At 28.3% G+C, this 576,716-nt stretch overlaps 3 protein-coding genes and 2 long non-coding RNA genes across 5 annotated transcripts in view; 2 read left to right on the top strand and 3 right to left on the bottom strand.

Annotated features, from left to right (window-relative positions):
- Positions 1-22,926, bottom strand: part of fz2 (frizzled 2) — a 103,621-nt gene extending 80,695 nt beyond the window's left edge. Inside the window, exon 1 of the mRNA XM_075304020.1 lies at positions 21,302-22,926. The gene's annotated coding sequence lies outside the window, so the exon portion shown is untranslated. The remainder of the gene's footprint in view (positions 1-21,301) is intronic.
- A 195,525-nt stretch (positions 22,927-218,451) lies between these two features.
- LOC142235362 (uncharacterized) lies at positions 218,452-222,190 on the top strand. Its single transcript, XM_075306616.1, has 3 exons — positions 218,452-218,499; positions 219,123-219,458; positions 222,131-222,190. Exons 1-3 carry the CDS (start codon positions 218,452-218,454, stop codon positions 222,188-222,190), a joined length of 444 nt encoding a protein of 147 aa, XP_075162731.1.
- Positions 222,191-237,297: 15,107 nt separating this feature from the next.
- On the bottom strand, positions 237,298-557,360 carry LOC142233188 (uncharacterized). The gene is made up of 5 exons (XR_012721347.1): positions 555,957-557,360; positions 490,992-491,011; positions 365,498-365,622; positions 298,605-298,629; positions 237,298-237,327 (listed from the first exon to the last, which is right to left on the bottom strand). It is a non-coding gene; the product is annotated as an uncharacterized LOC142233188 (long non-coding RNA).
- On the bottom strand, positions 366,862-373,794 carry LOC142234924 (uncharacterized). Its single transcript, XM_075306134.1, has 2 exons — positions 373,324-373,794; positions 366,862-368,606 (listed from the first exon to the last, which is right to left on the bottom strand). Exon 2 carries the CDS (start codon positions 368,604-368,606, stop codon positions 367,479-367,481), a length of 1,128 nt encoding a protein of 375 aa, XP_075162249.1. The 5' UTR covers positions 373,324-373,794; the 3' UTR covers positions 366,862-367,478.
- Positions 526,533-527,865, top strand: LOC142233180 (uncharacterized). Its single transcript, XR_012721344.1, has 3 exons — positions 526,533-526,774; positions 527,302-527,451; positions 527,546-527,865. It is a non-coding gene; the product is annotated as an uncharacterized LOC142233180 (long non-coding RNA).
- Positions 557,361-576,716: the final 19,356 nt, after the last annotated feature.

Genomic DNA, 576,716 nt, shown 5'->3' with positions numbered 1-576,716 from the left:
GGTCTTAGTTATTCAGTTCTACTTAGTTACAAATTTTCGGTATTTTTAATAAGGGAATATAATGAAAATCAAAAGGTTGACTTTTCGATTTTCGATAAATTCTTTAAAATATGGAAATGTCAACATTTCGACTTTCCAACGAAACAAATTTGGGAAAAGTCGATATTTCCAAAGTCGAGACCTTTGCTAATATTGGAGATTTTTGGGGATATTTTTTCGTATATGCATACAAATTCCAGACTTTTTTTATTTTTTAAAGTTATTACCGATTTTCCTATTTCCTCTTTTCATAAAAACTTGTCAAATATTTTTTTGGAGATTTTTGTGAGGAATTTATTTGTAGTAAAATTTTGAGAAAATTTTCTATAGAATTAAAATTTTGAGAAAATTTTTTATAGAAAAAACAATTTTGAAAAAAATTTATATAGAAATAAAAATTTGTATAGAAATAAAATTTTGACAAAATTTTCTATAGAAAAAAATGTTGACAACATTTTCTATAGAAATAAAATTTTGATAAAATTTTCTCTAGAAATAAAATGTTGCAAACATTTTCTATAGAAATAAAATTTTGCAAAAATTTTCTATAGAAATAAAATTTTGAGAAAATTTTCTATAGAAATAAAATGTTGATAAAATTTTCTATATAAATGAAATGTTGAGAAAATGTTCTATAGAAATAAAATTTTGAAAAAATTCTGTATAGAAATATAATTTGGAGAAAGTTTTTAATAAAAATAAAATTTTGATTAAATTTTCTATGCAAATAACATTTTCAGAAAATTTTCTATAGAAATAAAATTTTCTATAGAAATAAAATTTTCTATAGAAAATTTTCTATAGAAAAAATAAATTTTGAAATAAAATTTTGAGAAAATTTTCTATAGAAATAAAATTTTGACAAAATTTTTAGAAAAATTTTTATGGAAATAAAATTTTGACATTTTCTATAGACATAAAATTTTGATTAAATTTTTTATAGAAATAAAATTTTGACAAAATTTGCAACGTAAATAAAATTTTTAGAAAATTTTCTATAGAAATAAAATTTTTAGAAAATTTTTTATAGAAATAAAATTTTGACAACATTTTCTATAGACATACAATTTTGAGTAAATTTTCTATGGAAATAAAATTTGCAGAAAATTTTCGATAGATATACAATTTTGACAGAAGTTTCTATAGAAATAAAATTGTGACAAAATTTTTAGAAAATTATTTATAGAAATAAAATTTTGACATTTTCTATAGACATAACATTTTGATTAAATTTTCTATAGAAATAAAATTTTGACAAAATTTGCTACAGAAATAAAATTTTTAGAAAATTTTCTATAGAAATAAAATTTTTAGAAAATTTTTTATGGAAATAAAATTTTGACAACATTTTCTATAGACATAAAATTTTGATTAAATTTTCTATGGAAATAAAATTTTGACAACATTTTCTATGGACATAAAATTTTGATTAAATTTTCTTGGAAATAAAATTTTCAGAAAATTTTCTATATAAATCAAATTTTGACAAAAGTTTCTATAGAAATAAAATTTTGAGAAAATTTTCTATAGAAATAAAATTTTTACAAAATATTCTAAAGAAATAAATTTTTTAAAAAATGTTCTATAGAAACAAATTTGACAAAATTTACTATAGAAATAAAATGTTGACAAAATATTCTATAGAAATAAAATTTTGATAAAAATTTCTATAGAAATATAATTTTGGTAAAATTTTCTATAGAAATAAAATTTTGATAAAAATTTCTATAGAAATAAAATTTTCACAAAATTTTTTTTATAGAAATGATATTTTGACAAAATTTTCTATAGAAATAAATTTTTGAGAAAATTTTCTATAGAAATGAAATTTTGAGAAAATTTAGGAGACCTTAAGTGCCCACTTCTGGGATGTTTCACTGTTCTCAATTTGTATCAATTGTTTTTAGATAATGTCATTAAAGTTAGGTAAAAACAATTAAAATAAGAATTTTTTGTATTTATTTATTTTTGAGAATGTAGGAGTACAACTAAAACTAAGACGGCGAGAAATCGAATTAAACAAACAAACAACCTGGGTACAACCAAATAAGAAAATATTTTCATATATTAATTCATTACCAATCCATTTGGTGACACCAGAGCATGATGGAACTTACTTGGGGGGAAGGGGAAAATTCATTAAACTTCACCACTGTAGTTTCACGTTTAAGAAAAACAAACTGAAATTAATTATTTTTCGATATCTACTCAAACATACACACACAAACATTGAGAAAATATTCTCCACGACAAGGAATAAATCGGGCAACAACAAAAGACATTCGACATGGTTAAGTACAACATTGAATGTTAAGATAGCATTTTTCTGTTGTTGGGTGTTGTTGTTGTTGTTAGTCGATGGGGCTTGCCATATGCCACACAGTTGTTGCTGCCACTTCTGTATAGAGCTCCCTGTCTGATGTTTCGAATTGATTTCTCATTGAGTTAAAATGTCGGCGAGAATGCTACCAATGACGACGATGATGAATAAGTATCTTCACGTAGATATACATTCTCTGTTCATTGTAACGTTATAATTGGTATGTAAGAGAGTATGGGTAAATCAATGGTAAAATGACTAAATGATGAATGTAAGGGGGGACGAAATATAACATAATTTGGGAGAGGGAGAATAATGGACAAATTCTTCGTTCAAATGAATTCTAGGACAATCTCATAAAGCTATGGATAGGAATCTCAATCACTTTATGATCCATTCACAAGAGAAGCCAATTTCTTTCAGTTGAGTATATGAAATTGTTTTCAACTATGGGGACTTAAGAGAGTCTCATTTTGGACTAGAAAAAAGAGACCACAATCTTATCTCATTTCATTTAATTTATGTTTACATTTATTATGTATTTAAAGTTAAAATGATTAATATTTTAATTAAGAACGTTCATTCTGGGTTTCACAGAATTAATTATAAATTAAAAATATTCTTGATAAACAAAAAAAAATTGATTTCTTTGGCACTTTTAATTATATATTTAATTGGAAATATTTGTTCTTTTATTTAAAATTTACATTTATTATTTAATTAAAATTAAAACCATTATTATTTTAATTCAAATATTAATTATATTTTTAGTTCCAAGCCTCGACCATATATTCAGAGAGTACATATACAGGATGTGATTTAAATTGAAATAAAAGTTGAAGTTAATGCTCAAAATGAAAGGTATAGTCAAGTACTGAATGGTATTGGAATATCAGCCATAACATACAAGAAATCCACTATTTATTACTAATATTTATTAAATTCTAAATCAAGTGAATGTTAATGAATGAATGTCTCCCGCTAGTGGGAGGATAAGTTTCTATATTTGCCAGTAAGAATAGTGGGATGGCGTTGACTAATATCAGCTTTAGTAATAGACGTTAAAGTAAAACCATCGATAAAAGATGTGGAGACGAGAAAAAAATTGGTGTAAGTATTGTGTAAAATTACCATCACCAATAGTAGGGGGTGATGAATTGGAAAATTATAAAGAGGTTGACTATTAACACGCTTTTAAAAATTATTTTGCTTTAAAGGCAAAAAAATCTAAGAGCTAAACAAGTCAAACAAAAATTAAGCGGTTTTGTGATTTTTTCTATTATTAGCGCACGCCATGCCGACGAGAAGGCGAATTTTGTAAAGCGCAAATGCATATAGAAGGCGTTTTGCTCAATTGTCTTGAATTAAATTCTTCGTTTTCAACTTTGTCGTAAACTATACATTTTTTTCTATATGGCTTTCATTTCATTTCGTACACTAATTAAACTGAAAATGTAGAATTGAATAAGTTAAAGAAAAAAGTTTTACATGACAAATTGTGTGGCACTTTACAAAAAATAAGTCATCAAAAGATAGCGCCAACTTTTAATTGTAAGAATAAAAGAGATTTGAAGGAATGTACTATTAGCTTAATTTCGTTTAATTCAGTTATAGACACTTAGCTCGAAATGTTATGTATTTCCGGCCTAAGATCTTTTATATTTAATTTATTTTCAAAAAAAGTTCATTAAATGTAAATAAATTATTTTTTTTAAATAAATACAGATTGGCTTAGGAAATTTATTATTATTTCCAGGGCTTAAAAATGTATGTAATTTGGAATTTATTGATTTTTTTGTTTTTAATTTTTTCAATTTACTCTTCTTACTTTTTGATAACAACAAATCATGTTTACTTTCTCCCATTGCAAGGGCATACCAATTTCAATATGTTCATACATTTTTAGCTTTAAACATCAAATAGACAACCATAAAACTGAACACACAAATCATAGACCAAGATATAAAAACAAAAAACCTCACAAAATAAACGGTGTAAAGCCATTTGTATTTATGGCTCATTTGTTTTCAATTTATATCGAAATTTATTCAGTGTTGTCTGATGACGACGATAATTAGCCAAAAACATATTAACCCAACAGCCCCATAGACGATATTGCCACAAAACAAACCTAGCTTGTCTTAGACACAGCCCCGATAATAATGAAGGCACGGTGTGCGCTTGCTCATTAATTGCCACTAAAAGTCATTTCGATCATCATGGTTATGAGAGTCACACGTGAATTTTATCAACCAGTTAACCATCATGGAATTTTAACTTAACGACCATAATAGTCATCTTTATGGCGATAGTGATGATGACGATAATGATGATGATGTTGATAATTATAATGATTTGTATTGATTTTTATTTATTTAAATAACTTTAGTGAATAATTTGTTATGATTGATTTTCTGTGTTAATAGAAAATTTTGTCTCTATGTCTACACATAGCCCCTTGTCCATCTTACGATGTGGGGTTTCGTTTGTTTAGAAATATAAATAATGATCGTGAGACTTGTTTAATAACTCTCTTTCAGTGCGTCGCAGTGTGAAACAAGTCAATATTTTTTATGAAATGTGTTTTTATTTCTCATAAAAAAAATCCGGGTAACATTTACCGAAATATTTCAAAATAAAATTTTGACAAAAAATTTCTATGGAAATAAAATTTGGAAATAACATTTTGCAAAAATTGTCTAAAGATAATAAATTTTGACAACATTTTCTATAGAAATAAAATTTTCAGAAAATTTCCAATAGAAATAAAATTTTGAAACAAAATTTCTATTGATATAAAATTTTGACAAAATTTTCTATAGATATAAAATTTTGACAAATTTTTCTATAGAAATAAAATTTTGCAAAAATTTTCTATAAAAATTTTTGACAATATTTTATATAAAAACAAGTAAGGAAAGTCTAAAGTCGGGCGGGGCCGACTATATTATACCCTGCACCACTTTGTAGATCTAAATTTTCGATACCATATTACATCCGTCAAATGTGTTAGGGGCTATATATAAAGGTTTGTCCCAAATACATACATTTAAATATCACTCGATCTGGACAGAATTTGATAGACTTCTACAAAATCTATAGACTCAAAATTTAAGTCGGCTAATGCACTAGGGTGGAACACAATGTTAGTAAAAAAACCAGTACGGAAAGTCTAAAGTCGGGCGGGGCCGACTATATTATATCCTGCACCACTTTGTAGATCTAAATTTTCGATACCATATCACATCCGTCAAATGTGTTGGGGGCTATATATAAAGGTTTGTCCCAAATACATACATTTAAATATCACTCGATCTGGAAGAATTTGATAGACTTCTACAAAATCTATAGACTCAAAATTTAAGTCGTCTAATGCACTAGGGTGGAACACAATGTAAGTAAAAAACAAGGAAAATGTTGATATTTTGACCATTTTTGTCGAAATCAGAAAAACATATATATGGGAGCTATATCTAAATCTGAACCGATTTTGCTGATATTTTGCAAGTTTTTCGAGACTCATAAAATATTCGGATGTACGGAATTTGAGGAAGATCGGTTGATATACACGCCAATTATGACCAGATCGGTGAAAAATATATATGGCAGCTATATCTAAATCTGAACCGATTTTTTCCAAAATCAATAGGGATCGTCTTTGAGCCGAAACAGGACCCTATACCAAATTTTAGGACAATCGGACTAAAACTGCGAGCTGTACTTTGCACACAAAAATACATCAACAGACAGACAGACGAACATCGCTAAATCGACTCAGAATTTAATTCTAAGCCGATCCGTATACTAAAAGGTTGGTCTATGATTACTCCTTCTTGACGTTACATACAAATGAACAAACTTATTATACCCTCTACCACAGTAGTGGTGAAGGGTATAAATATGGGAAACATTTAAATCTGAAGCAATTTTAAGGAAACTTCGCAAAAGTTTATTTATGATTTATCGCTCGATATATATGTATTAGAAGTTTAGACAAATTAGAGTCATTTTTACAACTTTTTGACTAAGCAGTGGCGATTTTACAAGGAAAATGTTGGTATTTTGACCATTTTTGTCGAAATCAGAAAAACATATATATGAGAGCTATATCTAAATCTGAACCGATTTCAACCAAATTTGGCACGCATAGCTACAATGCTAATTCTACTCCCTGTGCAAAATTTCAACTATGTCGGAGCAAAAAATTGGCCTCTGTGGTCATATGAGTGTAAATCGGGCGAACGATATATATGGGAGCTATATCTAAATCTGAACCGATTTCAACCAAATTCGGAACGCATAGCTACAATGCTAATTCTACCCCCTGTGCAAAATTTCAACTAAATCGGAGCAAAAAATTGGCCTCTGTGGTCATATGAGTGTAAATCGGGCGAAAGCTATATATGAGAGCTATATCTAAATCTGAACCGATTTCAATAAAATTTGGCACACTTGACGACAGTACTTATTGTTCTTCTTGTGCAAAATTTTAAGCAAATTAGGGTAAAACTCTGGCTTCTGGGGCCATATAAGTCCATATCGGGCGAAAGATATATATGGGAGCTATATCTAAATCTGATCCGATTTCTTCCAAAATCAATAGGGTTCTATTCTTAGCCAAAACACATACTTGTGCCAAATTTGAAGTCGATTGGACTAAAACTGCGACCTAGACTTTGATAACAAAAATATGTTCACGGACAGACGGACATGACTATATCGACTCAGGAGCCCACCCTGAGCATTTTTGCCAAAGACACCATGTGTCTATCTCGTCTCCTTCTGGTTTGTTGCAAACATATGCACTAACTTATAATACCCTGTTCCACAGTGTGGCGCAGGGTATAGCAAACATTTGAGAAAATTTTCTATAGAAACAAAAATTTGAAAAAAAATTTTCTATTGATATAAAATTTTGAGAAAATTTTTTATAGATATAAAATTTTGACAAAAATTTCTATAGAAATAAAATTTTGAAAATACTTTATATAAAAATAAAGTTTTGAGAAAAATTTCTATAGATATAAAACTTTGGAAAAAATGTCTATAGAAATAAAGTTTTGGCAAATTTTCTATAGAAATAAAATTTTGACAATATTTTATATAAAAATAAAGTTTTGAGAAAATTTTCTATAGAAATAAAATTTAAAAAAAATTTTCTATTAATATAAAATTTTGAGAAAATTTCCTATAGATATAAAACTGTGAAAAAATTTTCTATAGAAATAACATTTTGCAACAATTTTCTATAAAAATAGAATTTTGACAATATTTTATATAAAAATAAAAATTTGAGAAAATTTTCTATAGAAATAAAATTTTGAAAAACTTTTCTATTGATATAAAATTTTACCAAAATTTTCTATAGATATAAAATTTTGAGAAAAGTTTCTATAGAAATAAAAGTTTGACAAAATTTTCTAAAGAAATAAAATATTCAGAAAATTTCCAATAGAAATAAAATTTTGAAAAAATTTTCTATTGATATACAATTTTGAGAAAATTTTCTATTGATATAAAATTTTGAAAAAAAATTCTATTGATATAAAATTTTGACAAAATTTTCTATAGATATAAAATTTTGACAAACTTTTCTATAGAAATAAAATTTTGACAATATTTTATATAAAAATAAAATTTTAAAAAAATTTTCTATATAAATAAAATTTTGAAAAAATTTTCTATTGATATAAAATTTTGAGAAAATTTTTTGTAGATATAAAATTTTTACAAAATTTTCTATAGATATAAAATTTTGACAAAATTTTCTATAGATATAAAATTTTGACAAACGTTTCTATAGAAATAAAATTTTGACAATATTTTATAAAAAAATAAAATTTTACAAAAGTTTTCTATAGAAATAAAATTTTGACAAACTTTTCTATAGAAATAAAATTTTGAGAAATTTTTTGATTAAAATAACATTTTGAAAAAAATTTCTATAAATTCATTATTTTTAAACATTTTAATTTTTGTGTTAGGGCTAAATTCTCTATTACAGCCTCTCTAGTAACTTTTAGATTTTGATGTCATCGCCTCGTTTTTTGGTTTCGTTTACCTTTATCGGTTTTCTTTTTTACCTATTTTTCTTACATCTCCTTTTGTTTTGCTTTAATGTTTGACGTTTAATAAAATTGGCGAACACATGCTGGGATTTCGATAAAGAAAAAAAACAACAAGGAATAGCACACCAATAACAGAAACCATGAAAAAACATGTTCACCACTTCTCAGCATACCATCCAGGCAGACAGGCATACAACTAAAAATGTAGCGAGTATCTTAAATCTCACATCACTGGGACACCATGCAGAGACGGACCAGGGCTATGAGACGACTACATGGGCACCAGCATTCGCATATGCAAACAAGGAAAAATAACATCAGAAATTAAGAATTCTGGCCATTGAGGCGGGAAGGTTCCCCGTGCTCTTGCTCCCATGTCATTGGTAATTCTTGTTGCACTTCATTTAGGCGTTTATTTATTTGTTGGTATCTTGCGTAGCTTTTAAAAAATTCTCCCGCTGGTTTTTGAACGGTTAAAACAGTTCTTTTGCCCAATGGATAGTTCAGTCCTTTATGATTTCGATTTTGAATTTGGGTCTTATTTGATTCCTCTTTAGGGCAGAGTATCACTTGAAATTCTTTTTGTCTGCAGCAGGTGATCTCAATGTGCTTGTGTGTGTCTGTGCGTGTTTTATGTTCTTTTCCTTTTACCTGGCTCATTGTTCAAACGACCTTTTCGTTGGATGGTTTGAGGTTTTAATGTTGCTTTAGCTGTTATTGTTGTTTTAATTTTACGTATCTTAACTTTTCGATCAGTTTTGTGTTATGTTTTTTAACTTTTTAACTTGAAAATCAAACCATAAATTATGTTTTAAAGGGGTTCCTCGTTTGTTTTTCAACTCCAAACAGATATTTGCTTAAAAAAATGCCGACACTACTTCGTCTCTCCCCTTGGAGGAGAATGTCTGCAGTTTGTCATTAAGGTGACAATACGCCTCTTGTTTCATTGAACAACAACAACTACTACAACAAAAACGAAACCTTTCTGTGCGTTTTGATTTGGTTGCCTTTTGTTCTCCTGAGAGCGAAAAGAGAAAAGTCAATTGAGAGAAATGCATTTCTCTTAGTGTGATCTCAGATCTAAACAAAGTGATGCAGCTAAATCACCATTAAAAAATTATCATAAAAAAATTATAAAAAATAAAATAAAATATAAAACAAATAAATAATTAAGGCAAAATTTAAAATTGTTTTTATGGAGATAAGTATAAAAATAGACAACTTTTATCGCTACATAAAGAAATTTCGATCAATATACGCATATATTTTTTTGTAGTAAATTCAATACCAGCCGAGAAATAAAACGCTACAATTTCCAAATATTTTTTTGTGTTTAAATTTTCAATATTTTATTAAAAAAATCGGTAAAATTCCGAAAATTTAAACCAAAGGATTTTTAGAAAAGGCTTCTTAAATAAGATGTGAAAATTAAGTTTATATCTAGATGAGCATTTTTGGATGTTCATCAATGATAAAGATTTTGGAATAGCTTCCAAAATTCTTTTCTGGTGAGAGAAAAAAGTTGGCCTATAGGCACGGTTGCCACAATTGGTAGAATTCTACCAAAAATGGGAGATTTTTTACTGTGTGGTAGATTAGTCGTTTTGGTAAATTTTGTAACACATTCCTCTTTAACTAAAAGGTACTTCAATTTTCTATAGAAATAAAATTTTGACAAAATTTTCTATAGAAAACAAGTAAGGAAAGTCTAAAGCCGGGCGGGACCGACTATATTATACCCTGCACCACTTTGTAGATCTACATTTTCGATACCATATCACATCCATCAAATGTGTTGGGGGCTATATATAAAGGTTTGTCCCAAATACATACATTTAAATATCACGCGATCTGGACAGAATTTGATAGACTTCTACAAAATCTATAGACTCAAAATTTAAGTCGGCTAATGCACTAGGGCGGAACACAATGTTAGTACAAAACCAGTAAGGAGAGTCTAAAGTCGGGCGGGGCCGACTATATTATACCCTGCACCACTTTGTAGATCTACATTTTCGATACCATATCACATCCATCAAATGTGTTGGGTGCTATATATAAAGGTTTGTCCCAAATACATACATTTAAATATCACTCGATCTGGAAGAATTTGATAGACTTCTACAAAATCTATAGACTCAAAATTTAAGTCGGCTAATGTAGGGTGGAACACAATGTTAGTAAAAAAAAAATATGGGAAACGTTTAAATCTGAAGCAATTTTAAGGAAACTTCGAAAAAGTTTATTTATGATTTATCGCTCGATATATATGTATTAGAAGTTTAGGAAAATTAGATTCATTTTTACAACTTTTCGACTAAGCAGTGGCGATTTTACAAGGAAAATGTTGGTATTTTGACCTTTTTTGTCGAAATCAGAAAAACATATATATGGGAGCTATATCTAAATCTGAACCGATTTGGCTGATATTTTGCAAGTTTTCAAGCAAATTTGGCACGCATAGTTACAACGCTAATTCTACTCCCTGTGCAATATTTCAACTAAATCAGAGCAAAAAAATGGCCTCTGTGGGCAAATGAGTGTAAATCGGCCGAAAGCTATATATGGGAGCTATATCTAAATCTGAACCGATTTGGCTGATATTTTGCAAGTTTTTCGAGACTCATAAAATATTCGGGTGTACGGAATTTGAGGAAGATCGGTTGATCTACATGCCAATTATGACCAGATCGGTGAAAAATATATATGGCAGCTATATCTAAATCTGAACCGATTTTTTCCAAAATCAATAGGGATCGTCTTTGAGCCGAAACAGGACCCTATACCAAATTTTAGGACAATCGGACTAAAACTGCGAGCTGTACTTTGCACACAAAAATACATCAACAGACAGACAGACAGACAGACAGACAGACGGACAGACAGACAGACGGACATCGCTAAATCGACTCAGAATTTAATTCTAAGCCGATCCGTATACTAAAAGGTTGGTCTATGATTACTCCTTCTTGGCGTTACATACAAATGCACAAACTTATTATACCCTGTACCACAGTAGTGGTGAAGGGTATAAACAAATGTTGACAAAATTTTCTATAGAAATAAAATTTTAACAAAATTTTCTATAGAAATAAAATTTTAACAAAATTTTCTATACAAATAAAATTTTGACAAAATTTTCTATAGAAATAAAACTTTGAGAAAATTTCCTTATAGAAATAAAATTTTGACAAAATTTTCAATAGAAATAAAATGTTGACTAAATTTTCTATAGAAATAAAATTTTGATAACATTTTCTATTGAAAAAAAAAATTTCAGAAAATTTTCTATAGAAATAAAATTTTGACAAAATTTTCTATAGAAATAAAATTTTAACAAAATTTTCTATAGAAATAAAATTTTGACGAAATTTTCTGTAGAAATAAAATTTTGACAGAATTTTCTATAGAAATAAAATTTTGACAAGATTTTCTATAGAATTTAAATTTTGACAAAATTTCCTTATAGAAATAAAATTTTGACAAAGTTTCCTTATAGAAATAAAATTTTAACAAAATTTTCTATAGAAATAAAATTTTGACAAAATTTTCAACAATTTTGAGAAAATTTTCTATAGAAATAAAATTTTGACAAAATTTTCTATAGAAATAAAATTTTAACAAAATTTTCTATAGAAATAAAATTTTGACAAAATTTTCTGTAGAAATAAAATTTTGACAAAATTTTCTGTAGAAATAAAATTTTGACAAAATTTTCAATAGAAATAAAACGTTGACAAAATTTTCTATAGAAATAAAATATTGACAAAATTTTCTATAGGAATAAAATTTTGAGAAAATTTTCTATAGAAGTAAAATTTTGACAAAATTTTCAATAGAAATAAAATGTTGACAACATTTCCTTATAGAAATAAAATATTGACAAAATTTCCTTAGAGAAATAAAATTTTGACAAAATTTTCAATAGAAATAAAATTTTGACAAAATTTCCTTAGAGAAATAAAATTTTGACAAAATTTTCTATAGAAATAAAATTTTGACAAAATTGTCTATAGAAATAAAATTTTGACAAAATTTTCAATAGAAATAAAATTTTGACAAAATTTCCTTATAGAAATAAAATTTGGACAAAATTTTCTATAGAAATAAAATTTTGCCAGAATTTTCTATAGAAATAAAATTTTGAGAAAATTTTCTATAGAAATAAAATTTTGACAAAATTTCTTTATAGAAATAAAATTTTGATAACATTTTCTATAGAAATGAAATTTTGACAAAAACTTCTGAATAAGAGTTATTAAATTTGATAGATTTGTGGTTAAATCTTATACAAATTTCGGCAGATTTTTTTTAATTTAATTTGTACCATAATTGTGTTCATATAATTTCTCTTGAAAATAGGAAAATTCAAAATCAAAATTAGTACTAAGTAAATGTCAAACTAAGCGATATATTTACCGAAAAACAGAAAGAATACACACACAATATTGATAACCACATTGCAATCAATTTTTCAGTTGGACTACTTTATGATAGCTGCTAGGCAGGTAAGAAAGCAGTCAAGTATATGAGGACGTAAATCTAATCATAAATATTTTTGACACAATATCACAACTACGCAACACCAACAAAAAAAACATACGATTCAATACTAAACTCAAATCAATAATTTTTTCGAAAAAAAAAGAGGAAAAACAAACCTAGCCACAAACAAGGCAACCTGGGGAGAATGAACTATATTGATAAAGGTATATCTGCTAGTGTTCATACTACTACCCCATTTGCACAAAAGGGAAGGTGTAGTAAAAACAAATGTCAAAATGATAAGATTTTGAGAATATGAAGATACGCTACCAATAGACAGCCAGACGGACGGACAGAAAACAAACAAATCAGAAAAAAGAAATGAAATTGTTGGTAGCCCACAATACAACAAGCACCACTCAAAAGGTAGTTAACTTAAAATAGATTCTTTGATATACATAACATACATTCATATACAGAGGGAATACTTATTGAACTCTTGGTCTATCTCATTTTTATTTTCTAGGGGGAACTTCAAAAAATCCTATATTCAATACTCGTAAATTACCAAAACATATAGGTTTGATGAGATAGTGAAAGAACTATTTTGGAAAATTCAAAAAAAAAACTTGAGTGTTGTAATAAACTTAGATTTAGGTTAATTTGATAATGTTAACACGCTAGAAATGACAACAAAGAAATATAATGACTAAAAAATTTCCGATGATCATTTAGAAAGTGGAGTCCTATTATTTGCAGTTAAATTAAATTAAATTAAATTAAATTAAATTAAATTAAATTAAATTAAATTAAATTAAATTAAATTAAATTAAATTAAATTAAATTAAATTAAATTAAATTAAATTAAATTAAATTAAATTAAATTAAATTACATTAAATTAAATTAAATTAAATTAAATTAAATTAAATTAAATTAAATTAAATTAAATTAAATTAAATTAAATTAAATTAAATTAAATTAAATTAAATTAAATTAAATTAAATTAAATTAAATTAAATTAAATTAAATTAAATTAAATTAAATTAAATTAAATTAAATTAAATTAAATTAAATTAAATTAAATTAAATTAAATTAAATTAAATTAAATTAAATTAAATTAAATTAAATTAAATTAAATTAAATTAAATTAAATTAAATTAAATTAAATTAAATTAAATTAAATTAAATTAAATTAAATTAAATTAAATTAAATTAAATTAAATTAAATTAAATTAAATTAATTAAAATTAGATTAAATTAAATTAAATTAGATTAATTGAAATTAAATTAAATTAAATTAAATTAAATTAAATTAAATTAAATTAAATTAAATTAAATTAAATTAAATTAAATTAAATTAAATTAAATTAAATTAAATTAAATTAAATTAAATTAAATTAAATTAAATTAAATTAAATTAAATTAAATTAAATTAAATTAAATTAAATTAAATTAAATTAAATTAAATTAAATTAAATTAAATTAAATTAAATTAAATTAAATTAAATTAAATTAAATTAAATTAAATTAAATTAAATTAAATTAAATTAAATTAAATTAAATTAAATTAAATTAAATTAAATTAAATTAAATTAAATTAAATTAAATTAAATTAAATTAAATTAAATTAAATTAAATTAAATTAAATTAAATTAAATTAAATTAAATTAAATTAAATTAAATTAAATTAAATTAAATTAAATTAAATTAAATTAAATTAAATTAAATTAAATTAAATTAAATTAAATTAAATTAAATTAAATTAAATTAAATTAAATTAAATTAAATTAAATTAAATTAAATTAAATTAAATTAAATTAAATTAAATTAAATTAAATTAAATTAAATTAAATTAAATTAAATTAAAATTAAATTAGATTAATTGAAATTAAATTAAATTAAAAATATCTTCATGATTTTCCTATACATTCCGGTTGGAACGCTTTCCATCTTCTTCTACCTGTATCTTCTAGTATGGCTGTGGTATTTATTGTTATGTGATTCCAAGAAATGGAAAATGTCATTTGCTTGTGATTTCAATTATCTTGATCTTGGATCTTGTTTCTTCGAACGTTGCATACAACCACCACCAATCCCATGTACATTTTTCAACAAGCATTTGACAGATGATTATCATAATTCTTAGATAGAATCAAAGCTATGGACCCCAGCTATGGAGACAGTGTCTCGCCATCCATTTCTTGGCCATACCAAACAAAAATGTATATTTATTAGAGGAAAAATGCATTCCTTTTTCGAATGGTTTAATATTACAAGTCTTTAATCAAAAAACCTCACACAACAGATGTTGCTTGAAGTCAACAAACATAGCTGCAGAAGAACAGAGACAAGTTCATACAACTTGACTAGGTTTGCTTGACTAGACCTAGACGAACCAAAAGGGGTTACATGTTGCATGTATGTCTCGTAAAGAGACACCAGCATCATCATCACAACAACCGGCATCTAGTCAAGGCTCAAAAGTTGCCCAGTAACATTCAACAACATTTGTAACACTAGACACTATTTAACGACATCTATGGATTGTTGGATGTTGGCCTATACGTAACATAGTCTCAGAAATCCACACTATTTATATAAATGAATAACAAAAAAAAAATTATGGATTATTTGTGGTCCACATAAATTATGCGTAACGTGACACCTTTTTCTTGTTTGGGACACAATGTTCCAAACAAATCAAACAAAAAAAAAAAAAACACTTAACAGGTTTTCTTGCTTTAAAGGGGCCTTTGAGTACAAAACAACAAATAAAAATAAACTTTGCAGACAAAACAAAAATTAAAACAAAAACATTTCTTTAGATTTTTTTTGAGTCTTTCAAAAGAATCGCTACAAGGCATAGATCAAATTTCATTTTTATCATATATGGCATCATTTTTAAAATGGAAACTTCGAAATTTATATAAATTCCAATGGCAGATTTCATAGAGTGAGAAAAATAGCTGAAGTGTGTGTATTCAAATCGGGAAATTGGTTTATATAGAAATTTGGAAAAATTATGGTCTTCCAGAAGGCTTCAGAAGTCAAATTTGGTAGGGGCCATAAGCTCAAGAAAGGGCTCTGGAGGAAGGACATAGCCCCCTCCAGATAAATGTTAGCCCTTCTCTAAAATTTGAAAACCTAAAAATATAAAATTGTCTAGATACGCTGAAAGGCCCCTGAAGGAGGGGCTTAGCACCACGGTTGCCACTCGTGCCAATAACAATCGACAAAAATAAAAAAAAAAAAAAACAAAATACCAAAAAAATCTACCAAATTAAAAAAAAAACATATTTTCAAGTTGTCACAAATTTGTAATTTTTTTATTTTTATTTCTATAGAAAATTCTGCCAAAATTTTATTTCTATAGAAAATTCTGCTAAAATTTTATTTCTATAGAACATTTTCTAAAAATGTTATTTCTATAGAAAATTTTGTGAAAATTTTATTTCTATAGAAAATTTTCTCAAAATTTTGTTTCTATAAAAAATTTTGTCAAAACTTTATTTCTATAGAAAATTTTGTCAAAATTTTATTTCAAAATTTTTTCAAAATATTATTTCGATAAAAAATTTCATCAATTTTTGTTTGGATAATTTTGTCAAAAATTTTTTTTTCTATATACATAAAATTTAAGTACCTCTTAGTTTGAGAGGAAGATTTTGCAAAATCTACCAAAGCATCAAGAAATCGATAATTTTTGGTAGAATTGTACATGCAAAGAAAAAAACGTTTGGAAAACGTGTACCGAAAACGTTTTTCTTTTGTTAGAGTTTTTTGAATTGCTTCGAAAATTTTAAACTTTTATCACCAAAAAAAATTCGTTTGTTACAAAATTTTTATTTTTTCAATAAAAAAGGTTATTTTTGAAAAAACAACACAGTCTATTTCGTTTATATCAAACACTGTTCTTTTCTGACTTTAGGTATTTAATAAGACACATTTTACAGTTCAAAATTTAATATAGTACAATGAAATGTTGAACATTTTTTCGGAATCTTCCGAACATATCTGGAATATATGTAAAAACAAAAAAACAAAAACAAACTTTGGTCGAAGCAGGGATCGAACCCACGACCCTTGGCATGCAAGTCGGACGTAGCAACCACTGCTCCACGGTGCCAAACTAAATGTTTGTTTCTGTTAAATAAACTTTGTTTATTCGGTTCGTGGCCGCCCCAAGCTATGCTATATAAATATAACTTATATGGATATTTATCTATTGATGACCATAACAGGTACATAGCTCAATGGTTAGTGTGTTGGCTTACAAAGTACATGGTCCGCGGTATGATTCTTCGTCCAGACGAAAGGTAAAAAAATTTTCAAAATTTATAAAATCGTATAATTTCTTCTACATTGTTGGCATTACAAGAAAAAGGTGTTAAGAACTAAAAAACCTTGTGGACGTGAGAAAGATGTGAGGAAAATGCAATTAGCAAGAAAAGAATGTTTTTTTTTTTTTTGAGTTTGTCTTTATGAAATTGTTTTTACATCCTGGAAAAGAATAAACGTTTATCACAAAAGGTATATACTTTCCTTCCAAATACACTTCCTTACAACGAAAAGCAAATGAGAAACGAACTTTATTTGTCTAAAATTTCGTTTGGGAGGAAAGAATTATTTTTTTGCGTGTACCAACTGTAACAAACGGTGCTAAGCACAGAAAAATTTTAGCCCTTCCCTAGAGTTTAAAAACCTAAAAACATAAAATTGCCTAGATACGCTAATTATAGGGGCTATATATAATTATTGGCCTATATTGGGCACTGATTCACTTTGCAATCAAATCTGATGAAAATTCCGGCCGCAGAAGGCTCAAGAAGTCAAATCTGGGTACACATCCGACCTGCATCAATAACAACCACAGCGCAGTTTAAAGAAGATAGCTAACTTTGTTCGAAAGTTAGTGTGATCTCAACAGACGGAAGGACGGGCATCGCTAGACCGACTCAGAATTCCATCACAACCAAGAATATGTATATATATTCCCAGGTTCCGATATTCGGTATCACAAATCGCAAGAATTTATTTTTCCTTTAAAAAGAAGATACACTGGGACATAATGAGACATGTCTGAGTGTTTCAAAGCTTCTATAAGCGGTTTCATTGTAATGTGGAACGCCCATCGGACTCGGCTTTAAGAAGGAGGTCCCTTGGGATTGAGGTAAACAGAGAAGTTCACAACTGTTATATCCCAATGGACGGAATAGTCTAAGTGAGACTGAAATATCGGGCTGTCACTATAACTAACTTAGACCTCTATAAGTGCCTTGTAATTTCTCAAATGTCTTTCATCGTTAGATTTTTTCCTTTAAAGTCGCTCCAGAACTTCCAGAACTTCGTCATCCTTAAAGTTGCTGAAAAACATACATTCAGACGCCCTGATGAAGGCTGCCTAGGTTAGGTGGCAGCCCGATGTATCAGGTTCACCTTAGACTATTCAGTCCATTGTGATACCATATTGGTGAACTTCTCTCTTATCACTGAGTGCTGCCCGATTCCATGTTAAGCTCAATGACAAGGGACCTACTTTTTATAGCCGATTCCGAACGTCGTTCTAAATTGCACTAAAACCACTTAGAGAAGCTTTGAAACCTTCAGAAACGTCACCAGCATTACTCAGGTGGGATAATCCACCGCTGAAAAACTTTTTGGTGTTCGGTCGAAGCAGGATTCGAACGCACGACCTTGTGTATGCAAGGCGGGCATACTAACCATTGCACCACGGTGGCTCCGTGGTACCGAATTTTCATACTTCTTCTATTGCGTATGGCCACCGCGTTAATTATTGTTAGCTTTAATGCGTATACTTTTTATTCTTGTAGAATTAATTTTTAGACCAATATTAATAGCAATCAAGGTAACTTGTTTTTGCATATCTTGATGTTGAATTATTACAAAGCTCATCGGACAAGAAGATGGAGTTGAATTGTTTTGAAAGTTATTGAATAGACAATGCTATTTACCAATCTATACAATCCTAGCTATACTAGATCAGATTTTCATAGCCTTCAGTATAGATCTGGAGAAAGGAAATTATCCATTTAGGGTCTTTGTTAGCCTAGTTTTAATATTATATTTATAAAATTATTTTATAGGTTAAATTTTAACAACAGAGAGGGATATATCCATCTTCAATCACATAGTAGAAAAATTGTGGTAAAAAGTGTAATATCGGCTTACAATAAGAGTTATAAGTCAATCTTTACGAATTCATTTAGGTTAGGCTATACGTTCACGTTCCTGTTTAGTAACAATTTCGAAAAGGCCCAATTGACATTGGGAAGAAATTGCCAGAAGAAATTTTAGAAAACTTCTATAATTTTGTTCTAAATATTTTCCCATGTTCAGGTTTATGAATTCGCAAAACGGAAAATCTTGTATAACCAAAAACTAAAAAACTGTTACAAAGTTTTGTTAAAAGTTTTTCTAATTGCGATTGACCGTTAGAAAAGTGCATAAAAATTTCGTATTTTAACTTTTTATAGTTTAATTATATGAAGGCCTGAAAATATTGAATTTTGCGAATTCGTAGACCAGTATGAGGGATATTGTCTAACTTTTCCAGTCTTTTTTTTCTGTTATAAGCTTTTTGAAGATTCTTGACATAAAGCTGGTAATTTCCATTCAAATGTTGGCATCCTGACAGACTTGTTGAAGTCCTTACCTATTGAAGATTTCGACACCACAGTAGTTAACGGGTATAAGCATATCTTATATAAGAAAAAAAACACATATAAGAAAATTTATCGAAACACCATGATTTTGGTGTAAAGGGTGATACGGTCAAAATTTGGTCAATATAAACTTGACGTATTTCTTTCAATTTTGCATTTAAAAAACCTGAACACCCCTCATTTTGAAGGTGTGTGATTGCTCCTATTTTTTGATTTTGGAATTCACTCTTCAGTTGTCAAAATGCCGTCCAAGCAAGAAGAGCAGCGTATCAAACTTTTGCTCGCGCATCGCGAAAATCCGAGCTACTCGCACACAAAGCTGGCAAAATCGCTAAAAGTTGCCAAAGCAACCGTTACATATGTAATTAAAGTGTTTGGGGAACGTTTGTCGACAGCCAGGAAGTCTGGATTGGGGGGAAATCGAAAACCGGAAGCCGCTGAGACGACAAAGAGAGTTGCCGGTAGTTTCAAGCGAAACCCTAACCTCTCTCTCCGATATGCCTCAAATAAGCTGGGTGTATCGTCTATAACCGTGCATCGAGCGAAAAAACGAGCCGGACTATCGACTTACAAGAAGGTAGTAACTGCAAATCGCGATGATAAACAAAATACGACGGCCAAAGCGCGATCCCGGAGGCTGTACACGACGATGCTGACAAAGGTTGACTGCGTGGTAATGGACGACCTACGTCAAAGCCGACTACAAGCAGCTTCCGGGACAGGAGTTTTATACGGCAAAAGGAAGGGGAAAGGTAGCAGATATTTTCAAGCACATAAAACTGTCAAAGTTCGCAAAAAAAATATCTGGTTTGGCAAGCCATCTGTACCTGTGGCTTGAAAAGCAGCATTTTCATAGCTTCCGGGACTGTCAACCAAGAAATTTACGTGAAAGAGTGTTTGAATAAACGTCTGCTGCCTTTCGTGAAGAAACACGGTTCTTTCGGACTGTTTTGGTCGGATTTGGCATCATGCCATTACGGTAAAAAGGCCATGGAGTGGTACGCCGCCAACAACGTGCAGGTGGTTCCCAAGGACAAGAACCCTCCCAACACGCCAGAGCTCCGCCCAATTGAGAAATACTGGGCTATTGTCAAGCGGAACCTAAAGAAGACCAAAAAACTGCTAAGGACGAGCAGGAGTTCAAGGCAAACTGGCTTTCTGCGGCGAAGAAGGTGGACAAGGTGGCTGTACAAAATCTGATGGCAGGTGTCAAGCGTGAGGCCTGGCAATTCGGATTTGGAAAAGCGAAAGCCTAACTGAATATTTTTCCAGAATTTTATACTAATTGAACTTGAAAAAGAAACTTCATTTGATTTTTTAAATAAACGATTTCACCGATTTACACGCGTTTTCCCTTGACCAAATTTTGACCGTATCACCCTTTAGTTTAGTACGAAAAAACTGCTAAAAGAACAATTTTACAATCACGCTAAATGACAATCCTATTTAAAATCTTATAAGCAAATTTGATTTGGTCAAAGAAAGTAAAACAAAAAAAATATTTTAATTCCTGGTAATGAAGTTCCGAACTAATGGCAGTTACTTTCGAACATTTGGGAATCTCTCTTGAAAAAATCTAGCAAGCCGTGTTCTAAACCTATGACATTTCGAGCGAATATGTCACCCGAAGATAAGTAAATAAAGCTCTTGAAATCAATACATTTGGTAGAGGACTCTACTTAACCATAAATTATCTCTACATACCTTTGAATTCATGCATTTGAATATCCAATTAATCCAAGTGTTTTAATCCCAACATTAATAGATCAGCAAATCAAGAGGAGAAAAGAAAAAGTCTTTTGAAGATTATCACTGTAAGCACCTAGTCCGCCTGGTAGTAATTTTAGTTGCAAACTAATTTCGTTATTATCAAAAAAAAAATTTTTTTTTTGATTTTATGTTTATTTTTGCGTGATTTTTTGGCCCACAATATCATTTGTCAACATTCTTGAGATATTTTCCTTGGGTGAGAAAAAGAGAGATTGACGCCATGTGGGTGAGGGAGAAATGAAAAGATCTCAGAAGTTGGGAGGATTGTTTACACCCTATATTCGTATGTTATTGTTGTTATTCACTTTTATTTGGATTTTCTCTATGAAATTAACACAAATTCCGTTATTTTAAGTTAGAATCTGGGAGAGAGAGAGGAAAAAGAATTTTTTATAAAACAAATTGTAGCACACAAAATCATTATTAAATGCTTGGGTTTTTGTTTTTTGTTAAATAAATTGTTAAAATGTTTCAGTTTTTGTTGTTTTAACAAATAAGCTTAGCGAACGATGAATTTGTTGTTATTGCCGATGATTTTGTTTGGTTGTGTTGTTTTTATTGCAAATACATTTTTGTATTGAATAAATTGCAATTTCTGTTTTGTATTTGTATTTGCATTTGTTTTTGATTTTCTTTCAATATCACGTTTTTTTCAATGGTTGTTTTGATATGGTTTTTTTTCTGTTGTTTTTTTTTTTATTTGCTTCTAAATAAATCAGCTATAATGTTTTGTATTTTAGCGGCAGCACGTAACTATGCTCATAAGATATAGGAAAAGCAAAGACAGAAGAAGAAGAATAAAAGAAACACCAACACACAAAACTCGTTTTTATTCCATTTTTGTTTTCTTTTCGATTTTGGTATCTCCTCGCATAAACTCCACTAAGATTTGTTGGTTGGTCGTTGGTTAAGACCACAAACAATGGAATCGTGTCAACATTAACAACAAAAGTTACGGCAACATGAAAACACACCACCATATAGCCAACATACAAAAGGAATTAAATAATTTTCGCTCTAGTATGGCAGTAAAACGAATCACAAAAAAAAAATAACTAAACAACTCTCACATACATTTTCTTCGCGAAGAAACACATTGTTTATTTTTCCACTATGATTTGTTTTTTACAAATAAATAATTATTTTACAATATTTCACAATCACTTTGTTTCGTTTTTGTTTTATTTTTCTTGTTCACATTCGTTTGGTCTCAGCTTATTTATTTTCCAATGAAATATGCATATGAATATAGGCTCTCTTTTTGTCATTGATTTGGGATTTTCTTCTTCTTTTTTTTTGAGTTTCACGTAAAATGACGTGTTCCCTCGGTCCGTTTATTATCACCATGCGACACGATCGCTCTTTAGTAACTGAACTATATTAGACAAGACTCTGCTGGCGGCGAGTAAAGATATCATTTGGGGTCTTCGAACACTGATATTCAACTTAAAAATCAATACGAACGGGAGATTCTTTAATTCTCAACCAGCCGCAGCTATATTCAACATAATAATACGCCGCGTTCTCACAAACACACACTTGCCCTTGTGCTCACTAATTCAAGACTGAGTGTGTGGTTCTCTTACAAAGAGCCGGGTCCCCCTAAAAATCAAGGCATAAAAATAAAAACACTCGCCGCACACACAAACACACTTACGTTTAGCTATCAAGAGCAGCAATGGCAGATACATACATGGATATATACACAACCACCACCATCACCGCCACCATCGACCCAACAAAACCCATCTAACATAAATGTATTGTAGGAAAATGTAGCGTAAAAACCTGATATGATTTGTTTTCATTGTTGTTGGTGGTATTACTTTCTGACTGTCTGGTGCAGTGCTGCCGCTAGTGAAAAATTGAGTGAAGTAGATTTTGGAAAAAAGTGGAGTAGATTGAATAAAATTGAAGTAGTCCGTCTGTTGAAATCACGCTAACATCCGAACGAAAGAAGCTATCGACTTGAAACTTGGCACAAGTAGTTGTTATTGATGTAGGTCGGATGGTATTACAAATGGGCCATATCGGTCCACTTTTACGTATAGCCCCCATATAAACGGACCCACAAATTTGGCTTGCGGGGACTCTAAGAGAAGCAAATTTCATCCGATCCAGCTGAAATTTGGTACATGGCTTCAGCATACGATCTCTAACAACCATGCAAAAATTGGTCCACATCGGTCCATAATTACATATAGCCCCCATATAAACTGATCCCCCGATTTGGCTTGCGGAGCCTCTAAGAGAACCAAATTTCATCCGATCCGGCTGAAATTTGGTACATGGTGTAAGTATATGGTCTCTAACAACTATGCAAAAATTGGTCCACATCGGTTAATAATTCAATGATTAAAACCGCTATGTTCATCGTAATTACAGGAATAGGAAAAACAATTAGGTAATATGGGGAAAAATTTAAAAATTTGGAGCAGAACAAAAAGTGAAGCAGATTTTTGGAAGAAGGAGTGACGAAGTAAATTTTGTGAAAATGAAGCAAAATACTTCGATTGAAGTAGTAGCGGCAGCACTGGTCTGGTGGCTTGCGTGTGCTATTCGGTGAGATACACAACGCCAACAACAACAACGAGTCTCATTGAATGTTGAAAACACTTAGCACACACACAAAATCAGTGTTGCCATGATACAAAGATAGGAGATTTTGTTTTTTGGCTTTTGTGGGTTATCTGGATAGAGAAATGTTCCAGGTCACAGTCAGTACTTTGGACCCCATACAATGTAATGATCTATTCAGAATTTACATACGCACAGCAAAAAATATTATTTAGTTTCAATTACCACAATTAATTAATTAAGAATACCTCCAGCGACATAATGCCCCAAAGAGAATATAAAAGAATATTCGTAAGGCATTCGTCAATATTCTGCCTTGTTTGATGACGAAATAAAATGGCAAATTAAACAAATCGCATAATTTCCCATTATTTCCACTAATGGGAATACTAAAAAAAGTAAACCTAAAATTGTAAATGACATTTCACAGTTTCATGAAATAAGACTCCAAAATCTGCAGAAAAATTTGCATCCTTTACTAAATTTGCTATAGAAATAAAATTTTGACAAATTTTTCTATAGGAATAAATCGGATATAAAAACAACAGACAAACCAATGGAACAAAAAACAGCACTTGCGGCCCACTGTACATTGACTGGTCACAAACCTAACTTTAATAACGTAGAAATCCTATGCAAGGAAAACAACTACAGACGAAGATTTACTCTGGAAATGTTACACATAATTAACACTCCCACTAACGAGAGAATAAACTATAAAAAAGATATTAAGAACTGCGCGAGAATATATCGACATACGATACAAAAACACAGGAGAAAGTGATCACCAGTAGAAAACCAGACAGCGAAGTAACAAGACATCGGATAAAATGTAAATGACAATAGTTTGACTTTAATTTGTGAATTTTGTAATTAACTTTTGTTTAATTTTGTAATTTGTAGCCTTGAAAACGGTCTGACGAAGTCAACCGAAATATCGGAAAATAAAAAACTAGAAACCAACAATTTTGAGTTTAATTTATAGACCTACAGCCGAGATTATGAGATAAAAATCATAAAAAGGAATATAATTGTGACAAAATTTTCTATAGAAATAAAATTTTGACAAATTTTTTTTTTAGAAATAAAATTTTGACAAAATTTTCTATAGACATAAAATTTTGACAAAATTTTTTATAGAAATAAACTTTGGACAAAATTTTCTGTAGAAATAAAATTTTTACAAAATTTTCTATAGAAATAAAATTTCGACAAAATTTTCTATAGAAATAAAATTTTGAGAAAAATTTCTATAGTAATAAAATTTTGCCAAAATTTTCTATAGGAATAAAATTTTGACAAAATTTTCTATAGGAATAAAATTTTGACAAAATATTCTATATGAATAAAATAGTGACAAAATATTCAATAGAAACAAAATTTGGACATCATTTTCTATAGATATACAATTTTTGACAAAATATTCTATAGGAATAAAATAGTGACAAAATATTCAATAGAAACAAAATTTGGACATCATTTTCTATAGAAATAAAATTTTTGACAAAATATTCTATAGGAATAAAATTTTAGCAAAATATTCTATAGGAATAAATATGAATATAATTTTGACAAAATTTTCTATAGAAATAAAATTTTGACAAAATTTCCTACAGAAATAAAATTTTGACAAAATTTCCTACAGAAATAAAATTTGACAAAATTCTCTAAAGGAATAAAGTTTTGACAAAATCTTCTATAGGAATACAATTTTGGAAAATTTTTTTATAGGAATATAATTTTGGAAATTTTTTTTTATAGAAATAAAATGTTGACAAAATTTTTTATAGAAATAAAATTTTGACTAAATTTGATATAGAAATAAAATTTTGACAAATTTTTCTATAGGAATATAAGTTTGACAAAATTTTCTATAGAAATAAAATTTTGACAAATTTTTTTATAGAAATAAAATTTTGACAAAATTTTTTATAGAAATAAAATTTTGACAAAATTTTCTGTAGAAATAAAATTTTGACAAAATTTTTTATAGAAATAAAATTTTGACAAAATTTTCTACAGAAATAAAATTTTGGGAATAAAGTTTTGACAACATTTTCTATAGGAATAACATTTTTACAAAATTCTCTATAGGAATACAATTTTGACAAAATTTGCTATAGAAATAAAATTTTGGAAAAATATTTTATAGAAATAAAATTTTGACAAAATTTTCTATAGGAATAAAATATTGAAAAAATTCTCTATAGGTAAGATTTTCTCCAGATGTTGATATATAATTTTTGTCGCAAGTTTCAACCGTGACTGTAATGGTTAGCATTGTTTTAAACCTGATATCGACACAAAACTGTATACAAAAAAGGTACTTAATCATTCGCGAGGATACTACGGTACTGACCAGGGTGAAAAGGTATTGAAGAAAGCACTAAAGAACTGCATTTTCTATCCCTGTTACACAACAAGGCTTTTCGAGTTGAAAATTTCGCGGTTACTTTATTAAAACAGCTCAATATAAAGCAGATAAATTAACTTAATTCATGAGCATTTTGTTGTTCCTCTAAATTTTGGCAAGACATTATGGGAATAGGATTGTTTTCATTTATAATTTTGATTATTTCAGTAATCGTGAAAATAAAGTGGTTTTCAACTCGAAAAAAGATGGTTAATCTGCTACAAAAACGTACTTTTTTTAGGCCAAAAGGTTCTTATTGGAACTCAATTAGGGCCTTTTCTCTCACTTATGAAAGAGGCTATAAATTGCTCAAGCCAGTCAATGTAACGTGTGTAAAAGTCCTGCAGTGGGTACGAATTTCTTGTTTGATTCGTTCCATTGTACCAAAAACATCAAAATTAAATTTCATTGAAGTTCCTTGCATAGACAAACATCCTCCACAGGCTTTAGGTGTCCAAAAAATTATCTGCAGTGAAACCTTTCAGTAGGAGACACCCACGGTCGCCTAAATTTGGTCACCTTGTGAAAGGTATCCGCTTTTCACAGTGTCCAAGTTTGAGAGGTTTCACTGTATTTGATTTGAGAAAAGTGTTCCAATTGTATATAAGGACCAATTGATTTAGACTAGGATTCATATATCAACTTATGAACTTAAATAAGCTTGAAAAAGGTATCACATGGGTTGTGGGGGTACAACGGTACTTTTTATACACAAATAGTATCAAACAAAAAAAAAGCAAAAGGGTCAACTTTATCAACCCTGGTCACCAGCCTTGTCGATTCTCATCTATATAAATACATAATAATGCAATAATAGCTGATTAAATGTCAAAGCACAAAAAACACTCATCCAGTCAGTTGGCTACATGCTACACTAACTCTTTCTTTCGCTAATAAATTCCTTCACTTTACAACCTTATACAATCTTTTCAATAGTAATAAATCTCAAAATTGGGCAACACTATAACAATTATTCAATTTAGTGGGGTGAGTAATCGTATAATACACATTGGCAGCATGTGTTTCTTACGACCCTATGAATGAGAGCGCGAGAATAAGAAAACCCCAACAAATATAGACGAAATAAATTACAGAGCAAGAGAGAGAGAGAGAGAGTGAGAGAAAATAAGAGAATCTATTGGATATTTTATGTGTATCTCAATCAAAACATACCATTGTATATATTTTGTTGTACATTTTTCTATTATAAAATTCACTTAATAAGCAGTAGCTCTTGTTGTTTACCTATTCAAAGAGAGCTTCAATATCCCTCACATTATTTGATTTGGTTTTGAAACAAACAAAAAAAAATCTATCATGCTATAAATTTTTTGGGGATATAAACACATTGGCTTGTTGGTTGCATTGCATGGTACTTACTTTGTTTCAATCCAATATTAACGAGGCGATGATAGTGTTTTGTTGGTGTTGTTGTTGTACCTTTTTGATCACCTGTAAACGATAAGAGAATTCGTTATTATTGTGAGTGTATGAGACATTTTTTTTTGTACAGGGAAAATATGTCAAAATATCGTTATAGTATGTACTCGTATATAGAGCTATAATGTCATATTTAATGAGAATATTGAATTTTATTGTATAAATTCATGAATTTCGCTACTCCAAAGTTATGTACCTTATGAGGACTTATGGTTTTACTCTAGAGAGCGAGTAGGACTGTTTATCGAAGTGTAATAGGTAAATAGTGTAATAGGTAACGATTATTGAAAAAATTTCATTTTTTTTTTTATATTGTTATAGGAACGAAATCTTTTGAACCCGTCGGAAGAATTTTCACGGTTTACATCTAAAAATTCCCAATGAGGTTTAGCCTTCCATTAGCCCCAATGGTCAATTCTTGCCATTATTTTATGCTGACCACGGTTTTTAAGCCACACTTTACTATCTGCCCTTCTGTTTTTCATGCTTATTTAGAGCAGTGTATGGATTTTTTTCTTATAATTAAATTAGATATGAAGTCCCACTCAAATCAGGCGCTCTTAAGAAAAAAACAAAAATGAAGAATAGAAAAACAACAACCACAACCGGCGAACAATTTTCAATTGTAAGTTCATTAGCGTTTTACTGCACGATTTCGACGTTACCCCAAAAGTCCAAACAACATCACCGAAAAAGCATCATCCTCACCAAACGAAGCTACACAAACACAGTGCCATCGCCAATATCGGAGTCTAGAACTACTGTAAACCCAACACAAAATGCAGATAATAAGAAAATCAACAAGAACTTAGCTAACAAGATGCAGAAGCCATTGGCTACTACATGGAACATTGGGGGAGAATTAAAAAAAAAAAACAATAAAATTAAAAGTGATGGGTCGCTGGATGACCTCTATGGCAAGCTGTAAAAAATAAGCAACCCCCAAGAAAGAGCGACGAAAATTGAGGACGTGCTATAAAAAGGCAAGTATATCCGAGGACGTCTTTGCGATCGGATACCGCTATTTGAGTAGGCATCCTCCCACAAGGGTGCCCTATAGATGGGCTCAGTAAGATGAGTTATGCCGCCGAGACTCCTTAATCAAGAGAGGAGAAATTGATGGAGCTGAGCTCAGGCTGCCATCGGGGACAGCAGGTCAGCTGTCAGGTCGCTGGACGACCTCTAAGGCCAGCTGTCAGCAGCTCCTAACCAAGAGCGACGACGATTGAGGAGGTGCTATAAAAAGGCAAGTACATCCTAGATCGTCTTTGCGATCAGGTACCGCCAGGGAAATGGCTTTAAGGCTAATATCAAAATTACCCCCATCCCTCGTTAAACCCCTGCCAGGGCTTGGAGAACGCTTTATGTCACGTTACCATTACGATGGCAATGTAGGTTCTGTTGGTACGGCATCCAGATTAGTGCTTCACCTGGCTCTGAACACAAGTACCCGTAAGGTCTTGTGTCAAGCCTCGCGAGAACATTACTGCATGCAGAGCGACCCGCGGGGTTACTCCGAAGGGCAAGTACATCCGAGGACGTTTTTGCGATCGGATACCGCCATTTGAGTAGGCATCCTCTCACAAGGGTGCCCTATAGATAGGCGCAGTAAGAGGAGTGACGCTGCTAAGGACATGGAATCACGAATATGGACTTTGATTTGAGCTATGGAACGGAATACCATAGAAGCAACGAACCGACAGTTGCGGCATTCAGTTGCCGGAGAACTTGGGAGTTACATCTCCGGGAAATGGCTTTCCCGGAATAGGCATCCTCCGACTAGGGTGCCCTATAGATAGGGGCACTAAGAGAGTAGTGGTGCCGCCGAGGACTACCTATTCAAGTGAGTAGAATATAGGAATGGAAATGGACTTTAATTTGAACTATGGAACGGAATAGAAGCAACGAATACCTGCAAGTGATATCTCAGGGAAATGGCTTTCAGGCTAATGTCACAATTGCCACCGTCCTCAGTTAAACCCCTGACAGGGCTTGGAAAACGCTCCGTGTCAGTTTACCATTAAGTTGGCAATGTAGGTTCTGTTGAGACGACATCCAGATTAGTGCTTCACCTGGCTCTGAACACAAGTACCCGTAGGGGTTTGTGTCAACCCTCGCGAGGACCTTAATGCACGCCATGAGACCCTGGGGGTCAACACCATGGAAGACTACATCTACAGGCACAGATAACGGCTACAAGTTGGGACCCAACTGAAATGACAATCCATTATAATACAATGACAGCAGAAAATGAACTCATAAGCACTTTTAGGAGCAGCACGAGAATCCTATGCTCCCCGGGGAGCACACCACGATCTTCTGTGGCAAACTGGAGAAACACTGCGAATAAAGATTTCTTCGGAAGATATCAGCGCTGAATTGCCTCACATACTAAGGTTGCGACAATCAAAAGACGAAGCGTTTGGAAAATATATAGACGTTTCCAAAAAGATGCGAAATGCGCTCAGCAGACAGCGGAACGTAAGAATGCAAGACCGAAATAGCGTTTCCGAATTAATGTTATGAGCAAATATCGCAGAAACTGGCAGATGGCCGAAAAAGATAGAGACGCATCTGAGACTAAACAATTGAGTTCAGATGACAGCTCAAAACCATGACCAACGACAAAATTTTGATAAAATTCTCTATAGAAATGAAATTTTAACAAAATTTTCTATAGAAATAAAATTTTGACAATTTTTTCTATAGAAATAAAATTTTGACAAAATTTTCTATAGAAATAAAATTTTGACAAAATTTTCTATAGAAATAAAATTTTGACAAAATTTTCTATAGAAATAAAATTTTGACAAAATTTTCTATAGAAAAAAAATTTACAAAAGTTTCTATAGAAATAAAATTTTAACAAAATTTTCTATAGAAATAACATATTGACAAAATTTTGTATAGAAATAAAATTTTGACAAAATTTTCTTTAGAATTAAAATTTTGAGAAAATTTTCTTTAGAATTAAAATTTTGAGAAAATTTTCTATAGAAATAAAATTTTGACAAAATCTTCTATAGAAATAACATTTTTATAAAATTTTCTATAGAAATAACATTTTGAGAAAATTTTCTATAGAAATAAAATTTTTATAAAATTTTCTATAGAAATAAAATTTTGACAAAATTTTCTATAGAAATAAAATTTTTATAAAATTTTCTATAGAAATAAAATATTGACAAAATTTTCTATAGAAATAAAATTTTGAGAAAATTTTCTATAGAAATAAAATTTTGATAAAATTTTCTATAGAAATAAAATTTTGATAAAATTTTCTATAGAAATAAAATTTTGACAAATTGTTCTATAGAAATAAAATATTGACAAAATTTTCTATAGAAATAAAATATTGACAAAATTTTCTATAGCAATAAAATTTTGAGAAATTTTTCTATAGAAATAAAATTTTGATAAAATTTTCTATAGAAATAAAATTTTGAGAAAATTTTCTATAGAAATAAAATTTTGATAAAATTTTCTATAGAAATAAAATTTTGACAAATTTTTCTATAGAAATAAAATATTGACAAAATTTTCTATAGAAATAAAATTTTGACAAATTTTCTATAGAAATAAAATATTGACAAAATTTTCTATAGAAATAAAATATTGACAAAATTTTCTATAGAAATAAAATTTTGACAAAATTTTCTATAGAAATAAAATTTTGATAAAATTTTCTATAGAAATAAAATTTTGACAAAATTTTCTATAGAAATAGAATATTGACAAAATTTTCTATAAAAATAAAATTTTGACAACATTTTCGATAGAAATAAAATATTGACAAAATTTTCTAAAGAAATAAAATTTTGAGAAAATTTTCTATAGAAATAAAATTTTGACACAATTTTCTATAGAAATAAAATTTTGACAAATTGTTCTATAGAAATAAAATATTGACAAAATTTTCTATAGAAATAAAATTTTGAGAAATTTTTCTATAGAAATAAAATTTTGAGAAAATTTTCTATAGAAATAAAATTTTGACAAATTTTTCTAAGAAATAAAATATTGACCAAATTTTCTATAGAAATAAAATTTTGACAAATTTTCTATAGAAATAAAATATTGACAAAATTTTCTATAGAAATAAAATATTGACAAAGTTTTCTATAGAAATAAAATTTTGACAATATTTTCTATAGAAATAAAATATTGACAAAGTTTTCTATAGAAATAATATTTTGACAAAATTTTCTATAGAAATAAAATTTTGATAAAATTTTCTATAGAAATAAAATTTTGAGAACATTTTCTATAGAAATAAAATTTTGAGAAAATTTTCTATAGAAATAAAATTTTGATAAAATTTTCTATAGAAATAACATTTTGAGAAAATTTTCTATAGAAATAAAATTTTGACAACATTTTCGATAGAAATAAAATATTGACAAAATTTTCTAAAGAAATAAAATTTTGAGAAAATTTTCTATAGAAATAAAATTTTGAGAAAATTTACTATAGAAACAAAATTTTGAGAAAATTTTCTATAGAAATAAAATGTTGACAAAATTTCCTATAGAAATAAAATGTTGACAAAATTTCCTATAGAAATAAAATTTTGAGAAATTTAATTAAATTAAATTGAAATGCAATTATAAATAAATCTCCCATTGTTCCCTGTGATAGCTCCCAAATACAGTGATACACACCATCAATTCGAGTTCCTAGGAGCATAAACACAAATTCTTTAACTACCAATATCGTGTACAACAATGCAACAAAAATAAACAGCAACAAGAAATCACGATGAAAAATCTACACGTGTGTAGCCGGACCCTCCGTATGCTGTACTGAGGACGCTGACGGCAAGGCATCCGTAGTTTGCTTAAACTAACATTGCGCCAACAGTCTTCAATGATTTACAAATAAACAAAATTGATCCACAATCTATGTGGATCTGTTTAGAAGAGGTGGTGGAGGAGGAGGAGTAGCAGTTAAATCGCTGTGTGTCGTCTGTCATTTTAATCTTATAGCAAGCTAGACGCCTAAGATCTGTAAGGATCTTTGTTTATGAGAGAAAATAGTATGGGGAGAACAAGAATGCATATAACCAGAGAAAGACCTCTTCAAATTATTTCTCTAACTGAGATAGAAGAGGGCAGAGAAAGCCTTATAACTGAGAGATATGTTCCCTATCTACGAGAAACATCTCGTTTGTTATTCTCAGTTAAGAGAGCGAGACTCTAATCTTCTCATAACCAGTCTATTGCCACAATATTTAGGCTTCAGTTCAGTTGTCTGTCCTTCCCCATATATGGTTTGCCTTACCCTTTCTGGCCTTGTTGCTTGCCTCCCTCTCTACAGACGGTTTTGAGTCTTGTTTTCATTTTCCCTATCATGGCTTGTTTATGTTCCCCTTGTCAGTTTCGGACCATACCTCTTTTGTTGTTTTCTTAACAAGCTCTGTTTAGCCTTATGGCGGTGGCGGTGGTTATTATTATCTGGTAACAACGTGTTACGAATTACTTTTAACAAGACCCTTAAAAAGATAACAAAGAAGAACAGGAAATGTGACGAAGTTATAGTGTAAAACGTACAAAGTCAAAAATATCGAAAGACCACAAGGACACATTAATGTATTCAATTGAACAGCGAAGACAAGAGAAAGAATGAAAAAAGGCGATATGTAGGTGGTTTCGAAAACGAGTTGAACATGTAACTAGTGGTGATCGTATAGCGCAGAAATTGTATAAAATCTGATGAACAAAGATTGATTTTCTTTTGGCAAAAATGTGAATGAGTCTAACGAGGAAAAAAAGGGAAAATTAAAAAATGGGGTTCAGAAATGGAGAATTATTAATAAGATAAAAAAATAAAAAAATAAATGAAGAAACCACAGTGATTATTGGCAAAAATTTGGTTATTGGCAAAAATTATTTTACAGAATTTTATAGAATAGTCGCAAGTCGGTTTTTAATGAAGCACGTAAGAATTGGCTGATTTCAATTATTATTGAAGGTGCCCAAGTATCGCCCGGAAAATATAATAACCAACGTTTTCTGGGATTAAAAAGTTGTGATTAACAACGTGTAGAGCCTTGGAGATTGACTCACAAAAAAAAAAATTGATAAAATTTTCTATAGAACTAAATTTTTAACAAAATTTTCTATAGAAATAAATTTTTAAACAAAATTTTCTATACAAATAAAATTTTGAGAAAAATCTTCTATAGAAATAAAATTTTCTATAGAAATAAAATTTTGAGAAAAATTTATATAGAAACAAAATTTTGACGAAATTTTATGTAGAAATAAAATTTTCACAAAATTTTCTTTAGAAATAAAAATGTCGCAAAATTTTCTATAGAAATAAAATTTTAACAAAATTTTTGATAGAAATAAAATCTTGACAAAATTTTCTATAGAATTTCTATAGAAATAAAATTTTGACAAAATTTTATGTAGAAATAAAATTTTCACAAAAATTTTCTATTAAAATAAAATTTGGGCAAATTGTCTATAGAAATAAAATTTGGGCAAAATTTTTATGTAGAAAACAAAAATTTGACAAATGTTCTATCGAATAAAATGTTGACAAAAATTTCTATTGAAATAAAATTTGGACACATTTTTCTATAGAAATAAAATTTTGGCAAAATTTTCTATAGAAATAAAATTTTGGCAAACTTTTCTATAGAAACAAAATTTTGACGAAATTTTATGTAGAAATAAAATTTTCACAAAATTTTCTTTAGAAATAAAATTTTTACAAAATTTTCTATAGAAATCAAATTTTAACAAATTTTTTTATAGCAATAAAATCATGACAAAATTTTCTATAGAATTTCTATAGAAATAAAATTTTGACGAAATTGTATCGTATTGTTACACTTTTTGGGTCAGTTTGTAGTTATCCTTGTTGTATATGTTTGATTTTTCAAATCTCTGAAGGTTCTCTCAAGGGTTCTCTGACCCTTGTACAAAGTTGATCACTTTCATTTCTATAGAAAATTTTGTCAAAATTTTATTTCTATAGAAAATTTTCTAAAAATTTTATTTCTATAGAAAATTTTCTAAAAATTTTATTCCATACAAATTTTTTTTTCAAAATTTACTTCTATACAATTTTTTGCAAAATTTTACTTCTATACAAATTTTTCTCAAAATTTAATTTTTTATATTAAAAATTTTGTCAAATTTTTTTGTTTTTGTAAAAGATATTGTCAATATTTTATTTCTATAGACAATGTCAATGTTTTATTACTATAGAAAGTTTTGTCAAAATTTTATTTCTATAGAAAATGTTGTCAAAATTTTATTTCTACAGAAACAAATTCTTCAAAATTTTGTTCCATAAAAAATGTTCCCAAGATTTTACTTCTTATTTTATTTACTTATTTTCTTAAAATTTTACTTCTTAGAAAATTGTGTCAGAATTGATTTTCTATAGAAATTTTACTTATCAAAATTTTATTTCTATAGAAAATTTTGTCAATTTTTTTTGTAAAAAATATTGTCAAAATTTTATTTCGACAGAAAATTTTTCAAAATTTTATTTCTATATAAATTTGTTTTCTATAGAAAAGTTGATCAATTTCATTTCTATAGAATAGTTTGTCAAAATTTTCCCAAAATTTACTTCTATAAAAAATTTTCGCAAAATTTTACTTGTATAAAAATTTTTCTCATTAGTTTATTTCTATTGAAAATTTTGTCAAAATTTTATTTTTGTAAAAAATATTGTCAAAATTTTATTTCTATAGAAAATTTTATAAATTTTTTTTGCAAAAAATATTGTCAAAATTTTTTTATTTTTATATACATTTTTTTCGTTTTGTTTGTTATTTTTGGTTTCTCTTCAATCATTATATGCATGGTTTTAAGCTGAGATCAAAACCAACAATAATATTTTTTTTTATAGAAAAGTTTATCAATTTCATTTCTATAGAAAAATTTGTCAAAAGTTTCCCAAAATTTACTTCTATAAAAAATTTTCGCAAAATTTTACTTCTTTACAATTTTTTTCATTATTTTTTTTCTATTGCAAATTTTTTTAACATTTTATTTTTGTAAAAGATATTGTTATTTCTATAGACAATGATGTGTCAACATTTTATTTCTACAGAAAATTTGGTGAAAATTGTATTTCTATGGAAAATTTTGTCAAAATTTTATTTCTATAGAAAATTTTGTGAAAATTTTATTTCTATAAAAAAATTTTGTGAAAATTTTATTTCTATAGAAAATTTTGTCAAAAATTTTTTTTTTGTAGGAAATTTTGTATAAATTTTATTTCTATAGAAAATTTTTTCAAAATTTTATTTCGATAGAAAATTTTGTCAAAATTTTATTTTTATAGAAAATTTTGTCCAAATTTTATTTCTATAGAAATTTTTCTAAAAATTTTATTCCATAAAAATTGTTCTCAAAATTTTACTTCTATGCAAATTTTTCTCAAAATTTTATTCTATAGAAAATTTTGTGAAAATTTTATTTCTATAGAAAATTTTGTCAAACATTTTTTTTTGTAGGAAATTTTGTAAAAAATTTATTTCTATAGAAAATTTTGTGAAAATTTTATTTCTATAGAAAATGTTGTCAAAAAAAATTTTTTTGTAGGGAATTTTGTAAAAATTTTATTTCTATAGAAAATTTTGTAAAAATTTTATTTCTATAGAAAATTTTGTCCAAATTTTATTTCTATAGAAATTTTTTAAAATTTTATTCCAAAAAAAATTTGTCTCCAAATTTTACTTCTATAAAAATTTTTCTAAAAATTTTATTCCATATAAATTTTTTTCAAAATTTTACTTCTATAAAAATTTTTCTCAAAATTTTATTTCTATAGAAAATTTTGTCAAAATTTTAGTTTTGTAAAAAATTTTGTGAAAATTTTATTTCTATAGAAAATTTTGTCCAAATTTTATTCCATAAAATTTTTTCTCAAAATTTTATTTCTATAGAAAATTTTGTGAAAATTTTATTTCTATAGAAAATTTTGTCAAAAAAAATTTTTTTTGTAGGAAATTTTGTAAAAATTTTATTTCTATAGAAAATTTTGTTAAAAATTTATTTCGATAGAAAATTTTGTCCAAATTTTATTTCGATAGAAAATTTTGTCCAAATTTTATTTCTATAGAAAATTTTGTCCAAATTTTATTTCTATAGAAATTTTTCTAAAAATTTTATTCCATAAAAATTTTTCTCAAAATTTTACTTCTATACAAATTTTTCTCAAAATTTTATTTCTATTGAAAATTTTGTCAAAATTTTAGTTTTGTAAAAAATATTGTCAATATTTTATTTCTATAGAAAATTGTGTGAAAATTTTATGTATATAGAAAATTTTGTCAACATTTCATTTCTATAGAAAATTTTGTCGAAATTTTATTTTTATAGAAAATTTTGTCAAATTTTTATTTCTATAGAAAATTTTGTCAAAATTTTATTTCTATAGAAAATTTTGTCAAAATTTTATTTCTAGAGAAATTTTTGTCAAAATTTTATTTCTTTAGAAAATTTTGTAAAAATTTTATTTCTAGAGAAAATTTAGCCAACATTTTACACAATTTGTCACAATTTTTAGTCGATCTTCATAAAGTAAGATATAATAGAGTTGGCTCTTGCAAACGAACTTATATATGATTGCCACATTTCTTTCCTAATTATATATAGCGTTAAGACAAATTTTCAGCAAACTCTTGTTAAGATGGCAACCCGTTGAAAAAAAATGCCTTTTGATAGCATACGGAATACTGTATATCTTAACTTCCACAACCTTGATCATTACAAGAATCATCATAATGATGATCATCACTATCATGATCCCCATTAACGGAAGGTTGAGCATTGTCATTGTGGCACACCACCACCCATCATCAAAAGGGCCATACAAGAACAACAAAAAACGCAATGCAGGGTTTCCCGTCTGTCTGTCTGTCTGTCCGTACGATCGTGTGCCTGCAACATTAACTGCGGGTATTAAGTGCTGTTTGCTGGCATTGTTGAAATTGCCATCATAATTTATGATAGTGATAAATGTTTTTCTAATTTGTTTAAATTTAAAAATAAAATGCCTGCAATAGAAATGGAAGGAGAAAACAATAAACACACTCGCGCATACACACAACACTGAACCGGAAAAAAGACGCATGGCTTGTTATTGTTGTAATTATTTTCACACGTTGGCCAAATCTATGGATAGTCCTCTTGTGATAATCACTTCATAAGAGAATGAATGTCAGTGAGTGAGTGAGTTTGTGTGTGTGAGTACATTTTTAAATTTAAAATTTCCTTTATAGAAAGAGAGACCTTCACACACACAGACGCATATATACTCACATAAAACTTTATCTATTACTAGAGCTAAAGCAATTCCAGCAGTCTATCAAAAAAAAAAAAAAAAAGATTTAAATATATCATCATCAAGCCAATCAAAGCGATTATCTGCTGGCTGCTTGGTTCGTGCTGCTTTGTTTATTTGTTCAAGGTTCACAATTGACACCACATCCGAGTTTTTGGGCGGTCCCTATCTAAAGCACCAGCACCAGCGAAAAGAAGTCTATTTGTCTGCTTAGCATTCAATATGCCAACCATGCAGTTAGTCGAGTTATCCCAATAGCAACAAAAACAATGCCATAAACAATCATGGTTGAAGTACTCCAAAAAAAATTTTTCCCCCAGAATATGCGCTATGGCATTTTTCGGGACGTTCTAAATTCGCTGAACATTCATTTGTGTATATGTTCCAGCTGCCATTTGAAGAAGGCCAGGCGCAACTAGCCTATCATCCAAAGGAGTTTAAAGTTTAAATTAACCACAGCAGGGTGCTGCCATAAATTACGCACGAAATACATCGACCAAGCGCGAAGTAATGCCAATACGTGCGTAATGCATTATTTTCTTGGTTATGTCCTAACCAGAGCAGCGGTACTGTAAGGAAGAATGCATTTACTATGCAACTCACAAATATTGTGAGAGTTTTTGTTTCCTGTGTGTGTGTGTGTGTTTTGGAACCTAGAACCCAGAACGAATCCTATTGGTAAACTGGTTAGCATTTTTGTTCGCCAAAAAAAAAAAACAAAGACCTAAAATGCATAGAAATTTAAGGTGACCATATTAGGAAAAATATCACTAAAAGTATATTAACTAAAAGTTCATAAAAATAGAAATATAGAAATAAACTTTTGACAAAATTTTCCACAGAAAATACATTTTTACAAAAATTACTATAGAATTAAAATTTTGACAAAATTTTCTAAACACAAAACATCTTGACAAAATTTTCTATAGAAATAAAATTTTGCCAAAATTTTCTATAGAAATAAAATTTTGCAAAAATTTTCTATAGAAATAAAATTTTGCAAAAATTTTCTATAGAAATAATATTTTGCAAAAATTTTCTATAGAAATAAAATTTTGCAAAAATGTTATATAGAAATAAATTTTTGCAAAAATTTTCTATAGAAATAAAATTTTGACAACATTTTCTAAACACAAAACATCTTGACAAAATTTTCTATAGAAATAAAATTTTGCAAAAATTTTCTAAAGAAATAAAATTTTGCAAAAATTTTCTATAGAAATAACATTTTGCAAAAAATTTCTATAGAAATAAAATTTTGCAAAAATGTTATATAGAAATAAATTTTTGCAAAAATTTTCTATAGAAATAAAATTTTGACAAAATTTTCTAAATACAAAACATCTTGACAAAATTTTCTATAGAAATAAAATTTTGCAAAAATTTTCTATAGAAATAAAATTTTGACAAAAATTGTCTACAGAAATAAAACTATGACAAAAATTTTCCATAGAAATAAACCTTTGACAAAATTTGCTACAGAAATAAAATTTTCACAAAATTTGCTATAGCAATAAAATTTTGACAAAATTTGTTACAGAAATAAAATGTTGACAAAAATTTTCTATAGAAATAAAATTTTTGATCACATTTTCTATAGAAATAAAATTTTGAAAAATTTTCTATAAAAATAAAATTTTGACAAAATTTATATAGTAATAAGAATTTGACAAAATTTTCTATAGAAATAACATTTTGAAAAAAATTTTCTATAGAAATAACTTTTGGCAAAATTTTTTATAGAAATAAAATTTTGACAAAATTTTCTATAGAAATATAATTTTGACAAAATTTTTCTATAGAAATAAAATTTTGACAAAATTTTCTATAGAAATAAAATTTTGACAAAATTTCCTATAGAAATAAAAATTTGACAAAATGTTACAAAATTTTATGCAGAAAGAAAAATTTGACAAAATTTTCTAAAGAAATAAAATTTTGATAACATTTTTTAAAGAAATAAAATTGTTACAAACATTTCTATAGAAATAAAATTTTTACAAAACTTTTTATAGAAATAAAATTTTGACAAAATTTTCTATAGATATAAAATTTTGAGAAAATTTTCTATAGAAACAAAATTTTTCCATAGAAATTCAAATTTAACAAAATTTTCTATAAAAATAAAGTTTTCTATAGAAAATAATTTTGACCAAATTTTCTATAGAAATAAAATTTTGATAAAATTTTCGATAGAAATAAAATTCTGACAAAATTTTCTATAGAAATAAAATTTTGACAAATTTTTCTATAGAAATAAAATTTTGATAAAATTTTCGATAGAAATAAAATTCTGAAAAAATTTTCTTTAGAAAGAAAAATTTTACAAAATTTTCTGTAGGAAGAACAACTTGACAAAATTTTCTATAGAAATAAAATGTTGACAAAATTTTCTAAAGAAATAAAATTTTGATAAAATTTTCTAACGGAATAAAATTGATACAAAATTTTCTATAGAAATAAAATTTTCACAAAACTTTTTATAGAAATAAAATTTTGACAAAATTTTCTATAGATATAAAATTTTGAGAAAATTTTCTATAGAAATAAAATTTTCTGTAGAAATTAAAATTTGACAACATTTTCTATAAAAATAACTTTTTCTATAGAAAATAATTTTGACCAATTTGTCTATAGAAATAAAATTTTGATAATACAGCCCCACAATTACGAGTTGTTGCCCCTAAAAAAACAATATTTGCTTCGAGATTTGCAGAAGATACATTACCAGAAGATATTTCTTCTTATATTAAATGGAAGCTGAGAAAACATATTGATACTGAAGTCTATAAATTTAAATATGCTGAAAAACGTAGAGCTGCATCCTTCAAAATTTTGGTTCCGGAAGAAGACTTTGCTACTGTCGTTAACCCTGAATTTTGGCCTGCCAGAGCAATAATCCATGAATTTATTTATAGAGAAAATCCAAGGAATGAATTGGTTCGCTTACCTCAACATCAAAACTCATCAAAAAACTGAATTTACTTTCTTCCAAAAACTACTTATCTATTGTATATCAAAATGTTAGAGGTCTTAACACTAAATTAAATACTCTTTATGCTAATAGTTTTAATTTTACCTATGATATAATAGTTTTTACTGAAACTTGGTTGAAAAATAACATTTATGATTCTGAAGTTCTTTGTTCAAAGTTTAATATCTACCGATATGATCGATCAAACAAGTCGAAAAAGACTGGTGGCGGTGTTTTAATAGCAGTCTCAGCTGAGTTCCCTTCAGAACAAATTATCCTTACTAATATTCATAATATGGAAATACTTGCTGTGAAGATTCGTATTAATAGCTATAATATATTTTTAACATGTTCATATATTCCTCCCAATTCCTGTTCTAATTTATATGAAAATCACATTTCTGCAATATTAAGTGCTTTTAGCTCTTCAAAATCCTCCGATTTTCTACTTGCTTTTGGAGACTTTAACTTGCCATCTATTTCATGGAACCAATTTGGAGATACAAATGCTTTCATTCCTATATCATCTAACGATACTGTTATTAAAATAATTCAACCCTTGCTTGATTATGGCTTATTTCAGATAAATATGTTTTTAACTCTCTAAAGAGAATATTGGATTTGGTCTTCGTAAATCAGCCTTCTGACTATTGTATTAATCCATGTGATTCTATTACGTTTCCTGTGGATAAATTTCATCCATCTTTCCGGACACAGGTTTTTGTCCCATCACTAACTGATCAGAAGAGAATACTAATTAATGAAGAAAACGTATATAATTTTCATAAAACTGATTATTATAAATTAAATACACTTTTGTCGTCTGCAGTTTGGGATGATATTATTAACAACGAAAACTTTGATATAACGATAAAAAATTTTTATGATTATTTATTTCAATGCTTTTCTAAGTGCGTCCCAAAGAAAGTTATTGTGAAATCTTTTGGACCGCCTTGGAATAACCGTAATCTTGCCAGACTTAAAAATAAGAAGAATAAGTTATTCAAGAAATATAAAAGATCAGGTTCATCATCTGACTTTACATTGTATGTCATTGTTAGATCTGAGTTCAATGTTGAAAATTTGAAAGCCTATAGAATTTATACAACTAGTATGAAGCAACAGTTGAAATCCAATCCCAAGTCATTTTATAAATTTATAAATTCTAAAAGGAGGACCAGTACACTACCAAATTCACTTAAAAACGATACCTCTCTTGCTGAGAATGATGTAGATATTAGCAACATGTTTGCAGATTTTTTTGCATCAACTTATTCCGATGTGAAGTATGATTGCGAGTCTGAATATCCATTTAATATTATTGAATTTCCTACTGTAACTGTATCTAAATTTTCGATTGAGAGTGTCTATTAAAATTTGAGATCTATAAAAAAAATCGTATATACCTGGCCCTGACGGGGTACCACCAAACATATTGAAACACTGTGCTGATTCTCTTAAAGTACCTCTAACAAAAATTTTTAATATTTCAATATCATCGGGTTACGTCCCACAATGTTGGAAGGAATCATATGTTACTCCATTATTTAAGTCGGGAAATAGATTTAAAGTGTCTAACTACAGAGGTATTGCGAAGCTAAGTGCTATTCCTAAGTTGCTAAAAAAGATGGTAACTGAATTTATAACGCATCAGGTTTCCTCAGCATTAAATGAATGCCAACATGGATTCCGAAAGTCAAGGTCAACTATTACGAATATTTTAGAATTAACGACACTAGTCAATGATGGTTTTAGGATGGGTAAACAAACTGATGTAATATACACAGATTTTAGCAAGGCGTTTGATAAAGTTAATCATATGCTTCTATTACGAAAACTACAACAACTTGGCTTCTCTTCTTCCTTGTTAAAGTGGATCAGTTCCTATTTAATAGGACGTATTCAGAGAGTGAGATTTAGGAATGTTTTTTCTAATCAATTTGATGTAATATCTGGAGTTCCTCAAGGTAGTCATCTTGGACCTGTCCTCTTTACAATCTTTATAAATGACTTACCCTTTGTGATTAAAAATGCACATGTATTAATGTATGCTGATGATGTCAAAATCTTCTATTCATTTAATGACCCTATTGACCAAACTCTATTACAGTCTGATCTTGACAATTTCTTAGTGTGGTGTGATATAAATTTGATGAAATTAAATATCTCAAAGTGTAAGCATATGTCATTTTATAGAGTTAAACGCATTGATACTAGTTACTTTCTTTACAGTCGTGAACTTGATAGGGTTGAGACTTTTCTTGATCTTGGTATTCTTTTAGATAATAGATTAAATTTTAAACAACATTTAACTATGATGATTAATAAAGCATACAGCTCGCTTGGTTTCATGAAGAGATGGTGTAAAGAATTTGATGATCACTGTGTCACTAAAAGTCTGTACATTTCTCTTGTTCGTACTACCCTAGAATATGGCTCAGTTATATGGGACCCTGTTTATAAAATATATTCGGATAAAATTGAATCAGTTCAAAAACAATTCCTTATTTTTTGCCTGAGAAAACGAGGATGGACATATCTTACACTACCTTCATACAAATATAGACTTGAACAAATTAAACTTCCGTCATTAATTAGTCGAAGAAAAATGTTAAATATCACGTTTATTATGAATATTATACATGGGAAAATTATTTCGAGTTTTATTTTGAGTCGTATTAGTCTAACTGTACCTCTTAGAACAACAAGGAACTTCCGTTTATTAAGTATAACTTACTTCCAAAGAGAGTTTGCAAATAATGATTCTCTTCGCCACCTATGTGATGATTTTAATAAGTATTATCATATTATTAATCTTTCTGAGGATAGAAATATGCTAAAAAAAAATTTTCTAAAGTTAACCAAATTTTTCTTTTCTGGTGGTTTCACAGTTTTTGAGTGTATATATTTATGGGAGCCAGCGTTGCCAGAATTGTTTCACCAAAAACCGCTAAATTTGCCCAAAAAAATAGCTAAAAAAAGCTAAAAATAGCTAGAAAAAAAGCTAAATTTTTTTGTATCAAAAGTCACATTTTTGATTGAAATTTAACAAACTTAAAGGCTTTATTTCACTTACAATGCATATTATTTTCATTTTAATTCCACTTCTGTGAGACTGTAACAATATCTAAAGCATATTAGCTCTGTTTGCGTATTCGATACATTTTGATTACTATCACAAATTTTTTACTGGAAGTCCTTCGTTTTGTGGGAGCTACCTTCCCAACACCTCTATTTTATTTACTTGTTATTTTAAAATATTAAATGATCTAAGCATGCTTTGGATTTGGTAAAAAAATGATTTGTCATTTTTTTAAATAAAATTTTAGTTTGGATTTGAAATTGTGAAAAATTCGAAATACATTACTTTTATTTAAATTGTAGAAAATACCTATAGTTTACATTTCCCAGTAAAAACATTTTCCTTTTCTTCATGAGCTATCAAAGTGCTTTAAAAACGTGCTAACGCCAACTTAAATTTCCAAATTCAGACTCGACTTCAAGTAGAAATTATTGTATATATACGTTTTTAAAATAAAGTGTTGAAAAACATCTTCTATTTTTGAACGCTATTTTGGTTTGTGGTTAAGATGCAAAAACTCCTCACATTTAAAGACTATTTCATTAATTCTTCCTTTTTTCATGAAAACATACCCATTTTTAAGTTGAATCACTTAATTATAAGGACAAAACGACTGTATCGTCTTTTGGACAAGGAAAACAGTTTATATAAAAGAAATTCACAAATGCTATTATAACCAAAATTCGCGTTCGTATTTTAAGGAGACGACAATATTTTTTCAGTGCACAAAGCTATTCACATCTACTATTTTAATTTAGTAATATCGTAATAACTTTAGAATATTATAATAACATAAAAAGGATAAACGAGTCAAATGATAATATTCCCAATAATTTACTGACAGTTTATCTAACAAATTTGTATTTAAAGTTTACGATAGATTTAAAGTTTACGATAACTTTTATGTATATAATGAAAAAACTTTACAACATGGTGTATTTGCTACAAAAATGCCTGCATAATGGCTGGACTTATTATTAATGTTTCAACTGAGCTTTGAAATATGTGGAAACCCTTATACTTGCAGCAAGGCTTAGATAAAAACGCCGATTTATCCATATTTCAATAGAAACATGTCGAAAATAAAAAAAGCCAAAAATAGCTAAAAGGGTCATGAAAAAAAGCCAGACAAAAAGCTAAAAGCTAAATGCATTTTTTCCCGCTAAACGTCTTCAAAAAAAGCCAAATCTAGCGGGAAAAGAGCTAAATTGGCAACGCTGATGGGAGCTATATCTTAATTTGATTCGATTTTTTCCAAATGCAAGAGGGTTATTCCTTGTGCCAAAAAACGCTCTGTACCAAATTGCATCAAAATCGGTTGATAATTGCGACTTGAATCCTGCAAACAACAAGTACATGGACAGACGGACGGACATTAAAGGTTAGATGAACTCAGGAGGTAATTCTGGGTCGATCGGTATATAAGTTACGGGGTCTAAACTAAATACTTCTGGTAGGCACATTTTTTGGCAGATCGAAGATATTATATCCTGATCACTATGTGGTTTAGGGTCGGCGTTGCCACACTGAAATTTTATTTTAGACCATCATTTTCCAAAATCGGACTAAAATTCCTACCAGCCAACAGTAGTATCTGATATTACAATCCATCAAAGAATCTTAGAAAAAAACTATGCACATAATATGAAAAACAAGCAAAAGTATATGATAGGTGAGAATTCAAGGTATTTGGTGGAATAACTGAAAATAGTTATTAAAACTATCGTCATAGATAACATTGAGAAATTACCACTTTGATAAAAACGGACGAAAATCGACAAAATTTAAAAATTAAAAAATCCTATTTTAGCTGATGGCCTCAGTTGTCAATGCTTTTTATATCTTTATACTAATATTATATTTACTATAAATTTAGTATCAACTACAAATAAATAAAAATCCTATTTCCATAGGGAATTTTTTAAAAATTTTATTTTCGTAGAATATATTTCCAATTTTTATACCCTCCATCATAGGATGGGGGTATATTAACTTTGTCATTCCGTTTGTAACACATCGAAATATTGCTCTAAGACCCCATAAAGTATATATATTCTAGGTCGTGGTGAAATTCTGAGTCGATCTAAGCATGTCCGTCCGTCCGTCTGTTGAAATCACGCTAACTTCCGAACGAAATAAGCTATCGACTTGAAACTTGGCACAAATAGTTGTTATCGATGTAGGTCAGATGGTATTGAAAATGGGCCATATCGGTCCACTTTTACGTATAGCCCACATATAAAGGGACCCTCAGATTTGGCTTGTGGAGCTTCTAACAGGAGCATATTTCATCCGATCCGGCGGAAATTTGGTATACGGTGTTGGTATATGGTCTCTAACAACCATGCAAAAATTGGTCCACATCGGTCCATAATTATATATAGCCCCCATATAAACCGATCCCCAGATTTGGCTTGCGGAGCCTCAAAGAGAAGCAAATTTCATCCGATCCGGCTGAAATTTGGTACATGATGTTGGTATATGGTCTCTAACAACCATGCAAAAATTGGTCCATATCGGTCCATAATTATATATAGCCCCCATATAAACCGATCCCCAGATTTGGCTTGCGGAGCCTCAAAGAGAAGCAAATTTCATCCGATCCGGCTGAAATTTGGTACATGATGTTGGTATATGGTCTCTAACAACCATACAAAAATTGGTCCACATCGGTCCATAATTATATATGGCGCCCATATAAACCGATCCCCAGATTTGGGTTGCGGAGCCTCAAAGAGAAGCAAATTTCATCCGATCCGCCTGAAATTTGGTACATGATATTGGTATATGGTCTCTAACAACCATGCAAAACTTGGTCCACATCGGTCCATAAATATATATAGCCCCCATATAAACCGATCCCCAGATTTGGCTTTCATCCCCCCCAAATTTCATCCGATCCGGCTCAAATTTGGTACATGATGTTGGTATATGGTCTCTAACAACCATGCAAAAATTGGTCCACATCGGTCCATAATTATATATGGCGCCCATATAAACCGATCCCCAGATTTGGGTTGCGGAGCCTCAAAGAGAAGCAAATTTCATCCGATCCGCCTGAAATTTAGTACATGATATTGGTATATGGTCTTTAACAACCATGCAAAAATTGGTCCACATCGGTTCATAATTATATATAGCCCCCATATAAACCGATCCCCAGATTTGGCTTGCGAAGCCTCAAAGAGAAGCAAATTTCATCCAATCCGGCTGAAATTTGGTACATGATGTTGGTATATGGTCTCTAACAACCATGCAAAAATTGGTCCACATCGGTCCATAATTATATATGGCGCCCATATAAACCGATCCCCAGATTTGGGTTGCGGAGCCTCAAAGAGAAGCAAATTTCATCCGATCCGCCTGAAATTTGGTACATGGTATTGGTATATGGTCTCTAACACCCGTGCAGAAATTGGTTCACATCGGTCCATAATTATATATAGCCCCATATAAACCGATCCCCAGATTTGGATTGCGAAGTCTCCAAGAAAAGCAATATTCTAGGTCGTGGTGAAATTCTGAGTCGATCTAAGCATGTCCGTCCGTCCGTCTGTTGAAATCACGCTAACTTCCGAACGAAATAAGCTATCGACTTGAAAATTGGCACAAATAGTTGTTATCGATGTAGGTCAGATGGTATTGAAAATGGGCCATATCGGTCCACTTTTACGTATAGCCCACATATAAAGGGACCCTCAGATTTGGCTTGTGGAGCTTCTAACAGGAGCATATTTCATCCGATCCGGCGGAAATTTGGTATACGGTGTTGGTATATGGTCTCTAACAACCATGCAAAAATTGGTCCACATCGGTCCATAATTATATATAGCCCCCATATAAACCGATCCCCAGATTTGGCTTGCGGAGCCTCAAAGAGAAGCAAATTTCATCCGATCCGGCTGAAATTTGGTACATGATGTTGGTATATGGTCTCTAACAACCATGCAAAAATTGGTCCATATCGGTCCATAATTATATATAGCCCCCATATAAACCGATCCCCAGATTTGGCTTGCGGAGCCTCAAAGAGAAGCAAATTTCATCCGATCCGGCTGAAATTTGGTACATGATGTTGGTATATGGTCTCTAACAACCATACAAAAATTGGTCCACATCGGTCCATAATTATATATGGCGCCCATATAAACCGATCCCCAGATTTGGGTTGCGGAGCCTCAAAGAGAAGCAAATTTCATCCGATCCGCCTGAAATTTGGTACATGATATTGGTATATGGTCTCTAACAACCATGCAAAAATTGGTCCACATCGGTCCATAAATATATATAGCCCCCATATAAACCGATCCCCAGATTTGGCTTTCATCCCCCCCAAATTTCATCCGATCCGGCTCAAATTTGGTACATGATGTTGGTATATGGTCTCTAACAACCATGCAAAAATTGGTCCACATCGGTCCATAATTATATATGGCGCCCATATAAACCGATCCCCAGATTTGGGTTGCGGAGCCTCAAAGAGAAGCAAATTTCATCCGATCCGCCTGAAATTTAGTACATGATATTGGTATATGGTCTTTAACAACCATGCAAAAATTGGTCCACATCGGTTCATAATTATATATAGCCCCCATATAAACCGATCCCCAGATTTGGCTTGCGAAGCCTCAAAGAGAAGCAAATTTCATCCAATCCGGCTGAAATTTGGTACATGATGTTGGTATATGGTCTCTAACAACCATGCAAAAATTGGTCCACATCGGTCCATAATTATATATGGCGCCCATATAAACCGATCCCCAGATTTGGGTTGCGGAGCCTCAAAGAGAAGCAAATTTCATCCGATCCGCCTGAAATTTGGTACATGGTATTGGTATATGGTCTCTAACACCCGTGCAGAAATTGGTTCACATCGGTCCATAATTATATATAGCCCCATATAAACCGATCCCCAGATTTGGATTGCGAAGTCTCCAAGAAAAGCAAATTTCATCCAATCCGGTTGTAATTTGGAATATGGTGTTAGTATATGATCTTTAACAACCGTGCCAGAATTGGTCCATATCGGTCCATAATTATATATAGCCCCCATATAAAACATTCTCCAGATTTGACCTCCGGAGCCTCTTGGAGGAGTAAAATTCATCCGATCCGGTTCAAATTAGGCACGTGGTGTTAGTATATGGTCGCTAACAACCATACCAAAATTGGTCCAATCACACAAAAATTGGTCCATATCGGTTCATAATCATGGTTGCCACTAGAGCCAAAAATAATCTACCAAAATTTTATTTCTATAGAAAATTTTGTCAAAATTTTATTTCTATAGAAAATTTTGTCAACATTTTATTTCTAGAGAAAATTTTGTTAAAATTTTATTCGGTTCATAATAAAATTTTCATCATTGTCAAAATTATATTACTATAGAAAATTTTGTCAAAATTTTATTTCTATAGAGAATTTTGTTCAAATTTTATTCGGTTCATAATCATGGTTGCCAATCGAGCCAAAAATAATCTACCAAGATTTTATTTCTATAGAAAATTTTGTCAAAAGTTTATTTCTATAGAAAATTTTGTTAAAATTTTATTTCTGTAGAAATTTTTGTCAAAATTTTCTTTCTATAGAAAATTTTGTCAAAATTTTTATTTCTATAGAAAATTTTGTGAAATTTTTATTTCTATAGAAAATTTTGTTAAAATTTTATTTCTGTAGAAAATTTTGTAAAAATTTTATGTCTACTTTGTCAAACTGAATTATATTCGTATTGGATCGATCTTTTTTGATTAATATATACCACGTATGGACTTACATACAATTTAGAAGATGGTGTTAGGAGGATTTAAGATACCTTGCCATGGCAAGCGTTACCGCAACTTAAGTAATTCGATTGTGGATGGCAGTGTTTAGATGAAGTTTCTACGCAATCCATGATGGAGGGTACATAAGCTTCGGCCTGGCCGAACTTAAGGCCGTATATACTTGTTTTTTTTTTTTCGTAGAAAATGTTTGCAAAATTTTATTTCTATAGAAAATTCTGTCAATAACTGGCCACCCTGTTTTTATATTCTCCTAATACTCCCATCTCATATAAAAATCTCAATATACAAATGTTTTGCCATTTTTCAGGGATATTTTAGGTTTGTCAGACATTTGCACTCTCAACATTAAAAAAGGGGAAAAAAACAAATCTCTCGAATGCCACTGAATTTCTTCTCCATTCCTCTTAGTAGTTTTTCTTTTTTTCTATTTCAAGATTTGCTTGGAATTCTTCATAAGCTTGCAATTTTCTGGAGAGTTGGATGAAGCCCTGTTTCTACAGATGTTTATGCTTAGCCGTCTTTCTATTCCATTCAAAAGCCATAGATTCGTTGTGGCTAAAGCAGCTATGTGAGTGAATGTTGATTTTTTTTTTGTTTTCTAAAACTGTCAAAATGACATTATTTGCGTAGTTGTCAGATTTATGTGTCATTGTCATAGGATCTCTACACAAGGATTTGTGCTGACATAGCATATGGGTGAAATGTTGTTTGGTTGGATGACGGTTTATTATATGTACGTTTGGTATTCCGGGCTTGTTGTGTTTTGTTTGGTTTTTCTTTTGGATGGTGTGACGGTTCCATGGAGTATTTATACAAAGTATGCAAAAGACATTATTTGCCATTTTTCGCGGAGGGTGCTGTTGTGCTCTTTCAGTTTTGAATGCCGGGAAAGGAGTAAGACCATGAACTTAGTACGCCTGAACATATGGATTATTTGAATGGCAGGATTTTTGCTTTACTGTCTTTTAATGATGTTGAAATTAAATGAGATTTTAAATCTTCGGATTAAAGATGAAGAATTAACAAGAATATATAAACGAAAGTTTGGCCAGGCCGATTCTTATGGAGCCTCCACAATCGGTCAGACTTAACTTCTATGAGAAGACCATGTAAAATTCATTGCTTCTGAGCCAATGTTGCATCATTTCCTGATCCTAAAAAAAAAACATTTCCATTGCTTTTCTGGCTACGCTGGCATATTATGGACTAGCAACTGGTGGCTAATGTCCTGTACAGACTGGTATTGCATACATCACTGTAACCCGATAGGCTTCATAAAAAAGAAACCTACAACATTTGCCCAATAAACGTGTCGATGTAATCCAAGAAGAGTCATTTACACTAAAGTACAAGCATTTCATGGAAAAACCACCACCCATAAAGTGGTAAACACGAACGTTCACTCTACTCGTATTTGAATTTATTTTTGTTCGTTTATATGGTTGTTTCCTAATGCATGAGCCCTAGTAATATAAAGAAGGGAGTAAATAAAACTTTTAACAGTTTTTGGGGCTGGTAAAAATGTAACAAATTATTAGCGCAATGGCAGCTAAACCATGGTTTTATGGTTAAATTAAAATTTTACTATAGAAAACCTTATTCAGCTAGGCTGAATTAAAGTTTTTCTATAGAAAATTTTATTTTGACAAAATTTTCTATAGAAATAAAATTTTGACAAAATTTTCTATAGAAAAAAGATTTTGACAAAATTTTCTCTAGAAATAAAATTTTACAAAAAATTTCTTTAGAAATAAAATTTTGACAAAATTTTCTATAGAAATGCACCTTAGCAAAAATTTTGTCTAGAAATAAAATTTTGACAAAATTTTCTATAGAAATAAAATGTTGACAAAATTTTCTATAGAAATGCACCTTAGCAAAAATTTTCTCTAGAAATAAAATTTTACAAAACTTTTCTTTAGGAATAAAAATTTGACAATTTTTTTATAGAAATAAATTTTTGACAAATTTTTCTCTAGAAATAAAATTTTCTATAGAAATAAAATTTTAACAAAATTTTCTATAGAAAGAAAATTTTAACAACATTTTCTATAGATATTACAGGTTGGCTGATAAGTCCCCGGTCTGACACATAGATGGCGTCGCTAGTATTCAATGCATATTATTTTTATATAGTACCAACCTTCGGATGATTCGTGTCAAAATTTGACGTCTGTAAGTCAATTAGTTTGTGAGATAGAGCGTCTTTTGTGAAGCAACTTTTGTTATTGTGAAAAAAATGGAAAAAAGGAATTTCGTGTTTTGATAAAAATACTGTTTTCTGAAGGGAAAAAATACGGTGGAAGCAAAAACTTGGCTTGATAATGAGTTCCCGGACTCTGCCCCAGGGATATCAACAATAATTGATTGGTATGCAAAATTCAAGCGTGGTGAAATGAGCACGCAGGACGGTGAACGCAGTGGACGCTCGAAAGAGGTGGTTACCGTCGAAAACATCAAAAAAATCCACAAAATGATTTTAATTGACCGTAAAATGAAGTTGATCGAGATAGCAGAGGCCTTAAAGATATCAAAGGAACGTGTTGGTCATATCATTCGTCAATATTTGGATATGCGGAAGCTCTGTGCAAAATGGGTGCCGCGCGAGCTCACATTTGACCAAAAACAACAACGTGTTGATTATTCTGAGCGGTGTTTGCAGCTGTTAACTCGTAATACACCCGAGTTTTTCCGTCGATATGTGACAATGGATGAAACATGGCTCCATCACTACACTCCTGAGTCCAATCGACAGTTGGCTGAGTGGACAGTGACCGGTGAACCGTCTCCGAAGCGTGGAAAGACTCAAAAGTCCGCTGGCAAAGTAATGGCCTCTGTTTTTTGGGATGCGCATGGAATAATTTTTATCGATTATCTTGAGAGGGGAAAAACCATCAACAGTGACTATTATATGGCGTTATTGGGGCGTTTGAAGGTCGAAATCGCTGCAAAACGGCCCCATATGAAGAAGAAAAAAGTGTTGTTCCACCAAGACAACGCACCGTGCCACACCGTGAATTGCGCTTCGAATTGCTTCCCCACCCACCGTATTCTCCAGATCTGGCCCCCATCGACTTTTTCTTGTTCTCAGACCTCAAAAGGATGCTCGCAGGGAAAAAATTTAGCTGCAATGAAGAGGTAATCGCCGAAACTGAGGCCTATTTTGAGGCAAAACCGAAGGAGTAAAGTGTGATTTGTTAAGAGCTTGATAACTTTTTTTTTTTTAAAAAACGCATAAAATTTGCAAAATCTCATCGGTTCTTTATTTGAAACGTTAGATTGGTCCATGACATTTACTTTTTGAAGATAATTTCATTTAAATGTTGACCGCGGCTGCGTCTTAGGTGGTCCATTCGGAAAGTCCAATTTTGGGCAACTTTTTCGAGCATTTCAGCCGGAATAGCCCGAATTTCTTCGGAAATATTGTCTTCCAAAGCTGGAATAGTTGCTGGCTTATTTCTGTAGACTTTAGACTTGACGTAGCCCCACAAAAAATAGTCTAAAGGCGTCAAATCGCATGATCTTGGTGGCCAACTTACCGGTCCATTTCTTGAGATGAATTGTTCTCCGAAGTTTTCCCTCAAAATGGCCATAGAATCGCGAGCTGTGTGGCATGTAGCGCCATCTTGTTGAAACCACATGTCAACCAAGTTCAGTTCTTCCATTTTTGGCAACAAAAAGTTTGTTAGCATCGAACGATAGCGATCGCCATTCACCGTAACGTTGCGTCCAACAGCATCTTTGAAAAAATACGGTCCAATGATTCCACCAGCGTACAAACCACACCAAACAGTGCATTTTTCGGGATGCATGGGCAGTTCTTGAACGGCTTCTGGTTGCTCTTCACTCCAAATGCGGCAATTTTGCTTATTTACGTAGCCATTCAACCGAAATTCAACAAAAATGAGCCTCATCGCTGAACAAAATTTGTCGATAAAAAAGCGGATTTTCTGCCACTGATTTTGGTAATAAAATTCAATGATTTGCAAGCGTTGCTCGTTAGTAAGTCTATTCATGATGAAATGTCAAAGCATACTGAGCATCTTTCTCTTTGACACCATGTCTGAAATCCCACGTGATCTGTCAAATACTAATGCATGAAAATCCTAACCTCAAAAGAATCACCCTTTACTACCAACATGGTATCAAAAAATTGGAAGGTCATTATAATCGTTGTATCGCTCTTGAAGGGAACTTTGTTGAATAATAAAAACTAATTTTGACAAAAAAATGTGTTTTTCTTTGTTACACCGGGGACTTATCAGCCAGCCTGTTACAATCTTCACAAAATTCTCTATAGAAATTAAATTTTGCAAAAAATTTTTATAGAAATAAAATTTTGACAAAATTTTCTATAGAAATAAAATTTTGACAAAATTTTCTATAGAAATAAAATTTTGACAAAATTTTCTATAGTAATAAAATTTTGCATAAATTTTCTATAGAAATAAAATGTTGAAAAAAAATGTATATAGAGAAATAAAATTTTGAGAACATTTTACATAGAAATAAAACTTTGAGAATATTTTATATATGTAAGAAGGTTAGGTTAGGTTAGGTGACAGCCCGATGTATCAGGCTCACTTAGACTATTCAGTCCATTGTGATGCCACAGTGGTGAACTTCTCTCTCGTCACTGAGTGCTGCCCAATTCCATGTTAAGCTCAATGACAAGGGACCTCCTTTTTATTCCGAACGGCGTTCCACATTCCAGTGAAACCACTTAGAGAAGCTTTGAAACCTTCAGAAATGGCATTACTGAGGTGGGATAATCCACCGCTGATAAACATGTTGGTGTGTATGCAAGGCGGGCATGCTAACCATTGCACACGGTGACTCCTTCAAAGTCTCAAGTCTCAAAGTAAATTTGACTTATTATAAGGAAATCAGTTTTGAAGACCACGTCACAACTGCGTGTAAGTATTAGACCATGGAAGTACCAATAACACACATCATCACCTCCAAGACGTGCTAAAAAATTATTTTTCGCCTTCATTTCGTCCATACTCAAGGCCTTCCCCGGATGCCAATATAATGGAGTTTTCTGTATGGTCGATTTTAAAGAGTTATATATAAGGCTAACAAACATTCTAGCTTGTAAGGAGGTATAGGCTGAAGAAAACCATGTTTTGGTAGATTTTGTAAAATATTCCTCTTGAACTAAGAGGTACATACATCACAAATAAATAAAATTTTGACAAAATTTTCTATAGAAATAACATTTTGACAAAATTTTCTATAGAAATAAAATTTTGACAAAGTTTTCTATAGAAACAAAATTTTTACAAAATTTTCTATAGAAATAAAATTTTGACAAATTTTTCTATAGAAATAAAATTTGGAAAAAATTTTCTATAGAAATAAAATTTTGACAATAATTTCTATAGAAAAAAAATTTTGACAAAACTTTCTATAGAAATACAATTTTTACAAAATTTTCTATAGAAATAAAATTTTGACTAAATTTTCTATAGAAATAAAATTTTGACAAAATTTTCTATAGAAATAAAACTTTGACAAAATTTTATATAGAAATAAAATTTGGAGAAAATTTTCTATAGAAATAAAATTTTGACAATAATTTCTATAGAAATAAAATTTTTGACAAAATTTTCGATAGAAATAAAATTTTGACAATAATTTCTATAGAAATAAAATGTTGACAAAACTTTCTATAGAAAACGCAATTGAAAAAATTTTCTATAGAAATAAAATTATGACAACATTTTCTATTGAATTGAAATTTTTACAATTTTTCCGTAGAAACAAAAAAAAAAATGACAACATTTTCTATAGAATTGAAATTTTGACAAAATTTTCGATAAAAATAAAATTTTGACAAACCTTTCTATAGAAATACAATTTTGACAAAATTTTCTATAGAAATAAAATTTTGACAAAATTTTCTATAGAAATAAAATTTTGACAATAATTTCTATAGAAATAAAATTTTGACAATAATTTCTATAGAAATAAAATTTTGACACAACTTCCTATAGAAATACAATTTTAACAAAACTTTCTAGAGAAATACAATTTTGACAAAATTTTCGATAAAAATAAATTTTTGACAAAACTTTCTATAGAAATACAATTTTAACAAAACTTTCTATAGAAATACAATTTTGACAAAATTTTCTATAGAAATAAAATTTGGACAAAATTTTCTATAGAAATAAAATTTGGACAAAATTTTCTATAGAAATAAAATTTGGACAAAATTTTCTATAAAAAAAAAATTTGACAATAATTTCTATAGAAATAAAATTTTGACAAAACTTTCTATTGAAATACAATTTTAACAAAACTTTCTATAGAAATACAATTTTGACAAAATTTTCTATAGAAATAAAATTTTGACAAAACTTTCTATAGAAATACAATTTTGACAAAATTTTCTATAGAAATAAAATTTTGACAAAATTTTCTATAGAAGTAAAATTTTGACAAAATTTTCTACAGAAATAAAATTTGGACAAAATCTTCTATAGAAATAAAGTTTTGACAATAATTTCTATAGAAGTAAAATTTTTGACAAAATTTTCTATAGAAATAAAATTTTGACAATAATTTCTATAGAAAAAAAATTTTGACAATAATTTCTATAGAAATAAAATTTTGACAATAATTTCTATAGAAATAAAATTTTGATAAAACTTTCTATAGAAAATGCAATTGAAAAAATTTTCTATAGAAATAAAATTTTGACAACATTTTCTATAGAATTGGAATTTTGACAATTTTTCCGTAGAAAAAAAAATTTGACAACATTTTCTATAGAATTGAAATTTTTGACAAAATTTGATAAAATTTTGTTAAAATTTTTTTAGAGAAGAAATACAATTTTGTTCAAATTTTCCATAAAATTTTGACAAAATTATCTATAGAAATAAAATTTTGACACTAATTTCTATAGAAATAAAATTTTGACGAAATTTTCTATAGAAAAAAAATTTTTGAAATTTTTTATTGAACTAAAAATTTGCAAAAAAAAAAAATATATACAAACAAAATTTTGCAAAAATTTTCCTTAGAAATAAAATTTTTCAAATCTTTTATATACAAATAAAAGTTTGCAAAAATATTTTATAGAAATAAAATTTTGACAACATTTTCAAAAGAAATAAAATTTTTACAATATTTTGTACAGAAAAAAAATTAGCAAAATTTTTATAGAAATAAATTTTTGACAAATTTTTTTATGGAAAAAAAATTTACAAAAATTTTCTATGGAAACAAAATTATTGAAAAATAAAAATTTTAACAATATATTCTATAGAAATGAAATTTTTCAATACAAATAAACTTGTTACAAAATTTTCAATAGAAAAAACATTTTCAAAAAATGTTCTATAGACCCAAAATTTTGACAAAATTTTCTATAGAAGTAATTTTTTTAACCTTTTCATAGAACAAAAAATTTGACAAAATTTTAGTTAAAGACTAAATTTGGACAACATGTTTTATAAAAATAAAAATTTTAATAAATTTTTCTATAGAAATACAATATTCACAAAATTTTCTATAGAAATAAAATATTATTGTTGTTTTTGATCTCAGTTTAAAACCATGCATTGACTAAACTACAAGTGTAGCTTAACTAACAGAGGAAAAGTATGCTTGTCAAATTTATTTGAGCAAAGCCCTATAGGCTGCAAGATGGTTGGATGTACAGCTGTTTCGGAATTACCACATTCCTCATCAGTGTCCTATACTGGCAGCAAAACTATCAACCAATTATCAGAATAAATTCGGGTAATTCACACAACCCAAAGTGAACTACACTTGAACCTTCCGAAAAAAGGTTTGATAGTAGGCTACTGCCTAAACAAATTTGCAAGCATATCTCTTTTTGAGAAGATTTTTATAGAAGTCAAATTCTAACAAAATTTTCTAGACAAATAAAATTATGGCCAAATTTTTTTATAGAAATACAATTGTGAGAAGATTTTTATAGAAATAAAATTCTAACAAAATTTTGTATACAAATAAAATTTTGACAAAATTATCTATAGAAATAAAATTTGTGAAAAATTTTCTATAGAAGTAAAATTTTGAGAAAATTATTTGTAGAAATAAAATTTTGAGAAAATTTTTATGGAAGTAAAATTCTAACAAAATTTTCTATACAAATAAAATTTTGAAAAAATTATCTATAGAAATAAAATTTGTGAAAAATTTTCTATAGAAATAAAATTTTGAGAAAATTTTTATAGAAGTAAAATTCTAACAAAATTTACTATAGAAATAAAATGGTCACAAAATGTACTATAGAAATAAAATGTTGACAAAATTTTCTCTAGAAATAAAATTTTGACAAAATTTGCTATGGAAATGAAATCTTGACATAATTTTCTATAGAAATGAAATTTAGACAAAATTTCCTATAGTAATAAAATTTTGGGAAAATCTTCTATAGAAATAAAATTGTGCAAACATTTTTTATAGAAATATAATTTTGACAAAATTTTCTACAGAAATAAAATGTTTACAACATTTTCTATAGAAATAAAATTTTAACAAAATTTGATTTTGATTATGTTTTTTGCATCTCCTAAATCACTGTTACTAAACAAAAATTTTTTGTTTTACGTTTTGTTGTGTGTTTTGTTTTGGAATTTAAAACAAGAATCCCTAACGACATGGGGCAACACCTCTTGTTAGTTTTACTGATCTTGGCAGTTATACAATTTTTTTCTTAATTCTTTTTTATAAACAATACTCCATGTTTGCTAAGCACCCCGTCTCGAATATTGGATAATGGTAGTGCTGCGATGCCGAGGAAGTTGGTACAATGTGACTTTTAAGATTGATCATTTCTCTTATGCCCCTCATCTACATCTTCATCTACATTGTCATATATATTCGTTGTGGTTGTGGTGGCATGATCATGCCTTTCATGTTTCAGTTTTTTTTTTGTTCAGATACTGCTTGTTAAAGATTGCACTGATGTTGGATATTGGGAGACTGATGTTGATGCAATGCCCCAAGCCACTGATCGTTTTGATCATAGGAGCGTGATGATTATGAAGACAGCAAAGGCTAAGAAAACAAAAACAAATGCTTGGATCAGCAAAAACACTAAAAATACGAGTTATGCATAAAAGTGTTGGTCGAATTTTAGATACCCTTTAACCAAAGCCCCTTTAGAAATGCATGGATTTATACGGATAATTTTAACAAAATTTTATTACTATAAAAAATTTTGCAAAATTTTATTTCTTTTTATTTATTTTCTATAGAAAATTTTTATTATTTATTTTCTATAGAAAAATTTTGAAAAATTTTGTTTTTATAGAAAATGTTTGCAAAATTTTATTTCTATAGAAAATTGTGTCAACATTTTATTTCTTTTAGCAAATTTTGTCAACATTTTATTTCTATAGAAAATTTTGTCAAAAATTTTTTTCTATAGAAAATTTGTGCAAAATTTTATTTCTATAGAATATTTTTGCACATTTTTTTTTCTATAGAAAATTTTGTAAAAATTGTATTTCTATAGAAAATGTTGTCAAAATTTTATTTCTTTAGATTTTTTTTCAAAATTTTATTTCTATAGAAAATTTTGTCAACATGTTATTTCTTTTAGAAAACTTTTTCAAAATTTTATTTCTATAGAAAATATTTGCGAGATTTTTATTTCCATAGAAAATTTTTGCAAAATTTTATTTCTATAAAAATTTTTGTTAAAATTTTATTTCTTTAGAAAGTTTTGTCAAAGTTGTATTTCTATAGAAAATTTTGTCAAAATTTTATTTCTATAAAAAATGTTATTTCTATTAAAAATTTTTGCAAAATTTTATTTCTATAAAAAATTTTGTCAAAATTTTATTTCTATAGAATTTTTTTTTTTCAAAATTTTATTTCTATAGAAAATTTCGTCAAGATTTTATTTCTTTAAGAAAATTTTTGCAAAATTTTATTTTTATAGAAAATTTTTGCAAAATTTTATTTCTATAGAAAATTTTTACAAAATTTTATTTCTATAGAAAATTTTTGCAAAATTTTATTTCTATAGCAATTATTTGCGAGAATTTTATTTCCATAGAACATTTTTGCAAAATTTTATATCTATAGGAAATTTTTGCACAATTTTATTTCTATAGAATATTTTTGCACAATTTTGTTTCTATAGAATATTTTTTCACCATTTTATTTCTATAGAAAATTTTGTCAACATTTTATTTCTTTAGAAAGTTTTGTCAAAATTGTATTTCTATAGAAAATTTTGTCAAATTTTATTTCTATTTTATTTATTATATTTAAATTATGAACTCATATTATTATAAGACATTCCCTTTCCTGCAGACAAGCTTGTAAAGAGCTTCGCGGGATATTGTAATGTATATAGTTTTTGAATATAGTGCTATATTATGAAACACATGTACTAATATAAATAAAATAAATAAATAAAATCGAAAAAATAGATAGTTTTGCGAAATTTTTATTTCTATAGAAAATATTTGCAAGATTTTTATTTCCATAGAAAATATTTGCAAAATTTTATTTCTACAGAAAATTTTATCAACATTTATTTCTTTAGAAAGTTTTATCAAAATTGTATTTCTATAAAAAATTTTGTCAAAATGTTATTTCTATTGAAAATTTTTGCAAAATGTTATTTCTATAAAAAAATTTGGCAAAATTTTATTTCTATAGAAAATTGTGTCAAGAGTTTATTTCTACAGAAACTTTTTGCAAAATTTTATTTCTATAGACAATTTTTGCAAAATTTTATTTCTATAGAAAATTTTTGCAAGATTTTAGTTCTATAAAAAATTTGTGCGAGAGTTTTATTTCCATAGATAATTTTGTCAAATTTTTATTTCTATTTTGTCAACATTTTATTCCTTTAGAAAGTTTTGTCAAAAGTATTTCTATAGAAAATTTTGTCAAAATTATACTCCTATAGACATTTTTGACAAAATTTTATTTCTACAAAAACTTTTTGCAAAATTTTATTTCTATAGAAAATTTGTGCAAAATTTTATTTCTACAGAAAATTGTGTCAACATTTTCTTTTAGCAAATTTTGTCAACATTTTATTTCTACAGAAAATTTTGTCAACATTTTTTTTTTCTATAGAAAATTTGTGCAAAATTTTATTTTTATAGAAAATTTTTGCAAAATTTTATTTCTATAGAAAATTTGTGCAAAATTTTATTTCTATAGAAAATTTTGTGTAATTTCATTTGTATAGAAAATTTTGTCAAACTGTTATTTTTATAGAAAATTTTTGTAAAATATTATTGCTACTAGCGTAACCCGGCCCGCTTCGCTGCGCCTTCCGAAGCGTATTTGTAGGAACATTTTGCGTGAACTTAGTCAACCAATTCGAAAAGATTTGAATTCTTTCAAACAAATCGGACTACTTGCTTTTTCGTAAAATCGGACTACTTGCATATGTAAAACGGTTCGTCTTCAAAAAATGTCGGGGAGAGGGTGTACCCTTTCCTCCAAATTTTTTTAATAATGTTCTGTATTCAAGTAGTTGGACAATCTTCTATATTTCTTGTGAATTTTAAGTGGTTTGTCAAGGAAAGGTATCCTTCTCCTCAACATATCTGAATATTAAGCACTATATTATAATAACATACAAAGAATTACTGTTGTAGTAAAGTAGTAAAAAATGTTACCACATTAACATTTACTAAAATGTTGGAAAATGTTGCATCCTCTATGTTGGCTCCCAATTTCATGTAAATTTAAGTTCTTTACTAAAAAGAAGTCTGGCAGAAGCTTGTGCAAAAATAATAAAATTATGTACCGAGTTTCCATTTACGGACAACCCTCTACTTTCAATTTAAGAAAAAAAAAACGGACAAAAGGGAAACCACCTTCGCTCCACTCCCATCTGATATCGGACTATCACGTACCCTATATTAATTTCACAACTACTCAATGGTCCCTATAAATTCTATCGAAGTAAATCGACAAAGTTTATTTCAATTTTCCAGATATCGAAAAATCATATACTAATTTAAAAATCATGTATCGAAAAGTGATGTAGCGTATCTTTTGTAAAAGTCCCAGAAAATGTCAAGCAAATTATAAGCCTAAAGGCAAATTATAAGCCGTCCAAATATCACAAAATCAGGTATCAACTATTAATTAATGGTTTCTCTGTATGTAACATACTTAAGAGAAGCGGATGTCTCCCTATGCCCTTTTATTTTTCCCCGACCAAATATTAAAAAATTAAGAACCTGATATAAATTTCATAACCTCACCCATTTTTTCCGTAAAATTTCAGTCGGGGGAGTTTAGTTTTGTTTTCACTGTACTTTAACAAAAAAGTCGGGCAAATGGGTGGTCCTCATCCCCGACCAAATATCGAAAAATAATGTAGCGGATTTTTGTCTAAATGCCAACCCCAACATTCAATGAAAATTTCAAGCAAATCGCATAATTTTATTCCAAGTTTCAAAAAGTAGGGCAAGGGGGAGGTCCCCCTCCCCGTCCACATATGAAATCATCAGGTACACCATATTAATTCCATAACCTCACCGCATGTTCTCTGTAAATCTCAGATAATTTAGAGAATTTTAGTTTTTTCACTTAAAAAAGTCGAACAAAGGGGAGGTCCCCCTCCGCCACCAAATATCGAAATATAAAGTAGCGGATCTTTGTCTAGATGCCAACCCCAACCTTCAATGAAAATTTCAAGCAAATCGGTCAACTTTGGTCTAATTTTCAAAAAGTCGGACAAAGGGGAGGTTCCTCTCCGCGACCATATGTCAAAAAATGAGGTACCCTATTTTCAGCACATGAGTGCCCCCACGATCTCTGAAAGTTTCAAGTAAATCGGTTCAGCCGTTTTCGCGCCAACCCGGAACATACAAATAAACAAACAAACAAACAAACAAATAAACAAACATAATTTGAATTTTATATATATAGATAGATAGAAAAATTTACCAAAATTTTATATCTATAGAAAATTTTGTCAAAATTTTATTTTTATAGAAAATTTTAGCACAATTTTATTTCTATAGAGAATTTTATAAAATTTTTATTTCTATAGACAATTTTTGCAAAATTTGATTTCTATAGAAAATTTTGAAAAAATTTTATGTCTATAGAAAATTTTGAAAAAATTGTATTTCTATAAAAAAATTTGGCAAAATTTTATTTCTATAAAAAAAATTGGCAAAATTTTTTTTCTATAAAAAAATTTGGCAAAATTTTATTTCTATAGACAATTTTTGCAAAATTTTATTTCTATAGACAATTTTTGCAAAATTTTATTTCGCCTAATATATATTATTTTTGGGAGAAAACAAAAATGTTCCCTGAATGGGTAGGGTGTGAAATTACAATTGCAAACTTTTTGGTGATGATATTGGCAAATTTCATGCCGTTTAACCTGGGGATCAAATTCTGGCCAAACTGACTAAGCTGGAGTTTGATGGTGATGCTGATGCTGCTGCTGTTGTGTGCTGGAGTCTTAAATCTCCAAAAACAACACCCAAGCACCACGATTTGTGGTTTTACTCGTACACATTTTTGTATGACCATTCAGAAGAGTCATCATATCCACTGGATGCTGCAGTGAGGCAGCTTATGTGAGCTCATGGTTATATGGCTAAGCTGTGGTGCAAGTTTCAGAGAATACCCCTTCAATTACTCCTCTAGCTTTAGGCTCGGTCCAAGTGATGAAGTGTGATTTTGAACTGGTTAAGCATGTGTGCTGGGGGATTTGGAAGTTGTTGGTGTTTGTTTTTTGTTTTTTTTTTGTGCTCTTCTTATGAGCTCACCGTGCACAATCATTCACAATATTTGCTTAGACTTGCACTTAATCATGTCGATTTGTTGTCCAAAGTCTCACTTTGGATGACATTGATGTTGGTGGTAGCTAGCTGCTCTTGTTGGGGTAACTGGCGGCTGGATGCTTATTTCATTCAGCGTGCATGTCTTCCTATAATCGTACGTTGGCCGTCCATAGCCATGACGAAGGAGGAGGAGGAGGATGTGTGTCCACAGATGAATGGTTAGTTTAGATGTCTTTTCGGGAAACTTCATTGCAATTCCATGTAGTTGATTTGTTGTCGTTATTATTAAGCATTGGGGAATTCTAAATGAGATCTCCTTAAGAGTTTCTTTGGCAATGGTGGCCATAATGGCATTTCTTTGTCGCCACAATGCTGTGATTGGGGTCTTTTGTTCAAACATTTGAACAAAAACACCCAAACAAGTTGCAGTGGAGAAGTTGGATACTAAACTAAAAGCGTGGGTTTCCCTCACTGCAACAGCAACATCCGCAGTATCAATTCTTAGGTGGCTCTGCCATGGAGGAGTAGTGCACCGATGTGGAGTAAGTTTTTAGTGTAAACAATTAAATTAAATCATGATTAATGGACTTCACTAATGTTGGGTCGTAACTTCCAAGCCTTCTCCAAGCTAAATATCAAGTTCAGTCTCTCATAAGTCATTTGGGTAATCCAACTCCACTTCCATAAGCTGTTCTTGGAATAATAGAAGCCAAAATAATGTCATAAAAAGCAACTTTAAATTTGTTTCTTGTTTCATGTAATGGAGAGTTGAAGTGTTTCCGTTTTATGGTCGAAAAACGAAACTAATTCTAACAAATAATCTGGCCACATAGCAAGCATAACATCCCAGCAAAAAAGTGTCGCCCAAAAAGTAATGAAAATGTTCTTTTTGGATCCGGAAGTGGTGCAAAATTGACGCAGAAGCGATGAATTTAACATGGGCTTGTCATAGGAAGGAAGTCCTCCATTTCAACAGCCATTGCACTGAATTTGCATCACTTCTTTAGGTGTGATTCGAATTCAATGTTTTGGATGTAAATTAAAAAATTCTGTGATAGTTTGTCAAATAAATAATTTTTATAATTTTTTGTAATTTTTAATGGATTCTAACGCTTGTCGGAAACGTTTGACCTCAAATATTTTCTAAAATTCACAATTTTTTCAGATTGGATTTAGCATTTTTTTTCAACAAAATTTAAATGATTTCTACCATTTTATGAATTCTTACTCTATTTTTAACATATTTGAAACAAGTTAAAATTAAGTTAAAGTTAAAATTAGCCATTAAAAGTATGAAAAAACCAAGTTATAAAAAATTGAATCAAAAGAACTTCCTGCACTGAAAGAAAAGTGCATCATCAAATTAATGAAACAAAATCATCAAAAAATCTTCATCAAATTGATGTAGAAATTACATTGTTTTTATGAAATCGGTATTCAACTCAATGAAGAAACTTACATCAATTTTTGGTCATCATTCTGATGAAAATCTTTCATTCATTTAATGAAATCAGTAATCAAGTTGAAGAAAATTTTCATCACATGTTATTCATTTATATTTTTTCGCCCCCCATATATGACAAACTCTAACAATTACATTATTTCCACATATTTTAATTATTATAAACTTTTTTAAGTGATGATTTAATTAAAATTTGGAAAAATAGAAAATAAAACTACAAAAATCTTCAAATGGGACATACTTGTTACGTTGCAAAGTTGTTTGTGCTAAAACACACACACAAAAGAAAATCCGTTATGACTGCTGCATGCGAATTTGTTGAAAAATAAATAAATTCATTTGTGAAGTGACATTTATTGTGATCGCACGTTCATAAAATAACTTTTAATACTTTTGCGAATTGGAGATATTTTAAGTGTTGTAAGCTTAAACGGAGTGCTATATAGTTCGAGAAATTTTAGTAATATATAAAAATATTTGTGGCGTTTACAAACATTTAAAGGTTTCCAAAATAATGATACGATATGTAACAGCGTATTCACACAAAAATTTCCTGTAAAAGGCATATTTCATATATTTATGGAAATACATTGCGGCTCCAAGAGAAACTCCAACGGCCTGCGAGTTTAGCGATTTGGAAAAAATATTGTAAACAAGAAGTACATACCACAAGAAGTAAGCATAGAGATGCACTGTGAAGAGACTTCTCACCCTGGAAAATTAGGTGAAGTACCCTTTTCTGAATGAGAAACTGAATTCCTACCGCATCGACAGATCTGACGATGGGATATTGACGTACTGAATACGTCAAATATTTGACGAACACGATAACCATAGTGATCTATTTAGGGCCTGGCCACAGTATAAAGAATTTCGAGGAGCACAGTTGGTAAGTAACTAAATTTAAACGTTCACCTTAATTTAATATTCTTACTACATGTATATATTGTTATTTCGTTTAGATTAACATGGACTGCGGAGTACTGCATAAATACTGCACACTAATATTAGACTGGGTAACCAAACTGATATAGTATATTGGTACAATTTAATTGAGAAGGAACACTATGTTAAAAATGCTGGCATTAGACAGGTTTTTGATAAAATTGATGTGCCAAACGCAGGTTTGTTATGAAAAAAAAAATTAATTATTACAATTATGCATATCATTAAATAACTAATATTTATATCTAAATCGGCTAACACAAAACACTTTTCGAAAATACTAATCATTTTAAGCGAATAATAATGGCTTATATTCCAATAGGGCCAATAAAGATTTCTCATCTATAAGTATATTTATGTTAATATTATATGAAACGCTGAAAACGTCTTATATATATGTACATTTTTTTATACTTTTTCCATTCACAAATCTAAGTTAATATTGAAATTTATAATCCATTAATAATCGCAAGTGTAGTGAATAATATTTTTAAGATTTTTTGATAAAAATAATATTTCCTAATTCATTTAAAATATTTGTAATTATATTGAATATTGTAAAATTTAGAACTAGTTTCTAAGGCCGAAATCAAAGTTCAGTTCGATGTCAGTGTTTCATTGGTTAAATGTAAAATATATATTAGTGTTTCATTGGTTAAATGTAAAATATACATTAGTTTGATGCAATGTAGTCATTGAAGTAATGTAATTTTAATGAATAAATTACGTACTTTTGATGAATACCTTTCATTGGAATAATGCAGAATATTCATTGTATTAAGACTATCGGACATCAATTTGAATACCGTTTTTCATCGAAAGGAAGAAAAAAAAAATACATCAATTGAATGACACTTTTTCTTCAAGATGATGAAATTATTTCATTAAATTGATGAATATATTTGATGAAAAATTGATGTAAAATTCTTCATTACGATGATGAAATCCGTTGTAAGCTCAAAATCGAAGAAACATTTCATCAAATTAATGTTGAAAATCATCATATTGATGAAGTTTTTCCGTTCAGTGTGGGTAGTTAAAATAAAGAACATCATTGGGAGTGCATCTTCTGGAAGTGCTGGGATCCCAACAAAAGAATGTAGCTAAAAAGCTATGAAAATATGCTTTTCGGATCCGTAAATGGTCCAAAATGGGCCCCGAAGCAATGCATTTTACTTGGGCTTGTCTTAGGGCCCAAGTCTTTGTTGTAAGCATCCGTTGCATTGATTTCGAAGTAGGTCTTCAGATATGCTGCTATTTCGGTTTTTTAAACTTTTTTGATATGAACTCTACGTAAGTACGCACAGAATTAAAGGGTGGTTAAATTGTAAGGGCCGATGTTGAATGTGAACCACACCTAAACGCCAAGTTTTTTTCCGAATTTTATTTGACATTTCTCTATTTCAGACTTACTCAATTTGAACCATAGAGAGATACACAATCCAACAACGTGTTAAATGGTTCCAAGAAATGGCAACAGTGGATGATCAATTTTCGAAGAAAATCATCTTCAGTGATGAGGCACATTTTCACCTCAGCGGATTCGTCAATAAACAGAATTGCCGCGTTTGGGCGAATGAGAATCCAAGAGTGATTGTCGAAAAACCAATGCTCCCACAAAGAGTGACTGTTTGGTGCGGTTTATGGGCTGGCGGCATCATCGGACCGTATTTTTTCCAAAATGAGGACGGTCAGGCAGTTACTGTGAATGGTGTTCGCTATCGTGAGATGATAACGAACTTTTTATGGCCCGAATTGGAAGATATGGATGTGGACGATATGTAGTTTCAGCAGGACGGTGCCACTTGCCACACAGCTAACGAAACAATGGCTCTTTTGCGCAACAAATTCAATGGCCGTGTTATCTCACGTAATGGCGATGTTAATTGGCCGCCAAAATCATGTGATTTGACACCGTTGGACTTTTTTCTTTGGGGTTATTTGAAAGAAAAGGTGTACGTCGATAAGCCAGCAACAATTCAAGAGCTAAAGGATGAGATAATTCGGCACATAAACGACATAGAACCTCCATTATGCCTCAGCGTCATCGAAAATTTGGACCATCGGATGAAGGTGTGCCACCGAGGTTGCGGCGCATATTTTGCTGATATTTTGTTCCATACATAATTGAGTAATACCAATATATCATAATAAAATAAAATTACAATAATTTCTTAAATAGTTTGTGTTTTATTCAAAATCAACATCGGCCCTTGAAATTTTAAACACCCTTTATTATAGCAAATATTTTATAGCATATTCCACGTCAGATATTTTATTTTTTTTTTGCCAAAACTGCGTAAAAAAATTAAATATCACTAAATAAATATCATTAAATAAAGAACTTCTAGGAAAGTTAAAAAAAGCATCTATAGAAAAGCATTTTTGGATGTACATTAAAATTAATGACTTAGGAAGAACTCGGAATTTTTCTATAAACATTTTGTCTAAAACTGTTCCTGCCACAAGGTTTGTCTAAATTTTTTTTTTTTGTAAAAAATTGTTTAGAATAAAAAATTGTCTACACAATGTTCTAACAAAAATGAGTCTAAAAAATTTTCCTATAAAAATGTTTTGTTTTTTTTTTATACAAATTTTTCTATAAAAAATTATATAATTATAAAAAAAAATTATAAAAATACAATTTTGACAAAATTTTCTATAGAACAAAAATTTTGACAAAATTTTTTTATAGAAATACAATTTTGAAAAATTTTCTATAGAAATAAAATGTTGAAAAATTTCTATAAAACAAAAATTTTGACAAAATTTTCTATAGAAATAAAATTTTGACAAAATTTTCTATAGAAATAAAATTTTGGTAGATTATTTTTGGTTGCCACCATGATTATGAACCGATATGGACCAATAGTTTGTGTTTTATTCAAAATCAACATCGGCCCTTGAAATTTTAAACACCCTTTATTATAGCAAATATTTTATAGCATATTCCACGTCAGACATTTTATTTTTTTTTGCCAAAACTGCGTAAAAAAATTAAATATCACTAAATAAATATAATTAAATAAAGAACTTCTAGGAAAGTTAAAAAAAACATCTATAGAAAAGCATTTTTGGATGTACATTAAAATTAATGACTTAGGAAGAACTCGGAATTTTTCTATAAACATTTTGTCTAAAACTGTTCCTGCCACAAGGTTTGTCTAAATTTTTTTTAAAAAAATTGTTTAGAATAAAAAATTGTCTACACAATGTTCTAACAAAAATGAGTCTAAAAATTTTTCCTATAAAAATGTTGTTTTTTTATACAAATTTTTCTATAAAAAATTTGTCAAAATTTCTATAAAAATTTGTTTTCAAATGTCTATATTTTGTTTATAAAAAAACTTGTCTATAAAATTTTGAATAAAAAATTGTTCTACAAAGTTTTCTAGAAAAAAAAAATTGTTCCCATATTTTCTTATAAAATTTGTTTCTATAAAATTTCTATATATACCTTATAATTTTCGTTTATACGAATTTTTCGATAACAAAATATATGTATAAAAATTTTACTATAAGATTATTTGTCAAAAAATTTTTAAAATTTTTATTTACAAAAACATACTGTAAAAATGTTTTCTACAAATATTTCTATACAAACATTGGCTACAAATTTTTTAATTGTCTACAAATGTTTTTATAAAAAAATTTGTTTGCCAAACATTTTCTTTCTATATAAAAATATATTCTATAAAACAATTTTTCTATAAAAAATTTTCTAAATATTTTTTTATAAAAATATAATATAAACATATTTGTCTAAAAATTTTTCTTCGAAAATATTTGTCTAAACATTTTTCTATAAAAAATTGTTTACAAATGTAAAGAAAAAAAATCTACAAAAATTTTCTTTATAGACATTTTCCTATAAAAATTTTTCTACAAAAAACTTTGTCTACAATTTATTTTATAAAACAAATTGTCTACAAATTGTTCTATAAAAAATGTGTCTACAAATTTTTCTATAAGAAAATTTGTCTAGAAAATTTTCTAGAAAAAAATGTATCTACAAATTTGTAGGCAATTTTTTTTTATAGAAAAATAAAAATAAAATTTTTCTATAAAACATTTGTCTACAAATTTTTTGATTGTCTACAAATGTTTCTAGAAAAAAAATTGTTTTCAAAAAATCTCCTTTTCTAGATAAAAATGTGTTCTATAAATTAATTTTTCTATAAAAAAAAAATTCTAAATATTTTTTTATCAAAATATAATATGAAAGTATTTGTCTAATATTTTTTCAACGAAAATATTTGTCTATAAGCAAAATTTTCTATAACAATTGTGTACAAATTGTTCTATAAAAAATTGTCTACCAAAATTTTTTATAGAAATAAAATTTTGGAAAATTTTCTATAGAAATAAAATGTTGACAAAATTTTCTATAGAAATAAAATTTTGGTAGATTATTTTGGCTCGGTAGATTATTTTTTGCATGGTTGTTAGAGACCCTATACTAACACCATGTACAAAATTTCAGCCGGATCGGATGAAATTTGCTTCTCTTAGAGGATCCGCAAGCCAAATTTGGGGGTCCGTTTATATGGGGGCTATACGTAAAAGTAGACCGATTGCAATACCATCCGACCTACATCAATAACAACCACTTGTGCCAAGTTTCAAGTCGATAGCTTGTTTCGCTCGGAAGTTAGCGTGATTTCAACAGACGGACGGAAGGACATTTTCAGATCGACTCAGAATTTCACCACGACCCAGAATATATATACTTTATGGCGTCTTAGAGCAATATTTCGATGTGTTACAAACGGAATGACAAAGTTAATATACCCTCATCCTATGGTGGAGGGTATAAAAATTCTATAAATTTTTTGTCTACAAATTGTTCTATAACAAAGTGTTTACTATAATAACTGTAATAAAACGTACATTTTTCGATAAAAAAAAAAACATAATTGCCAACAAATTGTTCTTGTCTATATATTTTTCTATAAAAAACTTATCGTAATAATTTTCTATAGGAAACAAGTAAGAAAAGTCTAAAGTCGGGTGGGGCCGACTATATTATACCCTGCACCACTTTGTAGATCTAAACGTTCGATACCATATCACATCCGTCAAATGTTTTGGGGGCTATATATAAAGGTTTGTCCCAAACATAAGCGTAGGAAGGCCTCTGGGGAGGGGGCTTAGACCCCCCCAGAAAAATTTTAGCCCCCCCCAGAATTTGAAAACCTATTTACGATTTTCCACTTTTATAAAAAATAAACAATCCCAGCCAAAAAAGCGTCGCCAAAAACGTAATGAAAATGATCTTTTTGGATCCGGAAGTGGTGCAAAATTGGGCTTGTCATAGGACGGAAGTCCTCCATTTCAACAGCCGTTGCACTGAATTTGCATCACTTCTTTAGGTGTGATCCGAATTCAATGTTTTGAATGTAAATTAAAAAATTCTGTTATATTTTGTCAAATAAATAATTTTTATAATTTTTAATGGATTCTAATGCTTGTCGGAAACGTTTGACCTCAAATATTTTCAAAAATTCGCAAATTTTTCAGATTGGATTTAGATTTTTTTTCGACAAAATTTAAATTATTTGTACCATTTTATGAATTCTTACTTCGTTTTTAAGGCATTTGAAACAAAAAAGTTTAATTTCCCATTAAAAGTATGAAAAAACCAAGTTAAAACAAGTAAGGAAAGTCTAAAGTCGGGCGGGGCCGACTATATTATACCCTGCACCACTTTGTAGATCTAAATTTTCGAAACCATATCACATCCGTCAAATGTGTTGGGGGCTATATATAAAGGTTTGTCCCAAATACATACATTTAAATATCACTTGATCTGGACAGAATTTGATAGACTTCTACAAATCTATAGACTAAAAATTTAAGTCGGCTAATGCACTAGGGTGGAACACAATGTTAGTAAAAAAATATGGGAAACATTTAAATCTGAAGCAATTTTAAGGAAACTTTGCAAAAGTTTATTTATGATTTATCGCTCGATATATATGTTTTAGAAGTTTAGGAAAATTAGAGTCATTTTTACAACTTTTCGACTAAGCAGTGGCGATTTTACAAGGAAATTGTTGGTATTTTGACCATTTTTGTCGAAATCAGAAAAACATATATATGGGAGCTATATCTAAATCTGAACCGATTTCAACCAAATTTGGCACGCATAGCAACAATGCTAATTCTACTCCATGTGCAAAATTTCAACTAAATCGGAGCAAAAAATTGGCCTCTGTGGTCATATGAGTGTAAATCGGGCGAAAGCTATATATGGGAGATATATCCAAATCTGAACCGATTTCACCCAAATTTGACACGCATAGTTACAATGCTAATTCTACTCCCTGTGCAAAATTTCAACTAAATGGGAGTTAAAAATTGGCCTCTGTGGTCATATGAGTGTAAATCGGGCGAAAGCTATATATATTTGAGATATATCCAAATCTGAACCGATTTCAACCAAATTTGGCACGCATAGTTACAATGCTAATTGTACTCCCTGCGCAAAATTTCAACTAAATCGGAGTTAAAAATTGGCCTCTGTGGGCAAATGAGTGTAAATCGGGCGAAAGATATATATGGGAGCTATATCTAAATCTGAACCGATTTGGCTGATATTGTGCAAGTTTTTCGAGACTCATAAAATATTCGGATGTACGGAATTTGAGGAAGATCGGTTGATATACACGCCAATTATGACCAGATCGGTTAAAAATATATATGGCAGCTATATCTAAATCTGAACCGATTTTTTCCAAAATCAATAGGGATCGTCTCTGAACCGAAACAGGAACCTATACCAAATTTTAGGACAATCGGACTAAAACTGCGAGCTGTACTTTGCACACAAAAATACATCAACAGACAGACAGACGGGCAGACAGACAGACAGACAGACAGACAGACGGACATCGCTAAATCGACTCAGAATTTAATTCTAAGCCGATCCGTATACTAAAAGGTTGGTCTATGATTACTCCTTCTTGGCGTTACATACAAATGCACAAACTTATTATACCCTGTACCACAGTAGTGGTGAAGGGTATAAAAATTGAATTTAAAGAACTTCCTGAGTAGTTAAAATAAAGAACATCATTGGGAGTACATCTTCTGGAAGTGCTTTTAAAGTTGTGCCTTTGGAAGAACTTCCAATTTTTTTTGCTGGGAAATGTGTGGAACTACTTTTAGTTGCTTTATTTTAAATTAATTTTCGAGTTATTTTGATGTCTAATTTTTTTATTCATTTTTATGAAATAAAACATTAATTGAAATATAAATAAATGAAATATAAATTTTTAGCTAGGGGGGCTATAGCCCCCCCTAGGAAAATTGCCTAGCTACGCTTATGGTCCCAAATACATACATTTAAATATCACTCGATCTGGACAGAATTTGATAGACTTTTACAAACTCTATAGACTCGAAATTTAAGTCGGCACTAGGGTGGAACACAATGTTAGTAAAAAAATATGGAAAACATTTAAATCTGAAGCAATTTTAAGGAAACTTCGCAAAAGTTTATTTATGATTTATCGCTCGATATATATGTATTAGAAGTTTAGGAAAAATAGAATAATTTTTACAACTTTTCGACTAAGCAGTGGCGATTTTACGAGGAGAATGTTGGTATTTTGACCATTTTTGTCGAAATCAGAAAAACATATATATGGGAGCTATATCTAAATCTGAACCGATTTCAACCAAATTTGGCACGCATAGCAAAAATGCTTATTCTACTCCCTGTACAAAATTTCAACTAAATCGGAGCAAAAAAATTTGCCTCTGTGGTCATATGAGTGTAAATCGGGCGAAAGCTATACATGAGAGCTATATCTAAATCTGAATCGATTTCAACCAAATTTGGCAAGCATAGCTACAATGCTAATTCTACTCCCTGTGCAAAATTTCAACCAAATTGGGCCAAAACTCTGGCATTTAGGACCATATTAGTCCATATCGGGCGATAGATATATATGGGAGCTATATCTAAATCTGAACCGATTTCTATCAAATTTTGCACACTTGACTATACTACTAATTGTACCCCTAGTGCAAATTTTCAAACACATTCGGCCTAAAATCTGGCTTCTGGGGCCATATAAGACCATATCGGGCGATAGATATATATGGGAGCTATATCTAAATCTGAACCGATTTCAATCAAATTTTGCACACTTGACTATACTACTAATTGTACCCCTAGTGCAAATTTTCAAACAAATTCGGCCAAAAATCTGGCTTCTGGGGCTATATAAGTCCATATCGGGCGAAATATATATATGGGAGCTATATCTAAATCTGAACCGATTTCTTCCAAAATCGATAGGGTTCTATTCTGACCCAAATTAGGAACATGTGCCAAATTTGAAGGCGATTGGACTTAAATTGCGACCTAGACTTTGATCACAAAAATGTGTTCACAGACAGACGGACGGACGGACGGACGGATAGACGGACATGGTTATATCGACTCAGGGACCCACCCTGAGCATTATTGCCAAAGACACCATGTGTCTATCTCGTCTCCTTCTGGGTGTTACAAACATATGCACTAACTTATAATACCCCGTTCCACAGTGTGGCGCAGGGTATAAAAATTGTCTATAAATTATTCTATAATAAAAATCTCTACACATTTTACCATAAACAAAATTGTCTACAAATTTTTCTATTAATAAATTTGTCTACAATTTTTTCTATAAAAAATTTGTCTGCAAATTTCTCTATAGGAAAATTATCTACCAATTTTTCTATAAAAATTTTGCTTGCAAATTTGCCTATAAAAATTGTTTTTTGTCTAAGACAATTGGTCTACCAATTTTTCTGTAATAAAAATTCTGTAAAATTTTCATTAGAAATATTTGTCTACGATTTTTTTTATACCCTGCGCCACACTGTGGAACAGGGTATTATAAGTTAGTGCATATGTTTGTAACACCCAGAAGGAGACGAGATAGACACATGGTGTCTTTGGCAATAATGCTCAGGGTGGGCTCCTGAGTCGATATAACCATGTCCGTCTGTCCGTCTGTCCGTCTGTCCGTCCGTCCGTCTGTCTGTGAACACATTTTTGTGATCAAAGTCTAGGTCGCAATTTAAGTCCAATCGCCTTCAAATTTGGCACATGTTCCTAATTTGGGTCAGAATAGAACCCTATTGATTTTGAAAGAAATCGGTTCAGATGTAGATATAGCTCCCATATATATCTTTCGCTCGATATGCACTTATATGGACCCAGCAGCCAGAATTTTATACCGATTTGCTTGAAATTGTGTACAAACATAACAATTAGGTTAGGTTATGTGGCCGCCCGATGTATCAGGCTCACTTAGACTATTCAGTCCATTGTGATACCACAGTGGTGAATTTCTCTCTTATCACTGAGTGCTGCCCGATTCCATGTTAAGCTCAATGACAAGGGACCTCCTTTTTATAGCCGAGTCCGAACGGCGTTCCACTCGTCGTATACAATTAGTCGTATAGTCAAGTGTGCAAAATTTGATTGAAATCGGTTCAGATTTAGATATAGCCCCCATATATATCTTTCGCCCGATATGGACTTATATGGCCCCAGAAGCCAGATTTTTTGCCGAATTTGGTTGAAAGTTTGCACTAGGAGTACAATTAGTAGTATAGTCAAGTGTGCAAAATTTGACTGAAATCGGTTCATATTTATATATCGCTCCCATATATATCTTTCGCCCGATATGGGCTAATATGGTCCTAGAAGCCAGAGTTTTGGTCCAATTTGGGCGAAATGTAGCCATGCGTGCCAAATTTGGTTGAAATCGGTTCAGATTTAGATATAGCTCCCATATATAGCTTTCGCCCGATTTACACTCATTTGCCCACAGAGGCCAATTTTTTGCTCCGATTTAGTTGATATTTTGCACAGGGAGTATAATTAGCATTGCAGCTATGCGTGTCAAATTTGGTTGAAATCGGTTCAGATTTAGATATAGCTCCCATATATAGCTTTCGCCCGATTTACACTCATATGACCACAGAGGCCAATTTTTAACTCCGATTTAGTTGAAATATTGCACAGGGAGTAGAATTCGCACTGTAGCTATGCGTGCTAAATTTGGTTGACATCGGTTCAGATTTAGATATAGCTCCCATATATATGTTTTTCTGATTTCGACCAACATTTTCCTTGTAAAATCGCCACTGCTTAGTCGAAAATTTGAAAATATGACTCTAATTTTCCTAAACTTCTAACACATATATATCGAGCGATAAATCATAAATAAACTTTTGCGAAGTTTCCTTAAAATTGCTTCAGATTTAAATGTTTCCCATATTTATTTTTTACTAAAATTGTGTTCCACCCTAGTGCATTAGCCAACTTAAATTTTGAGTCTATAGATTTTGTAGAAGTCTATCAAATTCTTCCAGATCGAGTGATATTTAAATGTATATATTTGGGACAAACCATTATATATAGCCTTCAACCCATTTGACGGATGTGATATGGTATCGAAAATTTAGATCTACAAAGTGGTGCAGGGTATAATATAGTCGGCCTCGCCCGACTTTAGACTTTCCTCACTTGTTTATACATAAATTTGCCCATAAAGTTTTCTATACAATTTTTTCTATAAAAAATTTGTCGACAAATTTTTCTATAAAAAATATACACGAATTTTTCTATAAAAAATATATACGAATTTTTCTATACATAAATATGTTCATAAAGTTTTCTATACAAATTTTTCTATAAAAAATTTGTCTACAAATTTTGCTATAAAAAATATATACGAATTTTTCTATACATAAATGTGTTCATAAAGTTTTCTATAAAAATTTTTCGATAAAAAATTTGTCTACAAATATTTCTATAAAAATTTGTCTACAAATTTTTCTATAAAAAATTTTGTCTACAAATGTTTCTATAAAAATTTGTCTACAAATTTTTCTATAAAAACTTTTGTCTACAAATTTTTCTATAAAAACTTTTGTCTACAAATGTTTCTATAAAAAATTGTCTAGAAATTTTTCCATAAAAAATTTCTCTACAAATTTTTCTATACAAAAGTGTTCTCTCTGCTCCCAATTCTTCTCCAAAAGTAAACTCTTTTGAGAAATATTAAAAGTCAGTTCGTTGGGAGAATTCACTTTCCCATTTATTGAGCTGTATATATTTAGTAATCTTCAAACAATAACAGGCTAGGCATCCATAAATATTACTCCCTGGTAATTACCTATTGAACTCTACGAGAACAGTGTCTTTCCATGGCCAGACGAAAATTTATAGTCTTTAATTATTCGCTTATCCATATCATGGTGACATGTCTATTTCAACGGAAGCAAGAGCAACTGTCACCACTTGGGCAATTTAACAATGTCATCGAGAAATTGATCAATTTTGGTACTTTCCAGCAAAACTCTGGCAGCATCGTGATTCACTCATTCACCACCACCTCCAATCTTGTTCCATATCCAAGTGCCACTTCTAATTTGGTAACAATGGAAATGGTAACAAATTGATAATTTTCCTGGGGGCAAATCTGTGCCCTTTCACCAACAAAGAGGATCTACATATGATGTATTTATTTGTCATTTGTGTCGAACGAAAACCTCGATGTGGACAACACACTACGGGTGGGGGGATGGTGGGGGATTGAAGATGAAAATGAAGCTAAAATGTATTTTCTATTGTTGAATGGGAGAAAAATTGATGTGTCAAATCAAAAGGCAAGAAAAAAATGTTCTTCATGTAATATCTATGAACAGGAAATGTTCTTGGCTAACATAGATGCGAGACAATGAAGGGCAAAGTAAGATGACATCTCCCAGCGATTAGTCTCTGTTGAAGAACAAGAACTTTGGTCTACGGAATAGAAAATGAATGACATTTTCCCAAATATATTTTCCATATATCCAATCACGGGCCACCATACATCCATAGGGTGAAGAACGGCCAAAGCAAGAAGTGGTAAAGGCCTTTCCACAAGGCATTTTCTATAGAATTAAAAGAGTGACAAAATTTCTACAGAATTAAAATTTTGACAAAATTTTCTATAGAAATACAATTTTGACAAAATTTTGTTAAAATTTCTATAGAATTAAAATGTTGACAAAATTTTCTATAGAAATAAAATTTGGACAAAAATTTCTATAGATATAAAATTTTGACAAAATTTTCTATAGAAATAAAATGTTGACAAAATTTTCTATAGAGATACAATTTTGACAAAATTTTCTAAAGATATAAAATTTTAACAAAATTTTCTATAGAAATACAATTTTGACAAAATTTTGTATGGAAATAAAATTTTGACAAAATTTTTAATGGAAATAAAATTTTTGACAAAATTTTGTATGGAAATAAAATTTTGACAAAATTTTCTATAGAAATACAATTTTGACAACATTTTCTATTGAAATAAAATGTTGACAAATTTTCTATAGAAGTAAAATTTTGACAAATTTTTGTATAGAAATAAAATTTTGACAAAAATTTCTATAGATATAAAATTTTGACAAAATTTTCTATAGAATTAAAATGTTGACAAAATTTCCCAAAGAAATAAAATTTTGACAAAATTTTCTATAGAAAATAAAATTTATTTCTATAGAAATAAAATTTTGACAACATTTTCTATAGAAATTAAATTTTGACAACATTTTGTATAGAAATAAAATTTTGACAAAAATTTCTATAGATATAAAACTTTGATATAGAAATAAAATGTTGACAACATTTTCTATAGAAATAAAGTGTTGACAAAATTTTCTATAGAACTAAAATTTTGACAAAATTTTGTATGGAAATAAAATTTTGACAAAATTTTCCATAGAATTAAAATGTAGACAAAATTTTCTATAGAAAAAAAATTTTGACAAAATTTCTATAGAAATAAAATTTTGACAACATTTGCTATAGAAATAAAATTTTGAGAAAATTTCCTATAGAAATGAAATTTTGACAAAATTTTGTATAGAAATAAAATTTTGACAAAAATTTCTATAGAAATAAAATGTTAACAAAATTTTCTATAGAAAATAAAATTTATTTCTGTAGAAAATTTTGTCAACATTTTCTGTAGAAATAAAATTTTGACAAAATATTCTATAGAAATGAAATTTTGACAACATTTTGTATAGAAATAAAATTTTGACAAAAATTTCTATAAATATAAAATTTTGATATAGAAAAAAACTAAAAAAATTTTCTATAGAAATAAAATGTTGACAAAATTTCTATAGAACTAAAATGTTGACAAAATTTTGTATGGAAATAAAATTTTGACAAAATTTTCTGTAGAAATAAAATTTTGACAAAATTTTGTATGGAAATAAAATTTTGACAAAATTTTCTATAGAAATACAATTTTGACAAAATTTTCTCTTGAAATAAAATTTTGACAACATTTTCTATAGAAATGAAATTGTGACAAAATTTTGTATAGAAATAAAATTTTGACAAAATTTTCTATAGGAATAAAATTTTGACAAAATTTTCTATAGAAATAAAATTTTGACAAAATTTTCTATAGAAATAAAATTTTGACAAAATTTTGTATAGAAATAAAATTTTGACAAAATATCTATAGAATTTAAATGTTGATGAATTTTTCTATAGAAATAAAATTTTGCCAACATTTTCTATAGAAATAAAATTTTGACAAAATTTTCTATAGAAATGAAATTTTGACAAAATTTTCTATAGAAATAAAATTTTGACAAAATTTTCTATAGAAATAATATTTTGACAAAATTTTCTATAGAAATAAAATTTTGACAAAATTTTCTATAGAAATAAAATGTTGACAAAATTTCTATAGAATTAAAATTTTGACAAATTTTTGTATAGAAATAATATTGTGACAAAAATTACTATAGATATAAAATTTTGACAAAATTTTCTATAGAATTAAAATTTTGACAAAATTTCCTAAAGAAATAAAACTTTGACAAAATTTTCTATAGAAAATAAAATTTATTTCTGTAGCAAATTTTGTCAACATTTTCTGTAGAAATAAAATTTTGACAAAATATTCTATAGAAATGAAATTTTGACAACATTTTGTATAGAAATAAAATTTTGACAAAAATTTCTATAGATATAAAATTTTGATATAGAAATAAAACGTTGACAAAATTTTCTATAGAAATAAAATGTGGACAAAATTTTCTATAGAAATAAAATTTTGACAAAATTTCTATAGAACTAAAATTTTGACAAAATTTTGTATGGAAATAAAATTTTGACAAAATTTTGTATGGAAATAAAATTTTTACAAAATGTTCCATAGAATTTAAATGTTGATAAAATTTTCTATAGAAATAAAATTTTGACAAAATTTCTATTGAAATAAAATTTTGACAACATCTTTTATAGAAATAAAATTTTGACAAAATTTTCTATAGAAATGAAATTTTCTATAGGAATAAAATTTTGACAAAATTTCTATAGAAATAAAATTTTGACAAAATTTTGTATGGAAATAAAATTTTGACAAAATTTTGTATGGACATAAAATTTTGACAAAATTTTCCATAGAATTTAAATGTTGATAAAATTTTCTATAGAAATAAAATTTTGACAAAATTTCTATAGAAATAAAATTTTGACAAAATTTCTATAGAAATAAAATTTTGACAAAATTTTGTATGGAAATAAAATTTTGACAAAATTTTCTATATAAATAAAATTTTGACAAAATTTTCTATATAAATAAAATTTTGACAAAATTTTCTATAAAAATAAAATTTTGACAAAATTTTTTATAGAAATAACATTTTGACAAAACTTTCTATAGAAATAAAATTTTGACAAAATTTTGTAAAGAAATAAAATTTTGTAAAGAAATAAAATTTTGACAAAATTTTCTATAGAAATAAAATTTTGACAAAATTTCTATAGAAATAAAATTTTGACAACATATTCTATAGAAATAAAATTTTGACAAAATTTTCTATAGAAATGAAATTGTGACAAAATTTTGTATAGAAATAAAATTTTGACAAAAATTTCTCTTTTCCTCTGTTGGTTAAGCTACTCTTGTAGTTTAGTCAATGTATGGTTTTAAGCTGAAATAAAAAAAACGACAACAATGCTTAAAGAACAAAACCAACAATAACAAAACAAAAGAAATGAAATTTTGACAAAATTTTCTCTAGAAATGAAATTTTGAAAAAATTTCTTTAGAATTAAAATTTTGACAAATTTTTGTATAGAAATAAAATTTTGACAAAAATTTCTATAGATATAAAATTTTGACAAAAATTTCTATAGATAAAAAATTTTGACAAAATTTTCTATAGAATTAAAATTTTGACAAAATTTCCAAAAGAAATAAAATTTTGACAACATTTTCTATAGAAATAGACTTTTGACAAAATTTTCGATAGAAATAAAATTTTGACAAAATTTTGTATGGAAATAAAATTTTGACAAAATTTTCTATAGAATTAAAATTTTGACAAAATTTCCAAAAGAAATAAAATTTTGACAAAATATTTCGTATTGGTCCATAATTATATATAGCCCCCATATAAACCGATCCCCAGATTTGACCTCCGGAGCCTCTTCGAGGAGCAAACTTCATCCGATCCGGTTTGGTACGTGGGATACGTATATAGTCTCTAATAATCATGCAAAAATTGGTCCATATCGGTCCATAATTATATATAGCCCACATATAGTCCGACCTCGAGATTTGACCTCCTGAGCCTCTTGGAGGAGCAATTTTATGGTTTTTAACAACCATGCCAAAATTGGTCCATATCGGCCCATAATCATTTATAGCGCGATATAAACCGATTCCCAGATTTGGTTTTGGAGCCTTTTGGAGGAGTAAATTCCATCCGATTTAGTTGAGATTTGGTACATTGTGCTAGTATATGGCCGCTAACAACCATGCCTAACTAGGTCCATATCGGTCATTTGATATTATGACCCTTTTTGTGCCACCTTTTTTTTAGATAACTAAACCTTCTTTAAATTTGCATGAAGCTTTTTTTGTACTACATTTTTTAAGGCCTTTAACCAGCAGCTTGCAAGTGGGTAGTGGTTTTGATTGGATTCCTTCGCTTTGGCATTGCCCTTAAACTAAGTGATGATGGTGGTTACCATGAAAGTTTGAATTTTTGGTTCATTGCTATACGATGTCTCTCACATGTTGCTGTCAATTTACGATGTAATAAATTTTCATATACACATTCGACAAAAGGGAAGAAATCCAATAGGCGATACCATTCAGGCGTCATCTCACCAATGAATTCCAATTGAATTGAATATTGATAATAATATGAATGGATTTTGTTGTTTACCAATGTCCAATATGGGAATGCTCTACTTGGTGGCTTACACTACACACGCATGTATGAGACGGAGTGGGATTCCATAAACCCTATAATGCTCTATAGCACAGCGAAAAACGACCCTTATCTCGAATGTTTAAGTTCGAGGCAACTGAAAAGAGGTTATCACATGGAATGGTTTAGAATTTTTTTTTATCACTCAATTGGAGTGATGATGATCGTTTTCAAGATGACATCTTCATAGTTTATAGATTTGATACAAACATAACCAGAGCATAGGCGAGGGAATTTTGGTAAACAACAACAACAATTTTTAACAAAATTTTCCATAGAAATAAAATATTCAGAAAATTTTCTATAGAAAAAAAATTTTCTATAGAAATAAAATTTTGACAAAAATTCTATAGAAATAAAATGCTGAAAAAAAATTTTCTATAGAAGTAAAATTTTCAGAAAATTTTCTATAGAAATAAAATTTTTACAAAATTTCCAATAAAAATAAAATTTTCAGAAAATTTTCTATTGAAATGAAATTTTCAAAAAAAAAAAAATTCCACAGGGATACAATTTTGGCAAAATTTTCCATAGAACTAAAATTTTGACAAAATTTTCTATAGAAATAAAATTTTGACAAAACTTTATATAGAAATAAAATTTCGACGAAATTTTATATAGAAAAAGAAATTTGCAAATATTTTCCATAGAAATAAAATTATGTAGAAATTTTCTATAGAAATAAAACAAGATATTCGGCCTGACCGAACTTTTAGCCGTATATAAATGTTTTCGTTGTTTTGGTTGTTTTCTTCAATTTTTAGCTGTCAGTTTAAGTTTGGAAAACTCTTAGACTCCTCCAATATGTATATTTCGCACAAACAATCATAGATTTCTGAAGGTTCAGGATATGTTTCGGTTTGCTATAAAGCGGAAACTACTGTTCCATCCGTTTGTTGTTTATATTTGCATTTGCCATGGAGAGGCATGCATCTGGGTGTGTGTGTGTGGGTGAATAATTCCACAGGACTTTCATAACATTTTTAGTTTTACGAGGTTTGCCTTTTATATTTGGCGGAATGGGTGATCGTAAACGTTCACTTCTCAGAGATTTCACTCTAGCTCTTAATGGGGAATATTAAAAAAAAAAAATAATAAAACGATTTTCGATGATTAATATTTGTTTTTGTTTTGTGTAATACCGAAATATAAAAATCAACCCTCGTAGTTCCAATGGCTAGTAAACAGGCATTTTGATAGTGATCTATTGTTTGCCTGGTATTCCAAGGATTTGACAGAAAAAGTGAAACTTTCAAAATGGATGTTTTTCTCCACAATGGATTCTGGAGACTTCTGAAGTTTTGACACAAACCCGAACTTTTTTTCCACAACGGTTTCAACCGGTTTTCATAAAAGACGTAATTTTTGAAAGAAATATCTAATTTTATTGTCGCAAAAAATCAATAATTCGATAATTAAAAAAAAAATTGACACAATGTTTGTACCCTAAATCACATAGTGGTCAGGGTATAATAACTTTGGTATGCCTGAAAATGTGCCTATCAAAAATATTTAAAATTTTGTTTCTATAGAAAATTTTGTCAAAATTTTATTTCTATAGACAATTTTGTCAAAATTTTATTTCTATAGAAAATTTTGCCAAAATCTTATTTTTATAGAAAATTTTGTCAACATTTCATTTATATAGAAAATTTTGTCAAAATTTTATTTCTATAGAAAATTTTGTTAAAATTTTATTTCTATAGAAAATTTTGTTAAAATTTTATTTCTATAACAAATTTTGTCAAAATTTTATTTCTATAAAAACTTTGTTTTATTTCTATAGAAAATTTTGTTAAAATTTTATTTCTACGAAAATTTTGTTAAAATTTTATTTCTATAGAAAATTTTGTTAAAAGTTTATTTCTATCGAAAATTTTATTTCTATAGAAAATTTTCTAAAAGTTATATTTCTATAGAAAATTTTCTGAAAATTTAATTTCTGTTGAGGGTTATTATTTCTATAGAAAATTTTGTCAACATTTTATTTCTATAGAACATTTTGTTAAAATTTTAATTCTATGGCAAATTTTCTGAAAATTTTATTTCTATAGAAAATTTTGTCAAAATTTTATTTTCATAGAAAATTTTGTCAACATTTTATTTCTATGGAAAATTTCGTCAAAATTTTATTTTTATAGAAAAATTGTGCAAAATTTTATTTTCATAGAAAATTTTGTCAACATTATATTCCTATTGAAAATGTTGTCAAAATTTTATTTCTATAGAAAATTTTGTCAACATTTTATTTCTATAGAAAATTTTTGCGAAATTTTATTTCGATCAAAAATTTTGTCAAAATTTTATTTCTATAGACAATTTTGTTAAAATTTTAATTCAATGGAAAATTTTATTTCTATAGAAAATTTTCTGAAAGTTTAATTTCTGTTGAGGGTTATTATTTCTATAGAAAATTTTGTCAACATTTTATTTCTATAGAACATTTTGTTAAAATTTTAATTCTATGGAAAATTTTCTAAAAATTTTATTTCTATAGAAAATTTTGTCAACATTATATTTCTATTGAAAATGTTGTCAAAATTTTATTTCTATAGAAAATTTTGTCAACATTTTATTTCTATAGAAAATTTTTGCGAAATTTTATTTCGATCAAAAATTTTGTCAAAATTTTATTTCTATAGACAATTTTGTCAAAATCTTATTTCGATCAAAAATTTTGTCAACGTTTCATTTCTATAGAAAATTTTGTCAAAATCTTATTTCTATAGAAAATTTTGTCAAAATTTTATTTCTATAGAAAATTTTGTTAAAATTTTATTTCTATAAAAAATTTTGTCAAAATTTTATTTCTATAGAAAATTTGTTTTATTTCTATAGAAAATTTTGTCAAAATTTTATTTCTATAGAAAATTTGTTTTATTTCTATAGAAAATTTTGTTAAAATGTTATTTCTATAGAAATTTTTGCCAAATTTTATTTCTATAGAAAATTTTGTTAAAAGTTTATTTCTATCGAAAATTTTGTTAAAATTTTAATTCAATGGAAAATTTTCTGAAAATTTTATTTCTATAGAAAATTTTCTAAAAATTATATTTCTATAGAAAATTTTCTGAAAATTTAATTTCTGTAGAAGGTTTTTTATTTTTATAGAAAATTTTGTCAAAATTTTATTTCTATAGAACATTTTGTTAAAATTTTATTTCTATAGAAAATTTGTGCAAAATTTTATTTCTATAGAAAATTTTGTCAAAATTTTATTTTCGTAGAAAATTTTGTCAAGATTTTATTTCTATAGAAAATTTTGTTAAAAATTTATTTCTATAAAAAATTTTGTCAAGATTTTATTTCTATAGAAAATTTGTTTTATTTCTATAGAAAATTTTGTTAAAATTTTATTTCTATAAAAAATTTTGTCAAAATTTTATTTCTATAGAAAATTTGTTTTATTTCTATAGAAAATTTTGTTAAAATTTTATTTCTATAGAAATTTTTGACAAATTTTATTTCGATAGAAAATTTTGTTAAAAGTTATTTCTATCGAAAATTTTGTTAAAATTTTAATGCAATGGAAAATTTTCTGAAAATTTTATTTCTATAGCAAATTTCCTAAAAATTATGTTTCTATAGAAAATTTTCTGAAAATTTAATTTCTGTTGAAGGTTTTTTATTTCTATAGAAACTTTTGTCAAAATTTTATTTCTATAGAACATTTTGTTAAAATTTTAATTCAATGGAATATTTTCTGAAAATTTTATTTCTGTAGAAAATGTTGTCAAAATTTTATTGCTACAGAAAATTGTATTTTGAGAGAAAATTTTTTCAAAATTCTCTTTCTATAGAAAATTTTGTCAAAATTTTATTTCTATGGATTATTTTCTGAAAATTTTGTTTCTATATAAAATTTTGTCAAAATTTTATTTTCATAGAAAATTTTATTAAAATTCAATTTATATAGAAAATTTTGTCAAAATTTTATTGCTATGGAATATTTTCTGAATATTTTATTTCTATAGAAAATTTGTGCAAAATTTTATATCTTTATAAAATTTTGTCAAAATTTTTTTTCTATACAAAATTTTGTCAAAAATTTTATTTCTATATATTTGTCAAAATTTTGTTACTATAGAAAATTTTGTCAAAATTTTATTTCCATAAAAAATTTTGCCAAATTTTTAGTTCCATAGAAAATTTTGCCAAATTTTTATGTCCATAGAAAATTTTTTCGAAATTTTATTTATATAATAAATTGTGCCATTTTTGTTTTATATAAAAAGTTTTATCAAAACTTTATTTCTATAGAAAATTTTGGCGAAATTTTATTTCTATAAAAATATTTATCAAAATTTTATTTCTATAGAAAATTTTTGGAAAATTTTATTTCTATAGAAAATTTGGTCAAAATTTAATTTCTTCAGAAATTTTTTGTCAAAATTTAATTTCTATAGAAATGTTTATCAAAATTTTATTTATATAAGAAATTGTGTCAATTTTTTTTTATATAAGAATTTTCGTCAAAACTTTATTTCTTTGGAAAATTTTCTCAAAAGTTTATTTCTATAAAAACTTTTATCAACATTTTATTTCTATATAAAATTTTATTTCTATAGAAAATTTTGTCTAAATTTTATTTCTATAGAAATTTTTGTCAAAATGTTATTTCTATAAAAAAAAATTTCAAAAATTTATTTCTATACAAAAATTTGTTTTATTAGTAAATTTTATTTCTACAACAAAATTTTGTTTCAGTGAAAACACCGGTTCTACCGGTTCACAGAAAATCGGTTTAAAAAGATAAACCGGTTTATCGGGTTTCCACCACTCTAGCTTTGTAATTCCATTGGTTTCTGGTTTTGACTCTTAAGAAGAGTTCAGTTGTAATTTTGTTTCCCAGTCTTTAGCTGGTAACTAAGGACTAAAGAGGAGGTTACAGAGAGAGAGAGAGAGTGATGTCAAGATGGTAGTTCTTACATTTCAATAATGGCGACTTCACAAAGCAAAAATTCCAAAATGAATTGTCCTTTTACTCCCAAGGGGCCCCCTTTCCCCCCTGCTCTAAAATTCTATGACAAAACTCTGGTGTTGCATGAAGAAATGTTTTACTGCAATTCTATTTTTTCCGTTACATTTCTTCGAGTGTCATTCATAGCAATCGGAAGGTTTCCAAAGGAAGGCTAAGGCAAAAAAACCGAATGGAAAGCTTTCTACTTAATGAATTGGAAAATGCATTTACTATTATATTAACTGGAAACTATGCTCAATTATATTTAAATGGAGTAGATTTTTGATTTTAGTTTTTTTTGCGACAACAAGCACATATCACTTAAGCAACAATAGGAAAATCGTAGAAATGAAAAATATGAGACTTTAATAGCTTTTGTCCATGGGAATGAAGAGGACCACAAATCAAAATAAACAAGCCAGAGTAATTGAAATTGCAACAGCCTATAAGAATCTAAAACACGCTACACAGTGAAATCTCACAAATCTGGGCATTCTCAAAGCCGGACACCTCTCAACAGTGGACAATTGTCGTAGGAAGTTCGCTATATTAGCACAGTAAAATTTAACATTTCATAAGTGTACACCTCCTGAAGGGGAACAAAATTTTGGTAACCATTGGTGTCCACTTCTACGTACCAAAATTCAACTGTGAAAATTGGACAACTCTCAAAAGTACAAAATTTTCGTAACTATATTATCGCATAAAAATTGACCAACCACCCGGCTTGTGTTTTTATAAAATCATTTAAACATTGAAAAATGTTTGCTGGGTATTTTCAGATCAGTAAATCATGTGAACAATGAACACAAATAGAATGGCGAGAGTTTCACTATGGCTTCTGAAAATCAAAAGAAATGGATGAAGTGCCAAGGAATGCCATAAGAAGTTGAAGTTATCAGTAACTGCAATAAATCTCAATTGCATTGGTACTGCAATGACGTGCGTTGTCATAGTTCGAATTCGATATTTATTCCAATTACGATATAGTTTACAGTTGAAATCATCATTGCTTAACAATTTGTATCGATGAGTGTCATATGAAGTACTCGCAATCCTTGGGCGAATCAACTAAGAACGAGAAAGAGTATCAATTGGATCTTATATATCAAGATCATTGAAACTTCAAAGATTGCCATATGTACAAGGTACAAATTTTGTCACAATTTTATTTATATAGAAAATTTTGTCAAAATTTGATTTCTATAGAAAATTTTGTTAACATTTTATTTCTATAGAAATTTTCCTCCAAATTTTATTTCTATCGAAAATTTTGTCAAAAATCTATTTCTCTAGAAAATATTGTCAAGATAATTATTTCTATAAAAATTTTTGTCAAGATAATTATTTCTATAAAAATTTTTGTCAAGATAATTATTTCTATAAAAATTTTGTCAAAATGTAATTTCTATAATTTTTGCAAAATTTAATTCGTTAGAATATTATTGCAAAATTTTATATTTATAGAAAATAAAAATTTTATTTCTGTAGAAAATGTTTCTAAAAATTTTATTGCTATAGAAAATGTTCTAAGAATTTTATGGCTATAGAAAATTTTCTAAAAATTTTATTTCTATACAAAATGTTGTGAAATTTTATTTCTATAGAAAAATTTTCCAGATAATTATTTCTATAAAAGTGCTTGTCAAGATAATTATTTCTATAAAAATTTTGTCAAAATGTTATAAGTTTTGCAAAATTTAATTCTTTAGAATATATTTCCATCATTTTATTTTTATAGAAAATAGAAAATTTTGTCAAAATTTGATTTCTATAGAAAATTTGTTAACATTTTATTTCTATAGACATTTTCCTCCAAATTTTATTTCTATCGAAAATTTTGTCAAAAATCTATTTCTATCGAAAATATTGGCAAGATAATTATTTCTATAAAAATTTTTGTCAAGATAATTATTTCTATAAAAATTTTGTGAAAAATGGAATTTCTATAATTTTTGCAAAATTTAATTCGTTAGAATATTATTGCAAAATTTTATTTTTATAGAAAATAAAAATTTTATTTCTGTAGAAAATATTTCTAAAAATTTTATTGCTATAGAAAATGTTCTAAGAATTTTATGGCTATAGAAAATTTTCTAAAAATTTTATTTCTATACAAAATGTTGTGAAATTTTATTTCTATAGAAAATTTTTCCAGATAATTATTTCTATAAAAGTGCTTGTCAAGATAATTATTTCTATAAAAATTTTGTCAAAATGTTATAAGTTTTGCAAAATTTAATTCTTTAGAATATTTTTCCATCATTTTATTTTTATAGAAAATAGAAAATTTTGTCAAAATTTCATTTCTATAGAAAATTTGTTAACATTTTATTTCTATAGAAATTTTCCTCCAAATTTTATTTCTATCGAAAATTTTGTCAAAAATCTATTTCTATAGAAAATATTGTCAAGATAATTATTTCTATAAAAATTTTTGTCAAGATAATTATTTCTATAAAAATTTTGTCAAAATGTAATTTCTATAATTTTTGCAAAATTTAATTCGTTAGAATATTACTGCAAAATTTTATTTTTATAGAAAATAAAAATTTTATTTCTGTAGAAAATATTTCTAAAAATTTTATTGCTATAGAAAATGTTCTAAGAATTTTATGGCTATAGAAAATTTTCTAAAAATTTTTTTTCTATACAAAATGTTGTGAAATTTTATTTCTATAGAAAAATTTTCCAGATAATTATTTCTATAAAAATTTTGTCAAAATGTTATAAGTTTTGCAAAATTTAATTCTTTAGAATATTTTTCCATCATTTTATTTTTATAGAAAATAGAAAATTTTATCAAAATTTGATTTCTATAGAAAATTTTGTTAACATTTTATTTCTATAGAAATTTTCCTCCAAATTTTATTTCTATCGAAAATTTTGTCAAAAATCTATTTCTCTAGAAAATATCGTCAAGATAATTATTTCTATAAAAATTTTTGTCAAGATAATTATTTCTATAAAAATTTTGTCAAAAATGTTATTTCTATAATTTTTGCAAAATTTAATTCGTTAGAATATTATTGCAAAATTTTATTTTTATAGAAAATAAAAATTTTATTTCTGTAGAAAATATTTCTAAAAATTTTATTGCTATAGAAAATGTTCTAAGAATTTTATGGCTATGGAAAATTTTCTAAAAATTTTTTTTCTATACAAAATGTTGTGAAATTTTATTTCTATAGAAATTTTTTCCAGATAATTATTTCTATAAAAGTGTTTGTCAAGATAATTATTTCTATAAAAATTTTGTCAAAATATTATTTCTATAAGTTTTGCAAAATTTAATTCTTTAGAATATTTTTCCATAATTTATTTTTATAGAAAATAGAAAATTTTGTCAAAATTTGATTTCTATAGAAAATTTGGTAACATTTTATTTCTATAGAAATTTTCCTCCAAATTTTATTTCTATCGAAAATTTTGTCAAAAATCTATTTCTATAGAAAATATTGTCAAGATAATTATTTCTATAAAAATTTTGTCAAAAATGTTATTTCTATAATTTTTGCAAAATTTAATTCGTTAGAATATTATTGCAAAATTTTATTTTTATAGAAAATAAAAATTTTATTTCTGTAGAAAATTTTCTGAAAATTTTATTGCTAAAGAAAATGTTTTAAAAATTTTATGGCTGTAGAAAATTTTCTAAAAATTTTATTTCTATACAAAATGTTGTGAAATTTTATTTCTATAGAAAATTTTTCCAGATAATTATTTCTATAAAGTGCTTGTCAAGATAATTATTTCTATAAAGATTTTGACAAAATGTTATTTCTATAAGTTTTGCAAAATTTAATTCTTTAGAATATTTTTCTTTCACTGTTTTTGTTGTTTTCGTTCAGTCGTTTTGTTTTTAAATGCATATATCATCTGTGATGCGCATTTAGACTGATTGTCGGTACGAAGTACACATAGTGTACCGTAGTACATGTAATGATATAATGGCATTATTTATTAGCCTATCATTACCGGTTATTTTTATGGTGTATGGAAACGTGAAAATGTTGTCCAAAATGGTTGGGAAGACAGCTGTTTCGGATTTCCACATCCTCATCAGTTCCCTTTATTGGACGATCTACTGATCTCAATTATTAGACTATGTTGGTAAGTCATTCTTCTATTGTAAAGAACTAGCTTAAGCAAATCCAACATGTCCATAGTCTAATAATTGAGATCAGTAGATCGTCCAATAAAGGGAACTGATGAGGATGTGGAAATCCGAAACAGCTGTCTTCCCAACCATTTTGGACAACATTTTCACGTTTCCATACACCATAAAAATAACCGGTAATGATAGGCTAATAAATAATGCCATTATATCATTACATGTACTACGGTACACTATGTGTACTTCGTACCGACAATCAGTCTAAATGCGCATCACAAAATTTTTCTTTCATTTTATTTTTATAGAAAATACAAATTTTATTTATATAGAAAAAATTGTCACAATTTTATTTCTGTAGAAAATTTTCTAAAAATTTTATTGCTAGAAAATGTTCTAAGAATTTTATGGCTATAAAAAATTTTCTAAAAATTTTATTTCTATATAAAATATTGTGAAATTGTATTTCTATAGATAATTACTATTCCCAGATAAATATTTCTATAAAAATTTTGTCAAAATGTTATTTCTATAGATAAGTTTTGCAAAATTTAATTCTTTAGAATATTTTTCCATCATTTTATTTTTATAGAAAATTTTTGCAAAATTTTATTTCTATAAAAAAAATTTCATAATTTTATTTCTGTAGAAAATTTTCTAAAAAATGTATTGCTATAAAAAATTTTCTAAATTTTTTTTTTTATAAAATGTTGTGAAATTTTATTTCTATAGAAAATTTTGTCAAAATTTTATTTCCATAGAACAAAAAATTTCAAAACGTTATTTCTAAAAAAAATTTCAAAATTTTATTTCTATTTAAATTTCATAAAGAAAGTTTTGTAAACATTTAATTTCTATAGAACATTTTTGCAACATTTTATTTCTATAGAAAATTTCCTCAAAATTTTATCTCTATTAAATTTTTTTTCAAAAAAGGAAAAGATATGTTTGTACGAATTTATTTCGGCATAAGCCGGCTATCGTGTAAACCTTTTTTCGGGAGGTTCAAGTGTGGTTCACTTTTTGGTTTAGTGAACTGCCTGAATTTATTCTGATAATTGGTTGATAGTTTTGCTGCAAGTAGAGGATGCTGATGAGGAATGTGGTAATTCCGAAACGTGCGTCCATCTAACCATCTTGCAGTCTATAGGGCTTTGCCCAAATAAATTTGACAAACATTCTTTTCCTCTGTTGGTTAAGCTACACTTGTAGTTTAGTCAATGCATGGTTTTAAGCCGAGATCAAAACAGAAATAAAGTTTTGACAACATTTTCTACAGAAATAAAATTTGGCAAAATTTTTTAAAGAAATAAAAATTTGCCAAATTTGTTAAAAAAATAAAATTTTGAAAAAAAAATCCTCTAGACATAAAATTTTGAAAAAATTTTGTATAGAAATTAAAATTTTCGTAAAATTTTCTATAGAAATTAAAATTTTCAAAAAATTTTCGATAGAAATTTTCAGAAAATTTTCGATAGAAATTTTCAAAAAATTTTCGATAGAAATTAAAATTTTCAGAAAATTTTCGATAGAAATTAAAATTTTCAGAAAATTTTCTATAGACATAAAATTTTCAGAAAATTTTCTATAGAAATAAAATTTTTGATAAAAATTTCTATAGAAATAAAATCTATAGGGTTTTGCCCAAATAAATTTGACAACCATTCTTTTCCTCTATTGGTTAAGCTACACTTGTAGTTTAGTCAATGCATCGTTTTAAGCTGAGACCAAAGACAACAAAAAAATTTTATTTCTATAGAAAACTTTGTCTACATTTTATTTCTGTAGAATTTTTTCGGCAAACTTTTTGTTTCTAAAGAAAATTTTTTGTGAAAATTTTACTTCTATAGAAAATTTTCTGAAAAATTTATTTTTATAGAAAATTTTCAAAAAATGTTATTTCATTAGTATATATTCTGAAAATTTTACTTCTATAGAAAATTTTCTGAAAATATTATTTCTCTAATAAATTTTCTGAAAATGTTATTTTTGTAGTAAATTTTCTGACAATTTGTTTCTATAGCAAATTTTTAAAAATTTTTAGTTCCATAAAAAAATTTTACAAAATTGTATTTCTAAAGGTAATTCTTGCCAAAATTTGATTTCTATAGAAGAGTTTTGCAAATTTTTACTACTATAGAAGATTTTTGCAAAATTTTATTTCTATAAAAAATTTTTTCAAAATTTTATATTTATAGAAAATTTTGCTAGAATTTTATTACTGTAGGTAATTCTGCCATAATTTTTTTCAACAAAAATAAAACTTTGTCAATATTTGATATGTGTAGAAAAATTTTTTTTAACATTTTATTCATATAGAAAATTTTGTCGAAAGTTAATTTCTGTAGAAAATTTTATTTCTATAGAATATTTTCTCAAAATTTTATTTATACAGGCAATTTTTCAAGATTTTATTTCTATTGAAAATTTTGTTAAAATTTTATTTATATAGACAGTTTTGTCGAAATTTAATTTTTATAGACATTTTTGTAAAAATGTTATTTCTATAGAAAATTTTGTCAAAATTTTATTTCTATAGAAAACTGTGTCAAAATTTTATTTTTATAGAAAATTTTGTAAAAATTTTATTTCTATAGAAAATTTTCTCAAAATTTTATTCCTATAGAAAATCTTCTCAAAATTTGATTTCCATAAACATTTTTTCAAAAGAAAATTTTCTGAAAATATTATTTCTTTCGAATGTTTCTTTTAGAAAATTTTATTTCTATAAAAAATTATGTCAAGATTTTACTTTTTTTATAGACAATAGAAATTTTATTTCTATAGAAAAAATTTTCATAATTTTATTTCTGTAGAAAATTTTCTAAAAATTTTATTGCTATAGAAAATGTTCTAAAAATTTTATTGCTATAGAAAATTTTCTAAAAATTTTATTTCTATATAAAATGTTGTGAAATTTTATTTCTATAGAACATTTTTCCAGATAATGATTTCTATAAAAATTATAACTGCAGATAATTCTGCCATAATCTTTTTTTAACAAAAATAAAACTTTGTCAACATTTTATTTCGGTAGAATTTTTTTTTAACATTTTATTCATATAGAAAATTTTGTCGAAATTTAATTTCTGTAGAAAATTTTATTTCTATAGAATATTTTCTCAAAATTTTATTTATACAGGCAATTTTTCAAGATTTTATTTCTATTGAAAATTTTGTTAAAATTTTATTTATATAGAAAATTTTGTCGAAATTTTATTTATATAGACATTTTTATAAAAATGTTATTTCTATAGAAAATTTTGTCAAAATTTTATTTCTATAGAAAATTTTGTCAAAATTTTATTTATATAATCATTTTGTTATCATTTTATTTCTATAGAAAATCTTCTCAAAATTTGATTTCTATAAACATTTTTTTAAAAGAAAATTGTCTGAAAATATTATTTCTATCGAATTTTTTTTTTTTGAAAATTTTATTTCTATAAAAAATTATGTCAAAATTTTACTTCTATAGAAAAATGTGTCAAAATATTATTTCTTTAGAAATTTTCCTTAAAATTTTATTTCTATAAATCATTTTCTGATCATATCATTTCTATAGAAAATCTTCTCAAAGTTTGATTTCTATAAACATTTTTTTAAAAGGAAATTTTCTGAAAATATTATTTCTATTGAATTTTTCTTTTTCAAAATGTTATTTCTATAAAAAATTATGTCAAAATTTTACTTCTATAGAAAAATGTGTCAAAATTTTATTTCTATAGAAAATTTTGTAAAAATTTTATTTCTATAAATCATTTTATTTCTATAGAAAATCTTCTCAAAATTTGATTTCTATAAACATTTTTTCAAAAGAAAATTTCCTGAAAATATTATTTCTATTGAATTTTTTTTTTGAAAATTTTATTTCTATAAAAAATTATGTCAAAATTTTACTTCTATAGAAAAATGTGTCGAAATTTTATTTCTATAGAAAATGTTGTAAAAATTTTATTTCTATAAGTCATTTTCTGATCATTTTATTCCTATAGAAAATCTTCTCAAAATTTGATTTCTATAAACATTTTTTAAAAAGAAAATTTTCTGAAAATATTATTTCTATCGAATTTTTCTTTTTGAAAATTTTATTTCTATAAAAAATTATGTTAAAATTTTACTTCAATAGAAAAATGTGTCAAAATATTATTTCTATAGAAAATTTCCTTACAATTTTATTTCTATAGAAAATTTTCCGAAAATTTTATTCCTATAGAAAATTGAATTTAAAATTGAAATACTTCTTATTTGGAGCCAAATTTCATTAAGAATGCTAAGTGTTTGTGTTTTGTGTTTCTACCAATGTAATCACATTTCCCTTAAGTCACACTCCTTTGGAATTTATGTCAAAAGCGATATTTTTATTCAGCATTCATTGATGGAAAGTTTTTCAAGCAAAAACTTTTTTGATTACTTGCTATTGTTGAGGTATTGGCAAAAACCAGCACGGGACAAGATGAGTAAGTCTGTTCCCAGCAATCACAAGAACCTAGACTACCAAGAGTGCCAGGACTTTTTTCATCATCCTACACAGGAACAACAAGAACATCACTTTTCCCATGCTGCTGAAACTTGATTATCACCAGAACTATTCAGTGACAGCGAAGCTTGAACCTCCCCATACATTATAATCTCATAAGGCATAAATGTGACAATGAGGTTAAGGAGAGGTGAAGTAAATCCTTTTTACCACAAAGGCATTGCCATTGTAGTCTATTGTCATGAATAGTGAATAGTGACGATGATGAAAAGAATTAAAGCGAGGACCCAACAAAAAACACCACTTCAAAAGTGTTAACAGACAACACTTGGTTGGGTACAGCATCATGAGAATGGCAAAGGAAATAGAGAAGACAACGTGGAAGAATCTATCGAAATTAAAATTAAAAATATTTTTTAAATTAATTGGATAGATCGATTCAAATTAAACTAAAATTAATTAGGTCAACAAAAATGAAATCAAAATACAATGAAATCTTTCCAATTTGGATACTCTGAAAGCAGGACACCGCTCAAAAGTGGAAAATTGTCGTGAGACGTTTGCCAAATTATTGCAGTAAAATTAAACTCTCATAAATGTGGACAAAATATTGGCGACTGTGAGTGTCCACTTTTGGGGGGTTTCACTGTATTTCCCTTAGGGTGGTTTCGTTCGGAAGATAGCTCGATTTCAATAGACGGACGGACGGACATGGTAAGATCGAATCATAATCACAATGGTTAATATATGGTAAGTTACAAATTCACTTCAACTCATATATATCCAACCTCTTTAAAAGCTCCTCTATTCTTTATTATTTTCCCATTCAAAGATAATTTAAAAAATTAAAAAAAAGAAAAACGAAACAAAAAGAACTGTAATCAATGTTCGTTATTTAAAATCGATTATGAGAGAAAACTTTATACGCAAAAGTACCGATTGCAATAAAGGAACAAATAACACCATAAAAAGAACAAAGGAGTTGTAGTAAATTAAAAAAAAAAAAAGACTACCAATCCATATAAAAAGAACAAAGCTAATGAGGACTATGTAAAGAGACGATTCATACGAGGGTAAAGTTGAACAGTAAGTGTTAAGACAAATCGAGAAAACTACCCTAAAAAAGTAATCTTGAATGCAAGTCTAGTCTAAATTTTCTATAGCAATACAATTTTTCAAAAATTTTGTATAGAAATAAAAATTTTGCAAACATTTTCTATAGAAATAAAATTTTTCAAAAATGTTCTATAGAAATAAAAATTTGCAAAAATTTTCTATAGAAATAAAATTTTGTAAACAATTTTCTACAGAAGTAAAATTTTGTAAACAGTTTTCTATAGAAATAAAATTTTGACAAAATTTTTTATAGAAATAAAATTTTGCAAAAATTTTCTATAGAAATAAAATTTTGTAAACAAATTTCTATAGAAATAAAATTTTGTAAACAAATTTCTATAGAAATAAAATTTTGACAAAGTTTTCTATAGAAATAAAATGTTGGCAACTTTTTCTATAGAAATAAAATTTTCAGAAAATTTACAATAGAAATAAAAATTTCAGAAAATTTACTAAAGAAATAAAATTTTGACAAAATTTTCAATAGAAATTAAATTTCGATAAAATTTTCTATAAAAATAAATTTTGACACAATTTTCTATAGAAATAAAATTTCTATAAAATTTTCTATAAAAATAAAAATTTGACACAATTTTCTATAAAAATAAAATTTTCAGAAAATTTACTATAGAAATAAAAATTTCAGAGAATTAACTAAAGAAATAAAATTGTTCGAAAATTTATAACAAAAATAACATTTTCAGACAATCTACTAAAGAATTAAAATTTACATACGAGGGTAAAGTTGAACAGTTAGTGTTAAGACAAATCGAAAAAGCTGCTCTAAAAAAGTAATCTTGAATGCAAGTCTAGTCTAAATTTTCTATAGCAATAACATTTTGACAAAATTTTCTATAGAAATAAAATTTTGCAGACATTTTCTATAGAAATAAAATTTTGCAAAAATTTTCTATAGAAATAAAATTTTGACAAAATTTTCTATATAAATAAAATTTTGTAAACAATTTTCTATAGAAATAAAATTTCGATAACATTTTCTATAAAAATAAAATTTTGACACAATTTTCTATAAAAATAAAATTTTCAGAAAATTTACTATAGAAATAAAAATTTCAGAAAGTTTACTAACTGATTTCAACAGACGGACGGACATGCTTAGATCGACTCAGAATTTCACCACGACCCAGAATATATATACTTTATGGGGTCTTAGAGCAATATTTCGATATTTTACAATCGGAATTACAAAGTTAATATACCCCCATCCTATGGTGGAGGGTATAAAAAATTTGACAAAATTTTCGATAGAAATAAAATTTTGAAAAATATTCCATAGAAATAAAATTTTGACAAAATTTTCTATAGAAATAAAATTTTGACAAAGTATAAAAATAAAATTTTCTGTAGAAATAAAATTTTTAGAAAATTTTCTATAGAAATAAAATTTTCAGAAAATTTTCCATAGAAATAAAATTTTCTGAAAATTTTCTATAGACATAAAATTTTTCGTTTTGTTTAGTTATTGTTGGTTTGTACTTCAATCATATTTGTTGTTTTGATCTAAACCTTTTTTCGGAAGATTCAAGTGTGGTTCACTTTGGGTTTGGTGAACTAACAGAATTTGTTCTGATAATTGGTTGCAAGTAGAGGATGCTGATGAGGAATGTGGTAATTCCGAAACGTGCGTCCATCCAACCATCTTGCAGTCTATAGGGCTTTGCCCAAATAAATTGGACAAACATTATTTTCCTCTGTCGGTTAAACTACTTTTGTAGTTTAGTCAATGCAATGGTTTTTAAGCTGAGATCAAAACAGAAGTAACGTTTTGACAACATTTTCTACAGAAATAAAATTTGGCAAAATTGTTTAAAGAAATAAAAATTTGCCAAATTTGTTATAAAAATAAAATTAAAAAAAAATTCTCTAGGAATAACATTTTGACAAAATTTTCTATGGAAATAAAATTTTCAGAAAATTTTCTATAGAAATTAAAATTTTCAGAAAATTTTCGATAGAAATTAAAATTTTCAGAAAATTTTCTATAGACATAAAATTTTCAGAAAATTTTCTATAGAAATAAAATTTTCCGAAAATTTTCTATAGAAATTAAAATTTTCAGGAAATTTTCGATAGAAATTAAAATTTTCAGAAAATTTTCCATAGAAATAAAATTTTGACAAAATTTTCTGTAAAAATAAAATTTTGACAAAATCGTCTATAGAAACAAAAATTTGACAAAATTTTCCATAGAAATAAAATTTTGACAAAATTTTCCATAGAAATAAAATTTTGACAAAACTGTCTATAGAAATAAGATTGTGACAAAATCGAACCTCGTTCACACAAATCATACAAAGGCACAGAGGAATGCGTAACGAATAGTCAACTGCATGACCATGCAAGGCTTACTCCGAACAAATAGATTTGGAGCCAATGGAGCTTTGGACAATCAAAGTCATATCAATTAACCCTTTTTAACACCCCAATAGGCGATGTGGTGTTGGTTTGTTGATGATGCTTTTGCTTCACCATTTCTCAATTATTCTATACGTTGTTGTTTTTTTTTTGTTCAATTAAAATATATTTGTGTACTAAGCATTAATTTAAAATAGGAAGAAAAAAAACCATCAGATGAAACAGAAAGGTAAATGCTACAAAACCAATGGTGGGGAAAAATCTAACACTAAAGAAAACTTGGCAATATAATGTGGACATTCAAAGAAATATACCAAAGGCGGTTAACCATTCGATTTGTTACTCATTAAATAGAACCACTCAACCGTTTTGTCTAGCAATGGAGTACTTTGATACTCAATTTCAAACTAAAAGGATTCAAAGGAAGTGGCGAAAGAAGTAATGCGAAGATGGGCTTCAAATTTTTAATTTTAATTTTAAAAATTTTGTCAAAATTTTGTTTCTTTTGAAAGTTTTCTGAAAGTTTATTTCTCCAGAATTTTTTTTTTTTTAATTTTTTTTTTTCTATAGAAAATTTTCTCACAATTTTATTTCTGTGAAAAATTTCTTAAAATTTTAATTCTATAAGAAATTTTGTCAAAATTTTATTTTTATGTAAAATTTTCTCAAAATTTTAGTTGTATAGAAAATTTTGTCAAAATTTTAGTTTTATAGAAAATTTTGTCAAAATTTTATTTTTATAGCAATAGAGTACTTTTGCAAAGCAAAACAAGTAAGGAATGTCTAAAGTCGGGCGGTGCCGACTATATTATACCCTGCACCACTTTGTAGATCTAAATTTTCGATACCATATCACATCCGTCAAATGTGTTGGGGGCTATATATAAAGGTTTGTCCCAAATACATACATTTAAATATCACTCGATTTGGACAGAATTTGATAGACTTTTACAAGATCCATAGACTCAAAATTTAAGTTGGCTAATGTACTAGGGTGGAACACAATTTTAGTAAAAAAAATGGGAAACATTTAAATCTGAAGCAATTTTAAGGAAACTTCGCAAAAGTTTATTTATGATTTATCGGTCGATATATATGTATTAGAAGTTTAGGAAAATTAGAGTCATTTTTACAACTTTTCGACTAAGCAGTGGCGATTTTACAAGGAAAATGTTGGTATTTTGACAATTTTTGTCGAAATCAGAAAAACATATATATGGGAGCTATATCTAAATCTGAACCGATTTCAACCAAATTTGGCACGCATAGAAACAATGCTAATTCTACTCCCTGTGCAAAATTTCAACTAAATCGGAGATAAAAATTGGCCTCTGTGGTCATATGAGTGTAAATCGGGCGAAAGCTATATATGGGAGCTATATCTAAATCCGAACCGATTTCAACCAAATTTGGCACACATAGCTACAATGCTAATTCTACTACCTGTTCAAAATTTCAACTAAATCGGAGCAAAAAATTGGCCTCTGTGGTCATTTGAGTGTAAATCGGGCGAAAGCTATATATGGGAGCTATATCTAAATCTGAACCGATTTCAACCAAATTTGGCACACATCGCTACAATGCTAACGGTTGGTATACACGCCAACTATGACCAGATCGGTGAAAAATATATCTAAAGCTATATCTAAATCTGAACCGATTTTTTCCAAAATCAATAGGGATCGTCTTTGAGCCGAAACAGGACCCTATACCAAATTTTAGGACAATCGGACTAAAACTGCGAGCTGTACTTTGCACACAAAAATACATCAACAGACGGACAGACGGACAGACAGACAGACAGACAGACAGACAGACAGACAGACAGACAGACAGACAGACAGACAGACGGACATCGCTAAATCGATTCAGAATTTAATTCTAAGACGAGCGGTATACTAAACGGGTCTCAGACTCCTTCTTGGCGTTACATACAAATGCACAAACTTATTATACCCTGTACCACAGTAGTGGTACAGGGTATATTAATTTTAATATTAATTTTAATTCTAAAATTAATTTTAATTAAATTTCAATTTTTGTGAAAATTATATTTATATAAAATTTTTGTCAAAATTTTAATATAGAACATTTTCTTAAAAATTTACTTTTAAAACAAATTTTTGCAAAATTTTATTTCTATAGAAAATTTTGTCCAAATTTTATTTCTATACAAAATTGTGCCCAAATTTTATTTCTATAGAAAATTTTGTTAAAATTTTATTTCTATAGAAAATTATGTTTTTCAATACATAGAACTACTACTCAATCATTTTGTTTAGCAATTGCAATTGTCAATTGCAAAGCAAAATGATACAAAAGAACACTTAAAAGAAGTAATATGAAGATACGCTTCGAACTTTTAATTTAAATTTTAAAAACTTTTTCAATATTTATTTCTATTTTTTTATGAAAAATTTTGTAAAAATTTTATTTCTGTAGAAAATTTTTTCAAAATTCTATTTCCATAGAAATTTTGTCAAAATTTAATTTCTATAGAAAATTTTGTCAAAATTTTATTTCTATAGAAAATTTTGTCAAAATTTTATTTCTATAGAAAATTGTGCCAGAATTTAATTTCTATAGAAAATTGTGTCAAAATTTTATTTCTATAGAAAATTGTGTCAAAATTGTATTTCTATAGAAAATTTTGCCAGAATTTAATTTCTATAGAAAATTGTGTCAAAATTTTATTTCTATAGAAAATTGTGTCAAAATTTTATTTCTATACAAAATTTCCTCAATGTTTTATTTCTATAAAAAATTTTTTTCTAAATTTTACTTCTATGGAAGATTTTCCAAATTTTATTTCCAAAGAAAATTTTGTCAAAATTTTATTTCTATAGAAAATTTTGTCAACATTTTATTACTATAGAAAATTTTCTCAAAATTTTATTTCTATAGAAAATTGTGCCAGAATTTAATTTCTATAGAAAATTGTGCCAGAATTTAATTTCTATAGAAAATTGTGTCAAAATTTTATTTCTATAGAAAATTGTGTCAAAATTTTATTTCTATAGAAAATTTTGCCAGAATTTAATTTCTATAGAAAATTGTGTCTAAATTTTATTTCTATAGAAAATTTTCTCAATGTTTTATTTCTATAGAAAAATTTTCTCAATGTTTTATTTCTATAGAAAAATTTTTCTAAATTTTACTTCTATGGAATATTTTTCCAAATTTTATTTCCAAAGAAAATTTTGTCAACATTTTGTTTCTATAGAAAATTTTGTCAACATTTTATTTCTATAGAAAATTTTCTCAAAATTTTATTTCTATAGAAAATTGTGCCAGAATTTAATTTCTATAGAAAATTGTGCCAGAATTTAATTTCTATAGAAAATTGTGTCAAAATTTTATTTCTATAGAAAATTGTGTCAAAATTTTATTTCTATAGAAAATTTTCTCAATGTTTTATTTCTATAGAAAAATTTTCTCAATGTTTTACTTCTATGGAATATTTTTCCAAATTTTATTTCCAAAGAAAATTTTGTCAACATTTTGTTTCTATAGAAAATTTTGTCAACATTTTATTTCTATAGAAAATTTTGTCAACATTTTATTTCTATAGAAAATTTTCTCAAAATTTTATATCAATAGAAAATTGTGTCAGAATTTAATTTCTATAGAAAATTGTATCAAAAATTTATTTCTATAGAAAATTGTGTCAAAATTTTATTTCTATAGAAAAATTTTCTCAATGTTTTATTTCTATAGAAAAATTTTTCCAAATTTTACTTCTGTAGAAGATTTTTCCAAATTTTATTTCCAAAGAAAATTTTGTCAATAATTTATTTCTAAAGAAAAGTTTGTTAAATTTTATTTCTATACAAAATTTTTAATTTTAGTAAAAATTTTAATTCAATTTAATTTTGTTTTATTTTAGTATAGAAAAAATAAATAAATGTTTTTCTATCCTGGCGAGGAAGTAGTAAGGTTTGATTTTGTCTATATAAATATAAGATCTTTTCTATTTCTCCAATGGCAGGTTTTCTTTTATTTTGCCCATCAATGTCAATTAATATTTGCAGAGCTTTTGGATTGACTGAAGTCTTTTAGGTCTTTTGCCTTGCTTTAACTTTTCCACAAATCATTCACTTGCGATTTAAAACATTTGCCCATGGATTCTTCAAACTGTCAAAATTTTATTTCTATAGAAAATTGTGTCAAAATTTTATTTCTATACAAAATTTCCTCAATGTTTTATTTCAATAAAAAATTTTTTTCTAAATTTTACTTCTATGGAAGATTTTCCAAATTTTATTTCCAAAGAAAATTTTGTCAAAATTTTATTTCTATAGAAAATTTTGTCAACATTTTATTACTATAGAAAATTTTCTCAAAATTTTATTTCTATAGAAAATTGTGCCAGAATTTAATTTCTATAGAAAATTGTGCCAGAATTTAATTTCTATAGAAAATTGTGTCAAAATTTTATTTCTATAGAAAATTGTGTCAAAATTTTATTTCTATAGAAAATTTTGCCAGAATTTAATTTCTATAGAAAATTGTGTCTAAATTTTATTTCTATAGAAAATTTTCTCAATGTTTTATTTCTATAGAAAAATTTTCTCAATGTTTTATTTCTATAGAAAAATTTTTCTAAATTTTACTTCTATGGAATATTTTTCCAAATTTTATTTCCAAAGAAAATTTTGTCAACATTTTGTTTCTATAGAAAATTTTGTCAACATTTTATTTCTATAGAAAATTTTCTCAAAATTTTATTTCTATAGAAAATTGTGCCAGAATTTAATTTCTATAGAAAATTGTGCCAGAATTTAATTTCTATAGAAAATTGTGTCAAAATTTTATTTCTATAGAAAATTGTGTCAAAATTTTATTTCTATAGAAAATTTTCTCAATGTTTTATTTCTATAGAAAAATTTTCTCAATGTTTTACTTCTATGGAATATTTTTCCAAATTTTATTTCCAAAGAAAATTTTGTCAACATTTTGTTTCTATAGAAAATTTTGTCAACATTTTATTTCTATAGAAAATTTTGTCAACATTTTATTTCTATAGAAAATTTTCTCAAAATTTTATATCAATAGAAAATTGTGTCAGAATTTAATTTCTATAGAAAATTGTATCAAAAATTTATTTCTATAGAAAATTGTGTCAAAATTTTATTTCTATAGAAACATTTTCTCAATGTTTTATTTCTATAGAAAAATTTTTCCAAATTTTACTTCTGTAGAAGATTTTTCCAAATTTTATTTCCAAAGAAAATTTTGTCAAAAATTTATTTCTAAAGAAAAGTTTGTTAAATTTTATTTCTATACAAAATTTTTAATTTTAGTAAAAATTTTAATTCAATTTAATTTTGTTTTATTTTAGTATAGAAAAAATAAATAAATGTTTTTCTATCCTGGCGAGGAAGTAGTAAGGTTTGATTTTGTCTATATAAATATAAGATCTTTTCTATTTCTCCAATGGCAGGTTTTCTTTTATTTTGCCCATCAATGTCAATTGATATTTGCAGAGCTTTTGGATTGACTGAAGTCTTTTAGGTCTTTTGCCTTGCTTTAACTTTTCCACAAATCATTCACTTGCGATTTAAAACATTTGCCCATGGATTCTTCAAACTACCCCACAAAATGATTTGTCTTCGTGCTTTTTGTGCGTCTATTTCAGATATTGAAAAAGAATTTTTTCCTTAGCAGAATTTGAGCCACATATTTAAAAGCATTTTTTTTTCTTGCTTTTTTTAATTTGGCATAAATATGCGTACTTTTCCAATGCCGTCTAATGGAGGATATCACATCAAAAAGAGCTCTGCATCTTTTCTAGTCTGTCCGTTTCTACAACCCCCCCCCCCCCCCACAATTTTCTTGTCTTCCTTCCTTTGTATTATTGTATAGAAGTTTTCCTGTTTGAGACTGAAGACTGTGACTGGCTTTATTGGAAATTGATTCTCTTTCGTTTGCCATTTTATATCATTTAACACTTCAGCATTACAAGAGGTGTTAAAATGTTTTCAAATGCAAATTGCACAGAGTAAAATCCAAACAGGCAACCATAGTCTGTCTGCCTTAGAAGCAAAGTAAATACCATGAAAATCGAATGACTGGCGAAAATTTTCAAATTGCAATCAAGCAAACCGGAAATGTCGCATTTTTTCCTTTCTCCATGTAGGGAGAGTGAGAGAGAGAGAGAGCGGGTATTTTTCACAACACCACTTTCAAGCGGATGTGTAGTGTATTTCCGCTGTGAGTAATTAGTTGTTGGAGTTTTGTTGTTGTTGTTATTGTTGTTATTGGCGTTTTTGAGGGCAAAGTGAATTAAAATTTGGGGAAATATCTGTACACCCAAAATCATTATGCACAGAAAAGAAAAAATTTATAGAAAATTTTGTCAAAATTTGATTTCTATAAAAATTTTCTCTAAATTTTATTTTTATAGAAAATTTTGTCAAAATTGTGTTTTTATAGAAAATTTTGTCAAAATTGTGTTTTTATAGAAAATTTTGTCAAAATTGTGTATAGAAAGTTTTGTCAAAATTTTATTTCTATAGAAAGTTTTTGCTAAATTTTATTTCTATAGAAAATTTTATCACAATTTTATTTTTATCGAAAATTTTGTTATTTCTATGGAAAATTTTGTCATAATTTTATGTCTATAGAAAATTTTGTCATAATTTTATTTCTATGGAAAATTTTGTCAAAATCTCATTTCTACAGAAAACTTTGGCAACATTTTATTTCTATAGAAAATTTTGTCAAAATTTTATTTCGATAGAAAATTTTTGCAAAATTTTATTTCTATAGAAAATTTTGTCAAAATTTAGATCTATAGATAATTTTGTCAAAATTTTATTTCTATAGATAATTTTGTCAAAATTTTATTTCTATAGAAAATTTTGTCAAAGTTTTATTTCTATAGAAAACTGTGTCAAAATTTTATTTCGATAGAAAATTGTGTCAAAGATTTAATTCGATAGAAAATTGTGTCAAAGTTTTATTTCGATAGAAAATTTTGGCAAAATTTCATTTCTACAGAAAATTTTATCACAATTTTCTTTTTATAGAAAATTTTGTTATTCTTGGGAAATATCTGTACACCCAAAATCATTATGCACAGAAAAGAAAAAATTTATAGAAAATTTTGTCAAAATTTGATTTCTATAAAAATTTTCTCAACATTTTATTTTTATAGAAAATTTTGTCAAAATTGTGTTTTTATAGAAAATTTTGTCAAAATTGTGTTTTTATAGAAAATTTTGTCAAAATTGTGTATAGAAAGTTTTGTCAAAATTTTATTTCTATAGAAACTTTTTGCAAAATTTTATTTCTATAGAAAATTTTGTTAAAATTTTATTTCTATAGAAAATTTTATCACAATTTGATTTTTATAGAAAATTTTGTTATTTCTATTGAAAATTTTGTCATAATTTTATGTCTATAGAAAATTTTGTCATAATTTTATTTCTATGGAAAATTTTGTCAAAATCTTATTTCTACAGAAAACTTTGGCAACATTTTATTTCTATAGAAAATTTTGTCAAAATTTTATTTCGATAGAAAATTTTTGCAAAATTTTATTTCTATCGAAAATTTTGTCAAAATTTAGATCTATAGATAATTTGGTCAAAATTTTATTTCTATAGATAATTTTGTCAAAATTTTATTTCTATAGAAAATTTTGTCAAAGTTTTATTTCTATAGAAGACTGTGTCAAAATTTTATTTCGATAGAAAATTGTGTCAAAGATTTATTTCGATAGAAAATTGTGTCAAAGTTTTATTTCGATAGAAAATTTTTGCAAAATTTCATTTCTATAGAAAATTTTATCACAATTTTATTTTTATAGAAAATTTTGTTATTTCTATTGAAAATTTTGTTATTTTTGGGAAATATCTGTACACCCAAAATCATTATGCACAGAAAAGAAAAAATTTATAGAAAATTTTGTCAAAATTTGATTTCATTCGTTCTGTTTGTTATTGTTGGCTTCTCTTCAATCGTTATTGTTGTTTTTTTTTTATCTCAGCTTAAAGCCATGCATTGACTAAACTACAAGTGTACTTTTCCTTTTCCTCTGTTGGTTAAGCTACACTTGTAGTTTAGTCATTGCATGGCTTTAAGCTGAGATAAAAAAAAAAAAATTGATTTCTATAAAAATTTTCTCAAAATTTTATTTTTATAGAAAATTTTGTCAAAATTGTGTTTTTATAGAAAATTTTATCAAAATTGTGTTTTTATAGAAAATTTTGTCAAAATTGTGTTTTTATAGAAAATTTTGTCAAAATTGTGTATAGAAAGTTTTGTCAAAATTTTATTTCTATAGAAACTTTTTGCAAAATTTTATTTCTATAGAAACTTTTTGCAAAATTTTATTTCTATAGAAAATTTTGTTAAAATTTTATTTCTATAGAAAATTTTGTTATTTCTATTGAAAATTTTGTCATCATTTTATTTCTATAGAAAATTTTGTCATAATTTTATTTCTATGGAAAATTTTGTCAAAATCTTATTTCTACAGAAAACTGTGACATTTTATTTCTATAGAAAATTTTGTCAAAATTTTATTTCCATAGAAAATTTTTGCAAAATTTTATTTCTATCGAAAATTTTGTCAAAATTTAGATCTATAGATAATTTTGTCAAAATTTTATTTCTATAGATAATTTTGTCAAAATTTTATTTCTATAGAAAATTTTGTCAAAGTTTTATTTCTTTAGAAAACTGTGTCAAAATTTTATTTCGATAGAAAATTGTGTCAAAGATTTATTTCGATAGAAAATTGTGTCAAAGTTTTATTTCGATAGAAAATTTTTGCAAAATTTCATTTCTATAGAAAATTTTATCACAATTTTATTTTTATAGAAAATTTTGTTATTTCTATTGAAAATTTTGTTATTTCTATTGAAAATTTTGTCATAATTTTATTTCTATAAAAAGTTTTGTGAATATTTTATTTCTTAGAAAATTTTGTATCAATTTTATTCCGTTAGAAAATTTTATCAAAATTTTATTTCTTTAGAAAATTTTGTCAACATTTAGTTTCTATAGAAAATTTTGTCAAAATTGTATTTCTATAAAAAGTTTGGTGAAAATTTTATTTCTGTAGAAAATTTTGTATCAATTTTATTCCGTTAGAAAATTTTATCAAAATTTTATTCCGTTAGAAAATTTTATCAAAATTTTGTTTCTTTAGAAAATTTTGTCAACATTTCATTTCAATAGAAAATTTTGTCAAGTTTTTCTTTCTACAGAAAATTTTGTAAAATTTTTCTTTCTAAAGAAAATTTTGTCAAAATTTTATTTCTAGAGGAAATTTTGTGAAAATTTTATTTCTATAGAAAATTTTGTCAACATTTTATTTCTATAGAAAATTTTGTCAAGTTTTTCTTCCTACAGAAAATTTTGTGAGAATTTTATTTCTATCGAAAATTTTATCAAAATTTTATTTCTTAAGAAAATTGTGTCAAAATTTTATTTCTATAGAAAAATTTTGTCAAAATAAATTTTTATTTCTATAGAAAATTTTGTCATAATTTTATTTCTATGGAAAATTTTGTCAAAATCTTATTTCTACAGAAAACTTTGGCAAAATTTTATTTCTATAGAAAATTTTGTCAACATTTTGTTTCTATAGAATATATTTGCAAAATTTTATTTCTATAGAATATATTTGCAAAATTTATTTTTTATAGAAAATGGGTAACCCAATCTTATATAGACGCATAGCCAGAGATCGAGGGCTGTATATAGCGAAGGAATGATTCTGATTCCACTTCTTCAAATGAAGGTTTTTTGTTGTTTTTTTTTTTTGATTGCCTTTAAGTTTTAGACAAACTACGTATGAATTCAATAACAAGCATATTCTTGGATTTTATTGTTATGGATTTATTATTATTTGCGATAGTTTTGACATATAACCCAAGATATGAGGGTAATATGGATGACAAAACAAATAGCTCTGAGGACCTTTTGAAAACTTATGGAATTACGATGACATTACATTGACAGACAGTTTGCCTAAAACTGTCAACATTTCAAAAATTTCATGAAATGTTTTATGATATTTTTCAGATTTTTGTGGTTATTATAGAAAAAAAAAAAACAAATAGTGACTAGCATTTCATTCTTATCTCCCATTTGCCTGTTTTATTTATTTAAGAACAAATAAATTCGAACCAGTGAATATGAAGCCATTACCATTCCTATAATATGGACAATCAGGTAGCCAGATGAAACCATAGTAGCAATGACAGTTTGATAAAAAACACACACACACACAAAATAATGAAAGGTGAGATTTATGAAAAGAGATTAGGATTAAGAATTACGAAAATCACAATGAAATATATGATGAAAATTATGATGGATTGAATGTCATAAATTTAGTTTAATATTTTCAATTGGAAGGTAAACAAACGAATTGGGGAAAAATGATTTTGAAATTTTATTTTTGATGCTCCGAACTGATTCATTCACAAGAATCCACATATAGAGTTTGTAAAATTTTTTTAATGGCAAATTTTTTGTAAGGCAGTCACGGACCACGTGTCAGTCCATCTCGAAGTAATGCGATAGACATTTTTCTCACCATTTTATTTTTATAGAAAATTTTCTCAAAATTTTGCCAAAGTTTTATTTCTATAGAAAATTTCTATGGAGAATTTTGTCAAAATTTTATTTCTATAGAAAATGTTGTCAAAATTTTACTTTTATAGTAAATTTTATTAAAATTTAATTTCTATAAAAAATTTTGTCAAAATTTTGTTTCTATGGAAAATTTTGTCAAAATTTTATTTCCATAGAAAATGTTGTCAAAATTTTATTTCTATAAAAAATTTTTGTCAAACTTTCATTTCTATTGAAAATTTTGTCAAAATTTTATTTCTTTAGAAAATTTAATTGCTATAGAAAATTGAGATATCCTTAGTTGGAGAGGAATGTTTTGCAAAATGTACCGGAACATCAAGAATTCTACCAATCTACCATACCGATGGGTTTAAACTGGTATCGTTGATTTTGTTGGAGTCCGGTACACGGGTTCATAAAGCATTTTTCCTTTTCTTAGCAGCAAAAACAAAAAAAGGGATTTTATGAACTAAACTATAAAGCTCAATGTGAGCTAACAAAAACTTAAGAAAAAGGTCAATTTAATTTAATTTAGGATTCATTGAAATTATGTATTGAATATAATATTCTTGATCATGTTATGTTCGTCTGTCCGTCCATACCTATGTCCTCTATAATTCCAATATAGCCATAGATAATGTCATTAACGCATAGATATTGGATTTTTTTAAATATTTTGAAATTATTTTTATCTAATTCTCTCATTTACTCACCATAATCAAAGGACTTACAACCTGCCGATTTGCAGAATTTCGACTTACCTAAAAAAAAGCTAAAAGGAAACAATTTAAGGATTAGAAATATACACAAAAAGGTTGATATTAAAATACATCTAGCCAAATTACAACATATTACAGGGTGGCTGAAAAAAAATTCTATTGAAAAAAAATTTTAATAAAATTTTATATAAAAATAAAATTTTGAAAACATTTTCTGTAGAAATAAAATTTTGACAAAATTCACCATAAAAATTTTCTATAGAAATAAAACTTTGGCAAAATTTTTTATAAAAATAAAATTTTTACAAAATTTTCTGTAGAATCAAAATTTTGCAAAAATTTTCTATAGAATCAAAATTTTGACAAAATTTTCAATAGAATGAAAATTTTGACCAAATTTTCTAAAGGAATAAAATTGGCAAAAATGTTCTATAAAAATAAAATTTTTATAAAAAAATTTCTGTGGAATTAAAATTTTGACAAAATTTTCTATAGAAAGAAAATGGTGACAAAATTTTATGTGGAATTAAAATTTTGACAAAATTTTCTATAGAAAGAAAATTGTGACAAAATTTTCTATAGAAATAGAATTTTGACAAAATTTTCTATAGAAATAAAATTTTGACAAAATTTTCTATAGAAATAAAAATTTGAAGTTTTTTCTATAGAAATAAAATTTTGCTAAAATTGTCTATAGAAATAAAAATTTCATAAAATTTTCCATAGAAATAACATTTGCTAAAATTTTCCATAGAAATAACATTTTGCTAAAATTTTCTGTAGAAATACAATTTTGACAAAATTTTTTATAGAAATAAAATTTTGCAAAATTTTCTATAGAAATAAAATGTTGATAAAATTTTGAGAGATATAAAATTTTCTATAGAAATAAAAGTAGAAATAAAATTTTGACAAAATTTTATATAGCAATAAAATTTTGACATAATTTTCTATAGAAATAAAATTTTGAAAAAATTTTCTATAGAATTAAAATTTTGACAAAATTATCTATAGAAAGAAAATTGTGATAAAATTTTCTATAGAAATAGAATTTTGACAAAATTTTCTATAGAAATAGAATTTTGACAAAATTTTCTATAGAAATAAAATTTTGACAAAATTTTCTATAGAAATAAAAATTTGAAGTTTTTTCTATAGAAATAAAATTTTGCTAAAATTGTCTATAGAAATAAAAATTTCATAAAATTTTCCATAGAAATAACATTTGCTAAAATTTTCTATAGAAATAACATTTTGCTAAAATTTTCTGTAGAAATACAATTTTGACAAAATTTTTTATAGAAATAAAATTTTGCAAAATTTTCTATAGAAATAAAATGTTGATAACATTTTGAGAGATATAAAATTTTCTATAGAAATAAAATTTTGACAAAATTTTCTATAGAAATAAAAATAGAAATAAAATGTTGACAAAATTTTCTATAGCAATAAAATTTTGACACAATTTCCTATAGAATTAAAATTTTGACAAAATTTTTTATAGAAATAAAATGGTGACAAAATTATCTATAGAAATAAAATGTTGACATAATTTTCTATAGAAATAAAATTTTGACAACATTTTCTAGAGAAATAACATTTTGACAAAAGTTTTCATAGAAATAAAATGTTGATAAAGTTTTCTATATAAATTTTTTTGTGACAAAATTTACTATATAAATAAAATTTTGACATAAATTTTTATAGATATAAAATTTTGATAAAATTTTCTATAGTTTTATTTCTGTAGAAAATTTTATCAAAAATGTAAAATTTTGGCATAATTTTTTATAGAAATAAAATTTTCTAGAGAAATAAAATAGTGATTTTTTAGAAATAAAATTTTGACAACGTTTTCTATAGAAATAAAATTTTGACAAAATTTTTTATAGAAATAAAATTTTGACAAAATTTTTTATAGAAATAAAATTTTGACAAAATTTTCTATAGAAATAAAATTTTGACAAATTTTTCTATAGGAATAACATTTTGAGAACATTTTTCATAGAAATAAAATTTTGACAAAATTTTCTATAGAAATAAAAATTTGAAGTTTTTTCTATAGAAATAAAATTTTGCTAAAATTGTCTATAGAAATAAAAATTTCATAAAATTTTCCATAGAAATAACATTTGCTAAAATTTTCTATAGAAATAACATTTTGCTAAAATTTTCTGTAGAAATACAATTTTGACAAAATTTTTTATAGAAATAAAATTTTTTTCAAAATTTTCTATAGAAATAAAATGTTGATAAAATTTTGAGAGATATAACATTTTCTATAGAAATAAAATTTTGACAAAATTTTTTATAGAAATAAAATTTTGACAAAATTTTCTATAGCAATAAAATTTTGACACAATTTTCTATAGAAATAAAATTTTGACAAAATTTCCTATAGAATTAAAATTTTGACAAAATTTTTTATAGAAATAAAATGGTGATAAAATTTTCTATAGAAATAAAATGTTGACAAAATTTTCTATAGAAATAAAACGTTGACAAATTTTTCTATAGAAATAAATATTTCTATAGAAATAAAATTTTGACAAAATTTTCTATTGAAATAAAATGTTGATAAAATTTTGACAGATACAGAATTTTCTATAGCAATAAAATTATGACATAATTTTCTATAGAAATAAAATTTTGACAACATTTTCTAGAGAAATAATATTTTGACAAAAGTTTTCATAGAAATAAAATGTTGATAAAATTTTCTATATAATTTTTTTTTTGACAAAATTTACTATATAAATAAAATTTTGACATAAATTTTTATAGATATAAAATTTTGATAAAATTTTCTATAGTTTTATTTCTGTAGAAAATTTTATCAAAAATGTAAAATTTTGGCATAATTTTTTATAGAAATAAAATTTTCTAGAGAAATAAAATAGTGATTTTTTAGAAATAAAATTTTGACAACGTTTTGTATAGAAATAAAATTTTGACAAAATTTTTTATAGAAATAAAATTTTGACAAAATTTTTTATAGAAATAAAATTTTGACAAAATTTTCTATAGAAATAAAATTTTGACAAAATTTTCTATAGCAATAAAATTATGACATAATTTTCTATAGAAATAAATTGTTGGCACATTTTTCTATAGGAATAACATTTTGAGAACATTTTTCATAGAAATAAAATGTTGATAAAAATTTCTATATAAAAAATTTTTGACAAAATTTACTATATAAATAAAATTTTGACATAATTTTTAATTATAATTAATATAAAATTTTGATAAAATTGTCTGTAGTTTTATTTCTGTAGAAAATTTTATCAAAAATTTAAAATTTTGGCATAAGTTTCTATAGAAATAAAATTTTCTATAGAAATAAAATATTGATTTAATTTTTATACCCTGCGCCACACTGTGTAACAGGGTATTATAAGTTAGTGCATATGTTTGCAACACCCAGAAGGAGACGAGATAGCATTGACGCATGGTATGTAACTCAACCTTAAGTCGCATTTTAAGTCCAATCGCCTTCCAATTTGGCACATGTTCCTAATTTGTGTCAGAATAGAACCCTATTGATTTTGAAATCGGTTCAGATTTAGATATAGCTCCCATATATATCCTTCGCCCGATATGCACTAATATGGACCCAGCAGCCAGAGTTTTATACCGATTTGCTTGAAATTTTGTACAAACATAACACTAAGTCGTATAGTCAAGTGTGCAAAATTTAATTGAAATCGGTTCAGATTTAGATATAGCTCCCATATATATATTTCGCCTGATATGGACTAATATGGGTCTAATAGCCAGAGTTTTGGCCCAATTTGGTTGAAATTTTGCACAGGGAGTAGATTTAGCATTGTAGCTATGTGTGCCAAATTTGATTGAAATCGGTTCAGATTTATATATAGCTCACATATATAGCTTTCGCCCGATTTACACTCATATGACCACAGAGGCCAATTTTTTACTCCGATTTAGTTGAAATTTTGCACAGGGAGTAGAATTAGCATTGTAGCTATGCGTGCCCAATTTGGTTGAAATCGGTTCAGATTTAGATATAGCTCCCATATATATGTTTTTCTGATGTCGACAAAAATGGTCAAAATACCAAAATTTTTCTTGTAAAATCGCCACTGCTTAGTCGAAAAGTTGTAAAAATGACTCTAATTTTCCTAAACTTCTAATACATATATATCGAGCGATAAATCATAAAAAAAACTTTTGCGAAGTTTCCTTAAAATTTCTTCAGATTTAAATGTTTCCCATATTTTTTTACTAACATTGCATTCCACCTTAGTGCATTAGCCGACTTAAATTTTGAGTCTATAGATTTTGTAGAAGTCTATCAAATTCCGACCAGATCGAGTGATATTTATATGTAAGTATTTGGGACAAACCTTTATACATAGCACCCAACACATTTGACGGATGTGATATCGAAAATTTAGATCTACAAAATGGTACAGGGTATAATATAGTCGGCCCCGCCCGACTTTAGACTTTCCTTACTTGTTTTTACTAACATAGTGTACCATCCCAGGGCGTTAGCCGACTTACATTTTAAGTCTATAGATTATAAATTTTGTTCAGATGGAATCAGCCTAATGAAGGCAAGTGTACTCAATTTGAGGGTAGTTCAATCTATTTGTTCTAAGCCAAACAAAGAAAATCTTTTGATACTAAAAACTGTTATAGTGGTGAATATATGAACTTGGCCCATATACACAGCACTTATATGGAATAAGCAAAATCATTCCCAATAGCAATGCACAATGATATCTTATTTGATGGGAAACTTTTTCATTTATCTCACGTAAATATGTTTTATTTTCCATATCAATGGCTATTCAATTGATCTCTTTGTGGCCAGTAGCTTGGATGTTTTTTTAGCATTAATAGACCATAATGATACTCGACCATTTCAAACGCATCACAAAACCATTCTCCCACAATACAAGGTGCATGGGTGGGTGGGAGAGTGTGTGCAACACATGTTTCACGTGTGTTTCGCGCTCTCTATAGAAATCTCAGAGTGAATATGCAATTGATTCGATGCATGTAACATACGACCATGTGAATGCGTGCGTGTATGGGTGAGAATGTTTGTTTGCCTAACTGTGTTGTTTGGACAACAAATAAACATTGCATTCCAGGCAATAGATTAGTGATGTTGATTTAATTTTTTTGTTTTTGCTTTCTATTACAGACTGTTTTCTTTTATATTCGTTTAGTTACGATTCTTCCTCTTGCCATACAAGAACTTCTTCAAAAAATCTATGGCTTATCAAACAAACAATATCGGATAGTGAGTTCTGAACTAAATTGTTCATATGAGTACAAATCTCTGTCTCTGTATCTCTCCCATACATACATACATACATATGCATATATCAATAAAAACTAACTCCAACAAAAACAACTAAAGCATAATATGGATTAGTGCTTACCAAATAGGTTTGTATATCAACTGCTGATGGCGTTGGTTTTGTTTGTTATTCCAACGTTCAAGTATTCGAGCATTGATTTATGTTCGATGTTAGACACCACACGTTCAAGTATCTTGTAAATACAAGCCAACAAATGCATGGATGCATTGGTGGCGAATACAAGAACAAATCTATGACACAACAATCTCACGTATACGTTAACTACCGCACAACACATTTCGATAAAAACTAACTGCAATTACAGAAGAACCTTAAACAAAAAATTTTCTGTAAAAGTTTTTTCCCAAAAAAAAAAAAAAAATTATAGGAAATGTCCTAAAAATTTAGTTTTTTTTACTGAAAAATATGTGAGACTTCTTTTAGCCATAAAAGTTTTTGTGAGCCGTTATTCCTGATAAAGGTGTCTGTGGGCCATTTATCCTGAAAAAAGTGTCTGTGATACCTTTTTTTTCTAAATAAAGTGTCCGTGACACTTTTTCTGAATAAAGTGTCTGTGAAACAGTGTTTCCTGGAAAAAGTGACTGTGAGATATATTCCTGAAAAATTGGCAGTCAGACTTTTTTCTTGAAAAATATGTCTATGAAACCTTTTCCTCAAAAAAGTACCTGTTAGCCTTTTTTCCCTGAAAAACAGAGTATATGAGACTTTTTTCTTGAAAAAAGTATCTGTGAGATTTTGTAAACTCTTTTCCCTGAAAAAGTGTCCATGAGACTTTTTTTCTTGAAAAAGTGTGTGTCAGACTTTTTGTACTGTAAAAAGTGCTTTTGACACTTTTTTTGAAAAAGGTGTTGGAGGGACCTTTTCCTGAAACAGATTGTCTGTGAGTCTTTTTACCGATAAAAGTGTATGAGACTTTTTTCTGAAAGAAGTCTGTGAGACTTTTTTCTAAAAAAAATGTATGTGAGTTTTACTATTTTTTCCTGAAAATAGTGTCTGAGAGACTTTTTCCTGAATACAGTTTCTGTGTTTTTTTCTGAAAAAAGTCTTTGAGATTTTTTTTTAATAAATAAAAATTGTGAGATTTTTTTCCCGAAAAAAAGTATTTACGATCTTTTTTCCTGTATCTGTGAGACTTTTTTCTGAGAAAAGTTTTTGTGAGACATTTTTTCTGAGAAAAGTTTCTGTGAGACATTTTTCTGCAAAAAGTGTCTGTGAGACTTTTTTCCTGAAAAAAGTGTCTGTGAGAATTTTTTCCTGAAAAAAGTGTCTGTGAGACTTTTTTCCTGAAAAAAGTGAAAAAAGTGGCTTTTTAGGAAAAGAGTCTCACAGACACTTTTTTAGGAATAAAGTCAAACAGGCACTTTTTCAGGGAAAAAGTCAAATAGACACTTTTTCACGAAAAAGTCAAACAGACACTTTTTCAGGAAAAAAGTCTCACAGACACTTTTTTTAGGAAAAAAGTTTCACAGACACTTTTTTCAGGAAAAGAGTCTCACAGAGACTTTTTTAGGAAAAAGGTTCGCAGACACTTTTTTTCAGGAAAAATGTCTCACAGACACTTTTTTCAGGAAAAAATTCTCACAGACACTTTTTTCAGGAAAAAAGTCTCAAATACACTTTTTTCAGGAAAAAAGTCTCGCAGACATTTTTTTCAGGAAGAAAGTCTCACAGACACTTTTTTCAGGAAAAAAATCTCACAGACACTTTTTTCAGACAAATGTCTCGCAGACACTTTTCTCAAAAAAAGTCTTACAGTCACTTTTTTCAGGAAAAAAGGCTCACAGACACTTTTTTCAGGAAAAAAGGCTCACAGACACTTTTTTCAGGAAAAAAAGTCTCACATACACTTTTTTCACGAAAAAAGACTTTTTTTGAGAAAAGTATCTGCGAGACAATTTTCTGAAAAAAGTGTCTGTGAAGTTTTTTTCCTGAAAAGTGTCTGTGAAACTTTTTTCCTGAAAAAAGTGTCTATGAGACTTTTTTTTACTGAAAAAAGTGTCTGTGAGACTTTTTTCCTGAAAAAAGTGTCTGTGAGAATTTTTTCCTGAAAAAAGTGTCTGTGAGACTTTTTTCCTGAAAAAAGTGAAAAAAGTGGCTTTTCAGGAAAAGAGTCTCACAGACACTTTTTTTAGGAATAAAGTCAAACAGGCTCTTTTTCAGGGAAAAAGTCAAATAAACACTTTTCCAGGAAAAAGTCAAACAGACATATTTTCAGGAAAAAAGTCTCACAGACACTTTTTTAGGAAAAAAGTTTCACAGACACTTTTTTCAGGAAAAAAGTCTCACAGAGACTTTTTTTAGGAAAAAGGTTCGCAGACACTTTTTTCAGGAAAAATGTCTCACATACACTTTTTTCAGGAAAAAATTCTCACAGCCACTTTTTTCAGGAAAAAAGTCTCGCAGACATTTTTTTCAGGAAGAAAGTCTCACAGACACTTTTTCAGGAAAAAAGTCTAACAGACACTTTTTTCAGGAAAAAAGTCTCACAGACACTTTTTTCAGGAAAAAAGGTCCCACAGACACTTTTTTAAGGAAAAAAGTCCACAGACACTTTTTTCAGGAAAAAAGTCTCACAGACACTTTTTTCAGGAAAAAAGTCTCATAGACACTTTTTTCAGGAAAAAAGTCTCACCGACACTCTTTTCAGGAAAAAAATCTCACACACACTTTTTTCAGGAAAAAAGTCTCACAGACACTTTTTTTCAGGAAAAAAAGTCTCACAGACACTTTTTTCAGTAAAAAAAGTCTCACAGACACATTTTTCAGTAAAAAAAGTCTCATAGACTATGAGTCTATGAGACTATGAGTCTATGAGACTTTTTTTTACTGAAAAAAGTGTCTGTGAGACTTTTTTCCTGAAAAAAGTGTCTGTGAGAATTTTTTCCTGAAAAAAGTGTCTGTGAGACTTTTTTCCTGAAAAAAGTGAAAAAAGTGGCTTTTCAGGAAAAGAGTCTCACAGACACTTTTTTTAGGAATAAAGTCAAACAGGCTCTTTTTCAGGGAAAAAGTCAAATAAACACTTTTCCAGGAAAAAGTCAAACAGACATATTTTCAGGAAAAAAGTCTCACAGACACTTTTTTAGGAAAAAAGTTTCACAGACACTTTTTTCAGGAAAAAAGTCTCACAGACACTTTTTTCAGGAAAAAAAGTCTCGCAGATACTTTTTTCAGGAAAAAAGTCTCACAGACACTTTTTTCAGTAAAAAAAAGTCTCACAGACACTTTTTTCAGTAAAAAAAAGTCTCACAGACACTATTTTCAGTAAAAAAAGTCTCACAGACACTTTTTTCAGTAAAAAAAGTCTCACAGACACATTTTTCAGTAAAAAAAGTCTCATAGACACTTTTTTCAGGAAAAAAGTCTCGCAGACATTTTTTTCAGGAAGAAAGTCTCACCGACATTCTTTTCAGGAAAAAATCTCACACACACTTTTTTCAAGAAAAAAGTCTCACAGACACTTTTTTTCAGGAAAAAAAGTCTCATAGACACTTTTTTCAGTAAAAAAGTCTCATAGACACTTTTTTCAGGAAAAAAGTTTCACAGACACTTTTTTCAGGAAAAAAATCTCACAGACACTTTTTTCGGAAAAATGTCTCGCAGACACTTTTCTCAAAAAAAGTCTTTTTTCCTGAAAAAAGTGTCTGTGAGCCTTTTTTCCTGAAAAAAGTGACTGTAAGACTTTTTTTTTGAGAAAAGTGTCTGCGAGACATTTTTCTGAAAAAAGTGTCTGTGAGTCGTTGTTCCTGAAAAAAGAGTATGTGAGTCTTTTTTCCTGAAACAAAGTGTCTGTTTGACTTTTTCCCTGAAAAAGTGCCTGTTTGACTTTTTTCCTGAAAAAAGATTCTGTGAGACTTTTTACCTGAAAAAAGTGTCTGTGAGAATTTTTTCCTGAAAAAAGTGTCTATGAAACTGTTTTCCTGAAAAAAGTGGCTGTGAGACTTTTTTTTCCTGAAAAAAGTGTCTGTGAGACTTCTTTTCCTGAAAAAAGTGTCTGTGAGACTTTTTTTCCTGAAAAAAGTGTCTGTGAGACTTTTTTCCTTAAAAAAGTGTCTGTGAGACTTTTTTCCTTAAAAAAGTGTCTGTGAGACTTTTTTCCTTAAAAAAGTGTCTGTGAGACTTTTTTTCCTGAAAAAAGTGTCTGTGAGACTTTTTTCCTTAAAAAAGTGTCTGTGAGACTTTTTTCCTTAAAAAAGTGTCTGTGAGACTTTTTTCTGATAAAAGTGTCTGTGAGACTTTTTTTCCTGAAAAAAGTATCTGCGAGTCTTTTTTCCTGAAAAAATTGTCTGTGAGACTTTTTTCCTGAAAAAAGTGTCTGCGAGACTTTTTTCCTGAAAAAAGTGTCTGCGATACTTTTTTCCTGAAAAAAGTGTCTGTGAGACTTTTTCCTTAAAAAGTGTCTGTTTGACTTCTTCCTGAAAAAGTGTGTGTTTGAATTTTTCCCTGAAAAAGTGTCTGTTAGACTTTTTTCCTGAAAAAAGTGTCTGTGAGACTTTTTTCCTGAAAAAAGTGTCTGTGAGACTTTTTTCCTGAAAAAAATGTCTGTGAGACTTGTTTCCTAAAAAAAGTGTCTGTGAGACTTTTTTCCTGAAAAAAGTGTCTGTGAGACTTTTTTCCTGAAAAAAGTGTCAGACTTTTTGCCGAAAAAAGTGTCTGTGAGACTTTTTTCCTGAAAAACGTGTCTGTGAGACTTTTTCCTGAAAAAAGTGCCTGTCAGATTTTTTTTCCTGAAAAAAGGGTCTGTGAGAATTTTTTCCTGAAAAAAATGTCTGTGAGACTTTTTTCCTGAAAAAAGTGTCTGTCAGACATTTTTCTAGGAAAAAAGTGCCTGTGAGACTTTTTTCCTGAAAAAGTGTCTGTGAGACTTTTTTCCTGAAAAAAATGTCTGCGAGACTTTTTTCCTGAAAACAGTGTCTGTGAAATTTTTCTGGAAAAAGTATCTGTAAAACTTTTTTCCTGAAAAAAGTGTCTTTATTTCCCAAAAAAGTATCTGTGAGATTTTTTTTCTTGAAAAACTGTCAGTGAGAATTGTTTTTCCTGAAAAAGGTGTCTTTTAGACTTTTCCCCCAAATAGTGTCTGTGAGACTGTTTTTTGAAGAAAGTTTTGGTGATCAGTTTTCTTCCCTGAAAAAGTAACAGTGACATCTTATTAGTTGATGAAAAATCCTATTAGTTTTTTTTTTTGTTTTAAATAGCGTTTTTCAAGGTTCCACTGTAACTGTAGCAATACACACAAATCAAGAATAATCTCTGTACATTTGATAGCATCGACTGCGTACTTGTAAATACAAATCATGAATTGCATTTGCTTTACATTTATTTATGTTTTAGTTGCTCATTGGAGTTTTTCGATTATTTTTGCAGCTCCTGTCGTTTTTATCGATTTTTTTTGTTGGTTATAGTTTTTCGCTTTTGTGTATATTCGAATAATTCCTGTATTTAGATTGTGTGGTCTTTTTGTCCATCTATCGGTCCATTGAATTTGGTACGTGACTATAATAGTAGGACCGTCACACCCATAGATTGTTTATGAGGTCTGGTACTTTGGTGATGATGATATTGCCAGAGTGGGTTTTAGTTGCAGGGGGTTGTAGGCTGCTTTGTTTGTTAGTTGCAAAAAAAGTTCATAAATGAACTACGTGGCCAATATCAGTAGAGAATTTATGGCGATAGTTGCAATTGCACTTTGTTGAGAACTGTCCTTATCCCTATGTAATTTATATCACAAATAAAAACAGGACAAACAATAAAGTTTATGGCAATTGTCATTAGGATGTAGAAAAGTTGGGAAATTAATATGGCATAGGGTTATAAAGTGAATTAGAAGAATTAGAGGAAATAATTCTGCTTAGTTGATTAAGTATTAATCCAAATAAATATCTGAATATGGTATTTAAGATTCGGCTCGACCGAAATTTAAGCCCTAGATACTTGTTTTGGTTTTTTGATGAGTTTTTTTTTGAGAAATTATCCCATCCCCAAGCTTCAAAAATACTCCCAAAAATCCTTTATTATTCTTGGTTTCTTGATATTTCCTTGTTTCATATTTTCAACGTATGAGTGGAATATAAAATAGGACCTTTAATAAACAAATTTTTACTTATTTTTATTTTTTTAATTAAAACAAAAAACAACACCACAAGAAAATCAAAACAAAACCAAAGCAGCCATTGTCTGGACGTGAAAAAAAAACTTTGTAGACACCAATGCCACAAGTCTGGTTTGTTTACCCGAAGAGTTTCGTCCAGCAATTCATATTGAACATAATTCAAAAGGAAATATGCAACTGGAAGACAAAATCCATAGAAAATTTTTATCATGGCGTTTGATGGGGTCTTGGCCGAATATCTAAAGAATTACCACGAAAAATACCCTATCAGCAATACGGAGATTCTCAGTCAAATACCCATATCGAACTGCACTTTACCACCAGTACCAAGAAATAACACCAAGAACGTGACTCAAATAATTTGGGATATTTAAGGAGATTTGTTGTTGTTGTTGTTTTTTTTTTCAAAGAGAGGTGGGTGCATTTTTTTTTTGACATCACAACAAAGCCCAAATCAAGAAATCATTCAGTTCACAACATCAAAATACAAAATCATTTAATATGTCATAGCAAGGCAAAATTAAAATTCGTTATAAAAAAGGTTTGCCTCTGTGGAGTGGCTGGCTCATTTGGATTTTGTTTTTTTGGGACAAAAAATGTTTTTTTTTTCTTTTTTTAAATATGGAGATGTCATTACTCAATCAAAGAACGTAGTCACGATTTTCCCTTAATGAATTACCCCAAAATGGTTTTTGAATTCGTTTGAAATTAACAAATTTTTCGATAAATTTACATAAATATAATTATGTAGTTTTATGATTAATGTCAATAATAAGAAAACGTGAGTAACAATGGTATTTGCTTTGAAATTATAGAAATATACACAGAAAAAAATTAACATTAACTTTCTAAATTAAAATTTTAAAAATATCCAAATTAAAAGTTTAACATATTCAATCGAAAGTTTATTTAATTTAAACAAATATGAAAAAATTTTATTTATATGGAATTTTTTTTTTTGAGAAGTTTATTTCTATAGAAAATTTTTGCAAAATTTTATTTCTATAGAATATTTTGTCAAAATCGTATTTCGATAGAAAATTTCCAAAAAATGTAATTCTATAGAAAGTTTTCTGAAAATTTTATTTCTATAGAAAGTTTTCTGAAAATTTTATTTCTATAGAAAACTTTCTGAAAATTTTATTTCTATAGAAAATTTTCTGAAAATTTTATTTCTATAGAAAATTTTCTGAAAATTTTATTTCAGTAGAAAATTTTGTTAAAATTTTATTTCTATAGAAAATTTTCTGAAAATTTTATTTCTATAGAAAATTTTGTCAAAATTTTATATCTATAGAAAATTTTGTCAAATTTTTATTTCTATAAAACATTTTGTTAAAATTTATTTCTATAGAAAATTTTGTCAAAATTTTATTTATGTAGAAATTTTGTCAAAATTTCATTTCCTCAGAAAATTTTGTCAACAATTTAGTTCTATAGAAAATTTTGGTCAAAATTTTATATCTATAAAAAATTTTGTCAAATTTTATTTTTATGTACGATTTTCTCAAGACAATTGATTTTTATAATTCGTAAAAAATAAAATTATTGCTTTTTGGGATTTTTAATCATCACGACGCATTGATTTCTACAGACTTTTTTTCCTGAAAAAAGTGCCTGTGAAACTTTTTTCCTGAAAAAAGTGTCTGTGAGACTTTTTTCCTGAAAAAAGTGCCTGTGAGACTTTTTTCCTGAAAAAAGTGTCTGTGAGACTTTTTTCCTGAAAAAAGTGTCTGTGAGACTTTTTTCCTGAAAAAAGTGTCTGTGAGACTTTTTTCCTGAAAAAAGTGTCTGTGAGACTTTTTTCCTGAAAAAAGTGTCTGTGAGACTTTTTTCCTGAAAAAAATGTCTGTGAGACTTTTTTCCTGAAAAAAGTGTCTGTGAGACTTTTTTCCTGAAAAAATGTCTGTAAGACTTTTTTCCTGAAAAAAACAAAGTGTCTGCGAGTCTTTTTTCCTAAAAAAGTGTCTGTAAGACTTTTTTTGAAAAAAGTGTCTGTGAGGCTTTTTCCTGAAAAAGTGTCTGTGAGACTTTTTTCCTGAAAAAAGTGTCTGTGAGACTTTTTTCCTGAAAAAAGTGTCTGTGAGACTTTTATCCTGAAAAAAGTGGCTGTGAGAATTTTTTCCAGGCAAAAGTGTCTGTGAGACTTTTTTCCTGAAAAAAATGTCTGCGAAACTTTTTTCCTGGAAAATTTTGTTAAAATTTTATTTCCATGGAAAATTTTGTTCAAATTTTATTTCTATAGAAAATTTTGTCAAAATTTTATATCTATAGAAAATTTTGTCAAATTTTTATTTCTATAAAACATTTTGTTATAATTTATTTCTATAGAAAATTTTGTCAAAATTTTATTTATGTGGAAATTTTGTCAAAATTTTATTTCCTCAGAAAATTTTGTCAACAATTTAGTTTTATAGACAATTTTGGTCAAAATTTTATATCTATAAAAAATTTTGTCAAATTTTATTTTTATGTACGATTTTCTCAAGACAATTGATTTTCATAATTCGTAAAAAATAAAATTATTGCTTTTTGGGATTTTTAATCATCACGACGCATTGATTTCTACAGACTTTTTTCCTGAAAAAAGTGTCTGTGAGACTTTTTTCCTGAAAAAAGTGTCTGTGAGACTTTTTTCCTGAAAAAAGTGTCTGTGAGACTTTTTTCCTGAAAAAAGTGTCTGTGAGACTTTTTTTTTTTGAGAAAACAAAGTGTCTTCTTGGGCTTCTAGAAACTGTATTTACTATCCGATTTGCTTGAAATTGGAAATTTAGAGGTATTTGGGGACCTTAAAGAGGTGTGTCGAAAATGGTCCGTATCGGTCCATGTTTTGGTATAGTCGCCATATAGACCGAACTCCCGATTTTGCTTCTTGGGCATCTAGAAACTGTATTTTCTATCCGATTTGCCTCAAATTGAAAATCTAGCATTTTTTCCTGAAAAAAAGTGTCTGTGAGCCTTTTTTCCTGAAAAAAGTGTCTGTGAGAATTTTTTTACTGAAAAAAGTGTCTGTGAGACTTCTTTCCTGAAAAAAGTGTCTGTGAGACTTTTTTTTGAGAAAACAAAGTGTCTGCGAGTCTTTTTTCCTACAAAAGTGTCCTCGAGTCTTTTTTGCTAAAAAAGTGTCTGTAAGACTGTTTTTGAAAAAAGTGTCTGTAAGACTTTTTTTTGAAAAAAGTGTCTGTGAGCCTTTTTTCCTGAAAAAAAGTGTCTGTGAGACTTTTTTCCTGAAAAAAAGTGTCTGTGAGACTTTTTTCCTGAAAAAAGTGTCTGTGAGAATTTTTTCCTGGAAAAATTGTCTGTGAGACTTTTTTGCATGAAAAAAATGTCTGCGAGACTTTTTTCCTGGAAAATTTTGTTAAAATTTTATTTCCATGGAAAATTTTGTTAAGATTTTATTTCTATAGAAAATTTTGTCAAAATTTTATATCTATAGAAAATTTTGTAAAATTTTTATTTCTATAAAACATTTTGTTAACATTTATTTCTCTAGAAAATTTTGTCAAATTTTATTTATGTAGAAATTTTGTCAAAATTTTATTTCCTCAGAAAATTTTGTCAACAATTTAGTTCTATAGACAATTTTGGTCAAATTTTATTTTTATAGAAAATTTTGTCAACATTTTACTCCTACTGTAAATTTTGTCAACAATTTAGTTCTATAGAAAATTTTGTCAACATTTTATTTCTATAGAAATTTTTGGCAAAGACTTTTTTTGAAAAAAGTGTCTGTGAGGCTTTTTCCTGAAAAAGTGTCTGTGAGACTTTTTTCCTGAAAAAGTGTCTGTGAGACTTTTTTCCTGAAAAAAGTGTCTGTGAGACTTTTATCCTGAAAAAAGTGGCTGTGAGAATTTTTTCCTGGAAAAATTGTCTGTGAGACTTTTTTGCATGAAAAAAATGTCTGCGAGACTTTTTTCCTGGAAAATTTTGTTAAAATTTTATTTCCATGGAAAATTTTGTTAAGATTTTATTTCTATAGAAAATTTTGTCAAAATTTTATATCTATAGAAAATTTTGTAAAATTTTTATTTCTATAAAACATTTTGTTAACATTTATTTCTCTAGAAAATTTTGTCAAAATTTTATTTATGTAGAAATTTTGTCAAAATTTTATTTCCTCAGAAAATTTTGTCAACAATTTAGTTCTATAGACAATTTTGGTCAAATTTTATTTTTATAGAAAATTTTGTCAACATTTTACTCCTACTGTAAATTTTGTCAACAATTTAGTTCTATAGAAAATTTTGTCAACATTTTATTTCTATAGAAATTTTTGGCAAAGACTTTTTTTGAAAAAAGTGTCTGTAAGACTTTTTTTGAAAAAAGTGTCTGTAAGACTTTTTTTTGAAAAAAGTGTCGTGAGCCTTTTTTCCTGAAAAAAAGTGTCTGTGAGACTTTTTTCCTGAAAAAAGTGTCTGTGAGACTTTTTTCCTGAAAAAAGTGTCTGTGAGAATTTTTTCCTGGAAAAATTGTCTGTGAGACTTTTTTGCATGAAAAAAATGTCTGCGAGACTTTTTTCCTGGAAAATTTTGTTAAAATTTTATTTCCATGGAAAATTTTGTTAAGATTTTATTTCTATAGAAAATTTTGTCAAAATTTTATATCTATAGAAAATTTTGTAAAATTTTTATTTCTATAAAACATTTTGTTAACATTTATTTCTCTAGAAAATTTTGTCAAAATTTTATTTATGTAGAAATTTTGTCAAAATTTTATTTCCTCAGAAAATTTTGTCAACAATTTAGTTCTATAGACAATTTTGGTCAAATTTTATTTTTATAGAAAATTTTGTCAACATTTTACTCCTACTGTAAATTTTGTCAACAATTTAGTTCTATAGAAAATTTTGTCAACATTTTATTTCTATAGAAATTTTTGGCAAATTTTATTTTTATACCCACAACCATAGAATGGTGATGGGAAATATCGAAATATCGACTTCCGACTATATAAAGTATATATATATTCTGGATCAGGGAGAAATTCTAAGACGATATAAGCATGTCCGTCTGTCTGTCTGTTGTAATCACGCTACAGCCTTCAATAATTGAGCTATCGTCCTGAAATTTGGCACCGATTCGTGTTTTGGTTGCAGGCAGGTCAAGTTCGAAGATGATTTTTATACCCACAACCATAGAATGGTGATGGGGTTATAATAAGTTTGTCATTCCGTGTGTAACACATCGAAATATCGACTTCCGACTATATAAAGTATATATATTCTGGATCAGGGAGAAATTCTAAGACGATATAAGCATGTCCGCATGTCCGTATGTCTGTCTGTCTTTTGTAATCACGCTACAGCCTTCAATAATTACGCTATCGTCCTGAAATTTTGCACAGATTCGTGTTTTGGTTGCAGTCAGGTCAAGTTCGAAGATGGACTATATCGGTCCAAGTTTTGATATAGTCCCCATATAAACCGATTTCTTGATTTTGGGTCTTGGGCTTATAAAAAAACCTAGTTTTTGTCTAATTTCAAACTGAAATTGAAAATCTAGAGGTACTTGAGGACCATAAACAGGTGTGTCGAAAATGATCCGTATCGGTCCATGTTTTGGTATAGCCCCTATATAGACTGATCTCTCGATTTTACTTCTTGGGCATCTAGAAACTGTATTTTCTATCCGATTTGCTTGAAATTGAAAATTTAGAGATATTTGGGGACCTTAAAGAGGTGTGTCGTAAATGGTCCGTATCGGTCCATGTTTTGGTATAGTCGCCATATAGACCGATCTCCCGATTTTTCTTCTTGGGCATCTAGAAACTGTATTTTCTATCCAAATTAAAAATCTAGAGGTATTTTAGGACCATAAAGAGGTGTGTCGAAAATTGTCTGTATCGGTCCATGTTTTGGCATAGTCGCCATATAGACCGAACTCCCGATTTTTATTCTTTGGCTTCTATAAACTGTATTTATTACCCGATTTGCCTGAAATTGGAAATCTAGAGGTATTTTGGGACCCCACATATGTGTGCCGAAATTGAAGTGTATCGGTCCATTTTTTGGTATAACCCCCATATAGACCGATCTCTCGATTCTTGGGCGTCTAGAAACTGTATTTTCTATCCGATTTGCCTGAAATTGGAAATTTAGAGGTATTTTAGGACCACAAAGAGGTGTGTCGAAAATGGTCCATATCGGTCCATGTTTTGGTATAGCCCCCATATAGACCGATCTCCCGATTTTGGTTCTTGGGCGTCTAGAAACTGTATTTTCTATCCGATTTGCCTGAAATTGAAAATCTAGAGGTATTTTAGGACCATAAAGAGGTGTGTAGAAAATGGTCCGTATCGGTCCATGTTTTGGTATAGTCGCCATATAGACCGAACTCCCGATTTTGGTTCTTGGGCGTCTAGAAACTGTATTTTCTATCCGATTTGCCTGAAATTGGAAATTTAGAGGTATTTTAGGACCATAAAGAGGTGTGTCGAAAATGGTCCATATCGGTCCATGTTTTGGTATATCCCCCATATAGACCGATCTCCCGATTTTGGTTCTTGGGCATCTTGAAACTGTATTTACTATCCGATTTGCTTGAAATTGGAAATTTAGAGGTATTTGGGGACCTTAAAGAGGTGTGTCGAAAATGGTCCGTATCGGTCCATGTTTTGGTATAGCCCCCATATAGACCGATCTCCCGATTTTGTTTCTTGGGCATCTAGAAACTGTATTTTTTATCCGATTTGCCTGAAATTGAAAATCTAGAGGTATTTTAGGACCATAAACAGGTGTGTCGAAAATGATCCGTATCGGTCCATGTTTTGGTATAGCCCCTATATAGCCTGATCTCTCGATCGGCTTCTAGAATTCGTAGTTTTCACCAATTTGTCTGAAAGTGAAATTCTAGAGGTATTTGAGGAACATTAAGAGGTGGTGAGTATTGGTCCATGTTTTGGTATAGGCCCCATATAGACCTAACTCCCGAATTTATTTCTAGGACTTCAAATCAAGTCGTTATTTCATTATATACACCATATGTTTATGATTTCTCTATAACTCAAACAAAACTGGTTCTCATAAATCCAGAATCTGATCTGGTCTTCATAGGTAGAATCTTTAATTTTTATCTTCGGGAAGCGTACTGGCTGAACTGATTTGCTTGGGAGAAGATTTGTCATCAAACCCCCCTAAAATGCTATATATTATCAAGTAACCCGCTACGACGATGAGTTTTCAAAATAAACTATTATATTTGATTCATGGTGGTGGGTATTTAAGATTCGGCCCGGCCGAACTTACTGCTGTATATACTTGTTATAGAAAATTTTGTCAACATTTTACACCTATTGCAAATTTTGTCATTTCCTCTGTTGGTTAAGCTACACTTGTAATTTAGTCAATGCATGGATTTTTTAATTAATTAATTTATTTTATTTATTGTTTTTTGCTAGTACGACAAGATTTTATATCTTATAATTTACAGTACTAGCTTAATTTTGATAAATCAATTCAATATTAATATCAGAAAGCAATATTTGAATACATAGTATTTTAACAATGTTCTAATAAAAAAATAATTAATTTAAGGACAAATATCAAAAACAATATTAAGAAAGAAATGTGAAAATTTCGCTTTTAAATATTTTAGCATTACTAATAGTTTGTATCCGGCAGGGATCCGGAGCGGTCCATGTTTTTCGCTCCGCTCCGCTCCCGCTCCGGAGAAAAACAAACCGCTCCGCTCCTCGCTCCGCTCCGAGAAAAAAAAAATCGCTCCGCTCCGCTCCTCATCGAGAAAATTATAGTACAAACATTGTATTATTTGTTCAATTGAGTTTTATTTTATTTAGAAAAATCGGGCGGTACATATATGGGAGCTATAGCTAAATCTGAACCGATTTCGATGATTTTTTGCACATATAGTTAGTGCTATAGAAGATTACATTTCGCCAACTTTGAGTAAGATCGGTTGTTAAATAAGGGTTTTATGACCTAATTTGACAAAATCGGGCGATACATATATATGGGACCTATATCTAAATCTGAACCGATTTCGATGAAATTTTCAGACTTAAAGGGTGATACAGAAGATTATTTTGTGCTAAATTTGACGACGATCGGTTAGTAAAAAAAGTGCAACGTGACCCCATTCGTCGAAATCGGGCAATACATATATATGGGAGCTATATCTAAATTTGATCCGATTTCTTCCAAATTCAATAACGTTCGTCCTTGTGCCCAAAAAACAAATTTCATCAAAATCGGTTAATAATTGCGACCGAAATCCTGTGAACAACAAATACATGGACAGACGGACGGATGGACGGACGGACGCCAAGCGCTAGATCGACTCAGGAGGTGATTCTGAGTCGATCGGTATATATTTTATGGGGTCTAAAATCAATATTTCTTGTAGGCACATTTTTTGGCAGATCAAACTTATTATACCCTAACCACTATGTGGTTTAGGGTATAATGACTTTAAAAAAATGTGTTGAAATATTTTATTAATTTTGAAGATTTTTTCAGAAATATTAAATCCATTTTGACTTCATTAAAACGAAATTTGCATTCATGTTAGGATACACATTTTTATGTCGAATCACTTAGCTATAAGGACAAACAGACTTCATTGAAAAGTTTAGAGACTTTTAAACAAGGAAAAACTTTTTTTCAGAGAAATACGTCTTCTATTCTAAGCAAAATTCGTATTCGTATTTTAAGCATGTGAAATATTTGGCCTCCCGACAATATTCTTTGCGGTGCACCATCTACTATTTAATATGTGATAGAAACCAAATTTATGAAAATTGACCAAAATGGACCAAATTCTGTTTGGTCTGACCATCGGACCAAATTTAAAAATTAGAAATCTTTTGGACCAATTTTGGTCCGATCGGACCAAAACGGCAACGCTGATTGGAATTGAAAGTCTATACACAGAGTAGAAGTAACTACTCTCCGAAAGTTTTTTTTTGTTTTGCAACAGACGTAGGGAAGAGGTTTTGTTATATTTGTAATGTGTGTGTATGTTTATGTTTGCAACAACCTCCATCGACATCAGTCCGTGGTATACCTACGAATATTCTTACTCAGATCTAGTGTTACCTAATTTCGCTTTTTTCCCCTTTATTGTATAATAAATGTATATGCGCACATTTTTCAACCAAAATTGAAACTATCCATAATTTTAATTAAATTTTCGAGAACCAATATCAGAAATAAGAGAATGCTAGGATATAGTACAATAGTAAAGCAAATGTGAATGAAAAAAAGCATGCCCGGTTCCAAAGATTTTGTCTTTACTTTAACAGTTTGGGTATTAATTCCGAGCCAAAGAAGCGGAGAATACAAGTAAGGGTACTTTAAAGACGTAATTCTCTTTTAAATTTGGGGGTTGTGTACTTGCTTCTAGGAAGCAAATGTTAATTTTTCATTTTTTTAGATTTTTTTCGCCAGTTGTTATCAAAATCCTTTAAAAACGAGTTAACGAGTTATTTTTTTTTCCATATTAAGACTCGACTTCCAGTAGAAATTATGCTACGTTTCAAGTAAAAAGCGTCTTTAAAATAAAGTGTTGAAAAACATGTCTTATTTTTTAACGATTTTTTGCTTTGTAGGCAAGATGCAAAAAGGAAACAAATTTAAAGACAATTTTATTAATTGTAAAGAATTTTTCTTAATTATTAAAGTCACGTTGACCTTACCTAAAAAATTGTATCTTTCATGTTATGATACACATTTTTAAGTAAAATCACTTAATTATAAGGACATTACAACTTCATTCAAAAGTTTATTGCCTTTTGGACAAGAAAAAAAACTTTATTTTGGAGAAATGCGTCTTCCATGATAAGCAAAATTTGCATTCTTATTCTAAGGACATGGAATCTTTGACTTCACGACAATATTTTTTCAGTGTAGAAAACTAAAAAATTAAATATAAATAAGATCGTTTAATTGCATTTATTTGACGTTCATTACAAACATCTTTGTAGTAATACGGGATGAAATTGATCGAAAGTACTGTTGTTACTTTTACAACACATACTAGATATATATTTTGACATTTGCCGTTTTTGAAAACAATTACTAAAAAACACGTTGTGTTTTCCCCAATGTACGTACGTACAAAAATACATATCGTACATTTTAAACGTTTACTCACACTACGCTAAGTACTAGCTAAATTTGAAATTACCTACACAGTGTAATTTCAAACTTACACATTTCATTCAAGTAATATTTTATTCGGAGCGGAGCGGTTTTTCATTTGGAAACCGCTCCGCTCCCGCTCCGCTCCGGATTTTAGAAATGCCGCTCCCGCTCCGGCAAAAAAAGGGCTTGCTCCGCTCCGCTCCGCTCCGGATCCCTGGTATCCGGTAATGGTAATGAGTTCCAAAGACGATAACTGTATACTAGAAATTATCTTTCATACACAAGGTATTTAATCCTAGGATGAATTATTTTCTGGCCGCTGTTCGATCTGGCAAATCGGATGTAGTTGTATAGATTAGGCGGCTGCTTCGTGTAAATTATTTTGTGGAGTAGTATGAGGCATTTCGGTCTCAGTAAATTTTCAAACGTTATATTAAAAATTGTGTATGCTGGTTCTGAGATGCTATCTCGGCGACCCTTGTTGTAGACATACGAGTATCTTGCAATATTATCATATGCTATATTCAATCTTGAGGTATCGGAAAAATCGCAATTGGAAAAAATCTCACATCCGTATAAAAGAGTTGGTGTTAAGTAAGCCTTAGCAATCATCAGTCGTATGTCTAGTGGTGTACTTGTACGTACCACCATAAGCTCCATAAGCTCCGAAGCATTCCATGTAGTTTTCCGACAGTGCAACATATGTGATTTGACCAGGTCAGCTTTGAGTTGAAGGTAATTTCGAGATTTAAATGGGTCTTGATATAATCAATAGCATCGTTGCCGATATACAAGCGCTTAGATAGGTTTACAGATGCTTAATTTCTATTGTGCGATATTATCATGTATTTTGTTTTGGATGCATTTAGATTCAGACCATTTTTGTTTGTCCAGTTTGCGATACGCTGTAGGTCCGCATTGATATTTTGAATACATGGGTCAATGTCATTGACTTTGGTACTCGTGTATGTTAAACCTGAAAATCATCAGCATACATTTGAATGTTACACGACAAGACTGTGTCTGGCAAGTCGTTTGTATACATAGTAAATAGTACAGGCCCGAGAATAGATCCTTGAGGAACGCCTCTCGAGGTTTCCTTGATAGAGCAACGCTTATTTCCCAGAATTATAATTTGCCATCTGGATGTCAAGTATGAGGAAATCAGGTTACATACAGTGTTGGAAGCCATCGTGGTGCAATGGTTAGCATGCCCGTCTTGCATACACAAGGTCGTGGGTTCGATTCCTGCTTCGACCGAACACCAACAAGTTTTTCAGCGGTGGATTATCCCAGCTCAGTAATGCTGGTGACATTTCTGAGGGTTTCAAAGCTTTTCTAAGTGGTTTCACTGCAATGTGGAACGCCGTTCGGACTCGGCTATAAAATGGAGATCCCTTGTCATTGAGCTTAACATGGAATCGGGCAGCACTCAGTGATAAGAGAGAAGTTCACCAATGTGGTATCACAATGGACTGAATAGTCTAAGTGAGCCTGATACATCGGGCTGCCACCTAACCTACAGTGTTGGAAAATAGTCATTGTAGTCATTGTTATAGTCATTGTTACCTTTAGGCACTGGTATCATTTTTGCCAATTTCCATTTATTTCATCAGCGCCGAAATCAAAAACATCCGAATACTTGCTTTTTCGTTTATATACAGAAACCGGCCGGTTATACTGATGTAAAACGGAACGGTTTAACAATCGTCGGGTAGGGGGTGTTCCCTTTCAGACAATTTTTTATCCCCTCCACCATAGGATGGGGGGTATATTAACTTTGTCATTACGTTTGTAACACATCGAAATATTGATCTAAGACCCCATAAAGTATATATATTCTGGGTCGTGGTGAAATTCTAAGTCGATCTGAGCATGTCCGTCCGTCCGTCCGTCCATCCGTCTGTTGAAATCACGCTAACTTCCGAACGAAACCAGCTATCGACTTTAAACTTGGCACAAGTAGTTGTTATTGATGTAGGTCGGATGGTATTGCAAATGGGCCATATCGGTCCACTTTACGTATAGCCCCCATATAAACGGACCCCCAAATTTGGTTTGCGATTGCTCTAGGAGAAACAAATTTCATCCGATCCGGCTGAAATTTGGTACATGGTATTAGTATATGGTGTCTAAAAACCATGCAGAAATTGGTCGAAATCGGTCCATAATTATATATAGCCCCCATATAAACCGATCCCCAGATTTGGTTTACGGATCCTCTAAGAGAAGCAAATTTCATCCGATCCGGCTGAAATTTGATACATGGTATTAGTATATGGTCTCTAATAGCCGTGCAAAAATTGGTCCATATCGGCCCATAATTCAATATAGCCCCCATATAAACCGATCCCCAGATTTGGTTTGCGGATCCTCTAAGAGAAGCAAATTTCATCCGATCCGGCTGAAATTTGGTACATAGTATAAGTATATGGTCTCTAACAACCATACAAAAATTGGTCCATATCGGTCCATAATTATATATAGCCCCCATATAAACCGATCCCCAGATTTGGTTTGCGGATCGTCTAAGAGAAGCATATTTAATCCGATCCGGCTGAAATTTGGTACATGGTATTAGTATATGGTCTCTAACAGCCATGCAATAATTGGTCCATATCGGTCCATAATTATATATAGCCCCCATATAAACGGATCCCCAGATTTGGTTCGCGGATCCTCTAAGAGAAGCAAATTTCATCCGATCCGGCTGAAATTTGGTACATGGTATAAGTATATGGTCTCTAACAACCATACAAAAATTGGTCCATATCGGTCCATAATTATATATAGCCCCCATATAAACCGATCCCCAGATTTGGTTTGCGGATCCTCTAAGAGAAGCAAATTTCATCCGATCTGGTTGAAATTTGGTACGTGGTGTTAGTATATGGTCTCTAACAACCATGCAAAAATTGGTCCATAATTACATATAGCCTCCATATAAACCGATCCCCAGATATGGTTTGCGGATCCTCTAAAAGAAGCAAATTTCATCCGATCCGGCTGAAATTTGGTATATGGTATTAGTATATAGCCTCTCTAACAGCCATGCAAAAATTGGTCCATATAGGTCCATAATTATATATAGCCCCCATGTAAACCGATCCCCAGATTTGAACTCCGGAGCCTCTTAGAGGAGCAAAATTCATCCGATCCGGCTGAAATTTGGTACATGGTATTAGTATATGGTCTCTAACAACCATGCAAAAATTGGTCCATATCGGTCCATAATTATATATAGCCCCCATATAAACTGATCCCCAGATTTGGTTTGCGGATCCTCTAAGAGAAGCAAATTTCATCCGATCCGGCTGACACACAAAAATTGGTCCGTATCGGTTCATAATCATGGTTGCCCCTCGAGCACAAAAATAATCTAGCAAAATTTTATTTCTATAGAAAATTTTGTCGACATTTTATTCCTATATTTTATAGGTTAGGTTAGGTTATGTGGCAGCCCGATGTATCAGGCTCACTTAGACTATTCAGTCCATTGTGATATTACTGTGGTGAACTTCTGTCTTATCACTGAGTGCTGCCCGATTCCATGTTAAGCTCAATGACAAGGGACCTCCTTTTTATAGCCGAGTCCGAACGGCGTTCCACATTCCAGTGAAACCACTTAGAGAAGCTTTGAAACCCTCAGAAATGTCACCAGCATTACTGAGCTGGGATAATCCACCGCTGAAAAACTTTTTTGGTGTTCGGTCGTAGCAGGAATCGAACCCACGACCTTGTGTATGCAAGGCGGGCATGCTAACCATTGCACCACGGTGGCTCCCAAATATAGAAAATTTTGTCAAATTTTGTTTCTATAGTAAATTTTGGCAAATTTTATTTCTATAGTAAATTTTGGCAAATTTTATTTCTATAGTAAATTTTGGCAAAACTTTAATTCTATAGAGAATGTTGTCAAAATTTTAAATCTTTTTAAAATTTTGTCAAAATTTTATTTTTATAGTTATTTATATAGAAAATTTTGTTAAAATCTTATTTCTATAGAAAATTTTGTCCAAACTTAACTTTTATAGGAAATGTTGTCAAAATTTTATTTCTATAGAAACCTTTGTCAAAATTTTATTTCTATAGAAAATTTTGTCGAACTTAATTATATACGTATTTCATCGGCCTTTTTTAGTTTAATATATACCACGTATGGACTATCTGGTATATATTATGGTGTTAGGAAATTTTAAGATACCTTGGCATCGGCAAGTGTTACCGCAACCCAAGTAATTCGATTGTGCATGACAGTCTTCAGGAGAAGTTTCTACGCAATCCATGGTGGAGGGTACATAAGCTTTGGTCTGGCCGAACTTATGATCGTATATGCTTGTTTGTTTTTTAATTGTTCTGTATTCAAATGTACAATGTTCTACATTTCCTGTGTATTTCAAGCGTGGTTTGTCAAGGAGAGGTATACTTCTCCTCAACATACCGTCCAATAAATCGGAACAAGTAAAAGTACTTAACAATTGGACTTATTAACATTTATTAAAGTGTTGGACACTGAGAACATGCCTTTCCCAAACATTTTATACCGAAAAATGAAACACGCTCCATGTTGCCTGTCAACTTCATGTAAATTTTACTTAAAAAAGTCTGGCAGAAGCCTGTGGAAAAATCATAAAATTATGTACCGCGTTCCCATTTACCGACAATCCTCTAACATACTTTCTATTTTCAAAAAATCGGGCAAAATGGAACCCCCCTCCTTCGCTCCTCCCCGACCAGATATCGTAAATGCACGTATCCTATATTCATTTCACAAACTTCACTATTCCCCTTCCCCAACCAGACATCGAAAAATCATGTACCCTGTATAAATTTAATCATCTTCTCCCAATATCAAGTAAATCGGAGAAGGTTAGATTTTGCTCTATTTTTTGTAAAGGGACGTCACTTTCTCAGCAAATTCCAAAAAAAAAAATCTATAAACTTTCCTTCAAGTTTCATAGTGTGGGGCAAGGAGAAGGTTCTCGTCCAAATACCGAAAATCAAGAACACCATATTGATTTCATAACCTTCCCCTATGGCCTTTGTAAATTTCAAGTAAACTTGAGAATTCTGTTTTTTCAGTTTTAGAGGAGTTCCCCTCCCCGTCCCAGAAAATCTCAAACAAATCATAAGCCCAATTTTTAAACAGCAGGGCAAGGGGAGGCCCCTCTTAGCTTCCGAATATCACAAAATCAAATATCCATTATGATAATACAACCTACCCCACATCCTCTGTAAATTTCAAGTAAATTGGGAAAGTTTAATTGTTTCACGGTATGTGCTTGAGAAGAAATGAGGTCTCCCTGTGCCCTTTTTTCCCCCCGGCCAAATATTAAAAAATCATATACCCCAAGTTCTCCGTAAAATTTCAGTAAGTCGACAAATTTTAGTTTTTTCACTGTACTTCGGTCGGGCAAAGCGGAGGCCCCAATCCTCGACCAAATATCGAAAAATAAAGTAGCTGTTCTTTGCCTAGACGCCCCCTTCAATCTTCCCTGAAAATTTCAAGCAAATCGGATGATTTTGTTCCAATTTTCAAAAAGTCGGTCAAGGGGGAGGTCTTCCTTCCCCTCCAAATATTAAAAACTCAGGTACTCCATAATAAATTCATAACCTGACGGCGTGTTCTCTGTAAATCTCAAGTAAATCATATAATTTTTGTTTTTTACTGTACTTTAAACAAAAATCATATAAAGGGTTGTCCACCTCCGCGACCAAATATCGAAAAATAAAGTAGCGGGTCTTTGTCAAGAAATCATCCCTAACCTTCCTGGGAAATTTCACCCAAATCGGAGAACTTTGGCCCAATTTTTAAAAAGTCGGACAAGGGGGATGTCCCCCTCCCCCAACAGATATAAAAAAATGAGGTACCCTATTTTCACATTTCACATTTCATTTCACGCATGATTACCCTCTACGTTCTCCGAACATTTTTCATGCGAAAAAACAAAATTATTTTATAACAAAAGCATCTGCGATGAATTCAAAATTATAAATTTCCCAATTTTCCGTTGAAACTTTTCGTGCGTTCTGGAGTTACTCGTATTGCGTCAGGAAGGAAAGCATAAAAACATTTTTTATATAGTAGGCTTTATTTCTATAAGAATTTTTTTTTCTGTAAAAAAATTTCTGAAAAATTTTATTTCTGTAAAAAATTTTCTGAAAAATGTTATTTCTGTAAAAAAATTTCTGAAAAATTTTATTTCTATAGAAAATTTTCTGGAAATTTTATTTCTACAGAAAATTTTCTGAAAAATTTTATTTCTATAGAAAATTTTCTGGAAATTTTATTTCTACAGAAAATTTTCTGGAAATTTTATTTCTATAGAAAATTTTCTGGAAATTTTATTTCTATAGAAAATTTTCTGGAAATTTTATTTCTATAGAAAATTTTGTCAAAATTTTATTTCTATAGAAAATATTATCAAAATATTATTTTCATAGAAAATTTTGTCAAAATTTTATTTTGATAGAAACCAAATTACCTACCCCAAGTTATCGAATATCTTTATTAACAATCGAAATATTTCGTCAATAATTTGTTTAATTAAAAGCCATGCAAAGGATACAAAAAACGTTAATTTTTTGGTTTCCTCGACAAGGCAACAAGGCACATCTTTGGGGAATGTTGTGACAGATATTAATAAATAAACTAAAATAAAAAAATGAAATCCCAAGACAATTAATATTCCAAAACCTCTGTTATCTTGATCATATACCAAATGATCATGATTAACAAAAAAAAAATTAAACCTCGTCTTTCTGGTATGAAGCAAAGACATCGGAGACCCAATGATGATGATCATGAAGATGATAATGAAGACGATAAACAAATGTCTCTTCATTACCCACACACGAAGACACGAAGCTGCATTGCAATGAAATTCCAATAATTTTTTTCAAAAGGCATATTTTCTTACACAAAAATAAATTTAATAATAAACAATAAATTTTTCTTTGTAATGTTTTTTGTTTTGTTTTGTTTTTTTTTTTCATTCTCACATCCAGAAATGCATGTGGCTGTCCGATTTCTGTTGCTTTGTAACGATGGAAACACAAAACATATGACAATTTCTCATGTAACATGAGACAATTCCAGCCAGGCAGTCAGGCAAACCAGATGCCTTACAATGATATGGGTTTGCCGGCAATGGTGAAGCACCAGGCTATCAAAGAAATCTCAGTAGGCTATAGGTTGACACTTGAATATCCAAAGAGGAAAATAAACGTACGCACACATAAACAAACATCGGATAATTTATTTCATTATCACAGCATCAATAATAACCACAAAATATAAAAAAGAAAATATTATCAGGATTTTAAATAGGCTCCAGAAGGAGTGCCAAACGAAAAGAAAATTTTATTAAAATTTAGTCATAATGACATTTTTTCATTGAGACAATGAATATATTCATTAATAGTAAAAACTGTCAAAAATTTATCTCTATAGAAAATTTTCTGATAATTTTATTTCTATAGAAAATTTTCGGAAAAATTTATTTCTATTGAGATGCAATGGTTAGCATGCCCGCCATGCATACACAAGGTCGTGGGTTCGATTCCTGCTTCGACCGAACACCAAAAAGTTTTTCAGCGGCGGATTATCCTACCTCAATAATGCTGGTGACATTTCTGAGGGTTACAAAGCTTCTCTAAGTCGTTTCACTGCAATGTGGAACGCCGTTCGGATTCGGCTATAAAAAGGAGGTCCCTTGTCATTGAGCTTAACATGGAATCGGGCAGCACTCAGTGATAAGAGAGAAGTTCACCAATGTGGTACCACAATGGACTGAATAGTCTAAGTGAGCCTGATGCATCGGGCTGCCACTATACCTAACCTAACCTAACCATTTCTATAGAAAATTTTTGGAAAATTTTATTCCATAGAAAATTTTCTGAAAATTTTATTTCTAAAGATAATTTTCTGAAAATTTTATTTCTAAAGATAATTTTCTGAAAATTTTATTTCTAAAGATAATTTTCTGAAAATTTTATTTCTAAAGATAATTTTCTGAAAATTTTATTTCTAAAGATAATTTTCTGAAAATTTTATTTCTAAAGAAAATTTTCCTAAAATTTTATTTCTATAGAAAATTTTTTCAAAATTTTATTTCTATAGAAAATTTTGTCAAAAATAGATAATTTTTTGAAAATATTATTTCGAAGGAAATTTTGTCAAAATTTTATTTCTATAGAAAATTTTCTAAAAATTTTATTTCTGTAAAAAATTTTCTGAAAATTTTATTTTTATAAAATATTTTGACAAAATTTTATTTCTATAGAAAATTTTTATTTCTAAAGAAAATTTGCTGAAAAGTTTAGTTCTATAAAAAATTTCTGAAAATTTCATTTCTGAAAGTTTCATTTCTATAGGACATTTTCTGAAAATTTCATTTCTATAGAAAATTTTCGGAAAATTTTATTTCTATAAAAAATTTTCTCAAAATATTTTTTCTATTAAAAATGTTTTCAAATTTTTACATCTATAGAACATTTTGTCAAAATTTTATTTCTATAAAAGAAAATTTGTCAAAATTTTATTTTTATAGAAAATATTGTCAAGATTTTATTTCTATAGAAAATTTTCTGAAAATATTATTTCGAAGGAAATTTTGTCAAAATTTTATTTCTATAGAAAATTTTCTAAAAATTTTACTTCTGTAGAAAATTTTCTGAAAATTGTATTTCTATAAAATATTTTGTCAAAATTTTATTTCTATAGAAAATTTTTATTTTTAAAGAAAATTTGCTGAAAATTTTCTGAAAATTTCATTTCTATTAAAAATTTTCTGAAAATTGTATTTCTATAAAAAATTTTCTCAAAATATTTTTTCTATCAAAAATGTTTTCAAATTTTTATTTCTATAGAAAATTTTCTCAAAATTTTATTTCTATAGAAATTTTGGCAAAGTTTTATTTCTATAGAAATTTTGTCAAAATCTTATTTCTATAGAAATTTTGTCAAAATTTTATTTCTATAGAAATTTTGTCAATATTTTATTTCTAGAGAAAATTTTGTCAAAATTTTATTTCTATAGAAAATTTTGTCAAAATTTTATTTCTATAGAAAATTTTGTCAAAATTTTATTTCTATAGTTTATTTTGTCAAATTTTTATTTCTATAGAAATTTTGTCAAAATTTTATTTCTATAGAAATTTTGTCAATATTTTATTTCTATAGAAAATTTTCTGAAAATTGTATTTCTATAAAATATTTTGTCAAAATTTTATTTCTATAGAAAATTTTTATTTCTAAAGAAAATTTGCTGAAAATTTCATTTCTATAAAAAATTTTCTGAAAATTTTATTTCTATAGAAAATTTGTCAAAATTTTATTTCTTTAGAAATTTTGGCAAAATTTTATATCTATAGAAATTTTGTCAATATTTTATTTCTATAGAAAATTTTGTCAATATTTTATTTCTATCGAAAATTTTGTCAAAATTTTATTTCTATAGAAAATTTTGTCAAAATTTTATTTCTATAGAAAATTTTATCAAAATTTTATTTCTATAGAAAATTTTATCAAAATTTTATTTCTATAGAAAATTTTATTTCTATAGAAAATTTTCTGAACATTTTATTTCTATAGAAAATTTTCTGAAAATTTTATTTCTAAAGAAAATTTTCTGAAAATTTTCTTTCTATAGAAAATTTTCTGAAAATTTTATTTCTATAGAAAATTTTATTTCTATAGACAATTTTCTAAAAATTTTATTTCTATAGATTATTTTGACAAAATTTTATTTCTATAGAAAATTTTGTCAAAATTTTATTTTTATAGAAAATATTGTCAAGAGTTTATTTCTATAGAAAATTTTCTGAAAATATTATTTCGAAGGAAATTTTGTCAAAATTTTATTTCTATAGAAAATTTTGTCCAAATTTTATTTCTATAGAAAATTTTGTCCAAATTTTATTTCTTAGGATTTTTTTTTCAAAATTTTATTTCTATAAAAAAATTTGTCAAAATTTTATTTTTGTAGAAAATATTGTCAAGATTTTATTTCTATAGAAAATTTTCTGAAAATATTATTTCGAAGGAATTTTTGTCAAAATTTTATTTCTATAGAAAATTTTCTGAAAATTTCATTTCTATAGAAAATTTTATTTCTATAAAAAAATTTTCTCAAAATATTTTTTCTATCAAAAATATTTTCAAATTTTTATTTCTATAGAAAATGTTCTCAAATTTTTTTTTCCATAGAAAATTTTCTCAAAATTTTATTAATATAAAAATTTTGTCAAAATGTTATTTTTATAGAAATTTTGTCAAAATTTTATTTTTATAGAAATTTTGTCAAAATTTTATTTTTATAGAAATTTTGTCAAAATTTTATTTGTATAGAAAATTTTATTTCTATAGAAATTTTGTCAAATTTTTATTTCTATAGAAATTTTGTCAAAATGTTATTTCTATAGAAAAATTTTGTCAAAATTTTATTTCTATTGACAATTTTGTCAAAATTTTATTTCTATAAAAAATTTTGTCCAAATTTTATTTCTATAGGATTTGTTTTCAAAATTTTATTTCTAAAGAAAATTTTTTCAAAATTTTGTTTCTATAGAAAATTTTGTCAAAGTGTTATTTCTATGGAAAGATGAAGTTTCTCTTAATTGGAAAATCTTAGCAATCTGCCAAACATTTCTACCAAAAATCTACGATTTTCATACCATATCATAAAATGTAATTTGTGTAAGAAAAAAATCATTGGAATGGGGACAAATTCGTTAACATTTTTGAGAAATAATTTACAACAAAATAATTTTTTTCCTTTGAAAATAAAATAATTTTAGCGTGCGTATTCAGCTGTCTCAATCGTATTCTATATTCTATTCTATAAGAAACGTGGTCGTGTTTTGAATTTCCGACATTTTGAATGCATGGAATTACATGAAGGTTAATCATTTCCACAAACCTCATTCGAGAGTGTTTGGTATCCTGTGGCTAACTTTTCCTGCTAATGGGAATGTTGCTGGCGGTGATGTTTTGGTTATGCTTTAATAAATAAAACCCAAAACAGGCAGATTTGTTTGACTGTTACATGAGATGTCACACCATAGGTGTTTTCCTACTTCACATTTTGTTACTGTAGCTCGTTGGGTACTGAGAGACAAAGCATGGATTTATGGGAGGTCACAAAAGATATTCCAGTGGGAAGATCATCCATCCTATCGGATAATCCTTAAAACAGATCAACATTTTTAAGAGGCTAGCAATTTTTTCATATTTGGACCAGCAATCTTACATGCAGATTGGAATATAGTGTATAAGTGAGAATTTGAATTTGAGAATAATATCTTTTAGAGATGGCTAAAAACAGCTCACATTTAATTTATTGTTGCAGAGTTTTATTTTACATACCATTGGGCACTTGAAAAATACCCAATGGTATCAGGTCCTTTCAATGGTAGTTTTATGTTACAAGGGCCTTTACTGACGGTCAGTCATTGAAGGGAGTTTCCAAACTGACAAATTAGGCAATCTTTTCCATCAAAACATTTCATAAATCAAGGAACTTCGTACACGGAAAAAAGGCCATCGTTAGACTCAAACAAAAATTGTCCTATTTTTTTTTAGAAATAAAAAATTGATAATAGTTTCTTTAAAATACAATTTTGACAAAATTTTCTAGAGAAATAAAATTTTGATAAAATTTTCTAGAGAAATAAAATTTTGACAAAATTTTCTATAGAAATAAAATTTTGACAAAATTTTCTATAGAAATAAAATTTTGACAACATTTTCTATAGAAATAAAATTTTGTCAAAATTTTCTATAGAAATAAAATGTTGACAAAATAGAAAAAAAGTTTGAATAATAGAAATAAAATTTGGAGAAAATTTCCTGTAGAAATAAAATATGATCAAACTGACGCAGTAGGAAATTCGGCCCAGCCCGACTTTAGAAATTCCTTATTTGTTTTTATTAAAATTCACAGACTCATCACTATCATCTCTTAATCATTCTCATTCACAAATTCGTGGTAGTTTGGTATTGTCACACCATTATTGTTCTCACTCTCTCTCCCCATCTCTCTTTCTCTCTCTGTTATAGTTGTTATCATATAGGTTGTGGCAATGCGTTGCTAGAGCACCCAGTGTAAGTGTAAATATTTACTATGAAACAGCAGGCGTTTTATCACAATATTTCAATTCGGCTCTGTGTTTGGCTCTACAAAAAACACCATATAGCTCTTGTACTTAATACACGAAGCCTTATGCAAACATACAGGAACAAGGAACTATTGGTATTTTGTTTGTTATTATTCCTTGAATACTCAAACACTATTGAACATTGAGTATTTCATTCATTGTATACACGAGAGAGTGGGTACAGGAAAAAAAAAAAAACGGAACGAAAAAACCGTTCATTGATTATTACGACTACAAATAAAAAACAAATATGGTATCCCATAAAAACACTCGGAGAGCATCTGTTGTATGCCATGAAGTAAGCAACGACCCCATATGCAAGATTAAATCAGGGATGTCATATTGAAAATTTACCAGCGATATATAAGGAATTTAGTTCATTTTAAATTTAATTATTAAGTTAACTAATTTCAATTTTTAATATTCAATACATAATATTTAATTTTAATTATTTTCATTTTAATTTTTAATATTTAATTTTAATTGTAAATTTAATCTAAATTTGAAATATTGAGTTTGCATTTTGTAATATTATATAATTAGTTTTAATTTCCTTTTAATTCAGTTTATTTTTAATTTTATTAATATTTGATATTTGTATTTATTATTTAATAATTAATATTTTATGTTTAATATTAATATTTAATATTAATTACTTCATATTTAATATTTTATGTTTAATATTTATTATGTAATATTTAAGGATTAATATTTAATATTTAGTATTTAATGTTTAATATTTATTATTTAAATTTAATATTTAGTGGTAAATATTTAATATGTAATATTTAATATTTCATAATTAATATTTAATGTTTAATAATTAGTTTTTTATATTTAATATTAAATATCTAATATTTTCTATTTTATTTTAGTAATTTCTATTTTGGTTTTTAATTCTTTCAGTTTTGTAATTAAGTTCGAGGTCTGTTTTTTTATTTTTATATAATAACTTCATCATCATTCGGAATATTCTACAGTTGTATTTTTTAGTTTTTAAAATTTAATTTCAATTTTGAATTTAATTTTAATTTAAATGTTTATTTTAAATATTTAATTTGAATGTTAGGTTAAAGTGGCAGCCCGATTAAGATTCAGGCTCACTTAGACTATTCAGTCCATTTAATTTGAATGTTTGTAGTTTATAATTAGTTCTATTTTAATTTATTTTATTTATAACTTTGAATTATTTTTATTTTTAGTTTTTATTATTTAATTTTAAATTCTAATTGAATTCGAATTTTAATTATTTATTTTAATTTTCCTTTTAATCTAGTTTAAATTCATTTTAACTTAACTTTTAATTTTAATATTAGTTTTAATATAAATTAGAATTAAATATTTTCAATTTAATTTTAATTAAAATTTAAATTTAAGTTAAATTAAAAGTTGAAATTGAATCTTAAAAACAAAAAACTAAAACTGTAGAATATTTGAGATGACGATGAGGTTAATCTATAAAAATAAAAAAAACAGACCTCATACTTAATTACAAAATTAATTAAAAACTAAAATAAAAATAATTAAAATTAAATATAAAATATTAGATATTTAATATAAAATATTAGATATTAATTAATATTTGATATTAAATATTTAGACTTAGTACTTCATATTTAATATTTAACAATTAGTATTTAAATTTGAATTATTTTTATTTTTAGTTTTTATTATTAAGTTTTAATTTTAAATTTAATTTTAATTTCTATTTGAATTCGAATTTTAAATATTTAATTTTAATTTTCCTTCTAATCAAGTTTAAATTCATTTTAACTTAACTTTTAATTTTAATATTAATTTTAACATAAATTAAAATTCGATTTTTAAATTTAATTTAAAAAAAAAAATTAAAATTTTATTAAACAATCTAAAGATAAATTTAATTTTAAAATTTAAAATTAAATTTTAATTTAAATGTAAATTAAAGAAAATTTAATAACAATTAAAATCTAAGTTTTTACTTGTTTTAATATTATTTTTAATTAAAATTTAAAATTAAATTAAAAGCCAATTTTGCATTTTTTCCATTTAAATTTAAAAACAAATTTTGTAACTTTAATATTAATTTTTTAATTTACTATTTAATTTTATTTATATAATATATATTTTATTTATATACAATTTGATACAACGTAATTTATTAGAATTCATATCAATTTAATTTACTTTGACTTGGATATATTTATTTTATTTTATTTTGTATTTTGTTATACTCTCCACCATAGGATGGGGGTATATTAACTTTGTCATTCCCCATAAAGTATATATATTCTGGGTCGTGGTGAAATTTTGAGTAGAACTAAGCATGTCCGTCCGTCCGTCCGTCTGTTGAAATCACGCTAACTTCCGAACGAAACAAGCTATCGACTTGAAACTTGGCACAAGTAGTTATTGATGTAGGTCGGTTGGTATTGAAAATGGGTCCATAATTATATATAGCCCCCATATAAACCGATCCCCAGATTTGGTTTGCGGAGCCTCTAAGAGAAGCAAATTTCATGCGATCCAGCTGAAATTTGGTACATGATGTTGGTATATAGTCTCTAACAACCATGTAAAAATTTGTCCACATCGGTCCATAATTATATACAGCCCCCATATAAACCGATCCCCAGATTTGGCTTGCAAAGCCTCTAAGAGAAGCAAATTTTATCCGATCCGGATGAAATTTGGTACATGGTGTTAGTATATAGTCTCTAACAACCATGCAAAAATTTGTCCACATCGGTCCATAAGTATATATAGTCCCCATATAAACCTATCCCCAGATTTGACCTTCGGAACCTCGTGGAACTGCAAAATTCATCCGATTCGGTTGAAATTTGGTACGTGGTATTAGTATCTTGTCTCTAACAACCATGCAGGAATTGGTCCATATCTGTCTATAATTATATATAGCCCCCATATAAACCGATCCCCAGATTTGACCTCCGGTGCCTTTTGGAGAAGCAAAATTCATCCGATCTGATTGAAATTTAGTTCGTGGTGTTAGTATATGGTCTCTAATAACCATGCAGGTATTGATCCATATCGGTCTATAGTTATATATAGCCGGTCTATAGTTATACATAGCCCAATCACACAAAAATTGGTCCATATCGGTTCATATTCATGGTTGCCACTCGAGCCAAAAATAATCTGCCAAAATTTTATTTCTATAGAAAATTTTGTCGAAACTTTACTACTATAGAAAATTTTGTCAAAAGTTTATTTGTATAGAAAATTTTGTCAAAGTTTTATTTCTATAGAAAATCTTGTCCCGATTTGATGTCTTTAGAAAATTTTGTCAAAATTTTATTTCTATAGAAAATTTTGTCCAAATATTATTTCTATAGAAAACGTTATCAACAATTTATTTCTACAGAAAATTTTATTGCTATAGAAAATTTTGTCAAAATTTTATTTCTATAGAAAATTTTGTCCAAATGTTATTTCTATAGAAAATTTTGTCCAAATTTTATTTCTATAGAAAATTGGTCCATATCGGTTCATATTCATGGTTGCCACTCGAGCCAAAAATAATCTACCAAAATTTTATTTCTATAGAAAATTTTGTTAAAACTTTACTACTATAGAAAATTTTGTCCAAATTTTATTTCTATGGAAAATCTTGTCCCGATTTGATTTCTTTAGGAAATTTTGTCAAAATTTTATTTCTATAGAAAATTTTGTGCAAATATTATTTCTATAGAAAATTTTGTCCAAATTTTATTTCTATAGAAAATTTTATCAACAATTTATTGCTATAGAAAATTTTGTCAAAATTTTATTTCTATAGAAAATATTGTCCAAATTTTATTTCTATAGAAAATCTTGTCCCGATTTGATTTCTTTAGAAAATTTTGTCAAAATTTTATAACTATAGAAAATTTTGTCAAAACTTTATTACTATAGAAAATGTTGTCAACAATTTATTTCTATAGAAAGTGTTATTGCTATAGAAAATTTTGTCAAAGTTTTATTTCTATAGAAAATTTTGTCAAAATTTTATTACTATAGAAAATTTTGTCAAAATTTTATTACTATAGAAAATTTTGACAAAACTTTATTACTATAGAAAATTTTGTAAAAATTTTATTACTATAGAAAATTTTGTCAAAATTTTATTTTTATAGAAAATTTTGTCAAAATTTTATTTCTATAGAAAATTTTGTCAAAGTTTTATTTCTATAGAAAAATTTGTCAACAATTTATTTCTATAGAAAATTTTATTGCTAAGAAAATTTTGTCAAAATTTTATTTGTATAGAAAATTTTGTCAAAGTTTTATTTCTATAGAAAAATTTGTCAACAATTTATTTCTATAGAAAATTTTATTGCTATAGAAAATTTTGTCAAAATTTTATTTCTATAGAAAATTTTGTCAAAATTTTATTTCCATAGAAAATTTTGTCAAAATTTTATTTCTATAGAAAATTTTGTCAAAACTTTATTTCTATAGAAAATTTTGTCAAAACTTTATTTCTATAGAAAATTTTATTGCTATAGAAAATTTTGTCAAAATTTTATTTCTATAGAAAATTTTGTCAAAATTTTATTTCCATAGAAAATTTTGTCAAAATTTTATTTCTATAGAAAATTTTGTCACACTTAATTATGTACGTATTTAATCGGCCTTTAATCGGCCTTTTTTATACCCTAAACCACATAGTGGTCAGGGTATAATAAGTTTGATCGGCCAAAAAATGTGCCTACCAGAAATATTGATTTTAGATTTTATTACTATAGAAAATTTTGACAAAACTTTATTACTATAGAAAATTTTGTAAAAATTTTATTACTATAGAAAATTTTGTCAAAATTTTATTTTTATAGAAAATTTTGTCCAAATGTTATTTGAATAGAAAATTTTGTCCAAATTTTATTTCTATAGAAAATCTTGTCCCGATTTGATTTCTTTAGAAAATTTTGTCAAAATTTTATTTCTATAGAAAATTTTGTCCAAATATTATTTCTATAGAAAATTTTGTCAAAATTTTATTTCTATAGAAAATTTTGTCAAAGTTTTATTTCTATAGAAAAATTTGTCAACAATTTATTTCTATAGAAAATTTTATTGCTAAGAAAATTTTGTCAAAATTTTATTTGTATAGAAAATTTTGTCAAAGTTTTATTTCTATAGAAAAATTTGTCAACAATTTATTTCTATAGAAAATTTTATTGTTATAGAAAATTTTTTAAAAATTATATTTCTATAGAAAATTTTGTCAAAATTTTATTTCTATAGAAAATTTTGTCAAAATTTTATTTCTATGGAAAATCTTGTCCTGATTTGATTTCTTTAGAAAATTTTGTCAAAATTTTATTTCTATAGAAAATCTTGTCCCGATTTGAATTTTATTTCTATAGAAAATTTTGTCAACAATTTATTTCTATAGAAAATTTTATTGCTATAGAAAATTTTGTCAAAATTTTATTTCTATAGAAAATTTTGTCAAAATTTTATTTCCATAGAAAATTTTGTCAAAATTTTATTTCTATAGAAAATTTTGTCACACTTAATTATGTACGTATTTAATCGGCCTTTAATCGGCCTTTTTTATACCCTAAACCACATAGTGGTCAGGGTATAATAAGTTTGATCGGCCAAAAAATGTGCCTACCAGAAATATTGATTTTAGATTTTATTACTATAGAAAATTTTGACAAAACTTTATTACTATAGAAAATTTTGTAAAAATGTTATTACTATAGAAAATTTTGTCAAAATTTTATTTTTATAGAAAATTTTGTCCAAATGTTATTTGAATAGAAAATTTTGTCCAAATTTTATTTCTATAGAAAATCTTGTCCCGATTTGATTTCTTTAGAAAATTTTGTCAAAATTTTATTTCTATAGAAAATTTTGTCCAAATATTATTTCTATAGAAAATTTTGTCAAAATTTTATTTCTATAGAAAATTTTGTCAAAGTTTTATTTCTATAGAAAAATTTGTCAACAATTTATTTCTATTGAAAATTTTATTGCTAAGAAAATTTTGTCAAAATTTTATTTGTATAGAAAATTTTGTCAAAGTTTTATTTCTATAGAAAAATTTGTCAACAATTTATTTCTATAGAAAATTTTATTGTTATAGAAAATTTTTTAAAAATTATATTTCTATAGAAAATTTTGTCAAAATTTTATTTCTATAGAAAATTTTGTCAAAATTTTATTTCTATGGAAAATCTTGTCCTGATTTGATTTCTTTAGAAAATTTTGTCAAAATTTTATTTCTATAGAAAATCTTGTCCCGATTTGAATTTTATTTCTATAGAAAATTTTGTCAACAATTTATTTCTATAGAAAATTTTATTGCTATAGAAAATTTTGTCAAAATTTTATTTCTATAGAAAATTTTGTCAAAATTTTATTTCCATAGAAAATTTTGTCAAAATTTTATTTCTATAGAAAATTTTGTCACACTTAATTATGTACGTATTTAATCGGCCTTTAATCGGCCTTTTTTATACCCTAAACCACATAGTGGTCAGGGTATAATAAGTTTGATCGGCCAAAAAATGTGCCTACCAGAAATATTGATTTTAGACCCCATAAAATATATACCGATCGACTCAGAATCACCTCCTGAGTCGATCTAGCGCTTGGTGTCCGTCCGTCCGTCTGCCCATGTATTTGTTGTTCACAGGATTCCGGGCGCAATTATTAACCGATTTTGATGAAATTTGGTACAGGGAGGTTTTTGGGTACAAGAACGAACGCTATTGAATTTGGAAGAAATCGGATCAAATTTAGATATAGCTCCCATATATATGTATCGCCCGATTTCGACAAATGGGGTCACGTTGCGCTTTTTTCAAACGGATCGTCACCAAATTTGGCAAAAGGTAATATTTTCCACCGCCCTTCAAGTTTGCAAAATTTCATCCAAATCGGTTCAGATTTAGATATAGCTCTCATATATATGTATCGCCCGATTTTCCCAAATTTGGCCAAAAAACCTTTATTTATCAACCGATCTTACTCAAAGTTGGCTAAATATAATCTTCTAAAGCACTAACTATATGTGCAAAAAATCATCGAAATCGGTTCAGATTTAGCTATAGCTCCCATATATATGTACCGCCCAATTTTTCTAAATTTGGCCATAAAACCCTTATTTATCAACCGATCTTACTCAAAGTTGGCTAAATGTAATCTTCTATAGCACAAACTATATGTGCAAAAAATCATCGAAATCGGTTCAGATTGAGATATAGCTCCCATATATATGTATAGCCCGATTTTCCTAAATTTGGCCATAGAACTAGAGGTGTGCGCGTGACACGAAGTTTTCGTGACACGCGTGATTCACGCGTGAGTCACGTGTTTCGTGAATGAATTTTTGACCAAATGTCGTGAATGTGCGTGAATGGGACTGAACAAAAATGTGTCGTGCGTGATCGTGCGTGAACATCCAATTCTGTTCGTGTATGTGCGTGAGTAAATTTTTTTCAAAATCACGCTCACGAAAAAATTCACGCTCACGACAAAATTCACGTTCACGAAGGAATTCACATTCACGAAAATTTCACACTCACGACGAAATTCACGTTCACGACAAAATTCACGTTCACGAAAAAATTCACGCTCACGACAAACTTCACGCTCACGAAGAAATTCACATTCACGACCAAATTCACGTTCACGAAGAAATTCACGTTCACGAAAAAATTCACGTTCACGAAAAAGTTCACGTTCACGACCAAATTCACGTTCACGAAGAAATTCACATTCACGAAAAATTCACGCTAACGATGACATTCACATTCACGATAAAATTCACATAAATGTCACATAAAAGTGACAATCTCGATAAAGTTTTATTTTTAAATAAAAACATTTAACTCGTGTAATACTGTTTTTATCAGTGCTGGACGCATATTTACTGTAGACAAACTTATCTATAAAGGTACATAAATTTATGTATTAAACTTTAAAATTCTTAACAAAAGTACATTTAAAATGTATGTATTCTTCCAAAAGTAATATTTTAATAAAAATTAAAAGTATAAGAAAATATCAATTGGAATATCTTTTTGATCTTGTTTTGTTCGTAGGCCGACGCATTTGCGTCGTAATCGTCATATGCGTATGTGACTTACTTTTTATGCTCGTTTGATTTTTCGTTCGTGTAAAATAATTTCATTCTGATTCAATCATCATTAAATCAATTACTTTTTTAATTAAAATGTCTTAAATCACGAATATGGTATTATCAATAACAGAATTAATGAGAAACAAGAAGCCTTGTTTTATTAAGCAATAATTGATTTCTTCCGGTACTTTCAATGAACTTTTTAACTGGTTTTGGTCGAAACTCAATTAATTTTTTAATTGAGGCAATAATTATTTATTGTATTGTTTACTTATTTATAATTAATGGTTTCTTCAATGAAATAATTTATGGCAATTTTACAAGAGTTTACTACTTGTTTACTCTTATTTGCTTTCTGATTATAATTATAATTGGATTTTTTTCTTTACACCAAAAAAAAAAATTAGTAAATATTTCCAATTGAAAAGTTGATTGGAATTGAAAACGTAATCAATTAATTAAGTAACTTGTTAATCAAAATAAATAATAAAGCCAACTAAGAAAATTATTCCAAATAAAAAATAACAATTTTCGTAAATAATTGGTTTCATTGGATCACTAAATTTTGGCGTAGACCTGAAAAAATAATTCTATATAGTATAATTATAATATATGCAATTGTAATATAATGAAAAATAAAATAAGTAAACAATAACACTATAAATCATTGATTGCCTCAATTAAAAATGAATTAACTTTTTCGGACAAAATCAATTCAAATTTTAATTGAATTTATAATTAATATAATTATAATTAATTTTTAAGCCCGATCGTCCTCAAATTTGACACAGGGACATTTTTTGGGACAGAGACAATCGCTATTGATTTTGGAAAAATCGGTTCAGATTTAGATATAGCTGTCATATATATCTATCACCGATCTGGTCATAACTGGCGTATTTATCAACCAATGTCCTTCAAATTCCGTACATACGAATATTTTAGAAGTCTCGAAAAACATGCAAAATTTCAGCCAAATCGGTTCAGATTTAGATATAGCTCCCACATATATCTTTCGTCCGATTTAGACTCATATGGCAACAGAGACTAAAGTTTAATACCGATTTTTGTGAAATTTTGCACAGAGAGTATAATTAATATTATAGCAATGTTTGGTAAAGTTGATTGAAATCGGTTCAGATTTAGATATAGCTCCCATATATATCTTTCGTCCGATTTGGACCAATATGGCCTCAAAAGCCAGAGTTTTGCCCCGACTTGCTTCAAATTTTGCATTGTGTGTTAAATTTGGTTAATATGGGTTCAGATTTAGATATAGCTCCCATATATATCTTTCGGCCGATTTACACTCATATGACCACGTGGGGCAAAAATATAGTGCCATTTACGTGAAATTTTTCAGAGATTGCAGAATTATTATGCTGACTATACATTTCAAATTTAGTCAAAATCGGTTTAGATGATATGTAGCTCCCATATATACGTACACCAGAATGGGGGAAATATGAAAGACTGTTTCATATTTTAGACACATTTTCAATGGGATTTTCCTCCAATTGACACGATAATTTCCACAGATTTGGTTCAGGTTTGGTTTTACATCGTGAGCGTTCGTGAATAATACTGTGAATCGTGAATGAACGTGAGTAAGATTCATAGTTCGTGAACGAGCGTGTCTTGCATTTTACATCGTGAGCGTGCGTGAATAGTAGTTATGAATCGTGAATGTGCGTGAGTAAGTTGAATAGTTCGTGAACGAGCGTGAGTTACATTTTACAACGTGAGGGCGCGTGAATAGTTTTTATGAATCGTGAATGTGCATGAGTAAGTTTCATAGTTCGTGAACGAGCGTGAGTTGCATTTTACATCGTGAGCGTGCGTGAATAGTTTTTATAAATCGTGAGTGAACGTGCGTGAGTAGTTTTTCCGAATCGTGAGTGTTCGTGAATAAGTTTGTTGCTCGTGAACGTGCGTGAGTTGATATTTCCCATCGTGAGCGTGCGGTAGTAACTATTCTGCACTCGTGAGTGGGGCGTGAATGTTTATCTTTGTAGGATTTTTTCGTGAACGTGCGTGAGTGTGAATCAATAAAAACCTTCGTGCGTGAGTGTTACGAATTCATTCGTGAGCGTGCGTGAGTGTGAGCAATTCAAAAACGGGCGTGCGTGATTGTGCGTGAATGTTACAAATTCATTCGTGAGCGTGCGTGAATGTGAGCAATTCTAAAACGGGCGTGCGTGATCGTGCGTGAATGAAATTTTGAATTTTTGAGCGTGCGTGAGCGTGCGTGAAAAATCCCTCACGCGCACACCTCTACATAGAACCCTTATTTATTAACCAATCTTACTCATGGTTGGCTAGATCCAGTCCCCTATAGTACTAACGGTATGTGCAAAATTTCATCGAAATCGGTTAAGATGTAGATATAGCTCCCATATATGTATCGCCCGATTTTGAAAAATTCGCCCCTAATAACCTTATTTTTGACCATATAGGCCTCATTTCTTAACTGATCTTACTCAAATCTTGCACAAGGTAACCTTTTGTGGTATTAATCAAACCCGCAAAATATTATGCAAATTGGTTCAGATTTAGATATAGCTTCCATATATATATATATATGTATCGCTCGATTTTCCCAAATTTGGCCATAGTACTGTTATTTATTAACCAATGTTACTCAAATTTCAAATTTTGATGTACTAGCCGATCGTACTTATACGTACTTGTAGCTCTTACATAAGAATATTGCCCGATTTTTACAAATTTGTATTTATTACCCACACTAATTTAACGATTTTCACTTTTTTAATAATGGGCTCAATATTAGTGGCATACTAACTCCGTAGGTGCAATATCAACACAGCCAGTGTTGCTAGAACTAGGGGAAATACCCTATATGTAGGGTTTTTCTAATATTTAGCGTCTTGTAGGGACGTTGGGCCACAATGTAGGACATTTTCACTCAACACAATTTGTAATAATTTTTACAATTTGGTGGCTCTAGAGGAGGAAATTAGAAGCCGACAAGGCTTGATCTTTAACAATGTGTGGTAAACTTTATTCCTGTAGAAAATGTTGCCAACATTTTATTTCTATAGAACATTTTGCTTCTCTTCGAGGCCTCTAAGAGAAGCAAATTTCATCCGATCCGGCTGAAATTTGGTACATGGTGTTAGTATATGGTCTCTAACATCCATACAAAAATTGGTCCACATCGGTCCATAATTATATATCGCCCCCATATAAACCGATCACCAGATTTGACCTCCGGAGCCTCTTGGAAGACCAAAATTCATCTGATTCAGTTGAAATTTGGTACGTGGTGTTAATATATGGCCTCAAACTCCCATGCAAAAATTGGTCGGTATCGGTCCATAATTATATATAGGCCCCATATAAACCGATCCCCAGATGTGACCTCCAGAGCACGTTGGAAGAGCAAAATTCTTCCCATTCGGTTGGAATTTGGTACGTGATGTTAGTATATGGTATCCACCAACCATGCAGGAATTGGTTCATATCAGTCCATAATTATATATAGTTCCCATATAAACCGATCCCCAGATTTGACCTCCGGTGCCTTTTGGAGAAGCAAAATTCATCCTATCTGCTTGAAATTTGGTACGTGGTGATAGTATATGATAATTCGATTGTGGATGACAGTCTTTCGTAGAAGTTTCTACGCAATCCATGGTGGAGGGTACATAAGATTCGACCTGGCCGAACTTACCGCCGCATATACTTGTTTTTTTTTTAACCTTAAGTGTATTTTAGTTAATCCCAAAAAAATCAAAGCATTCCGCAACTGACATCCCTATACAAATCCATGTTCCAATTCCCATTGATAAGTGCTGGCATATTTCACCCAAAGACATCCCAAAATGATTGTCTGGGGACTTGGGTGTAGTATGTGGGAGATAAATTCCCATTGAGGTACACATATTTCACCATTGAGTCATAGTCCTTCAAGACTTGGTGCTGTGCAAGATAAGAGCATATTTCTGTGGTTGCTGTTGTTGTATTTGTTTCATAAATCATTTATTATTGACAGATTTATAATGAAAATGTGTCGATATACACAAAACAGTAAACATTGTGGGAATTTTCATTTTCATTGTCTTTTCCCCGAGATCGCACAGGAACGCACAAGATGGAAAACAATGCATGGAAATCGAATAATGTTTTTTACTTACTTTCGATTTTAATGTGAAAACTTTTTTGTTTAATGTGGTAAATAGAGTGAGATAGCATGGTCCCAAAAGTAATTAGCTTCCAAAAATAAGAAATCGGTTTACAAGGGGGGGTAATTCCAAAACATCACCCGACATATACCAAAGTTGACTTCAAGCAAAACGGAAAAAAATTCACCCAGAACTCAAGAGCCGCGGTTGGAAGTAGTGTGGACTGTCTTAATGGTCAATCATTGCTCACTGGTCGTTTTTACCGTGAAGTAAAAAATAACTAGTATTATCTGGAAAATATCCTCAAGGCAGTTTTGAAGAACTGAACGGACAAAGATTTTGGCCCCAGACCATTGACATTCCAACAGGACTCGACACCATTGCACTCAGTATGGCGGTAACCAAGACTGTCCTAAAAAAGATGTTTCTCACTTCATTTCTTTGCCACCAAACTCTTTCGTCTGGGAAATTTTGGAAAATAAGTTTGGCATTAAAACTAAATTCCAAAGTGTCGATCATTTCAACACAGCGCTTCGCCGGGAATGGGCCAAAAAAACACAGAGCCAGTTTCGTGCAATGGGCGAAGGCTTTGTTGGACGACTTAATTCGTTAAAAACGTAGCCAATTCGCACAAATCTAAGCTGATTCTGAAATATCGATGTTATTTTCGACAACGATCTTGGATCGAGTGGATGTCCCCAGAGGATGTTCTCAGGGTACTTTTCTTAACTTCTGAAGTGGTCTCCTTTAAAGTCGCTCAAGAATTTCCATTTATCCGTCTTCCTTAAAGTCGCATAAATCATCCCATCAGAGGACTTGATGAAGGAGAGTATGTTTCTTTAGCTACACTCCCGCAGATTCCTTAGGTGAGATCCTGAAGAAGGAGCCCAATATCTTGTTATACCCTGCGCCACACTGTGGAACAGGGTATTATAAGTTAGTGCATATGTTTGTAACACCCAGAAGGAGACGAGATAGACATATGGTGTCTTTGGTAATAATGCTCAGGGTGGGTCCCTGAGCCGATATAACGATGTCCGTCTGTCCGTCCGTCCGTCCGTCCGTTTGTCTGTGAACACATTTTTGCGATCAAAGTCTAGGTCGCAATTTAAGTCCAATCGCCTTCAAAATTGGCACATGTTCCTAATTTGGGTCAGAATAGAACCCTATTGATTTTGGAAGAAATCGGTTCAGATTTAAATATAGCTCCCATATATATCTTTCGCCCGATATGCACTAATATGGACCCAGCAGCCAGAGTTTTATACCGAATTGCTTGAAATTTTGTACAAACATAACACTTAGTCGTATAGTTAAGTGTGCAAAATTTGATTGAAATCGGGTGAGATTTAGATATAGCTCCCATATATATCTTTCGCCCGATATGGACTTATATGGCCCCAGAAGCCAGATTTTTGGCCGAATTTGGTTGAAAATTTTGCACTAGGAGTACAATTAGTAGTATAGTCAAGTGTGCAAAATTTGATTGAAATCGGTTCAGATTTAGATATAGCTCCCATATATATCTTTCGCCCGATATGGACTAATATGGTCCTAAAAGCCAGAGTTTTGCCCCAATTTGGTTGAAATTTTGCACAGCGAGTAGATTTGGCATTGTAACTATGCGTGCCAAATTTGGTTGAAATCGATTCAGATTTAGATATAGCTCCCATATATATCTTTCGCCCGATATGCACTTATATGGACCCAGAAACCAGAGTTTTATCCCGATTAGCTTGACATTTTGCACAAGGAGTACAATTGGTAGTATAGTCATGTGTGCCAAATTTGATTGAAATCGGTTCAGATTTAGATATAGCTTCCACATATATTTTTCGCCCGATATGGACTTATATGGCCCCAGAAGCCAGAGTTTTGGCCCAATTTGGTTGAAATTTGTCACTAGGAGTACAATTAGTAATATAGTCATGTGTGCTAAATTTGATTGAAATCGGTTCAGATTTAGATATAGCTCTCATATATATGTTTTTCTGATTTCGACAAAAATGGTAAAAATACCAACATTTTCCTTGTTAAATCGCCACTGCTTAGTCGAAAAGTTGTAAAAATGACTCTAATTTTCCTAAACTTCTAATACATATATATCGAGCGATAAATCATAAATAAACTTTTGCGAAGTTTCCTTAACCCTAGACAGTCATCATTCGTCAAAATGACGACACGTAATTTAATTTTCGATTTAAATTGCATTTTAGTCTATTGGGAAATTGTAAATTTAAGTTATACTACTTCGACCGTTTTATGAATTTTTGTTTTATACTACTTAAAACCAAATTGAATAAGAAAATAAATTCAAGTTTGGTTGACTTTTTCGCTCACGATGAAAATTATGGCGTCTTGAAATCAGCCGTAGTCAAAATGACGAAGGATGACGTTAATGTACAAAAAATAAGGATGACTGTCCAGGGTTAAAATTGCTTCAGATTTAAATGTTTCCCATATTTTTTTACTAAAATTGTGTTCCACCCTAGTGCATTAGCCAACTTAAATTTTGAGTCTATAGATTTTGTAAAAGTCTATCAAATTCTGTCCAAATCGAGTGATATTTAAATGTATGTATTTGGGACAAACCTTTATATGTAGCACCCAACACATTTGACGGATGTGATATGGTATCGAAAATTTAGATCTACAAAGTGGTGCAGGGTATAATATAGTCGGCCCCGCCCGACTTTCGACTTTCCTTACTTGTTTTAAAACAGAAAATGGGAACGCAGTACATAATTTTATGATTTTTCCACAGGCTACTGCCAGACTTTTTCAAGTAAAAACTTCAATTTACATGCAGTTGACAGGCAACGTGGAGGGTGCTTCATTTTCCGGTATATTTTTGGGAAAGGCATGTTCTCCGTGTCCAATGCATTTAACAAATGTTAATATGGTCCATTTTTAAGTACTTTTAATATTTCCGATTTATTGAACGATATGTTGAGGAGAAGTATACCTCCCCTTGACAAACCATGCTTGAAATTCACAGGAAATGTAGAAGATTGTCCAACGATTTGAATACAGAACAATTCAAAAACAAACAAGTAAGTAAAGTCTAAAGTCGGGCAGGGCCGACTATATTATACCCTTCACCACCATGTAGACCAACATTTGTGTTACCATCTCAACTACTTCAAATTTGCTGGGAGCTATATAGAGGTTTGCATTTCCAGATACATATACTTATAATGGAGACAATTTTTTCTACTTATACAAAATCTCTAAAATTAAAATTGAAATCGGCTAACGCCCTGGTATGAAACACAATGTTAGTAAAAAATATGGGAAATATGAAGCAAGAGAAATTTTAATGCAATTGTACAAAGGAGCATTTATGATTTATCAGGTGATACATATGTATTCGAGATATATGACAATTTTAGTAATATTTACAATTTTTGCTACTTATCAGTGGCGATTTTACAAGGATATTGGTTAGTTCTCGCCAAGATGTGTGGTCAAGTGTGGGTTGTGATATATTATTTGGTCAAGTCGGGCGACTTGGAGCCTTATTTAAAACTCAACCGTTCTGTGGAAATCCCATTGAAAATGGGTCTAAGATATGAAAAAGTCTACCATATTTCCCCAACTCTGGTGTACGTATATATGGGAGCTATATATAATCTGAACCGATTTTGACTAAATTTGAACTGCATAGTTAGAATAATAATTCTGCAATCTCTGCTAAATTTCACGTAAATGGGAGTATAACTTTAGCCCCCGTGGTCATATGAGTGTAAATCGGGCGAAAGATATATATGGGGGCTATATCTAAATCTGAACCGATTTCAACCAAATTTGGTACACTTTCCCATACTATTAAACGTACTCCTTGTGCAAAATTTGAACTAAATCACGGCGAAACTCTGGCTTTTGAGGCCATATAAGTGCAAATCGGGCGAAAGATATAGATGGGAGCTATATCTAAATCTGAACCGATTTCAACCAAATTTGGTACACTTTCCCATACTATTAAACGTACTCCTTGTGCAAAATTTGAACTAAATCACGGCAAAACTCTGGTTTTTGAGGCCATATAAGTGCAAATCGGGCGAAAGATATATATGGGAGCTATATCTAAATTTGAACCGATTTCAACCAAATTTGATACACTTTCCCATACTATTAAACGTACTCTTTGTGGAAAATTTGAACTAAATCACAGCAAAACTCTAGCTTTTGAGGCCATATAAGTGTAAATCGGGCGAAAGATATATATGGGAGCTATATCTAAATTTGAACCGATTTCAACCAAATTTGGTACATTTTCCCATACTATTAAACGTACTCCTTGTGCAAAATTTGAACTAAATCACAGCAAAACTCTGGCTTTTGAGGCCACATAAATGTAAATCGGACGAAAGATATATATGGGAGCTGTATCTAAATTTGAACCGATTTCAACCAAATTTGGTACACTTACCCATACTATTAAACGTATTCCTTGTGCAAAATTTGAACTAAATCACGGCAAAACTCTGGCTTTTGAGGCCATATAAGTTCAAATCGGACGAAAGATATATATGGGAGCTATATCTAAATTTGAACCGATTTCAACCAAATTTGGTACACTTACCCATACTATTAAACGTACTCCTTGTGCAAAATTTGAACTAAATCACGGCAAAACTCTGGCTTTTGAGGCCATATAAGTGCAAATCGGACGAAAGATATATATGGGAGCTATATCTAAATCTGAACCGATTTCAATCAAATTTACCAAGCATTGGTAGAATGTCAATTCAACTCTCTGTGCAAAATTTCACGTAAATCGGTCGTAAACTTTGGCCTCTGTGGTCATATGAGTCTAAATCGGACGAGATATATATATGGAAGCTATATCTAAATCTGAACCGATTTGGATAATATTTTGCAAGTTTTTCGAGACTCATAAAATATTTGGATGTACGGAATTTGAAGAACATCGGTTGATAAACACGCCAATTATAACCAGATCGGGGATAAATATATATGACAGCTATATCTAAATCTGAACCGATTTTTTCCAAAATCAATAGCGATCGTCTTTGTTCCCCAAAACGACCCTGTGCAAAATTTGAGGATGATCGGACTTAAACTGCGACCTGTACTTTGCGCACAAAAATACATGAACAGACAGACAGACGGACGGACATCGCTAAATCGACTCAGAATTTAATTGTAAGACGATCGGTATACTAAACAATGGGTCTCAGACTTTTCCTTCTTGGCGTTACATACAAATGCACAAACTTATTATACCCTGTACCACAGTAGTGGTGAAGGGTATAAAAATTGGAATTGGAAAGGGAAAGGGAACACCCCTTACCCGACGTGGCTGTATGAATTAAAGCCCCAATGAAATAACGCCCCAAAGAGAAAATGAAAGAATTCCCTAAAAATGGGGTGTTTTTTTATAATGAAATAAAGCCCCAAAATATGAAATAACGCCCCAATTGTATATGAATTAACACCCCAATATTTTGGAAAGAAAGGTATACATTCAGGACTTAGGAATAAGCCACCGTGGTGCAATGGTTAGCATGCCCGCCTTGCTTACGCAAGGTCGTGGGTTCGATTCCTGTTTCGACCAAACACGACAAAGTTTTTCCTTGGTACTATAAAGTGCACACACATCGCTCGATTTTTTTTCTTGCAACTACCAAATTGCACACAGTTTCGTATCTTATCCTTTGGTATATTATCGATAGTTTAGTATCGTCTCTGATTTTATTACAATACGAGACGATACGAAATTATCGATAATATCCCAAAGGCGAATATAAAAAACTGAGTGCAATTTGGTAGTTGGTTAGGTAAAATTAAATAACGCCCCAAAATATTTTTTTGGGATATTATTTCATTTTTTTTATTTTGTGGCGTTATTTCATTATGAAACAAAATCCTAATCTTTAAAAGGAAATAATAAAGTCATAAAAAATTTGTTTTTGTCATCTGTATAAACATTTAGGGTGTTATTTCATTTTCTCTTTGGGACTTTATTTCATTGGGGCGTTATTTCGTAGAGCCACCCGACGTTTGTTAAACCGGTCCGGTTTACATCTGTTTCTGTTCTGTATATAAACGAAACCATGGAGTGATTAATCAGTACTTGTGCCAGACATCCCCTGAATATGCTTCGGCTGGAGCAGCTAAGCGGGCCGGGTTACGCTAGTATGGGTATATGAACCAAATTTCAATTGGTTCAGATGAAATTTGCTGTACTTAGCACCGTATGCCGAATTTCAAGCAGATTGTATGAACTTTGCTCCCCCCACGAGGCTCTAGAAGTCTAAGTCCGTCCATTCTTCCGTCTGTCCATCCCTTCGTCTAATTATTCTTTTGCCTGGCCCTCCCTCAGTCCGTCCATCGCTCTATTTGTCTGTCCGTCTTTCGATGCGTTACAAACGGAATGACAAAGTTAATGAAGTGGCAACACAATTAACTATAAATTTTATTCTATTTGAGCCACCACGGTGCAGTGTTAAGCATACACGCCTTGCATACATAGGGTCGTGGGTTCAACTCCAGATTCGACCAAACACCAAAAAGTTTTTCAGCGGCGGATTATCCACTTTCAGTAATGCTGGTGTTCTGAGTGTTTCAAAGCTTCTCTAAGTGGTTTAACCGCAATATGGAACGCCGTTCGGATTCGGCCATAAAAAGGAGGTTCCTTGTCATTGAGCTAAAACATAGAATCGGGCAGAACTCAGTGAAAAGAGAGAAGTTCACCACTGTGGTATCACCATGGACTGAATGGTCAGTCTGAAATATCTACCCTATCCCTTTGTCCATCTTCCCCTCCGTCCATCCTTCCGTTTCTTGTGTTTCATTTGGATGTTAACGTAATTTAAACAGACGGACGGATGGACATCGCGCGATCGACTCAAAATTTTACCGCAACCTACATACATGTTTGGGCGCGGTTAAATTTTGAGTCGATGCAGTAATACCATTTCGTCCGTCCATACCTAGGTTCAACCTCCTGTCCATTTTCCCGTCCATACCTCCGTTCATCCCTTTGTCCATCTCTTCATCTGCATATCCCTTCGTCTGTCCATCCCTCCGTCCGACCATCCCTCCGTTCATTCATTTGTACATCTTCCTATCCCTCTCTCTCTCTTCATCTGCATATCCCTTCGTCTGTCAATCCCTCCGTCCGACCATCCCTCCATTCATTCCTTTGTCCATCCTCCTATCCCTCCGCATATCCATCCCTTCGTCCGTCCATACATCCGTTCATCCCTTTGTCGATCTTCCTGTCCGTCCGTCCATCCTCCCGATTGTCCATCTCTTCATCTGCATATCCCTTCGTCTGTCCATCCCTCCGTCCGATCATCCCTCCGTTCATTCCTTTGTACATCTTCCTATCCCTCTCTCTCTTCATCTGCATATCCCTTCGTCTGTCCATCCCTCCATTCATTCCTTTGTCCATCCTCCTATCCCTCCCCATATCCATCCCTTCGTCCGTCCATACCTCCGTTCATCCCTTTGTCGATCTTCCTGTCCGTCCGTCCATCCTTCCGATTGTCCATCTCTTCATCTGCATATCCCTTCGTCTGTCCGTCCGACCATCCCTCCGTTCATTCCTTTGTACATCTTCCTATCCCTCTATCTCTCTTCATCTGCATATCCCTTCGTCTGTCCATCCCTGCGTCCGACCATCCCTCCATTCATTCCTTTGTCCATCCTCCTATCCCTCCCCATATCCATCCCTTCGTCCGTTCATACCTCCGTTCATCCCTTTGTCGATCTTCCTGTCCGTCCGTCCATCCTTCCGATTGTCCATCTCTTCATCTGCATATCCCTTCGTCTGTCCGTCCCTCCGTCCGACCATCCCTCCGTTCATTCCTTTGTCCATCTTCCTATCCCTCTCTCTCTCTCTTCATCTGCATATCCCTTCGTCTGTCCATCCCTTCGTCGGACCATCCGACCATCCATTCATTCCTTTGTCCATCTTCCTATCCCTCCGCATATCCATCCCTTTGTCCGTCCATACCTTCATCCTTTTGCCCATCTTCCTTTCTTTCCCTCCGTCCGTCCATACCTCGGTTTTGCCCATCTTCCTGTCCATCCCTCCGTTCATCCTTTTGCACATCTTCATGACCGTCCCTCCGTCCGACCATCCCTCCATCCGTCCTACTCTCCGTCTGTCCTTACTCCTTCCGTCCATCTCTCCGTATGTGTATCCCTCCGGCTGTACATCCCTCCGATTGTCCATTCCTTCGTCTGGCTATCGCTCCGCCTGTCCATCCCACCGCCCGTCTACATCCATCCGATTGTCCATCCCTTCGTCTGGCTATCCCTCCGCCTGTCCATCCCACCGTCCGTCTTCCGATGCGTTACAAATCGAATGACGGAGGTACAAACATAATAAAATACAAATTCGATTGCAAACATCATGAGAAAGTTTCCGAATACCGAATCTCTTCGTTAACACAGTCAACTCTATTTTCATATCAGCTATCTCTACAATACTTTGTTTGATTCGAATGGCGAAATAAAACTTCGATCTCCTAATAGCTGCAACTACGAAAGAGATTGGTAACAAGTTCGTTTGTTACAACCAAAATTTTTTTGTTTCCATATTGACGTCTTGCTTATTTTGCCTAAATAAGTCTTCCATTATAAACAAAATACTGGGTGAAACTATCATTTGTTCTATCCTATGTTAAAAACAAGATATTTCCGAGAAGTAATAGAAAGCATCAGATTACCTTTTTAAATTGACACCAACCACCAAATAATAAAATAGCAGGGAGGGAGTGAGGCATCTAGGGGAAAGATATTAAAACAAAAAAAAAAAAAACGTTGCATTCAATAAAGAAAATATTAGAATCAAATTAATTTTATTGCCTCATGTTGACTTGTATGTTCGTTCGTTTGCTCCATTCATAAGAATGGAGATACTAATCGATGTCATATAAAGGGAAACAATAAACAAAAATATAACACTGAAATTAAATACGAATTCTTGTGTAGATGAGGGAGAGAAAATAGAGTAGGATGGAGGTATAGCAATTCAATATATGACTATAACCTATAAAGCGTCTTTGAGGTGTTCAAATAATAAAATATCAAATGTCAAGGTATTCAAATATACGGGCTACATAGGGTTATACGGATTGATGGTGGTGATGCGCTTATGTGGTGTCAGAATAAGGCTATGAGGTGATAAAATCAAAAGAACTAGCAATAAATGTTGTTTTAGTTTTGAAAGTTGGAATATTTCTTTAAAATAAAAAAAAGAAACATGGAGCTAATAGAAATTCTATAAAAATATTAATGACACACTGAGAAAAACATCCAGAATGCAATATAAATTTTAGAATACGAGCGGTCCAACCCTACCAACTAAACGACAGCCTTCGTATAATTTTACTAAATTTTCACAAAATTTTTCACATAAAAATTTTGTGTTGAAAAATTTCTATAGAAATAATATTTTGACAAAATTTTCTACAGAAATAAAATTTTGAAAAAATTTTCTCTAGAAATAAAATTTTGACAACATTTTCTATAGAAATAAAATTTTGACAAAATTTTCGGAATTACCACATTCCTCATCAGAGAATGCAACAAACAAAACGAATGAAGATAGAGGAAGCGCGCTCAAAAACAAACCCGGCCAACTACATTCAAATCGATGATTTGAGTTTGGCAAAGGAAAAGAGATATGCTTGCAAATTTGTTTAGGCAGTAGCCGACTATCAAACCTTTTTTCCGAAGGTTCAAGTGTAGTTCACTTTGGGTTTAGTGAACTGCCTGAATTTATTCTGATAATTGGTTGATAGTTTTGCTGCAAGTAGAGGATGCTGATGAGGAATGTGGCAATTCCGAAACGTGCGTCCATCCAACCATCTTGCAGTATATAGGGCTTTGCCCAAAGAAATCAATTTTTGACAAAATTTTCTATAGAAATAAATTTTGACAAAATTTTCTATTGAAATAAAATTTCGACAAAATTTTCCATAGAAATAAAATTGTGACAAAATTTTCTATAGAAATAAAATGTAGACAAACTTATCTATAGAAATAAATTTTTGACAAAATTTTTTATAGAAATAAAATTTTAAGAAAATTTTCTATAGAAATAATATTTTATCAAAATTTTCTAAAAAATAAAATTTAGACAAAATTTTCTATGGAAATAAAATTTTGACAAAATTTTCCATAGAAATAAAATTTTAAGAAAATTTTCTATAGAAATAAAATTTTAAGAAAATTTTCTATAGAAATAAAATTTTCAGAAAATTTTCTATGAAATAAAATTTTGAGAAAAATTTCTACAGAAATAAAATGTTGACAAAATTTTCTATAGAAATAAAATATTGACAAAATTTTTATATAGATATAAAATTTAGACAAAATTTTGTATAGGTATACAATTTTGACAAAATTTTCTATAGAAATAAAATTTAGACAAAATTTTGTATAGGTATATAATTTTGACAAAATTTTCTATAGAAATAAAATTTTGACAAAATTTTCTATAGAAATAAAATTTTGACAAAATTTTCTATAGAAATAAAATTTTGACAAAATTTTCTATAGTAATAAAATGTAGCCAAAATTTTCTATAGAAATAAATTTTGACAAAATTTTCTATAGAAATAAAATTTTGACAAAATTTTCTATAGAAATAAAATTTTGACAAAATTTTCTATAGAAATAAAATTTTGACAAAATTTTCTATAGTAATAAAATTTAGCCAAAATTTTCTATAGAAATAAATTTTGACAAAATTTTCTGTATAAATAAAATTTACACAAAATTTTCTATAGAAATAAAATTCAGACTAAATATTCTATAGAAATAAAATTTTGACAAAATTTTCTATAGAAATAAATTTTGACAAAATTTTCCACAGTAATAAAATTTAGCCAAAATTTTCTATAGAAATAAATTTTGACAAAATTTTCTAAAAAATAAAATTTAGACAAAATTTTCTATGGAAATAAAATTTTGACAAAATTTTCCATAGAAATAAAATTTTAAGAAAATTTTCTATAGAAATAAAATTTTGACAAAATTTTCTATAGAAATAAAATTTAGACAAAATTTTCTATGGAAAAAAAAATTTTGACAAAATTTTCCATAGAAATAAAATTTTAAGAAAATTTTATATAGAAATAAAATTTTAAGCAAATTTTCTATAGAAATAAAATTTTGAGAAAATTTTCTATGAAATAAAATTTTGAGAAAATTTTCTATAGAAATAAAATTTTGACAAAATTTTCTATAGAAATAAAATTTTGACAAAATTTTTATATAGAAATAAAATTTAGACAAAATTTTGTATAGGTATATAATTTTGACAAAATTTTCTATAGAAATAAAATTTTGACAAAATTTTCTATAGAAATAAAATTTTGACAAAATTTTCTATAGAAATAAAATTTTGACAAAATTTTCTATAGTAATAAAATTTAGCCAAAATTTTCTATAGAAATAAATTTTGACAAAATTTTCTGTAGAAATAAAATTTACACAAAATTTTCTATGGAAATAAAATTTTGACAAAATTTTCCATAGAAATGAAATTTTGACAAAATTATCTATAGAAATAAAATTTTGACAAAATTTTCTATAGAAATAAAATTTTGACAAAATTTTTCATAGAAATAAAATTCAGACTAAATATTCTATAGAAATAAAATTTTGACAAAATTTTCTATACAAATAAAATTTTGACAAAATTTTCTATAGTAATAAAATTTAGCCAAAATTTTCTATAGAAATAAATTTTGACAAAATTTTCTAAAAAATAAAATTTAGACAAAATTTTCTATGGAAATAAAATTTTGACAAAATTTTCCATAGAAATAAAATTTTAAGAAAATTTTCTATAGAAATAAAATTTTGACAAAATTTTCTATAGAAATAAAATTTTAAGAAAATTTTCTATAGAAATAATATTTTATCAAAATTTTCTAAAAAATAAAATTTAGACAAAATTTTCTATGGAAATAAAATTTTGACAAAATTTTCCATAGAAATAAAATTTTAAGAAAATTTTCTATAGAAATAAAATTTTAAGAAAATTTTCTATAGAAATAAAATTTTCAGAAAATTTTCTATGAAATAAAATTTTGAGAAAAATTTCTACAGAAATAAAATGTTGACAAAATTTTCTATAGAAATAAAATATTGACAAAATTTTCTATAGAAATAAAATTTTGACAAAATTTTCTATAGAAATAAAATTTTGACAAAATTTTCTATAGTAATAAAATTTAGCCAAAATTTTCTATAGAAATAAATTTTGACAAAATTTTCTATAGAAATAAAATTTTGACAAAATTTTCTATAGAAATAAAATTTTGACAAAATTTTCTATAGAAATAAAATTTTGACAAAATTTTCTATAGAAATAAATTTTGACAAAATTTTCCACAGTAATAAAATTTAGCCAAAATTTTCTATAGAAATAAATTTTGACAAAATTTTCTAAAAAATAAAATTTAGACAAAATTTTCTATGGAAATAAAATTTTGACAAAATTTTCCATAGAAATAAAATTTTAAGAAAATTTTCTATAGAAATAAAATTTTGACAAAATTTTCTATAGAAATAAAATTTAGACAAAATTTTCTATGGAAAAAAAAATTTTGACAAAATTTTCCATAGAAATAAAATTTTAAGAAAATTTTATATAGAAATAAAATTTTAAGCAAATTTTCTATAGAAATAAAATTTTGAGAAAATTTTCTATGAAATAAAATTTTGAGAAAATTTTCTATAGAAATAAAATTTTGACAAAATTTTCTATAGAAATAAAATTTTGACAAAATTTTTATATAGAAATAAAATTTAGACAAAATTTTGTATAGGTATATAATTTTGACAAAATTTTCTATAGAAATAAAATTTTGACAAAATTTTCTATAGAAATAAAATTTTGACAAAATTTTCTATAGAAATAAAATTTTGACAAAATTTTCTATAGTAATAAAATTTAGCCAAAATTTTCTATAGAAATAAATTTTGACAAAATTTTCTGTAGAAATAAAATTTACACAAAATTTTCTATGGAAATAAAATTTTGACAAAATTTTCCATAGAAATGAAATTTTGACAAAATTATCTATAGAAATAAAATTTTGACAAAATTTTCTATAGAAATAAAATTTTGACAAAATTTTTCATAGAAATAAAATTCAGACTAAATATTCTATAGAAATAAAATTTTGACAAAATTTTCTATACAAATAAAATTTTGACAAAATTTTCTATAGTAATAAAATTTAGCCAAAATTTTCTATAGAAATAAATTTTGACAAAATTTTCTAAAAAATAAAATTTAGACAAAATTTTCTATGGAAATAAAATTTTGACAAAATTTTCCATAGAAATAAAATTTTAAGAAAATTTTCTATAGAAATAAAATTTTGACAAAATTTTCTATAGAAATAAAATTTTAAGAAAATTTTCTATAGAAATAATATTTTATCAAAATTTTCTAAAAAATAAAATTTAGACAAAATTTTCTATGGAAATAAAATTTTGACAAAATTTTCCATAGAAATAAAATTTTAAGAAAATTTTCTATAGAAATAAAATTTTAAGAAAATTAAGATTTTAAGAAATTTTAAGAAAAATTTATACAGAAATAAAATGTTGACAAAATTTTCTATAGAAATAAAATATTGACAAAATTGTTATATAGATATAAAATCTAGACAAAATTTTGTATAGGTATACAATTTTGACAAAATTTTCTATAGAAATAAAATTTAGACAAAATTTTGTATAGGTATATAATTTTGACAAAATTTTCTATAGAAATAAAATTTTGACAAAATTTTCTATAGAAATAAAATTTTGACAAAATTTTCTATAGAAATAAAATTTTGACAAAATTTTCTATAGTAATAAAATGTAGCCAAAATTTTCTATAGAAATAAATTTTGACAAAATTTTCTATAGAAATAAAATTTTGACAAAATTTTCTATAGAAATAAAATTTTGACAAAATTTTCTATAGAAATAAAATTTTGACAAAATTTTCTATAGTAATAAAATTTAGCCAAAATTTTCTATAGAAATAAATTTTGACAAAATTTTCTGTATAAATAAAATTTACACAAAATTTTCTATAGAAATAAAATTCAGACTAAATATTCTATAGAAATAAAATTTTGACAAAATTTTCTATAGAAATAAATTTTGACAAAATTTTCCACAGTAATAAAATTTAGCCAAAATTTTCTATAGAAATAAATTTTGACAAAATTTTCTAAAAAATAAAATTTAGACAAAATTTTCTATGGAAATAAAATTTTGACAAAATTTTCCATAGAAATAAAATTTTAAGAAAATTTTCTATAGAAATAAAATTTTGACAAAATTTTCTATAGAAATAAAATTTAGACAAAATTTTCTATGGAAAAAAAAATTTTGACAAAATTTTCCATAGAAATAAAATTTTAAGAAAATTTTATATAAAAATAAAATTTTAAGCAAATTTTCTATAGAAATAAAATTTTGAGAAAATTTTCTATGAAATAAAATTTTGAGAAAATTTTCCATAGAAATAAAATTTTGACAAAATTTTCTATAGAAATAAAATTTTGACAAAATTTTTATATAGAAATAAAATTTAGACAAAATTTTGTATAGGTATATAATTTTGACAAAATTTTCTATAGAAATAAAATTTTGACAAAATTTTCTATAGAAATAAAATTTTGACAAAATTTTCTATAGAAATAAAATTTTGACAAAATTTTCTATAGTAATAAAATTTAGCCAAAATTTTCTATAGAAATAAATTTTGACAAAATTTTCTGTAGAAATAAAATTTACACAAAATTTTCTATGGAAATAAAATTTTGACAAAATTTTCCATAGAAATGAAATTTTGACAAAATTATCTATAGAAATAAAATTTTGACAAAATTTTCTATAGAAATAAAATTTTGACAAAATTTTCCATAGAAATAAAATTCAGACTAAATATTCTATAGAAATAAAATTTTGACAAAATTTTCTATACAAATAAAATTTTGACAAAATTTTCTATAGTAATAAAATTTAGCCAAAATTTTCTATAGAAATAAATTTTGACAAAATTTTCTAAAAAATAAAATTTAGACAAAATTTTCTATGGAAATAAAATTTTGACAAAATTTTCCATAGAAATAAAATTTTAAGAAAATTTTCTATAGAAATAAAATTTTGACAAAATTTTCTATAGAAATAAAATTTTAAGAAAATTTTCTATAGAAATAAAATTTTGACAAAATTTTCTATAGAAATAAAATTTAGACAAAATTTTCTATGGAAAAAAAAATTTGACAAAATTTTCCATAGAAATAAAATTTTAAGAAAATTTTATATAGAAATAAAATTTTAAGAAAATTTTCTATATAAATAAAATTTTGAGAAAATTTTCTATGAAATAAAATTTTGAGAAAATTTTCTATAGAAATAAAATGTTGACAAAATTTTCTATAGAAATAAAATTTTGACAAAATATTCCATAGAAAAAAAATTTTGACAAAATTTTCTATAGAAATAAAATTCAGACTAAATATTCTATAGAAATAAAATTTTGACAAAATTTTCTATAGAAATAAAATTTTAAGAAAATTTTCTATTGAGATAAAATTAAAAAAAAAATCTATAGAAATAAAATTTAGACAAAATTTTCTGTAGAAATAAATTTTGACAAAATGTTCTATTGAAATAAAATTTAAACAAAATGTTCTATAGAAATAAAATTTTGACAAAATTTTTCTGTAGAAATAAAATTTTGACAAAATTTTCTATTGAAATAAAATTTAGACAAAATTTTCTATAGAAATAAAATTTAGACAAAATTTTCTATAGAAATAAAATTTTGACAAAATTTTCTATTGAAATAAAATTTAGACAAAATTTTCTATATAAATAAAATTTTGCAAAAATTTTCTATAGAAATAACATTTTGACAAAATTTTCTATAGAAATAAAATTCAGACTAAATTTTCTATAGAATTAAAATCAAATCGAATCAAAATTTTCTATAGAAATAAATTTCGACAAAATTTTGTATTGAAATAAAATTTAGACAAAATTTTCTATAGAAATAAATTTTTGACAAAATTTTCTATAGAAATAAATTTTTGACAAAATTTTCTATAGAAATAAAATTTAGACAAAATTTTCTATAGAAATAGCATTTTGCAAAAATTTTCTATAGAAATAACATTTTGACAAAATTTTCTATAGAAATGAAATTTTGCAAAAATTTTCTATAGAAATAAATTTTTGACAAAATTTTCTATAGAAATAAAATTTTGACAAAATTTTCTATAGAAATAAAATTTTGACAAAATTTTCTATACAAATAAAATGTTGACAAAATTTTCTATGGAAATAAAATTTTATGAAAATGTTCTATAGAAATAAAGTTTTGACAAAATTTTGTATATAGACTTTTGACAAAATTTCCTATAGAATTAAAATTTGGCAACATTTTCAGCCCCAGATTGTTGGCTGATTTGCCTTGAATTTCTCTCAAGAGCTACTACAATATTTAGTGTTTTCCCAATATTCCCTTCCATTCCATTAAAAATATGAATATCTTAATTATTATCTAGAATTAGTAAAACCCAGTAAAACTCCTAATGAAGCACATTACTAATTACAATACCTTTTTAATCTCCCCCCTACCAAGACCCTCCTTCTTCATCAGTAAAGTTTTGCTGCTTATCCTTTGATATCAATTCCATACAAACCCCAAAAAATCTTTACTTACTACCTTGTAACAATTTTTGGTTGGCCCCGAATGGAAACATTTCTTCCGCATAGAATATAAAACAAAACATTAATAATAACAACGCAAAACCTATGTGAAAATCCTGACCAAAGGACTTAGGATTTAGCTCAGCTAGTTAAGCATGATAATGAGATTGTTTGAGGTGATATTTGGCATCCAATGATGCCTGCGAATGCCAACTAAAACTTAATATCCAAAAATTGCTTAATATAGCCGAGAAGCTTACAAGGAATTCTCTTATGAATTTATGTATAATCCCAGCAAACACACACACGTACACACAACTAAAATCAAAGGTCGCTGGCCTTTCACCGTTTGGGAAGTTATAATAGCAAAGTGCCCCCCAAAACTAGAGTCAAAAAGGATATTCTTAGGTAGTCATAATACCTAAATAGGGATAAGGTAGTGTAAAAAGCCCGAATATCGTTTGTATGCAAAGGAAAATTAAAACTAAACTTTATTCAACCAGTTGGAATTTAAGTTTTTCTATAGAAGACTTTCAATTCCAGTTTTCCGTATAGAAAACTTTATTCAGCAAGTCCAAATTTAAGTTTTCCGTATAGAAAACTTTATTCAGTCAGTCGGAATTTAAGTTTTCCTATAGAAAGCTTTATTCAGCCAGGCTGAATTTAATTTTTCCTATAGAAAATTTTATTCAGCCAGGTTGAATTTAAATTTTCCTATAGCAATTTTTTACTCAGCCTCGCTGAATTGATGTTTTTCTTTATTCAGCCTGGCTAAATTTAAGTTTTCCTGTAAAAAACAACTTTGTTCAGCCAGTTGGAATTTATGTTTTTCTATAGAAAATTTTATTCAGCTATTCGGAATTCAAATTTTTCTATAGAAAAAAAATTTGTTCAGCCAGTCAGAGTTTAAGTTTTCCTAGAGAAAACTAAATTTAGTTGGAATTTAAGTTTTTCTGAAGAAAACTTTATTCAGTCTGGCAGAATTTAAGTTTAGCTATAGAAAATTTTATTCAGCCAGGCTGAATTTAATTTTTCCTATAATAAATTTACGTTTTCTTTGAAAAGATTTAATTCAGCTAGGCTGAAATTAAGTTTTCCCATAGAAAACTTTATTTATTCAGTCGGAACTTAAGGTTTCCTATAAAAATTAATATAGGCTTCGCTGAATTTAATTTTTTCGATAAGAAACTCTATTTAGCCATTCAAAATTTAAGTTTTCCTTTAAGAACAGTAAGTCGAAATTGAAGTTTTCCTTGACAAAACTATATTCAGCTTGGCTGAATTTAAGTTTTCCTACAGAATTTTTTTTTTCAGTCTGTCTGAATTTAAGTTTTTTTTTTTTATAGAAATTTTTACTCAGCCTGGCTGAATTGATGTGTTTGTTTAACAAACTTCATTCAGCTGGGCTGAATTTAAGTTTTTCCATATTCAGTCTCACAAACACTTTTTTCTAGAAAAAAAAGTCCCACAGACACTTTTTCCTAGAAAAATGTCTCACCGAAACTTTTTTCCACAAAAAAGTCTCACCGACACTTTTTTCTGGAAAAACGTCTCACCGACATTTTTTTGCTGGAAAAAAGTCTCACCGACATTTTTTCTGGAAAAAGCCTCAATGTCTCACCGACACTTTTCCCAGAAAAAAGTCTCACCGATACTTTTTTCTGGAAAAATTTCACACCGGCACTTTTTTCTGGAAAAAAGTCTCACCGACATTTTTTTGTTGGAAAAATGTCTCACCGACACTTTTCCTAGAAAAAAGTCTCACCGAACTTTTTTCTGAAAAAAAGTCTCACTAAAACATTTGTCTTGAAAAAGGTCTCACCGAAACATTTTTCTCGAAAAAAGTCTCACTGACACTTTTTGCTAGAAAAAAAGTCCCACAGACACTTTTTACTGGAAAAATGTCTCACCTACACTTTTATTCTGGATAAAAGTCTCACGGATACTTTTTCCTAGAAAAAAGTCTCACGGACACTTTTTCCTAGAAAAAAGTCTCACCGACACTTTTACTAGAAAAAAGTCCCACAGACACTTTTTCCTAGAAAAAAGTCTCACCGAAACTTTTTTCTGGAAAAAAATCTCACCGACACTTTTTTCTGGAAAAAAGTCTCATCGACACTTTTTTCTCGAAAAATGTCTAACCCACACTTTTTCCTAGAAAAAAAAGTCTCACCGAACTTTTTTCTGAAAAAAAGTCTCACCAAAACATTTTTCTGGAAAAAAGTATCACCGAAACATTTTTCTCGAAAAAGTCTCACCGAAACATTTTTCTCGAAAAAAGTCTCACTTACACTTTTTACTGGAAAAAACTCTCATCGACACTTTTATTCTGGATAAAAGTCCCATGGATACTTTTTCCAAGAAAAAAGTCTCATGGACACTTTTTCCTAGAAAAAAGTCTCACCGACACTTTTTTCTAGAAAAAAGTCCCACAGACACTTTTTCCTAGAAAAAAGTCTCACCGAAACATTTTTCGGAAAAATTCCCACAGACACTTTTTATTGGAAAACTATCTCACCGACACTTTTATTCGGGATAAAAGTCTCACGGATACTTTTTCCTAGAAAAAAGTCTCACGGACACTTTTTCCTAGAAAAAAGTCTCACTGACACTTTTTCCTAGAAAAAAGTCTCACCGACACTTTTTTCTAGAAAAAAGTCTCACCGAAACTTTTTTCTGGAAAAAAGTCTCACCGGCATTTTTTTCTGGAAAAAAGTCTCACCGACAGTTTTTTTTGGAAAAATGTCTCACCGACACTTTTCCTAGAAAAAAGTCTCACCGAAAGTCCCACAGACACTTTTTCCTAGAAAAATGTCTCACCGACACTTTTTTCTGGATAAAAGTCTCACGGACACTTTTTCCTGCAAAAAACTCTCACCGAAACTTTTTTCTGGAAAAAAGTCTCACCGACACTTTTTTCTGGAAAAATGTTTCATCGACACTTTTTCCCAGAAAAAAGTCTCACCGACACTTTTCCTAGAAAAACTTTTTTTAGGAAAAAGTGGAAAAAAGTCTCACAGAAACATCACTGACACTTTTTGCTAGAAAAAAAGTCCCATAGACACTTTTTACTGGAAAAATGTCTCACCGACACTTTTATTCTGGATTAAAGTCTCACGGACACTTTTTCCTAGAAAAAAGTCTCACGGACACTTTTTCCTAGAAAAAAGTCTCACGGACACTTTTTCCTATAAAAAAAGTCTCACTGAAACTTTTTTCTGGAAAAAGTCTCACCGGCACTTTTTCCTGGAAAAAAGCCTCACCGACACTTTTTTCTGGAAAAAAAGTCTCACCGAAACTTTTTTCTGGAAAAAAGTCGCATCGACACTTTTTTCTGGAAAAAAGCTTCACCGACACTTATTTCTGGAAAAAAGTCTCATCGACACTTTTTTCTCGAAAAATGTCTCACCCACACTTTTCCCAGAAAAAAGTCCCACCAAAACATTTTTCTGGAAAAAAGTCTCACCGAAACATTTTTCTGGAAAAAAGTCTCACCGAAAAATTTTTCCTAGAAAAAAGTCTCACCGATAAATTTTTCCTAGAAAAAAGTCGAACCGACTCTTAAAAAGTCTCAGCGACACTTTTTTCTGGAAAAATGTATCACCAACACATTTTCCTAGCAAAAAGTCTCACCAACTCTTTTTTCTGAAAAAAAGTCTCGCCGATACTTTTTGCTGGAAAAAGGTCCCACAGACACTTTTTTCTGGAAAAAAGTCTCATCGACACTTTTTTCTCGAAAAATGTCTCACCGACACTTTTTTCTGGAAAAAAGTCTCATCGACACTTTTTTTCTGGAAAAAGTCTCATCGACACTTTTTTCTCGAAAAATGTCTCACCGACACTTTTTCCTAGAAAAAAGTCTCATCGACACTTTTTTCTCGAAAAATATTTCACCGACACTTTTTCCTAGAAAAAAGTATCACCGACACTTAAAAAGTCTCAGCGACAATTGTTTTCTGAAAAATGTATCACCAACACATTTTCCTAGCAAAAAGTCTCACCAACTCTTTTTTCTGAAAAAAAGTCTCGCCGACACTTTTTGGTAGAAAAAAGTCGCACATGCACTTTTTTCTGGAAAGAAGTACCACAGACACTTTTTTCTGGAAAAAAGTCCCACAGACACTTTTTTCTGGAAAAAAGTCCCACAGGCACTTTTTTCTGGAAAAAAGTCCCACAGACATTTTTTTCTAGAAAAAAGTCTCACCGACATTTTTTCTAGAAAAAAGTCCCACATACCCTTTTTTATAGAAAAAAGTCTCACCGGCACTTTTTTCTGGGAAAAAGTCTCACCGACACTAAAAAAAAGACTTTTTTTAAGAAAACTTTATTCAGCCGGTATGAATTTAAGTAAATCTAATCACATTTTACCGCTACAGGTTTGTACGGTTGGTCTCTTTTGTATGCCTTAGGGTCATGGGATCTATGGTATCCTTTTTAATCTCATTCTATTTTGTAACTTTAATTATTGTACTTTATTAGGCGGAAATGGAAAAAAAAGGAAATAAAAGCAAAAAAAAATACAAAAAAAAATCTTTTATATTCAAATATTTTTGCATATACTGATTTGAATGAAAAGAGTAGGGCCTTTATAGAAGTTTTGAGAAAGTGCTTTAAAATTTGGATGGGTTATATGAGCGATTACAGCTGGGTCATATCCTTGATTAAATAACAGATTTTTATATTTAAATAAAAAAGGCCTTCCTATGATTTCGTTAGTCTCCCTTACCGAACACCAAAAGACTTCCACCTTTATCTACACTTTGCTTGCAACATTCCCTTCGCACTAGCCTGAGATAGACACCCTTTAATGCTATCGACTTTATAAACTACCTTTAACTATTATTAGCGGAAACGGAAATAACTACGCGTTGTCGCTGTCGTTTGTGTCTGGGTTCAGATGTCTGTGTATTGGTTTGTGTTGGGGCTTTCACAAAGCCCTGTTGTATATGTATTTCATTGTGTTCGAGTGGCTTGATGGCAAGCAAGTGTGTTTGTGACGTTTTCATGTTGAAGCTTAAGTTCATGATGCTGTTGCCGATGATGATGACGATTATGCAAAACTGCTTAAAAACCAAAACTTTAAAAACAGATTTAAAGCAAAATTTCCTAGATATTAAAAAGTTCTCTGGCAAATAATACATAAATATAAAATTTAAAGTAAAACACTTACATATATATATAATTTTTTTTTGCTTTCTCTATTTGCTTTAGTTACGCAATGCGCAAGGCTTGATCTGAGCAAAATAAAATTGTTTCGTAAAAGACCTTTTGAGAAGAACGAACAAAATCTGCAATTAAAAAGAACGAAAAATAAAATTAATATCAAATGATTATGATGGACGGACACAAAAAAAAAGCGGAGTGAAAAAAGGATAGAAAAATGTGAAACAGGTTAATTACCTATACACTCTTTTTTATTTTTAATTGCATATCCTTTCATTTCATTTAACTTAATTTGACTAAGGGAGCCATAAAAAAAGAAAAGAAATGTTCTTTCGTATAACTGTTTGGTATAAATTCTTTTATACATTTTTGTATAAAAAATGTTGCCAAGTAGATTTGCTTTTCTTTGTGTTATTTAAATAAGAACGGATGGTTTAGAAAATGGCAATAAATATGCCAAAAAAAAACAGAATGATTTTTTTCATTTATACAAGATATGTCTCCTGTAAGATAAATTATCCATAATAAAATATGTCTCCATTGAAAACAAAAAAATCTTTTAATAAATTGAGACAAATTTTTTGTAAGAAAATATCAAGACAAATTTTAGTCAAAATTTTATTTCTATAGAAAATCTTGTCACAATTTTATTTTTATAGAAAATGTTGGCAAAATTTTATTTCTATAGAAAATTTTGTCAAAATTTTATTTCTATAAAAAAATTTTGTCAAAATTTTATTTCTATAGAAAATTTTGTAAAAATTGTATTTCTATAAAAAAAACTTGTCTAAATTTTATTTCTACAGAAAATTTTTTAAAAATTGTATTTCTATAGAAAATTTTGTCAACATTTTATTGCAATAGAAAATTTTGTCAACATTTTATTTCTATTATTTTTTTTTTAATAAAGTCAATTTGGTCTACATTTTATTTTTATAAAAAATTTTGTCAAAATTTTATTTCTATAGAAAATTTTGTCAAAATTTGATTTCTATAGAAAATTTTGTAAAAATTATAGTTTTATAGAAAATTTTGTCAAAATTGTATTCCTACAGATAATTTTGTCAAAATTTTATTTCTACAGAAAATGTTGTCAAAATTTTATTTCTATAAAAAATTTTGTCAAAATTTTATTGCAATTGAAAATTGTGTCAAATCTTTATTTCTGTAGAAAAGTTTGTTATTTCTACAGAAAATTGAGTCAATATTTTTTTTTCTATAGTGAATTTTGTCAAAATTGTATTTCTATAGAAAATTTTGTCAAAATTGTATTTCTACAGAAAATTTTCTCAAAATTTTATTTCTATAGAAAATTTTCTCAAAATGTTATTTCTATAGAAAATTTTATTTCTATCGAAAATTTTCTCAAAATTGTATTTCTATAAAAAATTTTCCTCAAATTTTATTTCTATACAAAATTTTATTTCTATAGAAAATTTTCCTAAAATGTTATTTCTATAAAAAATTTTCTCAAAATTTTATTTCTATAGAAAATTTTGTTAAAATTTTATTTCTATAGAAAATTTTGTCAAAATTTTATTTCTATAGAAAATTTTGTCAAAATTTTATTTCTATATAAAAATTTTGTCAAAATTTTATTTCTATACAAAAATTTTGTCAAAATTTTATTTTTATAGAAAATTTTGTCAAAATTTTATTTCTATAGAAAATTTTGTCAAAATTTTATTTCTATAGAAAATTTTCCTAAAATGTTATTTCTATAAAAAATTTTCTCAAAATTTTATTTCTATAGAAAATTTTGCCATAACTTTATTTCTATAGAAAATTTTGTCAAAATTGTATTTCTACAGATAATTTGGTCAAAATTTTATTTCTACAGAAAATGTTGTCAACATTTTATTTCTATAAAAAATTTTGACAAAATTTTATTGCAATAGAAAATTGTGTCAAATCTTTATTTCTGTAGAAAAGTTATTTGTACAGAAAATTGTGTCAATATTTTTTTTCTATAGTGAATTTTGTCAAAATTGTATTTCTATAGAAAATTTGTCAAAATTGTATTTCTATAGAAAATTTTGTCAAAATTGTATTTCAACAGAAAATTTTCTCAAAATTTTATTTCTATAGAAAATTTTCTCAAAATTTTATTTCTATAGAAAATTTTCTCAAAATTGTATTTCTATAAAAAATTTTCCTAAAATTTTATTTCTATACAAAATTTTCCCAAAATTTTATTTCTATAGAAAATTTTCCTAAAATGTTATTTCTATAGAAAATTTTCTCAAAATTTTATTTCTATAGAAAATTTTGTCAAAATTTTATTTCTCTAAAAAAATTTTGTCAAAATTTTATTTTTATAGAAAATTTTGTCAAAATTTTTTTTCTATAGAAAATTTTGTCAAAATTTTATTTCTATAGAAAATTTTGTCAAAATTTTATTTCTATAGAAAATTTTGTCAATATTTTATTTTTATAGAAAATTTTGTCAAAATTTTATTTCTATAGAAAATTTTGTCAAAATTTTATTTCTATAGAAAATTTTGTCAAAATTGTATTTCCATAAAAAATTTTGTCAAAATGTTATTTCTATAGAAAATTTTGTCAAAATGTTATTTCTTTAGAAAATTTTGTAAAAATTTTAGTTCTATAAAAAAAAATTGTCAAAATTTTATTTCTATAAAAAAATTTTGTCAAAATTTTATTTCTATAGAAAATTTTGTCAAAATTTTATTTCTATAGAAAATTTTGTCAATATTTTATTTCTATAGAAAATTTTGTCAAAATTTTATTTCTATAGAAAATTTTGTCAATATTTTATTTCTATACATTTTATTTCTATAAAAAATTTTGACAAAATTTTATTGCAATAGAAAATTGTGTCAAATCTTTATTTCTGTAGAAAAGTTATTTGTACAGAAAATTGTGTCAATATTTTTTTTCTATAGTGAATTTTGTCAAAATTGTATTTCTATAGAAAATTTGTCAAAATTGTATTTCTATAGAAAATTTTGTCAAAATTGTATTTCTACAGAAAATTTTCTCAAAATTTTATTTCTATAGAAAATTTTCTCAAAATTTTATTTCTATAGAAAATTTTCTCAAAATTGTATTTCTATAAAAAATTTTCCTAAAATTTTATTTCTATACAAAATTTTCCCAAAATTTTATTTCTATAGAAAATTTTCCTAAAATGTTATTTCTATAGAAAATTTTCGCAAAATTTTATTTCTATAGAAAATTTTGTCAAAATTTTATTTCTCTAAAAAAATTTTGTCAAAATTTTATTTTTATAGAAAATTTTGTCAAAATTTTTTTTCTATAGAAAATTTTGTCAAAATTTTATTTCTATAGAAAATTTTGTCAAAATTTTATTTCTATAGAAAATTTTGTCAATATTTTATTTTTATAGAAAATTTTGTCAAAATTTTATTTCTATAGAAAATTTTGTCAAAATTTTATTTCTATAGAAAATTTTGTCAAAATTGTATTTCCATAAAAAATTTTGTCAAAATGTTATTTCTATAGAAAATTTTGTCAAAATGTTATTTCTTTAGAAAATTTTGTAAAAATTTTAGTTCTATAAAAAAAAATTGTCAAAATTTTATTTCTATAAAAAAATTTTGTCAAAATTTTATTTCTATAGAAAATTTTGTCAAAATTTTATTTCTATAGAAAATTTTGTCAATATTTTATTTCTATAGAAAATTTTGTCAAAATTTTATTTCTATAGAAAATTTTGTCAATATTTTATTTCTATAGAAAATTTTGTCAAAATTTTATTTCTATAGAAAATTTTGTCTAAATTGTATTTCTATTGAAAATTTTGTCAAAATTGTATTTCTATAGAAAATTTTGTCAAAATTGTATTTCTACAGAAAATTTTGTCAAAATTTTATTTCTATGGAAAATTTTGTCAACATTTTATTTCTATAAAAAATTTTGTCATAATTTTATTTCTATAAAAAATTTTGTCAAAATTTTATAGCAATAGAAAATTTTGTTAAAATTTTATTTCTACAGAAAATTGTGTCAATATTTTATTTCAATAGTGAATTTTGTCAAAATTGTTAACTGTTTGGTATAAATTCTTTTATACATTTTTGTGTTAAAAATGTTGCCTAGCAGATTTGCTCTCTTTGGGTTATTTAAATAAGAACGGATGGTTTAGAAAATGGCAATAAATATGCAAAAAACAGAATGATTTTTCTCATTTATACAAGATATGTCTCCTGCAAGACAAATTATCCATAATCAAATATGTCTCCATTGAAAGCAAAAAAATCTTTTAATAAATTATAGAAAATTTTGTCAAAATTTTATTTCTACAGAAAATTGTGTCAATATTTTATTTCAATAGTTAATTTTGTCAAAATTGTTAACTGTTTGGTATAAATTCTTTTATACATTTTTGTGTTAAAAATGTTGCCTAGCAGATTTGCTTTTCTTTGGGTTATTTAAATAAGAACGGATGATTTAGAAAATGGCAATAAATATGCAAAAAAAACAGAATGATTTTTCTCATTTATACAAGATATGTCTCCTGCAAGACAAATTATCCATAATAAAATATGTCTCCATTGAAAAAAAAAAATCTTTAAATAAATTGAGACAAATTTTCTGTAAGATTATCATTTATACAAGATATGTCTCCTGCAAGACAAATTATCCATAATAAAATATGTCTCAATTGAAAAAAAAGATCTTTAAATAAATTGAGACAAATTTTCTGTAAGAAAATATCAAGACAAAATTTAGCCAAAATTTTATTTTTATAGAAAATCTTGTCAAAATTTTATTTTTTTTAGAAAATTTTGTAAAAATTTTATTTCTATAGAAAATTTTGTCAAAATTTTCTTTCCATAAAAAAATTTTGTCAAAATTTTATTTCTATAGAAAATTTTGTAAAAATTATATTTCTATAAAAAAATTGTCTAAATTTTATTTCTATAGAAAATTTTGTAAAAATTGTATTTCTATAGAAAATTTTGTCAACATTTTATTGCAATAGAAAATTTTGTCAACATTTTATTTCTATTCTTATTTTTTTTTTTCAAAAATAAAGTCAATTTGGTCTACATTTTATTTTCATAAAAAATTTTGTAAAAATTTTATTTCTATAGAAAATTTTGTAAAAATTTTATATCTATTGAAAATTTGTCAAAATTTGATTTCTATAAAAAATTTTGTCAAAATTGTATTTCTACAGATAATTTTGTCAAAATTTTATTTCTGCAGAAAATGTTGTCAAAATTTTATTTCTATAAAAAATTTTGTCAAAATTTTATTGCAATAAAAAATTTTGTCAAAATTTTATTGCAATAGAAAATTGTGTCAAATCTTTATTTCTGTAGAAAAGTTTGTTATTTCTACAGAAAATTGTGTCAATATTTTTTTTTCTATAGTGAGTTTTGTCAAAATTGTATTTCTATAGAAAATTTGTCAAAATTGTAGTTCTACAGAAAATTTTCTCAAAATTTTATTTCTATAGAAAATTTTCTCAAAATTTTATTTCTATAGAAAATTTTCTCAAAATTTTATTTATATAGAAAATTTTCTCAAAATTTTATTTCTATAGAAAATTTTCTCAAAATTTTATTTCTATAAAAAATTTTCCTAAAATTTTATTTCTAAACAAAATTTTCCCAAAATTTTATTTCTATACAAAATTTTCCCAAAATTTTATTTCTATAGAAAATTTTCCTAAAATTTTATTTCTATAGAAAATTTTTGCAAAATTTTATTTCTATAGAAAATTTTGTCAAAATTTTATTTCTATACAATATTTTTCTAAAATTTTATTTCTATAGAAAATGTTGTCAAAATTTTATTTCTATAAAAAAGATTTGTCAAAATTTTATTTCTATATAAAAATTTTGTCAAAATTTTATTTCTATAGAAAATTTTCCTAAAATGTTATGTCTATAGAAAATTTTCTCAAAATTTTATTTCTATAGAAAATTTTGTCAAAATTTTATTTCTATACAATATTTTTCTAAAATTTTATTTCTATAGAAAATTTTGTCAAAATTTTATTTCTATAAAAAAAATTTGTCAAAATTTTACTTCTATATAAAAATTTTGTCAAAATTTTATTTCTATACAAATTTTTTTTTTAAATTTTATTTCTATAGAAAATTTTGTCAAAATTTTATTTCTATAAAAAAAATTTGTCAAAAATTTTATTTCTATATAAAAATTTTGTCAAAATTTTATTTCTATAAAAAAATTTTGTCAAAATTTTATTTTTATAGAAAATTTTGTCAAAATTTTATTTCTATAGAAAATTTTGTCAAAATTTTATTTCTAAAGAAAATTTTCTCAAAATTTCATTTCTATAGACAATTTTCTCAAAATTTTATTTCTATACAAAATTTTCCCAAAATTTTATTTCTATAGAAAATTTTCCCAAAATTTTACTTCTATAGAAAATTTTCTCAAAATTGTATTTCTATAGAACATTTTCTCAAAAATTTATTTCTATAGAAAATTTTCCCAAGATTTTATTTCTATAGAAAATTTTTTCAAAAACTTATTTCTATTGAAAATTTTTTAAAAATTTTATTTTGACAAAATTATTGAAAATATTGGATAAAACATTTCTATATGGAACTTATATATATTTTTTTCTGGTTTCATACTAAGTTATGTTTTCTTATTTTGGCTACATTCCAAAAAGGAAGCAGTTTCATTAAGAGATTGCCCCTTTCATTTATGGCTATTGTTCTATACATTTGTTGTTAAGTAAATTCGTACCAAATGTATAACAAGAACTGTAGAATAGAAAATAATCCCAGCAAAAAAATTTGGAAGTTCTTCCAAAGACACAATTTTAAAAGCCCTTCCAGAAGATGCACTCCCAATGGTGTTCTTCTTTTTAACTACCCAGGAAGTTCTTTTAATTTAATTTTTTAAAACTTGTTTTTTTTTCATACTTCTAATGGATAATTTTAACTTTTTTTGTTTCAAAGAGGCAAGAATTCATAAAATGGTACAAATCATTTAAATTTTGTCGACAAAAATGCTAAAGCCAATCTGAAAGAATTGTGAATTTTTGAAAATAAACGTTTCCGACAAGCGTTAGAATCCATTAAAAATTATAAAAATTATTTATTTGACAAAATATCACAGAATTTTTTAATTTACATCCAAAACATTGTATTCGGATCACACCTAAAGAAGTGATGCAAATTTACTGCAACGGTTGTTAAAATGGAGGACTTTCGTCCTATGACAAGTCCATGTTAAATTCATCGCTTCTGCGTCAATTTAGCACCACTTCCGGATCCAAAAATAACATTTTCATTACTTTTTTGGCGACGCTTTTTTTGCTGGGATGTTACTAGATGAATGTTTCTACTTCCGGTAGTCAAGGGATAAGATTGGCCAAATAAAACTTGACAATGATAGAATAGGACTTAAATTATTGAAGTCAACAAAAAAATTAGGGAAATAGATATTGGGAACAAACCAAAAATATATAGAAAGTAATTGAAGTAATATGGATATGAGCGAAGAAATTTTATATTATATTCTCTTGTTTTAAATAAAAATTGATGGTGTCATGCGACTAAATTCACAGCAAATTATAGAGTATAGTAACCGTTGGAAATAAATCACTATTCATACCCTGCGCCACACTATGGACCAAGGTATTATAAGTTAGTGCATATGTTTGCAATACCCAGAAGGAGACGAGATAGATACATGGTTTCTTTGGCAATAATGCTCAGGGTGGGTCCCTGAGTCGATCTAGCCATGTCCGTCTGTCCGTCCGTCTGTCTGTGAACACATTTTTGTAATCAAAGTCTATGTCGCAGTTTTAGTCCAATCGACTTCAAATTTGACACAAGTATGTGTTTTGGCTCAGAATAGTACCCTATTGATTTTGGAAGAAATTGGTTCTGATTTAGATATAGCTCCCATATATATATTTCGCCCGATACGGACTTATATGGCCTCAGAAGCCAGAGTTTTACCCTAATTTGATTAAAATTTTGCCCAAGAAGAGCAATTAGTGCTATAGTCAAGTGTGCCAAATTTTATTGAAATCGGTTCAGATTTAGATATAGCTCCCATATATATCTTTCGCCCGAATGTGGACTAATGCGGTCCCAGAAGCCAGAGTTTTACCCCAATTTGGTTGAAATTTTGCACTAGGAGTACAATTAGTAGTATAGTCAAGTGTGCCAAATTTTATTGAAATCGGTTCAGATTTAGATATAGCTCTCATATATATCGTTCTCCGATTTAAACTCATATGACCACAGTGGCCAATCTTTTCCTCCGATTTAATTGAAATTTTGTACAAGATAGTGGAATTAGTATTGTAGCTATGCGTGCCAAATTTGGTTGAAATCGGTTCAGATTTAGATATAGCTCCCACATATAGCTTTCGCCCGATTTACACTCATATGACCACAGAGGCCAATTTTTTAACTCCGATTTAGTTGAAATTTTGCACAGGGAGTATAATTAGCATTGTTGCTATGCGTGCCAAATTTTGTTGAAATCGGTTCAGATTTAGATATAGCTCCCATATATATCGTTCGCCCGATTTACACTCATATGACCAAAGAGGCCAAATTTTAACTCCGATTTAGTTGAAATTTTGCACAGGGAGTAGAATTAGCATTGTTGCCATGCGTGCCAAATTTGGTTGAAATCGGTTCAGATTTAGATATAGCTCCCATATATATGTTTTTCTGATTTCGACAAAAATGGTCAAAATACCAACATTTTCCTTGTTAAATCGCCACTGCTTAGTCGAAAAGTTGTAAAAATGGCTCTAATTTTCCTAAACTTCTATTACATATATATCGAGCGATAAATCATAAATAAACTTTTTCGACGTTTCCTTAAAATTGCTTCAGATTTAAATGTTTCCCATATTTATACCCTAAACCACATAGTGGTCATTATACCCTAAACCACATAGTGGTCAGGGTATAATAAGTTTGATCGGCCAAAAAATGTGCCTACCAGAAATATTGATTTTAGACCCCATAAAATATATACCGATCGACTCAGAATCACCTCCTGAGTCGATCTAGCGCTTGGTGTCCGTTCATCCGTCCGTTCGTCCGTCCGTCCGTACATGTATTTGTTGTTCACAGGATTCCAGTCGCAATTATTAACCGATTTTGATGAAATTTAATACAGGGAGTTTTTTGGGCACAAGGACGAACGCTATTGAATTTGGAAGAAATCGGATCAAATTTAGATATAGCTCCCATATATATGTATCACCCGATTTCGACAAATAGGGTCACGTTGCGCGTTTTTTAAAACGGATCGTCACCAAATTTGGCAAAAGGCAATCTTTTCCATCGCCCTTCAAGTCTGCAAAATTTCATCGAAATCGGTTCAGATTTAGATATAGCTCTCATATATATGTATCGCCCGATTTTCCCAAATTTGGCCACAAAACCTTTATTTATCAACCGATCTTACTCAAAGTTGGCAAAATATAATCTTCTATAGCATTTACTAAATGTGCAAAAAATCATCGAAATCGGTTCAGATTTAGCTATAGCTCCCATATATATGTACCGCCCGATTTTTCTAAATTTTGCCATAAAACCCTTATTTATCAACCGATCTTACCCAAATTTGGCTAAATGTAGTCTTCTATAGCACTTACTATATGTGCAAAAAATCATCGAAATCGGTTCAGATTTAGATTTAGCTCCCATATATATGTATAGCCCGATTTTCCCAAATTTGGCCATAGAACCCTTATTTATTAACCGATCTTACTAAAAGTTGGCTAGATCCAGTCCTCTATAGTACTGATTATATGTGCAAAATTTCATCGAAATCGGTTCAGATGTATATATAGCTCCCATATATGTATCACCCGATTTTGAAAAATTCGCCCCTAAAAACCTTATGTTTGACCATACAGGCCTCATTTCTTAACTGATCTTACTCAAATCTTGCACAAGGTAACCTTTTGTGGTATTAATCAAACCCGCAAAATATTATGCAAATTGGTTCAGATTTAGATATAGCTTCCATATATATGCATCGCTCGATTTTCCCAAATTTGACCATAGTACTCTTATTTATTAACCAATGCTACTCAAATTTCAAATTTTGATGTACTAGCCGATCGTACTTATACGTACTTGCAGCTCTTACATAAGAATATTGCTCGATTTTTACAAATTTGTATTTATTACCCACACTAATTTAACGATTTTCTCTTTTTTAATAATGGGCTCAATATTAGTGGCATACTAACTCCGTAGGTGCAATATCAACACAGCCAGTGTTGCTAGATGTAGGGGAAATTCCCTATAAGTAGGGTTTCTAAGTAGGTTTCTAATATATAGCGTCTTGTAGGGACGTAGGGCCACAATGTAGGACATTTGCACTCAACACATTTTGTAATAATTTTTACATTTTGGTGGCTCTAGAGGAGGAAATTAGAAGCCGGCAAGGCTTGATATTTAACAATGTGTGGTAAACTTTATTCCTGTAGAGAATTTAGTCAACATTTTACTTCTATAGAACATTTTGTCAAAATTGTATTTCTATAGAAATTTTTTTCAAAATATTTTATATCTATAAAAAATTTTCTCAAAATTTTATTTCTGTGGAATTTTTTCTTAAAATTTTATTTCTATAAAATTTATTGTCAAAATTTTATTTCTATAGAAAAATTTCTCACAAAAATTTGTTTATAGAAACTTTTTCCAAAATTTTACTTTTAATAGGGATTTAACAAAAAAGGTTACTAATTTGGGTAGAATTCTACCAACTGTGGCAACCGTGGTGGTAATACAAATTTATATTCTAAGTCATATACGTTGCATATTCATGTTTGAAGATAATAAAGTACTTAGAACCATTTTTGTTTTGTAAAATTTTTTAAATTTAACGAAAAATATAGTAGGGAAAATTGTTTGGGAATGTATGGGAAAGTAGGGAACTTTTTTTGTCCTTGTAGGGTAAACCGAACATTTTCCGTGGCAACATTGACTTTGAGCTATAGTCAGATTGACACAAAGCACCCATAGACATGTACCCCTTAATTTTCTTAAATATGCAACTGCGGTTTATCTCCCAGACCTATATGTTACCCCACAAATGCTTATGATTACTAATTCTCTAATGGTGGTTTAGGGTATGATATAGTCGGCCCCGACCGACTTTCTAAAGGGTGATTTGTTAAGAGCTTGATAAATTTTTTTTTAAAAAAAACGCATAAAATTTGAAAAATCTCATCGGTTCTTTATTTGAAACGTTAGATTGGTCCATGACATTTACTTTTTGAAGATAATTTCATTTAAATGTTGACCGCGGCTGCGTCTTAGGTGGTCCATTCGGAAAGTCCAATTTTGGGCAACTTTTTCGAGCATTTCGGCCGGAATAGCCCGAATTTCTTCGGAAATGTTGTCTTCCAAAGCTGGAATAGTTGCTGGCTTATTTCTGTAGACTTTAGACTTGACGTAGCCCCACAAAAAATAGTCTAAAGGCGTCAAATCGCATGATCTTGGTGGCCAACTTACCGGTCCATTTCTTGAGATGAATTGTTCTCCGAAGTTTTCCCTCAAAATGGCCATAGAATCGCGAGCTGTGTGGCATGTAGCGCCATCTTGTTGAAACCACATGTCAACCAAGTTCAGTTCTTCCATTTTTGGCAACAAAAAGTTTGTTAGCATCGAACGATAGCGATCGCCATTCACCGTAACGTTGCGTCCAACAGCATCTTTGAAAAAATACGGTCCAATGATTCCACCAGCGTACAAACCACACCAAACAGTGCATTTTTCGGGATGCATGGGCAGTTCTTGAACGGCTTCTGGTTGCTCTTCACTCCAAATGCGGCAATTTTGCTTATTTACGTAGCCATTCAACCAGAAATGAGCCTCATCGCTGAACAAAATTTGTCGATAAAAAAGCGGATTTTCTGCCAACTTTTCTAGGGCCCATTCACTGAAAATTCGACGTTGTGGCTCGTTAGTAAGTCTATTCATGATGAAATGTCAAAGCATACTGAGCATCTTTCTCTTTCACACCATGTCTGAAATCCCACGTGATCTGTCAAATACTAATGCATGAAAATCCTAACCTCAAAAGAATCACCCTTTACTTTACTTACTTGTTATACCCACCACCATAGAATGGTGACGGGGGTATAATAAGTTTGTCATTCCGTTTGTAACACATCGAAATATCGATTTCCGACTATATAAAGTATATATATTCTTGATCAGGGAGAAATTCTAAGACGATATAACGATGTCCGTCTGTCTGTCTGTCTGTTGTAATCACGCTACAGTCTTCACTAATGAAGCAATCGTGTTGAAATTTTGCATAAACTCGTCTTTTGTCTGCAGGCAGGTCAAGTTCGAAGATGGGCTATATCGGTCCAGGTTTTGATATAGTCCCCATATAAACCGACCTCCCGATTTGGGGTCTTGGGCTTATAGAAATCGTAGTTTTTATCCAATTTGCCTGAAATTTGAAATCTAGAGGTATTTTATGACCATAAAGAGGTGTGCCAAAAATGGTGAGTATCGGTCCATGTTTTGGTATAGCCCCCATATATACCGATCTCCCTATTTTACTTCTTGGGCTTATAGAAACCGCAGTTTTTATTCAATTTACATGAAATTGGAAATCTAGAGGAATTGTAGGACCACAAATACGTGTGCCAAAAATTGTGAGTATCGGTCCATATTTTGGTATAGCCCCCATATAGACCGATTTCCCGATTTTACTTCTTGGGCTTATAGATACCGCAGTTTTTATTCAATTTACCTGAAATTGGAAATCTAGAGGTATTGTAGGACCACAAATACATGTGCCAAAAATTGTGAGTACCGGTCCATGTTTTGGTATGGTCCCCATATAAAACGATCTCCCGATTTGGGGTCTTGGGCTTATAGACACCGTAGTTTTTATCCAATTTGTCTGAAATTAGAAATCTAGAGGTATTTTAGGATCATAAGAGGTGTGCCGAAAATGGTGAGAATCGGTCCATATTTTGGTATAGCCCCCATATAGACCCATTTCCCGATTTTACTTCATGGGCTTCTAGAATCCGTAGTATTTATCCTATTTGGCTGAAATTGGAAATCTAGAGTTATTTTCGGGTCATAAAGAGGTGTGCCGAAAACGGTGAGTATCGGTCCATATTTTAGTATAGCCCCCATAAGAACGATCTCCCGATTTAACTCCTTGGGTTTCTAGAAACCGTAGTTTTTATCTGATTTGCCTGAAATTGTAAATATTCTGGTAGATTAGGCTCACAAAAACGTGTATCGGATTAAGTTTTTATCGGTCCATTTGGTAATGCCTCCATATAGACCGACTTCACTTCTTGAGGGTGTAGAAGGCGCACTGATCATGAAAATTGCTTGAAACTCAATGTAAAATTTCCAGATTTTACTTCTACAGATTTAAGATTTCAAATCAAGACGTTATTTTATAATTTTCTTGCACACTTACAAGAGATGTTAATAATTCCTCCAAAACTCAAACAAAAATGGTTCTTATAAATCCAGAATCTGATATAGTCCTTATAGGTGAAATCTTTAAATTTATCTTCGGGAAGTGTCCTCAAGTCCTCAAGCCCTCCTGAAATTTCAAAGGAATCCCTAACATTTGGTTCATGGTGGTGGGTATTAAAGATTCGGCCCCGCCGAACTTAGTGCTGTATATACTTGTTTTTTTACTAAAATTGTGTTCCACCCTAGTGCATTAGCCAACTTAAATTTTGAGTCTATAGATTTTGTAAAAGTCTATCAAATTCTGTCCAAATCGAGTGATTTTTAAATGTATGTATTTGGGACAAACCTTTATATATAGCATCCAACACATTTGACGGATGTGATATGGTATCGAAAATTTAGATCTACAAAGTGGTGCAGGGTATAATATAGTCAGTCCGGCCCGACTTTAGACTTTCCTTACTTGTTTTTTTTTTTTAATTTTCTATTATCTTAAATTAGCCAGACCTCCTTAGTTAAGGGTCTTTAAATTGAAATGTGGCAAAATAAAACTGAATAAAGCATATGCTACACATCTAGACTTTCTAGAGTATATTGGGGGGAGGCCAAGATGTAGAAATCAAAGAAATATAGCTGCCTCAAATGTTGCTTCCCCTTTCCAACGAAAAGCAATTGAACACAGCAGCCGATTCGTATAGAAACGCAACGTACTGAGCAACCACGAACCGCCGACACTTATTGTGATGATGAATGAATGACCAACTTGGCTATGAATGGGTAGCCATCTGTATGGCTGACTTATTGAGTGAATGAATGGCTCCAGCCTAGAGGCACAGTAGGAAATCGACACAATAGCAACACTTGTGGAAAATGAATGGCTTGGCTAAACTTTATTGCAAGGCACAGAGCAATGATTGGTTGTTATAGCACTGGAAGAAAGGGAGATTTCATGATTTGTTGAAAGCATTCGAAGGGTTCTCATTATAACAAAGCCAAAGCCAAATTCAAATTAAACTTCTATTTTCTTCTATTTTATTTAGTATAAATTTAAATAATTTGAAAAAAAAAAATAAACTACACTAAATTAATTGAATATAAATTGAAATTATTATAAAATTGAATTAAACGAATATTATGTAAATTAAAGTTCACCAATGTGGTATCACAATGGACTGAATAGTCTAAGTGAGTCTGATACATCGGGCTGCCACCCAACCTAACCTAACCTATGTAAGTTACAAGCTAATTAAAACTGAGTTAAAAATAAAAAATAACACTTTTATTTAAACTAAGAGTTAAATTAAAAAATTTAATTTAATTTAAACAAATTAAAATTGATATTAATATTAATATTAATAATTAATATTAATATTAATATTAATATTAATATTAATATTAATATTAATATTAATATTAATATTAATATTAATATTAATATTAATATTAATATTAATATTAATATTAATATTAATATTAATATTAATATTAATATTAATATTAATATTAATATTAATATTAATATTAATATTAATATTAATATTAATATTAAACTTAAAATTATATTAAAATTACACTTAATTACAAAAAAAATTATGTCAAAATAAGAATTAAATTTAAAATAATATTAAAATATAAATTAGAATTAAATTAAGATTGAATTATATAAACATTGTGTAAATTATAAAATTAATTTAAAAATAAATTTTAAATAAAAATTAAAATAAAAAATCTAAGACCAATTAAAATTAAAATTGACATTAAACTTAAAATTAAATTAAATTAAAAATTTGAACTAAAGTAAAATTGAATAAAATTTGTATTTTGTAAATTATAAAATTAAGTTAAACATAAAATTTTATTTAGTATATTTATATTAACATTAAAAGTCAAATTAAAATTTATATTATATTTTAAATTAAATTAAAACTAAAATAAAAATAATCATAAAATAAAACTTAACAATTAAAAATTAAGCCTAAAAATTAAAAATTAACTTAAAAATTTGAATTACAATTGATACTAAATTTAAAATAAAATTAAAATTAAACTTAAACTTAACAATTGAAATTAAAAAAGAAATAAATGTAAAATTACAATCAAATTAAACTAATAATAAATAATAATAATTTATATTAAAGTTAAACTTATAATTAACATTAACATTTAATTTAAATCAAACGTAAATATAAAAATTGAAATTAAAATTGATATTAAAATTAAAATTATGAAATTAAACTAAAAAATTAAAATTAAAAATAAAAATAAAATTGCTATTAAAATTAAACGTACAATTAAACTTAGAAATTAAAATTTCACTTATAACGTATTGTTAATAGTAATATTTAAAGTGATATTATTAATTTAAGTATAATTAAAATTTAATTAAAACTATATTTAAACTTAACAATTAAAATTTAAAAAAGCCTTCATTTAAAGTTAAAATTAAAATGAAATGAAACTTTACAATCACAATCACAATTAAAATTAAAATTCATGTTAAAATTAAATAAAATTAAATATAAAAATTAGCTGATGGCCTCAGTTGCCAATGCTTTTTTATATCTTTATACTAATATTATATTTACTATAAATTTAGTATCAACTATAAATAAATAAATAAATAAATAAATAAAAAATTGTAGTTAAAATTAAATCAAAAACGTAAAGTTAAAAATTAAAATATTAATTAGAATAAAATTAATTTAAATTAATGTTATGTAAATTATAAAGTTAAGTTAAACATACAATTTTAATTCTATTTAAAAATCAAATCCAGATCAAAAAATTAAAAAAAAATAAAAACTTTAGCTAAAAATTAAAACTAAATATAAACTTAAAATTAAAATTACAATCAAATTTAAAATTGAAATGTATATTAAAATTAAACTTCAAATAAATATTAAAAGTCAATTTAAGTTAATCGTAAACTTCAACTTAAAAATTAATATTAAAAGTAATATTTAAATTCATATTTAAACTTAAGTAAAATTAAACGTAAAAATTAAAATTAATCTTAAAAATGGAAATAAAAATTAAATGTAAAATTAAAATAAATGTACACTAATTTAATTTAAAATTTTAATATATTTACAATTAAATTAAGAGTCAAATTAAAATAAAACTTTAATATTAAAATTAAAATAAAACTTTACAATTAAAATTAATTTTAAAAAAGTGAAATATAAATTTAAAATAGATGTTAAAATTAAACATAAAATTAAAGTTAAAATTAAACGTAAAGTTAAAAATTACATTTAAATTAAAGTTATATTAGAATTTAAATAAATTTACATTTTAAATTAAAAGTCAAATAATAATTGATATTAAACTTTAAATTAAAGTTAAAATTAAAATTTAATTTTAATAAAATTTAAAATTAGACTTAAAAATTCAAATTTAAATTTATATTAAATTTAAAATCAAATTAAAAAAAAAACTTTACAATTAAAATTAAAATTTTACCTAAAAATTGAAATTAAATGTAAACTTAAAATTAAAATTAGATTTAAAATTAAACTTTATGTTAAAATTAAATTTGCAATTAAAAAACTTTAAATTCAATTCAAATTAAACGTAAACTTAAAAATTTAAATTTAAATTAAATTATTAAAATGTATATTTTAAATTTATTTATATATTATAAAGTGATAATAAAATTAAAGTAAAATTAAAATTGAACTTAAACATTTAAATTTAACTTAAAAATTAAAATTAAAATTGTAAAAATTTTTTTGACTTCAATTTTAAATACAATTACATTTATTGCATTATTTTGAATAATTGTACTAAATGTAATTTTATTTAAAATTGAAGTCAAAATAATTTTATTTAGCAATTAAATTAATCAAAAAAAAAAACAAGTATATACGGCCGTAAGTTCGGCCAGGCCGAAGCTTATGTACCCTCCACCACGGATTGCGTATCTTAAAACTTCCTAACACCGTAATATATACCACATAGTCCATACGTGGTATATATTAAACTAAAAGGGCCGATTAAATACGTAAATAATTAAGTTTAAAGTTTCTATAGAAATAAAATTTTGACAACATTTTCTATAGAAGTAAAATTTGGACAAAATTTTCTATAGAAATAAAACTTGGAAAAATTTTTCTATAGAAATAAAATTTGGAAAAAATTTTCTATAGAAATAAAATTTTGACAAAATTTTCTATAGAAATGAAATATTGACAAAACTTTCTATAGAAATAACATTTTGACAAAATTTTCTATAGAAATAAAATGTTAACAAAATTTTCTATAGAAACAAAATTTTGACAAAATTTTCTATAGAAATAAAATTTTGCTAGATTACTTTTGCTCGAGTGGCAAGCATGATTATGAACCGATATGGACCAATTTTTGTGTGATTGAGGATCGGCTATATATAACTATAGACCGATATGGACCAATTTTGGCATGGTTATTAGTGGCCATATATTAACACCACGTTGCAAATTTCAAACGGATCGGATGAATTTTGCTCGTTCAAGTGGCTCCGGAGTTCAAATCTGGGGATCGGTTTATATAGGGGCTATACATAATTATGGACTGATATGGACCAATTTTTGAATGGAACTTAGAGACTATATACTAATACCATGTACCAAATTTCAGCCGGATCGGATGAAATTTGCTTCTCTTAGAGGATCCGCAAACCAAATCTGGGAATCGGTTTATATGGGGGATATATATAATTATGGACCGATATGGACCAATTTTTGCATGGTTGTTAGAGACAATATACTAACACCATGTACCAAATTTCAGCCGGATCGGATGAATTTTGCTCCTCTAAGAGGCTCCGGAGTTCAAATCTGGGGATCGGTTTATATGGGGGCTATATATAATTATGGACCGATATGGACCAATTTTTGCATGGTTGTTAGAGACCATATACTAATACCATGTACCAAATTTCAGCCGTATCGGATGAAATTTGCTTCTCTTTGAGGCTCCGCAAGTCAAATCTGGGGATCGGTTTATATGGGGGCTATATATAATTATGGACCGATGTGGACCAATTTTTGCATGGTTGTTAGAGACAATATACTAACACCATGTACCAAATTTCAGCCGGATCGTATGACTTTTGCTGCTCTAAGAGGCTCCGGAGGTCAAATCTGTGGATCGGTTTATATGGGGGCTATATATAATTATGGGCCGATGTGAACCAATCTTTGCATGGTCATTAGAGACCATATACCAACACCATGTACCCAATTTCAGCCGGATCGGATGAAATTTGGCTCTCTTAGAGGCTCCGCAAGCCAAATCGGGGGATCGGTTTATATGAGGGCTATATGTAATTATGGACCGATATGGACCAATTTCTGCATGGTTGTTAGCGAATATATACTAACACCATGTATTAAATTTCAGCCGGATCGGATGAAATTTGCTTCTCTTAGAGCAATCGCAAGCCAAATCTGGGGATCGGTTTATATGGGGCCTATATATAATTATGGACCGATGTGGACCAATTTTTGCATGGTTGTTAGAGATCATATACCAACATCATGTACCAAATTTCAGTCGGATCGGATGAAATTTTCTTCTCTTTGAGGCTCCGCAAGCCAAATCTGGGGATCGGGTTATATGGGGGCTATATATAATTATGGACCGATGTGGACCAATTTTTGCATGGTTGTTAGAGACCATATACAAACACCATGTATCAAATTTCAGCCGCATCGGATGAAATATGCTTCTCTTAGAGGCTCCACAAACCAAATCTGGAGATCGGTTTATATGAGGGCTATATATAATTATGGACCGATGTGGACCAATTTTTGCATGGTTGTTAGAGACCATATACCAACATCATGTACCAAATTTCAGCCGGATCGGGGAAATTTGCTTCTCTTTGAGGCTCCGCAAGCCAAATCTGAGGGTCCCTTTATATGGGGGCTATACGTAAAAGTGGACCGATATGGCCCATTTTCAATACCATCTGACCTACGTCGATAACAACTACTTGTGCTAAGTTTCAAGTCGATAGCTTGTTTCGTTCGGAAGTTAGCGTGATTTCAACAGACAGACGGACGGACGGACGGACATGCTTAGATCGACTCAGAATTTCACCACGACCCAGAATATATATACTTTATGGGGTCTTAGAGCAATATTTCGATGTGTTACAAACGGAATGACAAAGTTAATATACCCCCATCCTATGATGGAGGGTATAATAAAAACAATCTTAATTTATTTAAAACATAAAAATTAAATTAATTACAAAAAATATATTTAGTTAAATTTTATTAGTTTTTTGTTTTCATAATTTTCCAGTAAATTTTTCGTGACTCCAAAAATGCCTCAAAATTTTTGCAAACTAAACGTGGCTGTAGTTACAAAAATAAATAATCACTCTGAAACGAAATTTTAGACCAAGAATTTTAGGGTATCCGTTGCCACTATAGTTCACATATGATTCCCCCCCAAAAAAAACTAATAAGTATGAAGTACAGCACGGTATTTTAACAACGCTTTGTGGAATTCTTAAAAACTTGAGTACAATTTAGTTCACTTTTCGCACTAGATAGTTCATTTTTGCCATAAAGTATTTGCTGCTTCTAAACTAACACCTTGGAAAAATCCAACGTGTTTTTCTAGAAGCATTCGTTTGTATCCTGATTTTATCAGGCTTTGTCCTTTTAAATTTGCCCATTTGTGGCAGTGTTGAATAGCAGAAAGTCTTCAATGTTAATCGTTGGCATTTATTTTCCAAATCCCCATTTCCTCCATAAGACACGAATTTCATTTCATTTTATGAAAGTTTTCGTGCCTCTTTTGCCACAAAATGAGAGCCTAACTAATGCGATGGCAAATTTTCTCGTCCCCAAAGGTTATGTTGCTCTTGGTATTCAAGGCAGTGTCTGGATACGTAAATTAAGGATGAATGAAGGTAAATGTGAATTTGGATGCCTGGGTGTGAAACAATTTCAATTATAGTTCCGTTTATAGCTATAGTTACTTGCTACGGCCAGGATAGCTATGCTATGCGATGGGTTGCTGTTTGTGTTCTTCTATGTGTTCTAACACAGTCTGTCTGTGAGGTTGATTAAAGATGGGTCTGTGTGAATGTGAGGTCGTTTGTGTTTTTTTTTTCATAAAATGACAGTTTTATTCATCATTTACGACTGCAAGTACAAATAGATGACCATTATTGGTGGTAATCGCATATAAATATTTCAGTGTAGCCTTACAGGAATCTTATGAAATTTCAAGGAAGTTTTTCTTGACCATCTTGAAGGAATTTCTCAAAGGACTTTAGTAATAATATATGATGTATAGGAGGAACTCATACTTTTGGGTTTCCCAATCTCGGATGCCGCAGTTGGCAGAATTCTACAAAAAATGGTAAATTATATACTGTTTGGTAGATTGGTAGAATTCTTTAGAGAATTTGAATAGAATTTGCAAATTATTCCTTCAATTAAGAGGTACTTCAATTTTCTACATAAATAAAATTTTGACAACATTTTCTACGGAAATAAAATTTTGACAAAAGTTTCTATAGAAATAAAATTTTGACTAAAGTTTCTATAGAAATAAAATGTTGACAAAATTTTCTATGGAAATAAAATTTTCACAAAATTTTGTAGAAATAAACTTTTGACAAAATTTTCTATAGAAATAAAATCTTGACAAAATTTTCTACAGAAATAAAATTTTGAAAAAAATTTTCTACAGAATTAAAATGTTGACAAAATTTTCTATGGAAATAAAATTTTGACAAAATTTTTTAATAAACTAAATTTTGGCAAACATTTCTATAGAAGTAAAATTTTTAAAAAAATTTTCTACAGATATAAAATTTGGACAACATTTTTTACAGAAATTAAATTTTCTACAGAAATAAAATGTTGACAAAATTTTCTATAGAAATGAAAATTAAAAAAAAAACTTCAACTGAAATAAAACTTTAAAAAAAATCCTACAAAAAAATAAGAAACATTCTATAAAAATAAAATTTTGAAAAACATTTTCTACAAATATAATAAACTATAGAACTAAATTTTGGCAAACATTACAATATAAATAAAATTTTGACAAAATTTTCTATAGAAATAAAGTTTTGATAAAATTTTCTATAGAACTAAATTTTGACAAACATTTCTATAGAAATACAATTTTTAAAAAAATTCTACAGAAATAATATTTGGACAACATTTTTTACAGAAATTAAATTTTCTACAGAAATAAAATGTTGGCAAAATTTTCTATAGAAATGAAAATAAAAAAAAAAAATAAAAAAAATCAACTGAAATAAAACTCAAAAAAAATCTTATAAAAAAAAAAACATATGAAACATTCTGCAAAAATAAAATTTTGAAAAACATTTTCTATAGAAATAAAATTTTGCCAACATTTTCTACAGAAATAAAATTTTGACAAAATTTTCTATAGAAATACAATTTGGACAAAATTTTCTATAGAAATGAAAATTAAAGAAAAAAATCTACATAAATAAAATTTTAAAAACAATTTCTACACAAAAAAAATTTAAAAAAATATATAAAAATTAAGTTTTGAAAATTTTCGATAGAAATAAAATATTCTGTAGAAAATTTTACCAAAAATTTATTTCTATAGAAAATTTTCCGACATTTTATTTCTGTGAAAAATGTTGTCAAAATTTTATTTCTATTGAAAAATTTATTCTTGTAAAAAGTTTTGTCAAAATTTACATCTATAGAAATTTTGTCAAAATTTTATTTCTACAAAATTTTTTCAAAATTTTATTTCTATTGAAAATTGTGGCAAAAAATTTTCTATGGAAAGAAAATTTTGAAAAATTTTGTAGAAATAAAATTTTGACTAAATTTTCTACAGGAATAAAATCTTGACAAAAAATTTCTACAGAAATAAAATTTTGAAAAAATTTTCTACAGAAATAAAATTTTGAAAAAAATTTCTACAGAAATAAAATTTTGACAAAATTTTCTACAGAAATAAAGTTTTGAAAAAATTTTATATAGAACTAAATTTTGACAAATATTTCAATAGAAATAAAATGTTGACAAAATTTTCTACAGAAATAAAATTTGGATAACATTTTTTACAGAAATTAAATTTTCTACTGAAATAAAATGTTGACAAAATTTTCCATAGAAATGAAAATTAAAAAATTCAACTGAAATAAAACTTAAAAAAAAAAATAAGAAACATTCTGCAAAAATAAAATTTTGAAAAACATTTTCTATAGAAATAAAATTTTGCCAAAATTTTCTACAGAAATAAAATGTTGACAAAATATTCTATAGAAATACAATTTGGACAAAATTTTCTATGGAGATGAAGATTAAAGAAAAAAATCTACATAAATAAAATTTTAAAAACAATTTCTACACAAAAAAATTTAAAAAAAAAGTATAAAAATAAAGTTTTGAATATTTTCTATACACCCTCAAAAAAATCGATTCTTTAACATATGTTCCAAACATATTTTGCAGGAAGCACATATATTATTGGATACTGCCGAAATATTAATATGTTTGTTTTTTGTGAACATATTATATGTTTGGAAGCATTTTGAGCCCAAAAATATTATATGCTTGGAAGAATTTTCCCCAAAGAAGATTGTGATCATTCCCTCACATAATTTTCACTTCCTCGAAATTTTTAGTTCTTGGCACCTTTTTCTGTAATACAAATAATGTTGAAGAAATTATTCAATTTTATAATTTTTTTTTTTAATTTTACCTTTCGCCTGGGCGGAGAATCGAACCGAGGCCCATACAGTTTGTAAGCCAACACACTATCCACTGGGCTATGTAGTAGTTATAGTCACCAGTAGACAATTATCGTTACAAGTTACATTTATATAGCATACTTTGCAGCGCCCACGAGCCCATGCAAACATAACATTATTTAAAAGAAACATACATTTGTTGGCCACGTGGAGCAGTGGTTAGCATGTCTGCCTTGCATGCAAAGGGTCGTGGGTTCAATTCCTGCTCCGACCGAACCATTTTTTTTTTGCAATTTAGACATTTATATTATATTAAATTTTTATAATGAAACTTCGAAATGTGGGTTATTAAAAATTTACAGTCCCCACATACATAAAATTCTCCTCTCAAGGCGAAAACACATGCTGTTTTTTTTCAAATCTCTATGCTCTTGGTTCCGAATGTCTATTCTCTTTACTCCGAGTACTCATTCTAATATTCAAATTAAATAATATTTAGACTTAAGCATATAAAATATTTGGCCTTATCATAAAGCAGTTTTCCGAAACAACATACAACCGTTTCACAGAAATTGTAAACATATATATGTTTGGTCGAAATTTGTAAATTTATATATGTTTACATTCACACATATTATTTTTATGAAACATTCATAACCCAAACATAATATATTTTAACATATTAACATATGTGTCCCAAACATTTAGTGTTAGTTTAGGAACATTACATGTTGGCACTTAAATATATTGTGTTTAAAAATTGTGCCCGAAACACATTTTGTTTATATCGGAACATATGAAAAACATATTTTTCTAACAGTGTAGAAATAAAATATTCTGTAGAAAATGTTGCCAAAAATTTATTTCTATAGAAAATTTTCCGACATTTTATTTCTATGCAAAATATTGTCAAAATTTTATTTCTATTGAAAAATTTATTCCTGTAAAAAGTTTTGTCAAAATTTTATATCTATAGAAAATTTTGTCACAATTTTATTTCTGTAGAAAATTTTGCCAAAATTTTATTTCTATAGAAAATGTATCCACATTTTATTTCTCTAAAAATTATAGTTAAAATTTTATTTCTATAAACAATTTTATTTATGTAAACAAATTTTGTTAATATTTTATTTCTCTAAAAAATGTTGACAAAATTTTGGTTCTATAGTAAATTTTATTTACATAAATAAAATTTTAAAAACAATTTCTACACAAAAAAAAAATAAAAATTATAAAAATTAAGTTTTGAAAATTTTCTATAGAAATAAAATATTCTGTAGAAAATATTGCCAAAAATTTATTTCTATAGAAAATTTTCCGACATTTTATTTCTGTGAAAAATGTTGTTAAAATTTGATTTCTATTGAAAAATTTATTCCTCTAAAAAGTTTTGTCAAAATTTTATATCTATAGAAAATTTTGTCACAATTTTATGTCTGTAGAAAATTTTGCCAAAATTTTATTTCTATAGAAAATGTATCCACATTTTATTTCTGTTAAAAATGTAGTCAAAAATTTTTTTCTATAAACAATTTTATTTCTGTAAACAAATTTTGTCAATATTTTATTTCTCTAAAAAAATTTTGACAAAATTTTATTTCTATAGTAAATTTTATTTCTGAAGAAAATTTTGTCAAAATTTTATTTCAGTAAAATATTTTGTCAAAATTTTATTTCTCTAAAAAATTTTGACAAAATTTTATTTCTATAGTAAATTTTATTTCTGAAGAAAATTTTGTCAAAAATTTATTTCTGTAGGCAATTTTGTCAAAATATCATTTATATAGAAATTTGTGTCAATCTTTTATTTCTATTATAGGGATATTTTTCAAAATTTAATTTCCATGGACAATTTTGTCAAAATTTTATTTTTATGCACATTTTTTTTTTCAAAATTTTATTCCCATAGAAAATTTTGTCAAAATTTTATTTCTAAAGATTTTTTTCTCAATATTTTACTTCTATAGAAAATTTTGCCAAAATTTTATTTCTAAAGATTGTTTTTCAAAATTTTACTTCTATAGAAAAATTTGTCAAAATTTTATTTTTATAAAAAACCTTTTCAAAACTTTATTCGTATAGAAATTTTTTTCACAATTTTATTTCTATAGAAAATTTTGTCAAAATTGTATTTCTATAGAAAATGTTGCCAAAATTTTATTTCTATTGAAAATTGTGACAAAATTTTCTATAGTAATGAAATTTTCTAAAGAATGAAAATTTTGACAAAAATTTCTGGAAAAATAAAATTTTGACAAAGTTTTCTACAGAAATACGGTTTTGACAAAATGTTCAATAGGAATAAAATTTAAAAAAAAAAAAAAATATAGAAATAAATTTTTGACGAAATTTTCGATAGAAATTACATTTTGACAAAATTGTCCAAAGAAATGTATTTGTGACAAAATTTTCTACAGAAATAAAATTTCGACAAAATTTCTATAGAAATAAAATTTCTACAAAAATTGTGAAAAAAATTTTCTATAGAAATAAAATAAATAGAAATATAATTCTGACAAAATTTTCTATAGAAATTTTACTTATGTTTTTATAAGTTTTAAGAAAAATATTTTGTTCATAATACCACCATTCTCTTTTTAGCTCATTTACTTGCCACATTTTTTATTTTATTGATAGTTGATGTTGCAAATCGCAGTATTTTTTCTCTTGCTCAATGTCATCACATTTTATTTAAAGATTCTTTTTTCCGGGTATGTCTAAAATGCCGAAAAGCTGCTAAGCATGTTTAAGCTAAACAAATGTTGACACATTTGACAAACATTGAATTTTCTGTTGTGACAATGATGCTAACATTGCCGCCACACGATGGCAAAAACATCGACACATTCCTCAATGGAAGGCCTGGTATACCTGTATGGCATAAATACGTGGGTGTATTTGGACACACACACACACACCCTCACATAACTTAAAAGAGGAAGGAAAGTAAATCAAGAGCAAGGATTCACATACAACATCCTTTTATTGTCATCCTTTTTGATGTTTTTGGTCTGATCCTGAGCTTTGTTGTGTTTTACGGTTTTGTTTTTGCTAAAACCAACCAAAATCATCAGCAGCATCCTCAGCAGTAAACGTGACTTGCATACAAAGTTCCTGCAGTCGCTCTCTTTGACACCCCGTCCACCATAGCATTGGAGTTGTTTCGGTGTTAAGGTGTCGTCAAGCATTAGCAAATCCATCTTTTTGGGGTCGCTGTGTATATCATATAGGGTGAACCAATCATAATGCAATACAAGAAAAAATTAAGATTCTTTTTTTTTGTGTATTTTTGAGTAAAGTCTAGAGAGTATGTAAGTGGTTATTGAATCGAAAAAATATAAACATTTTTAAAATTTAATTTAAATAAAATTTTCCAGAAAAATAAAATGTTGGCAAAATGTTCCAGAAAAATTAAATTTCGAGAAAATTTTCTATAGAAATAAAATTTTTACAAAACGTTCTATAGAAATAAAATTTTGACAAAAATTCCTTTAGAAATAAAATTTTGACAAAAATTCCTATAGAAATAAAATTTTCACAAAATTTTCTATAGAAATAAAATTTTTACAAAACGTTCTAACATATAAAAATAAAATTTTGACAAAATTCCTATAGAAATAAAATTTTCACAAAATTTTCTATAGAAATAAAATTTTGACAAAATTTTCTACAGAAAAAAATGATGGCAAAAAGTTCTATAGAAATAAAATTTTGACAAAATTTTCTCTTGAAAAATTTTTTTGAAAAAAAAATTTTCTACTTTTTTTATTTTATTATTTATTTATTTTGTTTATTTTTTATAAAAAAAATTAACAAATTTTTTTACAGAAATAAAATTTTTACCAATTTTTCAAGAAAAATAAAATTTTGATATAATTTTCTTTAGAAATAAAATTTTGACAATAACATATTTTCTATAGAAATAAAATTTTGTTTAAATTTTCTATAGAAATACAATTTTTACAAAATTTTCAATAGAAATAAAATATTGTCAAAATTTTCAATAGAAATAAAATTTTGAAAAAAAAAATTCTATAGAAATAAAATGTTGACAACATTTTCTATAGAAATAAAATTTTGTTAAAATTATCTATAGAAATAAAATTTTGAGAATATTTTCTATAGAAATAAAATTTTGACCAAACTTTCTATAGAAATAAAATTTTGACAAAATTTTCTATAGAAATAAAATTTTGACAAAATTTTGTATAGGAATAAAATTTTAACAAAATTTTCTATAGAAATAAAATTTTGACAAATTTTCTATAGAAATAAAAATTAGACAAAATTTTCTATAGAAATAAACTTTTTACAAAAATGTCTGTAACTGATGGCCTTAGCAGCCAATGCTACTTTTCTCTGTACTGTATGATTAAAATAAACAATAAATAAATAAATAAAAAATTTTCTATAGAAATATAATTTTTACAAAATTTTCTATAAAATATTTTTTTTTTTTAATTTTCTATAGGAATCAAATGTTGACAAAATTTTCTATAGAAATAAATATTAGACAAAATTTTTATAGAAATAAAAATGTGACAAAATTTTCTATAGAAATAAAGTTTTGACAAAATTTTCTATAGAAATAAAATTTTGACAAAATTTTCTATAGAAATAAAATTTTGACAAAATTTTCTATAGAAATAAAATTTTGACAAAATTTTCTATAGAAATAAAATTTTGACAAAATTTTCTATAGAAATAAAATTTTGACAAAATTTTCTAAAGAAATAAAATGTTGACAAAATTTTCTATAGAAATAAAATTTTGACAAAATATTCTATAGAAATAAAATTTTGAAAAAATTTTCTATAGAAATAATTTTTTTACAAAATTTTCTAGAGAACTAGTATTTGTACAAATTTTCTATAGAAATAAAAATTAGACAAACTTTTCTATAGAAATAAACTTTTTTTTAGCAACCAATGCTACTTTTCTCTTTTTATCATACATTTACTGTATGAATAAAATGAAGTATAAATATATAAATAAAAAATTTTCTATAGACATATAATTTTTATAAAATTTTCTATAATATATGTTTTTTTAATTTGCTATAGGATTAAATTTTGACAAAATTTTCATTTTCTATAGAAATAAAATTTTGACAAAATTTTCTAGAGAAATAAAAATTTGACAACACTTTCTAGAGAACTAGCGTTTGTACAAATTTTCTATAGAAATAAAAATTAGACAAAATTTTCTATAGAAATAAACTTTTTAAAAAATTTTCTGTAGCTGATGGCCTTAGCAGCCAATGCTTCTTTTCTCTGTACTGTATGATTAAAATAAACAATAAATAAATAAATAAAAAATTTTCTATAGAAATATAATTTTTACAAAATTTTCTATAAAATATTTTTTTTTTAATTTTCTATAGGAATCAAATGTTGACAAAATTTTCTATAGAAATAAATATTAGACAAAATTTTTATAGAAATAAAAATGTGACAAAATTTTCTATAGAAATAAAGTTTTGACAAAATTTTCTATAGAAATAAAATTTTGAAAAAATTTTCTATAGAAATAATTTTTTTACAAAACTTTCTAGATAACTAGTATTTGTACAAATTTTCTATAGAAATAAAAATTAGACAAACTTTTCTATAGAAATAAACTTTTTTTTAGCAACCAATGCTACTTTTCTCTTTTTATCATACATTTACTGTATGAATAAAATGAAGTATAAATATATAAATAAAAAATTTTCTATAGACATATAATTTTTATAAAATTTTCTATAATATATGTTTTTTTAATTTGCTATAGGATTAAATTTTGACAAAATTTTCATTTTCTATAGAAATAAAATTTTGACAACACTTTCTAGAGAACTAGCGTTTGTACAAATTTTCTATAGAAATAAAAATTAGACAAAATTTTCTATAGAAATAAAATTTTTAAACAATTTTCTCTAGCTGATGGCCTTAGCAACCAATGCTACTTTTCTCTGTACTGTATGATTAAAATAAACAATAAATAAATAAATAAAAAATTTTCTATAGAAATATTTTTTTTTAAATTTTCTGTAGGAATACAATTTTGACAAGATTTTCTATAGAAATAAATATTAGACAAAATTGTGTATAGAAATAAAAATGTGACAACATTTTCTATAGAAATAAAGTTTTGACAAAATTTTCTATAAAAATAAAATGGTGACCAAATTTTCTATAGAAATAATATTTTGACAAAATATTGTATAGGAATAAAATTTTTAGTAGGAATAAAATTTTGACAAAATTTTCTATAGAAATAATTTTTTTACAATACTTTCTAGAGAACTAGCATTTGTACAAATTTTCTATAGAAATAAAAATTAGACTAAATTTTCTATAGAAATAAACTTTTTAAAAAATTTTCTGTAGCTGATGGCCTTAGCAGCCAATGCTACTTTTCTCTTTTTATCACACATTTACGGTATGATTAGAAGAAGCAATAAATAAATATATAAAAAAAAATTCTATAGAAATATATATTTTTTTTAATTTTCTATAGAAATAAAGTTTTGACAAAATTTTCTATAGAAATAAAGTTTTGACCAAATTTTCTATAGAAATAAAATTTTGACAAATTTTTCTATGAAATAAAATTTTGACAAAAATTTCTATAGATATAAAATTTTGACAAAAATTTCTATAGAATTAAAATTTTGACAAAATTTCCTATAGAAATAAAATTTTGACAAAATTTTCTATAGAAATAAAATTTTGAAAAAATTTTCTATAGAAATAAAATGTTGACAAAATCTTCTATAGAAATACAATTTTGAAAAAAAATTTTTTATAGAAATAGAAATGTGATAAAATTTTCTATAGAAATAAAATTTTGCCAATATTTTTTAGAAAAATAATATTTTGACTAAATTTTCTATAGAAATAAAATGTTCATAACATTTTCTATAGTAATAAAATTTCGACAAAATTTTCTATAGAAATAAAACTTTCATAACGTTTTCTGTAGTAGTAAAATGTTGGTAAAATTTTCTATAGGAATAAAATTTTGAAAAAAAAAATATTTTTTTTGAGGTGAAAATAAATTCATATCGCTCACTATGGTTGAACCACCTTTTACCAGCAGTGTAAAATACACATCACTATTCCATACAGTCACCCTGCCAGATTTGGCCCCAAGCCTTATCGTAGTAGATGAATGAATTGAAATTTTCAATGATTGTTTTTGCTTTCACAATCACCATCACAACCATCCACTTGCCATCGATACAGGCCATTAGGCAGCGAGAGAGCATGGGAGAATGATACTGCCAACCATGTCATACGACATGGTATGCGTCAATGCATGATGTGGCTTAAAGCACACAAAATTGCCAAAGGATATTTTATTGCAATTAGTTAAAAGAGGATTTACGGTCCACATACATATAGAAAATACCCCTCTCACTCTTGTGATACCCCCTTCTCTTTGGGACCCAAAGAATTCCCATACATCTTTTAACAACGACACCCTAACACATAATACCCTCTTCATATGGGTTTTTGTGTATGGCCCAGACATGTATAAGAGGCGGCATAATATCACACAGGATCTCATGTTCCACACACACACACACAATTACACACACGCACATACATCCATAGATACATGTATAATAGTAGGTTATCTGTAATACACCTGATATTGCTCCATAAAATGCTTTTGTGTAAGCTGATAAGGATTGGCGAGAGATAATTTTCTAGATTGGAAAAGACAAATTTCATGTATTAACGGACCTTTAAGGAAGTTCTATGGAAAATGATCCATTAAATATGGATATACTTGACAAAAAAAAAAAAACAATGTTAAACCAACAATGAAAATTCTACAAAATAATAACTTTGATCTGCCAAAAAGTACATACCAGAAATATTGATTTTAGACTTCCAGAATTGCTTCCTGAGTGCGGTTGCCACAATTGGTAGAGTTCTACCAAAAATGTTAGATTTTATACTGTTTGGTAGATTGGTAGAATTTTTAATGTTTTGGTAGATTTTACAAAATATTCCTCTCTAACTTAAGGTAATTCATAAATAGAAAGATAATTTTGACAAAATTTTCTACAGAAATAAAATTTTGACACGATTTTTTTTAGAAATAAAATTTGACCAAAATTTCTATAGAAAGAAAATTTTGTCAAAATTTTCTATAGAAATAAAATTTTGACAAATTTTCCTATAGAAATAATATCTTGACAAAATTTTCTATACAACTAAAATTTTAACAAAATTTTTTATAGAAATAAAATTGTGACAAAATTTTCTATAGTAATAAAATTTTGACAAATAAAATTTTCTATAGAAATGAAAATTTGACCATATTTTCTATAGGAATAAAATTTTAACAAAAATATTTGACAAAATTTTCCATGGAAATAAAATTTTGACAAAATTCATAGAGAAATCAAATTTTGACAAAATTTTCAAAAGAAAAAAATTTTGAAAAAATTTTCTATAGAAATACAATTTTAACAAAATTTTCTGCAGGAAGAAACTTTTGACAAAATTTTCTATAGAAATAAAATTTTAACAACATTTTCTATAGAAATATAATTTTAACAAAATTTTCCATAGAAAGACAATTTTAACAAAATTTTCTGTAGAAAGAACATTTTGACAAAAATTTCCTATAGAAATAAAGTTTTAACAAAATTTTCTATAGAAAGACAATTTTACAAAATTTTCTAAAAAATCCAATTTTGACAAGATTTTCTGTAGAAATAAAATTTTGACAAATTTTTTTATAGAAATAAAATTTTGACCAGATTTTCTATAGAAATACAATTTTACCAAAATTTTCTATAGAAATCCAATTTTGACAAAATTTTCTATAGAAATAAACTTTTAACAAAATTTTGACAACATTTTCTATAGGAATAAAATTTTCAGAAAATTTTCTATAGAAAAAAAGAAAAAAATTTTCTATAGAAATAAAATTTTGACAAAATTTTCTATAGAAATAAAATTTTAACAAAAGCTTCTATAGAAATAAAGTTTTCACAAAATAAGTTTGTTTTGTGTAGTAGTTTTTTGGTAGAATTTTCTTAAAATTTAATATTAGGTCCACATTTTTTTCCAGTGTAAATTTAATTTTGATCCAGGATTGCATAAATTTACGATTGTACTACAAAAACAAAAAAAAAAAAAAAAAAAACAAGTATATACGGCCGTAAGTACGGCCAGGCCGAAGCTTATGTACCCTCCACCATGGATTGCGTAGAAACTTCTTCTAAACACTGCCATCGACAATCGAATACTTGGGGTGCGGTAACGCTTGACGATGGCAAGGTATCTTAAAACCTCCTAACACCGTCTTCTAAATTGTAAGTAAGTCCATACGCGATATATATTAAATTAATAAAATTTCCTATAGAAATAAAATTTTAACAAAATTTTCCATAGAAATAAAATTTTGACAAAATTTTCTATAGAAAAAAGTTTTGACAAAATTTTCTATAGAAATGAAATTTTAACAAAATTTTCTATAGAAATAAAATTTTAACAATATTTTCGATAGAAATAAAATTTTGACAAAATTTTCTATAGAAATAAAATTTTGACAAAATTTTCTATAGAAATAAAATTTTGACAAATTTTCTATGGAAATAAAGTTTTGGTAGATTATTTTTGCCTCGAGTGGCAACCATGATCATGAACCGATATGGACCAATTTTTGTGTGATTGGGATCGGCTATATATATAGCTATACACCGATATAGACCAATTTTGGTATGGTTGTTAGAGACCATATACTAACACCACGTACCAAATTTCAACCGGATCGGATGAATTTTGTTCCTCCAAGAGCCAAATCTGGGGATCGGTTTATCTGGGGGCTACATATAATTATGGACCGATGTGGACCAATTACTGCATGGTTATCAGATACTATATACCAAAACCATGTACCAAATTTCAGCCGGATCGGATGAAATTTGCTCCTCCAAGAGGCTCCTCCGCAAGCCAAATCTGGGGATCGGTTTATATGAGGGCTACATATAATTATGGACCGATGTGGACCAATTACTGCATGGTTATTAGATACCATATACGAAAACCATGTACCAGATTTCAGTCGGGTCGGATGAAATTTGCTTCTCTTTGAGACTCCGCAAGCCAAATCTGGCGATCGGTTAATATGGGGGCTATATATAATTATGTACCGATGTGGACCAATTTTTGCATGGTTGTTAGAGACCATATACCAACACCATGTACCAAATTTCAGCCGGATCGGATGAATCTCTTAGAGGATCCGCAAGCCAAATTTGCGGGTCCGTTTATATGGGGGCTATACGTAAATGTGGACCGATATGGCCCATTTTCAATACCATCCGACCTACATCAATAACAACTACTTGTACCAAGTTTCAAATCGGTAGCTTGTTTCGTTCGGAAGTTAGCGGGATTTCAACAGGCGGACGGACGGAAATGCTTAGATCGTCTCAGAATTTCACCACGACCCAGAATATATAACTTTATGGGGTCTTAAAGCAATATTTCGATGTGTTACAAACGGAATGACAAAGTTAGTATACCCCCACCCTATGGTGGAGGGTATAAAAACAAACATAAAATGGAAGCGAATCGAATCGAATGGATCCACATAACACTAGCGATGTTCTTGGTGTTACCCCTTCAGTTTTTTTGGTGCCAATTGACCCCTTTTTCCAAGCAATTGGAATTTTATACCGGTCATGGGACTGGTTGTATTTAGCCAATTGGTAGCCACTTCATGCATTTTTCTCTAGACCACTATGAACCCATCCCCTAACCGGTTCAAAAGTCTCTATCACAGGGTTAATTAACACATTTCTGGCCCTTTTGCATCTATAACAGGGACAGATCTATTTTTAGATTTTTTTTTCAGTTATATTTTCCCTACATTTGTTCATTTTCTACCAATATCACAAACATTTAAATTGACGTTTCAACGCTGTGTGTTCAATGGCGTTTGTGGCTGAATGCGTTAAGGCGTTCTGTTATGCTGCCGGTAAACCCAGGTTCAAAACCTGGTCGGAGCGAAAAAGTTTTTCAAATTGTAAAAATTAGATAATAAGACAAATAAAAGTAAAAAACAACATTGATAGAAATAAGAAGTAAAATTGGTGGAAAAATTTGTTTTTTAGAACTGTCTCTCTAACATGTCTATTTGAACTGGTTAATTGATGGGTTGAAAACAACCGGCTAAAGGATTGGTTTGTAGGTATCTATGTGGGGGTCAATTGACCCTTCCTATGACAACCCCATGTTAATTTCACCGGTCACCTAACCAGTTAAAGGACCTGTACCGGCTATAAAGGACAGGTGAATCGACCGGTTTGGGACCAGTCCCAAGAACTGAAGGGACATTAAAATTCATCTATGGATGTGTGAGCAGATTTATAAAGAACGACTGTTGTGAGTGTACAGTGTACACGTACATATGTCGTTGTCATTTTTTTCCCTCTGTTTATAGACAAAAGTTGTTGACATGTCATACTAACAAAAGTCATTCATTCTTTTTCACATTCAGCTTCACCTTTGTACCGGCAATTGTAGACGTGGCAGGAGAACAAATATTTAAGAAATTCGATTTTCAAGAAAAATTAAAAATTGAATTAAATTAAATTTAATTGAGCTCAGGCTACCATCGGGGAAAGCAGATTATAGATCGCTGGAAGACCTCTTAGGATAGCTGTGAAAAATAAGCAGCCCCATCTAAGAGAGGCGAGGATTGAGGACATGCTATAAAAAGGTAAGTATATCTGAGGACGTCTTTGCGATATGGCGATCGGATACCGCCAGTTAAGTAAGTAGGCATCCTCCCACAAGGGTGTTCTAAGGATAGGTGCAGTAAGAGGAGTGATGCCCCCCCGTGGAGCCCCTAATGAAATGGTATCGACATGGAATCACGACTATGGACTTTGATTTGAAACTATGGAAAGGAGCCGACGGTTGTGGCACTCTGTTACCTGAGTACCTGGGAATGGCATCTCAGGGAAATGGCTTTCCGGCTAATGTCACCACTGCCCCCGTCCCTTTGAACCCCTGACAGGGCTTGGGAAACGCCCATTAAGAGGACAATGTTGGTTCTGTTGATATGACATCCACAGAAGCGCCCGATCTGACTTTGAATACTAGTACCAATAAGGTGAACCCTCGCGAGAACCTCACTGCTTCCAAGGACCAATGTAGCAGACGAGAGAATAGAGTCTATCATTGGAAGAAGCTCTAAGGTACTCCGTTCGCCGACAAATGCGGCACTCCCCGACAAATGAAGAAGATACGGGAGTAGATACGCCTCGTGGTATTATTGCAGAATCGAGTACCAAACACCGCGAAAATCCGAACAAATCCAGAGATGACAGATAAGTAAATGATTCCGCGAAGATTTTTCCGAACCACTGCTCGCCAAAACAGGAGTACATAGTAAAAATGAGACTACCACAAACGCAGTAATGCAAAAGAACATTAGTAAGGATGTTCAAAGAGGAGTCTCCGAGATTTATGAACTGCTTGACGTTATCGGCGGCTATCGAAGAAACTTGAAGACGTCAGAGAACGAAAGAGCAAATAACATAACATACCGAAGAGGATGCAACAGGATCTTACCCTAGATACCCCAACTTTACAAACTTCCGGAAACAAGCTAAGTGAAGAAGAAGGCAAATGACACCCTGGCTCCTACAGAGAGCAATAAAGCGCCAGAAATAGTTTTCTCAGGAAGGAAAGAGGAGAAGTCTGAGAAGAAAACACGCTTAAAACGCATAAAAAAAAACGATATAACACCGTTGTTATAGAACTCCGTGACGGACATGTGCCGATGTACTGAGGAGTTTGAGGGAAAAAGTAAATCCAAGAAAGGCTGAGGTAGCTGTCATAAAGTCAGACAAAAAGCGGATCCATAGAATCAGTAATGGGGAAAGGTGGAAACCAAGAATTCTTCCGGGAAACTATTACTGGCACTCTGAAAGACGAAGCAGTGGTACAGATCAATAATACCATGAATAGTTTCAAGACCTCGATGCGCTTACGGCAGAGGAGGAAGTTAGGGAACAAATACAACGAATGAATACATGACAGTACGACTCACAGCGGTAAACTTCAGAGACAGAAGAGGGTTTTCGTTTCCCTTCTGGCAGTCGAGGCTAATGTGCTTTTAATCCGACAGAGAATTTTAATGAGGTGAATGACTGTCGTACGAAAATTAAGGAGGAAATAAAACGATGCTACCAACAGGAAGAGTATGGGTCTCTGCGTATGATGCGGCAAGGCAGGCTACAATATGAAAGAATTTACAAATCCCCTGAAATGTTACATTTGCTCACAGAGCAAAGGTAAATCAACGGATCACATGCCGGGTTCTCGTAGATGCAAGTCCACTGCAAACGATGGTTAGGTTAGGTTAGGTTAAAGTGGCAGCCCGATTAAGATTCAGGCTCACTTAGACTATTCAGTCCATTGTGATACCACATTAACTAAAAGTACCTATTACATATGGACTCTTCTAGTTTTAACCGTTGAACCTTCTCGATTATTTGCTTCTGTTGAACCAACCAGATTGTTCCAAAAACATTAGCAGACTGCTTAAGTTAACGTTTTCCAGGTCCGCTAGTAATCTGAAGCTATATGCCCCTAAAATTTGCTTACGCCTTACACAAAATGCAGGACACTCACACAAGAGGTGTTTTATTGATTCCTTTTCCTCCGCATCATGACAGCTCATACAATAGTCATTATACTTCGCACCAATAGTTTTTGCAAAATCGCCTATCAGGCAGCGACCCGTTATAGCAGATATCAGGAGTGATATCTGGCGTCTCGAGAACACTAGCATATCTAGTGTGAGGTTTAAGTTTAAATGGGGCCATATTTGCTTGGTGTCGTTACAACCCTTACAATTCTCTCATCGAACATTTGCCATCATGACAGCCTTCTCACGCAGTAAGAGCTTGCAGGTAGCCAGAGGCACACCAACAGATTCTAGTTCCCCTGGAATATGTAAGGTAGTTCCTAGCCTTGCTAGCTCATCTGCTTCGCAGTTCCCCGGTATGTTCCTGTGGCCAGGCACCCATATTAGGTGAATATTGTGCTGCTCAGCCATCTCATTGAGAGATTTGCGGCAGTCGATGGCCGTTTTCGAGTTGAGGAACACAGAGTCCAAGGATTTTATTGCAGGTTGACTGTCTGAGTATATATTAATGCCAATATTGCTTGGAGCATTACTTCTCAGCCAATTCACCACTTCTCTTATTGCTAATATTTCAGCCTGAAAAACACTACAGTGATCAGGTAATCTTTTCGCCATTCGAAGTTCCAGATCTTTAGAATATACTCCGAAACCCACTTGGCCATCCAATTTGGAGCCATCAGTGTAGAAATCTATATATCTTTTATTCCCCGGGGTCCGTGTACACCACGCCTCACAGTTGGGATTAAGAGTCTCAAACTTTTTGTCGAAAAGTGGACTCGCCAAAGTGTAATCCACTACGTTAGGCACATCTGGCATTATTTTGAGGACCGAACTGTGATACTGCAAACGATAAACAGTCAGGTTCTTACAAGCCAACATGCACAGAGGGAAAGTGGCGCACGCTCTCATGCCGCAGAAGAGGGTGCAGATTTTGTAATTATCAGCGAACAATACGGAAGCATGACAAATGGCCTGTTGGTTGAAGACGAGTCTGGAATTGCTGCAATATGGACCCCAGCTTGCTGGCATCTTGCAAAGGACAGTGGAAGAGGAAATGGATTCGTTTGGATACGAACTGAGAAATTCACTATAGTAAGATGTAACAGAACACCAAGTGACAGTATCGCTCAATTCCAAGAGAACTTACGAATACTGAAGACTTTGTACGTTTTAAAGGCAGAACATTCGTAATAGCAGGTGATTTAAACTTCCGACGGATAGAGTGGGGGATGCGAACAACGGATTCGAGAAGAAAGAGAATTTTGGAGATGGGTTGGCATGACAGTTGCAAATATCGGCAATGCAGAAAAATTCCGACGACCAGGATGCGAAGCCACCTTCCAGGATATTATCTTTGTCTCTGAGAGCATCGTACGTTATACGAAGGGATGGAAGGTCTTGGTAACATACACCGGAAGTGACCATCAGTATATCTTTTTCCATTTGAAAAGCGATGCTTCTATGCAGTCTAGAAGACAACACGATGGAATGCTAACAAGCTGGATAGATAGCTACTAATCTCCGAAAGGCGAAGTTTCAAACCAGAAAGATGAGGGCCAGACTGTACATCACACAATGGCGAGAATAAAATCCTGCTGCTACAAGGCTATGCCAATCAAGAAGACCAAAGCAAAACACAAGGACTTTTGCTGGTGGAGCACTACGATCGAAGAATGCAGGCGTAAATGTATAAAAGATAGGAGAAAATACTCTAGGGCGAGACGAAGAAGCGATGAATAGGTGGAATATAACGCTTCCAAAGAGGGAACTGACGCACAGAGGCAAACCAGATCAGACTTAATCAGACGATCAGACAAAAGTCCCTGGGGACTGGGATATAAAATTGTAATACAGAAGCTTTGCATAAGAAATCGATAGATAAGATCGACAGGAACACAATTCTAAATATTGGGGACACGCTTTTCCCTACACACAAGAGCAGAGAAGAAGTAATCTACACAGAACCTCTTCCAAACATACCGTTGATCACAATGGACAAATTGCACTCCGCTGTCATAAGCCTTAAGGAAAAGAAAGCTCCCGTCGCTGATGGCATACCCAGAGAGGCCACGAAAGATATAAAAAAGACGACCCTGGGAACTATTTGAGCTGCTAATACAACCTAGACTTGCTAAAGCCATTAGGACCGTTGTGCTCTGTCAGATAGACAATATGGATTCAGACCTGGAAGGTCGGCACTAGCAGCACTAGAAGAAGTATGTCATCATATTACTATACTCTGGACATCAAAAACGCATTCAATAACCTGAGATGGACAGATGTTAACCCACCCTGGAAAGTCTAGGGCGAGACGAAGAAGCGATGCATAGGTGGAATATAACGCTTCCAAAGAGGAAACTGACGCACAGAGGCAAAACAGATCAGACTTAATCAGACGATCAGACAAAAGTCCCTGCATAAGAAATCGATAGATAAGATCGACAGGAACACAATTCTAAATATTGGGGACACGCTTTTCCCTACACACGAGAGCATAGAAGAAGTAATCTACACAGAACCTCTTCCAAACATACCGTTTATCACAATGGACAAATTGCACTCCGCTGTCATAAGCCTTAAGGAAAAGAAAGCTCCCGACGCTGATGGCATACCCACAGAGGTCACGAAAGGTGTAAAAAAAAGACGACCCTGGGAAACTATTTGAGCTGCTAATATAACCTAGACTTGCTGAAGCCATTAGGACCGTTGTGCTCTGTCAGATAGACAATATGGATTCAGACCTGGAAGGTCGGCACTAGCAGCACTAGAAGAAGTATGTCATCATATTACTATACTCTGGACATCAAAAACGCATTCAATAACCTGAAATGGACAGATGTTATACCCACCCTGGAAAGTATATTCCGTATGTGGAAATACCCAATGAAGATCCTTAGAAAGTTCCAAAACGATCGCGGACTGATATAAGAGACAACACAAGGGTCCAGAAGAAAGGAAATCACCCCAGATGCCATACAGGGATGAATCCTAGGACGAGACCTTTGGAACGCAACGTACGACGAGATCTTAAGCACAGATATGCCAGACGAATCATTTCGAGTGGGATACGTAGACGATATAGTTGCGGTAACAAGAGCTAGAAACACGAAAGAGGTCCAATGCAAACTGCGTCAAACGATGATACGAACGAAAACCTGACTGGACTTACTTAGCCATGCAAAAAACGGAATTATTACAGCCGACAAGGCGAAATTTGCCCATAGATATCGAGTTGCACATAGACGTCGTAGTTATAAATACAAGCCTGCAACCAAGTACTTGTTTTTGTGAATCTTACGAAACGTTTAGGTTTTGCTAACGTTGGGGAGCCACCGTGGTGCAATGGTTAGCATGCCCACCTTGCATACACAAGGTCGTGGGTTCGATTCCAGCTTCGACCGAACACCAAAAAGTTTTTCAGCGGTGGATTATCCCACCTCAGTAATGCTGGTGACATTTCTGAGGTTTTCAAAGCTTTTGGTTTCACTGCAATGTGGAACGCCGTTCGGACTCGGCTATAAAAAGGAGGTCCCTTATCATTGAGCTTAACATGGAATCGGGCAGCACTCAGTGATAAGAGAGAAGTTCACCAGTGTGGTATCACAATGGACTGAATAGTCTAAGTGAGCCTGATACATCGGGCTGCCACCTAACCTAACCTAACGTTGGGTAATCGTTTGTATGGGCTGTCTTACATCAAAAACAAACAGATGACACGCAATGATACACTTACGAGCCGGTTTTGGATGCATAAACAGGCCTTAAGACTAGACATACAACTAACGTACTTCAAACAGATAGAGTATGCGAAGACAAAGGCTGCCACAATAACGGCACGATTAAGCCGCCTTATGGCGAATATTGGAGGACCGCTTTCAAGTAGAAGAAAACAGAGACTCCCATATAGATCTGAAATCTGGGTGCCGACACTACAACGACAGACCCGAGCCAATAAACTTCTCTCTGCGCAGAAAACAGCAGCTCTGATAGTTACATCATCGTACCGCACAGTATCGGTAGAAGTCGTAATAGTGATAGAGGGAATGGTAAAAATTCAGACAATTGGGCGGAGGAAGGATTTTCTTGTCAACTTAAAGGGCGCGACAAACCCGATAGACGACATCCAGCGGGAAACAATAGAGAAATGGCAATAACGCAGGAGAAAAGAAAGTGGAGACAGGTGTACACAATGACTTATAGCAGATATCCGAGAATGACGAGACAAAAAACTAAATGAAGTGAACTACAACATAACCCAGATGCTATCGGGTACGGCTATTTTTGTAAATATTTGGACCATATGGGGAAGTGCAGTACGAATACGTGCATATACGAGACATTGTCGATGATGCAGAACACACCTTTGTCAAATGTAGCCGATGGAGGGATGTGGAGAATTAGATCGGTCGTATCTTCCCTCGACATATTGTCAACAAAATGTTACTGAATGAGAGGCACTGGGAAATTGTAAGCAGATATGCAGAATACGTTCTTCGTAGGAAGAAGGCCGACATACATAGATTCGACGATGCGATGAATGAATGTGGGACTCTGGACATATTATCCTCTACGGGTCCACCTCGAAGTAATGCGTAAGCGGTTCCGAGGTGGAAAGTATACCCCGGAATGAGGCAGGATGCATTTTTTGCTAGTATTGAAAATTTGTGACGGAGTCCAGCACACGACATATGAACATAGTGCCGGGTATCTATAGCACTTTCCCATATCCTCACCCGGAAAAAATTAAATTAAATTTAATTTATTTTGATTTGCGATGTGATGGATGAATGTGGGACTCTGGACGCAGACTAAGAAGAGATGGACATGATCCACGATGATGTCCACCTCCAAGTAATGCGAAAGCATTTCCGATGGATGGAGTTCGGCACACAGCATGTGGACGCAGTACCGGCTGCATAAAGCAGTTTCCCATCTTCATCCGCAAACAAATTAAATTAAAAAAATAAATTTAAATTACTTACACGATTTATTATTTATCTTCCATAGAATTGAAAAAATTTCAGTAAGTTGATTTTTATACCCTCCACCATAGGATGGGGGTACATTAAGTTCTGTCATTCCGTTTGTAACACATCGAAATATTGCTCTAAGACCCCATAAAGTATATGTATTCGGGGTCGTAGTGAAATTCTGAGTTGATCTGAGCATGTCCGTCCGTCCGTCCGTCTGTTGAAATCACGCTAACTTCCGAACGAAACAAGCTATCGACTTGAAACTTGGCACAAGTAGTTGTTATTGATGGAGGTCGGATGGTATTGCAAATGGGCCATATCGGTCCACTTTTACGTATAGCCCCCATATAAACGGACCACCAAATTTGGCTTGCGATTGCTCTAAGAGAAACAAATTTCATCCGATCCGGCTGAAATTTGATACATGGTGTTAGTATATGGTCTCTAACAACCATGCAAAAATTGGTCCACATCGGTCCATAATTATATATAGCCCCCATATAAACCGATCCCCCGATTTGGCTTGTGGAGCCTCTAAGCGAAGCAAATTTCATCCGATCCGGCTGAAATTTGGTACATGATATTGGTATATATTCTCTAATGATCATGCAAAAATTGGTCCGCATCGGTCCATAATTATATATAGCCCCCATATAAACCGATCCTCCGATTTGGCTTGCGGAGCCTCTTGGAGGAGCAAAATTCATCCGATCCGGTTGAAATTTGGAACATGGTGTTAGAATGTGGTCTCTAACAAACACGCAAGAACTGGTCCATATCGGTCCATAATTATATATGGCCCCCATATAAACCGGTCCCCAGATTTGATCTCCGGAGCCTCTTGGAGGAGCAAATTTCATCCGATCCGGTTGAAATTTGCAACGTGGTGTTAGTATAAGGCCGCTAATATCCATGCCAAAATTGGTCCATATCGGTCCATAATTATATATAGGCCCCATATAAACCGATCCCCAGATTTGACCTCCGGAGCACCTTGGAAGAGCAAAATTCTTCCCATTCGGTTGAAATTTGGTACGTGATGTTAGTATAGGGTATCCAACAACCATGCAGGAATTGGTTCCTATCAGTCCATAATAATATATAGCTCCCATATAAACCGATCCCCAGATTTGACCTCCCGTGCCGTTTGGAGAAGCAAAATTCATCCGATCTGGTTGAAATTTGGTACGTGGTGGTAGTATATTGTATTTAACAACCATGTGAGTTGAAATTTGTGGACGACAGTCTTCAGTAGAAGTTTCTTCGCAATCCATGCTGAAGGGTGCATAAGCTTCGGCCTGGCCGAACTTACGGCCGTATATACTTGTTTCTCATTGATTCCTTGCCATGCAAGGTATTTACTATTGTGTAGGTGAATGTTTACGATGTGTGAGTAAACTCAGAGTAACTGTGTTGGTGTTTACGCACTCTTAACAACAAAGTGACAACATACACTCTCACCAGCCAAGGATTACAACACATTTGCATGCACAGTGGTAACATTTGCTTAACTGTTGACATTCTCTTTAAAAATGCATATTTTTCAATCGAACTTTTTGGTGTATTTTTTTTCCTTTTGATAGGAGAGAGAGAGAGAGAGAGAGAAGTGAGGTTTTTTTTGTAAGGACAAAGGTCTTGTGGAATGGGTGTTTTCCAGTAACAAACAATCTCTGAAGTCCTGTAACCACATGGCACAAATTGTTTCAGTGTTTACTGTTTGTCCTTTGAACTTTTTCACTCTTCAGAGTTCCCTCCCCGGGAGAACCACAATTGGTTGGGTTAATGGAGGCAATGGGGAACAGTAGTGAACATTTTGAATAACTCCGCCACATTGTGAACGTGCTTTGAAAATAATTTCAAAGCTCAAAAGGTGAAAAAACAAATGTCAATGTTTGCTTTCAAAACTGAAAAAAGAAACGAAACGAGAAAAGAAACAGCAAACTTACAAATCCACCTTGGATGTGCCATAGACTGGGGAATTGTTGTTTGGTATCTGACGGCGAGAAAAAGACCTGAAAGCCAGCGAGGGCTTAATATGGAATGGGGAGCAAGAATTTACGTATTATGTATTTTTTTTTTGCTTTTTTGGCTCGACTTCCATTTAATAATGATTTTGTAAATATGTAAATTTTTTGCAACTTCGTTAATTTTTTTCTTTTTGGTTTTTGGTTGGTGCTGATGACATTTCCATCCATTTAATAAAAAATAAATATTTACCAAACATTATTACGTTTTCAATTATCAATTATCGAGAAATAACTAGCGAATGGTTATGTATTATCTCCCTCTTTGAACAACGTGAATAAACAAAATGATGAGAAGAGAATAAAATGAAAATAAAAATAAAAATAAATTGCCTTAAAGGCCCCCCTGAGAAAGTGGGTGGATTAACTTAATTTGCCCACAAAAACATTTGCAGATAAGCTTTTATTTTGCTTTTTTCGTAAGCAAATGATATTACGAGTTTCAAAATGGTTTAGAGATTAAAGTAAAGTTTTTTTTTTCAGTTAAAGTAAATCCTACTAGAGAGGGAAGTTCCGTAAAGTTAGCTTTAGGAAACTAGAACAACTAGTAGATCATTATTTGGTAAAACTGTGGGAGGGAGCATACGTGGTGAAAATTTTATTATTTCTATAGAAAATTTTGTCAAAATTTTTGTTTCTATAGACAATTTTGTCAAAATTTTTGTTTCTATAGAAAATTTTGTGAAAATTATATTTCTATAGAAAAATTTTGTCAATGTTTTATTTCTATAGAAAATTTTTGAAAATTTTTATTTCTATAGAATATTTTATTTCTATAAAAAATTATGTTAAAATTTTATTTTTATTGGCAATTTTGTCACAATTTGATTTAAACAGAAAATTTTGGCAAAAATTTTATTTCTCCAGAAAATTTTGTCAAAATTGTATTTCTATAGAAAATTTTGTCAACATTTTATTTCTATAGAAAATTTTTCCAACATTTTATTTCTATGGAAATTTTTTCAAAATTTGTTATTTCTATAGAAAGATTTTCCAAAATTTAATTTCTATGGAAATTTTTTTTATTTCCATAGAAGATTTTGTCAACATTTTATTTCCACAGAGAATTTTGGCAAAAGATTAATTCCTTAGAGAATTTTGTCAAAATTTTAATGCTATGGAAAATTTTGTCAAAATTTTATTGTTATAGAAAATTTTGTCAAAATTTTATTGCTATAGAAAATTTTAACAAAATTTTATTGCTATAGACAATTTTTAAAATTTTGACAAAAATTTTCTCTAGAAATAAAATGTTGTCAACAATTTTTTATAGTGATAAAATTTTGACAAAATTTTCTATAGAAATAAAATTTTGACAAAATATGGAAATATAATGTCAAAAATTTATTGCTATAGAAATATGTTGTCAAAATATTGAAAATTTTATCAAAATTTTATTTATATAGAAAATTTTGTGAAAATGTTATTTCAAGAGTAAATTTTTCAAAAACTGTATTTCTATGGAAAATTTTTCAAATTTTGTTATTTCTATAGAAAAATTTTATTTCTATGGAAAATTTTGTAAAAATTTTATTTCTATAGAAGATTTTGTCAACATTTTATTTCCACAGAGAATTTGGCAAATATTTTGTCAACATTTTATTGCTATAGAAAAATGTTGCCAAAATATTGAAAATGTTGTCAAAATTTTACTTCTATAGAAAATTTTATCAAAATTTTATCTCTATACAAAATTTTGTCAAAATTTGATTTCTATAGAAAATTTTGTCAAAATTTGATTTCTATAGAAAATTTTTCCAAAATTTTATTTCTAGGGCAAATTATTCAAAATTTGTTATTTCTATAGAAAATTTTGTAAAAATTTTATTTCTACAGAAGATTTTGTCAACATTTTGTTTCCACAGAGAATTTTGACAAAAGTTTAATGCCTTAGACAATTTTGCCAAAATTTTATTTCTATAGAAAACTTTTGTGTAAAATTTTATTTCTATAGAAAACTGTTGTGTAAAATTTTGTTTCGATAGAAAATTTTGTCAAAATTTTATTGCTATAGAAAATTTTGTCAAAATTTTATTGCTATAGAACATTTTGTCAAAATTTATCTGCTATAGAGTTTAATTCCTTAGAGAATTTTGCCAAATTTCATTTCTATTGAAAATTTTTGTAAAATTTTGTTTCTATAGAAAATTTTGTCACAATTGTATTGCTATAGAAAATTTTGTCAAACTTATATTGCTATAGAAAATTTTTAAAATGTTGACAAAAATTTTCTATAGAAATAAAATTTTGACAAATTTTTTTTTTTATAGAGATAAAATTTTAACAAAATTTTCTATAGAAATAAAATTTTGTCAAAATTTTATTGCTATGGAAATATTTTGTCAAAATTTTATTGCTATAGAAAAATGTTGTCAAAATAATGAAAATGTTGTCGAAATTTTATTTCTATAGAAAATTTTGTCAAAGTTTTATTTTTATAAAAAAAATTTATTTATATAAAAAATGTTTTGAAAATTTTATGTCTATAGAAAATGTTGTCAAAAATTTATTTCTATAGAAAATTTTGTTGAAATTTTATTTCGATAGAAAATTTTGTTAAAATTTTATTTCTATTGTCAAAATTTTATTTCTATACAAAATTTGGTCAAAATTTTATTTCTATAGAAAATTTTGTCAAAATTGTATTTCTATAAAAAATTTTGTCAAAATTGTATTGCTATAGAACATTTTGTCAAAATTTTATCTCTATAAAAAATGTTTGTCAAAATTTTATTTCTATAGAAAATTTTTGTCAAAATTTTATTTTTATAGAAAATTTTGTCAAAATTTTATTTCTATAGAAAATTTTGTTAAACTTTTATTTCGACAGAAAATTTTGTTAAAATTTTATTTCTAGTGTCAAAATTTTATTTCTATACAAAATTTGGTCAAAATTTTATTTCTATAGAAAATTTTGTCAAACTTCTTATTTCTATATAAAATTTTGTCAACATTTTATTTCTATAGAACATTTTGTCAAAATTTTATCTCTATAAAAATTTTTTCTCAAAATTTTATTTCTATAGAAAATTTTTGTCAAAATTTTATTTTTATAGAAAACTAGCGTACCCCGGCACGCTTCGCTGCGCCTTCCGAAGCGTATTTGTAGGAACATTTTGCGTTAACTTAGTCAACCATATTCTTCGTGCTGAAAACAAATTCGAAAAGATTTGAATTCTTTCAAACAAATCGGACTACTCGCTTCTTCGTCTATAGGTACAAATACGGCGAATATGCATATGTAAAATGGTTCGTCTTAAAAAATGTCGGTGAGAGGGTGTACTCTTTCCTCCAAATTTTTTAAATAATGTTCTGTATTCAAGCAGTTGGACAATCTTCTATATTTCTTTTGAATTTAAGTGTGGTTTGTCGAGGAAAGGTATCCTTCTCCTCAATATATTTGAAAATTAAGCACTATACTCGTATTATAATAACATACAAAGAATTACTGTTTCCCATCCAATAAATCGGAAAAAGCAAAAGTAGTAAAAAATGTTACCACATTAACATTTGCTAAAATGTTGGAAAATAATGCACCCTCTACGTTGGCTGCCAATTTCATGTAAATTTAAGTTCTTTACTAAAAAGAAGTCTGGCAGAAGCCTGAGCAAAAATCATAAAATTATGTACCGAGTTCCCATTTACGGACAAACCTCAACTTTCAATTTAAGAAAAACAAAACAAAAACGGACAAAAGGGAACCCTCTCCCCACCTTCGCTCCACCCCGACCTGATATCGAACTATCACGTACCCTATGTTAATTTCACAACTACTCAATGGTCCCTATAAATTCTATCGAAGTAAATCGACAAAGTTTATTTCAATTTTCCCCTTCCCCAACCAGATATCGAAAAATCATATACTAATTTAAAAATCATGTATAAATTTAATCACCTCCTCCCACTTTCCCTGTAAATTTCAAGTAGATCGGAGATGTTTACATTTTGCTCTATTGTTTTAAAGGGACGTCACTTTCCCCGATACAATATCGACAAACACCGTAGTGAATAGCACCCCTAACCTTCCCTGAAAATTCTTGAAACTTTCCTTCAAGTGTGGGGCAAGGAAGGTTGCCTCTTCGTTCATAACCTTCCCCCACTGCCTTTGTAAATTTCAAGAAAACTTAAGAATTCTTGTTTTTTTTTTTGCAATTTTAGAGGAGGACCTCCCCGACCAAATATCGAAAAGTGATGTAGCATAGCTTATGTAAAAGTCCCTGAAAATGTCAAGCAAATTATAAGCCTAAAGAGGTGGCCTCTCTTCCGTCAAAATATCACAAAATCAGGTATCAACTATGAATATCGTAACCTCTCCCCAGTCCTCCGTAAATTTCAAGTAACTCGGTAAAGTTTAATTGTTTCTCTGTATGTACTTAAGAGAAGCGGTTGTCTCCCTATGTCCTTTTATTTTTATTAAAAAATCAGGAACCTTATATAAATGTTATAACCTCACCCATTTTTTTCCGTAAACTTTCAGTCGGGGGAGTTTAGTTTTGTTTTCAGTGTACTTTAAAAAAAAATTCGGGCAAAGGGCGGTCCCCCTCCCCGACCAAATATCGAAAAATAATGTAGCGGATTTTTGTCTAGATGCCAACCCCAACATTCAATGAAAATTTCAAGCAAATCGCATAATTTTGTTCCAAGTTTCAAAAAATAGGGCACATCATCCATCCACATATGAAATCATCGGGTACCCCATATTAATTCCACAACCTCACCACATGTTCTCTGTAAATCTCAGATAATTTAGAGAATTTTAGTTTTTTCTCTGTACTTAAAAAAAAAGTCGAACAAAGGGGAGGCCCCCCTCCGCCACCAAATATCGAAATAGCGGATCTTTGTCTAGATGCCAACCCCAATCTTCAATGAAAATTTCAAGCAAATCGGTCAACTTTGGTCTAATTTTCAAAAAGTCCGACGAAGGGGAGGCCCCCCTCCGCGACCAGGTGTCAAAAAATGAGGTACCCTATTTTCACCACATGAACGCCCCCTACGATCTCTGAAAGTTTCAAGTAAATCGGTTCAGCCGTTTCGGAGCCAACTCGGAACATACAAACAAACAAACAAATAAACAAACATAAATTGGATTTTATATATATATATATAGATTTTGTCAAAATATTATTTCTATAGAAAATTTTGTCATAATTTTTTTTTCTATAGAAAAAACTTCTAAAATTTTGCTTTGCCAACACCTGCCTTAGTCGTAATACATGGACCATAATCTCATTGCTACTTCTCCGTGGGATAAATTCTTTTTAGTTCTCCTTTGTATTTCTTTAGATCATTCCTGTTGGCTGTCCAATCCTTTGGATCAGCTTTGTCCATAATTTTTTCTCACCAATGAAAGCTTTATGCTGGGTGGGGTTTTTCCATTTATTTGTGAAATTCTTTTTTTTTATTATTATTTTACCATACCTCTTACACCAGCCGAAGATGGATAGGTGTTTGTGTACGCATTGTAGAATTACGTCCTTATGGGTAAATACAGGTGAATGCTTTATCCTTTTTGTGGTAATTCGGAAAGGATTTCCATTTGTAAAAAATTACACATTCCATGGTGGTTCTTTATGTTCAGGCTGGCTGTGCCAAGTTCTTCATTTGCACCATATGCAGATGATATTCAGGATGCATTAAGGACAATCCAAATGCCTGATGGTGATGAAAGTTCTGCAATGCCTCTCTTCTTGAGGATGAAGGAGGCGAGAGGTTAGAGAAAGTCAGTATATGCTCATCTTGTTTGGACCTCTACCATCTACTCACGACTACATTTCATTCCAATGAGGAAAAAAGAAGGAACAAATACCAGCGTCATTTCTTTTTCTTGCCTTTATTTGTGTGTTTTCTTTTCGTTGTTGGGGGAGAGGGCGGATGCCCTATGTGTCATGCCTGAAGGCCCATACGAAATGTAAACGGAAGTGTTGGTTTTCTTGCATTACCCCTATAAGAATGCGTTACCAACATTACCATTTTAAGATATCCTGTTTTTCAATTAATTTAAAAGGTATGAAACAACTTCAGATCACACCAGATATACAACATCAAAGATACTTAACATAAAATACATTTGCTGTTGTATTTCTATACACGCAGAGAAGGAATATGATCATCTCAAGTTTTGGATGGAGAAATTATTTATATGACAGCAAACAGATTTATCCCAATGACAGCTCATTTAGTTGAACAAAAAGTTTCATAGCTAAAAATAAACAAAATTTTGATAAAAATTTTGACAAAATTTTCTCTAGAACTAAAATTTTGACAAAATTTGCTATAGACAAAATTTTTTATGGAAATACAATTTTGGCGAAATTTTCTATAGAAATAAAATTTTGGCAAAATTTTCTATAGAAATAAAATTTTGACAAAATTTTCTATAGAAATAAAATTTTGACAAAATTGTCTATAAAAATAAACATCTTAACAAGATTTTCTATAAAAATAAAATTTTGACAAAATTTTTTATAGAAAAAAATTTGTTTTATTTTCTATAGAAATAAAATTTTGACAAAATTTTCTATAGAAATAAAATTTTGACAAAATTTTCTATAGAAATAAAATTTTGCCAAAATTCTTCTCTAGAAATAAAATTTTGACAAAATATTCTATAGGAATAAAATGTTGACAAACTAGAAATAGAATCTTGACAAATTTTTTTATAGAAATAAAATTTGGAGAAAAGTTTCTATAGAAAAAAAAATTGACAAAATTTTCTATAGAAATACAATTTTGACAAAATTTTCTAGGGAAATAACATTTTGACAGAATTTTCTATAGAAAGAAATGGAAAAAATTTCTATGGAAGGAATAAAATTTTGCTAAATTTTCTGTAGAAATAAAAATTTGATAAAATGTTAGTATAGCGCCAATGTAAGCCGACCCCGTATGAGTTGCTTAGAAATAATTTTGTCAAAATTTAATTTCTATAGAAAGTTTTGTCAAAATTGTAGTTATATAAAAAATTTTGTTAAAATTTCATTTCTTCAGAGAATTTGGTCAAAATTGTCTCTAAAAAAAATTTTTCTATAGAAATAAAATTTTGACAAAATTTTCTATAGAAAAAGTCTATAAACATTTTTTGTACAAAAAAAATTTATTTTCTATAGAAATAAAAATTTGACAAAATTTTATATAGAAATAAAATTTTGACAAAATTTTCTATAGAAGTAAAATTTTGCCAAAATTTTTCTCTAAAAATAAAATTTTGACAAAAAATATTTTATAGAAATAAAATGTTGACAAAATTGTTTATAGAAATAAAATTATGACAAAATTATCTACAGAACTGGAGAAAAATTTCTATAGAAAAAAAATTGACAAAATTTTCTATAGAAATACCATTTTGACAAAATTTTCTATGGAAATAAAATGTTGACAGAATTTTCTATAGAAAGAAATGGAAAAAATTTCTATGGAAGGAATAAAATTTTGCTAAATTTTCTGTAGAAATAAAAATTTGATAAAATGTAGGTATAATGCCAATATAAGCCAACCCCAACCCCGTATGAGTTGCTTAGAAGAACTTTTGTCAAAATTTTATTTCTATAGAAAATTTTGTCAAAATTGTAGTTATATACAAAATTTTGTCAAAATTTCATTTCTACAGAGAAGTTGGACAAAATTGTCTGTAAAAATAAACTTTCAACAAAATTTTCTATAGAAAATTTTTTTTAGAAAAAAAATTATAAAATTTTCTATAGAAATAAAAATTTGACAAAATTTGCACAAAAAGTTACATAGCTAAAAATAAACAAAATTTTGATAAAAATTTTGACAACATTTTCACTAGAATTAAAATTTTGACAAAATTTTCTATAGAAATAAAATTTGGACAAAATTATCTATAGAAATGGAGAAAAGTTTCTATATGTTAGAAATAGAATTTGTAGAAAAGTTTCTATAGAAAAAGAATTTGATAAAATTTTCTATAGAAATACAATTTTGACAAAATTTTCTAGGGAAATAACATTTTGACACAATTTTCTATAGAAAGAAATGGAAAAACTTTCTATGGAAGGAATAAAATTTTGCTAAATTTTCTGTAGAAATAAAAATTTGATAAAATGTAGGTATAATGCCAATATAAGCCAACCCAACCCCGTATGAGTTGCTTAGAAGAACTTTTGTCAAAATTTTATTTCGATAGAAAATTTTGTCAAAATTGTAGTTATATAAACAATTTTGTTAAAATTTCATTTCTACAGAGAAGTTGGTCAAAATTGTGTGTAAAAATAAACTTTGAACAAAATTTTCTATAGAAAAGTTTTTATAGAAAAAAAAATTGTTGTTGTTTTTTGATTTCAAAAAAAAAAAAAATATAAAATTTTATATAGAAATAAAAATTTGACTACATTTTATATAGAAATCAAATTTTGACTAAATTTTCTCTAGAAATAACATTTTGACAAAATATTCGATAGAAATAAAATTTTGACAAAATATTCTATAGACATAAAATGTTGACAAAATTGTATATAGAAATAAAATTTTGACAAAATTTTTTATAGAAATAAAATTTTAACAAAATTATCTATAGAAATGGAGAAAAATTTCTATAGAAATAAAATTTGGAGAAAAGTTTCTATAGAAAAAAAAATTGACAAAATTTTCTATAGAAATACAATTTTGACAAAATTTTCTATGGAAATAAAATGTTCACAGAATTTTCTATAGAAAGAAATGGAAAAAATTTCTATGGAAGGAATAACATTTTGTAAAATTTTCTGTAGAAATAAAAATTTGATAAAATGTAGGCATAGCACCAATGTAAGCCGACCCATATGAGTTGCTTAGAAAATATTTTGTCAACATTTTATTTCTATAGAAAATTTTGTCAAAATTGCAGTTATATACAAAATTTGGTTAAAATTTCATTTCTACAGAGAAGTTGGTCAAAATTGTCTGTAAAAATAAACTTTCAACAAAATTGTCTATAGAAAAATTTTTATAGAAAAAAATATTTAAAATTTTTTTTAGATATAAAAATTTTACAAAATTTGCATAGCTAAAAATAAACAAAATTTTGATAAAAATGTTGACAACATTTTCACTAGAAATAAAATTTTGACAAAATCTTATATAGAAATAAAGTTTTGACAAAATTTTATATAGAAATAAAATTTTGACAAAATTTTCTATAGAAATAAAATTTTGCCAAAATTTTTCTCTAAAAATAAAATTTTGGCAAAATATTCTATAGAAATAAAATGTTGATAAAATTGTTTAGAGAAATAAAATTTTGACAAAATTATCTATAGAAATGGAGAAAAGTTTCTATTGAAATAAAATTTGGAGAAAAGTTTCTATAGAAACAAAAATTTGACAAAAATTTCTATAGAAATACAATTTTGACAAAATTTTCTATGGAAATAAAATTTTGACAGAATTTCCTATAGAAAGAAATGGAAAAGTTTTCTATGGAAGGAACAAAATTTTGCTAAATTTTCTAGAGAAATAAAAATTTGATAAAATGTAGGTATAGCGCCATAGTAAGCCGACCCCGTATGAGTTGCATAAAATTTTTTTTCGTGATGATAATTTTTTTCATGATATAGGAGTCTACGCCGATTCTACCATTGCTAGAATGACCATTGTTGTGTTCCCTCTAATTTTTTCACAACCGTTTTTCTATCCCACATCTCTGGCTCTTTTCTCAACGTTTTCTTTTCATTTCCATAAGTTTTCACCCTATTGTCTACATCTTTGCCAAGACAACTGTCTCTACCATTTGATGTGTGGGCGTATTTGTCGATGCTTATGCAAATGAAAGTACCAGACATACGAGTACTGAAGCTGATAGATTTCGATGCAGAGTGTTAATTATATTGACAATTTTCCAACCAATATTTGTCTATGGAAATTACTTTCAAACTACCCACTGTCAGATGGAGATGATGAAAATTCTACGAAATTTTTGTTACATTTCCTTATGACGCGGGTGAATTTAGTGTGGAAGAGTAAACACTTGATGTTAGTTTTCATAAGAAATCCATAAAAGGGACTAGAGGTGGGAGGCAGCAGTAAAATGAGAAAACAGAAACTCGAATTTTGAAGAATTTTGTCATGTTGAAATCGTTTATGAAATGATGCAATTAACACTCTAAATATTATTAGGAATTCCAAGTTTTTATTGAGAAAAAAATTGAGAAAATAAATGCAAGAGTTACACAGACAAAAAAATGTAACAGCGTTTAGTACCAAAAATATTTGATTTCCCCAGCAAAAAAATGGAAAAATTTTTTAAGTCATTCCCTCTAATGGCCATTCAAAAATGCTCTTCTACATAGAAAATTTTGTCAAAATTTTATTTCTATTGAATATTTTTTTCTATAGAAAATTTTGTCAAAATTTTATTTCTGTAGACAATTTTGTCAAAATATTATTTGTATAGATAATTTCGTCACGATTTTATTTCTATAGAAAATTTTGTCAAAATTTCATTTCTATACAAAATTTTGAAAAAATTTTCCATAGAAAAAAAATTTTGATAAATTTTTTTATAGGAATAATATTATGATAAAATTTTCTATAGAAATAAAATTTTGATAAAATTTTCTATAGAAAAAAAATTGATAAAATTTTCTATAGAAATAAAATTTTGCCAAAAGTTTCTATTGAAATAAATAAAATTTTGAAACAATTTTCTATAGAAATTAAATTGTTATAGAATTTTCAATAGAAATAAAATTTTGACAAAATTTTCGATAGAAATTAAATTTTGGACAAAATTTTCTATAGATAAAAAAATTTTGTAAAATTTTTTTTATAGAATTAAAATGATGATAAAATTTTCTATAGAAATAAAATTTTGATAATATTTTCTATAGAAAAAAAATTGATAAAATTTTTCCAAAAATTTCTATAGAAATAAAATTTTGAAACACTTATCTATAGAAATTAAATTATTATAGAATTTTCAATAGAAATAAACTTTTGACAAAATTTTCTATAGAAATAAACTTTTGACAAAATTTTCGATAGAAATTAAATTTTCGATTTCCCCAGCAAAAAAATGAAAAATTTTTTTAAATCATTCCCTCTAATGGCCATTAAAAATCTTCTACATAGAAAATTTTTTCAAAATTTTATTTCTATTGAATATTTTTTCTATAGAAAATTTTGACAAAATTTTATTTCTGTAGACAATTCTGTCAAAATATTATTTGTATAGATAATTTCGTCACGATTTTATTTCTGTAGAAAATTTTGTCAAAATTTCATTTCTATATAAAATTTTGAAACAATTTTCTATAGAAATTAAATTGTTATAGGATTTTCAATAGAAAAAAAAATTTGACAAACTTTTCTATAGAAATAAAATTTTGAAAAAATTTTCCATAGATATAAAATTTTGATAAATTTTTTTATAGGAATAATATTATGATAAAATTTTCTATAGAAATACAATTTTGATAAAATTTTCTATCGAAAAAAAAATGATAAAATTTTCTATAGAAATAAAATTTTGCCAAAAGTTTCTATTGAAATAAATAAAATTTTGAAACAATTTTCTATAGAAATTAAATTGTTATAGAATTTTCAATAGAAATAAACTTTTGACAAAATTTTCTATAGAAATCAAATTTTGACAAAATTTTCTATAGATAAAAAAATTTTATTAAAATTTTTGTATAGGAATAAAATGATGATAAAATTTTCTATAGAAATAAAACTTTGATAAAATTCTCTATAAAATTGATAAAATATATAAATATAAAATTGATAAAATTTTTCCAAAAATTTCTATAGAAATAAAATTTTGAAACAATTATCTATAGAAATTAAATTATTATAGAATTTTCAATAGAAATAAACTTTTCACAAAATTTTCTATAGAAATAAAATTTTTACAAAATTTTTGATAGAAATTAAATTTTGGAAAAATTTTCTATAGATATAAAATTTTGATAAAATTTTTTATAGGAATAAAATTTTAACAAAATGTTCTATAGAAATAAAATTTTGATAAAAATTTCTATAGAAAAAAAAATGTTGATAAAATTTTCTATAAAAATAAAAATTTTCCAAAAGTTTCTATAGAAATAAAATTTTGCCAAAATTTTCTATAGAAATAAAATTTTGCCAAAATTTTCTATAGAAATAAAAGTTTCACAAAATTTTCTATAGAAATAAAATTTTGACCAAATTCTCTATAGAAATAAAATTTTCACCAATTTTGTCAAAATTTTATTTCTGAAGACAATTTTGTCAAAATATTATTTGTATAGATAATTTCGTCACGATTTTATTTCTATAGAAAATTTTGTCAAAATTTCATTTCTATATAAAATTTTGAAACAATTTTCTATAGAAATTAAATTGTTATAGAATTTTCAATAGAAATAAAAAAATTTTCTATAGAAATAAAATTTTGACAAAATTTTCTATAGAAATTAAATTTTGGAAAAATTTTCTATAGATATAAAATTTTGATAAATTTTTTTATAGGAATAATATTATGATAAAATTTTCTATAGAAATAAAATTTTGATAAAATTTTCTATCGAAAAAAAAAATTGATAAAATTTTCTATAGAAATAAAATTTTGCCAAAAGTTTCTATTGAAATAAATAAAATTTTTAAACAATTTTCTATAGAAATTAAATTGTTATAGAATTTTCAATAGAAATAAACTTTTGAAAAAATTTTCTATAGAAATAAAATTTTGACAAAATTTTCTATAGATAAAAAAATTTTGTTAAAATTTTTGTATAGGAATAAAATGATGATAAAATTTTCTATAGAAATAAAATTTTGATAAAATTTTCTATAGAAAAAAAATTGATAAAATTTTTCCAAAAATTTCTATAGAAATAAAATTTTGAAACAATTATCTATAGAAATTAAATTATTATAGAATTTTCAATAGAAATAAACTTTTGACAAAATTTTCTATAGAAATAAAATTTTTACAAAATTTTTGATAGAAATTAAATTTTGGAAAAATTTTCTATAGATATAAAATGTTGATAAAATTTTTTATAGGAATAAAATTTTAACAAAATGTTCTATAGAAATAAAATTTTGATAAAAATTTCTATAGAAAAAAAATGTTGATAAAATTTTCTATAAAAATAAAAATTTTCCAAAAGTTTCTATAGAAATAAAATTTTGCCAAAATTTTCTATAGAAATAAAATTTTGCCAATATTTTCTATAGAAATAAAAGTTTCACAAAATTTTCTATAGAAATAAAATTTTGACCAAATTCTCAATAGAAATAAAATTTTCACCAATTTTGTCAAAATTTTATTTCTGTAGACAATTTTGTCAAAATATTATTTGTATAGATAATTTCGTCACGATTTTATTTCTATAGAAAATTTTGAAACAATTTTCTATAGAAATTAAATTGTTATAGAATTTTCAATAGAAATAAAATTTTGACAAAATTTTCTATAGAAATTAAATTTTGGAACATTTTTCTATAGATATAAAATTTTGATAAAATTTTTTATAGGAATAAAATTTTGACAAAATTTTCTATAGAAATAAAATTTTGATAAAAGTTTCTATAGAAAAAAAATTTTTTTTTTGATAAAATTTTCTATAGAAATAAAATTTTGCCAAAAGTTTCTATAGAAATAAAATATTGAAACAATTTTCTATAGAAATTAAATTGTTATAGAATTTTCAATAGAAATAAACTTTTGACAAAATTTTCTATAGAAATAAAATTTTGACAAAATTTTCTATAGAAATTAAATTTTGTAAAAATTTTCTATAGATATAAAATTTTGTAAAAATTTTCTATAGATATAAAATTTTGAAAAAATTTGTTACAGGAATAAAATTTTGATAAAAGTTTCTATAGAAAAAAAATTTTGATAAAATTTTTCCAAAAGTTTCTATAGAAATAAAATTTTGCCAAAATTTTCTATAGAAATAAAATTTTGACAAAATTTTCTATAGAAATAACATTTTGACAAAATTTTTTATAGAAATCAAATTTGGACCAAATTCTCTATAGAAATAAAATTTTGACCAAATTCTCTATAGAAATAAAATTTTCACCGATTTTGTCAAAATTTTATTTCTATCGAAAATTTTCTGTAGAAAAAAATTATTTCTGTGGAAAATTTTGTCAAAATTTTATTTTTATAAAAAATTTTGTCAATATTATTTCTATAGAAAAGTTTTCAAAATTTAGTTCTATAGAAAGTTTTGTTAAAACTTTTGTTCTATAGAAAATGTTGTCACAATTTTATCTCTTACTTCATTTGGATGAATTTAATACCCAGCTGCTGCTGCTCTTATAGAAAAATTCTTTCTTCTTCCTTATTGGATGACAAATATTAGCCTCAAAGCAATATCAGAAATTGTGTTTTCATCTTTTAGCTTTGGCATAGTCCTTTTTTGGTCTTTATTCGTTCTCAGCTTACATTGGTAAGAGAATCGAATATGGATGTGGTTATTGGGAAAATATTTGCTTTGTACGATTTGCCTGGTTAGTTTGCATACAAATTTCTTTTAAGAGATAAGCTTCCTTTCAATTTTCGTATATCCAGGTATTCTCATAAATCGGCTAAAAGACTCCATTGCAAATATATTTAGATTACAAACATTTCAAGTGGAAATATTGATTTGAGTGATTTAACTTTGATGGAATATGAAGTGGAAAATGCAACAGATGTATTGAGACAAAGACATTTTTATTAGAATGATTGATAAATTACCAGAAGTACAAGGAAGAAGTTGATCCACTACAAAAATTACTTAGAGGATTTCAGCAAGAGCCAAATTGATATGCGTCTTCTATATATTAGCAAAACTCGCCTTCGTATTCTAAGGAAAATAAATTTATTGGTCCCAATAAAATATTTTTTTTAATGTCAAAGAAAGCGTGAAATAATGGAGTGAGTCTAGAAAAACAATATATCATACACTTACCTTACCGTGTTTATATACATAGAGATATGTCTGTAACGAAATTAACAAAATGCTAATTAGAATATTACAATTAAAGATTAACGATCGCAATAATATTTTTTCACATTAAAATAACTCCCAATAAAAATTTGTATTTCTATAGATATAAAATTTTGAGAAAATTTTCCACAGAAATAAAATTTTAGGACATTTAAAAAAATTAAAAAATAAAATTTGGGAAATTTAAATAAAATTTTGGGAAATTTTTCTATAGAAATAAAATTTTGACAAAATTTCTATAGAAATCAAATTTTGACAAAATTTTCTATGCAAATAAAATTTTAACAAAATTTTATATATAGATATAAAATTTTGAGAAAATTTTCCACAGAAATAAAATTTTGAGAAATTTTTCTACAGAAATAAAATTTTGAGAAAATTTTCTATAGAAATAAAATTTTGGGAAATTTTAAAAAATTTAAAAAAATTTGTTAAATTTAAATAAAATTTTGGGAAATTTTTCTATAGAAATAAAATTTTGACAAAATCGTCTATAGAAATAAAATTTTGACAAAATCGTCTATAGAAATAAAATTTTGAAAAAAATTCTATAGAAATAAAATTTTGACAATATTTTCTATGCAAATAAAATTTTAACAAAATTTTCTATCAAAATCAAAATTTGGTAAAATTTTCTATAGCAATAAAATGTTGACAAAATTTTCTATATAAATAAAATTTTTACACAATTTTCTATAAAAATAATTAATTTTCTATAATAAATAATTAAATTTTGAAAAACATTTTCTATGCAAATATATATAAAATTTTGTAAAAATTTTCTATAGAAATAAAATTTTGAGAAAATTTTCTATAGAAATAAAATTTTGAGAAAATTTTCTATAGAAATAAAATTTTGAGAAAATTTTCTATAGAAATAAAATTTTGAGAAAATTTTCTATAGAAATAAAATTTTGGGAAATTTAAAAAAATTTAAAAAAAAATTGGGAAATTTAAATAAAATTTTGGGAAATGTTTCTATAGAAATAAAATTTTGACAAAATCGTCTATAGAAATAAAATTTTGAAAAAATTTCTATACAAATAAAATTTTGACAAAATTTTCTATGCAAATAAAATTTTAACAAAATTTTCTATCAAAATCAAAATTTGGTAAAATTTTCTATAGCAATAGAATGTTGACAAAATTTTCTATATAAATAAAATTTTTACAAAATTTTCTATAAAAATAATTTTTGGAGAAAATTTTCTATAGAAATTAAATTTTGACAAGATTTTCTATAGAAATAAAATTTGGAGAAAATTTTCTGTGGAAATAAAATTTTGATAAAATTTTCTATAGAAGTAAAATTTTGACAACATTTTCTATAGAAATAAAATTTTGACAAAATTTTCTGTATAAATAAAATTTTGACAAAATTTTCTATAGAAATAAAATTTGGAGAAAATGTTATATGAAATTAAATTTTGACAAAATTTTTAAGGAATAAATTTTTGACAAATTAAGTATTTTTTTTTTTAAATTTGGTAGATTATTTTTGGTACGAAATAAAATATTGACAAAATTTCGTATAGAAATAAAATATTGACAATATTGTTTATAGAAATAAAATATTGACAAAATTGTTCATAGAAATAAAATTTTGGCAAAATTTTCTATAGAAAAAAATGTTGACACAATTTTCTATAGAAATAATATTTGTAGAAAATTTTCTGTAGAAATTAAATTTTGACGAAATTTTCTATAAAAATAAATTTTTGAAAAATTTGGTAAAATTTTCTTCAAATTTTGGTATATTTTTGTATATTGACAAAATTTTCTATAGAAATATAATTTTGACAAAATTTTCTTTAGAAATAAAATTTTGACAAAATTTTTTATAGAAATAAAATTTTGCAACAATTTTCTATAGAAATAATATTTAATGAAAATTTTTTGTAGAAATTAAATTTTGACGAAATTTTTTCTAGAAATAAATTTTTGACAAATTTGGTAAAATGTTCTTCAAATTTTGGTAGATTATGTTTGGCATGAAATAAAATATTGACAAAATTTTCTATAGAAATAAAATATTGACAAAATTGTTTATAGAAATAAGATTTTGACAAAATTTTCTGCCGAAACAAAAGTGTGACAAAATTTTCTGTAGAAATAAAATTTTGCAACATTTTCTATAGAAATAAAATTTTGCAACATTTCTATAGAAATAAAATTTTGAAAAAATTTTCTATAGAAATAAAATATTGACAAAATTTTCTATGGAAATAAAATTTTTACAAAATTTTCTATAAAAATAATTTTTGGAGAAAATTTTCTACGGAAATTAAATTTTTACAAGATTTTCTATAGAAAAAGTTTTGGAGAAAATTTTCTGTGGAAATAAAATTTTGACAAAATTTTCTATAGAAATAAAATTTTGACAAAATTTTCTGTATAAATAAAATTTTAACAAAATTTTCTATAGAAATAAAATTTTGCAACAATTTTCTATAGTGATAATATTTGGAGAAAATTTTATTTGAAATTAAATTTTGACAAAATTTTCTATAGAAATAAATTTTTGACAATTTTGGTAATTTTTTTTTCAAATTTTGGTAGATTATTTTTGGCACGAAATAAAATATTGACAAAATTTCCTATAGAAATACAATTTTGACAAAACTGTTTATAGAAATTAAATTTTGACGAAATTTTCTATAGAAATAAATTTTTGACAAATTTGGTAAAATTTTCTTCAAATTTTGGTAGATTATGTTTGGCATGATATAAAATATTGACAAAATTTTCTGTTGAAATAAAATTTTGACAAAATTTTCTGCAGAAATAAAATTTTGCAACAATTTTCTATAGAAATAAGATTTTGCAACAATTTTCTATAAAAATAATATTTGGAGAAATTTTTTTATAGAAATTAAATTTTTTACAAAATTTTCTATAGAAATAAATTTTTAACAAAATTGTTAAAATTTTTTCAAATTTTGGTAAATCATTTTTGGCACGAAAGGCAACAGTGTTTATATACAGTCCAAAATCGAAAATACAATCCAAACGAGGATAAGGTGGCCAAAGACCATGGCCAGTCGGTTGCTATTTCTAACACAATAATTATAATACCCTGTTCCACAGTGTGGCGCAGGGTATAAAAACTTAAGCCAGTTTGTGACCCTTGTTAGAAGAAAAACTAGCTATTAATTGTTCGGAAAATATTTACATACAATATTAAACAGAAATTAACACCAATATTCTGAAGAGTATGAAAATATCAAAATTTTCAGTATCTCAAATTGGATTTTAAATTACTTAAGCAAACTTTGCATCCATAATTTTCCAAAAAAAAAAAAAACTTAGTACGTATGAGAATCCAAAGGCATATGCAGGCATATGTGCGTCCAAGGCATTATTCCAAAAATTGCTTCAATACGATTCGTATGACCAAAGCTATAAAGTGGCAAGGATTGGAAAGAGTTAGATTTTGGTAACCAATCTAAGCAGATTACTTTGATAAAATTTGCAATTGCAGACAAGCAAGGTAGAGTGACCCTTAGGCCACTTAAAATGCACCTACCATAACTGGACTAAGTTTAATGATGGACACCACCATAGCCATCATCAGGTATAACCACTAGACCAAAGCAGAATAGCTAAGGAAAAATAACACAAAGCAAAAAAAAAAGAAAACAAGCAAGAAAAACTGAAACATGAATATGAATGAGTTTTTCCTGGGCTTACACAGCCAGACAGTCTGATGTTTTATGAAGAGGATAAAGATGGCAAACAAGGATGTAGATAAAAGAAGGGGAGTTGTATGCTAAAATTGGAATGAAAGATAAAATTAAATTAAAAAATACAATAAAATATAATAAAATAGAATAAAGTAAAATAAAATCAAATAAAATAAAAAAATAAATTGATTAAATTAAATAAAATAACAAAAATTTAATTTTAGGTAGAAATAAAAATTCACCGAGTTTTTGTGTAAAAATATTTCAATTATTTTTACTAAACCTGATACAGGCTCCTTTTATGTTCCCTAAAACACCTAACGTCTACTACGCTCCTGTCTGAATTTTCCTTGAGGCCTTAGGCATTTTACATGTCTGCTGTTTGCCCAGTAACAAGTTGCAAAGGATACAAACATAGAAGGCCAAACATAGTCTAAGCCAATTTAAAGGCTGGCTTCTTCAACTAAGCAAACAATCATTCAGATGTCACTGTGAGTGTTATGCAGCCTGCATTATCTTTCAAAAGAGCATGGCAACAGCGATAGGCAAGAAGGTAAGTGGATAATTTTAACGTTTAGTTAGAGAATAAAATTTTCGAATATGGTCACAGAATTCAATTTTGTTAAAATTTTATTTCTATAGAAAATTTTGTCAAAATTTTATTTCTATAGAAAATTTTGTCAAACTTTTATTTCTTAGAAAATTTTGTCAAAACTGTATTTCTACAGAAAATTTTGTCAAAATTTTATTTCTATAGAAAATTTTGTCAACATTTTATTTCTATAGAAAATTTTGTTAAAATTTCATTTCTATAGAAAATTTTGTCTAAATTTTATTTCTATACAAAATTTTGTCAAAATTTTATTTCTATAGTCAAAATTTTATTTCTATAGAAAATTTTGTCAAAATTTTATTTCTTAGAAAATTTTGTCAAAATTTTATTTTTATAGAAAATTTTGTCAAAATTTTATTTCTATAGAAAATTTTGTCAAAATTTTATTTCTATAGAAAATTTTATAAAAATTTTATATCTATAGAAAATTTTGTCATAATTTCATTAATATAGAAAATTTTGTCCAAAATCATATTTCTTTGGAAAATTTTATAAAAATTTTATTTCTATAGAAAATTTTGTCATAATCATTAATATAGAAAATTTTGTCCAAAATCTTATTTCTATGGAAAATTTTATTTCTATAGAAAATGTTGTCAAAATTTTATTTCTATAGAAAATTTTGTCAAAATTTTATTTCTATTGAAAATTTTGTTAAAATTTCATTTCTATAGAAAATTTTGTCAACATTTCATTTCTATAGAAAATTTTGTTAAAATTTCATTTCTATAGAAAATTTTGTCAAAATTTTATTTCTATAGAAAATTTTGTCAAAATTTTATTTCTATAGAAAATTTTGTCAAAATTGTATTTCTATAGAAAATTTTGTCAACATTTTATTTCTATAGAAAATTTTGTCAAAATTTTATTTCTATAGAAAAATTTGTCATAATTTCATTAATACAGAAAATTTTGTCCAAAATCATATTTCTATGGAAAATTTTGTCAAACATGTATTCCTAGACAAAATTTTATTCCTAGAGAAAATTTTTTCAAAATTTTATTTCTATAGAAAATTTTGTCAAAATTTTATTTCTATAGAAAATTTTGTCAAAATTTTATTTCTATAGAAAATTTTGTTAAAATTTCATTTCTATAGAAAATTTTGTCCAAAATCTTATTTCTATAGAAAATTTTGTCAAAATTTTATTTCTACAGAAAATTTTGTCAATATTTTATTTCTATAGAAAATTTTGTTAAAATTTCATTTCTATAGAAAATTTTGTCCAAAATCTTATTTCTATAGAAAATATTGTCAAAATTTTATTCGTATACAAAATTTTGTCAAAATTTTATTTCTATAGAAAATTTTGTCAAAATTTTATTTCTATAGAAAATTTTATAAAAATTTTATTTCTAAGAAAATTTTATAAAAATTTTATATCTATAGAAAATTTTGTAAAAATTTTAGATCTATAGAAAATTTTGTAAAAATTTTAGATCTATAGAAAATTTTGTAAAAATTTTATATCTATAGACATTTTTGTTAAAATTTATTTCTTTAGAAAATTTTGTCAAAATTTTATTTCTATAGAAATTTTGTCAAAATTTCATTAATATAGAAAATTTTGTCCAAAATCATATTTCTATGGAAAATTTTGTCAAACATTTATTCCTAGACAAAATTTTATTCCTATAGAAAATTTTGTCAAAATTTTATTTCTATAGAAAATTTTGTCAAAGTTTTATTTCTAAATAAAATTTTGTCAAAATTTTATTTCTATAGAAAATTTTGTCAAGATTTTATTTCTCTAGAACATTTTGTCAAAATTTTATTTCTCTAGAACATTTTGTCAAAATTTTATTCCTATAGAAAATTTTGTCAAAATTTTATTTCTCTAGAACATTTTGTCAAACTTTTATTTCTCTAGAACATTTTGTCAAAATTTTATTCCTATAGAAAATTTTGTCAACATTTTATTTCTATAGATAATTTTGTTAAAATTTCATTTCTATAGAAAATTTTGTCCAAAATCTTATTTCTATAGAAAATTTTGTCAAAATTTTATTCCTATACAATATTTTGTCAAAATTTTATTTCTATTGAAAATTTTGTCAAAATTTTATTTCTATAGAGAATTGTGTCAAACTTTTATTTCTATAAAAAATTTTGTCAAAATTTTATTTCTATAGAAAATTTTGTCAAAATTTTATTTCTATAGAAAATGTTGTCAAAATTTTATTTCTATAGACAATTTTGTCAAACTTTTATTTCTATAGAAAATTTTGTAAAAATTTTATTTCTATAGAAAATTTTGTCATAATTTCATTAATATAGAAAATTTTGTCCAATATCATATTTCTATGGAAAATTTTGTAAAAATTTTATTTCTATAGAAAATTTTGTCATAATTTCATTAATATAGAAAATTATGTCCAAAATCTTATTTCTATGGAAAATTTTATTCCTATAGAAAATGTTGTCAAAATTTTATTTCTATAGAAAATTTTGTCAACATTTTATTCCTATAGAAAATTTTGTTAAAATTTCATTTCTATAGAAAATTTTGTCAACATTTTATTTCTATAGAAAATTTTGTTAAAATTTCATTTCTATAGAAAATTTTGTCAAAATTTTATTTCTATAGAAAATTTTGTCAAAATTTTATATCTATAGAAAATTTTGTCAAAATTTTATTTCAATAGAAAATTTTGTCAAAATTTTATTTCAATAGAAAATTTTGTCAAAATTTTATTTCTATAGAAAATTTTGTCAAAATTTTATTTCTATAGAAAATTTTGTAAAAATTTTATTTCTATAGAAAATTTTGTCATAATTTCATTAATATAGAAAATTTTGTCCAAAATCATATTTCTATGGAAAATTTTGTAAAAATTTTATTTCTATAGAAAATTTTGTCATAATTTCATTAATATAGAAAATTTTGTCAAAATTTTATTTCTCTAGAAAAATATGTCAAAATTTTATTTCTATAGAAAATTTTGTTAAAATTTCATTTCTTTAGAAAATTTTGTCAAAATTTTATTTCTATAGAAAATTGTGCCAAATTTTATTTCTATAGAAAATTTTATAAAAATTTTATATCTATAGAAAATTTTGTAAAAATTTTAGATCTATAGACGGTTTTGTTAAAATTTATTTCTATAGAAAATTTTGCCAAAATTTTATTTCTATAGAACATTTTATTTCTATGGAAATTTTCCTCTAAATTTTCTTCCTCTTTGTGTGCCTTGTGATGGTTGGTACTTAAAATTAGTGCCGACCTAATGTTATGCCATGTCTATTTTTTGGTCATAAATAGTTTTTAAATACTACACCATTTTTGATGGGACAACTTTGGTATTTAGAAAATTTGAATTTCCCGTAGCATGGTTATAAAAAAACGCAAAAAACGGCCAGTTTTCAAACGAGTTTCTTAAGGTGGCAACAAATGATATTTATGATCGTCGAACATCTTTAACATATTTACTGGTTTCAGTTGTGAATTATCTTTATGTCTGTCTCATAAAAAGGTGTCAAATTGACAATAAGTGGTTTTCATATTAAATGGCCGAGACAAACGCCAACTAACCGCTTAGCCAACTTCATCACCGCCACCAGCATCATCATCACCATCATCATATATTGCAAAGATAATGGCAGCAAAACTACGATTGACTATACAAAGTAGTTCTCTGGACATTTGACCACTTGAATGGTTGACTGGTTGAAGACATTTACAAAAAAAAAACAGAAACCAAGACAAATTGTTTTTTAGGTGGTTTAAGACATCTTTTGAGGGAAGCATCATCGTCACCATCTCAAGCTTATCTTGATGGTATTATTTTTTGTTTTTTTGCTACCTCCAAGTCAAGTGATGTGTCATAAGGAGTTGATAAAGAGGTTTCCCTATAAATGAGGCCCATATGAAATGAAGATGTTTTGACTGCGACAATGTTTTTTTTTTTAAGGCTTTTTAAAAGCTTCATATCGAGTTCAAGTGACTTTTTGGCAAGCATTTAAATTCGATTAGAGTCTTTTTGCTGTCTGGCTATTGAAACAAATGTCAAGTAAATTTTTTGAAGCAAAAATTATAAACTTGCCTTTAATTAAAATTGCATGTCCTAAAATTTAGGTTCCATAATCATTCATAGTATTAGAACAATAATTTTTTCAGTGATGTCTCTCCATTGAACTTCAAGTATAGAACCCATCTATTGTGATCACAACTTACTATTCCACTCACTCGTATTAATTTCACTACCTCTTCATTGTACGTTATTGTCGTTTTTATACCCTTCACCACTACTGTGGTACAGGGTATAATAAGTTTGTGCATTTGTATGTAACGCCAAGAAGGAAAAGTCTGAGACCCATCGTTTAGTATACCGATCGTCTTAGAATTAAATTCTGAGTCGATTTAGCGATGTCCGTCTGTCTGTCTGTCTGTCTGTCTGTCCGTCTGTCTGTCTGTCTGTCTGTTGATGTATTTTTGTGTGCAAAGTACAGCTCGCAGTTTTAGTCCGCTTTTCCTAAAATTTGGTATAGGGTCCTGTTTCGGCTCAAAGACGATCCCTATTGATTTTGGAAAAAATCGGTTCAGATTTAGATATAGCTGCCATATATATTTTTCACCGATCTGGTCATAATTGGCGTGTATATCAACCGATCTTCCTCAAATTCCGTACATCCGAATATTTTATGAGTCTCGAAAAACTTGCAAAATATCAGCCAAATCGGTTCAGATTTAGATATAGCTCCCATATATAGCTTTCGCCCGATTTACACTCAAATGACCACAGAGGCCAATTTTTTGCTCCGATTTAGTTGAAATTTTGCACAGGGAGTACAATTAGCATTGTAGCTATGCGTGCCAAATTTGGTTGAAATCGGTTCAGATTTAGATATAGCTCCCATATATAGCTTTCGCCCGATTTACACTCATATGACCACAGAGGCCAATTTTTTGCTCCGATTTAGTTGAAATTTTGCACAGGGAGTAGAATTAGCATTATAGCTATGCATGTCAAATTTGTTTGAAATCGGTTCAGATTTACATATAGCTCCCATATATAGCTTTCGCCCGATTTACACTCATATGACCACAGAGGCCAATTTTTTGCTCCGATTTAGTTGAAAGTTTGCATAGGGAGTAGAATTAGCATTGTTGCTATGCGTGCCAAATTTGGTTGAAATCGGTTCAGATTTGGATATATCTCCCGTATAAAGCTTTCGCCCGATTTACACTCATATGACCACAGAGGCCAATTTTTAACTCCGATTTAGTTGAAATTTTTCACAGGGAGTAGAATTAGCATTGTAGCTATGCGTGCCAAATTTGGTTGAAATCGGTTCAGATTTAGATATAGCTCCCATATATATGTTTTTCTGATTTCGACAAAAATGGTCAAAATACCAACATTTTCCTTGTAAAATCGCCACTGCTTGGTCGAAAAGTTGTAAAAATGACTATAATTTTCCTAAACTTCTAATACATATATATCGAGCGATAAATCATAAATAAACTTTTTCGAAGTTTCCTTAAAATTGCTTCAGATTTAAACGTTTCCCATATTTTTTTACTAACATTGTGTTCCACCCTAGTGTATTAGCCGACTTAAATTTTGAGTCTATAGATTTTGTAGAAGTCCATCAAATTCTTCCAGATCGAGTGATATTTAAATGTATGTATTTGGGACAAACCTTTATATATAGCCCCCTAACACATTTGACGGATGTGATATGGTATCGAAAATTTAGATCTATAAAGTGGTGCAGGGTATAATATAGTCGGCCCCGCCCGACTTTAGACTTTCCTTACTTGTTTAAAATGAATATGGGGTTTGTCATCATCGACCCGCCTCAATCAGTATCCTGAATGATGCTTTAAGCATTGAACAAGAAATGATATCATAGGAAATATCCAACTTGAAATGCTCTCCTAATTCTCTTTATAGATGAGGCGTTAGGAGGGAAATGGAAAAGCAGTTTACTAAAATGGATGTGGAGATTACTCCTTTGCTTTCCCTAGTGATTGCTCCTTTGCTTTACCTAGTGATGGTGGTAGGGGCTTCCTGGCATTTCCTCGAAATCACTCCATCTCCAATAAATAATAATTTGCAATTTACTCAAATAAATGGAATTCACAATTCATGGCAATCGTAGGTATTTGCTATACTGCCTGAATAATCGAAAGGAAATAAAAGAGGAGCAGTAAAATCAAAGGCTTGAAAAAATATGACCAAAAATGTTCTATATCTAATAGAACACTTTTGGCTACACTTTAAATGGCAAGATATGATCATACTTTTGCTCCTCGAGCAGGTTTCAGAAATCAAATCTATAGCAAACTTCAAGCGGTTTGCATGAACTTTGCTCCTCCAGGAGACACTGCAAATCAAATCAGGGGATCACTTTACATGGGAGCCATACCAAAACGTGATCCGAATACGTTGGCCACAGTTGGTAGAATTCTACCAAATATGCAAGATTATTTACTGTTTGGTAGATTGATATAATTCTTGATATTTTTGTAGATTTTCCAATTTTGTCAAAAATTTCTCTAGGAATAAAAGTTTGAAAAAAATTTCTAAAGAAATAAAATTTTTTACAAAATTTTCTATAGAAATAAAATTTTTACAAAATATTCTATAGAAATAAAATGTTGACAAAATTTTCTAGAGAAATAAAATTTTGACAATATTTTCTTGAGAAATAAAATTTTGATAAAAATTCTTATATAAATGAAATTAAGACAAAGTTTTCTATAGAAGTAAAATTTCAACAAAATTTTCTATTGACAAAAATTTTTAAAAATTTTCTATAGTAATAAAATGTTGATTAAATGTTCTATAGAAATGAAATTTTGACAAAATTATTATAGAAATGAAATTTTGACAAAATTATTATAGAAATAAGTTTAAAAAAAAATGTTCTTTTAAAATACAATTTTGACAAAATTTTTTATAAAAATAAAATTTTGACAAAATTTTCTATAGAAGTAATATTTTAATAAATTTTTCTATATAAAAAAATGTTGATAAAATTTTCTATAGAAGAAATATTTAAATAAAATTTTCTATATAAATAAAATGTTGACAAAATTTTCAAGAGAAATGAAATTTTGACAACATTTTCTTGAGAAATATAACCTTGATAAAAATTCTTATATACATGAAATTAAGACAAAGTTTTCTATAGAAGTAAAATTTCAACAAAATTTTCTATTGAAAAAAATTTGAAAAAATTTTGTATAGTAATAAAATTTTGATTAAATGTTCTATAGAAATAAAATTTTGACAAAATTTTCCATAGAAATAAAATCTTCATTAAAAATTCTTATATAAATGAAATTAAGGCAAAGTTTTCTATAGAAGCACAATTTCCAAAAAATTTTGATTAAATGTTCTATAGAAATAAAATTTTGACAAAATTATTATAGAAACAAATTTTTAACAAAATGTTCTATTAAAATAAAATTTTGACAGACTTTTTTATAAAAATAAAATTTTGCCAACATTTCTAGAGGAACAAATTTTGAATAAGAATTTAGACAAATTCTCTCTAGGAATAAAATTGTATTCTAATAAAATAAAATTTTGACAAAATTTTCCATAGAAATAAAATTTTGACAAAATTTTCTAGAGAAATAAAATCTTGGTAAAAAATTCTTCTATAAATGAAATTAAGACAAAGTTTTCTATAGAAGTAAAATGTTAACAAAATTTTCTATAGAAATAAAATTTTTACAAAATTTTCTATAGAAATAAAATTTGGCAAAATTTTCTATAGAAATAAAATTTTGGCAAAATTTTCTATAGCAATAAAACTTTTACAAAATTTTCTATAGAAATAAAATTTTGACAAAGTTTTCTATAAAAATAAAATTTTAACAAAATTTTCTCTAGGAATAAAATTTAGACAAAATTTTTTATAAAAATAAAATTTAAGAGCTTAACCAACAGAGGAAAATAAATTTGACAAATATGCGAAATCAAAACAACAAATATAATTGAGGAACAAACAACCAATAAAAACCAAAAGAAATAAATTTGTTACAAAATGTTGTATTAAAATAAAATTTTGACAAAATTTTCTATAAAAATAAAATTTTGCCAAAATTTCTAGAGGAACAAAATTTTGAAATACAATTTCGACAAATTTTCTCTAGGAATAAAATTTTGACAAAATTTTCTATAAAAATTAAATTTAGACAAAATTTTTTATAGAAATAAAATTTTTACAAAATTTTCTATAAAAATAAAATTTAGACAAATTTTTCTATAGAAATAAAATTTTGACAACATTTCCTATAGAAGAAATATTTAAATAAAATTTTCTATATAAATAAAATGTTGACAAAATTTTCAAGAGAAATGAAATGTTGACAACATTTTCTTGAGAAATAAAACCTTGATAAAAATTCTTATATAAATGAAATTAAGACAAAGTTTTCTATAGAAGTAAAATTTCAACAAAATTTTCTATTGCAAAAAAATTTGAAAAAACTTTCTATAGTAATAAAATTTTGATTAAATGTTCTATAGAAATAAAATTTTGACAAAATTTTCCATAGAAATAAAATCTTCATTAAAAATTCTTATATAAATGAAATTAAGGCAAAGTTTTCTATAGAAGCAAAATTTCCAAAAAAATTTGATTAAATGTTCTATAGAAATAAAATTTTGACAAAAGTATTATAGAAACAAATTTTTAACAAAATGTTCTATTAAAATAAAATTTTGACAGACTTTTTTATAAAAATAAAATTTTGCCAACATTTCTAGAGGAACAAAATTTTGAATAAGAATTTAGACAAATTCTCTCTAGGAATAAAATTGTATTTTAATAAAATAAAATTTTGACAAAATTTTCCATAGAAATAAAATTTTGACAAAATTTTCTAGAGAAATAAAATCTTGGTAAAAAATTCTTCTATAAATGAAATTAAGACAAAGTTTTCTATAGAAGTAAAATTTTCTATAGAAATAAAATTTTTACAAAATTTTCTATAGAAATAAAATTTGGCAAAATTTTCTATAGAAATAAAATTTTGGCAAAATTTTCTATAGCAATAAAATTTTTACAAAATCTTCTATAGAAATAAAATTTTGACAAGGATTTCTATAAAAATAAAATTTTAACAAAATTTTCTCTAGGAATAAAATTTAGACAAAATTTTTTATAAAAATAAAATTTCAGAGTAGCTTAACCAACAGAGGAAAATAAATTTGACAAATATGCGAAATCAAAACAACAAATATAATTGAGGAACAAACGAACAATAAAAACCAAAAGAAATAAATTTGTTACAAAATGTTGTATTAAGATAAAATTTTGACAAAATTTTCTATAAAAATAAAATTTTGCCAAAATTTCTAGAGGAACAAAATTTTGAATTAGAATTTCGACAAATTTTCTCAAGGAATAAAATTTGGACAACATTTTGCATAAAAATAAAATTTTGACAAAATTTTCTATAGAAGTAATATCTTGATAAAATTTTCTATATAAATAAAATGTTGACAAAATTCTCTAAAGAAATAAAATTTTGACAACATTTTCTTGAGAAATAAAATCTTGATAAAAATTCTTATATAAATGAAATTAAGACAAAGTTTTCTATAGAAGCAAAATTTCAAAAAAAAAAATTGATTAAATGTTCTATAGAAATAAAATTTTGACAAAATTTTCTATAGAAATAAAATTTTGACATAGAAATAAAATATTGATATAGAAATAAAATTTTGAAAAAATTATTATAGAAATAAATTTTTAACAAAATGTTCTATTAAAATAAAACAGACTTTTTTATAAAAATAAAATTTTGCCAAAATTTCTGGAGGAACGAAATTTTGAATTAGAATTTAGACAAATTCTCTCTTGGCATAAAATTGTGACAAAATTTTCCATAAAAATAAAATTTTGACAAAATTTTCCATAAAAATGAAATTTGGACAAAATTTTACATAGAAATATAATTTGGCAAAATTTTCTAGAGAAATAAAATCTTGGTAAAAAATTCTTCTATAAATGAAATTAGGACAAAATTTTTTATAGAAGCAATATTTTAACAAAATTTTCTATTGAAAAAAATTAAAAAATTTTCTATAGTAATAAAATTTTGATTAAATGTTCTATAGTAATAACATTTTGACAAAATTTTCTATGAAAACAAAATTTTGTCAAAATTATTATAGAAATGAAATTTTGTCAAAATTATTATAGAAATTAATTTTTAACAGAATGTTCTATTAAAATACATAATTTAGCAAAATTTTCTAGAGAAATAAAATCTTGGTAAAAAATTCTTCTATAAATAAAATTAGGACAAAATTTTTTATAGAAGCAACATTTTAACAAAATTTTCTATTGAAAAAAAATTAAAAAATTTTCTATAGTAATAAAATTTTGATTAAATGTTCTATAGTAATAACATTTTGACAAAATTTTCTATGAAAACAAAATTTTGTCAAAATTATTATAGAAATGAAATTTTGTCAAAATTATTATAGAAATTAATTTTTAACAGAATGTTCTATTAAAATACAATTTTGACAAAATTTTTTCTAAAAATAAAATTTTGACAAAATTTTCTATAAAAATAAAATTTTGACAAAATTTTCTATAAAAATAAAATTTTGACAAAGTTTTCTATAAAAATAAAATTTTGACAAAATTGTCTATTGAAATAAAATCTTGATAAAAAATTCTTATATAAATGAAACTAAGACAAATTTTCTATAGAAGCAAAATTTCAACAAAATTTTCTATTGAAAAAAATTTGAAAAAATTTTCTATAGTAATAAAATTTTGATTAAATGTTCTATAGAAATAAAATTTTGATAAAATTTTTTATAGAAATGAAATTTTGACAAAATTTACTATAGAAATAAAATTTTGACAAAATTGTTAAAGGAACTAAATTTTGAAATACAATTTTGATAACATTTTCTATAGAAATAAAATTTTGACAAAATTTTCTATAGAAATAAAATTTTTACAAAATTTTCTATAGAAATAAAATTTTTACAAAATTTTCTATAGAAATAAAATTTTGACAAAATTCTATAGAAATAAAATGTTGACATTTTTTTTGTAGGGGATCCATCGTGAACAAATTTTGTTCATGCAATATTGAACGAAGCCAGTAGCATATGACTGTCACTACACCTAACCTAATGGGGACCGGTTCTGACCCAAAACTAGATTTAAGTTTCAAGTAAAAACGTCTTTGAAATGAAGTGCAGAAAAACGTCTCTTATTTAGCATAGCAGGCAAGATCAAGTCAACAAATTTAAAGGCGAATTCATTAGATGTAAAGATTTTTTCTGAATTTGTAAAGACAATCTTAGCCAAACAAAATTTTTTTTCATGTTAAGATACCCAATTTAAGAATCATCACTTAACTATAAGAACAAAATGACTTCAGAGAAAAGTTTATCGACTTTTGGACCACGAAAAACTTTATATCAAAACTTATATAATTTCTATGCTAAGCAAAATACGCATTCGTATTTTAAGGATATAAAATATTGGGCCACACCACACTATTTTTTTCAGTGTATGAACTAAGATACAATTTAGAAGACAATATTAAGAAGGTTTAATATACCTTGCCATCGATAATTCGATTGCGGATAGCAGTCGTTATTAGAACGATTTGGCCTGGTATTTAATTGTTTTTAAACAAAACAAAAAAATAAACATGTAATTGAAAATTATTTAAATTTATTTTTTTGAGAAAATTATGAACATCATGTTTTTCTTGTATTTTCTATGAGAAAATACAATAAACATCTGAACCAATAAAACCTACTATCCTTTTAGCTTTTGTTATCATCCTATCTCAATGTTTTGTTCGATGTTCAATTGAAATTTTTATAACATTTGTTGGGTGTATGTGAATACATTTCGATATATGCTAAGCAGGCGACATGCTCTCTCTCTCTCTCTTTCCCTCTCTTTCATTTCCTATTGTCACTGTAGCTGTTACGGGCATTATATTCGTGTTGTCAATGCTATTTTATGTTGAATATATATTTTTATGTTTATTTTTATGAGAATGTTGAGGTTCTTTTTTATTTTGTCTACCATCGTTCAATTTATTTTTTGCCATCTCTGGCAGGCCATTGCGATGTGCGATGTCTTTGTTGTGTTTATTGAAGTAGAGCTTTGTGTCTGATTTAATATAACTCACACAGATCCATGTATGAGTGTGCATGTGTGAGAGACATTTATTGGCATTTCCCAAACATGTATGTAGGTGTGTGTGGGTATGAAAATCATTTTCACATTTTTTGCAACTATGGCAAACAAGGATGTGTGTGTGTGAGAGAGAGAGAGAGAGTTTATGCAAATTCACCTCTCCTTTGTTGATTTATGCAAGCATTGCGAGTTTTGGGGACTTTTCCCCAAATGGGAATTTTTTGAAATCTTTCTTATTGAAGTAGGCCCCAGAATAATACAAATGGACCAAGCGGAGTAGAAAAAATTTATTTCTATAGAAAATTTTGTCAAAATTTTATTTCTATAGCAAATTTTATCAATATTTTATTTTCATAGAAAATTTTGTTAAAACTTTATTTCTATAGAAGTTTTTATCAAACTTTTATTTCTATAGAAAATTTTGTCACAATTTTATTTCTATAGACATTTTTAACAAATATTTATTTCTAAAAACAATTTTCTGAAAATTGTATGTCAATATATAATTTTCTAAAAATTTTATTTCTATAGAAAACTTTCTGAAAAATTTATTAAAAACAAGTATATACGGCCGTAAGTTCGGCCAGGCCGAATCTTATGTACCCTCCACCATGGATTGCGTAGGAACTTCTACTAAAGGCTGTCATCCACAATCGAATTACTTGGGTTGCGATAACACTTGCCGATGGCAAGGTATCGTAAAACTTTTTAACACTGTCTTCTAAATTGTAAGTTAGCCCATACGGGGTATATATTAAACAAAAAAAGGCCGATTAAATACGTATATAATCTAGTTTGACAAAATTTTCTATAGAAATAAAATTTTAACAAAATTTTCTATAGAAATAAAAATTTGACAAAATTTTCTATAGAAATAAAAATTTGACAAAATTTTCTATAGAAATAAAAACTTGACAAAATTTTCTATAGAAATAAAATGTTGACAAAATTTTCTATGGAAGTAAAATGTTGACAAAATTTTCTATAGCAATACAATTTTGACAAAAAATTCTATAGAAATAAAATGTTGACAAAATTTTCTACAGAAATAAATTTTTTACAAAATTTTCTATAGAAATAAAATTTTGACAAACATTTCTATAGAAATAAACTTTTGACAAAACTTTCTATAGAAATAAAATTTTAACAAAACTTTCTATAGTAATAAAATTTGACAAAATTTTCTATGGAAATAAAGTTTAGGTAGATTACAAAATTTTCTATAGAAATAAAATTTTGACAAAATTTTCTATGGAAATAAAATTTTGACAAACATTTGTATAGAAATAAACTTTTGACAAAACTTTCTATAGAAATGAAATTTTGACAAAACTTTCTATAGTAATAAAATTTGACAAAATTTTCTATGGAAATAAAGTTTTGGTAGATTATTTTTGGCGATATGGACCAATTTTTGTGTAATAAGTCATCGGCTATATATAACTAAAGACCGATATGGACCAATTTTTACATGGCTGTTAGAGGCCATATATTGACAAAATGTACCAAATTTCAACCGTATCGGATGACTTTTGCTCCTCCAAGAGGTTCCGGACGTCAAATCTGGGGACGGTTTATATGGGAACTATATATAATTATGGACCGATATGGACCAATTTTTGCATGGTTGTTAGAGACCATATACTAACACCATGTACCAAATTTCACCTGGATCGGATGAATTTTGCTCTTCCAAGAGGCTCCGGAGTTCAAATCTGGGGATCGGTTTATATGGGGGCTATATATAATTATGGACCGATATGGACCAATTTTTGTATGGTTATGAGAGGCCGTAAACTAACATCAGGTACCAAATTTCAACCGGATCGGATGAATTTTGCCCCTCCAAGAGGCTCCGGAGGTCAAATCTGGGGATCGGTTTATATGGGGGCTATATATAATTATGGACCGATATGGACCAATTTTTGCGTGGTTGTTAGAGACCATATACTAACATCAGGTACCAAATTTCAATCGGATCGGATGAATTTTGCCCCTCCAAGAGGCTCCGGAGGTCAAATCTGGGGATCGGTTTATATGGGGGCTATATATAATTATGGACCGATATGGACCAATTTTTGCATGGTTGTTGGAGGCCGTATACTAACATCAGGTACCAAATTTCAACCGGATCGGATGAATTTTGCCCTCCCAAAAGTCTCCGGAGGTCAAATCTGAGGATCGGTTTATATGGGGGCTATATATAATTATGGACCGATATGGACCAATTTTTGCGTGGTTGTTAGAGACCATATACTAACATCAGGTACCAAATTTCAATCGGATCGGATGAATTTTGCCCCTCCAAGAGGCTCCGGAGGTCAAATCTGGGGATCGGTTTATATGGGGGCTATATATAATCATGGACAGATATGGACCAATTTTTGCATGCTTGTTAGAGACCGTATACTAAGTCCACGTACCAAATTTCAACCGGATCGGATGAATTTTGCTGCTCCGGGAGGCTCCCCAAGCCAAATTTGGGGATCGGTTTATATGGGGGCTATACGTAAACGTGGTCCGATATGGCCCGTTTTCAATACCATCCGACCTACATCAATAAAAACTACTTGTGCCAAGTTTCAAGTCGATAGCTTGTTTCGTTCGGAAGTTAGCGTGATTTCCACAGACGGACGGACAGCCGGACAGACGGACGGACGGACAGACGGACAGACGGACGGACATGCTTAGATCGACTCAGAATTTCACCACGACCCAGAATATATATACTTTATGGGGTCTTAGAGCAATATTTCGATGTGTTACAAACGGAATGACAAAGTTAATATACCCCCATCCTATGGTGGAGGGTATAAAAATTGCCAAAATTGTATTTCTATATAAATTTTGTCAAAATTTTATTTGTATAGACAATTTTGTCAAAAAAAATGTGTCAAAATGTTATATATTTCTATTTTCTGGACATTTTATTTCTATAGAAAATGTTTGTAAAATTCTATTTCTATAGAAAATTTTCTGAAAATATTATTTCTATAGAAAATTCTCTGACAATTTTATTTCTATAGAAAATTCTCTGACAATTTTATTTCTATAGAAAATTTTCTAAAAATTTCATTTCCAGCAGACGAGTCAACTGCACTCAAATCGATGATTTGACTTTGGCAAAGGAAAATTGAATATTTGTATAAAATTTAATTTAGTTTTGATGCAAGTAGACGATGCCGATGAGGAATGTGGTAATTCCGAAATGGCTGTCCATCCAACCATCTTGCAGTCATAGGGATTTGCCCTAATAAATTTGACAAATATACTTTTCCTCTGTTGGTAAAGCTACTCTTGTAGTTTAGTAAACACAATGGTTTTAAACTGAGACCAAAACAAGAAATTTTTATTTCTATAGAAAATTTTCTGAAAATTTTATTTCTATTGAGAATTTTGTCAAAGTTTTACTTAATAGAAAATTGTGTAAAAATTTTTTCCTATAGAAAATTTTCTGAAAATATTATTTCTTTAGAACATTTTTGCAACAGTTTATTTTTATAGAAATTTTTGCAAAATTTTATTTCTATAGCGAATTTTGTCAAAATTTTATTTGTAGGAATTTTTTTTTTTTTAATTTTATTCCCATAAACATTTTGTCAAATTTTTATTTCTAGAGGAAACTTTGCTAAATTTTTATTTTTTTAGAAAATTTTATTTCTATAGGAAATTTTGTCAAAATTTTATTTCTATGGAAAATTCTGTCAAAATATTGTTTCTATAATCGATTTTGTTAAAATTTTATTTCTATAGAAAATTTTATTCAAATTTTATTTCTATAGAGAATTTTGTCAAAATTTTATACCTAGGATTTTTTTTAAGAAAATTTTCTGAAAATATTATTTCTATAGAAAATTTTTGCAACAGTTTATTTTTATAGAAATTTGTGCAACATTTTATTTCTATAGAGAATTTTGCCAAAATTTTATTCGTTGAAATTTTTTTTTTTTTAAATTTTATTCCCATAAACATTTTGTCAAATTTTTATTTCTAGAGGAAACTTTGCTAAATTTTTATTTCTTTAGAAAATTTTATTCCTATAGGAAATTTTGTCAAAATTTTATTTCTATGGAAAATTCTGTCAAAATTTTATTTCTATAATCGATTTTGTTAAAATTTTATTTCTATAGAAAATTTTATCCAAATTTTATTTCTATCGAATTACTTAATTTTGTCAAAATTTTATACCTAGAATTTTTTTTTTAATTTTAATCCCATAAAAATTTTTTGTTGTCAAATTTTTATTTCTAGAGGAAACTTTGCTAAAATTTTATTTCTTTAGAAAATTTTGTCAAAATTTTATTTCTTTTATTTTTTTTAGAAAATTTTGTCAAAATTTTATTTCTTTTATTTTTTTTAGAAAATTTTGTCAACATTTTTTTTCTATAAGCGATTTCGTTAAATTTTTTTTTTTTTTAATTTTAATCCCATAAAAATTTTTTGTTGTCAAATTTTTATTTCTAGAGGAAACTTTGCTAAAATTTTATTTCTTTAGAAAATTTTGTCAAAATTTTATTTCTTTTATTTTTTTTAGAAAATTTTGTCAAAATTTTATTTCTTTTATTTTTTTTAGAAAATTTTGTCAACATTTTTTTTCTATAAGCGATTTCGTTAAAATTCTATTTCTATAGAAAATTTTGTCCAAATTTTTTTTTTCTATTGAACATTTTTTTTTGAAATTTTTTTATCTGTAGAAAATTTTTTGAAAAGTTTGTATCTATAGAAAATTGTGTAAAAATTTTATTTCTATAGAAAATTTTTTGAAAATATTATTTCTATAGAAAATTTTGTCCAATTTTTTTTTCTATAAAAATTTTTTTGAAAATTTTGTATCTATAGAAAATTGTGTAAAAATTTTATTTCTATAGAAAATTTTCTGAAAATTTTATTTCTATAGAAAATTTTCTCAAATTTTACCCAGTGGAGTAGAAGTAGATGAAACGGCAAAAAGATTGTCAACACATTACTCCTGGATAAATTTTTACTCTTATAGAAAATTTTGTAAAAGATTTATTTTTATAGAAAATGTTGCCACAATTTAATTTCTATAGCAAATTGTGTCAAAATTTTATGTATATAAAAGATTTTGTTAAAGTTTTATTTATATAGAACATTTTGTTAAAAATTTTTCGCTCTACTGTCGTTGCGACTCTTTTGATTCGTTTTGTTTTTGTCCCTGACCAAATATTCTCCTTAGTTTGTTCGGCTAACAGGAAATATTCCATAAATTATCCTCAGTTCGTTTTTATGAGTTATCAAAAAGCCATCTAATACAGACTCTACTCAAATTCAAACACAGGTTTGTCCACTGTGTTTCCTGCTTTTTTCCCTCCATTATTTCCACCATTTTTTATGGCTTTGAAAAAAATGACACACCCCGTGTGTGTGTGTGGGGAGGAGCTATTGCTATGGGGCCTTCACATTCAATTTTTGTTAAAGTTTTCTATGAGTTTTTGTGCAACACCTTTAGGTGACAATGTTCGAATTTTACGACCCAGTTTTCCAATAAGTTTTGCTTGCCAGGATATTTTATTGTATTTCAAAAGAGGTCTAGAGATTTTTCTCTATGTTTTCTTTTTATCAGCCATAGGTATTAGGCAAAAATTTTCTATTGATGATATGTGCTAGAAAATGAAAGTTTTTTTTTCAAATTATTAATTGGTCATTGAATATGGCCATAAGGGAAAAATTAATAGCAGTTTAAAGTTGGGATATGGCCTCATTAGGGAGTTAAATATTTTTTTTCAAAATAATAAACATTTACACTGAAAAGTCTGTTAAAGTTTAAATTTGAAAAAAAAAATTCCAATGGATTGAGATCACGCTTGACACAGTTGGTAGAATTCAATGGTAGAACCCAAAATGGTAGATTTTTTCCTGCTTGGTAGATTGGTAGAATTCTTGATGGTTTTGCAAAATATTCCCCTCCAACAAAGTTGTACGTCGCAAGTTTTCTCTCAAAATAAAATTTTGAAAAAATGTTCTATAGAAATAAAATTTTGACAAAATTTTTTATAGAAATAAAATTTTGACAAAATTTTCTATAGAAATAAAATTTTGACAAAATTTTCTATAGAAATAAAATTTTGACAAAATTTTCTATAGAAATAAAATTTTGAAAAAAAATTCTATAGAAATAAAATTTTGACAAAATTTTTTATAGAAATAAAATTTTGACAAAATTTTCTATAGAAAAACAAGTATATACGGCCGTAAGTTCGGCCAGGCCGAAGCTTATGTACCCTCCATCATGGATTGCGTAGAAACTTCTTCTAAACACTGCCATCCACAATCGAATTACTTAAGTTGCGGTAACGCGTGCAAGGTATCTTAAAACCTCCTAACACCATCTTCTAAATTGTATGTAAGTCCATACGTGGTATATATTAAATCAAAAAAGATCGATCCAATACGTATATAATTCAGTTTGACAAAGTAGACATAAAATTTTGACAAAATTTTCTACAGAAATAAAATTTTAACAAAATTTTCTATAGAAATAGACTTTTGACAAAATATTCTATAGAAATAAAAACTTGGTAGATTATTTTTGGTTCGAGTGGCAACCATGATTATGAACCGAATAAAATTTGAACAAAATTTTCTATAGAAATAAAATTTTGACAATGATGAAAATTTTATTATGAACCGAATAAAATTTTAACAAAATTTTCTCTAGAAATAAAACTTTGACAAAATTTTCTATAGAAATAAAATTTTGACAAAATTGTCTATATAATAAAATTTTGGTAGATTATTTTTGGCTCTAGTGGCAACCATGATTATGAACCGATATGGACCAATTTTTGTGTGATTGGACCAATTGTTGTATGGGTGTTAGCGACCATATACTAACACCACGTTCCTAATTTGAACCGGATCGGATGAATTTTGCTCCTCCAAGAGGCTCCGGAGGTCAAATCTGGAGAACGTTTTATATGGGGGCTATATAATTATGGACCGATATGGACCAATTCTTGCACGGTTGTTAAAGATCATATACTAACACCATGTTCAAAATTACAACCGGATCGGATGCAATTTGCTTCTCTTTGAGGCTTCGCAAGCCAAATCTGGAGATCGGTTTATATGGGGTCTATATATAAGTATGGACCGATGTGGACCAATTTTTGCATGGTTGTTAGAGACCATATACCAACATCATGTACCAAATTTCAGCCGGATCGGATGAAATTTGCTTCTCTTTGAGGCTCCGCAAGCCAAATCTGGGGATCGGTTTATATGGGGGCTATATATAATTATGGACCGATGTGGACTAATTTTTGCATGATTGTTAGAGACCATATACCAACACCATGTAGCAAAGTTCAGCTGGATCGGATGAAATTTGCTTCTCTTAGAGGCTCCACAAGCCAAATATGGGGGTCGGTTTATATGGGGGCTATATATAATTATAGACCGATGTGAACCAATTTTTGCATGATTGTTAGAGACCATCTACCAACACCATGTACCAAATTTCAGCCGGATCGGATGAAATATGCTTCTCTTAGAGGCTCCACAAGCTAAATCTGGGGATCGGTTTATATGGGGGCTATATATAATTATGGACCGATGTGGACCAATTTTTGCATGGTTGTTAGAGACCATATACCAACACCATATACCAATTTTCAGCCGGATCGGATGAAATATGCTTCTCTTAGAGGCTCCACAAGCCAAATCTGGGGATCGGTTTATATGGGGGCTATATATAATTATGGACCGATGTGGACCAATTTTTGCGTGGTTGTTAGAGACCATATACCAACACCATGTACCAAATTTAAGCCCGATCGGATGAAATATGCTTCTGTTAGAGGCTCCACAAGCCAAATCTGAGGGTCCCTTTATATGGGGGCTATACGTAAAAGTGGACCGATATGGCCCATTTTCAATACCATCCGACCTACATCGATAACAACGACTTGTGCCAAGTTTCAAGTCGATAGCTTGTTTCGTTCGGAAGTTAGCGTGATTTCAACAGACGGACGGACGGACGGACGGACATGCTTAGATCGACTCAGAATTTCACCACGACCCAGAATATATATACTTTATGGGGTCTTAGAGCAATATTTCGATGTGTTACAAACGGAATGACAAAGTTAATATACCCCCATCCTATGATGGAGGGTATAAAAATGTTGAAGAAATTTTTAATAGACATAAAATTTTGACAAAATTTTCTATAGAAATACAATTTTGACAAAATTTTTTATAGAAATAAAATTTTGACAAAATTTTCTATAGAAATAAAATTTGGACAACATTTTCTACAGAAATAAAATTTTGACAAAATTTTCTATAGAAATAAAATTTTGACAAAATTTTCTATAGAAATAAAATTTTGACAAAATTTTCTATAGAAATAAAATTTTGACAAAATTTTCTATAGAAATAAAATTTTGACAAAATTTTCTATAGAAATAAAATTTTGACAAAATTTTCTATAGAAATAAAATTTTGACAAAATTTGCTATCGAAATAAAATTTTGACAAAATTTTCTATAGAAATAAAATCTTGACAAAATTTTCTACAGAAATAAGATTTTGACAAAATTTTCTACAGAAATAAAATTTTGACAAAATTTTCTACAGAAATAAAATTTTGACAACATTTTCTATAGAAATACAATTTTGATAAAAACTTTTATAGAAATAAAATTTTGACAAAATTTTTAGTAGACATTAAATTTTGACAAAATTTTCTATAGAAATAAAATTTTGACAAAATTTTCTACAGAAAGAAGATTTTGACAAAATTTTCTACAGAAATAAAATTTGTACAAAATTTTCTACAGAAATAAAATTTTGACAAAAATTTTTATAGAAATAAAATTTTGACAAAATTTTTAATAAACATAAAGTTTTGACAAAATTTTCTACAAAAATAAGATTTTGACAAAGTTTTCTACAGAAATAAAATTTTGACAAAATTTTCTACAGAAATAAAATTTTGACAAAATTTTCTATAGAAATAAAATTTTGACAAAAATTTTCTATAGAAAAAAAATTTGGACGAAATTTTTAATAGGCATAAAATTTTGACAAAATTTTCTACAGAAATAAGATTTTCACAAAATTTTCTACAGAAATATAATTTTGACAAAATTTTCTACAGAAATAAAATTTTGACAAAATTTTCTATAGAAATACAATTTTGACAAAAATTTTTATAGAAATAAAATTTTGACAAAATTTTCTACAGAAATAAAATTTCTCAAAATTTTCTATAGAAATAAAATTCTGACAAAAATTTTCTATAGAAAAAAAATGTTCTATAGAAATAAAATTTTGACAAAATTTTTTATAGAAATAAAATTTTGACAAAATTTTTTATAGAAATAAAATTTGGACAAAATTTTCTACAGAAATAAAATTTGGACGAAATTTTTAATAGGCATAAAATTTTGGCAAAATTTTCTCAGAAATAAAATTTTGACAAAATTTTCTACAGAAATAAAATTTTGACAAAATTTTCTACAGAATTTTGTCAAATTTTCTACGGAAATAAAATTTTGAAAAATTTTCTATAGGAATAAAATTTTGACAAAATTTTTTATAGAAATAAAATTTTGACAAAATTTTTTATAGAAATAAAATTTTGACAAAATTTTTTTATAGAAATAAAATTTGGACAAAATTTTCTACAGAAATAAAATTTTGAAATTTTTTTTTATAGAAATAAAATTTTGACAAAATTTTTTATAGAAATAAAATTTTGACATAATTTTCTATAGAAATACAATTTTGAGAAAATTTTTTTGTAGAAATAAAATTTTGACAAAATTTTCTATAGAAATAAAATTTTGAAAACAAAATTCTATAGAAATAAAATTTTGACAAGATTTTCTATAGAAATAAAATTTTGACAAAATTTTCTATAGAAATAAAATTTTGAAAAAACAAATTCTATAGAAATACAATTTTGACAAAATTTTCTACAGAAATAAAATTTTGACAAAATTTTTTATAGAAATAAAATTTTTACAAAATTTTCTACAGAAATAAAATTTTGAATTTTTAAAATTTTCTATAGAAAAAAAATTTGGACGAAATTTTTAATAGGAATAAAATTTTGACAAAATTTTCTACAGAAATAAAATTTTGACAAAATTTTGTATAGAAATACAATTTTGACAAAATTTTTTATAGAAATATAATTTTGACAAAATTTTCTATAGAAATAAAATTTTGACAAAATTGTCTATAGAAATAAAACTTTGAAATTACAAAAAAAATTGAAAAAGCTGAAAAGGAGAATTTTTCAAATGTACTAAAAGTCGAAAAATTAATTTTATATAATTACAAAAATGAAAAAGTCCACTTTTTGATTTTCATTGCAAACCCTATTAAAAATACCGGTATTGATATTTGAAAAATCTCTAGAAATTTTTTATAATTATCATAAAAATTCAGCCATTATCGTTCGTTTATGACATACTGTCTTGCCTTATGCATCTTCAAAAGTTTTCTTTGTATATTTCCTTTTTTTTGAACGTCAATTAAAAAGCATAACCCTTCTTTAGTCTTTAATCGAGTATAATAAAATAAAAATTAAATATTAAAATAAATTTTATGTTAGGAAAGTTTGCTATAAAAATAAACAAAAATAATTTTTACGATCTGTTTTATGTGGGAGAAAATCTTTTTCATTTTATATCCAAGCCATCAAATAACTGCGTTCATTAAAAGAAGAGCTGTGACATTTCACTTAAACGATCATCATTCATTTGAGGCACTCGGCCTATGAGTCAAAAGGCAACAAATAAATGTCAAAGATGCGTGATGGCATGAAATATTCCCTAGCAAATGGGCCACAAGTCAATGAGGGGGAGCTGTTTAGTGGTCGTCTATTAGAGATTTGACATTGCTTTGGAATTCTACACTAAAACAAATAAATATGAGATTTTGAGGAGCCCTTAAGGATTTTGAGTCACAGAAGCGTTTTTTTTTTAAATACAAAAAACTGCAAACTCGGAATCTCTAAATGTCAACTTTGCAAATTTAAAAAAAAAATCGGAAGAAACTCAAACAGTCGACTTTTCTAAATTTCAATAATTACATGCGACCAAGTATTCGGCCATGGTCGACATCGATCAATTTTTGCATGATTGTAAGAGAGCCTACTTTTCTAATTTTTGAAAGAGTCAAAAAGTCGAACACTCGACTTTTGAAATTTTTGAAAATGTCGATAGGTCTAAATGTCGACATTTACAAATTTTGAAAAAGCCGAGTGTTCGACTTTATGGACGAAAAATCATGTGCTTTAAATTTTATAAGATTCGAAAACACAAACGCTGATTTTTCCAAGTTTTGAACAGATCGAACTGTCGACTTGCCCACATTTTAAAAAGCCGACAGATCGACTTTTTCAATTTTTGATTAGGTCGACAGGTCGACTTTTTCACACTTTAACAATGAAGAAAGGACGAAAATTCGACTTTTCCAAAGCAGAACACTTGAAAAGACCACTTTTCCAAATTTTCATAAGGGCGAAAATTCAAAAATTCGTTTTTCTAAAAGTCGAAAGATTAAAAACTCGATTTGTCCAAATTTTGGAAATGTGGAAAACTCAAAACGTACAATTTTAACATTTTTTTAATAATTCGAGAGGTCAAAAAGTTGGGTTTTTCAAAATTTAAAAAGTTGAAAACTTCGAGTTTTCGATGTGTTAAAAATTTTGTAAACAATTTGGAAAAGTCGACTCTTCGAGTTTTGCAAATTTTAAAAAATCGAATTATCAAGATTTTTAAAATTTGCAAAACTCGAAGAGTCGACTTTTCCCAATTGTTTACAAAATTTTTAACACATCGAAAACTCGAAACTTTTCCAAATTTTAAAAATTTCAAAGGGCGAAATAGAATTTTCCAAATATTCCACAAGTCAAAAATTCGGTTTTTAACATTTTAAAGAAATCTAAAGGTCGACTGTTCGATTTTTTTAAGTATTAGAAAAAGTCGGCTTTTGTTTTAAATTTGAAAATGTCAAAAAGTCGACTCTTCCAAATATTAAAAATTCGACTTTTTCAAACATTCCAAAAACGACAAGTCGACTTTTCTATATTATGAAAAAATCTGAAGGTCGTCATTTCTAAAGTTTAAAAACGTCGAAAACTCGAAAGCCGAACTTTCACATTTTTGAGAGTGTGTGGAAACTAAAAAAGTGGAGTTTTCCAAATTTTAAAAAATCGAAAGTCGGCTTTTCCAAATATTCAAAAAGTACATTTTAATTTTTTGTTTTTGGAAAAATTCGAAAGGTTTAAAAGTCGGCTTTTCCAAATGCTTAAAAAATCGAAAAATTGATAAGTCGACTTTTGTTATTTTTGAAAACAAAAAGAAAGGTCGAATATTCTAATTTTCCAAATTTTGAAAAATTTAAAACAAAAAAAAATGGACTTTTCCAAAGTTAAAAAATGTTAAAATGTCGACTTTTTTATACCTTCCACCATAGGATGGGGGTATATTAACTTTGTCATTCCGTTTGTAACACATCGAAATATTGCTCTAAGACCACATAAAATATATATATTCTGGGTCGTGGTGAAATTCTGAGTCGATCTGAGCATGTCCGTCCGTCCGTCCGTCTGTTGAAATCACGCTAACTTCCGAACGAAACAAGCTATCGACTTGAAACTTGGCACAAGTAGTTGTTATTGATGTAGGTCGGATGGTATTGCAAATGGGCCATATCGGTCCACTTTTACGTATAGCCCCAATATAAACGGACCCCCAAATTTGGCTTGCGATTGCTCTAAGAGAAGCAAAATTCATCCGATCCGGCTGAAATTTGGTACATGGTGTTAGTATATGGTCTCTAAAAACCATGCAAAAATTGGTCCATATCGGTCCATAATTACATATAGCCCCCATATAAACCCATCCCCCAAATTTGGCTTGCGGAGCCTCTAAGAAAAGCAAATTTCATCCGATCCCGCTGAAATTTGGTACATGGTGTTAGTATATAGTCTCTAACAACCATGCAAAAATTGGTCCATAATTATATATAGCGCCCATATAAACCGATCCCCCGATTTGGCTTGCGGAGCCTCTAAGAAAAGCAAATTTCATCCGATCCCGCTGAAATTTGGTACATGGTGTTAGTATATGGTCTCTAACAACCATGCAAAAATTGGTCCACATCGGTCCATAATTATATATAGCGCCCATATAAACCGATCCCCAGATTTGGCTTGCGGAGCCTCATAGAGAAGCAAATTTCATCCGATCCGCCTGAAATTTGGTACATGATGTTGGTATATGGTCTCTAACAACCATGCAAAAATTGGTCCACATCGGTCCATAATTATATATAGCCCCCTATAAACCGATCCCCAGATTTGGCTTGTGGACCTCTAACAGAAGCATATTTCATCCGATCTTGCTGAAATTTTGTACATGGTATTGGTATATGGTCTCTAACAACCGTGCAAAAATTGGTCCACATTGGTCCATAATTATATATATAGCCAATCTCCAATCACACAAAAATTGGTCCATATCGGTTCATAATCATGGTTGCCACTCGAGCCAAAAATAATCTACCAAAATTTTATTTCTATAGCAAATTTTGTCAACATTTTATTTCTATAGAAAATTTTGTTAAAATTTTATTCGGTTCATAATCAATTTTCATCATTGTCAAAATTTTATTTCTATAGAAAATTTTGTCAGAATTTTATTTCTATAGAAAATTTTGTTAAAATTTTATTCGGTTCATAGTCATGGTTGCCGTTCGAGCCAAAAATAATCTACCAAGATTTTATTTTATTTCTATAGAAAATTTTCTCAAAATTTTATTTCTATAGAAAATTTTCTCAAAATTTTATTTCTATAGAAAATTTTATTTCTATTGAAAATTTTGTTAAAATTTTATTTCTGTAGAAAATTTTGTCAACATTTTATGCCTATAGAAAATTTTGTCAAACTGAATTACATACGTATTTGATCGATCTTTTTGATTTAATATATACCACGTATGGACTTACATACTATTTAGAAGACGGTGTTAGGAGGTTTTAAGATACCATGCCATCGGCAATCGTTACCGCAACTTAAGTAATTCGATTGTGGATGGCAGTGTTAGAAGAAGTTTCTACGCAATCCATGGTGGAGTGTACATAAGCTTCGGCCTGGCCGAACTTACGGCCGTATATACTTGTAATTTTTTTTTTGAAAAGTGGAAAATGAAAATTTAAAAAGTCTAGAATTAAAAAAAAAAATATATATATATTGAAAACTCAAAAAAAAGATTTTGCAAAAATTGAAATTCGACTTTTCCAAATACTAAAAATGACGAAAAATCAACATTTCTATTTTTTCAAAAGGTCTACAATTCGACAAATCTACTAGAAATAAATCTAAAGAAATAAAATTTTGCAAAGCTTTTCTATAGAAAGAAAATTTTACAAAAATTTTCTATAGAAATAAAATTTTGCAAAAATTTTCTACAGAAATAAAATTTTTTAAAAATTGTTTATAGGAATAAAATTGTTCTAAAATTTTCTACAGAAATAAAATTTTGCAAAAATTTTCTACAGAAATAAAATTTTGCAAAAATTTTCTATAGATATAAAATTTTCCAAAAATTTTCTATAGAAAAAAAAATTTTCCAAAAATTTTCTATAGAAAAAAAAATTTATACAATTTTTTTATATGCATACAATTTTCTATTGGAATTAAAGTTTGCAAAAATTTTCTATAGAAATAAAATTTTGGCAAATTCGAAAAATCTACTGTTTCAAATTTTGAAAAATTCTACAGGTCGACTTTTAGATTCTGATTAAACTCCTCTAACAGCTTTGCTGAAAATGTAGAGAGTAGAATTTTTCATATTATGTCAATATTTTTTTCAGTATATTTAAGATGTGATTTCGTTTTTGAAATTGACATTAAAAATGGATGATTGGATTGAAGTTGACAAAAAATAATGAGAGACTCGCAGCATTATAAAGACGAAGAAAAAAATGATGATGTCCTCCTCATCATTGTGATATAAATGGCATGGGAAAGGCATTCTTTTCCATTTCATTACAAAAATTTAATATCCATGTTGTATGATTTAAGCACTCTGAAAAGCTATCATTTTATTTTTAGGATTCAAGTCTTCAGATTTCTGTACGGCTATTCGAATTTTATGACGAGGAGGAGTTTTTGTGGGAGAACAGCAAAGGGGGCTGATTGCATAGCTATTTCATTTGCTATAAAGGGGGTACATAAACACTGTGGAAATTATTTTTGGTGATATTTTGAATATTCGAAAAATTTTGGTGATGTTTTTGTTTTTTGCGTTTGAATAAAGTCTGGCGTTATAGCCAAGAGATTGAGTTTGAGTGGGATCGAAATAGGATACCCATCCGTATACATTTCCTACTCATTTGTCGTGAATCATTTGCCTGAGGATTTTTTTCTTTATTAACCAAACCAGAACCAGGCCATCCTTCTGGTCAATGGGATCGAGTAGAATGCTCCTCCATTTAATTTCTTCGAGAACTGAGGCATAAAATTAACAACTTAACACCCGCCATAATTCGCTTTATAAATTTTATGTGCAACATTACGAGTAGCCGTATGTCTGGCCCATCTTTCGTCTTGGGGAGATGGTGGAATCTCCCTCTCTCTCTCGCTCTCTCTGTAGGTTGGTCTGTCTGTCTCCTATCCTATCCAGCATGTCTGAGTGTCTGAGTCTTTTGGCCAAAAGACACTTTCTAATTTACACCTTTAAGCCATTCTATGAGTATGAGATTTCGAGCCAAAGAAATGACTGTATGAAGACATTATGTGCTTCGTTATGGGGCCTTAGTTCGTTTGGCTTCAGTCATTTGATGATTCTGCTTTGTCTGTTTTCTTTTTTTCGTTTTTGGTATCTCTCCTCCCACCTGCAAAGGCATTTGGATGCTTGCTTGGCCATGGGAGAGAAATGCTGATTTGGCCAACAGGAAATTTGATAGTTGTGTGATTGGTATTCAATTTTTAAAGTAAATCAGGAATTTAAAAAACTTGTCTTTGATGAAGGTTTCCATGGGGAAATTCAATATACCATGGAAGAACTCTACCAAAAATGGTAGATTTTTTACTGTTTGGTAGATTGGTAGAATTCTTGATGGTTTGGTAGATTTTGCAGAATATTCCTGTCTCACAAAGAGGTACACCCAGAGGAGGAATATGATCACCTTAAACATGTTTTAAGAGCAAAATGTTATTTTTGGGTGGTAACCATGTAACATGGTTTTCGCAACCATGTTATTTCCTCGGAAATCATGTATCTGATTTCGGCAAGCAGGTTATATTTGACGAGAAAATAACATTTTAGTGACAAACATGTTACATGGTCACCATACAAAAATAACATTTTGCTCTTGAAACATGTTTGAGGTCATCATATTCCTTCTCTTCATAAATTTTCTATAGAATAACATTTTTGACAAAATTTTCTATAGAAATAAATATTTTTTCTATAGAAATAAAATTTTGTTGTTGTTTTTGATTTCAGCTTAAAACCATGCATTGACTAAACTACAAGTGTAGCTTAACCAACAGAGGAAAATAATGTTTGTCAAATTTATTTGGGCAAAGCCGTATACTCTGCAAGATGGACGCATGTTTCGGAATTACAACATTCCTCATCAGCATCCTCTACTTGCAGCAAAACTATCAACCAATTATCAGAATAAATTCAGGCAGTTCACTAAACCCAAAAGTAAACCACACTTGAACCTTCCGAAAAAAGGTTTTACATGATAGTCGGCTTATGCCGATATAAATTCGTACAGACATATCTCTTTTCCTTTGCCACCGTCAAATCATCAAAATTAGCCCAGCCAACTGCACTCAAATCGATGATTTGACGGTGGCAAAGGAAAAGAGATATATTCGTACGGTATAAGCGGGCTATCGTGTAGACCTTTTTTCAGAAGGTTCAAGTGTGGTTCATTGTTGGGTTTAATGAACTGTCTGAATTTATTATCATAATTGGTTGATAGTTTTGCTGCAAGTAGAGGATGCTGATGAGGAATTTGGTACTTCCGAAACGTGCGTCCATCCAACCATCTTGCAGTCTATAGGGCTTTGCCCAAATAAATTTGACAAACATTCTTTTCCTCTGTTGTTTAAGCTACACTTGCAGTTTAGTCTATGCATGGTTTTAAGCTGATATCAAAAACATGAACAATGATTAAAGAAAAAACCAACAATAACAAAACAAAACGGATGAAAAGAAATATAATTTTGACAAAATTGTCTATCGAAATAAAAAAAAATTGACAAAATTTTCTATAGAAATAAAATTTTCCAAAAATGTTGTATATAAATAAAATTTTGACAAAATTTTCTATCGAAATAAAAAAAATTGACAAAATTTTCTATAGAAATAAAATTTTGCAAAAATTTTCTATTAAAATAACATTTTGACAAAGTTTTCTATAGCAATAAAAGTTTGCAAAATTTTTCTATAGGAATACAAAAATTTACAAAATTTTCTGTAGCAATAAAATTTTGCAAAAATTTTCCATAGCAATAAAATTTTGCAAAAATTTTCTGTAGCAATAAAACTTTGACAAAATCTTCTATTGAAATAAAAAAAAAATTGACAAAATTTTCTATATACATAAAAAAATGAAAAAATTTTCATAGAAATAAAATTTTGACAAAAAATTTACAACAGTTTTTAGAGAAATATAATTTTGACAAACTTTTCTATAGAAATAAAATTTTGGAATAATTTTCTATAAAAATTTGCACAACATTTTCTATAGAATTAAATTTTTTTTCCCAATTTTCTGTAGAAATAAAAGTTTGCAAACAATTTCTATAGAAATAAAATGTTGAAAAAAAATGCTATAGAAATAAAATTTTGACAAAATTTTCTATAGAAATAAACGCTTGCAAAAATTTTCTATAGAAATTAAATTTTTACACAATTTTCTATAGCAATAAAATTTTGCATAAATTTTCTATAAAAATAAAATTTTGAAAAAATTCTCTATAGAAAAAAAATTTTGAGAAATTTTTCTATAGAAAAAAATTTTGGAAAAATTTTATATAGAAATTAAATTTTGACCAAAATTGTCTATAGAAATATGATTTTGAAAAAATGTTCTATACAAATAAAAGTTTGCAAAATTTTTCTATAGAAATAAAATTTTGCAAAAAATTTCTATAGAAATAAAATAAATAAAAGTTTGCAAAAATTTTCTATAGAAATAACATTTTGCAAAAATTTTCTATAAAAATAACATTTTGACAAAATTTTCTATAGCAATAAAGTTTTGCAAAAGTTTTATGTAACAATAAAACTTATACAAAATCATCTATAGAAATAAAAAAAAATTGACAAAATTTTCTATATACATAAAAAAATGAAAAAAATTTCGATAGAAATAAAATTTTGACAAAAAATTTACAACAGTTTTTATAGAAATATAATTTTTAAAACTTTTCTATAGAAATAAAAATTTGGAATAATTTTCTATAAAAATTTGCACAACATTTTCTATAGAATTAAAATTTTTCCCAATTTTCTGTAGAAATAAAAGTTTGCAAACAATTTCTATAGAAATAAAATGTTGAAAAAATTTTCTATAGAAAAAAAATGATAAAATTTTGTATATACATAAAATTTTGCCAAATTTTCTATAGAAATAAAATTTTGACACAATTTTCTATAGAAATAAAATGTTGAAAAGAAAATTCTATAGAAATAAAATTTTGCAAAAAATTTCTATAGAAATAGAATTTTGACAAAATTTTCTATAGAAATAAAATTTTTGGCAAAATATTTTATAGAAATTCAATTTTGCAAAAAAATTTTATAGAAATAAAATAATGAAAAAGTTTCTATAGAAATAAAATTTTAACAAAAAAACAAAAAAAATGACAAAATTTTCTCTAGAAATAAAATTTTAAAAAAATTTTCTGTGGAATTAAAATTTTGCAAAAATTTTCTACAAAAATGAAAATTTTGCAAAAATTTTCTATAAAAATTAAATGTTGATAAAATTTTCTATAAAGGGTGATACGGTCAAAACTTGGTCAAGGGAAAACGCGTGTAAATCCGTGAAATCGTTTATTTAAAAAATCAAATTAAATTTCTTTTTGAAGTTCAATTAGTATAAAATTCAGGAAAAATATTCAGTTAGGCTTTCGCTTTTCCAAATCCGAATTGCCGGGCCTCACGCTTGACACCTGCCATCAGATTTTGTACAGCCACCTTGTCCACCTTCTTCGCCGCAGAAAGCCAGTTTGCCTTGAACTGCTGCTCGTCCTTAGCAGTTTTTTAGGTCTTCTTTAGGTTCCGCTTGACAATAGCCCAGTATTTCTCAATTGGGCGGAGCTCTGGCGTGTTGGGAGGGTTCTTGTCCTTGGGAACCACATGCACGTTGTTGGCGGCGTACCACTCCATGGCCTTTTTACCGTAATGGCAAGATGCCAAATCCGGCCAAAACAGTACGGAGCAACCGTGTTTCTTCAGGAAAGTCAGCAGACGTTTATTCAAACACTCTTTCACGTAAATTTCTTGGTTGACAGTACCGGAAGCTATGAAAATGCTGCTTTTCAAGCCACAGGTACAGATGGCTTGCCAAACCAGATATTTCTTTGCGAACTTTGACAGTTTTATGTGCTTGAAAATATCTGCTACCTTTCCCCTTCCTTTTGCCGTATAAAACTCCTGTCCCGGAAGCTGCTTGTAGTCGGCTTTGACGTAGGTTTCGTCGTCCATTACCACGCAGTCAAACTTCGTCAGCATCGTCGTGTACAGCCTCCGGGATCGGGCTTTGGCCGTCGTATTTTGTTTATCATCGCGATTTGGAGTCACTACCTTCTTGTAAGTCGATAGTCCGGCTCGTTTTTTGGCTCGATGCACGGTTGTAGACGATACACCCAGCTTATTTACGGCATCTCGGAGAGAGACTTTAGGGTTTCGCTTGAAACTACCGGCAACTCTCTTTGTCGTCTCAGCGGCTTCCGGTTTTCGATTTCCCCCCGATCCAGACTTCCTGGCTGTCGACAAACGTTCCCCAAACACTTTAATTACATTTGTAACGGTTGATTTGGCAAATTTTAGCGATTTTGCCAGCTTTGCGTGCGAGTAGCTCCGATTTTCGCGATGCGCCAGCAAAATTTTGATACGCTGCTCTTCTTGCTTGGACGGCATTTTGACAACTGAAGAGTGAATTCCAAAATCAAAATAGGAGCAACATTCATTACCCTTTAGAAGTAAAATTTTGACGAAATTTTCTATAGCAATACAATTTTGCAAAAATTTTATATAGAAATTAAATTTTGACAAAATTTTCTATAGTAATAAAATTTTGACAAAATTTTCTATAGAAATAAAATTTTGGAAAATTTTTCTATAGAAACACAAATTTTGACAAAATTTTCTATAGAAATAAGATTTTGAAAAAAAAATTCATTAGAAAAACAATTTTGCTACATTTTCTATAGAAATAAAATTTTGCTACATTTTCTATAGAAATAAAATTTTGCAAAAATTTTCTATAGAAATAAAATTTTCGGTTTTGTTTTATATTGTTGGTTTGTACTTCAATCATATTTGTTGTTTTGATCTCAGCTGTAAAACCATTGTGTTGACTAAACTACGAGAATAGCTTAACCTTTCCTCTGTCCCTATAGACTGCAAGATGGTGCAAGAAGCACGCTCAAAATAATCCCAGCCAACTGCACTCACATCGATGATGTGACGGTGGCAAAGAAAAAGAGAAATGTTTGTACAAAAATTTCTTTAGGCAAAGGCCAACTATCATAAACCTTTTTTCGGAGAGTTCGAGTGTGATTCACTTTGTGTTTAGTGAACTACCCGAATTTATTTTGATAATTTATTGATAGTTTTTTCTGCAAGTAGAGGATGCTGATGAGGAATGTGGTAATTCAGAAACGTGGGTCCATCCAACCATCTTGCTGTCTATAGGGCTTTGCCCAAATAAACATTCTTTTCCTCTGTTGGTTAAGCTACTCTTGTAGTTTAGTCAACACAATGGTTTTAAAGCTGAGATCAAAAGAAATAAAATTTTGCAAAAATTTTCTATAGAAATAAAATTTTGCAAAAATTCCCTGCAGAAATGAAATTATGCAAAATAAGATTTTTTGGTTTGGTAACTTTTTAGTAAAATTTTCTCCAAATTTTGGCAGATTCGTAATGGTTTGAGTGTCAACTGTGGTACATTTGATAAAAAAAAAACAAATAATTTTTCTCTGACTATTGAACACAAAAAAAATGCGAAAAATTCAATTGCCAACGTATTTGTGCCATATGAAAATGATGATGCTAAATAAAAAACTTAAAATCCTTCAATATTCCAGAACTCTATTGTTGTTACTTTTTCTGGGCAATTGTTGTTTCATGGAATATTGGTATGTTGCATTCACATCAACAACATTGTTTCATGTATTCCACAGTAATAACTCAATTTGGAAGATTGGTTTTTCTTCCCATTTTGCAACTACTCGAGTTGATTTCAATGTGGGTTTTTTTTTGCCCTACAAAACAAGAACACCAACAGCAACAGTGGCAACAACACCATTAATTTCATTAAATGCCATAAAAAATTTATGAAGTTATTTTTGCGTTGTATATTTTTTCATATGCTCCTCAACAATTGTTTGCCATACCCTGGCGTTGTATGTATGTTTTTTTATAACCAAAACGTGACTTCCTTTCACAAAAAAAAAAAAAAATAAAAATAAAAATAAAAATTTGGCATGTGTTCATTTACTTATATTGAGTTGGATTTATTTGTGTTACTTCTTTTTTTCTATAAAACAAGGAAAAGTTGAAGGTATGGAAATTGTTTAAAAAAAAAACTGTTTAAGTAAATCCATAAAGCATTTTAAAATTTTAGCAAAAATAATATGGGAGTTGAAAATTCATCAAAACAATCGTAATAAAATTTGATAAGAAGGCTATGCATTTTTCAAAAAAAAAAAATGGATTTATCGTCAAAATCGTGTATTGAACCTGGATGTTCAAGTTGAATATGCTGTGGCTGCCTTTCTGTATCTTTTGTATGACCATTTTGAAATCAGTCGAAAAGTCGATTATTGATTGAAATTAATGTTGGCATATAAACCCAGTGCTACTCAACTCCATTAAACTTCATAAATATTCTCTCCCCAATTTAAAAATTTTATATGAATTCATTTATGTTAATTTAATTTTTTCTAAGCCATATATTGTATTAATTTTACCTCTAAAGACGCATGACAAATTTATTAATGTGATAGCGTTTAAACGCTCACAAAATATATTAGATTTTATCTATAAAATATTCAGATGAAGAGGTAGCACTCTAAATAAACGCGATATCATTTTATGGAGTCAAAATAATAATTTTTGAAACTAAACATTTAAAGACACAGTTTGTTTGGTTTTTAAATTAAATTAAAGTATAAAATAAAATAAGGTGAAATACCAAAAAAATGAATAGAATATAATAAAATGAATTGAAATAAAATAAAATAAAATAAAATAAAATAAAACAAGTATATACGGCCGTAAGTTCGACTAGGCCGAAGCTTATGTACCCTCCACCATGGATTGCGCAGAAACTACTTCTAACCACTGCCATCCACAATCGAATTCCTTGGGCAACGCTTGCCGATGGCGAGGTATCTTAAAACCTCCTAACACCGTCTTCTAAATTGAAAGTAAGTCCATACGTGGTATATATTAAACTAAAAAAGGCCGATTAAATACGTATATAATTAAGTTTCACAAAATTTTTTTATAGAAATAAAATTTTAAAAAAATTTTCTATAGAGGTAAAATTTTAACAAAATTTTCTATAGAAACAAAATTTTGACAAAATTTTCTATAGAAATAAAATTTTAATAAATTTTCTATAGAAATAAAATTTTTACAAAATTAATAAAGTTTTGACAAAATTTTCTATAGAAATGAAATTTTAATAAAATTTTCTATAGAAATGAAATTTTAATAAAATTTTCTATAGAAATGAAATTTTCTATAGAAATAAAATTTTGACAAAATTTTCTATAGAAATAAAATTTTGAGAAAATTTTCTATAGGAATAAAATTTTGTCAACATTTTCTATAGAAATAAAATTTTGACAAAATTTTCTATAGAAATAAAATTTTGACAAAATTTTCTATAGAAATAAAATTTTCACAAAATTTTCTATAGAAATAAAATTTTAACAAAATTTTCTTTAGAAACAAAATTTTAACAAAATTTTCTATAGAAATAAAATTTTTACAAAATTAATAAAGTTTTGACAAAATTTTCTTTAGAAATGAAATTTTAATAAAATTTTCTATAGAAATGAAGTTTTAACACAATTTTCTATAGAAATGAAATTTTAATAAAATTTTCTATAGAAATAAAAATTTGGCAAAATTTTCTATAGAAATAAAATTGTGACAAAATTTTCTATAGGAATAAAATTTTGACAAAATTTTCTATAGAAATAAAATTTTGACAAAATTTTCTATAGAAATAAAATTTTGACAAAATTTTCTATAGAAATAAAATTTTGACAAAATTTTCTATAGAAATAAACTTTTAACAAAATTTTCTATAGGAACAAAATTTTGACAAAATTTTCTATAGAAATAAAATTTTAACAAAATTTTCTATAGAAATAAAATTTTTACAAAATTAATAAAATTTTGACAAAATTTTCTATAGAAATGAAATTTTAATAAAATTTTCTATAGAAATAAAATTTGAACAAAATTTTCTATAGAAATAAAGTTTTGACAAAATTTTCTATAGGAATAAAATTTTGACAAAATTTTCTATAGAAATAAAATTTTGACAAAATTTTCTATAGAAATAAAATTTTGACAAAATTTTCTATAGAAATAAAATTTTGACAAAATTTTCTATAGAAATAAAATTTTGGTAGATTATTTTTGGCTCTAGTGGCAACCATGATTATGAACCGATATGGACCAATTTTTGTGTGATTGGACCAATTTTTGTATGGTTGTTAGCGACCATGTACTAACACCACGTGCCTAATTTGAACCGGATCGGATGAATTTTGCTCCTCCAAGAGGCTCCGGAGGTCAAATCTGGAGAATGTTTTATATGGGGGCTATATATAATTATGAACCGATATGGACCAATTCTGGCACGGTTGTTAAAGATCATATACTAACACCATGTTCCAAATTACAACCGGATTTGTTGAAATTTGCTTCTCTTGGAGACTTCACAAGCCAAATCTGGGGATCGGTTTATATGGGGGCTATATTTAATTATGGACCGATGTGGACCGGACTAATTTTTGCATGGTTGTTAGAGACCATATACTAACACCATGTACCAAATTTCAGCCGGATCGGATGAAATAGCTTCTCTTAGAGGCTCCACAAGCCAAATCTGGGGATCGGTTTATATGGGGGCTATATATAATTAAGGTCCGATATGGACCAATTTATCCATGGTTGTTAGAGACCATATGCCAACATCATGTACTAAATTTCAGCCGGATCGGATGAAATTTTCTTCTCTTTGAGGCTCCGCAAGCCAAATCTGGGGATCGGTTTATATGGGGGCTATATATAATTATGGACCGATTTCGACCAATTTCTGCATGGTTGTTAGATACCATATACCAACACCATGTACCAAATTTCAGCCGGATCGGATGAAATTTGCTTCTCTTTGAGGCTCCGCAAGCCAAATCTGGGGATCGGTTTATATGGGGGCTATATATAATTATGGACCGATGTGGACCAATTTTTGCAGGGTTGTTAGAGACCATGGACCAACACCATGTACGAAATTTCCGCCGGATCGGATGAAATATGCTTCTGTTAGAGGCTCCACAAGCCAAATCTGAGGGTCCCTTTATATGGGGACTATACGTAAAAGTGGACCGATATGGCCCATTTTCAATACCATCCGACCTACATCGATAACAAGTACTTGTGCCAAGTTTCAAGTCTATAGCTTGTTTCGTTCGGAAGTTAGCGTGATTTCAACATGTACCAAATTTCAGCCGGATCGGATGAAATAGCTTCTCTGAGAGGCTCCACAAGCCAAATCTGGGGATCGGTTTATATGGGGGCTATATATAATTATGGACCGATATGGACCAATTTATCGATGGTTGTTAGAGACCATATACCAACACCATGTACCAAATTTCAGCCGGATCGGATGAAATTTGCTTCTCTTTGAGGCTCCGCAAGCCAAATCTGGGGATCGGTTTATATGGGGGCTATATATAATTATGGACCGATGTGGACCAATTTTTGCAGGGTTGTTAGAGACCATGTACCAACACCATGTACGAAATTTCCGCCGGATCGGATGAAATATGCTTCTGTTAGAGGCTCCACAAGCCAAATCTGAGGGTCCCTTTATATGGGGGCTATACGTAAAAGTGGACCGATATGGCCCATTTTCAATACCTACATCGATAACAAGTACTTGTGCCAAGTTTCAAGTCTATAGCTTGTTTCGTTCGGAAGTTAGCGTGATTTCAACAGACGGACGGACATGCTTAGATCGACTCAGAATTTCACCACGACCCAGAATATATATACTTTATGGGGCCTTAGAGCAATATTTCGATGTGTTACAAACGGAATGACAAAGTTAATATACCCCCATCCTATGATGGAGGGTATAAAAATTGTTATTATCTTTAAACATGAAAATGCAAAGTATATAACCTAGAAAATAAATTTGTATTACCACCACGGTGTCCACAGTTGGTAGAATTCTACCTAAATTTGTAATCTTTTTTGTTAAATCTCTATAAAAATAAAATTTTGGAAAAAGTTTCTATAAACAAATTTTTGTGAGAAATTTTTCTATAGAAATAAAATTTTGACAATAAATTCTATAGAAATAAAATTTTGAGAAAAAAATTCCACAGAAATAAAATTTTGAGAAAATTTTTTATAGAAATAATATTTTGAAAAAAATTTCTATAGAAATACAATTTTGACAAAATGTTCTATAGAAATAAAATGTTGACAAAATTTTCTACAGGAATAAAGTTTACCACACATTGTTAAAGATCAAGCCTTGCCGGCTTCTAATTTCCTCCTCTAGAGCCACCAAAATGTAAAAATTAATACAAATTGTGTTGAGTGAAAATGTCCTACATTGTGGCCCTACGTCCAAACAAGACGCTAAATATTAGAAAAACCCTACATATAGTGAATTTACCCTACTTCTAGCAACACTGGAGTTAGTAGGCCACTAATATTGAACCCATTATTAAAAAAGAGAAAATCGTTCAATTAGTGTGGGTAAATTTGTAAAAATATAAATGTAAATAGCAATATTCTTATGTAAGAGCTACAAGTACGTATAAGTACGATCGGCTAGTATATCAAAATTTGAAATTTGAGTAACATTGGTTAATAAATAAGAGTACTATGGCCAAATTTGGGAAAATCGAGCGATGCATATATATGGAAGCTATATCTAAATCTGAACCAATTTGCATAATATTTTGCGGGTTTGATTAATACCACAAAAGGTTACCTTGTGCAAAATTTGAGTAAGATTAGTTGAGAAATGAGGCCTCTATGGTCAAACATAAGGTTATTAAATAGAGGCGAATTTTTCACAATCGGGTGATACATATATGGGAGCTATATCTACATCTGAACCGATTTCGATTAAATTTTGCACATATAGTTAGTACTATAGAGGACTGGATCTAGCCAACTTTTAGTAAGATCGGTTAATAAATAAGGGTTCTATGGCCAAATTTGGGAAAATCGGGCTATACATATATATGGGAGCTATATCTAAATCTGAACCGATTTCGATGATTTTTTGCACATATAGTTAGTACTATAGAAGACTACATTTAGCCAAATTTGGGTAAGATCGATTTATAGATTAGGGTTTTGTGGCCAAATTTGGGAAAATCGGGCGATACATATATATGAGAGCTATATCTAAATCTGAACCGATTTGGATAACATTTTGCAGACTTGAAAGGGCGATAGAAAAGATTACCTTTTGGCAAATTTGGTGACGATCCGTTTGAAAAAACGCGCAACGTGACCCCATTTGTCGAAATCGGGCGATACATATATATGGGAGCTATATCTAAATTTGATCCGATTTCTTCCAAATTCAATAGCGTTCGTCCTTGTGCCCAAAAAACTCCCTGGAACAAATTTCATCAAAATCGGTTAATAATTGCGACCGGAATCCTGTGAACAACAAATACATGGACAGACGGACGGACGGACGGACACCAAGCGCTAGATCGACTCAGGAGGTGATTCTGAGTCGATCGGTATATATTTTATGGGGTCTAAAATCAATATTTCTGGTAGGCACATTTTTTGGCCGATCAAATTTATTATACCCTGACCACTATGTGGTTTAGGGTATAAAAATTGGAAGGTCGTTATAATCGTTGTATCGCTCTTGAAGGGAACTATGTTGAATAATAGAAACGAATTTTGACAAAAACAAGTATATACAGCAGTAAGTTCGGCCGGGCCGAATCTTAAATACCCACCACCATGAACCAAATATTAGGGTTTCCTTTGAAATTTCAGGAGGGCTTGAGGACTTGAGGACACTTCCCGAAGATAAATTTAAAGATTTCAACTATGAGGACTATATCAGATTCTGGATTTATAAGAACCATTTTTGTTTGAGTTTTAGAGGAATCATTAACATCTCTTGTAAGTGTGCAAGAAAATTATAAAATAACGTCTTGATTTGAAATCTTAAATCTGTAGAAGTAAAATCTGGAAATTTTACATTGAGTTTCAAGCAATTTTCATGATCAGTGCGCCTTCTACACCCTCAAGAAGTGAAGTCGATCTATATGGATGCATTACCAAATGGACCGATAAAAACTTAATCCGATGCACGTTTTTGTGAGCCTAAAATACCAGAATATTTACAATTTCAGGCAAATCAGATAAAAACTACGGTTTCTAGAAGCCCAAGAAGTAAAATCGGGAAATCGGTCTATATGGGGGATATACCAAAATATGGGCCGATACTCACCATTTTCGGCACACCTCTTTATGGTCCTAAAATACCTCTAGATTTCCAATTTCAGACAAATTGGATAAAAACTACGGTTTCTATAAACCCAAGACCCAAATCGGGAGGTCGTTTTATATGGGGACCATACCAAAACATGGACCGATACTCACAATTTTTGGCACACGTATTTGTGGTCCTACAATACCTCTAGATTCCCAATTTCAGGTAAATTGAATAAATACTGCGGTTTCTATAAGCCCAAGAAGTAAAATCGGGAGATCGGTCTATATGGGGGCTATACCAAAATATGGACCGATACACACAATTTTTGGCACACGTATTTGTGGTCCTATAATACCTCTAGATTTACAATTTCAGGTAAATTGAATAGAAACTGCTGGTTCTATAAGCCCAAGAAGTAAAATCGGGAGATCGGTCTATATGGGGGCTATACCAAAATATGGACCGATACTCACAGTTTTCGGCACACGTATTTGTGGTCCTACAATACCTCTAGATTTCCAATTTCAGGTAATTTGAATAAAAACTTCGGATTCTAGAAGCCCAAGAAGTAAACTCGGGAAATCGGTCTATATGGGGGCTATACCAAAATATGGACCGATACTCACCATTTTCGGCACACCTCTTTATGGCCCTAAAATACCTTTAGGTTTCCAATTTCAGACAAATTTGATAAAAACTACGGTTCCTATAAGCCCAAGACCCCAAATCGGGAGGTCGTTTTATATGGGGACCATACCAAAACATGGACCGATACCCACAATTTTTGGCACACATATTTGTGGTCCTACAATACCTCTTGATTTCCAATTTCAGGTAATTTGAATAAAAACTGCGGTTTCTATAAGCCCAAGAAGTAAAATCGGGAGATCGGTCTATATGGGGGCTATACCAAAACATGGACCGATACTCACCATTTTTGGCACACCTCTTTACGGGCATAAAATACCTCTATATTTCAAATTGCATGCAAATTGGATAAAAACTACTATTTCTATAAGCCCAAGACCCCAAATCGGGAGGTCGGTTTATATGGGGACTATATCAAAACCTGGACCGATGTAGCCCATCTTCGAACTTGACCTGCCTGCAGACAAAAGACGAGTTTGTGCAAAATTTCAGCACGATTGCTTCATTATTGAAGACTGTAGCGTGATTACAACAGACAGACAGACAGACAGACAGACAGACGGACAGACGGACATCGTTATATCGTCTTAGAATTTCTCCCTGATCAAGAATATATATACTTTATGTAGTCGGAAATCGATATTTCGATGCGTTACAAACGGAATGACAAACTTATTATACCCCCGTCACCATTCTATGGTGGTGGGTATAAAAAATGTGTTTTTCTTTGTTAGACCGAAGACTTATCAGCCAACCTAGGGTTAAAAATCGATAGTTTACTACGTTAAAAATGGACTATGCAATTGATCAATTCAGCCCATATTGTAGTAAAACCTACTTTTTGTATCACCGTGGAATTTCGCCCTTATAAATACACTTTGACTGACCTGAAATCTAGTACTTCGTTCTCCGTTGATCGATTAAAAAACCCCAATCGAATCTAATTTGTCGAAATATTTCTTTAGTTACAAAGATATGAAGGGTTTTTTTCAAATTTCGTCTCGCCGGAGTCGAGCGAAATTTATACGACTCCGGCTCCGACTCCAGCAAAATCTTCAGAGTCCGACTCCAAGACTCCGACTCCGACTCCACAGCCCTGGTCTTAAGACGTTTAAAAGGACTTTGATAACCCATGAAGAAAAAAGCTGGAAAAATTAGTAAATTAAAATTTGTTTCCTAGAATCAAGTAGGCAAAACTTAAAATTAACCCCCTAAGGCCAAAACCCGCCTTTAGGCGGTCTTCGTTAAAACGAGAAGCTTTCAGTAAAACACATCTAAAGACAGCAAAAGTATTTAAAACAAAACTTAGCCAAAACCCCAAAAGAGACTTTGCAGCATATACTGGATTTTAACGTATTGAGTTTCCTTGTTTCGTTTTCTTGCATTTGTGTCATAAATATAGACTTTTTATCAGCTGGCAGAAAAAATGGGTCATTAGAGGGTTAAATTAGAAATTCGTCTTAAAGGGTGATACGGTCAAAATTTGGTCAATATAAACTTGACGTATTTCTTTCAATTTTGCATTTAAAAAACCTGAACACTCCTCATTTTGAAGGTGTGTGTGTGTAGAATGTTGCTCCTATTTTGATTTTGGAATTCACTCTTCAGTTGTCAAAATGCCGTCCAAGCAAGAAGAGCAGCGTATCAAAATTTTGCTCGCGCATCGCGAAAATCCGAGCTACTCGCACGCAAAGCTGGCAAAATCGCTAAAAGTTGCCAAATCAACCGTAATTAAAGTGTTTGGGGAACGTGTAAATGTAATTAAAGTGTTTGGGGAACGTTTGTCGACAGCCAGGAAGTCTGGATCGGGGGAAATCGAAAACCGGAAGCCGCTGAGACGACAAAGAGAGTTGCCGGTAGTTTCAAGCGAAACCCTAACCTCTCTCTCCGAGATGCCGCAAATAAGCTGGGTGTATCGTCTACAACCGTGCATCGAGCCAAAAAAACGAGCCGGACTATCGACTTACAAGAAGGTAGTGACTCCAAATCGCGATGATAAACAAAATACGACGGCCAAAGCGCGATCCCGGAGGCTGTACACGACGATGCTGACGAAGTTTGACTGCGTGGTATTGGACGACGAAACCTACGTCAAAGCCGACAACAAGCAGCTTCCGGGACAGGAGATTTATACGGCAAAAAGAAGGGGAAAGGTAGCAGATATTTTCAAGCACATAAAACTGTCAAAGTTCTGGTTTGGCAAGCCATCTGTACCTGTGGCTTGAAAAGCAGCATTTTCATAGCTTCCGGTACTGTCAACCAAGAAATTTACGTGAAAGAGTGTTTGAATAAACGTCTGCTGTCTTTCCTGAAGAAACACGGTTGTTCCGTACTGTTTTGGCCGGATTTGGCATCTTGCCATTACGGTAAAAAGGCCATGGAGTGGTACGCCGCCAACAACGTGCAGATGGATCCCAAGGACAAGAACCCTCCCAAGACGCCAGAGCTCCGCCCAATTGAGAAATACTGGGCTATTGTCAAGCGGAACCTAAAGAAGACCAAAAAAACTGCTAAGGACGAGCAGCAGTTCAAGGCAAACTGGCTTTCTGCGGCGAAGAAGGTGGACAAGGTGGCTGTACAAAATCTGATGGCAGGTGTCAAGCGTGAGGCCCGGCAATTCGGATTTGGAAAAGCGAAAGCCTAACTGAATATTTTTCCAGAATTTTATACTAATTGAACTTGAAAAAGAAATTTAATTTGGTTTTTTAAATAAACGATTTCACCGATTTACACGCGTTTTCCCTTGACCAAATTTTGACCGTATCACCCTTTAAAGGTATCCTTACTTCAATTTTCCACTTGTTTGACTCGCAACCAATACCCAGCTCGTTAGTGTAAAGACAAAATCATTGAAACCGGACATGCTTTTTTTCAGTGTAACAAGCCTATTAAATATCGCATAGGAATATTGAAGTTATGCCCATCAAGGGATTCTATTCGATGGAAATCTAGCATATGTTCTGATAAACACACTGAAGATTTTCTTAACAATGTTGATTACTTCCGTTGCCGTTTGTCCTCGCTTAATTTGGATTGCTTGCATTTATTCCACACGTGTCGGCTGTTAAATGGATGAAAACATTTTCATACATCTCCTAAGAAATTTTACACAAAATTCTACCCAATTTAATTTATCATCTATGGCAAGGGGTTTGGTTAATTGAAAGATGCACCAGACACGTTTGTTATGAAGGGGGGAGGAGGGTGTGTCTTCAATTCCAAAATGGTATTGCAGTGCAAACACTATTATGATGTTTTTTTTCTATTCCATAGTTACAGTATTTTCCTTAGTGTTTGTTTTTTTCTCTGCGTGTTCACTCCACTTGTCTGGGACTATGTTTATGACCTTTCAAAATGATTGATTCATAAAACTACACCAAGTATAATGGATAAATTCAATGAGAAATGGATAAATTCAATGAGAAAGAATTTTATGAGAAATACATAGCAAAAATTTGCATAAATATTATTTATGAACATCATAATATTTTTGTGGCCCCATAAGACCAAGAATCAATGATGAAAATTTACGAGAGAATAAAAGAAGATGTAGTTTATGACACGAAACCAGTAGAGGAAGTATAAAGGGAAGCAGATCGTTTTTTGCATTTGATTCGGAGCCAGAGATGCGGTTTCTTTAAAATAAACACATTTTTTTTAACCCTCCATAGGATGGAGGGTTAAGGAGTAACTTTGTCGTTCCGTTCGTAACACTTCGGATGTTATTGCAAATGGGCCATATTGGACCACTTTAAGGTATAGCCCCCTATAAATTGATCCCTAGATTTTGCTTGCCTAACCTCTTGGAGGAGAAAATTTCATCCTTATATAAGGACGAAAGTTCGACTAGGCCAAATCTTATGTACCCTGCATTTTGTACAAAGACTGTTTGTAGACAATTGTATTGTATATTATAGATTTTGCAAAATATTCTTTTCCAACTAAAGGGTGATACGGTCAAAATTTGGTCAAGGGAAAACGCGTGTAAGTCGGTTAAATCGTTTATTTAAAAAATCAAATTAAATTTCTTTTTCAAGTTCAATTAGTATAAAATCCAGGAAAAATATTCAGTTAGGCTTTCGCTTTTCCAAATCCGAATTGCCGGACCTCACGCTTGACACCTGCCATCAGATTTTGTACAGCCACCTTGTCCACCTTCTTCGCCGCAGAAAGCCAGTTTGCCTTGAACTGCTGCTCGTCCTTAGCAGTTTTTTAGGTCTTCTTTAGGTTCCGCTTGACAATAGCCCAGTATTTCTCAATTGGGCGGAGCTCTGGCGTGTTGGGAGGGTTCTTGTCCTCCGGAACCACCTGCACGTTGTTGGCGGCGTACCACTCAATGGTCTTTTTACCGTAATGGCAAGATGCCAAATCCGGCCAAAACAGTACGGAACAACCGTGTTTCTTCAGGAAAGGCAGCAGACGTTTATTCAAACACTCTTTCACGTAAATTTCTTGGTTGACAGTCCCGGAAGCTATGAAAATGCTGCTTTTCAAGCCACAGGTACAGATGGCTTGCCAAACCAGATATTTCTTTGCGAACTTTGACAGTTTTATGTGCTTGAAAATATCTGCTACCTTTCCCCTTCCTTTTGCCGTATAAAACTCCTGTCCAGGAAGCTGCTTGTAGTCGGCTTTGACGTAGGTTTCGTCGTCAATTACCACGCAGTCAAACTTCGTCAGCGTCGTCGTGTACAGCCTCCGGGATCGCGCTTTGGCCGTCGTATTTTGTTTATCATCGCGATTTGGAGTCACTACCTTCTTGTAAGTCGATAGTCCGGCTCGTTTTTTTGGCTCGATACACGGTTGTAGACGGTTGTAGAGGTTAGGGTTTCGCTTGAAACTACCGGCAACTCTCTTTGTCGTCTCAGCGGCTTCCGGTTTTCGATTTCCCCCCGATCCAGACTTCTTGGATGTCGACAAACGTTCCCAAATACTTTAATTACATTTGTAACGGTTGATTTGGCAACTTTTAGCGATTTTGCCAGCTTTGCATGCGAGTAGCTCGGATTTTCGCGATGCGCGAACAAAATTTTGATACGCTGCTCTTCTTGCTTTAACGGCATTTTGACAACGGAAGAGTGAATTCCAAAATCAAAATAGGAGCAACATTCTACACACACACCTTCAAAATGAGGGGTGTTCAGGTTTTTTAAATGCAAAATTGAAAGAAATACGTCAAGTTTATATTGACCAAATTTTGATCGTATCACCCTTTATGAGGACTATATCAGATTCTGGATTTATAAGAACCATTTTTGTTTGAGTTTTAGAGGAATCATTAACATCTCTTGTAAGTGTGCAAGAAAATTATAAAATAACGTCTTGATTTGAAATCTTAAATCTGTAGAAGTAAAATCTGGAAATTTTACATAGAGTTTTAAGCAATTTTCATGATCAGTGCGCCTTCTACACCCTCAAGAAGTAAAGTCGGTCTATATGGAGGCATTATCAAATTGACCGAAAAATCTTAATCCGATACACGTTTTTGTGAGCCTAAAATACCAGAATATTTACAATTTCAGGCAAATCAGATAAAAACTATGGTTTCTAGAAACCCAAGGAGTTAAATCGGGAGATCGTTCTTATGGGGGCTATACTAAAGTATGGACCGATACTGACCGTTTTCGGCACACCTCTTTATGACCCGAAAATACCTCTAGATTTCCAATTTCAGGTAAATTGAATAAAAACTGCGGTTTCTATAAGCCCAAGAAGTAAAATCGGGAGATCGATCTATATGGGGGCTATACCAAAATATAGACCGATACTCACAATTTTTGGCACACGCATTTGTGGTCCTACAATACCTCTAGATTTCCAATTTCAGGTAAATTGAATAAAAACTGCGGTTTCTATAAGCCCAAGAAGTAAAATCGGGAGATCGGTCTATATGGGGGCTATACCAAAATATGGACCGATACTCACAATTTTTGGCACACGTATTTGTGGTCCTACAATACCTCTAGATTTCCAATTTCAGGCAAATTTAATAAAAACTGCGGTTTCTACAAGCCCAAGAAGTAAAATCGGGAGATCGGTCTATATGGGGGCATACCAAAACATGGACCGATACTCACCATTTTTGGCACACCTCTTTATGGTCATAAAATACCTCTAGATTTCAAATTTCAGGTATATTGGATAAAAACTACGATTTCTATAAGCCCAAGACCCCAAATCGGGAGGTCGGTTTATATGGGGACTATATCAAAACCTGGATCGATATAGCCCATCTTCGAACTTGACCTGCCTGCAGACAAAAGACGAGTTTGTGCAAAAATTTCAGCACGATTGCTTCATTATTGAAGACTGTAGCGTGATTACAACAGACAGACAGACAGGCAGACAGACGGACATCGTTATATCGTCTTAGAATTTCTCCCTGATCAAGAATATATATACTTTCGATATTTCGATATGTTACAAACGGAATGACAAACTTATTATACCCCGTCACCATCCTATAATGGTGGGTATAAAAAAAATACTTTGCAAAAATTTTCTATAGAAATAACATTTTGACATTATTTTCTTAATAAATAAAATTTTGACAAAATTTTCGATAGAAATAAAATTTTCACAAAATTTTCGATAGAAATAAAATTTTCACAAAATTTTCGATAGAAAAAAATTTTGACAAAATTTACTATAGAAAAAAATTTCCTATAGAAATAAAATTTTGACAAAATTTTGTAAGGAATAAAATTTTGCAAAAATTTCTATAGAAACAAAATTTTGCACAAATTATCTATCGAAATAAGATAGACAATCTAAGAACTAAAATTTAGAGAAAATTTTCTATAGAAATAAAATATTGTCAAAAATTTCCATAGAAATAAAATACTGTCAAAAATTTCCATAGAAATAAAATTTTGACTAAATTATCGATATAAATAAAATTTTGAAAAAAAAATTTCTATAGATAAAATTTTGACATCATTTTAATACAATTTTCTATAGACATAAAATTTTGACAAAATTTACTATAGAAATAAAATTTTCACACAATTTTCTATAGACATAGAATTTTGACACAATTTTATATAGACATAAAATTTTGCAAAAATTATCTATAGAAATAAAATTGCTTATAGAACTGAAATTTTGACAAAATTTTCTATAGAAATAAAATCTTGACAAAAATTTTCGATATAAATAAAATTTTGACATTTTCTGTAGAAATAAAATTTTGAGAAAATTTTCTATAGAAATAAAATTTTGATACAATTTTCTATAGGCATAAAGTTTTGAAAAAATTTTCTATAGAAATAAAATTGTCTATAAAAATAAAACTTTGACAAAATTTTCTATAAATATTTAATCTTGACAAAATTTTCGATAGAAATAAAATTTTGACAAAATTTTCTATAAAAATAAAATCTTGAAAAAATTTTCTATGGAAATAAAATTTTGACTAAATTTTCTATGGTAAGAAAATATTGACAAAATTTTCTATAAAAATTAAATCTTGACAAAATTTTCTATAGAAATAAAATTTTGACAAAATTTTCTATAGTAAGGAAATATTGACAAAATTTTTTCTAGGAATAAAATTTTGTCAAAATTTTCTCTAGGAATAAAATTTTGTCAATATTTTCTATAGAAATAAAATGTTAACAAAATTTTTTATAGAAATTTTCCATAGAAATACAATTCTGACAAAATTTTCATTAGAAATAAAATTTAGAAAAAAATTTCTATAGATATAAAATTTTGAGAAAATTTTCTATTGATATAAAGTATTGACAATATTTTCTATAAAAACTAAATTTTAACAAAATTTCTTATAGAACTAAAATTTTGGCAAAATTTTCTATATTAGTAAACCTGTGGCAAAATTTTCAATATAGAAATAAAATTTTGACAAAAATTTTTTATAGAAATTTTCTATAGAAATAAAATTTAGAAAAAATTTTCTATAGAAATAAAATTTTGAGAACATTTACTATAGAAATAAAATTTTGAGAAAATTTTCTATTGAAATAAAATTTTGCCAAAATTTTCAATAAAAACTAAAATTTAAAAAAATTTCTTATAGAACTAAAATTTTGGCAAAATTTTCTATAGAAATTTTCTATAGAAATACAATTTCGACAAAATTTTCTATAGAAATAATATTAAGAAAACATTTTCTATAGAAATAAAATTTTGGCAAAATTTTCTATATTAATAAACCTTTGGCCAAATTTTCAATATAGAAATAAAATTTTGAAAAAAAAATTTTATATAAATTTTCTATAGAAATACAATTTTGACAAAATTTTCTTTTAGAAAAAATTGTCTATAGAAATAAAATTTTGAGAAAATTTTCTATTAAAATAAAATTTTGACAACATTTTCTATAAAAACTAAATTTTAACAAAATTTCTTATAGAACTAAAATTTTGGCAAAATTTTCTATATTAATAAACCTTAGGCAAAATTTTCTATATTAATAAACTTTTGACAAAATTTTCTATATAAATAAAGTTTTCACAAAATTTTTTACAGAAATAAAATTTTGACGATATTTTCTTTTCTAGAGAAATAAAATTCTGACAATATTTTCTATAGAAATAAAATGTTGACAAAATTTTCTATAAAAATAAAATCTTGACAAAATTTTTTATAGAAATAAAATTTTGACTACATTTTCTATAGTAGTAGAAGATATTGACAAAATTTTCTCTAGAAATAAAATTTTGTCAAAATTTTCGCTAGGAATAAAATTTTGAGAAAATTTTCTATAGAAATAAAGAATAAAAAGAAAATTTTCTGTAGAAATAAAACTTTGAGAAAATTTTCTATTGACATAAAATTTTGACCAAATTTTCTATAAAAACTAAATTTTAACAAAATTTCTTACAGAACTAAAATTTTGGCAATATTTTCTATATTAATAAACTTTTGAAAAAATTTTCTATAAAAATAAAGTTTTCACTATAGAATTAAAATTGTGACAATTTTTGTTGGAAATAAAATTTTGACGATATCTTAGAGAAATGAAATTTTGACAAAATTTTCTATAGAAATAAAATTTTCACAAAATTTTCTATAGAAATAAAATATTGACAAAATTTTCATAGACATAAAATTTTGACAAAATTTTCTATAAAAATAAAGCTTTGACAAAATTTAGTTCCATGAAGAACTCTGAAAATATACCCCCCCCCCTTTTTTGGAACGATCTACCGATTAGACTGCTCGAGAGCATGGAATCTGCAAGATTCATCAGAGTTAGTTGAAATTTTAAATATAGAGATATTTTAAGTCACCTGTGCTTAATTTGGTGCTTATCGGTCCTTATTTTGATATAGCCTCCCATAGGGAGCGATCTCCTGATTTGACTTTTCGAGGCCGTGGAAGAATCAATTTGTCATATACATATACAGTTGTGTTATTACACGAAAATCTCTCGAATTTGTCCACTTCAATTTATTCACCTGTTTCCAAGGGCAATCGGGTTCATGCTTCGTTACTGAGTTGGAATTTTAGTGTTGACCATTCACATGGCAATAGGCAAAAAAAAAAACAGCCTACTCCATTTAATGGAAATCTCATCTAAATGCAAATAAATAGAATTCCTATTAGAGTGTGACGTCATTGTGGTAGTGTTTCTGGTCGCTGTTGTTATTGAACTCATAAAAATCAATTAATTTCCATATAAAAACAATTTCCCAATAGCCGTATAATTGGATTGTGTAGTCACCAAATGGTTTTCTTGTTTTTCTGTCGCTACCAAACGATGGCACATGCCTCATCATTGATCCCATATAGCGATGAGGTGCGGGATGGCGGGCTGGGGGTGTATGACCAAAAAAACGAAAAAAAAACGCATTGTCTTGTTAAATTTATGGCGTCAGTCAGAAGTTTGTGAAGTTTTTTTTACTTTGTGTTCCACATACAAAAAAAAAACACACAAAAAATACTTGCGGGCGTTTGCATTGATATGCTAAAGTCCATAAATTATAAACTCAAACATTTAGGTTTGCTAATTCATTTATAGAGTATGCTGTAATGAAAGTCGGATGTAAAAAAATATTTGTGAATACGGCCAAAATAAACAAACAAATTTATATTATCCTCCACCATGTATGTCATACAAAAAAATTCTCGTTGACTACGTTAGTTTACTGACTTTAGTTCGATTGCTTTGGCAGTCTGGTAGGACATCAAAGCAAAAACTAGTGATTAAAATAAAAAGGCCCGGCAGGCCAACAAATTTAAAACCAAATATTTTCTCCATCAAAGGGAGGGGGATATACTAACTTTGTCATTCCGTTTGTAACACATCAAAAAATGGTCTCATACCCCATAAAGTATATCTATCCTTTATGGGACATGATCTTTCTCTCCAATTAAAAGGTACTTATATTTTCTATATACAAAAAAAAAATTGACAAAATTCTTTATAGAAATAATGCTTTGACAAAATTTTCTATAGAAATAAAATTTTGACAAGTATTTCTATAGGAATAAATTTTTGACAAATATTTCTATAAAAATAAAATTTTGACAAAATTTTCTATAGAAATAAAATTTTGACAAAATTTTCTATAGAAATAAAATTTTGACAAAATTTTCTAGAGAAAAAAATTTGTTGACAAAATTTTCTATAGAAATTAAATTTGGGCAAAATTTTCTATTGATACAATTTTTCTATAGAAATAAAATTTTGGAAAAATATTACTATAGAAATAAAACTTCAGCAAACAAATTTTCTAGAGAATTAACATTTTTACAAAATTTTCTATAGAAATAAAGTTTTGATAAAACTTTCTATAACAAAAAAATTTTGACAAAATTTTCTATGGAAATAAAATTTTGGCAAAATTTTCTATAGATACAAAATTTTGGAAACATTTTCTATAGAAATAAAACTTTAACAAAATTTTCTATAGAAATAAAATTTTGGAAAAATTTTCTATGGAAATAAAATGTTGACACAATTTTCTATAGAAAAAAATAATTGGCAAAATTTTCTATAGAAATAAAACTTTTGACAAATTTTCTCTACGAATACAATTTTGTCAAAATTTTCTCTAGGAATACATTTTTGTCAAAATTTTCTATAGAACTAAAATTTTGACAACATTTTCTATAGAACTAAAATTTTAACAAAATTTTCTATGGAAATAAAATTTTGACACAATTTTCTATAGGAAAAAAAAAATGGCAAAATATTCTATAGACATAAAACTTTCGACAAATTTTCTCTAGGAATTTTCTCTATTTCTCTAGGAATTTTCTCTATGAATACAATTTTGCCAAAATTTTCTATAGAACTAAAATTTTGACAACATTTTCTATAGAACTAAAATGTTGACAAAATTTTCTATCAAAATAAAATTTTGACAAAATTTTCTATAGAAAAAAAATTGGAAAAAATTTTCTATAGAAATAAAACTTTTGACAAATTTTCTCTAGGAATACAATTTTGTCAAAATTTTCTCTAGGAATACAATTTTGTCAAAATTTTCTCTATGAATAAAATTTTGACAAAATTTTCTATAGAACTAAAATTTTGACAAAATTTTCTATAGAAAAAAAATTTGACAAAAATTTTCAATAATTTTTTTTTTTTTTTTTTGACAAAATTAAATTTGCTTTGCTTGTCTTAAAGAAAATGAGTAACACAATGGAATACATGTGTAGTAGATTGCTGTATAGAGTAGCTGATACGTAATGCAACAAAGTAAAAGTTTTGTGTGTTTGGCGTTAGCGTTTAACAAAATTTTCTATAGAAATACAATTTTGGAAAAATTTTCTATGGAAATAAAATTTTGACACAATTTTCTATAGAAAAAAAAAAATTGGCAAAATTGTCTATAGAAATAAAACTTTTGACAAAATTTCTCTACGAATACAATTTTGTCAAAATTTTCTCTATGAATACAATTTTGCCAAAATTTTCTATAGAACTAAAATTTTGACAACATTTTCTATAGAACTAAAATGTTGACAAAATTTCCTATAAAAATAAAATTTTGACAAAATTTTCTAAAAAAAAAAATTGGCAAAATTTTCTATAGAAATAAAATGTTGACCAAATTTTCTATAGAACTAAAATTTTGACAAAATTTTCTATAGAAATTAAATTTTGACAAAATTTTCTATGGAAAAAAATTGGCAAAATTTTCTATAGTAATAAAACTTTTGACAAAATGTTCTATAGAATTAAAATTTTGACAAAGTTTTCTTTCTATAGAAATAAAATTTTGACAAAATTTTCTATAGAAATAAAATTTTGACAAAAATAGGAAAAAACAATGGCAAAATTTTCTATAGAAATAAAACTTTCGACAATTTTTTCAAAATTTTCAAAATTTTCTCTAGGAATAAAATTTTGACAAAATGTTCTATAGAATTAAAATTTTGACAAAGTTTTCTTTCTATAGAAATAAAATTTTGACAAAATTTTCTATAGAAATAAAATTTTGACAAAAATAGGAAAAAACAATGGCAAAATTTTCTATAGAAATAAAACTTTCGACAATTTTTTCAAAATTTTCAAAATTTTCTCTAGGAATACAATTTTGTCAAAATTTTCTCTAGGAATAAAATTTTGACAAAGTGTTCTATAGAATTAAAATTTTGACAAAGTTTTCTTTCTATAGAAATAAAATTTTGACAAAATTTTCTATAGAAATAAAATTTTGACAAAAATAGGAAAAAACAATGGCAAAATTTTCTATAGAAATAAAACTTTCGACAATTTTTTCAAAATTTTCAAAATTTTCTATAGGAATACAATTTTGTCAAAATTTTCTATAGAACTAAAATTTTGACAAAATTTTCTATAGACAAAAAATTGGCAAAATTTTAAAATTTTTGACAAATTTTCTCTAGGAATACAATTTTGTCAAAATTTTCTCTAGGAATACAATTTTGTCAAAATTTTCTATAGAACTAAAATTTTGACAAAATTTTCTATAGACAAAAAATTGGCAAAATTTTAAAATTTTTGACAAATTTTCTCTAGGAATACAATTTTGTCAAAATTTTCTCTATGAATAAAATTTTGACAAAATTTTCTATAGAACTAAAATTTTGACAAAATTTTCTATAAAAATAAAATTTTGACAAAATTTTCTATAGAAAAAAAATTGCAAAAACAATTCTATAGAAATAAAACTTTTGACAAAATTTTCTATAGAACTAAAATTTTGACAACATTTTCAATAAAAATAAAATTTTGACAAAATTTTCTATAGAAAAAAAAAATGGAAAAAATTTTCTATAGAAATAAAACTTTTGACAAATTTTCTCTAGGAATACAATTTTGTCAAAATTTTCTCTATGAATAAAATTTTGACAAAATTTTCTATAGAACTAAAATTTTGACAAAATTTTCTATAGAACTAAAATTTTGACAACATTTTCTATAGAACTAAAATGTTGACAAAATTTTCTATAAAAATAAAATTTTGACAAAATTTTCTATAGAAAAAAAATTGGGAAAAATTTTCTATAGAAATAAAACTTTTGACAAATTTTCTCTAGGAACACAATTTTGTCAAAATTTTCTCTATGAATAAAATTTTGACAAAATTTTCTATAGAACTAAAACTTTGACAAAATTTTCTATAGAAAAAAAATTTGACAAAAATTTTCAATAAATTTTTTTTTTTTGACAAAATTAAATTTGCTTTGCTTGTCTTAAAGAAAATGAGTAACACAATGGAATACATGTGTAGTAGATTGCTGTATAGAGTAGCTGATACGTAATGCAACAAAGTAAAAGTTTTGTGTGTTTGGCGTTAGCGTTTAACAAAATTTTCTATAGAAATACAATTTTGGAAAAATTTTCTATGGAAATAAAATTTTGACACAATTTTCTATAGAAAAAAAAAAATTGGCAAAATTGTCTATAGAAATAAAACTTTTGACAAAATTTCTCTACGAATACAATTTTGTCAAAATTTTCTCTATGAATACAATTTTGCCAAAATTTTCTATAGAACTAAAATTTTGACAACATTTTCTATAGAACTAAAATGTTGACAAAATTTCCTATAAAAATAAAATTTTGACAAAATTTTCTAAAAAAAAAAATTGGCAAAATTTTCTATAGAAATAAAATGTTGACCAAATTTTCTATAGAACTAAAATTTTGACAAAATTTTCTATAGAAATTAAATTTTGACAAAATTTTCTATGGAAAAAAATTGGCAAAATTTTCTATAGTAATAAAACTTTTGACAAAATGTTCTATAGAATTAAAATTTTGACAAAGTTTTCTTTCTATAGAAATAAAATTTTGACAAAATTTTCTATAGAAATAAAATTTTGACAAAAATAGGAAAAAACAATGGCAAAATTTTCTATAGAAATAAAACTTTCGACAATTTTTTCAAAATTTTCAAAATTTTCTCTAGGAATAAAATTTTGACAAAATGTTCTATAGAATTAAAATTTTGACAAAGTTTTCTTTCTATAGAAATAAAATTTTGACAAAATTTTCTATAGAAATAAAATTTTGACAAAAATAGGAAAAAACAATGGCAAAATTTTCTATAGAAATAAAACTTTCGACAATTTTTTCAAAATTTTCAAAATTTTCTCTAGGAATACAATTTTGTCAAAATTTTCTCTAGGAATAAAATTTTGACAAAGTGTTCTATAGAATTAAAATTTTGACAAAGTTTTCTTTCTATAGAAATAAAATTTTGACAAAATTTTCTATAGAAATAAAATTTTGACAAAAATAGGAAAAAACAATGGCAAAATTTTCTATAGAAATAAAACTTTCGACAATTTTTTCAAAATTTTCAAAATTTTCTATAGGAATACAATTTTGTCAAAATTTTCTATAGAACTAAAATTTTGACAAAATTTTCTATAGAATAAAAATTGGCAAAATTTTAAAATTTTTGACAAATTTTCTCTAGGAATACAATTTTGTCAAAATTTTCTCTAGGAATACAATTTTGTCAAAATTTTCTATAGGACTAAAATTTTGACAAAATTTTCTATAGACAAAAAATTGGCAAAATTTTAAAATTTTTGACAAATTTTCTCTAGGAATACAATTTTGTCAAAATTTTCTCTATGAATAAAATTTTGACAAAATTTTCTATAGAACTAAAATTTTGACAAAATTTTCTATAAAAATAAAATTTTGACAAAATTTTCTATAGAAAAAAAATTGCAAAAACAATTCTATAGAAATAAAACTTTTGACAAAATTTTCTATAGAACTAAAATTTTGACAACATTTTCAATAAAAATAAAATTTTGACAAAATTTTCTATAGAAAAAAAAATGGAAAAAATTTTCTATAGAAATAAAACTTTTGACAAATTTTCTCTAGGAATACAATTTTGTCAAAATTTTCTCTATGAATAAAATTTTGACAAAATTTTCTATAGAACTAAAATTTTGACAAAATTTTCTATAGAACTAAAATTTTGACAACATTTTCTATAGAACTAAAATGTTGACAAAATTTTCTATAAAAATAAAATTTTGACAAAATTTTCTATAGAAAAAAAATTGGGAAAAATTTTCTATAGAAATAAAACTTTTGACAAATTTTCTCTAGGAACACAATTTTGTCAAAATTTTCTCTATGAATAAAATTTTGACAAAATTTTCTATAGAACTAAAACTTTGACAAAATTTTCTATAGAAAAAAAATTTGACAAAAATTTTCAATAAATTTTTTTTTTTGACAAAATTAAATTTGCTTTGCTTGTCTTAAAGAAAATGAGTAACACAATGGAATACATGTGTAGTAGATTGCTGTATAGAGTAGCTGATACGTAATGCAACAAAGTAAAAGTTTTGTGTTTTTGGCGGTAGCGTTTCTGTTCTTCCAGTTTTTGGAGGCGTTACTATTATCACAGTAACGAACAATGGCCCGAGAAACAAAAGATTTAAACAATTTTAAATGCTGGTGGGCTCTAACCATAGCTTCTTGTGGGTTTCCAGCCATAAATAAACATGGTTGTGACACGAGACAAAAGTAATCTACAAAAATTTTAAGAAAATTGTATTAAAAAAAAACACAAAAAAAATAACCTTATTTTGCAGTTTTTGATCACACTTGTGTTGCTATTATGAAAAAAAGTTTCTTTATTAGGTATTATTTTAAATGAAAAAATTATTTATTATTTTAGAATCACTATATCTCATGCATTATAATTGTTTTCGAAGTTTTAAATATTGCTTGCTTACACGAATAAAGAAAAATTGCTACTTATAAACAAATGGTGAACTTACCCTCAATGGGCTTTGATAGTGTGACCTAAAACGAGATAAAGTTTTATGGAAAATTTAGTAAAACTTTTATCTAATTATACAATTATTATTCGAGCTTTATGGACAGATATAGATTAAGGAACATGGTTAATAGAGCCATTGAAAAGAAAACGCCAGATACAAATCTATACACGCCTGGACTGTACATGTTTCGGTTCGGGCGAATGAACCGAAACATGTACAGTCCAGGCGTGTATAGATTTGTATCTGGCGTTTTCTTTTCAATGGCTCTATTAACCATGTTCCTTAATCTATATCTGTCCATAAAGCTCGAATAATAATTGTATAATTAGATATAATGCATTTGGACGTCAATTGCCTGTTTCGGTATCAGGCTAACATGTAATATAGTAAAACTTTTATTTTTAAACAAAAATATGTCAAAATTTTATTTCTATGTCAAAAATGTCTTTCTATGGAAAATTTTATCAAAATTTTATTTCTATAGAAAATTTTGTCAAAATGTTATTTTTATAGAAAAGTTTGTAACAATTTTTTCTTTGTTAGAAAATTTTGTTAAAATTTTATTTTTATAGAAAATTTTCTCAAAATTTTATTTCTAAAGAAAATTTTGTAAAATTTTTATATCTAAAGAAATTTTTTAAAAAGATTATTTTTGTAGAAAATATGTGAAAATTTGTCAAAACTTTATTTCTATAAAAAATTTTTCAACATTTTATTTCTATTTTTGACAAAATTTTCTATTTGTCAAAAATTGGGTATTATGAAAACTATTGTCAAAATGTATATGTATACAAATTTTGTCAAAATTTTATTTTTGTAGAATACTTATCAATAGAAAATTTTGTAAAATTTTATTTCTAAGGAAATTAAAAAATATATGTATTTTTTCGAAAATTATGTCAAAATTTTATTTCTATAGAAAATTTTGTCTAAACTTTATTTCTATAAGAAATTTTGTCACAAGTTTTTATTGTTACAGACAATTTTGTTAAAATTTTATTTTTATGAAAAATTTTGTCAAAATTTATTTTTGTATTTTGTCACAATTTTATTTTGGTTGAATATTTATCAACATTTTAGTTTTTTAGAAAATTATATTTTTTTGGAAAATTTTGTCAAAATTTTATTTCTAAGGAAATTTAAAAAAAATAATGTTTAGAAAATTGTGCGAAAATTTTATTTCTATAGAAAATTTTGTCAAGACTTTATATTTATAAAATTTTGTCACAATTTTTATTGTTATCGAAATTTTATCAAAATATGATCTTTATGAAAAATTTTGTCAAAATGTAAAATGTAAAATTTTGTAAAAATTTTATTTTTGTAGAATATTTATCAACATTTTATTATTTTAGAAAATTTGTTCAAAATATGATATCAATTTGAAAATTTTGTCGAAACAACAAAATAAAAATTATTTCTATAGAAAATTTTGTCAAAATTTTATTTCTATATAAAATTTTGTCAAAATTGTATTGTTATAGAAAATTTTGTCAACATTTTATTTCCACAGAAAATTTTTTCAACATTTTATTTCTATAGAAAAGTGTGTCAAAATTTTATTTCCATAGAAAATTTTGTCAAAGTTTTGTTTCTATGGAAATTTTTGTCAAAATTTTATTTCTGTGGAAAATTTTGTCAAATTTTATTTCTATAGAAAATTTTGTCAAAATTTTATTTCTATAGAAAATTTTGACAAAATTTTATTCCTAGAGAAAATTTTGACAAAATTTTGTTCTTGGAGAAAATTTTGACAAAATTTTATTCTTAGAGAAAATTTTGTCAATATTTTCTTACTATAGAAAATTTGGTCAAAATTTTATTGCTACAGAAAATTTTGTCAAAATGTTATTTCTTTTTTCATGTTAGCCTGATACCGAAACAGGCAATTAACGTCCAAATGCATTATATCTAATTTTACAATTATTAATCGAGCTTTATGGACAAATTTAGATTAAGGAACTAGATTAATAGAGTCATTGAAAAAATTTGTATCTGGTGTTTTCCTTTCAATGACTCTATTAATCACGTTCCTTAATCTAAGTTTGTCGATAAAGCTCGATTAATAATTGTAAAATTAGATACAATTTTATATCTATAGAAAATTTTGTCAAAATTTTATTGCTATAGAAAATTTTGTCAAAATTTTAGTTCACAGAAAATTTTGTCAAAATTTTATTTCTATAGAAAAGTGTGTCAAAATTTTATTTCCACAGAAAATTTTGTCAAAGTTTCGTTTCTATAGAAAATTTTGTCAAAATTTTATTGCTATAGAAAATTTTGTCAAAATTTTATTTCCATAGAAAATTTTGTCAAAATTTTAGTTCACAGAAAATTTTGTCAAAATTTTATTTCTATAGAAAAGTGTGTCAAAATTTTATTTCCATAGAAAATTTTGTCAAAGTTTTGTTTCTATAGAAAATTATGTCAAAATTTTATTGCTATAGAAAATTTTGTCAAAATTTTATTGCTATAGAAAATTTTGTCAAAATTTTATTTCTATAGAAAAGTGTGTCAAAATTTTATTTACACAGAAAATGTTGTCAAAGTTTTGTTTCTATAGAAAATTTTGTCAAAATTTTATTGCTATAGAAAATTTTGTCAAAATTTTATTTCCATAGAAAATTTTGTCAAAATTTTAGTTCACAGAAAATTTTGTCAAAATTTTATTTCTATAGAAAAGTGTGTCAAAATTTTATTTCCATAGAAAATTTTGTCAAAGTTTTGTTTCTATAGAAAATTATGTCAAAATTTTATTGCTATAGAAAATTTTGTCAAAATTTTATTGCTATAGAAAATTTTGTCAAAATTTTATTGCTATAGAAAATTTTGTCAAAATTTTAGTTCACAGAATTTTTTGTCAAAATTTTATTTCTATAGAAAAGTGTGTCAAAATTTTATTTCCATAGAAAATTTTGTCAAAGTTTTGTTTCTATAGAAAATTTTGTCAAAGTTTTATTGCTATAGAAAATTTTGTCAAAATTTTATTGCTATAGAAATTTTTTTTTAAATTTTATTTCCATCGAAAATTTTGTAAAAACTTTATTTCCTATAGAAAATTTTGTCAAAATTTTATTGCTATAGAAAATTTTTGTAAAATTTTACTTTGGATCCCAAAATGGTAGAAGTTATGACCTAACCCTAGGGTTGCCTACGTCATAATTATTAATTGTATACACTCAGGCGTTTGCGAAATTTAAAGCATACCTTTAGGCTTACTTGGTGTAAATATCATAAACAAAAAGATAAACGTAAAGTTTTACGATAAATTCTATCTCCATTTAATTATCTTACAACCAACACCATCACCGGCACCCGCACTATCCAGCATTACATAACTCTTGCCAAGTGTATATACATACATAATTTCATATTAATTTATGATAAGTAAGAATTATGTTTTCATAGTGATAATAATGCAAAATAAACTTCAAAACAAAAGAAAAAGAAATAATAACATAAACAAACAGCAAAAACAAAAACAAAAAACAAAGTCAAGTCAGAAAGACCAACGCAAGAGAAAAAAAAAATCCACTAAAAACTTTTTCTGCCTCTGGAGGACTCTTGTGCCTTAGCTGATACAGAATTCTCTGCGAAGGATAACATTTTCAAGATGCAGGAAAGTGCCTTTCCCACCATCCACACAGAAGAAGGAGTTAAGGTTCCTTGGTGTTTCAATAGACACCCGAAAGGGGGTGGGGAGGATTTACTGAAGGCATTCGCAAAATATGGTTAAGTGGTAATACGGAACAAATCTTAAGTGGTTAACCAACAACTCAACACAAAAATGCCAACAGTAACCAGAAAAAAGCAATACCAAAGGAAATGAAGAAACCTACAACGGTCGTAGGAAAAATATGATTTATTGTTTCAATAACGATAATTTATTAGTTTTCTTCGAGAGAAGCAGAGGTGGTGAACTGAAGAAAGTTTTCTTTTCTCGAATTGTAGCAAAGGATGATGGTGTCAAGTGGGAAGAAGATCTGGTTCCCTACCCCAGCGTATGGATTTATTTGAAAATCCATTAACTGAGGAATATAAATCGCGGAACTGATCTTAAATTAAAATAATCAATGTTAAGGTATCTTAAATATCCAATCTTAAATATCCAATAAACAAGCATATACAGCCGATAGTACGGCAAGAGGGAATCTTATGTATACTTCACCATTTAATTTCTATGGAAATTTTTGTCAAAATTTTATTTCTATAGAAAATTTTGTCCAAATTTTATTTCTATAGAAAATTTTGTCTAAATTTTATTTCCATAAAAAATTTTGTCAAAAATTTTATTTCTATTACCAGGGAGCCACCGTGGTGCAATGCTTAGCATGCCCGCCTTGCATACACAAGGTCGTGGGTTCGATTCCTGCTTCGACCGAACACCAAAAAGTTTTTCAGCGGTGGATTATCCCACTTCAGTAATGCTGGTGACATTTCTGAGGGTTTCAAAGCTTCTCTAAGTGGTTTCACTGCAATGTGGAACGCCGTTCGGACTCGGCTATAAAAAGGAGGTCCCTTGTCATTGAGCTTAACATGGAATCGGGCAGCACTCAGTGATAAGAGAGAAGTTCACCAATGTGGTATCACAATGGACTGAATAGTCTAAGTGAGCCTGATACATCAGGCTACCACCTAACCTAACCTAACCTAACCTATTACCAATTTTGTCAAAATTTTATTTCTATTAAAAATTTGTATCAAAATTCTATTTCTTTAGAAAATTTTGTCAAAATTTTATTTCTATAGAAAATTTTTTCCAAATATTATTTCTATGGAAAATTTTGTCTAAATTTTATTTCCATAAAAAATTTTGTCAAAAATTTTATTTCCATAAAAAATTTTGTCCAAAATTTTATTTCTATTACAAATTTTGTCAAAATTTTATATCTATTAAAAATTTTTATCAAAATTCTATTTCTTTAGAAAATTTTGTCAAAATTTTATTTCTATAGAAAATTTTGTCTAAATTTTATTTCCATAAAAAATTTTGTCCAAAATTTTATTTCTATTACAAATTTTGTCAAAATTTTATTTCTATTAACAATTTTTGTCAAAATTCTATTTCTTTAGAAAATTTTGTCAAAATTTTATTTCTATAGAAAATTTTGTCCAAATATTATTTCTATGGAAAATTTTGTCTAAATTTTATTTCCATAAAAAATTTTGTCCAAAATTTTATTTCTATTACAAATTTTGTCAAAATTTTATTTCTATTACAAATTTTGTCAAAATTTTATTTCTATTAACAATTTTTGTCAAAATTCTATTTCTTTAGAAAATTTTGTCAAAATTTTATTTCTATAGAAAATTTTGTCCAAATATTATTTCTATAGAAATTTTTGTCTAAATTTTATTTCCATAAAAAAATTTTGTCAAAAATTTTATTTCTATTACAAATTTTGTCAAAATTTTATTTCTATTAAAAATTTTTGTCAAAATTCTATTTCTCTAGAAAATTTTGTCAAAATTTTATTTCTATAGAAAATTTTGTCAAAATTTTATTTCTATAGAAAAATTTGGTCACAATTTTACTATAGAGAATTTGGCCAAACTGTTGTTTCTATAGAAAATTTTGTTAAAATTTAATTTCTACAGAAACTTTTGTTGAAATTGTATTCCTATACAAAAAAAAAAAATTCAACATTTTATTTTTATAAAAAATTTTCTCAAAATTTTTTTTTCTACAGAAAAATTTCTCAAATTTTATTTCTATAGAAAACTTTCTCAAAGTTTTATGTCTATAGAAAATTTACTTTCTAAAGATTTTTTTTATTGTATTCCTATAAAATTTTTTTTACAATTTTATTTTTATAGAAATTTTCCTCAAAATTTTATTTCTACAGAAAATTTTCTCAAAAACTGTATGTCTATAGATAATTTTCTTAAAATTTTATTTCTATTTATTACATTTTTTCAAACTTTTAGATCTATAGAAAATTTGGTCAAGTCTTTATTTATAGAGAAAATTTTGACAACATTTTTTGTCTATTGAAAATTTGTCAACATTTGATTTCTATAGAAAATTTTGTCAAAATGTCATTTCTATAGAAAATTTTGTCAAAATATTATTTCTATAGAAAATATTGTCTAAATTTTATTTCCATTAAAATTTTGTCAAAAATGTTATTTCTATTACAAATTTTGTCAAAATTTTATTTCTATTAACAATTTTTGTCAAAATTCTATTTCTTTAGAAAATTTTGTCAAAATTTTATTTCTATAGAAAATTCTGTCCCAATATTATTTCTATAGAAAATTTTGTCTAAATTTTATTTCTTATTGTTGCTTTTGATCTCAGCTTAAAGCCATGCATTGACTAAACTACAAGTGTAGCTTAACCAACACAGGAAAAGTATGCTTGTCAAATTTATTTGGGCAAAGCCCTATAGACTGCAAGATGGTTGGATGTACAGCTGTTTCGGAATTACCACATTCCTCATCAGCATCCTCTACTTGCAGCAAAACTATCAACCAATTATCAGAATAAATTCGGGTAATTCATTCAACCCAAAGTGAACTACACTTGAACCTCCCGAAAAAGGGTTTGATAGTCGGCTACTGCCTAAACAAATTTGCAAGCATATCTCTTTTCCTTTGCCAAACTCAAATCATCGATTTGAATGTATATGGCTGAGATTGTTTTTGAGCGTGCTTCCTCTATCTTGAGCGTGCTTCCTCTATCTCCACTATAGGATGGGGGTATATTAACTTTGTCATTCCGTATTCTGGGTCGTGGTGAAATTCTGAGTCGATCTGAGCATGTCCGTCTGTCCATTCGTCTGTTGAAAACACACTAACTTCCGAACGAAACAAGCTATCGACTTGAAACTTGGCACAAGTAGTTGTTATTGATGTAGGTCGGATGGTATTGCAAATGGGCCATATCGGTCTACTTTTACATATAGCCCCCATATAAACGGATAACAAAATTTGGCTTGCGATTGCTCTAAGAGAAGCAAATTTCATCATCATCTGAAATTTGGTACATGGTGTTAGTTGGTCTCTAACAACCATGCAAAAATTGGTCCATATCGGTCCACTTTTACGTATAGCCCCCATATAAACGGACACCCCGATTTGGCTTGCGGAGCCTCTAAGAGAAGCAAATTTCATCCGATCCGGCTGAAATTTGGTACATGGTGTTAGTATATGGTCTCTAACAACCATGCAAAAATTGGTCCATATCGGTCCACTTTTACGTATAGCCCCCATGTAAAAGGACCCCCAAATTTGGCTTGCAATTGCTCTAAGAGAACCAAATTTCATCCGATCCGGCTGAAATTTGGTACATGGTGTTAGTATATGGTCTCTAACAACCATGCAAAAATTGGTTCATATCGGGTTATAATTACATATAGCCCCCATATAAACCGATCCCCAGATTTGACATCCGGAGCCTCTTAGAGGAGCAAAATTCTTCCGATCCGGTTGAAATTTGGTACGTGGTGTTAGTATATGGTATCTAACAACCATGCAAGAATTGGTCCATATCGGTCCATAATTATATAGCCCCCATATAAATCGATCCCCAGATTTGTCCTCCGGAGCCTCTTAGAGGAGCAAAATTCTTCCGATCCGGTTGAAATTTGGTACGTGGTGTTAGTATACGGTATCTAACAACCATGCAAGAATTGGTCCATATCGGTCCATAATTATATAGCCCCCATATAAATCGATCCCCAGATTTGTCCTCCGGAGCCTCTTGGGGGAGGTAAATTCATCCGATCCGGTTGAAATTTAGAACATGGTGTTAGAATGTGGTCTCTAACAAACACGCAGGAATTGGTCCATATCGGTCCATAATTATATATAGGCCCCATATAAACCGTTCCCCAGATTTGATCTCCAGAGCCTCTTAGAGGAGCAAAATTCATCCGATTCGGTTGAAATTTGGTACGTGGTGTTAATATATGGCCGCTAATAACCATGCCAAAATTGGTCCATATCGGTCTATAGTTATATATTTAAAATTTTATTTTTATAGAAAACATTGTCAAAATGTTATTTCTATAGAAAAATTTGTCAAAATTTTATTTCTATAGAAAATTTTGTCAAAATTTTATTTCTATAGAATTTTTTTTTCCAAATTTCATTTCTATAGAAAGTTTTTTCCAAATTTTATTTCTATAGAAAATTTTTTCCAAATTTTACTTCTATAGAAAATGTTGTCAAAATTTTATTTCTATAGAAACTTTAAACTTAATTATATACGTATTTAATCGGCCTTTTTTAGTTTAATATATACCACGTATGGACTATGTGGTATATATTACGGTGTTAGGAAGTTTTAAGATACCTTGCCATCGGCAAGTGTTACCGCAACCCAAGAAATTCGATTGTGGATGACAGTCTTCAGTAGAAGTTTCTACGCAATCCATGGTGAAGGGTACATAAGCTTCGGCCTGGCCGAACTTACGGCCGTATATACTTGTTCTTTTTTTTTTTTAATTGTATTTCCATAGAAGATTTTGTTAAAATCTTATTTCTATAGAACATTTTCTGAAACTTTTTTTTCTGTAGAAAATTTTGTTAAAATGTTATTTCTATAGAAAATTTTGTTAAAATTTTATTTCTATAAAAATATTTGTTAAAATCTATGGAAAATTTTATCAAAATTTTATTTCTATAGAAATTTTATCAAAATTTTATTTCTATAGAAAATTTTCTCAATATTTTATTTCTATAGAAAATTTTCTCAATTTTTTTTCTGTAGAACATTTTCTGAAATTTTTTTTTTGTATGGAAAATTTTGTGAAAATTAAAATTTTCTCAATATTTTATTTCTATAGAAAATTTTCTCAATTTTTTTTCTGTAGAACATTTTCTGAAAAATTTTTTTTTGTATGGAAAATTTTGTGAAAATTAAATTTATATGGAAAATTTTCTCACAATTTTATTTCTATAGAAAATTTTCTCAAATTTTTTTTCTATACAAAATTTTATTAAAACTAGAAATAAAAAATTTTGTTAAAATTTTATTTCTATAATTTTTTTTTTCAAAATTTTATTTGTATAGAAAATGTTTTCAAAACTTTATTTCTGAAGAAAATTTTCTGAAAATTCTATTTCTATAGAAATTTTATCAAAATTTTATTTCTAAAAAATTTATTTCTATAGAAAATTGTCTGAAAATTTTATTTCTATATAAAATTATCTGAAAATTTAATTTTTATAGAACATTTGCTGAAAATGTTATATTTATAGAAAATTTTGTCAAAATTTTATTTCTATAGAATTTTTTTTTCAATATTTTGTTACTATTGAAAATTTTGTCAAAATTTTATTTCTATAGTTTTTTTTGTTTTGTAATTTTTTATACTAAAGAAAATTTTGTAAAATTTTTGTTTTAATAGAAAATTTTGTCAAAATTTTATTTCTATAGAAAATTTTTACGATTTTTTTTTTATTGTTTTAGAAAAAGTTTTATTTCGGTAGAAAATTTTATCAAATAAGCCTATGTGTAATTTCTCGCTTAATTTTTTCTTCCGTGTATGTTCGACGGCTATAAAAGAAATTAATCTATAACCATAGAAAGATGGCTGATTGGCATTGCCTTAATTAATAAGGCCTCTTCTATGATATGAGAAAATCAAAGAAAAAATTCAAACAAAAAAAAAACACGAAATGATAAGCGATGGTTGGCTGAAATTCTTTTCCCAAGATGTAAGCATAAGAAAAAAACAAAGACCGCATCGCTTTTTCACACTTCTTTGGCATTTAATCAATTGAATATTAATCAAATGATTGGTGAATTGGGATATGCCTCAAATACGAAATGAAAACCAACAATTCATTCCAATCAAATGATGTCTTGAGCATCAGTGAAAGAAGATGAAGGAATTTCCAGGAATATTTTACTGCTGCTAGAAGATTTCCTCCATCAACATAGTCACGTCATATTAGAAACTGATTACTAGCTGATATATAGCAAACGAAAAAAAAAAGAAGAAACCGCCCTAACATTTTTTATGGTGGGTTGGAGAGATGGAGATAGAGAGAGAAAAAAAAACCTAAACACAAGAAAAAAATTCAAAGATCTCTCTTGTTAAATGAAGTGTAAAATGAAAAGCTTTAGTCCATGCAAGATGGAAAATTTGAAAATAATCATCCATCAAGACTAACAAGAAATAAAATTCCGAAACTTCTTCATATGGCTGAGTTTGTAAGCAATTGCTTTTGCTATGGCAAATGAATTGACTTATGGCACTAGCAACCCAATCAATTTAGGCGCCACCATCGACTCATCGACAGACATAGATTTACTTTTAGTTTATGGTAAATGTTTTATATTTATGTTAGACAAAAAAAAAACTAAATAAAAAATTGACGGCAGGAAGGAAATTATTTTAACATCAAAAATTTTACCTCAATTATTTTATGGTCAAAAACTTCCTTCTAGTACAACCCTAAACATTTTAAAAATGGTCAGTCAGTTAAAATTTTTGCCTTCCTATTTTTTATACCCTCCACCATAGGATGGGGGGTATATTAACTTTGTCATTCCGTTTGTAACACATCGAAATATTGTTCTAAGACTCCATAAAGTATATATATTCTGGGTCGTGGTGAAATTCTGAGTCGATCTGAGCATGTCCGTCCGTCCGTCCGTCTGTTGAAATCACGGTAACTTCCGAACGAAACAAGCTATCGACTTGAAACTTGGCACAAGTAGTTGTTATTGATGTAGGTCGGATGGTATTGCAAATGGGCCATATCGGTCCACTTTTACGTATAGCCCCCATATAAACGGACCCCCAAATTTGGCTTGCGAGGCCTCTAAGAGAAGCAAATTTCATCCGATCCGGCTGAAATTTGGTACATGGTGTTAGTATATGGTCTCTAACACCCATGCAAAAATTGGTCCACATCGGTCCATAATTATATATAGTCCCCATATAAACCGATCCCCCTATTTGGCTTGCGAGGCCTCTAAGAGATGCAAATTTCATCCGATCCGGCTGAAATTTTGTACATGGTGTTAGTATATGGTCTCTAACAACCATGCAAAAATTGGTTCACATCGGTCCATATTTATATATAGCCCCCATATAAACCGATCCCCCTATTTGGCTTGCGAGGCCTCTAAGAGATGCAAATTTCATCCGATCCGGCTGAAATTTGGTACATGGTGTTAGTATATGGTCTCTAATAACCATGCAAAAATTGGTTCATATCGGTCCATATTTATATATAGCCCCCATATAAACCGATCCCCCGATTTGGCTTGCGAGGCCTCTAAGAGAAGCAAATTTCATCCGATCCGGCTGAAATTTGGTACATGGTGTTAGTATATGGTCTCTAACAACTATGCAAAAATTGGTCCACATCGGTCCATAATTATATATAGTCCCCATATAAATCGATCACCAGATTTGACCTCCGGAGCCTCTTGGAAGACCAAAATTCATCTGATTCAGTTGAAATTTGGTACGTGATGTTAGTATATGGTATCCAACAACCATGCAGGAATTGGTTCCTATCAGTCCATAATTATATATAGCTCCCATATAAACCGATCCCCAGATTTGACCTCCGGTGCCTTTTGGAGAAGCAAAATTCATCCGATCTGCTTGAAACTTGGTACGTGGTGGTAGTATATGATATTTAACAACCATGCCAAAAGTGGTCCATATCAGTCCATAATCATAAATAGCCCCATATAAACCGATCCCGAAATTTGTTTTTGGAGCCTCTTGGAGGAGAAAATTTCATCCGAGTGAGTTGAAATTTGGTACATTGTGCTAGTATATGGCCGTTAACAACCATGTCCATATCGGTCTATAGTTATATATAGTCCTCAGATAAATCGATCCCCAATCACACAAAAATTGGTCCATATCAAGTTCATAATTGTACATAGCACCCATATAAGCGACCCCCATATTTCAATTCTGGCTCTCTACGTACCGTGCAAAAAGTCCATATCGATTCGTAATTATTTGTAGACTTAACTATACATAACTTTTTTGTCTAATATATTCCACGTATGGACTAACTCACAATTTAGAAAACGATGTTAAGAAATTTTAAGATACCACAAACCAAGTAATTCGATTGTGAATGACAGTCTTTCGTAGAAGTTTCTACGCAATCCATGGTGGAGGGTACATAAGATTCGGCCTGGCCGAACTTACGGCCGTATATACTTGTTTTTTTACTGAAATAAAAATAAATTTAAGGCCTTATCTAAGACAAAAACCACTTAAAGTCATAACCTAAATTGTATGAGGTGATCCATCACCCTTCCAAAAATCATCCTAAATATGAACATTAATAATTTATGCTAATTACACAATTACAATAAATGCCATACAGCTATGCTTAAAGCAATTAAACGAGAAGGGTGGACAGAGGGTCGGGTCATCGGCAATGTGAAACTCTCATAGTACATCACAAAAGATACAAGCAAATAATTTTCATATTCCATTTTTGCTTTTATTTTAAGGCCGCTTATTCACCTCCCACTCATTCAAACCGTTGTACATTTTATTGAGGCAAAAAAAAAATTAGAAACAAGTTTTATAGTAATTTAAAATAAATAATTAAATGGAAAATTAATATGTAGTAGCAGTGGATGTTAGGTAATCAATATCACATTAACATCGGCTTCACTTTGATTGGAAAAAAGCGGCGTATATGAATACAACTTGGCTATAGAGTAAATACCATTTTTGGTAAAATCTATTAAATGATTAATTATTAAAGTGTTTACATGTTTAGTGATATCGGCAACCATTGGAACTGTCACATAGTTAAAACAAAAACAAGTAAGGAAAGTCTAAAGTCGGGCGGGGCCGACTATATTATACCCTGCACCACTTTGTAGATCTAAATTTTCGATACCATATCACATCCGTCAAATATGTTGGGGGCTATATATAAAGGTTTGTCCCAAATACATACATTTAAATATCACTCGATCTGAACAGAATTTGATAGACTTCTACAAAATCTATAGACTCAAAATTTAAGTCGGCTAATGCACTAGGGTGGAACACAATTTTAGTAAAAAATATGGGAAACGTTTAAATCTGAAGTAATTTTAAGGAAACTTCGAAAAAGTTTATTTATGATTTATCGCTCGATATACATGTATTAGAAGTTTAGGAAAATTAGAGTCATTTTTACAATTTTTCGACTAAGCAGTGGCGATTTTACAAGGAAAATGTTGGCATTTTGACCATTTGTGTCGAAATCAGAAAAACATATATATGGGAGCTATATCTAAATCTGAACCGATTTCAACCAAATTTGGCACGCATAGCAAAAATGCTTATTCTACTCCCTGTACAAAATTTCAACTAAATCGGAGTTAAACATTGGCCTCTGTGGTCATATGAGTGTAAATCGGGGGAAAGCTATATATGGGAGATATATCCAAGTCTGAACCGATTTCAACCAAATTTGGCACGCATAGTTACAATGCTAATTCTACTCGCTGTGCAAATTTTCAACTAAATCGGAGTTAAAAATTGGCCTCTGTGGTCATATGAGTGTAAATCGGGCGAAAGCTATATATGGGAGATATATCCAAATCTGAACCGATTTCAACCAAATTTGGCACGCATAGCTACAATGCTAATTCTACTCCCTATGCAAAATTTCAACTAAATCGGAGCAAAAAATTGGCCTCTGTGGGCAAATGAGTGTAAATCGGGCGAAAGCTATATATGGGAGCTATATCTAAATCTGAACCGATTTGGCTGATATTTTGCAAGTTTTGCGATACCCATAAAATATTCGGATGTACGGAATTTGAGGAAGATCGGTTGATATACACGCCAATTATGACCAGATCGGTGAAAAATATATATGGCAGCTATAACTAAATCTGAACCGATTTTTTCCAAAATCAATAGGGATCGTCTTTGAGCCGAAACACGACCCTATACCAAATTTTAGGAAAATCGGACTAAAACTGCGAGCTGTACTTTGCACACAAAAATACATCAACAGACCGACAGACAGACGGACAGACAGACAGACAGACAGACAGACAGACGGACATCGCTAAATCGACTCAGAATTTAATTCTAAGCCGATCCGTATACTAAAAGGTTGGTCTATGATTACTCCTTCTTGGCGTTACATACAAATGCACAAACTTATTATACCCTGTACCACAGTAGTGGTGAAGGGTATAAAAATGTGAAGGGTTTTCAAAAATTTGGTTTAGCCGGAGTCGGAGTCGAGCAAAATTTTTACGACTCCGACTCCAGCAAAATCTTCAGACTGCGACTCCAAGACTCCGACTCCGGCTCCACAGCCCTGATGGGGACTATGCCAAACATGGACCGATACGGACCATTTTCGACACACCTCTTCAAGGTCCCCAAAAACCTCTAAATCTCCAATTTCAGGCAAATCGGATAGTAAATACAGTTTCTAGAAGCCCAAGAAGCAAAATCGGGAGATCGGTCTATATGGGGACTATACCAAAACATGGGTCGATACGGACCATTTTCGACACTCCTCTTTATGGTCCTAAAATACCTCTAGATTTTCAATTTCAGGCAAATCGGATAGAAAATACAGTTTCTACACACCCAAGAAGCAAAATCGGCTATACCAAAACATGGTCCGCTATACCAAAACATGGTCCATTTTCGGCACACCTCTTTATGGTCCTCAAGTACCTCTAGATTTTCAATTTCAGGCTAATTGGACCAAAACTACGTTTCTTATAAGCCCAAGACCCAAAATCGAGAAATCGGTTTATATGGGGACTATATCAAAACTTGGACCGATATAGCCCATCTTCGAACTTGACCTGCCTGCAACCCAAAAACGAATCTGTGCCAAATTTCAGGACGATAGCGCAATTATTGAAGGCTGTAGCGTGATTACAACAAACAGACAGGCGGACAGACGGACGGACATGCTTATATCGTCTTAGAATTTCTCCCTGATCAAGAAATATATACTTTATATAGTCGGAAGTTGATATTTCGATGTGTTATACACGGAATGACAAACTTATTATACCCCCATCACCATTCTATGGTGGTGGGTATAAAAAAGCGGATTAAATACGTATATAATTAAGTTTTACAAAATTTTTTATAGAAATAAAATTTTGACAAAAGTTTCTATAGAAATAAAATTTTGAGAAAATTTTCTATAGAAATAAAATATTTACAAAATTTTTTATAGAAATAAAATGTTGACAAAATTTTTTATAGAAATAAAATTTTGACAAAATTTTTTATAGAAATAAAATTTTGACAAAATTTTTTATAGAAATAAAATTTTGACAAAATTTTTTATAGAAATAAAATTTTGACAAAATTTTTTATAGAAATAAAATTTTGACAAAATTTTCTATTTTTAGAAATAAAATTTTGACAAAATTTTCTATACAATTTTTTATAGAAATAAAGTTTTGACACAATTTTTAATAGAAATAAGGTTTTGACAAAATTTCGTATAGAAATAAAGTTTTAACAAAATTTCGTATAGAAATAAAATTTTGACAAAATTTTCTATAGAAATAAAATTTTGACAAAATTTTTTATAGAAATAAATTTTTACAAAATATTCTATAGAAAAACAATTTTGCTAATTTTTTTTCTAAAATTAAATTTTGTCCAAATTTTTTATAGAAATAAAATTTTGACAAAATTTTCCATATAAATAAAATTTTGACAAAATTTTCTATAGAAATAAAATTTTGCGAAAATTTTCTATAGAAATAAAATTTTGACAAAATTTTCTATAGAAATAAAATTTTGACCAAATTTTCTATAGAAATAAAATTTTGACAAAATTTTCTATAAAAGTAAAATTTTGACAAAATTTTTTATAGAAATGAAATTTTGACCAAATTTTCCATAGAAATAAAATTTTGACAAAAATTTTCTATAGAAATAAAATGTTGCGAAAATTTTTTTAGAGCTAAAATTTTGACAAAAATTTCTATAGAAATAAAATTGTGACAAAATTTTCTATAGAAATAAAATTTTGACAAAATTTTTTCTAGAAATAAAATTTTGAGAAAATTTTCTATAGAAATAAAATTTTGACAAAATTTTCTATAGAAATAAAATTTTGACAAAATTTTCTATAGAAATAAATTTTTGACAAAATATTCTATAGAAATACAATTTTGGGAAAATTTTCTATAGAAATAAAATTTTGACAATATTTTCTATTAAAATAAAATTTTGACAAAATTTTCTATAGAAATACAATTTTGCTAAAATTTTTTTAGAAATAAAATTTTGAAAAAAATTTCTAAAGAAATAAAATTTTGGCAAAATGTTGTTCTATAGAAATAACATTTTGACAAAATTTTTTATAGAAATAAAATTTTGACAAAATTTTCTATAGAAATACAATTTTGCTAAAATTTTTTTAGAAATAAAATTTTGACAAAATTTTCTAAAGAAATAAAATTTTGACAAAATGTTCTTCTATAGAAATAACATTTTGACAAAATTTTTTATAAAAATAAAATTTTGGCAAAATTTTTCTATAGAAATGAAATTTTGACAAAATGTTCTTCTATAGAAATAAATATTTGACAAAATTTTCTATAGAAATAAAATTTTGGCAAAAATTTTCTATAGAAATAAAATTTTGACAAAATTTTCCATATATATAAAATTTTGACAAAATTTTCTATAGAAATAAAATTTTGACAAAATTTTCCATATATATAAAATTTTGACAAAATTTTCTATAGAAATAAAATTTTGCGAAAATTTTCTATAGAAATAAAATTTTGCGAAAATTTTCTATAGAAATAAAATTTTGCGAAAATTTTCTATAGAAATAAAATTTTGAAAAAATTTTCTATAGAAATAAAATTTTGCGAAAATTTTCTATAGAAATAAAATTTTGAAAAAATTTTCTAAAGAAATAAAATTTTGCGAAAATTTTCTATAGAAATAAAATTTTGCGAAAATTTTCTATAGAAATAAAATTTTGACAAAATGTTCTTCTATAGAAATAAATATTTGACAAAATTTTCTATAGAAATAAAATTTTGGCAAAAACTTTTTATAGAAATAAAATTTTGAGAAAATTTTCCATAGAAATAAAATTTTGACAAAATTTTCCATAGAAATAAAATTTTGACAAAATTTTCCATAGAAATAAAATTTTGACAAATTTTTTTTTGGACTAAAATTTTGACAAAAATTTCTATAGAAATAAAATTTTCTATAAAAGTAAAATTTTGACAAAATTTTTTGTAGAAATAAAATTTTGACAAAATTTTCCATAGAAATAAAATTTTGACAAAATTTTTTTAGAACTAAAATTTTGACAAAAATTTCTATAGAAATAAAATTGTGACAAAATTTTTGATAGAAATAAAATTTTGGCAAAATTTTCTATAAAAGAAATTTTGACAAAATTTTTTATAGAAATAAAATTTTGACAAAATATTCTATAGAAATACAATTTGGCTAAAATTTTTTTAAAAATAAAATTTTGACAATATGTTCTATTGAAATAAAATTGTGAAAAAAATATCTAAAGAAATATAATTTTGACAAAATTTTCTATAGAAATAAAATTTTGACAAAATTGGTTATAGAAATAAAATTTTGGCAAAAATTTTCTATAGAAATAAAATTTTGGGAAATTTTTCTATAGAAATAAAATTTTGACAATATTTTCTATTAAAATAAAATTGTGACAAAATTTTCTATAGAAATACAATTTTGCTAAAATTTTTTTCGAAATAAAATTTTGACAAAATTTTCTAAAGAAATAAAATTTTGACAAAACGTGCTTCTATAGAAATAACATTTTGACAAAATTTTTCTATGGAAATAAAATTTTGACAACATTTTCTATAGAAATACAATTGTGCTAAAAATTTTTTAGAAATAAAATTTTGACAAAATTTTCTAAAGAAATAAAATTTTGACAAAATGTTCTTCTATAGAAATAACATTTTGACAAAATTTTTCTATAGAAATTAAATTTTTGTCAAAATTTTTCTATAGAAATGAAATTTTGCGAAAATTTTCTATAGAAATAAAATTTTGGCAAAATGTTCTTCTATAGAAATAAAATTTTGACAAAATTTTCTAAAGAAATAAAATTTTGGCAAAAATATTTTCACAAAATTTTATTTTATAGAAATAAAATGTTGACAATATTTTCTATTAAAATAAAATTTTGACCAAATTTTCTATAGAAATACAAGTTTGCGAAAATTTTTTTAGAAATAAAATTTTGACAAAATTTTCTATAAAAATAAAATTTTGACAAAATTTTCTATAGAAATAAAATGTTGACAAAATTTTCTATAGAAATAAAATTTTGACAAAATTTTCTATAGAAATAACATTTTGGTTGTTACTCATCCTTAGAGCCACCGTGGTGCAATGGTTAGCATGCCCGCCTTGCATACACAAGGTCGTGGGTTCGATTCCTGCTACGACCGAACACCAAAAAGTTTTTCAGCGGTGGATTATCCCACCTCAGTAATGCTGGTGACATTTCTGAGGGTTTCAAAGCTTCTCTAAGTGGTTTCACTAGAATGTGGAACGCCGTTCGGACTCGGCTATAAAAAGGAGGTCCCTTGTCATTGAGTTTAACATGGAATCGGGCAGCACTCAGTGATAAGAGAGAAGTTCACCACTGTGGTATCACAATGGACTGAATAGTCTAAGTGAGCCTGATACATCGGGCTGCCACATAATCTAACCTAACCTACTCATCCTTGCGGATGAGTTGGCAAGGCTAGGGACTACCTTACATATTCCAGGGGAACTGGAATTTGTTGGTATGACCCTAGCTACCTGCAAGCTCATGCTGCGTGAGAAGGCTGTTAGGATGGCAAATGTTCGATGGGAGAATTGCAAGGGTTGTAACGACACCAAGCAAATATGTCCCCATTTCAACTTAAACCGCACACTAGATATGCTAATGTTCTCGAGACGTCAGATATCACTCCTGATATCTGCTATAACGGGTCGCTGCCTGATAGGCGATTTTGCAAAAACTATTGGCGCGAAGTATAATGACTATTGTATGAGCTGTCATGATGCGGAGGAAAAAGAATCAATTAAACACCTCTTGTGTGAGTGTCCTGCATTTTGTGTAAAGCGCAAGCAACTTTTAGGAGCATATAGCTTCAGATTACTGGCGGATCTGGAAAACGTTAACTTAAGCAGTCTGCTAATGTTTTTGGAACAATCTGGTTGGTTCAACAAAGAAAAATAATCAAGAAGGTTCAGCGGTTAAAACTAGAAGTGCCCATATGTAATAGGTACTTTTAGTTAATGTGGTATCACAATGGACTGAATAGTCTAAGTGAGCCTGAATCTTAATCGGGCTGCCACTTTAACCTAACCTAACTTAACCTAACCTACTCTAGAGCAAACAAAATGCAAAAACTATTAAAAATTGTGTTGAGTGAAAATGTCCCTCTAGAAAAAGTTGCTATAGAAATTCTATTATTATATCCCATACTCCTACAACTTTTCTTGCGTTTCTTTTTTTTTTTTTGGTAAAAAAAAAATTGTTTAAGAGTGACTTTGGTAAATTTTGTAATTCATCTATGTTGTGTCGTAAATTAACATCCATTTCCAAAAGCTACAATCTCTACTTGTAGATTAATTACCTAATGTTTGCTACTTTAGCATTAAAACCAATTTATAAAGCATGTCATGCTAAACAGAAACACACACACACATACACAAATACATATTTCATATCTACCCCTGGACATCCATGGATATATATGTGTGTGTGTGTTTGTATAATCAACAGGACTCTCCGGAAGGTACGATAATACCGTGTATATCATAGACAAACATTCAGCGACTACCGATTCCTTATGAAATGGTGGTATATACACACACACACTAACACCAACACACATACACAAATACAACGTCCTTAAAACATAAGCAATTTATATAATTTCTTTTGGGTTTTGCCTGCATGACTAAGGGTATCATTTTAAGAGTGGCTGTTAGAACGCTCGTATGAGTGTGTTTGTGTATGTATGTGTGTGTGTGTGTGCAGAATACCATACCTTTTTCGTGTTTGCTGCTATAGCCAGCCCCAACAGTGCTTTTGGTGAATGGCATCTAATGTGTCTAATTTTTCCTTGTCAAAAATGTCATTAATCTTATAATGTGATACTCGATTCAAACCGGCTGGATATACCATTGGGGATACGACCACCATCTTCGCTATAACAGTGACACTGGCAGTGCCAGCGCCACCTCGAAATGTCAAACGATAATGCTATGGCACAAAAGCATTGTGGAAGCCATGATATTTTGTTGGGTAGAAGGGGCAAATAACAAAATTGGGGTTATAAAATATATTTACCAATACACCAACATTTAGATCCCAAAACACAAACACACAGAAACGAATTCGTTCGTACACATGTTTACTAAGGGAAATATTTATGATTATAATAGTCCAGTACACGCATTACCACCATTACCAAATTTCACCTTACAGTGTATTGAAACAAAGCTAATTCCAGAAGAAAAAATTAAATAAAATGTTAGGGGATTAAAAATAAATATGGTACAGCCGAAAAAGTGGTTATCTCGACTAAAATCGTCTTGTGGAAAAACAAAAAAAATCTCGTAGTCGACTTTTAATAATCCTCAAATTCGACTAATCGCATTTCCACGAAAAAGTCGAAAAGTCAATATTGAATTGCAAAAACAGGGAAATATTATGGAAATATTTTTATAGTAACTCTGAGAGTATTTGTAAAAGTTAGCGTTTATTTTAAAAAATATTTCAAAAAAAGAATTTCATAAATGAATAGGAATGTGTAAAATTATCCGGTTTGATAGCATAATTCTACCAAAAATGGTAGATTTTTTACTGGTTGGAAGATTGGCAGAATTCCTGATGTTTTGTAAGATTTTGCAAAATATTCCTCTCCAACAAAATTTTGCCAAAATTTTCTATAGAACTAAAATTAAGACAAAATTTTCTATAGATATAAAATTTAGACAAATTTTTGAATAGATATAAAATTTTCAAATCATCGATTTGAGTGCAGTTGGCTGGGTTTATTTTGAGCGTGCTTCTTCTTTTTTTCATTCGTTTTGTTTTGTTATTGTTGAAATATATTTTTGACAAAATTTTAACAAAATTTTCCATAGAAATAAACTTTTGATAAAATTTTTTATACAAATAAAATTTTAAAAAAATTTCTATAGAAATAAATTTTTGACAAAAATTTTCTATAGAAATAAAATTTTAATAACATTTTCCATAGGAATAAAATTTTAACAAAATTTTCTATAGAAATAAAATTTTAACAAAATTTTCTATAAAAATAATTTTTTTACAAAATTTTCTATAAAAATAATTTTTTTTACAAAATTTTCTATAGCAATAAAATTTTTACAAAATTTGCTATAGCAATAAAATTTTGTCACAATTTTCGATAGAAATAAAATTGTAACAAAATTTTATATTACTCGTAGAAATAAAATTTTGACAAAATTTTGTATTACTCGTAGAAATAAAATTTTGACAAAATTTTCTATCAAAATAAAATTTTGCCTAAATTTTCTATAGAAATAAAATTTTAACAAAATTTTCCATAGAAATAAAAACTTAACAAAATTTTCTGTAGAAGTAAAATTTTAACAAAATTTTCAATAGAAATAAAATGTAGAAAAAATTTCCTATAGTTTTAAAATTTTGACAAAATTTTCTATAAAAATAAAATTGTACAAAACTTTTCTATAGAAAAAACAAAATTGCAAAAAATTCTACAGAAATCAAATGTTGGCAAAATTTTCTATAGAAATAAAATTTTGGCAAAATTTTCTACAGAAATAAAATTTTGCCAAAATATTCAATTGACATAAAATTTTGTCAAGGTGTTTTATAGAAATAAAATTTTGCCAAAATTTTTTATACAAATAAAATTTTAGCAAAATTTTATATTACTCGTAGAAATAAAATTTGGACAAAATTTTTTATCAAAATAAAATTTTGAAAAAATTTTCTATCAAAATAAAATTTTGCCTAAATTTTCTATAGACATAAAATTTTAACAAAATTTTCCATAGAAATAAAATCTTAACAAAATTTTCTGTAGAAATAAAATTTTAACAAAATTTTCAATAGAAGTAAAATGTAGAAAAAATTTCCTATAGTTTTAAAATTTCGGCAAAACTTTCTACAGATATAAAATTTTGACAAAATTTTCTATAAAAATAAAACTTTACAAAACTTTTCTATAGAAAAAAAATTTGCAAAAAAAAATCTATAGAAATAAAATGTTGACAAAATTTTCTATAGAAATAAAATTTTGGCAAAATTTTCTACAGAAATAAAATTTTGCCAAAATATTCAATTGAAATAAAATTTTGTCAAGGTGTTCTATAGAAATAAAATTTTGGCAACATTTTCGATGGAAATAAAATTTTGACAAAATTTTCTATAGAAATAAAATTTTGCCAAAATTTTTTATACAAATAAAATTTTAACAAAATTTTATATTACTCGTAGAAATATACTTTTGACAAAATTTTCTATCAAAATAAAATTTTTGAAAAAATTTTCTATCAAAATAAAATTTTGCTTAAATTTTCTATAGAAATAAAATTTTAACAAAATTTTCAATAGAAGTAAAATGTAAAAAAAAATTCCTATAGTTTTAAAATTTTGGCAAAACTTTCTACAGATATAAAATTTTGACAAAATTTTCTATAAAAATAAAATTTTACAAAACTTTTCTATAGAAAAAAAAAATTTGCAAAAAAAATTCTATAGAAATAAAATGTTAGCAAAATTTTCTATAGAAATAAAATTTTGGCAAAATTTTCTACAGAAATAAAATTTTGACAAAATATGCAATTGAAATAAAATTTTGTCAAGGTGTTCTATAGAAATAAAATTTTAGCAAAATTTTCGATAGAAACAAAATTTTGACAAAATTTTCTATAGAAATAAAATTTGGTCCAAATTATCGATAGAAATAAAATTTTCACAAAATTTTCGATGGAAATAACATTTTACCAGAACTATTAACAAAACAAATATTGAAAAAACACTTCGGAATAAGATTTTCGGTATTTTTTTTGTAAAATTTTCTTAAAAATTTGGTACATTATTTTCGGCTCGAGTGGCAACAGTGATTGCAAAATTGTCATCAACTCGAAAAGTCGACTATTTTAAGTCTTAAAAAAATTCGATTATTGAAAATTTGACTTTTCCAAAAAAGTTAAAAACTCAAAAAGTTGACTTTTCCAAATTAAAAGAAACAAGTATATACAGCACTAAGTTCGGCCGGGCCGAATCTTAAATACCCACCACCATGAACAAAATATTAGGGTTTCCTTTGAAATTTCAGGAGGGCTTGAGGACTTGAGGACACTTCCCGAAGATAAATTTAAAGATTTCACCTATGAGGACTATATCAGATTCTGGATTTTTAAGAACCATTTTTGTTTGAGTTTTAGAGGAATCATTAACATCTCTTGTAAGTGTGCAAGGAAATTATAAAATAACGTCTTGATTTGAAATCTTAAATCTGTAGAAGTAAAATCTGGAAATTTTACATTGAGTTTCAAGCAATTTTCATGATCAGTGCGCCTTCTACATCTGCAAGAAGTGAAGTCGGTCTATATGGAGGCATTACCAAATGGACCGATAAAAACTTAATCCGATACACGTTTTTGTGAGCCTAAAATACCAGAATATTTGCAATTTCAGACAAATCAGATAAAAACTACGGTTTCTAGAAACCCAAGGAGTTAAATCGGGAGATCGTTCTTATTGGGCCTATACTAAAATATGGACCGATACTCACCGTTTTCGGCACACCTCTTTATGACCGAAAATACCTCTAGATTTCCAATTTCAGGCAAATAGGATAAAAACTTCGGATTCTAGAAGCCCGAGAAGTAAAACCGGGAAATCGGTCTATATGGGGGCTATACCAACATATGGACCAATGCTCACCATTTTTGGCACACCTTTACGGTTCTAAAGTACCTCTCGATTTCCAATTTCAGGTAAATTGGATAACAATTGCGGTTTATATAAGCCCAAGACCCCAAATCGGGAGATCGTTTTATATGGGGACCATACCAAAACATGGACCGATACTCACAATTTTTGGCACACGTATTTGGGGTCCTACAATACCTCTAGATTTCCAATTTCAGGCATATAGGATAAAAACTTCGGATTCTAGAAGCCCAAGAAGTAAAATCGGGAAATCGGTCTATATGGGGGCTATACCAAAATATGGACCGATACTCACAATTTTTGGCACACGTATTTGTGGTCCTACAATACCTCTAGATTTCCAATTTCAGACAAATTGGATAAAAACTACGGTTTCTATAAGCCCAAGACCCCAAATCGGGAGGTCGTTTTATATGGGGACCGTACCAAAGCATGGACCGATACTCACCATTTTTGGCACACCTCTTTATGGTCATAAAATACCTCTAGATTTCAAATTTCAGGCAAATTGGATAAAAACTACGATTTCTATAAGCCCAAGACCCCAAATCGGGAGGTCGGTTTATATGGGGACTATATCAAAACCTGGACCGATATAGCCCATCTTCGAACTTGCCCTGCCTGCAGACAAAAGACGAGTTTGTGCAAAATTTTAGCACGATTGCTTCATTATTGAAGACTGTAGCGTGATTACAACAGACAGACAGACGGACATCGTTATATCGTCTTAGAATTTCTCCCTGATCAAGAATATATATACTTTATATAGTCGGAAATCGATATTTCGATGTGTTACAAACGGAATGACAAACTTATTATACCCCCGTCACCATTCTATGGTGGTGGGTATAAAAACGTATTTCAAAAATGCGTCATATTGAAAATTTAGAAAACTGGAAATGTACATTTTTCCAAATTTTGTAAAATTTTTATTTAAATACTGAAAACTCAAAAATGTGACTTTGGTAAGACTCGAAAAGTCGATGTTAAAAATTCCCGTTAGTCGAAAAATCGAAATAGCTGAAAATTTAAAAAAATAGGCTTTTCGAGTTTTACACCAGGCGAGGGGTAGATAAAGCTTAATATTTTTCCAAGTCCATTTTTCCATAGTTTGAAAATGTCGAAAACTAAAAAAGTCAACTTATCCAAAAATACAAAAATTGGTAAGAGTCGAAAAGTCGCCTTTTCCAAATTAAAAAATAAGTTGAATGGCCGAAAAGTCGACTTTTACAAAATTTGAAAATGTCAATGACTCCGAAATTCCAATTAAAAAAAATTTAAACAAGTATATACGGCAGCAAGTTCGGCCAGGCCGAATCTTATGTACCCACCACCATGGATTGCGTAGAAACTTCTACGAAAGACTGTCATCCACAATCGAATTACTTGGGTTGTGGTATCTTAAAACTTCTTAACATCGTTTTCTAAATTGTGATTTAGTCCATACATGGTATATATTAGACAAAAAAGTTATGTATAGTTAAGTCTACAAATAATTACGAATCGATATGGACTTTTTGTACGCAGAGAGCCAGAATTGAAATATGGGGGTCGCTTATATGGGGGCTATATACAATTATGAACTTGATATGGACCAATTTTTATGTGATTGGGGATCGATTTATCTGAGGGCCATATATAACTATAGACCGATATGGACCTAGTTAGGCATGGTTGTTAACGACCATATACTAGCACAATGTACCAAATTTCAACTCACTCGGATGAAATTTGCTCCTCCAAAAGGTTCCAAAACCAAATCTCGGGATCGGTTTATATGGGGGCTATGTATGATTATGGACTGATATGGACCACTTTTGGCATGGCTGTTAAATATCATATACTACCACCACGTACCAAATTTCAACCAGATCGGATGAATTTTTTTTGCTTCTCCAAAAGGCACCGGAGGTCAAATCTGGGGATCGGTTTATATGGAAGCTATATATAATTATGGACTGATAGGAACCAATTCCTGCATGGTTGTTGGATACCATATACTAACATCACGTACCAAATTTCAACCGAATGGCAAGAATTTTGGTCTTCCAAGGGCTCTGGAGGTCAAATCTGGGGATCGGTTTATATGGGGCCTATATATAATTGTGGACCGATATCGACCAATTTTTGCATGGGAGTTTGAGGCCATATATTAACACCACGTACCAAATTTCAACTGAATCAGATGAATTTTGGTCTTCCAAGAGGTTCCGGAGGTCAAATCTGGTGATCGGTTTATATGGGGGCTATATATAATTATGAACCGATGTGGACCAATTTTTGCATGGTTGTTAGAGACCATATACTAACATCACGTACCAAATTTCAGCCGGATCGGATGAAATTTGCTTCTCTTAGAGGCCTCGCAAGTCAAATCGGGGGATCGGTTTATATAAGGGCTATATATAATTATGGACCGATGTGGACCAATTTTTGCATGGTTGCTAGAGACCATATACTAACACCATGTACCAAATTTCAGCCGGATCGGATGAAATTTGCTTCTCTTAGAGGCCTCTCAAGCCAAATCGGGGGATCGGTTTATATGGGGGCTATATATAATTATGGACCGATGTGGACCAATTTTTGCATGGTTGTTAGAGACCATATACTGACACCATCTACCAAATTTCAGCCGGATCGGATGAAATTTGCTTCTCTTAGGGGCCTCGCAAGCCAAATCGGGGGATCGGTTTATATGGGGGCTATATATAATTATGGACCGATGTGGACCAATTTTTGCATGGTTGTTAGAGACCATATACTAACACCATGTACCAAATTTCAGCCGGATCGGATGAAATTTGCTTCTCTTAGGGGCCTCGCAAGCCAAATCGGGGGATCGGTTAATATGGGGGCTATATATAATTATGGACTGATGTGGACCAATTTTTGCATGGTTGTTAGAGACCATATACTAACACCATGTACCAAATTTCAGCCGGAGCGGATGAAATTTGCTTCTCTTAGAGGCCTCGCAAGCCAAATTTTGGGGTCCGTTTATATGGGGGCTATACGTAAAAGTGGACCGATATGGCCCATTTGCAATACCATCCGACCTACATCAATAACAACTACTTGTGCCAAGTTTCAAGCCGATAGCTTGTTTCGTTCGGAAGTTAGCGTGATTTCAACAGACGGACGGACGGACGGACGGACGGAAGGACATGCTCAGATCGACTCAGAATTTCACCACGACCCAGAATATATATACTTTATGGGGTCTTAGAGCAATATTTCGATGAGTTACAAACGGAATGACAAAGTTAATATACCCCCCATCCTATGGTGGTGGGTATAAAAAAGACCAAAGGTCGAAAATTTAAAAATAAAACTTTATAAAAACTGAAAACTCGAAAATTCCACTTTCCACAATTTAAAAAATTGGTAAGGTTCAAAATGTCGTTTTTTTCAAAATTTTAAAATGTCGAATATTTGACTTTTTCATATTTTAAAAAAGTTCGAAAGTCGAATAGTAGACCTTTCAAAGATTCGAAAATGAAAATTCCAAAATACGAAAGACCACTTTTTCTAAAGCTTTAATTTTTGAAAAACATAAAAGTCAACTTTTCAAAAATTTGAAAATAACGACAAGTCGACTATTCTCAATTTTGTAAAATTCAATAAGTCAAATTTTTGATTTTCGTTACAATCGCTAATATTGTCACATTGGTGCTTTATTTTCTTAACGTACAAATATTTCCTAACGTAGGACACTGTGCTTTGGCTTTCACCACCACACAATCACCATAATGGCACAAAGTGCGTGTAGCATAATAACAAATAGCACGGAAATTGTTTTATGGTATACATAAACTGGGAAAGTAAAGATTTGCAGCTTTAAATCAACCAAATACAAAAGCCATGCGGACAAGGATAATAACACTGGCAAGTGACATAATGTACCTCCAAAAAAAAAAAAAAATACATCCACCCTAGCAATACAAATCACCTATTTGGCAAATGGGGTTTCGGGTCCAAAAAGGACAAATGAATCTGGATTATTAGAAAAAAGGAGATAGGAAATGAAAAACTGCAGAAAAAAACAACAACAACAAATACGTGGCAAGTATGCCACTTTGTGATTAGGGGAAAAGGGCAGAATTTCGAAAATAAAATTCCCATTTTTGTCCTTGAAAATTTATATGTTCTTATGGCATATAAAATTCATAGAAAATATGACCATAAACAAGAAGGATTTTCTGTTGATTTGGTGTGACATGATGAGTGTTTTATGGAGGTGTATACTCAATTATATGACCATAAACTTTTGAATATAAAATGTGGGGAATGATGAGGGGCTAATCCAAAAAAACAGACAAAAATTATGTGCTAAAAATTTTTAGCCGGTATTTAAAATTTTATATTTATCTTAGAATGGAAGGCTATTCAATACTCAGTAAGTTTAAACTTACCCTAAATCATTTCATACAAACACTTGGTTACCATTTAGGCAAATAATTAATTCACATTTAATTCACACTGGAAAATCGATTGTCCTAATAGGAGTGATTTTTATTACCTATATTTTAGGAAGTTTTAATTTTTTGATAAAATTTTCTATAAAAATTAAATGTTGACAAAATTTTCTATAAAAATTAAATTTTATCAAAATTTTCTATAGTAATAAAATTTTCACAAAATTTTCTATAGAAATAAAATTTTGACAAAATTTTCTATAGAAATAAAATTTAGAGAAAATTTTCAATATAAATAAAATTTTGACAAAATTTTCTATAGAAATAAAATTTTGCAAAAATTTTCTATAGAAATAAAATTTTAACAAAATTTTCTATAGTAATAAATTTTGACAAAATTTTCTATAGAAATAAAATTTTGACAAAATTTTCTATAGAAATAAAATTTTGACAAAATTTTCTATAGAAATAAAATTTACAGAAAATTGTCAACAGAAATAAAATTTTGACAAAAGTTTCTAAAGAAATAAAATTTTGACAAAAAGTTTCTATAGAAATAAAATTTTAAAAAAATTTTCTATAGTAATAAATTTTGACAAAATTTTCTATAGTAATAAATTTTGACAAAATTTTCTATAGAAATAAAATTTACAGAAAATTTTCAACAGAAATTAAATTTTGACAAAATTTACTATAGAAATAAAATTTACAGAAAATTGTCAACAGAAATAAAATTTTGACAAAATTTTCAACAGAAATAAAATTTTGACAAAAGTTTCTAAAGAAATAAAATTTTGACAAAATTTTCTATAGAAATAAAATTTTGCAAAAAATTTCTATAGAAATAAAATTGTGACAAAATATTCTTTAGACATAAAATTTTGACAAGATCTTCTGTAGAAATAAAATTTTTACCAAATTTTCTATAGAAATAAAATTTTGACAAAATTTTCAACCGAAATAAAATTTTGACAAAATTTTCCATAGAAATAAAATTTTGACAAAATTTTCTATAGAAATAAAATTTTGACAAAATTTTCAAGAGAAATAAAATTTACAGAAAATTTTCAACAGAAATTAAATTTTGACAAAATTTTCTATAAAAATAAAAGTTAGAGAAAATTTTCAACCGAAATAAAATTTTGACAAAAGTTTCTATAGAAATAAAATTGTGATAAAATTTTCTATAGAAATAAAATTTTGCAAAAATTTTGTATAGAAACAAAATTGTGACAAACTATTATTTAGACAAAAAATTTTGACAAAATCTTCTTTAGAAATAAAATTTTGCAAAAATGTTCTATGGAAATAAAATTTTTACAACATTTTCTTTAGAAATAAAATTTTGCAAAAATTTTCTATGGAAATAAATTGTTGCAAAAATTTTCTATAGAAATGAAATTTTGCAAAAATTTTCTATAGAAATAAAATTTTGCATAAATTTTCTATGGAAATGAAATTTTGCAAACATTTGCTATGGAAATAACATTTTGCAAAAATTTTCTAAAGAAATAAAATTTTGCAAAAATTGTCTATAGAAATAAACAAACCAACTATTCTTTAGAAATAAAATTTTGAGAATATTTTCTATAGAAAACAAATTTTGCGAAAATTTTCTATAGAAATAAAATTTTGCAAAAAATTTCTATAGAAATACAATTTTGAAAAAATTTTCTATAGAAGTGAAAGTTGGACAAAATTTTTTTATAGAAATAAAATTTTTACAAAGTTTTCTATAGATAATAAAATTTGGATAAAATTTTCTATAGAAATAAAATTTTGGCAAAATTTCATTTAGAAATAAAATTTTGGCAAAATTTTCTATACAAATAAAATTTTGAGAAAATTTTCTTTAGAAATAAAAATTTGACAAAATTTTCTATAGAAATAAAATTTTGGCAAAATTTGCTCTAGGAATACAATTTTGGCAAAGTTCTCTATAGAACTAAAATTTTGGCAAAATATCCTTTAGAAATAATATTTTCCTTGACAAAATTTTCTTTAGAAATAAAATTTTGACAAAATTGTCTGTAGAAATAAAATTTTGTCAAAAGTTTCTAAAGAAATAAAATTTTTACAAAATTTTCTATAGAAATAAAATTTTTTTAAAATTTTCTATGGAAATAAAATTTTGATAAGCTATTCTATAGAAATATAGTTTTGCAAAAATTTTCTATGGAAATAAAATTTTTACAACATTTTCTATAGAAATAAAATTTTTTTAAAATTTTCTATGGAAATGAAATTTTGATAAGCTATTCTATAGAAATATAATTTTGCAAAAATTTTCTATGGAAATAAAATTTTTACAATATTTTCTATAGAAATAAAATTTTGCAAATATTTTCTATGGAAATAAAATTTTGCAGAAATTTTCTAGAGAAATAAAATTTTAACAAAATTTTCTATAGTAATAAATTTTGACAAAATTTTCTATAGAAATAAAATTTAGAGAAAATTTTCAACATAAATAAAATTTTGACAAAATTTTCTATAGAAATAAAATTTTGACAAAATTTTCTATAGAAATAAAATTTACAGAAAATTGTCAACAGAAATAAAATTTTGACAAAATTTTCTATAGAAATAAAATTTAGAGAAAATTTTCAACAGAAATAAAATTTTGACATAAGTTTCTAAAGAAATAAAATTTTGACAAAATTTTCTATAGAAATAAAATTTTGCAAAAAATTTCTATAGAAATAAAATTGTGACAAAATATTCTTTAGACATAAAATTTTGACAAGGTCTTCTGTAGAAATAAAATTTTTAAAAAATTTTCTATAGAAATAAAATTTAGAGAAAATTTTCAACCGAAATAAAATTTTGACAAAAGTTTCTATAGAAATAAAATTTTGACAAAATTTTCTATAGAAATAAAATTTTAACAAAAGTTTCTATAGAAATAAAATTGTGACAAAATTTTCTATAGAATTAAAATTTTGACAAAATTTTCTATAGAAATACAATTTTAACAAAATTTTCTATAGTAATAAATTTTGACAAAATTTTCTATAGAAATAAAATTTTGACAAAATTTTCTATAGAAATAAAATTTACAGAAAATTTTCAATAGAAATTAAATTTTGACAAAATTTTCTATAGAAATAAAATTTACAGAAAATTTTCAACAGAAATTAAATTTTGACAAAATTTTCTATAGAAATAAAAGTTAGAGAAAATTTTCAACCGAAATAAAATTTTGACAAATGTTTCTATAGAAATAAAATTTTGATAAAATTTTCTATAGAAATAAAATTTTAACAAAGGTTTCTATAGAAATAAAAGTGTGGCAAAATTTTCTATAGAAATAAAATTTTGCAAAAATGTTGTATAGAAACAAAATTGTGACAAACTATTCTTTAGACAAAAAATTTTGACAAAATCTTCTTTAGAAATAAAATTTTGCAAAAATGTTCTATGGAAATAAAATTTTTACAACATTTTCTTTAGAAATAAAATTTTGCAAAAATTTTCTATGGAAATAAATTTTAGCAAAAATTTACTATAGAAATAAAATTTTGCAAAAATTTTCTATAGAAATAAAATTTTGCAAAAATTTTCTATGGAAATGAAATTTTGACAAGCTATTCTATAGAAATATAATTTGGCAAAAATTTTCTATGGAAATAAAATTTTGCAAAAAATTTCTATAGAAATAAAATTTTGCAAAAAATGTCTATAGAAATAAAATTTCTATAGGAAAAAAATAAATTAAAATCGATGATTTGAGTTTGGCAAAGGAAAAGAGATATGCTTGCAAATTTTTTTAGGCAGTAGCCGACTATCAAACCTTTTTTCGGAAGGTTCAAGTGTAGTTTACTTTGGGTTGAGTGAATTACCCGAATTTATTCTGATAATTGGTTGATAGTTTTGCTGCAAGTAGAGGATGCTGATGAGGAATGTAGTAATTCCGAAACAGCTGTACATCCAACCATCTTGCAGTATATAGGGCTTTGCCCAAATAAATTTGACAAGCATACTTTTCCTCTCTTTGCTAAGCTACACTTGTAGTTTAGTTAATGCATGGTCTTAAGCTGAGATCAAAAACAACAATAACGATTGAAGGGAAACCAACAATAACAAACAAAACGAAATAAAATTTTCTATGGAAATGAAATTTTGACAAACTATTCTTTAGAAATAAAATTTTGAGAAAATTTTCTATAGAAAACAATTTTTGAGAATATTTTCTATAGAAAACAAATTTTGAGAAAATTTTCTATAGAAATAAAATTTTGCAAAAAATTTCTATAGAAATACAATTTTGAGAAAATTTTCTATAGAAGTAAAAGTTGGACAAAATTTTTTATAGAAATAAAATTTTTACAAAGTTTCCTATAGATAATAAAATTTGGATAAAATTTTCCATAGAAATAAAATTTTGGCAAAATTTGCTCTAGGAATAAAATTTTGGCAAAATTTTCTATAGAAATAAAATTTTGACAAAATTTTCTATAGAAATAAAATTTTGACAACATTTTCTATCGAAATAAAATTTTAACGAAATCTTCTATAAAAATAAAATTTTGACACAATTTTCAATAGAAATAAATTTTGGCAAAATTTTCTATAGAAATAAAATTTTGACAAAATTTTCTATAGAAATAAAATTTTCACAAAATTTTCTATAGAAATAAAATTTTGACAAAATTTTCTATAGAAATAAAATTTTGACAAAATTTTCTATAGAAATAAAATTTTGAAAAATTTTCTATGGAAATAACATTTTGCAAAAATTTTCTATAGAAATAAAATGTTTACAAAATTTTCAATAGAAATAAAATTTTGACAAAAGTTTCTATAGAAATAGAATTATTATAAAATATTCTATAGAAATAAAATTTTGACAAAATTGTCTATAGAAATAAAATCGTGACAAAATTTTGCAAAAATTTTCTACACAAATAAAATTTTGCAAAAAGTTTCTTTAGAAATAAAATTTGGCAAAACTTTTCTATGGAAATAAAAATAAATAAAATTTTCTATGGAAATGAAATTTTGACAAACTATTCCTTAGACATAAAATTTTGAGTCTATTTTCTATAGAAACAAAAAAATTTGAGTAAATTTTCTATAGAAATAAAATTTTGCAAAAATTTTTTATAGAAATACAATTTTGAGAAAATTTTATATAGAAATAAAATTTGGACAAAATTTTCTATTGATATAAAATTTTGACAAAATTTTCCATAGAAATAAAATTTTGGCAAAATTTGCTCTAGGAATAAAAGTTTGGCAAAATTTTCTTTAGAACTAAAATTTTGGCAAAATTTCCTTTAGAATTAAAATTTTGACAAAATTTTCGATACAAATAAAATTTTGACAAAATTTTCTAAAGAAATAAAATTTTGACAAAATTTTCTTTAGAAATAAAATTTTGACAAAATTTTCTAAAGAAATAAAATTTGACAAAATTTTCGTTAGAAAAAAAATTGACAACATTTTTTTAGAAATAGAATTTTGACAAAATTTTTTTAGAAATAAAATTTTGAAAAAATATTGTGTTTATAGTTATAACATTTTTTACAAAATTTGCTATAGAAATAAAGTCTTGACAAAGATTTTTAAACTTCTTATGGGAATGTAAAATTCTTTGAATCCATGTTAAGTGTTTTTTTTTTGAGTGCAACAAGAATCCCCCAATTTTACTAGAAATCCAACCATTAATAAGCAATGTAATCAAGAGCATTTCACCATGGACCCTACCAACAAATAAAAACTCATATAGTAAATATTTTAGACAACGAATGTGGTCATACCTATTCTAGATAAAATATTAAAACCCCAAAAACACCAAACAATATTTTCGTCCCCCCCCATAAATATTGGGCTACAGACTAGCCCAGCAAACTCTAACCAACCAACATTCACACGCCAACATTCATGTATGTGAATGGCATAGAGTTTATATGCAATACGTGTGAGAGATTGTTGTGCAAATAAAATATAAAGACTACTTTAGGGCTTCATGTAAACAAATCCACAAACAAAAAAAATATATATTGCCTACTTATGGGCTATAGGCTATTATCAGGCCATTCATTGTTAATGAAAAATTCAATAAAAATCTCTGCCGTCATATCACATAAATCTTTCTCATCCTCTTTTGATTTCTCATATGTGTATGCGTATATGTGTGTGTGCCTGGGTGTGTATGTGTATAGAAGTTTTGCAAATGAAAATAGAACAAAGATTTATTCATTCATTCCCAACATTCAGTTTGGGGTCTATAAGAAGCTTTGCTCCATTACAATCCTAGATGAGGCTGTTGCACATTAACAGCTGTTGCCATGATAGTGCTGTCATGACCATTACCATTGTCCTCAGTTCGTTTTTTTTTTGTTTTTTGTCCTATTTGATTTCGTTTTATAGTCTGGCTGCATAGACCACTTTATCCAATCCACACTACAATGATAAATGGGAGGAGAAATAGTCTGTATGTGTTCTGTTCTGTTTTCGATTATTGTTTGCTCTGAGAATAATTTTGCATTGACTGTAAAATGCGAATGTGACTGTAAATGCTAAAGAACAAACAGAAAAACAGCAGTAGTAATAATCCAAATGGCAATGACTACTATGATGATGGTAATATTATAAACTCGAAATTATGACAAAAGCCTGAAAATAGGCTCTATTACGTAATAACTCCTAAAAATATGCAACGCTATTATATGTTTTTAAGTATAATTTCTTTCTTCTAGGAAAAAAAATAGTTTTCCTAGTTCTACTACTTTAGCGCAACTTTTTTCCAAGCTATGAGATTTTTGTGCTGCATTTCTAATATAATGTTTTGGTAGATTTTGCCAAATATACATCCCCAACTAAGAGGTACTTTTTCATAAAAATAAAATATTGACGAAATTTCCCATAAAATAAATTTTCAATAGAAATAAAATTTTCATCAAATTCTCTATAGAAATAAAATTTTAACAAAATTTTCTATAGAAATAAAATTTTGACAACATTTTCTAAAGAAATAAAATTTTTGCAAAATTTTCTAAAGAAATAAAATTTTGTTTTGTTTTGTTATTGTTGGTTTTGTTCTTTAAGCATTGTTGTTGTTTTTTATTTCAGCTTAAAACCATACATTGACTAAACTACAAGAGTAGCTTAACCAACAGAGGAAAAGAATGTTTGTCAAATTTATTTGGGCAAAGCCCTATAGACTGCAAGATGGTTGGATGGACGCACGTTTCGGAATTACCACATTCCTCATCAGCATCCTCTACTTGCAGCAAAACTATCAACCAATTATCAGAATAAATTCAGGCAGTTTATTAAACCCAACAAAAACCACACTTGAACCCTCCGAAAAAAGGTTTTACATTGATAGCCGCCTTATGCCGAAATAAATTCGAAACAAACATATCTCTTTTCCTATGCCACTGTCAAATCATCGATTTGAATTCACATGGCTGGGTTTATTTTGAGCGTGCCTCCTCTTCTTTTTCCATTTGTTTTGTTTTGTTATTGTTGGTTTTGTTCTTTAAGCATTGTTGTTGTTTTTTATTTCAGCTTAAAACCATACATTGACTAAACTACAAGAGTAGCTTAACCAACAGAGGAAAAGAATGTTTGTCAAATTTATTTGGGCAAAGCCCTATAGACTGCAAGATGGTTGGATGGACGCACGTTTCGGAATTACCACATTCCTCATCAGCATCCTCTACTTGCAGCAAAACTATCAACCAATTATCAGAATAAATTCAGGCAGTTTATTAAACCCAACAAAAACCACACTTGAACCCTCCGAAAAAAGGTTTTACATTGATAGCCGGCTTATGCCGAAATAAATTCGAAACAAACATATCTCTTTTCCTATGCCACTGTCAAATCATCGATTTGAATTCACATGGCTGGGTTTATTTTGAGCGTGCCTCCTCTTCTTTTTCCATTTGTTTTGTTTTGTTATTGTTGGTTTTGTTCTTTAAGCATTGTTGTTGTTTTTTATTTCAGCTTAAAACCATACATTGACTAAACTACAAGAGTAGCTTAACCAACAGAGGAAAAGAATGTTTGTCAAATTTATTTGGGCAAAGCCCTATAGACTGCAAGATGGTTGGATGGACGCACGTTTCGGAATTACCACATTCCTCATCAGCATCCTCTACTTGCAGCAAAACTATCAACCAATTATCAGAATAAATTCAGGCAGTTTATTAAACCCAACAAAAACCACACTTGAACCCTCCGAAAAAAGGTTTTACATTGATAGCCGGCTTATGCCGAAATAAATTCGAAACAAACATATCTCTTTTCCTATGCCACTGTCAAATCATCGATTTGAATTCACATGGCTGGGTTTATTTTGAGCGTGCCTCCTCTTCTTTTTCCATTTGTTTTGTTTTGTTATTGTTGGTTTTGTTCTTTAAGCATTGTTGTTGTTTTTTATTTCAGCTTAAAACCATACATTGACTAAACTACAAGAGTAGCTTAACCAACAGAGGAAAATAATGTTTGTCAAATTTATTTGGGCAAAGCCCTATAGACTGCAAGATGGTTGGATGGACGCACGTTTCGGAATTACCACATTCCTCATCAGCATCCTCTACTTGCAGCAAAACTATCAACCAATTATCAGAATAAATTCAGGCAGTTTATTAAACCCAACAAAAACCACACTTGAACCCTCCGAAAAAAGGTTTTACATTGATAGCCGGCTTATGCCGAAAAAAATTCGAAACAAACATATCTCTTTTCCTATGCCACTGTCAAATCATCGATTTGAATTCACATGGCTGGGTTTATTTTGAGCGTGCCTCCTCTTCTTTTTCCATTAAAATTTTGGCAAAATTTTCTAACGAAATAAAATTTTGCAAAATTTTCTATAGAAATAAAATTTTCAAAATATTTTCTATAGAAATAAAATTTTCAGAAAATTTGCTATAGAAATAAAAATAAATTTTTTTTTGACAAAATTTTCAATAGACAAAAAAAAAATGTTGACAAAATTTTCAATAGAAAATAAATTTTCTATAGATAGAAATTTTTCAGAAGATTTTCTATAGAAATAAAATTTTCAAAAAATTTTCTATAGAAATAAAATATTCAGTACAATTTTATAGAAATAAAATTTTGAGAAATCTTTCTATAGAAATAAAATTTTTTATAAAATATTCTATAGAAATAAAATCTTCAGAAAATTTTCTATAGAAATTTAATTTTCAGAAAATTTGCTATAGAAATAAAATTTTCTAAAAAAAATTGGTTGGGAAAATTTTCAATTTACCAATAATGTTGACAAAATTTTCTATAGAAATAAAATTTTGAGAAATCTTTCTATAGAAATAAAATTTTGAGAAAGTTTTCTGTAGAAATAAAATTTTGAGAAAATGTTCTATTGAAAATAAATTTTGTACAGAAATAAAATATTCAGAAAAATTTCTATAGAAATAAAATGTTGAGAAAATTTTCTATAAAATAAAATTTTCATAAAATTTTCTACAGGAGTAAAATGTTCAGAAAAATTTTTATAGAAATAAAATTTTGAGAAAGCTTTCTATAGAAATAAAATTTTGAGGAAATATTCTATAGAAAAACAAGTATATACGGCCGTAAGTTCGGCCAGGCCGAAGCTTATGTACCCTCCATCATGGATTGCCTAGAAACTTTATCTAAACACTGCCATCCACAATCGAATTACTTAAGTTGCGGTAACGCTTGCCGATGGCAAGGTATCTTAAAACCTCCTCTTCTAAATTGTATGTAAGTCCATACGTGGTATATATTAAATCAAAAAAGATCGATCCAATACGTATATAATTCAGTTTGACAAAGTAGACGTAAAATTTTGACAAAATTTTCTACAGAAATAAAATTTTAACAAAATTTTCTATAGAAATGAACCAATATGGACCAATTTTTGTGTGATTGGACCAATTTTGGTATGGTTGTTAGCGACCATATACTAACACCACGTGCCTAATTTGAACCGGATTGGATGAATTGTGCTCCTCCAAGAGGCTCCGGAGGTCAAATCTGGAGAATATTTTATATGGGGGCTATATATAATTAGGGACCGATATGGAACAATTCTGGCACGGTTGTTAAAGATCATATACTAACACCATGTTCCAAATTACAACCGGATTGGATGAAATTTGCTTCTCTTGGAGACTTCGCAAGCCAAATCTGGGGATCGGTTTATATGGGGGCTATATATAATTATGAACCGATGTGGACCAATTTTTGCATGGTTGTTAGAGACCACATACCAATATTATGTACCAAACTTCAGGCGGATCGGATGAAATTTGCTTCTATTTGAGGCTCCGCAACCTAAATCTGGGGATCGGTTTATATGGACGCCATATATAATTAAGGACCGATGTAGACCAATTTTTGCACGGTTGTTAGAGACCATATACCAATACCATGTACTAAATTTCAGCCGGATCGGATGCAATTTGCCCCTCTTTGAGGCTTCGCAAGCCAAATCTGGAGATCGGTTTATATGGGGTCTATACATAATTATGGACCGATATGGACCAATTTTTGCATGGTTGTTAGAGACCATATACCCACACCATGTACCAAATTTCAGCCGGATCGGATGAAATATGCTTCTCTTAGAGGCTCCACAAGCCAAATTTGGGGATCGGTTTATATGGGGGCTATATATAATTAAGGACCGATATGGACCAATTTTTGCATGGTTGTTAGAGACCATATACCAACATCATGTACCAAATTTCAGCCAGATCGGATGAAATTTGCTTCTCTTTTAGGCTCCGCAAGCCAAATCTGGAGATCGGTTTATATGGGGGCTATATATAATTATGGACCGATGTGGACAAATTTTTGCATGGTTGTTAGAGACCATATACCAACACCATATACCAAATTTCAGCCGGATCGGATGAAATATGCTTCTGTTAGATGCTCCACAAGCCAAATCTGAGGGTCCCTTTATATGGGGGCTATACCTAAAAGTGGACCGATATGGCCCATTTGCAATACCGTCTGACCTACAGCGATAACAACTACTTGTGCCAAGTTTCAAGTCGATAGCTTGTTTCGTTCGGAAGTTAGCGTGATTTCAACAGACGGACGGACGGACGGACATGCTTAGATCGACTCAGAATATCACCACGACCCAGAATATATATACTTTATGGGGTCTTAGAGCAATATTTCGATGTGTTACAAACGGAATGACAAAGTTAATTTTTATACCCTCCTATGATGGAGGGTATAAAAATATTCAGAAAATTTTCTATAGAAATACTGTTTTTAGAAAATTTTCGATAGATATTTAATTTTCAGAAAATTTGCTATAGAAATAAAATTTTCTAGAAAAAATTTGTTGACAATATATTCGATTGACCAAAAATGTTGACAAAATTTTCTATAGAAATAAAATTTTGAGAAATTTTTGTATAGAAATAAAATTTTGAGAAAGTTTTCTATAGAAATAAAATTTTGAGAAAGCTTTCTATAGAAATAAAATTTTGAGAAAATATTCGATAGAAATAAAATTTTGAGAAAGCTTTCTATAGAAATAAAATTTTGAGAAAATATTCGATAGAAATAAAATTTTCAGAAAATTTTCTATAGAAATAAAATTTTTAGAAAATTTGCTATAGAAATAAAATTTTCTATAAAAAAATTTTTGACAAAATTTTCAATAGACAAAAAATGTTGACAAAATTTTTAACAGAAACAAAATTTTGACAAAATTTTCTATAGAAATAAAATTGTGAGAAGATTTTCTATAGAAATAAAATTTTGTACAGAAATAAAATTTTCAGAAAATTTTCTATAGAAATAAAATTTTCATAAAATTTTCTATAGAAATAAAATGTTCAGAAAAATTTTATAGAAATAAAATTTTGAGAAAATATTCTATAGAAATAAAATTTTCAGAAAATTTTCTATAGAAATAACATTTTTAGAAAATTTTCTATGGAAATAAAATTTTCCGAAAATTTGCTGTAGAAACTAAATTTTCAGAAAATTTGCTATAGAAATAAAATTTTCTATAAAAAATTTGTTGACAAAATTTTCAATAGACAAAAAATGTTGACAAAATTTTCTATAGAAATAAAATTTTCAGAAGATTTTCTATAGAAAAAAAAAATCAGAAAATTTTCTATTGAAATAAAATTTTGAGAAAATTTTCTATTGAAATTAAATTTTGTACAGAAATAAAATTTTCAGAAAATTTTCTATAGAAATAAAATTTTCTATAGAAAAAAAAATGTTCAGAAAAATTTTTATAGAAATAAATTTTCAGAAAATTTGCTGTAGAAATAAAATTTTCTATAAAAAATTTGTTGTCAAAATTTTCAATAGACAACAAATGTTGACAAAATTTTCTATAGAAATAAAATTTTCAGAAGATTTTCTATAGAAATAAAATTTTCAGAAAATTTTCTATAGAAATAACATTTTTAGAAAATTTTCTATAGAAATTAAATTTTCAGAAAATGTTCTATAAAAAATTTGTTGACAGAATTTTCAATAGACAAAAAATGTTGACAAAATTTTCTATAGAAATAAAATTTTGAGAAAATATTCTATAGAAATAAAATTTTTAGAAAATTTTCTATAGAAATAACATTTTTAGAAAATTTTCTATAGAAATAAAATTTTCTGAAAATTTTCTATAGAAATAAAATTTTGTACAGAAATAAAGTTTTCAGAAAATTTTCTATAGAAATAAAATTTTCACGAAATTTTCTTTAGAAAAAAAATGTTCAGAAAAATTTTTATAGAGATAAATTTTCAGAAAATTTGCTATAGAAATAAAATTTTCTATAAAAAATTTGTTGACAAAATTTTCAATAGACAAAAAATGTTGACAAAATTTTCTATAGAAATAAAATTTTCAGAAGATTTTCTATAGAAATAAATTTTTCAGAAAATTTTCTATAGAAATAACATTTTTAGAAACTATTCTATATAAATAACATTTTTTTTGACAAAATTTTCTGTAGGTGGAGTCTACATAAAATTCGGCCTGGCCGAACTTTGGAGACGTATATACTTGTTTTCAATATTTTATTTTCTCGAATTTTTTTTTCCATTCATTAACATATTATTTAGCACTAAAATTTTATTAACTGTTTATTTAATACTCAAACAAAAAGAATGAAATTTTATTTTCTCTTGCAGTGAAGAGAAACTTTTTGTTTTGCTCTTACGCTCGTAGAGAAAGTTTTCGATACAAGTGTTTTTTTTTTTCTAGCTTTTGGTGGAGTTTTTGTTGTATGTCTTCTTGAGCTAGGAAAAAGGAAAGGTCCTTAACATTGCTTAACCAATTTTTTGTTGTTGGCGCATTTTTGTTTTGGAAATAGCTATGGAAATTTCCCCGCGTTGATTACCAACTTAAATTAGAACGTTTGTGGGTATATGTGTACTTGTGTTGGTGTGTAGAAATTCCTTTTTTACTTTGTCTGTATGCGATGCTTGTTTATGTTTATAACGTTTGCGTCGTTGTGCTGTTTGCAGTTATTATTTGTGTTGTTCTTATTCCTGATGTTGTGATATTTTGTTTTGCGGTTTGAAGCGCTTTTTTTTTTGTCCCGTCAGTTATTTTCTATTATTGTTACTACTGCCTATAAAGTTTTGGGAGAGAAAAAGAGTCCCTTTCATGTGTAGTGTAAACATTGTTGCCACATCTCATTTTTGTTTTGTTTTTGGAAAATTCCTTTAGACTACGACTCACTTTGTTTTGGGTTGGCGGCCAGAGTTTTGGTCATATTGGCAAGTCTGTGAGTATACACTTTAGTCAGCAGTTTCCACTGAAAAAAAGGGGCAAATTTTTCGAAAGTTGTAAATAAGAAAAGTTTTTGATAAACTCAAGTTTTCTCCCAATGTTGGGTCCTTGCCTTTAGCTCTCTTTATCTCTCTCGCTCAGTAGTTTGGCATGTGGTTCTCAAATGTCTTTGTTTGTCTTTGTGTGTTTCTTAAAATGGCTTTGTTTTATATTTTATAAGGACATTTTCTACACTTGTATTTGTGGGCTGACTTTTTTTAGGAGGAGGAGGAGGAGGGGGGTTATTGTTCTCGGTCTCCTTTTTTCGCATTGTCGGTGGCCGGGTTTATTTTACTGTTTTGTGTGTCTCGCCTTCTCACTCCAATGGCCCAAGTTTCGACAACTTTTGTTGTGTAAATGTAAATAAAGTTTATGCAAAACTGTTTGATGAAAGTTTAAATTGTCAATTGAAAGTGATGAAAAGTTTTCTTGATTAATTTTTTCTGCTTTCGCGCTTTAAGATCTTGAACTAGGGTTTGTTTGTTGTACCCGAAACTTGTAAAGTGTTTTTATAATATTTTATTTTGCTATTCTTAGAGGGCAGAGTATGACATGAGTAGAGGTCTTATGGCAATGGAATAGTAATGTTTAACAAAAAAACTTAAGAATAACATAATTTGCATATGTATGAGCTAAGATAATTTGGGTGTTTTTCTATTCGATAATATGGAAACAAAAGACGATAATCGAGTTTTTTCTTTTTTGTCAAAAATCTTGACTTTTTGTAATCTTCAAATGCGGCAAATCGACTATTGAGTTTCTTTTTTGGAAAATCGATTACTTAAATTTTTATGTTAGGCAAAATCAACTAATCAACTTTTACCCAAAATTTAATTTAATTTAAAAATCGTTATTGAATTGAAACAGAAATGTGAGTCAGATCTCTTCAATCTGAATTCTCATAAAAAACAAGCAAGGAAAGTCTAAAGTCGGGCGGGGCCGACTATATTATACCCTGCACCACTTTGTAGATCTAAATTTTCGATACCATATCACATAAGTCAAATGTGTTGGGGGCTATATAAAGGTTTGTCCCAAATACATTTAATTTAAATATCACTCGATCTGGACAGAATTTGATAGACTTCTACAAAATCTATAGACTCAAAATTTAAGTCGGCTAATGCACTAGGGTGGAACACAATGTTAGTAAAAAACAAGCAAGGAAAGTCTAAAGTCGGGCGGGGCCGACTATATTATACCCTGCACCACTTTGTAGATCTAAATTTTCGATACCATATCACATCCGTCAAATGTGTTGGGGCTATATATAAAGGTTTGTCCCAAATACATACATTTAAATATCACTCGATCTGGACAGAATTTGATAGACTTCTACAAAATCTTTACACTCAAAATTGAAGTTGGCTAATGCACTTGGGTGGAACAAAATGTTAGTAAAAAAAATATGGGAAACATTTAAATCTGAAGCAATTTTAAGGAAACTTCGCAAAAGTTTATTTATGATTTATCGCTCGATATATATGTATTAGAAGTTTAGGAAAATTAGAGTCATTTTTACAACTTTTCGACTAAGCAGTGGCGATTTTACAATGTGATATGTGATATGGCTTCTGGGGCCATATAAGTCCATATCGGGCGAAAGATATATATGGGAGCTATATCTAAATCTGAACCGATTTCAATCAAATTTTTCACACTCGACTATACGACTAAGTGTTATGTTTGTACAAAATTTCAAGCAAATCGGTATAAAACTCTGGCTGCTGGGTCCATATTAGTGCATATCGGGCGAAAGATATATATGGGAGCTATATCTAAATCTGAACCGATTTCTTCCAAAATCAATAGGGTTCTATTCTGACCCAAATTAGGAACATGTGCCAAATTTGACGGCGATTGGACTTAAATTGCGACCTAGACTTTGATCACAAAAATGTGTTCACAGACAGACGGACGGACAGACGGACAGACGGACACGGTTATATCGACTCAGGGACCCACCCTGAGCATTATTGCCAAAGACACCATGTGTCTATCTCGTCTCCTTCTGGGTGTTACAAACATATGCACTAACTTATAATACCCTGTTCCACAGTGTGGCGCAGGGTATAAATATGGGAAACATTTAAATCTGAAGCAATTTTAAGGAAACTTCACAAACTTTTATTTATGATTTATCGCTCGATATATATGTATTAGAAGTAGAGGAAAATTAGAGTAATTTTTACAACTTTTCGACTAAGCAGAGGCGATTTTAAAAGGGAAATGTTCGTATATTGACCATTTTTGTCGAAATCAGAAAAACATCTACATGGGAGCTATACCTAAATCTGAACCGATTTCAACCAAATTTGGCACGCATAGCAACAATGCTAATTCTACTCCCTGTACAAAATTCGAACTAAATCGCAGTAAAAAAATTGGTCTCTCTGGTCATATGAGTGTAAATCGGGCGAAAGCTATATATGGGAGCTATATCTAAATCTGAACCGATTTCAATCAAATTTGGGACACTTGACTACACTACTAGTTGTACTCCTAGTGCAAAATTTCAATCAAATTGGGCCTAAACTCTGGCTTCAGGGGCCATATAAGTCCATATCGGGCAAAAGATATATATGGGAGCTATATCTAAATCTGAACCGATTTCAACCAAATTTGGCACACATGACTACACTGCTAAGTGTACTTCTAGTGCAAAATTTCAACCAAATTGGGCCAAAACTCTGGCTTCTAGGACCATATTAGTCAATATCGGGCGAAAGATATATATGGGAGCTATATCTAAATCTGAACCGATTTCAATAAAATTTAGCACACTTGACTACACTACTAATTGTACTCCATGTGCAAAATTTCAACCAAAGTGGGCCTAAACTCTGGCTTCAAGGGCCATATAAGTCCATATCGGGCAAAGATATATATGGGAGCTATATCTAAATCTGAACCGATTTCAACCAAATTTTGCACACTCAACTATACTGCTAATTGTACTGCTCGTGCAAAATTTCAAGCAAATCGGAATAAAACTCTGGCTTCTGGATCCATATAAGTGCATATCAGGCGAAAGATATATATGGGAGCTATATCTAAATCTGAACCGATTTCTTCCAAAATCAATAGGGTTCTATTCTGACCCAAAACAGGAACATGTTCCAAATTTGAAGTCGATTGGACTTAAACCGCGACCTAGACTTTGATCACAAAAATGTGTTCACAGACAGACGGACGGACGGACGGACAGACGGACATGGCTATATCGACTCAGGAGTCCACCCTGAGCATTTTTGACAAAGACACCATGTGTCTATTTCGTCTCCTTCTGGGTGTTGCAAACATATGCACTAACTTATAATACCCTGTTCCACAGTGTGGAGCAGGGTATAAAAATATGGGAAACATTTATATCTGAAGCAATTTTAAGGAAACTTCGAAAAAGTTTATTTATGATTTATCGCTCGATATATATGTATTAGAAGTTTAGGAAAATTTGAATCATTTTTACAACTTTTCGACTAAGCAGTGGCGATTTTACAAGGAAAATGTTGGTATTTGGACCATTTTTGTCGAAATCAGAAAAATATATATATGGGAGCTATATCTAAATCTGAACCGATTTCCAAATTTGGCAAGCATAGCTACAATGCTAATTCTACTCCCTGTGCAAATTTTCAACTAAATCGGAATTAAAAATTGGCATCTGTGATCATCTGAGCATAAATCCGGCGAAAGCTATATATGGGAGCTATATCTAAATCTGAACCGATTTCAACCAAATTTGGCACGCATAGCAACAACTAATTCTACTCCATGTACAAAATTTCAACTAAATCGGAGCAAAAAATTGGCCTCTGTGGTCATATGAGTGTAAATCGGGCGAAAGCTATATATTAGAGCTATATGTAAATCTGAACCGATTTCAACCAAATTTGGCACGCATAGCAACAATGCTAATTCTACTCCCTGTGCAAAATTTCAATTAAATCGGAGTAAAAGATTGGCCACTGTGGTCATATGAATGTAAATCGGGCGAACGATATATATGGGAGCTATATCTAAATCTGAACCGATTTCAATAAAATTTAACACACTTGACTACACTACTAATAGTGCTCCCAGTGCAAAATGTAAACCAAATTGGGGTAAAACTCTGGCTTCTGGGACCGTATTAGTTCATATCGGGCGAAAGATATATATGGCAGCTATATCTAAATCTGAACCGATTTCAATAAAATTTGGCACACTTGACTATAGTACTAATTGTTCTTCTTGTGCAAAATTTTAAGCAAATTAGGTTAAAACTCTGGCTTCTGGGGCCATATAAGTCCGTATCGGGCGAAATATATATATGGGAGCTATATCAAAATCTGAACCGATTTCTTCCAAAATCAATAGGTATCTATTCTGAGCCAAAACACATACTTGTGCCAAATTTGAAGTCGATTGGACTAAAACTGCGACCTAGACTTCGATTACAAAAATGTGTTCACGGACAGACGGACTCAGGAGCCTACCCTGAGCATTTTTGCCAAAGACACCATATGTCTATCTCGTCTCCTTCTGGGTGTTGCAAACATATGCACTAACTTATAATACCCTGTTCCACAGTGTGGAGCATGGTATAAAAAACGAGTATATACGGCCGTAAGTTCGGCCAGGCCGAATCTTATGTACCCCCCACCATGGATTGCGTAGAAACTTCTACTTCTTAACATCGTTTTCTAAATTGTGAGTTAGTCCATACGTGGTAGAGAGCAAGAATTGAAATATGGGGGTCGCTTATATGGGGGCTATATACAATTATGAACTTGATATGGACCAATTTTTTGTGATTGGGCATCGATTTATCTGAGGGCAAGAGGCTCTGCAAGCCAAATCTCGGGATCGGTTTATATTGGGGCTATATATGATTATGGACTAATATGGACCACTTTTGGCATGGCAGTTAAATATCATATACTACCACCACGTACCAAATTTCGACCAGATCGGATGAATTTTGCTTCTCCAAAAGGCAGCGGAAGTCAAATCTGGGGATCGGTTTATATGGGGGCTATATATAATTATGGACTGATATGAACCAATTCCTGCATGGTTGTTGGATACCATATACTAACATGACGTACCAAATTTCAAACGAATTAGATGAATTTTGCTCTTCCGAGATGCTCCGGAGATCAAATCTGGGGATCGGTTTATATGGGGGCTATATATAATTATGGACCGATATAGACCAATTTTTGCATGGTTGTTATAGACCATATATTAACACCACATACCAAATTTCAACTACATCGGATGAATTTTGCTCCTCCAAGAGGCTCCGGAGGTCAAATCTGGGGATCGGTTTATATGGGGGCTATATATAATTATGGACCGATATGGACCAATTTTTGCATGGTTGTTATAGACCATATACTTACACCACATTCCAAATTTCAACTACATCGGATGAATTTTGCTCCTCCAAGAGGCTCCGGAGGTCAAATCTGGGGATCGGTTTATATGGGGGCTATATATAATTATGGACCGATATGGACCAATTTTTGCATGGTTGTTATAGACCATATACTAACACCACATACCGAATTTCAAGCGGATCGGATAAATTTTGCTCCTCCAAGAGGCTCTGCAAGTCAAATCTGGGGGTCGGTTTATAAAGGGTGATTCTTTTGAGGTTAGGATTTTCATGCATTAGTATTTGACAGATCACGTGGGATTTCAGACATGGTGTCAAAGAGAAAGATGCTCAGTATGCTTTGACATTTCATCATGAATAGACTTACTAACGAGCAACGCTTGCAAATCATTGAATTTTATTACCAAAATCAGTGGCAGAAAATCCGCTTTTTTATCGACAAATTTTGTTCAGCGATGAGGCTCATTTCTGGTTGAATGGCTACGTAAATAAGCAAAATTGCCGCATTTGGAGTGAAGAGCAACCAGAAGCCGTTCAAGAACTGCCCATGCATCCCGAAAAATGCAAATGTGGTTTGTACGCTGGTGGAATCATTGGACCGTATTTTTTCAAAGATGCTGTTGGACGCAACGTTACGGTGAATGGCGATCGCTATCGTTCGATGCTAACAAACTTTTTGTTGCCAAAAATGGAAGAACTGAACTTGGTTGACATGTGGTTTCAACAAGATGGCGCTACATGGCACACAGCTCGCGATTCTATGGCCATTTTGAGGGAAAACTTCGGAGAACAATTCATCTCAAGAAATGGACCGGTAAGTTGGCCACCAAGATCATGCGATTTGACGCCTTTAGACTATTGTTTGTGGGGCTACGTCAAGTCTAAAGTCTACAGAAATAAGCCAGCAACTATTCCAGCTTTGGAAGACAACATTTCCGAAGAAATTCGGGCTATTTCGGCCGAAATGCTCGAAAAAGTTGCCCAAAATTGGACTTTCCGAATGGACCACCTAAGACGCAGCCGCGGTCAACATTTAAATGAAATTATCTTCAAAAAGTAAATGTCATGGACCAATCTAACGTTTCAAATAAAGAACCGATGAGATTTTGCAAATTTTATGCGTTTTTTAAAAAAAAAAAGTTATCAAGCTCTTAACAAATCACCCTTTACGTTAAAGTGGTACGATATGGCCCATTTGCTATACCATCCGACCTACATCAATAACAACTACTTGTGCCAAGTTTTAAGTCGATAACTTGTTTCGTTCGGAAGATAGCGTGATTGCAACAGACGGACGGACATGCTCAGATCGACTCAGAATTTCACCACGACCCAGAATATATATACTTTATGGGGTCTTAGAGCATTATTTCGATGTGTTACAAACGGAATGACAAAGTTAATAGACCCCATCCTATGGTGGAGGGTATAAAAAAAAAACAAATTCGAACGTAAAAAGTCTACTTTTCTGCAATTGCAAAAGTTCGAAAATAGCGTTGCAATAAATATCAAAAAGTCGATTTTCTCTTAAATGTAAAAAAAAAAATGTGAACCGTTTTTTTTTTGCATGGTATAAATTCCAAACGAATCGGATGAAATTTATTCCTCCACGAGGCTATATATTGCATATGCTAAAGTTTGTCGTCGCTAACGTGATTGAACACTTATATATGCCATCAACCATCATCGTTATATCTGATTTGGATTGGAACATAAATTATTTAATTAATTAAAAAATTATTTTTAATTCAATTTCGTCGAAGCGTTTACAATGAGTGTTTCAACACCTCAAGCACAAATTCACGGAGACGAAAACGATTGTGAGGTTGGACCTAGAGAAATCTTAGATCCCAAAACCATCAAGAGAGCTCATGGCCGGTATTTTCCAACATGCTTTGGCGGGAAATATCAGAAAGACACCCCGTCTTTCAGACTCACCCTTGCGTATATTACAAGTGCTCGATGAACATTTTGAGAAGCTGAGCAACAGACTTGAGGTACAAATTGCCGAACGTTTTGAGAAACTCAGTATCAACCTAGAGCAACGCATGAAAGATAGGCTTAGAGTGACTGAAAATCGCATCTTAAATGGGATAGACAAAAAGTTTTGTGAAGTTAGAACGGAGATTGCGGATATCAATGATAGAATAACCAAATTAGAATCGGTCTATGATGAAATAGATGTGCTTAAAATTGAAATGAAAGAACTGAAATTTCAAGCTCTCAGACAAGAAAATGCAACAGTCGCTGCCGATATTAGAATAAATGGGGTACCTTATTATGTAAACGAAAACTTGTCCAACCTCGAGAAAATATGTAACAGCAGCAATATTCCCATTCCGAAGCTCAAATATATCCATCGTTTGAAGAATCGAAACAACACTAAGGATAAGAATTCTACTGATGCCGTTATTATTGCCATATTCATGTCGCCCTATGACAAAAACTTTTTTCTAAAATCACTTTCCTCATACAAGAAAAAAACAACAACATGCTTATCATCAAACTAATTGGGTTTGATTCTGATCGCCCTTTCTACATTAATGAAAACCTCTCGAACTCTAACTATAGAATTCTTCAGGATGCAATTGCCTTTAAGAAGAAAACATTTATTTCTACGGCCTATATATTTAAAGGACTCGTGTATGTAAGGCAAAATCTTGATGACGATCCTATTTTTATCGAACACTCAGACGCCTTAGAAAGATTTCGTCCCCCTCAGAAAAGTCCCAATCCTGAACTTACCAACATGGAATAATTCTTATTATGAATACTTGGAAAGATATTATAAAAATTATTATGAATTCATTAATTCTGTAACTATTATCGTAACTTCAATTTTTCTATATTTTGCATTATTTAACTTCGTGCTTTATCCGCCTTTCATTCACTATTCATATTTATACCGCAGAATATATTTTTCTAGAATTTCTGATATTGCTGATGAGATATATATTGGTTATATCTTAAATCATGTTGTTGTTGTAACAGTTTTTAATGTAGTTTCATCCATTTTGTTCTATGCTTGTGTAGTTCAGCTGGTAGCCAGATCAAGGAACTCTACGACAAGGATGGGGTGTGTCCAGAGTGATCTGGTAGTGAGACGGGTAAGCTTAGCTGGGCAAGCAAAAATGGGACGAGTGTCATGTGGCCCTTGATTACAGATGGGACACACGACAGCTACGCTGCTATCAATCACTGATAAGTATGAATTGAGGCTGCTGCACTTGCCTGATCTTAGTTGGGCTGGGCTATCCACCACAATTGCCACTCGAAATTTTAAGAAACTTTTACCAAAAAAAAAAACTACCAAATAAAAATATGTATTTTGAATTTGTGATCAAAATTTTGTGATTATTATAAAACACATGGCTTCTTCGAAAGATATGTTTTATTATTTATTGTTTTTTATGATTACTCCTAATAGCGACACTTTTTTGGGTCTATAAATTTGTCAAATTTTAAATATTTGTAACTTGCACCAACAAGGGAATGTTACTACTTCTAGGGAGAATTTACAGTGGAATTTGATAGTATGACCTAAAACGAAAGTTAACATTTTTTATACCCTCCATCATAGGATGGGAGTATATTAACTTTGTCATTCCATTTGTAACACATCGAAATATTGCTCTAAGACCCCATAAAGTATATATATTCTGGGTCGTGGTGAAATTCTGAGTCGATCTAAGCATGTCCGTCCGTCCGTCCGTCCGTCCGTCTGTTGAAATCACGCTAGCTTCCGAACGAAACAAGCTATTGACTTGAAACTTGGCACAAGTAGTGGCTATCGATGTAGGTCGGATGGTATTGAAAATGGGCCATATCGGTCCACTTTTACGTATAGCCCCCATATAAAGGGACCCTCAGATTTGGCTTGTGGAGCCTCTAACAGAAGCATATTTCATCCGATCCGGCTGAAATTTGGTACATGGTGTTTGTATATGGTCTCTAACAACCATGCAAAAATTTGTCCACATCGGTCCATAATTATATATAGCCCCCATATAAACCGATCCCCAGATTTGGCTTGCGGAGCCTAAATGAGAAGCAAATTTCATCCGATCCGGCTGACATTTGGTACATGATGTTGGTATATGGTCTCTAACAACCATGCAAAAATTGGTCCATATCGGTCCATAATTATATATAGCCCCCATATAAACCGATCCCCAGATTTGGCTTGCGGAGCCTAAATGAGAAGCAAATTTCATCCGCTCCGGCTGAAATTTGGTACATTGTGTTGGAATATGGTCTCTAACAACCATGCAAAAATTGGTCCACATCGGTCCATAATTATATAAAGCCCTCATATAAACCGATCCCCAGATTTGGCTTGCGGAGCCTCAAAGAGAAGAAAATTTCATCCGATCCGGCTGAAATTTGGTACATGATGTTGGTATATGGTCTCTAACAACAATGCCAAAATTGGTCCATATCGGTCCTTAATTATATATAGCCCCCATATAAACCGATCCCCAGATTTGGCTTGTGGAGCCTCTAAGAGAAGCATATTTCATCCGATCCGGCTGAAATTTGGTACATGATGTTGGTATATGGTCTCTAACAATCATGCAAAAATTGGTCCACATCGGTTCATAATTATATAGCCCCCATATAAACCGATCCCCAGATTTGGCTTACGAAGTCTCCAAAAGGAGCAAATTTCATCCAATCCGGTTGTAATTTGGAACATGGTGTTAGTATATGATCTTTAACAACCGTGCCAGAATTGGTCCATATCGGCCCATAATTATATATAGCCCCCATATAAAACGTTCTCCAGATTTGACCTCCGGAGCCTCTTGGAGGAGCAAAATTCATCCGATCCGGTTCAAATTAGGAACGTGGTGTTAGTATATGGTCGCTAACAACCATACCAAAATTGGTCCAATCACACAATAATTGGTCCATATCGGTTCATAATCATGGTTGCCACTAGAGCCAAAAATAATCTACCAAAATTTTATTTCTATAGAAAATTTTGTCAAAAACTTATTTCTATAGAAAATTTTGTCAAAATTTTATTTCTAGAGACAATTTTGTTAAAATTTTATTCGGTTCATAATAAAATTTTCATAATTTTCAAAATTATATTTCTATAGAAAATTTTGTCAAAATGTTATTTCTATAGAAAATTTTGTTCAAATTTTATTCGGTTCATAATCATGGTTGCCACTCGAGCCACAAATAATCTACCAAGATTTTATTTCTATAGAAAATTTTGTCAAAAGTTGATAGAAAATTTTGTTAATATTTTATTTCTGTAGAAATTTTTGTCAAAATTTTCTTTCTATAGAATATTTTGTCAAAATTTTTATTTCTATAGAAAATTTTGTGAAAATTTTATTTCTATAGAAAATTTTGTTAAAATTTTATTTCTGTAGAAAATTTTGTCAAAATTGTATGTCTACTTTGTCAAACTGAATTATATACGTATTGGATCGATCTTTTTTGATTTAATATATACCACGTATGGACTTACATACAATTTAGAAGATGGTGTTAGGAGGTTTTAAGATACCTTGCCATCGGCAAGCGTTACCGCAACTTAAGTAATTCGATTGTGGATGGCAGTGTTTAGAAGAAGTTTCTACGCAATCCGTGATGGAGGGTACATAAGCTTCGGCCTGGCCGAACTTACGGCCGTATATACTTGTTAATATATTGATGTTATAAAAAATATAGTCAACATTTTATTTCTATAGAAAAATGTGCTCAAATATATAATTTCTATATAATTTTTTTCTTCTTTTACTGAAAATTAAAAAAAAAAAATTCTTTTCTTTAGAAAATTTTTCAAAATGTAATTTTTAGTTGTCAAAATTTTATTTCTATAGAAAATTTTCTCAAAACTTTATTTTTACAGAAAATTTTGTCCAAATTTTATTTCCAAATTTTTTTACTACCGAAAATTTTCTCAAAATTTTATTTCTATAGAAAATTTTCTCAAAATTTAATTTCTATAGATATTTTGTCAAAATTTTATTTCCAAATTTTGTCAAATTTTTTTACTACCGAAAATTTTCTCAAAATTTTATTTCTATAGAATATTTTCTAAAAATTTTATTTCTATAGAAAATTTTCTCAAAATTTCATTTCTATAGATATTTGGTCAAAATTTTATTTCTATAGAAAATTGTAGCAAAATTTTATTTCTATAGAAAGTTGTGGCAAAATTTTATTTCTATAGAAAATTTTGTCAAAATTTCATTTCTATAGATATTTTGTCAAAATTTTATTTCTATAGAAAATTGTGACAAAATCTTATTTCAATAGAAAATGTAAATTTTTTTTTATAAACAATTTTCTCAAAGTTTTAAATTTTTTAAGTTAAAAATTTTATTTCCTTAGAAAAATTTCTCAAAACTTTATTTCTATAGAAAATTGTGTCCAAATTTTATTTCCAAATTTTGTCAAAAATTTTTACTACCGAAAATTTTCTCAAAATTTTTTTTCAATAGAAAATTTTCTAAAAATTTTATTTCTATAGAAAATTTTCTCAAAATTTCATTTCTATAGAAAATTTTCTCAAAATTTCATTTCTATAGAAAATTTTCTCAAAATTTCATTTCTATAGATATTTTGTCAAAATTTTATTTCTATAGAAAATTGTGACAAAATTTTATTTCAATAGAAAATGTCAGTTTTTTTTATAAAAAATTTTCTCAAAGTTTAATTTTTGAACAAAAATTTTTCTCAAGTTTTGTCAAAATGCTATGTCTCTTGAAATTTTTCTTAAAATTTTATTTCTATAGAAAATTTCTAAACATTTTAGTTTTATTGAAAATAGTCTCATTATTTTATTTCTATAGAAAATGTTGTCAAAATTTTATTTCTATAGAAAATGTTATCAATATTTTATTTCTATAGAAATTTTGTCAAAATTATATTTCTATAGAAAATTTTGTCAAAATTTTATTTCTATAGAAAATTTTGTTAAAAATTTATTTCCATAGAAAATTTTCTCAAAATTTTTCTATAAACAATTTTCTATATAAAAATTTTGTCCAACTTTTACTTCTATAGAAAATTTTTAAAAATTGTATTTCTATAGAAATTTTTTGCAAAATTTTATTTCTATAGAAAATTTTCTCAAAATTTGTTTTCTATAGAAAATATTCTCAAAATTTTATTTCTATAGAAAATTTGTGCAAAATTTTATTTCCATAGAGAATTTTTGCAAAATTTTATTTCTATAGAAAATGTTGTAAAAATTTTATTTCCATAGAAAATTTTTGCAAAATTTTATTTCTAAAGAAGATCTTGGCAAAATTTTATGTCTAAAGAATAGTTTGTCACAATTTTGTTTCTATAAAAAATTTTTGCATTTTTGGCAAAATTTTATTTCTATGGAAAATTTTTGCAAAATTTTATTTCCATAGAAAATTTTTGCCAAATTATATCTACTACTACTACTACTATCTACTACTATTCCTACCTACTATAGTAAATGGCAATGTTAGGAATCCTCTATACAGTAGGTTCGATCAAGTTATGTATATTAACAACTCGTTATTTTAGCCTAACTTAAGGGTATTCAGTGTCTAGTGATAGCACAGCTTTCTCAATTCACAAGAGTCCTTTTTTTTATAACCAAGTCCGAATATAGATTGTTTACTACGGTGAAACCGCTTAAAAAAGCTTTAAAATACTATCTATCACTAGAATTTCTGAAAAGTAGGCATGCTGACAAATTTATTAAGGAGGCTCTCTGTATATATAAGACGAGAGCAATAGGAATCTTTTGTGCATGGATAGGAAGAAAACGAATCTATTATTTCGGATCTATGTAGATACAGTAGGACTCTAGTATATAGTAGAAAGGTACATTAAGAATCTAGTGAATAGAAGAAGATAAAGAACCTGGAAATGGGAGTTATAGGAATGATTTAGATGGTTTTTAAAAATCCAGGTATACAAATAAGAAGAGTACGAATCAGTTATTCAGGATCTATGTACACACAAAGAAAATTTCATTAAAAGTCAGCCAACGAAAAATTTTCATTGATATAACGAAATGTTTTCATTAATACAATGAAAATAATCGTTAATAGTACGAAACGTTACGTTGATTTGCAGAAAATTCGTTATATTAACGCAAAAATTCGTTGTATTAACGAATTTGTTTCATTGGCTGACTTTTAACGACATATTTCGTTAATACAACGAAACTTTTTCTATTAGTGTAGTAGATAGATAAAGTAGGAATCCAGTATGTAGTAGATAGGTACAGTAGGAATTCAGTGCATAGAAGATAAAACCAGTAGAAAAGGGAAATATATGAAGATTGTATACCTACTTTGTTTTTGCTTTTCAGGAATAGAACAGACACTACCCTACCATTGGGTGGGATAGTGTCTTTACATAGGTAATTAAATACTTTCTCACTTATTTCTTATTTAAATCTGTTCAGATTTGTGAATGTAAGCGTTATGTAAAGAATGATTTCATACAATATCTATTGTTTAATACCCTCTCAACCGTATTCCTTTTCTAAGTCATAAAACATTATTTTAAGAATCTTTTTTCCAATTCTATACAAAAGCTAAGGATATATCTTTTGGCTGCAACACACAAAAAAAAACAACGAAAATATATGGGGGAAAACCCCACAAAAAATCGTTAAGGCACAAGACTAAACCTTTAGCTTTTAGCCCATAAATATCAGCAATTGATAACCACAATTACTTTAAAAGCAACGATCTCCAACAAACTTCCAGCGATTGAGGGAGCCAACCAAGCAACCAACCAACCAACCAGCCAGCCATTGATTGAGCACAAACCATTCGACAAAAGAGTAATCAATGAAAAAGAAAATATTACCAATCACATATTTTATCGGACAAACCGAAGGCATATTGGGTGGGGAGGGGGGAAAAGGGCCAAAGAATATCAGCCTAGAGACTATACAAATATTACACAGAAAAAAATCGCTTAAATTTGTAAAATAAAATTTTGACAAATTTTCTATAGAAATAAAATTTTGACAAAATTTTCTATAGAAATAAAATTTTGACAAAAGTTTTTCTATAGAAATAAAATTTTGACAAAATTTTCTATAGAAATAAAATCTTGACAACATTTTTTTTAAAAGAAAATTTGTCAAAATTTTCTATCGAAATAAAATTTTGACGAAATTTTCTCGAGAAATACAATTTTGAAAAAATTTTCTATTGAAATCAAATTAAAAAAAAATTTACGAAATTTTCTATAGAAATAAAATTTTGACAAATATAGAAATAAAGTTTTGACCGAATTTTATATAGAAATAAAATTTTAACAAAAGTTTCTATAGAAATAAAATTTTGACAAAATTTCTATAGAAATAAAGTTTTGACAGAATTTTTTATAGAAATAAAATTTTAACAAAAGTTTCTATAGAAATAAAATTTTGACAAAATTTCTATAGGAATAAAATTTTGACAAAATTTTCTATAGAAATAAAATTTTGACAAAATTTTCTATAGAAATAAAATTTTGACAAAATATTCTATAGAAATAAAATTTTGACATAATTTTCGATGGAAAAAAATCTAACAAAATTTTCTACAGATATAAAATTTTGACAAAATTTTCTATAGAAATAAAATTCTGACAAAATTTTCTATAGAAATAAAATTTTGACAAAATTTTCTATGGAAATAAAATTTGGACAAAAATTTCTGTAGAAATAAAATGTTGACAATTTTGTTTTTTTTGATAGAAATAAAATTTTGGCAAAGTTTTCTGTAAAAAAATTTGACAAATTTTCTTATAAAAATACTAGTTTTTTTGTATAGAAATAAAATTTTGAAAAAATTTTCTATAGAAATGAAAAATTTGCAAAAATTTTCTATAGAATTAAAATATTGCAAACATTTTCTATAGAAAAAAAATTTTGACAAAATTTTCTATAGAAATAAAATTTTGACAAATACAGAAATAACTTTTTGACAGAATTTTCTATAGAAATAACGTTTTGACTGAATTTTCTACAGAAATAACAATTTGACAGAATTTTCTATAGAAATAAAATTTTGACAAAATTTTCTGCAGAAATACAATTTTGACAATTTTTTCTGAAGAAATAAAATTTTGAAAGATTTTCCATAGAAATAAAATTTTGACAAAATTTTCTTAGAAATAAAAAAATTTCTATAACAAAATTTTCTATAGAAATAAAATTTTGACAAAATTTTCTATAGAAATAAAATTTTGATAAAATTTTCTATAGAAATAAAATTTTGACAAAATTTTTTATAGAAATAAAATTTTAACAAAATTTTCTATAAAAATAAAATTTTGAGAAAATTTTCTATAGAAATACAATATTGAAAAAATTTTCTATAGAAAAAATTTTGACAAAATTTTTTGTAGAAAAATATTTTAACAAAATTTTCTATACAAATAAAACTTTGACAAAATTTTCTATAAAAATAAAATTTTGACAAAATTTTTTCTAGAAATAAAATTTTGACAAAATTTTTTCTAGAAATAAAATTTTGACAAAATTTTCTATAGAAATAAAATTTTGACAATATTTTTTGTAAAAGAAAATTTGTCAAAACTTTATTTCTATTGATATAAAATTTTGACGAAATTTTCTCTAGAAATACAATTTTGAAAAAATTTTTTATTGAAATAAAATTAAAAAAAAAATTTTTTGACGAAATTTTCTATAGAAATAAAATTTTGACAAATATAGAAATAAAGTTTTGACAGAATTTTTTATAGAAATAAAATTTTAACAAAAGTTTCTATAGAAATAAAATTTTGACAAAATTTCTATAGAAATAAAATTTTGGCAAAATTTTCTATAGAAATAAAATTTTGACAAAATTTTCTATAGAAATAAAATTTTGACAAAATTTTCTATAGAAATAAAATTTTGACAAAATTTTCTATAGAAATAAAATTCTGACAAAATTTTCTATAGAAATAACATTTTGACAAAATTTTCTATGGAAATAAAATTTGGACAAAAATTTCTGTAGAAATAAAATGTTGACAATTTTGTTTTTTTTTTTTGATAGAAATAAAATTTTGGCAAAGTTTTCTGTAAAAAAATTTGACAAATTTTCTTATAAAAATAATAGTTTTTTTGTATAGAAATAAAATTTTGAAAAAATTTTTTATAGAAATGAAAAATTTGCAAAAATTTTCTATAGAATTAAAATATTGCAAACATTTTCTATAGAAAAAAAATTTTGACAAAATTTTCTATAGAAATAAAATTTTGACAAATACAGAAATAACTTTTTGACAGAATTTTCTATAGAAATAACGTTTTGACTGAATTTTCTACAGAAATAACAATTTGACAGAATTTTCTATAGAAATAAAATTTTGACAAAATTTTCTGCAGAAATACAATTTTGACAATTTTTTCTGAAGAAATAAAATTTTGAAAGATTTTCCATAGAAATAAAATTTTGACAAAATTTTCTATGGAAATAAAATTTGGACAAAAATTTCTGTAGAAATAAAATGTTGACAATTTTTTTTTGATAGAAATAAAATTTTGGCAAAGTTTTCCGTAAAAAAAATTTCACAAATTTTCTTATAAAAATAATAGTTTTTTTCTGTAGAAATAAAATTTTGAAAAAAATTTCTATAGAAATGAAAAATTTGCAAAAAATTTCTATAGAATTAAAATATTGCAAACATTTTCTATAGAAAAAATTTTTGACAAAATTTTCTATAGAAATAAAATTTTGACAAATACAGAAATAATTTTTTGACAGAATTTTCTATAGAAATAACGTTTTGACTGAATTTTTTACAGAAATAACAATTTGACAGAATTTTCTATAGAAATAAAATTTTGACAAAATTTTCTGCAGAAATACAATTTTGACAATTTTTTCTGAAGAAATAAAATTTTGAAAGATTTTCCATAGAAATAAAATTTTGACAAAATTTTCTTAGAAATAAAAAAAATCTATAACAAAATTTTCTATAGAAATAAAATTTTGACAAAATTTTCTATAGAAATAAAATTTTGACAAATTTTTCTATAGAAATAAAAATTTGACAGAATTTTCTGTAGAAATAAAATTTTGACAACATATTCTGTAGAAATACAATTTTCTATAGAAAGAAAAATTTTCTATAGAAATAAAATTTTGCAAACATTTTCTATAGAAATACAATTTTGCAAAAATTTTCTATAGAAATAAAATTTTGCAAAAATTTTCTATAGATATAAAATTTTGCAAAATTTTTCTGTAAAAATAAAAATTTTGATAAAATTTTCCATAGAAATAAAATTTTGACAAAATTTACTATAAAAGTAAATTTTTGAAAAAAATTTGACAAAATTTTCTATAAAAACTAAATTTTGAAAAAATTTCTTATAGAACTAAAATTTTTTGTTTTGTTTCTTATTGTGAGTTTGTACTTCAATCATATTTGTTGTTTTGACCTCAGCTTTAAAACCCTTGTGTTGACTAAAGTACAAGAGTAGCTTAACCAACAGAGGGAAAGAATGTTTGTCAAATTTATTTGGGCAAAGCCCTATAGACTGCAAGATGGTTGGATGGATGCACGTTTCGGAATTACCACATTCCTCATCAGCATCCTATACTTGCAGCAAAACTATCAACCAATTATCAGAATAAATTCAGGCAGTTCACTAAACCCATGGTGAACCACACTTGAACCTTCCCAAAAAAGGTTTTTGACAAAATTTTCGATAGAAATAAAATTTTTAGAAAATTTTCCATAGAAATAAAATTTTGACAAAATTTTCTATAAAAATAAAATTTTGACAAAATTTTCTTGAAAACTAAAATTTTGACAAAATTTTCTATTGAAATAAAATTTTGACAAAATAAATTTTTATGGAGAATATTTCTAGGATTGAAGAAATTTTAATTAAGTTCCCGAGTGGAGGACAATGTGTATTTTTTTCTGTGTAGACGAACATCACATCAGTATCATCATAAGAATTTTGGTCAATTGAACATTTAAGCGTCAATAAAACGCTCTCACACAAACAACATCCCGAAATATCCATCCCGTGATTATATTCACACAAAAGACGTGAAAAACTTCGTCCTAGGAGGAACAAAACCAAAGGCAACAATTCGAAGCTCTGACTTACACAAAAATGGATGTTTACCAAGATATAGGCAAACAGACACGTTCAGCCATAAATTGTTGTGTGGAGCGTAAAACACAAGAAACGAGAAACATTCATAAGGACATGGGTAACAAATAGTAATGTGAGAGTTAGGCAAGGAGAATAACATAGAAAAAGATGAGAAACTAAAAGAATATCGAAGGATTTCTTTTTTTATATACAAAACAATGAGAAAAAGCAATGCAAACAATTGAATATTTACTAAATGTTCCATTATGTCTAGCAAAACCATTGACAAAATTACACAACGCACCTTCCGTTCTTAACGCCTTAGAGAATTCAATCCTAAAAGTATGCCTTTGTTTGTCATAAACATTTACGAACCCCCTAAGTTATGCAATTGTCATTTGGATGTTGTATACTTTCCGTCTATCTCTCTCGGTCTCTTTATTTGCCTTTCACATAAAAAGGGTTAGCCATATACTTTGAATGTTGAACAAATTATTTGAATATCATTTGTTATAGTGTGAAATGTAATTTCTCTCTTCAAAACAATTTTTTCTATGCCTTGGGTCTATCCAAAGTCAAAACATAGAAGAAAAACTCGAAACGACGAAAACTCGTTATATTTATTTCTATCATTAAAATAAATGACAATTACTTTTACTATAGCCTTTAGGATATTTAAGGACATAAGTAAAGCAAAATCTACCGAGCAGCATTTGTGTGTGAGAAGCAAAAAAGGTCCTCCTAATATTTAAAGGATAAATTGGCTTAAGTTTTGCCAACATGAAATCGTATAATGATATACAAAACCAAGCATGGCAAAAAATAAAACCTATGTAATTCGTATATGTTCAACAATGAACCAAAAATTATCTATCAAATTTTATTTCTATAGAAAATTTTCTGAAAATTTTATTTCTGTAGAACATTTTCTGAAAATTTTATTTCAATAGAAAATTTTCTGAAAATTTTATTTCTATAGAGCATTTTCTTAAAATTTTATTTCAATAGAACATTTTCTGAAAATTTTGTTTCTATAGAAAATTTTCTGAAAATTTTATTTCGATAGAAATGTTGTAAAACATGTACTCCTAACAACATTTTATTTCTAGAAAATTTTGTCAAAATTTTATTTCTGTAGAAAATTTTATTAAAATTTTATTTCTATAGGAAATTTTGCCAAAATTTTGTTTCTATAGAAAATTTTTTCAAAAGTTTATTTCTATAGAAAATTGTGTCAAAATTTTATTTCTATAGAAAAATTACTGAAAATTTTCTCAAAATTTTATTTCAATAGAAATGTTTGTCAAATTTGTGTTTCTATGAAAATTTTTTACAAATTTTTATCTCTAGATAAAAATTTTATTTCTAGAGAAAATTTTATTAAAATTTTATTTCTATAGAAAATTTTCTGAAAGTTTTATTTCTATAGAAAAATTTCTGAAAATTCGATCACAATTTTATTTCTATAGAAAATTTTTTCAACAAAATTTTATTTCTATAGAAAATTTTATCAAAATTTTATTTCTATAGAAAATTTTATCAAAATTTTATTTCTATAAAAAATTTTCTAAATTTTTTATTTCTGTAGAAGATTTTCTGAAAACTTTATTTCATTAGGAAATTTTCTCAAAATTTTATTTCTATAGAAAATTTTAAGAAAATTTAATTTCTATAGAAAATTTTCTGAAAATTTTAATTCTATAGAAAATTTTCTGAGAATTTTGTAAAGATAAATATTTCTATAGAAAATTTACATTTAAAGAAAAAAAGTTAAGATAAAATTTAGTTAAGACAAGTATATACGGCCGTAAGTTCAGCCAGACCGAAGGTTATGTACCCTCCATCATGGATTGCGTAGAAACTTCTACTGAAGACTGTCATCCCCAATCGAATAACTTGGGTTGCGGTAACACTTGCCGATGGCAAGGTATCTTAAAACTTCCTAACACCGTAATATATACCACATAGTTCATACGTGGTATATATTAAACTAAAAAAAGGCCGATTAAATACGTATATAATTAAGTTTAAGTTTCTATAGCAATACAATTTTGACAAAATAAAATTTTGACAACATTTTCTATAGAAGTACAATTTGGAAAAAATTTTCTATAGAAATAAAATATTAATAAAATTTTCTATAGAAATAAAATTTTGACAAAATTTTCTATAGAAATAAAATTTTAACAAAAGTTTATATAGAAATAAAATTTTAACAAATTTTTCTATAGAAATATCATTTTGACAAAATTTTCTATAAAAATAAAATTTTAGTAGATTATTTTTGGCTCGAGTGGCAACCATGATTATGAACCGATATGGACCAGTTTTCTGTGATTGGGGATCGGCTATATATAACTATAGACCGATATGGATTTGGCATGGTTATTCGATGCCATATACTAACACCACGTAGCAAATTTCAACCGGATTGGATGAATTTTGCTCCTGCAAGAGGCTCCGGAGGTCAAATCTGGGGATCGGTTTATAGGGGGCTATATATAATTATGGACCGATATGGACCAATTTTTGCATGGTTGTTAGAAACCATATACCAACACCACATACCAAATTTCAACCGGATCGGATGAATTTTGCTCCTCTAAGAGACTCCGGAGGTCAAATCTTGGGATCGGTTTATATGGGGGCTATATATAATTATGGACTGATACGGGCCAATTTTGGCATGGTTGTTAGAGACCATATACTAACACCATGTACCATGTACCAAATCGGATGGAATATGCTACTCTTATAGGCTCCGCAAACCAAATCTGGTGATCGGTTTATATGGGGGCTATACGTAAAAGTGGACCGATATGGCCCCATTTGCAATACCATCCGACCTACATTAATAACAACTACTTGTGCCAAGTTTGAAGTCGGTAGCTGGTTTCGTTCGGAAGTTAGCGTGATTTCAACAGACGGACGGACGGACGGACGGACGGACGGATGGACATGCTTAGATCGACTCAGAATTTCACCACGACCCAGAATATATATACTTTATGGGGTCTTAGAGCAATATTTCGATGTGTTACAAACGGAATGACAAAGTTAATATACCCCCATACTATGGTGGAGGATATAAAATGTTGACCACTGTGGTATCACAATTGACTGAATCGTCTAAGTGAGTCTGAAATATCGGGCTGCCACTATACATAATCTAACCATTATTTCTATATAAAACTTTTGTCAAAAATTTATTACTATAGAAAATTTGATGAAATTTTTAGTTCTATAGAAAATTGTTACAAAATTTTGCTTCTATAGCAAATGTTCTTAAAATTTTATTTCCATAGAAAATTTTTTGAAAATTGTGATTGTGCGGAAAATAGTCTGAAAATTTTCTTTTTACAGAAAATTTTTTGATCATTTTACTTCTATAGAAAATTTTATTTTTATGGAAAATTTTTCCCAACTTTTATATCTATAGAAAATTTTCTCAAAATTTTATTTCTATACGAAATTTTGTCAAAAATGTATTTCTATAAAAAATGTTCGGAAAATTTTATTCCTATAGAAAATTTTCTAAAAATTTTATTTCCATCGAAAATTTTCTAAAAATTTTATTTCCATCGAAAATTTTCTAAAAATTTTATTTCCATCGAAAATTTTCTAAAAATTTTATTTCCATCGAAATTTTCTCAACATTTTATTTCTATAAAAAAAATTCTAAAAATTTTATTTCTATAGAAATTTTGGCAAATTTCTATTTCTATAGAAATTTTGGCAAATTTTTATTTCTATGGAAAATTTTGTTAACATTTAATTTCTATAGAAAATGTTTTCACGATAATTATTTCTATAGTTACTATTTCCAAAATTGTTATTTCAATAGAAAATTTTATCAAAATTTTATTTCTATACAAAATTTTGTCAAAATTTTATTTCTATACAAAATGTTGTCAAAATTGTATTTCTACAGGAAATTTTGGCAAACTTTTATTTCTGTAAAAAAAACTTATTGAAAATTTTATTTCTATAGAAAATTTTCTGAAAATTTTATTTCCATCGAAAATTTTCTGAACATTTTATTTCTATAGTAAATTTTCTGAAAATATTATTTCATCAGAAAATTTTCTGAAAATTTTATTTCTTCAGAAAAATTTTTGAAAATTTTATTTCTTCAGAACATTTTCTGAAAATGTTATTTCTATAGAAAATTTTTACAAAATTTTATTTCTATAGAGAATTTTGTCAACAATGTATTTCTATAACAAATGTTCTGAAAATTTCATGTCTATAGAAAATTTTCTGACAATTTTATTTCTATCGAAAATTTTCTCAACATTTAATTTCTATAAAAAAAAAATTCTACAAATTTTATTTCTACAGAAATGTTGGTTAACTTTTTATTTCTATTTTTTTTTAAGTTTTTTATTTCTATGGAAAATTTTGTCAACATTTTATTTCTATAGGAAATTTTGCCAAACTTGTATTTCTATAAAAATTTTTCCGAACATTTTATTTCTATAAAAATTTTTCCGAACATTTTATTTCTTCAGAAAATTTTCTGAAAATTTTATTTCTTCATAAAATTTTCTGAAAGTTTTATTTCTATAGAAAATTTTGACAAAATTGTATTTCTATAGAAAATTTTGACAAAATTTTATTTCTATAGAAAATTTTCTCAAAATTTTATTTCTGTAGAAAATTTTGTCAAAAATGTATTTCTATAAAAAATGTTCTGAAACTTTTATTTCCATCGAAAGTTTTCTAAAAATTTTATTTCCATCGAAAATTTTCTCAACATTTTATTTCTATAAAAAAATTTTCTACAAATTTCATTTCTATAGAAATTTTGGCAAATTTTTATTTCTATAGAAATTGTGGCAAATTTTTATTTCTATGGAAAATTTTGTCAAAATTTCATTTCTATAGAAAGTGTTTTCACGATAATTATTTCCATAGTTACTATTTCGAAAATTGTTGTTTCAATAGAAAATTTTGTCAAAATTTTATTGCTATAGAAAATTTTATCAAAATTTTATTTCTATAGAAAATTTTATCAAAATTTTTTTTCTACAGGAAATTTTGGCAAACTTTTATTTCTATACAAAAAAAAAACTTTCTGAAAATTTTATTTCTATAGAAAATTTTCGAAAAATTTTATTTCTAAAGAAAATTTTCTGAACATTTTACTTCTATAGTAAATTTTCTGAAAATTTTATTTCTTCAGAAAATTTTCTGAAAATTGTATTTCTTCAGAGAAATTTTTCAAAATTTTATTTCTTCAGATCATTTTCTGAAAATTTTATTTCTATGGAAAATTTTTACAAAATTTTATTTCTATAGAGAATTTTGTCAAAAATGTATTTCTATAAAACATGTTCTGAAAATTTCATGTCTATAGAAAATTTTCTCAACATTTTATTTCTATCGAAAATTTTCTCAACATTTTATTTCTATAAAAAAAAAAATTCTAAAAATTTTATTTCTACAGATATGTTGGTCAACTTTTTATTTCTATAGAAATTTTTTTAAGTTTTTTATTTCTATGCAAAATTTTGTCAACATTTTATTTCTATAGGAAATTTTGCCAAACGTGTATTTCTATAAAAATTTTTCTGAACATTTTATTTCTTCAGAAAATTTTCTGAAAATTTTATTTCTTCAGAAAATTTTCTGAAAATTTTATTTCTTCAGAAATTTTCTGAAAATTTTATTTCTATAGAAAATTTTGACAAAATTTTACTTCTATGGAAAATTTTGACAAAATTTTATTTCTATAGAAAATTTTCTCAAAATTTTATTTTTTTCAATAGAAAATTTTGTCAAAATTTTGTTTCTATAGATGGTGGTTATAAACATCAGAAATTAAGAAAGGATTCGTGGCAAAAATGATTGTCTTCTAGTTGTTATGCTCTAAGACCGTTGCTCATGCATCAGTTTATTCGTTCATGCAGACAGACCTGTGTCTATCGTCCTTGTCACTTTATACATTTATATCTAAGACTCATGCTTTCTCTTTCTTTCTATATTCCTCCTTGCACTCTAGCTCTTTCTTGCCTTTATGACTATCAAGCTAACTTGAATGGGTTTGTGTTTCTAGTTTCACTTTGATGTGTTAAATATTAATTGCTTGTAATTAAGGGTGGTTAAAGCTATCTCTAAGTGTGTTTCCAGTGTCTATGTTTCCAAGTACTCCCTCTTTACCTCTGACAAAAACAGGAAAAACAGCTGGGAGTTCTATTTTCCTAGGAACGTACGTCCCTTTCGTCTTTCTATTCTTAAATCGAAATTTGTTTCATTATGCATGGAATAATTAAAATATGGAAATGTGATATGATTTTGAGTTGCTTTCTTCGTACATACCTATAATGGATGTCCTATAGTTTGTGGTTATTGCCAATGTTGTGGTGGGTGTTGTACATATAGATGTAGTTGTAGCTAAGGTCGTGTACTTAGTTATAGTTTGGTTCCATTGGTGTGAATTAAAGCTGAAATTTTCCAAAAATACACAATGTAATTAAAGTTCATTAGTACGTACAAAATGAGTATAATTTGTATTAATTTATATATCAAAATATAAAAGCATAGTTTAAGGTGTTGTCACAGCGTGTTCGTGTGTTTGTATGCTTTCCTTTAAAATTTCACACTGATTTTCAAAGCATATTTTTGGGAAATAATTTTAATGTTTCTCAAGTACAGACATAACAATATAGAATCCCATTATATTATGCAAATTATTAGCAATAAAAGATTATTATAGATTTTTCAAAGCATATTTTAAGGCTTTCTAGATAATAGAAAATTATGAGATTTTCAAAGAACATGAAATTGTTGGCTCAAATTTAAATAAATGCAAATTGTATTGTATTTTTCTTTTATATTTCCCTTTAAGAGAAAATAGTCCTTGGAGATATTATTAATTGAACGATTACACAATGACCAGTCAATTAGTTAGTTTGTAATTTACTAATGAAAAATAATAACTATAATAATATAGCAAATTCAACAGCATAGTATGAGGCACCTGTTCTAGTCCTACATCTTGGAGCATAGTTTTAGGCACGAATATTTTCAATTTTAGTTCTTAAGTATTGAACAACAACACATTTTAATAAAGTTTTAAGAGTAAATAAAATCACAATCAAAATGTTGCCTTTTCGAATTTTTATACCCTCCACCATAGGATGGGGGTATATTAAGTTTGTCATTCCGTTTGTAACACATCGAAATAAAGCTCTAAGACCCCATAAAGTATATATATTCTGGGTCGTGGTGAAATTGTGAGTCGATCTGAGCACGTCCGTCCGTCCGTCTGTTGAAATCACGCTAACTTCCGAACGAAACAAGCTATCGACTTGAAACTTGGTACAAGTAGTTGTTATTGACGTAGGTCGGATGGTATTGCAAATGGGCCATTTCGGTCCACTTTTACGTATAGCCCCCATATAAACGGACCCCCAAATTTGGCTTGTGATTGCTCTAAAAGAAGCAAATTTCATCCGATAAGGCTGAATCTTGGTACATGGTGTAAGTATATGGTCTCTAACAACCATGCAAAAATTGGTCCATATCGGTCCACTTTTACGTATAGCTCCCATATAAACGGACCTCCAAATTTGGCTTGCGATTGCTCTAAGAGAAGCAAATTTCATCCGATACGGCTGAAATTTGGTACATGGTATTTGAATGCGTGGCATAAAAGTAGAAAAGAAATAAAAAGGCACTGGTTTAGAATTTGAACCAAAATGTATGGGCTTTATTTAATAAATTATTGTTCGTCAAACAATATTTACCTTCGTAGAAGCGAGAGAGTCTCAAAGAGAATGACAAAAAGCTTGGATGCCGAAAGGCGGGGGTTGATGACATTTGACGTTAGAAAATGTCCTCATTTTCGTACCGAAAGGCAAAAAAGGTATAGACAAATCCTAACGGCGGGATTACACTTGAAAATGATTATATGATTTAACAAAAGCTAAGAAAACGGCATTTGAACTTAAACATTGCCGCCCGCCTTGCAACATCCTGCCATGTTGCAAAATTTAAAGTAATATTAATTATATGTTCAATTTAAATAATGAAAGTATACAGAATGTACATTTCAGTTAATAAAAAAAGGAGCATTTTATTTTAGTTCAATTCTGTTTTTTCTTGTTATGGTTTCCAATTCATGTTTCATTTTTTCAAAAACAAATTCATATTTACAAATGTGCTCGTCAAGCACGCGATCGTAAATGGACTCGTTAAGCCCGATCGATTTTTAAATTTCAAATAAATTTGACTCGGAAGAGCCGGGTGTCGAGGACTCGTTAAGTCGGAAGACAATGGAAGATTGTCTTACACCCAATTATATGTTGCATGGACCCGAAATAACCCACCCAAACATTGTGAGTTGGGCCCATGGGAAACCCGGGCTAGAATATGTTTGTGGCCTCATTATTTTGTGGTAGACCTCTGGACCAAGGACAATCGCTACATGTGAAGCTTGATAAAAATGCGGGTCAGCTAACTGTAGCCCGGCAAAGTGATCCTTTAGGGCAGGATTCACGGACTCCGAAGGAGAAGTTAGGTGGGTCAAATCCACAATTCTTGCCGATACCCCTAATCGTTGCGATGGGTCATGTGATGATGCGACTGAGACCTGACAGAACACTTCTGGACCCACTGCTACAGGACTTAGCCGAAGTTCCTCGGCCAATGACCGACAAATTAAACTAAGACCTGCGCAAGGGTCCAAAAGCGCCCGGACAGGAACTCGCCGATCATTCAACTCTAGCTGAATGACCATTGTCGGCCCGAGCGTAGCAACGGGCTGAATCGCCATTACGGGTCGGGGAGCTGATGAAGTTGACGGCTGATAAGATCGGACAGAAGGGTCAGACGTAATATGCGGACGAATAGAGGATCTACCAGGTTTTGGAGGAACTCCGGATTTTTGTCTGGGAGCAGACTTTGTAGCAGGGCGGGACCGATCAGCGCTATTCTTTGCATGATTATGCAGCATGGTGTGATGGTCACCGTTACAGTGCTTACACCTGTGTAGACTGGGACAGTCACGAACAAAGTGTGTGGCGTCAAGGCAATTACCACAACATTTATGAAGCGCTACGGTACGCAGCCTTCGTTCAATGCGCATCGCCCTGAACTCTTTGCAATCACGTAAGTGATGCTTTGCCTTGCATATGACACATTCTCTTCTGCCACGTTGAATATTCGAACCCTGGTTCTTTCGAACTGGTGCCGAAAGGGGTGGCGAAGCCACAGATAATTCTCCTGGAGGAACTCCAGGAGCCGTCGTCAACGGATTTTTATTGGTGGAAAGGTCGGCCAGAGTGGCAGGATCAGCAGTCGTGCTGATGGTGGATACATCGGCCAGAGGTGCGATGGTTGGATCGATTTCCCGTTCCTCATCAGACATGGGGACGTCGTCCTCAAAATCAGGAAGGGTAGAGGCCATCTTTGCTATGTTTTCCATCTATGAAAATATAGAAAGATTTCGATGACGGAACGGAAAATCAAATTAACAAAATGGTCAGAATGACAAGAAACCGTAGGTCGCCTTACAACTTTCCGTCCTATAGCGATTCGAAACGCGGCCATCAAACCTAAGATTTTCACGCTAGCAAAATCCAGTGAGGACGCGAGTACAACGCGACAGATAGACCTATGTTAACTCCCTAAAAGACAAGGATGTAATCCATTTGAACAAACGACGACCGTTAGTACCCGGATGAACATCGCGAATACGACATAATTTCCACGTAGTGGGGAGTAATAGTTCTCGTCGAGAATGTCGTGGACAAATCAAAAGTAGCATGTAAAGTTACCGCTTTCGTAGAAAAGCAGACAGTTTTGTAAATATAACCGTGATAAATAGCGTACTATAGGACAAGCTCAAACTCATGGCGTGTATTGCCCCTTGACCCAGGCGCATTACCCAAATTATGGTACCCCGTCAATACGTCGTCAACGTACATGCACCTCCGTAGGACGTATGCATAAAGAGGAAACTCATTCTCCGTGCCGTCAGCCAATGGTAAAATATGTCAAAGTCACTGTTTAATTAAATAAAAAGTCCTGGATAGTATTTGCAGAGAATATCGTAGTTGTATTCAATGATGAAAAATCTAGAACGGGTCAACATATATATGTCTGTATACATCTGTGTGATATCGCAATTGTATACGAATTTATACAACCTCCACCTCAAAACGAGGAGAAACAAGTCTGATTGTTGAGTCGGACCGACGTGTAAAAATGTCATTCAAGGCAGTGAAAACCAATCGAAGTTAAATTGTCTTCTCCTCATTCGTAGGCGTAACCTAAACTGGCCCCATATGGTATAACCATATATACCCCCGGACAAAGTCGTGGTGAATCGTCTTAATTCATGGTTTTCACAAGAAGAATGCCTCATTTCGAAGAAAGTGTGTCAGGCAACCCGTCCTTGATTTCTGATTTGTCCGGAGAAATAGAATCCCGTCGGTTTGTCTTTTCATAATTTTACCCGCAAAGCTTATCTGAATCAGATAAGAGAGGACGTCGGGGAAGCTCTTCTAGTTCCCAAAGTGCGGAGACGTGTCTCGTCAAGACTAGTTCCCTCGGAGAGGTCCACAGTAGTCGTGTAGACTGAAATATTCGAAGAAGGGATAGGACCCGTGACAACCCAGCCGCAGACTGTGTTTTGCGCTAGTAATGATCCCAAAATATTCGTTCTCGTACCGTCCAACAAAATTTTCGGATAAAGATCCGCGCCTAACAGAAGGTCAACAGGACGACAAACAAATAAATTGGGGTCAGCCAAACGTAGATTTGGCATGCTAGACACAATGTCACGATTTAGAGAAAAAGATGGCAGGTTGCCGGAAATGTTCGGGAGAACGTACGCTGTAGTCTCCAGTAGGAGCGACTCGTCTAGTGGGGTACCAATGCAAAGTGAACAAAGTTCTCTCGACGTGATCGAAACACTTTGATTCACACCAGAAATTGTAGCCGAAGTCGAAGACGTACTCAGTCCAAGTCGGTTCCGCAATCCTTCCGTAATAAAGGATGATTCCGAAGCGGGATCTATTAAGGCCCTAGCAGAATACGTGATACCCTGGTGAACGATATTCACCATTGCAGTCCCTAATAATACATTTCCAGTACGTGAAGTATGGAATACCTGTCTACTCGACGACCCAGAAACAATGCCAGTCGACGTAGAAGGTTGATCGGCATCCGGTGATGCCACTTCGGTATTTCGCGTAGCCGGTGCGGAAACGACCGGAGTAGTCCTAGGGCTATTCGACATATCACTATGCAAAAGAGTGTGGTGTCTTCTACCACATCTACCGCAATCATATGCGCTGGGACAATCATTTGTCACATGTCTGCGTGACAGACAATTCATACAACACTGATGGCGCTTAATCACATTCATCCTCTCAGGAACTGAAAGATTATGAAACCTAGAGCATGTTCTGAGGTGATGCTGTCGTCGACAGAGAACGCATAATCTGTCAGGAGAGGACTGGGAGGAACGAGGCGTACTTGTTGGGGGACGAGGTGCTTTCGCATTCGTGAAATGCGAACGAACTCTTTTGTTGGCCGGAGGCCTGGCGTCAATGCCGCGGATATCCCGAAGACATGTCAATGTCTGGATTCTTTCCGTGAGAAAGAAGTCCAAATCTGACCAAGAAGACAAAGCAGACTTTTCCTTAATACTCTGTTCCCAAAGTGTGACAGTACATTTCGGCAATCTTTGAAGGCATAAAAAGACGAGGATGGGATCCCAATCGTCAGTAGCCACATCGTAGATGGACATTGTCGAAATGCATGTCGAGATACCACGTTGTAACTTCTTCAGTCCTGAACTGGTCTCAGACTCCAAGACTGGCAAATCAAATAATAATTTGAGTTGGTGGTTCACCAGGAGGCGGGTATTATCATAAGTACCCTTTAGCGCCTTCCACGCAAGAGCGAAGCTTCTATGCGTGAGCGGAAACTTCGAAACCACATCGCGAGCTTCACCACTGGTTTTCTTGAGTAAATGACACAATTTTTCAATATCGCTAAGTCGGCTATTGTTAATGTATACCGCTGTGAAGAAATCTCTAAATGTCGGCCAATTGAGAAAATCGCCGTCAAAAACATCTATATCACAAGGCGGCAGATTGAGACTGTGGGAGGAACTATTGTCTCCCCTAGAGCTAACGGAAGAACTGTGTGAGTCATCGGACCTATGAGAAACATTCAAAAGTAATGTTTGGTCCTCCAACCGAGACGATTTAGCAGAATGCTTAGATGGTGCACGTAGTTCCTCCAATTTACGTTGAATCGACTCCATGACATTCAGATAACAATTATAAGCCACGTCATATTTGCTGTCAGCAGCGGCGACTGCCTCGGTTGCGTTGCTCTGTGTGGACACAAAGTCAAGACATTCGTCGAATAAGCTCTTAACTTTTTCCCACAAAGACTTAGCCTCGGAACCATGACATTCTAGTCTATAGGCGGTTAAATCATCGTCTCGCAAACTGTGAAACTTCGTTTCAAATCGGACTACTGCGTCAGTTGCTCTTGTGAAAGCAGTCAGTGGTGTAGTAGTCATTATGACCAAGTACTGTCAAAATTAAAGGGCGAAAAAATTGACACGTGATGTCCAAAACTATCGGAAAGAGTATAAATCGATCCAAAAAGCTACTTCGATTTGTCGTCGAACAAATGAAAACGCAGTTATTCCTCTCAGTGTATGCGAAAGTTGTATCGTCAACACACAATATTTTTCGCAGTGTACCGAAAGTACTAAAAATGTGAGTAAGGTAACGTGATTACCACAACAACACAAAAAATGAGATCAGAAAATTTCTCACAGTGTACGGAGTACAACCAATTTTTTACAGTGTATCGTCGATACACCAATTTCCTCACAGTGTATTGGAAATACCAGCTAAAATTAGCTCTGCAAGGTAAATTATAAGTATTTTAACTTTTTGTAAAAATTGGCGAAAAATTTCTCCAAGTGTATGAAAACACGTAAAGTTTCTTCCAGTGTATCGTAAATACAAGAAACCCTTTTTCGCGTGGCGAAATATATGCAAAATCTTTATTTGGAAAATATTACAATATTTTCCCAGTGTACCCTGTGTTCCAAAAGATTTTTGCAAGTGTATCGTGAATACAAAAAATATTTTCAGTGTATCGTAGAATACAAAGAATAATTTTTGCGTGGCGAATTATCGAAAAAATTGAAAACTTTATATATTACGAGAGAGTTTCTCTCAGTGTATATATTATCCAAAATTTCTCCCAGTGTACGTAGATACACAAAATTTGTGCAAGTGTATCGTGAATATCACTTGCCAAATGGAAAAATTACAAGACAATGAAAAGTCGTGAACTATAAATTGTAAAATGTCAACTTGACCGATTGTAGGGTGCACGGACTGTAAGATGCACACTACGAAACAGTAAGGTCCAACAACAACAATAATATATAAATAAAAAAGTTTCGTGGAAACTCAAATATGTCAGTATTACGATAATATAATATATAATAAATACTGTTATTTTATTGTTTGTATCGACCGACCGTAGGGTACACTACCACGTAACACGAACGATAATAGTAAACGACCGATATCCGTAGGAATCAACAATAAATACTTTTCTCAATTGAACCTGCAAAAAATTATTTTTATAATTTCGCGCCGTAAGCGACCCACGCTAATAAACCAACGTGTATGCAGTTCGAACGTATGTTGGATGTAACACCTGTGTGCGTACGTGTGTATAGCAAGTTGAACGGCAACTGTATAACACTTTACTATTGATGCCTATTGGCAAACCAATGCTTACAACCAATGCAATTGTTTTTGTTTTTTCTATGCAGATCGAAGATCAAAAAACCAAAAGAAAAACACAACAATGTATACGCAAACAAATGACAAAATACAGCGAAAATTAAATGCAACTTTGACGTTGAATATTTGGATGAAAACAAAGTGGAATTAAACGCACTTTTCAACACTTTAATGAGAATGTAACCGGGTATTAAAGACCGACGGATAATTTAATTTGTTCTCGTAGAGATTTAATGTACAACCGATATAAAATACGAGTTGTAAAGCGACCGTAGGCGAGTGTTTATTTCTGTTTTATTTTACACCGAAGGATATGCTCACTTTTTAATTATCACTGAAAGTACATACCTTGGTTGTTGATAATAAAAATATTTGTGTAATAAATTGAAAATGCCTCGTAGAGGATGGTGATCGTCAATCGTTTGTTGTTGTTGGTGGCGTAGCCTTTGCCTTCGAGGAAGAAATAAATAGAGCGAATTAATTCTTTCCAATTAATATTCGGCTCGAATGGACCAATGAATGCGTGGCATAAAAGTAGAAAAGAAATAAAAAGGCACTGGTTTAGAATTTGAACCAAAATGTATGGGCTTTATTTAATAAATTATTGTTCGTCAAACAATATTTACCTTCGTAGAAGCGAGAGAGTCTCAAAGAGAATGACAAAAAGCTTGGATGCCGAAAGGCGGGGGTTGATGACATTTGACGTTAGAAAATGTCCTCATTTTCGTACCGAAAGGCAAAAAAGGTATAGACAAATCCTAACGGCGGGATTACACTTGAAAATGATTATATGATTTAACAAAAGCTAAGAAAACGGCATTTGAACTTAAACAGTATTAGTATATGGTCTCTAACAACCATGCAAATATTGGTCCACATCGGTCCATAATTATATATAGCCCATATAAACCGATCCCCAGATTTGAACTCCGGAGCCTCTTAGAGGAGCAAAATTCATCCGATCCGGTTGAAATTTGGTACGTGGTGTTAATATATGGCCGCTAATAACCATGCCAAAATTGGTCCATATCTGTCTATAGTTATATATAGCCGATCCCCATTCACACAAAAATTGGTCCATATCGTTTCATAATCATGCTTGTCACTCGAGCAAAAATAATCTAGCAAAATTTTATTTTTATAGAAAATTTTGTCAAAGTTTTATTTCTATAGAAAATTTTGTCGAAATTTTATTCCTTGTTTTTTGATCTCAGCTTAAAGCCATGCATTGACTAAACTACAAGTGTAGCTTAACCAACAGAGGAAAAGTATGCAAGCATACTTTTCCTCTGTTGGTTAAGCTACACTTGTAGTTTAGTCAATGCATGGTTTTAAGCTGAGATCAAAAAACAAAAAACAACAATAACGATTGAAGAGAAGCCAACAATAACAAACAAAACGAATAAAATTTTATTCCTCTAGAAAATTTTGTCAAATTTTATTTCTAAAGAAAATTTTGGCAAAATTTTATTTCTGTAGAAAATGTTGTCAAAATTTTAATTCTATAGAGAATGTTGTCAAAATTTTAAATCTTTTGAAAATTTTGTAAAAATTTTATTTCTATAAAAAATTTTGTCAAAATATTATTTCTATAGAAAATTTTGTTAAAATCGTATTTCTCTAGAAAATTTTGTCCAAATTTTACTTCTATAGAAAATGTTGTCAAAAATTTAATTTGTCAAAATTTTATTTCTATAGAAAATTTTGTTAAACTTAATTATATACGTATTTATCGGCCATTTTAAGTTTAATATATACCACGTATGGGCTACGTGGTATATATTACGGTATTAGGATGTTTTAAGATACCTTGTCATCGGCAAAAGTTATCGCAACCCAAGTAATTCGATTGTTGATGACAGTCTTCAGTAGAAGTTTCTACGCAATCCATGGTGGAGGGTGCATAAGCTTCGGCCTGGCCGAACTTACGGCCGTATATACTTGTTTAGTTTAATATATACCACGTATGGACTATGTGGTATATATTACGGTGTTAGGAAGTTTTAAGATACCTGGCCATCGGCAAGTGTTACCGCAACCCAAGTAATTGGATTGTGGATGACAGTCTTCAGTATTTGACATTGCATTTTTAGTAGTATTTCGACATTGACAAAGAGAAGCCTTATTTGGCCACCGATACCTATTGAAAAAAACACAGTTGCCAATATTTCATAGAAAAGATCATTAAGAAGTTATCATAAAAATCATTTACCAGCAAAGAAATTCTCAAAGCATTACCTATGGGTTTTTAAAACTGGGCGTATGTCAATCAATTATATTTGTTTTTTGGTTTTACTAAAACCTGGTTCAGTTCTTATGTTCAAGCTAAGTTAAAGTTATGTTTTCCTTACTTCACAAAAAAAATCACAAAAGTCAAATAAATTGACTATTATAGTTTTCAATGTTATGTTGTGCTGTTAAACTTTTCCACTTGAATCATTTTTAAAATAATCAAAAAGTCCTGGTACAACTTGAAAACTTATTGGTGGTGGTGATGTTATTGTAGGATGTGATGGTGGACAAGAAATGTTGACATGGGAAAAACTGGCGTCAACTAAAAACATCAGACCAGCATGATCACATATACATTGGCATGAATAAAGAAGAACTTGAAATATAACGAAACACAATAGAAGTGTTTTTAATATTTTTTTCAAAAATTGTTCCATTCGAAAGTGAAGTTTATGCATACTTTTAGGAGTTCATAATTTAATTTTATTAAGGTATCCTCTAGCCTCTATCCTCTATCGTCTTTTCCTTTCTTTTCTTTTCTTTTCTTTTCTTTTCTTTTCTTTTCTTTTCTTTTCTTTTCTTTTCTTTTCTTTTCTTGTCTTTTCTTTTCTTTTTTTTCATCAATTTAATTTAATTTAATTTAATTTAATTTAATTTAATTTAATTTAATTTAATTTAATTTAATTTATTTTATTTTAATTTAATTTAATTTAATTTAATTTAATTTAATTTAATTTAATTTAATTTAATTTAATTTAATTTAATTTAATTTAATTTAATTTAATTTAATTTAATTTAATTTAATTTAATTTAATTTAATTTAATTTAATTTAATTTAATTTAATTTAATTTAATTTAATTTAATTTAATTTAATTTAATTTAATTTAATTTAATTTAATTTAATTTAATTTAATTTAATTTAATTTAATTTAATTTAATTTAATTTAATTTAATTTAATTTAATTTAATTTAATTTAATTTAATTTAATTTAATTTAATTTAATTTAATTTAATTTAATTTAATTTAATTTAATTTAATTTAATTTAATTTAATTTAATTTAATTTAATTTAATTTAATTTAATTTAATTTAATTTAATTTAATTTAATTTAATTTAATTTAATTTAATTTAATTTAATTTAATTTAATTTAATTTAATTTAATTTAATTTAATTTAATTTAATTTAATTTAATTTAATTTAATTTAATTTAATTTAATTTAATTTAATTTAATTTAATTTAATTTAATTTAATTTAATTTAATTTAATTTAATTTAATTTAATTTAATTTAATTTAATTTAATTTAATTTAATTTAATTTAATTTAATTTAATTTAATTTAATTTAATTTAATTTAATTTAATTTAATTTAATTTAATTTAATTTAATTTAATTTAATTTAATTTAATTTAATTTAATTTAATTTAATTTAATTTAATTTAATTTAATTTAATTTAATTTAATTTAATTTAATTTAATTTAATTTAATTTAATTTAATTTAATTTAATTTAATTTAATTTAATTTAATTTAATTTAATTTAATTTAATTTAATTTAATTTAATTTAATTTAATTTAATTTAATTTAATTTAATTTAATTTAATTTAATTTAATTTAATTTAATTTAATTTAATTTAATTTAATTTAATTTAATTTAATTTAATTTAATTTAATTTAATTTAATTTAATTTAATTTAATTTAATTTAATTTAATTTAATTTAATTTAATTTAATTTAATTTAATTTAATTTAATTTAATTTAATTTAATTTAATTTAATTTAATTTAATTTAATTTAATTTAATTTAATTTAATTTAATTTAATTTAATTTAATTTAATTTAATTTAATTTAATTTTAATTTAATTTAATTTAATTTAATTTAATTTAATTTAATTTAATTTAATTTAATTTAATTTAATTTAATTTAATTTAATTTATTTAATTTAATTTAATTTAATTTAATTTAATTTAATTTAATTTAATTTAATTTAATTTAATTTAATTTAATTTAATTTAATTTAATTTAATTTAATTTAATTTAATTTAATTTAATTTAATTTAATTTAATTTAATTTAATTTAATTTAATTTAATTTAATTTAATTTAATTTAATTTAATTTAATTTAATTTAATTTAATTTAATTTAATTTAATTTAATTTAATTTAATTTAATTTAATTTAATTTAATTTAATTTAATTTAATTTAATTTAATTTAATTTAATTTAATTTAATTTAATTTAATTTAATTTAATTTAATTTAATTTAATTTAATTTAATTTAATTTAATTTAATTTAATTTAATTTAATTTAATTTAATTTAATTTAATTTAATTTAATTTAATTTAATTTAATTTAATTTAATTTAATTTAATTTAATTTAATTTAATTTAATTTAATTTAATTTAATTTAATTTAATTTAATTTAATTTAATTTAATTTAATTTAATTTAATTTAATTTAATTTAATTTAATTTAATTTAATTTAATTTAATTTAATTTAATTTAATTTAATTTAATTTAATTTAATTTAATTTAATTTAATTTAATTTAATTTAATTTAATTTAATTTAATTTAATTTAATTTAATTTAATTTAATTTAATTTAATTTAATTTAATTTAATTTAATTTAATTTAATTTAATTTAATTTAATTTAATTTAATTTAATTTAATTTAATTTAATTTAATTTAATTTAATTTAATTTAATTTAATTTAATTTAATTTAATTTAATTTAATTTAATTTAATTTAATTTAATTTAATTTAATTTAATTTAATTTAATTTAATTTAATTTAATTTAATTTAATTTAATTTAATTTAATTTAATTTAATTTAATTTAATTTAATTTAATTTAATTTAATTTAATTTAATTTAATTTAATTTAATTTAATTTAATTTAATTTAATTTAATTTAATTTAATTTAATTTAATTTAATTTAATTTAATTTAATTTAATTTAATTTAATTTAATTTAATTTAATTTAATTTAATTTAATTTAATTTAATTTAATTTAATTTAATTTAATTTAATTTAATTTAATTTAATTTAATTTAATTTAATTTAATTTAATTTAATTTAATTTAATTTAATTTAATTTAATTTAATTTAATTTAATTTAATTTAATTTAATTTAATTTAATTTAATTTAATTTAATTTAATTTAATTTAATTTAATTTAATTTAATTTAATTTAATTTAATTTAATTTAATTTAATTTAATTTAATTTAATTTAATTTAATTTAATTTAATTTAATTTAATTTAATTTAATTTAATTTAATTTAATTTAATTTAATTTAATTTAATTTAATTTAATTTAATTTAATTTAATTTAATTTAATTTAATTTAATTTAATTTAATTTAATTTAATTTAATTTAATTTAATTTAATTTAATTTAATTTAATTTAATTTAATTTAATTTAATTTAATTTAATTTAATTTAATTTAATTTAATTTAATTTAATTTAATTTAATTTAATTTAATTTAATTTAATTTAATTTAATTTAATTTAATTTAATTTAATTTAATTTAATTTAATTTAATTTAATTTAATTTAATTTAATTTAATTTAATTTAATTTAATTTAATTTAATTTAATTTAATTTAATTTAATTTAATTTAATTTAATTTAATTTAATTTAATTTAATTTAATTTAATTTAATTTAATTTAATTTAATTTAATTTAATTTAATTTAATTTAATTTAATTTAATTTAATTTAATTTAATTTAATTTAATTTAATTTAATTTAATTTAATTTAATTTAATTTAATTTAATTTAATTTAATTTAATTTAATTTAATTTAATTTAATTTAATTTAATTTAATTTAATTTAATTTAATTTAATTTAATTTAATTTAATTTAATTTAATTTAATTTAATTTAATTTAATTTAATTTAATTTAATTTAATTTAATTTAATTTAATTTAATTTAATTTAATTTAATTTAATTTAATTTAATTTAATTTAATTTAATTTAATTTAATTTAATTTAATTTAATTTAATTTAATTTAATTTAATTTAATTTAATTTAATTTAATTTAATTTAATTTAATTTAATTTAATTTAATTTAATTTAATTTAATTTAATTTAATTTAATTTAATTTAATTTAATTTAATTTAATTTAATTTAATTTAATTTAATTTAATTTAATTTAATTTAATTTAATTTAATTTAATTTAATTTAATTTAATTTAATTTAATTTAATTTAATTTAATTTAATTTAATTTAATTTAATTTAATTTAATTTAATTTAATTTAATTTAATTTAATTTAATTTAATTTAATTTAATTTAATTTAATTTAATTTAATTTAATTTAATTTAATTTAATTTAATTTAATTTAATTTAATTTAATTTAATTTAATTTAATTTAATTTAATTTAATTTAATTTAATTTAATTTAATTTAATTTAATTTAATTTAATTTAATTTAATTTAATTTAATTTAATTTAATTTAATTTAATTTAATTTAATTTAATTTAATTTAATTTAATTTAATTTAATTTAATTTAATTTAATTTAATTTAATTTAATTTAATTTAATTTAATTTAATTTAATTTAATTTAATTTAATTTAATTTAATTTAATTTAATTTAATTTAATTTAATTTAATTTAATTTAATTTAATTTAATTTAATTTAATTTAATTTAATTTAATTTAATTTAATTTAATTTAATTTAATTTAATTTAATTTAATTTAATTTAATTTAATTTAATTTAATTTAATTTAATTTAATTTAATTTAATTTAATTTAATTTAATTTAATTTAATTTAATTTAATTTAATTTAATTTAATTTAATTTAATTTAATTTAATTTAATTTAATTTAATTTAATTTAATTTAATTTAATTTAATTTAATTTAATTTAATTTAATTTAATTTAATTTAATTTAATTTAATTTAATTTAATTTAATTTAATTTAATTTAATTTAATTTAATTTAATTTAATTTAATTTAATTTAATTTAATTTAATTTAATTTAATTTAATTTAATTTAATTTAATTTAATTTAATTTAATTTAATTTAATTTAATTTAATTTAATTTAATTTAATTTAATTTAATTTAATTTAATTTAATTTAATTTAATTTAATTTAATTTAATTTAATTTAATTTAATTTAATTTAATTTAATTTAATTTAATTTAATTTAATTTAATTTAATTTAATTTAATTTAATTTAATTTAATTTAATTTAATTTAATTTAATTTAATTTAATTTAATTTAATTTAATTTAATTTAATTTAATTTAATTTAATTTAATTTAATTTAATTTAATTTAATTTAATTTAATTTAATTTAATTTAATTTAATTTAATTTAATTTAATTTAATTTAATTTAATTTAATTTAATTTAATTTAATTTAATTTAATTTAATTTAATTTAATTTAATTTAATTTAATTTAATTTAATTTAATTTAATTTAATTTAATTTAATTTAATTTAATTTAATTTAATTTAATTTAATTTAATTTAATTTAATTTAATTTAATTTAATTTAATTTAATTTAATTTAATTTAATTTAATTTAATTTAATTTAATTTAATTTAATTTAATTTAATTTAATTTAATTTAATTTAATTTAATTTAATTTAATTTAATTTAATTTAATTTAATTTAATTTAATTTAATTTAATTTAATTTAATTTAATTTAATTTAATTTAATTTAATTTAATTTAATTTAATTTAATTTAATTTAATTTAATTTAATTTAATTTAATTTAATTTAATTTGATTTAATTTAATTTAATTTAATTTAATTTAATTTAATTTAATTTAATTTAATTTAATTTAATTTAATTTAATTTAATTTAATTTAATTTAATTTAATTTAATTTAATTTAATTTAATTTAATTTAATTTAATTTAATTTAATTTAATTTAATTTATTTTAATTTATATAATTATTATAATTTTTAATTTAATAGAAATAGCGTCTAAAAGTATGCTACAAAATTCTAATAAAGAAAACACGTTTATTATCAAAAATCTTTCATGGGTGGTAACTTTCAGCGACCAATAATGTTAGACAAAAATTATAATAACTGTGTAAGAAGGCGTATGTGATAGCAAATGTACGTGAAGTGGTATTAGGAGACCTAACTAGAAATCGACTTTACTGAAATATTTGTGGGTAGAAATAAAAACTCATAAAAGTTTTGTTGTTTTTCGATTTATTTCTTACACATGTTTTTCAATGTGGCCTTTTTGTGATTTCCCCCACCAAGATTTCAACAGAAGAAAAAGTCATTGTCATATTGGTCATGGTTTGTTTTTGTTCTCCCTGCTAAAAGGCACATGAAAAAAATTTCCTGTTAATGTTAGTGTATGTGTGCGTGGGTTTATAAAGCACATATAAATGTGAAAAAAAAAATTCACATATATTTTTGTATGAAAATTGACAAGTGGTAATAAATCTTATGAAATGATATTTGGCCCTCCTCATGTTATTGTTAACATCTCATAATAAACAATGAATATAATTTTCTCTGGCCGGAAAAAGATAACGTGCAGAAAAAAAACTTTCGAAACAACTCAAGGTTGCTGAGTTTTCTTTCTTCTAAGATTAAAAACAACATGGCAACAACCGGAAATAGCAAAAAAGTTATATATATGTATGCCTGAAAATAGGCAACGAAAAATTTACTCTGCTACTGAAAAGTAAACAATGAAAAAGAGGAGGAAGCAAGAGATTTTATTTGGGAGGAAAATCCTAGAAATATCAAAAAACATTCGTTTTTTTGTTGTTTCTTGCTTCTACAGCGAAAATAGAACTCATCTTTTTGAGGTTTTCTTTTTTTTTTGTTTTCCTATAAAAATGACCCAGAAAATTGCTTTTTCCATCGCCAGCAAGTCTGTCAAAGAACAATGAATGATTTTTGAGCATAGGATTTTTATGGATAGCGAAGTTATTGTAAAATCGATTAAAGTTAAGAGCAAAATTAGAATCTGTGGATGTTAGATCACCAAACAATTCGAATCTAAATAGTGAGTATGTGGTCGATTTTAATTTTTTCATTCAACACAGTATTTTCTTAGCCTACCCTCAATATGGGTTTTCTCGGATTTTTACCATACGTGGGAGAATAACTGCGTCATCTTTAAAATAACGACATTTTGTTGGGACCTCTCTAGCTTTTTATCTAGTATTAATAAAATTTAAAGATCGCATTTATCGTATTTTCATTTTTATACCCTCCACCATAGGATGGGATTAACTGTGTCATTCCGTTTGTAACACATCGAAATATTGCTCTAAGACCCCATAAAGTATATATATTCTGGGTCGTGCTGAAATTCTGAGTCGATCTGAGCCTGTCCGTCCGTCCGCCCGTCCGTCTGTTGAAATCACGCTAACTTCCGAACGAAACAAGCTATCTACTTCAAACTTGGCACAAGTAGTTGCTATTGATGTAGGTCGGATGGTATTGAAAATGGGCCATATCGGTCCACTTTTACGTATAGCCCCCATATAAACGGACCCTCAGATTTGGCTTGCTGAGCCTCTAAGAGAATCATATTTCATCCGATTCGGCTGAAATTTGGTACATGGAGTTGGTATATGGTCTCTAACAACCATGCAAAAATTGGTCCACATCGGTCCATAATTATATATAGCCCCCATATAAACCGATCCCCAGATTTGGCTTGCGGAGCCTAAAAGAGAAGCAAATTTCATCCGATCCGGTTGAAATTTAAAACCTACCAAAATTTTATCCTACCAAAATTTTATTTCTACCAAAATTTTATTTCTATAGAAAATTTTGTCAAAACTATATTTCTATAGAAAATTTTGTCAAAATTTTATTTGTATAGAAAATTTGGCAAACTGAATTATATACGTATTTAATGAGTCTATTAGTCCATATCGGGCGAAAGATATATATGGGAGCTATATCTAAATCTGAACCGATTTCTTCCAAAATCAATAGGGTTATTTTCTGACCCAAATTAGGAACATGTGCCAAATTTGAAGGCGATTGGACTTAAATTGCGACCTAGACTTTGATCACAAAAATGTGTTCACAGACAGACGGACGGACAGACAGACATGGTTATATCGACTCAGGGACCCACCCTGAGCATTATTGCCAGAGACACCATGTGTCTACCAAAGTTTCCATAGTAATAAAATGTTGACCAAATTTTCGGTAGCAATACAATTTGGCCAAATTTTCTATAGAAATAAAATGTTGATCAAATATTCTATAGAAATAAAATTTTGAAAAAAAATCTATATTTTCTATGGAAATGAAATGTTGACCAAATTTTCTATAGAAATAAAATTTCTTGAAATTTTTCGGTAGAAATAAAATGCTTACCCAAGTTTTATGGAAATAAAATTTTGATCAAATTTTTACTAGAAATAAAATTGTGACCAAATTTTCGGTAGAAATAACATTTAGACCAAATTTTCTGTAGAAATAAATTTTTGAGAAAATTTTCGATCGAAATAAAATTTGACAAAATTTTTTACAGAAATAAAATTTTGAACAATTTTTTTGTAGAAAAAAAATTTAACACAATTTCTACAAAGTAAAATTTTTAATAAATATTCTCTAGATATAAAATTTCGAAAAAATTTCTACAAAGTACAATTTTGAACAGGTTTTCTGTAGAAATAAAATTTTGACAAAATTTCTACAAAGTAAATTTTTGAACAAATTGTCTGTAGAAATAAAATTTTGACAACATTTTCTACAGAAATAAAATTTTGTAAAAATTATATATAAAAATCTATAGAAATAAAATTTTGAACAAATTTTCGGTAGAAATAAAATTTTGACAACATTTTTCTCTAGAAATAACATTTTGACCAAATTTCTCTATAGAAATAAAATTTTGACAAAATTTTTCTATACCAATGTTTTCTACAGAAATAAATTTTTGAGAAAAATTTTTATGAAAATAATATTTTAAGAAAATTTTCTTTAGAAATAACATTTTTACAAAATTTTCGATAGAAATAAAATTTTTACAAAATTTTCTATAGAAATAAAATGTTGACCAAATTTCCTATAGAAATTTTTAGGTAATAAAATTTTGACTAAATTTTCTAGAGACTTTTACAAAATATTCTATAGAAATAAAATTTTGAACAAATTTTCTATAGAAATAAAATTTTGACAAAATTTTTCTATAGAAATAAAATTTTGACCAAATTTCTCTATAGAAATAAAATTTTGACCAATGTTTTCTACAGAAATAAAATTTTGAGAAAATTTTTTATGAAAATAATATTTTAAGAAAATTTTCTTTAGAAATAAAATTTTTACAAAATTTTCTATAGAAATAAAATTTTTACAAAATTTTCTATAGAAATAAAATGTTGACCAAATTTCCTATAGAAATACATTTTTAGAAATAAAATGTTGATCAAATATTCTATAGAAATAAAATTTTGAAAAAAATCTATATTTTCTATGGAAATGAAATGTTGCCCATATTTTCTATGGAAATGAAATGTTGATCAAATTTTCTATAGAAATAAAATTTTTAGAAATTTTTCGGTAGTAATAAAATGCTTACCCAAGTTTCTATAGAAATAAAATTTTGATCAAATTTTTTACTAGAAATAAAATTTTTACCAAATTTTCGGTAGAAATAACATTTAGACCAAATTTTCTGTAGAGATAAATTTTTGAGAAAATTTTCGGTCGAAATAAAATTTGACAAAATTTTTTTACAGAAATAAAATTTTGAACAATTTTTTTGTAGAAAAAATTTAACACAATTTCTACAAAGTAAAATTTTTAATAAATTTTCTCTAGAAATAAAATCTGGAAAAAATTTCTACAAAGTACAATTTTGAACAGGTTTTCTGTAGAAATAAAATTTTGACAAAATTTCTACAAAGTAAATTTTTGAACAAATTGTCTGTAGAAATAAAATTTTGACAACATTTTCTACAGAAATAAAATTTTGTAAAAATTATATATAAAAATCTATAGAAATAAAATTTTGAACAAATTTTCGGTAGAAATAAAATTTTGACAACATTTTTCTATAGAAATAAAATTTTGACCAAATTTCTCTATAGAAATAAAATTTTGACAAAATTTTTCTATACCAATGTTTTCTACAGAAATAAAATTTTGAGAAAAATTTTTATGAAAATAATATTTTAAGAAAATTTTCTTTAGAAATAAAATTTTTACAAAATTTTCGATAGAAATAAAATTTTTACAAAATTGTCTATAGAAATAAAATGTTGACCAAATTTCCTATAGAAATACATTTTTAGGAAATAAAATTTTGACTAAATTTTCTAGAGACTTTTACAAAATATTCTATAGAAATAAAAATTTTAACAAATTTTCTATAGAAATAAAATTTTGACAAAATTTTTCTATAGAAATAAAATTTTGACCAAATTTCTCTATAGAAATAAAATTTTGACCAATGTTTTCTACAGCAATAAAATTTTGAGAAAATTTTTTATGGAAATAATATTTTAAGAAAATTTTCTATAGAAATAAAATTTTTAAAAAATTTTCTATAGAAATAAAATTTTTACAAAATTTTCTATAGAAATAAAATGTTGACCAAATTTCCTATAGAAATACATTTTTAGAAATAAAATGTTGATCAAATATTCTATAGAAATAAAATTTTGAAAAAAATCTATATTTTCTATGGAAATGAAATGTTGCCCATATTTTCTATGGAAATGAAATGTTGATCAAATTTTCTATAGAAATAAAATTTTTAGAAATTTTTCGGTAGTAATAAAATGCTTTCCCAAGTTTCTATAGAAATAAAATTTTGATCAAATTTTTTACTAGAAATAAAATTTTTACCAAATTTTCGGTAGAAATAACATTTAGACCAAATTTTCTGTAGAGATAAATTTTTGAGAAAATTTTCGGTCGAAATAAAATTTGACAAAATTTTTTTACAGAAATAAAATTTTGAACAATTTTTTTGTAGAAAAAATTTAACACATTTTCTACAAAGTAAAATTTTTAATAAATTTTCTCTAGAAATAAAATCTGGAAAAAATTTCTACAAAGTACAATTTTGAACAGGTTTTCTGTAGAAATAAAATTTTTACAAAATTTCTACAAAGTAAATTTTTGAACAAATTGTCTGTAGAAATAAAATTTTGACAACACTTTCTACAGAAATAAAATTTTGTAAAAATTATATATAAAAATCTATAGAAATAAAATTTTGAACAAATTTTCGGTAGAAATAAAATTTTGACAACATTTTTCTATAGAAATAAAATTTTGACCAAATTTCTCTATAGAAATAAAATTTTGACAAAATTTTTCTATACCAATGTTTTCTACAGAAATAAAATTTTGAGAAAAATTTTTATGAAAATAATATTTTAAGAAAATTTTCTTTAGAAATAAAATTTTTACAAAATTTTCGATAGAAATAACATTTTTACAAAATTGTCTATAGAAATAAAATGTTGACCAAATTTCCTATAGAAATTTTTAGGTAATAAAATTTTGACTAAATTTTCTAGAGACTTTTACAAAATATTCTATAGAAATAAAATTTTGAACAAATTTTCTATAGAAATAAAATTTTGACAAAATTTTTCAATAGAAATAAAATTTTGACCAAATTTCTCTATAGAAATAAAATTTTGACCAATGTTTTCCACAGAAATAAAATTTTGAGAAAATTTTTTATGAAAATAATATTTTAAGAAAATTTTCTTTAGAAATAAAATTTTTACAAAATTTTCTATAGAAATAAAATTTTTACAACATTTTCTATAGAAATAAAATGTTGACCAAATTTCCTATAGAAATACATTTTTAGGAAATAAAATTTTGACTAAATTTTCTAGAGACTTTTACAAAATATTCTATAGAAATAACAATTTTAACAAATTTTCTATAGAAATAAAATTTTGACAAATTTCTCTATAGAAATAAAATTTTGACCAAATTTCTCTATAGAAATAAAATTTTGACCAATGTTTTCTACAGAAATAAAATTTTGAGAAAATTTTTTATGGAAATAATATTTTAAGAAAATTTTCTATTGAAATAAAATTTTTACAAAATTTTCTATAGAAATAAAATTTTTATAAAATTTTCTATAGAAATAAAATGTTGACCAAATTTCCTATAGAAATAAAATGTTGACCAAATTTCCTATAGAAATAAATTTTTAGGTAATAAAATTGTGACTAAATTTTCTAGAGACTTTTACAAAATATTCTATAGAAATAAAATTTTGAACAAATTTTCTATAGAAATAAAATTTTGACAAAATTTTTCTATAGAAATAAAATTTTGACCAAATTTCTCTATAGAAATAAAATTTTGACCAATGTTTTCTACAGAAATAAAATTTTGAGAAAATTTTTTATGGAAATAATATTTTAAGAAAATTTTCTATAGAAATAAAATTTTTACAAAATTTTCTATAGAAATAAAATGTTGAACAAATTTCCTATAGAAATAAAATGTTGAACAAATTTCCTATAGAAATAAAATATTGACCAAATTTCCTATAGAAATAAATTTTTAGGTAATAAAATTTTGACTAAATTTTCTAGAGACTTTTACAAAATATTCTATAGAAATAAAATTTTGAACAAATTTTTTATAGAAATAAAATTTTGACAAAATTTTTCTAAAGAAATAAAATTTTGACCAAATTTCTCTATAGAAATAAAATTTTGACCAAATTTCTCTATAGAAATAAAATTTTGACCAATGTTTTCCACAGAACTAAAATTTTGAGAAAAATTTTTATGAAATAAAATTTTTACAAAATTTTCTATAGAAATAAAATTTTTACAAAATTTTCTATATAAATAAAATTTTTACAAAATTTTCTATAGAAATAAAATTTTTACAAAATTTTCTATAGAAATAAAATGTTGACCAAATTTCCTATAGAAATAAATTTTTAGGTAATAAAATTTTGACTAAATTTTCTAGAGACTTTTACAAAATATTCTGTAGAAATAAAATTTTGAACAAATTTTCAATAGAAATAAAATTTTGACAAAATTTTTCTATAGAAATAAAATTTTGACCAAATTTCTCTATAGAAATAAAATTTTGACGAATGTTTTCTACAGAAATAAAATTTTGAGAAAAATTTTTATGAATATAATATTTTAAGAAAATTTTCTATAGAAATAAAATTTTTACAAAATTTTCTATAGAAATAAAATTTTTACAAAATTTTCTATAGAAATAAAATGTTGACCAATTTTCCTATAGAAATAAAGTTTTAGGTAAAAAATTTTGACTTAATTTTCTAGAGATATAAATTCTTGACAAAACTTTCTATAGAAATAATATTTTGATAAAATTTTCTATAGAATTAAAATTTTGAGAAAATTTTGTATAGAAATAAAATTTTGAAAAAAAAATCTATAGATATAAAATTTTGACAAAATATTTCTATAAAATGTTGACAAAATTTTCTATAGACATAAAATGTTGACAAAAAAATCTTTGGATCCATGCAAACTTTTATTTGAGTGCATGTAGTGTTAATCTATGAAGAATTTTCACTGCAAGATATAATAAGCAGTATATATTTTGAGATTACATCAAATTTTCTCCCAAAAAAATATATAAATAGAAAAATTATCTTAACAAGTTAATTTAAACAATGAAGGAAGAAATTTTATTTTGTTCAATGGCTTAGAATCATCAAAATCTTCATGAAACTTTCACCCATTTCCAGGGGATTAGTTAACTCGCTCCGTTCACGTAGCCCATAAACTTTCATAACATTGTGCATTTCTTGTTACTTGGGAAACGATCAAAAAGATTTGCTCTACACATAGAATGTGGTGGATTCATTTGTGCTATTTGCGTCTTATCGTCCTTCATTCATTTTATTTCAATGGTTGTCATTTTGCCAAAAAAAAAAAACGAAAACCAAATCAGAATGAGGTAAACTTCGAACATTCCAACTAACAAAAATTTCACTTCAATTCAGTACTCATCATTAGATATGGTTTGTATGATGACATACAAAGTTGTCATCGGTTCTTTGGGGGGAAAACAAATGAAAAGACTTCAAAAATGACAACTATTCAATGACAACAAGAGCAGTCATATTGGACATGGGTGGATGGCGAGAAAGGAATGTGGGTTGGGAAGTTAGATCCGAATTCTGTCATAGTTGCAACAATTTTGGTTCGTTCAACTTTATGAATTGAACTTGATGATGACGCTTGGATAACGAAAGTTGTGCATGTTATGTCATGTTATTTACGATGTTTACAAAGTTCTTTACTGGAAATTCTATTGCAAGTTTTTTTTTGTTTGGTTTTTTTATATTTGCAGTAAATGCTATTACTGTCCTTTGCTGGCATTGCCAAAAAAAAAAAACGAAAAACAGCATAACAATTCAAAGTAAATAGACTAAGAGATTTCCTAACAAATAAGAAAGATGATTCAGAAAAGCTCATACGAGGGTTGCCTTTTATATTTCGAGGTTAGAGAAAAAAATATTAATTATCGAAAATCGATTTATTGTTTTTCAAAATATTCCTCATTAAGATCGATTCACTTTTGCAAGAGTTTGAGGCACATTTGCAGCTATGATTGATGTATCTCCCAATCATGCATTCCGAACGCATCAACCACTTCTTCAGGTGTCGAAAAACGTTGATCTCTAAGATTTTAGTTTTACGTACACTAGATGGCCGGTGACCCATCACATCGGCGTTTTCAGTGCTCAAAAATTCAGTTGTTTGAGCCGTATGTGCAAGCTCGCATTGTCGTTGTGAAGAGTGATCCGACTTCGATCGTTAATTTTCCTGATTTCTTGTAAAACAAGTGTTAAACAACTGGATTGTTTGCCACACTGAAATGACTTTTCAGCGTTGTTCTAGTGCGACATATTGCGACATATACGGTTTTTCTGAAAAAAAAAACAGGTGATCATTTCTTTGGAAAAGTGCTTTGCTAGCAACTTTTGTGGTACTGGCTTATATTGAAACGCCCATACAGTCGACTGCTATTTATTTGAGCGATCATACGCATAAATCCACAATTTATCATTTGTCAAAATGTCATAGATGTTTTTCGAAACAACACCCCAGCTAGCATTTGGGTGATTGTTTTAACAAAAATCATGTAAATGAGTCATATTCGAGTACTTTAGGAGATCAAAAACTGCTATGTCAGTTATGTGATTATAATACGATACGAAAATGACTCGCGCTAATGGGCGTAAAATGAGTTCGTTATAAAATACAACAAAAAATAACAAAAATCTAACAAAAACCGTCTAGAGGAGTCATCTTCGAGTACTTTTGGTAATCAAAAACTGCTTAAACAGTTACGGGACCAAAAAATGGCACGAAAATGACTCGCCCTAATGGGCATAAAATGTGTTCGATTTAAAATCGTCTAAAGGAGTCATCTTCGAGTACTTTTGGTGATCAAATAATGATCTTACACACTGGTAGAAAAAGTTTCGTTAATACGATGAATTTCTACGTTGTATTAACGAAATTCTTCATTAAAAGTCAGCCAACGTAGCATTTCGTTATAACAACGTAATTTTACGTTATATTTACGAAACCTTTTATGGAATACATTTCGTAGTATTAACGAACAATTACGTTGTTATTACGTAGCCTTTTCGTTGTATTAACGAATATTATTCGTTGTATGAATGAAATTTATTCATTGTATGGATGCAGCTTATACGTTGTATGAATGAAAACCATTCAGTGTATGAATGAAAGGCGAACGTTGTATAAATGAACACAAACGTTATATTAATGAAACCCAACCAAGTATTGCATTTGAGTGTAGTTATTGGTAGTGTATTATTTTTGTTAATATATTTGAAATATGATTTATATATAGTAGGAAATAATATTTATTGATAAATTAAGTAATTTAATAATCATATATTGTGACTTTCACTTATTTCTAAGACCAAAAAATGATAATCGTATCGCCGTGTCCATTTATCCAACCAAGGTTCATTGCGGTAATTATTCCGCCTTCTTCATCTGAAAGTTCACTTCCCCGGGGCATTTTCACTAAAGATTAAAAATTTATACTAAATTTCTTGCGAATATACAAAAAACACCAATTTAACTCACCCACAATCTAGGTTTTTTATTCACAACGAAACTGTAATGAGCCTGTGCACTCTTCAGCGAAAAGAACGTAAATGTTGTTAAGGTTTGCCCATCAGACAAGTTTTCTGTTGAACTTTTTACCGTTTGTTTTCCAAGACGCACACGCAAACATGTGCTTATTGCCATGCTTACATGTGTATGTACAAATTACATAGACGCTGCAGACGTATTAGAGAGAGTATGGAGAGACGTTTTGGAGAGAGAGAGAGATAGAGAGAGTAAGGAGAGGCAGAAATACTCAAACTCCCATTCGTATTATTAATGAACATATTTCATTAATATAACGAAATATAACAATTTAAAATTTATTTTTTAACGATCCATATCGTTATATTAACGATCGCTTTCGTTTTATAAATGAAATTTTCAATTCCAGTTTCGGAGTATATAAAACGACTATTTTAAGGGCTAAAAGTTTCCTAAATTTACTCTCTATGTGCAAATGATTATAATAATTCCATCTTAGAGAATTTGTTTATTGAAATTCTTGATAAAATTACAAAGTTAATATTCGTAATATTAACGAAACGTGTTTCATTAATATAACGAAAAGCCAAAACATAAAATTGTCTTTTAACGATTGATTTCGTTGTATTAACGATCACTTTCGTTCTTATAACGAAAAATTGCGTAATATTAACGAAAAATTATCAACGAAGCCCGTTCGTTAATAGTACGAAACATTTTTCTACCAGTGCAGAGTTATTGCAAGTGTTTTTTTATTTAAATCATAATTTTAACGGGGCAATCTCTATAATATTGTCAGAAATATTGTCAGAAACTTCCATTTAATAATAAAAACGATTTAAATGAATTTGAAAATTTGCTACAGGAAAATGAAGAAAAGCTGAAACAAATTGTAAGTATGAAATACGACGAAACAAACTAACAAATAAAATTGATAATTTATAATTTTTCTTAACACTGTTTACACTTTTTAGAAAGAGGTTACAGCAAAAAGCGGCGGAGAAGGACACGCACAATTTTTAAGATATTCAGTTCGGAAAGTATATTCCGATGAACTGGCTACATTATATGGCTGGAAGGGGACTAGCACTAAGCCCAGTGCTGAAAAATCTTTCATAATAACGTTAATTAAGTAAGTAAATATTTATAATACAAATAATAATTAAATTTTATTACAAGAAAATCACTTATATATTTTTAGATATATGTCATCTTAAATACGAAACGACAGACAGGGAAATGAATGTCGTATTACAAAAACATTTTGTCCATGCTAAGGATCGTTTGACAAAAACGAAAAGAAGTGATTAAGTATATATATTTTTTTATTTAATTTTATAAAAATTAATTGTTTTTTTTCATTTAAAGAAATATTAACAAATGATTGTTATTTATAATTTTGTTATTAAATACTAAGTATTTTAATTAAAATAATTATAATACAAATATTAATATTAAATATTTATATTAATAAAAAACACGTATTATTAATTAAAGGGAAAGGGTTCAGAAAACCGACTCAAAAATGCACTTAGAAGAGTCATTTGCGATTAGAAATATGACTATTAAATGACTCATAAGTGACTCATAAATAGAGTAATATGTGATCAATTAAAGACTCGTAAGGGATTATAATCATAATTGAAAAACGACTCGGAAAAGAATCGCAGATGAGGTATTTATACCCTTCACCACTACTGTGGTACAGGGTATAATAAGTTTGTGCATTTGTATGTAACGCCAAGAAGGAAAAGTCTGAGACCCATCGTTTAGTATACCGATCGTCTTAGAATTAAATTCTGAGTCGATTTAGCGATGTCCGTCTGTCTGTCTGTCTGTCTGTCTGTCTGTCTGTCTGTCTGTCCGTCTGTCTGTCTGTCTGTTGATGTATTTTTGTGTGCAAAGTACAGCTCGCAGTTTTAGTCCGATTGTCCTAAAATTTGGTATGGGGTCCTGTTTCGGCTCAAAGACGATCCCTATTGATTTTGGAAAACATCGGTTCAGATTTAGATATAGCTGCCATATATATTTTTCACCGATCTGGTCATAATTGGCGTGTATATCAACCGATCTTCCTCAAATTCCGTACATCTCAATATTTTATGAGTCTCGAAAAACTTGCAAAATATCATCCAAATCGGTTCAGATTTAGATATAGCTCCCATATATAGCTTTCGCCCGATTTACACTCCTTTGTCCACAGAGGCCAATTTTTTGTCCGATTTAGATGAAATTTTGCACAGGGAGTAGAATTAGCATTATAGCTATGCGTGTCAAATTTGGTGGAAATCGGTTCAGATTTGGATATAGCTCCCATATATAGCTTTCGCCCGATTTACACTCATATGACCACAGAGGCTAATTTTTTGCTCCGATTTAGTTGAAATTTTGCACAGGGAGTAGAATTAGCATTGTTGCTATGCGTGCCAAATTTGGTTGAAATCGGTTCAGATTTAGATATAGCTCCCATATATATGTTTTTCTGATTTCGACAAAAATTGTCAAAATACCAACATTTTCCTTGTAAAATCGCCACTGCTTAGTCGAATAGTTGAAAAAATGACCCTAATTTTCTTAAACTTCTTATACATATATATCGAGCGATAAATCATAAATAAACTTTTGCGAAATTTCCTTAAAATTGCTTCAGATTTATATGTTTCCCATATTTATTTTTTACTAACATTGTGTTCCACCCTAGTGCATTAGCCGACTTAAATTTTAAGTCTATAGATTTTGTAGAGTCTATCAAATTCTGTCCAGATCGAGTGATATTTAACTGTATGTATTTGGGACAAACCTTTATATATAGCCCCCAACACATTTGACGGATGTGATATGGTATCGAAAATTTAGATCTACAAAGTGGTGCAGGGTATAATATAGTCGGCCCCGCCCGACTTTAGACTTTCCTTACTGGTTTAAGACTAAAACTGATCAAAAAACGATTCAAAAAAGACTTTAATGCTACTAAAAAATGAGTCGAAAAAGACTCCAAAATATTATAGAAGAAGACTCATAAATGATTTATAAAGAAGAGTCGCGGGTAGTCACGTTTTTCTCCCGACAAAAGAGTCTTTTATGTTCATAAAATGAGCTCATATTCTGCCTTTTTAATCGCCAAGTAGACTCGAAAAAGACTCGAAAGTGCTTAAAAAACGACAAAAATGCTAGCTGGGACCATCATATTTTTGGAGCATTTCTTATAGAGCAAACGGTTGCCACACACACAAAGAAAATTTCATTAAAAGTCAGCCAACGAAAAATTTTCATTGATATAAAGAAACATTTTCATTAATACAATGAAAATATTCGTTAATAGTACGAAACGTTACGTTGATTGGCAGAAAATTCGTTATATTAACGAAAAAATTCGTTCTATTAACGAATTTGTTTCATTGGCTGACTTTTAACGACACATTTCGTTAATATAACGAAACTTTTTCTATTAGCGCCGTTGGTAGAATTTTTACTTTTTGGTAGATTGGTAGAATTCTTACTGTTTTGATAGATTTAGCAAACTATACCTTTCCAACTCAGAGGTACATTAATTTTCTATAGAAATAAAGTTTTGGTAAAATGTTCTATATATAGAAAATTTTGTCACAATTTTATTTCTATAGCAAATATTGTCACAATTTTATTTCTATAGAAAATTTTGTCACAATTTTGTTTCTACAGAAAATTTTGTTAAAATTTTATTTCTTTAGACAATTTTGTCAAAATTTTATTGTTATAGAAAATTTTGTCAACGCTTTTCCATAGAATTTTTTTTTTTTCAAAATTTTATTTCTATAGAAAATTTTGCCAAATTTTTATTTCTACAGAAAATTTTGTTAAAATTTTATTTCTGTAGAAAATTTTGTCAAAATTTTACTTCTATAGACATTTTTGTCAAAATTTTATTTCTGCAGAAAATTTTGTCAAAATTTTATTTCTATAGACATTTTTGTCAAAATTTTATTTCTATGGAAATTTTTCCCAAAATGTTATTTCTATAGAAAATTTTGTCAAAATTTTATTTCTACAGAAATTTTTGTTAAAATTTTATTTCTATAGAAAATTTTTTTCAAAATTTTATTTCTATAGAAAATTTTGTCACAAATTTTATTTCTATAGAAAATTTTCCCAAAATTTTATTTCTATAGAAAATTTTGTCAAAATTTTATTTCTACAAAAAATTTTGTTAAAATTTTATTTCTATAGAAAATTTTGTCAAAACTTTATTTCTATAGACATTTTTGTCAAAATTGTATTTCTATAGCAAACATTGTCACAATTTTATTTTTATAGAAAATTTTGTCACAATTTTGTTTCTACAGAAAATTTTGTTAAAATTTTATTTCTTTAGACAATTTTGTCAAAATTTTATTGTTATAGAAAATTTTGTCAACGCTTTTCCATAGAATTTTTTTTTCAAAATTTTATTTCTATAGAAAACTTTGTCAAAAATTTATTTCTATAGAAAATTTTCCCAAAATTTTATATCTATAGAAAATTTTCCCAAATTTTTATTTCTATAGAAAATTTTGTCAAAATTTTATTTCTATAGAAAATTTTTTCAAAATTTTATTTCTATAGACATTTTTGACAAAATTTTATTTCTATGGAAATTTTTGTTAAAGTTTTATTTCTATAGAAAATTTTGTCAAAATTTTATTTCTATGGAAAATTTTTTCAAAATTTTATTTCTATAGAAAATTTTGTCAAAATTTAGTTTCTATATACATTTTTGTCAAAATTTTATTTCTATAGAAAATTGTGTCAAAATTTTATTTCCATTCGTTTTGTTTTGTTATTGTTGGTTTTTTATACCCTTCACCACTACTGTGGTACAGCTGCCATATATATTTTTCACCGATCTGGTCATAATTGGCGTGTATATCAACCGATCTTCCTCAAATTCCGTACATCCGAATATTTTATGAGTCTCAAAAAACTTGCAAAATATCAGCCAAATCGGTTCAGATTTAGATATAGCTCCCATATATAGCTTTCGCCCGATTTACACTCATTTGCCCACAGAGGCCAATTTTTAGCTCCGATTTAGTTGAAATTTTGCATAGGGAGTAGAATTAGCGTTGTAACTATGCGTGCCAAATTTGCTTGAAATCGGTTCAGATTTGGATATATCTCCCATATAAAGCTTTCGCCCGATTTACACTCATATGACCACAGAGGCCAATTTTTAACTCCGATTTAGTTGAAATTTTGCACAGGGAGTAGAATTAGCATTGTAGCTATGCGTGCCAAATTTGGTTGAAATCGGTTCAGATTTAGATATAGCTCCCATATATATGTTTTTCTGATTTCGACAAAAATGGTCAAAATACCAACATTTTCCTTGTAAAATCGCCACTGCTTAGTCGAAAAGTTGTAAAAATGACTCTAATTTTCCTAAACTTCTAATACATATATATCGAGCGATAAATCATAAATAAACTTTTTCGAAGTTTCCTTAAAATTGCTTCAGATTTAAACGTTTCCCATATTTTTTTTACTAACATTGTGTTCCACCCTAGTGCATTAGCCGACTTAAATTTTGAGTCTATAGATTTTGTAGAAGTCTATCAAATTCTTCCAGATCGAATGATATTTAAATGTATGTATTTGGGACAAACCTTTATATATAGCCCCCAACACATTTGACGGATGTGATATGGTATCGAAAATTTAGATCTACAAAGTGGTGCAGGGTATAATATAGTCGGCCCCGCCCGATTTTAGACTTTCCTTACTGGTTTATTTCTATAGAAAACTTTGTCAAAATTTTATTTCTATAGAAAATGTTCACAAAATTTTATTTCTATAGAAAATTTTCCCAAAATTTTATTTCTATAGAAAATTTTGTCAACATTTTATTTCTATAGAAAATTTTGTTAAAAATTTAGTCTCTACACCCTCAGAAAAAATCGCTTCTCTAACATATGTTCCAAACATATTTTGCAGGAAGCACATATATTAGTGGATACTGCCGAAACATTAATATGTTTGTTTTATGTGAACATATATGTTGTGAAGCATTTTGAGCCCAAAAATATTATATGCTTGGAAGAATTTTCCCCAAAGAAGATTGTGCTCATTCCCTCACATAATTTTCACTTCCACGTTTTTTTTTTTAGTTCTTGGCACCTTTTTCTGTAATACAAATAATGTTGAAGAAATTATTCAATTTTATAATTTTACCTTTCGCCTGGACTGAGAATCGAACCGGGAACCATGCAATTTGTAAGCCAACACACTACCACTGGGCTACGTAGCTGTTATAATTACCAATAGACAAATATCGTTATAAGTTACATTTATATAGCATAGTTTGCAGCGCCCACGACCCGATGCAAACAAAACATTATTCAACAGAAACATATATTTGTTGGCCACGTGGAGCAGTGGTTAGCATGTCCGCCTTGCATGCAAAAGGTCCTGGGTTCAATCCCTACTCCGACCGAACACCAATTTTTTTTTTAATTTTTGTATTTATATTTTTATATTATTAAATGAAATTTTTACAATGAAACTTCGAAATGTGTGTTATTAAAGATTTACAGTCAGAAAAGAACAGTGCTTGATATAAACGAAATGGGCTGAGCTTTTGGATAATTTTTTTATTGCAAAAATAACAATTTTGTAGCAAAAAACTGTTTTTGGTATAAAAGCTTGAAATGTTGGAAGGAATTCAAAAACTCTAACAAAAGAAGAACGTGGAGTCGAGTATAAACATACATAAATAATTTTATAATATACACATAAATTTAGTTAGCCGTGAACAGTTTTTTACTAGCATTTAACACCATTTTAAATGCATTTAAAACTTATTGTGTATTGTACTTAATTTCATTTTTACCCTTAAGGCCGGTATTAAGTTGGCATTATCGTTCTAAAATGATCCTGTTTTGCCTTTTACTTTTCTTTAATAATTCATTTTAAAGGAAATAACCTTTTTCAATTTTTTAGCAAAACTCGAACTTAATGCCCGCTTCCGAATGTCTATTCTCTTTACACGAGTATTCAAATTAAATAATATTTAGACTTTCCGAAACAACATACAAACAGTTTCACAGAAATTGCTCTCTTTTGATTCTCTCGCTGTGTTATGTTGATATCTTTCGTCAACCCTCCCGGTTTCCATCTCTATTTCTTTCTCTATACTCTCTCTCTCTCTCTGTCGCTCTCAGAATAAAATATCACAACATATATATGTTTATTCGAAATTTGTAAATTTATATATGTTTACATTCACACATATTATTTTTATGAAACATTCATGCCCCAAACATAATATATTCTAACATATTAACATATGTGTCCCAAACATTTAGTGTTAGTTTAGGAACATTACATGTTTGCACTTAAATATATTGTGTTTAAAAATTGTACCCGAAACACATTTTGTTTATATCGGAACATATGAAAAACATATTTTTTTAACAGTGTATAGACATTTTTGTCAAAATTTAATTTCTATAGACATTTTTGCCAAAATTTTATTTCTATAGAAATTTTTGTCAAAATTTTATTTCTATAGAAAATTTTGTCAAAATTTTATTTCTATAAAAAATTTTTCCAAATTTTATTTCTATAGAAAATTTTGTCAAAATTTAGTTTCTATAGACATTTTTGTCAAAATTTTATTTCTATAGAAAATTTTGTCAAAATTTTATTTCCATTCATTTTGTTTTGTTATTGTTGGTTTTGTTCTTTAAGCATTGTTGTTGTTTTTTTATTTCAGCTTAAAACCATACATTGACTAACCTACAAGTGTAGCTTAACCAACAGAGGATTTGACAGTGGCATAGGAAAAGAGATATAAATTCGAAACAAACGAATTTATTTCGGCATAAGCCGGCTATCATACAAATCCTTTTTTCGGAGGGTTCAAGTGGTTCATTGTTGGGTTTAATGAACTGTCTGAATTTATTCTGATAATTGGTTGATAGTTTTGCTGCAGGTAGAGGATGCTGATGAGGAATGTGGTAATTCCGAAACGTGCGTCCATCCCACCATCTTGCAGTCTATAGGGCTTTGCCCAAATAAATTTGACAAACATTCCTTTCCTCTGTTGGTTAAGCTATATTTGTAGTTTAGTCAATGTATGGTTTTAAGCTGAAATAATAAAACAACAACAACAACAAAATTTTATTTCTATAGAAAATTTTGTCAAAATTTAATTTCTATAGAAAATTTTGACAAAATGTTATTTCTATAGACAATTTTGTCAAAATTTTAATTCTATAGAAAAATTTTTTTAAAATTGTATTTCTACAGAAAATTTTGTTAAAATTTTATTTCAATAGAAAATTTTATCAAAATTTTATTTCTATAGAAAATTTTGTCAAGACTTTATTTCTATGGAAAATTTTTTCAAAATTTTATTTCTATAGCAAATTTTGTCAAAATTTTATTTCTATACAAAATTTTGTCAAAATTTTATTTCTATAGAAAATTGTTATAAATATTTTTGTCAAAATTTTATTTCTATAGAAAATTTTGTCAAAATTTTATTTCTTTAGACACATTTGTCAAAATTTTATTCCTTTAGACAATTTTGTCAAAATTTTATTGTTATAAAATATTTTGTCAATATTTTATTTCTATAGAAAATTTTGTAAAATTTTATTGCTATAGAAAAATTCGTCAAAATGTTATTTCTATACAAAATGTTGTCAAAATTTTATTTCTATAGAAAATGTTGTCAAAATTTTATTTCGCTATTGTTGTTTTTGATCTCAGCTTAAAGCCATGCATTGACTAAACTACAAGTGTAGCTTAACCAACAGAGGAAAAGTATGCTTGTCAAATTTATTTGGGCAAAGCCCTATAGACTGCCAGATGGTTGGATGTACAGCTGTTTCGGAATTACCAACAATAACAAAACAAAACGAATGAAAAAATGTTATTTCTATAAAAAATTTTGTCAAAATTTTATTTCAATAGAAAATTTTCCCAAAATTTTATTTATATAGAAAATTTTGTTAAAATTTTTTTTTTCTTTAGACGCTTTTATCAAAATTTTATTTCTTTAGACAATTTTATCAAAATTTTATTGTTATAAAAAATTTTGTCAAAATTTTATTTCTATAGAAAATTTTGTTAAAATTTTATTTCTATAGAAAATTTTGTTAAAATTTTATTGCTATAGAAAAATTCGTCAAAATTTTATTTCTATAGAAAATGTTGTCAAAATTTTATTTCTATAGAAAATTTTGTCAAAATTTTATTTCTATAGAAAATTTTGTCAAAATTTTATTTCTATAGAAAATTTTGTCAAAATTTTATTTCTATAGAAAATTTTGTCAAAATTTTATTTCTATAGAAAATTTTGTCAAAATTTTATTTCTATAGAAAATTTTGTCAAAATTTTATTTCTATGGAAAATTTTGTCAAAATTTTATTTCTATAGAAAATTTTGTCAAAATTTTATTTCTATAGAAAATTTTGTCAAAATTTTATTTCTATGGAAAATTTTGTCAACATTTTATTTCTATAGAAAATTTTGTCAAAAATTTATTTCTATAGCAAATGTTGTCAAAATTTTATTTCTGTAGAAAATTTTGTCAAAATTTAGTTTCTATAGACATTTTTGTCAAAATTTCATTTCTATACAAAATTTTCTCAACATTTTATTTCTATAGAACATTTTGTCAAAATTTTATTTCTATGGAAAATTTTGTCAAAATTTTATTTCTATGGAAAATTTAGTCAAAATTTTATTTCTATAAAAAATTTTGTCAACATTTTATTTCTATAGAACATTTTGTCAAAATTTTTTTTCTATAAAAAAAATTGTCAAAAATTTTCTTCTATAGAAAATTTTGTCAAAGTTTTATTTCTATAAAAAATTTAGTCAAAATTTCATTTCTACAGAAAATTTTGTCAATATTTCATTTCTATGAAAAATTTTGTCATAGAAAATTTTGTCAAAATTTTATTTCTATAGAAAATGTTGTCAAAATTTTATTTCTATAGACAAAAATTTAAGTACCTATTTTTTGGAGAGGAATATTTTGCAAAGTCTAGCAGTAGGGGTGTTTTATGGTATGGTATAGTTGGTCCCGCCTGATTTTCTCCTTCACTCACTTATTAGTATTTGCAACTTGTTGGGTTATGGGGTTCTGCTCAAATAACAGCAAGCACTACATTGTAAAGCGATGTAATGTAGCTCGTGAACCACTTTAGTATGTAGAAAAATTTAGAGAAGACTGAAAGACTTTTACGAGTGATTGGAATGAATATTCCGTTTATAAAAGCTCACCCTCCCCCCTCTACCATGTTTCGTTTAGAGGTCTCTGTGGTAGTTCAAAGTTAAACCAAACACGAAAAACCGAATAAAAATTTTAGAAAAACTTTTCCGTCTTTTCTATTCACATAGTGGTGCGTGTAAAAGTTTTTGGCCTGAAAGTATGAGGATATTTTCATTATTTATTTTCAAATGTTTTACGTTATACCAATGTCTGTCTGTCTGTCTCTATGCTGGGCTTTTTTGCCTTATGACCCCTAACTTAGCAAGGCACTATGCCATTCACTCATTCATTCATTCATTCAGACAGTTAGTCAGCCTTCTATCCTTGCAGCCCAGCCATTTCAGACTTGTTGTTGTTTTTGTTGTGGTGTCTACATTTCACGTTATTGTTTGTTTTTTGTAATATTAAGGATTTTCCTTTCTATTTGCATGGCTATATATAGGGTAGGATAGCAAGGATTTTCTACTTTCAAGCACATCAAAACAATTTTTGTGGCTCCCTTATTGTTTCTATGGCCTGCAATGGTTCCACATTCGCTAGATTTTCCAGCAAGGTAACTATTCTCAGATGAACCCTTAAAAATTTGAACCACATCCATACTAAAACAGACACACGCCCGCTCTTACACTCCCATACAGACACATACACATGATTATATGCATGTATGTATATGAGGAAACAGTGGCCCAGGAGCAAAGTTTAGTGCAAAGAGTATGTTCAACAGTTCATAAAGTTAATTTTACCGCAGAAATTATGTTAAAACGATATAGCAGAGCATATATAGCAGGCAAACGTACGTATGCTTCATCTGAATGCTTGCTGGCTGTCTCGTTTCCTAAGTTCCAGAAGTCTTCATTTTTTTGCGCTGATGGGTTTCCTGCATTTGTTTCCTTCCTTTCATCATCACATGCAACATTAATTCAAGACTCTATATCGTTATGCAAAGAAATATTAGGCGGACGGGAATACTATAACAACAAACTGGCAACACTGAGACAAACAAAAATTGGAAAATGTAAAATTTTATTTCTATAGAAAATAGAAACAAAATTTTCTATAGAAATAACATTTTGACAAAATTTTCTATAGAAATAAAATTTTGACAAAATTTTCTATAGAAATAAAATTTTGACAAAACTTTCTATAGAAATAAAATTTTGACAACATTTTCTATAAAAATAAAATTTTGAGAAAATTTTGTATAGCAAAAAAATGTTGACAAAGTATTCTATAGACATAAAATTTTGAGAAAATTTTGCATAGAAACAAAATCTTCATAAAATTTTCTATAGAATAAAACTTTTGAGGAAATTTTCTATACAAATAAAATTTTGAGAAAATATTCTATAGAATTAAAAATTTGACAAAATTTTTAATAGAAATAAGAACTTGACAAAATGTTTTGAGAAAATTTTCTATAGAAATAAAATTTTGAAAAAATGTTTTATAGAATAAAAATTTGACAAAATTTTTTATAGAAATAAAATTTTGACAAAATGTTCTATAGAAATAAAATTTTGACAAAATTTTCCATAGAAATAAAATTTTGAAAAAATTTTCTATAGAAATAAAATTTTGACAAAATTTTCTATAGAAATAAAATTTTGACAAAATTTTCTATAGAAATAAAATTTTGACAAAATTTTCTATAGAAATAAAATTTTGACAAAATTTTCTACAGAAATAAAATTTTGACAAAATTTTCTACAGAAATAAAATTTTGAAAAAAATTTCTACAGAAATAAAATTTTGAAAAAATTTTCTATAGAAATAAAATTTTGACAAAATTTTCTATAAAAATAAAATTTTGACAAAATTTTCTATAAAAATAAAATTTTGACAAAATTTTCCATAGAAATAAAATTTGACAAAATTTTCTATAAAAATAAAATTTTGAGAAAATTTTGTATAGAAAAAAAATTTGACAAAATATTCTATTGAAATAAAAGTTTGACAACATTTTCTATAGAATTAAAACTTTGTCAAAATTTTATTTTTATAGAAAATTTTGTCAAAATTTTAATTTTATAGAAAATGTTGTCAATTTTTGTTCCTATAGAATATTTTGACAAAATTTTCTATAGAAATAAAATTTTGACAAAATTTTCAATAGAAATAAAATTTTGACAAAATTTTCTATAGAAATAAAATTTTGACAAAATTTTCTATAGAAATAAAATATTGACAAAATTTTCCATAGAAATAAAATTTTGACAAAATTTTCAATAGAAATAAAATTTTGACAAAATTTTCTATAGAAATAAAATTTTGACAAAATTTTCTATAGAAATAAAATATTGACAAAATTTTCCATAGAAATAAAATTTTGACAAAATTTTCTAAGAAATAAAATTTTGACAAAACTTTCTATAGAAATAAAATTTTGACAAAATTTTCTATAAAAATAAAATTTTGACAAAATTTTCTATAAAAATAAAATTTTGTATAGAAAAAAAATTTGACAAAATATTCTATAGAAATAAAAGTTTGACAACATTTTCTATAGAATTAAAATTTTGACAAAATTTTCTATAGAAATAAAATTTTGAAAAAAAATTTTGTAGAAATAAAATTTTGACAATATTTTCTATAGAAATAAAATTTTGACAACATTTTCTATACAAATAAAATTTTGACAAAATTTTCTATAGGAATAAAATTTGACAACATTTTTTATAGAATTAAAATTTTGACAAAATTTTCTAGAGAAATAAAATTTTGACAATATTTTCTATAGAAATAAAATTTTGACAACATTTTCTATACAAATAAAATTTTGAGAAAATTTTGTATAGAAAAAAAAATTTGACAAAATATTCTATAGAAATAAAAGTTTGACAACATTTTCTATAGAAATAAAATTTTGACAAAATTTTCCATAAAAATAAAATTTTGACAAAATTTTCTATAGAAATAAAATTTTGACAAAATTTTCTATAGAAATAAAATTTTGACAAAATTTTCTATAGAAATAAAATTTTGACAAAATTTTCTATAAAAATAAAATTTTGACAAAATTTTCTACAGAAATAAAATTTTGACAAAATTTTCTATAGAAATAAAATTTTGACAAAATTTTCTATAGAAATAAAATTTTGACAAAATTTTCTATAGAAATAAAATTTTGACAAAATTTTCTATAGAAATAAAATTTTGCAAAATTTTCTATAGGATTAAAATTTGACATTTTTTATAGAATTAAAATTTTGACAAAATTTTCTATAGAAATGAAGTTTTGACAAAATTGGCTATAGAAAAATGTTGACAAAATTTTCTATAGCAATAAAATTTTGACAAAATTTTCTATAGAAATAAAATTTTGACAAAATTTTCTATAGAAATAAAATTTTGACAAAATTTTCTATAGAAATACAATTTTGACAAAATTTTCTATAGAAGTAAAATTTTAACAAAATTTTCTATTTCTACAGAAAATTGTGACAAAATTTTCTATAGAATTAAAATTTTGACAAAATTTTCTATAGAAAAATGTTGACAAAATTTTCTATAGCAATAAAATTTTGACAAAATGTTCTATAGAAATAAAATTATAACAAAATTTTCTATAGAAATAAAATTTTGACAAAATTTTCTATAGAAATAAAATTTGGCAAAATTTTCTATAAAAATTTTGTACAAAAAAAATTACAAAATATTCTAACAAAATCTTCATAAAATATTCTATAGAATTACAATTTTGAGAAAATTTTCTATCAAAACAAAATTTTGAAATTAAAAATTTGACAAAATTTTTAATAGAAATAAGAACTTGACAAAATTTTTTATAGAAATAAATCTTTGAGAAAATTTTCTATAGAAATAAAATTTTGAGAAAATGTTCTATGAAAATAAAAATTTGACAAAATTTTTTTATAGAAATACAAATTTGACAAAATTTTCTATAGAAATAAAAATTTAACAAAATTTTCTACAGAAATAAAAATTTTGAGAAATTTTTCCATAAAAATAAAGGAAATTTTCTATAGAAATACATTTTTTAAAAAATGTCTATACAAATAAAATTTTGACAAAATTTTCTATAGAAATACAATGTTGGCAAAATTTTATATACAGATAAAATTTTGAGAAAATTTTCTATAGGATTGAAATTATGAGAACATAAAATTTGGAGAAAATTTTCTATGGACATAAAATTTTGAGAAAATTTTCTGTTGAAATAAAATGTTGACAAAACTTTCTATAGAAATAAAATTTTGAAAAAATTCTCTTAAGAAAACGAAATATTGACAAAAATTTTCATAGAATTAAAATTTTGAGAAAATATTCGATACAAATAAAACTTTGAGATGATTTTCTAAAGAATTAAAATTTTGAGAAAATTTTCTATAAAACTAAAACTTTGTGGTGATTTTCTATAGAAATAAAATTTTGACAAAATTTTCTATAGAAATAAAATGTTTACATAATGTACTGTAGAAATAAAATTTTGACAAAATTTTCTACAGAAATAAAATTTCGACAAAATGTTCTATAGAAATAAACTTTTGAGAATTTTTTTTATATAAATTAAATTTTGACAGAATTTTCTTTAGAGATAAATTTTCTGTAGAAATAAAATTTCAAGAAAATTTTCTATAGAAAAACAATTACAATATTTTATATACAGTGCAATCGCGGTAACTTGATCACCGCCTAACGTGAAAGCCCCATAATGTGAACACGGTTTTTCTTACACTAACTACTCCGTAACTTTGTAAAAACATAAAATTTGACGTTAAAGCCATATACACAATGCCAAATACAATTTCAAATACATTTACGGAATTTTTTAGTGATCTAGTTTGGCTTTTTTCGTGAATTTTAATTATTAATTTAAATTGTTGTATAATTCCATACCCACTGATATTTTACCTATCTCTTTTCTTTTAACTTTTTCGCGGAATTAAATTAAGTTTTTAATATTACTAATAACAAAACTAAAAGACTAACTATCACGCTAGAACGTGTAAAACTCCCGAATATGGCTATGTTTTGTTCTGAAATTCGCAAACATGAACATTTTCGCTATGGGAACTCTTTTGGTTTTAATTAGTTCAAGTTACTGCGAGTGCACTGTCTATATAATATTTTGAGAAAATTTTATATAAAAATAAAATGTTTACAAAATTTTCTATAGAAGTACAATTTTTTCAAAACTTTTTATTCTATGACACAAAATATTTCTATAGAAAATGTTGTCAAAATTCTACTTCTATAGAAAATTTTCTCAAAATTTTATTTCTATAGAAAATTTTCTGAAATTTTTATTTCTAAAGATAATTTTCTGAAAATTTTATTTTTAAAGATAATTTTCTGAAAATTTTATTTCTAAAGATAATTTTCTCAAAATTTTATTTCTATAGAAAATTTTGTCAAAATTTTATTTCTGTAGAAAATTTTGTCAAAATTTTATTTCTATAGCAATTTTTTTCAAAAGTTTATTTTTATAGAAAATTTTGTCCGAATTTTATCTCTATAGAAAATTTTGTCAATATTTTATTTCTATAGAAAATTTTGTAAAAATTTTATTTCTATATAAATTTTTTTCAAAAGTTTATTTTATAGAAAATTTTGTCCGAATTTTATCTCTATAGAAAATTTTGTCAATATTTTATTTCTATAGAAAATTTTGTAAAAATTTTATTTCTATAGAAAATTTTGTCACTATTTTATTGCTATAGAAAATGTTGTTAAAATTTTATTTCTATAGAAAATTTTTTTTAAAAGTTTATTTTTATAGAAAATTTTGTCCGAATTTTATTTTCATAGAAATTTTTTTTTGCAACATTTTATTCCTACAGAAAATTTTCTCGAAATTTTATTCCTACAGAAAATTTTCTCGAAATTTTATTTCTACAGAAAATTTTCTCAAAATATTATTTTTGTAGAAAATTTTCTTAAAATTTTATTTTTATAGAAAATTTTCTCAAAGGTTTATTTCTATAGGAAATTTTGTCATAATTTTATTTCGATTCTGGATGACAGTTTGTAATGGAACTATGTGTGCAATCCATGTTGAAGGGTTCAATGATTTGTTTTGTTGTATTTTCTTTCAGTGTATATACACAATTTATTCAAAAATCGTTTTTCTTTCTCTTCTGGCTCTGTCCCTATCTTTATGGTAGTGCCAGTGTCTTGCGATGTATATATCTCATGTCATGGGAAGTAACACAGATGTTTAGGGAAATATTAAAGTTAATGGCTGTTGTGATAGTTAGAGATATTACGCTCCGACTCTAGTGAAGAGCAAAAAACAAAAACTCAACGGAGGTGATGACAACACCAACGGCGACAAGGACTACGGAAAGAAGAGCTAAATGGAGAATATAATGGTAGAGTTAGTAGACACAGGATAGTGGGTTGGTAAGACTAGCAGTTGCCATCATCATCATCATGGATAACTGTCATCAATGTACGTGTAATTAGAATATAGTTAGGATTTTCCATTTCCTTCTGTCTCCGCATGGCAATTTCATCCCTCTCCCTACCCACCATTCTTTAGTGCATTTCCTTAGGGGTTTTGTTGTTGCTTTCGTTTTTTGAAGTAAATAATGTTATGGAAATATTTCCTAGCTACTGCAGGATTATAATCTTTTCCCTACTCTGGCTTAGTTTTTATTTTGTTTTGCCCGTATATTGGATGAATGATCGTAATTTCCTTCTTTGGGTTTATGTTAAATAGCATTTACTGTTTCAAAAAACAATTAAAATTAAATTTATGGCATAATTTTAGTAGCAAATAATAGACCCTAAACGTAGTAGGGCTGATGGAGAAAAAGTGCAACATACTTTTAGGAGTTTTTTTTATATTCTATATGTAGTATAGTACATACAAGATAGAAGATTCTTTTATTTGCATAATAGCACAAACAAAAAAATTACATTTTAATATGTCCACCGAAGCAGAACATAAAATGCTAAGAAAAATGCAATTTGCATAATTTTCACAATTGACTAAGAGGATTTTTACTTCATTTTGGATTGCATACTTCATTTTGGCCATTTTCTTATATGTAAAAGTTTCTTAATATGTACAAAAGAAGGCGAAAGAGAATGCTAATAATGGCCCCTTTTTTTGCTTATTATTTTTTTTAGAGTTATAGGAAGATTAAAAAAAACAACAAGTTTATAATTTACTGAAATTGGTTCAAATTTAAATATATGTATATGGGAACATATAAAGTGTCTCTTATCAAATTTGAAGAATTTGAGATGATGCTAAAAGTGTTGGTCTAAAAGGCATGGTGGCAACTCATACCAAAAATAAACTACCACCATTTGAAGAAAAATCTACCAAATTAAAACAATTTAATTTGGAAGTTTTTGATGATTTTTTTTTTGGTTAAAAAATGTGTGTTTCTTGAAAGGAATGTTTTATTACTATTTATTATTTTATTATATATTATATTATTTTATTATGTTTAATTATTATATATTATGGAACATTTTATCAAAATTTTATTTCTATAGAAAATTTTGTCAAAATTTTAGTTCTAAAGAAAATTTTGTTAAAATTTTATTTCTTTAGAAATTTTTGTGAAAATTTTATTTCTATAGAAAATGTGGTAAAAATTTTATTTCTATAGAAAATTTTGTAAAAATTTTTTTTCTATAGAAAAGTTTTGTCAAAATTGTATTTCTATAGAAAATTTTGTCAAAATTTTATTTCTATAGAAAATTTTGCCGAAATTTTATTTCTATAGAAAATTTTGTCAAAATTTTATTTCTATAGAAAATGTTCCGAAAATTTTATTTCTATAGAAACTTTTGTCAAAATTGTATTTCTATAGAAAATTGTGTCAAAATTTTATTTTATTTCTATAAAAAATTTTGTCAAAATTTTGTTTCTATAAAAAATTTTGTCAACATTTTATTACTATAGAAAATGTTCTGAAAATTTTATTTTTTTAAAATTTTATTTCGATAGAAAAATTTTGTCAACATTTTATTTTATTTCTATAAAAAATTGTGTCAAAATTTTGTTTCTATAAAAATTTTTGTCAACATTTTATTTCTATAGAAAATTTTGTCAAAATTTTATTTTATTTCTATAAAAAATTTTGTCAAAATTTTATTTCTATAGAAAATTTTGCCAAAAAATTTTTTTTTATGGATAATTTTGTCAAAATTTTATACCTGCAGAAATTTTTCTCAAAAATTTATTTTCGTAGAAAATTTTCTTTCTACAGAAATTTCTGTCAAAGTTTTATTTCTATAGAAAATTTTCTGAAAATTTTATTTCTATAGAAAATTTTGTCAAAATTTTATTTCGATAGAAAAATTTTGTCAACATTTTATTTTTATAGATAAATTTTCAAAATTTTATTTCTACAGAAAATTTTCTGAAAATGTTATATCAGTAGAAAATTTTCTCAAAATTTTATTTCTATAGAAAATTTTGTCAAAATTTTATTTCGATAGAAAAATTTTGCCAACATTTTATTTCCATTCGTTTTGTTTTGTTATTGTTGGTTTTGTTCTTTAAGCATTGTTGTTGTTTTTTTATTTCAGCTTAAAACCATACATTTACTAAACTACAAGTGTAGCTTAACCAACAGAGGAAATTTGAAAATTTTGTAAAAATTTTATTTCTAGAGAAAATTTTGTAAAAATTTTATTTCTATAGAAAATTTTATTTCTATAGAAAATTTTGTAAAAATTTTGTTTCTATAAAAAATTTTGTCAAAGTTGTATTTCTATAGAAGATGTTCTGAAAATTTTATTTCTATAGAAAATATTGCCAAAATTGTCTTTCTAAGAAAATTTTGTCAAAATTTTATTTTATTTCTATAAAAAAAATTGTCAAAATTTTATTCCTATAGAAAATTTTGCCAAAAATTTTTTTTATGGATAATTTTGTCAAAATTTTATTCCTACAGAAATTTTTCTCAAAAATTTATTTTCGTAGAAAATTTTCTTTCTACAGAAATTTCTGTCAAAGTTTTATTTCTATAGAAAATTTTCTGAAAATTTTATTTCTATAGAAAATTTTGTCAAAATTTTATTTCGATAGCAAAATTTTGTCAACATTTTATTTTTATAGATAAATTTTCAAAATTTTATTTCTACAGAAAATTTTCTGAAAATGTTGTTTCTCTAGAAAATTTTTTCAAAATTTTATTTATATAGAAAATTTTGTTAAAATTTTATTTCTATAGAAAATTTTGTCAAAATTTTATTTCCATTCGTTTTGTTTTGTTATTGTTGGTTTTGTTCTTTAAGCATTGTTGTTGTTTTTTTTTTTTTTTGATTTCAGCTTAAAACCATACATTTACTAAACTACAAGTGTAGCTCAACCAACAGAGGAAATTTGAAAATTTTGTGAAAATTTTATTTCTATAGAAAATTTTGTAAAAATTTCAATTCTATAGAAAATTTTGTCAAAATTGTATTTCTATAGGAAATTTTGTCAAAATTTTATTTCTTTTAAAATGTTCTGAAAATTTTATTTCTTTAGAAAATTTTCTTAAAATTTTATTTCTATAGAAAATTTTGTTAAAATTTTATTTCTATAGAAAATTTTGTCAAAATTTTATTTCTATAGACAATTGTATTTCTATAGAAAATTTTGTCAAAATTTTTTTTCTACTCCATGCTATACCCTCACATGAGGTGATGCTAAATATTTATTGAAGTCGCTTATATCTGCCTTTTACTCTTCTTAGTTTTTCCGCTCTCCAATTTATTTGTAAAATTCAATGTTCTTTTAAAGAATTTTGCCATAATTGTTTTTTTTTTTTTTTTGTTTTTGCTTCTCCAGAAGTCCATCAATTACCCATAGGATTTGCTATGATATAAAACATCTTTGGCAATTTATAAAATGAAGACATTAGGCAGATTATATATTTTGGAATTACATTGAAATATGTTTTCCCTTAAGCTGATATCAAGCAAAATGTTCTTCTTTCACTCAAGTCTAATTAAAATCTTCGACAAGTCATATATACATATATGTGTATGTGTGATATGTTTGAATAAATTCTAGTGTTTCATTAAATGTCTTTGCCTCTCTCTCTCTCTAATAAATTAAACTATTGAATAAAATTTACGATATCATTATTTGTATACTTTTAGGCTTAACGAAATAACTTTAGCAAATCTTTCTGGCATACATTTAGGTGTACAACTAAAACTAAGACTGCGGCAATACAAGATAGCAAATTTCCCATATCAAGGTAGTATAGCATAGTCATGGCCATAAAACTTAAACTGCCTATATCATTAAGTTTAATTACTTTGTGGAATGTTGTCTTAGTCTTTTAAGCCATTCTGACCAAATACATAATACAATAAAATTTTGTTCATACTCTTTGGCTGGTTTATCATTTACCTTCCAACAAATACTCGAATATATTAAGGCTGAAGACTTTAGAAAATGTCTATGGGGAAAAATGTATAAAGGAGTAATTCAATAGAAACTATATTTCTTTGTGTTTGGGGAAACTGATATCTGGTATAGTTTTAGAAGTTTATTATATTGAGTAAAAACTCAGAAAAGAGGCTTGATTCTTGTACTATAGTTCTCCGAAGGATTTAAGGAACAATTGCTAAGCTACAATGAAGAAAAAAATTTAATACCATAAACAATTTTGGATTCAAGCACTCCCCAAAAGTTGGGTATAAACACCTTAAAGCTTTTGTTAGTTTTAAAAACTTCTAAAAACTACTGATTACTCTGTAGGCTGAGATATCGTCTCCTAAACATATTCAGCTAGAAAATGTGCTTATTGTAGGTTTTTATATCTTAGGCTTTTTTCTCTTACCATTCAATTGAATAGTTTTATTCAACTTTCTTATTGTTTTTAAAAGCTAAAAGAAGTGTTGCATATCTCAAGGAGCACAACAGAACAGAAAAATCTCCCTAGGATTACTAGACCAAAGGAATATGATGATGTTTAGATAATAACATGGACTACGAAAATTAAAAAAGCTAAATAACCCTTTTATTTATTTTACTTTTAGATGTCCTGGTCACAATTGGATGCTAAATTCTTTGTTGTTTTTTGTGCGTCTTCCTTTTCATTAGAATTTTCTATTCATTAGTTTCTAGGATTTATCTAAATTTGATTTATTGCCATCATACAACAACCATATGTAAATTTCTTCAAATCAATACGTTTGTGTTGGCAAAACAAATATTCATTGGTTTCTATCGATATTGTTAATGAACAAACAATGGTAAAATTCTTGACTTACAATAGAGCAAGGATAAAGGGCTGAAATGATGGTATATAGTGAACATTTTTAGTTAGAGTAATAATTAAGGATCGCTTGTTTAGAATTAGTTAGAAATAAATTTTCTATTTTGTATTTCTATAGAAATAAAATTTTGACAAAATTATCTATGGTAATAAAATTTTGACAAAATTTTCAATAGAAATAAAAATTTGAAAAAATTTTCTATAGAAATAAAATTTTCAGAAAATTAGCTGTAAAAATAAAATTTTCAGAAAATTTGCTGTAACAATAAAATATTCAGAAAATTTATTGTAAAAATAAATTTTCTGTAACAATGATGAAAAAAAAAATGACAAAATTTTCTATAGAAATAAAGTTTTGTGAAAATTTTCTACAAAAATAAAATTTTGACAACATTTTCTATGGAAATAAAATTTTAACAAAATTTTCTATAAAAATAAAATTTTGAGAAAATTTTCTAAAGAAATAACATATTCAGAACATTTGCTATAGAAAAAAAAGTTTTGACAAAATTTCCTATAGAAATACAATTTTGACAAAATTTTCTATAGACATAAAATTTTGACAAAAATTTTATATAGAAATTAAATTTTGACAAAATTTACTATAGAAATAAAATTTTGACAAAAATTTTATATAGAAATAAAATGTTGACAAAACTTTCTATAAAGATAAAATTTTGACAAAGTTTTCTATAGAAATAACATTTTGATTAAAACTTTCTGTAGTAATAAAAATTTGACATAGTTTTCTATAGAAAAAAAAATTGACAAAATTTTCTATAGAAATAAAATGTTGACAAAATTTTCTATAGAAATAAAATGTTGACAAAATTTTATATAAAAATAAAATTTGGACAAGAGTTTCTACAGAAATAAAATTTCGACAAAATTTTCAATAGAAATAAAAATTTGAAAAAAAATTCTATAGATATAAAATTTTCAGAAAATTTGTTCTAAAAATAAAATTTTCAGAAAATTAGCTGTAAAAATAAAATTTTCAGAAAATTTGCTATAAAAATAAAATTTTCAGAAAATTTGCTATAAAAATAAAATTTTTTCTGAAAATTAGCTGTAAAAATAATGAAAACAAGTATATACGACCGTAAGTTCGGCCAAGCCGAAGCTTATGTACCCTCCACCATTGCGTAGAAACTTCTACTGAAGACTGTCATCCACAATCGAATTACTTGGGTTGCGCTAACACTTGCCGATGGCAGGGTATCTTAAAACTTCCTAACACCGTAATATATACCACATAGTCCATACGTGGTATATATTAAAGTAAAAAGGCCGATTAAATACGTATATATATAATTAAGTTTAAAGTTTCTAAATAAAATTTTGACAAAATAAAATGTTGACAACATTTTCTATTGAAGTAAAATTTTGAAAAAATTTTCTATAGAAATAAAATTTGAACAAAATTTTCTCTAGAAATAAAATTTTGATAAAATTTTCTATAGAATTCACATTTTGACAAAATTATCTATAGAAATAAAATTTTAACAAAATTTTCTATAGAAATAACATTTTGACAAAATTTTCTATAGAAATAAAATTTTTACAAAATTTTCAAAAGATTTAAAATTTTGACAACATTCTCTATAGAATTAAAATTTTGACAACATTTTCTATAGAAATAAAATTTTGCCAAAATTTTCTATAGAAATAAAATTTGACAAAATTTTCTATAGGAATAAAATTTCGACAAAATTTTCTATAGAAATAAAATTTTGACAACATTTTCTATAGAAATAAAATTTTGCTAGATTACTTTTGCTCGAGTGGCAAGCATGATTAAGAACCGATATGTACCAATTTTTGTGCGATCGGCTATATATAACTATAGACCGATATGGACCAATTTTGGCATGGTTATTAGCGGCCATATATTCACACCACGTTGCAAATTTCAACCGGATCGGATGAATTTTACACGTCCAAGTGGCTCCGGAGTTCAAATCTGGGGATCGGCTTATATAGGGGCTATATATAATTATGGACTGATATGAACCAATTTTTGAATGGTTCTTAGAGACTATATATACTAATACCATGTACCAAATTTCAGCCGGATCGGATGAAATTTGCTTCTCTTAGAGGATCCTCAAATCAAATCTGGGAATCGGTTTATATGGGTGCTATATATAATTATGGACCGGTATGGACCAATTTTTGCATGGTTGTTAGAGATCATATACTAACACCACGCACCAAATTTCAACCGGATCGGATGAATTTTGCTCCTCTAAGAGGCTCCGGAGTTCAAATCTGGGGATCGGTTTATATGGGGGCTATATATAATTATGAACCGATATGGACCAATTTTTGCATGGTTCTTAAAGACCATATGGTTCTTAAAGACCATATCCGGATCGGATGAAATTTGCTTCTCTTAGAGCAATCGCAAGCCAAATTTGGGGGTCCGTTTATATGGGGGCTATACGTAAAAGTGGACTGATATGGACCAATTTGTGCATGGTTGTTAGAGACCATATACTAACACCATGTACCAAATTTCAGCCGAATCGGATGAAATTTGCTTCTCTTAGAGCAATCGCAAGCCAAATTTGGGGGTCCGTTTATATGGGGGCTATACGTAAAAGTGAACTGATATGGACCAATTTTTGCATGGTTGTTAGACACCATATACTAACACCATGTACCAAATTTCAGTCGGATCGGATGAAATTTGCTTCTCTTAGAGCAATCGCAAGCCAAATTTGGGGGTCCGTTTATATGGGGCTATACAATTTTTGCATGGTTGTTAGAGACCATATACTAACACCATGTACCAAATTTCAGCCGTATCGGATGAAATTTGCCTCTCTTTGAGGCTCCGCAAGCCAAATCTGGGGATCGGTTTAGATGGGGGCTATATATAATTATGGACCGATATGGACCAATTTTTGCATGGTTGTTAGAGACCATACACTAATACCATGTACCAAATTTCAGCCGTATCGGATGAAATTTGCGGACGGACGGACGGACATGCTCAGATCGACTCAGAATTTCACCACGACCCGGAATATATTTACTTTATGGGGTCTTAGAGCAATATTTTGATGTGTTACAAACGGAATGACAAAGTTAATATACCCCAATCCTGTGGTGGAGAGTATAAAAATTGACAAAATTTTCTATAGAAATAAAATGTTGACAAAATTTTATATAAACATAAAATTTTGACAAAATTTTCTATAGAAATCAAATTTTGACAAAATTTTCTACAGAAATAACATTTTGATAAAATTTTGACAAAATTTTCTATAGAAATAAACTTTGTTGTTTTTTGATTTCAGCTTAAAACCATGCAATGACTAAATTACAAGTGTAGCTTAACCAACAGAGGAAAAGAATGTTTGTCAAATTTATTTGGGCAAAGCCCTGCAAGATGGTTGGATGGACGCACATTTCGGAATTACCACATTTCACATCAGCATCCTCTATTTGCAGCAAAACCAATTATCAGAATAAATTCAAGCAGTTCATTAAACCCAACAATGAACCACACTTGAACCTTCCGAAAAAAGGTTTTGCATGATAACCGGCTTATGCCGAAATAAAAATGTTGACAAAATTTTCTATAGAAATAAAATTTTGACAACATTTTCTACAGAAGTAAAATATTGACAAAATTTTCTATAGAAATAAAATTTTGCCAAAATTTTCTACAGAAATAAAAACAAAATTTGATATCAAAATAGAATTAAGATAAAATTTTCTAAAGAAATAAAATTTCGACAATAGTTGATATAGAATATAGAAGTTTTCAGAAAATTTGCTATTGAAACAAAATTTTGCGAAAATTTTCTATAGAAATAAAATTTTGACAACTTTTCTATAGAAATACAATTTTGACAAACATTTTTATAGAAATAAATTTTTGAGAATTTTTTTTTTTTGGAAATAAAATGTTGACAAAGTTTCTACAGAAATAAAATTTCAGAAAATTTGCTATAGAAATAAAATTTTGACAAAATTTTCTATAGAAATAAAATTTTAACAAAATTTTTTATAGAAAGAAAATTTTGAGAAAATTGTCTATAGAAATAATATATTGAGAAAATTTTCCATAGAAATAAATTTTTGTGAAAATTTTCTATAGAAATAAATTTTTAACCAAATTTTCTATGGAAGTGAAATGTTGGCAAAATTTTCTATGAAAATAAAATTTCGACAAATGTTTCTATGAAAATAAAGTTTTGGAAAAAATTCTATAGAAATAAAATTTTGACAATATTTTCTATAGAAATAAGATTTTGATAAAAATTTCTGTAGAAATAAAATTTTCCAAAACTTTTCTATAGGAATAGAAATAAAATTTTGTCAAAATTTTCTACAGAAATAAAAACAAAATATGATATCAAAATAGAATTTAGATAAAATTTTCTAAAGAAATAAAATTTTGACAATAGTGGATATAGAATATAGAAGTTTTCAGAAAATTTGCTATAGAAACAAACTTTTGCGAACATTTAAATACAATTTTGACAACTTTTCTATAGAAATACAATTTTGACAAACATTTTTATAGAAATAAAATTTTAAGAATTTTTTTTTTTTTTTGAAATAAAATGTTGACAAAGTTTCTACAAAAATAAAATTTCAGAAAAATTGCTATCGAAATAAAATTTTGACAAAATTTTCTATAGAAATAAAATTTTAACAAAATTTTTTATAGAAAGAAAATTTGGAGAAAATTGTCTATAGTAATAATATATTGAGAAAATTTTCTATGGAAATAAAATTTTGATACTTTCCATAGAAATAAAATTTTGTGAAAATTTTCTATAGAAATAAATTTTTGACCAAATTTTCTATGGAAATGAAATGTTGGCAAAATATTCTATAGAAATAAAATTTAACGAAAATTTTCTATTGAAATAAAATTTCGACAAATGTTTCTATGAAAATAAAATTTTGGAAAAAATTCTATAGAAATAAAATTTTGACAAAATTTTCTATGGAAGTAAAATTTTGACAAAATTTGCTATAGAAATAAAATTTTGACAAAATTTTATTTCTATAGAAATGACATTTTGCGAAAATTTTCTATAGAAATAAAAAATTGACAAATGTTTCTATAAAAATAAAATTTTGGAAAAATGTCTATAGAAGTAAAATTGTGACAATATTTTCTATAGAAATAAAATTTTGATAAAAATTTCTGAAGAAATAAAATTTTCCAAAACTTTTCTATAGGAATAGAATTTCGAAAAAATTTTCTATGAAAATAAAATTTTGACAAAATTTTCTATAAATATAAATCGTGACAAATTTTTTTATACAAATAAAATTTTAACAAAATTTTCTATAGAAAACAAGTAAGTAAAGTCTAAAGTCGGGCGGGCCCGACTATATTATACCCTTCACCCCTATGTAGGCCAAAATTTGTGTTACCATCTCAACTACTTCACATTTGCTGGAAGCTATAGAAAGGAGACAATTTTTTTACTTCTACAAAATCTCTCTAGAATTAAAATTTAAATCGGCTAACGCTATCCAGTTAATTGGAGGAAACTTCCATTGAAAAGGGGTCTAAAATGTGTAACAGTCTACCATATTTCCCCAACTCTGGTGTACGTATATATGGGAGCTATATATAATCTGAACCGATTTTGACTAAATTTGACATGTATAGTTAGAATAATAATTCTGCTATCTATGCGAAATGTCACGTAAATTGGAGTATAACTTTGGCCCCCCCTGGTCATATGAGTGCAAATGGACGGAAGATATATATGGGAGCCATATCTAAATCTGAACCGATTTTAACAAAATTTGACACACTTAAAGATACTATTAAACGTACCCCTTGTACAAAATTTGAAACAAATCACGGCAAAACTCTGGCTTTTTTGACCATATAAGTTCAAATCGGACGAAAGATATATATGTGAGCTATATCTAAATTTGAACCGATTTCAATCAAATTTACCAAGCATTGGTAGAATGTCAATTCTATCCTCTGTGCAAAATTTCACGAAGATCGGTAGTAAACTTTGGCCTCTGTGGTCATATGAGTCGAAATCGGACGAAAGATATATATGGGAGCTATATCTAAATCTGAAACGATTTGGCTGATATTTTGCAAGATGTTCGAGATTCATAAAATATTTGGATGTACGGCATTTCAAGAAAATCGGTTGATAAACACGCTAACTATGACCAAATCGGGGATACATATATATGGGAGCTATATCTAAATCTGAATCGATTTTTTCCAAAACCAATAGCGATTGTCTCTGTCCCAAGAAACGGCCCTATGCCAAATTTGAGGACGATCGGACTTAAATTGCGAGCTGTACTTTGTGCACAAAATTACATATACAGACAGACGGACGGACGGACGGACGGACGGACAGACAGACAGACAGACAGACAGACAGACGGACGGACATCGCTAAATCGACTCAGAATTTAATTCTAAGCCGATCGGTATACTAAAAGATGGGTCTATGACCACTATTTCTTGGCGTTACATACAAATGCACAAACTTATTATAGCCTGTACCACAGTAGTGGTGAAGGGTATAAAAATTGTCTATATTATTAAATACAATTTCTCTTTCCTGTTGAAAGAGAAAATTTCATCCGATCCCGTTTGTTACGCGATGTTAGTAAAGGGTGATACGGTCAAAATTTGGTCAAGGGAAAACGCGTGTAAATCGGTGAAATCGTTTATTTAAAAAATCAAATTAAATTTCTTTTTCAAGTTCAATTAGTATAAAATTCAGGAAAAATATTCAGTTAGGCTTTCGCTTTTCCAAATCCGAATTGCCGGGCCTCACGCTTGACATCTGCCATCAGATTTTGTACAGCCACCTTGTCCACCTTCTTCGCCGCAGAAAGCCAGTTTGCCTTGAACTGCTGCTCGTCCTTAGCAGTTTTTTTGGTCTTCTTTAGGTTCCGCTTGACAATAGCCCAGTATTTCTCAATTGGGCGGAGCTCTGGCGTGTTGGGAGGGTTCTTGACCTTGGGAACCACCTGCACGTTGTTGGCGGCGTACCACTCCATGGCCTTTTTACCGTAATGGCAAGATGCCAAATCCGGCCAAAACAGTACGGAACAACCGTGTTTCTTCAGGAAAGGCAGCAGACGTTTATTCAAACACTCTTTCACGTAAATTTCTTGGTTGACAGTCCCGGAAGTTATGAAAATACTGCTTTTCAAGCCACAGGTACAGATGGCTTGCCAAACCAGATATTTCTTTGCGAACTTTGACAGTTTTATGTGCTTGAAAATATCTGCTACCTTTCCCCTTCCTTTTGTCGTATAAAACTCCTGTCCCGGAAGCTGCTTGTAGTCGGCTTTGACGTAGGCTTCGTCGTCCATTACCAAGCAGTCAAACTTCGTCAGCATCGTCGTGTACAGCCTCCGGGATCGCGCTTTGGCCGTCGTATTTTGTTTATCATCGCGATTTGGAGTCACTACCTTCTTGTAAGTCGATAGTCCGGCTCGTTTTTTTGGCTCGATGCACGGTTGTAGACGATACACGCAGCTTATTTGCGGCATCTCGGAGATAGAGGTTAGGGTTTCGCTTGAAACTACCGGCAACTCACTTTGTCGTCTCAGCGGCTTCCGGTTTTCGATTTCCCCCCGATCCAGACTTCCGGGCTGTCGACAAACGTTCCCCAAACACTTTAATTACATTTGTAACGGTTGATTTGGCAACTTTTAGCGATTTTGCCAGCTTTGCGCGCGAGTAGCTGGGATTTTCGCGATGCGCGAGCAAAATTTTGATACGCTGCTCTTCTTGCTTGGACGGCATTTTGACAACTGAAGAGTGAATTCCAAAATCAAAATAGGGGCAACATTTTACACACACACACCTTCAAAATGAGGGGTGTTCAGGTTTTTTAAATGCAAAATTGAAAGAAATACGTCAAGTTTATATTGACCAAATTTTGACCGTATCACCCTTTATATTCCCACAACAAAAGATTCACAGTCTAAAACTTCGCAATTTTTTATCCTCATTGTAATTCCTAGTCGTTAGTAAGTAAATTCATTTAAAACATCCCATTTTAAATTACACGAAAAATCAAATTGCATATTCCTACATATTCGACCCATAGATAGAAGAGAACCATTAACTACATACACCGAAAAAAAAGTAAACGGTGTTATAGGAAGAATAAACTAACTTGTACGAAAATTGAACTACATTTTGCTACACATTTTGAGATTTCCCCAAAGCGTTGTTAGAACCAAGAAAATTTAATGCCCTGTTGTACTTTTAACTACAGTTCACGACTAAAAGTTAAGAAGAAAATAATTGGCGCCAAATCATGACCATTTTAACCATACAGTTGTTCATTCTTACTATTTTTGGGAATCGTACGAACATTTTCATTTGCTTTAGTTCATATTGAACTTATGTGTACGGTCATCGAACTTTATACTCACGTTTAGTTCATAAAATATTTGAGACATACTTAAAACACGAACATTTCATTGGACTGTGGAAAATTTCGCATAAATAAAATTTAACTACTAACAAATATTTTTTTTACAATAGAAATAAATTAAATATAGCGTTAGTTTAACTACGGAAATTTTTTTCTGTGTAGAATTGTTGACCACATCTGTGTTGGTGAATGTAATTCCAGGGATACTGCCAGTATTTCCTAACGTCCACTACTATTCAACTAGAATTCATTTTCAAACAAAAAAAATGGAAAAGAAAAATTGACTAGAACTTTATAAATTTTATATAAAATTCATTGGGAAATTTCACAAAAACGAAACGTGTCTGGATTTAAATTGAACACCAGTACCCGTTTCACCGAGAGCATGTGATTATTCCATGTCATAGTTTTTGTTTTTTTTTTTTTTTCTATGCTGCTCAGCATAGAATATACCCCTTCCACGGCACAGGCGACCCATGTAATGGAGGTAAATATACTCCACATTTGATACTACTCTTCTTATATTTACAATCATTTTTCCCAAATAAACCTTTCCAAAAAAAAAAACACAAAATACAACTGAGCTCCCTTTGCTGATTCCATGCAATCGAGTTTTTGGGAAATTTTAGAATTCTACAACCATGGGACAGAGACAAATGGTTTCAACATAGTCAGACTGGGATAAAAACAACATCAGAAGTTTCAGTTAATATCCAAAAGTGAGATAAGAACCCTCAAAACAAAAAATCCTCCAGCCAGTGAAACTCTGACACATATTGGGCACACACACACAAAGGCAAGGGTATAATAGATTTTGGCCTAACTTTGTTGAGTGTTAGTTGTGTCCCGAAATGGTTAAATAAGAATGGCTAACAAATGGTTATATATTTGCTTACGTAGACTTTTGCAAATCCTTATGAAATTTTAATTCAAATATTTGAACTGTAAAGGAAACAAAACCCAAACCAGTCTAGTCAGCCTCAAACCATAGATATTATGGAGACTTTTGAAAACTGCAAATAATTCGCATATTTTACTGGTACGAGGTAAATAACACGCCATTAATATTCAAAGAATATTTTTCCAGAACGTTTAACTTCACAAAACTAAAATAGAATGCCATAGAGTAGATGGACGAATAAGACTTTGATGAGTTTAAAAATCATCAAATGGGAAATTTCTACAATGAACGCTTATGGTTATTGGATGATACAAACACGAACAGAGGAAGAGACCTTCAAAGAAATCCAGTGAGTTCTTCCTCTATATAAGAGGAGACATCCCGTGCGGTCTACCTCCATATTAGAGGAGACCTCTAGTAAAGTCTTCCTCTACACTAAAGGAGACCTCCAGTAGGGTCTTCCTCTATACCAGAGGAGACTTAAAGTAAGGTCTTAATCAATACCAGGGGAGACCTATACTAGAGGAGACCTTAAGTCTTCTTATATACTGGAGGAGAACTCCAGTGAGCTCTTCCTCTATATTAGAGGGGACCGCCAGTGAGGTATTATTCTATACCAGAGGAGACCTCAAGTGATGTCTTCCTCTATATAAGAGGAGACCTAAAGTGAAGTCTTCCTCTATATAAGAGGAGAACTCCAGTGAGGTCTTAGGTTAGGTTAGGCTATGTGGCAGCCCGATGTATCAGGCTCACTTAGACTATTCAGTCCATTGTGATACCACAGTGGTGAACTTCTCTCTTATCACTGAGTGCTGCCCGATTCCATGTTAAGCTCAATGACAAGGGACCTCCTTTTTATAGCCGAGTCCGAACGGCGTTCCACATTCCAGTGAAACCACTTAGAGAAGCTTTGAAACCCTCAGAAATGTCACCAGCATTGCTGAGGTAGGATAATCCACCGCTGAAAAACCTTTTGGTGTTCGGTCGTAGCAGGAATCGAACGCACGACCCACGTGTATGGAAGGCGGGCATGCTAACCATTGCACCACGGTGGCTCCCTCCAGTGAGGTCTTCCTCTATGCACGACACGATCTCCAGTGAGGTCTTCCTCCATATAAGAGGAGAACTCCAGTGAGGTCTTCCTCTATGCACGACACGATCTCCAGTGAGGTCTTCCTCTATGCAAGACACGACATCCAGTGAGGTCTTCCTCTATGCAAGAGACGTCCTCCAATGAGATCTTCCTCTATATGCGAGTAGACCTCCAATGAGGTCTTCCTCTATACTAGAAGAGACCCACTGGAGGTCTCTTCTAGTATAGAGGAAGTATTCCTGTATAACAGAAGAGACCTCCAGTGAAGTCTTCCCTATATAAGAGTAGACACCCTGTGTCTTCCTCTATACTAGAGAAGAAGACCTCCAGTGAGGTCTTCCTCTATACCAGAAGAGACTTTCAGTGAGGTATTCCTCTATAACAGAAGAGACCTCCAGTGAGGTCTTCCTCTATATAACAGGAGACACCCTGTGAGGTCTTCCTTTATATAAGAGGAGACTTCCCGTGAGGTCTCCCTCTATACTAGCGGAGATCTCCAGTCAGGTCTTCCCCTATATTAGAGGAAAACACCAGTGAGGTCTTCCTCTATGAAATAGGCGACATCTTGTAAGGTCTCCTTCTATATTAGAGGGGACCTCCAATGAGATCTTCCTCTATACTAGAAGAGACCTCCAGTGAGGTATTCCTCTATAACAGAAGAGACCTCCAATGAGGTCTTCCTCTATACTAGAAGAGACCTCCAGTGAGATCTTCCTCTATATAAGAGGAGACACCCTGTGAGGTCTTCCTCTATATAAGAGGAGACCTCCAGTGAGGTTTTCTTCTATACTACAAGAGACCTCCAGTGAGGTTTTCCTCTATACTAGAAGAGAACTTCAGAGAGGTATTCCTCTATAATAGAAGAAACCTCCGCAGACGTCTTCCTTTATACTAGAGGAGACCTCCAATGAGGTCTTCCTCTATACTAGAGAAGAAGACTTCCAGTGAGGTCTTCCTCCATACCAGAAGATACTTCCAGTGAGGTTTTCCTCTATACTAGAAGAGACCTCCAGTGAGGTCTTCCTCTATATACGAGGAGACCTCCAGTGAGGTTTTCCTCTATACTAGAAGATACCTCCAGTGAGGTATTCCTCTATAACAGAAGAGACCTCCAGTGAGGTCTTCCTCTATATAAGAGGAGACACCCTGTGAGGTCTTCCTCTATATAAGAGGAGACTTCCCGTGAGGTCTCCCTCTATACTAGCGGAGATCTCCAGTCAGGTCTTCCTCTATATTAGAGGAAAACACCAGTGAGGTCTTCCTCTATGAAATAGGCGACCTCTCGTAAGGTCTTCTTCTATATTAGAGGAGACCTCCTATGAGGCCTAACTCTATATGAGAGTAAACCCCCAATGAGGTCTTCCTCTATACTAGAGGAGATCTGCAGTGAGGTCTTCCTCTATACTAGAGGAGATCTTCAGTGAGGTCTTCTCCTATATTGGAGGAGACCTTCCTTGAGGTCTTCCTCTACATAAGAGGAGACCTCCAGTGAGGTTTTCCTCTATACCAGAAGAGACCTCCAGTCAGGTCTTCCTCTATATTAGAGGAAAACTCCAGTGAGGTCCACCTCCATAGTAGAGGAGACCTTCAATAAGATCTTCCTCTATGACAGAGACGACCTCTTGTGAGGTCTTCCACTATACTAGAGGAGACCTCAAACGAGGTCTTCTTCTATATTAGAGGAGACCTCTTATGAGGTCTAACTCTATATGAGAGTAAACCCCTAATGAGGTCTTCCTCTATACTAGGAAGATCTTCAGTGAGGTCTTCTCCTATATTGGAGGAGACTTTCCGTGAGGTCTTCCTCTACATAAGAGGAGATCTCCAATGAGGTTTTCCTCTACATAAGAGGTTTTCCTCTGTACCAGAAGAGACCTCCAGTCAGGTCTTCCTCTATAGTAGAGGAAGACTCCAGTGAGGTCTTCCTCCATAGTAGAGGAGACCTTCAATGAGACCTCTTGTGAGCTCTTCCTCTATGACAGAGATGACCTCTTTTGAAGTCTTCCATTATACTAGAGGAGACCTCTAACGAGGTCTTCTGCTATATTAGAGGAGACCTCCTATGAGGTCTTCCTCTATAATAGAGGAGACCTCCTATGATGTTTAACTCTATATGAGAGTAAACCCCTAATGAGGTCTTCCTCTATACTAGGAAGATCTTCAGTGAGGTCTTCTCCTATATTGGAGGAGACTTTCCGTGAGGTCTTCCTCTACATAAGAGGAGATCTCCAATGAGGTTTTCCTCTACATAAGAGGTTTTCCTCTGTACCAGAAGAGACCTCCAGTCAGGTCTTCCTCTATAGTAGAGGAAGACTCCAGTGAGGTCTTCCTCCATAGTAGAGGAGACCTTCAATGAGACCTCTTGTGAGCTCTTCCTCTATGACAGAGATGACCTCTTTTGAAGCCTTCCATTATACTAGAGGAGACCTCTAACGAGGTCTTCTGCTATATTAGAGGAGACCTCCTATGAGGTCTTCCTCTATAATAGAGGAGACCTCCTATGATGTTTAACTCTATATGAGAGTAAACCCCTAATGAGGTCTTCCTCTATACTAGGAAGATCTTCAGTGAGGTCTTCTCCTATATTGGATGAGACCTTCCGTGAGGTATTATTCTACATAATAGGAGACCTCCAGTGAGGTATTTCTCTATAATAGAAGAAACCTTCCGTAAGGTCTTTCTGTACATAAGCCCAGCAAAAAAGCGTCGCCAAAAAGGTAATAACAAGCATATATGGCCATAAGTTCGGCCAGGCCGAATCTTATGTACCCTCCACCATGGATAGCGTAGAAACTTCTACGAAATACTATCATCCACAATCGAATTACTTGGGTTGTGGTATCTTAAATCGTTTTCTAAATTGTGAGTTAGTCCATACGTGGTACATATGTTATTAGACAAAAAAGGTATGTGTAGGTAAGTCTACAAATAATTACGAATCGATATGGACTTTTGCACGGTACGTAGGGAGCCAGAATTGAAATATGGGGGTCGCTTAAATGGGGGCTATATACAATTACGAACTTGATATGGACCAATTTTTGTGTGATTGGGGATCGATTTATCTGAGGGCTATATATAACTATAGACCGATATGGACCTAGTTAGGCATTGTTGTTAACTGCCATATACTAGCACAATGCACCAAATTTCAACTGACTCGGATGAAATTTGCTCCTCCAAGAGGCTCCAAAACCAAATCTCGGGATCGGTTTATATGGGGGCTATATATGATTATGGACTGATATGGACCACTTTTGGCATGGTTGTTAAATACCATATACTAACATCACGTACCAAATTTCAACCGAATCGGATGAATTTTGCTCTTTCAAGGGGCTCCGGAGGTCAAATCTGGGGATCGGTTTATATGGGGGCTATATATAATTATGGACCGATTTCGACCAATTTTTGCATGGGTGTTAAAGACCATATACTAACACCATGTACCAAATTTCAGCCGGATCGGATGAAATTTGCTTCTCTTAGAGGGTCTGCAAACGAAATTTGGGGGTCCGTTTATATGGGGGCTATACGTAAATGTGGACCGATATGGCCCATTTGCAATACCGTCCGACCTGCATCAATAACAACTACTTGTGCCAAGTTTCAAGTCGATAGCTTGTTTCGTTCGGAAGTTAGCGTGATTTCAACAGAAGGACGGACGAACATGCTCAGATCGACTCAGAATTTCACCACGACCCAGAATATACATACTGGGGTCTTAGAGCAATATTTCGATGTGTTACAAACGAAATGACAAAGTCAATATACCCCCGTCCAATGGTGAAGGGTATAAAAATGTTCGTTTTGGATCCGGAAGTGGTGCAAACTTGACGCAGAAGCGGTGAATTTATCATGGGCTTGTCATAGGACGGAAGTCCCCCATGTTAACAGTCGTTGCACTGAATTTGAATCACTTCTTTAGGTGTGATCCGAATTCAATGTTTTGGATGTAAATTACAAAAATTCTGTGATATTTTGTCAAATAAATAATTATTATAATTGTTTATAATTTTTAATGGATTCTAACGCTTGTCGGAAACGTTTGACCTCAAATATTTTCAAAAATTCGCGATTTTTTCAGATTGGATTTAGCTTTTGTTTCGACAAAATTTAAATGATTTGCACCATTTTATTAATTCTTACGCTGTTTTTAACCTATTTCTAAAAAAAAGTTAAAATTACCCATTAAGGGCCATTTTCATGTAGCTCTGTTAGGTTTTAACTCCCAGTTAACAGAAAACAAAATCGAAATATCTTCTCTCCGGTTAACTTTAACTGAGAATTTTTCAGCAGTTAAGATCCTAACTGACATATGGAATATATAAGCAAAATGTCAGATATGTCCGTAGTATGGTTTAAAAGTTCGTTAGCTAACGGGGCACTAACGGGGATTCATGAAAATGGGCGTGAAAGTATTAAAAAACCAAGTTATAAAAAATTGAATTAAAAGAACTTCCTGGGTAGTTAAAATAAAGAACATCATTGGGAGTGCATCTTCTGGAAGTGCTTTTAAAGTTGTGCCTTTGGAAGAACTTCCACATTTTTTTTTTGCTGGGAAGAGGATACCTCCATTGTGGTCTTCTCTATATAAGAAATCTTCAGTGAGGTATTCCTCTATATCAGAGGAGACCTTCAGTGAGGTCTTCCTCTATATCAGAGAGGACCTCCAGTGAGGTATTCCTCTATATCAGAAGAGACCTTCAGTGAGGTCTCCCTCTATATCAGAGGGGACCTCCAGTGAGGTATTCTTCTATATCAGAGGAGACCTTCAGTGAGAGACCTCCACTGAGGTCTTCCTCTGTACCAGAGAAGACCTCCAGTGAGGTCATCTTCTATACTAGAGGAGACCTCAAGCTAGCTTTCTCTCCGTACTAGGAGACGTCCAGTGGGGTCTTTATTTATACCTGAGGCGACCTCTACTGATGTCTTCCTCTTTACTAGAGAAGACCTCCAGTGAAATCTTCCTCTATAAAAACCTCCAGTGAGGTCTTTCTCCACACTAGATAATGCTTCCAGTGCAGTATTTGTCGATACTAGAGAGAAATACTGCGCATAGACCTGTAAGGCCTTCCTTTACAATATGGACCGAAAAACCTCATTTCTCTACAGAAGAAGAAACTTGCTGTAGGTCCTTACTTAATACCAAAAGAGACCTCCAGCGAAAGAAGTCTATACTGTATGAGACGTTTACTCCTCGAAACATTCGGAATGAGGCTTACTTCCATACTAGGTGAGAACCCACTGTTGTCAAGAAAGGACTTGCATCAAAATATTGTATCAGTATAACCATAAATATGGTCTTCCAGAACTCACATGATAATGGTTAGGGAATCCCTAAACCTTCATCATGGCATGTCTTTGGGAAAACTTATTTCTATTCCCGTTTCTTAAAGCCACATGGTTTACGATAGCATTTGGCAGGCTGTTATTGAAGATTGCGTGTTTAGTGTGTTTGCGAGTTGTTAAGACCATATAAATGTTCATGAATATTGTAAAGAATCCAGTAACTGTATATACAAGTATGCAACCAAGGTAATCATACACACATGAAGGAAAAGCTAAAATACAATCCCATTTGAGGAAAGTAAGGAAACAGGTTCGCTTTTATGGTGTGGGATAATAAACAAATGTTATATATTTTCTACAAATGGCCAGAATAAATCCATAACAATGAAAAACTTGCATAGGCAGAAACATACATGGATGCATTAGTTGAACGCAATTACAATGAAAGAAAATGAGAAAGTATAAACGGACTGAAAAGACTTATATTCTTTTAAGTCCTTTTGTGCCTTCATAGTCAAGATAGAAATGTAAAATTGATATATTCCCATTAGGGCTGTAGGATAGAAGCGGAAACTTTATAGGAAAATTTTAACCACAATAGAGGAAAAGCTTAATGAAGGCTGTCTGAGATATGGACCTCTATGGAGGTCTCTTCTAGTATAGAGAAAAACTTTTTGGAGGCTTTATTTAGAAAGACTTCTTTGGAGGTCTTATCTAGTATAATGGAAGACTTCACTTGAGGTCCAGTCTAGTATACAGAAAGACCTTGTAGGAAACCTCTTTGGAAGTCTTTTCTAGCATTGAGAAAGGCGTCTTTGCAGACATCGCTGGAGCTAAAGTAAAAGACCTTAGGCAGTTCTTACTAGCATGGAGAAGGACTTCTTAGAAAGTTTTCTCTAGTGTAGAGAAATATCTCTTTGGAGGTAGTCTGGGCTATACAGAAAGACCTCAGTCGAAATCACCTTTAGTATGGAGGAAGTTCTGCTTTCGGGTGGATTAGAGGCATAAAGGAAGACTTGATTGGAGCTCTCCTCTGGTATAGAGGAAGACCTCACTGCAGGTCTCCTCTTGTATTGGGGAAAGCCTCATTCCTCTGTTACGGAGACAGACCTCACTGGAGGTCTGCTCTGATATAGAGGATGCCTTCACTGCAGGTCTCGTTTAGTACGAAGGAAAACCTCTGGTATAGAGGGAGCCCTCACTAGAAGTCTCCTCTTGTATTGAGAAAGACCACAATAGAGGATACCCCTACTATAGATGAAGGGAAACGAATGTTTTCTAACTGGAGCAGTCCTCTGGTAGACCGGAAGACCATACTTAAGTTGTACACTTGTACAGAGGAAGATTTCACTGAAGCCCTTCTCTGGTATAGAGGAAGACCTCTCTAAATGTCTACTCAGTTAGGAAGCCCTAACTGAAGGTGTCTTCTAGAATAGAAAAAGACTTCACTGGAGCTGTGCTCTGATACGGAGAGAGACCTCACTGGAGGTCTCCTCTGTTTTAGAGGAAGCCTTCACTGCAGGTCTCCTCCTGGAGGGAAGGAAAACCTCACTGAGTTCTCTTTTAGTATAGAGAAAGCCCTCAGAAGGGGACTCCTCTTGTATTGAGGAAGAGCGCAGTGGAGGATATCCCTGCTACTAAGGCTTCACTGAAGCACATCTCTGATATGGAGGTCTCCTCTGGTATAAAGGAAGCCCTCACTAAAGTTCTCCTCTGGAATAAAGGAAGACCTAACTGGAGCTGACTTCTGGTACAGCGGAAGACCTCACTAAAGGTGTCCTCTTGTATAGAGGATGACTTCACTGGAGCCGTCCTCGGCCATAGAGGAAGACCTCACTAAATGTCTTCTTTTGCATAGAGGAAGCCCTCACTAGAGGCCACCTCTTGTATAGAGAAAGCTCTAACTGAAGGATTCCCCTACTATAGACGAAGACTTCACTGGAGCTCTCCTCTGGTACAGAGGCATACCTAACTACAGGTATCCTCTTGTATAGAAGAAGCCCTAACTGAAGGTGTCCTCTAGAATAAAGGAAGACCTTACTGGAGCTGTCCTCTGATACGGAAAGAGACCTCACTGGAGGTCTCCTCTAAAATAAAGAAAGACCTAACTGGAGCTGTCCTCTGGTACAGCGGAAGACTTAAAAAAGTCTTTTTTTGTATAGAGAAAGACTTCAGATGAGCCCTCCTCTGGTATAGAAGAAGCCATCACTAGACGTCTCATCTAGCATGGGGGAAGACCTCTCTATAGGTCTTCCTTAGTATAGAGGAAGATCTCAATTGTTACTGACAAATTTAACCTTACGAGTATTTCGTTGGAAATTCCAATCAACCTTCTAGTATCTTCAACCACAACTATGAAGAGAAATATGAAAAGTATTTTTCATATTCCTTAGCCAGTTACAAAAATCTGTAGGGAATTTTTTCCATAACAAGGAAAAAAAGAAAATATAAAACAATGGTTATTTCGGTGATTCCACAAAATCACCTTTGATGTTCAGTGATGGTGTTTAGGGTATTTTTCTCACAATCAATTTCTCCCCACTAAATGCCAATTTGTATGAATTTTTTATAGAAAAAAAAATAAAATTAAACGTATCGTTTAGATGATGGGCAAATACATAAGCGAAGAGAATGAGCCACTTAACAGTGTCGAGGAAGGTTATAAGAATCAGCTTTCGTTTCGTGGAAATGTTTTGTTATAATACAAAAATAAAAAACACAACTTTATTTGCTTTAGTCTGGTTAGAGGATTTTGTACATAAGGGAAAATATTCACATTGATCATAGGTAGGATTGGATTGGCTTGGAATCTATTGCACGACTAATGTTTTTATACCAGTTTTGTCATTCCATTTGTAATACATCGAAATATTGGTCCCAGATCCCATAAAGGATCGATATTCTTTGTCCTGGTGAAATTCTGAATCGATCTAGCAATGTCCGTCCATCCGGCTGTTGGCATTACGCTAAATTCGGTTTCAAATTTCAAAGGAAATCTCCATCTGTCTATTTGTCTGTCTTACGACGGATGAAGAATGAGTTTTTTAATGTGAAATTACTACATCTTACAACATCAGTAATAGCCAGACCGTTTCTTGGCCACTATAATAAGAAATAATACTTCAAAAATGGGCATTTGAAATTTGTTGTTTTGGTGACTGCAGCGTAAAAACACAAAAATCCCAAAATAAAAATAAATCAATGAACAAAAATACTGAAAGAATAACAAAACCATAACTCCACACCACAATTCTCAACAAATTACCACCTTTTATGGATGAGGTGTGGGGCGTCACTGAGACTGACTCGCCGCATAACCCTCAAATACCATATAAGCTGTCCCCTGTATGCACACAATGTCATCGGAAATTTTTAAGAGACCAAAGTTGTTGGTCAGTTTCACAATCACATAACGTGATTTTCAACTAAATCCCCAGATTAATGTAAACACAAACGCTGCAATACTCGAAGAGGCCTTATTTACTTAAGGGGTAAAAGGTGTAACCAATATGTCATTCAAAAGTTTAGAGTCGAAGGTTATGTCAACAGCCGAATCAAGTGAAATCCTATCAAAATATTTTCTTTAATAACGAATTTTAATTAGAGTGACATTTATTGTTATTAAAAAAAACACGCATATGTATCAATTTACAGAGCCCTATGGTTTAAGTAGGTGTAAAATCCTAATACCATACCATAGAAATAAAATTTTGACAAAATTTTCTATGGAAATAAAATTTTGACAAAATTTTCTACAGAAATACAATTTTGACAAAATTTTCTATAGAAATGAAATTTGGCAAAATTTTTTATAGCAATAAAATTTTGACAAAATTTTCTATGGAAATAAAATTTTGACAAAATTTTCTATAGAAATACAATTTTGACAAAATTTTCTATAGAAATAAAATTTTGAAGATTTTTTTTATAGAAATAAAACTTTGACAACATTTTCTATAGAAATAAAATTTTGACTAAATTTTCTATCGAAATAAAATTTTGAAACAATTTGCTATCGAAATAAAATTTTTACAAAATTTTATATACAAATAAAATTTTGACAACATTTTCTGTTGCAATAAAATTTGACACAAAATTTTCCACAGAAACAAAAATTTGACAAAATTTTCTATAGAAATAAAATTTTGACAAAAATTTTCTATGGAAATTAAATTTTGACAAAATTTAGTATAGAAATAAAATTTTTCAAAAATTTTTTATAGAATTAAAATGTTGACAAAATTTTCTATAAAGATAAAGATTTTGACAAAGTTTTCTATAGAAATAACATTTTGACTAAAATTTTCTATGGAAATAAAATTTGGACATAGTTTTCTATAGAAATAAAATTTTGGGAAAATTTTCTATACAAAATAAAATTTTGACAAAATTTAGTATAGAAATAAAAATGTTGACAAAATGTTCTATGGAAATCAAATTTTAACAAAATTTTCGATACAAATAAAAGTTAGAGAAAATTTTCTATAGAAATAAAATTTTGGAAAAAATTTTCTATCAAAATAAAATTTTGACAAAATTTTCTATAGAAATCAAATTTTAACAAAATTTTCTACAAAAATAAAATTTTAACAAAATTTTCTATAAAAATAAATTTTTGAAAAAAATTGTCTATCAAACATTTTGAAAAAAATTTTCTATACAAATCAAATTTTAACAAAATTTTCTATAAAAATAAAATTTTGAGAAAATTTTCTATAGAAATACAATTTTGAGAAAATTTTCTATAGAAAAAAATTTTGACAAAATTTTCTATACAAATAAAATTTTGAGAAAATTTTCTATAGAAATAAAATTTTCACAAAATTTTCTATAACAAATAAAATTTTGACAAAATTTTCTATTACAAAAAACATTTTGACAAAATTTACTATAGAAATAAAATGTTGATAATATGTTCTACAGAAATAAAATTTTGACAAAATTAAAATAAAATTTTGACAAAAATTTACTATAGCAATAAAATGTTGGTAATATTTTCTATGGAAAAAAAAAATTTGAAAAAAATTACTATCAAAAAAAAATTCTATAGAAATAAAAATATTGACACAATTTTCTATAGAAACCAAATTTTAACTAAATTTTCTATAAAAATAAAATTTTGTTAAAATTTTCTATAGAAATAAAATTTTGACAAAATTTTCTATAGAAACACAATTTTGAGAAAATTTTCTATAGAAAAAAAATTTTGACAAAATTTTCTATACAAATAAAATTTTGACAAAACTTTCTATAGAAATAAAATTTTGACAAAATTTTCTATAACAAATAAAATTTTGACAATCTTTTCTATAACAAATAAAATTTTGACAAAATTTACTAGAGAAATAAAATGTTGATTATATTTTCTATAGAAATAAAATTTTGACAAAATTTTCTATCAAAATAAAATTTTGAAAAAATTTTCTATCAAAATAAAATTTTAACAAAATTTTCTATAGATATAAAAATGTTGACAAAATTTTCTATAGAAATCAAATTTTAACAAAATTTTCTATAAAAATAAAATTTTGAGGAAGTTTTCTATAGAAATAAAATTTTGACAAAATTTTCTATAGAAATACAATTTTGAGAAAATTTTCTATAGAAAAAAATTTTGACAAAATTTTCAGTACAAATAAAATTTTGACAAAATTTTCTATAGAAATAAAATTTTGACAAAATTTTCTATAGAAACACAATTTTGAGAAAATTTTCTATAGAAAAAAAATTTTGACAAAATTTTCTATACAAATAAAATTTTGACAAAACTTTCTATAGAAATAAAATTTTGACAAAATTTTCTATAACAAATAAAATTTTGACAATCTTTTCTATAACAAATAAAATTTTGACAAAATTTACTAGAGAAATAAAATGTTGATTATATTTTCTATAGAAATAAAATTTTGACAAAATTTTCTATCAAAATAAAATTTTGAAAAAATTTTCTATCAAAATAAAATTTTAACAAAATTTTCTATAGATATAAAAATGTTGACAAAATTTTCTATAGAAATCAAATTTTAACAAAATTTTCTATAAAAATAAAATTTTGAGGAAGTTTTCTATAGAAATAAAATTTTGACAAACTTTTCTATACAAATTCAATTTTGAAAATATTTGCTATAGAAATAAAATGTTGATAATATTTTCTATAGAAATAAAATTTTCTATACAAAATAAAATTTTGACAAAATTTACTATAGCAATAAAATTTTGATAATATTTTCTATAGAAATAAAATTTTGAAAAAATTTACTACCAACTTGAATTTTCTATATAAATAAAATTTTGACAAAATTTTCTATAGAAATCAAAATTTAACAAAATTTTCTATAAAAATAAAATTTTGAGAAAATTTTCTATAGAAATAAAATTTTGAAAAAATTTTCTATAGAAATACAATTTTGAGAAAATTTTCTATAGAAAAAAATGTTGACAAAATTTTCTATAGAAATCAAATTTTAACGAAATTTTCTATCAAAATAAAATTTTGAGAAATTTTTCTATCAAAATAAAATTTTGAGAAAATTTTCTATAGAAATAAAATTTTGACAAAATTCTCTATAGAAATACAATTTTGACAAAATTTTCAGTACAAATAAAATTTTGACAATGTTTTCTATAACAAATAAAATTTTGACAATGTTTTCTATAACAAATAAAATTTCGACGCAATTTACTGTAGAACTAAAATGTTGATAATATTTTCTATAGAAATAAAATTTTGAAAAAATTTTCTATCCAATTAAAATTTTGGAAAAATTTCTATAACAAATAAAATGTTGACAAAGTTTTCTAAAACATATAAAATTTTGACAAAATTTACTATAGAAATATAATGTTGATAAATTTTGACAAAATTTTCTATAGAAATACAATTTTGGTAAAATTTTCTATAGAAATACAATTTTGACAAATTTTTTACCCTGCTCCACACTGTGGAACAGGGTATTATAAGTTAGTGCATATGTTTGCAACACCCAGAAGGCGACGAGATAGACACATGGTGTCTTTGGCAAAAATGCTAAGGGTGGGCTCCTGAGTCGATATAGCCATGTCCGTCTGTCCGTGAACACATTTTTGTAATCAAAGTCTAGGTCGCAGTTTTAGTCCAATCGACATCAAATTTGGCACAAGTATGTGTTTTGGCGCCGAATAGATCCCTATTGATTTTGGAACAAATCGGTTCAGATTTAGATATAGCTCCCATATATATATTTCGCCCGATATGGACTTATATGGCCCCAGAAACCAGAGTTTTACCCCAATTTGGTTGAAATTTTGCACAGGGAGTAGAATTAGCATTGTAGCTATGCGTACCAAATTTGGTTGAAATCGGTTCAGATTTAGATATAGCTCCCATATATAGCTTTCGCACGATTTACACTCATATGACCACAGAGGCTAATTTTTTGCTCCGATTTTGTTGAAATTTTGCACAGGGAGTAGAATTAGCATTATAGCTATGCGTGCCAAATTTGGTTGAAATCGGTTCAGATTTATATATATCTCCCATATATAGCTTTCGCCCGATTTACACTCATATGACCACAGAGGCCAATTTTTAACTCCGATTTGATTGAAATTTTGCACAGGGAGTAGAATTGGCATTTTTGCTATGCGTGCCAAATTTGGTTGAAATCGGTTCAGATTTAGATATATTTCCCATATATAGCTTTCGCCCGATTTACACTCATATGACCACAGAGGCCAATTTTTAACTCCGATTTAGTTGACATTTTGCACAGGGGGTAGAATTAGCATTGTTGCTATGCGTGCCAAATTTGGTTGAAATCGGTTCAGATTTAGATATAGCTCCCATATATATATATATATATATATATATATATATATATATATATATATATATATATATATATATATATATATATATATATATATATATATATATATATATATATATATATATATATATATATATATATATATATATATATATATATATATATATATTTTTCTGATTTCGACAAAAATGGTCAAAATACCAACATTTTCCACTGCTTAGTCTAAAAGTTGTAAAAATGACTCTCACTTTCCTAAACTTCTAATACATATATATTGAGCGATAAATCATAAAAAAACTTTTGCGAAGTTTCCTTAAAATTGCTTCAGATTTAAATGTTTCCCATATTTATACCCTTCATCACTACTGTGGTACAGGGTATAATAAGTTTGTGCATTTGTATGTAACGCCAAGAAGGAAAAGTCTGAGACCCATCGTTTAGTATACCGATCGTCTTAGAATTAAATTCTGAGTCGATTTAGCGATGTCCATCTGTCTGTCTGTCTGTCTGTCCGTCTGTCTGTCTGTCTGTTGATGTATTTTTGTGTGCAAAGTACAGCTCGCAGTTTTAGTCCGATTGTCCTAAAATTTGGTATAGTGTCCTGTTTCGGCTCAAAGACGATCCCTATTGATTTTGGAAAAAATCGGTTCAGATTTAGATATAGCTGCCATATATATTTTTCATCGATCTGGTCATAATTGGCGTGTATATCAACCGATCTTCCTCAAATTCCGTACATCCGAATATTTTATGAGTCTCGAAAAACTTGCAAAATATCAGCCAAATCGGTTCAGATTTAGATATAGCTCCCATATATAGCTTTCGCCCGATTTACACTCAAATGACCACAGAGGCCAATTTTTTGCTCCGATTTAGTTGAAATTTTGCACAGGGAGTATAATTAGCATTGTAGCTATGCGTGCCAAATTTGGTTGAAATCGGTTCAGATTTAGATATATCTCCCATATATAGCTTTCGCCCGATTTACACTCATATGACCACAGAGGCCAATTTTTAACTCCGATTTAGTTGAAATTTTGCACAGGGAGTAGAATTAGCATTGTAGCTATACGTGCCAAATTTGGTTGAAATCGGTTCAGATTTAGATATATCTCCCATATATAGCTTTCGCCCGATTTACACTCATATGACCACAGAGGCCAATTTTTAACTCCGATTTAGTTGAAATTTTGCACAGGGAGTAGAATTAGCATTGTAGCTGTGCGTGCCAAATTTGGTTGACATCGCTTCAGATTTAGATTTAGCTCCCATATATATGTTTTTCTGATTTCGACCAATATTTTCCTTGTAAAATCGCCACTGCTTAGTCTAAAAGTTGTAAAAATGACTCTCACTTTCCTAAACTTCTAATACATATATATTGAGCGATAAATCATAAATAAACTTTTGCGAAGTTTCCTTAAAATTGCTTCAGATTTAAATGTTTCCCATATTTATACCCTTCACCACTACTGTGGTACAGGGTATAATAAGTTTGTGCATTTGTATGTAACGCCAAGAAGGAGTAATCATAGACCAACCTTTTAGTATACGGATCGGCTTAGAATTAAATTCTGAGTCGATTTAGCGATGTCCGTCTGTCTGTCTGTCTGTCTGTCTGTCCGTCTGTCTGTCTGTTGATGTATTTTTGTGTGCAAAGTACAGCTCACAGTTTTAGTCCGACTGTCCTAAAATTTGGTATAGGGTCATGTTTCGGCTCAAAGACGATTCCTATTGATTTTGGAAAAAATCGGTTCAGATTTAGATATAGCTGCCATATATATTTTTCACCGATCTGGTCATAATTGGCGTGTATATCAACCGATCTTCCTCAAATTCCGTACATCCGAATATTTTATGGGTCTCGAAAAATTTGCAAAATATCAGCCAAATCGGTTCAGATTTAGATATAGCTCCCATATATAGCTTTCGCCCGATTTACACTCATTTGCCCACAGAGGCCAATTTTTAACTCCGATTTAGTTGAAATTTTGCACAGGGTGTAGAATTAGCATTCTTACTATGCGTGCCAAATTTGGTTGAAATCGGTTCAGATTTGGATATATCTTCCATATATAGCTTTCGCCCGATTTACACTCATATGACCACAGAGGCCAATTTTTAACTCCGATTTAGTTGAAATTTTGCACAGGGAGTAGAATTAGCATTGTTGCTATGCGTGTCAAATTTAGTTGAAATCGGTTCAGATTTAGATATAGCTCCCATATATATCGTTCGCCCGATTTACACTCATATGACCACATAGGCCAATCTTTTACTCCGATTTAATTGAAATTTTGCACAGGGAGTAGAATTAGCATTGTAGCTATGCGTGCCAAATTTGGTTGAAATCGGCTCAGATTTAGATATATCTCCTATATATAGCTTTCGCCCGATTTACACTCATATGACCACAGAGGCCAATTTTTAACTCCGATTTAGTTGAAATTTTGCACAGAGACTAGAATTAGCATTGTTGTTTTGTGTGTCAAATTTGGTTGAAATCGGTTCAGATTTGGATATATCTCCCATATATAGCTTTCGCCCGATTTACACTCATATGACCACAGAGGCCAATTTTTAACTTCGATTTAGTTGAAATTTTCCACAGAGAGTAGAATTAGCATTGTAGCTATGCGTGCCAAATTTGGTTGAAATCGGTTCAGATTTAGATATAGCTCCCATATATAGCTTTCGCCCGATTTACACTCATATGCCCACAGAGACCAATCTTTAACTCCGATTTAGTTGAAATTTTCCACAGGGAGTAGAATTAGCATTGTTGCTATGCGTGCCAAATTTGGTTGAAATCGGTTAAGATTTAGATATATATGTTTTTCTGATTTCGACAAAAATGGTCAAAATACCAACATTTTCCTTGTAAAATCGCCACTGCTTAGTCGAAAAGTTGTAAAAATTACTCTAATTTTCCTAAACTTCTAATACATATATATCGAGCGATAAATCATAAATAAACTTTTGCCAAGTTTCCTTAAAATTGCTTCAGATTTAAATGTTTCACATATTTTTTTAATAATATTGTGTTCCACCCTAGTGCATTAGCCGACTTAAATTTTGACTCTATAGATTTGTAGAAGTCTATCAAATTCTGTCCAGATCGAGTGATATTTAAATGTATGTATTTGGGACAAACCTTTATATATAGCCCCAACACATTTGACGGATGTGGTATGGTATCGAAAATTTAGATCTACAAAGTGGTGCAGGGTATAATATAGTCGGCCCCGCCCGACTTTAGACTTTCCTTACTTGTTTTTTACTAAAATTGTGTTCCACCCTAGTTTTTTACTAAAATTGTGTTCCACCCTAGTGCATTAGCCATCTTAAATTTTGAGTCTATAGATTTTGTAGAAGTCTATTAAATTCTGTCCAAATCGAGTGATATTTAATTGTATGTATTTGGGACAAACCTTTATATCTAGCCCCCAACACATTTGACGGATGTGATATGGTATCGAAAATTTAGATCTACAAAGTGGTGCAGGGTATAATATAGTCGGCCCCGCCCGACTTTAGACTTTCCTTACTTGTTTTTTACTAAAATTGTGTTCCACCCTAGTGCATTAGCCATCTTTAATTTTGAGTCTATAGATTTTGTAAAAGTCTATCAAATTCTGTCCAAATCGAGTGATATTTAAATGTATGTGTTTGGGACAAACCTTTATATATAGCCCCCAACACATTTGACGGATGTGATATGGTATCGAAAATTTAGATTTACAAAGTGGTGCAGGGTATAATATAGTCGGCCCGCCCGACTTTAAACTTTCCTTACTTGTGCTTTAGAAAGAAAATTTGACAAAGCTTTCTATAGAAATAAAATTTTTAAAAAAATTTCTATAGAAATAAAATTTTGACAAAATTTTCTATAGAAATAAAATAAATTTTGGCAAACGGTCTCTTGCAATAATTCTGTAAATAATTAACTATTTTACACCTATTTAAGTATTACAATCCAAAAATGCTATTTTCCTTATAGTAATTATATTTCTCATTTTCTTTGATTCCCAAACATTTGCCAGGCCATTTTAAACATCCATCCATCAAGGGGTTTTCTCCGCTACATTAATCCTTTGACCCACTAGTAGTAGTGGTAGTTGAACATTAAGCTCGCCGCCTTTAGTGATATCATTGACCCACATTAGCATAATTTTTGTTAATGACTTCATCATGCATAAACTACAACACCAAAGCAGCAGCAGCAGTAGTAGCAAAGCAAAAATCCAATGAAAATATTAAAAATAATTACTCTTAAAATGTTTAACCCACATTTGTTAGAGTGCATTTTTAGTTTAAAGGCATGAGTGGTTATGTCAAGGAGTATATCCTTTTTACTTAATGATGATAAGATATTTGAAGATATGAATGATGAAGCGAGTGCCCTTTTGTGGGGCATTCCTCAAGAACTCAGCTTGTGTGTGTGTGTGTGTGTTTATGCCATAACTATAAGGAAAGAGAGCGAGCGAAAGAGAGAGCAAGAGAGTGAGTGTTCATTTTATATCTCTATTATGCATAAATTATGAAATATTAAATAAATTGTCAAAATGATAAAATTTTATAGTTATTTTATGAGTTTTAAGACTTGAAATGACCATTTTCATCTTTGTTGTTCAAGGTTTTATGTGCCTATGAATGTGATTGTACTGTAGTACCCTGGTTATTCATTCCTTAGAAAATATTTTTTCTTCGAATTTTTTGACATTTTGGCTATATACCACTTATGTTCATTTTTCTTGGGCCTATGCGGTAAAGGGCCTTATGCTTTATTTTGATGAATTTTCAAATGATGAAAAAGTTGCTTTTATTTAGTTGTTGAATTAATCAATTAATTTAACATATTAACCCACAATCAACCAGCCAATCTTTAGCTTCTCAAACTAACGCAACAACTAAAAGAATGTTAATTATACCCTGCGCCACACTGCGGAACAGGGTATTATAAGTTAGTGTATATGTTTGCAACACCCAGAAGGAGACGAGATAGACACATGGTGTCTTTGGCAAAAATGCTCAGGGTAGGCTCCTGAGTCGATATAGCCATGTCCGTCTGTCCGTCCGTCTGTCTGTGAACACATTTTTGTGATCAAAGTCTAGGTCGCAATTCAAGTCCAATCGCCTTCAAATTTGGTACATGTTCCTAATTTGGGTCAGAATAGAACCCTATTGATTTTGGAAGAAATCGGTTCAGATTTAGATATAGATATATGGACCCAGCAGCCAGAGTTTTATACCGATTTGCTTAAAATTTTGCACAAGAAGAACAATTAGTACTATAGTCACGTGTGCCAAATTTTATTGAAATCGGTTCAGATTTAGATATAGCTCCCATATATATATTTCGCCCGATATGGACTTATATGGCCCCAGAAGCCAGATTTTTGGCCGAATTTGGTTGAAATTTTGCACTAGGAGTACAATTGGTAGTATAGTCAAGTGTACAGAATTTGATTGAAATCGGTTCAGATTTAGATATAGCTCTCATATATACCTTTCGCCCGATATGGACTTATATGGCTCCAGAAGCCAGAGTTTTATTCCGATTAGCTTGAAATTTTGCACTACGAGTACAAATGGTAGTCTAGTCATGTGTGCCAAATTTGGTTGAAATCGGTTCAGATTTAGATATAGCTCTCATATATATCTTTCGCCCGATATGGACTTATATGGCCCCAGAAGCCAGAGTTTTATCCCGATTAGCTTGAAATATTGCGCTAGGAGTACAAATGGTAGTCTAGTCATGTGTGCCAAATTTGATTGAAATCGGTTCAGATTTAGATATAGCTTCCATATATATTTTTCGCCCGATATGGACTTATATGGTCCCAGAAGCCAGAGTTTTATCCCAATTAGCTTGAAATTTTGCACAAGGAGTACAATTGGTAGTCTAGTCATGTGTGCCAAATTTGGTAGAAATCGGTTCAGATTTAGATATAGCTCCCATATGTAGCTTTCGCCCGATTTACACTCATATGACCACAGAAGCCAATTTTTTGCTCCGATTTAGTTGCAATTTTGCACAGGGAGTAGAATTAGCATTGTAGCTATGCGTGCCAAATTTGGTTGAAATCGGTTCAGATTTAGATATATCTCCCATATATATGTTTTTCTGATTTCGACAAAAATGGTCAAAATACCAACATTTTTCTTGTAAAATTGCCACTGCTTAGTCGAAAAGTTGTAAAAATGACTCTAATTTTCCTAAACTTCTAATACATATATATCGAGCGATAAATCATAAAAAAACTTTTGCGAAGTTTCCTTAAAATTGCTTCAGATTTAAATGTTTCCCGTATTTATACACTTCACCACTACTGTGGTACAGGTTATAATAAGTTTGTGCATTTGTATATAACGTCAAGAAGGAAAAGTCTGAGACCCATCGTTTAGTATACCGATCGTCTTAGAATTAAATTCTGAGTCGATATAGCGATGTCCGTCCGTCTGTCTGTCTGTCTGTTCATGTATTTTTGTGCGCAAAGTACAGGTCGCAGTTTGAGTCCGATCGTCCTCAAATTTGGCACAGGGTCGTTTTGGGGAACAAAGACGATCGCTCGATCATCCGGAAGGAGAGCATTGATTGCGATAGCAAGAGAGCTAGTTAAAGCACTACCGTTGCTCACGGTTGACAAATTTGGTAGAATTCTACCAAAAAATGGTAGATTTTTTACTGTTTGGTAGAATTCCCGATGTTTTGGTAGATTTTAATTTTTTAGTAATTAATTCATTTTTACCACACTTCCTATAGAAAAACAATTTGACAAAATCTTCTATAGAAATAAAATTTTGACAAAATTTTCTATAGAAATAAAATTTTGACAAAATTTTCTATAGAAATAAAGTTTTGACTAAATTTTCTACAGAAATAAAATTTTGACAAAATTTTCTATAGAAATAAAATTTTGACAAAATTTTCTATAGAAATAAAATTTTAACAAAATTTTCTATAGAAATAAAATATTGACAAAATTTTCTATGGAAATAAAATTTTGACAAAATTTTTAATAGAAACACAATTTTGACAAAATTTTCTATAGAAATAAAATTTTGACAAAATTTTCTATAGAAATAAAATTTTTACAAAATTTTCTATAGAAATAAAATTTTTACAAAATTTTCTATAGAAATAAAATTTTGAAAAAATTTTCTACAGAATTTTGACAACATTTTCTACAGAATTTTGACAACATTTTCTATAGAAATAAAATTTTGACAAAATTTTCTATAGAAATAAAATTTTGACAAAATTTTCTATAGAAATAAAATTTTCACAAAAGTTTCTATAGAAATAAAATTTTGACAAAATTTTCTATAGAAATAAAATTTTGACCAAATAGTCTATAGAAATAAAATTTTGACAAAATAGTCTACAGAAACAATATTTTGACAAAATTTTCTATAGAAATAAAATTTTGACAAAATTTTCTATAGAAATAAAATTTTGACCAAATTTTCTATTGAAATAAAATTTTGACAAAATTTTCTATAGAAATAAAGTTTTGACTAAATTTTCTACAGAAATAAAATTTTGACAAAATTTTCTACAGAAATAAAATTTTGACAAAATTTTCTATAGAAATAAAATTTTGACAAAATTGTCTATAGAAATAAAATGTTGACATCATTTTCTATAGAAATAAAATTTTGACAAAACTAATAGAAATAAAATTTTGACAAAATTTTTAATAGAAACACAATTTTGACAAAATTTTCTATAGAAATAAAATTTTTACAAAATTTTCTATAGAAATAAAATTTTTACAAAATTTTCTATAGAAATAAAATTTTGAAAAAATTTTCTACAGAATTTTGACAACATTTTCTACAGAATTTTGACAACATTTTCTATAGAAATAAAATTTTGACAAAATTTTCTATAGAAATAAAATTTTGACAAAATTTTTTATAGAAATAAAATTTTCACAAAAGTTTCTATAGAAATAAAATTTTGACAAAATTTTCTATAGAAATAAAATTTTGACCAAATAGTCTATAGAAATAAAATTTTGACAAAATAGTCTACAGAAACAATATTTTTACAAAATTTTCTATAGAAATAAAATTTTGACAAAATTTTCTATAGAAATAAAATTTTGACAAAATCTTCTACAGAAATAAAATTTTGACAAAATAGTCTATAGAAATAAAATTTTGACAAAATTTTCTATAGAAATAAAATTTTGACAAAATTTTCTATAGAAATAAAATTTTGACAAAATTTTCTATAGAAAAAAAATTTTCACAAAATTTTCTATAGAAATAAAATGTTGACAAAATTTTCTATAGAAATAAAATTTTGACAAAATTTTCTATAGAAATAAAATTTTGACAAAAATTTCTATAGAAATAAAATTTTGACCAAATTTTCTATAGAAATACAATTTTTACAAAATTTTCTATAGAAATAAAATTTTTACAAAATTTTCTACAGAAATAAAATTTTGACAAAATTTTCTGTAGAAATATAATTTTGACAAAATTTTCTATAGAAATTAAATTTTGACAAAATTTTCTATAGAAATAAAATTTTGACAAAATTTTCTATAGAAATAAAATTTTGCCAAATTTTCTATAGAAATAAAGTTTTGACAAAATTTTCTATAGAAATAAATTTTTAACAAAATTTTCTATAGAAATAAAATTTTGACAACATTTTCTACAGAAATAAAATTTTGACAAAATTTTCTATAGAAATAAAATTTTGACAAAATCTTCTACAGAAATAAAATTTTGACAAAATTTTCGACAGAAATAAAGTTTTGACAAAATTTTCTATAGAAATAAAATTTTGACAAAATAGTCTATAGAAATAAATTTTTAACAAAATTTTCTATAGAAATAAAAATTTGACAAAATTTTTAATAGAAATAAATTTAAAAAAAAAAAATTTTCTATAGAAATAAAATGTTGACAAAATTTTTAATAGAAATAAAATAAAATTTTTAAATAAATTAATAGAAATAAAAATTTGACAAAAATTTTAATAGAAACACAATTTTGACAAAATTTTCTATAGAAATAAAATTTTGACAAAATTTTCTATAGAAATAAAATTTTGACAAAATTTTCTATAGAAATAAAATTTTGACAAAATTTTCTATAGAAATAAAATTTTGACAAAATCTTCTACAGAAATAAAATTTTGACAAAATTTTCTACAGAAATAAAGTTTTGACAAAATTTTCTATAGAAATAAAATTTTGACAAAATAGTCTATAGAAATAAATTTTTAACAAAATTTTCTATAGAAATAAAAATTTGACAAAATTTTTAATAGAAATACAATTTTTAAAAATTTTTCTATAGAAATAAAATGTTGACAAAATTTTTAATAGAAATAAAATTTTGACAAAATCTTCTATAGAAATAAATTTAAAAACAAAATTCTATATAAATAAAATGTTGACAACATTTTTAATAGTAATAAAATTTTGACAAAATTTTTAATAGAAATAAAATTTTGACAAAGTTTTTAATAGAAATACAATTTTTAAAAAGTTTTCTATAGAAATAAAATTTTGGAAAAAATTTCCATAGAAATAAAATACAAAAAATGTATTTGCCTCTAATGGGACAAAGATGGCAACGGATACCATTAATAAAAACATTTATTTGCCTCCAAATTTCCATTCTTGATGGGTTCATTGTTTTTTAAGTACTTGTTTGTTGTAAAGAATTTTTCTTAGCATCAAAAGAAAACTTCGTTTTTCTCAAATTTTGTTACTCAGAAATGAAAACTAGTCTATCAGTGTAGAGGGCTTTTATAAAGGCCTTTTAGAATATCACTGTAAAATTTCAACATATATAGAAAGTTTACCCACCACCCCTCTCCCTCTCAAAACAAGAGGAAAATATACATCAAACTATAAAAGCCCACCAAAGTGTCATTCACAATTTTAATGTGACGCTGTGGTTACTGCCATTGTCAATTGCCAAAAGAGACATGAAATGGCTAGAGCCATCACACAAAGACGCATACATCCATAGAAAGTTCTCTCTCTCTCTCTATAGGCTACCAATACCGCAACACCATTTTCTCGTTGTTGCTTTAAGCAGCAAAAAAAAACGAAAACTTAGTCTGTGTTATAACCAAAGAGGTATAGAGGAACAAAGAAAAATTCCCCTGAGTAGAAAGCAATGCCAAATGATGGTAGTCATAAGGAATATTCTCAGAGAGAGGGTGAGCGTAATAGTACGGGATTTATAGCATAATCACAAACACACACACACATACACTTTCACACATAAATACAAAAGCTCAACGCGAAAATTGTAAATGGCCACAAAAATGCGAAATATTTAGGCTTAAGTGTCACATAAAAATGACTTATCATCTACAAAGTATCAAGTGGCTGTTTAAATTGTCTTCTCTCCTCAACTTTGCCCGGCTTTCTGGCCAATTGCCATCACTTTCAGTGTTGCTACATAGAAAATTCGTTAGTCTTTATTTGGTGTTGGTTTATTTTTTCCTGGGCTTGCTGGGGGATAGTAGAACACCCCAAAAAAATCACTGGCTATGACTAGGCCTAGGACTATTATATTTACCAATGGCTTTTAATGCCTAAACACACACACATACACATAGATACACCCTCACATATATACAAATACTATCGCAATATCCTAATGGCTCTCAATGGGTGGCAAATAATTTTATTTCGCTGGGCCTTGTAATAGAAGATTTTTTGGTTTCGGTATTTTTTTTGTTGGCTCTCAAGAATATGAGAAATGCTTTAATGCGGGGGGAGGGAATTAGGATGGTATGGCTTTGACTAGGGCCCTGGTGGTTACATAAAACTAAAACAAGTATAAAGATATAAAGATAATTGTGAATTATAAACAGAGAGAGAGAGTCGATTTAGAAAGTGATTTTGTTATAAATTTTTCCGGCCTTAGGCATGATTTGTTATGTTTCGGCTACCGTCCGGACTTCCTTACTTGCCTTCCCCCCTCTTAAATGTTCACAGTGCATTTTTCACATCACAGGCAAATTTTCATTTTGGCTTGCCTTGTCGTCTTCTGTCATGGGCCATGTTGTTCGTTTTTTGCGAGACATGCTAGTATTGTATTGCTGCCCAAACACTTTGGGGGGGCTTTAAATTTTATCTGTGGTGTTTTAGTTGTTCTTGTTGCTTGCTCTATTTGATATGCTTCTCATTGTGATTGTCCTGATGGGGATATCCTTAAGGGATTAATTTCCCAATATATTTTAAAATATTTGCCTTATTTTCATGTTTTATTTTTTTTGGTTTTTTTCTTCTTTAGCTGTTAGATGTTAAAGCCTTAATGAATAATTATACATAATTTTTTTCTTTAATACAAGGTAGCTGACACAAAGTGTTATCAAATTGAAAAGAACACAACTTTTTGTGCTAGATTTTATTATAGCATCCAACATACCCTAAAAAAATCGGATCATTAATATATTCTCCCAAACACATTCTGTTGCAAACTTGGACGCTCTGAAACCCGGACACCTCCCAAATATGGACAGTTGTCTGCGGATGTTTGCTATATTAACCCATTCAAATTAACCTCCCATACCTGGACCCCTCTCAAAGGTCCACCTTTCACAGGTTTCACTGTATATTTTTTGGGATTTTTCAAACAAAATCTTAGGATAGGTTAGGTATAGTGCCAGTCAAATATTTCAGGCTCACATACACCCAAGTGAATCAACAGACTTGTGGTGTAAAACGGATAACAGACGGCGTCACTCTGACGACGGTAAAATGACGACACTATGCGTTGTCAAAACAACAACCAGCATTGGTGATCTGAAAACGTAATAGTTACGAATTAAAAAAAATAAATAAAAAATCTGCTACCGCGACTCGAACCTGGATAGCCTGCACCATACGCGCTAACACTCGCCTTAGGGCATTGCACCACCGAAGAAATAAGAACGTCTAACGAATATTTTAAGACTTTTCATGGCCAAAAGAAAACCAAAGCCGTTCATGAAATCTTGAACGCCCGTGGACCGTGAAAACCTGAACATTTCGTTTTGATTTTACTTGAACGCATTCGTTTTATTATGTTTCCATCCGTTCACAATTTTCGAGTTCTGCCGAGTGCTACCATGGTTGCTACAGTTAGTAGAATTCTACCAAAAAATTTTAGATTTTTTACTATTTGGTAGATTCGTAGAAATCTTGATGTTTTGGATTAGATTTTGCAATATATACCTCTCCTTCTATAGAAAAAAAATTGACAAAATTTTCTATAGAAATAAACTTTTTGAGAAATTTTCTATAGTCATAAACCTTTTGGGAAATTTTCTATAATCATAAAATTTTGAAAAAAAGAAAATTCTATAGAAATAAAATTTTGAAAAAATTTTCTAAAGAAATTAAAGTTTGACAATATTTTCTGTAGAAATAAAATGTTGACAAAATTTTTTATAAAAATAAAAATTTGCCAGAATTTTCTATAAAAATAAAATTTTGACAAAATTTTCTATAGAAAAAAAATTCGATAAAATTTTCTATGGAAATAACATTGTGAAAAAATTTTTTCTATAGACATACATTTGTGATAAAATTTTCTACAGAAATAAAATTTTGACCAAATCTTCCAAAGAAATAAAATTTTGACTACTGAAATAAAATGTTGACAAAATTTTCTATAGAAATAAAATATTGATAAAATTTTCTATAAAAATAAAATTTTGGTAAAGTTTTCTATAGAAATAAAATTTTGAGAAAATATTCTATAGTCATGACATTTTGACAAAATTTTCCATAGAAATAAAATTTTTACAAAATTTTTATAGAAATAAAATTTTGACAAAATTTTCTATAGAAAAAAATTTTGACAAGATTTTCTATAGAAATAAAATTATGAGAAAATATTCTATAGTCATGAAATTTTGACAAAATTTTCTACAGTCATAAAATTTTGACAAAATTTTCTATAGAAATAAAATTTTAACAAAATTTTCTGTAAAAATAAAATTTTGACAAAATTTTCTATAAAAATAAAAATTTGCGAAACTTTTCTATAGAAATAAAATTTTGACAAAATTTTCTATAGAAAAAAAATTCGATAAAATTTTCTATGGAAATAACATTGTGAAAAAATTTTTCTATAGATATACATTTTTGACCAAATCTTCCAAAGAAATAAAATTTTGTCGAAATTTTCTACTGAAATAAAATTTTGACAAAATTTTCTATAGAAATAAAATTTTGATAAAATTTTCTATAAAAATAAAATTTTGGTAAAATTTACTATAGAAATAAAATTTTGACAATGTTTCCTATAACATAGAAATAAAATTTTGACACAATTTTCTTTAGAAATAAAATTTTGAGAAAATATTCTATAGGAATAAAATTTTGAGAAAATATTCTATAGGAATAAAATTTGTCTATAGAAATAAAATTTTTTATAGAAATAATATTTTGACAAAATTTCCCATAAAAATTAAATCTTGACAACACTTTCTATAGAAATAAAATTTTGACAACATTTTCTACAAATTCCATTTCTTCAAAATTTTAGTTTTCTTGTAAGATCGTGTAAAACACATAAAATTCGACACATTTACAATTCATGGGATTTATATACCCATAATTTATATTATTGCAAACACTTAAACAAATTTCTAAAATAAAGTAATAAAAATTTTCGAAGTATGAAAACATTATTTTCATACTAACCACAAAAAGTTAAACAAAAATTTCGAAATAACATGTTTGTTTTTTTTTTGTTAATTTGGTAGATTTTTAGTAAAATTTTCCTCAAATTTTGGTAGATTATTTTTGGCGCGCATGGCAACCGTGAGCCCGATTCTTATTTTACCTTAATGACAAGGGACCTCCTGTTTATAGCCGAGTCCAAATGGCGTACCACATTGCGGTGAAACCACTTTGAAATATTCTGAAATGTCATCAGCATTGCTAAGAAGGAATAATCCACAGCTGAACAGTAATTTTTTGTCCGCCTTGCATAGAAAAACTTTTGTATGCAAAGCGGGCCTGCTAACCATTGGAAATGTTGCTTTTACACTGACAAGAATATTGCGTGAAGCCGCAAATTTCTTGTCCTTAACCCTTAACTGCGCACAGTATCTTTTAAGATACAACCAGATTGGACCAGTGCCAGTCCGTTCAAAATTTTCGAGTTCTGCCGAGTGATACCTTGGTTTCCACAGTTAGTAGAATTATACCAAAGATGGTAGATTTTTTTTACTGTTTGGTAGTTTCGTAGAAATCTTGATGTTTTGGTAGATTTTGCAAAATATACCTCTCCTTCTATAGAAATTTTGACAAAATTTTCTAAAGAAATAAACTATTTGAGAAATTCTATAGTCATAACGTTTTCACAAAACTTTCTAATGAAATAAAATTATGATAAAATATTCTATGGTCATAAAATTTTGACAAAATTTCCTATAGAAATAAAATTTGGACAAAATTTCTTATAGAAATAAAGCTTTAACAAAATGTTTTACAGAAATAAACTTTTGACAAAATTTTCCTAAGAAATAAAATTTTGAGCAAATATTCTATAGTCATGAAATTTTGACAAAATTTTCTATAGAAATAAAATTTTGACAAAATTTTCTATAGAAATAAAAATTTGACAAAATTTTCTATAGAAATAAAATTTAAAAAAAATATTTCTATAGAAATAAAATGTTGACAAAATTTTCCATAAAAATTAAATCTTGACAAAACTTTCTATAGAAATAAAATTTTGAGAAAATTTTCTATAGAAATAAAATTTTGACAAAATTTTCTAGAGAAATGAAATGTTAACAAAATTTTTTACAGAAATATAATGTTGACAAAATTGTCCATAATAAGTAAATCTTGACGAAAGTTTCTATATAAAATAAAATTTTAACAAAATTTTCTACAGAAATAAAATTTTGACAAAATATTGTATATTCATGAAATTTTGACAAATTTTTCTATAGAAATAAAATTTTGACAAAATTTTCTATAGAAATAAAATGTTGACAAAATTTTCCATAAAAATTAAATCTTGCCAAACTTTCTATAGAAATAAAATTTTGACAAAATTTTCCTAAGAAATAAAATTTTGAGAAAATATTCTATAGTCATGAAATTTTGACAAAATTTTCTATAGAAATAAAATGTTGACAAAATTTTCTATAAAAATTAAATCTTGACAAAATTTTTTATAGAAATAAAATTTTGACAAAATTTCCTATAGAAATAAAATTTCGACAAAATTTTCTATAGAAATAAAATTTTAACAAAATTTTCTACAGAAATAAAATTTTGACAAAATTTTCCTAAGAAATAAAATTTTGAGAAAATATTCTATAGTCATGAAATTTTGACAAAATTTTCTATAGAAATAAAATTTTGACAAAATTTTCTAAGAAATAAAATGTTGACAAACTTTTCCATAAAAATTAAATCTTAACAAAACTTTCTATAGAAATTAAATTTTGAGAAAATTTTCTATAGAAAAAAAATTTTGACAAAATTTTCTATAGAAATAAAATTTTGACAAAATTTTCTATAGAAATAAAATTTTGGCAAAATTTTCTATAGAAATAAAATGTTTACAAAATTTTCCATAAAAATTAAATCTTGACAAAACTTTCTATAGAAATAAAATTTTGAGAAAATTTTCTATAGAAATAAAATGTTGAAAAAATTTTCTAGAGAAACAAACAAAAAAATTTAACAAAATTTTTTACAGAAATAAAATGTGGACAAAATTTTCCATAATAATTAAATCTTGGCGAAAATTTCTATAGAAATAAAATATTGACAAAATTTTCTATAGAAATAACATTTTGACAAAATTTTCTATAGAAATAGAATTTTGACAAAATTTTTTATAAAAATAAAATTTTGAGAAAATTTTCTATAGAAATAAAATTTTAGCAACTTTTTTTACAGAAATAAAATTTTGACAAAATTTTCCATAATAATTAAATCTTGGCGAAACTTTCTATAGAAATAAAATCTTGACGAAATTTTTTATAGAAAAAAAATTTTGACAAAATTTTCTATAGAAATAAAATTTTGACAAAATTTTCTATAGAAATAAAATGTTGAAAAAACTTTTTATAGAAATAAAATGTTGACAAAATTTTCTATAGAAATAAACTTTTGACAAAATTTTCTACAGAAATAAAATTTTGACAAAATTTTCTTTAGAAATAAAATTTTGACAAAATTTTGACAAAATTTTCTATAGAAATAAAATGTTGACAAAATTGTCCATAATAATGAAATCTTGACGAAAGTTTCTATAGAAATAAAATTTTAACAAAATTTTCTATAGAAATAAAATTTTGACAAAATTTTCTATAGAAATAAAATTATGAGAAAATATTCTATAGTCATAAAACTTTGACAAAATTTCCTATAGCAATAAAATTTCGACAAAATTTTCTATTGAAATAAAATTTTAACAAAATTTTCTACAGAAATAAAATTTTGACAAAATTTTCTATAGAAATAAAATATTGAGAAAATATTCTATATTCATGACATTTTGACAAAATTTTTTATAGAAATAAAATTTTGACAAAATTTTCTAGAGAAATAAAATTTTAACAAAATTTTTTACAGAAATAAAATGTTGACAAAATTGTCCATAATAATTAAATCTTGACGAAAGTTTCTATAGAAATAAAATTTTGACAAAATTATCTATAGAAATAAAATTTTGACAAAATTTTCTATAGAAATAAAATTTTCACAAAATATTTTATAGAAATAAAATTTTGAGAAAAATTTCTATAGAAATAAAATTTTGACAAAATTTTCCATAAAAATTAAATCTTGACAAAACTTTCTATAGAAATAAAATTTTGACAAAATTGTATATAAATTCTAAAGAAAAATTCTTGCGCCTTAGAATTTTGACCGAGTTCTATGAAATTAAGTTTGTTGCATTTAAAACGTCATAATGATAAGTTTTAAGTTTTTCGGAAAATTTTTAATAATTCTGAGTAATCTGCAGCCCAAACTGAAAATCAAATTTTGAACAAAACTTCAAACAACTACAAATTGGAAGTTAATAATATTTACCAGAGATATTGGTAAAAAATTGGCATTGTAAAAATTTCTCTATTCTCTACTACAATCATATTGTTTATTTGTAAATAAAAACTTAATATAACGCGTACGGTATTTTTTAAGATATAACCACTAGTTTTTTCACAAAAGTTGATATTTTTTGGTGACAACCTTACTCTTCAAATGGCTTCAGGTGTAATGGTCCACCGGATTAAAAGCCGGTGATTTTGGTGGCCATTGCGATGTAGAAATGACGCTACTCTTGGTCGGCGTGTGATGAGTGCAATGGTCCTGAGTCCATTGGAGTGTCCTTGATCGCTTCTGTAACATATACCCCAAACACATTTTGAGTCAAGCATATATATTTTCAGGATTGGTCCAAACAAAATATTGGTTGTATTGTTCAAATATATTATGTTTCACCTTAGGACATACACTTGTAGAAAAAAATTTTAATGCAATTTTCTTTGTATGGATATATTTTTAAGGCGCCAATTGGTTACTTCCATTATTTTACTTGCTGCATACTCTCTAAGTCTCTCTTGCTAAACACATGTATGTTTATAGGCAATTTCTAAATTAATATATGTTTGCATCTAAGCATATTATATTTACAAACATTTTATGTCCCAAACATAATATGTTCTGACATCCCAGCAAAAAAATTTGGAAGTTCTTCTTAAGGCACAACTTTAAAAGCACTTCCAAAAATGTCCTCCCAAAGATGTTCTTTATTTTAACTGCACAGGAAGTTCATTTGAGCCAATTTTTTATAACTCGCTTTTTTCATATTTTTAATAGGAAATTTAAATTTTTTGTTTCAAATGGGTTAAAAACAAATTAAAATTTAATAAAATAGTACAAATTATTTAAATTTTGCCGAAAAAAATGCTAAATCCTTTCTAGAAAAATTGCGAATTTTTTAAAATATTTAATGTCAAACGTTCCATTAAAAATCATAAAAAATTTTAAAAATTATTTATTCGTCAAAATATCACAAAATTTCTTTATTCACATCCAAATCACTGGATTCGCATCACACCTTAAGAAGTGATGCAAATTCAGTGCAACGTCTGTTGAAATGGTGGATATCCGTCCTATGACAAGCTCATGTTAAAATGATCGCTTCTGCGCCAATTTTGCACCACTTCCGGATCGAAAAAGAACATTTTCACTACTTTTTTGGCGACGCTTTTTTTGCTGGGATATTAACATATATGTCACAAACATGTTATGCTAGTTTATGAACATTATATGCTTACACATAAAAATATTGTGTTAAAAAATTTGATAATTTTTATTGCCAAACATATGAAAAGCAGTCTTTTTCGTCCGTGTACTGTCTTTAGGATATTTTCTCGATAACATTTATCGACCACGGCCAGTGAATACGAGCGGGGAGCGACATCTACCATTTCGGCGGCCCACACCAATGCCATAAGCGGAGCTTGAGTTCCTATCGAAGGTTTAAATTTTCAGCTGATCTCTTTGGCATGTAGACCCCATTATTTTGTTTGTTCACAAACTGCTCAATCGGAAAGGCTTCTCATCGGAGAAAACTAAATTCGGAAATAAAAGCAACCTAGAGATGGTTGCAATATACATCAGCCGCTTTGTCATAGCTTTTGGTTGCTCATAAAAAAGTCCTTAAAACTATAAAATTGTTAAATTTAAATTCAAAGAACAAAGTGATTACATTTAGCTAGATCAGACATTAACATTATTATTTTTTTGTTTTGTTTTTATGATTGCCTGCTGTAAGGTTGCCTAGCATGAAAGTTTTTCAATAACCCAAAGTTTCTTTTAATTTTTGATGATTTTTTACTTATTTCATTTTTTTTTTTTGTATCAAGGTAATGCAAACTCCTCCACTTCCCCCTACTCCTCCATTAGCATTCACTTTGGTAGCAATGTGTGCGAACAAGAAGGACTCAGGTGTGTTTCACAAGAAAACTTTATTATTTTCTAATTTGACTAGGAACCATCATTTGCAGACACCATCACTTGAGCATAATTTAAGTACCCGGATGGTTTTCCCCACTTTGAAGGTGGTTGCTTGACGGATGCTTGATGTTCACCAACCACCAACACTGTTCCATGTTGTTTCAAACAACATCATATCAATTTCAAAATCAATTACCAACATAACTTTTTGTTCCTCATCGTCCTTTTATTTTCTCTGTATTTTTTTGTTTTTGATAATATGCAAAATAAAGCAAAAAACAAAAAAAAGTTAAATAATGGCGGCAAAATGAAACACAGCTTTATAGGCAACAACAGCAACTTCAGGCTGTAGCCATGCCTTCCTTGTCCTTTCAACATTGTAGAGCTAGGAACTAAGGGAGTTGAAAAAGTTCTTTGGGAAGGGGTTGGGTGAAAAGTTTTTGTGTGCACTGTGTTATGGTCTTGGTTGTGTCAGAATACCAGGATGAGTGTTACCATTAACCAGAGAGCTAGTAAAACCATTACCTTTATTGAATAACACGTGTAGACACTATGTGCCGAAATTCAAGTGGATCGTATAATAAAATTGTGTTCTCAGATGCTTCAATTGTCTTGAAATGAATTTTTTTAACGATCGAAGATCTGGCGGGAAAAATTTCCCAACTGCCAAATTTGCAAATTCCAACAGAGACCTCGGACCTTCACTTAAATATTTTGATATTGACGGAGCTTCGGGTAAAATTTTTTGTATACACTGTGTTACCACTATCCAGGAACTTCCTGCTCCCTGGCGCGAAAACTTTCCCAATTGCCAAATTTGTAAACTGCCAAATTGATCGTGGCCTCCAACGTCCTTTTGACCTTCACTTAAGGATTTTGGTATTAATCCCAAACCAAAGACACGACTTCTTCAAAATAATGATCAATTTGAAGGAGCACCCCGAAACTAGGATCAAAATCTTATACTAAACCAAAATGTTACATGGGTCCAAAGGTTTTCACCTCAACTCAAGGACTTTGGTATTGATTCCGAGCAAAAGATACCGTTTCTTTAAAATAAAGACAGTTTTCAGGAAGCAATGCCGCCTCAAATCTAAACGATCTAAAATATTAAAATTATAGGGTTACTGACATAGATTGAAAGTTCATTTTATTGTTTGCAAGCATACAAAAGCATTTTGATCTATTACATTTAAAAATAAAATTAATGGAATTGTAGTGTCTCGTGTAAGAACCGTCCAGTATTTAAATGAGAATAAATTTGTGTTTCTCATACCAACACCAAAAATGACCCAAGAGGTGAAGGTCAGACTTAATCTAAATCTAAGCCTCAGTAAGTTGATCATAATATAGCCAGAACTAATGCTATATATGTTGCATAATGAGCTTGGACTGAAGTCTCCAAAAGTGCTAGAGCTCACCGATATAGAAAAAAGTTAGATTGGAATGATCCAAGCAACTGCTTCCACGATTGCCACTCGACCCAAAAATATTCTATCAAAATTTGAAGAAAATTTTGCCCAAAAAATATTTTCAAAAATTTTCTCAAAATTTTATTTCTGTCGAAAATTTTCTCAAAATTTTATTTCTGTCGAAAATTTTCTCAAAATTTTATTTCCATAGAAAATATTGTCAAAATCTTATTTCAATAAAAAAAATTCTCAAAATTTTATTTCTATAGAAAATGTTCTCAAAATTTTATTTCTATAGAAAATTTTGTCACAATTTTTTTTTCTATAGAAAATTTTATTTCTACAGAAAATATTGTCAAAACTTTATTTCCGTAGAACATATTTTCAAAATTTTATTTCTTAAAAAATTATGGCAAAATTTTATTTCTATAGAAAATTTTTATACCCTTCACCACTACTGTGGTACAGGGTATAATAAGTTTGTGCATTTGTATGTAACGCCAAGAAGGAAAAGTCTGAGACCCATCGTTTAGTATACCGATCGTCTTAGAATTAAATTCTGAGTCGATTGAGCGATGTCCGTCTGTCTGTCTGTCTGTCTGCCTGTCTGTCTGTCTGTCTGTCTGTCCGTCTGTCTGTCTGTCTGTTGATGTATTTTTGTGTGCAAAGTACAGCTCGCAGTTTTAGTCCGATTGTCCTAAAATTTGGTATAGGGTCCTGTTTCGGCTCAAAGACGATCCCTATTGATTTTGGAAAAAATCGGTTCAGATTTAGATATAGCTGCCATATATATTTTTCACCGATCTGGTCATAATTGGCGTGTATATCAACCGATCTTCCTCAAATTCCGTACATCCGAATATTTTATGAGTCTCGAAAAACTTGCAAAATATCAGCCAAATCGGTTCAGATTTAGATATAGCTCCCATATATAGCTTTCGCCCGATTTACACTCATTTGCCCACAGAGGCCAATTTTTTGCTCCGATTTAGTTGAAATTTTGCACAGAGAGTAGAATTAGCATTGTAGCTATGCGTGTCAAATTTGGTTGAAATCGGTTCAGATTTAGATATAGCTCCCATATATAGCTTTCGCCCGATTTACACTCAAATGACCACAGAGGCCAATTTTTTGCTCCGATTTAGTTGAAATTTTGCACAGGGAGTAGAATTAGCATTGCAGCTATGCGTGCTAAATTTGGTTGAAATCGGTTCAGATTTAGATATATCTCTCATATATAGCTTTCGCCCGATTTACACTCATATGACCGTAGAGGCCAATTTTTAACTCCGATTTAGTTGAAATTTTACACAGGGAGTAGAATTAGCATTGTTGCTATGCGTGCCAAATTTGGTTGAAATCGGTTCAGATTTAGATATAGCTCCCATATATATGTTTTTCTGATTTCGACAAAAATGGTCAAAATACCAACATTTTCCTTGTAAAATCGCCACTGCTTAGTCGAAAAGTTGTAAAAATGACTCTAATTTTCCTAAACTTCTAATGCATATATATCGAGCGATAAATCATAAATAAACTTTTGCGAAGTTTTCTTAAAATTGCTCCAGATTTAAATGTTTCCCATATTTTTTTACTAACATTGTGTTCCACCCTAGTGCATTACCCGACTTAAATTTTGAGTCTTTAGATTTTGTAGAAGTCTATCAAATTCTGTCCAGATCGAGTGATATTTAAATGTATGTATTTGGGACAAACCTTTATATATAGCCCCAACACATTTGACGGATGTGATATGGTATCGAAAATTTAGATCTACAAAGTGGTGCAGGGTATAATATAGTCGGCCCCGCCCGACTTTAGACTTTCCTTACTGGTTTTCTCATATTTTTATTTAGTCAATTTTTATACCCTGCGCCACACTGTGGAACAGGGTATTATAAGTTAGTGCATATGTTTGTAACACCCAGAAGGAGACGAGATAGACACATGGTGTCTTTGGCAATAATGCTCAGGGTGGGTCCCTGAGTCGATATAACCATGTCCGTCTGTCCGTCCGTCCGTCCGTCTGTCTGTGAACACATTTTTGTGATCAAAGTCTTGGTCGAAATTTAAGTCCAATCGCCTCAGAATAGAACTCTATTGATTTTGGAAGAAATCGGTTCAGATTTAGATATAGCTCCCATATATCTTTCGCCCGATATGGACTAATATGTACCCAGCAGCTAGACTTTTATACCGATTTGCTTGAAATTTTGTACAAACATAACACTTAGTCGCATAGTCAAGTGTGCAAAATTTGATTGAAATCGGTTCAGATTTAGATATAGCTCCCATATATATCTTTCGCCCGATATGCGCTTATATGGACCCAGAACCCAAAGTTTTATCCCGATTAGCTTGAAATTTTGCACAAGGAGTACAATTGGTAGTATAGTCATGTGTGCCAAATTTGATTGAAATCGGTTCAGATTTAGATATAGCTTCCATATATATCTTTCGCCCGATATGGCCTAATATGGTCCTAAAAGCCAGAGTTTTGGCCCAATTTGGTTGAAATTTTGCACAGGGAGTAGATTTAGCATTGTAGCTATGTGTGCCAAATTTGGTTGAAATCGATTCAGCTTTAGATATAGCTCCCATATATATCTTTCGCCCGATATGCACTTATATGGACCCAGAAGCCACAGTTTTATCGCGATTAGATTGAAATTTTGCACAAGGAGTACAATTGGTAGTATAGTCATGTGTGTCAAATTTGATTGAAATCGGTTCAGATTTAGATATAGCTTCCATATATATTTTTCGCTTGATATGGACTTATATGGCCCCAGAAGCTAGAGTTTTGGCCCAATTTGGTTGCAATTTTGCACTAGGAGTGCAATTAGTAATATAGTCAAGTGTGCAAAATTTGATTGAAATCGGTTCAGATTTAGATATAGCTCCCATATATATGTTTTTCTGATTTCGACAAAAATGGTCAAAATTCCAACATTTTTCTTGTTAAATCGCCACTGCTTAGTCGAAAAGTTGTAAAAATGACTCTAATTTTCCTAAACTTCTAATACATATAAAGGGTGATTCTTTTGAGGTTAGGATTTTCATGCATTAGTATTTGACAGATCACGTGGGATTTCAGACATGGTGTCAAAGAGAAAGATGCTCAGTATGCTTTGACATTTCATCATGAATAGACTTACTAACGAGCAACGCTTGCAAATCATTGAATTTTATTACCAAAATCAGTGGCAGAAAATCCGCTTTTTTATCGACAAATTTTGTTCAGCGATGAGGCTCATTTCTGGTTGAATGGCTACGTAAACAAAATTGCCGCATTTGGAGTGAAGAACAACCAGAAGCCGTTCAAGAACTGCCCATGCATCCCGAAAAATGCACTGTTTGGTGTGGTTTGTACGCTGGTGGAATCATTGGACCGTATTTTTTCAAAGATGCTGTTGGACGCAACGTTACGGTGAATGGCGATCGCTATCGTTCGATGCTAACAAACTTTTTGTTGCCAAAAATGGAAGAACTGAACTTGGTTGACATGTGGTTTCAACAAGATGGCGCTACATGCCACACAGCTCGCGATTCTATGGCCATTTTGAGGGAAAACTTCGGAGAACAATTCATCTCAAGAAATGGACCGGTAAGTTGGCCACCAAGATCATGCGATTTGACGCCTTTAGACTATTTTTTGTGGGGCTACGTCAAGTCTAAAGTCTACAGAAATAAGTCAGCAACTATTCCAGCTTTGGAAGACAACATTTCCGAAGAAATTCGGGCTATTCCGGCCGAAATGCTCGAAAAAGTTGCCCAAAATTGGACTTTCCGAATGGACCACCTAAGACGCAGCCGCGGTCAACATTTAAATGAAATTATCTTCAAAAAGTAAATGTCATGGACCAATCTAACGTTTCAAATAAAGAACCGATGAGATTTTGCAAATTTTATGCGTTTTTTTAAAAAAAAAAAGTTATCAAGCTCTTAACAAATCACCCTTTATATCGAGCGATACATCATAAATAAACTTTTGCGAAGTTTCCTTAAAATTGCTTCAGATTTAAATGTTTCCCATATTTATACCCTTCACCACTACTGTGGTACAGGGTATAATAAGTTTGTGCATTTGTATGTAACGCCAAGAAGGAAAAGTCTGAGACCCATCGTTTAGTATACCGATCGTCTTAGAATTAAATTCTGAGTCGATTTAGCGATGTCCGTCTGTCTGTCTGTCTGTCTGTCTGTCCGTCTGTCTGTCTGTCTGTCTGTTGATGTATTTTTGTGTGCAAAGTACAGCTGGCAGTTTTAGTCCGATTGTCCTAAAATTTGGTATAGGGTCCTGTTTCGGCTCAAAGATGATCCCTATTGATTTTGGAAAAAATCGGTTCAGATTTAGATATAGCTGCCATATATATTTTTCACCGATCTGGTCATAATTGGCGTGTATATCAACCGATCTTCCTCAAATTCTGTACATCCCAATATTTTACGAGTCTCGAAAAACTTGCAAAATATCATCCAAATCGGTTCAGATTTAGATATAGCTCCCATATATAGCTTTCGCCCGATTTACACTCATATGACCACAGAGGCCAATCTTTTACTCCGATTTAGTTGAAATTTTGCACAGGGAGTAGAATTAGCATTATTGCTATGCGTGTCAAATTTGGTGGAAATCGGTTCAGGTTTAGATATAACTCCCATATATAGCTTTCGCCCGATTTAGACTCATATGACCACAGAGGCCAATCTTTTACTCCGATTTAATTGAAATTTTGCACAGGGAGTAGAATGAGCATTGTAGCTATGCGTGCCAAATTTGGTTGAAATCGGTTCAGATTTAGATATAGCTCCCATATATAGCTTTCGCCCGATTTACACTCATATGACCACAGAGGCTAATTTTTTGCTCCGATTTAGTTGACATTTTGCACAGGGAGTAGAATTAGCATTGTTGCTATGCGTGCCAAATTTGGTTGAAATCGGTTCAGATTTAGATATAGCTCTCATATATATATATTTTTCTGATTTCGACAAAAATGGTCAAAATAGCAACATTTTCCTTGTAAAATCGCCATTGCTTAGTCGAATAGTTGAAAAAATGACTCTAATTTTCTTAAAATTCTAATACATATATATCGAGCGATAAATCATAAATAAACTTTTGCGAAGTTTCCTTAAGATTGCTTCAGATTTAGATGTTTCCCATATTTTTTTACCAACATTGTGTTCCATTAGCCGACTTAAATTTTGAATCTATAGATTTTGTAAAAGTCTATCAAATTCTGTCCAAATCGAGTGATATTTAAATGTATGTATTTGGGACAAACCTTTATATATAGCACCCAACACATTTGACAGATGTGATATGGTATCGAAAATTTAGATCGACTTTAGACTTTCCTTACTGATTTTTTACTAAAATTGTGTTCCACCCTAGTGCATTAGCCAACTTAAATTTTGAGTCTATAGATTGTGTAAAAGTCTATCAAATTCTCTCCAAATCGAGTGATAGTTAAATGTATGTATTCGGGACAAACCTTTATATATAGCACCCAATACATTTGACGGATGTGATATGGTACCGAAAATTTAGATTTACAAAGTGGTGCAGGGTATAATATAGTCGGCCCCCCCGACTTTAGACTTTCCCTACTTGTTTTTCAGAGAAATTTTGTAAAAACTTTATTTCCATAGAAAATATAGTCAAAATTGTATTTCCATAGAAAATATTGTAAAAATTTTATTTCAATAGAAAAATTTCCCAAAATTTTTTTTTTATAGAAAATGTTCTCAAAATTTTAATTCTATAGAAACTGTTCATCAAATTCTGTCCAAATCGAGTGATATTTAAATGTATGTATTCGGGACAAACCTTTATATATAGCACCCAATACATTTGACGGATGTGATATGGTACCGAAAATTTACATCTACAAAGTGGTGCAGGGTATAATATAGACGGCCCCGCCCGACTTTAGACTTTCCCTACTTGTTTTTCATAGAAATTTTGTAAAAACTTTATTTCCATAGAAAATATAGTCAAAATTTTATTTCCATAGAAAATATTGTAAAAATTTTATTTCAATAGAAAAATTTCTCAAATTTTTTTTTTCTATAGAAAATGTTCTCAAAATTTTATTTCTATAGAAACTGTTCTCAAAATTTTATTTCTATAGAAAATTTTGTCACAATTTTTTTTATAGAAAATTTTATCAAATTTTGTTTCCATAGAAAATTATCTCAAAATTTTATTTCTACAGAAAATATTGTCAAAGTTTTATTTATATAAAAAATTATGGCAAAATTTTATTTCTATAGAAAATTTTGTTCTCATATTTTTATTTAGTCAATTTTTTTTCATAGAAATTTTGTAAAAACTTATTTCCATAGAAAATGTAGTCAAAATTTTATTTCCATAGAAAATATTGTCAAAATTTTATTTCAATAGAAAAATTTCTCAAAATTTTATTTCTACAGAAATTGTTCTCAAAATTTTATTTCTATAGAAAATGTTCTCAAAATTTTATTTCTATAGAAAATTTTGTCACAATTTTTTTTCTGTAGTAAATTTTATCAAAATTTTGTTTCCATAAAAAATTCTCTCAAAATTTTATTTCTACAGAAAATATTGTAAAAATTTTATTTCCATAGAAAATGTTGTCAAAATTTTTGTCATAGAAAATATTGTAAAAATTTTATTTCCATAGAACATATTTTTAAAATTTTATTTCTATAGAAATTTATGGCAAAATTTTGTTCTATAGAAAATTTTGTTCTCATATTTTTATTTAGTCAATTTTTTTATAGAAATTTTGTAAAAACTTTTTTTCTATAGAAAATATAGTCAAAATTTTATTTCCATAGAAAACTTTCTCAAAATTTTATTTCTATAGAAAATGTTCTCAAAATTTTATTTCTATAGAAAATGTTCTCAAAATTGTATTTCTATAGAAAATTTTGTCACAATTTTCTTTTTCTATAGATAATTTTATCAAAAGTTTGTTTCCATACAAAATTTTCTCAAAATTTTATTTCTACAGGAAATACTGTCAAAATTTTATTTCCATAGAAAATGTTGTCAAAATTTTTTTCATAGAAAATATTGTAAAAATTTTATTTCCATAGAACATATTTTCAAAGTTTTATTTCTATAGAAAATTATGGCAAAATTTTATTTCTATAGAAAATGTTGTTCTCATATTTTTACTTAGTCAATTTTTTTTTCATACAAATTTTTAAAAATTTTATTTTCATAGAAAATATAGTCAGAATTTTATTTCCATAGAAAATGTTGTCAAAATTTTATTTCTATAGAAAATGTTCTCAAAATTGTATTTCTATAGAAAATTTTGTCACAATTTTGTTTCTATAGTAAATTTTATTAAAATTTTGTTTCCATAGAAAATTTTCTCAAAATTTTATTTCTACAGAAAATATTGTCAAAATTTTATTTCCATAGAAAATATTTTCAAAATTTTATTTCTATAGAAAAACATGGCAAAATTTTATTTCTATAGAAATTTTTTTTTAAATTTTGTTCCCACAGAAAATTTTGTCAAAATTTTATTTCTATAGAAAATTTAGTGAACATTTTATTTCTAGAGAAAATTGATCAAGCTAGACTTAATCCACATCTATGCCTCAGTAAGTTGATCAGAATATAGCGAGAAGTAATGCAACATATGTTGCATAACAGGTTGGCTGATAAGTCGCCGGTCTAACAAAGAAAAACACATTTTTTCTTGTCAAAATGAGTTTTTATTATTCAACATATTTGCCTTCAAGAGCGATACAACGATTATAACGACCTTCCAATTTTTTGATGCCATTTTGGTAGTACTCCTTCGGTTTTGCCTCAAAATAGGCCTCAGTTTCGGCGATCACCTCTTCATTGCAGCCAAATTTTTCTCCTGCGAGCATCCTTTTCAGGTCTGAGAACAAGAAAAAGTCGCTGGGGCCAGATCTGGAGAATACGGTGGGTGGGGAAGCAATTCGAAGCCCAATTCATGAATTTTTGCCATCGTTCTCAATGACTTGTGGCACGGTGCGTTGTCTTGGTGGAACAACACTTTTTTCTTCTTCGTATGGGGCCGTTTTGCCGCGATTTCGACCTTCAAACGCTCCAATAACGCCATATAACAGTCACTGTTGATGGTTTTTCCCTTTTCAAGATAATCGATAAAAATTATTCCATGCGCATCCCAAAAAACAGAGGCGATTACTTTGCCAGCGGACTTTTAAGTCTTTGCACGCTTCGGAGACGGTTCACCGGTCGCTGTCCACTCAGCCGACTGTCGATTGGACTCAGGGGTGTAGTGATGGAGCCATGTTTCATCCATTGTCACATATCGACGGAATAACTCGGGTGTATTACGAGTTAACAGCTGCAAACACCGCTCAGAATCATCAACACGTGTGAGCTCGCGCGGCACCCATTTTGCACAGAGCTTCCGCATATCCAAATATTAATGAATGATATGACCAACACGTTCCTTTGATATCTTTAAGGCCTCTGCTATCTCGATCAACTTCATTTTACGGTCATTCAAAATCATTTTGTGGATATTTTTGATGTTTTCGTCGGTAACCACCTCTTTCGGGCGTCCACTGCGTTCACCGTCCTCCGTGCTCATTTCACCACGCTTGAATTTTGTATACCAATCGATTATTGTTGATTTCCCTGAGGCAGTGTCCGGAAACTCATTATCAAGCCAAGTTTTTGCTTCCACCGTATTTTTTTCCCTTCAGAAAACAGTATTTTTTTTTTATTATTTATTTAATCAACCAACGCCCTATAGGACAAAACACGAAATTCCTTTTTTTTCATTGTTTTCACAATAACAAAAGTTGCTTCACAAAAGACGCCCTATCTCACAAACTAATTGACTTACAGACGACAAATTTTGACACGAATCATTTGAAGGTTTGTACTATATAAAAATAATAATGTTTTTTATTACGCCATCTATGCGTCAGACCTGGGACTTATCAGCCAACCTGTTAATTAGCTTGGACTGAGATCGCCGAAAGTGCCAGAGCTCACCGATATGGACCAAGTTTGGCATGGTTGTTCGCAGTCATATACTAGCACAATGTACCAAATTTCTGTACTGTACTGGATGAAATTTGCTGCTCCAAGAGGCTGCAAAACCAAAACTGGGGATTGGTTTATATGGGGGCTATACGTAAAAGTGGTCCAATATGCAATAACATCCGAACTGCATCAGCAACAACTACTTATGCGAAGTTTCAAGTCGATGGCTTGTTTCGTTCGGAAGTTAGCGTGATTTAAACAGACGGACATGCTTAGATTGACTCAGAATTTCCCCACGACCCAGAATAAGATATATTTACTTTATGGGGTCTTAGAGCAATATTTCGATGTGTTACAAACGGAATGACAAAGTTAATATACCACCATCCTATGGTGGAGGGTATAAAAATAGGTGTGTGGAATATGGTGTGTATTGGCCCATGTTTTTGGCATAGCCACATATATACCGATCTCTCGATTTAACAGGGTATTATATGTTAGCGCATATGTTTCTGCACAATTCCATTTGTAAATGCAGAGTACACGTGTACTTGCTAAATGAGTACATCTATTTGAGAGAGTCGCAAAACAATTGGTACACATTTCAATGAACACCAAAAGCCACGAGTAACTTCTTGTTGCTACTCTGATGTCTTCACTACCAACAAACACATATTCCTCTTTCTCTCATATTGAAGTGTACTCAGAGTGATCACGTCGAGTATGTTGCGAGAACAAAACTTCATAGAGTACTCCATGTACCATGTGCAGTTTCAGAAATACAAGAAAACAGTTACTCTCCATAATATATGTTTTCGGATTAATATAAAGAACGGCAAACGTTAAGGTAAGTGTGTGACATACATAAATATATGAAATATGTGACATACATACATATCTATGATTAATAATAATGGAAAGTTTTGCTTCGCACATAACTGAGCAATACTTGTGGTACCACGTGAAGTGAAGAGAATCCATGTTGTACTTTTTCTCAAGTACTTATTAGTACTTATTATTATTGTTCCTTTTTTCGGAACACATATTGTTTCGGATAAGTACTTGGTGGTATTTGACAAGCAAGTGTTCTCTTCACTTCACTACTTGCGCTCTGAGAGAAAGACAGTGTATGTACTATACTCGACAGCGAATTGCATACATGTAGTGAAAAGTTATTCGATGCAGACCTCTAGTTTCCAACACCCAGAAGGGGACGAGATAGACACAAGTCACTATGACTTTGACAAAAAATCTCAGGGTGGGCCCCTGAGTCGATCTGTGAACACGTTTTTGTGATCAAAGTCTAGGTCGCAGTTTTAGTCCAATCGACTTCAAATTTGGCACAAGTATGTTTTTTGGACCAGAATAGAACCCTATTGATTGAAATCGGTTAAGAGTATAGCTCCCATATATATCTTTCGCCCGATATGCACTCGAAAACTTTATCGACTTTTGGACAAGATAAAAACCTTTATATCAGAGAAACGCGTCTTCTGGGCTAACCTACCCAGCAAAAAATATTTCAGCAGTAAAATTTAGTTGCGCTTTTTGGTATACAATAAAGTAGGCAGTGCATCCACACTGCATGTATCGGCGGCAATAAAGGGTGATACGGTCAAAATTTGGTCAATATAAACTTGACGTATTTCTTTCAATTTTGCATTTAAAAACCTGAACACCCCTCATTTTGAAGGTGTGTGTGTGAAGAATGTTGCTCCTATTTTGATTTTGGAATTCACTCTTCAGTTGTCAAAATGCCGTCCAAGCAAGAAGAGCAGCGTATCAAAATTTTGCTCGCGCATCGCGAAAATCCGAGCTACTCGCACGCAAAGCTGGCAAAATCGCTAAAAGTTGCCAAATCAATCGTTACAAATGTAATTAAAGTGTTTGGGGAACGTTTGTCGACAGCCAGGAAGTCTGGATCGGGGGGAAATCGAAAACCGGAAGCCGCAGAGACGACAAAGAGAGTTGCCGGTAGTTTCAAGCGAAACCCTAACCTCTCTCTCCGAGATGCCGCAAATAAGCTGGGTGTATCGTCTACAACCGTGCATCGAGCCAAAAAACGAGCCGGACTATCGACTTACAAGAAGGTAGTGACTCCAAAACGCGATGATAAACAAAATACGACGGCCAAAGCGCGATCCCGGAGGCTGTACACGACGATGATGACGAAGTTTGACTGCGTGGTAATGGACGACGAAACATACGTCAAAGCCGACTACAAGTAGCTTCCGGGACAGGAGTTTTATACGGCAAAAGGAAGGGGAAAGGTAGCAGATATTTTCAAGCACATAAAACTGTCAAAGTTCGCAAAGAAATATCTGGTTTGGCAAGCCACCTGTGGCTTGAAAAGCATCATTTTCATAGCTTCCGGGACTGTCAACCAAGAAATTTACGTGAAAGAGTGTTTGAATAAACGTCTGCTGCCTTTCCTGAAGAAACACGGTTGTTCCGTACTGTTTTGGCCGGATTTGGCATCTTGCCATTACGGTAAAAAGGCCATGGAGTGGTACGCCGCCAACAACGTGCAGGTGGTTCCCAAGGACAAGAACCCTCGCAACACGCCAGAGCTCCGCCCAATTGAGAAATACTGGGCTATTGTCAAGCGGAACCTAAAGAAGACCAACAAAACTGCTAAGGACGAGCAGCAGTTCAAGGCAAACTGGCTTTCTGCGGCGAAGAAGGTGGACAAGGTGGCTGTACAAAATCTGATGGCAGGTGTCAAGCGTGAGGCCCGGCAATTCGGATTTGGAAAAGCGAAAGCCTAACTGAATATTTTTCCTGAATTTTATACTAATTGAACTTGAAAAAGAAATTTAATTTGATTTTTTAAATAAACGATTTCACCGATTTACACGCGTTTTCCCTTGATCAAATTGTGACCGTATCACCCTTTAACGTAAACGAGTAATCAAACAAGTTTATGATCATTCGTTTACGCTGTTGCAACCAATTCATGCAGTATAGATGCGCGAAAGGTAGTGCTGTTTTCCTTCATACCAATGACAATATTGCTCACTTCTGAACAATAGTGTTATTGAAATGAGCAATTACACCAGCGCTGTGTTGAAGCTGCTATAAATCGGGACATCGCCCACAAAAATCAGCGCTGATTCGGTTGTTTTGTAAGCAGTTGGTACTGCCTCTCTCTCTTACAATCGTGCTGAAATAGTGCTCCATTTTTTGCTGGGTAAATTCGCATTCTTATTTCAAGGACATGAAATCCTTGAAAATATTTTTTTTTCCAGTGTAATCTGTTGTTGTTGTTGTTTTTATACCCTGCGCCACACTGTGGAACAGGGTATTATAAGTTAGTGCATATGTTTGTAACACTCAGAAGAGACGAGATAGACACATGGTGTCTTTGGCAATAATGCTCAGGGTGGGTCCCTGAGTCGATATAACCACGTCTGTCCGTCGGCCCGTTCGTCCGTCTGTCTGTGAACACATTTTTGTGATCAAAGTCTTGGTCGCAATTTAAGTCCAACCGCCTCAGAATAGAACCCTATTGATTTTGGAAGAAATCGGTTCAGATTTAGATATAGCTCCCATATATATCTTTCGCCCGATATGCACTAATATGGACCCAGCAGCCAGAGTTTTATACCGATTTGCTTGAAATTTTGTACAAACATAACACTTAGTTGTATAGACAAGTGTGCAAAATTTGATTGAAATCGGTTCAGATTTAGAGATAGCTCCCATATATATCTTTCGTCCGATATGGACTTATATGGCCCCAGAAGCCAGATTTTTTGCCGAATTTGGTTGAAATTTTCCACTAGGTGTAAAATTAGTAGTATAGTCAAGTGTGCAAAATTTGACTGAAATCGGTTCAGATTTAGACATAGCTCCCATATATATCTTTCGCCCGATATGGACTTATATGGCCCCAGAAGCCAGATTTTTTGCCGAATTTGGTTGAAATTGTGCATTAGGAGTACAATTAGTAGTATAGTCATGTGTGCCAAATTTGATTGAAATCGGTTCAGATTTAGATATAGCTCCCATATATATCTTTCGTCCGATTTGAATTTATATGGCCTCAAAAGCCAGAGTTTTGCCCTGACATGCTTCAAATTTTGCACAAGAAATACGTTTAATAGTATTGGTAAGTGTACCAAATTTGAAAATCGGTTCAGATTTAGATATAGCTCCCATATATATGTACACCAGAGGTGGGAAAATATGGTAGACTATTTCATATTTTGGACCCATTGTCAATGGGATTTTCCTCCAATTGACGGGATAGTTTCCACAGAGAATATATTTAATATGATATTTAAGTGTGTCAAGTTTGATCTAATTTGGTTCAGATTTAGATAAAACCTCCATATATTCGTTCTTCCGGTTTATACAAATATGGTCGAATTCCCACACTTTACACAAAATTCTGTGATGATTTCCCCATATCTTAGTCATATCCTACACACTGTACTAATGCCAGACTTTCCACAGAACGGTTGATTTTTAAATAAGGCTCCAAGTCGCCCGACTTGACCAAATAACATAATATATCACAACCCACACTTGACCACATATCTTGGCAAGATCTAACCAACATCCTTGTAAAATCGTCACTGCGGAATAGCAAAAATTCTAAATGTTACTCAAATTGTCCTATATCTCGAATACATAAGTATCGCCTGATAAATCATAAATGTTCTTTTGTATAATTGCATTAAAATTTCTCTCGTTTCATATTTCCTATATTTGTTTACTAACATTGTGTTTCATTCCATTTTCTCCATTATAAGTATGTTATTTATATCTGGAAATGCAAACATTTATATAGCTCCCAGCAAAGTAGTTGAGATGGTAACACAAATGTTGGTCTACATAGTGGTGAAGGTTATAATATAGTCGGCCCCGCCCGACTTTAGACTCTACTTACTTGTTTTTTACTAAAATTGTGTTCCACCCTAGTGCATTAGCCAACTTAAATTTAGAGTCTATAGATTTTGTAAAAGTCTATCAAATTCTGTCCAAATCGAGTGATATTTAAATGTATGTATTTGGGAGAAACCTTTATATATAGCACCCAACACATTTGACGGATGTGATATGGTATCGAAAATTTAGATCTACAAAGTGGTGCAGGATATAATATAGTCGGTCCCGCCCGACTTTAGACTTTCCGTACTTGTTTTTTTTTTTTTAGTGTAGCTACTACCATCTACACCTATTACTACCACCCACTGTGCGGCATTCTTCCGCTTGTTATGCTAGTGGAAGGTGTGTGTGAAATATTATGTTTGAGATTGTAGAGCTATATGATTGTAGGTGCACAACAAACACACACACTCATACACACCCAAACTTATTCCTTTTTTTTGGCGACTATAGTCGACCAAGTGATGGATGGTAACATAGCCATATAGAAATGTTGGAATATTCATATGGCACATCTAGCGAATGTGGGAGAATGTGGCCATGTATGAAGGAGTATGTGGATAAATGTGTTTGTGCAGCAACAACAAAACCATAAAACATAATTTACATAAAGTATGCATAAATTTCCAACCATAGCTTTAACGGCAGTTACAACAACAACAAAGGCATAAAAAGTTATAACACCTCTTCGAAAGAATTATTATTTTCTCTTTTTGTTATTGTTGGTGTTGTTGCTGTTTTTGGTTGAGCAAAAAAACAAAACAACCAACAAAAGAGAAATAAGTCATACTATACATTTGCAAGCACTCACACACTCGCTTCGTAACGCATTCATATTCACTTAGCCCAACAAAAGAATATGTACACTCCTCTCTCACCATCCCCACGTGAGTGAGTGAGAGTTTCATATCGTGAAACAACAGCAAAAATAAGTCATTATAAAATCTCTAGGGTGTAAGGAGTGTGGGAGGGGCTATGTAATTTTTGTATATGGACCCTACCATTTGTTCTGCTTTTTGGATTTTGCATGGATTTATTTTCAATGAATAAAGATAAGAGCTATGATAGAAGAAGCATAAACAAAACAAAAACAACAACAACAACTGGCATTAAAGATTACCTTGTAAAGGACTTGTGTTGTGGGTAGTACTTGGGAAATTTTGATAAGAAATAATGGAAAATTTGACAGATGCAAACAAAACAAGTAAGGAAAGTCTAAAGTCGGGCGGGGCCGACTATATTATACCCTGCACCACTTTGTAGATCTAACTTTTCGATACCACATCACATCCGTCAAATGTGTTGGGGGCTATATATAAAGGTTTGTCCTAAATACATACATTTATGTTAAATATCACTCGATCTGGACAGAATTTGATAGACTTCTACAAAATCTATAGACCCAAAATTTAAGTTGGCTAATGCACTAGGGTGGAACACAATTTTAGTAAAAAAATATGGGAAACATTTAAATCTGAAGCAATTTTAAGGAAACTTCGCAAAAGTTTATTTATGATTTATCGCTCGATATATATGTATTAGAAATTTAGGCAAATTAGAGCCATTTTTACAACTTTTCGACTAAGCAGTGGCGATTTTACAAGGAAAATGTTGGTATTTTGACCATTTTTGTCGAAATCAGAAAAACATATATATGGGAGCTATATCTAAATCTGAACCGATGTCAACCAAATTTGGCACGCATAGCTACAATGCTAATTCTACTCCCTGTGCAAAATTTCAACTAAATCGGAGTTAAAAATTCGCCTCTGTGGCCATAAGAGTGTAAATCGGGCGAAATCTATATATGGGAGATATATCCAAATCTGAACCGATTTCAACCAAATTTGGCACGCATAGCAACAATGCTAATTCTACTCCCTGTGCAAAATTTCAACTAAATCGGACCAAAAAATTGGCCTCTGTGGTCATATGAGTGTAAATCGGGCGAAAGCTATATATGGGAGCTATATGTAAATCTGAACCGATTTCAAACAAATTTGACATGCATAGCTATAATGCTAATTCTACTCCCTGTGCAGAATTTCAACTAAATCGGAGCAAAAAATTGGCCTCTGTGGTCATTTAAGTGTAAATCGGGCGAAAGCTATATATGGGAGCTATATCTAAATCTGAACCGATTTCAAACAAATTTGGCACACATAGCTACAATGCTAATTCTACTCCCAGTGCAAAATTTCAACTAAATCGGAGCAAAAAATTGGCCTCTGTGGTCATTTGAATGTAAATCGGGCGAAAGCTATATATGGGAGCTATATCTAAATCTGAACCGATTTCAACCAAATTTGACATGCATAGCTATAATGGTAATTCTACTCCCTGTGCAAAATTTCAACTAAATCGGAGCACAAAATTGGCCTCTGTGGTCATTTGAGTGTAAATCGGGCGAAAGCTATATATGGGATATCTAAATCTGAACCGATTTCAACCAAATTTGGCACACATAGCTACAATGCTAATTCTACTCCCTGTGCAAAAATTTCAACTAAATCGGAGTAAAAAATTGGTCTCTGTGGGCAAATGAGTGTAAATCGGGCGAAAGCTATATATGGGAGCTATATCTAAATCTGAACCGATTTGGCTGATATTTTGCAAGTTTTTCGAGACTCATAAAATATTTGCATGTACGGAATTTGAGGAAGATCGATTGATATACACGCCAATTATGACCAGATCGGTGAAAAATATATATGGCGGCTATATCTAAATCTGAACCGATTTTTTCCAAAATTAATAGGGATCGTCTTTGAGCTGAAACAGGACCCTATACCAAATTTTAGGACAGTCGGACTAAAACTGCGAGCTGTACTTTGCACACAAAAATACATCAACAGACAGACAGACGGACAGACAGACAGACAGACAGACAGACAGACAGACGGACATCGCTAAATCGACTCAGAATTTAATTCTAAGCCGATCCGTATACTAAAAGGTTGGTCTATGATTACTCCTTCTTGGCGTTACATACAAATGCACAAACTTATTATACCCTGTACCACAGTAGTGGTGAAGGGTATAAAAATGGTATACAACTGAAGGATAATGGATTACCAACACCTATATTTGAAAATTAAAGGTTGTTTACGAGACGATAGTAGATACTGAGAAAATCTTAAGTGTTTTCCGTAAAATAAAAGAGGCATATATTTAGACGTTTATTTCTATAATGAAATAATTTAGGAAAACGAAATTTTAAGCTATTAATTTTCTATAGAAAAAAAATTTTGACAAAATTCTTACAGAAATAAAATTTTGAAAAAAATTTATATAGAAAGAAAATTTCGACAAACCTTTTTTATAGAAATAAAATTTAAAACAAGTATATACGGCCGTAAGTTCGGCCAGGCCGAAGCTTATGTACCCTCCACCATGGATTGCGTAGAAACGTCTTCTAAACACTGCTGTCCACAATCGAATTACTTGGGTTGCGGTAACACTTGCCGATGGCAAGGTATCATAAAACTTCCTAATACCGTAATATATACAACGTAGTCCATACGTGGTATATATTAAACCTAACAAGTATATACGGCCGTAAGTTCGTAAATTTCAGAAATAAAATTTTGCCAAAATTATCTATAGAAATAAAATTTGACAAAATTTTCTATAGGAATAAAATTTCGACAAATTTTGCTAGATTATTTTTGCTCGAGTGGCAAGCATGATTATGAACCGATATGGACCAATATTTGTGTGATTGGGGATCGGCTATATATAACTATAGACCGATATGGACCAATTTTGGCATGGTTATTAGCGGCCATATATTAACACCACGTTGCAAATTTCAACCGTATCGGATGAATTTTGCTTCTCTTAGAGGATCCGCAAACCAAATCTGGGAATCGGTTTATAAGGGGGCTATATATAATTATCGACCGATATGGACCAATTTTGCATGGTTATTAGAGACCATATATTCACACCATGTACCAAATTTCAGCCGGATCGGATGAAATTTGCTTCTCTTAGAGCAATCGCAAGCCAAATTTGGGGGACCATTTATATGGGGGCTATACGTAAAAGTGGACTGATATGGACCAATTTTTGCATGGTTGTTAGGTACTACATACTAACACCATGTACCCAATTTCAGCCGGATCGGATGCAATTTGCTTCTCTTAGAGCAATCGCAAGCCAAATTTGGGGGTTCGTTTATATGGGGGCTATACGTAAAAGTGGACCGATATAGACCAATTTTTGCACGATTGTTAGAGACCATATACTAACATCATGTACCAAATTTCAGCCAGATCGGATGAAATTTGCTTCTCTTATAGGCCTCGCAAGCCAAATTTGGGGGTACGTTTATATGGGGACTATATGTAAAAGTGGACCATGGCCAATTTGCAATACCATCCGACCTACATCAATAACAACTACTTGTGCCAAGTTTCAAGTCGATAGCTTGTTTCGTTCGGAAGTTAGCGTGATTTCAACAGACGAACGGACGGACGGACATGCCCAGATCGACTCAGAATTTCACCACGAACCAGAATATACAGTCTGTCAAGAAAGTCTTTTGACATTGCCAACTATTTCAAATCCAAAAAAAAATTGAAATATTAAATATTTTATTAAATTTTTAATTCTGTGTACGTATGTATACTTTGCAAAATACATAATAAAATATTATTTTAAAATTTCATTATATTTAATTTTGGAACAAAACATAATTTTGATCCCATTGTCAAAACACTTTCCTGACAAACTGTATATACTTTATGGGGTCTTAGAGCAATATTTCGATGTGTTACAAACGGAATGACAAAGTTAGTATACCCCCCATCCTATGGTTGAGGGTATAAAAATAATTGTCTGTAGCAATAAAATTTAGACAAAATTTTCGATAGCAATAATATTTTGAAAAAAATGTCTATAGATACAACATTTTGAAAAGCTTTTCTATAGAAAAACAATTTAGACAACATTTTCTATAGAAATAAAATTTTGAGACAAATTTCTATAGAAATAAAATTTTGACAAAATTTTCAAATGAAATAAAATTTTGACAAAATTTTCGATAGAAATAAAACTTTGAGGAAAAATTTCTATAGAAATAAAATTTTGTCAAAATTTTCTATAGAAATAAAAATTTTTCTATAGAAGTAAGATTTTGACAAAAATTTCTGTAGTAATAAAACATTGAGCAAATTTTCAATAGCAATAAAATTTTGACAAAATTTTCTATAGAGATAAAAATTTGACAACATTTTCTATAAAAATAAAATTTTGACAAAATTTTCTATAAAAATAAAAGTTTGACAAATTTTCCATAGAAATAAACTTTTAGCAACATTCTCTATTCAAATAAAGTTTTGACAAAATTTTCTATACAAATACAATTTTGACAAAATTTTCTATAGAAATAAAATTTTCTATAGAAGTAAGATTTTGACATAATTTTCTGTAGTAATAAAACATTGAGAAAATTTTCAATAGCAATAAAATTTTGACAAAATTTTCCATAAAAATAAAAGTTTGACAAATTTTCCATAAAAATAAAAGTTTGACAAATTTTCCATAGAAATAAACTTGTAGCAACATTCTCTATTCAAATAAAATTTTGACAAAAATTTCTATACAAATAAAATTTTGACAAAATTTTCTACAGAAATAAAATTTTGACATAATTTTCTATAGAAGTAAGACCTTGACATAATTTTCTGTAGTAATAAAACAATGAGAAAATTTCTATAGAAATAAAAATTTGACAACATTTTCTATAGAAATAAAATTTTGACAAAATTTTCCATAAAAATAAAAGTTTGACAAATTTTCCATAGAAATAAACTTGTAGCAGCATTCTCTATTCAAATAAAATTTTGACAAAATTTTCTATACAAATAAAATTTTGACATAATTTGCTGTAGTAATAAAACAATGAGAAAATTTTCTATAAAAATAAAATTTTGACAAATGTTTCCATAAAAATAAAATTTTAACAACATTTTCTATAGATATAAAATTTTCTCAACATTTTCTATAGATATAAAATTTTGACAAAATTTTCTATAGAAATAAAATTTTCTATAGAAGTAAGATTTTGACATAATTTTCTGTCGTAATAAAACATTGAGAAATTTTTCAATAGCAATAACATTTTGACAAAATTTTCTATAGAGATAAAATTTGGACAAAATTTTCTATAGAAATACAATTTTGAAACAATTTTCTATAAAAATAAAATTTTGAAACAATTTTCTATAAAAATAAAATTTTAGCAAAATCCTCTATTCAAATAAAATTTGACAAAATTTTCTATAGAAGTAAGATTTTGACATAATTTTCTGTAGTAATAAAACATTGAGAAAATTTTCTATAGAAATAAAAATTTGACAAAGATTTCTATAGAAATAAAGTTTTGATATAATTATCTGTAGTAATAAAATATTGAGAAAATTTTCAATAGCAATACAATTTTGACAAAATTTTCTATAAAAATAAAGTTTGACAAATTTCTCCATAGAAATAAAATTTTAGCAAAATTCTCTATTCAAATAAAATTTTGACAAAATTTTTTAGAGAAATAAAATTCTTAGAAAATTTTCTAGAGAAATAAAATTTAGACAACATTTTCTATAAAAATACAATTTTTACAATATAAGATTTTTTGGCAGTTTTTTGTAAAAATCAATGTTAGGGAAACAATTTCTATTTGTTTTTGCTGGGATTGAGCCAATCTTGCGTCATAAGAAATAATCCTTGTTCTGTCATTTAATGAGGAATGACGGACGACTACCATAATTAAATTTTATTTCAATGTTACATGCAAAAAATTCTCTCACACTTTGTATATCTGTAAGTCAAGCATTTTTTTCAAGCGACCTAAATAGCGATGGGAGATGGGGAAAAAAAGTTCCCTATTTTGTTTTTTCCTGCCATCGGATTGTTGTGTTGGGCATTCGATAAACTGCGAATTGGATTTTTTAATGGTTTGCTGGTTTTTTCCATTCAATCGCCACAGCCAAGAAGTTCCTACATAGCGTGAAAACGGCAACAGATTCCTATTATGATTATATAAGCACACAAGTGCCAGTCGCCTCACTTTTCATTTGCCCATAAATTCGTCTGGAAATCAAAATGAGTCCTTAATGCTTGTTAGACATTTCACATTTATACACGACTTTTTTAAATTGCTGGCTTCAGTGAATGGGAGTTTTTGCATGCATTCCTTAATGCTTGGTCATGGATTTGGAATAAATACAAGGACATTTAACTTCTCACACGTCTTGTGCATAAATTTTCTTCTTTATTTCTTCTGTAATCTGAATTAAGGCAAATATTCCGAAAGAACTTAGTAAAGAAAATCCGTGAAACAATTTGAACAGAGATTGAGTTATCAATCCTTTTTATTTCACACTGAAAAGATATATTGTTTCGACCACAGGGATTTCATGTCCTGAAATTACTAAAGGAAATGTCAAAATTTTATTTCTACAGAAAATTTTGTCAAAACTTAATTTCTATAGAAAATTTTGCAAAATATTATTTCTATAAAAAATTTTGTCAAAATTTTTATTTCTATAGAAAATTCTCTGAAAATTTTATTTCTATAGAAAATTTTGTCGAAATTTTATATCTATAGAAAATCTTCTCAAACTTTTATTTCTATAGAAAATTTTGTCAAAATTTTATTTCTATAGAAAATTTTCTCAAAATTGTATTTCTAGAGAAATTTTTTATTCAACATTTTATTTCTATAAAAAATTGTCTCATAATTTTATTTCTGTAAAAATCTCCTAAAAAGTTTATCTCAATAGAAAATTTTCTCAAAATTTTACTTCTATAGAAATATTTGTCAAAAATTTTATTTCTTAGAATATTTTTTCTATACAAAATATTTGCAAAATTTTATTTCTATAGAAAATTTTGTCAAAATTTTATTTCTTTAAAAAAAAATTCTTATAATTTTATTTCTATAGAAAATTTCCTGACAATTTTTTTTCTATAGTGTTTACGTTGATTAGTATAAAAATTCCCCCAATGAATTTTTGTATACAGTGTGGCATCGGTAGATGAGTAATCAGATAATTATGTTAAGTTTTATCCATAAAATCAGTAAGCCATTTTGAAAATAGTATTTCCTTTATAATTCACTTGCTTTTCATCTTTGCAACTATTAATACCTATTGGTAAGAATTCGACCAAAGAAAATAAAAATAAAATCCGTACATACAGTCCATTCCCTAATTGCTGTTTCATTTCTTTGTATCCATGGTTTTATCGTCATCTTTGGTCATCTTTTCTGTGAGCGATAAACAATTTGATTTGGTATCATAAAGAAAAAAAGTAATCCCAGTTTATCCCCGCTGACTCCACCAATACTCTGTTACTCCCAAACATATAGAATATTTTGTCAAATTTTTATTGCTGTAGAAAATTTTATTTCTACAGAACATTTTCTGAAAATTTTGTGAAAATTTTGTTTCTATAGAAAATTTTTCCAAAATTTTATTTCTGTAGAAATTTTTTTTTCTATATATATATAGAAAATGTTCTATGCAAAATTTTGTCAAAATTTTATTACTATAGAAAATTTTGTCAAAGTTTTATTTCTATAGAAATTTTTATCAAAATAAAGGTCTCGTCAAAATTTTAGTTTTTTAGAAAATGTTCTTAATATTTTATTTCTATAGAAAATTTTCTCAAAATTTTATTTCTATAGCAAATTTTGGCAAAATTTTATTTCTATAGAAAATTTTCTCAAATTTTTTTGATAGAAAATGTTGTCAACATTTTGTCAAAATTTTATTTCTATAGAAAATTTTCTCAAATTTTTTCGATAGAAAATGTTGTCAACATTTTATTTCTGTAGAACAGTTTGACAAAATGTTAGATCTATAGAAGATTTTGTCAAAATTTTATTTCTATAGAAAATTTTGTCAAAATTTTATTACTATAGAAAAAGTTGTCATAATTTTGTTTCCGTAGAAATTTTTTCAAAATTTTATTTCTATAGAAAATTTTGTCAAAAGTTTATTTCTATAACACATTTTCCCAAAATTTTATTTCTGTAGAAAAATATTGTCAAAATTTTATTGCTTAGAGAAAATAAAGGTTTCCTCACAATTTTAGTTCTTTAGAAAATTTTCTTAATATTTTATTTCTATAGAAAATTTTCTCAAAATTTTTCGATAGAAAATTTTGTCAAAATTTTATTTCTATAGAAAATTTTGTCAAAATTTTATTACTATAGAAAAAGTTGAAAAAGTTTCCGTAGAAAATTTTTTCAAAATTTTATTTCTATAGAAAATTTTGTCAAAAGTTTATTTCTATAACACATTTTCCCAAAATTTTATTTCTATAGCAAATTTTGCCGAAATTTTATTTCTATAGAAAATTTTGTTAAAATTTTATTTCTATAGAAAATTTTGTCAAAATTTTATTACTATAGAAAAAGTTGTCATAATTGTATTTCCGTAGCAAATTTTTGCAAAATTTAATTTCTATAGAAAATTTTTGCAAAATTTAATTTCTATAGAAAATTTTTGCAAAATTTTATTTCTATAGAAAATTTTGTCAAAATTTAATTTCTATAGAAAATTTTCTCAAATTTTTTCGATAGAAAATTTTGTCAAAATTTTATTTCTATAGAAAATTTTGTCAAAATTTTATAACTATAGAAAAAGTTGTCATAATTGTGATTCCGTAGAAATTTTTTTAAAAATTTTATTTCTATAGAATATTTTGTCAAAAGTTTATTTCTATAACACATTTTCCCAAAATTTTATTTCTATAGCCAGTTTTGCCAAAATTTTATTTCTATAGAAAATTTTTTCAAAAGTTTATTTCTTTAACACATTTTCCCAAAATTTTATTTTTATAGCAAATTTTGTCAAAATTTTATTTCTACAGAAAATTTTGTCAAAATTTTATTTCTATAGAAAATTTTCTCAAAATTTTATTGCTTAGCGAAAATAAAGATTTCGTCAAAATTTTAGTTCTTTAGAAAATCTTCTTAATATTTTATTTCTATAGAAAATTTTCCCAAAATTTTATTTCTGAAGAAATTTTTGTCAAAGTTTATTTCTATAGAAATTTTTATCAAAATAAAGGTTTCGTCAAAATTTTAGTTCTTTAGAAAATTTTCTTAATATTTTATTTCTATAGAAAATTTTCTCAAATTTTTTCGAAAGAAAATTTTGTCAAAATTTTATTTCTATAACAAATTTTGCCAAAATTTAATTTCTATAGAAAATTTTGTCAAAATTTTATTTCTATAGAAAATTTTTGCAACATTTTATTTCTATAGAAAATTTTTGCAAAATTTTATTTCTATAGAAAATGTTTGCAAAATTTATTTCTATAGAAAATTTTGACAAAATTTTATTTCTATAGCAAATTTTTTCAAAATTTTATTTCTATAGCAAATTTTGTCAAAATTTTATTTCTATAGAAAATTTTTGCAAAATTTTATTTCTATATAAAAATTTTTGCAAAATTTTATATCTATAGAAAATTTTTGCAAAATTTTATTTCTATAGAAAATTTTCGCAGCATTTTATTTCTATAGAAAATATTTGCAAAATTTTATTTCTATAGAAAATTTTTGCAAAATTTTATTTCTATATGTCAAAATGTCAAAATTTTATTTCTACAGAAAATTTTGACAAAATTTTATTCCTATAGAAAATTTTGTCAAAATTTGAATTGTGTAGAAAATTTAGTAAAAATTTTATTTTATTGCTATACAAATTTTGTCAAAATTCTATTTCTATAGAAAATTTTGTCAAAAATGTATTTCATTTTTTTCTATAGAAAATTTTATCAAAATTTTATTTCTGTAGAAAATTTTTTTAAAATATTGTTTCTATAGAAAATTTGTGCAAAATTTTATTTCTATATGTCAAAATTGTATTTCTGCTGAAAATTTTGGCAAAATTTTATTCCTATAGAAAATTTTGTCAAAATGTTATTCCTATAGTAAATATTGTCAAAATTGTTTTTCTATAGAAGATTTTGTCGCAATTTTATATCCATAAAAATTTGTGAAAATCCACCAAAACATTTTTGGGGGGATCCTATTTCTTCTGCGGTTTTATCGGAAATACTATGAATCATAGATGTTCTTTCCCATTGAAATTGGTAAAGGCATTACAAAATGGTAAGATTTTCCTATGATATCTTTGGCTACCTCATAATTCCGACCTCTCCCACTCAATGCCCGCACTATGTTATATTCTCAAACCATTTTGTAAGAGGGGGCCGCATTAAGCAATTTAATTATCATGCATTTTCTATATTTAAAATTAAGCCAGCCTGTCAGTCATTCCCAATGGCAAACAGACGTTACTTGTAATTTCACTCGCTTGTGAAGATGAATGATTGTTGATGCGGGATAGATGGCTGGATAGCATGGATGCTGGAGTGACTGTTCCATTGGCATTTAATCCGCTTATTGATTATGTTCAATCAAAATCACAGATGTTTGTCATTTTCGTATCCCAACCCTCCCTACTCTACGCTCACCATCTAAGACCATAGACGAACAGTGTCCCATTCTCCTATAGCTTAAACATTTCAATCGTTTTGTGTTTTTTTCCCCAACATTCAGTTTTTCATTCTCGATGGTCTTCGTCTATCAGACCGGGCATGTTGACATCTTTTTGTCATCACTTTTTCCTCTATGAACAAAGAACATGAAAAGTGGTTTTGTTTAAGGGGGTAGAGTTCAGTGCGGTAGAGCAATATACCGGGAACTAAAGGTAGCTAGCTCCGTTTTCCTTCTCTCAATCTCTTGACAATTTTGAATTTTTTTTTGTGTGTGGGTACAGTGGCAGTTTCCATTCAAGCATTCCATCGAAGAGATATTGATTGTTGAAGATTAATAATATTATTTGATAAATTGTTGAAAGCATGTGTGTTTTTATGGTTTCCTCTACCGAACAGAAGGCAATGGGATGTCAATCAAATTTTCATGGGAGATTCCAGCCTTGACATATTGAAAATGAAAAAAAAATGTGATACTTGTGATAGATAGAAGGCCAGCCGAGTCAGCCTAGGAAACTAATTAAATTGTCTAATATATCCTTAATTGTGGAAAACTCTTGAACCTTCGTAAAGATTACCACCACCACAATATCCTCATTCAAACTTTTCTAGATGAAGTTGATTTTGTAGTTTTTTATTTTAAATGGTTACTTGTATTCTATAAATCTACCGATATGTTCCGGAACCACGGATGCCACACGAGCCGAAAATAATCGACCAACATTTTACAAATAAATAGCTTCCAAAAAAATAACTTATTTTGTCAAAATTTTATTTCTATAGAAAATTTTGTCCAAAGTTTATTTATATAGAAAATTTTGTCACAATTTTATTTCTTTAGAAAATTTTATCAAATCAAAATTAAACTTCTATAGGGAAATTTTTACAAAATTTTATTTTTATAGAAAATTTAGTGAAAATTTAGTTTCTATAGAAAAAATTTTCAAAATTTTATTTGCATAGAAAATTTTGTCAAAATTTAATTTCTATAGAAAAATTGTTCAAAATTTTATTTCTATAAAAAATTTTGTTAAAATTTTTCTATAGAAAATTTAGTCCAAATTTTATTTCTATAGAAAATTTGGACAATTTTTTTTTCTATAGAAAATTTGGACAAAATTGTTTTTCTATAGAAAATGTTGTCAAAAATTTATTTATATAGAAAATTTTGTCACAATTTTATTTCTTTAGAAAATTTTATCAAATCAAAATTAAACTTCTATAGAGAAATTTTACAAAATTTTATTTTTATAGAAAATTTAGTGAAAATCTAATTTCTATAGAAAAAATTTTCAAAATTTTATTTGCATAGAAAATTTTGTCAAAATTTAATTTCTATAGAAAAATTGTTCAAAATTTTATTTCTATAGAAAATTTTGTCAAAATTTTATTTCTATAAAAATTTTGTTAAAATTTTTCTATAGAAAATTTAGTCCAAATTTTATTTCTATAGAAAATTTGGACAATTTTTTTTCTATAGAAAATTTGGACAAAATTTTTTTTTTCTATAGAAAATTTGGCCAAAACTTTTTTCTATAGAAAATTTTGCGCAAATTTTATTTATATAGAAAATTTTGTCAAGATTTTATTTCTATAAAAATATTTTGTAAAAATTTTTTTTCTCTAGAAAATTTTGTAAAAATTTTATTTCTATAGAATATTTAGTCAAAATTTTATTTCTATAGAAAAGTTTGTCAAAATTTTACTTCTATAGAAAATTTTACCAAAATTTTATTTCTATAGAAAAATTTTGTCAAAATTTTATTTCTATAGAAAATTTTGCCAAAATTTTATTTCCATCGAAAAATTTTTTAAACTTTTATTTCTATAGAAAATTTTGTCAAAATTTTATTTCTATAGAAAATTTTGTTAAAATGTTTCAATAGAAAATTTAGTCCAAATTTTATTTCTATAGAAATTTTGGACAAAATTTTATTACTCGTTTTGTTTTGTTATTGTTGGTTTATTTTCCATTAATCATTGTTGTTTTTATACCCTGCTCCACACTGTGGAACAGGGTATTATAAGTTAGTGCATATGTTTGCAACACCCAGAAGGAGACGAGATAGACACATGGTGTCTTTGGCAAAAATGGTCAGGGTGGGCTCCTGAGTCGATATAGCCATGTCCGTCTGTCCGTCTGTCCGTGAACACATTTTGTAATCAAAGTCTAGGTCGCAGTTTTAGTCCAATCGACTTCAAATTTGGCACAAGTATGTGTTTTGGCTCAGAATAGATCCCTATTGATTTTGGAAGAAATCGGTTCAGATTTAGATATAGCTCCCATATATATATTTCGCCCGATATGGACTTATATGGCCCCAGAAGCCAGAGTTTTACCCTAATTGGCTTAAAATTTTGCACAAGAAGAACAATTAGTACTATAGTCCAGTGTGCCAAATTTCATTGAAATCGGTTCAGATTTAGATATAGCTCCCGTATATATCTTTCGCCCGATATGCAGTAATACGGTCCCAGAAGCCAGAGTTTTACCCCAATTAGGTTGAAATTTTGCACAGGGAGTAGAACTATCAGTGTAGTCAAGTGTGCAAAATTTTATTGAAATCGGTTCAGATTTAGATATAGCTCCCATATATATCGTTCGCCCGATTTACACTCATATGACCACAGAGGCCAATCTTTAGCTCCGATTTAGTTGAAATTTTGCAATGAGAGTAGAATTAGCATTGTAGCTATGCGTGCCAAATTTGGTTGAAATCGGTTCAGATTTAGATATAGCTCCCATATATATCTTTCGCCCGATATGGACTAATACGGTCCCAGAAGGCAGAGTTTTATCCCAATTTGGTTGAAATTTTGCACAGGGAGTAGAATTAGCATTGTGGCTATGCGTGCCAAATTTGGTTGAAATCGGTTCAGATTTAGATATATCTCCCATATATAGCTTTCGCCCGATTTACACTCATATGACCACAGAGGCAAATTTTTAACTCCGATTTAGTTTAAATTTTGCACAGAGAGTAGAATTAGCATTGTAGCTATGCGTGACAAATTTGGTTGAAATCGGTTCAGATTTAGATATAGCTCCCATATATATGTTTTTCTGATTTCGACAAAAATGGTCAAAATACCAATATTTTCCTTGTAAAATCACCACTGCTTAGTCGAAAAGTTGTAAAAATTACTCGAATTTTTCTAAATTTCTAATACATATATATCGAGCGATAAATCATAAATAAAGTTTTGCGAAGTTTCCTTAAAATTGCTTCAGATCGTGTTCCACCCTAGTGCATTAGCCGACTTAAATTTTGAGTCTATAGATTTTGTAGAAGTCTATCAAATTCTGTCCAGATCGAGTGATATTGTATGTATTTGGGACAAACCTTTATATATAGCCCCCAACACATTTGACGGATGTGATATGGTATCGAAAATTTGGATCTACAAAGTGGTGCATGGTATAATATAGTCGGCCCCGCCCGACTTTAGACTTTCCTTACTTGTTTTCGTCTAAATTTTATTTCTATAGAAAGTTTTGTCAAATTTTTATTTGTATAGAAATTTTTTTCAACATTTTGTTTCTATATTTTGTCAAACTTTTATTTCTATAGAAAATTTTATCAAAAATTTCTATAGAAAAACTTTTCAAATTTTTATTTCTATAGAAAATTTTGTCTAAAATTTATTTCTATAGAAAATTTTGTCAAAATTTTATTTCTATAGAATATTTTGTCAAAACTTTATTTCTATACTTTTTTTTAATTTTTATTTCTATAGAATACTTTGTCAAAATTATATTTCTATAGAAAATTTTGTCAAAATTTTATTTCTATAGGAAATTTTGTCAAAATTTCATTTCTATAGAAATATTTTGTCAAAATTTTATTTTTATAGAAAATTTTGTCAAAATTGTATTTCAATAGAAAATGTTGTCAAAATTTTATTTCTATAGAAAATTTTGTCAACATTTATTTCTGTCGAAAATTTTGTCAACATTTATTTCTATAGAAATATTTTGTCAAAATTTTATATCTATAGAAAATTTTGTCAAAAGTTTATTTATATAGAAAATTCTGTCACAATTTTATTTCTATAGAAAATTTTATCAAAATTAAATTTCTATAGGGAAATTTTACAAAATTTTATTTTTATAGCAAATTTAGTGAAAATTTAATTTATATAGAAAAAATTTTCAAAATTTTTTCCATAGACATTTTTGTCAAAATTTAATTTCTATAGAAAAATTGTTCAAATTTTTATTTCTTTAGAAAATTTTGTCAAAATTTTATTTCTATAGAATATTTTGTTAAAGTTTTTCTAAAGAAAATTTTGTCCAAATTTTATTTCTATAGAAAATTTGGACATTTTTTTATATAGAAAATTTGGACAAATTTTTTTTCTATAGAAAATTTGGACAAAATTTTTTTTCTATAGAAAATTTTGTGCAACTTTTATTTATATAGAAAATTTTGTCAAGATTTTATTTCTATAGAAATATTTTGTAAAAATTTTATTTCTATAGAAAATTTTGTAAAAATTTTATTTCTATAGAAAATAGAAAATTTTGTCAAAATTTTACTTCTATAGAAAATTTTGTCAAAATTTTATTTCTATAGAAAAATTTTGTCAAAATTTTATTTCTATAGAAAATTTTGCCAAAATTTTATTTCTATAGAAACATTTTTTAAACTTTTATTTATATAGAAAATTTTGTCAAAATTTTATTGCTATAGAAGATTTTATCAAAATTTAATTTCTATAAAAAAATTGTTCAAACTTTTATTTCTATAGAAAATTTTGTTAAAATGTTTCAATAGAAAATTTTGTCCAAATTTTATTTCTAGAAATTTTTGACAAAATTTTATTACTCGTTTGGTTTTGTTATTGTTGTTTTTTTCCTTTAATCATTGTTGTTGTTTTTTTGATTTCAGCTTAAAACCATGCATTGACTAAACTACAGTTGTAGCTTAACCAACAGAGAAAAAGAATGTCTGTCAAAATTGATTATAGAAAATTTTGTCCAAATTTGATTTCTATAGAAAATTTTGTCAACATTTTACTTCTATAGAAATATTTCGTCAAAATTTTATTTCTATAGAAAGTTTTGTCAAATTTTTATTTGTATAGAAAATTTTTTTCAACATTTTATTTTGTCAAACTTTTATTTGTATATTTTGTCAAACTTTTATTTCTATAGAAAATTTTGTCAAAATTTTATTTCTATAGAAAATTTTTTTTAAATGTTATTTCTATAAAAGATTTTGTTAAAAGTTAATTTCTATAGAATATTTTGTCAACATTTTATTTTATGTAGGACATTTTGTTAAAAATTTATTTCAATAAAAATTGTGAAGTACCTCTTAGCTAGAGAAGAATATTTTGCAAAATCTTTCAAAATATCAAGATTTCTACCAATCTACCATACAGTAAAAAATCTACCATTTGTGGTAGAATTCTACCAACTGTGGCACCGTGTCTGGAACCCATATGATGCAGATCCTGCCGTGTTCCGAGTATTTTATTAATTTGAATCCACGGTCCCCGGGATTAAAAATATATGCCAAAATGACCTATGACTGGAATAAATCTGTCATTTGTGAGATGTGCGTTTTGGAAATGATAGCAGTCTGAAGTTAGTTGCAATACAAATCAACCATACTGCATAGGTCAGCTTCTAATTTCCCCAAGATTTATTTCTCCATATATAGAGAATACAAAAACTTTATTTTCCCAGAAGCCACATAAACTTCGGTAAAGAAATTCGTTTCTTTTTATTGTTATTGCATTGTTTTGCCCACGCATATCATTCGAGTTGCACTTAAATCATTTTAATCCCCCTCTTCAAGATGAGATGAATAAGAGGCCACAATCAACTATGGAATCAAAAGATTTGTGGCACAATTCAATGGCTAAGGGGAAATCAAAATAAAAACTCTGGTTAAGAATAGCAATCAAGATAATATCTATAATATGGAATTACAAAAAAATAAAATGTAAGTGTCACACAATAAATGTGAGATGCTTGTTTTCTAGATTCGATTTTATAAAATTCTATGAATTGACCTTAAATTGAGAGCGGGTGTATAACGCAGATATTTCAAATTTCTTCAAATGGGGCTTTCAATAATATTTCTTTTTGTAATACCCACCACTAGAGGATGGTGATTTCCGACCATATAGAGACTAAAGCGATGTATGTCGCCAAACAATGCATGTCCCCAAACTATGCGATATACTGGTAAAAAGTTTGGGCACAGTCCTCAAAGAATGCAAATGACCTCAAGCAATGTTTTTCCAAAACACAATGAGTCATGGTTAGATTTTTTTCTATTCTTTCACTAATACATTTTTCTGCTATACCCACCACCAAAGGATAGCAATTTCCGATTATATAGAGACTAAAACATTGAATGTCCCCAAACAATGTATGTCCCCAAACTATGTGATATACTGTTAAACAGTTTGGGGACATTCCTCAAACACTGAAAATGGCCTCAAACAATGTGATTCTTAAACATAATGAGTCATGATAAGAGTTTTTCTATTCTTTCAATAATATATCTTTCTGTTATACCCACCACGAGAGGATAGTGTTTTCCGACTATATAGAGGCTAAAACATTACATATCCCAAACTATGCGATATACCGGTAAAAAGTTCGGGGACAGTCCTCACAGAATGCAAATGACCTCAAACAATGTTTTTCCAAAACATAATGCTTTCAATAATAGATCTTTTTGTTATACTAACCACCATGGGATGATGATTTCCGACTATATAGAGACTAAAGCTTTACATGTCCCCAAACTATGCAATACACTGGTAAACAGTTTGGGAACAGTCCTCAAGGACTGGAAATGGCCTAAAACAATGTTTTTCCAAAACATAATGAGCCATAAGATTTTTTCTATTTTTTCATTCATATATATTTTTGTTATACCCACCACCATAGGATCGTCAGATCCGACTATTTAGAGACTAAAACATTGCATGTCCCCAAACTATGCGATATACTGGTGAACAGTTCGGGGACAGTCCTCAAGGACTGCAAATGACCTCAAACAATGTTTTCCCAAAACATAATGCTCCATGACAGCAAACATTTTCATATTATCTTTAGTACTTTATAATGACATTTGCGATGATCAAACTCCCACTATTAGTATCCTCTATTGGCAAAGGAAGTCATTGTAGTTTGTCATTTGCATTTATCTGAGATGCAAATCTCTCTCTCAAAAAAAAAAGAACAAAAACCTAAACAAAAAGGAATTACATCTACACATAGTAAACCATTAAAATAAATGATATCATTTGGATATGTATTGTGTGGGTGCAAAAAACAACGGAACCAGTCATTGGTTTTGGCCTGCCTGAAGTCATTGAACAAAACAACAACAATAACTAACATTGGATGAAATTCATATAAATTCGTTTTAAATTGTCAGTCATATATCAAGATTTTCTTGGCCTAATGGCTACCATGTAAATGATTATTTTCCTTTATTATCGCTGACAATACTGCTGCAGGACAATGAAAAGTACTCAGGATATTAAGGGGGAACATTATTAAAGATATTACCAATTCAAGAGATTTTTTTTTTTTTTGTAAGAAATAAAATTTTGTCAACATATTCTACAGAAATAAAATTTTGTCAAAATATTCCACAGAAATAAAATTTTGTCAAAATTTTCTATAGAAACAAAATTTTGACAAAATTTTCTACAGAAATAAAATTTTGTCAAAATTTTCTATAGAAATAAAATTTTGACAAAATTTTCTATAGAAATGACATTTTGATAAAATTTTCGATAGAAATGACATTTTGATAAAATTTTCTATAGAAATGAAATTTTGACAAAGTATTCTATAGAAATGAAATTTTAACAAAATTTTCTAGAGAAATAAAATTTTGTCAAAATATTCTATAGAAATAAAATTTTGTCAAAATATTCTATAGAAATAAAATTTTGTCAAAATTTTCTATAGAAATAAAATTTTGACAAAATTTTCTATAGAAATGAAATTTTGACAAAATTTTTTATAGAAATAAAATTCTAACAAAATTGTTTATAGAAATAAAATTTTGACAAAATTTTCTATAGAAATAAAATTTTGACAAAATTTTCTGTAGAAATAAAATGTTGACAAAATTTTCTATAGAAATAAAATTTTGAAAAAAAATTTAGGCCGATAACCCTCTAGTTGCTAGTGCCGGTATAAATTATATGAAATAAGTTGATTATAATTTGTAATTATAATAAATTAAGAAATAAATAAATAAATAATAAAATTTTGGATTCATGTAAACTTGCCATTTTTCGTGCTTGTATTCCACACAGTAGCGCAGGGTATGGTAATAATCATAAAATTCCTAAATTCTTCTCCACTCTTCAAAAAAACACCTGAAACCTATTAAGAAGCTCTTGCATTTCTATGGACTCTCATTGGCATTTTTTTCTTTCATCAATTGTCGTTACATAAAACTCCTCTAAGGCCATCAGAAACAGGACACCAATATTGTCAGAGTAATTTTCTGAAGAAAATAATCGATTTTGATGTCCCATAACAATCAATTTAATTTTTCCGCTTTCCAAAACAAAAAACACAATAACAAAATAGCAACGGAGACAAGTCTCCGACCAATGTGTTCTTCTTTACCATTTGGAAAATGTTAATTGATTGTCGCGTGTTTTTTTGTTTTTTAATTTAAATAATTTTCTAATTAAGTTTCACGCTCTGGCAAACAAGAACCATAATACAAAGAAGACTGAAATGCTTTCATAAAGGATCCCCTCTTCCCGCCAGAATCACAAGGATATGTTGATGACTTAGCTGGAGAACTACAATTTTGTTCTAAGTTGAAACAAGAAATTAAACTTGCCGGCATGGGCCATTGACCCAGAGATATTAATAAATAAATTCTTGAAGAATTTTATGAAGAATGTAAATGATTTGAAAAACAAAAAAAAAACAATACTTACAGTGTTTAGCATTCAACCACCTGGAAGAAAAATGTCGAAAATTATTATTACAACACAATGTAATTTTGTTACGTATAGTTTGAGAATATATAAGAATGTCTTAATAATTAAATTAATTAATACACTCAAAAAAAGTGGAACCTCCAGGGCACTAAAGTCAATTTAATTTTACTTCATCGGAATTCGAGAACAAAACCAATAATGTTTTAATATAAACATTTTGTCTACAAACAATATTGTCAAAATTTTGTTCCTATAGAAAATTTTCTATTGAAAATTTTGTTTCTATAGAAAATTTTGAAAAAAATTTTATTACTGTAGCAAATGTTGTCAAAATTTAGTTTCTATATAAAAATTTTGTCAAAATGTAGATTCTATTTAAAAGTTTGTCAAAATTTTGTTTCTATAGAAAATTTTGTCAAAATTTTGTTTACTTTGTTTTTCTTTATATAGAAAATTTTGTCAAAATTTTATCAAAATTTTCTTTATATACAATATTTTGCAAAATTGTCATCCTGTAGAAAAATTTGTCAAAATTTTCTTTCTATAGAAAATTTTGTGAAAAGTTTCTTTATGTAGATATTTTTATAAAAATTTCTTTCTAAAGTAAATTTTGTCAAAATTTTGTATCTACAGAAAAATTTGTGAACATTTTGTTCCTATAGAAAATTTTATCAAAATATTCTTTCTATAGAAAATTTTGTCAAAAATTATCGTTATAGAAAATTTTGTCAAAATTTTATTTCTAAAGAAAATTTTGTCAAAATTTTATTTTATATATATAATTTTGTCACAATTTTGTTTCTATAGAAAATTTTGTCAAAATTTTGTATCTATAGAAAATTTTGTCAAAATTTTATTTCTATAGACAATTTTGTCGAAATGTTATATCTACTGAAAATGTTATCAAAATTTTCTTTCTAAAGAAAATTTTGTCAAAATTTTGTTTCTATAGAAAATTTTGTCGAAATGTTATATCTACTGAAAATTTTGTCAAAATTTTCTTTCTAAAGAAAATTATGTCAAAATTTTGTTTCTACAGAAAAATTTGTGAACATTTTGTTCCTATAGAAAATATTGTCAAAATATTCTTTCTATAGAAAATTTTGTCAAAATATTCTTTCTATAGAAAATTTTGTCAAAGTTTTATCGTTATAGAAAATTTTGTCAAAATTTTATTTCTATAGAAAATTTGTTTCAAAATTTTATTTCTATAGAAAAATTTTTTAAAAATTAATTTCTATAGAAAATTTTGTCAAAATTTCATTTCTATAGAAATTTTGTCTAAATTTTGTTTATTTTATTTTTCATTATATAGAAAATTTTGTCAAAATTTTATCAAAATTTTCTTTATATACAATATTTTGCAAAATTTTCATCCTGTAGAAAAATTTGTCAAAATTTTCTTTCTATAGAAAATTTTGTGAAAAGTTTCTTTATGTAGATATTTTTATAAAAATTTCTTTCTAAAGCAAATTTTGTCAAAATTTTGTATCTACAGAAAACTTTGTGAACATTTTTTTTCTATACAAAATTTTGTCAAAATATTCTTACTATAGAAAATTTTATCAAAATATTCTTTCTATAGAAAATTTTGTCAAAATTTTATCGTTATAGAAAATTTTGTCAAAATTTTATTTCTATAGAAAATTTTGTCACAATTTTGTTGCTATAGAAAATTTTGTCAAAATTTTCTTTCTATAGAAAATTTTGTCAACATTTGATTTCTATAGAAAATTTTGTCAAAATTTTATTTCTATAGAAAATTTTGTCGAAATGTTATATTTACTGAAAATTTTGTCAAAATTTTCTTTCTAAAGAAATTTTTTTCAAAATTTTGTTTATACAGAAAAATTTGTGAACATTTTGTTCCTATAGAAAATGTTGTCAAAGTATTCTTTCTATAGAAAATTTTGTCAAAATATCCTTTCTATAGAAAATTTTGTTAAAGTTTTATCGTTATAGAAAATTTTGTCAAAATTTGATTTCTATAGAAATTTTTTTTCAAAATTTTATTTCTATAGACAAATTTTTTAAAAATTAATTTCCATAGAAAATTTTGTCAAAATATTCTTACTATAGAAAATTTTATCAAAATATTCTTTCTATAGAAAATTTTGTCAAAATTTTATCGTTATAGAAAATTTTGTCAAAATTTTATTTCTAAAGAAAATTTTGTCACAATTTTGTTTCTATAGAAAATTTTGTCAAAATTTTATATCTATAGAAAATTTTGTCGAAATGTTATATCTACTGAAAATGTTGTCAAAATTTTCTTTCTAAAGAAAATTATGTTAAAATTTTGTTTCTACAGAAAAATTTGTGAAAATTTTATTTCTGTAGAAAATTTTGTCGAAATGTTATATCTACTGAAAATTTTGTCAAAATTTTCTATCTAAAGAAAATTTTGTTTATACAGAAAAATTTGTGGACATTTTGTTCCTATAGAAAATGTTGTCAAAATATTCTTTCTATAGAAAATTTTGTGAAAATATTCTTTATATTGAAAATTTTGTCAAAATATTCTTTCTATAGAAAATTTTGTCAAAGTTTTATCGTTATAGAAAATTTTGTCAAAATTTTATTTCTATAGAAAATTTTTTTAAAGTTAATTTCTATAGAAAATTTTGTCACCATTTTCTTTCTATAGAAATTTTTTTAAAAATTCATTTCTATAGCAAATTTTGTCAAATTTTTCCTTCCGTAGAAACTTTTATCAAAATTTCTTTCTATAGAAAATTCTATCAAAATATTCTTTCTTTAGAAAATTCCATCAAAAATTTATTTCTATAGAAGTTTTTATCAAAATTTTGTTTCGAAAGAAAATTTTGTCCAAGTTTTGTTTCAGTAGAAAGTTTTGTCAAAATTTTGTTTCAATAGAAAATTTTGTCAAAGTTTTATTTTTAAAGAAAATATTACCAAAATCTTATCGTTATAGAAAATTTTTTTCAAAATTTTATTTCTATAGAAAATTTTGTCACAATTTTGTTTCTATAGAAAATTTTGTCAAAATTTTATTTCTATAGACAATTTTGTCGAAATGTTATATCTACTGAAAATTTTGTCAAAATTTTCTTTCTAAAGAAAATTTTGTCAAAATTTTGTTTCTATAGAAAATTTTGTCGAAATGTTATATCTACTGAAAATTTTGTCAAAATTTTCTTTCAAAAGAAAATTTTGTCAACATTTTGTCTCTACAGAAAAATTTGTGAACATTTTGTTCCTATAGAAAATGTTTTCAAAATATTCTTTCTATAGAAAATTTTGTGAAAATATTCTTTCTATAGAAAATTTTGTCAAAATATTCTTTCTATAGAAAATTTTGTCAAAGTTTTATCATTATAGAAAATTTTGTCAAAATTTTATTACTATAGAAATGTTTTTCAAAATTTTATTTCTATAGACAAATTTTTTAAAAATTCATTTCTATAGAAAATTTTGTCAAAAATTTTTTTCTATAGAAAATTTTGTCGAAATGTTATATCTACTGAAAATTTTGTCAAAATTTTCTTTCTAAAGAAAATTTTGTCAAAATTTTGTTTCTACAGAAAAATTTGTGAACATTTTGTTTCTATAGAAAATTTTGTCAAAATATTATTTCTATAGAAAATTTTGTCAAAATATTCTTTCTATAGAAAATTTTGTCAAAATTTTCTTCTATAGAAAATTTAGTCAAAATTTTATAATATAGAAAATTTTGTCAAAATTTTATTTCTATAGAAGATTTTTTCAAAATTTTATTGCTATAGAAAATTTTTTAAAAATTCATTTCTATGGAAAATTTTGTAGAAATTTTATTATTGTAGAAAATTTTGTTTATTTTTTTCATTATTTAGAAAATTTTGTCAAAATTTTCTTTATATACAATATTTTGCAAAATTTTTTTCCTGTCACAAATTTGTCAAAATTTTGTTTCTATAGAATTTTCTGAAAAGTTTCTTTCTGTAGATATTTTTATAAAAATTTCTTTCTAACGAAAATTTTGTTTCTACAGAAAAAATTGTGAAAATTTTGTTCCTATAGAGAAATTTGTCAAAATATTCTTTCTATAGAAAATTTTGTCAAAAATTTTTTTCAATAGAAAATTTTGTGAAAATTTTGTTTCTATAGAAAATTTTTTCAAAATTTTACTTCTATAGAAAATTTTGTTAAAATTTTACTTCTGTAGAAAATTTTGTCAAAATTTTATTTTTAAACAAAATTTTATCGATATAGAAAATTTTGTAATTTTGTCATTTCTACAGAAAATGTTGTCAATTTTTTTTTTATATAGAAAATTTTTGTCAACATTTTATTTCTATAGAAAATTTTATCAAAATTTCTCTCTATAGAAAATTCTATCAAAATTTTATTTCTATGGAAGATTTTATTAAAGTTTTCTTTCGAATGAAAATTTTGTCCAAGTTTTGTTTCTGTAGAAAATTTTCTTTCTAGAGAAACTTTTGTCAAAGTTTTCTTTATAAATAAAATTTTGTCAAGATTTCCCTTCTTTATAAAATTTTGTCAATATTTTGTTTCTATAGAAAGTTGTGTTTTTTTTTTTCAATGACTCCCAGACTATCTTCTCCATGCCAGCATAATAAAAGCCAAACACAACAGCAACATTCACACACGCAAGCAACTAACAGCTACTCACACTAAAACAAAGGCCAGAACAACTTCATAAGTTTTTTTATAAAAATGTATAAAAATTTCAGCAATTTAAAAAAAATTAATGCTATTTGCCATATCTATAGAAATTTTTTTTTTCGATTTCATTAAGCTGCTATCTTTGGGTCCCATAGCAGTACTTGATAGTGCAGTAGTCTTCAGCTTCTCCGTAAGCATTGCATATGACACTTGACATATGAATTCTAGCTGCCAAAGGTTTCCTCCCCTGTTTTTTGTTGATATTTTTCCTACAATCCATTCATTTTATGGTTTGTTTGTATGTCATACTATCGAGGCAATATTAAGGCTCCAGCATCAGCTACTGCAAATTATTTGGATTTTCCCTCAGTTAATTCGTAGAATTGTACCACGATTTGGTTCTATTCCTATTCCAATTCAAAGTTGTACTTAAGTGTAATTTAGTTGGAGTTGTTCTAGAGCTTTATTTTTAGTACAACTTAATCATTGGTGATTAATTAGTTAAACGACTTTGCCATGGCTCCCACGGAAACAGAGATAAAGTGGAGAGCCCCCCTATCTCTTATTCCTTCCTTCCTTACTTAAGCATTGGAAATATATTGCACTTGGAAAAGTTTTTGTTTAGCTCAAGTAAAAGAATCTCGAGATTAGGCAAACAGTTTAGCTATGAACAATTTTGCAAAGCAAACTTCTTAACTTCGTATAGAGAAACGAAAAAGTTCTTATGAATTAATTAAACTTTCATGTGTGGTTATTTAAATAGATGAGGTAAAGCATAAACTTTTTTCTTTCATATATGTCAAAGTTTAATCTGAGAAAACAAAAAAATTAATTAGACATTATGACGATTTTGATAAGATCTCTATTTATTTGATTTTTATTTATTTATTTATTTAGACTTACATACTTGCAAAAAATAAGTCTAAGATAGTATTAAATCTGTTTTGGGGAAATCGAAAAAAAAAACAATAAAATTTGGACAAAATTTTCAATAGAAATAAAATTTTGACAAAATTTTCAATAGAGATAAAATTCTGAGAAAATGTTCTAAAGAAATTAAATTTTGAGAAAATATTCTACAGAAATAAAATTTTGACAGAATTTCCAGAGAAATAAAATTCAGACAAAATTTTATATAGAAATAAATTTTTGATAAAATTTTCTCTAGAAATAAAATCTTGACAAAATTTACTATAAAAATAAAATATAGGCAAAACTTTCTATGGAAAAAAATTTCTATAGAAATAAAATTTTGACAAAATTTTATATAGAAATGAAATTTTGAAAAAAATTTCTATAGAATAAAACTTTTGAAAAAATTTTCTATAGAAATAAAATTTTGACAAAATTTTCTATAGAAATGAAATTTTGAAAAAAAAAAACAAGTATATGCGGCCGTAAGTTCGGCCAGGCCGAAGCTTATGTACCCTCCATCATGGATTGCGTAGAAACTTCCTCTAATCACTGCCATCCAGAATCGAATTACTTAAGTTGCGGTAACGCTTGCCGATGGCAAGGTATCTTAAAACCTCCTAACACCATCTTCTAAATTGATGTAAGTCCATACGTGGTATATATTAAATCAAAAAGATCGATCCAATACGTATATAATTCAGTTTGACAAAGTAGACATAAAATTTTGACAAAATTTTCTACAGAAATAAAATTTTCACAAAATTTTCTATAGAAATAAAAATTTTGACAAAATTTTCTACAGAAAGAAAATTTTGACAAAATTTTCTACAGAAGTAAAATTTTAACAAAATTTTCTATAGAAATAAACTTTTGACAAAATTTTCTATAGAAATAAAATCTTGGTAGATTATTTTTGGCTCGAGTGGCAACCATGATTATGAACCGAATAAAATTTGAACAAAATCTTCTATAGAAATAAAATTTTGACAATGATGAAAATTTTATTATGAACCGAATAAAATTTTAACAAAACTTTCTCTAGAAATAAAATTTTGACAAAATTTTCTCTAGAAATAAAATTATGGTAGATTATTTTTGGCTCTAGTGGCAACCATGATTATGAACCGATATGGACCAATTTTTGTGTGATTGGACCAATTTTGGTATGGTTGTTAGCGACCATATACTAACACCACGTTCCTAATTTGAACCGGATCGGATGAATTTTGCTCCTCCAAGAGGCTCCGGATGTCAAATCTGGAGAACGTTTTATATGGGGGCTATATATAATTATGGACCGATATGGACCAATTCTGCCACGGTTGTTAAAGATCATATACTAACACCATGTTCCAAATTACAACCGGATTGGATGAAATTTGCTTCTCTTGGAGACTTCGCAAGCCAAATCTGGGGATCGGTTTATATGGGGGCTATATATAATTATAAACCGATGTGGACAAATTTTTGTATGGTTGTTAGAGACCATATACCAATATCATGTAACAAATTTCAGGCGGATCGGATGAAATTTGCTTCTCTTTGAGGCTCCGCAACCCAAATCTGGGGATCGGTTTATATGGGCGCAATATATAATTATGGACCGATGTGAACCAATTTTTGCACGGTTGTTAGAGACCATATACCAATACCATGTACCAAATTTCAGCCGGATCGGATGAAATTTTCTTCTCTTTGAGGCTCCGCAAGCCAAATCTGGGGATCGGTTTATATGGGGGCTATATATAATTATGGACCGATGTGAACCAATTTTTGCACGGTTGTTAGAGACCATATACCAATACCATGTACCAAATTTCAGCCGGATCGGATGAAATTTTCTTCTCTTTGAGGCTCCACAAGCCAAATCTGAGGGTCCCTTTATATGGGGGCTATACGTAAAAGTGGACCGATATGGCCCATTTTCAATACCATCCGACCTACATCGATAACTACTACTTGTGCCAAGTTTCAAGTCCATAGCTTGTTTCGTTCGGAAGTTAGCGTGATTTCAACAGACGGACGGACGGACGGACGGACGGACATGCTTAGATCGACTCAGAATTTCATCACGACCCAGAATATATATACTTTATTGGGTCTTAGAGCAATATTTCGATGTGTTACAAACGGAATGACAAAGTTAATATACCCCCATCCTATGATGGAGGGTATAAAAAAATATTTTCTATAGAAATAAAATTTTGACAAAATTTCCTACAGAAATAAAATTTTGACAATTTTTTTATAACAATAAAATTTTGACAAAATTTTTTATTGAAGTAAAATTTTGACAAAATTTTCTATAGAAATAAAATTTTGACAAAATTTTCTGTAGAAATAAAATTTTGACAAAATTTTCTATAGAACTAAAATTTTGACAAAATTTTCTATAGAAATAAACTATTGACAAGATTTTCTATAGAAATAAAATTTTGATAAAATTTACTATAGGAAATAAAAATTTTTACAAAATTTTCTATAGAAATAAATTTTGGCAAATTTTCAGTAGAAATAAAATTTTGACAAAATTTTCTATAGAAATTAAATTTTGACAATATATTCTATGGAAATAAAATGTTGACAAAATTTTTTATTATACCCTCCACCATAAGATGGGGGGTATACTAACTTTGTCATTCCGTTTGTAACACATCGAAATATTGCTCTAAGATCCCATAAAGTATATATATTCTGGGTCGTGGTGAAATTCTGAGTCGATCTGAGCATGTCCGTCCGTCCGTCCGTCCGTCTGTTGAAATCACGCTAACTTCAGAACGAAACAAGCTATCGACTTGAAACTTGGCACAAGTAGTTGTTATTGATGTAGGTCGGATGGTATTGCAAATGGGCCATATCGGTCCACTTTTTCGTATAGCCCCCATATAAACCGATCACCAGATTTGACCTCTGGAGCCTCTTAGAAGACCAAAATTCATCTGATTCAGTTGAAATTTGGTACGTTATGTTAATATATGGCCTCAAACACCCATGCAAAAATTGGTCGATATCGGTCCATAATTATATATAGGCCCCATATAAACCGATCCCCAGATTTGACCTCCGGAGCACCTTGGAAGAGCAAAATTCTTCCCATTCGGTTGAAATTTGGTACGTGATGTTAGTATAGGGTATCCAACGACCATGCAGGGATTCGTTCCTATCAGTCCATAATAATATATAGCTCCCATATAAACCGATCCCCAGATTTGGCTTCCGGTGCCTTTTGGGGAAGCAAAATTCATCCGATCTGGTTGAAATTTGGTACGTGGTGGTAGCATATGATATTTAACAACCATGTGAGTTGAAATTTGTGGATGATAGTCTTTCGTAGAAAATTCTACGCAATCCATGGTGGAGGGTACATAAGATTCGGCCTGGCCGAACTTACGGCCGTATAAACTTGTTTATAAATTAAATTTCTTTAAAAAGTTTAATTTTCGTGATATTTCATATCATACATTGTGAGTAAGTCCTCCCCTTTTGTAGAAGAAGGCAATTGTTGGTGCAGGTTGAAATTTTTCAGATTTTTTTATTTCAAATCAAAGATTTGATATCCCATTTCATTTAGTTATTATTTCTTTAAATTAAAAATGTTTTTCTTTACGTTAAGGAAAGTTCGTCTTTCTTGAAAGACGTGCGGCTTTAACGGAGGACCGAAAATTTCAAATCTATTAATCTTCTGTTAATTAATGTGTTAAATCAGTATGTTTTTAATATTGAGTAAATTGAGGCTTCTAAAATTTAGGTTTCATAATCCTTCATATAGGGTCAAGATGTTTTTCAATTTACCGGACCATGCGCTGAGATTGATGTACTATCGCGCTCATAACTATGATCTTTCTTTGCTATACTACCTACATTGATTATATAATTCTAATGTTCAGTTAGAATTATTAAAATTAGAATTATTTAAATTAAAAATAAAATAAAAATGATCAGTAATTCAAATTTAATTAAATTTATTTATTTTAAGCATTTTATATTATCCTTTTGGTCTTGTTTATTTTTTTCTTTTCTGAATTTGTATATTATTACCGCTAGATTGACCTTATATTATTTTCCCCAAAATATTTGTGGTTGCTACTGAAAAGGAACCCTTAATGTCCATGTTTTCCAATGGAATACATAAAATGCTTTTCGTTTTTTTATTCTCAGAACATTGACAGCATTGACAATGATTGATTACTTTTTAGTGGTGGCTACGGTTATTTGGTGTTTTCGATTCAATCATTGCCAAACGAAATTCAGAAAAGTACTGGCGCGTATAGGACTATAGAGAGTGTACACTGACAAAAGTAATATTATGCTAATATGAGAGATTAAGAGACAACATTAACACAACTATAAAGATTAATTTCTTTAAAATAAAGAAATTTTTACGGGTGAAAGTTCGGCCAAGAAGAATTTTATTTATCCTTCACCATGGATTGCGTAGAAATTTCTACAAAAGACTGTACCATCCGCAATCGAATTAATTGGACTGTCTTCTAAATTTTAAATTAGCCCATTTAGAAACACCATGTTTCTCTAGGAAATGTTGTCAAAATTTTATTTCTATTGAAAATTTTGTCAAAATTTTATTTCTATTGAAAATTATGTCAAAAAATTTTTTTTCTATAGAAAATTTTGTAAAAATTTTATTTCTATAGAAAATTTTGTCCAAATTTTATTGTTATAAACAATTTTGTCAAAATTTTATTTCTGTAGGAAATTTTGTAGGAAATTTTGTCCAAATTTTATTTGTAAAGAAAATTTTGTGAAAATTTTACTTCTATAAAAAATGTTGTTAAAATTATATTTCTAAAGAAAAATTTGTCACAATTTTATTCTATAGAATTTTCTCAAAATTCGATTTCAATAGCAAATTTTGTCAATATTTTATTCCTATGGAAATTTTGTCAAAATTTTATTTCTATTGAAATTTTTTTTTTTAAATTTCATTTCTATAGAAAATTTTGTCAAAATTTTATTTTTATAGCAAATGTTCTCAACATTTTATGACTATGGAAAATTTTCTCAAAACTTTATTTCCATGGAAAATTTTCCCTAAATTTTATTTTTATAGTAAATTTTGTCCAGATTTTATTTCTATAGAAAATCTTGTCAAAATTTTATTTCAATAGAAAAATTTGTCAAAATTTTATTTCTATCGAAAATATACTCAATATTTTATTTCTATAGAAAATTTTGTCAAAATGTTATTTCTGTAGGAAATTTTGTCAACATTTTTTTTGTATGAAATTTTGTCGCAATTTTATTTCTATAGAAAATTGTATTTCTATAGAAAATTTTACTTCAATAAAAAATTTTGTTAAAATTGTATTTCTAAAGAAAATTTTGTCAAAATTTTATTTCTATAGAAAAATTTCTCAAAATGTTATTTCAATAGCAAATAGAAAATTTTGTCAAAATGTTATTTCTGTAGGAAATTTTTTCAACATTTTTTTTTGTATGAAATTTTGTCACAATTTTATTTCTATAGAAAATTGTATTTCTATAGAAAATTTTACTTCAATAAAAAAATTTGTTAAAATTGTATTTCTAAAGAAAATTTTGTCAAAATTTTATTTCTATAGAAAAATTTCTCAAAATGTTATTTCATTAGCAAATTTTGTCAATGTTTTATTCCTATGGAAATTTTGTCAAAACTTTTATTCTATAGAAAATTTTTGTAAAATTTTATTTTTATAGTAAATTTTGTCAAAATTTTATTTCTATAGAAAATAGAAATCTTATTTCTATGGAAAATATTGTCAAAATGTTAGTTTTGTAGAAAGTTTTGTCAAAATTTTATTTCCATAAAAATGTTTGTTCAAATTTTATTTCTATAGAAAATTTGATGAAAATGTTATTTCTATAGAAAATTTTATGAAATTTTTATTTCTATAGAGAATTTTATCAAAATTTTATTTCTATAGGAAATTTTGTCTATATTTTATTTCTGTAGAAAATGTTGTCAAAATTTTATTTCTATAGAAAATTTTGTCAAAGTTTTTTATTCCTATGGAAAATTTTGTAAAAATTTTATTTCTGTAGGAAATTTTGTCAACATTTTTGTTTTGTATGAAATTTTGTCGCAATTTTATTTCTATAGAAAATTGTATTTCTATAGAAAATTTTACTTCAATAAAAAATTTTGTTAAAATTGTATTTCTAAAGAAAATTTTGTCAAAATTTTATTTCTATAGAAAATTTTTTCAAAATGTTATTTCAATAGCAAATTTTGTCAATGTTTTATTCCTATGGAAATTTTGTCAAAACTTTTATTCTATAGAAAATTTTTGTAAAATTTTATTTTTATAGTAAATCTTGTCAAAATTTTATTTATATAGAAAATAGAAATCTTATTTCTATGGAAAATATTGTCAAAATGTTAGTTTTGTAGAAAGTTTTGTCAAAATTTTATTTCCATAAAAATTTTTGTTCAAATTTTATTTCTATAGAAAATTTGATGAAAATTTTATTTCTATAGAGATTTTTGTCAAAATTTTATTTCTGTAGAAAATGTTGTCAAAATTGTATTTCCATAGAAAATTTTGTCAAAGTTTTTTTTTCCTATGGAAAATTTTGTAAAAATTTTATTTCTGTAGGAAATTTTGTCAAAATTACAAATATGTGCTTAGCGCAATACGATGTTCAAAAAGGGTTCATTTTTTTTGAGGAATTTGCATTTTTGTTTGCGATCCAAGTAAACAATTTTTTTTTTGAGTGTAGAACTAAACTACAAGGGTATGTCTAAAGTGGTTAGACAGCCAAGGTTAGGATAACAAACGACAAATGACTGGACACTAGTATGTCTAGGAAAGAGAGAGGGCAAGCTAGAGAAAAACACTACAATACCACCACCATAAGCCACCCTCAATAGCTAGTTGTAAGAATACAAACGGCCTGTAAACATCCATAAAAATCAATTTTTGTTTTTTGGAGAATAAGGTAGCCCTATATCTACGAGACGCAGAAGTGAAAAACATCCCACAGATTATCCTTGCACAAATTAGGAGATACAACAAAAGTTATATTGGGTATGGGTTTCTTTTGTCTCAAGGGATGTCCATGAAAAACTACGATACACATTTGAATAATTGGCGATGATTTTGATATGTTAGGGAAGGGACCGTAGGGGGATTTTTAATTTAAATTAAAATCGAAATGTCGAAATTTCAAAATTAGATAAAACAAGTATATACGGCCGTAAGTTCGGCCAGGCCGAAACTTATGTACCCTCCACCATGGATTGCATAGAAACTTCTACTGAAGACTGTCATCCACAATCGAATTACTTGGGTTGCGGTAACTTTTGCCGATGACAAGGTATTTTAAAACTTCCTAATACCGTAATATATACCACGTAGTCCATACTTGGTATATATTAAACTTAAAATGGCCGATTAAATACGTATATAATTAAGTTTGACAAAATTTTCTATAGAAATAAAATTTTGACAACATTTTCTATAGAAGTAAAATTTGGACAAAATTTTCTATAGAAATACGATTTTAACAAAATTTTCTATAGAAATAACATTTTGACAACATTTTCTATAGAAATAAAATTTTTACAAAATTTTCAAAAGATTTAAAATTTTGACAGCATTCTCTATAGAATTAAAATTTTGACAACATTTTCTACAGAAATAAAATTTTGCCAAAGTTTTCTATAGAAATAAAATTTGACAAAATTTTCTATAGGAATAAAATTTCGACAAAATTTTTATAGAAATAAAATTTTGACAAATTTTCTATAGAAATAAAATTTTTAAAAAATTTGCAAAATATTTAAAATTTTGACAACATTCTCTATAGAATTAAAATTTTGCCAAAATTTTATATAGATATAAAATTTTGACAAAATTTTCTATAGAAATAAAATTTTGCTAGATTATTTTTGCTCCAGTGGCAAGCATGATTATGAACCGATATGGACCAATTTTTGTGTGATTGGGGATCGGCTATATATAACTATAGACCGATATGGACCAATTTTGGCATGGTTATTAGCGGCCATATATTAACACCACGTTGCAAATTTCAACCGTATCGGATGAATTTTGCTCGTCCAAGTAGCTTCGGAGTTCAAATCTGGGGATCGGTTTATATAGGGGCTATATATAATTTTTGAATGGTTCTTAGAGACAATATACTAACACCATGTACCAAATTTCAGCCGTATCGGATGAAATTTGCTTCTCTTAGAGGATCCGCAAACCAAATCTGGGAATCGGTTTATATGGGGGCTATATATAATTATAGACCGATATGGAACAATTTTTGCATGGTTGTTAGAGACCATATACTAACACCACGTACCAAATTTCAACCGGATCGGATGAAATTTGCTTCTCTTAGAGCAATCGCAAGCCAAATTTGGGGGTCCGTTTATATGGGGGCTATACGTAAAAGTGGACTGATATGGACCAATTTTTGCATGGTTGTTAGAGACCATATGCCGACACCATGTACCAAATTTCAGCCGGATCGGATGAAATTTGCTTCTCTAAGAGCCTCCGGAGTTCAAATCTGGGGATCGGTTTATATGGGGCTATATATAATTATGGACCGATATGGACCAATTTTTGCATGGTTGTTAGAGACCATATACTTATACCATGTACCAAATTTCAGCCGTATCGGATGAAATTTTCTTCTCTTTGAGGCTCCGCAAGCCAAATCTGGGGATCGGTTTATATGGGGGCTATATATAATTATGGACCGATGTGGACCAATTTTTGCATGGTTGTTAGAGACAATATACTAATACCATGTACCAATTTTCAGCCAGATCGGATGAAATTTGCTTCTCTTAGAGGATCCGCAAACCAAATCTGGGAATCGGTTTATATGGGGGCTATACGTAAAAGTCGACCGATATGGACCAATTTTGGCATGGTTGTTAGAGACCATATATTAACACCATGTACCAAATTTCAGCCGGATCGGATGAAATTTGCTTCTCTTAGAGCAATCGCAAGCCAAATTTGGGGGTCCGTTTATATGGGGGCTATACGTAAAAGTGGACCGATATGGACCAATTTTTGCGTGGTTGTTAGAGACCATATGCCGACACCATGTACCAAATTTCAGCCGGATCGGATGAATTTTGCTCCTCTAAGAGGCTCCGGAGTTGAAATCTGGGGATCGGTTTATATGGGGGCTATATATAATTATGGACCGATATGGACCAGTTTTTGATTGGTTGTTAGAGACCATATACTAACACCATGTACCAAATTTCAACCGGATCGGATGAATTTTGCTCCTCTAAGAGGCTCCGGAGTTCAAATCTGGGGATCGGTTTATATGGGGGCTATATATAATTATGGACCGATATGGACCAGTTTTTGCATGGTTGTTAGAGACCATATACTAATACCATGTACCAAATTTCAGCCGGATCGGATGAAATTTGCTTCTCTTTGAGGCTCCGCAAGCCAAATCTGGGGATCGGTTTATATGGGGGCTGTATATAATTATGGACCGATGTGGACCAATTTTTGCATGGTTGTTAGAGAGCATATACTAACACCATGTACCAAATTTCAGCCGGATCGGATGAAATTTTCTTCTCTTAGAGCAATTGCAAGCCAAATTTGGGGGGCCGTTTATATGGGGCTATACGTAAAAGTGGACCGATATGGCCCATTTGCAATACCATCCGACCTACATCAATAGCAACTACTTGTGCCAAGTTTCAAGTCGATAGCTTGTTTCGTTCGGAAGTTAGCGTGATTTCAACAGACGGACGGACGGACGGACATGCTCAGATCGAATCAGAATTTCACCACGACCCAGAATATATATACTTTATGGGGTCTTAGAGCAATATTTCGATGTGTTACAAACGAAATGACGGGAGCCACCGTGGTGCAATGGTTAGCATGCCCGCCTTGCATACACAAGGTCGTGGGTTCGATTCCTGCTTCGACCGAACACCAAACAGTTTTTCAGCGGTGGATTATCCCACCTCAGTAATGCTGGTGACATTCCTGAGGGTTTCAAAGCTTCTCTAAGTGGTTTAACTGTAATGTGGAACGCCGTTCGGACTCGGCTATAAAAAGGAGGTCCCTTGTCATTGAGCTTAACATGGAATCGGGTAGCACTCAGTGATAAGAGAGAAGTTCACCAATGTGGTATCACAATGGACTGAATAGTCTAAGTGAGCCTGATACACCGGGCTGCCACCTAACCTAACCTAACCTAAACGAAATGACAAAGTTAATATACCCCCCATCCTATGGTGGAGGGTATAAAAATTGACTCAATTGAACTTCCTGTGCAGTTAAAATAAAGAACATCTTTGGGAGAAAATTTTTGTAAGTGCTTTTAAAGTTGTGCCTTTAAAAGAGCTTCCAAATTTTTTTGCAGGAAACTGAATGAAATGTGATTTTGTCTATCTAATAACTTTCGATTTAAAATAGAACAATGTCCGTCCAACCGTTTGTGTCACTTAAAAATGATGTGACTAAATACCACATTTATTACAGCTCCCCTTTTACTCCTTGATGGATATAAAATTTTGTCGATTTTATTCGTATATTAACCTAAATATTTCTAATGTCTCAAGATTTAATCGTTTTTCCCCACACCATCGTTAATACTTCTCTGGTTTAATTGTTCTCACACATTATGATGATGATTATGACTATAGTCATAAATTTAGTATGTCATAAAATTTATTTGCTATTAGAAAATCGTGTTGAAGTAGTGTGTGAATTTATGTGTAATACAATTTCGAAAATATTTACCATGGAAATTCATTCATTCATTTATTCATTCATCCATCCGTCTATCCATTTGTTTATTATTTTGCTGGTAAGTGATGGTGTTGTAGTTAAACAATCGACAAGTAACAAAATTTACAATGTCAATAATTTTATGGTCATTATTTTGGTTTGCACATCGTAAAATATTAATAACAATGTCTACAGCCTTTACAATAGAACACTTCTGTAACATTGACTCCCAGACACATTCTTACTGTAAGTATAAAGATTTTCAAAATATTTTCAAACAAAATATTGTTGATATCGTTTAAACTTATTATGTTTCACAGTGAGCATACGAGCGTTTCCTTTTATTTATTTAGTCTCCCTTACATCGTTCAGTGATCGATTGAAGAACTCAATGGAATCTAATTTGCATAGACATTTGTTTAGTTACAAAAATGTGATTTTTTTTTTTCAAAAAACTTCAGATTTCGATTGCAAAGCCCTGGTTAGTTGAATTGTATATTTAAAGCATTAAGGTCCTCGATGATTTATTTTCGTCTTTTTTTTTTATCCAGTATTATCTTGCAATTACTTTGGCATGTTAGTGTAATGACCATTGTTGCGTGTGTAATAGGTCTATCTGTGTATACAGAAAAAGGACTTTTTATTCTCTTTTTCTTAAATTATTGTTTGCTGACGCCATTAAAAGTTTGTTTTGTTACAATTTCAACTTTTTTTAACAGTTTTCATCAGTTTTCTTTTTTATATCCTTACGCAAAAAGCCATACACGCCACGTATGTGTTTCCTTCCTATAAAATAGATTTTCTATCGAAAGACAGACAGACGGAGGAAGAAGAATTTATCCTAATTCTCTTTACATGAAAGCTATAAAATGGAGGTGGCAGCATCAGCATCAGCCATTTATAAGTGCTATATGGCATGTTCTTTGGTATTTTATATTGTTAAAAAAAATATTGCTTTTATTGTTGCTTTGTGTTGTGTAAGTTGTCTTTTTTATATTAATTTTCTTAAAATATAATTGTGTCCTTTGTCATTGAATGAAAAGAAATTCCAATAAAATTGCTCTTATAAAAAGGCATTGTGTGTGACCAATTCTATTTATAAATATATTTCCCAATATGGTTTTAAGATTTTTGGGAATTTCTAAGGAATTTTTTATTGTATACACAAGGAGAATAAACTTAGGAAGAATTTCAAATGATAATGGGAAATGTTTTTTTATGTTAAACAAATTTGTCATAAAATATAATATAGAGATAAATTTCTATAGAAATAAAATTTTGACAATATTTTCTATCGATATAAAAAAAATCTATAGAAATAAAATTTTGAGAAAAAACATTTCTATAGAAATAAAATTTAGAGAAAAATGTTATTTCTATACATAATTTTATTTCTATAAAAAATTTTGTCAAAATTGTATTTGTATTGCAAATTTTGTCAAATTTGTTTTTTCTATAGAAAATTTTCTGAAAATTTTATTTCTATAAAAATGTTCTCCAAACTTTATTTCTATAGAAAATTTTCTCAAAATTTTATTTCTATAAAAAATGTTCTCAAAATTTTATTTCTATAGACAATTTTCTCAAAATTTTATTGCTATAGAAAATTTTGTCAAAATTTTATTGCTATAGAAAATTTTGTCCAAATTTTATTTCTGCAGAAAATTTTTACCAAAATTCTATTTCCATAGAGAGTTTTGTCAAAATTTTATTTCTATAGAAATTTTGTCAAAATTTTATTTCTATAGAAATTTTGTCAAAATTTTATTTCTATAGAAATTTTGTCAAAATTTTATTTCCATAGAGAGTTTTGTCAAAATTCTATTTCTATAGAAATTTTGTCAAAATTTTATTTCAATAGAAATTTTGTCAAAATTTTATTTCCATAGAAAATTTTATCAAAATTCTATTTCCATAGAGAGTTTTGTCAAAATTTTATTTCTATAGAAATTTTCTCAAAATTTTATTTCTATAGAAATTTTCTCAAAATTTTATTTCAATAGAAATTTTGTCAAAATTTTATTTCCATAGAAAATTTTATCAAAATTCTATTTCCATAGAGAGTTTTGTCAAAATTTTATTTCTATAGAAATTTTGTCAACATTTTATTTCTATAGAAATTTTGTCAAAATTTTATTTCCATTTTATCAAAATTCTATTTCCATAGAGAGTTTTGTCAAAATTTTATTTCTATAGAAATTTTCTCAAAATTTTATTTCTATAGAAAATTTTCTCACAATTTTATTTCTATCGATAATTTTGTCAAAATTTTATTTCTATCGACAATTTTGTCAAAATTTTATTTTATAGAGATTATTGTCAAAACTTTATTTCTATAAAAATTTTCTCAAAATTTTATTTCTATAAAAATTTTCTCAAAATTTTATTTCTATAGAAAATTGTCTCAAAATTTTATTGCTATAGAAAATTTTCTCAAAATTTTATTGCTATAGAAAATTTTGTCAAAATTCTATTCCCAAAGAGAGTTTTGTCAAAATTTTGTTTCTATAGAAATTTTGTCAAAATTCTATTTCCATAGAGAATTTTGTCAAAATTTTGTTGCTATAGAAAATTTTGTCAAAATTTTATTTCTACAGAAAATTTTGTCAAAATTTTATTTCTATAGAAAATTTTGAGAAATTGTTGCATAGAAATAACATTTTGACAAAATTTCTATAGAAATAAAATTTTGACAAAATTTCTATAGAAACAAAATGTTGACAAAATTTTGTATAGCAATAAAATTTTGAGAAAATTTTCTTTAAAATAAAATTTTGACGAAATTTTCTATAGAAATAAAATTTTAAAAAACTTTCCATAGAAATAAAATTTAAAAAACGAAAAATTCTATAGGAATAAAATGTTGACAAATAAAATTTTAACAAAATTTTCTATAGAAATAAAATTTTGACAAAGTTTCCTACAGAAATAATTTTTTTTCAAAATTTTTGAATAGAAATAAAAATTTCGGATTGATTATCGTTGACCTTTTTATTGTATTTATACCCTTCACCACTACTGTGGTACACACTGAAAAAACAGTGAACCAACCAGGAAGAAAACTTTCGGTTAATTTTAGAAAATTTTGAATATTTGTAGAAAATTTTAGCTAAACAGAATTACAAACGTTGGCATCACGCCGATGTCATAAAAATAAGTAAATATTTTTCGACAAATTCAAGAAAATTTATTAGACATGAATAAGTTTTTTCACTTGTTAAAGAAAATTTTGTAGTTTGAAGGAAAAACTTAGTGTTCAAAATTGCAAGAATGTCTTTAGTGACATACGAAGTTCATGATGGACGCATTTTTGGTAAAATTTACAAATTTAAAGAAATTCTGAACTATTTTGTGGAAGACACGAATTTAGTTCATCTTTATGCTTCATTGGAGTATATTTTTTTCCTCGGGTTTAGTTAATTTAACTAACGCACACAAAAAACAAGTAAGGAAAGTATAAAGTCGGTCGGGGCCGACTATATTATACCCTGCACCACTTTGTAGATCCACATTTTCGATACTATATCAAATCCATCAAATGTGTTTGGGGCTATATGTAAAGGTTTGTCCCAAATACATACATTTAAATATCACTCGATCTGGACAGAATTTTATAGACTTTTACAAAATCTATAGACTCAAAATTTATGTCGGCTAATGCACTAGGGTGGAACACAATGTTAGTAAAAAATATGGGAAATATTTAAATCTGAAGCATTTTTATGGAAACTTCGCAAAAGTTTATTTATGATTTATCGCTCGATATATATGTATTAGAAGTTTAGGAAAAATAGATTCATTTTTACAACTTTTTGACTAAGCAGTGGCGATTTTACAAGGAAAATGTTGGTATTTGGCATTTTTGTCGAAATCAGAAAAACATATATATGGGAGCTATATCTAAATCTGAACCGATTTCAACCAAATTTGGCACGCATAGCTACAATGCTAGTTCTACTCCCTGTGCAAAATTTCAACTAAATCGGAGCAAAAATTGGCCTCTGTGGACAAAGGAGTGTAAATCGGGCGAAAGCTATATATGGGAGATATATCCAAATCTGAACCGATTTGTCCTAAAATTTGGTATAGGGTCCTGTTTCGGCTCAAGGTTAGGTTAGGTTAGGTTAAAGTGGCAGCCCGATTAAGATTCAGGCTCACTTAGACTATTCAGTCCATTGTGATACCACATTAACTAAAAGTACCTATTACATATGGGCACTTCTAGTTTTAACCGCTGAACCTTCTTGATTATTTTTCTTTGTTGAACCAACCAGATTGTTCCAAAAACATTAGCAGACTGCTTAAGTTAACGTTTTCCAGATCCGCCAGTAATCCGAAGCTATATGCTTCTAAAAGTTGCTTGCGCTTTACACAAAATGCAGGACACTCACACAAGAGGTGTTTAATTGATTCTTTTTCCTCCGCATCATGACAGCTCATACAATAGTCATTATACTTCGCGCCAATAGTTTTTGCAAAATCTCCTATCAGGCAGCGACCCGTTATAGCAGATATCAGGAGTGATATCTGACGTCTCGAGAACATTAGCATATCTAGTGTGCGGTTTAAGTTGAAATGGGGCCATATTTGCTTGGTGTCGTTACAACCCTTGCAATTCTCCCATCGAACATTTGCCATCATAACAGCCTTCTCACGCAGCATGAGCTTGCAGGTAGCTAGGGGCATACCAACAAATTCTAGTTCCCCTGGAATATGTAAGGTAGTCCCTAGCCTTGCCAACTCATCCGCTTCGCAGTTCCCCGGTATGTTCCTATGGCCAGGCACCCATATTAGGTGAATATTGTACTGCTCAGCCATCTCATTGAGAGATTTGCGGCAGTCGATGGCCGTTTTCGAGTTGAGGAACACAGAGTCCAAGGATTTTATTGCAGGTTGACTGTCTGAGTATATATTAATGCCCACATTTTTTGGAACATTACTTCTCAGCCAATTCGCCACCTCTCTTATTGCTAATATTTCAGCCTGAAAAACACTACAGTGATTAGGTAATCTTTTCGCTATTCGAAGTTCCAGATCATTAGAATATACTCCGAACCCCACTTGTCCATCCAATTTGGAGCCATCAGTGTAGAAATCTATATATTCTTTATTCCCCGGGGTCTGTGTGCACCACGCCTCACTGTTGGGAATTAGAGCCTCAAACTTTTTGTCGAAAAGTGGACTCGCCAAAGTGTAATCCACTACGTTAGGCACATCTGGCATTGTTTTGAGGACAGAACTGTGACCGTAACCATTTTCCGACCACAGCGATAGTTCGCGCAACCGCACAGCCGTTGTTGCAGCTGACTGTTTGGCCAAAATGTCTAAAGGCAATAGATGCAGCACGACATTAAGGGAATTTGTTCCTGTCTTGCTGAATGCGCCTGAAATACACAAACACGCCATACGCTGAACTTTATCTAAACAAGTCGGTTTCTGAAGTGCCGGCCACCAGACTACAACACCATATAGCATTATAGGTCTAACCACTGCCGTGTATAGCCAATGCACAATTTTGGGTTTCAGTCCCCACTTTTTTCCTATTGCCTTTTTGCACGAGTACAAAGCTACAGTTGCCTTTCTCGCCCTTTCTTCAATATTAAGCTTAAAGTTCAGCTTCCTGTCCAAAATAACGCCAAGGTATTTTGCACATTCACCAAAGGGAATTTCAATACCCCCTAAGGAAATAGGCCTAACCGTGGGAGTTTTGCGATCGTTGCAGTACATGACTAATTCTGTCTTTGCAGGATTTACCCCAAGACCATTGTCTTTCGCCCATTTCTCAGTCATCCGGAGGGCCCTCTGAATAATATCTCTGATTGTGGATGGGAATTTTCCCCTGACTGCCAGAGCCACATCATCTGCGTATGCCACCACTTTTATTCTTTCTTTTTCTAGAGTAACCAGAAGGCTATTTATAGCAACATTCCAAAGAAGAGGTGATAGAACTCCTCCTTGGGGGGTGCCTCTGTTCACATACCTTTGTATGTTTGCTTGACCTAGTGTGGCTGAAATACGTCTCTTCATTAGCAGTTCGTCTAACAGCCTGAGTATACATGGATCAACATTCAGAGTTGTCAGTCCATTTAATATCGAGCTCGGATGGACATTATTGAACGCCCCTTCGATGTCTAGAAACGCCACGATTGTGTATTCTTTGACAGATAGTGAGATTTCAATAAAGCTAACTAGTTCATGTAGTGCGGTCTCAGTAGACCTGCCCTTCGAGTATGCATGCTGTCCTTTCGAGAACAACCTTGAATCGATGCTAGTTCTAAGATAAATATCTATCATCCTCTCCAGAGTCTTAAGTAGGAATGAGGATAAGCTGATTGGTCGGAAATCCTTCGCCCTCGAGTGAGAGGCTTTTCCCGCTTTAGGTATGAAAACGACTTTTGTTTCCCTCCACTTTCCTGGGATATATGATAAGTTGATACATCCTTTATATATCACTGACAACCAGGGGATAATTTTGTCAGTTACAGCTTGTAACTCCGCCGGAGTAATTCCATCAGGTCCGGGGGATTTGAATGGTCCAAAGCTATTTAGCGCCCATCTTATTCTAGTTTCCGATACAATTTCCTCGACAGGAAACGACCGCTGAGCAACTGTGGCACCGCCAGTACATGGTTCAACCGTCTGATTTCCAGGAAAATGTGTGTCCAATAGTACCTCCAGCGTCTCCTCACTGGACGTTATCCAATTGCCCTCCGATGTTTTAATGAAACCTGGAGCGGAGTTGGTGGATGCTAGAACCTTCCGTAGTCTGGAAGCCTCGGACGTATTCTCAATACTGCTGCAGTAAGCATTCCAAGAGTTATGCTGAGCCTTTCTCAGTTCTCGCTTGTATCCTCTCAGATTCTTCTTGTAAGCGTCCCAGTCCTCAGGGGCTCTGGTGGACTTTGCCTTGTTAAAGAGCTTCCTGCAGGATTTCCTCATATTACTTAATTCCGTAGACCACCATGATGGTCGATGTTTCCCCCTTGGCTTTCCTCTAGGGCATGCAGCTTTCAGTGAGATGTTGAAGGCCTTAGTAATCCGCTCCACTGCGTGTTCGATATCTTGCACATTTCTCATATTTGTTTCTGTTATTTCCGGTATCATCATATTGAACGATTCCCTATACCTATTCCAGTCAGCTTTCCTAACATTTGGCGGAAATATGATCTTGGTGATATGAACATCAAATTTGAAACTGATGTAGCGATGATCTGAGAAGCTGTGTTCACTTAAAACCTGCCACTCAGATATCATTTCATTCAGTTCTTGCGAGGCCAAGGTGATGTCCAAAACCTCTTGCCTGTTTTTAGTGACAAAGGTTGGGACATCTCCCTTGTTGCAAACTACCAGATTAGTACGCAAAATAAACTCTATTAGCGACTCTCCCCTTGCATTAGTATCACTACTTCCCCATATACTATGATGTGCATTCGCATCGCATCCCATAATGAGTTTCGTCTTTGTTTTCAGTGACTCCTCCACTAAGGTCTTAACGGCATATGGAGGCATCTCCCTGTCATGTCCCATGTAGACCGAAGATACCCAATATTTGCATTTGGCTATTTCTAAACTTGCAACGACAGTGTCTGTATTGCACATTGAAGGAAGCAGAAACAAGTTGAGCTCGTTTTTAGCAATTATACAGGCTCGATTTACATCATTACCAGTATACTGCAATAGTTTGAACCCCGGAGTACTTAATTCACATATTTTGTTTTTATAAACATATGGTTCTTGAATAAGAACTATATCTATGTCCCCTTTCATCAGGAGAACTTTTAAGGCAGCACATGCAGCCTTACAATGATGAAGATTTATCTGGAGGATCCGTAGGACCATCGAGATTTTCAACAACCGTCACATCAGCCGCTTCAATCGAGTCATCAAGAATGTCCTCTTCAGAGATATCGGTGACTCTCGCAATAACCATAGGTTCAACTTTGGTGAGTTCTGATGCAGTAGAAGCCTCCTCACGCATACGGTATCTATCCATGCCTTCAAATGTCTTGGTATCCCCCTCGACTTCGCAAGAGGATCCGCTTACTTCTGATTCAGACAGAGGCTTGTCCATTTCTGAATCCTTTAGCTGATCGTTTTTATACACCTTCATTTGGATATAATGAAAGCCATAACATACACGGCCCTGGGACTTTGCCAGATGTGGCAAAGACTGAGTGTTCAATATAAACACTGCATGCCGTCTTGGCCCATCCACTTCATCCAAACGGCAAACCTTCCAATCAGCTGTTGGAAGATCTGGATTGCATCGTTTCAGTCTATTTAAAATAGATTCAGGGTCAGAAGGGTTTGCAGGTATCCAGGCATGTGCTCTAGGTCTAGCCGGTATGTCTTTCTTCTCGACTAACTCTAGAGCAGCTCCTTCCCAAACTTCACCAATTAGTATCAGAGCAGCTTTAAAACATTCTATAGACCTCTGGTCCTCAAATGCGACTAGCTTAAATCGTCCTTGATACCAACCAGCCTCTTGGTGTCGAGGATCTGGGCCGGGAAACTTTTCCAGCACCTGTGAGTAGACGACAGATAGAGCATTCTCAATTTCCCCCCATTTTTGCTTTGGAACCATACCGTCCAATGCTCCTTTATTAATGATAGCCATCACAAGGCTATCTTTAGCAACTGAGGCAAACGATCTTTGATCCCTTTTGGAGGATGGCAGCTCATCCGGCGATCGTTCCCTTTTTCCAGTCTCAAGAATTCCTTGAGCCCATTTTAAGGAATCGCTTTGTTTAGCCGACAGCGTGCTTGGGTCGACTGATCCTAACTTCTTTAGGATAAACAAAGCATTTCTGCGTTCCTTGAATCTGAGGGATTACCTCCTTTTGATGTCGTTACCTTAGAAAAAGTTCGACTTGTCAGAGTGTCGCCACCTGTCGACCCGTCTACAGGTCGACTAATTGGGCCTAACTCTTGGTCATTGCCCAGATTTATAACTCCAGTCGATACCCGTCCACTGGGCCCTGAAGTTAGCAACCCAGTGGATGACTTGGAATTTCGCTGCATGGTGGCTTAATATCCCACCACACTTGAAATTCGTAGTAGGTACCTATTACGATGAGTTTATCCGCTATTGAAAAACACGTCCGTTCCGTTCGACGGTTGAATAGGAATAATCTGCTCAAAGACGATCCCTATTGATTTTGGAAAAAATCGATTCAGATTTAGATATAGCTGCCATATATATTTTTCACCGATCTGGTCATAATTGGCGTGTATATCAACCGATCTTCCTCAAATTCCGTACATCCGAATATTTTATGAGTCTCGAAAAACTTGCAAAATATCAGCAAAATCGGTTCAGATTTAGATATAGCTCCCATATATAGCTTTCGCCCGATTTACACTCCTTTGTCCACAGAGGCCAATTTTTGCTCCGATTTAGTTGAAATTTTGCACAGGGAGTAGAACTAGCATTATAGCTATGCGTGCCAAATTTGGTTGAAATCGGTTCAGATTTAGATATAGCTCCCATATATATATGTTTTTCTGATTTCGACAAAAATGGTCAAAATACCAACATTTTCCTTGTAAAATCGCCACTGCTTAGTCGAATAGTTGAAAAAATGACTCTAATTTTCTTAAACATCTAATACATACATATCGAGCGATAAACTTTTGCGAAGTTTCCTTAAGATTGCTTCAGATTTAAATGTTTCCCATATTTTTTTACTAACATTGTGTTCCACCCTAGTCCATTAGCCGACTTAAATTCTGTCCAAATCGAGTGATATTTAAATGTATGTATTTGGGACAAACCTTTATATATAGCACCCAACACATTTGACAGATGTGATATGGTATCGAAAATTTAGAACTATAAAGTGGTGCAGGGTATAATATAGTCGGCCCTGCCCGACTTTAGACTTTCCTTACTTGTTTTCATTTAAAATGTGTATTTCAAATTGTGTTTATCTAAACAAATCGATCTGTCTCGAATTTTACCCCTTGAAGGAAATCTTGAAATTAACTGAGCTTCAAGTTTCACCAATGAATAAAGGAAAAGAAAATCTTAGAGAAATTCAAAGAAAATAAAATGAGACAATGAGCAATAACAAAATGGCTTATATATAAAATTACTAAAATTTAACATACAGAAAAAAGCTCAATTTTTTCGTTTTTTGTGTGTTACTCATCAACCGAGAAGTAACTAGCTCTGTCCCTTGTATTGTCAAATGTATTAGACATCCTTAGAAGTGACATTCAAAAAAAGGGTGAATGTTAATGGGAGGCAAAAAAAAAACGAAAAACAAACGGCAATATGACTTGCCACCAAAACAGCACATTAGAACTTCGAAAGGAGTATCATTAGATTACATTGTCAGAAAATAGAATTTTCTTTGGCCAAATTCCCATCCATACCTCATCAACTGCTTTACCTTCTTCTTACCCATTAACATTTTGTCCTATGTTACAGGAAAAAGGAAGAAGAAAAAAAACAAATGATAAAACTGGTTTAAGATTAGAAATCAAGCTACCATCAGTGAAAGAGAGAAACAAATACACACAGAGAGAGCGAGAGAGAGAGAAAGACAATGAAGGACTCACAATCCTACACATCCATATAAATTCAAAGGATATAGAAAGTGCGTAATGCAAAAATACACACATTCACACATACCCACACGCCAAATCAAGGAATAGAAAACCAACATAGCACAATATACACTCGAAAAAATAACTGTATACCAAAATTTTCTATAGAAATAAAATTTTGCAAAAATTTTCTATAGAAATAAAATTTTGACAAAATTTTGTATAGACATAAAATTTTGACAAAATTTTCTATAGAAATAAAATTTTGACAAAATTTTCATAAAAATAAAATTTTGACAAAATTTTCATAAAAATAAAATTTTGAATAAATTTTCTATAGAAAGAAAATTTTGAGAATATTTTCTGAAAAAAATTTATATAATTTTCTATAGAAACAAAATTAAAAAAAATTATAAAATTTTGAGAACATTTTCTATAGAAATAAAATTTTGACTACATTTTTTGTAGAAATAAAATATTGAAAAAAATTTTCGTAGAAATAAAATATTGACAAAATTTTCTATAAAAATAATGTTTGAGAAAAATTTTTATATAAATAAAATTTCCTTTAGAAATAAAATTTTTACAAAATTTTCTATGGAAATAAAATTTTGAAATTTTTTTCCATAGAAATACAATTTTGCACACAGCGTCTATAGAAATTGTGAGAAAATTTTCTATAGAAATAAAATTGTAAAAAAATTTTCTTCAGAAATAAAATTTTGTCAACATTTTCTATAGCAATAAACTTTTGAGAAAATATTCTATCGAAATAAAATTTTGACAAAGTTTTGTGTAAAAATAAAATTTTGACAAAATTTTGTATACAAATAAAATTTTGACAAAAAAAAAAAAAAAAATTTTTTATAGAAATAAAATTTTGACTAAATTTTGTATAGAAATAAAATTTTGACAAAATTTTCGATAGAAATAAAATTTTGACAAAATTTTCTATAGAAATAAAATTTTTACAAAATTTTCTGTAGAAATAAAATTTTGTATAGAAATAAAATTGTGACAAAAATTTGTATAGAAATAAAATTTTGACAAAAATTTTGTATAGAAATAAAATTTTGACAAAATTTTCATAAAAATTAAATTTTGAGTAAATTTTCCATAGAAAGAAAATTTTTTGAATATTTTCTATAAAACAAATTGACATAATTTCTATAGAAAATTTAAAAAAAAACTACAAAAATAAAATTTTTAAAAATTTTTTCTATAGAAATAAAATTTTGACTAAATTTTTTGTAGAAATAATATATTGAAAAAAATTTTTGTAGAAATAAAATATTGACAAAATTTTCTATAAAAATAATGTTTGAGAAAAAGTTTTATATAAATAAAATTTTCTTTATAAATAAAACTTTGACAAAATTTTCTATAAAAATAATGTTTGAGAAAAATTTTTATATAAATAAAATTTCCTCTACAAATAAAATTTTGACAAAATTTTCTATGGAAATAAAATTTTGAAAATTTTTTCCATAGAAATACAATTTTCAAACGGTGTCTATAGAAATAAAATTGTGAGAAAATTTTCTACAGAAATAAAATTGTGAAAAAATTTTGTTCAGAAATAAAATTTTGTCAACATTTTCTATAGCAATAAAATTTTGAGAAAATTTTCTATTGAAATAAAATTTTGACAAAGTTTTGTGTAGAAATAAAATTTTGTATATAAATAAAATTTTGACAAAATTTTTTATAGAAATAAAATTGTGAAAAAATTTTCTTCAGAAATAAAATTTTGTCAACATTTTCTATAGCAATAAAATTTTGAGAAAATGTTCTATCGAAATAAAATTTTGTAAACATTTTCTATCGAAATAAATCGTTGTCAAAATTTTTAGAAATAAAATTTTGAAAAACTTTCTATCGAAATAAAATGTTGAATAAATTTTCTATAGAAATAAAATTTTGAAAAAAAAAAAAAAATTCTGTGGGAATAAAATTTTAACAAAATTTTTTATAGAAATAAAATTTTGACAAAATTTTGTATAGAAATAAAAAGTTGACAAAATTTTGTATAGAAATAAAAAGTTGACAAAATTTTGTGTAGAAATAAAATTTTGACAAAATTTTGTATAGAAATAAAATTTTAACAAAATTTTTTATAGAAATAAAAAGTTGATAAAATTTTGTGTAGAAATAAAATTTTGACAAAATTTTGTATAGAAATAAAATTTTAACAAAATTTTGTATAGAAATAAAATTTTGACAAAATTTTGTATAGAAATAAAATTTTGACAAAATTTCCTATAGAAATAAAATTTTGACAAAAAGAAAGAATCTATCGTTTTAATACATTTCAATGCGAAAAAGAGTACTTATGTTTTTTTTCATGTACCTAAGGGCAACACAACCACACAGAATTTCCCACAATGAAATTTGATTTTGTTTTCTTTGTTAGAAACCCAACTCAATACGGAGAATAACAAACGTTTCACTAAATTTCCTCTATGATGGAAAGGACGATTTCTCCATGCCACTGTCAAAAGCCCAACAAATGAAAGAATCATGGTAGTCATTCTGGCTGATTGCGTGAGGGTGGAATGGGTTGACATAGATGTTGTGAAGGAAAATCATTAAGACTGGGTAAAAGAAATAAATTGCTTACAAAAGCAGACCCTCCCCTAGTGCCGCTTAAAAAGGGAATTTAACGAGTTCTCCCCCTTTAGAGAGTTCAGCTGAAAGTTTCTCTAGTTTCCTACAGGATATCTCTCCAACGTAGATTTCACCAATATTACAAACAACAGGGGTTACATTACGCAACAAAAAAAACAAAAACGAAGACTGTGTGGTATGTTTACTGGCATGAATTCTCACAATGATTTCAAATTGCTTAACAAATGGCAATGAATACATTGCCATTCATTCTATAGAAATTTAGAATATAAGAAAAGAAAATTTATTTATTTTGTTTATCTATCTATTTAAGTATGTACGGCCAAAAATTGGGTCGGGAGGAGTTGAGGCCACGGTCGCCACTCGAGCCACAAATAATTTACCCAAATTTGGAGAAAGTGTTACCAAACCAACTATAAAAAAAATTGTTAAAATTTTATTCCTATAGAAAATTTTGTCAAAATTGCATTTCTATAGAAAATTTGGTCAAAATTTTATTTCTATAGAAATTTTTTGCAAAAATTTTTTTTTTTGATTTCCGCTTAAAACCATGCATTGACCAAACTACCAGTGTAGCTTAACGAACAGAGGAAAAGTATGCTTGTCAAATTTATTTGGGCAAAGCCCTATAGACTGCAAGATGGTTGGATGGACGCACGTTTCGGAATTACCACATTCCTCATCAGCATCCTCTACTTGCAGCAAAACTATCAACCAATTATCAGAATAACTTCGGGTAATTCACTCAACCCAAAGTGAACTACACATGAACCTTCCGAAAAAAGGTTTGATAGTCGGCTACTGCCTAAACAAATTTGCAACCATATCTCTTTTCCTTTGCCAAACTCAAATCATCGATTTGAATGTAGTTGTGTGAGTGTAGAGTGAATTACCCGAATTTATTCTGATAATTTGTTGATAGTTTTGCTGCAAAGTACAAATTCGTCAAAATTTTATTCCTATAGACAATTTTGTCAATATTTTATTTCTATAAAAAATTTTGTCAAAATTTTATTTCTATAGAAAATTTTGTCAAAATTTTATTTCTATAGAAAATTTTTGCAAAATTTTATTTCTATAGAAAATTTTTGCATAATTTTATTTCTATAGAAAATTTTTGCATAATTTTATTTCTATAGAAAATTTTTGCAAAATTTTACTTCTATAGAAAATTTTTGCAAAATTGTATTTCTATTGAACTTTTTGTTTCAAAATGATTTTTCTATAGAAAATTTTGTCAAAATTTTATTTCTCCAGAAAATTTTGTCAAAATTTTATTTCTATAGAAAATTTTTGCAAAATCTTATTTCTATAGAAAATTTTTGCATGATTTTATTTCTATAGAAAATTTTACTTCTATAGAAAATTTTTGCAAAATTGTATTTCTATTGAACTTTTTGTTTCAAAATGATTTTTCTATAGAAAATTTAGTCAAAATTTTATTTCTCCAGAAAATTTTGTCAAAATTTTATATTTATCGAAAAATTTCTATAGAAGATTTTCTCAAGATTTTATTTCTATAGAAAATGTTGTCCAAATTTTATTTCTATAGAAAATTTTGCTAAACTTTTATTTCTATATAAAATTTTGTTAAATTTTCTGTCTATAGAAAATTTTGTCAACATTTTCTGTCTATAGAAAATGTTGTCAAAATTGTATTTCTATTGAATTTTTTGTTTCAAAATGTTTTTTCTATAGAAAATTTTGTCAAAATTTTATTTCTCCAGAAAATTTTGTCAACATTTTATTTTTATAGAAAAATTTCTATAGAAGATTTTCTCAAAATTTTATTTCTATAGAAGATTTTCTCAAAATTTTATTTCTATAGAAAATTTAGTCAAAATTTTATTTCTATAGAAAATGTTGTTAAATTTACTGTCTATAGAAAATTTTGTCATAATTGTCTGTCTATAGAAAACGTTGTCAAAATTGTATTTCTATAGAAAATTTTGTCAAAATTTTATTTCTATAGAAAATTTTGTCAAAATTTTATTTCTATAGAAACTTTTGTCAAAAAATTATTTCTGTAGCAAAATGTTTGTCAAACTTTTATTTCTATAGCAAAATTTTGTCAAAATTTTATTTTTATCGAAAAATTTCTATAGAAGATTTTCTCAAAATTTTATTTTTATAGAAAATGTTGTCCAAATTTTATTTCTATAGAAAATTTTGCTAAACTTTTACTTCTATACAAAATTTTGTTAAATTTTCTGTCTACAGAAAATTTTGTCAAAATTTTCTGTCTATAGAAAATGTTTTCAAAATTTTGTTTCTATAGAAAATTTTGTCAAAATTTTATTTCTATAGAAAATTTTGTCAAAATATTATTTCTCCAGAAAATTTGTCAACATTTTAGTTTTATAGAAACATTTCTATAGAAGATTTTCCCAAAATTTTATTTCTATAGAAGATTTTCTCAAAATTTTATATTATAGAAAATTTAGTTAAAATTTTATTTCTATAGAAAATGTAGTCAAAATTTTATTTCTATAGAAGATTTTCTCAAAATTTTATTTCTATAGAAAATTTTGCCAAACTTTTATTTCTATAGAAAATGTTGTTAAATTTACTGTCTATAGAAAATTTTGTCATAATTTTCTGTCTATAGAAAATGTTGTCAAAATTGTATTTCTATAGAAAATTTTGTCAAAATTTTATTTCTGTAGAAAATTTTGTCAAAAAATTATTTCTGTAGCAAAATTTTTGTAAAACTTTTATTTCTACAGCAACATTTTTTCAAAGTTTTATTTCTATAGCAAAATTTTTGCAAAATTTTATTTCTATTGAATTTTTTGTTTCAAAATGTTTTTCTATAGAAAATTTTGTCAAAATTTTATTTTTGTAGAAAAATTTGTCAATATTTTATTTTTATAGAAAAATTTGTCAATATTTTTTTTCTATAGAGAATTTTGTCAAAATTTTATTTCTATAGAAAAATTTTTGTCAAAATTTTATTTCTATAAAAAAGTAGTCAAAATTTTATTTCTATAGAAAATTTTCTATAGAAGATTTTCTCAAAATTTTATTTCTACAGAAAATTTTACCAAACTTTTATTTCTATAGAAAATTTTGTTAAATTTTCTATCTATAGAAAATTTTGTCAACATTTTATTTCTATAGAAAATTTCTACCAATCTATGAAACAGTAAAAAATCTACAATTTTTGGTAGAATTCCACCAATTGTGGCACCACCTTTAAAATAAATCTTAGCCTATACACATACACTATTTGCCAAAAAAAATCTATAGCGATTATTATGAATTTTCACTATAAAATATCCTCCATATCCCCACGAAAAATACCACAAAAAATGTCCTAGAATTGAATCTATCAAACAGTAAAAAATCTACAATTTTCTGGTAAAATTCCACCGATTGTGGCACCACCTTTAAAATAAATCTTAGCCTATACACATGCACTGTTTTCCAAAAAAAAATCTATAGCGATTATTATGAATTTTCACTATAAAATATCCTCGATATCACCACGAAAAATACCACAAAAATTTCCTTTTATTTCTACAACAAAATTTTGTCAAAGTTTTATTTCTATAGCAAAATTTCTATGGAAAATTTTTGCAAAATTTTATTTCTATAGAAAATTTTTGCAAAATTTTATTTCTATAGAAAATTTTTGCAAAATTTTTATTCTATAGAAAATTTTTGCAAAATTTTGTTTCTATAGAAAATTTTTGCAAAATTTTATTTTTATAGAAAATTTTTGCAAAATTTTAAAATTTTACTTCTATAGAAATTTTTTGCAAAATTGTATTTCTATTGAATTTTTTGTTTCAAAATGATTTTTCTATAGAAAACTTTGTCAAAATTTTATTTCTCCAGAAAATTTTGTCAACATTTTATTTTTATAGAAAAATTTCTATAGAAGATTTTCTCCAAATTTTATTTGTATAGAAAATTTTGCCAAACTTTTATTTCTATAGAAAATTTTGTTAAATTTTCTGTCTATAGAAAATTTTGTTAAATTTTCTGTCTATAGAAAATTTTGTTAAATTTTCTGTCTATAGAAAATTTTGTTAAATTTTCTGTCTATAGAAAATGTTGTCAAAATGTATTTCTATAGAAAATTTTGTCAAAATTTTATTTCTATAGAAAATTTTGTCAATAAATTATTTCTGTAGCAAAATTTTTGTCAAACTTTTATTTCTACAGCAAAATTTTGTCAAAGTTTTATTTCTATAGCAAAATTTTATTTCTATAGAAAATATTTGCAAATTTTTATTTCTATAGAAAAATTTTGTAAAATTTTATTTCTATTGAATTTTTTGTTTCAAAATGTTTTTTCTATAGAAAATTTTGTCAAAATTTTATTTTTATAGAAAAATTTGTCAATATTTTTTTTCTATAGAGATTTTTGTCAAAATTTTATTCCTATAGAAAATTTTTTGTCAAAATTTTATTTTTATAGAAAATGTAATCAATTTTTTTTTTCTATAGAAGATTTTCTCAAATTTTTATTTCTGTAGAAAATGTGTCTAAATTTTCTATCTGTAGAAAATTTTGTCAAAATTTTATTTCTATAGAAAATTTCTACCAATCTATCAAACAGTAAAAAATCTACAATTTTTGGTAGAATTCCACCAATTGTGGCACCACCTTTAAAATAAATCTTAGCCTATACACATACACTGTTTTCCAAAAAACAAAAAAAATCTATAGCGATTATTATGAATTTTCACTATAAAATATCCTCCATATCACCACGAAAAATACCACAAAAAATGTCCTTGAATTGTAACGAGAGCTTTCAGGAGCTTTTGTCATAGCCCTTGCTAGCGAAATGGCCATAAAATTGCCATAGGTTAGTTGAGTTTTTGTTAACCAAGGCAAATATTGAAGACCGGAAAGTTTATTTATCTTTAATGGCCATTTTTAGCGAGTAACATTTTCCGTTTCCTAAAAATATTTCATTTTTATACCCACGCCCCATAGCCTAGAAGGGGAGGGGTTTTACTTCTTAACTTCGTCATTCTTTTTGTAACGCATTAAAGTATGGGTCTTAGATCCGATATAGTATATATGCCCATGGAGTACGAAGGTTGCCTTTTATATTTCGGGATAGGAGAACCTCTCTTTCGCGCTATCAATATCGTGAAAATTGGATCCAAAGATGATCCAATCTTTGGGTATAGTGGCAGCCCGATATTTACGTCTCACTTAGAATATTAGGCCATTGTGATACCACATTGTGGTGAACTTCTATCTTATCAATGAGTGCTGCCCGATTATATGTTTAGCTTTTTATAGGGGAGTCCAAACACTATTTCGAGAATACTTGAAACACTCAGAAAAGTCACCAGCATTACTGAGAGGAAATAATCCATCAATGAGAAACTTTTTTGGTGTTTGGTCGAAACAAGGATTGAATCCATGATCCTTTGTATGCAAGGCGGACATGCTAACCATTGCATCACAGTGGCTCACAGCCATTTAAAACATGCCTCAATGCGTAAACATTTTCCCGACAAACAAGCTCTTATCCATGTCAGACGACAATCATGTTTGACAAAAAAAAACCAAACCATTTTCGTGAGTAAGAAAGCCCTTACATTGAGATTTATTTGCTGTCTGGTAAACTACGTAGACAGTGACGTTAGCCGTGTGCAATGACGCTTACGTTGTCTTTGACACTGAATGCTTGCATGATTGCATGGACTTTGTGCTAGGGGTTGAGGGGTAAGTGATGTTGGTTGGTTGAAGACCTTCTCTACAGATTGTCTGTCTAGTCTGTTGCCCGATTGTTGTTATTTTCTTTTTTGCCGTGGTTGTTGTTGTTCAATGACGCTTTTTTCCACTTTACCCCAGGTTTTTCGTTTTTTTCCATGCCATTAATGGGGCCACACAACCAACAACCACCCTGCACACTGTATCGTAGCCATATGCGAGAACTTTTGTTTGCCAACCACTTTTACTGCAAAACTTAAAGAGGTCTATGGAATTTGTTGCAGTTGGCGTTTTTGTTGTTGTGATTATCGTATGTAGTGTAGACCAACTTTTCAGAGAAATAGCTTTGGTGTTATTAAAATACTTAAAACGATTTGACCCTATTCCTCTAGATGGCAGTATCTAAAGGTTCCTTTAAGCAAAATGAAAATATTCCATTTCATGAACCTATTCAGACCATTGTGATACCCAACAAACAAAAAATAGGAAGTTGTTCCACAAACATTTCTTTTTAAGAGCATCCATCAATTTTTTATTTCACTTACAGATACGGTTGTCACAATTGGTAGAATTCTACCAAAAATAGAATATTTTTTACTGGTTGGTAGATTGGTAGAATTCTTGATTAAGAATTCCAATTAAGAGGTATTTCACATTTTTTCTAAATAAATAAAATTTTGACAAAATTTTCAATAGAAATCAAATTTTGACAAAATTCTCTATAGAAATAAGATTTTGATAAAAGTTTTCTATAGATACAAAATTTTGACAGAATTTTCTATGGAAATAAAATTTTGACAAAATTTTCTATACACACAGAAAACAAATTGTTTGGAAATCAGTTGTACTAACGAAAATTGTACACTCAGAATTGAATATCAGTTTCCTTCAATCACAAGCGTTTGTCTGTCTTTAATATCATTTGATTATAATTTCAAAAGATTTTCGTTTGTAATTGCAAACAAATAGTTGTAGCAACTAATTGCCTCTCTTTTAAAAACAAATTATTTGAATTCGATAGATATGACCTACCTTAAATAAATTTCGTAACTGTCATTTAGTAGTTCTAACTGATATTTGGTATTCTCAGCCGAATGCCGGTTGATGAATTCTCAAATGTCATTTTTATTTTAACAAATTATTTACTATTAAAGGAAGGTCTATTTTTGTAGGCTTCAAATTGGCTTAAAAAAGAAACGCATATATATTGTATGTAGGATAGGAACGACAATATTAGCTGTGGTTTTTAACTTTTCATTGAAACTGCCGTTTTGAATCTGGTAATAGCTGTGGACCACTATTGATGTGATATGATATTGTGGGTAAGTTTTGGAATTAGTTGTAACATATAAACTATAGCAGTGATACCTATACGCCGTAACTTTCTAATTTTATTTCTTAATTTCCCTACGATAGTGACCCATTCAACTCTGATTAACCAGCGATAAAGTCCTAGATTTTAAGAAGCTACATTTCAGGTACGAAAGCAGTTCGATGTGGAAAATCTTACTAAATCTGCACTATTTTATCAATTTGTTCACACCACGAATATTCAATTATTGATATCCATAAAAAATGACAATATATTTTTGATGCTGTCGAAGTCAAGTACATAATGTCCGAGAAAATAAGAGGATTGCGGCAATCTTGCTACACCGTCAAAAATTTTTTTTTGCTCTAAGAATCTGGGTGTGGATACATTTTGATGCAATAAGTAGAGATTCTAGGCAAAAATGTGTATCTACTAATTACATACATATAGATTTAATTGTACCACTATACATATATGTAAATAAAATAAAATATAACATTTTACTGTGAAGTAATTGATTTTAAATATATTTTTAATTCGGTCATGAGTATTATTTAGGTTGGACAACACAACCGAATGATGAAGGTAGTCACAACCAATATCGTCGGCAGACCCAACCAACAGCATATGTGGTATCAGTTGTGTCGACCGAATCAGTCGGGTGACACAACTGCCAACTGGTAGTTGGTACAACTGCCAAAAGGAGGTTGGCAATAAATTCGATTGTCACAACCAATCTGTATTCTCTGTGTAGAAATAAAATTTTGACGAACTTTTTCTACAAAAATAACATTTTGACAAAATTTTCTATGGAAATAAAATTTTGACAAAATTTTCAATAGAAATAAAATACTGACAAAATTTTCCAAAGAAATAAAATTTCGACAAAATTTTCTATAGAAATAAAATTTTCAGAAAATTTTAAATAGAAATAAAATTTTGACAAAATTTTATTTGGAAATAAAATTTTGACAAAATGTTCTATAGAAATAAAAATTTGACACAACTTTTCTATAGAAATAACATTTTGACAAACTTTTGCTTTAGAAATAAAATTTTGAGAAAATTTTCTATAGAAATAAAACTTTGACAAAATTTTGCTGCAGAAATAAAAATTTTACAAAATTTTGCTATAGAAATAAATTTTTGACAAAATTTTCTATAGAAATAAAATTTTGACAACATTTTTATATGAATAAAATTTTGACAAATTTTTCTATAAGAATAAAATTTTGACAAATTTTTGTTATAGAAATAAAATTTTGATAAAATTTTGCTATAAAAATAAATTTTTGACAAAATTTTCTATAGAAATAAAATTTTGACAAAATTTTCTATGGAAATAAAATATTGACAAAATTTTCTATAGAAACAAACATTTTGAGAAATAAAACTTTGGCAAAATTTTGCTGTAGAAATAAAAGTTTGACAAAATTTTGCTATAGAAATAAATTTTTGACAAAATTTCTACAGAAATAAAATTTTGACATTTTCTTTAGAAATAAAATTTTGACAAAATTTTTTTTATATATTGACAAAATTTTCTATGGAACTAAAATTTTGACAAAATTTTCTATAGAAATGAAATACTGACACAATTTTCTGAAGAAATAAAATTTCGACAAAATTTTCTATAGAAATAAAATTTTGAGAAAATTTTCAATAGAAATAAAATTTTGACAAAATTTTATTTGGAAATAAAATTTTGACAAAATGTTCTATAGGAATAAAAATTTGACACAATTTTTCTATAGAAATAACATTTTGACAAAATTTTGCTATAGAAGTAAAATTTTGAGAAAATTTTCTACAGAAATAAGACTTTGACAAAATTTTGCTGTAGAAATAAAAGTTTGACAAAATTTTGCTATAGAACTAAATTTTTGTCAAAATTTTCTATAGAAATAAAATTTTGACAACATTTTCTTTAGAAATTAAATTTTGACAAAATTTTGCTGCAGAAATAAAAATTTTACAAAATTTTTCTATAGAAATAAAATTTTGACAAAATTTTGCTATACAAATAAATTTTTGACAAAATTTTCTATAGAAATAAAATTTTGACAAAATTTTCTATAGAAATAAAATTTTGACAAAATTTTCTATGGAAATAAAATTTTGACAAAATTTTCTATAGAAACAAACATTTTGAGAAATAAAAATTTGTCAAAATTTTGCTGTAGAAATAAAAGTTTGACAAAATTTTGCTATAGAAATAAATTTTTGACAAAATTTCTACAGAAATAAAATTTTGACATTTTCTTTAGAAATAAAATTTTGACAACATTTTCTCTAGAAATAAAATTTTGACAAAATTTTGCTATAGAAATAAAACTTTGACAAAATTTTGCTGCAGAAATAAAAATTTGTTAAAATTTGTCTATAGAAATAAATTTTTGACAAAATTTTCTATAGAAATAAAATTTTGACAACATTTTCTATAAGAATAAAATTTTGACAAATTTTTCTATAAGAATAAAATTTTGACAAATTTTTGCTATAGAAATAAAACTTTGACAAAATTTTGCTGCAGAAATAAAAAATTGACAAAATTTTGCTATACAAATAAATTTTTGATAAAATTTTCTATAGAAATAAAATTTTGACAAAATTTTCTATGGAAATAAAATTTTGACAAAATTTTCTATAGAAATAGAATTTTTAAATAAAACTTTGACAAAATTTTGCTGTAGAAATAAAAGTTTGACAAAATTTTGCTACAGAAATAAAATTTTGAAAAAATTTTCTATAGAAATAAAATTTTGACAAAATTTTCTATAGAAATAAAAGTTTGACAAAATTTTAAATAGAAATAAAATTTTGACAAAATTTTATTTGGAAATAAAATTTTGACAAAATGTTCTATAGAAATAAAAATTTGACACAACTTTTCTATAGAAATAACATTTTGACAAACTTTTGCTTTAGAAATAAAATTTTGAGAAAATTTTCTATAGAAATAAAACTTTGACAAAATTTTGCTGCAGAAATAAAAATTTTACAAAATTTTGCTATAGAAATAAATTTTTGACAAAATTTTCTATAGAAATAAAATTTTGACAACATTTTTATATGAATAAAATTTTGACAAATTTTTCTATAAGAATAAAATTTTGACAAATTTTTGTTATAGAAATAAAATTTTGATAAAATTTTGCTATAAAAATAAATTTTTGACAAAATTTTCTATAGAAATAAAATTTTGACAAAATTTTCTATGGAAATAAAATATTGACAAAATTTTCTATAGAAACAAACATTTTGAGAAATAAAACTTTGGCAAAATTTTCCTGTAGAAATAAAAGTTTGACAAAATTTTGCTATAGAAATAAATTTTTGACAAAATTTCTACAGAAATAAAATTTTGACATTTTCTTTAGAAATAAAATTTTGACAAAATTTTTTTTATATATTGACAAAATTTTCTATGGAACTAAAATTTTGACAAAATTTTCTATAGAAATGAAATACTGACACAATTTTCTGAAGAAATAAAATTTCGACAAAATTTTCTATAGAAATAAAATTTTGAGAAAATTTTCAATAGAAATAAAATTTTGACAAAATTTTATTTGGAAATAAAATTTTGACAAAATGTTCTATAGGAATAAAAATTTGACACAATTTTTCTATAGAAATAACATTTTGACAAAATTTTGCTATAGAAGTAAAATTTTGAGAAAATTTTCTACAGAAATAAGACTTTGACAAAATTTTGCTGTAGAAATAAAAGTTTGACAAAATTTTGCTATAGAACTAAATTTTTGCCAAAATTTTCTATAGAAATAAAATTTTGACAACATTTTCTTTAGAAATTAAATTTTGACAAAATTTTGCTGCAGAAATAAAAATTTTACAAAATTTTGCTATAGAAATAAATTTTTGACAAAATTTTCTATAGAAATAAATTTTTGACAAAATTTTCTATAGAAATAAATTTTTGACAAAATTTTCTATAGAAATAAAATTTTGACAACATTTTCTATAAGAATAAAATTTTGACAAATTTTTCTATAAGAATAAAATTTTGACAAATTTTTTCTATAGAAATAAAATTTTGACAAAATTTTGCTATACAAATAAATTTTTGACAAAATTTTCTATAGAAATAAAATTTTGACAAAATTTTCTATAGAAATAAAATTTTGACAAAATTTTCTATAGAAATAAAATTTTGACAAAATTTTCTATAGAAACAAACATTTTGAGAAATAAAAATTTGTCAAAATTTTGCTGTAGAAATAAAAGTTTGACAAAATTTTGCTATAGAAATAAATTTTTGACAAAATTTCTACAGAAATAAAATTTTGACATTTTCTTTAGAAATAAAATTTTGACAACATTTTCTCTAGAAATAAAATTTTGACAAAATTTTGCTATAGAAATAAAACTTTGACAAAATTTTGCTGCAGAAATAAAAAATTGTTAAAATTTGTCTATAGAAATAAATTTTTGACAAAATTTTCTATAGAAATAAAATTTTGACAACATTTTCTATAAGAATAAAATTTTGACAAATTTTTCTATAAGAATAAAATTTTGACAAATTTTTGCTATAGAAATAAAACTTTGACAAAATTTTGCTGCAGAAATAAAAAATTGACAAAATTTTGCTATACAAATAAATTTTTGATAAAATTTTCTATAGAAATAAAATTTTTACAAAATTTTCTATGGAAATAAAATTTTGACAAAATTTTCTATAGAAATAGAATTTTTAAATAAAACTTTGACAAAATTTTGCTGTAGAAATAAAAGTTTGACAAAATTTTGCTACAGAAATAAAATTTTGAAAAAATTTTCTATAGAAATAAAATTTTGACAAAATTTTCTATAGAAATAAAAGTTTGACAAAATTTTCTATAGAAATAAAATTTTGACAAAATTTTCTATAGAAATAAAATTTTGACAAAATTTTCTAAGGAACGAAAATTTTGAAAAAATTTTCTATAGAAATGAAATATTGACACAATTTGCTAAAGAAATAAAATTTCGACAAAATTTTCTATAGAAATAAAATTTTGAAAAAATTTTGCTATAGAAATAAATTTTTGACAAAATTTTCTATAGAAATAAAATTTTGAGAACATTTTGCTATAGAAATAAAATTTTGAGAACATTTTGCTATAGAAATAAAATTTTGAAGAAAATTTTGCTATAGAATAAAATTTTGACAAAATTTTCTATAGAAATAAAATTTTGACAAAATGTTCTATAGAAATAAAATTGTGACAAAATTTTATATTTAAATAAAAGTTTGACAAATTTTTCTATAGAAATAAAATTAAAAAAAAAAATTCTATAGAAATAAAGAGTGCAAGATCCAGCGTTTCAAATGATTATTATTTTCTATGGAAATAAAATTTTGACAAAATTTTCTATAGAAATAAAATTTTGACAAAATTTTCTTTAGAAACAAAGTTTTGACAAAATTTCGCTAAAGAAATAAAACTTTGATAAAATTTTGCTGTAGAAATGAAAATTTGACAAAATTTTGCTATAGAAATAAATTTTTGACAATATTTAATATAGAAATAAAATTTTGAAAACATTTTCTATAGAAATAAAATTTTGACAAAATTTTGCTAAAGAAATAAAACATTGGCAAAATTTTGCTGTAGAAATAAAAGTTTGGCAAAATGTTGCTATAGAAATAAATTTTTGACAAAATTTTCTATAGAAATAAAATTTTGACAAAATTTTCTATAGAAATAAAATTTTGAAAAAAATTCTATAGAAATGAATACTCCTCAAGCTGCATTCTTGCAAGTCGGTCATAGTCTGAAAGAAATAAGAACCCAGTATATTTTTTCTTCTGAAAGATATTGCTGGACACTGGCACTGATGCATTGCGCTTCCTGAAAACCCTTTTTCTCTTCCTCTTCGTGTCTGTCCCACTCCGGTCGGCATAATCCCATCGTATGTTCAAATGTCCTCCAGAACTGCCTAGGTCCTCCACCCAGAGGCATGGGTGAAAGCGGGAATACTCCTTAGGCTGCATTCTCGCAAGTCAGTTGTAGTCTGAAAGAAATAAGAGCCCAGTGAATGGAACGAATCTTCCGCAGCCATAGGGTCCAAACACCATTCGTTAGACAGATCCTTACCATGTGTTTTCCTAGAGTATTGTGTCCTGTTATAATACCCATTAACGGTCTCATATCCTCTCTTTGCATCGACATTAGAATCTCAGAGTTCCTACCATTATTCACGTCCCATATCAGTTTTGTTTGCTCGTAGCCCGCAGAAGAAGCCCAACGACGCTTACAGATCAACTAAGATCAGACAAGTGCAGCCGCCTCAATTCCTACCTATCAGTGATTCACAGCAGAGTAGCTGACGTGTGTCCCATGTGTAATCAAGGGCCACATGACTCTTGTCACCTTCTTGCTTAACCAGCTAAATCTACCCGACTCACCACCAGATCACTCTGCACTCATCCCATCCTTGTCGCGGAGCTCCTTGATCTGGATATAAGCTGAAGTACCTAAGCGTAAAACAAAATGGATGAAATCGCACAATAAACTGCAACAATTTGGTTTCAAAGTTATCGTTTTTTTTTCGTTCGGAAATTAGCGCGATTTCAACAGAAATATGGACGGACAGTCAGATAAACCATCACAAAATCGACTCAGAATTTCTTTACGATCAAGAATCTTTATACTTTGTGAAGTCTGAGACCAGTATTTTGATTCGTTCGGAAATTAGCGCGATTTCAAAAGAAAGATGGACGGACAGTCAGATAAACCATCACAAAATCGACTCAGAATTTCTTTACGATCAAGAATCTTTATACTTTGTGAAGTCTGAGACCAGTATTTTGATGTGAAGTCAAACGGAATGACATACAGGTTTGTCATCCCATCCAATGGTGGTTTCTCCTCTTCTCCCCCTCCATCTTCCTTAAGACCAGCAGACGTCTAGCTAAGACTTTTACTTTCAGTTTTCATACGACCATGGGGTACCATGGGAAATAACTACAACAAAAAAAAATGGAATTGCTTAAAAAAATCGAAATCCCTCATCACACCTCAATATCCAGGGTCAATACTCTTCATACATAAAAGTAAATCCAGCATCACATTTAGGAATTCTTAATTCGATGGCTGGAGCCATCATCCATTCAACCACCACTATATTGGAAAAGTGCACCAACACCAATGAAAATGGTTACACCAACAACAAGTAACCTTAAAATGGAAAACGGCTAGAACGAAGTGATGAGGCAAAGAAAAAATTATTGCAATTTTTTTCCACATTTGATTCAATTCCCTGCAGTCTAATTGAGTTTGTCTGCCGCCATTAGTAAAGCTTTACAATACTTTTCCTTTCTCGCTTCTGCGCTTGCATGCAGGCAGGCACATGGATATTTAATTTTTTTTCTCTGGGCCCACTACTCATGGAAATGCTATGATGATGAGTCTACGACCATCCAGAAAGCATCCACCAAATGGTAGAATTCAATGTAGTCTAATCGCTGAATGAGTGTTGAGGGGGGAGGCATGACATGGGACAATGAGAGTTCAACTCCGAAGTTTACCACTTTGGGAATTTTTCGGCCCACCTTGCATTTGTGGCGCTCCCCGCCCTCTTCCGCAAAATGCAATCTGGTGTTCCTTTTATTTTAGTTGCCACAGTGTGAAAGTTGGTTCGCATTGCCGTTGTTGGCCGTTTAAAGCCTTTGGTATGTTCGTGTTATATCTCTGTATAGTTCCACTTATGCGTATTCTTCAAATCGCATATGGGTCGTTGGTGCCTTCACATGTTTTAGGGGGGGCTGGGCAAAAATATGTAGACTTAGTGTCTACATATTTTTGCCCAGCCCCCCCTAAAACTGACTCTAAATTTAGTTTTTGCTTCTCCAAAAGGCACCGGAGGTCAAATCTGGGGATCGGTTTATATGGGGGTTATATATAATTATGGACTGATATGAACCAATTCCTGAATTGTTGTTGGATACCATATACTAACTTCAGGTACCAAATTTCAAGCGAATCGGATGAATTTTGCTCTTCAAAGAGGCTCCGGAGGTCAAATCTGGGGATCGGTTTATATAGGGCCTATATATAATTATGGACCAATATGGGCCAATTTTGGCATGGGTGTTTGAGGCCATATATTAACACCACGTACCAAATTTCAACTGAATTAGATGAATTTTGGTCTTCCAAGAGGCTTCGGAGGTCAAATCTGGTGATAGGTTTATACAATCAGAAAATTTAACGTCGTAACTACAAGTAAATTCCATAATATTGAGTAGTTCAAAATTTTACTCACAGTTAGTTAAATTTAACTATTGATGAACTAAATTAACTCAGTGAAAGTAAATTGAACTTACGGCCATTACCAGCAAAATGGTTAAGAACTCCCAATGAGTTCGTAAATGGACTGAAGTAAATATAATAATAGGGAATACGTATTTTCTCGAACGTACGAAGAAGTTTCTCAGCGTTACTGAACTTTTACTGTGCAATATTACGAAGTCTAGTTGGACACGAAATTTCCATTTTTAGTATAAATAAACTAACGATGAATGTCAATTCTAACTACCGTTGAGTGAATCTATTTCTAGACAATAGTTCGTCTCCGAAACATGTGCTCGTGTGGTGTTTCTATAAATAGACACCCTTGACTGTGTGTGTTAATGAATAGATGCAACCAAGCAAGAAAAGAATAAACAAAGTCACATTTGGTTGTTGAAGAGTATAAGAGCTAAGTGGCCCAGTGGATAGTGTGTTTAGTTAGAAAACTGATGGTACGCGGTTCGATCCTCCGTCCGGACAAAAGGTAAAATTTTATAAAATGATAAAAAATAAAATTTAATAAATGATTCTAAAGGATTTGTACTACGGAAGAGTAAGTGGTTTGTACTAAATATAATATGACATGTAGAAATGGGGATCTTCCCCCTTGATGTATCCTTGCTCCAAGTCACCAGGTGGTCTAGGAAATCCGGAACATTAATTTTTTCGTTTTTAAAAAATTTATTATTTAGTTAATTTTTTTACTTCTGAACAGTTAAATTTGAACTTGACAAAAGTTAAAACAAATTACTAACGTATAGGAAAATGTTGAACTTACTATGGATACATGCTTCTTTAGCGACATCGAAGTTCAATATTAACACTGGTTAGTTAAAAATAACTCGCTATTGGGTTCACTCTTCTCTGAGTGTATGGGGGCTATATATAATTATGGACCGATGTGGACCAATTTTTGCATGGTTGTTAGAGACCATATACTAAAAACATGTACCAAATTTCAGCCGGATCGGATGAAGTTTGCTTCTCTTAGAGGATTCGCAAGCCAAATTTGGGGGTTCGTTTATATGGGGGCTATACGTAAAAGTGGACCGATATGACCCATTTGCAATACCATCTGACCTACATCAATAAAAACTACTTGTACAAAGTTTCAAGTCGATAGCTTGTTTCGTTCGGAAGTTAGCGCGATTTCAACAGACGGACGGATATGCTCAGATCGACTCAGAATTTCACCACGACCCAGAATATATATACTTTATGGGGTCTTAGAGCAATATTTCGATCTGGATTTCTAATGGCGACACATAGAGAGGATTTGAGACCGTTAATAGGCATCATAATAGGACATTATCACAATGGACTGAATAGTCTAAGTGAGCCTGAATCTTAATCGGGCTGCCACTTTAACCTAACAGGACACAACACACTTGGGAAGCACATGGTAATGCTTGGAATAATGATCGATGACATTTGTAGATGGTGTCTGGACCCGGGGGCTACGGAAGACTATTAGCACTTTCTGTGCCAGTGTCCGGGATTATCTTTTCAAGATACTGAGTTCCTTTTTTTCAGGATATTACTGAGTTACGGGACTGTAATCTGAAGGATATATTCGCCTTTATCAAGGCTTCTAGATGGAAGCATAGAAAACCGAAAACCGTGAGATGTGACTGATCCTGTCAGAGGAAGATAGATGGCAAAGAGGAAAGAAACAACTATGAGGAATCACAATGGTTGGTCCATGGTATGGTCTAATCTGATATAACTTAATAACTTTATAATCTAATATAACTTAATTAACGATCACAATTCGAGTATCCAAATCACGTTTTTTGGAAGCTCTCTTTTTCCTACCTATTGATATTCACCCGTAATTAATGGATCCATCGCAGTAAATTGATTTTAATTCCCTATTTATCTAGTATGGAATCCCTAAAATTTATTGCAATGGTTACTGCTACCATGGATAAATCAGAGGCGAGGAGGCATCTATCAACAAACACCTGAATGGAAACAAAAAATGGCACATGACAAAGAATCACAAACGTTAGTGATGAGGACTACGACGACGACGATGATGATGATCATCATCATCATCATCATCAGAGACTATAGAGTGTAGACGATGAAACACTTAATGGAAACAAAAGCATAAACAAAATGCACATGATGATGATGATGTTATAAGGGATGATGTTGGTCTAATGATTTCGACTTGGAAGATGTATTCACGTGAATAATGTTTGGTCTAAGTGTCTGCCATAGGATTCTGTTGGCGGCTTCGTTTTTGTGTGATATATTTTACAATGTTTTTTTTTTTGCATTCCAACGAGTTCATTTAGTAAAAGTGTTGTGCTTACCATTTTGTAATTTATTGTCAAGTGGATGAGGTCATTGCCATTGTCTTTTTGTGATTTCTCTATCCACCAACTTCATAAACGAAAGTGGCCGATGTAGGTTCATTATCTACGGTGGTTTCCATAGTTCATATCAAACCTCTGCAACGAATACTTCAAGCACACGCCACACAATTCATTGTCCATTTCTCTAACGAGTGAAATAAAAACCTTGGACATTGTGAACCAAAACAAATAGAACCCAGTAAAGCAAGAACCAAACAATGTTTTGAAGTATTCGAATGTAATCGGAATTCCAAATCCATTCGTTTTATAATTTCGATTTCTGTGTAGATGAAGTTATTTCGTTTTCTCAACTATAAGAGTATGCTACACACACATACACACCATTCCTATTTTGTTTATTGTTGGCACATACAATAAAAAGCACAGACCCGCTCACCAAAGATTATAGAATTGAGGAAGATGGGAGATTGGCTTGCGTCATACCAAATGTTGCATTTACCAGATTAGTTTAATACATGTTTGAAATATTTTAGTTCTTTTTCGTTTTTATTTTTTAAACGAAAAATTTAATTTTCTTAATGAAGCAATGTTAAATTTTAGGCAACAACAAAAAAAATTAATTTTTCCCCTTTATGGAAATTTATTTCGTGCTCTTAATTTCTTTTTATTTGCATTTTAATGCTATGTCAATACTTGTCGTATACGCGTTTGGTTCGAGTATTAAACTAATGTGGTAAATGGTTTGATGTGCTCAGTAGCCAATCTCCTATCTTCTGTAATCTATAATCTTTGCCGCTCACAGCCTGCATTCATTGACTTCTACCAATCAGCTGATCGACGATTGTGTTTGTCTTTTGTTTGATAGTTACTTCGTGTGTCATACGAAGTTTCGTCGTTGCTAAAGCAAAGTATTCTATTGTTTTGATCTCAGCTTTAAAACCATTGCGTTGACCAAACTACTAGAGTAGCTTAACCCAAAGATTATAGATTACAGAAGATAGGAGATTGGCTACTAAGCACATCAAACCATTTACCACATTAGTTTAATACTCGAACCAAACGCGTATACGACAAGTATTGACATAGCATTAAAATGCAAATAAAAAGAAATTAAGAGCACGAAATAAATTTCCATAAAGGGGAAAAATTGATTTTTTTTGTTGTTGCCTAAAATTTAATATTGCTTCATTAAGAAAATTAAATTTTTCGTTTAAAAAATAAAAACGAAAAAGAACTAAAATATTTCAAACATGTATTAAACTAATCTGGTAAATGCAACATTTGGTATGACGCAAGCCAATCTCCCATCTTCCTCAATTCTATAATCTTTGGCTTAACCAACAGAGGAAAATAATGTTTGTCAAATTTATTTGGGCAAAGCCCTATAGACTGCAAGATGGTTGGATGGACGCACGTATCGGAATTACCACATTCCTCATCAGCATCCTCTACTTGCAGCAAAACTATCAACCAATTATCAGAATAAATTCAGGCAGTTCGCTAAACCCAAAGTGAACCACATTTGAACCCTCCGAAAAAAGGTTTATGATAGCCGACTTATGCCGAAATAAATTCATGCAAACATCTCTCTTTTCCTTTGCCATCGATTTGAGTGCAGTTGGCTGGGTTTATTTTGAGCGTGCTTCCTCTTACTTCGGAGGATTCAAGTGTGGTTCACTTTGGGTTTAATGAACTGCCTGAATTTATTCTGATAATTGGTTGATAGTTTTGCTGCAAGTGGAGGATGCGGAATGTGGTAATTCCGAAACGTGCGTCCATTCAACCATCTTGCAGTCTATAGGGCTTTGCCCAAATAAATTTGACAAACATTACTTTCCTCTGTTGGTTAAGCTACTCTAGTAGTTTGGTCAACGCAATATTTTTAAAGCTGAGATCAAAACAACAAATATGATTTTACAGTACAAACCAACAATAAAAAAAAACACGAAATAAAGTTTTGACAAAATTTTTCTATAGGCATAAAGTTATGACAAAGTTTTCTATAGAAGTAAAATTTTGACAAAAGTTTTCTATAGAAATAAAATTTGACAAAATTTTCTGTAGAAATAAAATATTGAGAAAATTTTCTATAGAAGTCAAATTTTAACAAACTTTTTTGGAAATTAACTTTTAACAAATTTTTCAATAGAAATAAAATTTTGACAAAATTTTCTATAGAAATAAAATTTTAACAAAATTTTCTAGAGAAATAAAATTGAGAAAATTTTGTAGAAAAATAAAATTTCGACAAAATTTTCTATAGAAGTAAAATTTTAACAAAAGTTTGCTATAGAAATAAAATTTGACAACATTTTCTGTATAAATAAAATATTGAGAAAATTTTCTATAGAAATGAAATTTTAACAAATTTTCTATAGAAATAAAATGTTGACAAAATTTTCTAGAGAAATAAAATTGTGAAAATTTTGTAGAGAAATATAATTTCGAATGTTTATAGAAGTAAAATTGTGACAAAATTTTTCTATAGGAATAAAATTTGACAAAATTTTCTGTAGAAATAAAATATTGAGAAAATTTTCTATAGAAGTCAAATTTTAACAAACTTTCTATAGAAATTAAATTTTAACAAATTTTCCTATAGAACTAAAATTTTGACAAAATTTTCTAGAGAAATAACATTTTTACAAAATTTTCTAGAGAAATAACATTTTTACAAAATTTTCTAGAGAAATAAATTTTTGAAAAAATTTTCTGTAGAAATAAAATTTTGCCAAAATTTTTCTAAAGAAATAAAAATTGTGACAACATTTTCTATATAAATAAAATTTTGAGAAAATTTTCTATAGAAATAAAATTTTGAGAAATATTTTCTATAGAAACAAAATGTTGACAAAATGTTCTGTAGAAATAAAATATTGAGAAAATTTTCTATAGAAATCAAATTTTAACAAATTTTCTATAGAAATTAAATTTTAACAAATTTTTCAATAAAAATAAAATTCTGACAAAATTTTCTATAGAAATAAAATTTTGACAAAATTTTCAAGAAAAATAAAATTGAGAAAATTTTGTAGAGAAATAAAATTTCGACAAAATTATCTATAGAAGTAAAATTTTCTATAGAAATAAAATTTGATAAAATTTTCTGTAGAAATGAAATATTGAGAAAATTTTCTATAGAAATCAAATTTGAACAAATTTTCTATAGAAATTAAATTTTAACAATTATTTCTATAGAAATAAAATGTTGACAAAATTTTCTATAGAAATAAAATGTTGTCAAAATTTTCTATAGAATCTTTCTAGAGAAATAAAATTTTCTATAGAAATAAAATTTTGACAAAATTTTCTGTAGAAATAAAATATTGAGAAAAATTTCTATAGAAGTTAAATTTTAACAAATTTTCTATAGAAATTAAATTTTAACAAAATTTTCTATAGAAATAAAATTTTGACAAAATTTTCTATAGAAATAAAATTTTGACAAAATTTTCTATAGAAATAAAATTTTGACAAAATTTTCTATAGAAATAAAATTTTGACGAAATTTTCTATAGAAATAAAATGTTGACAAAATTTTCTATAGAAATAAAATTTTGACAAAATTTTCTATAGAAATAAAATTTTGACAAAATTTTCTATAGAAATAAAATTTTGACGAAATTTTCTATAGAAATAAAATTTTGACAAAACTTTCTATAGAAATAAAATTTTAACAAATTTTCTATAGAAATAAAATTTTGACAAAATTTTCTATAGAAATAAAATTTTGACAAAATTTTCTATAGAAATAAAATTTTACAAAATTTTCTATAGAAATAAAATTTTGACAAAATTTTCCATAGAAATAAAATTTTGACAAAATTTTCTATAGAAATAAAATTTTGACAAAATTTTCTATAGAAATAAAATTTTGACAAAATTTTCTATAGAAATAAAATTTTGACAAAATTTTCTATAGAAATAAAATTTTGACAAAATTTTCTATAGAAATAAAATTTTGACAAAATTTTCTAAAGAAATAAAATTTTGACAAAATTTTCTATAGAAAAAAAACTTTGACAAAATTTGCTATAGAAATAAAATTTTGACAAAATTTTCTATAGAAATAAAATTTTGACAAAATTTTCTATAGATTTTTTTTTGTTTTCCGAATATATTTCACCGAAGCGATTTTTTAGAATATACAATTGCAATCAGCTGTTCAGTCAGTTAGTGACAAGACCTTGCTTACATTTTACTCTTACATCATCTGCACGTATATTTGCAATAACTGTTTCGCCATTATCTCGTTATCAAGGAACATTTCGATTTCTTTAGTTTCCAAGAATATTAACGACTTTTCGACTACCATCAGCTACGGCATAGTGGTCATTGTAAGAGTTGTATTTTTTGCAATGGTGTTGATTCTCATTACCATTGACTATTGAGAGAACATCAGATGTTTTTGTCTCTGACCATAACAATGGTGTAGACGACAACAACAAATGCCAGACAAACACCCACCCACAGACGAATATACGCGTGCGAGGACTGGTAGCGAGAATGGCCAGATATTCAAACAAACGCATATGTGTAATGGCTATGACTCTTTCTTGCAAAGACAATAAACTTGAGGAAGATAGGAAATTGGCTTGCGTCATACCAAATGTTGCATTTACCATGTTAGTTCCATACATGTTTGTAATTTTTTATTTGTTTTTCGTTTTTATTTTTTAAATGAAAAACTTAATTTTCTTAATTTTCTTAATGAAACAATGTTAAATTTTAAGCAACAACAAAAAAATTACATTTTCCCCTCTATTGAAATTTATTTCGTGCACTTAATTTCTTCTTATTTGCATTTTAATTCTATGTCAATACTTGTCGTATACGCGTTTGGTTCGAGTATGAAACTAACACGGTAAATGGTTTGATCTCCTCAGTAGCCAATTTCCCATCTTTCTCAAGTTTATTGTCTTTGCTTTCTTGCATATGAGGTTGCATGATGCACAGCCAGAAGAGACGAACAAGTGTGTGAAAACATTACAACAAATTTTTGTTTTATGATTTCAACAGAGTTGGGTAGTAATTTTCGGATGTTGATAATGTAATGTGGGGCTGGCTGTGTGATGATAGAGTGATCAAAAACCCGGTTTATTTGAAAGTGGGGTTTGCTCGGTTCTAGAAAACCGAACCCTTTTTTTTAAAACGGGTGGGCGGTGTTTTAAAAATTATATAACCAGTCCAACCGGTTTTTTCCCCCAAAAGTAGCAAAGATGCATAATGAAGGAAAAAGTGCTTCAATGTTTTAATGTAAAAATTAAATTTCTTGGCAGTAATTGTTGTAACAATATCATAGATAAACATTAAAATGTTGGATTTTTTATTTTTTGGTTCCATTAGCTTTTTGTGAATATTTCTGAAATGTTATATTAAATACGGTGTTAAAGAGTCTCGACAACTAATAATTTTCTTCTACATTCTGCATTTGGCTTTCGAAGAATCATTTTGTTGTTTTTCAAAATATGCACAATTATATTCACAAAATTCTACAGAAAGGTACACCAAATTAAGTCGTATAATAATAACTTAAGAAATATCATAGATTTTGTTAACAAAATGTACGCTCCTAATTATACAAGCACGATTTGCTTATATTTCATTGAAATATCTCTGAGATTTATTGAAAAAAACCAACGTATTTTATTTGACATCTTGGACGAATACTATGTTGGAAGTGCACAGAAAATACATTCGAGATGTTTTCATATTTCAGTTTACATTGAAAATAAAAGACCGACAACCGGGTTTTATGATATTTAAAAAAAACCGGTTCTACCGGTCCACCGAAAATGGGATTTTATACAAAACCGAAACCAAACGCAATCGGTGCAAAACGACAAACCGGTCCACTGGTTTTGATACTCTATTGTGTGAGCTTTAAAATGACACAAACTATACTGTGTGCCAGTAGCGCTGTCTAAACAAAGCCGCTTAGGTTAGGTTAGGTGGCAGCCCGATATTTCAGGCTCACTTAGACTATTCAGTCCATTGTGATACCACATTGGTGAACTTCTCTCTTATCACTGAGTGCTGCCCGATTCCATGTTAAGCTCAATGACAAGGGACCTCCTTTTTATAGCCGAGTCCGAACGGCGTTCCACATTGCAGTGAAACCACTTAGAGAAGCTTTGAAACCCTCAGGAATGACACCAGCATTACTGAGGTGGGATAATCCACCGTTGAAAAACTTTTTGGTGTTCGGTCGAAGCAGGAATCGAACCCACGACCTTGTGTATGCCACGCGGGCATGCTAACCATTGCACCACGGTGGCTCCCAAAGCTGCTTAGACTCATTATAATATATATATATATATAATATTCCTAAATATTCGTAATAATTATAGTTATTTATTTTAAAGAGTTTATTTTAAAGAGTTGCAATTGCACTGAATTGAGTGTCTAAAGAAACGACCAATCATATACTGAAGCTTAAAATTTGTATACCCTCCATCATAGGATGGGGGTATATTATTATACCCTCCATCATAGGATGGGGGTATATTAACTTTGTCATTCCGTTTGTAACACATCGAAATATTGCTCTAAGACCCCATAAAGTATATATATTCTGGGTCGTGGTGAAATTCTGAGTCGATCTAAGCATGTCCGTCCGTCTGTTGAAATCACGTTAACTTCCGAACGAAACAAGCTATCGACTTGAAACTTGGCACAAGTAGTTGTTATCGATGTAGGTCGGATGGTATTGAAAATGGGCCATATCGGTCCACTTTTACGTATAGCCCCCATATAAAGGAACCCTCAGATTTGGCTTGTGGAGCCTCTAACAGAAGCATATTTCATCCGATCCGGCTTAAATTTGGTATATGGTGTTGGTATATGGTCTCTAACAACCATGCAAAAATTGGTCCACATCGGTCCATAATTATATATAGCCCCCATATAAACCGATCCCCAGATTTGGCTTGCGGGGCCTAAAAGAGAAGCAAATTTCATCCCATTCGGCTGAAATTTGGTACATGGTGTTGGTATATGGTCTCTAACAACCATGCAAAAATTGGTCCACATCGGTCTATAATTATATATAGCCCCCATATAAACCGATCCCCAGATTTGGCTTGCGGAGCCTCAAAGAGAAGCAAATTTCATCCGATCCGGCTGAAATTTGCTACATAATGTTGGTATATGGTCTCTAACAACCGTGCAAAAATTGGTCCACATCGGTCCATAATTATATATAGCGCCCATATAAACCGATCCCCAGATTTGGGTTCCGGAGCCTCAAAGAGAAGCAAATTTCACCCGATCCGCCTGAAATTTGGTACTTGATATTTGTATATGGTCTCTAACAACCATGCAAAAATTGGTCCACATCGGTTCATAATTATATATAGCCCCCATATGAACCCAGATTTGGCTTGCGAAATCTCCAAGAGAAGCAAATTTCATCCAATCCGGTTGTAATTTGGAACATGGTGTTAGTATATGATCTTTAACAAGCGTGCCAGAATTGGTCCACATCGGTCCATAATTATATATAGCGCCCATATAAAACGTTCTCCAGATTTGACCTCCGGAGCCTCTTGGAGGAGCAAAATTCATCCGATCCGGTTAAAATTAGGAACGTGGTGTTAGTATATGGTCGCTAACAACCATACCAAAATTGGTCCAATCACACAAAAGTTGGTCCATATCGGTTCATAATCATGGTTGCCACTAGAGCCAAAAATAATCTACCAAAATTTTATTTCTATAGAAAATTTTGTCAAATTTTTATTTCTATAGAAAATTTTGCCAAAATTTTATTTCTAAAGAAAATTTTGTTCAAATTTTATTCGGTTCATAATCATGGTTGCCACTCGAGCCAAAAATAATCTACCAAGATTTTATTTCTATAGAAAATTTTGTCAAAAGTTTATTTCTATAGAAAATTTTGTTAAAATTTTATTTCTGTAGAAAATTTTGTTAAAATTTTATGTCTACTTTGTCAAACTGGATTATATACGTATTGGATCGATCTTTTTTGATTTAATATATACCACGTATGGACTGACATACAATTTAGAAGATGGTGTTAGGAGGTTTTAAGATACCTTGCCATCGGCAAGCGTTACCGCAAGTTAAGTAATTCGATTGTGGATGACAGTGTTTAGAAGAAGTTTCTACGCAATCCATGATGGAGGGTACATAAGCTTCGGCCTGGCCGAACTTACGGCCGTATATACTTGTTTTAAAACTAAAACATTAAATTTCTTAGAAACTATCAATCTGCCACCGTTCCAGCAGCTGCATCCCGAAACCCTTGCTGAGAATTGATATCCCATAAGGGGAGACATAAAAGAGGAGATTTCGATAACAGTCTAATTTGATATCAAATTAATCAACTAACGACGACATGGAAATAGGATCACCATCAAATCAAATGGTCAATTTCCCAATTAGGTACCATTAACTGAATTAAAGCTCTCTATTTTATATACATATACATAAATAAATGTGTTTACATGAGACATATATTTGCATATGTATGAAGTCAAACCAAATTCAAATATCCTATTCTACGATGGGATTAATACTCAAAGATGACACAAAATGATGTAAAATCCATATTTTATGAAAATATATCAAATAAATGAAATGACTAAGAATATTTCACAGATTGTCTGGATTTACATTTTATTTCGTTGACAAATAAATCCCATCCCTGAATGACTGTGTCACAGAGGGTTTTGTGAATATCTTTCTCTTGTGTTGAGAGCCACATTAATAAACACTCACCCAAAGACACATATCCACCAGGGATGGAAAATTCAATTTTTAAGAAAGTACTAAAAAAGTATTTTTTTGAGCGAAAAAGTACTTTTCACTAAATTTCAACAAAAATTCCATTGGTAGATTATTGTCAAGAGCTCTTTGGACTGAATTTTAAAGAAAATAAAACTTTGTTTCCCAACTCCTCAATTTTAAATATTTTTTTAGTTTTATATCCGCTTACAAAGACTACTGTAGTATTGTAATCACGGTTGCCACTGTTAATAGAATTCTACTGTTTGGTAGATTAATAGAAATCTTGGTACTTCATAAATTTTCTGTAAATAAATAAATAAAAAAAAATTCTATTGAAATAAAATTTTGACAAAATATTCTATGGAAATAAAATTTTGACAAATTTTTCTATAGAAATAAAATTTTGACAAAATTTTCCATGGAAATAAAATTTTGACAAAATATTCAATGGAAATAAAATTTTGACAAATTTTTCTATAGAAATAAAATTTTCATCAGAAATAAAATTTTGACTAAATTTTCTATAGATATAAAATTTTTACCGAATTTTCCATAAAATAAAAATTTCAACAAATTTCCCATACAAATCAAATTTTGACCAAATTTCCTATAAAAATAAAATTTTGACCAAATTTCCCATAAAAATAAAATTTTGATCAAATTATCTATAAAAATAAAATGTTGACAAAATTTTCTATGGAAATAAAATGTTGACAAAATATTCTATAGAAATAAAATTTTCATCAGAAATAAAATTTTGAAAAAATTGTTTACAAAAATAAAATTTGACAAAATTTTCTGTAGAAATAAACTTTTGATAAAAATTTCTATACAAATAAAATTTTTCTGAAGAAATAAATTTTTGCAAAATAATATTTTTTGGTAGTTTTTGGTAAGATTTTCTCCAAATGTTGGTAGATTTTTTTTTGTCTCAAGTTTCAAACGTGACTGTAATGGTTCGCATTATTTTAGTACGCGATCGATAATTTCTTATCTAGAAAGTGTTCGTGTGGAAGCGTAATATAGAATCACATCCTTTTTCAACTAAAACATTCTTGAAATTCAATAAAATCGTGTTAGACTTTCTCAAAATATTAAAATATTTCGTCAATACTATTGTACCATAAATCTAATATCGGCTAAAAAATTTCTACACAAAAGGTACTAAATTGTTCGCGGGGGTACTACGGTACTGATCAGGATGAAAAAGTATTGAAAAAAGTACTATAGTACTGCATTTTCCATCCCTGATATCCACGCGCATACAAAAGATACTCACACATGTTTTGGTCAGTGGTGGAACGGATGGAACTTAGTTACGAACAATAGTAGGACTGTCTTGCTTTAGTACTAGATAACAAAGCCATTGCGGCTTTAAAGACCCATTAAATCTTTAGAATTTTTTTTCAAAAATTTATTTCTTAGAAAATTTTGTCAAAATTGTATTTCTTTGTCAAAATTTTTTTCTTATTGAAAATTGGGTCAAATTTTATTTCCATAAGAAATTTTGTCAAAATTTAATTTCTGTAGAAAATTTTGCTAACCCTTTTTATTATACCCTGCGCCACACTGTGGAACAGGGTATTATAAGTTAGTGCATATGTTTGTAACACCCAGAAGGAGACGACATAGTCAAATGGTGTCTTTGGCAATAATGCTCAGGGTGGGTCCCTGAGTCGATATAACCATGTCCGTCTGTCCGTCCGTCCGTCTGTCTGTGAACACATTTTTGTGATCAAAGTCTAGGTCGCAATTTAAGTCCAATCGCCTTCAAATTCGGCACATGTTCCTGATTTGGTTCAGAATAGAACCCTATTGATTTTGGAAGAAATCGATTCAGTTTTAGATATAGCTCCCATATATATCTTTCGCCCGATATGGACTTATATGGCCCCAGAAGCCAGATTTTTGGCGGAATTTGGTTGAAATTTTTCACTAGGAGTACAATTAGTAGTATAGTCAAGTGTGCAAAATTTAATTGAAATCGGTTCAGATTTAGATATAGCTCCCATATATATCTTTCGCCCGATATGGACTAATATGGTCCTACAAGCCAAAGTTTTGGCCCAATTTGGTTGAAGTTTTGCACAGGGAGTAGATTTAGCATTGTAGCTATGCGTGCCAAATTTGGTTGAAATCGATTCAGATTTAGATATAGGTCCCATATATATCATTCGGCCGATATGCACTTATATGGACCCAGAAGCCAGAGTTTTATCCCGATTAGCTTGAAATTTTGCACAAGGAGTACAATTGGTAGTATAGTCATGTGTGCCAAATTTGATTGAAATCGGTTCAGATTTATATATAGCTCCCATATATATGTTTTTCTGATTTCGACCAAAATGGTCAAAATACCAACATTTTCCTTGTTAAATCGCCACTGCTTAGTCGAAAAGTTGTAAAAATGACTCTAATTTTCCTAAACTTCTAATACATATATATCGAGCGATAAATCATAAATAAACTTTTGCGAAGTTTCCTTAAAATTGCTTCAGATTTAAATGTTTCCCATATTTTTTACTAAAATTGTGTTCCACCCTAGTGCATTAGCCAACTTACATTTTGAGTCCATAGATTTTGTAAAAGTCTATCAAATTCTGTCCACATCGAGTGATATTTAAATGTATGTATTCGGGACAAACCTTTATATATAGCCCCCAACACATTTGACGGATGTGATATGGTATCGAAAATTTAGATCTTCAAAGTGGTGCAGGTTATAATATAGTCGGCCCCGCCCGACTTTAGACTTTCCTTACTTATTTTTACTAAAATTGTGTTCCACCCTAGTGCATTAGCCAACATACATTTTGAGTCCATAGATTTTGTAAAAGTCTATCAAATTCTGTCCACATCGAGTGATATTTAAATGTATGTATTCGGGACAAACCTTTATATATAGCCCCCAACACATTTGACGGATGTGATATGGTATCGAAAATTTAGATCTACAAAGTGGTGCAGGGTATAATATAGTCGGCCCCGCCCGACTTTAGATTTCCTTACTTGTTTCCTATAGAAAAATTTTATTTCTATAGGAAATTTTATCAAAATTTTATTTCTATAGAAGATTTATATAACTTTGTCATTCCGTTTGTAACACATCGAAATATTGCTCTAAGACCCCATAAAGTATATATTCTGGGTCGTGGTGAAATTCTGAGTAGATCTAAGTATGTCCGTCCGTCCGTCTGTTGAAATCACTTCAGAACGAAACAAGCTATCGATCGAACGAACCAAGCTATCGGCTTGAAACTTCACTGAAAAAACAGTGAACCCACCAGGAAGAAAATTTTAGAAAATTTTGAATATTTGTAGAAAATTTTAACTAAACAGTATTACAAACGGCATCACGCCGATGTCATCAAAATAAGTAAATATTTTTCGACAAATTCAAGAAAATTTATTAGACATAACTAAGTTTTTTCACTTGTTAAAGAAAATTTTGTAGTTTGAAGGAAAAACTTGGAGTTCAAAATTGCAAGAATATCTTTAGTGATATACGAAGTTCATGATGGACGCATTTTTGGTAAAATTTACAAATTTAAAGAAATTCTGAACTATTTTGTAGAAGGTACGAATTTAGTTAATCATTATGCTTCATTTGAGTTTAGTTTTTTCCTCGGTTTTAGTTAATTTAACTAACGCAAACAAAAAATTATTAAAGTAAAGGAAACTTTCCCCAAACATAATAATTCCATGAACTAAAATAAAGTTAAATTGGCTTTAGTGAAATAGAGAGTTCACTTTTTTTTTTTGAGTGTTGCCACAAATAGATTTTATTGATGTCGGTCGGATGGTATTGCAAATGGGCCATATCGGTCCACTTTTACGTATAGCCCCCATATAAACGGACCCCCAGATTTGGCTTGCGAATCCTCTAAGGGAAGAAAATTTCATCCGATCCGGCTGAAATTTGGTACATGGTGTTAGTATATGGTTTCTAACAACCATGCAAAAATCGGTCCTCATCGGTTCATAATTATATATAGCCCCCATATAAACCGATCACTAGATTTTGTTTGCGGAGCCTCTAAGAGAAGCAAATTTCATCCGATCCGGCTGAAATTTGGTACATGATGTTAGCATATGATATTTAGCCCCCATATACACCGATCTCCAGATTTGACCTCCGGAGCCCCTTGGAAGAGCAAAATTCATCCGATTCGGTTGAAATTTGGTACGTGATGTTAGTATATGGTATCCAACAACCATGAAGGAATTGATTCACAGGCCATAATTATATATAGCACCCATATAAACCGATCCCCAGATTTGACCTCTGGTGCCTTTTGGAGAAGCAAAATTCATCCGATCTGGTTGAAATTTTGTACGTGGTGGTAGTATATGATATTTAACAACCATGCCATATCAGTCCATAAACATATATAGCCCCCATATAAACCGATCCCGAGATTTGGTTTTGGAGCCTCTTGGAGGAGCAAATTTCATCCGTTAACAACCATGCCTAACTAGGTCCATATCGGTCTATAGTTATATATAGCCCTCAGATAAATCGATCCCCAATCACACAAAAATTGGTCCATATCAATAGTTGTATATAGCCCCCATATAAGCGACCCCCATATTTCTATTCTGGCTCCCTACGTACCGTGCAAAAGTCCATATCGATTCGTAATTATTTTTAGACTTACCTACACATACTTTTTTTTGTCTAATGTATACCACGTATGGACTAACTCACAATTTAGAAAACGATTTAAGATACCACAATCCAAGTAATTCGATTGTGGATGACAGTCTTTCGTAGAAGTTTCGACGCAATCCATGGTGGAGGGTACATAAGATTCGGCCTGGCCGAACTTACGGCCGTTTATACTTGTGACATTTCTGAGGGTTTCAAAGCTTCTCTAAGTGGTTTCACTACAATGTGGAACGCCGTTCGGACTCGGCTATAAAAAGGAGGTCCCTTGTCATTGAGCTTAACATGGAATCGGGCAGCACTCAGTGATAAGAGAGAAGTTCACCAATGTGGTATCACAATGGACTGAATAGTCTAAGTGAGCCTGATACATCGGGCAGCCACCTAACCTAACCTAACCTAACCTACATCAATAACAACTACTTGTGCCAAGTTTGAAGTCGATAGCTTGTTTCGTTCGGAAGTTAGCGTGATTTCAACAGACGGACGGAAGGACATGCTTAGATCGACTCAGAATTTCACCACGACCCAGAAAATATATACTTTATGGGGTCTTAGAGCAATATTTCGAAACGGAATTCCAAAGTTATTATACCCCCCATCCTATGTTGGAGGGTATAAAAAAACACAAAAGCCCAGTGATGCCAATTTGGTGCTTTTGGCACCAAATATAGTGTTTTTTTATTTCCAAACAGCACCAAATTGCCGTTTTAGTGCCTTTTCGAAAAAAGCACCAACTTGGTGCTTTCTGCCATTTTCAGTTAGTGCTTTTGGTGTTTTTTATACCCTCCATCATAGGATGGGGGTATATTAACTTTGTCATTCCGTTTGTAACACGTCGAAATATTGCTCTAAGACCCCATAAAGTATATATATTCTGGGTCGTGGTGAAATTCTGAGTCGATCTAAGCATGTCCGTCCGTCTGTTGAAATCACGCTAACTTCCGAACGAAACAAGCTATCGACTTGAAACTTGGCACAAGTAGTTGTTATCGATGTAGGTCGGACGGTATTGAAAATGGGCCATATCGGTCCACTTTTACGTATAGCCCCCATATAAAGGGACCCTCAGATTTGGCTTGTGGAGCCTCTAACAGAGGCATATTTCATCCGATCCGGCTGAAATTTGGTACATGGTGTTGGTATATGCTCTCTAACAACCATGCAAAACTTGGTCCACATCGGACTATAATTATATATAGCCACCATATAAACCGATCCCCAGATTTGGCTTGTGGAGCCTCTAAGAGAAGCATATTTCATCCGATCCGGCTGAAATTTGGTACATGGTGTTGGTATATGGTCTCTAGCAATCATGCAAAAATTGGTCCACATCGGTCCATAGTTATATATAGCCCCCATATAAACCGATCCTAGATTTGGCTTGCGGAGCCTCAAAGGGAAGAAAATTTCATCCGATCCGGCTGAAATTTGGTACATGGTGTTGGTATATGATCTCTAACAACCGTGCAAAAATTGGTCCACATCGGTCCATAATTATATATAGCCCCCATATAAACCGATCCCCAGATTTGGCTTGCGAAGTCTCCAAGAGAAGCAAATTTCATCCAATCCGGTTGTAATTTGGAACATGGTGTTAGTATATGATCTTTAACAACCGTGCCAGAATTGGTCCATATCGGTCCATAATTATATATAGCCCCCATATAAAACGTTCTCCAGATTTGACCTCCGGAGCCTCTTGGAGGAGCAAAATTCATCCGATCCGGTTCAAATTAGGAACGTGGTGTTAGTATATGGTCGCTAAGAACCATACCAAAATTGGTCCAATCACACAAAAATTGGTCCATATCGGTTCATAATCATGGTTGCCACTAGAGCCAAAAATAATCTACCAAGATTTTATTTCTATAGAAAATGTTGTCAAAAGTTTATTTCTAGAGAAAATTTTGTTCAAATTTTATTCGGTTCATAATCATGGTTGCCACTAGAGCCAAAAATAATCTACCAAGATTTTATTTCTATAGAAAATGTTGTCAAAAGTTTATTTCTAGAGAAAATTTTGTTCAAATTTTATTCGGTTCATAATCATGGTTGCCAATCGAGCCAAAAATAATCTACCAAGATTTTATTTCTATAGAAAATTTTGTCAAAAGTTTATTTCTATAGAAAATTTTGTTAAAATTTTATTTCTGTAGAAATTTTTGTCAACATTTTCTTTCTATAGAAAATTTTGACAAAATTTTTATTTCTATAGAAAATTTTGTGAAAATTTTATTTCTATAGAAAATTTTGTTAAAATTTTATTTCTGTAGAGAATTTTGTCAAAATTGTATGTCTACTTTGTCAAACTGAAGTATATACCTATTGGATCGATCTTTTTTGATTTAATATATACCACGTATGGACTTACATACAATTTAGAAGATGGTGTTAGGAGGTTTTAAGATACCTTGCCATCGGCAAGCGTTACCGCAGCTTAAGTAATTCGATTGTGGATGGCAGTGTTTAGAAGAAGTTTCTACGCAATCCATAATGGAGGGTACATAAGCTTCGGCCTGGCCGAACTTACGGCCGTATATACTTGTTTTTTTTTTTTTTTAATTTGAACAGTATTAATTTTAATTGATATCTTTTCATTGAAAAATTCGGATTAGACTTTCAAAAGCTTAAACTCAACTACTTTCCAAATGTAGAATTTGATTAGTATTAAGGTGGTATGGATTCTTTTTTTAATCAATAGTGGTATTTAGGGTATTGTTTAGAACCAATTTAGCGCAGGCATACTTATACTCATACCTGGTAATTTTCGCTACTCAGAAAAAAAAGTAAACTACATTATGGGAAAAATGATCTATCTCGTTCGAAAATTGAACTAAATTGTATTTCAAATTTTGAGATCCTTTAAATTGACGAAAATTTTCCGACTTTTTTGGATTTTTAATTACCCTTTACGAAATTCATCTTTCTCGAAAAGAAAAAAATAAACTAAAAATAAAGAAAAAATCTTAAGCGCCAGATCATTCCTATTTTAAAAACGTTGTAGTTCATTCTTACTATTTTTGAGAAGTTTACGAAAAACTTCTTCTGTTTTAGTTAGAATTGAACTAATTTATATGCAATTGAAATTTTACTGCCATTTAGTTCATAAAATTTTTGAGACATACTTGGAATAAAGAAAAAATCGTTAGGCTGGGGAAAATTTCTTACAAAACTTTAAAAATAAACTAAAACAAAATAAAATTTTTGCAATAAATATTAGTTCATTTAAGCATCAGTTTTACAACAGACTTTTTTTCTGTTAGTTAGAATTTAACTAATTTATATGCAATTGAAATTTTACTGCCATTTAGTCCATAACATTTTTGAGACATACTTGGAATAAAGAAAAAAACGTTGGGCTGGGGAAAATTTCTTACAAAATTTTAAAAATAAACTAAACCAAAATAAAATTTTTGCAATAAATATTAGTTCATTTAAGCATCAGTTTTACAACAGGCTTTTTTTGTCTGTGTAGGAAATGTCTAGGGACGAGTTCCGAATTTCTGAACTTGATAAAGATGCAATTAAAAACGTTTGTATTAAATTAACAAAAGCACTCATAACTGAAATAAATATTAATATTTCCAAATTTAATGTCGAAAAAATGTTTTTCTCCTCTAAAAAAAAAAATATTGTGAAATTTTAAAGACAATACTGACCAAAATCAATTGGATGAAAGTATTCAAAGTGATCAAGGTGTACATTTGAATAGAGGTTCGTAATTTCATAAAATTACAAATGCGTCAAATCAATTGAGCATTGAATTTTAGTTGGCTTTAATAGTTTTTGTGGTGGGAACACACAAAAATTTTTTTCTGATTCAATCACGAAATTAATTGATCCAATTAATTTTTAATTAAAATGTCTTCAATCACAGAAATGATAGTATCAATTAAAAAATTAATTGAAGGTCAATTAAAAAGTTAATTGATCCAATTAAAAAATTAATTGATAGTATTATTTTTGTGATTGATTTTTGTTTCAATTAAAAAATTTGTTGAATCAATTAAATTTTTAATTGAATATTTTTTAAAAGTCAATTAAAATTTTAATTGGAAAATTTTTCGTGAAATTTTTTTGTGTGAAGTGGTATGTTAGAATTTATAATACAGTTTTGGTGCTTTTTGCCTTCCGGAAGTTGGCATCACTGCAAAAGACAACTTTTCCAATAACTTTGACAACTTGTTGTTCGAAAGTACTTTTCATTGTAACCTTATTACTGTTTGTCTCATCACTGGTTCTGCTCTCATTGTCCAACCATTTACATGAAAACAACAACAAAGCTTTGTTTTTGTTATAATTAAATTTTCCATGGCTACTTTTAAATGTTTTTATGATACAAAATTATTAATTTTTATTATTAAATTTAAGTCAGAATGCAATTTTTAATAAGTGTTTTTTATTTAATATTAGTTTCCAGGTTCTTATTAGTTCTCTTTGAGAGTTGACATTTGCTTTAATTTATACTCACTTTGTATTCATTCATTTGAAGCCGTTAGCGAAGCTGGCAAAGCTACAATGACGTCGTCGCCGACTGCGATTAGAGGCTTAGACAGCAATAATGGTTGAAGGACGGATGGCGGCGAGTTCTAGAGGTGGTTGGCTGCCTGGCTGCCTATTATATTTTATGAATGATGGATGTGTGGTGTATGCGAATGTGTGCACTATGAGAAATCCGAAAGAGAGTGCACAACTACAAAACAATAGAACACTCACCGTGTGTGTGTATGTATGTTGTAAATGAAAAACAACAAACCTCAAATACTCAATAATAAATTCTAGTTAGACTTGTTTATGGTTTGTTGATGTTTTTCTAATTGTTATGTTGTTGTTGTTGGGAGATATTAATTTTGTTTTTATTTATATGAATTCACACACAAAAATTTTTGTTATTATTAATTACCAATGGAAACACTACGCATTATTTATATCCAAAGAGATTTAGAGAGCCACCAAAAATACAAGAGCATACGTTTTGTATGTTTAATTTTATTTTTGTGAATAAATTTTTTGTTATAATTTGCAATTATTTCACAATTGCTTTCCTTCTTATGTTAGTTTGGAACAAAATTATTTTATTTCACTTAAATTTCCCATTCACTTTGCATGCGGCACTCACTAATTTGTTTTTAATTTCCAGCTTATTGCTATTATGAGTTAGATAATTTTTTTTATGAAAATGCTGAATTTGATTTAAATACAAATATTTTTTGTTGTGATAATGCTGTAATTTGCTACAGAATTTTCAGTATTTAATTTATTTGCATTCGAAAATTGTTGTTTATTATCCGCACTTTACATTAACACCATCACTCTGTTCCCATGGTGGTTTCTATATTTTCCCTTTGTAATTTGTTGATACACCCCGGGAATATGGTTAACCCGTAATTTGTGTTACACGCTTAAGCATTGTTATTGCTAGACTGATTTATTATCCGTTTGCGACATTTGTTTTAAATAATACCGACAACTAACATAGAGTTTTTGCAAATCTTCTTGAAATTGTTGTTATCCTCCTACAAGCGAGTAATTCCACACGACACACGCACACGTAAGAAAACAATCGCACCGACCGACCGAATGAGCGAGCAGCATATGCGGATTTTTATTTTTACTCTATAAAAAACCCCTCTACAATTCCGTATATGGCAAAATGTAGATAGGGACTGATGATAGCTTCCTTCGATTGGACCTAACACAACGAAAATCACTGTGTTTGTTGTTGTATACGTTTGTGAAGGGTGTTAGTCTCCTCTTTTATTTCCTAGTGCTGTTTGTTTTTGTTGTTTTTCTTTTTATTATTCCCCAATCCATAAACTCACTCACTCACTCACACTACACTCACTTAATGTTTGCACAAAAATACTCAGCTCAGTGTTTTCCCCGTTATCCGGTAGTTCCCGTTGGTTTATCACTGTGCAACTGAACTTCTACTTTATCTACCATTATAAAACTGTCAATTTTCCTTGATAACAAGCGACAACTATACTCTCTGTTATTATTTTAGGGTTGTTTGCCCCCTCTCACACCCCCTTACACAAAGTCTGTGGGCAATGCAAAATGAATTCCTCTTAAATTCTGGCGCATGCCAATTTGTCCAATTGTATTTTTGTTTATTATCCAACTAGATTAAAATTCTCTTCTCACTCACACAAATACAATGTATAAATGTGAGATGAACACTTGACAAGCCAAACATTGATGGAAGAGAGAGTTTTGCAATGAATTAGAATATTGCATTGGAGAAATCAAAAACAATTGTTTTTGGTTTTTGATGGAAATGTGTATTTTTGCGTTTGTTTATACATTAATGTTTTGAGAGTTATAACTACTCTCTCATAGTGAGAAAGAAAGAATAAAGTGATGCCTAGTTTCTTATGGTGGAAAATAACAGAGGTGGAATTTGCGTTTTGTGGCTTAAAACAAAGATTCCAATAAACTTGTAATGGTTTTCATCAAGCAAACATATTAATTTAAAACAAGTATATACGGCCGTAAGTTCGGCCAGGCCGAAGCTTATGTACCCTCCACCATGGATTGCGTAGAAACTTCTACTGAAGACTGTCATCCACAATCGAATTACTTGGGTTGCGGTAACTTTTGCCGATGGCAAGGTATCTTAAAATTTCCTAACACCGTAATATATACCACATAGTCCATACGTGGTATATATTAAACTTAAAATGGCCGATTAAATACGTATATAATTAAGTTTGACAACATTTTCTATATAAATAAAATTTTGACAAAATAAAATATTGACAACATTTTCTATAGAAGTAAAATTTGGACAAACTTTTCTATAGAAATACGATTTTAACAAAATTTTCTATAGAAATAACATTTTGACAACATTTTCTATAGAAATAAATTTCTTAAAAAATTTTCAAAAGATTTAAAATTTTGCCAACATTCTCTACAGAATTAAAATTTTGACAACATTTTCTACAGAAATAAAATTTTGCCAACATTTTCTATAGAAATAAAATTTGAAAAAATTTTCTATAGGAATAAAATTTCGACAAATTTTGCTAGATTATTTTTGCTCGAGTGGCAAGCATGATTATGAACCGATATGGACCAATTTTTGTGTGATTGGGGATCGGCTATATATAACTATAGACCGATAGACCAATTTTGGCATGGTTATTAGCGGCCATATATTACACCACGTTGCAAAATTGAATGGTTCTTAGAGACTATATACTAATATCATGTATCAAATTTCAGCCGGACCGGATGAAATTTTCTTCTCTTAGAGGATCCGCAAATCAAATCTGGGAATCGGTCTATATGGGGGCGGATGGACGGACGGACGGATATGCTCAGATCGACTCAGAATTTCACCACGACCCAGAATATATATACTTTATGGGGTCTTAGAGCAATATTTCGATGTGTTGCAAACGGAATGACAAAGTTAATATACCCCCATCCTATGGAGGAGGGTATAATAAAATTAAATTAAATTGAGTATTGTTCCATTTGATCTAATTTAAAGTTATTTTTATACCCTCCACCATAGGATGGGGGGTATACTAACTTTGTCATTCCGTTTGTAAAACATCGAAATATTGATCTAAGACCCCATAAAGTATATATATATATATATATATATATATATATATATATATATATATATATATATATATATATATATATATATATATATATATATATATATATATATATATATATATATATATATATATATATATATATATATATATATATATATATATATATATATATATATATATATATATATATATATATATATATATATATATATATATATATATATATATATATATATATATATATATATATATATATATATTATATAATATATATATATATATATATATATATATATATATATATATATATATATATATATATATATATATATATATATATAAAGGGTGATTCTTTTGAGGTTAGGATTTTCATGCATTAGTATTTGACAGATCACGTGGGATTTCAGACATGGTGTCAAAGAGAAAGATGCTCAGTATGCTTTGACATTTCATCATGAATAGACTTACGATCTGCCACAACGTCGAATTTTCAGTGAATGGGCCCTAGAAAAGTTGGCAGAAAATCCGCTTTTTTATCGACAAATTTTGTTCAGCGATGAGGCTCATTTCTGGTTGAATGGCTACGTAAATAAGCAAAATTGCCGCATTTGGAGTGAAGAGCAACCAGAAGCCGTTCAAGAACTGCCCATGCATCCCGAAAAATGCACTGTTTGGTGTGGTTTGTACGCTGGTGGAATCATTGGACCGTATTTTTTCAAAGATGCTGTTGGACGCAACGTTACGGTGAATGGCGATCGCTATCGTTCGATGCTAACAAACTTTTTGTTGCCAAAAATGGAAGAACTGAACTTGGTTGACATGTGGTTTCAACAAGATGGCGCTACATGCCACACAGCTCGCGATTCTATGGCCATTTTGAGGGAAAACTTCGGAGAACAATTCATCTCAAGAAATGGACCGGTAAGTTGGCCACCAAGATCATGCGATTTGACGCCTTTAGACTATTTTTTGTGGGGCTACGTCAAGTCTAAAGTCTACAGAAATAAGCCAGCAACTATTCCAGCTTTGGAAGACAACATTTCGAAGAAATTCGGCTATTCCGGCCGAAATGCTCGAAAAAGTTGCCCAAAATTGGACTTTCCGAATGGACCACCTAAGACGCAGCCGCGGTCAACATTTAAATGAAATTATCTTCAAAAAGTAAATGTCATGGACCAATCTAACGTTTCAAATAAAGAACCGGATGAGATTTTGCAAATTTTATGCGTTTTTTTAAAAAAAAAAAGTTATCAAGCTCTTAACAAATCACCCTTTATATATATATATATATATATATATATATATATATATTATATATATATATATATATATATATATATATATATATATATATATATATATATATATATATATATATATATATATAATATATATATATATATATATATATATATATATATATATATATATATATATATATATATATATATATATATATATATATATATATATATATATATATATATATATATATATATATATATATATATACACAGTCTCACACAAGTTTACATACGGTTTAAGATATTGTATTTTCTTTAATTAATAAAATATAATAAAATATGCATATATATGCTTTAGATTTTGTAAATTAATTTGAAAAACAAAGTATTTGTCAATTTTCAAGAAGGTTTTTGTAGTCTGGATTATAAACAACAACAAGAAACATGTTTAGTTATGAGGCAAAAACCTCAAGGGTATGTAAACTTATGTGAGACTGTGTATATATATATATATATATATATATATATATATATATATATATATATATATATATATATATATATATATATATATATATATATACTTTATGGGGTCTTAGATCAATATTTCGATGTTTTACAAACGGAATGACAAAGTTAGTATACCCCCCATCCTATGGTGGAGGGTATAAAAATAACTTTAAATTAGATCAAATGGAACAATACTCAATTTAATTTAATTTTATTATACCCTCCTCCATAGGATGGGGGTATATTAACTTTGTCATTCCGTTTGCAACACATCGAAATATTGCTCTAAGACCCCATAAAGTATATATATTCTGGGTCGTGGTGAAATTCTGAGTCGATCTGAGCATATCCGTCCGTCCGTCCATCCGCCCCCATATAGACCGATTCCCAGATTTGATTTGCGGATCCTCTAAGAGAAGAAAATTTCAAGAATGTTATTAGAAGAGTGAAAAGGAGAGTACATAGGAGTCTTTTTGCGGACGGGACACCTAAACAGATATGGAAAACACTTAAGAAAAATGGCCTTGATAGGGAAGTTGAATTTAATGGTGATTGTGTTGACGTGGAGCGTATTAATCGTGAATTTGTTTCGAATCAATCTGTTGACTGTATGGTACCATGTATTCCGAGTGATGTGCACGAGGGATTTTCATTTCGTACTGTTGGTTATGATGAAATTGTGGAGGCCTTTCAGTTGATAAAGTCAACTGCTGTGGGGCATGATGGGTTTGGCCTGAAGTTTTTGAGGATACTGTTCCCGTATATTATCGGATACTTATTGCATTTAGTGAACACGCTGTTAACCACTTCGGTATTTCCAATGGATTGGAAGTTGGCAAAGGTAGTCCCTATTCCCAAGAATAGTGGACAAGATGAGTTAAGGCCAATTTCCATTATGCCGATATTATCGAAGATGGTGGAACATGTTATGAAAAAGCAAATACTTGAGCATCTGAAGACATATTCTCTTGTACATGATAGTCAATGTGGGTTTAGACAGAACCGGTCTACGACATCTCTGCTTATTGGGTTGACTGATGGCATTAGGAAGAAACTGAGTGAAGGAGGTTGTTGCGTGCTTCTGTCACTTGACCTTGAGAAAGCATTTGACAGAGTGAATCACGCTTTGTTAGTAGAGAAATTGTTCAATAAATTTAAATTTTCCTCCACTGCATGCAAATTATTGTATTCATATTTGTCTGGTAGGAGACAGTATGTCTGTGTTCGAGATGTTTTGTCTAGTGTTCTTCCTGTTAGTAGTGGTGTTCCTCAAGGATCGGTTCTTGGACCACTGTTGTTTATCATGTTTGTTAATGACTTGTTTAATTGTATAAATGCGACGAATTGTACTAGTTTCGCGTTTGCCGATGACATTCAGATTTTGTTTAAAGGGGATCACGTTTTTATCGACGTTCTTCAGAATAGTATAGACTTTGTAATTAATATCTTAGTTAGTTGGCTAGGCAATAATCAATTAACTATTAATACCTGTAAGACTAAGGCGATGTGTTTTGGGAATATGCCGGGGGGACCTATCTCTATTTCTATTTATGACACCCCTATAGAAATAGGGAGTAGTTTGAGGTGTCTCGGTGTAAAACTTGACAATAAGTTAATTTTTGAGGAGCATGTTAATTCATTAGTGTCCAAAGTTAACTTTACATTGCGAAAGTTATACAGTTTGGATTTAATTTTACCTCTTAAAATGAGGATACGTGTTGTACATGCAGTTGTTATGCCCGTTTTTTTGTATTGCCTAGAAGTGTTCTCCGGTAGTTTTGGATATGTGTTAAGAAAACTGAGATTGCTTTTTCATCGTGTTATTCGGTATGTGTTTTCTGTGAAGTGGTACCATCATATTTCAAATTATGTTATAGATTTTCTTGGGTGCACATTTGAAGACTTTATAAACATTCGAATTTTGGTTCACTTTTATAAAGTCTTTAAAATTAGGGAACCGTTATTTGTATTGGATTTATTCTCGTTTTCTAGGTCAACGAGAAATCCCCAGATACTTATCCCCAGGTTGACATCCATTCTTGAAAGATCTTTTTTCGTAAGAGTTGCCCGTGCATATAATGCACTACCTGTGTCTTTAAAATCGTTTAGTTATTCCCCTATAACTTTTAATAAGAAACTTTGTGAATATGCTAAACTTTATGACATATGAGCTTGCAATATTTAATATATTTATTTTTTTAGGTATGTTTTAGAGTAGTTTTTGAAAGAGAGAAAGTACGTATCATAAAGTGGTGTTATTTATATACATTTTTATACCCTCCACCATAGGATGGGGGTATATTAACTTTGTCATTCCGTTTGTAACACATCGAAATATTGCTCTAAGACCCCATAAAGTATATATATTCTGGGTCGTGGTGAAATTCTGAGTCGATCTAAGCATGTCCGTCCGTCCGTCCGTCTGTCCGTCTGTCCGTCCGTCCGTCTGTCCGTCTGTCCGGCTGTCCGTCCGTCTGTGGAAATCACGCTAACTTCCGAACGAAACAAGCTATCGACTTGTAACTTGGCACAAGTAGTTGTTATTGATGTAGGTCGGATGGTATTGAAAATGGGCCATATCGGAAAATGGGCCATACGTATAGCCCCCATATAAACCGATCCCCAAATTTGGCTTGGGGAGCCTCCCGGAGCAGCAAAATTCATCCGATCCGGTTGAAATTTGGTACGTGGTCTTAGTATACGGTCTCTAACAACCATGCAAAAATTGGTCCATATCGGTCCATAATTATATATAGCCCCCATATAAACCGATCCCCAGATTTGACCTCCGAAGCCTCTTGGAGGGGCAAAATTCATCCGATCCGATTGAAATTTGGTACCTGATGTTAGTATATGGTCTCTAACAACCATGCGAAAATTGGTCCATATCGGTCCCTAATTATATATAGCCCCCATATAAACCGATCCCCAGATTTGACCTCCGGAGACTTTTGGAGGGGCAAAATTCATCCGATCCGGTTGAAATTTGATACCTGATGTTAGTATACGGCCTCTAACAACCATGCAAAAATTGGTCCATATCGGTCCATAATTATATATAGCCCCCATATAAACCGATCCCCAGATTTGACCTCCGGAGTCTCTTGGAGGGGCAAAATTCATCCGATACGGTTGAAATTGGGTACCTGATGTTAGTTTACGGTCTCTAATAACCATGCAAAAATTGGTTCATATCGGTCCATAATTATATATAGCCCCCATATAAACCGATCCCCAGATTTGACCTCCGGAGCATCTTGGAAGAGCAAAAGTCATCCGATACGGTTGAAATTTGGTACATTTTGTCAATATATGGCCTCTAACAGCCATGTAAAAATTGGTCCATATCGGTCTTTAGTTATATATAGCCGATGACTTATTACACAAAAATTGGTCCATATCGCCAAAAATAATCTACCAAAACTTTATTTCCATAGAAAATTTTGTCAAATTTTATTACTATAGAAAGTTTTGTCAAAATTTCATTTCTATAGAAAGTTTTGTCAAAAGTTTATTTCTATACAAATGTTTGTCAAAATTTTATTTCCATAGAAAATTTTGTCAAAATTTTATTTCTATAGAAAAGTTTGTAATCTACCAAAACTTTATTTCCATAGAAAATTTTGTCAAATTTTATTACTATAGAAAGTTTTGTTAAAATTTCATTTCTATAGAAAGTTTTGTCAAAAGTTTATTTCTATAGAAATGTTTGTCAAAATTTTATTTCTATAGAAAATTTTGTAAAAAATTTATTTCTGTAGAAAATTTTGTCAACATTTTATTTCTATACAAAATTTTGTCAAAATTTTATTTCTATAGAAAATTTTGTCAAAATTTTTATTTCTAGAGAAAATTTTGTTAAAATTTTATTCGGTTCGTAATAAAATTGTCATCATTGTCAAAATTTTATTTCTATAGAAAATTTTGTCAAATTTTTATTTCTATTGAAAATTTTGTCAAAATTTTTATTTCTATAGAAAATTTTGTGAAAATATTATTTCTATAGAAAATTATGTTAAAATTTTATTTCTGTAGAAAATTTTGTCAAAATTTTATGTCTACTTTGTCAAACTGAGTTATATACGTATTGGATCGATCTTTTTTGATTTAGTATATACCACGTATGGACTTACATACAATATAGAAGATGGTGTTAGGAGGTTTTAAGATACCTTGCCATCGGCAAGTGTTATCGCAACCCAAGTAATTCGATTGTGGATGACAGCCTTTAGTAGAAGTTCCTACGCAATCCATGGTGGAGGGTACATAAGATTCGGCCTGGCCGAACTTACGGCCGTATATACTTGTTTTTAAATAAGTTTTAGTTTTATTTATTTATTTTATTTTATTTTTTTATTTTTTTTTTTCTTTAATGTATATCTTTTTGTAATTATGCTTTTTTGTTGTATAGGTTATATGTTTGTTTTATTTGTTTATTTATATTTTATATACTTTATGTTATATTTTGTAATATGTGTCCAAATATTTATAATTTTAATTTTATTATACATTATAATAGAGTAGTATCCTGTTGTTGTATTATTGTTAGTATATTAATGTTAGAAATAAGAGAATTGTTTTGAGTAGTATTTAAAATGTTGATTTAAGTAACTGTATAAGGCCTTTGTAAGGCTTAGTTACATATGAAAATGAAATAAATTAAATTAAATAAATTAAATTAAATATATATATATATATATATATATATATATATATATATATATATATATATATATATATATATATATATATATATATATATATATATATATATATATATTATATATATATATATATATATATATATATATATATATATATATATATATATATATATATTTTTTTTTTTTTTTTTCTGGGTCGTGGTAAAATTCTGAGTCGATCTGTCCGTCCGTCCGACCGTCCGTCTGTTGAAATCACGCTAACTTCCGAACGAAACAAGCTATCGACTTGAAACTTGGCACAAGTAGTTGTTATTGATGTAGGTCGGATGGTATTGCAAATGGGCCATATCGGTCCACTTTTACGTATAGCCCCCATATAAACGGACCCCCACCGTTGGCTTGCGAGGCCTCTAAGAGAAGCAAATTTCATCCGATCCGGCTGAAATTTGGTACATGGTGTTAGCATATGGTCTCTAACAACCATGCAAAAATTGGTCCACATCGGTCCATAATTGTATATAGCCCCCATATAAACCGATCCCCTGATTTGGCTTGCAGAGCCTCTAAGAGAAACAAAATTCATCCGATCCGGCTGAAATTTGGTACATGATGTTAGTATAGGGTCTCTAATGACCATGCAAAAATTGGTCCATATCGGTCCATAATTATATATAGCCCCCATATAAACCGATCACCAGATTTGACCTCCGGAGCCTCTTGGAAGACCAAAATTCATCTAATTCAGTTGAAATTTGGTACATGATGGTAGTATATGGCCTCAAACACCCATGCAATAATTGGTCGATATCGGTCCATAATTATATATAGGCCCCATATAAACCGATCCCCAGATTTGACCTCCAGAGCATCTTGGAAGAGCAAAATTCATCCGATTCGGTTGAAATTTGGTACGTAATGTTAGTATATGGTATCCAACAACCATGCAGGAATTGGTTCCTATCAGTCCATAATTATATATAGCTCCCATATAAACCGATCGCCAGATTTGACCTCCGAATTTTTCTCTTGTAGCCCAAATATTTTCTTTAAAAGCACAGACAAAAGATTAGAGACAATTGTGGCAATCCGTTTATTTGTTCTCAAAGAATTTCGTTTGTCTAAAATTTCGTTACGGAGGAAAGCAGTTTTTTCTTTGGGTGTATGATAGTTAATATTGGCTTATTTTTTAACTCTGACTTTTAATTTTCTCTTATTATATGATGACGCTCTCTCTCTCTCATTCTTTTAAATTATTCATATGAAAACATTGTACTAGACCTGCGCTCACTCTAAAAAATTGTTCCCTTGAATCAAACAAAGGATATCTATGTAGAGAGGGTCATATTATCTTGTGATATATATCATCTATAGCTCTCTGAGAGAGTTGGCACTCTATGCGAGACTGCAGCTCTCAATTTGGATTTTCTTTGTATTGTAATGTCTTGTTGTTGTTACAATATGCCATTATACAGTTGTTGTGGTTGTTGTCCTTTTCGTCTATACGGCTTTTAATGTAAATATAAATTTTCGTTTGTAATACCGGCCGGCATGAGCTGTGTTGTGTTATCCTTGGTTATCCTTACAATTGCCATTTGGTGCCACTGTTGTTGGCCTCGTTGTTAAGCGGTATTTGAACACATACATATTTTACGAGAGCAGTTAAGCAATCGTAGTAGTTGTGTGGTTATTGTAATCGCGTCGTAACATAGCTTCATATGGACAAGTACGAGTGGGTGTGTGTGTGTACGTCTGGGTTACGAAATTATCTTCTCACAATGAGTTGTTGGTTATTTTCTTAAGCATTTTTTTTGTTCTTTTCTTCTATTCTCGTTTGTAGAATGATTGTGTATGACTACCATTTACAGCATGCTTATGGGCTATGTTAAGGATGTGACTGCTGTTATAGTTGTCTGCATTGTTTTTATTTCTTCTCTAGTTGGCGTCTCTTTCCCGGGCTTTATGTTTAGCTTCAAGTTTTTCTATGCTTTTTCTCTTCCTTACCAAAAGTTTGAAATTTTCCTATATATAAATGTGTGTGTATGTGTGTTTGGTTTTCTAGATTTAGCTTAAGCTTAACAGTTTGATTTATAAAAGCCATTAACATAAAGATAATATGCTAACATACATCCATACATACAGGGTGCTAACAGGGCTTTATGGCGAATTTATATACGCATATGTTTGGCAGCGGTATATCCGGTATGTTAAAGAGAAAGTGAAATGGTGAAATGCTTTAAAATTCGAATATTACTATGCACCCTCTGCCCCCTTGGTAAAAGATGGAGTATGTAATAGGTGTGACATGTAGTATATTTATACTTGGAAATATTGATTTTGGATCCCATAAAATTTTCTCTTTTGTTTTTTTGATTGCGGTGAAATTGCAAGTCGATCTACACATCATATGTTATAATGGTATGTAATCGAAGAACAGAAACCTAGCAAAAGATCCGTAATTTTTAAACGGGCAAAGATATCACTATGAAATTTTGGATATTAGGTGCTGAGGTGTAAGTCTTTCGGCAATATATCCCGGCAACGATATTCTGGGATTTTGTCATATTTTCGCTCACGTTTTTGGATTTGACAAATTTTCTTAGAATTTAAAAATCTTTCTATATTTTTATTTATGCTGAAATCAAAAACAACAACACTGATTGAAGAATAAACTTAATAACAATACAGAAATAAAATTTTGTCAAATTTTTCTTTAGAAATAAAATTTTGACAAAATTTTCTATAGAATTAAAATTTTGTCAACATTTTCTATAGAAGTAAAATTTTGACAAAATTTTCTTTAGAAATAAAATTTTGACAACATTTTCTAGAGAAATAAAATTTCGATAAAATTTTCTTTAGAAATACAATTTTGACAAAAATTTCTATAGAAATAAAATTTCGATAAAATTTTCTTTAGAAATACAATTTTGACAAAAATTTCTATAGAAATAAAAGTTTGACAAAAATTTCTACAGAAATAAAATTTTAACAAAATTTTCTATAGAAGTAAAATTTTGACAAAATTTTTTATAGAAATAAAATTTTGTCAAAATTTTCTATAAAACTAAAATTTTGGCAAAATTTTTAATAAGAGTAAAATTTTGACAAAAGTTTCAAGAGAAATACAATTTTGACAAAAGTTTCAAGAGAAATACAATTTTGACAACAATTTCTATAGAAATAGAATTTTGACAATAATTTCTATAGAAACAAAATGTTGACAAAAATTTCTTTAGAAATAAAATTTTGACAAAATTTTCTATAGAATTAAAATTTTGACAAAATTTTCTATAGAAGTCAAATTTTGACAAAATTTTCTATAGATATAAAATTTTGTCAAAATTTTCTATAAAACTAAAATTTTGGCAAAATTTTCTATAGGAGCAAAATTTTGACAAAAGTTTCTAGAGAAATACAATTTTTACAAAAATTTCTATAGAAACAAAATTTTGACAAAAATTTCTATAGAAATAAAATTTTGACAATAGTTTCTATAGAAGTAAAATTTTGACAACATTTTCTATAGAAGTCAAATATTGACAAAATTTTCTATAGAAGTGAAATATTGACAAAATTTTCTATAGAAATAAAATTTTGACAAAATTTTCTTTAGAAATAAAATTTTGGCAAAATTTTCTATAGAAGTCAAATTTTGGCAAAATTTTCTACAGAAGTCAAACTTTGACAAAATTTTCTATAGAAATAAAATTTTGACAAAATTTTCTATAGAAATAAAATTTCGACAAAATTTTCTTTAGAAATAAAATTTTGACAAAATTTTCTATAGAAATAAAATTTTGACAAAAATTTCTATAGAAATAAAATTTTGACAAAAATTTCTATAGAAATAAAATTTTGACAAAATTTTCTATAGAAGTCAAATTTTGACAAAATTTTCTTTAGAAATAAAATTTTGTCAAAATTTTCTATAGAAGTAAAATTTTGACAAAATTTTCTAGAGAAATAAAATTTCGACAAAATTTTCTATAGAAGTCAAATTGTGACAACATTTTCTATAAAAATAAAATTTTGACAAAATTTTCTATAGAAATAAAATTTTGACAAAATTTTCTATAGAAATAAAATGTTGACAAAAATTTCTTTAGAAATAAAATTTTGACAAAATTTTCTATAGAATTAAAATTTTGACAAAATTTTCTATAGAAGTCAAATTTTGACAAAATTTTCTATAGATATAAAATTTTGTCAAAATTTTCTATAAAACTAAAATTTTGGCAAAATTTTCTATAGGAGTAAAATTTTGACAAAAGTTTGTAGAGAAATACAATTTTTACAAAAATTTCTATAGAAACAAAATTTTGACAAAAATTTCTATAGAAATAAAATTTTGACAATAGTTTCTATAGAAGTAAAATTTTGACAACATTTTCTATAGAAGTCAAATATTGACAAAATTTTCTATAGAAATAAAATTTTGACAAAATTTTCTAGAGAAATAAAATTTCGACAAAATTTTCTTTAGAAATAAAATTTTAACAAAATTTTCTATAGAAATAAAATTTTGACAAAAATTTCTATAGAAATAAAATTTTGACAAAATTTTTTATAGAAATAAAATTTTGACAAAAATTTCTATAGAAATAAAATTTTGACAAAATTTTCTATAGAAGTCAAATTTTGACAAAATTTTCTTTAGAAATAAAATTTTGGCAAAATTTTCTATAGAAGTAAAATTTTGACAAAATTTTCTAGAGAAATAAAATTTCGACAAAATTTTCTATAGAAGTCAAATTGTGACAAAATTTTCTATAAAAATAAAATTTTGACAAAATTTTCTATAGAAATAAAATTTTGACAAAATTTTCTATAGAAATAAAATTTTGACAAATTTTTCTTTAGAAATAAAATTTTGACAAAATTTTCTATAGAATTAATATTTTGACAAAATTTTCCATAGAAGTGAAATTTTGACAAAATTTTCTATAGAAATAAAATTTTGTCAAAATTTTTTATAAAACTAAAATTTTGGCAAAATTTTCTATAGAAGTAAAATTTTGACAAAAGTTTCTAAAGAAATATAATTTTGACAAAACTTTCTATAGAAATAAAATTTTGACAAAAATTTCTATAAAAATACAATTTTGACAAAATTTTCTATAGAAGTGAAATTTTGACAAAATTTTCTATAGAAGTCAAATATTGACAACATTTTCTATAGAAGTCAAATATTGACAAAATTTTCTATAGAAATAAAATTTTGACAAAATTTTCTTTAGAAATAAAATTTTGGCAAAATTTTCTATAGAAGTCAAATTGTTGCAAAATTTTCTATAAAAGTCAAACTTTGACCAAATTTTCTATTGAAATAAAATGTTGACAAAATTTTCTAGAGAAATAAAATTTCGACAATATTTTCTTTAGAAATAAAATTTTGACAAAATTTTCTATAGAATTAAAATTTTGACAAAATTTTCGATCGAAGTCAAATTTTGACAAAATTTTCTATAGAAATAAAATTTTGGCAAAATTTTCTATAGGAGTAAAATTTTGACAAAAGTTTCTAAAGAAATATAATTTTGACAAAAATTTCGATAGAAATAAAATTTTTACAAAAATTTCTATAGAAATAAAATTTTGACAAAATTTTCTATAGAAGTAAAATTTTGACAAAATTTTCTATAGAAGTCAAATTTTGGCAAAATTTTCTATAGTAGTCAAACTTTGACAAAATTTTCTATAGAAATAAAATGTTGACAAAATTTTCTAGAGAAATAAAATTTCGACAATATTTTCTTTAGAAATAAAATTTTGACAAAATTTTCTTTAGAAATAAAATTTTGGCAAAATTTTCGATAGAAGTAAAATTTTGACAAAATTTTCTAGAGAAATAAAATTTCGACAAAATTTCCTTTAGAAATAAAATTTTGACAAAATTTTCTATAGAAATAAAATTTTGACAAAAATTTCTATAGAAATAAAATTTTGACAATATTTTCTATAGAAGTCAAATTGTGACAACATTTTCTATAGAAATAAAATTTTGACAAAATTTTCTATAGAAGTCAAATTTTGACAAAATTTTCTACTGAAATAAAATTTTGACAAAATTTTGTATATGCATTAAATTTATAAGTATAGAAGTATAATTTTTGACAAATTTTGCGATAGAAATAAAATTTTGAGAAAAATTTCTATAGAAATATAATTTTGACAACAATGATGCAGAATACCCATTTTATTATTAAAGAAATTTGTATTTAAATTAAAAATTATTTAACCATAATAAATTACTCGCTACTTTATTCTTCACATTTTAATTGTAATTAATTACACCTTTATCTTCATAATGATGTACATGAATGGACGCAGTGATGCGTGCACTTTGATAAGCACATTACATTAGAGGGGGTCACATGTGTGTCATAAATATTTCAGAAAAGAAAGAACTCCCAAAAAAGTTGTTGTGGATCCATAATTATCTGTGTGTTCTTAATTATATGTATGCGGACTAGTCGTATGAGCAATTTAGTGACGCCGTAGAGTGAAACGGGGAGTTCCTCAAGGTGGGGTGTTATCTCCGGCCCAGTTCAATCTCCAACTATCCTCTGTTCTACACCCTCCTGTAGACTTTGAGATTGTATCATATGCAGACGATTGCACAATCATGGCATCCGAAACCATTGTATGTGGAAACAGACCCTCGTTCCAGAGAAAAAACTCTAGCACGTAATATTGTCTAAATTTTTATGTTTTAAAATTTAGGATGCAGTGTGATTTCCCATGAACACCTGATCATTATCAACAGCCATCTTAATATTTATTCCAACTTTTAATATTATTTTCCCTTATTGATGTATACGGGGCAAAAGGATATAACTTTTCACATATAGACGAAGCACAAAAAAACCAGAAACACAATTCATCGTTTGTATATAAATATAAGTTTATATGTTAATTACAGTGGCTATTTGATATGAGAACAATAACATAACCGACTCCAAGAGAATTGAAACAAATTAAATAAACACAACAACAACAACAAAAACAAAAACAGAGGCAAAAAGTGTGAAACTCCAATGCACCAGAACAAAGGCGACTGGCAATAACAAATAAAGGAAATACAATAAATTTACGCGTGAAATTTTAATGGCAGAGTTGCTTTTTCCAGGGATTCTCTTTTGTTTGATTTGCATGTGAACGAATTTAATCGATATTCTTTTTAGGTCACATACAAAAATTGAACGATGGATTTAGATTCAACCTAAAATGAATCCGCATGAAAGCTTCATTGAAAAGTAAAACCTTTTCCATTTGAAAATTCTACTTCTGTAAAAATTTGTCAACATTTTATTTCTATGGAAAATTTTAACAAAATTTTATTTCTTTGGAAAATTTTGTCAAAAATTTATTTCTATTTTTCTATAGAAAATAAAATTTTATAGAAATATTTTATTCCTACCAAAATTTTGTCAAAATTCTATAGAAAAAGAAAATTTTGTCAAAATTTTATTTCTATAGAAAATTTTGTCAAAATTTTATTTCTATTGAAAATTTTGTCAAGATTTTATTTCTATAGAAAATTTTGTCAAAATTTTATTTCTGTAGAAAATTTTGTCAAAATTTTATTTCTGTAGAAAAATTTTGTAATAGAGATAAAATTTTGATAGAATACGCTATAGAAGTAAAATTTTGACAACATTTTCTATAGAAATAAAATTTCGACAAAATCTTCTATAGAAATAAAATTTTGACAAAATTTTCTAAAAAAATGAAATTTTGCAACAATTTTCTATAGAAATAAAATTTTGACAAAATTTTCTAAAAAAATGAAATTTTGACAAAATTTTCTATAAAAATAAAATTTTGACAAAATTTTCTATAGAAATAAAATTTTGACAAAATTTTCTGGAATTAAAATTTTGACAAAAAATTTTTTTATAGAAAATTTTGTCAAAATTTTAATTCTATTAAAAATTTTCGTCAAAATTTTATTTCTATAAAAAATTGTGTCAAAATTTCATTTTTTTAGAATATTTTGTCAAAATTTTATTTCTATAGAAGATTTTGTCGAAATTTTATTTCTATAGAAAATTTTGTCAAAATTTTATTTCTATAGCGTATTCTATCAAAATTTTATCTTTATTACAAAATTTTTCTACAGAAATAAATTTTTGTCAAAATTTTATTTCTATAGAAAATTTTGTCAAAATTTTATTTCTATAGCGTATTCTATCAAAATTTTATCCCTATTACAAATTTTTTCTACAGAAATAAAATTTTGACACAATTTTCTATAGAAATAAAATTTTGACAAAAATTTTTAATAGAATTAAAATTTTGACAAAATTTTCTATAAAAATAAAATTTTGACAAAATTTTCTATAGAATTAAAATTTTGACAAAATTTTCTATAGAATTAAAATTTTGTCAAAATTTTATTTCTATAGAAAATTTTGTCAAAAGTATATTTCTATAGAAAATTTTGTCAAAATTTTATTTCTGTAGAAAAATTTTGTAATAGAGATAAAATTTTGATAGAATACGCAATAGAAATAAAATGTTGACAAAATTTTCTATAGAAGTCAAATTGTGACAAAATTTTCTATAGAAATAAAATTTTGACAAAATTTTCTATAGAAATAAAATTTTGACAAAAGTTTCTAAAGAAATATAATTTTGACAAAAATTACTATAGAAATAAAATTTTGACAAAATTTTCTATAGAATTAAAATTTTGACAAAATTTTCTTTAGAAATAAAATTTTGACAAATTTTTCTTTAGAAATAAAATTTTGACAAAATTTTCTATAGAATTAAAATTTTGACAAAATTTTGTATAGAAGTCAAATATTGACAATATTTTCTATAGAAATAAAATTTTGACAAAATTTTCTTTAGAAATAAAATTTTGGCAAAATTTTCTATAGAAGTCAAATTTTGGCAAAATATTCTATAGAAATAAAATTTTGTAATAGAGATAAAATTTTGATAGAATACGCAATAGAAATAAAATTTTGACAAAATTTTCTATAGAAATAAAATTTTGACAAAATATTCTATAGAAATATTATTTTGACAAAATTTTCTATAGAAATAAATTTTTTACAAAATTTTCTACAGAATTAAAAATAAAATTTTCTATATATAAATTTTGATTTTGACAAAATTTTCTATAGAAATATTATTTTGACAAAATTTGCTATAGAAATAAATTTTTTACAAAATTTTCTACAGAATTAAAATTTTGACAAAATTTTTATAGAAATGAATTTTTTACAACATTTTCTATGAAAATAACATTTTAACATATATTTTAATAGAAATAACATTTTGATAAAATATTCCATAGAAATTAAATTTTGATAAAATTTTCTATAGAAATAAAATTTTGAAAAAATTTTAGCAAAATATTCTCTAGAACTAAAATTTGACAAAATTTTCTATAGAAAAAAATTTTGATGAAATTTTCTATTGATGGGTGGATGGGGTGGAGCTTCTTTTTACTCAGCACCCTCTTGGTACATTATGTTTCATTTTAATTTTTACTAAAAACAAGTAAGTAAAGTAGAAATTCGGGCGCGGCCGACTATATCATACGCCAAACCACCCTTACTGAATTAGTAATCATAAGCATTTTGGGGTAACCTTGATATAGGTCTGTGAGATAAACCGCAGTTGCATATTTAAGAAAATGAAGGGATACATGTTTATGGGTGCTTCGTCCCAATCTGACTATAGCTCATAGTCAGTGTTGCCAGGGAAAATATTAGGTTTAACCTACAAGGACAAAAAAGTTCCCTACTTTCCCATACATTCCCAAACAATTTCCCTACTATATTTTTCGTTAAATTTAAAAAATTTTACAAAACAAAAATGGTTCTAAGTACTTTATTATCTTAAAACATGAAAATGCAATGTATATAACCTAGAAAATAAATTTGTATTACCAACACGGTTGCCACAGTTGGTAGAATTCTACCAAAAAATAGTAATTTTTTTTTTGTTAAATCCCTATAGAAATAAAATTTTGGAAAAAGTTTCTATAAACAATTTTTTTTGAGAAATTTTTCTATAAAAATAAAATTTTGACAATAAATTCTATAGAAATACAATATTGAGACAACATTCCATAGAAATAAAATTTTGAGAAAACTTTTATAGAAATAATATTTTGAAAAAATTTTCTATAGAAATACCATTTTGACAAAATTTTGTATAGAAAAAAATGTTGACAAAATTTTCTACAGAAATAAAGTTTACCACACATTGTTAAAGATAAAGCCAAACCAAACCAAAATGTAAAAATTATTAAAAATTGTGTTGAGTGAAAATGTCCCTACATTGTGGCCCTACGTCATACAAGACGCTAAATATTAGAAAAAACCTACATATAGGGAATTTCCCCAATTTCTAGCAACACTGGCTGCAGCTGATATTGCACCTACGGGGTTAGTATGCCACTAATATTGAGCCCATTATTAAAAAAGAGAAAATCGCTCAATTAGTATGGATAATAAATACAAATTTGTAAAAATCGAGCAATATTCTTATGTAAGAACTACAAGTATAAGTATGATTGGCTAGTACATCAAAATTTGAAATTTGAGTAACATTGGTTAATAAATAAGAGTACTATGGCCAAATTTGGGAAAATCGAGCGATGCATATATATGGAAGCTATATGTAAATCTGAATTTTGTATAATATTTTGCGGGTTTGATTAATACCAGAAAAGGTTACCTTGTGCAAAATTTGAGTAAGATCAGTTGAGAAATGAGGCCTCTATGGTCAAACATAAGGTTATTAGGGGCATTTTTTTTTCAAAATCGGGCAATACATATATGGGAGCTATATCTACATTTTGCACATACCGTTAGTACTATAGAGGACTGGATCTAGCCAACTTTGAGTAAGATCGGTTAATAAATAAGGGTTCTATGGCCAAATTTGGGAAAATCGGGGTATACATATATATGGGAGCTATATGTCAATCTGAAACGATTTCCATGATTTGTTGCACATACAGTTAGCGCTATAGGAGATTACATTTGGCCAACGTTGAGTAAGATCGGTTGATAAATAAGGGTTTTATGGCCAAATTTAGAAAAAACGGGCGGTACATATATATGGGAGCTATAGCTAAATTTGGACCGATTTCGATGATTTTTTGCACATATAGTTAGTGCTATAGAAGATTACACTTGGCCAACTTTGAGTACTATCGACTGATAAATAAGGGTTTTATAGTCAAATTTAGAAAAATCGGGCGGTA

This window comes from Haematobia irritans, chromosome 4 (assembly GCF_050003625.1).
Source record: "Haematobia irritans isolate KBUSLIRL chromosome 4, ASM5000362v1, whole genome shotgun sequence".
Taxonomy (NCBI): Eukaryota; Metazoa; Arthropoda; class Insecta; order Diptera; family Muscidae; genus Haematobia; species Haematobia irritans.
Note: the sequence above shows the minus strand (reverse complement) of the source record. Positions and strands in the feature narration are given on the sequence as shown.

Excerpts from the sequence above, each read along its gene's own strand:
- LOC142235362 (XM_075306616.1), top strand. The coding sequence starts at position 218,452 with ATGCCAGACGAATCATTTCGAGTGGGATACGTAGACGATATAGTTGCG. Across the intron at positions 218,500-219,122 it reads ACGTAGACGATATAGTTGCG|ATGACACGCAATGATACACT; the intron begins GTAACAAGAGCT and ends AAAAACAAACAG. Across the intron at positions 219,459-222,130 it reads TAATAGTGATAGAGGGAATG|AGTTCCCTCCCCGGGAGAAC; the intron begins GTAAAAATTCAG and ends TTCACTCTTCAG.
- LOC142234924 (XM_075306134.1), bottom strand. The coding sequence starts at position 368,606 with ATGGAAAACATAGCAAAGATGGCCTCTACCCTTCCTGATTTTGAGGAC.